Genomic DNA, 576716 nt, shown 5'->3' with positions numbered 1-576716 from the left:
CCTCCTCCTTTTCCCCAGTTTCTGGCAAAGAGGTGGCCTTTCTTGCCAAGGCCAAAACCTCTACATGTACACGTGACCCCATCTTCCTCTTCCTTCTTTTCATTACCCTGTCAATTACACCCTCTGTCCCTTGAATATTAAACCTCTCTTCACGGCTTCTTCCCCTACTGCCTTCAGATATGCCTAAGTCTCTACTATCCTTTAAAAACCCCTTCATTTCCTCCTACTGTCCCCTCCAGTTATACTATACCTCTCTCTTTCTCAGCCAAATTCCTTAAATAGTTGTCTATAGTTGACAATTGTTTATACTCAGTAGTTCTTGGTTATATTTTAAGAATATTTTAACAATAATATAAATTTATATTCTGCTATGGGAGACACCACATACATATCTACATATGTTAGAAGGATAGCCTTACATAGGAAGGCACTCATAGCTGAGGAGACCGGAAAAAAATCTCCCACAGAAGGTAGAACTTGAGTGTATTCTTGAAGCACACCAGGGATGGCAAGACATGGAAGGGTGAAGGGCAAATATTTCAGTCACGGAACATAGATGATGCAAAAACACAGAAATTAAAGACGTACTGTTGTGAGTGAGTAACAGCAAATAGTCTGGTATGGCTGTACCTTTAAGTAATTGGAAGGGAATGATGTGTAATAAGACTGGGAAAGGCAGAAAGGGACAAGATGATGAGGGGCTTTTTCATGAGAACAGAGTTGATATTTGTTCCTAGAGGCAATAGAGAGCTACTGAAGTGTATTGGATAAAGGGAGTGACACGATCAGATCTGCGCTTTAGGATAATAATTTTGCAGGATAAGCAGACTGATTGGAGTGGAGAGAGACTGAAGGAAGAGTGACCTTCCAATGTCAGCTATTGGAATAGTCCAAACCATAAGTGATATGGAACTGAACTAGTATGGTGGTGGCTGTGTGAGAGGAGAGAAGGGGACATATGCAATAGTTATTGTGGAAGTTGAATCAGCATGATTTGAAAACAAATCCAAAGTCCACACCGAAGACAAACATAGAAAAACATAGATTTAGAAAAAGTCCCATGGGGGGATGCCAATAGTGGGACCCTTAAGCAGAAAGAAATTCCAGCTATGGTTTCCACAAAGATACCAGCCCTTGGTAGACAGCAGAGAACTACATCTAAGTAGAACTTTCTTGAGGGTTCTTATGAAGAAGGGAATGGAATTCTGGAAACTACGAATTGTGGGTTACCCCTTTTCTACATATGTGCTCCATATATGTGCTCACTATCTTTACATTTTAAGTTTGTTCCCAGTCTCCTCATGGACCCAGTGTATATCTGTGAAAGAATGCCATAGTCCTGGACACCATTAATGATTCAATATAAGAAACTTAGAGTTTCTTTGTGTCGTCATCCTAAAGATCAAGGGACCTTTTCCTTGGACTTACAGTTAAAATCTTCAAGATGTGTTTTCTCCCCATTAGAATGACATCAAGAAGGTGATGGACTGACTTGCAAATGAATTAGATTGAAGTGAGGCAGAGCTGTGCAAAGTCACCAGCCTCACTATCTCCTTCAGAGTCATCTGGGTTCAGTTACAAGATATAGATCAGGACAACAGTGGTAGTAGCTGCCCTTTTGTGACCTGGCCTATCAATGCAAGTGGGAGCTAGGGAAGTAGCCCTGGAGAAAAGGAATTTCACCATAGCAATTTTACTCCAAGGTCATTTTCTGGGTTTTCTAGTGTAGTTATATAGCTCCCAAAGTCCTGAAAGTTCAGAGAAAATCCCTAAAAAATGGAGAGTTAAATAGAAATAAGCCAATCATGAAAGTAACTAAGCAGAATTAAGAAGAGAAAATAGCCAACCTATTTGTGAAATGTTTATAAAACCAAACATCTGTTAGGAAATTTTGCCATACTGAATGCACTTATCTCAAGGAATGTGTAACATAAGCAAAAACCTGGAGAATTCTATTAAATATTTTTAAAAGGAATGTATGAGTTTCTCTGTTTCTCTTTGAACTGTGTTCAGCTTAGGGTATATACACATACACACACAGACACAGAGACACAGACACAGACACACACACATACGTATGTGTGTGTGTGTGTGTGTGTCTGGGTAGATGTATGTACATACACATATGTACACACATATTAGGTTGAATATTGACTAATATCTGTACCAGGGAATGACAAGAGCCAAATAAACAAGCCAGTGCCCTCTTTATGGTTTTATATTCCAAGGCTAATCAATTATAAGTTTTAAATAAGATATTCTGATTTGATCAAAGCCATTAGGAGGAATTAGCAAATGATAATGAAGCTGAATTTCCATACATTTGCTTGGACTTCATAACGTTGTGTTACATGTCATTGTAGTTACTTATATTCAAGCAGTATTTTCAAGTTTTGACATTGGTAAAGAAGGCTTGTCATTCTTAAACAATGATTATTCTTTATTAATAGGGGTCTTATCAAAATCATAATTGTGGACTTTATGTCCAGCTATCTGGAGCCTAGTATACTTGCTGTAACACCTTACTTTCAAGAAGCACTCTCATACAAAATCTTCCTCACCCTAATCCCTATTCTCATCTCCCCTACCCCCGACTCTGGCTTACTGCACCCCCATTCCTCTATCACCTAGATCATTCCACAACGCCTTCTGGAACTCTTTATTGTCAACCAACTTGGGAATTCCTTCAAATTTTTCAACAATCATATCACTTCACTTTAATGGAAACTTTATGAGAAGGAACAATGATATCTTATCTAAACTTTTTGAGTGGCCTAGATGCAATAAGTCCTTGGTAAGTGTCTATTGTTTTTGTTGCTGGAATTATGGATTATGGTGACATGTGCATAGTCTCTTTACTTCTCCCAAGAGAGATCACTTGAATAAATATTACAGCATGAAAATGATAAGGGCAGGTAGGTGGCACAGTGGATAGACCATGTCAGGAAGACATTTTTAAGAGTTCAAATTTGGCCTCAGACAATTACTGGCTCTGCGACCCAGGGCAAGGCATTTGACTTTGTTTTCCTCAGTTTCACCATTTGTAAAAATGAACTGGAGAAGGAAACCACAAACCACTCCAGTATATTTGCCAACAAAACCCCAAATGGGGTCACAAAGAGTCAGACACGACTGAAATGACTGAACAATGTAAATGAAAAAAGATAATTGTTTCTATACTACTACTAGCTAGCTAGCATTTATATAGCATTTTAAGATTTGCAGAGCACTTCACAAATATTATTTCATTTTATTCTCAACTCCGAGAACTAGGTGCTATTATTATTCTCATTTTGAAAATGAGAAAAGTAAGGCAGGTAGAGGTTAAGTGACTTGGCCACATTCCCCAACTTGCATTTTCCCCCAGGAAAGGAAGCAAATCCTGGAGACAGAGGGTATTACAGACTTCCATTAACTGTCCCACTAATATTCTGACTTTTTTATATTAACAAATATTTTGCTTAATGATATCAGTAGCTAAATGCCACCAAATTGAAAAGGTCCTGACTTAGGTCTGATTGTTTTAAAACCCAAAGATTCTGCAGTTTGGAAGGATTCTATTCTGTCTCTTTCAGTCCTATTGTTAGACTTTGCAAACTCAGACAACAGCCTATTCAGAGTGGTTGTTTTTTCATTTGGTTCCTTTGGTTTGTTGTGACTATTTCTATTTACCAGGGGAAAACTCTCTATTGTTTATGAAATACTCTTTCCATTCTTTCCTTTTATTTCTCTCCTTTGACATACTTTGGGCTTTTTTTCTTTTCTTCTATTTTATTAAATAGGTTTCTTTATCAACTATACCAGTTGCCAAATAATTACCTTCCATGAAGCGCTGGCAGTAAAGCAGAGACAAGATGTGTCTGAATATGGGATATGATCAGGTAGTGTCTGAATAAGACTGAGAAGGATGAAGGATGAAGATTTTGGTGAAGGCCAGCTCTCTTACAGGCTCTAAATTTCTCCAATATTATTTTTACTTGAAAAATATGAACAGGTTAGAAAGGAAAAGTCATATAATGGATAGAAGAGGGGGTGTGGAATCAGGAAAACATGTCTCACACTTACTAAGAGTGTAACCCTGGGCAAGTCACTTAAAATCTCCCAGCCTCAGATTCCCCAGGTATAAAATGGGAAGTTTGGACTCAACGACCTCCAGGGTCCTTTCTAGGCCTATATCCATGGGGCCATGATATTTTGAACTACACTAGTGCTGGTCAGTTTGGGGTCCATGTACAATACATTGAAGATTATTTATTGAGTTATATGATTTTGAGGATGTATTGAGCCATGGCTAGCCTCCATTTAAACCATGCTTTTAGTGAATGAAGGAATCTCTCCACTAGAAGACACCTGTTATTTGCTTGGCCAAACCTACTCAGAGATTGCCCATATTGTTACTGTGTCTTTACAGAAAAGGTAAAGGGCTGTTAGCTCTCATTGTATTCTGTGAAAACATAAATGACTCAGCTCTAAGCCTATAAACATTCAAAATAGGTGTCCTCCTCACTCTACTCAGCACCATCTCCCCCAGAGATCTCTATAGACCTTTTAAGACCTTTTGACTTAAACAACTACACATATAGGCAATACCTAAGGGTGATGTCTCTTTCAAAGGGAAAAGAAAGGAGATTTACTACAGAATAAGCTTCGTCATTAAGTCTCAGTTCTCATTAAGGTGAAAGTCTAGACTCCTTTAAGGAGCCCTTTGTCCTTTGGTATTCTATGTGGCCCTGTACTTGTATTAGAAATTCCTTGGATCGTAGATTTAGAGCTTCGAGGGATCTTCCAGGACATTATTTCCAGTCCTCTAATTTTACAGATAACACAGCAAGCAGTAGCTGGCACAGCTGATTAAGCACTGATCTTGAAATCAGGAAGGCCTGGGTTCAAATCTAGTCTTTCAGATGTTATAAATCTGTGACTCTAGTCAAGCCATTTAACTCTCTGCATCACTTTCCTCATCTGCAAAATGGAAATCATGACACATACTTTATGTGGCTGTTGTAGGGATAAAATGAGATAACATTTGTAAATGATAAAAAACATTCTTTACGAATCTTAAAATACTAAATAAATGTGATGATGATTATCTGACTCACCTACAATTGTACAACTAGCAAGTTTCAGAGATGGTATTTGAACCTAGGTCTCCCTGACTCCAGCCCTAAGAATCTCATCTACTCTGATTCTTAATTCATCTTCTCTTCAGGAGGCTGAGTTCAGGAACTTTTCAGTTAGGTGGTTCCTCTTCTAGGAATTTCTTTATACCTCTGTGACTACTTCTCCCCTGCTGACATCTCTTGGGATAAGAGATGCCACTGTGGAGTGTTTTTTTTATGTATAATTAAGATTCTTTTCCCCAATGCCAGGTGTTAGAGACCTGAGTATGCTCTTCTTCCGTCCTTGCTTCCTTCCTTCCTTCCTTGCTTCCTCTCTGTCTCTGTCTCTGTCTCTCTCTCTGTCTCTCTCTCTGTGTGTGTGTGTGTGTCTGAATCTCTCTGTCTCTCTCCTATCTATCTATCTATCTATCTATCTATCTATCTATCCATATATCTCTTTATCTCTCTATTTCTCACCTATCTCTAACTTTTTGATGGTTTGCAAAACACTTTGCAGTAGGATAATAGAAATAGATCTGGAAGGGAAGTTCGAAGCTGTATAATCTAACACCCTCACTAGATAGATGACAAAGTAGGTCCAAGGAGGTTAAGGTACTGGCCCAAGATAACGCAGGCATTAATCATGAAGACTTAGTCTTCATATTCTAGAGCTAGGGCTTTGTCCATCATGCGGCATCACCACATCGGCTCTAGTCTCTTCTCATTTATCTTAATAACCATCTCCTCTCCTTTTAAAGGCCAAGTCTAAGGGTGTAGTTCAGCTGCATATTAGCTAAGGATAAATCAATCATTCCTAAATTAAATGACTCAACCAAGCATCCTTAATGTGGTATTAATTAATGAATGCTTTTCATCAACTGCCTGCCATCAGTGACCAAAGGAGACATAGTCAGCATCCTCCCATATGTAGTATCATTGGTGTCAAAGAAACCTAGATCTAGTGCAGAGGTGTCAAACTCGTGGCCCTTGGGCCACATACAACCAACAGGATTCCTCATTACTGCTGAAATAGATTGAAAGATAATTGGGAAATTTTTAATAAAATAAATACAAATATAATAGATCATAGATAATATTAATTTGTGATTTTCCAAGTCAATGTTTCCCATAGAAACCCATTTCTATTTGTGTCTTATGCTACTCATAACAACCTAGAGGGACCATTTTCTAGTCCAGCTCTCTCTTACAGATGAGGAAACTGAGGCCCAGAGAGTTATGTGACTTGTCCAAAGTTATGCAAGTTAGAAGTGACATACCCATGGCCTATGACACCAGGATCAGTCTTTTTTCCCTGTATCTGTTTTTAACATTGATAGGAAGATAATTTCAACGAAGTTCTCTTTGCAGAGATCTATCAGTGTTGTACACACTCCTGGTCATACCTTCCAGCTTTGACTTATAGTTTCTCCTTACGTTTTCCTGTGATAGCCTGCCTAAATCTTGCAACTTACGCCATGGAAAGACCCAGGACCTAGCACATTTACTATATAGGCATTTTATATATGAAATTGAGGTTCTCCCTTTCCCAAAATTTTCCCATCTGGCTCTTCATATCAGCTTGTTCATAGGATGGAGCAGGGCAGGCCATCAGGCAAGTTTGTGTCTAAACAAATAGGTGGAGTTGTACTTCTATGTTTAGTGAATAGAAGAGTTATAGATATGACAACTACGCATCATGGATTTTTCAGTATAGCCCAGATTGCAAATTTTCTATGCTAAAACTAACAAAAACACCCAGAACCTCAAGAGTTTAGGTAAGGACACTGATGAATGAAATCAATAAGAATGTATTTGTGTGTAGATATGCACAGGTGTATATATTCATACATATATACATGCACATACATGTACATGCTTATCCAATTCAAGTCATCATCTCCCTGATGTCATGGTCCTCTTCAAGAACAAAGGACAAACACAAGAAACCCTTATAACCTGAATATTCCCTTGACAACTTGCCTCATGAAGAAGTAACCAGGAGTTAGAATATGCACCAAAGTCCATATGTGTGGTACTTCTGGACTTTTGCCTCTTTTTTATCCCTAGCACTTGGCATAGTGCCTGGCACATAACAGTTACTTAATATTTATTGAATTGAGTCAGATGGAAAAGAGAATGCACCAACAACTTAGGTCTTTAAAAGACATATACAGAAGACAAAAGCAAGGGCATGTCATTGAGGAAGAATGCCAAAGACCAGTGAGGTATTTTAAGAATCAAATATGGGTCTCTAGAGCACCACTCAATCTGTCAGGGTAAAAAGATGGGCTGTATTTAAATGGAAAAAATCAATAGGGATAAATATGAAATAATATATGTGTTAAAATAAGAGTAAAAAATAAGTTTTAATAAGAGTTAAAACAGAGTTAAAAATAAGAGTTAAAAATCAAATGACATATTTAGGATGGTGGAATATATAGCTAGACCATAGCTGATGATGGAAAGGCCTAGATCTTTCTGGAGCCTATAAGCTGAGTAAATAGTGTATTATGCAACCATGTGGTCTTGGAATAATTATTACAAACATAGGATTCAGGAAGAGAGGGGTGGTAGTGGATCCTCTGTCATAGATTCAATCTGTAATACTAGTCTTGAGCCTTCCCTCTCAGAATCTCAGCCCCATGAGAGTAGGCACTGCTTTGCTTTGGTCTTTTCAGGCCCATTGCCTAGCCCAGCACCATGCGCATATTAAGTGTTTAATAAATGCTTGTCAGATTGGGTTATTTTCAGGCTTGGGGATTACATTTAAAGAAGGCTAAAGGTAAACTGAAGAAGTTACAGAAAGGAAGTCTAGATGAAAACTTCTTAACTTTTTGCCATCATGGGCACCTCTGACAGACATAAGGACATCTTCTGAAATCTACACTCTGTCAGGCACCCAGTCATCACCCCCTTAACCCTTCCAGACCCTACTGAACTCATTGGGTCCCATATGACTACAATAATTACAATAACTACACACTCATCAACCCATTAGACCCATTGAAATCCATTAGACTGGATCACTAGGTAGACCATGGAACTGAGGTTAAGAACTCCTGAAGATGGTCATGTGAGAACTGGCTGAAGGAATTGTACAGGCTTACTTGAGAGGGAAAAAAAGACTTAGAGATTGAGGGTCAGGTAGAATGGGATAAGCATTCTTTTTAATTAATTAAAAGGCAGCCACAGGACAAAGAATTATTTTATTTTTCTTTAGCCCAGATAGTAATAGTAGGAACAAAGGGTCAACATTTCAGAAAGACAGATTTTAATTTCATAAAAGGGACAAAATACATTTTAGTAATTAAAGCAGTCCCATGGTGAAATGAATGGCTCTTGGAGGTAGAGGGTTGCCCGTTGCTTTAGGTATTCAAGTAGAGGATGGAGATGCTCCGGGGGGATGTTGTAGATAGAATTCTAGTTCAAGTATTGGTTAGAATAGATGTGAGCTGAAGTCTTTCACACTTACAAAGCTTTTGGATCTACAGAATTATGCAGTGGCTACTCAACTGAAGCCACAAATGATTCTCTTCTCACAAGAACCTCTTTTCTTGTCTAGACATTTCTGAGCTATGGTTTAGGTCAACTTTTAAGTGGCCATGGATTATACAGGGTTCCCATCATGTTTTACTAGGGATACATTTTAAGATTCAGCTGTTGTGGTTTCATGGTTTGTTGAGGCAGGACTGTCTCAAAAAATTCAGACTCAGGCCATCTCTGATCTAAGAGAAGGCATTTATTGAGTATTATGCTATCCAACAGGCTAAGTTCCAAGAACAACCAGCAGCTTATTAAGACTCAAGACATGCAATTTTATAGCGTAATCATGCTGATTACACAACAAAAATTATAAATATTAAAAAGGCAGGAGGGGTTTGTCAAGGGATTAGGTAATGGGGCAGGGGTCCCAGCCTCAATGGAACTATTCATGGGATTACTCACAATGCATTGGTGGGGGCAGTTATGTATGATAATGATATTATAATGAGACTCTCTACATCATAAGTTTTCTCTAGATCAGTTCTTTACTATTACTTCACAGGTGCTATTTTAGGGGAATTCCAGTTCATGGTTAGGTAGTTAAACATTTTGGTTGTGCTATCTGATTGGCTAGCTATTGTGGTCCTGTCCACTCAAAATGGATAATTAGGTATTGTGGTCCTCTCTTGGGCCAAGTGGATGGTGTGATTGTGGTTGAGTGCAGTGCCACGCCTGCTGTTCTAGTGAGAAATATGAGTTCATGGACACACCTGTTCTGGTGAGGCATTGAGGCGTATATGAGGAAGTTAAGATTGTGGGTCAGCAGGAAAGTGGCTAGGTAGGGACAGTGAGGTCTGTGATTGAGTCTGGGGGCCTGTGGTGTGGTTAAAGACAGATTTTATGGTTAAATCAAGACACGCCTGCTGTCCTGCTGTTCAGTGAGACCCATAAAGAATTTAGAAAATTGGGGCTGGAGGAAGCTTTATTAGGCTTCCATCAAAGCCACCAGGCAATGTATGCCATTCCTGCAAAAGGAAGAGTCAAAGGATGGGGAGGAGTAAGTGTGAGTTGATAGTAAAGACAACAGTTTGTGCAGCAAAAGAATGGGAACATTGGTTATGTGCCTGCCCTATACATCTATCATCTAATGCCACGATTTTTCAGTGATTTGGGACTAACGCCTCCATCCATAACATCCATAGGAGTACTTTTCAGCAATGAGGCTGGTTGAATTGAATGTTTCACTAATTATTAGGTGCTCCTCAACATAACTTAATGTCTTCAAAAGAAGGCCTCCATTTTGGACCAGAAGAAGTCTATTTCCCTATTCCTTCTCCTTTTAGGCTCTGGAATACCTGTCTTCTTCATGGGTACGTGGCATCATCAAAATTCCTTAGCTTCTTTCAGGGAGATGGGCTGAGTCCAGTTGTGTAATAGCAAATAGCTGATTAGGGTTATTATGTCCACTTATAACTTAGCCTCTGACTCACTAAACATTGATCATTTCCCAAGCAAATTTTGTTAAATTGTCTTTTGGTGAAAATAATTGAATAATGGGAAAAGAATATTCTTAGGCACCATCCCAAGCTTATTATGGAATTTTCCTCGCATCTATAATCATCTTCAAATTTCTTCCTGGAGTGATAAAATCCAGAAATGCACCACTGTCAAGCCAAATTCAGATCCAACACGCAGGGCATATTGAATCGTTTTTATTCTTTAAAAAGAAAGGAACCTTTTCCTAATTAGGAACTGAGTAGTGCCAGACTCTGAAAGCATCTCACCAAATTGGCATAGCTAGAAATTATTCCAGTTGTCTTTATCAATTTTTACTGTCAGAAGATCACTTTCTACTCTTCATTCTTTTTTTTTTTCAAAATCCCCTGCAGTATGGTGGTTACCTTGCCTGGGAAATTTTAGTCATTTATGTTGTAGCTTTATTTCAGTAATTCCTTGTTTACTTTCTAAAGCCTTTCGGGATTTTGAGTAAGTTGGTTAAAAGAGTTCATATGGCCATTTTTCTATATTGCTATGACATGACTCCAATTAACTCAGTAATTCAAAGGGGGAAGGGAATGCGAAACAAACTTTTAATTATGTAAAATGCTAAACATGCATAACTTTTTTGTGGTCTGAATTATGTAGAAAATGTATTAGAGTTTCCTTTCTTCTTTTTTGGGGGGCTGGGACATTTTGGGAAATGACAGATACACCAGAATTACCCAGTGTCTGTGTATAGCAAGGCCCTGAAATGCAGAAATACAGATACAACACAGGGTATATGCCTTTCTGAGAAATTGTAAATGCTAAGTATCTAGGTGGTGTCATAGGGCACTGGGCCTGCAGTCGGGAAGATCTGAGTTCAAATTCGACCTCAAACACTTACTAACTATGTGATCCTTGGCAAGTCACTAAACCTCACTTTCTTCATCTGTGAAATGGAGATACCAACTGCAGTGACCTCCCAGGGTGATTGTGAGGATCAAATGATATAATAATTGTAAAGTGCTTGGCACAAAGTAAACACTATAGAAATGTTAGCCATTTTTATTATTATCTGACTAATTATTGAACTAAAATCAATTATTTTCCCCTCAGCAAACTGTGTATAGACACAGACTCTGTGCTCCTAAACATTTTAAACCCAGACAAGTTTCCAAGAGCATCATACATGCCAGGCACTGTTACATGTTGGAGGCACAAAGACCAATAAAAAAACTATCTTTGCCCTAAAGGAGCTTACATTCTTTTAGGAAAGACAACAAGTAAATACATAAGTATACACAAAAGCATTTTTAACAATACATAAGTATAAGATTTTTTTCTGGGGAATGGAGAGTTTATAGTGGCTGAAGAGATTAGGAAAGGCCCCATGTGGAAGGTGACATCATTTGTTGGGGAAAACTAGATATTCTAAGAGGCTGACGTGAAGAGGAAATAATCTGCCCCATATAACCCTTCAGTCAAATCGTTTTGCATTGTTTTGTGGTTTAGAGGAAGAAGGCTGGATTTGGAGTCAGAGGATTCAAGTTCAAATATAGATTTTTGCCCTTTACTAGATGACCTTAGGAAAATCACGTTGATTTTTTACACCTCAGCATTTTCATTCGGAAAAGTGGAAAGGTGATGTTGACCAGGCGACTTCCCTTCCCAGACTGGTTGGATTATTACCATGTTACCATTGCCACGCTATCTAAATAATGACACTTTCTTTGTCTGTTGGGACCCTTGGTTATGGTCCTCTTCATGTCTTGAATGTCTTTTTTCTCTCTGTTTTTCTATATCCTACCCATTCCTCAACCAGGTCAAATTTCCTCTGATGCTTATTCGCTATTGGGTTCATAGAATCATAGCTATACTGTTAGAATTAACCTCAGAGGCCATTGAGGTTACCCCGCCCCCCATTTTATAGATGAGCAAACTGAGGCACAGGGAGATTAAATAATATGTTTAGGGTCACATAACTAGTAATTATCTGAAGAAGGAATTAGACCTACATCTTCCTAACTCCAAGCACAATGTCTTATCCACTCTCACATTCAGATTTCCCAATGAGCTTTGCCACCTCTGATCTCCTGTGTTACTTACTGTCTATACCAACTATCAGGCCCTTAGCTCATGCTACCTCATACTGGTGCTCTATCCTTGTAGAGTTTGTATTTGGGCATATGGAATATATACTATTTTTCTGTATCCCCATCAACTAGTCCATTGCCCATATATGAGACAAAATGGAGTTAAGGAAGAGCATTGCAGACACCTGGATTTATATCCTGCCTCTGACACTTGCTAACTATGTGACCACAGAAAAGACATTTAACCTCTCAGTTTCCTCATCTCTCAAATGGATGTAATATCATTTGTAATAATACCTACCTCCCAGAGTTCTTTGAGTGTCATATGAATTAATATACACATGTGAAAGGCTCTAAAAACTGGAAGTGCTATATGAACATAGATTTAGAAATGAGAAGAATCTTTAAGATGATCAATTCCTCACCCCCTTTTTGTGAAAACAAGCCCAAAGACTTGTCAAATGAACTTGTCTAAAGTCACAAAGGTAGCATACACAAGAGCCTACATTTTAATCCAGTCTTTCTGATTTCAAAATCAGAACTCTTTATACTGCATTATGCAGCGCACACACTAATAGAAGTAATAGAAACCTCACTAATAGAAATGTCCACTATTGCTGCTGATGGAGATGATGCTCTCTGGCCACAGCAAGTGTACTTGCTACAATCCACATGCGGTAACTTGCCAAGCCTCAAATTGTCTGGCAGATACAAAGAGCCAAACCAATTTCTGGCCAAGCAAAGCTTCAACAAACAGAATCACCCACAGAGTCAACACTTTGAAAGAGGATTCATAGCAAGGCCACTTACCTCAGACGTGAACAAAAGATGAACTCTTTCAAAAGTATCTGGAGGATGCCTGAGTCTTTAAACACTTGGCTGATGACTCTGGAACCCACTTGGGTTAGGTCTTTCTGATCATTCCCATTTCCACCAGGAACCATAACAAATTCATAAGTGGGGAACATCTTGAATACAAACCAAAATACTTCATAGGGACAAAACACCTTTAATTGTTATCTGTGTATCATTATCATGTTTTGCAGTGTTTTGCAACTGAGAAACATTTTTCCCCTTCTTTTTCTACTTTGTCTCCTGGAAAGCTTAACAAAAAGTTGACATTTGGTTTTTTGGCAAATGAATCCAAAACCTGGTTATTGAGGTTAGCCTCAAAAGTCTTTGATCAGACATTAAGGTTTGTTCCTTCTCTTTGTAGCACAAATACTTTCAGTACTGATAAATGCAGATCAGTGCCAACCCCATAAATCACTGAAGATTTTTTTGTCTTTTAAGACTGTAACTTATTTTTCTTGGCCTATAATTTGTGCCTCACATCCATTCCAAACTAAGATTTATGGGGAAAGGCCCAGGAATACCTAACACGAATATGTAAGTATCCCCTGGAAAAATCTCAACCATTTGGTAAGACATTGGATGGGTTTGGAAAAAGATTCATGCATGAAGATTTTTACCCAAAACATGAACATGTTGCAGTCATAACATGAATAACTATTGGAATTTGTGGGAAAAATAAGAGATATTCCTATTTTTATAGGCTACTTCATCAGATTGAAATGTGGTATGGAGAGAAGGAAAGAAGTCCATTGCCTCAGTAGATGCTTTCACACATAGTGATTCCACTCCCTCTCATTTATTTGATCCACTGAGGTGGACATATGAGAGCAGTGTCATCAGTGATACCTGAGACTCACCAGCTCTGCATGAGATGGAAGTCAATACTCCCTGAATAAATGTTTTCTCTGTTGATACCATTACCCAAACTTAGCACTTATTCCAGTCTATCTCTTTTTGGGAACTCTATTCCGTCTGACTACTTCATTGGTTATCTCAGTTTGACACTACTCATTTTGTCCCCATGCTCCTCCTGCTACATGGTATGGCATGTGCTTCCAAAAAATTATTTGACTCAACTGGTAATAGCAACTCTGACTTTTCTACCATTTTTAAATATCTTCCCCCCTCCTTCTCTCTGTCTCTGTTTCTCTGTCTGTCTCTCTCTGTCTCTGTCTCTCCCTGTCTCTGTGTCTCTGTGACTCTGCCTCTGTCTCTCTCTCTCTCCCCCCCCCTTTCACTCAAAGTGATAGTAGAGCTTATTGATAGAAAAATATGATTCAAATTTAAATCATTCTGCCTGGTATGTCAGTCAGTGTACTACAAAACTCAAATTTTTAGAAACTTAGCCTTTTTTCCAAGGACATATTATGTATTGTGAACTATTCCCCAATTAAAGTCCTTGCCTCTGCTAAGAATTGTAGCAGTCTTCCCTTATGCTACTTCTGTTGAAGTCTTTCACATGAATATGGTTTCACAAGAAAATAAAGTACTTGAGAAGGGACTCTGTATTTCACAAGAACTTCTAGGAAAAGCAGAAAACAGTTTGGCAGAAAATACGTTTAGACCAGCATCTAAATCATATGCTACATTTCAAATGGATATGCAATATAAAAATAAATGGCCACATCACAATGAAAGATCAGAAGATAATAAAAGGGAAATTTCCTTTACAACTATGGGTAAAGGAGTGAGTAAGAGAGACAGAGAGAGAGAAAGAGATGTAGATAGAGAGAGAGAGAGAGAGAGAGAGAGAGAGAGAGAGAGAGAGAGAGAGACAGAGAAGGAGGCGGTGAGAGGAGGAGAGGGAGAGAGACAGAGACAGAGACAGAAAGAGAGACAGGCAGAGACAGACAGACAGACAGAGACAGGCAGAAAGAGAAGACAAAACAACTTCGAGTAAATTTAATGTAGGGAGCACAGGATGCCTGTGGAAGCTTTGTTTATATTCACAGAGGTTCTCTAACTGTGGCTTGTTGGAAAACATACATAGGTATTATATATATCATGCATATATATTTATAAGAACCTCTGTGCATATGTGTGTATGTGTATGTATATATCATATAGAATATTAACCATCTCTTTCTAAAGTGTGGTTCCTGCCTGGAAGAGAAGGGAATGGACAATAAAGCTGACTACTTTGACCTCTTAAGAGAGGGGAATATTAGAGTAGAATTATATCTATCTCTGCTCTCCCCATATGACTAAAGTCACTAAACTAAAGGAAATTATTTGTCTTAGGTTGGTGTTTCCAGGTAAATATCTTTATAGAAGGATGAAAGTGTATATCCAAATAATTCATTTTTTCCTACCAAATGCTTGTTATAGAAAAGACAATCACAAATTATGAATACAAATAAACTTATTTTTTTCCAAGCAGATACCTAAAAAAATCAGAAAATTTATGGAGATGAGAAAGTGAGACTAGAATTATATTCATTTATCCACTGCACAAATATTGTTAAAATATTATCCTAGGGGAAATACTATTCAGTCTCAAGCTACATTTCCAATTAGGACAGAGCTCCTAGAATTACTCAGTTGAGTATGTAGAATAAAGAATTCCTAGGAAATATGAACCAGAAGATGATGGTGGTCATTACAAATTTATAAGAATGAATGATTATAGAGCTCATTAAATTGCACCCTCCTGGGAGTAAAATTAAAAGGATCTTGTTTTATTTTTTTTAAAAGAAAGAGAATTTGCTGGCATAGGTTAGTATATGCTGAACAAACAGTCAGAATAGTTCCTAGCAATGGTAAATACCTTCCATTCCAGGGAAAAGGGTCAAAAGGAAAAAAAAAAGATGGAGTAGTGTTCAGTACTCCTTTGTTACCCATTTATTTTCTTTTATCTTTTTGGTAGTATCATTTCTTCAGCCTTTATCATAACCAGGGCCCTCATGGGCTCTTCTAACTTCTCCTCATCAAAGGGTTCTTGGGAAAAGGTCTTAACCATTCATTAAAGGTCAATAGAGGTCACCATTCCTTTTATAAGGCATTGACATTTTAACAGAGATTAATGTCTTAAGTTAAAGAAAATCAGTTCTAATTCAGTTTTTAGAAATTGACTTATATAGAAGGGTTAATTCAACAAATTGAATTTAACACACATTTGTTAAGTACCTACTATGTTCACATTTTGCCTGGTGCTAAAGAAACAAAGACTTTAAATATGTCTTACTTTCAAGGAGCTTATGTTATACTAGGGGGCTGAAGGGTGGCATGTAGATATCCATGGACATAGATTAATATGTTCTGTTTTTTAAAGAAAGATGTGGATTAGTTAAAGGAGAAGGATAAAGTTCTCTTGAGATGTTTGAGGTGGGAAAATGTTTTACATCCAGGATGAATAGGGGAAGCTTCATATAGAAAGTCAAAACTCAATTGAAGGCTCAGTTGAGCCTTCAAAGAAGGCAAGGACCATTAAGATGAGACATAAGGTAGGAGGTTAAGCTCAGAAGACAGTAGTTTTATAGGTTGGTTTGAACGTGATTAGCACTAAGATGCCTCAGGTTCTGAATTTGATGAAAATGAGCACTTGGGCTATAATTGGGCTAACATATACTGTTACTCGAAGAAGGAGATGGCAAACAGCTCCTGCATTCTTGCCAAGAAGACCCTAAGACCCTAAATGGGGTCATGAAGTATTGGACACAACTGAGATGACTGAACAGCAAAAATACTTTTATTAAGAGCATGACAGATATTGAAACATCCGTGATTAAGGAAATGTGATGAAAATTAGATGCTATGTTGTTTGGAAACAGCACTCTGTCCTTTTCTGAGTTCCTCACAAAAGCTCCTCTTTCATATAGATGGCAGCGGTCCACATGAATGATGGATGCCCTACTAAGTGAGAAGGGCAATTACCCTCTGCCTACAGACTGTTTCTATCCTCCAAATACTAGGTGCCATATTAGTCCAAAGGTCACTTGGACAATTGTCAAAATGCCTAGTTGATATATCTTGAGCTATGTGTCTCTGGACTCCCCCACTCCATATACTTACTACTTTGCTTTGTCCTGCTTTCAGAGGGTTAAATACCTTATTTTCCACCCAATTCAATATTTATTGCCCTCAGGGTGCCTCCTCCCTCCTCTTCTCTGCATACACACCTGGAAATTGGTGGAGATAATAGCAGACCCTGTTCAAATCCTGCTGTATGGTACATGAAAGGAAAATAAGTCAAGAAAGATAGATTGGAACTGAATTGTGGAGGATCTTAAATCCTAATCTAAGAAATTTGCAGACAAATAGGAGCTTTTTTGAGTGACAAGATTAGACTTGTGCCTTAGCAAGATTATATTGACAAATGTGTAGAAGGATTGGAGAGTAGAGAGACTAGATAGAGGAAGACTACTTAGGAGGTTGTTATAGTAAATCAGGAAAGAAATAGTATGAATGGAAGAAAAGGAATGGATGTAATAGCTGATGTGAAGGTAGAATTGACAGGGCTTGGCAGCTGACTTGATAAGAGAGAGGGCTAAGGAGGAAGGGAGAGTTAAAGATAAGGTTTAGGTTTAAAAATTAATTTGAAGGATGAGGAAATAACAGCTGAGGGGTGGGACATGATTTTGAGTACAAGGTGATACTTGATCTGAGTTTCAAAGGGATCTAAGAGATGAAGTGAGCAGAAAGTGCATTCTAAGCCTGGGGTAAGATTGTACAAGGCACAGAGTTGGCCAGGGAGACTGAAGAGTGTTCAGACAAGTAGGAGGAAAGGCAATAAAACACAATATCACAGAAGTCAAGGGAGAAGAGGGGATGATGAGAGTTGGCAATGTTGAAACCTGAAAAAAAAGAAAGATTAGGACTGAGGAAAGGCCATTGTAGTTAGCAGTTAAAGGATCATTTAGGAGAAGTTTCAGTAGAATGATGGCCTCAGAGAATTATAGCTAGCCAGGAAAAAACCAGAGATCATCTTAGTCTATCCCCTTCAACTTCTCAGTGATGAAAATGAAGCTCAGAGCAGCTAAGTGAGCTGTCCAATATCGTGCTTAACACTAAATGGCAGGACTTATATTTCAACACTTCTTTTTTTTAAATGTCTTCTTGACCAACCATAAACAGAACAAATGATGGGACAAGTTTGGAAATCACATGGGTAGTGTGGATCTCTGCTTCACTTTAATCAGGAGGAAGCATGGCCCAAGAGGAAGAGTTATATTTAAGGTCAGCGGGTATAGCTTCAACCCTAAACAAACTGTGTGACCTTGGAAAAACGCTACCTGTATTCCCTTTGGGCCTCAGTTTCCTCATCTGTAAAATGAAGTCAATTGATTACATTACCACTAAGGATCTATCTAGTTCTAAGTTTATGACCTCATGGATCTAGAATTTCATAGGTGTGAGTACTCCACTACCCATCAAGATCACAGCCATTCTCTGTCTTCTGGCCTGGTACAATTCTTATTCATGTATTTCAATTCATGGGTTGTCATAGGTTTTAGAAGTGGAAGGGACCTTAGGATTTATTAAGTTCATCCTTAGCTTTTTTTTAATAGATTAAGAAACTGAGGACCACAAAGGAGAAGTGATGTGCTTAAGTCAGACAGACAGAAAGCAAAGGCTACCTGTGACCTTTCTATGCTGCCTTCTAACATCTACATAAGGCCTCAGAGGCCTTTCTCTCATCTCTTTTCTTGTATGTACCAACGGAGTAATCTGACTATTCACGTACTATCACTGTTGCAGGATGAATGACTTATCTGACTCCTTTTCTGGCTACACACATAATCAATGGCATTCTTTCATGCAAATACCCCCCCTCATCATTACACTGAATTTTTATTTAGCTTGCAAAAATAAACAAAGGACATAGATTCCCTTCTTCATACCCTGATGTTTTCCCCCAGCCAAAGCTGGTATTCCAAAGCTCCCCTTTTTTGGCAACATTCTTAAGCATGTGGCATTAGATTCAAGGTAATGATGGTTCTTGGTGCCAGGGGATCTGCGTACTAGAAATACTACTCAAAATAGGCTAAGGGAAAAAAAAACATGAAGCAAGTGCTATATTTGAAAGTTCATGAACACAATTTTCTTCCTCAAAGAGAGAGTGAAATAAAAAAGGCCCAGAAGTCAGCCTGGGACAGAGATTAATTCTAATTAAGGCTCACAAGAGGGTGACAAGTATATTGATAAATGATCTTTTTTTCTTCCTTTCGTGGACTATGCTTGAAGTCAGAAGACTTGCCTACTAAAGCCTCATTGCATAGTATAAAAAAAAAATAGGACTCTTAGGCAATGGAAATAAAACCTGTCAACTATAAGAGAGTGATGATTTGAACACTCATCCTCAGCCTTCTTGGAGTCATAGTGTCTGAACTTCCAATTGGCTCTTATCCACTGGTTCAATGTGATCATGGCCTCTCTGCCTGGTTAATGGGCTAAATTATGTTACTTTGAGTGTATCTACACTGTTCTGTGAAAAGCCCAGAGGCAAAACTTTTGCTGGGGATAAGAAGTTGGATTTTTCTTTCTGGTTTCAATGCAATTACTAGGACAACAAGTCAGTGAGAAATACTTTTTTTATTGTCGAGTTTTTTGGGTTTTTGAAAATGTGAGGATGGCACCACAAGAAAGTGGTATAATGTTCTTGAGCATGGTACTTGAGTGAGGTCTTGTAGCTTTCTGGTGTGGTGGATTGGTAAACTGGGCATATTATACATATATATATATATATATATATATATATATATATATATATATATATATATATATATATTCCAAGAGTCCCATTTTTCTTTGCAAATATACATCTATATAGGGCAAAAGTCACTTCTTTTCATTCAACTTAGAGGAGGAAAGGCCGGAGATGACAATTCCCCACCCTAAAAAACAAGAGAAAGAAAGAAGTGGTCTTTCCTTCTGGTGATCTCCTATCTCACTCTGACTTTTTGCAATTTATTTTATTCTAAGAGGCAGGTTGTTAAATGGACAGGGAGCTGGGCTGGGAGTCAGGAGAGATCAATGCCACTGGTTTTCAATTACACTGGCTGCATGGCCATGAACAAGTTACTTACATCAATCAAAAATCAATCGAAAAGCATTTCTTACATTCCTCCTCTGTGCCAGTAACTGTGCTAGGTAAGACAACATAAACATAAGGATTAAGACAATCTCTAATTTCATTCCTCATCTGTAAAATAGAGATAATAATAATTACAGGATTTCATCTCACAGACATATTTTTTTCAAATTACCACAAATTTTATTGACAAAATTCAAAGTATAATAATAATAAATAGAATTTTTTTGTAATACAGGACAGCTAGGTGATGCTATGGACAGAGTCCTGGGACTGTAGTCAAAAAGCCCTGAGTTCAAATCCAGCCTTACAAACTTACTAGCTGTGTGACCCTGGGCAAGACACTCAATCTCAATTGCTTCCACACCACTTGCCAAAAAAGAAAGAGAAAATGTCTTGTCACACAGATAGGTACTGCCAAAGACTGATATCAGTACACAAGTATATAGTATTAATTGGGGATAGTCATTGCTTGGAAAACAGTTGTATCATGGTCTGAAAAAATGTTGCTGGTACTGTAGCTTGTGATTTGCAGTTCTTACTCTCCAGAGAGCAGTTTCCTTCATAGCTGGGCTCCTTTTTCAATACTGACAGTAGCTTTGCTTATTCCTCTTTCTCCTCACTTCCTCTTCGGTAAATCTCTAAAGAGCTTTCTCTTTTAGCATTTACAAGAACATTTTGGAGTCAGATTTTGGTCAGAAGACAGGTTGAAATACCAGTACTACTACTTATTGCCTATGTGATTCTACATAAATCCCTTCCATGATCTGGATCTGTTTCCTTATGTATAAATAAGAGAGTTGGACTAGATGACCTCTAAGCCCCTCCTACCTTTAAATCCATGATCTCTGTTACATTTTCAAGAAGCCTCCTTCAAAATCTTGTAGGAAAGATGCTCTTCCACTCACTTCCTAATCTGCCCCAGCCTAACACTGTGCTTGCTACCCTAGCCCTGCTCTGTCTTTTCCTTTCTTTCTTTTTTTAATTTAATTTATTTAATATATTTAGTTTGCAGCATTGATTTTCACAAGAGTTTGAATTAAAAATTTTCTTACCATTTCTACCCTCCTGCCCACTCCAAGATGGGGTATATTCTGGTTGCCCCATTCCCCAGTCAGACCTCCCTTCTGTCACCCCACTCCCCTCCCATCCTCTTTTCCCCTCCTTTCTTGTAGGGCAAGATAGATTTCTATGCCCCATTGCCTGTGTATATTATTTCCTAGTTGCATGCAAAATTATTTTTGTTTTTGAACATCTGTTTTTAAAAACTTTGAGTTCTAAATTCTCTCCCCTCTTCCCTCCCCACCCACCCTCCCTAAGAAGTCAAGCAATTCAACATAAGCCACATGCATATCATTATGTAAAAGTCTTCCACAATACTCATGTTGTGAAAGACTAACTTTATTTTGCTTCTTCCTAACCTATCCCCCTTTATTGAATTTTTTCCCTTAACCCTGTCCCTTTTCAAAAGTGTTTGTTTTTGATTACCTCCTCCCCTATCTGCCCTCCCTTCTATCATCACACCTTTTTTATCTTCTTCCTCCTTCTTTCCTGTGGGGTAAGATACCCAATTGAGTGTGCATGGTATTCCCTCCTCAGGTCAAATCTGATGAGAGCAAGATTCACTCATTCCTCCTTCACCTGCCTTCTCTTCTCTTCCTACAGAACTGCTTTTTCTTGCCACTTTTATGTGAGATAATTTATCCCATTCTATCTCTCCCTATTTCCCTCTCTCAATATATTCCTCTCTCATCCCTTAATTTGACTTTATTTCTTTTAGATATCATCCCTTCATCTTCAACTCACCCTGTGCCCTCTCTCTCTCTCTCTCTCTCTCTCTCTCTCTCTCTCTCTCTCTCTCTCTCTCTCTCTCTCTCTCTCTCTCTCTCTCTTTCTCTGTCTCTCTCTTTCTCTCTCTCTCTCTCTCTCTCTCTCTCTATATATATATATATATATATACACACATACATACATACATACACACACACACACATACACATATATATGCATATTCCCCTCAGCTACCCTAATACTGAGGTCTCATGAATCATACACATCATTTTTCCATGTAGGAATGTAAACAAAAGAGTTCAACTTTAGTAAGTCCCTTGCAATTTCTTTTTCTTGTTCTTTTTCTTGTTTAAGTTTTCATGCTTCTCTTGAATCTTGTGTTTGAAAGTCAAATTTTCTATTCAGTTCTGGTCTTTTCACTGAGAAAGCTTGAAAGTCCTCTATTTTATTGAAAATCCATATATTGCCTTGGAGCATGATACTCAATTTTGCTGGGCAGGTGATTCTTGGTTTTAATCCTAGCTCCATTGACCTCCGGAATATTGTATTCCAAGCCTTTTGATCTCTTAATGTAGAAGCTGCTAGATCTTGGATTATTCTGATTGTGTTTCCACAATACTCCAATTGTTTCTTTCTGGCTACTTGCAATATTTTCTCCTTGATTTGGGAGCTCTGGAATTTGGCGACAATATTCCTAGGAGATTTCTTTTGGGGATCTATTTGAGGAGGCGATAGGTGGATTCTTTCAATTTCTATTTTGCCCTCTGCTTCTAGAATATCAGGGCAGTTCTTCTTGATAATTTCTTGAAAGATGATATCTAGGCTCTTTTTTTGATCATGGCTTTCAGGTAGTCCAATAATTTTTAAATTATCTCTCCTGGATCTATTTTCCAGGTCAGTGGTTTTTCCAATGAGATATTTTACACTGTCTTCCACTTTTTCATTCCTTTGGCTCTGTTTTATAATATCTTGATTTCTCATCAAGTCACTAGCTTCCACTTGCTCCAATCTCATTTTTAAGGTAGTATTTTCTTCTGTGGTCTTTTGGACCTCCTTTTCCATTTGGCTAATTCTGCCTTTCAAGGCGTTCTTCTCCTCATTGGCTTTTTGGAGCTCCTTTGCCATTTGAGTTAGTCTATTTTTTAAGGTGTTGTTTTCTTCAGTATTTTTTGGGACTCCTTTCACAAGTCATTGACTTGTTTTTCATGGTTTTCTTGCATCCTTCTCACTTTTCTTCCCAATTTTTCCTCTACTTCTCTAACTTGCTTTTCCAAATGCTTTTTGAGCTCTTCCATGGCCTGAGACCAGTTCATGTTTTTCTTGGAGGTTTTTGATGTAGGCTATTTGACTTTGTTGACTTCTTCTTGCTGTATGTTTTGGTCTTCTTTGTCCCCAAAGAAAGATTCCAAAGTCCGAGACTGCATCTGAGTGCATTTTCGCTGTCTGGCCATGTTCCCAGCCAACTTACTTGACCCTTGAATTTTTCGTCAGGGTATGACTGCTTGTAGAGTAAAGAGTACTTCGTTCCAAGCTTGAGGGGATGCACCATTGTTTTCAAAGCTGTTACAGCCAGCTCTACCACATCAGTACCCCTCCTTCCTCAAGAACCCCCAACCCAGACTGGACTCAGATCTTATGCAGGCTCTACACTCCTGCTCTGATCTGCCACTTAGTTCCTCCCACCAGGTGGGCCTGGGGCCAGAAGCAACTGCAGCTCTAGTTATGTAGCTGCCCCACCTCCACTGCCAAACCGGGAACTCCTTCCGCTCCCTGCAGTTTTTCCCACTAACCTTCTCTGTTGTCTTTGGTGTTTGTGGGTTGAGAAATCTGGTAACTGCCACAGCTCACTGATTCAGGGTGCTAGGGCTCGCTCGGCCCAGCTCCTGGTCTGGTTGGTCCTGCCGCCGCCCCCTGCTTGGTTCTGCTCTGCTCTGCTCCACTCCCAACTCCGTGCACTATAGACCTTACCCAGAGACCATCCAAGCTGTGCTGGGCTGGAGCCCTGCTTCCCTCCGCTATTTCGTGGGTTCTGCAGTTCTGCTCTGTTGTCTTTGGTGTTCGTGGGTTAGGAAGTCTGGTAACTGCTACAGCTCACTGATTCAGGGTGCTAGGGCACGCTCCACCTGGCTCCTGGTCTAGTTGGTCTGCGTGGCCCACGCTGGGCTCTGCTCCGCTCCGCTCCCAGTTCCGTGCGGGATAGACCTCACCCAGCAACCACCCAGGCTGTCCTGGGCTGGAGCCCTGCTTCCCTCTGCTATTTTGTGGGTTCTGCAGTTCTAGAATTTGTTCAGAGCCATTTTTTATAGGATTTTGGAGGGACTTGGCAGGGAGCTCAGGCAAGTCCCTGCTTTCTGGCTGCCATCTTGGCTCCACCCCCCTCACAGATATATTGTACAGTAGTTTTAGAGTTGGAAGTAACCTAGTATCCAGCTCATCCACCCCTCTTCCTTTTAGACATGAGGAAACTAATATTGAGAGAAGGTAAATGAACTTCCCAGGGTCCCTCAGCTGTTAAATGTCTGTGGTAGGATTTCAAACCAAGTCTCTCCTCAAGTTCAGTGTCCAATACACTATATTTTCCTGTTTCTTGCTGGGAGGTTTAAATGATGTAAAGTTTTAAGACATAATCTAAATGCCAGTTTTTATGAATAATGTGATAGAATGGAAAGAGCACTAGGTGTAGAATCAAAAGACCTAGGTTGGAGTCTTGGCTTTGTTTCTTATCACCTAAGTGATCTTAGAGAAATAATTTTGCCTTTGTGTGCCTCAGTTTTCTCAGTCTTTGAAATAAATTGATTGGATTAGGTAGTGAGAATAAAAGAGAGAATGTCAGTGAAGGACCCCCTCCTTCACATACATCCTACTTTGCCTTACTCTGTCTGCTTCTTCTTCCTTCCTCCTCCACCCACCCACCATGTATTGGGAATATCTTTCTCTAAAGTTCTCCTTGGAGCTTCCACATGGTATGGCAGAGAGAGTGCTGGGCCTGGAACCAAAAAGACTCCTCTTCCTGAGTTCAAATCTGCCCTCAGATACTTCCTAGCTGAGTGACTTGAGGCAAGCCATTTAACTTTGCCTCAGTTTCCTCATCTGTAAAATGAGCAGGAGAAGGAAATGGTAAAGCTCTCTAGTATCTTTGCCAAGAAAAAAAAAACAAATAAAGTCACAACAAGTTGGACATGACTGAAGTGACTGAACAACAAAAGTAATAAAAAAGTTATCTTCATTTTAATGGACTTCTTGAAATTGCTTTTATCTACTTTAACTCCTCATTACTGAAACATAGACAGTTTTTTTTCTTTAAATGCCAATTGCATTTAATTTACAAGCAACCATCAGCCTCATATTCTAAACCTAGATTTAAGGGTCAAACTATTTAAAATAAGATAACAAGAGAAAGCTTGGGGTCAGGACAGGCTAAGAGAATGATTCTTAACTCCCCTCATGGGAGTGACACAGGAGTACCATTACATTCTAATCAAAAATATTACCCATCAACATATAGGTTTTATAGGATTTAATATTCCTACCGGCTGTTTCCCTACTGCCTATGAACATATCCATGTCTCTTATATCCTCAAAAAAACAAAACAAAACAAAAAAAAAACAAACAAACAAAAACTCCTCTCACTTGATCCATCCATTCTTGTTAGCTATCTTCCCATACATTTCTTTCTTTTTGAGGTGGAACTCTTTGAGAAAGCCATCTATAATTAGCATTTCTATTTCCTTTCCTCTCACTTTCTTTTTAACTTCCTGCATTCTGGCTTCCAATCTCCTCATTCAGTTGAAACTGCTCTCTCTAAAGTTATGAATGATTTCTTAATCAGTAAATCTAATGGTCTTTTCTCAATCTTTCTCTCTTTTGACTTCTCCACTGCCTTGTTGACCACCTGCTTCTCCTTAAGAAGAGTTTCTCTATAGCCTTTAATGACTGCTCTCCCCTTGTTCTCTTAACACCTGATTATTCCTTCTTAGTCTCTTTGATTTAAACTCATGTGCCAGACTGTCATGGCCAGGTACATAAATACATTGAATTTAAAAATCCCTTCTCTCAAGAATCTTCTGTTTCTCCTATTGGAGGAATAAAAAAATATATATGAGTAAATAGAAAACATATAATAAACAAAAGACAGTTAATTTTAGGGAGTTGGGGAAAAGCACAAGCAACAGGGACATGAGTAAATAACTCCAGAAAGGATCTCAGTTTTAGGGATGGTAAGAGAAATTATTTAATCTTGAAATAGAAGCTGCTCTATTAGTATGAAGGTACATAAATCCATTTTTTAAAAATGTAGTACCAACATTAAAGTGGAAAAACATACCATTCTTTTCAGGCAATTATCTAATATATACGACCCATCCTCATAGAAAGAATCAAAATGTGGGGCTAGAAATGACCTTAGAGGTGATACAATCCACTTTTTTCATTTTATAGATGGAACTGTGTCTGAGATAGCAGGATTGGTTTTATCAAGACAAGCAGCGGAAACAAGCCTGAAAATTAGATTCCTTGGTTCTGTTTCCTATCCAATACACGACACTTCCCCAGAGATTTAGCTACATTTGTTTAAAAAAAGGCAGCTCATTTGATTGGGAAGTTATTGGTGAGCTTAAAACAAGCAGTATCTAACAAGAGATAGAAACAAAGGAAGGTGGAAACATCTGAGGAAAATGAGTTAGCAAGTACAGACTTCATGTGTTTGATGGTTCTTTAATCTCTGATGTGAATGAGTATCCTGTTTTTCTCTCTCACTGTTCTGAGAACAAATCATATGAAAATAAGACAGAGGAGGCTTTTATTGCTTTACCATCCTCATCCTGCAGTGACAATTCCATTGGAATTCATAATGCTCCTATCACTTGTTTTCTTTTATGTAGTTGGAGGCTATCAAGAGCTCCATTTTGTATAGACTAACTCTACTGTCCCACATGGTCGTGTTTCATAGTTCCAGGGGAAGTAAGAGATCTCTAAGGAATTCTGGGAGGTAGTCAGTTCAACTCCAGATTGGCCAACAGATACTATGAGTCTCAATATTCAGTCCCATCTCCACAAATCAGTATGTATTTTTAAAACTAAATTTTGTATTTATGTATTTGTAGAAATATTGTTTCTCCCTGAAAGAATTAAACTTTGTGAGGATAAGTACTATTTTACTTTATTTTTGTATTTCCAGGGTCTAGACTCATGCCTGGTATATTATAGACACAAAATACACTTGTTGAATTGAAGAGCATAGGAGATGGAACCCCAAATCATCTTCCTCTTGCAGGAGCTGATTGAGAGATGCTCTTAGAATATAATCAAGAAGATCACATCAGCTTCTACTAGCATTTCCTTTTTTTAAGATAATTGCTTTCATTTTTTAAAATGCTTCTTTCATTTCCAAATACATCTCTCCCCACTCTCTCATCCAGAGAGCCATCCAGAGAATTAAGAAAGAAAAATCAGTTTCGCCAAGCTAACCAATGCATCAATGGAGTCTGATGGCATATAAAGTATTCCAAACCCAGATCCTTCCCCTGACTCCCACCTATAAATGAAGGAAGAGGTTTATTTTCTTACATTTTCTTCAGTGACAAGTTTGGTTATAATAATTACAGTACTCAATTCAGTAGGAGTTTCTTTGTTCTTTCTATTCGAATCTTTGTAAGCTGTGAGCAGTATCAGCATCATATCCAATAACATTTATGAAACTACATGCATTTCTATAGCTGTTGCCAATACTGTATTCCAGGGTAGCTGGAGCAAGTGGATAGAAGTCTGGGCCTGGAGTCAGGAGGACCTAAGTTCAAATCTGGCCTCAAATACTTACTAGCTGTGTGACCCTTGGCAAGACACTTAACCTTGTTTGCCTTAGTTTCCTCATCTGTAAAAATGGACTAGAGAAGAAAATGGCAAGCTGCTCTAGTATCTTTGCCAAACAAAAAAAAAACAAAAACAAAAACAAAAAACAAAAAAGAAAAACCCTGAATGGGGTCATGTAGAGTTGGACATGAAATGAATGAACAACAACAAAAAATGTTTTTTCTCCTGGCTCTGCATACTTCACCTTGCCTTAGTTCTTATAAGTCTGTCCATATGTCCCTGAATTTATCATGCCACGTATCTCAGGTCAGAATAATATTCCATTGCCTTCACGTACCATAATTTCTTCATGTATGCCCTACTCTATGGACATCCCACTTTATTTCTACTTGTTTGCTATTGCAAGTGCTTCTGTGGATGTCTTGGTGGAAGTGGGACCTTTCTTCCTGATTTTGACATAGCAAAACTGAAAAAAGCCAAAATATTATTACCTAAATACAAATCCCAAATTGGCTCCAAACCAAATAGCTCACAGCACACACAAGAGGAAGATCCGCTGGGTGCTTTATGGACATTGAATAGACGGTCTTCAAATTGGCTAATAGCAGACCCTGCTGCTGTAGCTAGCCTTTGCCCACCTTGGCACTTGAGAGCCTGATGGCATTCTAGTCACCATTGCCAATTGCATCTTCCTTTTATTGCCTACATTTTTACCAATTTCCAGAGTCTTAATGGCATAGTTCAGCTCTTCCCCTATTGAATCTGAATTAGACCAAAGAAGCTAACTTTAGAAACAGCATTTTCACATTCTCACCCTCTCTCAGCCCTAAATAAATTTAAACACAAGGACAGGGAAAGGAAGCAGACATGCCACCCGCCACCGCCCCAGCTCCAGCCCTTGTACAAATTAGTGTGAAATCAGGTTTCCTCCCAGATCTTCAAAATAAAGGAGTGTAAAGAGCTTGGTTCTGAAATGGTCCTTATAGTCTTTTCTTAGAAGTCTGGGAAGGGTGGGAGGGGAGAATTATTCCAGTTCACTGAGCATGTCTATTTTTTAAATGTTCATTCTCCTGTGTATGATTAAACCATTGTCTCTATAACATCCTGGTCACTAATACTCTTCCAAATGAAAAAGAAAACCCTCTCCAAATGAAAGATTTTGTCTTTGATTTCAATGTGTGTGTGCAAGTGTGTGTGTGTGTGTGTGTGTGTGTGTGGGCGCACGTGTATGTTTGAGAGAAAGAAATCTAAAAGCCCATTAGTCTTCTTGCTTTTCTTTAAAAAAATTCCCCAGATTTCTTACTCAAAATATCTCAGTTTTAATAACAGACTAAAAGCAACTATTTCCCTTTCCCAACTTTCCCAATCCTAGGCCTCATCATAGGGACTGGAATATGCCTAGACACAGAGCCCAATCATCTGATCCCTGCATGTGAGGCCTTTTTTAAAAGGAATAGACTGGCCTATGAGAGTGTGGGGAGTTCTTTAAATATTTGTAGATATTGCCTATCTGGTGATGGTCTAGGAAAATCACTTAGAAACATCTGGAAATCAGGTTGTCATCATGAGTCCCAGAGAGGTTTGGACTGTGTGGTGAAGGAAGGCGTTCTAATTCTTTCCAGAGCCAGGAAAGAAAAAAAAAACAACAAAAAGATTGCTAACCTACAATTAGGTAGGTAGGCAAAAGAGTTGGCCTGTTGAGATGTTATCTTTTATTTTTGCTTTTTTAGAATGCAAGACTGCTTATGGATGATCTTGAGGTGGGGGGCGGGGAGGGGTGCCGGTACTGGTGAGTGTAGAGGAGAGGCAGCCCTTTCTTTCACCTGGCCATAGCGGCTGGGGACACATGATCACTTTTATCTATGCTTCTCTCCTTATCTTGAGTGGACAAGCATTCTGAGTTCAGAGAGTTCAAACGTTAAATTTCTAGTCAACCTTGGGAGTTTAGGAGGTATAGAGACCCCCTGAGATGTCCCATTGCAGATGGAACTGAAAGGAGCCAGAAGAGTAGCAAAAAAAAATAATAATAATAGAACTGATTGTGGTGAATGAGTGACGTAAGGATAGCCCAGCTTTACAGAGCATGGTCCTTCATGATGGGGAGAAATTGCAGCTGTGGTCTCCAGAAAGTCACTGATTTTGGAGAGCCCAGAAATAGAGCCATATCCAAGGAGAATTTTGTGAGCACTCCAGGAAAAAGAAAAGTACATTTGGGGGTAAGAAGTGGAGGTTCCCTCCGTCTCATGCGTTCTCTGTTTAAGTACCTCACAACCCTTTTATCTTATACGTGACCCCTCTTTCCTCATGGATACCACGTACATTTTTGGAAGAAGGTGCTCCGGGTTTTGGGAGAAATGTTTTCTATCAAATGTACTATTTAAATATTCTCTATGAATCTTTTTACTAAAAACGAATTGGAGATGACTATTGATTTTGTTTGGGAATACATAACTGGAGGTTTGGGCCCAACAGGACTAGAACCGTAACTTCTTGGGATTACCCTTAGAATCATTCAGTTGGTCAGTCAATAAGCATTTGCTAAGTATTTATTTTATTTTTATTTGTTTATTAGGCATTTATTAAACTTAGTATATGTTAGGAACTGTGTTGAGTGCTGGGGATACAAAGAAAAGGAAAAAAAGTCCCTAACCTCATAGAGCTCACAGTGTATTGGGGGAGAATATGCAAATAATTACATACAAACAAGCTATGTGTAGGATAAAAGGAGACAGTGAACTAGTTCACCAAGGTGTTGAGATGGTGAAAAGAGGGAAATTGTGTCTAATGCAGGGGTGATGAGGAATCAGGGGCTTGGAGGTGATGGTGTAGACAAAAAGAGTAGAATCCTGATAGAGTCTAGTCAGAACACCCTCTGGTTGCTTTGTCCTATGAAAGCAAGTATAGGCTTATTGGAATGTTCGCCAAAAGGTGATGCATCTTCTTTTTCATTTTTTTGAGCGGGGAAGGCAGGGCAATTAGGATTAAGTGACTCGCCCAAGGTCACACAGCTAGTAAGTGTGTCAAGTGTCTGAGGCTATATTTGAACTCAGGTCCTCCTGACTCCAGTGGTCTACTCACTGCACCACCTAGCTGCCCCAGTGATGCATCTTCTTTAGAAACATGATTAGAAAGAGGTGAAAGGGAAGCAAGACACAAAGAACATATAGAAAAAAAAGGATTTGTTTGGATACATGTGTCCCTGACCCCAGTAATCCTGCTACACTTGTTTCAGGACTGGAAGCAAAGATTATTCACAAGCATGTACTCCCAACTAGGTGTTCTACAAAAAATTATGGGGAAACTCTCACCCTACCCCCATTAATAGGAGATGACAAAGCACTCCCTTTAGTGGATTTTGGCATTGTGATCTCCATTAATCAGGAAAAAGTGAACCACTCCTCATCTAATGGATATATCTTCTATTTCAAAAATTTCCTCAGTATGGCAGACTAAATTATTATTGAATTAGTGGAGAAGGATATAATATATGTGGAGTAGTGACCAAGAAGAGACCTTAGTAAAGTGAAATGAACCTTAGGTCAGAACATAAGAGGTCAAGGTACAAGTGCTAGTTCTGATACTCACTAGCAATGTAATTTGGGGCAATTCCTTGCATCTCTCTTATTTGTAAGATGGAAGGGATGGGAAGGTAGATGTTATTTAAGAAAGGTCCCCTCCAACTTGAAAAACTCTAAAATTTTACTTGCATATGGTATTTGAAAGGTATTAAGAACATTCAAAAGAATTTAATCTTTAGGGGCAAGTAAGTTACTGTATTTGTATAAATTTCTAGGCTTGGAAATCACCATCTGATTAATTTGATTCAGGAAAAAGATACATTATTGTTTAGAGCTCATTTAAAAAAGTAAATTTTACCTTCATCAGAAAAAAATTTTCATGATCTAGTTGTAAAATGACACATTTTCTGCCTCACTCCTTAGTTGTTAGTAAATGAATGCGAGCAACAGAGAAGCTCAAAAGAATAGATGGCATATCTTGATATACTAATTAAAATTTGTATCTTTAAATAGTATAAAATGATTGACTTGAAATTAAGGCTTCCTTAACTTTTTACTATAAAAAAGAGAAATTTACTAGTTTTTTTTTAATCACTATCACTACATTCTTAATAATTTTGAAAATGCTAACTCTCCAAGATACTTTGTCTTCTCATTTCTGGTTACACTTATTTTCTGTATTTACTACCATGGATAGCTCTCCCTTAAAATTTAAAATATTTATAAGACCTTATACTACTTAAGGGGAAGGACTCCATCAAATTATAAAAGAGAGCACCCAGTGATGTGTGTTCCCCCATCAACAATCAACCAGGTGACTTTATCAGAAGCACTTATTCCTTTCTTACTCTCTGGCAGACATTGTACTAAGTACTATGAATACAAAGGCATGTAAATATATAGTCACAACCCTCAAGGATCTTTTGTTGTAGCCAGGGGAGAAGGCATGTAAATATATAGGTATATACCAAAGAAATGTGAGATGATGGGAGGTGGGAAGGGGGGAGCATTCTAGCATCTGAAGGGAGCATGAAAGAGGAGGCATTTAAGTTGAGCCTTGAAGAAAACTAAATATTCTGAGAGAACAAGGTAAGGAGGGAAAGTATTCCAAGTGGAGCAGGGGAGAGGAGGAATTGAATGCTTCACATCATACACAACACCTAATAATGTATGTACTTGATCTGTACATAAAGGCACATGTATACACATCCACTCATTCACTCAGAGGTGTGGATATCCCCTTGAGCTCATTCATAGGGTGAATTAACAGATGACAAAACTTTTGAGCTGAGAGAATGTTTAGAGGTCATTAAGAAACAAACAACAATGAAAAAAATCTGAGACTCAGGGAAGTGTATAACTTGTTTAAGTCATTTCACAGGTAGTTAGTGATGGGGTTTGTATTAGACCCTGGCTTCTTGCATTCTGGTCCACAGTCTCTTCTGTCCTGAAACCCTGCTTTCTTGGGCTATGAAAGGCAAATCAGTTGCTTGTTAAAGCATCAACAAAAGTTGATCATGAAAATGGTACAATGGATTGAGTGTTGGACTTGGTGTTAAGAAGGCAAATCTTGAGGGGCAGAGCCAAGATGTCAGCTGGAAAGCAGGGACTTGCTAAAGCTCTCCCCCAAATCCCTGAAAACACCTGTAAAAATGGCTCTGAACAAATTCTTGAACTGTGGAACCCACGAAATGGCAGAAGGAAACAGCTCTCCAGCCCAGGAGAGCCTGGATGGTCACTGGGAAGGGTCTATTGCATGTTGCTGGGAGCAGAGTGCAGCCCAGCCAGGACAGACCAGATCGGAGTCAGCCAGCAGAAGAGGCCCTAGGGCCATGAATCATTGAGCTGTGGCAGTTAACAGACTTCTCAACCCACAAACACCAAAGAACAGGTTAGTGGTTAATGGTGGGATCAAGTTGAGACCTGTCTGGCCACCAGCCCTGGGGGTGGTGCAGGTGGTGCGGCAGTGGCCATGGCAGGAACAGGAAGCTCCTGAGGCTGCCTCCAGAGCTCCAGCATCAGCTGCTTCCTGAGTCCCTGGCTTACACAGTGGGAGGAATAGCCAGAATACAAGGAGTGGTTTGTGGGCAAGGTTCTCTTGCTATGACCTGCTTGTGTGTAGACTGTGTTTCTGGTTGGCAGTTCTTGGGGCAGAAGGAGTGCTGCTGTGACAGAGCCTGGGGTAATGGTGGAGAAGAAGTAACTCTGAAAACAGCAGTACTTGGACCTTAAAGCTTGGGACAAAGTACTCTCTACAATACAGTGACAAAAAGCTCAAAGCTCAAGTAGTTGGCTGGGAACATGAACAGGCAGCGAAAATGAACTTAGACTCAAACTCAGACTCAAATTAAACTCTAGATTCCTTTTTTGGTAACAAAGAAGATCAAAACATACAGCCAGAACGAGTCAACAAAGTAAAAGATCCTACATCAAAAGCCTCCAAGAAAAACATGAATTGGTCTCAGGCCATGAAAGAGCTCAAAAAGGATTTGGAAAAGCAAGTAAGAGAAGGAAAGGAAAAATTGGGAAGAGCAATGAGAGAGAAACAAGAAAACCATGAAAAACAAGTCAATGACTTGCTAAAGGAGACCAAAAATTTGAAGAAAATAACACCTTAAAGAATAGACTAACTCAAATGGCAAAAGAGCTCCAAAAAGCCAATGAGGAGAAGAATGCCTTGAAAGGCAGAATTACCCACATGGAAAAGGAGGTCCAAAAGACCAGTGAAGAAAATACCACCTTAAAAATGAGATTGGAGCAAGTTGAAACTAGTTACTTTATGAGAAATTGAGATATTATAAAACAGAACCAAAGGAATGAAAAAATGGAAGACAAGGTGAAATAGCTCATTGGAAAAACCACTGACCTGAAGAATAGATCCAGGAGAGATAATTTAAAAATTATTGGACTACCTGAAAACCATGTTCAAAAAAAAGAACCTAGACATCATATTTCAAGAAATTTTCGAGGAAAACTGCCCTGATATTCTAGGACCAGAGGGTAAAATAGAAATTGAAAGAATCCACTGATCACCTCTTTAAAAAGATACCAAAAAGAAAACTCCAAGGAATATTGTCCCCAAATTCCAGAGCTTCCAGATCAAGGAGAAAATACTGCAAGCAACCAGAAAAAAAAACAATTTGAGTTTTGTGGAAACACAATCAGAATAATACAAGATCTAGCAGCTTCTACATTAAGGGATCAAAGGGCTTGTAATATGATATTCTAGAGGTCAAAGGAGCTAGGATTAAAACCAAGAATCACCTACCCAGCAAAACTGAGTGTAATGCTCCAAGGCAAAATATGGATTTTCAATAAAATAGAGGGCTTTCAAGCTTTCTCAATGAAAAGGCCAGAGCTGAATAGAAAATTTGACTTTCAAATACAAGAATAGAGAGAAGCATGAAAAGGTAAACATGAAAGAGAATTCATAAGGTACTTACTAAAATTGAACTGTTTTGTTTCCATTCCTACATAGAAAGATAATATGTGTAATTCATGAGAACTTTCTCAGTATTAGGATAGTTGAAGGGAATATTATATATACAGACAGAGGGCACAGGGTGAGTTGAATATGAAGAGATGATATATAAAAAAATGAAGTAATTTTAAGGGATGAGAGAAGATTATATTGAGAGAGGGAGAAAGGGAGAGATAGAATGGGGTAAATTATCTCACACGAAAATGGCAAGAAAAAGTAGTTCTGTGGGAAGGGAAGATGGGGCAGGTTAGGGGAAATGAATGAATCTTGTTCTCATCGAATTCAACTTGAGGAGGGAATAACATACACACTCAATTGGGTATCTTACTCTACAGGAAAGTAAGGGGAAGGGGAGAAAAAAGGGGGGATGATAGAAGAGAGGGCAGATGGGGGAGGAGGTAATCAAAAGCAAACACTTTTGAAAAGGGACAGGATCAAGGGAGAAAAATTGAATAAAGGGGACAGGATAGGATGGAAGGAAATATAGTTAGTCTTTCACAACATGAGTATTGTGGAAGTGTTTTACATAATGATACATGTTGTATTAAGTTGTGTGATGTGATGTTAGGTCATATTGAATTGTGTCATGACATGGTGATGTCACGTGATATTATATGGTATGTTATGAAAGGCAATATGACAGACTACTGGGAAGACTTGCCTTAAAGTCAAGAAGGCCTGGGTTAAATCCTGATGAAAATGTTATGTACTTTTTATGTCTCATGGCATCTAGTAGCGTTGAACTAGCATGGACCCTGAGGGAGCAAGAGCAGGAAGAAGTGACATGTGCTGTCACATGTCCTTAGATAGGTCCAATCACAGATCACAGACTTTGAGCAAGCAGGGAGCTTAAAGGCCATTGGATATGACTTCCTTTGAAAGATGAGTAAAATGGTACAGAGAGATTCCAGACTTTCCCAAGTTCACACTAGTAGTAAGTGGAAGATGCAGGGATCAAACCCAGGTCTTTGATTTTAAATTCAAAACTCTTTTCCTTGCACAGAAGTAATTTTCATATTACACCAAAGTGACTTTTCTAGGGTCTTCATTTCCTCATATGTGACGTAAGATTGTTAGCAAAGCCACAGTGAGAATTTCTCTTACCTAGTTCAAAAACTTGGAGGGGTAGGAAAGGGAATATAAAGGAGAGTGGGGATGGAGGATGGAGAACAGTCAGTGGAAGTAGAGAGAACAACCTAATTTGTGGCACAGTCATGCCAGGTGGGGGGTTGTCTGTCCCTGCACCCCATAAGGGATGAGTAGAGAAGAGGTGATACCACAAGGACAGGACCTTGGGAAGGGTGATCCAGAAATACTTATAGAAACAGGATTGTGCTACATAGTCTAGACCAGTAAAGATCTCATGATGTGGAAAAAGCATTTGCTGAATTGTGGTGGGCAGGAAGTATGACTATCCCAAATGAAGCATACCCCCCTCCTCCATATGAGCACCTTGGGACAAATAGCTGGTTGCCCTAGTTATAGCCGTGGGTATTGGATTATATGATCTTTAAAGGTCCTTCCAGCTCTAAGACTCTATATTTATCTAGAGATTCCTAGTTTTCTGAATGTAACTAGTACCTCACTTACAGAAAAAAAAATAGCATACATTCCAGATGATCTGGCCCTCTCACTCGTTTTCCTTTATTTCATCTCCCAAGTCATATCCCACCTAGGTGGCCAACACTGAATGACTTTTTCCTTTATTTATGAGTTTCCTTCTCTTTTATTTTTGGTATATAGTCACCGCCCTTTCATTTCCAAAGCTCTTTTTGATGGATAGTTTTGAGCTAGATCAAACTAAATCAAACTATTTCGGTGGTGTCTTGGTTGATGGGCCAGGTGTTGGAAAATTCCAATGTAAACTAGTCCTAAGTGAGGTACCTCAGAGCTTGATCTTGCCTTCATTAAAAGAGTGTCTTTGTTTTTTATGAGTATGATGGGTGCACATGGGGGAGGAAGGGGCCTAGTAAGATTTATCAGAGAGAATTTATAAGAGAATAAGGTTTTGGAACAAGGTGAGGGGGACTCTTCCTTATGTTGAGTTTTCTGGGTTATTGTTTTTTTCATTTGAATTCTAGGAGAGTTTCAAATAGTCTTTAGAGTAAGAGGGGACAGGAAAGAGACAGTGAAAGAAAGAAGTTGTGAGAGGAAGGAGGAGAGAGGTGCAGGGCAAAAAAGGAGAGAAGAGAGAAAGACAAAGAATCACTGAAGAGAAAAAAGATAAATCTTTTAAGTGTAGAGATTTGATATCTAACAGAGAGGCTTAAAACTTAGAGAAGGAGAGATAACATTAAATTTTAAATTAATAGAATTGCATCTGTCTCCTTAAGAGAAAGTTGTCTCTTAAGGGAGTGGAGATGGTTGCAGAGTAGTACAGGTTATAAGCTAGCTATTTCCCAGAATTATTATGGCTCCCTATCTCAATCTGAACATATCTACAATGTGATGCTGAAGATAGAATAATGGAGTTTGAGTCAGAAGTCCCAGCTTCAAATCCTAGCTCTTCATCTTACTTCCAATGTGCTATTGGGGAAGTCATTTAGTTTCTCCATTGTCTCATCTGCAAGATGAGACATCCCTACAAGAAAAAGACACCCAGCAGATACAAATCTCTATAAGTCCATATCTAGGAAAAACATACTCTCCCAACGAGAAAAACAAATTCTCCTTCCATTCCGTTGTTTGTTTTTTGTTGGAATTGCTGCATTAAGGTTCTCCTTCTCCTATTCATAATGTCTAGGTCACTCAATATTTTGAAACAATGAAACATGAACACTTCACCGACTCCTTGATCTAATCAATGTGAGGATTTTCCTGGTGGGAGAGTTCACAACCTCTCTGTACCTCATCCTGAATGATTTACCTCTAAGCTTTTCCTCAAATTCTCCATAAAAAGATCTCCCCAAGGCATTGAAAACTTTTTTAAGTCTCACTGTTCTGTGGATATAAGCTAAGGACTCTATTTTCCATCAATTATCCCTCTTTTTGCTAAGTGAAAGACATGCCTCATTTTTAAGCACATATATTGAGAGGTAAAATGGTGCTATGGGTAGAGAACTGGCTTTGAATTCAGGCAAACTGGGGTTTGAATGTTGCCTCTTACATGTAGGATGTTTGGAAAGTCAATTGACCTTTCAGTTCCCCAGGCAATTCTCTTGTCAATTTTAGACCCATGTTGTCCTGGGAGAAGGAGTTTTGCTCACGAAAAGGTCCCTAAATACATAAACTCATAGATCCAGTCTGTGGTGTGGGCTCAGGGGAATGAGGAGGAAGAACATCCCGTAGGGTATCTGCTATATATAGCCTCACATTCAAAGATGTCTGGAAGATGCAAAATAAGTTCCTAAGGATATGAGGACATTAAGGTACTCTTATTTATAGAATAAATCATGCTTATTTCAACATAGCTTTGTAACCCACGATATTTATTCCATTTGATCTCCTTTTGTGCTGGGGTTCTCAACAATTTCAGGGGGAAAAACACTTCTACATACAGCTTTCTCTGAATGTAAGATTCCTAACTTCTACTGGAATGAAGGTTCCCTTGGAAATAACCACGTACAGTCTAGGATGAACTAATTTCCAAATCCAAAGTTCAAGCTAAGGCAATTTATCAATGCTCTCTCAACCATCCCTGAAAGAAATGTTGTAGGTATTCTGTATCAGTGAATTTCCAAGCAAAGATGTGAATACTTCTCTCCTTTACTAGGATCATAAGCTTTGTAAATTTAGACTTGGGAGGAGTTTTAGAAATAGTCCAATTCATCCCCCTTATTTAACAGAAACTAATTAGACTGTGGACTTGAGGACAATAAAAGTAAAGCATAACTAACTTTTCATCTGGAATTTTGGAGGTTCATTTCCAAGACTGTTATTATTATATCCATTTAGATACAGTATTTAAAATTAGAAGGAATATTGAGAACATTTATCCTAACCCTTTCACTTTAGAGACAAAAAAACTGAGTCCCAGGCAAATTTACGTAAATTTGAATACACAACAATCATCAGACCTAGGGTTTGAAACCATGAGTTTGAAACTCAGCCAAGGTCTAATGCACTTTTTTCCATAACGGTATCCCATGAAGATGAAAAAGCATGAGATAATTATCCAGCTTCCTTCTTGTTTTTATTTTAAGACATGTTTTGGTTTATAGCATATTTTTTGTCATTCTTTTTTTATTTAATATATTTAGTTTTCAGCATTGATTTTCACAAGAGCCTGAATTACAAATTTTCTCCCCATTTCTACCCTCCCCCCCACTCCAAGATGACATATATTCTGGTTGCCCTGTTCTCCAGTCAGCCTTCCCTTCTGTCACCCTACTCCCCTCCCATCCTCTTTTCCCTTTCTTTCTTATAGGGCAAGATAAATTTCTATACCCTATCGCCTGTGTATCTTATTTTCTAGTTGCATGCAAAAACTTTTCTTTTTGTTCTTGAACATCTGTTTTTAAAACTTTGAGTTCCAAATTCTCTCCCCTCTTCCCTTCCCACCCACCCTCCCTAAGAAGTCAAGCAATTCAACATAGGCCACATGTGTGTCATTATGTATAACCCTTCCACAATACTCATGTTGTGAAAGACTCACTATATTTTGCTTCTTCCTAACCTATCCCCCTTTATTGAATTTTCCCCCTTGACCCTGTGCCCTTTCAAAAGTGTTTGTTTTTGATTACATCCTCCACTATCTGCCCTCCCTTCTATAATCCCCCCTTTTTTATCTTCTTCCTCCTTCTTTCCTGTGGGGTAAGATACCCAACTGAGTGTGTATGGTATTCCCTCCTCAGGTCAAATCTGATGAGAGCAAGATTCACTCATTCTCCCTCACCTGACTTCTCTTCCCTTCCTACAGAACTGCTTTTTCTTGCCACTTTTATGTGAGATAATTTACCCCATTCTCTCTCTCCCTCTCTTAATATATTCCTCTCTCATCCCTTGATCTTATTTTATTTCTTTTAGATATCTCCCCTTCATCTTCAACTCACCCTGTGCCCCCCCCCCTCTCTCTCTCTCTCTCTCTCTCTCTCTCTCTCTCTCTCTCTCTCTCTCTCTCTATATATATATATATATATATATATATATATATATATATATATATATATGTATATGTATATATAGGTTTATAGCATATTAAAATGGAAAATCAGGTTGGTTTTAAATCAGAAGCCCTAGATTCAGATTCTGTTCCAATGACTTAGTACTGGATATTTTGGGACAAATCACTTAATGCACGTTGTCTGTAGTTTCATCATCTGTAAAATGAGGTTGTTGGACCAGATGTCCTCTGAGGTCTCTTTTAGCTCTAGACCTATGGAACTGTGAAACAGCAAATTAGAAGTGCCTATATTTGTGGAATTTTCTGAAGAGCAGTAATTAAACCATAATGAGTGATCTGCCAGTCACATTTTAAAACCATTCCCTAAATTAGAGCCCCTAGCTCTAACCTTTCTCATGTACAATTATTTCAGTGGTAAAGATCATAGACAGACAGACAGATAGATAAATAGATAGACAGATTCAACAAAAGGTTTCTGATTTCATAAAATTAATGAGTTTAAAATTTATTTGAATCACAAAATTTTATAACTAGAAATAACCTTAGAAATCACCTAGTTGGGCCCTTTTTATTTTTTTATTTTTTAATTATGATTTTTATTTTTATTTTATGGATGGAGAAGCTAAGAAATAGCAAGGGGAAGTGATTTATCCAGGATTACACAGCTAGGTATTTATGGAATTAAGATTCATCCTGAATTTGGTTGTTTTTTCCTTTTGTGTCAGTTGGAAATCAATTGTTAATATATTCATTCCTCTATATTTGTTTGGGTTGTGTGTAGTGTGTGTGGGGCAGGGGGAAGGAGTGAGGTGGGAGAGAAGATAGAAGAAGTACATTGTGTTCTCAGGTTGCAAATATAGAATGTGTGAACCAATGAATTACATAACTGGGGGACAGAGATATCAGGAAAGAGTCAGGGCTGGAAGTAATGGGGTAGGCAGCCTCACCCCATTACTCTCAATGCAATTGATATCGTTGAAGTCTTTCTATTCCACTCTCTAAAAAATGCCAAGATAGCTTTTCATCCTTCCCTCAAAATTAATTGGCAAATAAACCTGGTTTTGATGAGGGATGGCCGCTCTGAACCAAAGGCAAGGACTTCTCTAGGCCTGTCGTTCTTTCCTTTCAGCCTGAGCTGTGATGCCCTGTACCCATCTCTATTTCCAAGTTTCATTTTGTTTCCTTCAGGAAGCAAGATCTTGAATGTGTGGCTGGAAAATTGTCTAACAGGCTGCTGAAAGAGAGGGGCCAGAAGTAGAAGGTGAAAGAGGTATTCATAAGAGTCTGCTGGTCACCACAAAATGCTGGATTGCATTGAATAGTGCCCTACAAAGATACTATACTTTTGCTTTGGTTTGCAGCTAGCGTCCCTGGTGCAGCCTTGGTATTAGCTTTTATTCATTTTCATTTTATTTATTTATTTTACAGCTACACCATTTCCTAAGAAGAGATAGTTTATTGATCAGCAATGCCTCTGCAGTGATGGGGAGCCCCTGGTGTAGATGACTGATTACTTTCCCAAGGCTACTACCTAATACTGAAGAAAATAGCCATGAAAATAATTTTCATTACCACAGTTAATTCAAGATGGTTTGACCAATCACAATGACACTGTGATTCAAATGTGATGCTCCTGACAACCACAACCAATCAACAGTATATATAAAGCACCTACTAAGTGCGAAGCACTGTGCTAGTGATGGGAATACAAGTACAAATTATGAAAAATCCTTACCTGAAATGAGCTTACATTCTAATGGGTGGGGAAACAACAAGTATATGCAAAAACACATGCAGGATGATTAAGGCATTAATAAATACTAATATATGAAAGCCAATCAAATACAAAGAAGCTAGGGAGAAAGAATGTTATCAGTCTGGCAGCCAGTGAAAGCAGTGATGAAGAAAAGTTTCGTGTAGAAGATGGTACCTGAGCTGTATCTTAAGGTAAGAGATGGGGATCTATGAGAGAAAAGCAAAGAGGGGGTTTGTTTCAGGTACACAGGGATGGCCATTGCAAAGAAACAATATGTAGAAAGTGGTGTCCAACTCAAATAGAAATGGGGAGCACTAAACCACACATAAGGATCCCTGAGCTGCATACTGACTTAGAAAACAACATTTTAATATTTCCTATGGCTTTTAAAATTGTTTTACTAAGTATTTCCCAATTACGTTTTAATCTGGTTTGGGCCACACTAGGGAATGTTTTGGGCTCCATGAGGCCCATGGGGTAGTCACATGTTTGACAACTGGTGTAGATAGAGAAGAAAAGAGGGCCTGGGGCAGAGCTTTGAAATACAACACAGGAAAGGGATATGATTATTATCCAGGAAAGGAAGAAAGATGAAGATCGACTATCCTTGTGGATAATACAGAGATATAAGGATTAGACCATAGTGTGATTCAATGGATTCAAAATAGATCTGACGGGCAGACTAGAAGAGCTGTCATTAATGGTTCAAAACCAAGGGGCAAGGCGTCTGCAATGAAGTAAGCTGAGGATTTGTTCTGGGCCCAGTGTTGTCTGATGTTTTAATCAATGCCTTGGACAAAGCCATAGATTTCATTATATTTGCAGATGACACAAAGCTAGCTAACACAAAGCACGGCAGAGTTGACATGCAATGGATCATGAGAGCATAGACCATCATCCTAAATCTAATAGAGGCAGCTGGGTGGTGCAGTGGACAGAGTGGGATTTGGAGGCCAGGAGATCACAGTTCAAATCCCACATCAGAGAGTTTTTACCTGTGCGACCCTGAGCAAGTCACTTAAATAGTCTTAGACTCGCTTTCATTATCTTAAAAAATGAGAGAATGTGGCACCTGCCTCATAGTGTTGTAATGGCCTTAAAGTACTATACGCATGCTAGCTATTAGTATGAATATTTTCATTATTGTTGTTGCTATTTGAAATTCATAAGTTTCATTACAATTTCCTACATTTGGGCACCAAAAAAATCAGCTTTGTAAGAACAAAGATGATGGAGGCAGGTTTGGGTCACAGCTTTTCTGTAAATGATCTTTGGGACATACAAGTCCAACATGAATCAGCAAGTGTGGTAGGCAGTCAAACCAAGCTGAATATAATCCTGGACTTCGTGAAGAGGCATAGCTTCCAGGAACAGGGATGTTATAGTCCCAACAGAGTCCTCCTTTACCGGACCACACTTGGAGCATTGTATTAGGTCTGAACACCATGTTGGGGGAATTACACTGATGAACTAGAGCAAGTCTAGAGGAAAACAGCCAGGATGGCAAGGGGTCTTGAGCCCTTAAGTCAATGTCCTATGAGGATGAGCTGTACAAACTGTGTGTGTGTGTGTGTGTGTGTGTGTGTGTGTGTGTGTGTGTGTGTGAGAGAGAAAGAGAGAGAGACAGAGAGAGAGACAGAGAGAGAGACAGAGAGAGAGACAGAGAGACAAAGAAACAGAAAGAGAGACACAGAGACAGAAAAAGAGACACAGACAGAAAAAGAGACACAGAGACAGAAAAAGAGACAGAGACAGAAACAGAGAGACAGAGGGGGCCAGAGAGAGATGCAGAGACAGAGAAAGAGGTGGGGGGAGACAGAAAGACAGAGATACAGAGAGATAGAGAGACAGACAGAGAGAGAGGGGAGAGAGACAGAGAGATAGAGACAGGGACACAGAGAGACAGAGACACAGAGAAAGAAAGAGACAGAGAGTGAAGGGAGAGAGGACAGAGAGATAGAGACAAACAGAGAGAGACATACAGAGAAAGACAGAGAGACAGAGACAGAGACAGTAAATGGGTAGAGAGCAAGATAGATGGGTTCAAGAAATTAAAATGTGAACAAGGAGGAGGGAATAGACCTGTTCTCTTTGGTGTCAGAGGATCAACAAGAAGCAATGAGAGAGAGTTGAAAAGAGACCAAATTAGCCTTAAAGTCAGAGAAATCTTTTGAATGATAAAAGCTGTCCCTTAGTGGAATAGGCTGCCTCAAGAGATGGCAGTTTTCTCTCCCTTGCAGATTGTTAAGCAGAGACTGAATGTCCATTTGGTAGCTATTTTATAGTGGAAATGCCTTTTATGTAAGAGCTTCTATGTATGAGCTATACTAAATAGCTGTTGAGATCCCTTCCAATTCTCCAATTTAATAATTCTGTCCTTCTTTTCTGTATACCAGGGTTTTGGAAGGCCTTTTCATATATGTGCCATTCTGAGAACATATAGCTAGGGTTGGAAAAGACCTTGGGAGCCATGAGTTCAACCTCCTCATTTTACATATGTGGAATGGAACCTCACAGAGGTTATGCAACTTGCCCAAGATTAATCATGTTATGAAAAACAGAGGTGGATAGTGTCTGAACTCAGGGCTTCTGATGTAAAGGCCAGTATTTGTTTCAGTGTAATATGCAGTCTTTTATGTATAGGCCTGCAGAGAATAATGACTTACATCACCCTTTCTGGAAAGGCCAATAGCAATAAAGGCTTCATGTATATTGGCCCAACCAGAGCACATTATATGCAAGTTTATTCTCCCAAATACATACAAAGTGGGACTCAAAACAGCCTTGTGTAGTAGGTCCTAAAGGTATAAAAAACCCTGAAGTGAGTGTGTCGATAAATACTGTTTCCACAGGGACTTCCATGCCTAACACAATCTCTGATTGACTTCATTTACGGAATAGCCCATATTAGTCAGAATTTAAATATCACCAGAGACACGGACCTGGGTCTAAGTATCCTATTCTTTCAACTTCATACTGAAAAGGGCTCTAATGCCCTGGAGGTGAACACCCACAGGGTGGTGCCTGAGATTAAAGGACAACAGTGGCCAAGAATGGAAGCACATTGGTAGTGCCTGTTTTCCACTATTCTTCTGTTTCTATCCTTTACCTTCAATCTCCATTCCTCATCTGAAATCACCTGTGCCATCTAACCAAATCAAGACCTATAGAGAATGAAACTGACTGGAAAATGTCCTGGGTCAGACAGTTCTTTAAGAAAAATTTTCCCCAATGGACATATTCCTCACATCTGCAATTTACAGATGAATAAAGTAAGGTCAAATGATTTGCCCATGGGTACACAGTTGGTAAATATCAGAGCAATGAGTTAACCCCAGGCATCTTCTTATTCCAGGTCTAATATTCTTTCCATTATAACCTAAAGGTGTTTGAGAAGAGGAAAAAGCCAGGATTAAGCTAAGTAAGATATGGATTTGAGATTTGGGAAAACTTGTTTAAGTGAGTCATATTAGACTCTGCTGATTGGTTTGGACTAGGTCTAAAAGGAGAAATCTCAATGTGCCTAGAGTGGGATTAACTTTCTGGTATCCAAAGCCTGGATCCATACCTGGATCTTCATGAGTTTTGTACCTCAATGGACCAACTATCTTTTTTTCCAGAAATGATTCTATCTAACCCGCTGTAGTCCAGTCATGGCTGCTTGTTTCTTCAGTGCATGCTGTTGGCAAAAGGGAGTCTGTGTGAATAGATTGAGCTGACTCAACAAACTCCACTTTCACTTTTCTCTTTAAAAATTTGTGATTTGCCAGGAATACCTAGAAAATCAAAATATATTTGATATTCATCCAAATTCCAAAACTGAACAAGGTCAGAATATCAGGTGTGGGTTTAGCTAATGATATATCTTCCTGAGGTTTTGGACAGGAGTTGAGAAAACTTAAACTTGAGAACCTTTGAGAGAACTGTAGTTTAAACTCTCTCCTTTGGCTCCTATTCCTAAGACAGCAATACCATGGGGATTATCAAAATGTATTTATTTGACTGGCCTTTTAAAGATTGTTGCTTTCTACTATCCCAGTTGTGAGAAATCAGTGGCAAGAAGTCATGACTAGAAACTTGGGTTTTCAGGTGTGTAAGAAACTCAGCCTGCACAATTTAGTTTATTGTGTGGTTTCCTCCAACTTCATACCCTTTAGAATATGAGCTCCTTGAGAGCTGAGGCTGTCTTACTTTTCAATGTTTCTAGCGCTTTGCACATAGTACATACTTAATAAATGCATTTTCATTCATCCATTGAACAATTTTATTCAGCTTTGTAGCCAAAACATTCAAATATTAAGCTATACAGTTGCATGCAATATTCCTTGAGGGGCAATATTTGGCTGTGATATATATTAGTATGTCAAGCATTCTTCACTTTATGGGTTTAGGAACTCCTTCTGCCTAGACAGATTGCAAATAGTATATAAATGTTAGTCTTAGATACATGCCTGAGGTGAGAGGGTGGTTAAGTGACTTTCTCTATGATCACCTGCCTTGTGTCAGAGATAGGAATTGATCCCAGGTCATCTTGACTCCAAATCCAGCATTTTATCTACTCAATCAAAAAGTATTTCTCAACCACATTCTATGTGCCAGTCATTATTCTACTGGAGATACTTCTCTATGATGTCTCACATATTCTAATTAGAATCCTAATCGAACATCTGGGATTATTTTTTTACTTTTCTTTGTATGTCTGGTGATTGGAACATAGTAGGAGTTTAATGAATATTTTGACTTCCTGATTCATTGACATATCAATATATCCCTGAACAGTAAGAGTCACACTTGGTTGCATATGATGATTAGGGAAGGACACTGGGGTAATGATTTAGCAGACTTGGAAAAAAATAGGAATTCATTTTTAATCCTTCAAAGAGAAATCACTATCTCATGGCTTCAATCAGCACATCTCTGCAGTTGCCTCCCATAATCTGGAATTCTAATTTCAATTTGCTGTTGAGTTCTAGCCCACCTCTATTTCTGAGCCTCCAGATGTATTGGCTTTCTATGCCTTTGCATGAAGATTTTATCTAATCCTCCAACTACTTCCATCTATTAAAGCCATCAGTGTTTTAATCCTCATCCAATGTGATGGGATTTAAATAAACTATTCAAGTACAGGGGGTGGGGGATAGTTTAGAGTCCTGTAACAGATCTCTTTAGCACTGGGAATTCTGTATGAAGCTTTTTCTGCCCAGAGTCCCTGTATCCTTGCTTTCTGGGAACTTGCTAGGCATGCTTTGCAGAGATTGTCTAATAGGAAATGAGAAAAAAAATCTCTTAACTTTACTGTCCCTCAGCCTTTTTTTCTGAAGAGTAAGAGAATTTTACTTACGTTCCCTCCAATCATAGATTCATCATTTAGTTACACACAATGATCCCCTTCAGGGAGGGATAGGAACTCCACTAGCTGCATAGGGTATAGAAGGGATTCCTCTGGTGTCTGGGTTGGGTTGGATGGCTGCAAAGGTCCCTTGCAACTGTAAAATTCTGAGATTCTAGGCTAACTAAGTCAAAGATCATGTGTTAAGTGCCTATGATGTGCCAGGGACTTGAAGAAGCTCCAGTTGGAGGCATTAGGGGGAATCCCAAGTTTGTAATTTATTATCTGTGTAATTCTAAGCAAGTTATACCTGTTCCTTGGACCTCTGTGTTCTTTTCTGTAAAACTGAGAAGCTAGGTTAGAATTTAGACACTATGATATTGAATAGCATCTGTGTGCATGTTTGTGTATGTGTATGTACGTCTATCTATATCTATCTATGTGTGTATATGTTTATACATGTATTGTGAGCATTTGTGTATATATTGTGTATATGCACAGATATACATATATAATGCATATACACATATGTGGATAGATAGATAGATAGATAGAGGAGGGAGGCTTGTGCAGCTCAGTGAAACTATGAGCTATGCTATGCAAGGGTTACTCAAGATGAATAGGTCATAGTAGAGAGTTCTGACAAAATGTTATCCACTGAAGAAAGAGATGGCAAACTGCTGCAGCATCTTTGCCAAGAAAACCCCATGGACAGTATAAATGACAAAAATATGACCCCAGAATATGAACCTCTCAGGTTGGAAGATGTCCAACACACTACTGGGGAAGAGCAGAGAACAATTACAAATAACTCCAGTACTAATGAACCTAGTGTGCCAAAGCCAAAAACAAGGTTAACTGTGGATGTGTCTCATGACCAAAGGAAAGTCCGATGCTGTAAAAATCAATATTACATAAGAACCTGGACTATAAGACAATGAATCAGGGTAAGCTGGATGTGGTCCAAGAAAAGCTAGAAAAATTAAACATCAACATCTTGGGTGTCAGAGAACTTAAATCGATGGCAACAGGTGGATTTAATTCAGTTGATCACTACATATACTACTGTGGGCAATAATACTCTAGAAGAAAGAATGTAGCCCTCATAGTCAATAAAAGGGTGAAGACAGCAGTACTGGGGTATAATCTCAAAAATGACATGATACTTTTCAAATCCAGGGCAAACAGTTCAACATCACAGTAATCACAAGCCTATGTTTCAACCACCTATGCCAAAGAGGCCAAAGTCGATCAGTTCTATGAAGACCTGCAGTATCTTCTAGAAATAAAACCAAAAAGAAGTTACATTCATTATAGAGGATTGAATGCTAAAGTAGGAAATCAAAAGATAATTGGAATAACAGGAAAGTTTGACTTTAGAATACAGAATGAAGCAGGCCAGAGTTTAATAGAGTCTTGTCAAGATAACTCACGAGTCATAGCAAACACTTTCAACAACCCTACACATAGGCATCACCAGATGGTCAATATAGAAATCAGATTGATTACATACTTTTCAGCCAAAGGTGGAGGAGCTCTACACAGTCAGGTAAAATAAGATCCGGAGCTGACTGTGGCTCAGATCATGAGCTTCTTATTGCAAAATTCAGACTTAAATTAAAGAAAGGAGGGAAAACCATGAAACCACATAGATATGAACTAAATAACATCCCTCATGAATATGAAGTGGAAGCAATGAATAGATCTGAGGGATGAGACCTGTAGATAGAGTGCTCAAAGAACTATGGACAGAGTTCACAACACTGTACAGGAGGCAGCAATAAAGAAAAAAAAAACATCCCAGAGGGGAAAAAAAAAGAGAAATAAAGCAAAGGAGCTGTTTGATGAAGTTTTGCAAATAGCTCAGGAAAGAAGCAAAGTGAGAAGAAAAGGAGAAAGGGAAAGATTTGCCCAAATGAATGCAGAATTCTAGAGAATAGCAAGGAGAAATAAGGTTTTCTTAAATGAGGAATGCGGAAAAATAGAAGAAAACGATAGAATGAGAAAGTCAAGAAAGATCTTCAAGAAAATTAGAGATATCAAGGGAACATTTCATGAAAAAAAGAATGATAAAAGACAAAAATGGTAAAGAATTAAGAGAAGTAGAAGAGATTAAGAAGAGGTGGCAAGTATACGCAGAAAAACTATACAAGAAAGATCTTAATATCACTGATAACAACAGTGGTGTGTTTACTGATCTAGAGCCAGATATCCTAGAGAATGAAGTCAAGTGGGCCTTAGAAAACGCTGCTAACAGTATGGTTGGCAGCGGTGAAAAAATTGCAGCTGAGCTATCTAACATTCTAAAAGCTGATGCTGTTTAAGTGCAGGACTCAATATACCAGCAAATTTGGAAAACCCAAAAGTGGCCACTAGATTGGAAAAGATCATTTTACTTCCGATTCCTAAAGAATGCCAATGCCAAAAAAATGTTCAAATTATCGAGCAATTGTACTAACTTCACATGCCAATGAAATTCGCAAGCTAGGCTTCAGAAATAGGTGAACTGAGAATTGCCGGAAGAGCAGTTTTACTGCGGGGGGGGAGGGGGTGGCAAGGCATTTGAGGTTAAGTGACTTGCCCAAGGTCACACAGCTAGTAAGTGTGTCAAGTGTCTGAGGTCTGATTTGAACTCAGATCCTCCTGACTCCAAGGCCAGTGCCACATAGCTGCCCATAGTAGCTCGGTTTTCAAAGAGGCAGAGGAACTAGAGACCAACTTGTCAACATTTACTGGATTACGGAGAAAGCAAGGGAGTTCCAGAAAGAAAAATCTACTTCTACTTCATTGGCTACACAAAAGCCTTTGATTGTGTGGATCACATCAAAATGTGACAGGCACTCAAAGAGATGGGAGTGCCAGATGATCTTACTTGACTCCAACTTGTATATGGGCCAAGAAGCAAACAACCCTGAACATAGAAAAACTGATTGTTTTGAGATTGGAAAAGGAGTACAACCAGGCTGTAGATTGGTATATTGTCACCTTATTTAACTTATATGCGTAGGACATCATGCAACAAGCCAGACTGGATGAATTAAGGTAGCTGGAAGAAATATCAATGATCTCAAATATGCAGATAATACCACTATGATGACAGAAAGGGGAGAAGAATTAACTAGTCTTTTGATGAAGGTGAAAGGGGAGAGTATAAAAGCTGGCTTGAATCTTAGCATCAAAAAAAAGCAAACTAAGATCTTAATAACTGGTTCCACAACTTTCTGGCAAATAGAAGGGGAACAAAGTAGTGTCAAATTTTATGTTCTTGGAGTCAAAGATCACTGCAGATGGTGATTGCCACCATGAAATTAAAAGACGCTTGCTCCTTGGAATGGAAGTTATTGTTAATATAGACAGCATACTAAAAAGGAGAGACATCACCTTGCCAGCAAAGCTCTGTAGAGTCAAAGCTATGGTTTTCCCAATAGCGTTATAAGACTTTTGAATTGTGGTGCTAAAGAAAACTTTTGAGAGTCCCCTGGACAACAAGGAGATCAAATCAGTTAATACTTAAAGAAATTAATACAGACTATTCACTGCAAGATCAAATACTCAAGCTGAACTTTAAGTATTTTGGCCACATAATGAGAAGACAGGAATTGTTGGAAAAGACCCTGATATTGGGAAAGATTGAAGACAAAAAGAAAAGGGGATGGCAGAGAATGAGATGGATAAATAGTGTCACAGAAGTTATGGAAACAACAAACATAAGCTTGGACAGACTTCAGGTTCCAGGGAAAATAGAAGGACCTGGAGTGCTATAGACCATGGGGTCATGAAGAGTCAGAACAACTGCACAATGATGACGATAACAACACATGTGTGTGTGTGTGTATGTATATGTGTGTGTGCATGTGTGTGTACATTTTCAGGGCACTAGGGGTTACAACGTTGCTGGCCCTGGGAGTCATGTTGGCAGTGTCACCTAAGCCATGGAGAGTCAGAGGCATAAAACGGGAAACTGAATGTTCTCATGCCCACCTGCAAGACTAGATTGCTATTTACACCTGCAGCTACACATGAAAGCACATGGCTCTTGCCATACTTGAAACAGATGTGGTGTTGCCATTTGTGGGAATAGACCTGCATAAAATTATTTACCAAATGCCACTCCCTGGCTTATTAGTTTGAGGAGTTTCCAAAGACATTTCAATTCAGCAAGAATTTATTTATTATGCACCTATTGTGGGCAAAATATTGTGATGTGTGCTGATCTTTTAATTTGGAATTATTAAGAAAAGAGAAGCCAGTTCTAAAATATTTAATTTTTTATACTTGGAAAGAACTGTCATATACACAAGATTCCAAACAGATAATGGTTTCCTAATTTTGAAGCCAACTTTTCTCCCCCTAAAGGTTGTTGGCACCATGGTCCTTCTATCTTTCCCTAAGAATTACTCTATATTGGTAATGCCAACCACACCTACCTCTATCACTACCCCTGCTCAAAATTGTCACAATCTGACCCTTTCAATCACCTCAAGGCTTCAGAATTATTCTTAAAAAGTTTAGAGACCCACAACCTAGGATAGGGAGGTAAAAGGATGAGCAACATGGAGTAGAACATGTGAAAAAGAGGAGAAGAAAGAAGAAGGAAGAAGATTGCCATTGAAATAATGTTAAATGTTGAAGGAGAACTTAGAGTGAGAGATGGGAAAAGATTGGACTTTACAACATGATATGGGCATGAATCAGCTAAGATTCAAGGACATATTCCTGAATCTCAGCATCTCATAGTTTGAAGGGACCTCAGAGGCTCCTGGGGCCAACACATACCTAATCAAGAAATGTCTTTACAAATGTTGGATGTTGGAGGGGATGTAGTAAAACTGGGACACTAATGTACTGTTCATGGAGCTGTGAAATGATCCAACCATTCAGGAGAGCCATTTGGATCTTTGCCTAAAGAGCTACAAAACTGTGCATATCCTTTGATGCAGCAATACCACTAGTAGGTCTCTATCCCAGAGACACAGAAAAAAGGGGAAAGAACTTATTTGTACAAAATAGGAGCTTTTGTGGTGGCTAAGAATTGGAAATCAAAGGGATGCCCATCAGCTGGAGAATACTAAGTAAACTGTGGTATATAATAGTAATTGAATATTATTGTGCAATAAGAAATGCGTGATTTCAGAAAAACCTGGAAAGACTTACATGAACTGACACATAATGAAGTGAACGAAGCAGGACAACGTTGTACACGGTATCGGCAATATTGTTTGATGAAGAACTGAGAATGACTTAGCTATTCTCAGCAATACGATGATCCAAGATAAGGATATGCGACGATGAAGTATACTATCAGACTCCAGAGAAATAACTGATACTGTCTGAATACAGACTGAAGCATGCTATTTTCATTTTTTTTTCTTTTAAGTCTTCTTATATAAAATTACTAATAGGGAAATGTTCTATATAATTGCACATGTATATCCTATATCTGATTGCTTACTATCTCTGGGAGAGGACAGAGGGGGAAAGATAGAATTTGGAGCTCAAAACTATAAATACAATGTTAAAAAAAATTGAAAAAAAAAGATGTGCCTTTACAGAACACAGAATAAATAGTGGTTCAATCTTTCCTTGAAGATTTCCAATGGAAAAGAGCCTTCTGATATAGTCCATCAGACTTTTGGATATTCCTAATTTATTGGAAGTCTTGTTGTTTCTCCTATAATCAATTCTAAATTAGACTGCAGTTTCCTCACATTGCTCCTAGTAATGCCATTTGGAGCCAAGTAGAACAAGGCTATTTCTTTCCCCCACTTAATGACATTTCAAATGCTTATAATTCAAAAAAGCTATAAATCAAGACTAAAGTGGAGGGAGAGTTGGTGCTTGACTTTTTGTTCATAGATGACTGTGCCCCCAGTGCAGCCTCCAAGTCTTAGAGGCAACAAAGCATGGATCGATTCTCTGCTGCTTGTGCTAATTTTGGGCTAACAAATAATACCAAGAAAACAGAGGTTCTCTATCACTTAGTACCACATCAACCATACATGGAACCATATGTTACAGCAAATGGAGAAACTTTGAATCATGTGGATAAGTTCCCTTACCTTGGCAGTATAATTTCCAGGGATGTATACATAGATAATGAGGTTGATGAATGTATGCATTGTCAGAGCTAGCTCAGAGTTTGGAAGGTTCCAAAGGAAAGTGTTGGTTCTCCTTTGGAAAAACAGAAGGACCATGGTGACCCAGCTTGTCAAAAGACCTTCTAAAATACAATACCCAGAAGACATTCTATTCAGAAAGACAGCCCAAGAAAGAGAAAGCTTTCGATAATGCAATTCAGAAGAGAGAGAGAGAGAGAGAGAGAGAGAGAGAGAGAGAGAGAGAGAGAGAGAGAGAGAGAGAGAAGTCCGATGGGAAAGGAAATGGCGCTATTCTCTGAAGACCTCAATATGCATCACAGGGAACTCATGGAACAGCTTTAATTTAAAAAAATACACATATAGAAGATGGAAATATAGACAGGTAACAGAAGACAAATTAAAAAATGAAGCAAAGTCCTGTAAATAAGTTTAAAGGGAACTAAAACTCAAAATGAGTGGAGAATTGCTAGAGAAGCTAAGGACTACAAAGAGTGGGTTTTTACTGTATTTTCTTTGCCTACCTAGAATATGGATCAGCACTGTACTTGTTCTTGAGTGACTTAAAATATTTACTCCAGGGTCAAAGTATTCCATTTGTTAATAATGAGTAAAAATTCTGTATCAGCAAATTTGCATGTTTGTCTTTTCCTTAATCAACCAGAAAACACAATTAGCTCAAAGCAGAGGTACTTAATGAAATAGCATCATAAGAAAATTAACAATATGCCATTCTCTCCATAAACCTAATCAAGCATACTAGAGATCATACATGAGGGACATACACATGGATATGTGTGACCAGAATATACGTGGTGAGTTAGGAACATATACTTCCAATCAGTGGGGGGGATTCAGCCGGTTCACACCAGTTTGGTAGTACCTAATTTTATGTTGAGTTCTGCAAAACCATTTGTTAGTGGTGGTAGGGCCAGCGCCAACCACATCAGTGGCAGGATGGTGCCTTCGCTTGGTTCCATGGAGAACCAGTTGTTAATTCATTTGAATCCCACCATTGCTTCCAATGTGTATACTGGGATTTTGAGACTTTTTTAAGTCATTGAATTACTGTTACATAAGATCCAAAAGATCTTATGATGTTTGTTAGTCTCACAGTGTCTCTGCTGGGACCATTGCTTTTCTTGACATGTATTAGACACTTACTGTATACCTTGTTTCAGCTAAACATTAATCTGTTTCTATAGATGTTTCTCATTTCTTTAAAGCCACTCAGGTCACCTCAGCTTAAACGTACTACAGTAGACAAGCTAAAATATCCCTAATAAGGATAAGTAGGAAGCTCTTTATTTGTTATCACCATACTTAGCTAACAAAACTTGGAAATTTGCACCCAGATTAAGAGCTGTCACTTCTTTTTCACCTCTATGTGCAGGCAGAAAACAAAGCCCCTGTTACAGAAAACTCTCTGACTTAAGATTAGATATTTTCCAAGCTTCCCTGGCCTAGAATGCAAATTAAATTGTGGCATAATAAAAGTGAGACTAAGGAGGCAAGCTCAATGTTCTCTGTGCACCTAGCTCATACACCTACATTCATTATGTATATCTGTCAATAGCAAAACCTGATTGCTGTCTTGATCTCCCTCCAACCATAATGGGAAAAAGAAAAGACTCACAGAAGGAATAGGACTGCTCCTTAGTGATAGATTCAATTATAATAATAGAGAATGGAAAGGAAACAGAGTTGAACTCATATACTTTTGCTCTCTTGAAAAGAAAGTAAAGACTTGTTGAGTAAACTAGAATGGAAAGGACAAAACAAAGATATTTAATAGATTATTGAAACCCAACAGTAAGTGGGCAACCCTGCCTAGAAGAACTACATTCTACTGTATTTAAAGAACTGCTAAGCCAAAGCCACTGATCTTTGAAAGACCTTGGCAAACAGTAGAAAGATGGCAAGAATAAAATAAAGCATATATCTGAATTTTCCAGGGAAAGAGAACGGAGTCTGCAACCTCAGAGACCTGAAATTAGGTCAGAGCGCTGAAATTTGATTTCTGGCAAAATTCTGAAATGTATTATTAAAAGGATGATTTGTGAATGGCAAGAAAAGAAAGCAGCAATCACAAAGAGCCAGTATGGCTTCAGTAAGAAGTAGTCAAGACAAATTAAACTCATTTCCTTTTTGAAAGGGTTACCTGACTCACAGATCAGGGTAATGCTATAAATACTTTTCCCCTTAACTTTTAGCAAATCACCTGACAAGTCTTTTATGATATTCTTGTGGATAATAGGGAGAGATGTGGACTAAATATTCATAGGATGAGGTAGATTAAGAACTGTTGAATGATTGGACTCAGAAAATAATCATTAAAAGTTTAATGACAATTTGGAAGGAGGTCAATTTGTTGGAGTTCCCCAAAGTACTATTTAACATTCATATCAGTGACTAGCTAAAGATAGGTAACTTACATATCACATTTGCAGATGACACAAAGCTCAGAGGGATATATAACATATTGGATGACAGTGTCAGGATATAAAAATGACTAGAACACTGGGCTGAATCTAATGAGATGAAATTTAATGGGGATATGAATAAAGTATTACACTTGTATTCAGAAAATCAATGTCATTAGTACAATATAGGTGAGGCATGGCTATGGAGCCACAAGTCTGACAAAAATCAATGGTTTTTAATAGAATATGCATAAGCAGTGTGATAGCAACCAAGGCCTGTCTCCTTGTGGACACTTTATATGACCTTCCTTCTGACCGTTACCCTATTTTCATGCCTCACCTCCAAGGTTGTGCACCCAGAGCCTCCAGGAATAATAGAGTTGAAAGGAGTCAGGACAAAAGCATGATCATTTCCCCAAAATCTTCAACAGAAGCCTATAGGCCTCTGCCTCATTTAAATGCTTCTTCCCCAACATCCCTCAGATCCTTTTTAATTTTGATTGACTGGTGTATCAGGAGGGCAGAGTTTATAATCTCAAAGAGGATCATAAACATGTCTGAAAGGTTCGGAACCGCCGGATATAAGAAACTCTCAAAGTAGAAGGCAGAAGAATCAAAACATTTATTTAGGCTCCACAGTAACCAACCCATGAACCAGCAACCCCATTTTGATATGTTGGTCATAATCTTCCAGGCCCAATAAGTACGCCTTGAAAGAGTAACCAGGAGGCTACAGAGAAACATGATTGCGTAAAGCAAAATCATGTTTCCCCCTTGATGGTAATAAGATTACCCACTGGACTGAAGTCTTTGTTCAGCTTCCTCCCGTAGATCAGCTCTGCTGCTGGCAGCTCCTGCCTCAGCTGTGTCTGTTTCTGAAACTGAAGCTGCAACTGAAACTGACGATGTAACGGTCGTAACTGCCTCTGTAACGGTCGTTGTAACTGCCTCTGGCTCCAACCGGAAAAGGAAAGAGAGGAAGAATCTTCAAGCTGTCCTCTCCCCTCTTATAGGGTTTCTGACATCATCAAGCTCCGCCCAAATGACCAGGGCCGATTGGTTCCTGAGTTGGCTCCTCCCCCTAGGGTAGACCAGGTTCTGGAGCTAACACCTCCCCTCAGCCAGCCCCATGACTCCCCACACAGGAAGCCGTCTGCCTCCCGGCATGCTCCCCGGGCCTCCTGCCCCGGAAGAGCAAGCCACAGTGTCCAGAGGCTCAATGAGGCAAGCTGAGCCATTCAAAGAAAACAAAAGCCATTATGGCTACATTCCACCCCTTGTTATAGGATACATAATCTAATCAGCCATGTATCCTAGAACATACATTGTGATTCAATTACAAAGGAAACTAAAACATATCATTCATTATAAAGCAAAACATATCATTTGGTGACATTCCTAAACATTGGTTTAACGATTCAAATGCGATCCACCCCTAGGTCCCAGCAAGATAATCTCTTCAATCAATCATCCCCAAAATAATTATTAATAATTCAAATGTCCACCCCTAAATCCTTGTATCCATTACATAGGATCAATAATATCATAACAATAAAACAACACAGCAAGGATAACACAAAATAAGTAAACAGAACACTATCATCATTTCCACCCCCCTTGAACGATTGGGGCTCAAAATCTTGGGGTGAGGGGTGAAGGTCTCATTTTCCATAGCTTCTTCATGCTGAAATTGGATGTAGAGATGGCCCTGCCCCCAAAAAGTCCCATTCCAGAGGTCATTTCTTTAACAAGCTGGCAGGAATTCCAAGAATGCTACATGCTTAGGCAGTCACCGGAAAGTGCAGGGTGCTTAAGCCTGAAGGAAACAAAACTAGCAACAAGGTTAGCCAAAACAAAGGACAAAAAGAATGGACAAGTATGGACTATAATTCTTCAAATAAAATCATCTCAAGTTTAGTTGAGATTTCAGTTATACAAAGATCCAACATCAGAGCCAAACTCAGGTGGGAAATGTTTCTTTTCAAAAGGAACATAATGAGGAAGCCAAGAGGATCCCACCCTAGATATAGACTAAGATTGTCCTCCCAGCCTTTCCCCAAATGTACAAGTTTTCATCCGTTAATCACACAAGGTCACCTTCAGTCTGAGTGGCTTGTAGGCTTGCAGGAGCAGTTCTTATTTCCCTATTTCTCGTGTTATCAAGTCCTCTATACATTCTGTATAATTCATTGGTTGGAATTCCGTCTATCATTTCAAAACCTACTCCTGCTCTCAATAAAGCAGTAAACATTTCTTTCCTTGTTACTCTCCTTTGGCGCCAAGTTTGCTGGTTATTCACTCTTCTCTCTCGAGGAGATCTATCCCTTCCCCAGTCACCTAAGTCATATAACTGTAAAATCTTATTTATCACTGTTGTAAGACGGCTCCCTACTTCTCCAAGTAATAAATTCAAAATTAGTTGTTTATAAGCAGGGGGAGCTGTCCTAATTATTAAATTCCTATGAGACAGTCCCATTGGATCATTGTAATATTTGTCTGCAGTTCCTATCATAATGGCAGTCTTCATTACCTCCTCCTTTAGTCTCATGATACAATCTCTAAGTGAATACCAGGGTCTGTGCTCAGTGGGCCACATAGAATCAGTATCATATCTCTTATTGCATCCCACAGCGGCTAATGCCAACAGAGTAGTCTTGCTATCACCATCTCCTTGCTGATGATGTTCCCTAAAAGCTTGTTGAACTAGAGGATCATGGCTGATACCTATGAATCTCATGCAGTCTGTCCCATCTACTGATATTCCACCGGCCCCTTGATCACTGAGTCTTACCATCCAAGATATCAATGGTTCTCCTATTCTTTGGCTGAATCTACTCAAAATATCTGTGACCTCTTGCGGTGAGAAATCTTCCTGAATTTCCCTTGTAACTGAATCTTCACCTCGGGTTTCTGTCTTCCTCCTTTGTATGGGTCGAGCCCTTGTCTGATCATTTAACCATCTCCTATTCTCTGTGTGAGGCACATCCTGAACCCCAGTAGTGTTTTGTGCCTCAGCCGGCTCTTTCTGGGCTGGGTTGAAATGCACTCTGGGCTTTTTTGGTCTCCTGTTGCTCTTAGCCACATTAATAGAAAAGTTCTCATTTGAGTCAGTTTGGTCTTCTGCTATCTGAGATTTCCCTTCTTCCTGTGGGGTAGGAGTGCCCCCATGTCTTTCACTTAATCTCAATCTTTCGTATACTAGCCGGTAGGCTGATAACACTATCCAGCTTTGCCTAGATAGTGATGCCCCTGACTGAATCCCAACTTCTCGTAAACACTTTTCTAAATCCCTAGGATCTCCTCTCCGTAGCCTTGGTTCCCAGTTTTCACAGGGTCCAGCTTTTTTAGCCAATTCTTTTGCTAGGGAGGAATAAAATGGATCCTCCCATCCTGGGATATTTATCTCTTCCTCTGGAATTGTTCTGCTTCTAAATAGAGATCTTATACCTAGCGATCCTGTTCGTGACGCCAAATGTATCAGGAGGGCAGAGTTTATAATCTCAAAGAGGATCATAAACATGTCTGAAAGGTTCGGAACCGCCGGATATAAGAAACTCTCAAAGTAGAAGGCAGAAGAATCAAAACATTTATTTAGGCTCCACAGTAACCAACCCATGAACCAGCAACCCCATTTTGATATGTTGGTCATAATCTTCCAGGCCCAATAAGTACGCCTTGAAAGAGTAACCAGGAGGCTACAGAGAAACATGATTGCGTAAAGCAAAATCATGTTTCCCCCTTGATGGTAATAAGATTACCCACTGGACTGAAGTCTTTGTTCAGCTTCCTCCCGTAGATCAGCTCTGCTGCTGGCAGCTCCTGCCTCAGCTGTGTCTGTTTCTGAAACTGAAGCTGCAACTGAAACTGACGATGTAACGGTCGTAACTGCCTCTGTAATGGTCGTTGTAACTGCCTCTGGCTCCAACCGGAAAAGGAAAGAGAGGAAGAATCTTCAAGCTGTCCTCTCCCCTCTTATAGGGTTTCTGACATCATCAAGCTCCGCCCAAATGACCAGGGCCGATTGGTTCCTGAGTTGGCTCCTCCCCCTAGGGTAGACCAGGTTCTGGAGCTAACACCTCCCCTCAGCCAGCCCCATGACTCCCCACACAGGAAGCCGTCTGCCTCCCGGCATGCTCCCCGGGCCTCCTGCCCCGGAAGAGCAAGCCACAGTGTCCAGAGGCTCAATGAGGCAAGCTGAGCCATTCAAAGAAAACAAAAGCCATTATGGCTACAACTGGCCAATGTGACATCTCTTTAATTGCTCCTTTTTCAAAGGGAATCTCATTCTGAAGCTGTCAAATGACATAAGGTATGACAGGCCCAGGTGACTGAAATAGTCATCCTCTGTTGTCTGCCTCTGAAATGTACATGCAAATGAGGAAAGGGAGGGATTAAAATATCCTATGACTGCACTCACAAGGATGAGGAAATAGCAACACAGGGTTCCTTTTGGAAGGGCAGGAATCCAGCAGGAATGAGCCATTGATGTATTATTGTGCCTTCTATTCTCGTAACATTTTTTACATTAGGTGCTTCAGCTTCCCACATTTCTGAGTCCAGTCTCAGCGCCATTATGTATTTCATGGAGCTAATGCTATTTTTGCAAATGCTATGCTGTAATAGAACAGCCTTATAGCATGCTTTCATTCTTTTCCTTTTTCCTCTCTATGTGGTTTTTTTATGAAGAAAACTAGCATTTTTATCACTGGATTGAATGAAATTGGAGGTATATGGCACTTTTCATTATCACAAAATAAATACCCTTAGCTTGCTGTAGATAGCTTATTTTCCCCCATTGCATTTTCACACTTGAATTGTCTTTTGTATATTTTTTAAATAAAACATTAGACACAGTTACTTCCGACTGAGCCTTTGTACAGTACGTGGAAATGGCATCTTAATCTTGCACAAAAACTTACAGATAAATCATATGAGTCATATCCATTATAACAAATGTTTTTGCAAACAAAAATTTTATATATGTATATGTATGCCTGTGTATGTGTGTATGTATGTATGTATATGTAATATAGGTACTGCAGGTATATACACACAAAGACATATGTGTATATATGTAATTTATATATACTTGCATGTATACAATATTTATGTATCCTTATATGTGCATATTTATACATATATTCACAACACATGCATGTATATGTATAAATGTGTATTTGTATATACATACATCCATTTATACATATATATATATATATATAATTTCTAAGCCCAGTTTGCAGCCTATTTATTTAGTAAAAGTAGTAATCAACATTTCACACACACACACACACACACACACACACACACACACACATACACGTACACAGACACAGGCAGATGGGTCGGTCAATCAAACATTTATCAAGTGGCTGCTATGTGCCACTACACTAGGCACTAGGTATCCAAAGACAAAAATCAAACAGTTCCTGCCCTCCAAGAGCTCTCATTATCTCAGGGAGAAATGACATGTACACACGTAGGTAGCTACAAAAGAGATGCACAATACGGACAAGGTGATTCGATGGGGAAGAGCACTATCAGGGAGCTATTTGAAAAGGCTTTATGTAGAAAGCAAAACTTGGGCTAAGTCTTGAAAGAAACTAATGAATTTTAGAGGGGAAGGGAAGGATGGACCATATTCCAAACCTCAGGAAAGACATTGGAGATAGGAACTATGGGAGTCATGTAGGAGGAGCAATAAGACGATCACTTTGACTAGAATATAGTCTTCAAATGAGATAATGGGTAATATGCATGGAAATACAGGTTGGGGTCAGATTCTAAAATTTTAAATGCCAAATATTCCTAGAAGTGAGAGGGAGCCACTAGAGTTTGTTGAGAAGGGGAGTCACATGATTAAATCTACACTTTGATGACTGTGGGGAAGATGGATATGAATGAAGACACAATTGAAGCTGGGAGACCAATGAGTAACTATTGAAATAGAGCAGAGGAGAGGGGATAAATCAGAGAAGAGGATGTGAGTACAGAAAAAGGAGGATTCAAGACATGCTCTAAAAACAGAAACACCAGTAATTGGTGGCTGATGGAATATATGGAATGAGTCACAGTGAAGAAGCAAGGATGATAGTGAAGTAATAAATTATCTAAGTGACTAGAGATTAGTGGTACATCGATAAAAAGCATTGTGATACCCTCAGCAAAAAAGGGGTGGTGGTGGTTAGAAGAGGGGTTATATTTTGGGGGGAGAACAATGAGTACAGATATGTATATATAGAGAAACAATATGGATACAGATTTGACCTTGGAGTAAAAAAAGATCTGGGTTCTGGTCCCATCTCTAACACATAATGACTGTGACCCTGGGTTAGTCATTTATCATCTCGGTGCCTACTGGCAAATATTTATTTTTTGGCTGCTAATCTGCATTAGGAGATTTTCCCTATACTGAAGAAACAATAGGACTGGACAAACTCCAAAATTACTGTCTATAGCTTGAAGGATTTAAAAAGGCTTGCCTCACCCATCCCTGAGGATTAATCCAAGAATTAAGATTTCTAGTTTATAGATGGAAAAACTAAAGTGCTGGGACAAGTGAATTGTCCATGGAGCAGTCACTCTCTAGGAACTGTTATGGGAAGCCGGAGTTCTCGAACCCAAACCCAGTGCTGTTTCCATGGTTGCTGTTGTTCAGTTGTTTTCAGTTGCATCTGGTGCTTTATGACCCCATTTGAGATTTTCTTAGCAAAGATACCGAACTAGGTTTGCCATTTCCTTCTCCAGCTCATTTTACAGATGAGGAAACTGAGGCAAGCAGGATTATACGATTTGCCCAGGGTCACAGGGTTAGTGCATAGCTGAGGCCAAATTTGGACTCATATCTTCCTGACTCCTGGCCCTACATTCTATCCACTGTACCACCTAGATGCCCCTCTTTCCATGATGCCATACTGTAATTCCAGCCCAATAAATGAATGTGAGGAGTCTCTGAAGTTTTTGACTTATAAAAGGGATCTGGGGGTGCAGCTGTATGGTTCAGCAGAAAAGGTACTGGATTTAGGGTGAAAGGACATGGGTTCAAATTCCAGGTCTGTTATTAACTACTTGTTTATTGTTGTTCAGTAGTTTTTTCAGTCATGTCCAACTCTTTGTGACTTTATTTGGGGTTTTCTTGGCATAGATACTGGAGTGGTCTGCCATTTCTTCCTCCAGCTCATTTTACAGATGGGGAACTGAGGCAACCAGGGTTCGTTGACTTGCCCACGGTCATACAGCTAGTAAGTGTCTGAGTCTGGATTTGAAATCAGAAAAGTGAGTCTTTCTAACTCCATGCTTGGCACTGTACCCACTATGCCACCTAGCTGCCTAAATACCTAGATAGCCTTAAAAAAGCAAATTTTCCCTCTCTTGGCTTTGATATCCCCACGTATAAAACCTGAAGGATCAACTAAATAGTCTTTAAGGTCCCTTGCATTTCTAGATCTATGATCCTAATATGAATATATATATACACACATATGTAATATGTACATGTGTACATGTAAATTATATAGAGATATGTGCATATACCAATATACACGTATACATGTATGTATATACGTGTGCATATGCATACACATACATAAAAATATACATACACATACACATGCATAATATATACACATATATACACAATGTAGATACATATATATAAACACATATATACACATACACACACATATATATGCATATATACACACATACATATACATGTATATACAAATATATGTATACATACTTATATACACATATAAATATAAACATATACATATAATATATGTATATATGTGTGTATATGTGTGTGTGTGTGTATTTTTCAGTTTTCTTGTGCTCTTTGCTTCAGGTTGGCAGCAATTTACTAAGAGTATAACAGCTCATTTCCTTGCAACATGCTAAATGGATCATCTGTACTTACCTGGGAAACCCTGTCTACAGTGAAAAATAGCAAGGTCTCCCAAGCCTTATTTTCATGATGAAATTAACTTGGCAGTTTTTAATAAAATTGGAGATAAGCAGACTACATATGCTTATTTCAATTGATAAGGAAATCAAATCAAATTAACCACTTGGAAGTCAATTAATAGAAAGTGACTGTCCCCAGTCCTCAGTCCTCATTTTCAACTCTGTATAGGGTTTATACTGAACTGAAATTAGTTAGTGGAACTATCAAGTCCAAGGGATTTGGACCTTTTGGTTTTACTTACTGTTGTGGGCCCAAGGTTGTCCCATCTGTTTTCATTCCATTTTCCAGCTACCATTACCTCCTGTGTGTTTTGCCATGATCACCAAACACCTGGGCAAGGATGAAATTTCTGAATCTGCCCTGAAAAACTTCCTCCATAAACACTGGACTTTAGACCATCCTTTACAAAACCTTGCAATTACCTCCTGCAATCTCTCAGAGATTGCTATGGCTCCAGGGACTCCAAACATGATCCTCCTTCTCCGACTTCAAAGGATCACAGAACTTCATTTGGAAAGGACTTTAGAGATCTTTTTATCCTACCCCCTCATTCTCAGATGGTCAAATTGAGGCACAGAGAGTTGAAATGTTGTTGCTCTTGGAAGAATATAAACTCCCTAGAGAGAAGAACTGTTCATTTTGATCTTCTGAGGTTGCTTTATGTGCTTCATTCACCTCTAGTTCCAAGTTTATATCTTGGCTCAAATCTAAGACAGCCTTTCAGAAACATCTTTCCCCAGACCCATGTGAGTCAGACCAGCTCTTTTCAATTGCCAAACTTGGGGCCCTGACTCTTCTGGCTCTCCTTTTCTTTTGGAGCACTCCTTCCCCAGCTACACCCCCAAAAGTACCTTTTTGCCACCCAAGGTAGAGTTTTCGGTTCATTTACAGAGAAGAGATGACTAGTAGGTCTTGACTTCAATGAATGGTTCATTTTTTCCTGGCTCTTCTTAAATGTCAAGTTTCTCTTTGATGACCCATCATATAGGTATTCCTAAGGGAAGGATGATGCTTTTCCAAGGTTTTCAGTTAGAATTTGACCATATATGGTGCTTGTAGGAAGAAGTAATACTTTCTTGGGTCATCATGCATTTCTTAACATTGGGTGAGTTTGTAGGGAGGAGTATATGTACTTACAAAGCTTCCTAAATACTGAGCAAACTCTCTTCATAAAAAGACATGGAAAAGAATTCCACAGAATGAGAAGGCAGGGGTAGGTTGCATTTAGCACTGATAAGGAAGAAACAACATTGAATTCTTGGCTAGAAATAAGGCGAAGGCCTTTCTGTTACAATTGATAACATCCATTTGTTTATTCATTCAACAAGTATTAATGGGTAATAGTTGTTGCTCAACAAGCATTAATTAAGCTCCCACCATATCCCAGGAGCCATAATAAAGACTGAGGACACAAAGGAAGATGAAATCAAGATAACTTCCCTCAGAAAACTGCATTTTAATGAAGGAGACAGTACAAATGACTATGCACATACGAGTTATACACAGGTTAAATAGAAAGTATTCTCAGAAGGTGGGCACTAACAGTGTGGGCTAGGGGGGACAAGAAAAGGACTCATGTAGATGGTAAGATTGGATCTGACTCCTGAAGTAAACTAGGGAAGATAAGAGGTGAGCAGGGAATGATGTGAATAGTTAGAGTCAAGAGGTAGAGTGTTGTTCATTAAGAACATAACACAACAACAACAACAAATCCAGTGTCATTGCCACATAGAGTTGGTGGAGGGGAGTAAAATATGAAAAGACTAGAAAGGTAGGAAAGGGTTAGGCTATGAAGGGCTTAAAACGCCAAGCTGATGATTTTGTATTTGATGCTGGAGAGATGTGCATGCGTGTGTGTGTGTGTGTGTGTGTGTGTGTGTGTGTGTGTGTGTGACAGAGGAGATTTGTCACGCATAGACCTATACTTTAGGAAGATGATTTTGGCAGCAGAGTGGAGGATGGAGTGGGCAGAAACTCAAGGCAGGGAGACCAAGCAGCAAGCAGCCTTCTTCACTAGTCCAAAAGCAAGGACACCAACAAGGTGATGGCTACAGGAGTGGAGAGAATGTTCATCCTAGAGACAATGTGAAGGTTGAAATAATGCTTGGTAACAGATTGGATAAATAGGTGAACTTGAGTGAGGAGTTCAGGATGACACTGAGGTTGTAAGCCTTTGGAGGGAATATGGTGGTGCCCTCAACAGGAGCCTGAGCTCTGGTGATTCAGATGATGTTTGATGATGTCTGAAGCCCTATAAGAAGGGAGGACAGAGCCATTTGTGTGGGGCTCTGGAAATTGTGTTGGTGAGGAGACTCCAGGCAGCTGTAGCTAAGGAGCCCTCCAGCTTGTAAACCCGGATGCTGAGACTTTGTTGAACTCTGGTAACTATGTGTTGGGATTGAATCAGACAAAGTCTGTTGATGTTTGAGATTTATTTGCGTTTTGTTTTGAAGTTCAGGGTGCTGGATTTTTCCCCTGAACTAACTGAATGATATTTGAATGCTGAATTAAAAGTAAACTTGTCAACCCCTTAACCTTGCTTTCCTTAATTAAGCAGATCAGAAGAACCTGTGCTGTTGGTAGCTTTCTGGGTGCTGGCTGTGGGTGAATCTTATACCCCCACAGAAGCTGTTAGCCACATTGTTCAAACAGAGAGGGAGGGACAGAATTTAGAAGTCAAAACTTTAAAAAAATTGGAAATGTTTTAACATGTAACTGGGGAAAGTAAAATATTACTTGAAAAGAGAAAAAAATAAACGAAATATTTAGCAGTACATACTGCTTACACCACACCCTCCCAATATACTACCATATGGAAGTTATAGTTCTCAAATAGCATGATTCATTCATTAAGTTACTCGGAAATTCATTCAATAATTTACTCATTCAGTCACTAGTTCATTCAATAATCTGCTCATTCAGTAATTCCTCGGCTTATTCATTCTTTTGTTCATTCCTTCAACAAGTATTTCTTGAGCATAGGTACTGAAGGGAATACAAGTGAGCCACAAGAGAGGATCCTTGTCCTTAAGAATTTTATGAACTCTTTAGGGAGAGAACACATAGAGGAAAAAGTTACATAAGAAATGTATCTTTAAGACTGTAGAAGAAATATTCAAAATATCAGGTGAATGAGTATGGAAGAAATAAATGCTATGGTCCGAGAAGAGAAAGAGAGTAAGGTAGGCAGGTGGAACCATTTGAAAACAGAAGAGTCATTTTTCCCAAGCTGTATCACCCACAGAAGTGGAAACTAGTCATTGACAGGAAAGGAGATGATAACAAATTAATAGAAAACTGAGTGTTTTTGAGGTAATTTCAGTGCAATTAGCAGTCATAAAAAACCTGATGCAAAAAGTGATCCCATAAAATTAAATATATTCAAAATTGCAAATGGTGTCAATCTAAAATGTGCACAAAAATGCTGGGGACTGACAGAGAAACAAGCGTCCATCCTTCTGTAACTGGGATGTGGGTATTATGAAATGATTATTTCAACCCAGTTAAGAAATGCAGAATTCTTTCAAAATAATGTGTGTTTTTTACTTTGTGTCATGCCCTGATGTTTAACCTAATTAACACAAATAAAAGGAACACTAATTAATACACCCCAGACAATGTGACATTTATAGCCCTCAGTATGATGAATGGGGGGAAACTGCGTGGCATTTCTGAATGATGCAGATAATTAAGCAGGGAAGTAGAGGGATTCATTGTCACAGTCAGAGTGAAAGGCATGAAGAAATTCAAATTCAAAGAGAGTTGATTTCTCCCAGGATCTGCACATTCTTCAGCTCATGGGTAGCATAGCAATTTGTCTATGTAGCATGAAGAAAAAGCATTTTAGATGCCTTCCAGTGCCTCCTATATCTTCTCCCTTATGCAATAAATGTCTTGAACAGAACGAATATGTTTTAATTCTGCAATTAGAACTAAGATTAAAAATGTGACTAGCTCCAGTAACTTAATACAATAGCATTAAATTCACACTAAAGTGTGAAGTACTGGTAGAGGTGCTTTTCCAGAAGGGAAATCCAATGGAAGAAAAGGGGGAAGAAGATAAAGACTTTGAGTCCCTGAATTTGGGAAGTTGAAAGGCCAGAAAAGGAAAGCCAGAGATATCAAAACGGAAAGCTGGGCATAGTGAAAATCTACTGACAGACTAGAAGCCACTACCCAGGAATCAGAGGTTTCATTTGAAAAACTCTCGTATTTAGGTGGAGTAAAACCATATTGCTGCATATTACTAGTACTACTAGTACTATTACTAACACTACCACTACTGCTATGAAGAATAGTTAGTATTGATGGGGTGGAGCCAAGATGGCCACGTGAAAACAGCATCTTACTGGAGCTCTCTCACAAGCTCTGTCAGATACCTCTAAAAAAGTGAATCTGAGCAGATTTGAGAGAGTTAGAAGCCAGTAGCACATGGAGTGGGGCAAGTTTCCAAGCCAGGAGAGTCCCAAAGGTGGATGGGACAGATCTGTAGGCTGAGAAAGTTCCTGGCATGTGGAGCTGCACCACAAGCACCAAAGCAGAAGCAGCTGTGGAAACCAGCCATCCATCCAGGCTGAGAGAAAGCTGGGTACCGGAAACCTGCAGAGACCTGGGCATCCCAGCACAGGACTGGAGTCTGTCGAAGCAACAGGAGGCAGCAGCATAGCACCTGTGACCATGAGACATCCACTCATGAGGCTTGTGGCCCACAGTTTTGAAACACTTCTTCTTGAACTTCTGGGAGACATAATGGCCAGGTAAATGGCTCTCATCCCTCCCTCCCTCACTGACCCAGAGAATTCCTAGGGAAAAACCCTGGAATAGAGGAGACAGAAGTGGGGCTTCAGTAGCCAAGCAGTGGGAATTCCTGAGTTCCAGAAGGGTGGAGCCAGCAAGGGTCAACACCAGGAACCCAGAAATGCTTTTGCCAGCCAGAGGAAGTGGCAGACACCAGCAGAGACAACAGCTGAGACTACTGGTGCTGGAGAGCACCCCCAGGGGAAGAAGAAACTTGCAACAGCCAGACAACCCCTCCGCCACACCTCAGGAAACCAAAGGTCATAATATACAAAGCCAGTCACTAGGCTCACAATTCAGACAGAGCCACCTAAGCCCACAAAGCAGAAATCCACTGTAAAGCCAGGAAAAAGCTAACCAACATGAAGAAGGACACACACACACAAAAAAAAAAAAAAAAACAAGGACCATTGATTCTTTTTATGGAGACAGGGAAAATCAAAATACCAATTCGGAAGAAAACAGCATTGCCAGTATACCCACATCTGATACCTCAAAAGGAAATGTGAACTGGTCTCTGGCCCAAAAAGCATTCCTGGAAGAGCTTAAGGGGGATTTAAAAAACCAAATTAGAGAAGTAAAAGAAAAAAAAAAGAAAAAAATCACAGACAAGATGAAATCTTTAAAAAGTAAAATTAGCTAAATGGCTAAGGAGATTCAGAATCTAAATAGAGAAAATGACACCCTGAAAGGTAAAAATTAACCAATTGGAAAAGGACACTCAAAAGCAAAATGAAGATAACAGCTCATTAAAAACTAGAATGAAAGTTAAGGACTCTATGAGGCATCAAGAAGTGGTCAAACAAAATGTAAAGAATGAAAAAATAGAAGAAAATGTGAAATATCTGATTGGAAAAACAACTGAACTGGAAAATAGATCCAGGAGAGACAATTTAAGAATTATTGGTCTACCGGAAAGCAACAATGAAAAAAAGAGCCTGGACAGTATCTACGAAGAAATTATTAAAGATAACTGCCCAGAGGTCCTAGAACCAGAGGAGAAAATAATCATTGAAAGAATCAACTGATCACCCCCTGAAAGAGATCCCAATGAAAACTCCAAGAAATATTATAGCCAAATTTCATAGTTACAAAGTCAAGGAGAAAATACTGCAAGCATCTAAAAAGAAACAATTCAAATACTGTGGAACTGCAGTCAGGATCATGCAGGAGCTCTCAGCTTCTACATTAAATGACAGGAGAAATTGGAATACAATATTCTGAACAGCAAAGGAGCTTGGACTCCAAAGATCAACTACCCAGCAAAGTTGAGCATAATTTTTCAGGCAAGAAGATGGACATTCAATGAAATAAGGGCATTCCAGACCTTCCTGATGAAAAAGCCAGAACTCAATGGAAAATTTGATCTTCAAATACAAAACTCAAGAGAGATATAAAAGGTAAACAGGTGGAAAAACCCCCACAACCTCGTTAATCAATAAGGGCAAATTGTTTACATCGTTATACAGGATATATATATATATATATATATATATATATATATATATATATATATATTATATATGTATGTATATGTATATGTATGTATGTATATACACACACATACATACATATATATGTATATATATATGTATGTGTATATATATGTGCGTGTAAATCTTGAGAATATTACAGTTATTACGACAATTGGAAAGGATACACATAGACTGTGGGTATAAAGGAAAGGATACACATAGACTGTCAGTATAAAATAACTGATATAATGATAAAAAACATAATTAAGAGATGTAAAAGGAGGGGTCTGGGAGAAGAGGTAAGGATATAGTAGAAAAGGGTAAATTACATCAAATGAAGAGGCACAAAAACACATTATAGGAGAGGGAAAGACAGGAGGGAGAAGAGTAGTAGTATGTGAGCTTTACTCTCATTGGATTTGGTTCAAGAAGAGAATAACATACTCTGAAAAGTATAGAAATAAAACTTGTCCTACGGGAAGTGGGAGGGTAAGGGGGGAAAAAGGGGGGGTGGTCAGAAGGGAGGGAAGAAGTAATAAGGGGAAAATGGTAAGATAAGGGAGGGAAATCAAGAGGGAGGGCAAATTGAGGAAGGCAGTGGTCAAAAGCAAAACTCTTGAGAAGCGGAAGGGGGAAGAGAGAAATAAAAGCATAAACAGGGGTGAGAAATAGGATGGAGAAAAAGACACAGCTTGTAATCATAACTGTGAATATTAATGGGATGAACTCTCCCACAAAACGGACGCAGATAGAATGGATTAAAAACCATAATCCTACAACATGTCTTTTACAAGAAACACATTTGAAAAAAGGGGAATACACACAGGGTAAAAGTAAAAAAGGATGGAGTAGAATATATTGTGCTTCAGCTAAAGTAAAAGAAAAAAAAAAGCAGGAGTAGCAATCCTAATCTCAGACAAAGCAAAAGCAAAGATAGATCTAATTAAAAGAGATAGGGAAGGACACTATATCCTGCTAAAAGGCACCATAGACAATGAAGCAATATCATTATTTAACATATATGCACCAAGTGGTATAGCATGCAGATTCTTAGAGGAGAAGTTAAGGGAGTTACAGGAAGAAATAGACAGCAAAACCATACTAGTGGGGAACCTCAACCTCCCCCTCTCTGAACTTCATAAATCTAATCTCAAAATAAACAAGAAAGATGTTAAGGAGGTGAATAGAATTTTAGAAAAGGCAGATATGATAAATCTCTGGAGAAAACTGAATGGAGATAAAACGGAATATACTTTTTCTCAGTGGTACGTGGAACATACGCAAAAATTAACCATGTACTAGGGTATAAAAACCTCCCAATCCAGTGCAGAAAGGTTGAAATAGTCAATGTATCCTTCTCAGACACAATAAAAATTATTTGCAATAAAGGACCATGAAAAGATAAACTAAAAATTAATTGGAAACTAAATAATCTGATGCTAAAGAATGAGTGGGCCAAAGAACAAATCATAGAAACAATAACTTCATTCAAGAGAATGACAATAATGAGACAACTTACCACAACTTATGGGATGCAGCAAAAATAGTTCTTAGGGGAAGTTTTATATCTCTGAATGCTTATATGAATAAAATAGATAAAAAGGAGATCAATGAAATAAGCATGGAACTGAAAAAAAAAAACTAGAAATAGAACAAATTGAAAATCCTCAATTAGATACCAAATTAGAAATACTGAAAATAGGAGAGATTAATAAAATTGAAATCATGAAAACCATTGAACTAATAAATAAAACTAAGGAGTTGGTTTTATGACAAAACCAATAAAATTGATAAATCCTTGGTTAATTTGATTAAAAAAAAGAAGGAAGAAAACTGCATTACCAATATCAAAAATGAAAAGGGTGAATTCACCTCCAATAAAGAGGAAATTGAAGCAATAATTAGGAATTGTTTTGCCCAATTGTGTGTCCATAAATTTTATACCCTCAGGGAAATGGATGAATATTTACAAAAATACAAATTGCCCAGGTTAACAGAAGAGGAAGTAAATTACCTAAATAACCCTATCTCAGAAAAAACAATTGAGCAAACCATCAATGAACTCCCTAGGAAAAAATCTCCAGGGCCAGATGGTTTTACATGTGAATTCTATCAAACATTTAAAGAAAAAATAATTCCCATATTTTATAGACTGTTTGGGAAAATAGCTGAAGAAGGAGTCCTACCTAATTCTTTTTATGACACAATTATGGAACTAATACCTAAGCCAGGAAGAGTCAAAACAGAGAAAGAAAATTATAGGCCAATTTCTCTAATGAATATTGATGCTAAAATTTTAAATAAAATATTAGCAAAAAGATTGCAGCAACTTATTAGGAGAATAATATACTATGACCAGGTAGGATTTATTCCAGGAATGCCAGGCTGGTTCAATATTAGGAAAACTATCAGCATAATTGATCATATCAATAACAAAACTAGCAGAATTCTTATGATTATCTCAATAGATGCAGAAAAAGCTTTTGAAAAATACCACACCCATTCCTATTAAAAAAAAAAACACTAGAAAGCAGAAGAAAAAACAGAGTCTTCCTTAAAATTATAAATAGTATCTACCTAAAACCATCAGCAAGCATGATATGTAATGGGGATAAGCTAGATGCATTCCCAATAAAATCCAGGGTGTAGATATTTTATGTTTTTGTAGATATTCGTCCATATCCCTAAGGTTGTCAAATTTATGGGCATACGATTGGGCAAAATAATTCCTAACTAATGTTTTGATTTCCTCTTCATTAGAGGTGAATTCATCCTTTTCATTTTTGATACTGGTAATTTGATTTTCAAGCTGCAAGGACAACTATAAAGGACTCATGATGGAGAATGCTATCTATATCCAGAGAAAGAACTATGGAGTCTGAATGCAGATTGAGGCACACTTTATGCTTGCCTTTTATTTTCCTTTTTTTTTCTCTTTTTTTTTTGTTTTTGGGGGTTTTTTTGGTTCTGTTTCCTCTTTCTCATGATTCATTCCATTGGTCATAATTCTTCTTCACAACTTGACTAGTGTGTTATACATAGAAGATATATCGGATTCCATGATGTCTTGGGGAGGGAGGTGCGGAGAGGGGGAAGAAAACCTGGAATTCAAAATTATGTAGAACCGGGTGTTGTAAACTAAAAATAAAAACTCTCGAAAAAAGGGTATAGAAAAAAAAGATCCAGGGTGAAACAAGGATGTCCATTATCATCCCTATTATTCAATTTGGTACTAGAAATGTTAGCTTTAGCATTAAGGCAAGAAAAAGAAGTTGAAGGAACTAGAATAGGCAAAGAAGAAACTAAATTATCACTTTTTGCAGATGACATGGTGATTTACTTAGAGAATCCTAGAGATTCGAGTAATAAATACTTGAAATAATAAAAACTTTAGCAAAGTTGCAGGATACAAAACAAACCCACATAAATCCTTGGCATTCCTATATATTACTAACAAAGCCCAATGGCAAGAGACAGAAAGAAAAATTCCATTTAAAGTTACTCTAGACACTATAAAATATTTTGGGGTCTACCTGCCAAGGCAAACCCAGGGCCTTTATGAACACAATTATGAAACACTTCTCACACAAATAAAATCAGATCTAATCAAATGGAATAACATCAGTTGCTCGTGGTTAGGACGAACTAATATCATAAAAATGACAATTTTACTTAAATTAATTTACTTGTTCAGTGCCATACCAATTGAACTGCCAAACAATTATTTTACAGAGCTGGATAAAATAATAACAAAATTCATTTGGAAGAACAAAACTTTACAAATAGTTTATCTGACCAGAATATCAAGGGAATTAATGAAAAGAAATGCTATGGAAAGTGGGTTAGCCATACCACATATCAAACTGTACTACAAAGCAGAAGTCCTCAAAACTACCTGGTACTGGCTAAGAAACAGAGTGGTAGATCAGTGGAATAGGTTAGGTACACAAGGTGCAGAAGTCACCATCTATAGCAATCTACTCTTTGATAAACCCAAAGAATCCAGCTTCTGGGTTAAAAATTCACTATTCCACAAAAAATCTGGAAAAACTGGAAAATAGTATGGCAAAAACTGGGCATATCTTATACCATATACTGAAATAAAGTCAAAATGGGTACATGATTTAGGAATAAAGACTGATACTATAAGCAATTTGGGAGATCAAGGAATAGTTTACCTATCAGATTTATGGAAAAGAAAAGAATTCATGACCCAACAAGAGATAGAGAGCATTACAAAATGCAAAATGGATAATTTTGATTATGTTAAATTGAAATATTTCCATACAAAAAAACCAATGCAACAAAGATTAGGAGGGAAGCAGAAAACTGGGGGAAAATCTTTACACCTAGTGTCTCTGATAAAGGCCTCATTTCTAAAATATACAGGGAACTGAGCTGAATAAGTCATTCCCCAACTGAGAAATGGTCAAAGGATATGAACAAGTAGTTTTCAGGGGAAGAAATTAAAGATATCTATAGGCATATGAAAAAATGCTTGAAATCACTACTGATTAGAGAAATGCAAATCAAAACAACTCTTAGATACCACATATCTCCTGTCAGATTGGCTAACATGACAAAACAGGAAAACGATAAATGTTGAAGAGGATGTGGGAAAATTGGAACATTATTATTTTGTTGGTAGAGTTGTGAACAGATCGAGCCATTCTGGAGAGCAATTTGGAACTATGCCCAAAGAGCCATAAAATGTACATACCCTTTGACACAGCAATATCACTCCTAGGACTACATATGAAACAGATCACACAAGTGGGAAAGGGACCTGTATGCCTATATGTACAAAATTATTTATAGCTGCTCTTTTTGCGGTGACAAAGAATTGAAAATCAAGGGAATGCCCATCAATTGAGGAATGGCTAAACAGGTTTTGGTATATGAATGTAATGGAATGCTATTGTGCTATAAGAAATGGGGAAGATATGGACTTCATAATAACCTGGAAAGACCTACATGATCTGATGCTGAGTGAAAGGAGCAGAACCAGGAGAACATTAAACACAACCACAGACATATTGATTCTGTGATGACTAACCCTGATAGATTTTGCTCTTCTCAGCAACTCAGGGTGCAAAGACAGCTCCAAAGGACTCATGATGGAGAGAGCTATCTACATCCAGAGAAAGAACTATGGAGTCTGAATGGAGATTGAGGCCAACTATTTGCTCTCTTTTTTTCTCTGTTTTTTTTTGGTTTTGTTTCTTCTCTCCCATGATTCATTTCATTGGTCATAATTCTTCTTTGCAACTCAACCATTGTGTAAATAAGTTTAATGTAAAGGTTTATGTAGAATCTATATCAGACTGCATGTCATCTTGTGGGGAGGTGGGAGAGGAGGGAAGGGAAGAAAATTTGAAACTCAAGAACATGTAAAACTAAGTGCTATAAACTAAAAATTTAAAAATCTAATTTAAAAAAGAGCAGTTAGTATTTATAAAGTCCTTTAAAGTTTGCATCATACTTTACAAGTATTATCTCATTTTATCCTAATAACTACCATGGTGACTGGATACTTTTGTTATCCCCATCTTGCAGATAAGGAAATTAAGGAAGATAGAAGTGATTTGTCCAGTAATATGTCATTAGTAAGTATCTGAGACTAGATAGGAATTTAGAATTTCCTGACTCTAGGTCCAAAAATCTATAAACTACATCACTCAGATGCCTAGGTAGTCCAGGAGTTTAGTTGTGTACACATGCATTAAGCATATATGTATGTATACATGTATTCATAACAATAGACTAAATACTGAGAAGTATCTTCCATGAATAAATGGTTCCAGTATTTCATATAATCCTTCTTGTGTGGCTCCAACTAGATTTTGACCATGAGTTTGTCCATAAGACAGGCATATCATCATGACTGACTCCTCACCCAGGAAACAGGAAGAAATCCAAAACTCTCATGAGGCAGAGATAAACCAAGTTGAAAAAATGGAGTAGGAACCTATAGGATTAAGACATATAGGCATGTAGGTGTCAGTGGGCTTGGAGTAAGGAAGATCTGAATTCGATTGTAGCCTTAGGCATGTATTAGCTCTGTAACTGTGAGACAGTCACTTAATTTCTGTCTGCCTCAGTTTCCTCAACTGTAAATGGGGGATAATAACAACCCCTCCCTTTCACAGACAGTATGAGTATCAAATGAGAGACTATTTCCAAAGTGCTTATCACAGGACCTGGCACATAGTAGGTGTTAATAAATGCTTGTTTTTCCTTTCATCCTATATTTCAGCCCAGTCCGCTTTTAACAATACATTATAGTAAATTATTTCATCTGAGTTATTTTTCTGTTGTTGTCCAAATCTTTGTGAACTCATTTGAGTTTTTATTTTTTACAAAGATACAGGAGCGGTTTTCTACTTCCTTCTCCAGCTCATTTTACAGATGGGGAAACTGAGGCAAACAGGGTCCAGAGACTTACCCAGGCTCGCACAGCTAGTAAGTGTCTGAGTTCAGATTTGAACTCAGGTCTTCCTGACTCTGGGATCAGTGTTATATTTATTGCATTACCTAGCTACCTTATTATATCTGTGTTACGTTAGTATTCAATGTCATTAGAATAGGGACTGCACCTATGGTTTCATTGGTTTAGGGATCTCCCAAATAAGAAAACTCCCTCTATAAATCAATCTGACACCTTTTCTTCAACTCAGTCTTAGAAAACTGACTACATAACTGAAAAGTTAGTTATATAATATGTAAGTTAGATATCACACAATTATAATATATAAGTTATATATTATATAATTACATGTTATATAATATATAATTATAATATATTATTATAATGTATTATTACATAATATATAATTATAATATGTTATTATATAATATATAAGTTATATAATATATCTAGGGTCTCACACAGAGTAAGGATGAGAGACAGAACTCAATTTTTTCTGGCTCCCAGGCTAGCCTTCTAACATACAGCTCTATTGTAACATTAAAAAAGAATTAGAAGATCACTGAATCACTCTCATAGATGTGGCTAAGAATTCTTATCCAAACCAGTGACAGCATGACACTGAAAAACTTTGAAGGATCCCAGTGTCAATAGGATAATAAGTGAAGACATTAATCAGGGGGAGAATATATTGACATCATACATCTCTGATAAGGATCTGATATCCATGGTATAAAGACAACTAACATAAATAAATGACCAAAAGCCATCCCCCTAAAAATGGCAAATTATTTACAACTATGAGAGAATGTTCCACTAGTAATAAGAGAAATGCAAATATAAACAACTCTAGCTTTCCCTCATGAGCATTAGATTATCAAAGATGACAAAAGATGGTAATTGGCAATGTTTGATGAGGTTTTCTGAAGATAGATTTTTAACATGATATTTGTCCAACTATTCTAGAAAGCAATTTGGAATTAAACCAAAAAAACAATTAAAATGGCTGTATCACCTTAACCCAAAGATCAAATTAGAAGTCAATTTATTCACCAAAATTTTATAGCAGTACATTTTTGTAGTAGCAAGGGAAAAAAAAGGAAAGAATAATATGATGACATTGACAAAACTGGAAACAAAGCAGATGCTCATGATAGAGTACTATTGTTCTGTAAGAAATTACAGGAAAACAGTTTACATAGTGTCTGCAAATATCTAAATGGGGAGAACAACAACAAACTACCAGCATTGAATACTGTGAAATTAGAATGACCAAGTTTGGTCCCAGAGAAGAGAGACAAGAATGCACCTTCCTTACTTCATAGGGAGAGAAAACTACGGCTGTGGAACACTGAACGTAAAGTGGAACTTGGTCGATGTGTGATTAGTTTTGCTGAAGTCTTTTTCTCCTTCTTTTGATTTTTTAAAAATAAATGATCATTCTCTGTGAAGGGGAAAAAGTATGAATATATTGGGAAATATAATAAATATATATGCTTGGAAATGTAAGTAATGTAAAAACATTTTTTGTAAATAGTATTTTTTCCAATTATATGTAATATTAGTTTTCAACATTCATTTTATAAGATTTTGAGTTCCAAATATTTTCCTCCCTCACTTTCCTGCCCACTCCCCAAGATGAAAACAATCTGATATAGGTTATACACATGTAATCATGGAAACATATCTCCACATTAGTCATGCTGTGAAAGAAGAGACTGAACAAAAGGGAAAAGCCACAAAACCAATACAAAACAAAAAATAAAGTGAAAATTGTATGCTTTGATTTGTATTCAGACTCCAAAGTCCTTTCTCTGGATGTGGATAGTATTTTCCACCAAGGGTCTTTTGGAATTGTCTTGGATCATTGCTTCATTGAGAAGAGTTGAATCGATCATAGTTGATCATCACACAGTGTTACTGTTCTCCTGGTTCTGCTCACTTCACTCAGCATCAGGTTATGTAAGTCTTTCCAGTTTTTGTCTGAAATCCACCTGCTCATCATTTCTTACACCACACTAGTATCCATTAAATTCTTATATCACGATTTGTTCAACCATTCCCCAATTGATGGACATTCCCTCCATTTCTAATTTTTGTCATCACAAAAAAAAGCTGCTACAAATATTTTTGTACGTGTAGGTCCTTTCTCTTTTTGTGATCTCTTTGGTATACAGACCTAGTAGTAGTACCACCGGATCAAAGGATATGTACAGTTTCATTGTCCTTTGGGCAGTTCCAAATTGCTTCCCAGAATGACTGGATCAGATCACAACTCTGCCAAAAGCTCATTAGTGTTCCAATTTTCCCACATTTTCTCCACTAATTATCATTTTCCTTTTCTGTAATATTAGCCAATCTAATATGCATGAGGTAGTACCTCAGAAGTGTTTTAATTTGCATTTCTCTAATCAATAGTAATTTAGAGCATTTTATATGACTATAGATAGCTTTAATTTCTTCATCTGAAAACTACCTGTTCATAACCATTGACCATTTATCAACTGGGGAATTGCTTGTGTTCTTATAAGTTTATCTCAGTTCTCTATATTTTTTAGAAATGAAGCCTTTATCGGAAACACTTGCTATGAAAGTGTTTCCTAGCTTTCTGCTTTCTTTCTAATCTTGGTTGCTTTGGTTTTGTTTGTGCAAACCCTTTTAATTTAATGGAGTCAAAATTATCCATTTTTAACTTTGTAATGTCTCTACCTCTTGTTTGGTCATAATTTCTTCCCTTCTCCATAAATCTGACCAGTAAACTATTCCTTGTTCTCCTAATTTGCTTATGCTATAACCCTTTCTGTCTAAATCATGCTCCTATTTTCACCTTATCTTGGTATGGGGTATGAGATGTTGGTCAATGCCTAGTTTCTGCCATGCTATTTTCCAGTTTTCCCAGAACTTTTTGTCAAATAATGAGCTCTTATGCCAGAAGCTGGAGTCTTTGGGTTTATCAAACAGTAAATTACTATACTCATTTACTAGTCTTGTGTACCTATTCTATTCAACTGGGCCCCCACTTTTTTATTAGCTAGTACCAAATAGTTTTGATGATCGCTGCTTTATAATATTATTTTAGATCTGGTAAGGCTAGGCCACCTTTCTTTGCATTTTTTGGTAAAAATGATAAAGAAAATTATCCATCTACATATCCATTTCAATCAAACTATTCAATTGAGGTTAAAAGTGATTGAAAAAAGGAAAATATGATCAGCAAATATAATCTCATCATCGTGGTTGAATAGTGAAATTAGGGCTCTAAAATTGAAGGCATATTCTGAGCCTCTACTTCAGTCAGGAAATCAATTGCTACAAGACAACAAGGTCTTTCTGAAATATATAGGATAAGGAAAGGCAGGGCAGGGTAGTATCACCACAGACACAGCCATACAATGATGTGATTTCAGATTCTACCTTTCCTCATTGCACATACCCTATCTCTCCAATGAGCTCTACATTCAAGGATGGATGCCATGAATCTTTTTTTTTATCATTCCTGAATTTGAAGCTATTTGTATTCCATATATTCCCAAGGGCTACCAACTTCTAGGGAAAAAAAAAAAAATCTTTGTCACACATGTAATCAGCACAAAGTAAGATTTAATGAATATTAATAAATTTGATTATTAATAGATTGAGTAATTGATTGAATAATTTCATCCCTTTCTACTTGCTCTGAGAACTGGCTCTATCTACTACTATCCAGAATCTCAGAATTTAAACATTGGAATCTTCCACCGTGGCACTGTACTTTAAGCTCTATATGAAAGTTGTCATGCAAGTTATTCTTGAAGACCTCCAAAAAGGAGGAATACGCTACTTTTTAAAGTAGCCAATTCCATAGTGGGACAGCTCTCATTAGAAAGTTATTTCCTGACATTTAGCCTAAATATTTTCTGGCATTTCTGCTGGCTCTGCCCTTTAGTGTCAAATAGAATAAACATAATCACTCCTTCCCACAACAACCCTTCAAGTATTTGATTACAGCTATCATGTCTTGGTCCTTCAATCAATTCTCATATGACATGGACTCAAGGGCCTTAGGTATACTGAATGCCCCTCTCCTCTGGATGCATTTCAGCTTATCTATGTCTTTAAGTTATGGCCCTCAACTCTGAGTACAATATTCCAGATGAGGTCAGTACAATAGGACTACCACCTCCCCATTTCCAAAGTCTGTATCTCTTAATTCAGCCAAAGATTACAATAGGTTGTTTTTACTACCACATCACATTGTCTATTGATATTGAGATTGCAGTCTACTAAGCATGCCTCCCCGTTCTTCAAAGGTCACCCAACTCAAGTCATACCTATACAAGGATTCACTCTACAACATTGTCTTTTCCTTCTCCCTCTCCCACAGAAAACTCACATAAGATTGAAAACTACTTGAAGGTAAGAATTTAGCCTTACCCTATTTTCTTTCCCCTCATAGGACAAAGAACATTGCTGGGCACATAGTAGGTCATCAAAAAAAAACTATTGACTTCTCCTACAGATGCACTAAATTCACTTTGCTTAGGTGTAAATGTCAGGGTAATTTTTTTTCAATAAGAGTTCAGTGAGGAATAGGGGTCATGCCCAGATAAGGAATACTTTAATTGTACATAAGAACATTGGGGTCCATGAAAATCTCCTGTCTGATTGAAATTAAAAATTATGTACATGCCAAATCTTGGGCTAATGGGATTTAATCAATTTGTAATGCCATTTAATTAAGAAAGAAGGAAATAGGGATGACTATTATTCAAGGTTCCCTTATTTCTAATTGATAAACAAGTAGGACACATCCAAAATGCTGGTCCTCAATGACAGCAGAATGGTCGTTTGACTAGAAATAAAATAAATTTGTTATTCTTCCTTCTCCCAGAATATACCTTCCCTCTTCCTAAGGGAAGTAGTCCTTCAAGGCCTATTGCTTTGATCATATTGTGGATATCTAATTGTCCTTTTACCACCTCTTCAATTGTTTTATGTTTTACCTTCCTGTTGACCACCTTTTTTGCCTTGTATCTTTCCCAGTTCAAAAAGTTGTTTTTTTTTTCTTACTAGAAAAACGAAAAACAAAATACAAGCTGAATAGTTCTCTCTTGTCTCTCCATCATCCATTTCTATAATCTAATCTATTCCTAGCATCAGTCCTTTACTTTTCTTCATTTTCTACTTGCTCGAAAATAGAGTTTTAAAAAAGCCTTCCTTCGCTGCCCATGGCATTCATCTCCAACCTCAGTTCATCCTGAACTTTGGTACTGCTAACGTTATTCTTATAGGACTTTGCAGTTCTTTGGTATTTGTCTTAATTTTACTGCCATTGCTTCCATCTTCTGTACATATATCCTTTTCAAAATGAAGTTGCACAATGAAGGGCACAAAGTGCACCCTATTCATTCACATAAGGGACATCAAAAAGATTCTTCTTTTCTTCCTCATTGGAGTCATTTGTGTTTATGTCATAAGAATTGTTTTTTTTTTTATTTTTAGCTTCCCATTCCTCATGGTTGTACTATAAAATTTTTAGGCATAGGACCCTACCTGTCCTTTCACAGAACTCTTTCAAATATATTTCCCCCAAATTTAAGGTTCATATGAAATTGTACTTGCCTTTCTTTTGCTTATCAATTACAAATTCTAAGCTGGAATTCTCACTATTTCCTAAGGAGCCTGTCATCTCATCCTTATCTTTCAGTTTCTCTTTATTGGTCAATGAGAACTCCAGGATAACTATTCTTACCTTTGGAAGAATGCAAAGGATGTTATTCCAAGTAGAGAATATATTCATTACTCTTTCTTTGTATTTTTTTAATTCCTAGCAATATCAACTTACAGACTAGGAAAGTGTCTTAGAAAGTTTGACTTGTCCACAGTCATACAGCTAAAAAAAGGGATTTGAAGGCATGATATTGAGAAAAATACTGACATAGCATTAACATTACAAAACTCAGCTTCTTGGTCCATGCCAACACACATACGTATGAGGCCTGTAGAACTGAAAATGGTTGAACAACTGGTCATTTCTCTGCCTCACACACCCATCCCCCCAATTAAGATCCTCATAACATAACATAACATAACATAACATAACATAACATAACATAACATAACATAACATAACATAAGGGTCTCTTAATTGATTTCCCTGCCTCCAGTCTCTCCCTTCTCCAATCCACTAACCACAACTAATTACAATTTGATATTCCTAAATCAGAGATACGTTTGTCATTCCCCTTCAAATGAGGTGTGCATGCATGCACAGGCACACGTGCGCACGCACACACACGCACACACACACACACAAATAAAAAATATAGTTTCCTATTATGTCAAGGTTAAAATGCAAACTGTTTGTCATTTAAAACCCTTTACAATCTGGCTGCAATCTATCTTTAGACTGATTTTACATGACTCTCCCTCATGTCCTCTGCATTCTAGCCAAACCTGGACACTTGCTGATCTGCATATACCGTACTTCAGCACCCATTTCTGTACTTTTTGTTTTGATTTTGTTTTTGCTTTATACCTTTGCCTTATGGAAGGGTCTACAGAAGGCTTTTCCTCCAAATTTCCCATTTTACAGATGAAAAATCTGAAATTAAGCTCCATTCAAGACTCACTTGTGTCACCTATTACATTAAAATTTCCCAGATGTTTCCCCAGAGTCCCAACTCTCACTCATTACTTTGCAGTTAATCTGTATATATTTAGTATTTATTTATCTATGTGTATGGTGTTGCCCCCAAGCAGAGTGTAAGCTTCTTGAGGTCAGGGATTATTTTTTGTCATTGTACTCTTAGCACTTATTACAGCCTCTGACACATAGTAGGTGGTCTTTGAAAGGAGAAGCTTCCTTTTGATAAATGAGCTATGCCTGCTTGGCTGACTATGGATGCTAAAGGCCTTTTCTCAACATTTGTTTATGCTTAGTAGAAGTATTTGTTTTTATACCCTATCCAATAATAACACCAAACTATGTAAGTCACTTTTCCTTCTATTTTCTCTTGATCTGGACTTTATAAATACAAACTGTTTGGTTATAGAATCCTGAGATAGTAACAAAAGTAAGGACTTATATGTTTAAGTTCCTTTGTAGTTTGTAAAGTCCTTAATATACATTATAAGGTCAAAGGATGTTAATTAAGAAGTGCCTTGAGAGATCAACAAATCCAACACTATTATTTTACAGATGAGAAAATTGAGTCCAAAAGGAGTCAGATGACTTACTTAACATCACACAGGAAAGAAGTAGCATAGTAAGATTTGAACACAAGGCTTCTACCATCAGAGGTCATAATCTTTCAGTTATCCCACACTGTCTTTTTGTTTCATTGGATCTTCAAACAATCCTATGGAGAAGTCTGTCCACTGGTAGCCTACACCTGGGGAATTTTATAGACTTCACCTAAAAGTGTCTTTACTTGGCGGATTTGCATTGTTTTCTTTATGAGCTTTGTGGATGCAGCTTACATTAATGATCACATCATTTGTACCTTTGTGTCATTTCATTGGTAATAAAAACATATGAAAATCAATCATATTAATCATGGTGAGATTTATGGGTGGCTCATTATTTTTTTTATTTGATCAGATGTTGTGATGAACCCTAGAATTTTTGGTTGTCTATCTTTTAGATTTGTGTGTGTGTGTCTGGAGAAGAGGAGAGAGAAAGGGGGAGGGAGGAAATAATGTGTGCCACTGCCTAGTAGATGACTTCTGCTTGCTTATATGAACCAGAAGCAATTGAGGATAACAATAGACCATGCCTAGATGAGGATGTTCGAGATTAAACCATGGAAAGAAAAGGATAGTTTCCTGTACATAGACTTCCTGTGTCTGCTGACTCTCTTCCCTCTCCTGGCACACAACTCTTCCACTACCGCAAAAGGATGTTTCTTCTGTTTTCATTCACAGTCTGGGCGGCAGAGGAAGCAAGGAAGTTGAGCTATTGGCTTAAAGGAAATAGAAAGTTCCCTCTGGAGGCCATACTGTCTCCAAAACAGCTGTTTTTCCAAGAGTGATGTGGAAATATGGCAAGAGCTGAGAATTCTGAACTCTGCTGTGATCCTAACCCCAGAATAATTACATATTAAGTAGTTCTTTAAAAAACAAACAAGCAATAACTTAGAATGGATAGAGTGCAAGAAGACTGGGTTTAGGTCTTGCTTCTGACCCTTAATGGCCGTGGGACCCTGGGCAAGTATTTTTAACCCCGCATTATTATGGCCAACTCTCTAACAGTAACTCTGTAACTTACAAAACAGATACCTTGGTAGAGAGTTTCCTCATCAAATAGTCCCTCATAGCAAAGAAATTGCAGAGTTTATGTTCCCCTTCCCTACCCTAATACATGACTCCATAAATCAATCATTTAAGCCAAAAAGAGCTAAATTCTGATAGGTTTCTCTTTTATTAGTAATTGGCATTCTCAGACCAAGTCATCATTGCTAATGAAATTGCCAAAATCAGAGATTAATTAAATTATCAAATCAAATAAGGTAATATTTACAAAGCACATAGCATATAGCACTGTGCCTGGGACATAGTAGGCAATACGTAAATGCTAGTGATTATTAGTTATTATTATGACTTGAAAACTTGGAGTCTCAATTTCCTTATCTGTAAAATGGAGATAATCTTATCTGTCATACTAATTTTACAGGCTTATGATCTTGAAATGAAAAAAAATTAAGAATAGCTTTTAAAAAACCTTAAAATGCTATATGATATTATGTTACTATCATTTTGGTGATCAAATTCATATAAAAACAGTAACCTGGTACAAGTTACTATTCTTCTATCATTCTCTCATGCTTTATATTCTACGGACTCTTAAAAGTTAATGTTCCAGTGACAATTTCATAGGTGGCTAAAATAATTACTTTTTATAATTGAATAAAAGTATTAGGATGTGAATGCATGCCACAGAAGTTCACTGAAAGCATTAAGATTATTTATTAGTGGTATTAATCATAGTTATTACTCACTGCGAGAATAGTCTAGTTTTGGATAGAAAAAGGACCACGCTGCTCCTGTCTGTTGGCTTTTGGGCTGCTATTTAATATTTCCTATTCAGCCGAGACCTTTCCTCTGCTACCTCTGTTATCTTGCCCACAAGAATGGAAAACAGGTCCTGGAAAATGCTGAGTTATTCATGTTATGTCTACATAGCAACAAAACAAAATGAAAGAGTGGAAAAGTCAGTCAAAACAACTAGTTGGTATGCTCATATCACACACACACACAGAAAATGAAGAGATGCTGTGATTTGGTTACTCCCCCTCAATGTATTGTTCTAATGTTTTATGGATTCAGTTTTTCCTTCAAGAAGAAAAGAAATAGCTAAGGGATGAAATAGTAAATTTATTTTACTATAAACAGAGATTTTTTTAATTTTTAAAATACTATTTGAAATTTTAACACAGTAAACAATAATAAAACCTTAAATTACCTTTCACCACAAGATATATTCTCTGACAATATGTAAGAAATAAAAAAAAATCAAAGAATGGTCAGAATGAGTTGAAAAACTGTTTGAGAAAAAAATCAAAATGTTTTATGAATAATCTTTAAAAATGTGTCCCCAAGTGACATTCTCACCCCTCTCCCTCATGAATAAGGAAGTACCTTACACATTGGTTCTCTCTGACAATGTATGGTTCTTCTCCTTACACTCTCTTTTTTTGTATCTTCAACCAGGTCATACCCACTAATCACGAGTACCCACTAAAATAACTCTTCATAGACTTTTAGGTCTCAGCACCCCTTTACATTCTTAAAAATTACTTAGGACAGAGAAAATCTTTTTTCTTTTAATGTGCATTGTACATGTTTGTATTTAACATATTATAAATTAAAATTAATGTTTTGAAATAGATATTTATTAAGTCATTTATGATAGCAATAATAAACCCATTACATGGTAGGATATTTCATGAAAAATTATTATTTTCTAAAGCTAAAATATTAGGGAGAAGAGTGGCATTGTTTTATATTTTTGCAAATCCCTTTAGTGCCTTGCTTAGTAAAAGACACCTGCTTCTGTATTTATTGGAATATTTTGAAGAAAATCTGGCCTTACACACATAAGAGTTAGAAAAGGGAGAAGTACATTAATAACCTATTCAGACAAGTGAATATATTCTTCTTTGATACTATACCAAAACTTCACAACTGCTAGTTTCTTAAAGCTTGGTTGCAAAGTGGGCCCCCAAAACATATCACTTAACTTTTCATATTCTGTTACATGAAAATCCATTGGTCTATTGTGCTTTGAATGCAATTTTTTTACTCTGCATGTTTTTATAACATCAGCCATTGCTCTTTGGGAAAATAATGGTTTACTTAGTGAACCTCTAAATGCTGACATATTTCATTATATTATATAAATAATCACATTTGTTAATATTACTGCCAATCCCATCTGAAAAATCTTTAAGTATTGGAAGCTGTCAAGCTCCCTGTGGCAGCTTCTAATTTTTTTTTCAAAATTCTCATTTCCACTTGAAAGCTTAAAATGTATCATTGACAATAAATCTGTCCATTGTTTTTCTTGAAGTGACCAGGTCACCTCCTTCATTTCCAGAAAATACGTGCCAAATGCACAACTCTGAATGACTGTAGTTTGTCTGTCAGTTTTTGTTTCAAGTAAAAACGATGCTCCATGAAAACATTAGTTAGTTGAGCTCAGAAATCAAACAGTTGCAAAAATGCTTTTCCACAAGATATCCATGGTACTTTAGTATGCAACAGAAGCTTCATATATAATTCCCATGTCATCATGAAGAATATTAAAAAGATGTATTCAAAGGTTATTATTTAATAAATTTAATAATACTTTATTGTTTCATCGAGACTATTCTGAAGTGAAACTGGTACATTTTTTAAACTACAAGTACATGGTAGTTAAGAATCCAATGACTACTGCTACAATTTGGTTCCACCATCTTAAGTAATACTAAGGTACCAGCCATTTTACCAACCATTCCTTTTGCACTAGCCAAACAAAGGTCAACACAGTTACTCCACATCAAAACAGGTGTTTCAAAAAAAATTCTTTAAACACCTTAGATATTTCAGCATCACTTGTGTTTATTTCCAAGCATCCAAATAAAAGATCTTTATTCCATGATTATTTGATTCTAGTGCCAGATGAATACAAGCAAAATGATAAGTCATGTCTATGTATTCACCAATTTGTAACACAACAATACAGTTCTGAGAATGAGATATTAACTCCTTTTGATGTTTGCAGCTAAATCTTTGATTCACAAGTCATGTAGCCTCTGGAAAATTTCACTGTGCACTTGTCAGAGAATGAGAGTGAAAAAGACAAATGATGTCTTAGTAATATTGCGAAAATAGCCTTGACTTCATGGGGCATGTGAAGGGGTCCTTTGACTAGTGTTTGAGAATTGCTATCCTAAGACTTGTCCTCAGCCCACCTTCTCCCTCTGTACTATCTCACTAAGCTATCTCAGCATCCTTGGGTATAATGAGCATCTTTATACAAGTGATTCCCAGAACTATATATCGAACTCTAACCTTGAACTCTAACAACTTTTAGATACCTAAAACTGGATGTTCCATGGGCACCTCCAAATCAACACATCTAAAAGAGAACTCTTTCCAAATTCTCTTTTTAGCACCAAAGGTATCATAGCTACCCAGACTAGAAATTCCATTACCTTTCTGAAATTTCCTTTCACACACACTCTAAAGACCAAATTCTCCAACCTGTTGATAGTTCTTAACATTCCTACATTCATAACATTTCTCTATACTTTCATTTTTCTCAACTCATACAACCATCACACTGGTATAGGCTTTCATCACTTTAGACCTAAAATATTTCAATAACTTTCTAATTGGTCTCCTTGCCTCAGGGCTTTCTGAACTCAAATTTATCCTCTCTTTATAGCTGCCAAAGTGATTTTTGGGGGGAAGCAATTGGGATTGTGACTTGCCCAGTGTCACAGAGCTAGTAAGTGTCTGAGGCCAGATTTGAACTAAGATCTTCCTGTCTTTAGGACTTGTGCTCTATCCACTGCACTATGTAGCTGCCCCCAAAGTGATTTTTCTAACCCAGAGATCTGAGAATGCAGTGGCTCCCTATTTCTTCCTGTTTGGCATATGAAGCCCTTTACAAAACAATCTCTTGCTACTTTTCCAGAATTTATATTTTTGGTACCCTCCACAAATTTTGCAGTCCTCCCTTACACACACACACACACACACACACACACACACACACAAAATCTTCTCACTTCCTTACTTTTTACTGGCTCTCTCCCATACTTGGAATATTCTTCTTGCCTCACTTCTTCCTGGTTTCATTGGCTTCCATCAAGACTTATCTTCTGCAGAAGGCCTTTCTAGGTCCCCTCATAGCTAGTGACTTCATGAGATTATTTCCAACTTCACTATATATATTTTCCATGCACATAGGTAGTCACATGTCATCCTTGGAAGGCAAGGATTAGACTTTTACTTTCCTTTAGATTCTTGGTGCTTTCCATGCTTCCTGGTACATAGTAGACACTTATTAAATGCTTGGTGACTGACTGACATCCCAGGTTTCTCTGAATTCTTCATATACATCATTTCTTATAGTGCAACAGATATCTCACTCAATTGCTATGACAAAATTTAATAAGTGTCTTGTCAAGCATAAATTCAAGCATTTAAATAGGGGTGAGATAAATCATTGGAAATTCTTTGCTCATTCTGGGACCAGTTCGGAATAAATCTCTTTATATCAGCAGGGACTATTTGGTTCATAATAAAGGGGCAGTATGGGATAGTAGATTGGGTACTGGAATTCAATTCAGGAGACATGAGTTCACTCTAGTTTTGCCATTTACCAGTTCGATTACATCTCTCTGAGCCTCAGTTTTCTCATCTATAAAATATTAAATATGGAACCAGCTGAGGCTAACTAGGGCTAGCTAGGATACATGGTTGTTATGACATCACTGTGTTTTATAAGAATTCAGAAGGATACTAGAGATATGCCCTTTCTAAACCTTATTAAATGGCAGCTATTGTCAAAGGTAGGTACGTCAAGTGTGCCAAAGCCTTAGCACATAGAGAGGGTATAACAACGCTACTTGCCACTACTGTGGCTATGTAAGACCAATAACACCAGCAAACAGGAGGGCTACTACCACAGGTTCTTTGATCTGCTTTTCTAAGGAAAGCAACTTTAAGAGGTTTACAATCACACTTTAATTAAAAATACATATATCATTCATTTAGTTCAGGGGCAAATGTCAACACCATGATCTTCAGAGAAAACACAAACAGAAATTGCAAGCAGAAATTATATAAACAGAGCAAAATATCATAAATCAGCAGACAGACTTCTAGTTATCTGTCCAAGACATTACATACATAGTTGCCAGAGAGAAAAATACCAATATCTGGGTTTTTCAAAGCCTGGAGGCTCCAAGGGCTACCCAGAATCTTCTCTGGTCAAATCACATGACACTCCTCCAGTGTGTGAGCCCCAAGCAAAATGCTAACCTCAGAGTATATATTCTTTAGGGCCCTGAGGGCTCCACACCCAATCAGTGAAAGGGTGTAGGCTTGGCCTTAGCACTTAGTAAGTAAAAGGTGTAGGCCTGGGGTTTTCTTGTGACTTAATCAGGTCATCAAAGACTCTTGATTGAAACAAAAGCAAGACTCAAAGGCACTTGATTGCCTTAGTGCTGAGAAGCACTCTGAAACAAAACACAACAAAAAGGACCACTTTGCTTGCCATCACAGAGGGGGAAGAAAATAACCCTTGAATAAAAAGAAATTCAATAAGACAGTCTCAATTTACAAACACCTGAATTATAAGTTAAAAACAAAAAAACTGAATGGTAATGAAATTGAGCTCTGACCTACCAATCATTTCATTGCTCCTCTCTAACTTCAATCATGGTTATGAATTAAGAAAAACGAAAAGTGTGACTTAAAATATTTCTGTGGGAGCATGGTCTGCTGTCTTAAATGACCTGAAACAATTTTGCCAATTAGAGTTTCTTTTAAATGAGGAAGCATTCTCTTTTAAAATATATATATATATATGTATATATATATATATATATATATGAATGATTATACGGTCTTCCTATATTTGTACCTTGGTTTAATGAATTTCCCTTACCTTCTACAGAGTGAAGGATCAGAGTGGTATGATTTGGTCTGGTATGTGTGTGTAGGGAGGTCTGGAAAATGGCACAATGGCAACCTTTGTAATTGGGGCAAGGGTGGGGATGGGAAGGGAAATGCATGGCACAGCAAAAGGAGTTGGAGGTTGCCAAAGACAAATTTCACCCATTTGAAAATTTTGGCTGTTATTAGAGAGTGCCCAGGAAAGAGGGTGGGGAAACTATTTCTTCCTTATTCTTCCTCTTTCTCTGAAGCTGCCTATCTGTCTGTTTCCAGGACTTAGAACTCAGTCTAATGATATAGTTCAGCTCCATTTTGAGTTAAGTAGACTTTTGTGACTTGGCCTGAGAAACTAGTTCCCTTCGAGAGAATAGGAAAATTCAATTTAAATGCCAAACAACTGCTTTACAGATGAATTTTAGGAATAAAATAGAATTCTATTCCAAACTATAGTTTATTCAAATTTCTCTGGGTGTGATTCCTACTGAGTCTGTCTAACAATGTGACCTTAATTCACATAACTTCCCCATGCTTCAGGTTCTGTGTCAATAGAACAGACATGATAATATAAAATTCCTATGTATCTAGGGAGGATTAAAAAAAGAGATAATACTACATATGCAAAAATGCTTCAATTTCTTAGGAAGAAAGGTTTTATGTTTTAATATCCATCATTATATAAATCCAAGATAGTATTATCATCAACTTTATTATGTTAATCTTTAAGTTAACTACCTATCACAGCAAAGTATATAAATCAGTAAATAGAACATACTTTAGAGACAGAGTTGGATGAAGGCATTTAAAGCTGTTTCAAATGCCCAGTCTGGGTGTGAGATACTCATTTTCCTTGCAACTGGGGAAAAGTAAGCTCTTCCCCACCTATCATCTGATTGAACCCCCTCATTTTATGTTGTAATCACCCTCAGGAGACCTATTGAAACAAGTAGCACATGCTGCCATGGAGATCTTTTCCATTGTCATTCTCCATTTTTTATGTGTCCTTTTTGTAAGATGGGGTGGAGAATTTGACAAAAACTGCTGGGAAAACTGGAAAATAGTATGGCAGAAACTAGGCAGAAACTAACTAACATCTTGGTACATCATTTAAATAGAAAGGTTGATACTATAAGCAAACAAAAGAATAGTTTACCTGTCAGATTTATGGAGAAAGGAAAAATTTATGACCAAACAAGAGATAGAAAACATTATGAAATGCAAAATTTTGATTTAATTAAATTGAAAAGTTAGGAGGGAAGAAGAAAACTGGGAAATAATTTTTACAACCAGTGTCTCTGATAAAGGCCTCATTTCTAAAATACATAGAGGACTGAGTCAAATTTTTTTTTTTTTTGCTTTTTGGCAGGGCAATTGGGGTTAAGTGACTTGCCCAAGGTCACACAGCTAGTACATGTGTCAAGTATCTGAGGCCGGATTTGAACTCAGGTCCTCCTGACTCCAGGGCCGGTGCTCTACTCACTGAGCCACCTAGCTGCCCCAAGACTGAGTCAAATTTATAAGAATACAAAACATTTACCAATTGATAAAAGGCAGATGATATGAACAGGCAGTTTTCAGATGAAGAAACTAATGCATTGTTGGTGGAGTTGTGAACTGATCCAACCATTCTGGAGAGCAATTTGCAACTATGCCCAAAGGACTATAAAAAATGTTCATAGTCTTTGACCCAGCAATAACACTTCTAGGGCTATATTCCAACGAGGTCATACAAATGGGAAAAGGCCCACATGTACAAAAATACTTATAACAGCTTTTTTTGTGGTGGCAAAGAATTGGAAATTGAGAGGATGCCCAGCAATTGGGGAATAGCTCAACGAAGTGGTATATGGATTTAATGAAATACTATTGTGCTATAAGACTTGATGAATATGAAAAAATGCTCTAAATTACTATTGATTAGAAAAATGCAAATCCAAACAACTCTTAGGTATCACATCTCACCTGCGAGATTGGTTATCATGACAAAACCGGAAAATCATAAATGCTGGAGCGGAGGTGGAGAATTTGGAACACTAATGCACTGTCCGTGGACTTGTGACCTGATCCAACCATTCTGGAGAGCAATTTGGAACTTTGCCCAAAGGGTTATAAAATGTGCATACCCTTTGACCTAGCAATACTGCTTCTAGGGCTATATCCCAAAGAAATCATACAAGTGGGAAAAAGGACCTGTGTGTTCAAAAATATTTATAGCAACTCTTTTTTTGTGGTGGCAAAGAATTAGAAATCAAGGGAGGCCCATCAATTGGGTAATGGCTAAACAAGTTGTGGTATATGGATGTAATAGAATACTATTGTGCTATAAGAAATGAGGAGCAGACAGACTTCATAATAACCTGGAAAGACTTACGTGATCTGATGCTGAATGAGGGGAGAAAGATCAGAAGAACATTATACACAATTACAGACACACAGTATCTGTGATGACTAACTTTGATAGACTTGGCTCTTCTCAGGAATGCAAGGTTCTAAGACAACTCCAAAAGACTCATGATGGAAAAAATGATTCACAACCAGAGAAAGAATTGTGGAGACTGAATGCATATTGAAGCAAACAATTTGCTCTAATTTTTTTGTTTTGTTTTTGTTTCTATTTTGTTTCTTCTTTCTTGTGGTTCATTCCATTGGTTATAGTTGTTCTTTACATCTTGACTATTGTGAAAATATGTTTAGTGTGAAAGTATATGTAGAACCCATATTGGATTGCATGCCATCTTGGGTGGGGAGAGGGGAGGAGATGGAGGAGGAGAAAATTTGAAACTCAAAAAACTTGAGGAACTGAATGTTGTAAACTAAAAAAAAAATAATTTTTAAAAAAAGAAATAATGAGCAAGCAGATTTCAGGGAAGCTTGGAAAGACTTACATGAACTGATGCTGAATGAAGAGAGCAGAACCAGGAAGCAGTGTACATAGTAATAGCAACATTATGTAATGTCATCTATGATAGGCTTAACTCTTCTCAGTTATATGATCATCAAAGACAATTCCAAAACACTCATGATGGAAAACATTATCCATATCCACAGAAAGAACTATGGAGTCTGAATGCAGGTAGAAACATACTATTTTCACTTTTTTTGTCTTTGGGGGTTTTTTCCATGGTTTTTCCCTTTTGTTCTGTTTATTATTTCACAATACGACTAATGTGGAAATATGTTTAACATTATTGCACATGTATAACCTATACCAAAGTTCTTGCTGCCTTGAGGACGGCGGAGAAGGGGGAGGGAGGTAGAAAAACAAGAACTAAAAATTTTATAAAAATGTATGCTGAAAACTATCTTTACATGTAATTAGAAAAAATAAAATACTACTTAAAAAAAAGAAAAAATAAATGATGAGCAGGTGAACTTCAGAAAAACCTGGCAAGACTTTTATGAACTGGTTCTAAGTGAAGTGATCAGAACCAGGTGAACATTGTATACAGTAACAGCTATATTGTACGATGTCTAACTTTGATGCGCTTATCTCTTCTTAGCAATGCAAGGATCTAAGACAACTCCAAAAAACTCATGATGGAAAATGCTGTTCACATCTAGGGGAAAAAAAACAACAATGGAGTCTGAATGCATATTGAACCATATTATTTGCTCTCTCTCTTTATTTTTTTTGTTTGTTTCTTCTTTCTCGTGGTTTCTCCTATTGGTTTTAATTCTTCTTTACAACATGACTAATGTGAAAGTAGGTTTAATATGAATGTATATATAGAGTCTATAGCAAATTACACACTGTCTTAGGGGAGGGGGAGAGGAGAGATGGGGAGAAAATTTGGAACTAGAAATCTTATGGAAGTGAATGTTGAAAACTAAAATTAAAACTTTTAAAAGAATGGTAGGATGGAGTCCTTTCTGTTGAAATGGAATTTCATAAATGGATCTTAAGTTCACATAATGAAAGTAAGAAGTGTCATCCATATCTAAGAAATAAAGGGAATATGATAAATTTCATATTAATATGTGTGTACATGTGTGCATGGGTATAGAACCCTAGAAACTTATCCTTTATTTTTTGAAGATACCTCTGGGATATGATTCTCTATCATTGATTTCCTATTGTAAGCGTGATTAAATGTGTATATGATGGATAATAAATCATAATCTGTAGCATTGTAGCAGTCACAAACTGTCTTTGGGGTTTTCATCTTCCCTTAGGGAGCTGTCTCAACACTGCCTTCAACAGAGGGCTTCTTTTGAAATGTTAGTTACATCTCTGCTCTTGCTTCAGAAGCTCTTATATAACACATTTTTATGGCAAAAAATCTACATAAGCATATTGGATTTTGCATTTTCTATATATTTTAGTCAATTAAGGCAAAAATATTATTTATGGAAGAATATCATGCACAAAAACCTCTGCTTATTCCTTGTAAATACCATTACGAAGGATGGCCTTGATGGGCATGTAGATTGTTCTAACATTTTTTACATAGATGTGAAAGTGCATATATAGGTTGGTGGATATTTATATTTTCTCAATTGTCTTTCCATATTTTTGTAATAAGTTTTATCATTTTCCCCATGCTTTTATTATCTTTTTTCCCTTTCAGGTACATAAAAAATGATCCCCCAAAGGCTCCAAAATTATTTCATGTCCAACATAAGCCTCTTCTCTATATCCTTGGTCTAATCCAGATACGTTGCCCTCACCTTTGCTTTCTTCAGAACTGTTTCCATAAATGAGTCTGGGACTATGATATTAGAGTTTACATATGGTGAGTCCATTGCCAGTTATAGTAAAAAGAGCTTGTTATAAAAATATTTGCATATCTTTTTGCATCTTTCATCTTTTTTTTTTTTGTACTGCCATTTCTACCATCAAATGACCTTGGAGTAACTCTGCTTAGTTGGGCTTCTCGCTAAGTGGTTTTCAAACTGGCTAGAACTTGAGTGGTTATTACTTTTTGCCACCATACTCTTTAAGATTGTACAGAGGAGTTTATATTCTAAATCACTAATGTCTTCTGCCTTTGACAAGTGTTTCTTGTCTCAGAGGATTTTCAGGCTTTTGGTCTCCCCATTGTAAGCTCATTTACATTGGTTAAACTGTGTGAAATTGGCTAAAAAGGTATTATTCTTTACTCTATCCACTTCCCATCTTTCTGCACCCATAGCTTCTTTAATATAACAGGTTGAAATTGTTTAAATTGCACAATATGTCTCTTTTGTCTAATTTTTATTCTTTTTTCTGGCTTTTTATAAATTTATATCTTTTCTGTTACAATTTGGTGATTCAACTGTATGCAGACCTCTGATTCAGGTTTGAATTTCACATGAGGAATGAACAATTTTCTGACAGTTAAAATATGACCAATTTCATTTTTGCAATGTTATCGGATCTTTAACCCCTTTTCTCAAAAAAAAGTATTCATTACATATATGCTATGTAGTCTATGAGTATTTGACTTCTCATTCATCAAACCTGAATCACATTTTCCACATATTTTAAAATTTCCTTTACCTAATCCTACTTTGCATTCAAGTCACTGAGTAGCAATGTATATTTTGATTTATTAGGGAGGATCTTATCAAATTATTCATAAAATTTGTTTCTTTATTTTCATGCAACAGAAATTGGCATATAAACTCAAATAATTTCTATCATGGACTTTTTGAAAATGTTTACCATGAATGATATAAAGACATGAGTTTTTTTTTCTTCTTTTGGGATGCCTATTTAATAGTAATTCCTCCAAATCTTTGGTTTGTCTCTCCTAGATGAACATGTGAGCCATCTTTCTACTTACCTAAATTCATGGGTTATTTTCCTAGTTTTGTTTATTCTTAGAATATTAACATGGATCACACACTTCCAACAGCATGTTCCTTCATTGGTCGTTGTGTAAGAGTCTCACATCTGAAGTATCAATAACTAAATTAATAATTGTAGACACTTACTGTGTGATCCTGGGGAAGTTACTTCATCTTTCTACAGGGAAGTTTTCTCATCTGTAAAATGGGGAAAACTATGACACCTATCTCCCAGGTTTTTCATGAAGATCAAGTAAGATTATATTTGTAAGGGATTAGTGCAGTGCCTAGCATATAACAGGAAATATACTACTACTACTACTACTACTACTACTACTACTGCTGCTGCTGCTGCTGCTACTACAACTGCTACTACAACTACCACTACAACTACTACTACAACTACTACTACTACTACTACTGCAACTGCTGCTGCTGCTGCTACTGCTATCATCATTATTATTAAAAGCATAAAGAGTGCTATTCTGCCACCACCAATACAGAAGTGCCCGAGTGCCCTTTTAGATTTTTTGAGGTTTTGTGAGTTTCCATGGCCAAATACATAATGCGTCAACTAGTGGCCAGTTTACTGATGGAGCGGATGTCAGTATTTGTCTAGTCTAGTTCTTAGGATGCAGAACCTGTCTGTTGCCAAGACTTCATTATAGAAGTCTTTCCAACTTCGTAAAACCTGCCAGATTTCACACTACACTATACCTTGGAGAGCTAACGTTCACACCTCAGAACAAGAAGCAGTCTAATCCCCAGCAAGGGAGCGAGCCAGTATATTTCTCAAGTGATTGGGTAACCATGCACCTTACTGGAGAAAAAAAAAAATGTTAGCTCTAAGTTTTTTTAGGTTCTCAGTTGAAAGAAAGAATGATATGTTACATACCACTTGAAGTCTCTGTGTATATACACGTATATACATACATATGTATACAGTCATATATCATATATAAATACACATATATATGTATGTATATGTATATATATACATATATATATATATATATATATAATCACTGGAGATGATGTCAACTGTAGTAAATGCTTTCTAGACCCCCCAAATTCATAGCTATATAGATAGAAAACATTTATTACAAGTGATATCATATCCATATTTATAACATCCGTAAATATATAATTTGTTGTGAAGAGACTTTAATTCAAATCTTCATTTTGCCATTTTCTACCTTTAAGGCCTTTGTCAATCACTCAACCTCTCCAGATCTCATTTTCCTCATCCCCTAAAATGAGGGAGTTTCTTATGATTTTTTTAGATGCCTTAAGAAGTTATTTCATTAAAGAGCTACAATTGTGCTGAGCATTGGAACAGGGGACTTAGAGCAGGAAGGACCTTTATTTACATCTAGTCCAATCCATTTCATTTTACAAATGAGGGAACCGAGGGTTAAAGAAAAAAATAACTTGGGAAATTTCTCTCAGGCAGAAAGCCACAATCCAGACATTGGAACACAGGTATTTGACTACAAATACTAGTTTTGATGTTGCTCCATACTCTTTAAAATTAGCAATTAGTGGGAGAAGGGATATGACAAGTATATATTAAGTGCCAAGCACTGCGCTAATTGCTTTCCAAATATTAGTTCAGTTGTTTGATTAGTAGCAGGATTCACTTTGGGCCAATAGAGGAAGAAAGTTTTGGAAAAGACACATACACAGACATAATCTCCCATTCTTTCCTACTGTCCAACTCCTTTTGCTATTGGCCTTCTCGACCTTTGAATGATTGATGTAAAGTAACAAAGCCAACATCTCTCAACCAGACTGAAGGAAAGGTGCTTGGAGAACACTTTATTGGTCTAAAAATTGGTATTTATCTTCAAATTAGATGGGCTAGAGTTTTGAACATCCATTAGAGTAGAAGCAGGGAAGTATTGAGTGCTGTTTGCCCCATGGGCTGGACAGATGGGAAATCTTACTTTTCTTGGCATCCATAACTGCCAAAAATAGACAAGTAAGGCTGCTTCTACTGCTAGTCAGCCACAGAGGCAATTGGTTTTGATTTGAGACTGAAGAATTAAACAACATCTCATAGATAGATGTAGTTCTTCAAATAACACCTAATTTTCCCTTTGAATATCCCTGGAATGTTTCTGCCTGTGGCTTATACTTTTGCATTATGCATTTATGTAAAATGCTCTTAGCCAGGAGGGATCCTTTGAAATTCACATCTTTATTCCACAGGGGGAAATTATGGACTCCTTTCTGCTTATACAACCCAGAAATAGTTGTCTGAGCTACTATATAATTTAATTTTTTTTAATATGAAGCTAAACTTACTATGTCTCTCTTCCTTGGCCTGGAGTCTGATTGATTGACATGAAATCATCCAGCAGTTATTGTCTTTGATTAATGCTTTTAGCGGCCTGTGTTCCGATCTTACAGTAATTGGTTTCTGAATTCTTTCACGATGCTAATTCCAATCCTAGTGACTCTCCCTTGAATAATTTGCAACCCACAGACTTCCTGATCACTGTCTGAATTCCACTGTCCTTTTTATGAGACACTTAGCTTTGATATGAAGCTACTGATGTGGAGGGATGTGTTATATATCATTGGAAATATGTATGTATATAAACACGCTTGTGAACTTTCAGGGGTCTAGAAAGCATTTACAAGCATCAAGATCATATCCCATATTTATGACAGTCATAAATATATGATGTTCTGGGAGGAAATATATAAAAATTCAGGGAAAGAGTACTGACTGTGAAGTCAGAGGACTTGGGTTCAAATCCCACTGATAATGCTGTCCTCCTCTGGAACTTTGAGCAACCTCCCCAGGCTGCCATTTCCTCATCTATAACATGAGAGTGTTGGCTTAGTTGGGCTCTAACGGCCCTTTTAGCTCTAGATTTGTGATCTAATGACCATCTAAAATAAAGCATGATATTTGTCCATTTTTTCCAAAAAAAGAGAGAGACAGTGAGAAAGAGACAGAGACAGAGACAGACAGAGACAGAGAGAGAGAGAGAGACAGAGAGAGAGAGACAGAGAGAGAGAGAGAGAGAGGAGAGAGAGAGAGAGGAGGGAGAGACAGAGACAGAGAGACCGAGACAGGGAGACAGAGAGAGAGCTTACCTTCCACAAGGAATTGTTCCAAGGAAGGAGCATTTTAAATAGTTAAATAGTATATTATATTTGTTTGCTGGATTGCTTTTGTACTAGGTCCAGACATTTAATGATGCATGAGACTCATGGATAAGGAAACTCTCTTTACTAATGCATTTAGGTACCTGCTCTGTAACATAGAGACTTAAAGCCCTGCCTGGGTCATAAAGATGCTGAGTGACTTGCCCCTGGTCACCCAGTCAGTATGTGTCAGAGGTAGAATCTTAACATAAGACTTTCTGACTCCAAGGCCTTATTCCATCCACTATGGCATTCTGCCTCACTTATAAACCATATGGCACTAAAAAATAAAAAAGCGAGCACACAAAAACAAACAAAATAACTAGGTACTCTTTTAATTTGATATTGATCAGAGATAATGTGGGATGGCAGAGTAGAGGTAGAAACCCAACAGGATTCTCCCAACAATTCCCTTCAACAAACTCAAAATAATACCTCAAATTGAATTCTGTAGCAGCAGAGACAACAAAACTTCAGGACGAGACATTTTTCCCAGCCTAAGACAACTCAGAAGGTCAGCAGGAGAGTTCTGTGAGAGTGGGCTGGGGGCCAGCAGTGGATTTTAGAGGCTGCTACAATAGTGGCAGCAGCAGCTTCAGGAGCTCTCAGTCTAGAAAGAGCAAAATAGTTGGACAATTTGTCAGAAAGAGATTGCAGGGGACCCTTTGCTGGCACTGGATCCAGCTGGTGTTGATTGACAGCTGTATTGCCCATACACAGTTCTGTATCACAGTTTCAGGGCAGAGAGGAGCTCTTGTGATCAGTGCCCTGTACCCTGGTGTCAGTCTCCGTGGCAGAGAAGAACAGTAGCACTTGTAGCTGCAAGGTAGCAGGGGACTTGGTCACAGTTCCAAGGCCAAGAGGAATGCTAACACTTTTTGCCTGTGTTTAATCAGAGGCCCTTACTGCTTAAAGACCACAGAAGTGACCATGTATCTCCCCAAATCATAAAAGCATGAAAGTGCCAAAACTTACAGAACCTCATAACTAGCATTGAAAAATAGCAGCATTAAAAAAACCCCAGGGGAGCAGAACCCAACTTTAACATGAAGCTCAAAGTCAAAAAACTAAGCTTGAAAAATGAGCAATCAAAAAAATGATGACAAGGAAGATCAAAACAGAACTCAGAAGACAATATGAAAACAGCAACAAACAAAGCCTCAGAGAGGGAAAAAGTGCTAATTGGGCACAAATTGAACAAGAATTTCTGGAAAAGTTAAAATGGTAAGGTAGGCAGAGGAAAAATTGTGAAAATAAAGGAAAGAGATACAAAACAAAATATCAGAAGAGAATTAACGACGTGGTTAAAGAGACATAAAAAGTACTGAAGAAAATAATAGCTTAAAAAAACAGAATCGGCCTAATGGTAAAAGAAAGACAAAAATTCCATGAAGAAAATAACTTCTTAAGAACAATTGGTGAAATAGGAAAAGAGTTACAAAAGCTCACTAAAGAAAATAATTCCTTAAGGGCTAGTGGAAGCTAAGGATTTCATGAGATATCAGGAAATAGTAAAATAAGGTCAAAAAATTAAAAAAAAGAAGAAAATGTGAAATATCTCACTAGAAAAAAACAACCTGACCTGGAAAATAGAACAAGGAGAGATAATTTAAGAATTATTAGACTGCCTGAAGGTCATGATGAAAGAAAAATCCTAGACATCATATTTCAAGAAATTATTAAGTAAACTTCCCTGTAATCTTAGGTCAAGAGGGTAAAATGAAAATTGAAAGAATCCACTGATCCCCTACTGGAAGAAATTCCAAAATAAAAACTCTCAGAAGGCAGCCAGAAGGAAACAATTCAAATTTCTTGGAGGCACAATAAGAATCACACAAGATTTTGTAGCTTCCACTTTAAAAGAGCAAAGGAGTTGGCATATTCTTCTTTCCAGAAGAAAAAAGAAGTAGGATTACAGAAAAGAATAACCTATCCAACAAAACTGAACATAATCCTGCAAGAGGGAAAAATGGATATGTAATGAAACAAAGGAGTTACAAGCATTCCTGATTGGACAAACAAAACAAAACAAAAACGCACAAAAAAAGTTGAATACAAAATTTAGCATTCACACGCAAGACTCAGGAGAAACATAAAAAGGTAAACATGAAAGAGAAATCATAAGGGACTCAATAAAGTTATAGTCACATAAAAATCCTCTAGATAATTCTTGATTAGAGAAACGCAACTTACAACTCTGAGGTACCACCTCATACCTAACAAAAATGACACATACTGGCTAGGATGTGGAAAAAATAAGTACACTAATGAACTGTAGTGTAGGTGCGAACAGGTCCAAACATTCTAGAAAACAATTTGTCACTATGACCAAAGGCCTATAAAATTGTGCATAGCTTTTCAATCAGCAATATTACTACTAGTTGTATATCCCAAAAAAGATGAAAGAAAAGGGGAAATAAGGTATATGTATACACGTATTTATAGTACCTCTTTTTGGGGTGGCAAGGAATTGAAAATTCAGGAGATGCTCATCAATTGGGGAATGGCTGTTCAGGTTGTGGTATACAATTTTGATGACATGTTATTGTCTATTAGGAATGAAAAGGCCAATTTTACATCGTGCAATGTAAAATGTATAATTTTGATTATTTTAAATAAAAAAATTAAAATTCTACACAAACAAAATCAATGCAGCCAAGATTAAGAGGAAGGCAGAAAACTGGGGGAAATTATAAAGTTTCTCTGATAAAGGCCTCATCTCTCAAATGCATATATATGTGTGTATACATATACATATACATATATAGAGAGAGAGTCAAATTTATAAAAAAAACAAGACATTCCCCAATTAACAAGTGGTAAAATAATATGAACAGGCAGTTTTCAGATGATGAAATCAAAGATACCTATAGTCATATGCAAAAAAAAAAAAGCTTTAAATCTCTGTTGATAATAGAAGTATAAATTTAAACAACTCTGAGGTACCACCTCACACTGTGTTGGTAAGCAAAATGGGCTCTAAGCACTTAGTTCAACCAAGAACCCTTGAAGAGTTTGGTCTTTGCTTCCTTGATTAGATTTGGGTGTCCTTGGTGCCTCCTTGCCTCAGGGGAGGGCCTAGTTTACAAATGAGTTTGAGTGACATGTCTGGGACAGCAGAGGCTTTTAGACCACGTGGGTTTAAGTAGCCTCTTTGTGATGATTCTAGGTCACATGGGTGAGTCGCATGTGTGACTCACCCCTGACCCTGAAAAAGATATAAAACCAGGGGTTGGCTTTCTCTTCTTTGGAGCTCTTACCCACAGCAGTGGTGGTGCGTGTGACTCTGGGCCAGTCCTTGTTCTGAGCTCCCAGGCTGAACCTAGGTGTGGGTAACTAAGAATTGTATTGGGTCTGTCTGTTGATGTTTGTAATTTGTTTGTATTTTGCTCTGAAGTGCAGGGTGCTGATCTTTTCCCCTGAACTAAGTGAATGATATTTGTATGCTGAATTAAAGTAAGCTTGTCAACACCTTAACGTTGCTTTTCTTAGTTAAGCAGATCAAAAGAACCTGTGCTTTTGCAGTGTGTTGGCAGCTTTCTGGGTGCTGGTTGTTGGTGGATCGTATACCTCCACAGAAGCTGCTAGCCAGATTGTTAAAATACACACCTATCAGACTGGCTAACATGATGGAAACAAAATATGATTATTATTGCAGGGGATGTGGAAAAACTGGGACACTAATGTATTGTTGGTAGAGTTATGAATTGATCCAATCATTCTATTGAACAATTCAGAATTATACCCCCAAAACTGTACAACAGTGCATACCCTTTGACCTAGAAATACCACTACTAGATCTGTATCCCGAAGAGATTTTTAACAAAAAGGACCTAGGTGTTCAAAAATATTAAAAAGGTATTAAAATTCTAGAAAAAAAGATATGATAAATTATGAATATAATGATGAAAACATAATATTTTAGAAAAAAGGTGCAGAAAAATGTAATTTAGAAAAAATAATAAATGTTGAAAGAGAGGAGAGGGAGAGAGATTTAACTACTTAACTAAAAGGGAAAAGAAAAGAAGTAAATCACTAGATAAAAGGAAATAAAATGGAAACTTTCTCTCTCTCTCTCTCTCTCACTCTCTCTCTCTCTCTCTCTCCCTCTCTTTTCCACTCCTTTTTTTTTTCTTCCAAACGTAGCAGTGATGAAAATGTCACCTGTGTCCCAATTGTCTTTAGTATCTTGTCCAAGAACTTGTCATTTGGTATAATGATTTCTAGTTTCCATTTGATAGTATCATGTGTGCTAACCTGAAATCACTAAAAGTTGGTAGTGGTCATCCACTTTGATGTGTCTTAGATAACAACTGTGTTGTGTCTTGTATACATGCCCTAGGGAAAAAAAAAAAAACATCCTTAGCATTATCCATTATGCCTATGTATCCCTGAGCAGAAAGACACTGGCCACTTCTATTATACACTTCTTCTGAACCCAAGGTTCATCAATCAGCTGACAGTATCCTGAATCTGTTGGAACATTTCTTGGGGGATAAGCAGTTGATTCTTAAGAGCATGACAAGCTCTCGTCTTCATTTAAAGACTCAAATGTTTTTATTTAGCTGCAAGTGGTCCTTTTACTCCTTTTTTCCTCTGTGGGACATTCCTTTTCTCACCAACTTAATGGTTTTATACATTAGATTTCCTTTCTTTCTTCCAGTTTAGAACTTCTCTCTATACCTCCACTTCTCCCACTTGTGCCTTACACACACACACACACACACACACACACACACACACACACGAGAGAGAGAGAGAGAGAGAGAGAGAGAGAGAGAGAGAGAGAGAGAGATTTATACTTTGTTTCTATTTTTTATTGGGAATACTTCTTCATCTCCAGTAACACGGAATGTGGAATTATGTTTGCCTGACCCCTTTCAAATTCTCTTCTAGGGAGAAAATTAGCCTTCAACCTTGTATATAAGTAGCAATTACCGGGCTATGGCAGAAATATAAACATTACACATTCACTGCAAAATTTGTCATGCCCTCCATATTTATAGACATCTTTTTAAAAAATTTTCCTCCAAACCTCTTCCCCAAAGCCCTCAATTAGAAACTTGTAATCCAAGTTTTTATTAATAAGACAGAGATGGAATGTCTTGCAGGAGTAGGGGCTTGTCTTGGAAGGCACGTAGTGATCTTTTGAAACTTAAAGTTTCCGACGGCAGTGACCGATTACTACATACCTTCAAGTGAACAAGCATTTGGGGTAGTGGGGAGTAATAGAGTGGGTGCTTGTTTAAAAACCGTTTGGACTATGATACAGGGTTTTCTGTAGAGATTCAGCAAAGAATAGTGAATAGAACATTGGTTATCAAGTTAAAAGATGTGGGTTAAAAGATACACTCCTGGCTCTGAGTTTTACTAGCTTTGTCACTGTTGCCATGCAAACTGAAAGTCATCATCTTATATGTGAAATATATGAATATATAAAAATTATATATAAAATATAACTATGAATATAAAATGGGCTTGGTAATCCTTGTAATACCTATCTCATGGGGTTGAAAGGATCATAGAGCTGAAGCTGGAAGAGATCTCAGAAGCTGTGAATTCAGTCCTTTCATTTCATAGAATCGGAGAGTCAAAGCTTGGAGGGACCTTAGAGGTAATCTAGTCCAACTCCCAAGATGGCGGCTGGTAAGCAGAGAATAATGTGAGCTCCCTACGGAGACCCTCCAAAAACTTATAAAAAATGGCTCTGAACCAATTATAGAACGGCTGAACCCACAAAACAGCAGAGGAAAGCAGGGCTCCAGCCCAGGACAGCCTGGATGATCTCTGGGTGAGGTCTGTCCCGCACGGAGATGGGAGCTGGGAACGGAGTGGAGCGGAGCCCAGCTTGAGCGGCGTGGACCATCCAGACCCAGAAGCCGGGCGGAGGGGGCCCTAGCGCCCTGATTCAGTGAGCTGCGGCAGTTATGAGACTTCTCAACCCACAAACACCAAAGACTGCGGAGAAGGTTAGTGGGAAAAGCTGCGGGAGTAGAAGGAGTTCGAGGTTCGGCTTCCAGCCCCGGGGGCAGCGGAGGTGGGGCAGCTACAGCTGTTGTTACTTCCGGCTCCAGGCCCACCTGGTGGGAGGAATTAAGTGGCGGATCAGAGCAGGGGTGCACAGCCTGCCGAAGATCTGAGCCCAGTTCAGGTTGGGGGCTGGGGAAGGAGCAGTGCTGGGATGGCAGAGCTGGCACCTCCCCCCCAAACATGGAACATAGAACTCTGTAATCTACAAGCAGTCGTACCCCACTAAAAAACTCAAGGGTCAAGTTAGTTGGCTGGGAATATGGCCAGGCAGCGAAAACGCACCGAGATTCAGTCTCAGACTTTGCATTCTTTCTTTGCTGACAAAGAAGACCAAAATATACAGACAGAAGAAATTAATAAAGTCAAAGAGCCTACAACAGAAACCTCCAAGAAAAACAGGAACTGGTCCCAGGCCATGGAAGAGCTCAAAAAGGAGTTGGAAAAGCAAGTTAGAGAAGTAGAGGAAAAATTGGGAAGAGAAATGAGAAGGATGCGAGAAAACCATGAAAAACAAGTCAATGACTTGCTAAAGGAGACCCAAAAAAATACTAAAAAATACACTGAAGAAAACAACACCTTAAAAAACAGACTAACTCAAATGGCAAAAGAGCTCCAAAAAGACAATGAGGAGAAGAATGCCTTGAAAGGCAGAATTAACCAAATGGAAAAGGAGGTCCAAAAGACCACTGAAGAAAATACTACTTTAAAAATTAGAATGGAGCAAGTGGAAGCTAGTGACTTTATGAGAAATCAGGATATTATAAAACAGAACCAAAGGAATGAAAAAATGGAAGACAATGTGAAATATCTCCTTGGAAAAACCACTGACCTGGAAAATAGATCCAGGAGAGATAATTTAAAAATTATTGGACTACCTGAAAGCCATGATCAAAAAAAGAGCCTAGATACCATCTTTCAAGAAATTATCAAGGAGAACTGCCCTGATATTCTAGAGCCACAGGGCAAAATAGAAATTGAAAGAATCCGTCGATCACCTCCTCAAATAGATCCCAAAAAGAAATCTCCTAGGAATATTGTCACCAAATTCCAGAGCTCCCAGATCAAGGAGAAAATACTGCAAGCAGCCAGAAAGAAACAATTTGAGTATTGTGGAAACCCAATCAGAATAACCCAAGATCTGGCAGCTTCTACATTAAGAGATCGAAGGGCTTGGAATGCGATATTCCGGAGGTCAATGGAGCTAGGATTAAAACCTAGAATCACCTACCCAGCAAAACTGAGTATCATGTTCCAAGGCAAAATATGGATTTTCAATAAAATAGAGGACTTTCAAGCTTTCTCAGTGAAAAGACCAGAACTGAATAGAAAATTTGACTTTCAAACACAAGAATCAAGAGAAGCATGAAAAGGTAATCAAGAAACAGAAATTGCAAGGGACTTACTAAAGTTGAACTGTTTTGTTTACATTCCTACATGGAAAGATGATGTGTATGATTCATGAGCCCTCAGTATTAGAGTAGTTGGAGGGAATATGCATATATATATGTGTTTATGTATATATATAAGTGAATGTGTATGTATGTATGTATCTATGTGTATATGTATGCATGTGTATGTAGGTATATATATATATATATGTGTGCTTTTATGTGTGTATATACATATATATATATGTAAAAGAGAGAGAACAGATACAGGGTGAGTTGAAGATGAAGGGAAGACATGTAAAAGAAATAAAATGAAATTAAGGGATGAGAGAGCAACATACTGAGAGAGGGAGATAGGGAGAGATAGAATGGGGTGGATTATCTTGCATAAAGGTGGCAAGAGGAAGCAGTTCTGTGGGAGGAGGGGAGAGGGCAGGTGAGGGGGGAATGAGTGAACCTTGCTCTCATCAGATTCGGCCTGAGGAGGGAATACCATACATACTCAGTTGGGTATCTTACCCCACAGGAAAGAAGAGGGAGGAAGATAAAAAAAAAATAAAAGGGGGGGGATGATGGAGGGGAGGGCAGATGGGGGTGGAGGTAATCAAAACAAACACTTTGGAAAGGGGACAGGGCCAAGGGAGAAAATTCAATAAAGTGGGATGGGTTGGGAAGGAGCAAAATGTAGTTAGCCTTTCACAACATGAGTATTGTGGAAGGGTTATACATAATGATACATGTGTGGCCTAGGTTGAAGTGCTCGACTTCTTAGGGAGGGTGGGTGGGAAGGGAAGAGGGGAGAGAATTTGGAACTCAAAGTTTTAAAAACAGATGTTCAAAAACAAAAAAAAGTTTTTGCATGCAACTAAAAAATAAGATACACAGGCAATGGGGCGTAGAAATTTATCTTGCCCTACAAGAAAGGAAGGGAAAAGGGGATGAGAGGGGAGGGAGGTGATAGAGGGGAGGGCTGACTGGGGAACAGGGCAACCAGAATATATGCCATCTTGGAGTGGGGGGGAGGGTAGAAATGGGGAGAAAATTTGTAATTCAAACTGTTGTGAAAATCAATGCTGAAAACCAAATATGTTAAATAAATAAATTATTTAAAAAAAAATCTAGTCCAACTCCCCTATTTTACAGATTTAGAAACTGAGGACCAGAGAGGTTAAGTGACTTACCCAGAGTCACATAACTGGTGCCTGACCTTGGACTTAATCCCAGGTCTTCCTGACTCCAAATCCAACAATTTATCTACAATTCTATTCTATTCTTCCTCATAAACACAGAATCTCAGCATCCAAAGCGATCTTGGAGCTCATAAAGTCCAAACCCCTTCCCAAGCAAGAATCCCCTCTATAACATACATAGCAAATTTCCTTTCCTTGAAGATCTCCAGTGAGTGGGAATATATTATCCTCCAAAGCAGCATAGTCCAGTTTAAACAAGTTAAAATATATTAGGATTTTTTTTCTTTTTATGGAGTAAAGATCTAGTCCTCTGAAATTTCCCTTTGTTGGTCATGCTTCAGCCTTCTGGGACTCAGTAACTATGATTTTAAGAGGGCTCACATTTCTCCTGTGAGCCTTCTTTTCCCCAGGTTAAACCTTCCTGTTTCTTTTGGCTGATTTTTATATGGCATAGGCTGCAGGCCCTTCATGTGCTGTTTGCTCTCCTGTGAACCTTCTACAGGTTGTCAGTATCTTTCCTCAAGTGCTGCAGCCAGGTTGGAACATAAGGTTCTAAGTGTTACCTGGCCTTGGCAAAGCAGAGCAGGACTAGACAAGAATTCCCAGTCTTGGCTGCTATACTTTGCAATGCTAGCTATGATTGCATTAAGGTTTTTTGTTTTGTGTTGTTTTGTTTTTGCTTGCTACATGGTGCTATAGACTCATATTGAGCTTATGGCCTATAAACACTGCCCCCCAACCCGATCATTTTTTAAAAAAGAAAACTGCAATCTAGTTATTCCCCCTTCATCATCTCCTTGTGAAATTGACTTTTTAAATTAAAAAATTTAAATTAAAAATAAAAATCAACAAAGGCACCATGCATTTTAATAGTTTTTATGAATATTGAAAAAGATCAAACCAATTGGCATCCTTTGAAAAGTGGGCAATGTGTAAATTAAATTACATATCACTGTGATATTGACACTGGCACCTGAGTTCAAATTCCACCTCAAACATTTATTGCCTATGTGACCAGGGGCAAGTCATCTGTAAAATGAGGGAATTTGACTAGATGGCCTCTGAGGTCCCTTCCAGCTATAAGCCTCTTAAGCTATTAGGAATTTTCCCATCTAGTATTGATCAAGGCTGTTGGTAGAAGCAGTTAGTGGATTCAGACACTGTGTAGTCCGTTAACTCCCAATAATCAGCTTGCATTTCACTTTAGGAAGCCCTTAGCCAAATTTTGGGTCTGGGGCTCTGCTGAGAGTTAATAAAACCTCCCCAATTCCCTTAAGTAAGTTTTCTTCCCAGGGAAGTCTATGTGAATGGGCTTGTTTTCCAATTTTTTTTCATTTCCTATCCATCTGTTCAACTTTGAAAATGAGCAGATCCATGTGAATTATTTGGCTAAGGCCAACATCATGGTTTCAGGTTGGGAAGAAGTGTCTTCTACCTAAACAGGTTATCATTTCCTTGAAAATAAACCCCAGATTTCTTCCTACCAGCCATCTCGCCTGTCCATTCCTTGCACACTCCTGATTAGTTTCCTTGGCAACATGTAATCACTTGTTTCCCTTAAATAGATGAGATGCCAACAAATATGTAATAGCGGTTTGATACATCAGCACAGAAAATTGCGGTAATGACAGCCTAATAAATTCGAACATGAAAAGTTAATAGCCACATTAGTGACAGCCTAAACTTGAGTGTGTGCTGCTCCCACCCCTGCATTTTCTCTGTCTTCTTGTGTTTGTGGACCTTGGCACTTCCTGGAAAGTTGTCCTCCTTCCCTCAGCACACAAAGGATACTGGATTCATACAAACTTTAATCTAAGAAGCAAACAGAAAATCTTCAGAGTTCATAAATATCATTGGCATTTGAGTCTGCCTTTTCCTTTCGAGAAATCTTATCAGCCTCTTTTGGTTCCAGGAATCTTATCATCATCAACATTGGGAGTTCTTAGGTCCCATGCACATTTGCTTAAATGCATCATTTGAATATATTATCATATTTTCATAGGCATAAAAACAACCTCAGTATAGTTTTTATGCATCTGTATTTTGTCCAGTTATATGCTAGAGAAGGTGAATAACCTCATTGCTTGCATCACCAGTGTTTAGCACACTGCCTGGCTGGCCCATGTTGAGTACTTATTAAATGTTCTCTTGCACTTACCCACCCAATTCCTCTCTCTCTCTCTCTCTCTCTCTCTCTCTCTCTCTCTCTCTGTGTGTGTGTGTGTGTGTGTGTGTCTCTCCCTGTCTCTTTCTGTCTCTCTCCAACTCTCTCTTTCTGTCTCTGTGTGTATCTCTCTGTCTCTCTCTCTCTCTGTCTCTCTCTCTCTTTCTCTCTCTCTCTCTCTCTGGGTGTGTGTGTGTGTGTGTCTCCCTGTCTCTTTCTGTCTCTCTCCCACTCTCTCTTTTTGTCTCTGTGTGTATCTCTGTCTGTTTCTCTCTGTCTCTCTCTGTCTCTGTCTCTCTCTGTCTCTCTCTCTCTCTCTTTCTCTGTGTGTGTGTGTGTCTCTCCCTGTCTCTTTCTGTCTCTCTCCCACTCTCTCTTTCTGTCTCTGTGTGTATCTCTGTCTCTGTTTCTCTCTGTCTCTGTCTCTCTCTCTCTCTCTCTCTCCCCGCCTCTCTCTCTGTCTCTCCCCCTCCTGATGCTCCTTACAAAAATCCTAGAAAGCTTCCAATTCAGAGATATAATTGGACAAGATAAGCTGATATGTGAAGCTCCAACCCATCAGTCATATGTTCTGTGACTCACTCTGAACCTCAGCTTACTTTTAAAGCTGTTACCAGTAAATCAGCCAAGGAACATTTATTAAGTGCCCACTATGTGCCAGACAGAGTGCTAGGTGCTAGGAAAACAAAAGCAAAAATGAAATGGTCGCTGCCCTCATGAAATTTGCATTCTAGCAAGAAAACAACACATAGACATATAAATACATAGAAAATAAATTCAAAGTAACCACAAGGCAGTTGTGGAAGGAGGCAAGAACCAAGCTAGAAAGGCTTAAGTAGGAGGTTATGTCTGAGCTGCGCTTTGAAGGAAGCTATGGGATCTAAGAGGCAGAAGCTCTTGGGGCAGTCCTCAGTAATTTGTAAGTGGTCCTGAGACCAAAACATTTGAGAACCACTGGAACAGAAGGCTAGGATAGTGTACAGCCTTATCAGCCTAAGGGAGATAAATCTGAAGTGAGGTATAAGGTAACCATGTGGTATAGTGGAAGAAGAAATTTATTGGAAAGGAGAATCACATAACTTCAAAATTGGAAGAGAACTTAACAGCCATTGAATTGTACTCATACTTCCCTGCCACACTCCCCACCCCGATCTCCACTACAACATGCTCATCAAACTGTCATCCAGACTTGGCTTGAAGACTTCCACTTAGGGGAACCTACTAACTCACAGAACCTGGTTAAAATCCCAGCTCTGTTACTTACTACTTATATAACCCCAGACAATTTCTTTTCCCTTTCTTGCTTCACTTAGCTATAAAATGATGGAATTGGATTAGGATAGCCTCCAAATTGGCTTCTAATTTGCCTAATTATCTAATTAGGATAAGTAAAAAAAATGGAATAGCCTGCCTCAGGAAGGGGTGGGATTCCCCTCACTTGAGGTCTCTAGGAACAGATTAGATAGCTACTTATTGGGGAAGGTATTCTTCCTTCCATTCAACATCCTCTAGATGACCCCTGAGGCCCCTCTAATGCTGAGATTCTATGAGCTTTGCCCACTCTTTCACTGAATGATGGTTCTTAGAGCTGGATGACACCTTACAGGTTGGCAGTCAAACTTTCCACATAATAGAGAAACTATTTATACAGCATTCCTGATGGATGCTCAATAAATCAACACCTTAAGGTGTTCAGCACCTTATACACACATCTATAATATATATGCATATATATATGTGTGTGTGTATACATATACATACACATATATGTGTATATGCACATGTGTATATGTGTGTGTGTGTGTGTGTGTGTGTGTGTGTATCCATTGGACCCTAAAGACCCTATAATTTGCATCTGAAACATCCTTTAAGTGCTAGAGGCAGAAGGGAATAGTGTGCTACACTTGAAGTCAGGAAGACCTAAGTTTAAATCTAACAACAGAAACTAACTGTGTGACCCTGGGTAAATCAATTAAACTGTCTGCCTCAGTTTCTCAATCTGTAAAATGGAAGTAATAATAACACCTATTTCTCAGAGTTGTGAGGTTAAAATGAGATGAAATTTGTAAAGTGCTACAGATGCTAGCTATTATTACCAAATCTCCCAACTGGAAGGGACCTTAAAGGTCATTGAATCCACCCATACCTCACAATTTATTGACATTATCTTGGATAAGTAGCTGGGAACACATTCCATTCCTCCTTAAAGACTTGCAGGTAGAGAACTCATGCCCTCCAAAATAGTACATTTATTCTCTGGAAAGCTGTGATTGTTAGGAAGCTTTCCTTTTTATTAAGTTGCAAAGCAATGATAGCTCTAAATAGATGATGCCTTAGACAGATATAAGCAAACCACACCCCAGAAGCCTTTTCTTTGCCATAAAGGATTAGGATTAGGATTGGCTCGATTGACTATAACATTTAATTTCAGTGTTCTTTATGCCTTAGATTGCCTATCCTAAGTGTAAAAAGTAAGGCAGACAGTACCTAATCCTTCATAGAAGCAGAACTACATAATTTTATACTTCAAGGACTTTGCAGTGTATGTGCATTGGGGGCAGGGTGGAGAGGAGAATTAATTCTTTCCGCCAATGCAGATTGCTATCCCTATTATCCCTCTTATCTTAGCAGATAATTTCTGAAAAGTGCTGTGGCAAAAACAAAAACAAAAAAAAAAATTAAAAAACCTTGCTAGTCTGAAGCTTGTCTGATGATAAATCTTCTCCCAGCTTACCTAGCTACTTTCTTGAGCAACAGGGTTTATCCTGAAACCATAAGAGTCCATGGAAAGAGTAAGAGGGTCCAAATTCTGTGTCTGCTGATTGCGTGATCTTGTTCCAAATGAACACCAATGTGGGCCTCAAATCCTCATCTGTAAATTAGGGAGTTCGGATTAAGAGTAGCTATCTGGTGCAGTGGATAGAGGTCTGGGCCTGAATCAGTTAAGACCTTAGTTCAAACTCAGCCTCAGACACTTACTGACTGTGTGAGCTTAGGCAAATCACTTAGCCTTTGTCTCAGTTTCCTCAGTCAGAAAATAGACATAATAATAGTACTTCCCAAGGTTGCTGTGAAGATCAAATGAGAAAATATTTATAAAATGCTTAACGCATTGCCCCACACATAGTAGGTTCTATATAAATTATTATGATTATTGTTAATAATCATAACAATTACCTGTAGTTCTCCATGGTCCCTTCCAGCTCCAAATATAGGATCATATGAACTTCTCTGTTTCTAATAACCCCAGCATCCTTCTAGTCACTCAAATTTACAACTTCTACTTATTTTTATTGTAGAGGATATCCCATCTCCCACCTTCACATCCTTGTGCCAACTATGCCCTTCACCATGCTTGGAATGTTCTCCTCACCTCTTCCTAGTGGCTCCTTTGGGTTTCTTTAAGGCTTAACTCAAATATTACTTCCTGTATTAGGCCCTTCTGGATTCTCCCATGTCTTAGTATTCCCCTCTCTCCCTGAATATAAGCACTTGGAGGATCATTTCTGTTTCTTTTTGGTCTTGGTACCTCTGAGAGCCTTGTACAACACCTGGGAAGCAGTAGATGATTAATACATGAGATATGGTAATGAGTGATGGATTTAGAGTTAAACGATGTGGTTTTGAATCCCACTCTATCTATCTGACCTTAGCCTAGTCTCTCTCTTTGAGCTTGAGTTTCCTCATCACTAAAATGAAAAATGTGATTTCTAACATCCTTTCCATCTCTAAACCTATGAGCTCGTGAACAAACCTGTTGAGTTGAAGGGAGCTGAAGCCTTTCAGGTTGGAAGGCTCTCTAAGAAATTGTCCTCTATTGGTCTAGAATCCAAAGTCATCCCAACACCTTAATGAACCATCAGAGGTGGACTTTGCATGAGGGATAAAGAATGGACGCAAGTTATACAAGTTAACTAAGTCAAGAACCTTGGATTTCTTAACTTTTGAGCTTAGCCAATACCATCAACTCATTTCATCTCATTTGAATATTAACTATCATTTCTAAAGTCTAACTAAGGGGAGCTTAACCTGGAATCCATGAACTTGTGTTTCATTAAAAAAATAATAACTGGATTTCAATATAATGGGTTTCCTTTATAATCCTAGCATTTTATAAATTTAAAAGTAAAACATTTAAACCCCTTCTGAAAAGGGATCTATAGGCTATATCTGACTTCAGCCAAAGGGTCCAACACATAAAAAGAAAAGGTTAGGAATCCCTGGTCATCCTCCTTGGGGTAGAAAACAGAAACTAGGCAGGATGGGAAGACTTCTTTACAAAATTCCTTCGGGAATCCCAAATAATTATACATTCTATTTGACCTAACTCAAATGCATGGGGTTGGATGACATTCTGATGTCACTAGCCAGATCTGCTCCTACCTTGAGCATGGACAAAATTTCTACCTTATACCTGCCATGATTCATTATTGGTCCCTTAGGGGGATATGTAACTTTATAAAAGCTGCTCTGCCTGTTGCAAATTTGTATCCAAGCAACCTGCATACTTTTAATAAATATATAGTTTTCCAAATACCTTCATACACTGAGGATTGCTCTCAGACTCTTCTGTCTGAATGAGCAGCACTTGATGTTCTCATTTTTCTGTTTGAAATCCAAAAATATACATACTTCCCTCTCTTTTGTAAATTATTATCACAATTGGGACAGCCTTCAGTTCTCAGAGAATGGGGAAACATTGTTGGCTGGAGCTCTCCAGAGTTTGTGGAGGAGTAATGTCAGGAACAAGAGTTTGGTTTGAATGGATCCAAAACCCTGAATTTCCACAGACCTGCATAAGATCTATAACTTCCTAATAAATGTATTTTCTTTGTCATAATAATTATTAAAGGAAATATTTTAAGCATCAAAAAATAGATGATGTATCGGTCCCCAAGTCTGAGCCATTCCTTCTCTCTTCTACAGTTACATGATTAACAATTGTGACTTATTGGAGACTTAAATGATCAATTCACAGGAGTCTCAACTTCTAATAGAATCATTGATTCAGAAATGGAAAAGACTTCTGAAGTCACAGGTTCATAGATCTAGGATTGGAAGGGCCTTGGATGACATCTTATCCAACCTACTCATTTTACAAATGAATGAAAGGAAGTTTAGAGAGGCTTAATGACTTGTCCCACATCATACAGATGATGACCAATGAAGAAATTCAGCCTAGATCCTCTAACTCCATAGCCAAGTTTTCTTCTTGTAACATGGGCTGCCTATGTTGTTTGATTGCAAAACATACACTTGCTAAAAAGACTATTTTGAGGAGAACTCACACAGGGCAAGTGTTTACATGGTGGTCAGAAGGGGCCATATAAAGACATTTTCAAGGTCTTTCTTAAGAACTTTGAATAAATTGTGTAACGCTGGAGACACTGGCACAAGACTGCTCAGCATGGGATGAGAAGGTGCTGTGCTCAGTGAACAAAGTAGAGTTGAAACAGCTCAAAGGAAACACAGGATGTACAAAGTTAGAGTATCTACCCCAAATTTGCATGTGGACTAGTTGTGCCTGGCCTGTGCCAGAGCATTCCGAGCTCATTTTGGTCTGATCAGCCTCAGCTGGACACACTGAAACTTGACTCTAGCCTAGTGATGTCATTTTGGTCTTATTCAAGAAGGCAGGACAACAACCAGCCAATACATTCTTGCTATTATCTAGCCCACTGGTATCAAACTCAAATTAAAAAAAAAGCTTCCAGCTACCAACATATTGATTTAGAAAAGCACAGATTTACATTATCTATGTTTTATTGTATTTTTATTTATTTTGTTAAACATTTCCTAATTGCGTTTTAATCTGGTTCTGGTGGGAGTGGTCTTTGGGCTCTGAGTTTGACACCTCTTATCTAGTCTAATGCTTTACCTGAATCACTTTTCACTTTTCCTGACATATGGTCTCTATATAGGTTGGTAGGCAGCACAGTGCGATGGAATGATTATTGGGTTAGAAGTTGGAAGACCTGGCTTCAAATTCCAGTTCTGTCACTTACTGCTTGTAAGATTTACCTGAGCAAATCATTCAATGTCTCTGGTCTCAGGTTACTCAATTACTAAATAGGAAGAGTGTTTGAAATAAATGTTTCTAAGGTCTCTTGTGGTTCCAAGTCTATGTTATGGGGAACTCATTACCACATGCGGCAACCTGTTCAATTTTCTGATATCATTAATTTTTTTTAGGAATTTCTTTAGAGTGAATTAAAATCTCTCCCTCACTCTAACTTCCACCTGTTTATACTAGTTCTGCTTCTTGAAATCACTCAGCAAACAGAGAGCTGTTCTTCTCTATAGCTTGCATTTATATAGTATTTAAGGTTTGTGAAATACTTTGCAAATCTTATCTTTTTCATGTTCATAAGTACCCTTGGAGGTAGGTGTTATAATTATTCCCATTTCCCAGCTGAAGCGCCTCAGGCAGGTAGAGGTTAAATCACACAGCTAGTGAGTGTGAGGCGAGATCTGAAAGCAAGTCTTCCTGAATCCAGACCCAGTTTTCTATAAATTGTGCTACTGAGCTGCCTATGTAATAGTCCTTTCAGTGACTAATCATATTCAACCTATATCTTCTCTGCAGTTCTCTGAGCTGTTTTCCTTATGTGTAAGAAAGCTGGACTAGGTAACTTCTGAAGTCACTTTTAGCACTGAGTCTGTGTTATTTAGATGCTACCCCAGGGAGGATTGCTGTCTTCCACCTCTACACGACTGCCATGTACACCCACTTGTCCTAAGTAATCTTTACCTTTATTTTTCTTGAAATCCTCCATTGAAGATCCATCCAGTTCCATGGGGGCATCTCTCAGACTAGACACTTTAAATAATGATTTCTTCTAAATCCTTCATAAAACATGGGCCAGAAAATTGAACACAGTATTAGACATACTGTAACAGATGAATACTGAACACCTTCCAAACTCTCTCAGCCTACTTTCCCCTCTGATTGGAGGGCTGGAGAGTGGAGCACTAAACCTTTCCCAAAGCTTTCCTTCACAGAGGGCAGGACTTGACTTTCCTCACTTTCTATTTTCCATCTGCAGCTCTCCTTGGTTTGAACTCCATTGAAATAGATGTCCACTGGTGTCCTTCTCCCCACTTTCTACATAGTCTATGAAAAGGCATGGAGGCCAGAGACAGAGTGCTGAATTTTAAACTCATCAAATAGACCATTCTGGTTAGTAAGTATAGTGCATGCAAGAGATAAATCTAGAAAAGCAACCAAGATCCAGATTGGGAAGAATTTTAAATACTGAGCTGGAGTGTTTGTATTTTATTTGACAGGCAATAAAGAGACACTGAAGGTTCTTGATCAGGGAAATGGAATGATCAGACCTGCATTTAATATTTCTGTTAGCCATTAAACCTTACCTGGAAGCCTTGGTGTCTCTACCAATAACTGTGACCCAGTGGAACACTTATTATCTTTAAAAATGACTGAGTACCTTGATAATGGAAGGGATTTTTTCTACACCTAGTGACAGACCACCCTCTCACCCTCTTCTCCACTAATAAGACAGCATATATTTCATATGCAGCCTCAATCCCAAAGCCCACTGATACAGCAATATCTTCTTACTGGGGAAATGAATTCCCCGTTCTGTGTGAGGGCGGGTAGGGTTGACAAGAGAAAAGAATGTTAGTTCTCATCTTGTCTTTTGGGGACTCCCCAAGTAAGAGGTCCCTTCTTTGGGAACTCTTCAAGTGGGAGACCCTCTTCAAGACTCTTCAGGTCAACTTCCTTTGAATTGCTCCCCTTTGGGATTTTTCAGGGCCATTCCTGCCTTTTGGAAGTGGTCAAGCTTCAAGTCTTCTTTGATCATTAAGTCACCTTGGGTGATCCTGGCTTACAGAGAGAAAATGGAAGAACCACTTCAGGTTGCTGAAAAAAAAAGATGCTGGGGAGACACAAGAGGAGCTGGCATACTCTATCATGTCCTTATTCCCAGCTTTCTACTCCAGAGACTTTTGAGTTTTCCCTTTGGGTGATATCTAGGACACTCTTAGTTGAGCTATTACTCCCTGAATGAGAAGGTTACTTCACTTTATTGTCAGGTATATATTCTCCTATGTATACCTTTGGTGATTTTTGTTTGGCTACAATTCGCATAATCGCCTTTCTTTACTATTCATAATGTGTGTTCATTGTGAAACCAGGATTATGTGGGAAAGATGTCAAGCCTTAGATATTGTATTAGGAGGGCAGAGTTTATAATCTCAAAGAGGATCATAAACATGTCTGAAAGGTTCGGAACCGCCGGATATAAGAAACTCTCAAAGTAGAAGGCAGAAGAATCAAAACATATATTTAGGCTCCACAGTAACCAACCCATGAACCAGCAACCCCATTTTGATATATTGATCAAAAGCTTCCAGGCCCAATAAGTACGCCTTGAAAGAGTAACCAGGAGGCTACAGAGAAGCATGATCGCGTAAAGCAAAATCATGCTTCCCCCTCTATGGTAAAAAGATTACCCACTGGCCTGAAGTCTTTGTTCAGCTTCCTCCCGTAGGTCAGCTCTGCTACTGGCAGCTCCTGCTTCAGCTGTGGCTGCGGCTGCGGCTGTGGCAGCCTCTGGCTCCAACGGGAGCTGCTTTTAACCATCCAGCTTCTGCGGGGGTGTAAGGTACGCCGGGGAAAGCACAGGTTCTTTCAATCTGCTTAAGCAAGGTGAAGGGGTTGACCGGGAAAGCACAGGTTCTTTCCATCAGCTTAAGCAAGGGAAGCAAGGTGAAGGGGCCGTCAAGCTTACTCCAGTCCAACATACAAACAGCATTCAGTTCAGGGGAAAAAGCCAAACTACTCAAGGCCACTTGTTGACTAAGTGCTAAGGAGCCCATTTTTGGTTGCCAACACAGATATAGAGCATAGGGTCCCTTTCACCCCCAGAATGACTAAGTGATCAAAAGTGAGCTGTAACATGATCATATTCCCACAATTAATAATATTTAATGGAGCAAATAGCCATACCTTTAACCTAAGGAGAGCAGAGTGCTGGCCTCTGGCCCTAACCTCCTATTTCCCCTCCTGGTAGAAATGAAAGTTTCCTTTAGAGAAATGTCAAGGAAGAAGAAGCTGGATTTCTCTAATTTTTCTTCCCTTCCAGTCACCACACTTTACTTCTACACTTTTGTTGTTTAGTCATTTCAATTGTGTTTGATTCTTCATGACCCTATTTGGGGTTTTCTTGGCAAAGATACTGGAGTGGTTTGCCATTTCCTTCAGCTCATTTTACAGACGGTGAACTGAGGCAAACAGGGTTAAGTGACTTGCTCAGGGTCACCCAGGTAGTGAATGTCTGAAGACAGATTTGAACACACAAACATGAGTCTTCCTGACTTCAGGCCCAGTACTTTATTCACTCTGCCACCTCAGCTGCCCATAAATAAAAGAAGCTCTGGTGTTTGCTACCATGTCATTCTTTGCCAGGTGCCATATACCTGACTGTACTGAGAATTCTGATGAATAGGATCTGATTGGGTTAATTAAGGTAGAAATGACAAGAAGTTATGATGCATTAAAAGGAGCAGATAGCTATGAAAGCAGCTTTCTTGAGAAGTTACATATTTCCCTAGAATGTTTACAGTCTAGGGTTCCACATAGACTCTTGAAGCTGGAAGCCATTACCAAGAGGAATAGACAGAGGGGGAAACACACACACACACACACACACACACACACACACACACACGCACGCGCGCGCACGCACGCACGCACAAGCACTGTATTTGACTAATTAGTAGAAGTACGGTGACAAGAACACATACGCCCTTACCTTTTAATTCCTTAAGTATTCTCTCCACTAACGTATGTTTTGGAAAGAGCAGTCGGCCTGGAAGTCACAAAACCTGTTTGTGGTCCTGGCTCTCCCTGCTTTGTGAACTTTTCTGATTCACAAACCCTGAGGGCCTCTTGAAATTGTTCAAATCAGACGATGGTACTAATCTCTTCTAGTTCTAATGTATTTCCTCAAATATGGAAGCTGTTGGATTCCTTGGACGAGCCCTGAATGGAGTTTAAATGTTTCCCAATGAGATTTGAACAGCCCCGCCTTTTTTCAGATAACATTAATGTGAAATTTAAACTACTTTATGCCAGATATGGTTCCTAGCAAAAGAAGAGGTTTCCACTAAAGGCGATGATGAAAGTGCATTGGTGCACTTGTCTAGAAAAGGAGCCTGATACAAGATAAAAAGTACTGGACTTGGAGCCAGGAGGCACCTGTGTGACCATGGGCAAGTCATTTAGGCTTTTTATTTCTCAGTTACCTCATCTGTAAAATGGGAGTGAAGGGCAGTGTAAAGTAGCAGATAGAAGGCTGAACTGTGAGGCAATAAAAACGGGATTAACGTCTTCCCACTAAAACATAGACTATGAGCAAGCCACCTAATGTTTCCATCCCATAAGCAACTAAGATTATAAACTGAATGCATAGGTTCTTCTTTCCTTCCCCCTCCCCTCCCCTCCCTTCCTCTCTCCTTCCTACCCCTTCCCTTCCCTTCCCTTCCTCCCTTCCTCCTTCATTTTCTTTCCTTTCTTCCCTCCTTTCCTTCCTTCCTTCCTTCCTCCCTCCCTTCCTTCCTCCCTCCCTCCCTTCCTTCCTCCCTCCCTTCCTCCCACCCTCCTTTCCTTCCTTCCTTCCTCCCTCCCTTCCTTCCTCCCTCCCTCCCTTCCTTCCTTCCTCCCTCCCTTCCTCCCACCCTCCCTTCCTTCCTCCCTCCCTTCCTCCCACCCTCCTTTCCTTCCTTCCTTCCTCCCTCCCTTCCTTCCTTCCTCCCTCCCTCCCTTCCTTCCTTCCTCCCTTCCTCCCTCCCTTCCTTCCTCCCTCCCTTCCTTCCTTCCTCCCTCCCTTCCTTCCTCCCTCCCTTCCTTCCTTCCTCCCTCCCTCCCTTCCTTCCTTCCTCCCTCCCTTCCTCCCACCCTCCTTTCCTTCCTTCCTTTCTTCTTTCCTTCCTTCCTTCCTTCCTTCCTCCCTCCCTTCCTTCCTCCCTCCCTTCCTCCCTTCCTTCCTCCCTCCCTTCCTTCCTTCCTCCCTCCCTCCCTCCCTTCCTTCCTTCCTCCCTTCCTCCCCCCCTCCTTTCCTTCATTCTTTCCTTCTTTCCTTCCTTCCTTCTTTTCTTAAACATTTACCAGCACGCTCCTGTCCCTGTCCCCATTAAGACATCATTTCCCCACTCCCAGCAATGGCAACAGCTCCTCATTGGAATTAAGCTTCATAGGCCCAAAGAGGTCGGTAGTGGGAAATGTGGCATTGGGGAGTCAAAGGCCCTAGGTTTTAATCCCAGCTGTGCGACTTCCTACCTGGGTGACCTTGGAGGAAGTCTCCCTGGGCTTCCATTTCCTTATTTATAAAATGAAGGCACTGCATTTCATAGCCTCTAAGGTTACTTACAACTTTAAATCTCTGATCCAATGATGGGACTTTGGGGTTTCATATGTAATCAGCATTGCTTCTTTCATTTCTTCAAAATGTGAGGATATGAACCAAATACGCTTCTGATCATTATATATTGTCACCCCCACCCCCACCCCCAAACTGACCTTTCACACTCATCCTTTGGATAGGACTTCTGTTGTGCAAAATGTGAAAGCAAAGCAGGGTGATAATCATACACTCCCTTGGAGTGACTGATGAGGTTGAATCTGCAGATGATTCCCAGATCTTACACTGCTGTCTCCCCGAAGGCAAACTTTGTGTCTTTCCTTTCTTTGTCCTGATTTTCAAACATTTAATTTTATGGCAAACATGCCACTTTGCCTTGGATTAGGTGTGGCCCTGCCTCAAGGCAGCAGGATGGGGGGTGGCAGGGGAGGGAAGAGGGGAAGGGCTTCTCAAGAGCTCTTTGAATTCTATGATGCCTGATTGCTGATGAGGAATTCATTGAGATAATTATAGCTGGTGAATAAATGATGGCTCTTTTGACATCAATCGTGTAGGTTTCATATTGCCAGTCTGATGTAAATTCAAAGCAGGGTGAAAGGAATTTAGGATCAGGTAATAGAGGTAAGATGGGGCCGGGAGAGAGAGAAAGAGAGAGAGAGAGAGAGAGAGAGAGAGAGAGAGAGAGAGAGAGAGAGAGAGAGAGAGAGAGAGAGAGAGAGAGAGAGAGACAGGGACAGAGACAGAGAGCCAGAAAGAGAGACAGGGACAGAGACAGAGAGCCAGAAAGAGAGACAGAGAAAAAGAGAGACAGAGAGACAAAGAGAGACAGAGAGACAAAGAGAGACAGAGACAAAGACTGAGAGGTGGAGAGAGAGACAGAGAGAGAGAGGCAGAGAGTGAGAGACCGACAGACAGTCAGACAGACAGAGACAGAAAGACAGAGGCAATGTTAACTAATCCTCTTTTGTCTTGAAAATTGTGTCTTTCTACGTATTGAATTTTTGAAATTATTCATCAGGTATTTTAGGCCCAGATTTTTCATGAAAGAATTTCATTCCTATAGGATTTTGGTGATCTTTGAACTAGTTTGGAAACTCTGTGAGCATAAGGACAGTCCCTTCACCTTCCTTCTGCTGAATGCATGATAAATTAATGGCATGAAGCTTCTGTAGGCAGCATGGTAGAAAGAAGAGTGCATTGTCTTTTGCAGTAGAACACTTGGGATCAAATCTCAGATCTAACCCTGGTGATTTCCTCACTTTGGATCTCATTTCCTTCATCTGCAAAACTAGGGATTTTGACTATATGGCCTTGAAGGTCACATGAAGCTCTATATCTATGGCTATGTGACATTTGAACATGGGAACTCACGTATGTTGGCTTCTGGACACTTTAATTACCAGGTGCTTTTACTGTGTGTTATAGACTTTTTTAAGGCATAAAACTGTCAGTTGTTACTAGGTAATATGGAAACATGATAGATTTTGGTGGATGGTCTGGCACTTGCAAAATTCTAAGAATATTGTTTTTAAAAGATTGTTCTTTTTCATGCTTTTTATGCCTTAAGAATGTTTTATCCATCCATTCATCCATGAATAAAGTAGAATTTGAATAAGTGACTAGAAGAAGGTAGTGGTAAAATAGTGGCTGTGAGTAGAACTTTAAGGAGAGTTAGAATTTAGAGAGTGAAAAGTGTCTCACTTCTGTGCATTTATATCTTCAGCAACTCAGCAATCAGCATGTGCTTGACCAATAGTAAGTACTTAAATAAATGCTGGTTTCTTTGTTCATTTATTCATTCATGACAAGTCTAGGCATAAAACACCTGATGAATACTTTCAAAAATTCAGTAAGTAGAAAGACACAATCTTCAAGGCAAGAGAAGATTAGTTAACCTTGTCCTTATAAAAAATAAATAAATGAAAAAAAAATGTAAGCCAGGTACAAAGGCTGCTGTATAATGTCTCTAGTAGGAAAAAATAGCAAGCCTACAAATCATTTTATATTCCTACTCTTAATTACCAAGATATTTGTTTATACTATGGCCTATTTATTTCATAGGACCTTGATTATATCCTATTAATGAAGATTAATAAAGAATGGTTCAAATTTCAAAAGTCTTATGCACCAGAAAGCTGAACTAAGTTAAATAAACCTGAAAATGCCTCTAAATGTAATGTTTAGATACAGGGGTAGGGAACCTGGATTTGTTCTGTGAAGTTTGGATTCAGTCAAAGGGCCTCACTAAGAACCTGGAGGGCCAAATGTGGCCTTGAGGCCGCAGGTTCCCCAACCCTCAACATAAGCTAGGCTAATATTTTCCCCTTTGAAATGCTATATTAGCAGAAGATTGATCGATGAATTTGTTTATTGTCTTCCCTGCTTTGGGGGCCGACTAGTTTTGGATTTATTTTGGTCTTTGGGTATATGTTTTCATGTTAAGTCACTAGCTTCTTCAATAATGTAAGAATTCTATTTTGACAGCCAAATTCAGGATAATAACAAGAACAAGAAGAACAAGAAGGAGGAGGAGGAGGAGGAGGAGGAAAGAGACTTCACTTTTATATTAAACTATATAGAATTTCATGAATCAAGATTGCCCACTAGGTAATTGGGCCATGGGCTTTCTTCAGCAGTATTCCATAGTTGTCGTTCAGACCTGTGGTTTCCATAGTGTAGGGTATTTCTAAGTAGGAAATTCCTTGTACCCACAAAGATTCACAATTTGTAATCTCAGAGAATTACCTAAAACCCTGAAAATTTAAGTAACTTGCTTGGGGTTACAAAGTCAGCATGTATGCATCAGAGGCATGTCTTTCTAAAAAAAAAAAAACAAACAGGTCAGCTTCCTGTCCTCTACATCACAGAGCTTTTTGTGGGTTATGAGTTTATTTAGTATTTCAAGATTCTGTGATTCTCTGTCCTTCCAACAAAGAATGCCAGGCCTGTCGGATTTAGGGGATTCAGAGGGCCTCTGTGACAGGAAGAAATCAATTAAACTATGGCTAACTTGAGGATGGAACTCATGAAATTTATTTAGGCTGGTTCTATGACAACAATCAAGTGTCAATCATGAGTTCTTTACTTGAAGCCTTTGTTCCATGGTAGTGTATGCGAACACTTATTTTCCATGGTGGAAGCAGGAAACTTTTATCATCATAATCTTTCTCATTTCTTTTTTTCATTGAAAAGAAGTTCTAAGGAAAGAAATCTCTCTATATCTACACACAGACACATAGGCAAGGACGTACACACATGCACACACATACATGCACACACACATGCTCAATTAAATTACCTCAAGCTCAAAAATGAAGCTGATATGATCACCTTCGATTGCTCCATCTATATCATTAGATAGAAGCACCATATTGAGATTTTAGTACATGGTAGTAAATCAAATAACAACTTATAATTATGATGAAGTGAGCCAGATTGAACCTTTGGATCTCACATTTTACCTGAAGATTAACTAAGGACAATCCTACATAGCCCAGACCAGTTGGGTGAATCTAGGATGGAAGATACCACAATAAAATTGTCATTCATATATCTAAACATGGCCATTTCAAGGACAATTTCTTTGCCCTAACCCTCAAAGACCACAGGTGGCCTACCTGCACCTGGTGCAATTCACCCAGATGTTACTCATGGTGATGGAGTTGAATGACAAGATAGGCTGACAAAAAGAAAAGATAGAGGCCTGCTGAATATTGAAGAGGATAAGGTTCCTGTCACTGAAATCACTGAGTGAAAAAGGAGATTCCAGAAAGTCTTGTAAATGAGTGTCCACTGCAGGTTGAAATGGAGAGCATATTCTCTTTCCAAAGGAAAACAAACAAAAATATTTCTAGAATGACTGCAGTTCTCGAAAAGAACATAAAAGTTTTTAAAGGAATGGGGATAGCAGGCTAAAATCTCATTGCATCTATAAAACAAATGCTTGTCTAAACTGTATTATTAGTAGGGAAAAAAACTACATTTCTAATAAAAGGAAGAATTCAGATGACCTTTTCTCCTCCTGTTCCTTACTCCCCCCCCCCCCCAAATGGATTCCCCATGGTATGGTGAGAGACTTTATCTGTGATTTCTTTGGCGTAGGGAATTTGAGGAGTTAGAAGAGTTGGCTAGAGAAATAAAATGACTTATTCAGAATTACACAGCTGGTATGTATCAGAGGTATTAGCTGGAACCCAGCTCCTCCTGTCTCTGAAGCCCAACCTGAAGCTTAATATCCGCTATATACATTTTGCATAGAAACAGGGGTTCTTATCTTTGCTAATCCTGGAAGGACGTCAGATATCTTCAAAAATTGTAAAACATTTTACCAGGTACTTTCAATTTTATAATCCCAACGTTTCCACCTGGATGTTTGATAATCGAGACATTCTATAAAATTAGTGTGTTAGATATCAAAATCATATTATGTTTCACTCCCAACAAAACCAAAACAAAATAAAACAAACAAACAAACAAAAAACAAGTTTGGGCTGATTTCAGTAAATAGGGCATGGTCCTGATTATAATTGTATTATCATGAGTAATTATTCATTACTTTAAGTAAAGCCTCCATGACTCTCCAGCAGCTTCCATTCTATGGAATAATGTTATCCAATTTTTCCTAATATTGGATAATGTGCATTTCATACACATCTTTCAAAATCACAGACACCAATTCTTCCTGATGGACATTAATGACAGAACCACAAGATCACATGTGGAGAGTTGGAAAGGATCTTAGAGAGCTATCTAACCCTCTCCTTTTACAAATGAGGAAATGAGACCCAGAGAATTTAAATGATGTTCTCAAGTTCATATATGTAGTAAGAGGCCGTCAGGACTTGAACACAGGACCTCTGCTTTAAATGTAAAATGACAACGACCACAAAAACCTACAACTGAAATAATTAGAGTTGACAAAGCCATGCAAAAATGACTCTCGTTAGCTGTTTTTTTGACAATTATCCTCCAATTATAAACACTTAGCACATATGGGGTTTTTATGCTTTTGGGGTGGTCATTTTTCATGAGTGAAGGTGGATAGTATTTTCAAACTATTTTAAAAAATTAAAAACTATTTTCGGACTCAGAAAAAAGTACATTGAATCACACCCTTCTCATCTATATTGCTTTTATTTTAGTTTCCTGAAAGATCAGAAAGAGGAGGAATATTAAAACACTAGAAATCTAAACTTCATTAAAAATATGCTGTTGAAAGAGGAATTTAATAGAATCCATATAGATGTGTGGTCTAATTTTTAGATTCAAGTTAACTTTCTTCTAAATGAGTTTTTTTTTTGTATCACATCCTCTCAAAGTAGGCCAGCCTGCCTGTCCCCATTTAACAAAAGAAAAAGACCAAAACACCAAGGGGATTGGCCCAATTTTCTCACTGGAAATTAGGAGCCAAGCCAAGAATCCAGCATTAGATACTCTTGGTATTCAACTCTGGATTTTGTCTTTAGATCACTTGGAGTTTCTTAATACCAAATCTGTTCAGTTCTTTCCCAGAGTCAACTTAATTAATAATCAGATACTTTCAGAGAGTTCATTTCTTCTCAGTCCATAAAATGTTTCCTGAATTTTAAGTACTTTGCAATATTTTCTAACATTCTAGCAAGTGTTTTTAAATGTCCAATGGGCTTGATACCTTTGTGGGGACTGCGGGATGACAGATTCAGAGATTTACGATTAGAAGTGAACTCTAAGGTCATACAACCTAACTACCTCTTTTTACAAGCGCATAAGAAACAGAAAACTGAGGCAAAGAGCAGTTGAATGCCTTGTCCAGGGCCACAAAGCTAGTATGTTTCTGAGGAAACGTTTCAAACCAGGCCTTCTTGACTTTAACTTCAGTGTCCCACCCACTCGGCTATGACACCTCTTTGGACATTGTCCAACACTCCTTATCATTTCAGTGGTTTTTTATTTTCAGTTGTGTCTGACTCTTCATTGACAGCTTTTAGGGTTTTCTTGGCAAATATACTAAAGTGGTCTGCTATTTCCTTCTCCAGGTCATTTTACAGATGAGGAAACTGAGGCAAGCAGGGTGAAGTGGCTTACCCAGGGTGATATAGCCAGTAAGTGGGTGAAGACAGATTTGAACTCAGGGAGATGAGTCTGCCTGACTCCAGGTCCCGTGCTCTGTGCCACCTAATTGCCTATTTCTTTGCATTACTTCCACTTAAATTCTTCAGTCTTATTCCTTTTTATTGTTGCTTTAATTTGGTGATAAAAAATGCTATCCCCCAAACCTAAAAAGTTCCATAATGATGTAACTTTCCCTAAAGTGAAGATACCCATGATAAGAAAACCTCAGTTTCTGGGTGGGAAAAGTTAGCCCTTCATTCTAGTCAAAGGAATTACTGAAGTCACAGCAAAATGGGCAATTACTTCACACTGAATGGAAAGCATGCAAACTAATTTTATAATTATTCATTGAGTACCAACAAGGTACAGTCTTTGAACCCTGGAGTTACTTTTTCACTGAAGCACAGAGTTCTGCAAGATTCTGTGGCGTAATCAAAAAAAAAGGGTCCAGTAGGACTTTAGAGACATTATCTCTCTTCTATATTCATTGTTTTGGTGGCTTTCATTATGCAAAATATTGATATGGTCCCCATCAGTAATAGACATGGAAGTAGGAAAGGGAAGTCACCACCCGAAATTCTACTTCCCCAAGTGGAATTGCTTTAAGATATTGGGCAGAGCGCCCAGTCACCAAGCTCTCTAGACAAATAACCTGCGTAAAACTTAGAAAATAGAACTTGAAAGCTATCACCCAAGTTAATGAATAATCAGTCCCAATCTCATAAAAAGCTGAGTTAGTGATGGATGGCAAAAGGAATATTTGCCAGTATAAAGGGAGAAGAACTATTGTTAACCAACACATCAGGCCTTTGTCAAGTGAGTTTCTCTTTTGTAGGGTAGGTGGCACAGTGGATAGAACATGAGGCCTGAAGTCAGGAAGACCTCAGTTGAAATTCAGCCTCAGACACTTACCAGATTATGACCCTGGGAAAGTCACTTAACTGCACTTCAGTTTCATCATCTATAAAATGGCCTGGAGAAGGAAATGGCAAACCATTCTACTATCTTTGCCAAGAAAATCCCAAATGGGGTCGTGAAGAGTCAAACATGACTGAAATGACTGAACAACAACAGCAACTGGCACATTGGAGTGAACTAAGAAATACTTAATGGTTACTTTTGAATATTCATCAAAGCAATCATTATGGGAAGCTATAAGCTTATTTGGAAGATACTGCATTTGATTCAACAATCTTTGGTCCTCAGAATGAGCATATGGGTCACTTAAGTAAATATTATTGCTTCAGTCACACTTTTCTTTAAACCCCAAATGGTGCTAAAGCAACAGTATGGTAAAGTGAATAGAGTCAAGCTCAAAGCTAAGAAATCCTGGGTATTAATTCTGCCTATGACCCATTCTACCTCTGATTCTGGGCAAGTGATCTCATCTCTCAGTGGTCTAGACAACCCTCTAAATTGTAGAGACCTTCTCTGGCAAAGAGACTTTTTTCTCACCAGGGAGTTAGTTCCCTACACCAGGAAAATCCCAACTGTAGCTCCTATTCCATTCCTGAAAGACATTAGCTTTCTGGATCACCTGGTTTATCTGCAAATCTTGGATATGAATAAAACCTGACCCTTTACTAGTTTAGTTGCAACTACACTACTCCATCTCCCAGCTCTTGACATTTTCCCTGGCTGTCTCCTATGCTTGTCCTCATCATCTCTGCCTGCTTCCTGGCTTCCTTGGCTTCTTTCAATTACCAGCTAAAATCCCACTTTCTAGAAGAAATATTTTCTGATGCTTCTCCAATTCTAGTGTCTTCCCTCTGGTGATTACTTCCAATTTATCATGGATATAACTTGTTTCTACCTAATTCTTGGCATTCTGTCTCCTCCTTTAGATGGTGAGCAAAGATGAAGAACGCTTTGTCTTTCTTTCTGTCCCCAGCACACAGCACAGTGCCTAGGCCTAGTAGGTACTTAATACATGTCTATTAACAACTCAAAATACTCTAATAGATTTGTGATTTCTTTTTGTCAAAGCGACCACTTCCCCCAATGACTCTCTCTAAAGGGAATCAACTCTTGTAAATGTCCTCTCCTAAATTTAGCACAAGGTATTCACCCAACATGTTGTGGTCCACCTTTGATTTCTATTGTGAAAGTTGAATTAGTTTTAAAGAATGAAAATCTGTGAAATCTGAGAATATTCCAAAGACTACCCAGGGCTCAGCAGAATGAAAGTCCTTTGGCCTAATTTTTGAAAGCCAGATTTTGACAGCCCATTTTACAGACTATCCATAAAACTCCATTGCATTTAATAAACTTGGAAATATTTTGAAACTAGAAATATATATGGCTGGTATACCTGCTTTTTCTGTCATACCCTATTATTCAAGATGACAAATTCCATGGAAAATCAACTTTAGAAGAAAACTTGGAACTGACAGCCACCAAACCCCAAAGTAATTGGAAACCTAGGATTCTTCCCATTACTATGACTTGCCAGTATATTAGTGGGGACCTGTCCCATAAAGGGTTTATTCAACTATTCATATGTTTCTTTGTTAGTTCTCTAAGTAGATAGCAAAAAGACCAGATGAAAGGTTCCTGAGAATGAAAATCCTCTATTAAAAAAATAAAGGGAAAGAGAAGGCGTATACATTCATTTTCAGGACATGATGTATATTGAATAAGTACTGAAGAATGAATGGCATGGCTCCTTAATACCTTGAATTCATAGTAATAAACAATTAACAGAAGTGATAAGAGAAAGAGCTACAAAGACTAAAATATAATGAGTATCATGAAAAACAGAACACAAAATTATTCATGGAGAGTTCCTCTAGAAGAGGCCTAGTGTTGTTTGAAGAAGAAATACTAGATTCCCCCATAAGACTTTAAGCTTCTTGAGGTCAAGGACTTATTTTTGCCTCTTTTTGTTTCTCCAGGGCTCAGCAGAATGTCTAGCACCTAGTAGGCACTTAAAATGCTTACTAGTGATTGAACAGAAACAAAGGCAATGGAGAAACTCTAAAACCTATTGCCCCATCTTCGTATCTACATCTGTCTGTATTTCTCTCTTCTATTGCTTTACTCAGCATCTGACATGATCCAGGCTAGAATAAATGTGGCAATGTGGCAAATAAAGTCAAATGGTCAGAATTACTTCAACTTGGAAATTAAACAGGTCCTACTGTTCATTGGTTTTCCCATTGTCTCAGATAAGACAGGTCTGTGATCTACAATAGGGGAGCATTACATAACAGGAAAGATTTTTAGAGCACTTAAATTGAACCTGCCAAAGGCACACACAGATATACTTTGGGGGGTGGGGAGGGAAGAAAAGGAAAGGACACAGTTTTCTGCTCTGTTAAGCGGTAAAGTATCATAGGGCTAGAATAAACCTTAGCTATTTTCTATGCTAATCTTATTTAACAGGTGAGGAAACTTAAGCCCTGAGTTGCACCAGATAACAACTTAATTCTGGTGTCAGACTAAAGCCCAGTTCTCCTGACTCAATCGGACTACTCGTGTTCTTTCTGTTATGACACTGATTATAAGTGTATATTTCTATGTAACTAATAGATGGAGTACTCTCAATATAAAACTATCCACCTTGTGTCCTGTATTAAGAAATAGCTTGGTGGTAGTCTTCATTAAAGCCAGTAGCCCAAAATAGGTGACCATGTGAGTTTTCTTCCAGCTTTATGGTCTATCTTGTATAGTAAAGTTGAAATTCTATACAAGTTGTTATTCAGTCACTAAGTCACGTCTGACTCATGGTGATCCCATGGACCATAGCACACCAATAACGTCTATGAGGTTTTCTTGGCAAAGACAATGGAGCGGTTTGCCGTTTTCTTCTCCAGTGGATTAAGGCAAACCGAGCTTAAGTGGTTTGCCCAGGGTCGCACAGTTAGTAAGTGTCTGAGGCTGAACTTGAACTCAGGTCTTCCTGACTCCAGCCCCAGCACTCTATCCACTGAGCCATCTAACTATATACAGGGACACAAATGTGTTTCTTGTAAGGATTAGTTGAGCTGATCCTGACATTTATTATCTCCTTTTCTCATATATTGGTGCTGGGTTTGGAATCCATTGATAAGCACTATTATATTTTCAGCTATTCTGTTTATCAAGTAAGTCACTTTTGTTTAATACTCAAATCATTGAAATACTAAGAGTTGCATAGCTCAGACATGGATGTGCTACAATCTTGATCACTTGAGGGAATGCTTCTTTCAATGGAACCACAGATCCACTACAATAATGGAGTACTTAAGTCTCACTGGCCCTACTTTTTCACACTAACTTTAAAATATTTCTAAAGACATTTAGGGACTTATGGCTAGAAGGAAACTTCAGGGTCATGTAGCTTGAATTCAGATGCTCAGATTCCAGATATAGGGCCCTTTCCATTGAATGGTGATGCTTCTACTATTAAGTAATTCCTAAGAAGCAACTTATGTAGACCTTTTCAAGAAAAAAGAATACATCTCTGCTAAAAGTAGTGGTATATTATTACAAACAGTGTCTGAAAGTCCAGTGATGCTTAGAGTTAGTGATCCTTTCAACAAAGTTGTTTGTCCTAGGAGAAGGTTAAGTCATTGATATCACACAGTAATTTCTTCCATGAGTAAAAAAGTCGCAGGCAAAAGTTTCATGCCAGTCTGAGAAACAATTGCTCATATCCAAACATTTATTTCTTTGCCAAATAATTCCAGTACCATCTCTCCCAGCGACTGTTTTCCATTGATTTAGTCTAAGTGTACCCAAAAGAAAAATACCTCTTCTCCCAAAGACTTTTGGCTCTTTCTGTACATTTATATTCAGTTCAGATGAAATCATAGATGTTCTCCCTACTCATGTTTTTTCTTCTGCCGTGGGGCAGGAATAAGAGCTTAAGCTTCAGCTGAAGCTAACTCAATAGAACTGTGTGGCCCCATTACTGACACAGTCAAACTAACCATCTTCACTTGTGAAACAGTATTCCATAAGCGACAAGATAGACCATCCTAGGAGTGTGGATTTGAATGATTACTTTTTCCTCTCAAGTAGTTACGTGCTGGGTAAAGAAAATTATAATAAAATCATAGAAAATCCACTATAAGACCTAATGATTAGGCTTCATCCTTTATTAGGTAGTAAGAGACAATTGATGTTTACAGGTCAAATTTAAAAGCGGCCATTTGAACCAAAACTGTTCCACAGAGCATGGAGGCAAAAGAGATTCAGATACCGCATAGGGTTTGCATGTGATACTGTTTGCTTTTAGCCATCTTTAAGTCACCCCTCTCTTATGTCCCTAGAATAACCCACATAACCCAGGCCTTGTTTTCCAAGGATACAAAAGCATCAACTCCTATGAAATTAGAGAATTGTGTAAAAATACTTGGCACGTTGTTATATGCCAGCTACTGATTCTCCATCTTCAATTCAGAGGAAGTGTTCAGCTTTATTTCCTCCTTATAGGTATTTTTTTTTCAAAATATGACATTGGTTGACTGTTGTGAAAACCAAAGTATTTTGCCTAATGGAAAGATTGAACCAAAGTCAGGACTCCAAAGAACCTGTTTAGCCACATCTGGCCGTTCCATGGGCAGGCAATGGGTCATCTTCCTCTGTAAAGTCAAACAGTATTACCCATGCAGAGGGCTTCCAAACCACTCCAAGTTCCCTCTGAATTGGCTAAACAGATTTGATTGTAGGTGAAAGAGGGACAAATCATTGAGACCAAAGGATATAGATATTGGGAAGTGTGAAATAAACAAGTCAAAATTACAATTTGAGGAGATAATTTAAATAAATACCCATGTGAATCTTCTGAGTTCTTTGCCCCACAAAATACACAAAACACATTTTTCTTCTTTTGCTTAAAAATATATATGTATATATACATACATATATATATATACACACACATATATATGTATATATTTAAGCACACAATTTTTAAAGAGATGAGCACCACGGACTATGGCTAGATTGTGGATAAGAAAGCTCAAGACCATGCTCAACTCTGAGCACTGAACTTGTAGTGGGTGGTTTTAAATATGTCAACAGTCAAACATGAAACATCCGCAGTTCAAAATTATTATTTTATCCTGAATTCTTAACATCTCTCAAATTGCTGCTAATTTCCTTTATTTTATTTTTATTTGTTACTAAAAGCAATTTTGGGAAGGTCATATATATGCCTTCCTGTCCCTTCCTCATTAAATAGCCTTTACAAAAACTTTTCAAAAATATTTTTTCCCTAAACCTGTGTTGTGGTTTTAATTCTTCTTCTAAGCGTAAGAACGGCATGTCTCTTAGCTATGGAGCAATGCGGCTGCATCCTCCCACATCAAGTGAATAAGATACCTTTTAGCTCTCTGAGGGCAAAAGCCAATCATGTTGATCACAAATCAAAGGCATAGTTATTTTTGATGCCGTTTACTATTTACCACTTTGATGATAAAGTGTGAAGTTGGATGGTTATATATTTATTTCATATAGTATATTTTTCTGTTTATAAGTTATTTTCTTAATCTTTCTAACATATATACAATATATATAATATATATATATTTATATATACCCCTGATAAATCTTATTTTAAAGGGACACTGTCAACCCTTCAAAGCCTTACATTGATCACATAAAGCTTCCAATGTGCAGAAGTCCATGATAGAAATGAAGGTACAATAAGACCTTCCAGGCATTTTTCTCTACTCCATATCCATGGTGTGCAGTTAACTCATCTGCATTTTTCCTTGTTGCTACTAACCTTTACATAGGCAGTAAACATTTATATCATGTCAGTAGGAGATCTAAAAAATAAACAATTAAGCTTGTAACTACCATTGTACTTCAAACGAAAGCATTCTACCTACAGACACAGTGCCACTGGCATGATATAAAGGGGGTGTGTTGCAGAGGTATAATATGCTCCCTTTTTATGAGGTAGGGATGACCATGGATTTCCTACTCAGCACTTATCTTGGCACTACAGCTCAAGGTTATGGCCATCCCTAGCTCACAGAAACTGAGCAGGTCGGCTGCCTGCCATAATTTATTTTCTCTATACCCATGGCACGTATTTCCCCCAGTGCTTACCCATCCATATTCTCAAACATGGATATTTGTTTTTCCTGGGTACTCAGAACGTTGCAACAAATCACTTCTTTTTTCTGATTTTTGGGGGAAGGGTGACCTCAAAGCATGACTCCGCTAGACAACATCTCTGAACACTGCATTTGTCTCAGAGTTGAGTAGGAGAGAAAGATTATTGATTCGGAAGACCTCCCCAACACTATGATTGGTATCCATTGTTTTGGCTACTTATAGGCTGGTCATTCTACCTTTTGTGATTCAGTGATAATCCTAAAGGTGTTAAATTGAGACATGACTACTGTTTTACAAGACAACTACAGCATCTAATTTTGTTCTGATAAATACCCAGTAATTGCTGACATGGCAGGAGGATCATTAAGGGGTCTACTATTCACAGTGTTGCTGCTGCTTCTCATTCTTCTCCTTCTCATTAATCTACAGAATAAAGTACTGAATATACATTGGAACCAGTTAATGCCCTTAGACAAATGTATAGTTGTTTCATAAAGCAGGAAAGACAATGCAGGGGAAGTAAGTGCCCAAAAGCACAGTCACAAAGGTTTCGTAAGTTCTAGATATCACTACAAGTCAATGCTGGAGATCACTTCTAAAACAGTCAATATTCAAGAGGAATGCTCTTATGTGGAGAAAATGCTGCCCCTTCCCCTCCCTCCCATCCCCTTTTAGAATCTTTTCAATTCACTATCAAAAGTCCTGGCTCTTCAGATAGACTTTAAACTATAAATAAACACTGCATAGTTCATTTTTTTTGTTTTCTTTGTTTTTTGAAAAAAAATTATTGCAGTACAATGACTCCCAGTTGGAGTTCAGTAAGGAGCAAACAGCACAGGAGTATGGGTGGTCCGTATGGGCCCCGGAGCAGGCCGGAGGAGTGCTGGAGGAAGGGCAGATGGCTGGAAGAGAGTGGCTGCTGGAGCTGTCCGAAGACTGAAGGGCGAATTCACTGCCACAGCAGCAGCAGCCGCTGCAGCTGCCAATGGGTTCGGGAGGATCCGTGGAGCCAATGGCTTGGAAGGTTCCTTAGAAAATACTAATTTTACCTGTAATGGAGAGGGAAAGGAAGGTGGAAGAGAAACAGAACATAATTTGGGGATGTATTCTTTCCCAGTTGGCTCCAAATTAGACAGCTTTAGAATTCCAAAGGACAATTCACAAAAAAGCTAGACCTATGCTCCAAATATATACTTGCAAAGAACTATAGGATTTCAAATATCTTTTCAGAGGAAAACCCGGTGGACAACTGGACTAATCTGTTAAGAGAAACTGCGTGTGTTTGTGTGTGGTCATCTCCTATGAGAATGTAAGCTCCTCGAGGCCAGGCACTCTCTTACTTTGTAAATTTGTTTCCCCAGCACTTAGCTTGGTGCCTGGCACATTGTTAGCCCTTAATAAATGCCCCTCCTCCACTCATCCATTCACGCTAATGAATTCTCATTAGGAAAATAACCAGGAAACCTTCCATTCGCCAAAGACAGTAACAGGTTAATAAATGCACAGCAGAAAGTGGGCTAAACTTGGGAGTGCTAACTGTGGAGCGGCATCACTGTGGAGTCACAGAATCTTGGTCCTGCCACTGACTATCTGGCTGATTTGTACATGTTATTCAACCTCTCTGGGTCTCATTTTCCTTATCTGTAAAATGTAAGAGCTGGCTTTGATGGACTGGTCTGTGAGAGCCCCTGAACTCCTAACAACATTCCTGAACCTCAGTTGTATTGAATGAGAGGTTTGGATGAGATAACCTCAGAGGTTCGTTCTAATTCTAGAGCTTTGGTCCTGTGATCTACAGTCAATTCGTCTCCCGGGTCTCAATTTCTTCATCTGTAAGAAGTCGATTTAGACAAGATGGTTTCTGAGGTCCCTTGGAATTCCAAAGCTATGATCCTAATAGGACTACAAGTGATAGGAAATGTAAATGAGACAGTGATGGGCACATCAAATCTCTATGAGGAGCACAATTTAAGTAAATTACCCAGAGAGATTCAGAACAAACAAAATAAAATGAGAGAGGGAGAGAGATTCATCATCCCTCAGACAGACAGCTGTCATCTGACAATCCAATCCTGTCAGCTAGGCCACAGAGAATGTCACTCTCATTTGAGCACATGGAAAAAAACTTGAGAAAAACAAAAGCTATTCTTAAAGTGAAAGATCTTACCTCTAACAAGTTAAAAAAATTTTTGTTTCCTCGTCATTTCAAAAAAGAGCTGTGTTTTCCCAGCTTCGATCTAAATCACTAGCCTGGACCTCCTGCCAGCAGCATCAGTAAAATGGCAGCTCTGAGGATGATTTCCAGTTATAGAATAGTAGCACAGTGGTAAGATTTTTTTTAAAGTGTTTGAAATTAATATGATCACTTTAAAAAAAAACCTTACTCTTCACCGTTAGGAAATATTTACTTTGGCTAAGTATAAGGTATGATAAAGCCAAGATAATAATAAAGATGATGAAATCAACAACAACCCAGATGAGTATTTCTAATCTTATGCTGTAGTTAATGTTGTTTTTAAGCAAAAAAAAAAGTCATTTCATTTGCATAAGGAGAGAGTTAGTCTATGAAAGGACTTGTTTTGACCTACCCTGAGGACTCATCATGGAAGACTACAGTTCAATTCAAGGGGATTCAACCTTAAGTACCACCCAGGGACAAGGCAGCATGATATGCACTAAGAGGGCAAAAATGAAAGATAGAGCACTGGCCACACACAGTTTACCATCTAATTTGAGAATAAGCTATAAATCCAAATATATAAAATATAAGGGAGAAAGGAGAAAGTCTAGGTACTGAAGAAAGTTTCTGGAGAAAGGCAAGTATTGTCGGACAATTAGATGATGATGAGGAAGTGGTGGTACTGAGGTAGAAGTACTCTTTGTAGAGGATTAGCAGTAAAGGTGAGGAGAAACATAAGATGAGGACACGAGGAGGCAGCAGGATTGAGGAAAGGGCACTTACTTTTTCTTTCTCTCTCTCTCTGTCTCTCTCTCTCCTTCTCTCTCTTCTCCCCACCCCCCTCTCAATAAATAGATCAATTGAAAGATCTAGAGATATTTGGGTAGAAGGATCAAACATGTTTGTAAGCAGAGGGAAAGAAGCCATCAGAGAGGGAGAAAGTGACAACAAAGACAGAATGACTGATACAGCAATGTCCCAGAGAAGATGGAAAGGGGAACCATCAAGGGCACAAATGAAATAATAAATCCATATCAAGGAAAAGAACACCCTTATCCTCTGGGACTTTAAAAATGGACTTTTAACAGGAATAATCATACTGACAAATTCTAAACGTAATTCAAAACTGTTTTTTTTTATAATTTTATAGATAGTATATGAATATCACAACCAGATGCTTATCTACCTAGTACAAACAAGTATATGTGCATAATTAAAATTTTAATTATATTTAATTAAATGACAATGAAGTATAATATAAATTTTTATATACACATATGTATACACATTACATATGTGTACATATATACATACGCACATTAAATAGGTAATCAATTTCTCTTTTACCTTGGAAATTTCTACGCTACTATCTTAACTATTTTTGTTGCATCTGTCTTCAGTGTCTCAACTCAATCAATCTATACCAATGTCTATCTGTGTGTGTATATGTGTATGTGTGTGTGTGTCTGTGTCTGTGTGTATGTGTGTGTGTGTGGAGAGAGAGAGAGAAACTGAGAGAAAGAGAAAGAGAGAGACAAAGAACACTTTACAAAGGTGGAACTCACAAAATGAAAAGGTAGAATTCCATAGAATCACCAAAATGCAAAGGGAAAAAGAAATATGCTCAAATCAAAACATTGATTGGGTTGAGACTCCCAAGCCACTCAGGCTTAAAACATCCTAGTTTACTTTGACTAGTCTGTATTACTCATTAGTCCCTCAAAAGAAGTAGCTGAAGTGTTTTGCTTTTCCTACCCATTGTTTCCAAGAGGGCTCTGCCTTTGAAATCAATACCAGAAATATACAGTAAGTGAACCATACTGCCCTCTCCTTATTGCTTTCTCTGTTCTTCCTAGGCTCAGTGACAAATAGGGAGTTCAACGAAAAGATGCATGAACAGTGTTAGGGATAACAGCTGCATCTATTCAATGGCAAAATATTAGTTTAGATGCTGGCAATTTCCCTGGACTGAGTTGATTCAATTGTTTATTGAATAGATCAAATACTTGCACGCTTTGTAGATACAACCATTATCTCAAATACTGTCACTCAGGGATTCATCAGCTCATTTTAAGTGAAAAAAAATTTTCAAATTTAGCATATTTGGAGGGAAGTGAAAATTGTACTCACCCCAAGTGGATGTGCTCCCTTTTGAAGTTTATTGTAGGGACTGTATTTAGGTTTGGGGGGTTTCCCAGCAGCTCTGTCTTTGTGCCTTCTACTGCTGATGTGCTATTAAATATAGGGAAAGGAAAGGAACTTTTAAAACTTGACAATAGGTATCCTTGAAAATGTTGCCTTCCATCCTAGGAGATTCAATGTATGTGTTGAAATTCTTATATTATTTCAGTTTACTTAAACTCCTCAACTCCTATATCATTCATGGAGCTATCATTCCTAGGATTTAGAGTTATAGGGGAAATCAGACATTTTCTATGTAGGTCTCCTAAGTATGTGGAAACTGAGCTCTGAAGAGGTGCAGCGAAATGTCTAACCCTTGTAAAGTTATCAAGTCCTCACTCAAACCCAAATCTTCTGCCTCTAAAATTTATGTTCTCTCTTTTCTACCATATTGCTTGTCTCCAACTACGACAGGTCCCTCCCTAACCCAAATTTATTCAATCCGCAAAATCTTGAAGTCAGAAATATCTTCTCTCTAATTGTAATGTCCTGACCTTCCTTTTCTCTCACTCAATCAATCTTCTCAAATCGGTTTGCACTTTGTAACCTTCATTTTCTCAAATTCTATAATTCCACTCCATCTATATTATTCTGGCCTCGCTTCTTTCCTCCACAATCTTGACCCTCTAGCCAGTCTTTGTAAAATGTATCCTCCCCATCCTCGAATTTTCTGCCCTCTTAATCTTCTACCAATCTCATACTAATCTCCTAAGTAATTCCAACCAATGGCTTTTCAGCTCTTTACCATTTTAGAAAGAATAGTCGATCCTTGCTGTCTTTATCTCCCCATCACCTTTCATAATCCTGTGCAATTTGTCTCACCTGCCTACATTAATACTAAAGTTTCTTTGTATGTCACTTATATTCATTATGTGAATGTAGGAACATTGGGTGAGGGGCTTTTATTCCTTTTGTTGTGCTCAATATCCAACATATTCCCTTCTACATGGCATATGCTTAAAAACACTTGGCGTTTTGATTTAGTTATGTTATTAAGGCATCAGAAAATCAAAAGGCATGCACTTAGATTCCCCCTGCCCCCATCAAAAACATGATCTAGGGAAAAGAATTAAGATGCACATGTGCTTTTTAAGGGTTATATCTATTTGGGTATTAGTAGGTAATTAATAGATAATAATAGATAATAAATTAATAGAGGTTGCTGTTACTTTTCTGTGATACAAATCTCTTTTTATGGAAGGTGGCTTGTAATAGAAAGAAAATTCTTGGGGAAACTTGATGAGTAAACAAAACCATATGCTAGGCAGAGATAAATTTATTTCCATACTGATGTTTATCCCTCTGTCTGTACAATTCAGTATCAACCTAATAAATCCAATGTTTCAGTGAATAAGAGCTCCGAGAAAAACATTGTTCAGAAGCCCATAAAATTGATTATAATTGGAAGGTTGTGTTCTTAGGTTATATCACTAGGGTACAAAATAAATTATAATCTGAAGGTTGTTTTCTTAGGTTATATCACTGGCATATATTAAAAGAAATTTCCTTATTTTTGTTTAGTGGTTTTAAAAAAATCATAAGAATAGTTACTACAAATGTAAACTCCTTAAGACAAGCATTTTCATTTTTTAACTGTGTCCACTATGCTGCTAGTATAGCACTTGATGCAGAGTTAATGGATTGATTGATCGATCAGTATCCCTGGTTTATAATGAGGAATTTAACAATTACTTGAGAATTTTACCCTTTCAATAAACTCTTATTTAGTTGGCTGGTAAATCTGACCTCAAAAGTTTACTGTCCAATAGCCCAATCATATAGAGTGGGTTTTCCACATCAGATTGGACATCTGTGAGCCCCAGAAGAGCATTGCAGTTCTTTCTCAGAGAATCAGACTGCTACATATGTGCAAATGCTCAATAAATACTTAGAGTTCAAAGGAATAATCTGCCTTCCCATCCCATGTGGCGAGACCAAAGGTTCTTGCTCACAGATAGGAGTCACCCACCTGTTTAAGTTGTGTCTCTGAATTTACATGCACATCACAGATTTCACAGTGAAATGTCTTGTTTTGCAGGCCCGTATTTCCCTTGTTGATTGGCCCTTTGCCTTTTACTCCTGCTCGAGGAAATGCCTTAATAGTCCCACTCCCATTTCGGGCTTCCAGCATGGTTTTGTGCTTAGTCCCTGAAATATATATTTAAAAGAAAAGAAGGACAGAAATTGGATCAGAGAGGAGAAAAAAATATTGCAACTAGTCAGGTCCCTCCTCCTATTTCTGTAAAAGAAAAACAACCACTAGATATTTTTCATATTACCATTGCAATATATGAGAATTTTGGAATAATAATGAACTTTCTCTCTCTCTCTCTCTCTCTCTCTCTCTCTCTCTCTCTCTCTCTCTCTCTTTCTCCATCTCTCTCTCCGTGTGTGTGTGTGTGTGTGTGTGTCTCTGTCTCTCTCTCTCATACACAGACACACACACACACACACACAAACACACACATAAAACAAACCTGACTAAACCAAAGTGTGCTGAGATAAAATTAAATGGTTATGACTTTGTTTCTTTATGTCTCCTGCTGATTGGCTGGTATTTGAAAAGAAAGAGAACCTCTGTTCTTAAGGTGGTCCTAGAAAAGTGATTTCTACCTTTTTGGAATAGTTCTAAATGAACTACATAACAGAAAGTTTATCATGTGAGATAAACTCAGATTGAATATACATTCACAATCTTATGGAGAAGAAGCATGAAGAGAAAAGAAAGAGGCTCAACGTACCCAAAGGTTCCTTCTAGGTAGCCTAAACAGGATAATAACATCCATCCAGATGAGATATTGGAACCAGATGCTGAAGGAAGGATACACACACTACAATAGTCTCGACAATAGGTTATAGAGGCAGACAACTGTCTTCTTTGGAGAAAGCAATAGTAACCATTTTTCCCTTTTTTGGATGCAAAGTATTTACTTACTTTAAATCAACAGATTAAAATAACATTTGTTTCTACCTTTGTAATTTTACATAATTTGAGAGTAGACATATTTCTCCTAATTTTTAACAAAATTTCTCATTTTTGCACTATTTAACATTTTTCTTTCCCTTGATGGTGGTAAATCTTAGCTATTAGTTCTAGGAGAAATTTTCTGTGGAGGATTTTGGACTGGGAATGGATAAAAATCAGACAGGAATTCCCAGCAGTTAGGAAGATGAGATCTCACATTATAAGAACTACAGGGTTATAGCAATAAGAAGAAATCATGGATCTAAGCTGACTTTTAATGTTGAATTGATATGTGTATTTACCTTATTAAACTTTGGTGACTTTTCAGTCTATCAGCTAGTGTCCTTCAACTACCGGTACCTTCCTAAAGTAGAATTTCCCATTCTAGTAGAAAGAGCCTTTTTTAGGTTTGACTTTATTTTGGCCTTACTTTCTAATTTACCTTTCCTGCACAGTACCATTACTTTTGATGTGTTAGTCAAAAGCCTATAGCTACATGAAAACCTTAACTACATCCTTTGGCTTGTGACGATGAGCAAATGTTTCTCTAGGATAGCAATAGATCAGAACACAATATAAACCAAAGACAAAAGCTGTTCAGAATGACGTTTTCCCCAATTAAATAAAGGTAGGTTTACATTTCATAGTCTGCAGTGATAATAGGCCTTCTAATTTTGCCATTAATTTAACTCTAAAGAGGCAGCATACCCTAGTGGATAAAGAGCTGGCCTCAGAGTCAGGAAGACCCTAGGTACAAATCTTGCCACTGACACATACTGGCTACCCTGGACAAATCATTTAATTTCTCAGTGCTTCAGGTTATGCTTTAAGGATACACACATTACAAAAGACAGTCCAATTTGCACTGATTGGAAAATTGCCATACCAATGCAATTAGAGGTCTCTCCCCTTAAAAAAAAAAACCAAAAACAAAGGTAAAGACGTATATACATCTATCTCTCTATCTATCTAGCTAACTCTACTATCTCTCTATGTATGTATATGTCTACCTACTTATCTATCTATGTATCTATCTAACTATGCCCTGTTGAAATCATAGCTGTCTATGAATCCCAGACACAAAGTTGAAAGGAACCTGAGTGGCCGTCTAATCTAATCCACAGATGAAAATGAATACCCACAACAACACGAGTAGTTGTCTAGATTTTCCCAGGAGATTTTAGGGCAGAGCCTTGAACAGGACAGGCATTCACTAAATGCTCATCGAATTGAATTTGACTGGGGAACTCACTACTTCCTCCAGACCTTCATTCCATTTAGGATAGATTTAATTATTGGGAAGTTGTTGCTTTTTCCTTACATCAAATTGAATCTCCCTCTTTGCAATTTCTGTCCTTTACTCTTAGTTCTGGCCTCTGGTGCCAAGTAGAACAAATCAAATTCTTCTTCCACATAATAATTCCTGAAATACGTGAAGACAGCTATCAAGTTTCCCACCATATTCTCTTCTCCAGGCTAAAAAAGCCAAGATTCTTCTGCTGATCATATGCTGTGATCTGGAGGACTCTTCATTTCTCTCTGGATTCCGATTAACTTTTCTAAAATGTGGTGCCTAGTACCCCAAAATCATGCTATACATTTGGTCATACCAGGGAAGGGTGCAGTGGGGAAATTACCTGCCTCCTCATGGACATTAACTCTCTCTTTTAATTTTTTTTTAATTTTTAAAAAATTTTTGACATTAACGCTCTTGATGCAAGGTGACTTAATTAAATTCCTTATCTGTAGCATCCTTCCTTCCCTTCTAAGGATTTATGTTCAGGCAAACTAATTTTTCTTCTCTATCTCGTACTTGTGAAGGTGATTTTTGGCATCCAAATATAAGATTTGACATTATCCTCAGTAAACTTCATTTTCTTAAATTAAGCCCAATGTCCTGGTTAAATAAGATCTTTTTTGAATCCTAACTCCCATGCAATATGTTAGCTATCCTTTCTGGCTATGTCTTTTGCAAATTTCATACTCTTATTTTATAAGAGGCAGCAAGGAGGAGAAGTGGATATGGATTCAAGAAGACTTGAGTTTAAATATTGTCTCAGACACTTCGTGTGTAACCCTTGGCATGTTAGCCTTTGTTTGCTTCTGTTTCCTAATCTATAAAGTGGGATGGTAGAAATACTAAGTCCAAAGGTTCTAGTGGAGATAAAATGAATAATCTTTGTAAAGCACTTTGCAAGCTTTCAAACAATATACAAGTGTATGGTTAGGATGGTGATTATAATTTCTAAAAGAACAATTATGCCATAGATTCAAAATTAAGCAAGATACAATTGAATATTTATCTTTTTAAGTGAATGTATGAAATGGGTAAAATGAGGGTGTCTCTCAGTAGGAAATTAGCATATTTTCCATTTATTCTAATATCCCAGGAACCAATTCTAACAGAGAAAATCTCAGTTAACTTGTGCTTTGAATCAACCCTATTAAATAGAAAACAAATCTCATGCCATCAGTCCTTGGACATTAGGATTTAAGTAGCTTGATTGTCAACACTTTTCCCTCCCCAGGGTAGAAATCATATGCAGGGACAGCCATTTCATTTTCCATTTTAGAAATGATAAAAAAATGAGCCATGACCTGGGAGAATCTTTTATTATTTTCATTTCTATGAGCCAAACTTGCCTTCAATATTCATCCATTCAAAAGATATTAATCATCAATGTTTTGGAAGGCATTTGTGCTAGACTCAGGGACTATGAAAACAAAAAGAACAGTCCCTGCCCTCAATAAGCTTATTAGCACTCTACTGGAATAAACAGCAAAATTAATACTGTCCTTACACTCAGCCACTTTTTTACATTGGAAAATATAATGATTCATTTTAATATATAAGGTACTGGCTATCAAAAAGAAAACTAGATCTCCTTCACTTCATCACTTAAAAAGGAGGCTGCCAATAAAGAATATTTAAACAAACACGATGAGAAATTTGAACCTTTGCAGTAATTACACAGTAAAACTCAGCATGTTTGAAAAATGAGATTTTCTGATTAAGTGACAATTATTGGCATTTGTGTGGAGAGTTGCAAAAACATAAGATAACAAAAATACCATTTTCTCTAGAGCCAATAAGATGAACAAATCATCTAGATCTATGCTGCCTTACTGGGCTTCTTCCCTCCTTTTAACAAACAAAAACAACGACCAAACAAAAAACAACAAAAAACCCTAGGGAACTCATATTTTTGGCAATCCTAGGGAGATGAGAGGTTGTATTTCCCTTGACAGTGTGCTTCACATTAAACTCACTTGAGTGATACTTTTCTGCAAAGTGTTTTTCCCTGAATTCCCTTGAGATCATGTTGTGGCAAGGACTTCTTCCCTGGCTTGATCCAATTTCGTTTCTTGCCTTTCCATTGGCATAGGAGTAGGATTCAAACCTTTGCTCCTACAAGCTCTCTAGGAAGGTGTGAAATACCTAGCTTTATACCTCATACTAGATGGGTTTTACACATGTAGACTTGCAGAGGAACTCTAAAGCCTTTGCCTTTTGTCTTCCCTTAGGCAACTTCTGAGAATGGAACCTTGGATCTTCTGGGTGTCCTCCACTGTCCTTGATTTTTTATTTCTATTTCTGACCTTTTAAAGGGCAAAAAAATCCAGTTATCCAATAGTTCCAGGTATTTAAATACTGGCTAACTGATGTTTTAATGTATTCAAATAAGCCCTTTGAAAAGCCCTGCCATTCCCCAAACCTCCACTCTAATTGCTTATTTACCACAAGTTCAGCCTATTTAACTTTAAATAAATGAGCAGGAAAAGTGCTTTTTCTATAAATAGCACATTGGAAAGGTCTTATTCAATATATGGTGTTGGATTCAAACCATGTGTTCTGAGAAAGGAAAATTCTCCTCAGTTTGTACACTTGAAGGGTATCAGAAGCACTAATTAAGCCTGAACAAAAGTCTTATCTCTCCCATGAAGATTCACGGACCTCTTGTTCCTGTAAAATCTTAAAACATTTTCTATGTCACTTCTTTGAGCACTTTTTTCCCCATATACAGTCTAATTTTGGTGATCCATAGATTAGCCTGATGTCATTCTTAAGCATCCAGAACATAAGCATCCCAGAAATAAGGGAGTAAAAGATAAAGGAAATGTCTATAGTAACAAATGGAGACACAGTGAGTGTCAGGCAATGGGCAGCAGACTGAGAATGCAGATTCTCTCTGTTCTCATTGGCTAGTTCATCAGAGGAGAGTTATAGACATACAAAGATTATATCTGATGTGCTGTGATTAGCTGGTCCTTTAGTGAGGAGAGGATGATTGGCAGACACTAGAAAAGAAAGGTCTAAGAAAGGAAAACGCAAGGAGTCAAGTAGCGTGCATAGACTAGTGGGATCATAGGTGGCAGAGGTGTTTGAGTTCTCTCCTCACTCACTTCACAGTTAAGAAAACTAGTACTGTGGTTCAGTTGTGCTGTGGGTTAAATGGTCTCGGTGGCTTGATCAGGGAAATTGATCAACCGGTATATTGAAGGGAAAATATTCTTCAACTTCCAAACATCTAACCTATAATACCTGTAATGTAGATTGGATGTTCCCACTGATATCCTAACCACAAGGAGAAAAGAAATTCAAGAACTGAATCAAGCTCTAAAGCCTATGATTTGGCCCTGGACCCTGTAAATTTAATCAATCAGCTTCCTTTGGGTCCAGTCACTTCTTGAGAGAGGTCGGGAGGGGATTAGCATAGTGGGCCATCACTGGGCCTGGAATCAGGAGGAATAGAGTTCATCGAGCAGCATGACCCTAGGCGTATCACTCAACCTTTGTTTGTTTCAGTTTGCTCAACTATAAAATTTACTGCAATAATAATTCGATATTGCTATACTATAATGCAACTATAGTTGAAAAAAACGACAATAAAAGTATAATAATAGCACCTACCTCCCAAAGTTGCAACGAGGCTCAAATGAGACAATAATTGGAAAGTGCTTAGCACAGTGCCTGGCTCATAGTAGGTGCTATGTAAATGTTAGTAATAAAGATGATATTGCTTGGCTCTAAGCTTTTAACGTTTCATTATTTTCTCAGTTTTTCTCGATCATCAAAGTTTGATCGCTCAAAGCATGATGTCATCACCTTACCCTCCTGGGCCCGTGAATCTGCTTGTTTCCCTGGGTAGAAACTCTGCTACAAATCTCTGATTCCTGACTTTGTTGGAATTAGATGCGTGAGTTTGGCATCTTTTCTCACTTTCCCATCTAGGGACAGCTGGGTGACATAATGTATATACTGCTGGCCTGGGAGTCAGGCAGACCTCCCTATGCCTGATGAGTTTCTAGGTTATCTGTCAACATTCCTGCCTAAATACTAATTTCCTCTCTCACTGGCCAAAGGAAAGAGGAGGAGGCACAGTGCAGTCACTATGACCTCAAGAAGAGAACATATTCTGTCTCTGAAAGTACACAGAGATGACCCCATCTATCACAACATGACAGAAACACAAACACCGAGTAGAAGAAATAATGTGCCATAACTCATCCCTGTTCAGAGTGTGACACGCAATGAAGTTAACTGAGTCCAAATCACTCCAACATCTAATCCCCCAAACAGATTATCTCTAAAAGGGAACACAGAGGCAGATTCCAAGGACACGCTAAGGCATTGAAGGAGTATTTATCAATAGGCTGGAGAAGATAAAGGGAGACCACTGAAGTAACTGACCTCCACTGCCTTCCTATCCATCCCAGCCATTGTAAGAGACTTGAAAACCTATCCTTCAGAAAAAAAATATTAGAGATATTTTCTACCTAAATATTAGGCAAAGGTAATGAGCTACTAGCTCTCTGGAAGGTAATCAATCAAGGTGACAGCTGTGACCGAGTCTCTGCCAATGACACAGGCGCAAAGACAAACCATGACTGGCCAGTGCTGCTCTGAGCTACTGATGAGAGGGCTCTGTATCTTTCCTACTGTCTAGTGTATAGGCCCACTGATCATCTTCCATTTTTCTCTGCTTTATCCTTTAGAAAATATCTTTATTCCTTCTTTGTGTACATGACAGAAGGACAGATGCTGTTTTGTGTCAGTGGGAAAAAAAATGGAGAAATCACATGCAAAGCATGACAAAGGAATTGGAGTATCGGCATGGGGAAAATCCAGGCATGGAAAGTCCTTTTGCTGCTGCTGATCACAACCTATCTCTGACGTAGTAAACATGTCTAAATATTGAGAAGGTAGATTTATAAACTCTTTTAGAGAAATTATTTCAATTTGGTTGTTGTAGCCTCAGGGCCTATACAATAGGCACTTAATAAATGCTTGTCAAATTGAATTTTTTTAAGTCCTAGGAATTTACTTGAGAGATTCAGAGGCTTGGTATGGACGGTGAGATTGGAATCCACATCTGTCTGACTTCAAGCCTAGCACTCTAACCTACATAGCACACTATGAGTCCTGACAATAACAATAATGATGATAATGATAGTTAGCATGTATGGAGTGCTTTAGGGTTTCCAGAATATTTTACAAATATTATCCTGGGTGGTAGGTGAGGAAACAGAAGCAGCAGTTAAATGACTTCCTCAGGGCTATAGAGCTGGTAAGTGTCCGGGGCTGTATTTGAACTCACATCTTCCTGACTCCAGGCCCAGCAATGCTCAATCAACTATGTTACCAAAGAGAGAACCATAAAGAATCCCTAGTGTAATGTTCTCATTTTATAAATGAGGACTCTGAGGCCTAGATAGGTTAAATAAATGACTCGCTGTCACACAGGTTCGAATTAGCACAGCCAGAATTCAAATTCTGGACCTATGATTCCAAATAAAACAACGTTTGTCCCTACAAGTATGAGCTATGACCAATGTCTTGGAATTAGAGTGGTTCTTATTCACATTCCCTAGCAGGTGAAGGAAGGGGAGTCCATGATTTAACTCTAGAAGTAGCAGATAATTTCTTGACTCACAAGTTGGAATTCTGACCATTATGTTGCATAAGAGGAAGTGAGGCTGTAGGTCAGGGGTGGGGAACCTGAGGCCTTGAGGCCCCATGTGGCCCTCTTGGTCCCTTTGACTGAATCCAGACTTCAGTGAACAAAAATAAAATGATTCGTTCTGTAAAACCTGGACTCAGTAAAAAGACTGCACTCGAGGACCTAGAAGGCCACATGTGGCTTCAAGGACACAGGTTCCCCACCCCTGCTCTAGAGAATGACTACGGGCAAGTTACTTAGCCAGTTATACCTCCACCCTCATCTATAGAAAGGAGATAATAGCATTTCTACTGCCTGCCTTGAAAGGAGGAAATTGCTTTGCAAATCTTAAAGTACCTTGTAAATGTGAACTGTGTGATAAATAAACTACTTTGTATTGCAGTATGATTACAATATTAATAATGCACTTAGTAAAATATTTATAATATACTTATTATTACAACAGTCATAGTGTAATCAACGTAGAAAAGGAGATGTTCAAGTGTTTGTGATTGAACTTTGGCATTTCAGAATGTCGCCTGTAACAAAATGGCTACACAACCAACGTGAAGGGGAGGTTTGATTATATACTAGATAAAGAATCTATTGAAAACTTATTATATATGTCAGGAACTATACTAAACACTGGAAATGCAAATGTAAGCAAAAGGAGAAGTAGTCTCTGTCCTCCAGAAGCTTCCCCCCTCAGTGGGGGAATACAGTGTAGAAACGAACTACGATGAAGGCGGTGGGTCACACAAAGTCAAGGCAGAAAAGTAATCTGGGGAGGCAGGAGCTAATGCTATTCCAAATGGGAGGGACAAATTCTTTCTTCTTTCTCCCTCCCAATCCACATGGTCCACTGCCACCAGAACCCAGGTTAACTCTGTTGCTATCATACTATGGTAGCATGACTCCACTTACCACATTCTAGTCATATGGGCTCTCTCTTTCCCCCACCCTCATGATACTCCATCTCCCCTCGGTGCCCCTTGGTGCTTGTCTCCCATGCCTGGAATATTTTCTCTCTCTCATGCTGCCTCTTGGAAACCCTGGCCCTTTTCAAGACTCAATTCAAGTCCCGACCTTGGCAAACAGTCTTTCACAGTCTTCTCAGCTTCTAATGCCTTTCCAACAAAGTTTAACTCTTTTGGCTTTGTGTGAGTCCTGCGTGTTTTTATCCATAGATGTATATATTATTTTGTTCTCTCACAGAATATAAGCTTCTTGAGGACAGGACATATTTTCTTTAGTCTTCGTATCCCAGTACCATAGAACAGTACCTGACACAGAGGAGGCATTCAATGAATGCTTATTAATTAGTTAAATACACTTATGAGAATTCCCTGCATGCATAATACATGAGTTTTTAATTTCAACAAATATTTATTAAGCAATAGTCAAGCAGTATTTATTAAGTTAGGTGCCTGGAACTGGACTTAGTGCCATGTGCACTGATGAAAAATGATAGACCCGGCTCTCAAGAAATTCATAATCCAATAGGAGGGATACTATATGGATAGATAAGTATGATGCCAAGTGGAATGGTATGGGGCAAAGGAGATGTCTAGAAGAAGAATTTAAGGAGGGAAATATCACTCTCAGTTGAGAGATCTGAAATATGTTTTATTATTAGTGGGGGGCGGGGACAGGTGGAGACTTGAAAGTAGAAAAAAAAATCAGCCTTTACAGAAAAGGAGGAAATGTCTTCCAGGTGTGGAGGAAGGGATTTGGGGGACAGGGAGAAAAGGGATTCCTTTTAAGAACAGGTAAAAATGATTTGTAATTAGCATATAATAGCTAATATTTTATAGCATTTTAGGATTTACAAAGCATTTTCCACATATCATTTCGTTTGATCCTCATAACAACCCTGAAGGTAGGCGTTATTATAACTTCCATTTTGCTAACTGGAGAAACTGAGACTGAAAGAGGTTGAGTGACTTGCCCAGGGTCACACAGTCTGTGAGGTACGATTTGAACTCAGGCCTTATTGACTCTATATCTATTGACCAACACAGGCTTCTTAAACACTCGAAAACAAGTTGTTCTCTGCTCTTTCCAGTTCTCCAGACTTTTTGCTTATTCCATTAATTTACTTAGCAAAGTTTTCTTCACAGATAAGATGCTAAAACTATTTCAGCCAAGGTTTTGCCCAAGTTATGACAGGTTCCAAGTTATTAGAGCCTGAATTAACATGATTTTTCCTTCAGTTTGAAATGAATGACAATAAATGATAAGTAAAAGAAACATCATATAAACACACGGAATCTATGAAAAGGGCGGAGACCTGATAGATTGTCCTTGTTTTAGCAATGAATAATAGCTTTCATTCACTCCTGAAAACCTTTGGAAGAAAGTCAGGGACTTATTATTATCCCCAGATAAGCTTTTTGAGGGCAGGAACTATCTCAACTTTCAGTTTGTATCCCTACTGCTCAGCATAATGCATGGCTTATAGTAGGTGCTTAATAAATGTTTGTTCACTCATGGATTGATCTCTCTTTTAAAGATAAGGGGGTCTAGAGAGGTTACTTGCCTTTTCTCAGATCCCCAGGAAACAAAGTCAGTAGCATGTCTTAGAAAAGAACTCTGAAGTATTCTGATTCCTCATGCATAGCAGCTTGAGGGGTAGATGAAGTACTGTCTTTAGAGCTGGGAAGATCTGAGCTTATGCCTCACCTCTGGTACCTACTGGCTATGTGATCCTGGACAAATCATTGAACTTGTCAGTACATTGATAATATCTTTAAGACTGTAAGTCACAGAGGATTTCTGAACTCCATTAACAGGAGTTTCCTCCTCCAGAGTTCCCCAAGGCGAGTTCATTTCCCATGTCAAGCTCCCTCAATCTTAAGAGCCAGAGCCAAAGCCAGTTGCTTTTCTGATTTGTTTCTGAATCACATGTTGCTGAGGAAAATTGGAGATTGATTCCTATTTCCTTTAGAAATTAACTTCAGGCCTTAAAGAACACAATTCATTTATCTGCTCAGAATATGGCTGGATGAATTGATCTTCTCCCTAAAATTAATGTTATCATGTTAGAGTAGTGAATGGCTCAGCCTTCTTGAGAAATAATTGAACTTCCAATAGTTTTTATCTTCCAGTTTCTTTGGTGCAACAAGAACACACACCACGCGTCTGTGGAGTATAGATTTTGTCTCAGGGCCAAATTTTCTCTGTGCATCTCTGGCCCTGAACCCATGAACTCTCAGTGAATTCTAATAGAACTTCACATGCAGAAGGCAGATAAGGACTAAAAGAATTGGTCTCCCTGGGCAATTACTGCATTAGATTTTCAAAGTCAATAGCTGCCATATGCTGATAGGCTTGGCACCCTTTTGTCAGCATAAAGTTGTTCTATTAAATCTTGGGTTTATACCGGTATCACTGAGGATCCTTTTCTCATTGTAATTATGGCCAATGAATCCCATCCTTTAGAAGACATTGGAAAAATGTGGTGCCTGGGGAGATTCCTTCTCACAATCTAAGGCATTATGTTGTCTGATTATTTGGGAATGGGACAGGAAAAAAGCATATGGGGAAGAAATGTAGAATCATAGATTGAGATCTAGGGGGAAATTCAGAGGTCATCTAATCTAACCCCCCACTCCAATTTTACATATGGGAAAACTAAGGCCCAAAGACATGAGGACCTTGCTCAAGGTCACAGTGTAGGACAGTTTTAAATGACCATGTGGAATGGTATAGAAGTAAAGTATTTCATTAGACTATAGGATCTTTGATTTAGAGCTAGACGGCACTTTGGAGGGCATCTTGTCTTACTCCCTCGTTTTACAGATAAAGAAGCTAAGACCAAGAGATGTGAAGTGACTTGTTAAATGTATGGGAGAGCAAGTATTGGAGTCTAGATCCGCTGATTCCAAATTCAGGACATTTAGCACTGTACTGGGGCACTGTCCACTCTACAGGGCAGCTAGATAGTACAGTAGATAGAATGCTGGGCCTGGAGGCAGGAAGACTGACCTTCCTGAGGTCAAATCTGGTCTCTGACACTTGCTAGCTGTGTGACCCTGGGCAAGTTATTTAACTCCATTTGCCTTAGTTTCCTCATCTGTAAAATGAGCTGGAGAAGTAAATGGCATACCACTCCAATATCTCTGCCAAGAAAATCCAAAAAAGTTTCTCGAAAAGTTGGGCATAACTGAAATGACTGAACCTCCACAATAAGCATTGTACTCCCAGCTTCCCTACCACACTGGCTACATTTGTTCATTTCCATGTGTCACACCGCCATGACTGGAGATTCTTTTGGGTGAAACAAGACTCTCATTTTTATGATGCCTGCCAATGGAAAGATCGCTAGCTCTGGAATCAGAAAACATGGGTTAAAATTCCAATGCTGAGGCTTACTATCTTTGTGACCTTGGGCAAATCACCTAACCTCATTAGGTTCCAGGTTTCTCATCTGCTAAAAATGACAGAGTTGGGCTGGAAGGCCTCTGTGTTCTCTCCCAGCTCTTGATCTGGATTGTATGATTCTGGGAGATATTTAAGGGGTTATCAGTCAATCAAATAGTAGTAGGAATTAATTCAATATGATTGCATTCTGCCTAACCCTGACAGAGGTACACTAGAATTTTGTTTTAGGGGGCTGGCAGGAGGCGAGACAACTCCAAATCATGATCTTTCTACCCTGGTTTATATATTGAGACACATTGATGTGGACAGTCTTAAGGTACGAGGTTGAAAACAACCTTAACATTCACAGATAGTTCATCGGTTCTCCAGGAAACTAAACTAATCAAGGTCATCTTTGTTTATAATTCTTCTAGGCCATAGAGACTCAGCCTTGGATAAACAGCAACAATTTAGAAAGAAGTAGTGTTGGTAATGGTGGCCGCTTTATGGCGGGGGGAAATCAATAGGTTGTCATAACTGAAGGAAACCTTTGAGTGCACCCTCAAAATCAAGGGATCTAGTTGGTGCAGGACATAAAGGTAAATTTTTATGACACAACACCTCCAAAAAGTAAATTTTATGCAAGATAACACTGACAACAAACAATAACAAAACTGTGGCTCTGCAAAGCATTAGCATCCCTCCCCTTCCTTATGTGACTTGGCGCTTGTCATTTTTATTCTTTAATGGTTAATGAATCCTCTGCTATTGCCAGTTTCCTGCCACCTTTTTGTCCCCTGCCACAAAAAAGATCTAATCTATTTGGAGGAAGCTAATTGCAGAGCTGTTGAGACAGAACAGAAATCACTACATCTCACCGCTGTTGTGGGCCTCCAGCTGGGAGGCGGAGTTGACAGCAACCTTGCATAGCGAACAATACAGGAGCCTCTTGGCCTTCTCTTCCTCAGTCTCTGCAGAAGGACATGTGCTGTTGTTGCCAGGGGTGGCGGTGGTGGGGATCTTTTCCACTTTAGAGGTGATCTCTGTTGTCATAACACTGCTCTTTCGAATTTCCACGGTTGTTGTTGTCGATATTGCTGGTGTCCCTGCATTACTGTCTGCAGTCAAAATAACCAAGAATTAACGAGGGGAAATGAGTGATTTTTAGCTTTATCTGGAGATCCAGTCTTACAGCTACATTGCGCAAGAGAAAACTCAGATGATCCTTGCAGTGGGGGGAGGAGTGGATGGATGTATAAACATACATACACACAATATAAATATATACATGTGGACAATCAAATGCACACATGGGTGCATATGTATACACATGCACATGCATGTGCATTCACATATATGCATGCACGGTTTGGGGTAGCAGCCATGATAGATTTTCCATGTGACTCTGTAGGCTTGGTAAGTTCTTTTTTTTCAGTAATTTGTATCATGGTTAAAAATAATACTCTTGACAAATACTCCTGATGTGTTGACACAGACACAAGAAAAAAGTAGAGAGTAACACAATAAGAAAACAAGGCTTTGTCTTTATTATTAACTCATCTCCCAGAGTTTTTTTAAAAAGATTTTTTTGTTCTTATTTCTCTCTGCCCTTCTCTCTTGACTTCCCCCTCTATCATGACATTATTTTTTTAAATTAAATACAGGCTCTGGTTCTTTTCCAGGTGTATGCATGCAATAATGGGAGACATATTATAACCCATTGTGTAAATGAGCAGTTCAAAGACTATTAAATGCTTGTAGATGAAAAGAGGTCCCTATTTAATACTGGTTTAAAAGATCAACTTATTACCCTATTAACATATAGTCTATATGTATCTCTATATCCACAGGTAACGTGGACCACTGGGCCTGGTGTCAGGAAGATCTGAGTTCAAATCCAGGCTCAGATACTTATAGCTATGTGAACTTGGCAGCTCACTTAACTACTGCCTGCTTCAGTTCCCTCATCTGCAAAATGAGTTACCATCTACTTCCTAGAGTTGTCATGAAGATCAAAGGAGGACATACTTGTAAAGCTCTTAGCATCGTGCCTGCTCCATAGTCATATACATGTTAGCTATTGTTATTATTAATAAGAATGAACTTCCATCTATGAATTTTTGTATATTTTGGACCAGACCTATGATTTTATTATTGAAGTAGGCTCATCAAGAAGGAACTCCCTTCACAATGTAGAATCTTAAAGCACTTCCTGGGGCACTGAGAATTTAGGTGATTTGCCCAGAGTCAGAGAATCCATGTGTCAGGAGCAGTACTCAAACCCAGACAGTACTAGTTCTAAGGATGAATACCCAACCTCCATGCTAGGGAAGCTGCTTCACACATGTGTCTTACTTTATCTTCATATATTATATCCTTTGATGTAATGTAAATGCATGTATATATACATGTATGTGTGTGACAGTGGTGAGAGAGAAAGAGGGAGAGAGAGAGAAAAGAAGGAGGAGGAGGAGGAGGGGAGAGAGAAGAGAGAAAAGGAGAGAAGGGTGAGAAAAAAGATATGAGAGAGAAAGAAGAGAAGAGAGAGGGGAGCAAGAGAATGAGAGAGAGAGAGAGAGAAAGAGAGAGGGAGAGAGTTGTAAATTTGGTCAGGAAAAATTCTCCCACAATATTTCTAGACTTTACTCCCTTCCCCTGGGTGTGCAGCACTTCTAGAAAATGAAGGCCAGCACAGTGACCATTAACTTTATAAATACGTTGAATCCCTAATGACCTCCCCCTAACCTCCTAAGTGTGACCTGTTTGGCCTTGCTGGCTCCCTTCACTAGAGCCAGAACGACGTCCCTGTTTCTAGAGCAATTCTTCCTCTCATGGCTTCTAAGAACCATTCTTCATCAAAATATCTGTCTGCATGCTGGTGAAAATAGGAGCTACTCCATTTGTAAAGTTATTTTTTATCTGTCCAGAGGCTTTCCTTCACTGGTGTTAGTTACTAAGAAGGGCTTTACTAAAGTACCACTGTTTTCTTTAGGGGTTGGAGCAAGAAGGATAGGTTACCTATTACTTCTCTCATGTCATGGCATCAGTGTGTCCATTCACCAAGATTCAATTGAATAATCCTGACGTGCTTTTCTTTACTGACAGTCTCCTGATTGTTCACAAATGTTTTGAGATTCCTCTGGTAAGATCATTCTTCCAAGTGCCAGTGTGAAATAGAGACGAGCCTGGCTCCTCACGGCTTTGCCAGGAGATTACCACGTTGGGCAGTTTCTACAAAACTGGCAAAGCTTCAATTCCCAGCCCACTAGCAGGATTACTGAGATAGAAATCTCATGCAAACACTAACCTAGCTACTTTCAGACAAGCTTATCACCAGAGTTAGGTACCAATTAATTTTTTTTGGAGGTGGGGGAGGATAGGGTAGGTCTGGGAGGTAAGGAGAGGAGAAGAAGCTATAGAAACCAATTTTGATGTCTACTAAAATGAACTATGATCTACATCTGTGGAGAGCCACACAAACCAAACTCTAAAGATATCCATCCCTAGCCGATGTTTTTCTAGCTTAAAACACCTACGTCTATAAAGGGAAAGCAGCTAGGAGGCCTGGAGTAAGGAAGACTCATCTTCCTAAGTTCCAATCTGGCATCAGAAACTTACTAGCTGTGTGACCCTGGGAAAATCACTTAAATGTGTTTGCCTCAGTTTCCTCGTCTGTAAAATGATCTGGAGAAGGTAATGGCAGAGCACTCCAGTATCTTTGCCAAGAAAACCAAATGGGGTAATAAGGAATTGGACAAGACCCAAACAACAGAACAACAGAGGGAAGACCCATACACACATCACAATAAAAATCTATTTATTTAGACTTTAAAGTTACCAGGTCTAGTTTTTAAGCTCTCACTATACTAGGCAAATCTCTAAATCTTTGAGTTGCAGAGAAAACTCTGACCAGGAATGCTAAGTGTAGTTCCCCTTGTCAATGAAATCACAGTCTAGTTCCTATCCCTTTAACACCAATAATGCTATGGAATGTATGGGTCATAGATTTAGAGGTAGAAAGAAACTTCTCATTTTACAGATATGGAAACTGAGGCAAAGAGAGGCTAAATGAATTTTCTCATATCACATAAGGGGTAAGCAGAAGAATGAACATGTGAAGTCACTCCATAGTCAAAGTTTTTTTTCCACTACTTCATACTTCCTCTCCTCTCCCCTCTCCCCTTTAAAACCCTTCTTTGTGAAGCTTTTAAACTGTATTTTCTGGCAATGGCACCTTTTCTCTAATTATTATGAAAAATACCCAACCTAAAATGTAAATATTAATGAGGATATCCTGTAAAAAGCCATCTGATTTCACTTGAAGCCACATATTTGGCATTTAAAGATGACATTGAACTAAGTGACTGGTGCATGATAGATCATCAACCGTCAATCCCCACCCTAACTCCAGCCAACTAGAATATATATGCCTGGAAAGTTTTATATTTTTAGATTAAATGTTTGTATCAGAGAGCTATCCATTCATTCTAGAAATAAAACCTCAGAGAAAGGGAAAATAATCATTGAAATCCAGAGTTTCCCTCAAGCTCACCTAGAGTTTCTTAGAATTTTACTGAGATGTCATTACTGGTCTGTGACATTTTACAGTCAATCCACTGGAAGTGACCAGCTGGAAGTAGCCCTTCTTCCCACAGGCAGGTTTTGGGAGAATGATCACTTTTAATGCAGGTATTACATTTATAGGTACCTTGGGCCAAGAAATGAAGAGAAAGTTTTGCTACATCATCTTCATTGCTCTTGGCAGTCTCTCCCATGGTATTTGCCCTAGTCATTTCATCTTTAGCACAGGCTTGCTCCTAGTAGCCTCCACTCTGATCTTTGGGTATTTACATGCGGAGCCATAAATGCCATATGGCATAAGTTAGTATGAGCTCAGAAAATCTTTCACATTTTAACAGTGAAACACCTTAACATGGTTCAGAATAAACAAAACACACTGATCTTGTGTTTCCAGTGACAGCTAAGTCTATATCTTTCCTAATCTCATAGGATATTGTACATTTACACTGAAAGCTGTGCTAGATTAGAGACACCCAAATCACTATGCCTACAGCTTAGCAAAGAATGAGCATTTCTTATGGCAAGCTCCAAACAGGCAATGGGCTTAGAGGGTTTAATATCCCGAAGCTTAAGTTCCTCTGCTTTACCTTCTATCATACTTCTGACCATGAAGCTTCTCACAGAGATGCCACTGTACTGTATTCCACAAATGCAATTAGTTTGAAGTGCCAAGGAAATAAAAAAACACATTTATCTGGCATCCTCTTACTTGTATTTAATTTTGACTATATAATAGAATCCCATTAATTCAGCTTCACAGAATTGGAATTTGTGATCATTTAAACCATAGGGTTGCGGCTGAATTTTTCCTTGGCTCTGGCAATGATTAGAGGGATTATTCCCAAAGAGTAGAAACAAATTAAGGGCAATATGTCCCTCTTTAAAGAAACCCATTGTTTTCAAGTACAAGCCATTACATATGTTGAAACTTTCCGTCAGTTCTTTGTTTTGGCATTTATAAGTAATTCTTGTGATGGGGTGAGAGTGGACTTGTAATATTTCAATGAGGTAACCTCTGCCAGTGCACATCTAAATCTTCTCTGCAATATATAATCTTAGAGAGTTCCCTAACCATTGAGAGACAAAGTGACTTGCCCAGGATGACACAGTCTGTGCCAACCAAACAATAAGCATCTAATAAATATCTACTCTGTGTCAGGCAATGTGCTAGGTACAGGGGACTTTAAATATGGAACAATACCTGTTCTTAAGGGACTTACATTCTAATGGGAGAGACAGCAAGTTTATAAATAAGCATGAACAGAACAGAATAACAAAATAAAAAAAATATTAGTAAGTAATGAAATGAGGTTATTTAAGTATTTAATTTCCTCTTCTGTTAATCTGGGCAATTTATATTTTTGTAAGTATTTCTACTGTCCTTTGGATGATATTCAATGAGATTCCTTGGAAAGAATATTGATTCTAGAGGCAAAGGAAGTTGGTTCAAATCTTGCCTCTGATGCTTGTTTACTGCATGAGCTTGAACAAGTCATTTCAACTTTATGTAACCTTAGTTTCCTTATCTGGGAAATGAGGGGGTAGAACTAGATGGTTTCTGAGAACCCGTTCCCTGATAGAAATCTGTCCAAATCAGCGATTTATTAATCTAGTGTTCTATGTAGCCACACTGAAGGAAGACTAGTATTTAAAATCATGGCACCTTTGTTGAAGGAAGAAGCTTGGGATCATTAAAAGAATTTTGCAGTTTTCCACAGGCAATCTATCACCCTTCATCAAATGAGATAATATTTGTAAAGCACTTAGCATAGCGTACATAGTAGGTGTTTAATAAATGCTGCCCCGCTCCCAGCTCTTTTATGATTCCATTCAATTCTGTTGTTGAGTTGTACTGTCCATCCATAAAGTAATGGATAAGCAGTACAGGTTGTCCAACTTATTTCATTTTATCATCCATATCAAGGGTTCTTAACGTAGGACACAAAAATCAGTTTTTGAAAAAATATGTTTTAATAATTGTTTCAACATCATTGGTTTTCTTTTTAATACTATGCATTAAATTTTAGTCTTTTAAAAGCATTATTCTAAGAATGAGTCCATAGGTTACCAGAGTTACACAAAAAGGGTTAAGAACCTCTGGTCTAGGCAACAGGCATGCTTAAAGTTAAGACATATAATCATGCCAGCAAGTACATACAACCATAGGGCGTCGAGGTGCCACAGTGGATAGAGCACCAGGCCTGGAGTCAGGAAGACCTGAGTTCAAATGTGGCCTCATCAGGCACTTATTATGGGGTCATGAAGAATCAGGCGTGACTGAGACTATGGGACATGACATACAACTATGCGTAATCATCCCCTTTTATTTCCTTCCTAGCATTGTACTATCTTGAGTTACTGTATTTTCTTCGTAGAGAGCTATTCATTTTTGTCAAAATCATATGACTTAGGTGAACAATTTTAGTCCCAAAGAATCATTTATGCCAAGTGGCAGACCCAGAAAGAATGATTTTAGCCATAAATAATGTAGAATATTCAGGGAAGCCTTAAGGTATGAAGTTAGTATCAGTTTTAGAAAGGCCCATGAATAAATCCAATTATAGGGTTTGTGGGCTATGCGCCTGTGTTGTTGTTATTGTTTAGTCACTTTGAGTTGTTTCTGAATCTTTGTGACCCCATTTGGGGTTTTCCTGGCAAAGATAATGAAGTGGTTTGCCATTTCCTTCTGCAGCTCATTTTACAGACGAGAAAACTGAGGCAAAAGTGGTTAAGTGACTTGCTCAGGGTCACACAGCTAGTGTGTGTCTGAGGCCAGATTTTAACTCAGGAAGATAGTCTTCCTGACCCCAGGCCCCCAGCACTCTATCCACTTTGCCACCTATCTACCCTCCCTATGTAAAAGTATTCAAATCAGGGCATGGGACCACTGTATTACCATAACAAAAGATGGAACAACATAGAGGAATAATAATTCATTATTTGGAGAGTTGCCCATCTCCCAATTTAGCTCTCTGGACAACACGCCATAGTGACCCCTAAGGAGAGAGCAAGTGGCTGGGAGCCTGAAGTCAAGGTCATGGTGCAGCTGGTGGAAGAAGGTCCAGAGACAAGACAGGTTTGCAGCTTAGAGTTGTTCTCATGCCAACTGCCAGCAGCGAAGAACCTTTATTGCAACTGTCACTGTTTGGCTTTGACTTGGAAACAGCCTGCTTCTACTCAATGCAACATGTTACATACTGAAAAGAAAGTTCTATGTTCACAAGGGGCCATTTGTTTCTCTCATTTCAAAGTAGCCCCAGTGCGACTACTTAAAAATTCCATAGCTGAGAACTTTTTTTTGTTGGGGGAAGCTAACATCAATAAATTCTTTTGTAGGAAATTTTCAGGTGCGGAAAGTTTGAACACAGATGAAAAGTAATGTCTGCTATTTAAAGGTACAGAGGATTGCATGGGAGAAATCAAAGGCTTAGTGACTTGTTCACTCTTACCCACTCAGTTTGTGTCTGTGGCAGATCTTAAATCCAGGTCCTCTGACTCCAAAGGATGGCATTCTATTCACCAGACTATGGTGACTGGAATTATTGTAGAATGTTTTTAATTAAAACTAATGTAAAAATCTTGTAAGTATAAGATTTACTCTGTACTGAGACTAACTACCTTTGTGACCTTGGAGAAGTCACTTAATACCTCTGTGACTCAATGTCCTCATCTGCAAAATACAGAAGTTGAATTGGATGGCCTCTGAGTTCCTTTCCAGAAAGAGATTTATGATCCAAATTCCCCATAGCAAGAAGAAAATTCACAATTAAGCTATGAAGTATTTCTTCATGGAATATATAGGATTAATTTATCCCACAGATGCTCATTATGGTTTTTCTTTGTATTGAAGAGTTAGAAATTATAGCCAATTCATTTTCACTAGTACTTTAAGAACATAAGTCTCACTCAGAGGTATTTGCTTATGGGCCAAACAGCTGCTCACTCTTAAAGTAGATTACATTACGGATTGGTGAAAAGGTGTTCTATGATAGGGAACGAATCACAGCAATTTGCTTGAATAGTACTCCCAAAGACCTCAGTTCAAATCCTGCTTTGAAAGGGCACTGGCGGCGTAACTCGAGACCAGTAATTACAGTTTCTTAGGGTAGCATGTGTAGCAATACCAATATTGGGAATGGTGATGAGAAAGCTTGGTCAATTCCAAATTACTTAGAATGGTGCATTTCTGAAGTCTTTAGCCCCAAAATAAGGAAAGAGAATGGTTGGGCAGAAGGAAGAAGGAGAGATGGATGGAATAAGACGCACAAGACCATGAGGCCTGACTGTATGCAAGGTCCCTAACAAAAGGGATGAATCTTCCAGGTCTATGAGTTATGACTAGTAGGCTCATTTTTATCTTATTAATTTGTCCTCTTAGGTTCCAATCCCTTTTCAGGCTGAGGGTAGTGGCTTGAATGAGACATGAGATCCTAAGAAATCTTGCCTTGGCTATATTTGACTATTTCAAAATTTTAAATCAAGGCTAGAAAAATATGGCCTTTCAGGCAGATGTCCTTTAAACAAAGTTAAACATAGTTCTAATGCCAGCTTTCATTACACATAAAGACACACTTATAAAACCATGTCAACAACTATTGTAGTGGGAAAAGTGGAGTTTTGAATCAGATGACCTAACTTTGAATCATAGATATGCTACCTACTATACGAGTGATCTTGGGATAGTCATTAACCTCTCTGGGCCCCAGTTTCCTCACCTATAAAACAAAAGAGTTGTATTAGATGGCTCTAAGCTCCTTTCCCAAATCTATAGCTATGATCTTATGAAGAATGTATCTTAAACCTACTTAATATTGGGCATTTTCTACAGCCAGCTGATGTTCTTATGACTCATAAAGGAAAGCTGCATTAACTCTCTGCTCACCGTCTCTACCCAATTGGGACGCTGTCCCTCTTTCATCAATACCTTTTAGATTCCTGAGCTTTCTTTGAAGTTCAAGGACCCCATTCTATGTAAAACCTTGCAAGATCTCCCTCTCCCTCCCACTGCTCCAGCTACTAATGCACCTCCTCCCTCCCAAATTGTTTGATATTTACTTGTACGTGTACGTGTTTTTCACCCCTACTCCTGCCCAGAATGGAAGCTCCTTGAAGGCAGAACTTATTGGATAGTTGCCTCTATTTTCCCAGTGCATAGCATTTCAACAACTTAAACCAAGTCAAGAAGAATTTATGGAGTGTTCTATTAGCTAGGCCCTGTATTAAACCTAAGAATGGCACAGAACAGTAAACGCCTGCTGTTTGTTAGCTAAATGAAAAAAAATGGATTTTTCAAAAATAGGTGATTAAGGATCTAATTCACCAGGAATCTTCTTAAATAGAAAATGACCATATTACCCTTAACTACTCTGCCAATCAAGTTCCTGATTTAGGTGAACTGGTCTCAGCTGGGAAGCCAACTAAATCTTTGCTTAACATGTGATTAGAAAAAAAATCAGCTACCTTCGAAACCAGCATTTGTCCTGAGACAGGCACTCAACCCTCAAAGGTATTTAACAAGTCTTGTTATAAGAATAACGTATTCAGTTCTTAGAAGCAAAGAACAAGGTTATGAGGCCTTAACGGACTTCCAAATACAGTTGAACCCAATTTTGTTCAATATGAGGACACCCTCTCTCTTCTCCTTATACTGCATGTTGTAATTTTCTCAAGGAGTTGGTATTCTTTATTTATGAACAGTCCCTTCCCAAAAGGGAACTAACAACCAAAATGCAGGGTGACTGCCTCCCCATTGTAATTAATTGAGTGAAGCTGGTAGCTGAACAACTGGAGGTTAAAGGCCTTTAGGAAAGAACCAGGAGAATATGAGTGAGGCCTTCTCTGAATTTCAGAACTTTCTGATAAATATTGCAAAAATGGCAGGAAAGAGAGGGGAAAGAAAATCAATTTATTCCAAAGCTATTTTAAGTAACTTAGTTGGAGCTAGATTTAGGAGCTGTCTTTTCAGGCTTATAATATAGATTTCTTCTCAGGAAGGCAGAGAAGAAAAAAAACACTTTAAAAAAATCTATGAATGAAAGTTCCCTTGCTCATGGGGCTTTGGGTGAAAAAATGTCTGCAGTTACAGTTTCCACTTAATTAATGAGACCTGTGTCCTGAGAAAATCCAATTTAAACCTCAACAAAGAGTTAGTGGGGTGGTGGTATAGGCTTTGGGCCTTCTCTGCCCAGTTAAGTGGAGATCACAGAATCCTCTTCTTCCTGGGGCCATACCCTTGAAGGTCAAATGTAAGTGTTAGCTTTACCTAACTGCAAACTCCTCTACTACATCACTTTTAGGAAGGTTGATTGGTGAAGATGAATGATACTGTAAATTACTGCTGACTGCAGACGAGGTAGAAAGTAGGTATCTTTTAAACAGATGATGGATTTGAATTGTGTGGACAAAAACCATGTAATTCAGCACCAAATTCCACCACAATGAAAAACCCTGGATATATAATCCAGTTAGCCTGTTTCCATGGCAGAAATTAGTTTTCCAATTGTTAGAATCATTAGTGCCATTTTTGAGGGGGGAGGAAGTTGTCCTAAAACTAAGGGGCCTAATACTTTGAGCTTTATTATTATAGATTACTTGGCATGGGCATTATTTAGAAAGTGATCCTGTTTACTCATTTTCTTACGCATACAAGAGTGACCTTATTTCTTGTATAGAAACACTGGCCTCCTTGGCTCTTCGTAGCACTTGATGCTTCATCTCTCTCCTCTACATGTTTTCTCTGATTTTCTGCCATGCTTACAATGCTCTTCCTCCTTCCCTGTACCTCCTGGCTTCCCTCAATACTGATCTTAAGAACACTCTTGGGCAGGAAGCCGTTCCATTTGCTGTCTTTCCCCCCAGCCTCTCCACCTGATAGAGCTTCCTCTGAGATTACCTCTCATTTACCCTTACTAAATCTTGTACGTAATAATTGTCTATTGCATGTTGTCTCCATATTAGAAGGGCAAGGACTATTGTTTTTGCTTTTCTCTGTAGCTACAGTGCTTAGCCCACTGCCTGGCACAGAGTAAATTAATGAATGCTTTCTGACTATTGATTGGAAACTTCTCAGTGCCCAGCTACCTCTCCCATGCCTTCAGTTGCAAAGTCATTACTCATTCTTCATTTGCAGTGGGAGTTCCACACGCTAAGGAAATCAGAATCTACTTTCCCCCATGCCCCACAAGAACCCAGCAACAATAGAAGCACTAAGCACCGTGCTAGGCACAAGGGATACATAGATAAATGTGAAAAACAAACCCTGTCTTCTGGGAACAATAAGAACAGGAGGGGCATTTAGAAGTTGAGACCTTGTTCTACTGATGGTTTTCCTAAAATCAAAAAAAAAAAAACTTCTGAGTTCAGTGAGTGGTTGTGTCATTACTACACAACAAACAAACAAACAAAAACAACTTGTTAATTCAATGTATGTGTGTGGGGGGCGGCAATCAACCCTGAAGGGGCTCTATGTAGACCAAACTACCAACAATATATTTTTTTCTTTTTTTAACTTTCCAACCACATATTTGGGTGTCATATAAACATGTCCCAATGGTGGTTTCTCCATTCCAAAAAATATAACAATAAGCAAACACAAAAGAAGCCAGAATTGCCATTGTTTGCTCTTTTATTTACCAAAATGTTCTGAACCCAAAGGACTGATACATCACATGGAAAGCACATAAACAAAAGGACAATGATTCCTCTTTCTGATATTCAAACAAACAGGTAGAGGCCACCATTGGTGCAATTAGCACTGTACCTTTGCACAACCTATTAGGAAGTACACATTCCCCTGGCCATTTCATCTCTCCAAAGGTGAATGCCACATTTGGTCAGCTTCCCTTTCTTTTCTTTTTTTTTAAACTCAGTTAACGGGTTATTTAGGTATAAATCCTATTTTTTGTGGTTTTGAATATCTATAAGTGCAAACTCTTCCTATTGGCTACCCACAGATTTCCCAAGTCTGAAATCAACATCTAAAGTACTTTAAGAGGGAAAATGTGTACGTGTGTCCGTATGTAAATTAATGTTATAAAAGAGTATCGTTCATAATTGAAAAATTAGTTCTAAAATACATTGAGTCTTTCCCTGCCCAATTATCTCTGTAGCTGTGAATGATGAAAGGATTTTCCCAGCCACAGAGGATGAGAATATGGTCTAGTGTGAACTGATCTTTCAGAGGAAGTGGCCCGCTGACATTGCCACATGACACTTTCCAGTGTGTAATATATTTTCCTGAGGAGATATGGGGCACAAAACTCAGGCCCGTTAGAAAATAATGAGGTTGTAGTTACTTCATTGTTGTTAAAAATAAAAGTTTAAAAGAAATTTCTTTTATAAATTTGACTTCAAACCTCAGAAAACAGAGCTCATATTTTAGAATAATAAAATGAAACAAGACCCTTATTTGAACAGCTGTTTAATGTTACGACTAATTTTATTACTCTTCACTATAATAACTGCCGTAGTCTAAATTAAAATAAGGAGCCAGATTTGTTCATAGGTAAATGATTCTGCTTTATTTTTATTGTGTTTTCCACAGGCAAATAAGCTGTTCTCAGTAAATCTCTCATTTCCTCCCAAAATACAAGGCATCTTTTAGAATATTTCTCCCACAATGGACAAACTTTATCATAGTTCAGATTTTTCCTGGTAACATTAGAGATGTAGAGCAAAGGAGTGGGGGTACCTTTCAATATTGGGGGTACTCTGTTTCTATCTTCCTCACATTGGTTGCCCTGAAACAAAGAGAGATCCTGGGCAGAAAAGTAGTGAGGCAAGGTAGAATTTAATTAAAGGGCACTAGATTAGAACGCCCAGTACAGCCGTGTCCAGGCCAGAACTCCTAACACATCCCCATCCTCAAAAGAATGCCATGGCTTGTTAGTGACTCTAGAGATTAGTTAGCTCCACTTTGTGATGGAGTAAGGATTGACTAAGTACAAGCACATTTGATATATGTGCATATGTATGAATATGTGTATATATGTGTATGTGTAAATGTGTATCTATATGTATATGTATATATACATGGATATATACATATGTATACGAATGTATGTATACATGCATGTATACATGTGTGCATATATGTATATATACATACACATGTATCTGTATGTATATGTGCATGTATATATACATGCGCACAAGTATATGTGCACATATGCACATATACATATAAACATTTACCTCCACAAACATCACTTGACAGCACTATTATTAATATGCATGCTACCAAACCCACTGTAATATCACAAGATCCAAGTATATCATCATTTAATCCGGTTGTCCATAATGTAAACTGGATGGTCAGCAATCATCTGAGCTTAAGTCTCAACACTCTTATCTCCCGTGTCCCAGTCTGCATTCCATACCAGCCTGTTACTCCATCAGTTCTATGAAACTTTGACACTTTCTCCCTTACTCTGGGTTCAACGAGTAGTAAAACTTTTATTTATTAAATGCCTAGTATGTCCAAGGTATTGTACGACACCTGGTAATACACAAATGTAGTAAAAAAATTCCTAGCTCTTAATAAGCTTATATTTTATGGGAAGAATACAACATATAAGCAGAAAATTACCCACAAAATATTTGGAGAATAAAAGAGAGAGTGCAAACAATGAAGGGGAAAAAGTAAAAGCTCCCTGTAGGATTTGGTATGAGGGCTGAGGTTTCTAAGAGGCAGAAGTGAGGGACTAGTAAATTTCAGAACTGAGGATCAACTTGTATGACATTATAGAGATGGGCAATGGAATGCCCAGTTTGGAAACAGCCAGTCAGTTAGTTTGACCTCAAAGAACTTATATCCTACTATTAGAGACCATGGCAGGCAGGGGAAGAGACAACATGCATACACAAAGATAATCATAAAATTTATACGAAGTAATTTCAAAGAGTGTAGACCACTAATAACTGGAGCAGGTTGAAGAGTAGGGCCAGGAAAAGCTTCAAGTATGAAATGGTACCTGAGCTGTCCATTGAAGGAAGCTGGAAAATCGATGTAGAAGGGGTAAGGAGGAACAGTCATTTTATAGATGAAGAGATGGGTTATGGAACATCATGTACAGGGAACAGTTAGCAGGCTAGACTATAAAAGCAATCAGAGGTGGCAATTAAGAAACACTTATTCAATTGGATTAATCAAGGGCACATATGTCCAAAAGAGGAAGTGTGACAATCATTTGACAAGAATGAAGAATCCTCCAATTACTGTACTCTTAACCATTTGATAAAACGAGTGAAAAGAATCAGCTCACTAAATTGGCTAGTTAGCAATGTTAGTCAATTGATAAGCATTTAATTAAGCATTTGCTAGATGTCAGGCACTGAGTTAAGTGCTCAGGATTCAAAGAAAGGTAACAGTCTTTGTCCTCAATGAGTATACATTTTAATAGGAGACAACATATAAATGACTGTAGATCCATGCAGAGATATAGTTAACAATGTGATATGAAAGAGGTGAACGGGACATTGAGTTCTATTAAAAGTCACAGCCTGGAAAAAGGGAGGCATTAGTCCTATTGAATTCTGCCCTGGTCAGGCCTTGGCACCATGTTTAAGATAGTCATCAACAAACTAGAATGTCTAATACAAGACGCCAGGATAGCGATAGTAAATGGCTGCCAGCTCATGCTATAGGAGGATGAGGCAGAATTAATAGGGATGGGAAGAAAGTGGGAGGGACTATTGGCTGTTTTCATGTACTTGCAGGGCTGTTGGGTAGAAAAGGAATTGAGTTTGTTCTTGTTGGCCTGTAGGCGGAACTAAGAAAAAGGGCTGGGATTTGCAGAGATGCAATTTTGATGTCAGGAAACTTTGTCAAGAGTTAGGCCTGTCACAAAATGGAATGGGGCACCTTGGGAAGTCATGAGTTCTTCTTCCAAAGGCTTCAAGAAAAGGCTAGGAGAATACTTGTTAGGGTATATGGTAGAAAGGATTCTTGAAAAGTTACACTTTGGATCCATTGGTCTCTGGGGTCTCCTTAAACTCTGGGGTTCTGTGATCCGAGTCCTGAGTAATAGATGACCTCAGAAGAGAACTCACATACTTCAGGCAACTTCCCCTAAAATCTAATAGTAGACTTTTCCAATGATTGTTCAAGAATATGCTCAAAAGAGGGAAAAAAGGTTTTTCACATCACAATTTTCCTTGCAACTCAAAACATTTTGAGCAACGAATGTCAGCATTCTTCTGAACTCTTCACCTTTATGTAACCCAACGTTCACTGAGATGAGCACCATGACAAGACATCTTTAATGTTACTCCAGAGTAGATAATTATGTCTTCTCTATTGTTAATTCCTTGATCACAGCTAATGAATTTTCTTTTAGACTTGGAATTTAACTAAGTTAAGCTGAATAAACGTGAATGAATTTTAAAGACTCCTTAGGTTGGTATTAGCTTTGACAGTGTCACTTGAAGTCCTAGCAGCTGTTTTAAGCAAAAAGGATAGAAAGGAAAACTGGAAGGAAAAAGAACTTTGTCCCTATTTTATACTGGAAAACACTGAGCTGCAGATAATATAAATGACTTGCTTAAGGCTGTAGGCTAGGAAGTGACCGGACCAGCACTGGCTTCCTACTGTCCTCAATCCTGGTTCATTTCTAGGTCTATTCTTGGCAAGTTATACACTAATAGATAAACAGACAGACAGGAGATAGAAGGATAGATGGATAGGTAGATAGATGGATTGACGAATAGATAGATGGATAGATAGATAGATAGACAGATACATAGGTAATTTTCTCATTAAGATTTCTCTCCCATTAGAATACAACCTAATAGAATGTAGGGGTAGTTTCTGCCTTTTTGAAATTTAAGTTCTAACCTTTAATCCCTACTTTTTAATGCAATGCCTGGCACATGGTCAGTTCTTAATAAATATGTGCTGATTGACTAATCAGGATAAGTACAGGAGTTGGACACATGATTTCACTGGTAAAAGCATCTCTTAGGTAAAGAAACTCCTTCCACCAAAGCAGGGCAGCAGCTTTTCTGCAGCTTCCAGCCCTAGAGAGTTGCCTAGACTGAGCTGTGGTGTGAAAGTCAAATAGAAAGAGTGACCACTGAACTGTACACAAGGATCCTCAGGGCCAAATGTCGAATTAGCTTTAAAATCTAATATTGTAGATGATCTACCATACTTTAATTATTTTCTTAAATACTTCCTAATTACGTTTTAAGTTGGTTTGGGCTCCATTCAGGAGTGACGTGGGTCAGATGTTTGACACCTCTGGCCTAAAGCTCTGCCAAGTTAAGTGACTTGCTCTGAGTCACATAGTTGGAATTTGTCAGTGGCAGAATTCAAATCTAGGTCTTATGGCAGATGAAGGGAGGGAGCAAAAATGGGAAGAAGGAAGGATGAAAGAAAATATTTGTTAGGTACTTACGATGTGCCAAGGACTGTACTAAGTACTTTAAATATATTACCTCATTTGATCCTCACAACAACCTTGGGAGGTAGGTGCTGTTCTTATCCCCATGTTACAGATAAGGAAGCTGAAGCAGACAAAGGGGTTAAGTGACTTGCCCAGGGCCTCATAGCTACTAAATAACTAAAGTACATTTTAATTCAGGTCTTCCTGATTCCAGGTTCAGTGCTCTATCCACTGTGCCACCTAGCTACCAATTCTATCTACTATACCAGGTTGCCTCTCAAAGACCATGAGAAGTCCTAAAAATCAAGGAAGATAAGAAATAAATATTCAAGTAACTACACGGTATTTAAAAGAACTGCCATTGGGGCAGCTAGGTGGTGCAGTGAGTAGAGCACAGGCCCTGGAGTCAGGACAACCTGAGTTTAAATCCGGCCTCAGACACTTGACACAGGCACTAGCTGTGTGATCTTGGGCAAGTCACTTAACCCCAACTGCCCTGCCCAAAAATAAAGAACTGACATTTCTTTTATAGTATACTGCCCATAGTATCAGATTAGCAAAGACTAACCCATTCTAATCAAATGGTACAACACAAAGCATATGCATCATAGGGGTGTCAATAATAAACTAGCATTTCTTCATTTTCATTTCACATACTATAGTGGTAGTTGATTAATCCCTTCTAGCTATTTGTAAAATCTAATGTACTTTCTTTTTATAAATTTTTATTTGTTTTATTCTGAAACTAAGAAATAAAAATCATTTCCATAACATAGTAGAATAGAAAAAGAATATTGTACATGAAACTGCAAATCTATTATGTAAAACTTGCTATTCCTTTTAAATATATCATAAAGGTATCATGTAATTTTCTTTTTTTCCTTCCTCTCCCATTCTAGAGATAGTTTCCGTTAGCAATAAATACGTGTGAGTGTGTGTGTGCGTGTGTGTAATTGGAAAACTATCCTATACATACTTCTAGTTATCAGTTCTTTCTCTGGATGCATATAATATCTCCTTTCATACATTCTTTGTAGTTAATTTCAGTATTTACAATAGTCAAAATCACTTAGTCAATCTCAGTTGTTCTTAAAACAATATTGCTGTTATTATGCATGACATTGGCTTCGTTCTGCTCACTTCACTCTTCATTATTTCATGCAAGTCTTCCCATGTTTTTCTATGATTATCAAGCTCATCATTTCTTATAGCGCCACAGTATTCCATCACAATCATATACCACAGCTTGTTCAGTCATTCTCCAATTGATGGGTGTTCCCATAATTTCTAGCTATTGGCCAGTGCAAAGAGAGCTGCTATAGATATTTTAGAACATATAGGGTCTTTGCCTTTTTCCCTAATCATCTTTGGAAACAGACCTAGTAGCGGTACTGCTAGGTCAAAGGGTATAGAGAGTTTAATGACTCTTTGGGCATAATTCCAGATTGCTCTCTAAAATGAATGAGTGAGTTAAAGAACAAATCATAGAAAAAAATCAATAATTTCATTAAAGATGATGACAATAATGAGACAGCACACCAAAACCTATGGGATATAGCAAAAGCAGTAATTAAAGGAAAATTTATATCTCTAAATGCCCTCATCGATAAAATAGAGAAAGGATAGACTATAGAATTGGATATGCAATTTAAAAAAAAAGACTAGGAAAAGAAAAAACTAAAAATCCTTAATTAACCACTAATTTGAAAATCTAAAATTTAAAGATGAGGTCAAAAAAGTTGAATGTAAAAAATTGAATTAATTAATAAAAATGAGTTGGTTTTATGAAAAACCAATAAAATGGATAAATCATTGGTTAATTTGATTTAAAAAAAGAAACCCCAACTCTAACCCTAACCAAGTTTCTAGTATTTAAAAATATGAAAAGGGTGAATATAGCATTAATGAAGATGAAATTAAAGCAATTATAAAGAGTTATTTTGCCCAATTATATGCCAATAAATCGAACAATTTAAGTGAAATGGAAGAATGTTTACAAAAAATATAAATTGCCTAGATTAGCAGAAGAGGAAATAGAATACCACAATACAAAGATTTTAGAAAAATAAATTGAACAGTCGATGAATGAGCTTCCTAAGAAAAAAGCACCAGGACCATATGGAATTACAAGTCAATTTTATCAAACATTCAAAGAACAACTAATTCCAAAATGACATAAACTATTTGGGATAACAGGCAAAGAAGGGATCCTACCAAACTCCTTTTGTGAAACAAATACGATACTGATACCCAAACTAGGAAGACTGAAAACAGAGAAAGAAAATCTTAGAGCAATTTCTTTAATGAATATGGATGAAAAAATCCTAAAATCCCCCCAAATCCTAAAAGATTACAATATATTACAAAGATTATACATTACAATCAAGTGGAATTTATATACTTGTATCTCTGTAATGTCAGAAGGAAGTGAATGGGGCAAACTGGGTGTTCCCCTCTGACAATCTCTCATGGCGGGGGCAGGGCTCATAGACAACAGTTGTACGGAAGGAACAGCTATGAATTGGTTGCAATCTACATCTCCAGAAAGACTATTCACATCAAAGAGAAGGCACATCCATTTGAGAATTTAGTTTTAGACTATATCATTTTAAAATCTATATGGAAGATTTCTTTTTTTTCAGTTGGGTGATGTGATAATTGACTTTATCCAACAATAAAAAAGCAACACTAGCATATATAATAAAGATCTTCCTATCCATACAGAAGATAAAGAAAACCTCTCTTCCTACTTTATATTTGTCAAATGTAACTTGTCTGAGCCTCAGTCTCCTAATTTGCAAAATGAGGGTAACAATACTGCATTAATTCCTTTATAGGAATATTTTGAGGATCAAATGAAACAATGTACATGAAAGAACTCTGTATCTATAAAGCATATGTAAATAGAAATTCTTTGGGGAAAAGAAGAATAGTGTCTTTAACGAAGGGAAATAGACAATGTCCTCTCCCAAGTGCCTCAAATACATGAAAAATGGGCTTGGACTTTATTGAAATCTAAGTTGTAAAACCTGTAGAGCTTCTAAGGAAGTGGCCAATGAATAAATTGAAGTATTAAGTGCCAATTAGCTATAACATAAGTTTCTGCTTTAAAAGGTAAAGAGCTGAGTTTGTAGAAGGTTTACTGAGCATCACATAATCAGATCATTTTAGTGCCGAAGAGAATATCATCTCCTGATTAGAAAACTCCAGCTACATGAAAATATATTGAAAAGAAGATTAATGCTTCAGGTAGGGGTTCAACTAGATAGTCTCTAAAGATGCTATCCAATATTAAAATCCTGTAGGTCTAAAGCCGTATTGCTTTTCTGTCTGTAGGTATGCAGACATGACCTTTTACTGCTGAGCAATGCAGAGGAAAGAGATTTAACTCTGAGGAAAATACTCTGGAAAATCACGTCTTCAGTGGCTAAATTTGAGGGAGAGGAGTATGTGTGCATGTGCGCATGTGCGTGTGTGTGTGTGAACAGTATAGTGGAAAGATCAAGATTATTATTTTTGGATCATTTTAGGTGTGTCCACCTCTTTGTGACCACATTTGGGTTTTCTGGGCAAAGATATTGGAGTGGTTTGTCATTTCCTTCTCCAGTTCATTTTACGGATGAGAAAACTGAGGACTAAGTGACTTTTCCAGGGACACATATCTAGTAAGTGTCACGGAGATGAATCCTCCCGATTCCAAACTCGGTGTTCTATCCATTGCACCATCTAGCTGCCCGTGGAAAGAGAATATAGTAGAATTTAACTCCAGTTTCTAGGAAGTAATGCACAAGCTTTTATGTAAATAGGGGCTTTAGATTTAAGTATTTTGGGTGAGACAAAGTTAGTAGTTTAATTTAATTCTTTAAATTGTAGAGGAAAGACAAAATTAATAGATATACTTGTGAAAAGCCATTGAGAAAATTTCCTCATTGTGCTCAAGTATCATATTTCCTTAAGTCTTGTTGTTTTCGTATATACTTTTGTATCAATATGTATATCCTCATAGCCAATAGAAAGCCAGGTTTGGAGTCAAGAAGAATGAGGTTCAAGTTGGTCCTTTCCCACATACTGGCTATGTGACCCTACACAAGTCATTTAATTTCTCAGTTTCCTAGGAAACACTCAGACTTAAAAACAGTAAAACATCAGCATTCTACATAAGTATAAAAAGTTTCTTCACTGGGAGTAATTTATAGGAGTGAAATCATAGGTCCATACCATCCCCTCCCCCCAGAAAAAATATTAATATTTATGTTTATCTAGCCAACCTTGTCCACCTAATAGTAACTTACAGGAATTTCAAGCATAGTACTCAATATAGAATAAAATGACTCTTCCCTTCCTTTCAGCAAAGTAGTGACCAGAATAACTAAATTGTTCTAGGCCAAGATTCTGAGCTTTTTCACATAATAACAGAATCTGGAAGTTGGAAAAGGCCTCAGGAGTCATTATATTAAAGATGCAAAGAAAAATCACATTTATTCCATCCCCAACAAGTGGTCTTAGACTTTTTTGAAGAATTTCATTGAAATGGAACTCAATGACTTCTGAGGTAGGATACTCTAGCTCTAGATAGCTCTAATTGTAAGAATGTTTTTACAATTTATCTCCCCTTAAATTGAGTTCAAATTCATCTCTGAAATTTCTATGGACTCTTCTTAGTTTTGAAGAAAAACAAAATAAATCAAAACTGTATCACATATGACAGCCCATATGATGCTCCAGCCACTCCAGTGGTTTTCTCATCCTTTTTCTTTTTATCTTTTGAAAAAGTTTTATTGATTGCTCCTTTAAAAAAAGTTACATTACTTGCCCTTTCCAATAAGTCTCTTCCCAGTAAAATAAGAGTATTATCGCCTGTAACAAATCAGTGCAAACTAAACAAGTAAATATATTATCTGTATCTAAAAATACATGGTTTATTCTACATTTTGAGCCCTGTACCTCACTTGCAAAAATTGAGACATTCTGCCCTCAAAAATCATGATTAGATATTGCACCAATTAGAGTTATGAAGTATTTTCACATTGTTTTCCTTTACATTATTGTGGTCATCAAATAAATTGTTCTCCTGGATCTGCTTACTTTGTTCTAAATCCGCTTATAAAACTTCCCAAGTTTCTCTGAATTTCTCACATTCATCATTTCTTAAAAACACAAAATTCTGCTATAGTATCATAGAATATTTTATTCAGCCATTTCTCAATCAATGTGGAGCCCCTTTGGCAGGACAAAAATGGCCTCTCCATGCCACTTCTCTGTCTCTCTCCATATACTCCATATATATGTATCATGGCAATGTTCTTTCTACTTTTGTCCTAATTTTTCAAACTGCTAGTCTAAGATTCATATTTATTTCTAGTAAATTTCATCTTATTCAGTTTCAATTTAACATTCCAGCTTGTCAAGAGCTTTGGGGGATCCTGACTCTACCATTTGCCATATGTCTTCCAAATTTGGGATGTGGTGGAGCGTGAGAAGAAGCAGAGGATGTTGCTATCATCTGAAAACCGATTCTTTTCTTTCTGGAAAGGGCTGGGAAAAATTCATGTCTCCAATTCTTATTTTGGAACAAACTCTTGCTCTTGCAACTTCCAGGAAGTAGGTGGTGGGGATGGAGGGCAAAAATATGACTTTATTAGTGATTGTACAAAATCACTGACAAATGGCCTGCCTGTCCTAGGCTGCTACTTTCTCTGAATTCTAGTTTGCAAATTCCAAACCTATTCAATAGAGGTTCCTAATTAGGGAGAATCATGAATTTGGATGGGAGATATATGTTGCTTCATACTTTGGGTCTTCATGAGCATTGACCCTGATCACTAGCATCAGCAACAGCTATTAAAGCATCTGTCCTATTCACTGAATACCACTTAATTTACTCCAAGTACAAAACCTGTCCTTGTTTGCTTGTGTATCCTTTGGCTTCTTCCATCAGAACTCCCCGGGAGAACACGGGTTAACCTTAATTTCACATGAAGATGATGCCTTAGTAATTTCACCACTTTTCTAGTCCATGCTGGAGGAAAATATAATCAAAATACCTTTCTGCATGTCTTATGTCCTCCCTTGCATGAATCATTGATTCCCATGGGAAGCAGATTGCTTTTTGTTTCTGATATTTGAATAAAAGTCAAGTGCCCAAGTCTAATGCCTGATGTGTTTGACTGTTCCAAAGAGAGCAGATCACATGTGACAGACATAATGTGCAGAAAGGCAGACAGCCATTTACTGAGAGTATATATTAACCATTTGGCTCAGCATAGGACAAGTGATCTGAAGCTCATTCATACTTAACAACATTTGCCTAACTCTGGAACACTAATGCAGATCATGGTGATGGAGGAATTCCATTGCTACTTAGAACATGACATTTTACAACAATTAAAATTCAGTTTAATTTGTTGCATAAAACTGAGTGCTAGAACTACTAATAAATAAGCCTGTGGTGAGCATTCAAGTATATTAATTCATTTAATGAACACTTAAAAAGCAAAAAAAAGCCATGTTGCATGTCATTTCCTTCCCTTCAATATTATAAGGGAAGGAGGTGCAATGATTGTGTTTAAAAATTAACTTTTTTAAAATTCATAATCATTTGTTTGAAATGGATCTTCCAAAGATGCAGCACAGAAGTCATTCTTGTAGTAGAATAAACTATACTTAATTGCATATGCTACATTTAAAGTTGGTCTCTCAAGGACTAATCTTTGTAAATAACCAGTAGATTGTTTAAATTGACTGCCTAATTTTGGATTGATGGTTAAGTTCAGGGAGTGGAAAGTAGACCAGGAATTTGAGGACGAGGAGAAGAATAAATGCAAAAGCAAAAAAAAAAAACCAATCTAACAATTCTCCTCTGAAAATAAGCTTGCATTTTCACTAATATAGGTGTACACACTTCTGATTTGACTCCTTGTAGAGATAAAATTTGTTTTTGAAATTGGCTTTGAAACAGAATATTTTAAGAGAGTATTCTTGGCTTAGGTATTTCAAATTAAAAATTCAAATTATTCATGTAGGGCCAAATGTTAAATAGGATCCTAATTGCTTCCAAATTTGCACAGCAACTAATTGGGCCTCAAGCCAGTTGAGAACAAACTATCAACTGTTAGCAGTAAATTTCCAATACTATTTGACAGGAGTTTGCTAATCTTCTGACAGGTGTGCATGCTCCATATCTGCAAATTCCTATTTTCTAAGCCTGCTTGTCATCCCTATGCAAAATATAACACAAATATAACAACAGGCAAAAGTATTTTGTTTTAATTTTTTCATAAAGTTTGGCTTAAATACATTTTAGATATAGTTTCATTTTAATTCATCAGGGTCAAAGACGATAGCACAATTCATTAGCAGCCAGTTGGGAGTTGCTTAAAAGGGCTAATCCAGCCTCAGTATCCCTTTTCATAACCATTAGTGACAACTCCCCTTCATGCATTCTTCATTCCAATGAAACTAGAGTTCTTAATTGTCTTTGAACTTGGCATTCAATGCTCCATTTCTGTGCTATCACCCAGGCTGTCTGGAATTCCTGAAATGCCCCTCTGTGTTGGTAAGCAAAATGGGCTCCTTAGCACTTAGTTCAACAAGTGCCCTTGAAGAGTTTGGCTTTTGTTTGCTTTGAGTGATTCAGTGTATTTCATTGAGTCTTACTAAGTGCTATAGCCCCAGGCCCAAACTCCTATTAGGTGTAAAACCTTAGTAGGTGTGGATTGGCAACTAAGGTGGGGCCCAAGGTGGGGCTAACTTCAGGGAGGGCCTAGTTTACATGTCTGAGAGAGCAGAGGCTCTTAGACCATGTGGGTTTAAGTCCCCTCTTTGTGAGGATTCTAGGTCACATGGGTGAGTTGCATGTGTGACTCACCCCTGACGCTGAAAAAGATATAAAACCAGGGGTTGGCCTTCTCTTCCTTGGAGTTCATTCCTGCAGCAGTGGTGGTGAGTGTGACTCTGGGCCAGCCCTTGTTCTGAGCTCCAGGGCTGAACCTAGATGATGGTAACTATAATCTGTATTGGGTCTGTCTGTTGATGTTTGTACTTTGTTTGTAATTTGCTCTGAAGTTCAGGGTGCTGGCTTTTTCCCCTGAACTAAGTGAATGATATTTGTATGCTGAATTAAAGTAAGCTTGTCAACCCCTTCACCTTGCTTTCCTTAGTTAAGCAGATCAGAAGAACCTCTGCTGTTGGCAGCGTTCTGGGTGCTGGCTGTGGGTGGATCTTACACCCCCACAGAAGCTGCTAGCCGGATTGTTGAAACGCCCCCCTCCCCCTCACCTTCACTTCTTAAAATCGTTAGCTTCTTTCAAGGCTGATCTCAGGTACTAGTGCCTATAGGAAGTTGGTTCTGTTCCCCCAATATCTGCAATAAATCAACAAACATTTATTAAGCACTGACACTATGTGCCAAGTACTGTGCTCTCTCCTGCTTTAACTTGCCTTGGACTTTTCTGTGTAAATGTCAAATACCCCATAAAATTCCACCTCACTACCTGTTCCTAGGATATAAATTCTTTGCAGGAAGGGACTAGATTTGGTTTTCCCTTTGTATCCTGAGCATTTTGCACAAATGACTTTGGAGTAACAAAATAACTTTTTTTTTTATGTGTACAATGTGTTATATGTTTGCAAAGATGTTTCAAGTGTGTGCAAATTATTGGGCATGAAATATTGGTTTGCTTAGGGATAGCTAGGTGGCATAGTAGAGCATGTGGGCTGCAGTCAGAAAGACCTGAGTCCAAAATTGACCTCAGAAATTTAGCAATTGTGTGACTCTGGGCAAGTCACTTTACCCCATTTCCCTTGGTTTCCGCATCAGTAAAATGAGCTGGAAAAGGAAATGGTAAACCACTCCAGTATCTTTGCCAAGAAAACCCCAAATGGAGTCATAGAGAGTCAGACACAACTAAAAATTACTGAACATCATTGATACATTTTCATTACGTGATAGCATTAGTCATGCAAAAGTACTTCTACTGGCACTAGGCTTCCAGAATGTATCTAACCTTTAGTAGACAAAACTGGATTGAGTTGGTTCTCTGTCAGTTGAGTTCTGATACATTTTTTTTACTGTACTTTCCTGTTGTGTTTTTAATTCTGTGGCTTTTAAGGATGGATATTACTCCAAAGAAAAATGGAAAGATTGCAGGTAGTACTTACAGAGCACACTTCACTGACTGTTAGAGATAGGTTTTTGGTATGGGGAAATCAAGCGTTTCAGAGATCATTCAAGCCCATAATGAAATAGGGTCAGTTGCAATAAAGGGCCAAGGAATTTGTGGCTGACAATGAAAAATGACACCAAGACCTGAACAATGATTTATGTGAAACAGCCAAATTAATCTCTAATAAAATAGCAACAATCTTCACAGGAACCTGGCAGCTGGAGATTTTGTTATTGATTCTTCTATAGTGTGACAGAGAGGCTCCTTGCACAAAGAGAAGACCAGTAAGATAACAGTGGCAAACTGTTTCTTTGAGAACCTTGCTTTCATCTGCACTTTGAATTACATGAAGATTATATAATAATTGCATAAAAGAGGAATAAAAATTACATTTTCTCTGGTTTTCCCCCCATGCCTAGAATGCTCCTCCTCCCCATGTAATCTGTCCCATCTTGTTCTAAATCTATTATCCCAGAAATTTAAGACTATCTAAGAGAGATTACTTTGGTCAGGGCCTCAAAGGAGACCAAAATCCAGGAATATTTTCTTTCTTTGTTTTATTGCAGAATTGTTCTGTATTTCTCTCTTTGTTACTGACCAGTTACTTTGCCATTTTCTGCCTTGTGTGTCATCTAAATGGTGCAGTGAATAGAGTGCTGGGCCTGGAGTCAGGAAGACCTGAGTTCAAATATATCCTCAGATACTTCCTAGCTGTGTGACCCTGGTCACTTAACCTCTGTTGGCCTCAGTTTCCTCAACTGTAAAATAGGCATAAGAATAACAACTATCTCCCCGAATTGTTATGGGGGTCAAATATGATAATATCTGCAAAGTGCTTAGCAAAGTTCCTGTCCCGCAGCCGTTGATATATAAATGTTTGTTCCCCTTCCTTTCCCCCAGCTGAAAGAACTCAAGAGGTCAACTGAAAAATTCAAAGAAACAATACCCCCAGGGAATTCTACATGGAAAGTAGAGAGTGGATTTGGACATAATAGAGAAAATGGGTAATTGTAGTAGTAGTAGTAGGAGTAGTAACAGCAGCAGCAGCAGCAGGAGGAGGAGGAGGAGGAGGAGTAACAGCAGCAGCAGCAGCAGGAGGAGGAGGAGGAGTAACCCATATTTAAGGTCTACAAAATGCTTGCAATGAATCATCAAGAATTTATTAAGTGCCTACTACGTTCCAGACACTGTAAAAAGCCTTGGGGATCCAAGGAAAACAAATAGAACAGAATTGTCTCTGCTTATGTTCTGATGGAAGAGATAACTTCACAACTGAGAACTGACCTTTTCATAGCACCTTAAGGTTTATCTGCTTTGTCTAATTTGATCCTCATAACAATGTTATGAGACAAAAAGCTATGCCCATTTTATAGAAAAAGGCACCGAGGTTCAGAAGCTCACTGATTTGCCTAGACTAGCACAGCTAATAATTGTCTGAGGCATATTTCAAAGCCAGTTCTCTCCTGACTTGACTTCAATGCACCACGCCATGATACAGCCCTCAGTTGACTCAGGTTGACTGTAAATGACGTTCTCTGTTTGATTAATTTCTACCAAAACCTTAAGATAAGAAGATAAATAGAAGATTCTGGAGTTGGATAGGGCCTTAGCTATTGGGCTGCAGAGAAATAGAACATATTTTTCATGAAGAGGAAAATGATGAGCAAAACAAACCAGGAGGATTGGGTTGTACAAGGAGGAGGATGTAATAGCATAAATAGCAGATTTAAGAGGCAAATGAATAGCGTGATAGGGAAGAAACAGAAATACGGCACCTAACTTTGTTGGTTGTTGTTCATGATCTCAAATAAGTTTTAAATGAATTTATTCCCCAAATCCAGAAAAAAAATATACAAAAGTGGAAATGAAACCACTGTCAAGAATCTTTGAGGAATTGTAGTGGATACGTAAAATGCCCAAAGACTGAAGACCGGGCATTGGTGGTCGGGGTGGGGTGGAGGGTGGGATAGGAAGGGAAGTAATGTCTCAGCTTTCAAAATGGGGGAAATAGTGGATTAGTGGATTTGGGAAAGAATAGATTGATGATCTTTACATTGATACTCAGCAAAAATCTAAAATGGTTATCATACAGATACTAGACATTGAAGAAAGGAGGTCAAACTCACTATGAGTTAACTTGGATTCGTTAGGAATCAATCACACCAAATTTAACTTATTCTTTTCTTCAAAGTTAAAAATACAAGGAGGAGAATGCTGAAGAAATACTATACCTTACTTACAACAACATAGTGTGTCCTAGAGATGAGCCAGTGGATAAGAGTAAATATCTATGATCATCACTTGTAGGTTTCATATTAGTGGCAAAGTATCCTACACAATTTATGTTTTAATCTACTGTTTATGAGAGAAACATGGGGTTATCATGCCACAGTTGGGTAGATTCATGTCCTGTGTTGCCAAAGAATATTGACTGATGAATAAGTGGAGGGAGGTCTCCTGTGGAGTGTTTCAGGGCTCTCTATGTGGCCCTGTCCCACTCAACATTTTTTGTCATTGACTTATAAGACTTATCAAATATGTTACCTCATTATGTTGAATGACAGAATTATGATTTAATACAACATCCACAGGCAAAACCAAAATAATTGTACCAAGATTAACCCCAAAGATAACCCATTTAAAATATGAAATTCTGACTCAAAAACTCAATCACACGGTTACAGAATTAGAAAGAAATGGCTTAACGTAAATTCATGTGGAAAAAGGTCTGGGGGTGGGGAGTTGTTACTTGGTTACCAATAGTGTTTATGTGATTAAAGTCTTCATGAAATGATTTATAGTTTCTAGAAGAGAGGAGCTAATTATCCCACTATAATCTTCACTGGTCAGACTACATTTGGACTACATCTTGTCCAATTCAAGGGTAATGAAATCATCAGCTTATCTGGAGAAAAGAGAATTAGATGGTCAAAGCTTTGTAAAACATGGTATTCGAGGAATATCTGAAGTAAATGGAGATGATTAGCTGCTGTCTTCAAAAATCTGAGGGACCATCACGTGAAAGAAGAATTATAAGTATTCGAAGTTGCTATAGATGATAGGCCTAAGAACTATGGAAAAAGGTGAAAGGGAGCAAATTTTCTATTAAATATAAGAAACAACTTCCCTAGTTTTAGAGTTGTCGGAATATGGAATAGAAAATGAACAAGTTTTTCATCCATGGAAGTATTAAGGCAGTGGCAGGGTGTCATAGTACTGATATATGAATTGGAGATTACCCTGAATTAGTGACCTTTTAATATTCTTTCCAATTCAGAGATTCCCTGGTCTGTATGTGTAAATGACCAAGCACATGGGATGTGAGTGCCTAAGGGTGGAATGATTATATTTTATTAATTTTAGTATATAATAAAACATGCCCTATTATAAAAATAAAAAAGTCCTCCATTTCAGTGGCCATAAGGTGCTATATGAAAATAAATATATTTGCTTAAGGTTCACCCAAATGTGAATCTTTGAACTTGCTGTCTTATTTTAATTTCTATTTTATAAATAATTCTAAACGATTATGCTTTTTAAAAAAAAATCCCTTTTGTATAGTGGAACAAAGGAGAAGAATAAAACACGATACCTTTGTGTCCAGGATATCAGACGCAATAAAATACACTCAGAAAACAGGGAATGAACTTTGCATCTATATCCTCATTTCTATGGAGAAATACACAGAGATTTTAGAGAGGCCAGACTCCCCCCACCCCATCCAGCTTTTTTTATTCCAGCATATACTGTGAGAAGAAGAGGTAAAGGCTTTGATATCACTAGGGTCAACCATGAGTGGTCAGGCAGTAAAAGAAACCATCAACTTGGAACATGTGTGGGAAGGGCTGCTGGCTAATGCAGGTCTTGTGGATGATGCTCATGTAGACAATCTATGGGCCTACTTCTCCTTCCTCTGATCAACAAACTGTCCAATTTCTTCATAACTTGTTTGAAAAACACAACCATAGTTTTATGGCATTTAAATGGACTGCAAGCCAAGATGCAAAATGAATAATTTTGATTTCATGAAATTAAAAAGCTTTGGCACAAAAAAACTAGTATGGCCAAAATTAGAAGGAAAACAGAAAACTGGGAAAAATTTAAAGTGTTTCTCTCATAAAGGCCTCATTTCTTAAATATACATGGAACTGAACCAAATTCATAAAAATAAGGACCATTCCTCAGTTGGTCAAAGGATATAAATAGGCATTTTTGAGAAGAAATCAAGACTCTCAATAGCTACAAGAAAAAGTGCTCAAAATTACTACTATTAGAGAAATGCAAATTAAACAGCTCTGAGATACCACCTCTCAACTATCAGATTGGCTAACATGACAAAAAAGGGAAATGATAAATTCTGTAAGGGATGTTAAAAAAAAATGGGACACGAATGCATTGTTGGTGGAGTTGTGAATAGGTCAACCATTCTGAAGAACAATTAAGAACTATATCCCTAGGGTTATAAAACTGCACAACCTTTGACCCAACAATACCACTACTATGTCACGATCCCAAAGAGATCAAAGAAAATGGGAAAGGACCTTTTTGTACAAAATAGTTGTTGTTGTTTTGTTGATTAGTCATGTCTAACTCCTCATGGCCTTATTTGGGGTTTTCTTGGCAAAGACCCTAGAGCGGTTTGCTATTTCCTTTTCTAATTCATTTTACAGATGAGGAAACTGAGGCAAACACGGTTAAGTGACTTGCCCAGTGCCACAAAGCTAGTAAGTGTCTGAGGACAGACTTGAACTCAGAAAGGTGAGTCAGTCTTCCTGACTTCAGGCCCAAAACTTTATCTACTGTGCCACCTAGCTGCCCTGCACCACCTTGCTGTTTTTAAAAGAGGATTTCTGGAATTTCTTTGCAAGAAATTAAGTATAAGTGGTTACATTGTTATAGTTTCAAGTAAAATTGGTCAGAGAAATTCCATTACAATATAGTAAACATGCAGAAAATACTTAAGATAATTCATATCTTTAAGGTAAGTAGTACTTTGTAATCCAACAGAAATGTTTTAAACTACGTGAAACTTTTCTCTGTGCTGGTTAAAATACATTATGCTTTCTGGCTCTTCTTTGAATCAAAATTTATCAGACTCACCAAGGAGAGCAATAAAATTGATGAAAGTGATCCATTGTTGGACTACTAGGAACAGTTATGGAAATAAAACTTCAAAGCATTACTCTTCAATAAAGGACAAACTATTTCTGTTGATTTGATCCCAACTATAGCATAGGGATATCCCAAATTTGGAGGATTTGAATGGCTGATGAGCTTCATTGGTATAATTTTCACTAAAATACAAAAGTTTGGCTAATCTCAGCAAGCTCACCCCTCTGAAGTCTGTTTTGGGATCATCACCTTGAAAACAAATGTCAGACTACTACTTGGTGATTCTAGCCTTCAATTTTTCCATTAGGCATCAGCAGACTCCAAAGCTTCATTGGTAGCTCCTCATGATGGTGGTTATTAGAACCATACGGACTTTTTTCTCATAGTTTTACATCCAAATAGAATTGTTTTTATCCAGATAGCTACAATAAGCATCCTTTCATGTACATTTTCTGCCCTGTTTTGGGTTAATATTCTTTTCCTTCATTATACCTTATACACATTCTTCTACTTCACTGTAATTGACAGATGTGGCATTTTGTAAACTCTAATTCTTTGAAAAGTCTAATCTTGAATGTTTTTGTCCTCCACCTATAAAAGCCTCAGAGATGCATTGTAATTCACATTCTCTGGTGACCACTTGAGAGATCCACTTCTTCCATTTTTTACGGATACGGAAATAAATATTTTATTGTTTGTTTGATGGTCTTAGACATTCTTACAACTCTATAAGGAATTATTTTTGCTATAATCAGTCAATCCTGTTGTTCCTAAGTTAGTTGTTCAAATTGTAACAATTGTAACAATTCTCTGCAAAATTCAACAGGTTACAACAGAAATCTTAAAGAGGATAGCCCATGGTATGATTACTTTTTCTGGTTTTCTTGATTATCCTCCTGGAGAGGCACATTACGATTATAATCAAATGGGCTTTTATCCTAGGAAAACAGATTCCTAAAAATCTGATGATGGTTCAAAGTGCTGGTTGTGCTATACAAGGAACCTTATTTAATTGGCATTAGATAAGTTATCCATGGGGAACAAGTTCCCCAAGGATCAAAGGGGGAAACTTCAAATTTCAAAAATTTACTGTGTTTTGATTCTTTTCATATTGCAGTTATCATTTATTTTGTGAGCTAGGCATTGCTTTTCAATAAGGCATATGATTATGGGGAAACTGAGATGCTGATATCATTCTGGGAAATGGGATAGCAGGTACTGACCATGAAATGTTCTGTAAATCTTGTTGTACATGTAAATATCACAGAATGTATCGGGATATTCTTGTAATAACCACAAGATTTGTAAACCTCTGGCTAATCAGAAAGAGTGAATACACATATTACTCAAGATTGTGCAAGTTGATTGGTTCCTTATTATTGATTATAAGAGAATATTTTTTTCCCATCAGAAATGTCATTTATTACACAGGTCAGAAGAGTGATCACCAGGGACAGTCACTGTGGGGGGAGGGGGGAGATCAGGGCTTCGACACTGATTGGAAGGGAAGGATTCAAGGCTGGGGGAAATCGGGGAGGGGGTGCCCACATTCCCCAGCCCCATCCAATGCCTCCAGATAGAGGGGTCCCCCTGCCTGCCAAGCCTCCCTCCTGTTTCCAGCTTTAGGAGGAGGCTGGGGAGAAGGTGTAGTGTGACTGTGTCAGGTTTGGGCTGAGGCTAGGTGGGGATGGGGAAGAGAATAGTTTTAACTGGCGAATGGTGTTCTTGTGCCTACTGAGGGGCCTTGCACCTGATTTGTTATGCCACTGAATAATAAATAGATATGCTTAGATGTAATTGCCCCAGCCTTTATCAATTTCTTTCGCAATAATTGAGAACCATCTGGGGACACTGTCTGAAGGGTTGATATATCAAATAACTCTTCTGTGATTGAATAAAATGATTTTTCTCTATAAATCTTTTGAGTCCCACCAATCAATTGAATCAAACATGAATTTAATAGGCACCACATGTTTGTTGGGTATCCCTCACCTAGATGACAGTAGTAGTCTCCTAATTGGCCTCCCTGCCTCAAATCTCTCCTGACTCCAATCCATCAGCCACACAACCACCAAAGGAACTTTCATAAAGCACAGGTCTGACCACATTACCTTCCCCAAATCAACCAATTTATAGAATCATATATAAGGTCCTCTACTTATTTACAATACAGCCCCTTCTTTTCTCGGTAGGTTTCTTATATTTTCCTTCCCTTTGTCCAGCCATACTGGCCAGCTTGTTATTTTACCCAAACTCCATCTCTAGACTCCATGGCTTTGCACTGTCTCCCATGCTCTCTCAAAATTTTAGAATCCCTGGTTTCCTTCAAGTTGCAGCTCTAGTGCTGTCTTCTACATGAAGCATTTCCTGTTCCCCCTGGCTACTAATACAATCTCTTGTAACTATCTTGATTTCTTTTTGCACATATTATGTGTATTGTATATACTTATAGATGTAAATATTTTCCCCCAACAGAATATAAGCTCCTTAAGGGCAGGGACTGTTTCATTTTTGTCTCTGCATTCCCAATCCCAATAAGCATTTCTTAAAAATTTACCTTGCCCCTGACACTGTGCTAAGCCCTAGAGACTGTTGTGTTTGTCCTTTGTTTTCGAAGAGGACCATGGCATCAGGGAAGCGATGACATGACTACCAGTTGACTTTGATTCGAGTGAGGGAGCCAAGACTTAAACAATCCTTGCTCTCAAAAAGCTTACATTCTATTGGAGAAACAACATGTACACATACACAAAATAAACACAAGGGTTTTGTTTTTGTTTTTATTTTTGCAGCTGCTAGCAGCACTAGCAGCTCTGATATCAGGAAATGCTTCTTAGTTGAGCTGCATTTTGAAGGAAATCCAGGGATTCTAAGGGTGGAGGGTGGGGACATTGAAAGGAGCATAGAACATAAATAGGGAGGACAGCTTGTGCAAAGGGACAGATAAGAAAGAGAGGTTAACGAATGGGAGGGAGGGCATGAAGGCCAGTTTAGTGGAACCAAAGTGGGCATGAAAGGGAGTTATATAGAGTAAGGTTGGAATCAGATTGTGAAAGACATTAAATGTGAAACACTTGATCCTAGAAGTAGTAGGGAACCACTGGAGTTTGTTGAGGGGACGGGTGGGGGAATAGAACAACCTAAAATGTGCTTTAGAAATGTCACCTAAGGGTAAAACAGGAATAAACAAGGTTTCCAAGGTAGCGTGCCAAGTTTCCATTCATATTTAGTCACTTAAATATCACCAGGAGGATGAGTGTTGAGGGAGTGAAGGAAACTGGCAAAGAAGGGAAAGATCACCTGTGAGCACTGGAACATCTTATAGGAATATCCCTGTATCCCCCCACCCCTGAGGCTTAGGCTCCACAGCACCTACAGCCTGAGCAGGAAAGAAAGGCTTGAGGAGGCAGAAGGCCCTTGGAGTGTCCTATTTATTAGATATGACTACCCAGGGGAAGTAATACCTGAAAATGATTATCAGCAAAAACCTTAATTATCAGTAATGTCTCAGCAGGAATAAATCAGGAAGGAAAACCCGATAAGTGAAGGGCAGGAAGGGGAAAGGAAGAAATAAAATTACATGGATTTGGGAGGCAGATGGGAACTCAAAACCAATTTTAGAAACTTCCTGTGTTTCCCAACAATTCCATGGATAAAAGGTCTACTATCTCCCCTCACATTGCCCCCTGGATGCTATGGACAGCTGATGGAAGACTCATTCTTGCCCTCAGTTTGGTTGGTTTGCCTTACCCATACCTTGCCAACCCTGACAGACCAAGGCTTAGAAAGGAACAGGCCAAATAGGATCCAAGTTTATTTTTAACTGCTTAGCTTCTCAAAGTAAGAGAGAGGATAGGCAAGGCCCTATTTCAGACTGGTTTCACTGTGATGATCTCCCATCTACTTGTATCCTCTTTCTGCTCTTCAGAAGGAGCCCTTTGGTTTCTGGCTAAGGCACCCAATCCAGGGCTATTCCACCCCATATATGTTCCAAACTAGGCTAGGGGTTAGGAAAGCAATACAATTTGTGCCCTAGAATCAAAGACAGTGAGTTGGAAGGGTCTTCAGAATTCTAGGCCCATTTATACATTTACAGATGAGGAAACTGAGTCCTAAAGGGTTTAAGTGAAATGATTCAGCTCACATAGCAGTTTAGTGGCAGGGCTTATATTTCAATTCAAGTCCTCTGATTCCAAATCCACAAGACTGCTTCTCACATCATCCTCATTAGGAAGTGAGAATCACCCACATCCCTCTCCCTTTTCCCAAGACTGTTGACTTGTTAAGTGAATTTCCCATAAATAGGACATTAGGCAGTTTCTGGGATATATTTTTAGGAAATTCAGCCAACTTTTAAATCATGCATTTTATCCTATTCCATTGTCCATGAGGGACCAGAGCTTGGCTTGGATCCCCTCTCTCTTCTCCTGGTGTGAGCCCCCATGGAGCAAACTGTCAACAGAGTCGGCCAAAGTAAGATGTAAATGAAATGGATGCTGGGAGCCTTTTTATCACCCTGACCATGAATGTTGAAGAATCAGGTAGCAAAATAATGCTACATTGCATGACACATCATTCCAGGTGGGACTGGCCTAGAGCATGTTGGGTAGAGCTGTGTTTTGCTCCATGACTTAATTTCTTCACATCATGTTTATGTGTTTATATGTTGTCAAAATTTTACCATTTACTATTTGTGTCACCTTGGGAAAGTCACTTAACCTCTCTGGGCCTTCGTTTCCTCATTGTAAAATGAAGAGATTGGATTTGATGGCCTGTAAGTTCCCGTCCCTCCAGATGCACAGTCCTATCGTACTATGAGGTCTATTAGCAGCTTTGCCAGTGATTGGTAGGACCCTCATGGGGAAGATACAAAAGGACTATTCCAGTGTCTTCATTAGCAGAGAACATAATATTATCCATTTTAGCTCACTCTTCAAAAAATTGATTACATGTATACATTGATTATGGGTAAAACAGTAGTAAATCAACAAGGCGATTCTAACCCAATAGTGATAGATACCATATGATATGAGATAGAGGAAAGCCTTCTGGATTTCATAGCAAAGGCCCTGAGTTTAAATCCTATTCAACCACCTTTGTGTCCCTGGATGAGTCATTTTATTTCTCCAGGACTAAGTGATTCCACCTGCAAAATAAAGGATTAGATGGCGTGAATTGAATGATAACTAAAATCCCTTTCTGATTTGAAATCTACAATCCATGACAATGAGATTCAACAACGAATAAAAATTTGGAAATGTATTTTATCCCTAACAAAAGGAAATATACATGGCAATACTCGTGGAAGGAAACTACTCAATGAAAGCAAATTTCAACCAATAAAAATAGGACTTCAAGAAACAAGTTTTGGAGACTCCAGAGAGCCACTTCCTTTTCCTGAACAGCGGCAATATTTTAAAATAGATTAAAGCACAAACTGCTATAAAATGCTTTTAAGATGTAAATTTTCTTATTCCCACCTTGGTACAAGCATTACTTTCTTTTAAGTGGTTACATGATTTTTTTTCCTTAGCATTAATTACAGAATCAGCTAATCCTGACCAATTATACAACTGCCTTGACTAGAAGTACTTTTTTTTTAAACTACATTAAAAAATCATGTTTGGACCAAGAAATCTCCACTCCCTTTTCTCTCTTTGCAAACTATACCTCAGCTTTAGCTATAATGGCCAATTCTTTAGACAGATTCCATTCCAAAAATACATTAAAACGCACACACACACAACCACACATCTGTTACAAGCTAAAGTTGAAAGTTAACTTGCACTATGTTTCAAATTGTAGCCTCCAAAAAACCAAATCTGTGGCAAAACACCCACCAATAGTTGAGCCCAGTGGAACATAAATTGTTCCTCAAGAAAAACAGGAACATGAGTCTTGCAATAACTTCACTGCATTTTTTGGACAGAATAGATGAGTCCAGAAAACAGATGTGTAACATATTAAAATGTTCCCTGAAAGAGAACACAGGGAAATGACAGAGTACCTGCTCACAGTTCAATAAATTGTGACCTCTCTCCTCTTCCCAGTGGGAGGAGAAGGAAGAGGAATTTAAGTCATTTCATTAGGCTGCCCTATGAACAAACTACTCGCCAAAGAGTGTGCTAAGATGCCAGAAATTTCATTTCTATTAAATATATAATTATCTTCAAAGAAGCTCTTTCTATGGAAGTTTTCTACATCCTTTCTTTTAAAGAAATTCGACAAAACTACCACCATTCGTATCAAAGAGTTTTATGCTACATTTCATCGTTTGGCCTCCTTTTACTTGAGTGGCTATGTTCTCATGTAGGGAGCTCACATTGTGTGAGAAAATCTCTCCAACTTCCTTTGTATTTCTTCTCTCCTATCTTGAAGGCCCATATTCATACATAGCCATCTTGGTACTCATCTTTGAAGTATCTTCCCAAGTTCCCTGGGTTACAAGTTATTCTTTTAGCAGATCATTTAAGCTTTTCATTTGAAAAAGAAACTAATTTGAAAAAGAAATAACCTTTCCACCAGCTCAAAGTTAGTTAAGCACAAGCCACAGAACAGACATTGCTTTATGGGTGCTGGATAGCTGGCATCTCATCATGTATAAAAATGGTGACAACTTCCTCTTTTCTTCTCTCCATAGAGTCCAGAGAAATTGTTCCTTTAAATATTTAATGCAGAGACTGAAGCTAATGTTCCTTGTTTGTTTTTATTTCTTTTTAAACACCATCACGTCTTAGAACTCTAGACACTCATTACCTAACAGAGTTTGGCAATAATATCCAAGGGATATGGGAAAGAAGGCACATACTCTGAAAGAGGGAATGAGACAGTGCCCCAGACCTGTCTCATTGGTACCTCTACCTGTCACTAGTAGAGTCTGACCCTAAAATCTCAAAAAGTCATCCAACGTCTTATTAAAGCTATTCATTCTCCCTCGGAAAATGTTTTTCCCTCCATCATTCTGAACTGTAGCAATCTCATCTTTTGTTATACTAAGTTTTGAAGTTATATTTGCCTTGTTTTGCTGTATATTGATAAGTTTTGACATCACCAAGAAAAAAAGCTATTCTGAGTCTAATTGTGAAAACTTCATTCAATCTTCATAACCAGCTTTTATCAATTTTGTTTATGGTAGGAGGTGGAAGGCTAGCCAGACAAACTCATGTTGACCAGAAATATGAAAGTAACAGAAGGGAACTTCAAGACCCCATAATCCTCTCAGACCCATTTTACAGATGAATAAATCAAGGTGCATAAAAGTAGAAAGGGCTTGCCCAAGGTTGCATGGGATGGGGGAGGGTAAGCCCAAATCTTTTCACTCCCGCTCCAAGATACTTCCCTGTACTGTGTGGCACAGGAGTTCCAATCCTGGCTTCATCAACCTTTTTGACATCTCCCCCCAGGCTCTTCAGCCTATGATGTACATGGAAAGTCATCCTCCCCTTTTATTTTACTGCTGCTGGTATCTTTCACTCCAGGGACATTCTGGATCAAACTTTTGAAATGCATCCAAAAATGCACCTGCTGCCTCACCAGTCAGTCATCTCTTTTTGCCTTGTCCTCTCCATGCCCTTTCTTTTTGTGCTGATTCTGTATGGGAAGCAGAGAATGCCTGCAAGTGAGTTGTATGGGTCTATGCTTTCTTTATTTCTAAGTTTTGTTTCTTTTTTTAACTGTTCTTCAGGGACAGCTTGGTGGCTCAGTGGATGGAGCCTCTGGGACCAGGAAGACCCAATGGAAATTCAATCTCAAACACCAGGTATGTGACTCTAGGAGGGTCACTTAAATGGCATTGCCCCAGGTCGCCATCTATAAAATGGGGATAATAATGGTACTTACCTCCTGTGGTCGTTTTGAGGATCAAATGAAACAATTGGAAAGTGCTTGGCATATGTAATCCCTATACGAATGGTGGCTATGATCATCATCAAGACCAAGAGACATACATATACACAAACACATATATGTAAGTGTGTGTGTATATACATATGTGTGTATGTGTATACATGATAGATGGATAGATGGATAGATAGATGGATAGATGGATAGACAGATAGATGAATAGATAGATAGATAGTTATTTCCATGTTGTCTCCCCAATTACACCATGAGCAGCTTCTGAGCAGGGACTCTCTTCCACCTTTCTTTGTACCTCCAACACTTAGCACAGTGCTTGACATATTTGTTATTGTTCAGTAGTTTCAGCCAAATCAGACTCTTCATGACTCCATTTGTGATTTCTTGGCAAAGGTACTGGGGTGGTTTACCATTTCATTCTCCAGCTCATTTTACAGATGAAGAAACTGAGGTAAGCAAGGTTTTGCCTTGCCTAGGTCGCACAGCTATTAAGTGTCTGAGGCTGGATTTGAACTCAGGTCTTTCTGACTCTAGACCTGGTGCTCTAACCACTGTGTTCCCTAGCTGCCTGTGTTTAATGAATACTTATTGACTGGACTGACACACACATTATCTCAGTACATGCTCATAAGCGACAGACCCATGCTCCTTTCTCCAACCTTGCCTTCCTCCAACTGATTTTTGTCCCTTGGTATTACGGGATTTTGTAACTCTACTTAGAATCACAGAATCAGAATTTTAGAGCTGAAAAGTAGTATCTACTCCAACCGCTTCCATGTATACATGAAGAAACCAAGTGGTTTGGTGTGGTATAGTGACTCATTCCCATTTAAATATGTAAATACTAACTGAGTTTAACCTGTCATCCAGGTCTCCAGATTTGCAGGGCAGTTATATTTCCACAATACAATGCTACCTGGCAATTTCCTTAAATTCATTGATCTGGAATGTTCTCATAATTGCTATTTGTGTTTTCTATGTGCTATAGGTATGTTGATGCCTAATAGTAAACCACCACTCAATCTGATTCTTGAGGATTTTAATCTTATATCATCATACTTATTACCAGAAAAGAAATGTGTAAATAATTAGAGAGGGAACTGTTTGGATTTTGAATTCTATAGTTTCTAAGAACACTCAAACCACAGCTAATCCAAGTTTATTTTTTCTTCAAATGTAATTTCCTTTTTAAATAGCTTTTAAGGGTTTGTGGAACACAGATATTGACATTTACTAAAATAGTATTCCAGTCCCAAGTGTTTCCTCCAATTCTGATGGCAAAGGAAAGGGAGTAATGTATGTAAAAAAGATCATAGTATTGCCAATTTGGAACTGAAAAAGACAAGTAAGGTTATCTAGTCCAAGACTTTCATTTTACAAGTAGAGCAACTATGGTACAGAGAGAAGTGACATATCCAAGAACAGCTAGCTAAGGAAATGGTGGCACCAGAATTCAAACCCAGATCTTCTTATCAGAAGATAAGAGATGATAAGAGAAGAGACTCTGTCTCTTCCCTTGATGGCTTCTTCATAATATACAATTCATTTTATCCATTCAGGTCAAAAATGATTTTTGAAAATTTAAGGCATTCAAAAAGGCAGCAGTCTTGCATAGATAAAGAGTTGGTATGGGGGTCAGTAAAACCTATGTTTAATTTCTAACTCTGAACTGCATCAAAGGAGGGATTTTCCAAACACAAGTTCCCCAAATCCCAAGTCTGAATAATGACAACAGAAATCACAAAGAAAGGGCATTTATCCAACCATTTGGTATTTCCAATTGAATTTAATGTTGAGAAAATAAGTGAAGTCTATGATTATTCCAACTACTTCATTTCAAAGGATTTGTTGATAATTCATCGATCCTTCATACCGAAGCTTTGAGTAACCTGTACTGAAATGGTACAAACTTGATAGAATTTCTCATTTCCCAGTGTTCCTTCCTTTAGTTAGTTTAGGTCAACTCACTCAGGGATACTCAGATACCAGATGTGCCATTCATGGACATTCTTTGCCTTCTGAAGACTAATGTCTGCTTTCAATTATTGTATTATATTAGATCCATAGACATAGTGTGGTCATTAACTAACAGTAGTTTTTTTTTTTAGATGAATGAATGATTACTACAATAGCAGTTTTAGAGATATCACTTCCAGCTCTCCCATTTTACAGGTGGGCAAACTGAGGTCTAGAGGAGTTAAAGTGACTGGCCTAAGCGAACATAGTGTGGCAGATATATGAGCTGAACCTAAGAATTCCAATACCAAATGTAACACTCTTTTCACTGCACCAATTACCGTAACTAATGTCACTGACATAATATGACCCAGCGTTTTCTTGTAATCTCTTCAGAGACTGTTAGAAAGAGCTGCTGTATTCTGGGCTAAGAATTCACTATTTCACAAAAACTGCTGGGAAAATTGGAAAATGGTAGGGAAAAAACTGGGCATAGACCAATATCTCACGCCATATACCAAAATAAAGTCAAAATGGGTTCATGATTTAGGAGTAAAAGTTGATTCTATAAGCAATTTGGGAGAGCAAGGAATAGTTTACCTATCAGATTTATGGAAAAGAAAGAATTCATGACACAAAAAGACATAGAGCATTACAAAATGCAAAATAGATAATTTTGATTATGTTAAATTGAAATGTTTTGTATAAAAAAGCCAATTCAACAAGATTAGGAGGGAAGCAGAAAATTGGGAGAAAATCTTTACAACCAGTAGTCTCTGATAAAGGCCTCATCTCTAAAATATACAGGGAGCTGAGCCAAATATATAGGAATACAAGCCATTCCCCAATTGAGAAATGGTCAAAGGATATGAACAGGCAGTTTTCAGAGGAAGAAATTAAAAATGTCTATAGGCATATGAAAAAATGCTCGAAATCACTACTGATTAGAGAAATGCAAATCAAAGCAACTCTTAGGTACCACATATCTCCTGTCAGATTGGCTAAAATAACAAAACAGGAAAATGATAAATGCTGGAGAGGATGTGGGAAAATTGGAACATTGTTACATTGCTGGTGGAGTTGTGAACTGATAGGGCCTTTCTTTAGAGCAATTTGAAACTATGCCCAAAGGGCTATAAAAATGTTCATACCCTTTGACCCAGCAATACCACTTCTAGGGCTTTATCCCAAAGAGATCACACAAGTGGGAAAAGGACCCATATGTACAGAAATATTCATAGCGGCTCTTTTTGTAGTAGCAAAGAATTGGAAATCAAGGGGATGCCCATCAATTGGGGAATGGCTGAACAAGTTGTGGTATATGAAGGTAATGGAATACTATTGTGCCATAAGAAATGGGGATGATACGGACTTCATAACAACCTGGAAAAACCTACATGACATAATGCTGAGTGAGCGGAGCAGAGCCAGGAGAACATTATACACAACCACAGATATATGGATTCTGTGATGACTAACCCTGATAGACTTTTCTCTTCTCAGCAACACAAAGTACAAAGACAACTCCAAGGGACTCGTGATGGAGAATGCTATCTACATCCAGAGAAAAACTATGGAGTCTGAATGCAGACTGAGGCACACTTTATGTTCAGCTTTTTTTTTCCCTTTTTCTCTTTTGTTTTTATTTTTGTTTTGGGGCTTTTTTGGTTCTATTTTGTCTTTCTCATGATTCATTCCATTGATCATAATTCTTCTTCACAACTTGACTAGTGTGTTATACATAGAAGATATATCGGATTCCATGCCGTCTTGGGGAGGGAGATCAGGGAGGGGGGGGAAGAAAACCTGGAACTCAAAATTATGTAGAACTGAGTGTTGTAAACTAAAAATAAAAACTCTCAAAAAAAAGAAAGAGCTGCTGTATGCCTTGTTTCCTGACAGCACTGGGGATGGCACTCATATCCACTTTAATAATTAGTTTTATATGAAAATAGAATTAGAGCCAGATGGGACCTGAAAAAACATCAAATTCAGTCACTTCCTTTTATATTATAAGGAAACTGAGGCATTAGCAGGTCAGAAGACTTGCTCAGGGTCACACATCTAATTAGATAGAACTCGAACCCAGGGCTTCCTCAGTTGAGGCCCACCATCCTAACACTAAGCCAGTGAATCCCAGGTCGGCTTTCCCTTGGAGTCAGCAGAAACATGCACATCCCAGACGTTTTATGAGATGAAAGGCTTCAAGCTGCATGGGAACCCTATAAACCATCAGGTCCAACCCCATCATTCCACAGATGAGAAACTTTAGGGCTACAAAGATGAAGTTATTTCCCCAGGATCACGATGCTAGTATGTAAGAAATAGAATGCAGATTCAGGGCTGGACTACAATGGTTTGCTGTCTCTTTGGGACAATGACGTTATAGTTGTTGCCCCCTGTAATTGAGAAACACCGTATGCATGTAACCTAGGGAATACCAGATTAATGAGAATGCACAAATTTTCTTTTCTCTCTTCTATCTGTTTATGAAGCTGCCTTTTTTTGAGAGTTGCTTTTTCTATTTCCTCCTCCAAGGAGTCATTTCTCTTAGTGATGCTATTCTCATCCCTCATCCTGTTCTCAGATACAGGAGTAATAACAGGAAGATTCCACAAGTTCACAAAAAGACTATCCAACCTTTTGGCTTTGGTTTTAGGATGAGCTCCTAACAGACAGATCTAATCTGTAGGCATTGGTGGTATTTTCCTATTCAGAAAAAGAACAAATTTCTACTGTCAGATTTCATACTATATGGATGCATGTAAAGAAAGAAAAGCTTGAATAAAAGTAAATACAACCAGACAGCTCAAAAACAATTTTTACTGGGCATAACACCCAAATTTCCAGGGCTTAGTGGCCCACGTTAAGACAATACTTGGTATTTATTTTGTGAATCTTCCTAAAAAAATGACCTTTGGTTTCCTCTATATTCCTGTCTCTTGGTAAAAAGAGGGGATGAGTTATATTAAGCCTAGAATTGGAAATAGGGAGTGAGACTAGCCCAGTGAAATTGTCCAAAGGCCAAGTAATCAATAAACTATTAGAGGAATTGAACCAAAGCCACATTGAGCTTCTTGCTGTAAATGAAAATGAAATTCAAAGACAGGAAGCAGCTGGAGTCAAATGGAACTCCAGCTCAGAGGTTTCCCCTTAGACAGGTTAAAAATAAACAAAAGAACTTGCAGACTAGTCTTCTTCATTTGTTGAATAGCAATAAGGAACATCATTTCATGGGACACTTGGTCATCTCCACAATAGGCAGCTAACCCTTTCACCAGCAATCCCATCTTCCCTATTGCAGAACCTTGGACTCCATCCCTGAGACATTGGGATCTGATCGGAAGAGTTTCTGCCTTATCCCATCCAGAGTGAGGCCTCCATACCACTTCCTGGCTCTCTCACCATGATGCTAGCGCCTACCTCCTCCATGTTGCCTTCTCTTTTACCTCATTATATCATTTTCCACGTATTTTTGTTGTTTTCTCCAATTAAGCTCCCTGGAAGTGGGAACTATCTGGCTCGTTTGTATTTGCAAACCCAGCAAAGTGAACAGAGCTCAGCACATAATAAGAGTTTAAAAAATGCTTTATGTTGCCTTGGAGTATTCACAAATGTAAATAAATAGAGCACCAGCCATCAATTAAATTATCAACACATATCTATTAAGTTACTACCATGTACCAGGTGCTGTTGATAAAATGAAATAAGAGAACAATCCCTATCCTTAGGGAGCTTGCCTCATATTCTGTGAGACTATATATCTATATCTATGCATATATGAAGGATTTAGACAAAATGAATATATTTTGACATTTTTTGAGCAGGAGAAGGCATTAAAAGTTAGGATATGGGAGCAAGTCAGGAAAAGCTTCACATGGAATGTGGTGCCTGAGATGAAGCCTGAAGGAAACAAGAAATTCCACAAGGGAAACTTTAAGTCAAGAAGGAAGAGAGCCTCCCTGGCATCAGACCTAGATAGAACAAAACAAAAGACACAGATAGAACAAAAAGAGATGGGAGATGGAGTGGCATATATGAGGAGGAGCAAGATGGCCAGCTGAGCTGGAAAAAATGTGCAACGAGTAGTGATAAATAATGAAGCTGGACAGGGAGAATGAAGTCAATCACTAATTATGTGCCAAATTCTTCTGCAGAAAATAAAGCAGTAAAGAAATTTTAAGACAGATGTTCTCAACTAAGTCAACATGCTCCATGATGATTGGTGACTCTAATGAAATGGCTGGATACAAAAAGCCTGTAAAATATATTTTAGGAATTAAGTATAATATGCTTTTTCCCCTCTGGAAGAGAAATGGAAGGTATCAAAAGAAAACATCACCCTAAAATAGCACTGAGTGTATTTTAACAGATGCAATATTATCAATTATCAATAAAGGAAGCATTTGTGTAACAGCAATCTGTAGCAGTGAGATCCTACTTGCAGCAAATTTCAATTTAGACCAAAAGGATAAAGATGAAAAGACAACATCGACAACACAGGTCATAACCCATCCACAATCATAGCCTCAGAGAATTGTTCAAGATAAAAATTAGATTGAATTACTTGTGTATGGCCATATAACTGGAAAATTCTGGAGTCTGGATCAGAATTCAGATCTCCTGAAGGTACAGGTCCAGTTTTCTATCCACTATATCTGCTATGTCTTGAAAAGACAATGATACATTTATATAGTTTCAAACCAACTTGTCCGTGCAATCTACTGGTAAAAGACAAAAGCAAATGCATTCATTATTGACGGCACTACACAAATGTAGCCAAGGCAAGACTATTTTCTCAATAATATGACTAAGAATCTCCAGACGTTTCTTCCACCATGAAACACTTGACACTCCCTGCCAAACTGAGAAACATGACGGCCAGAATCAACAATGGGTGCAAGTTATTTTACATTATTTTTGAGGAAGATGAGAGATTATGAGCAGCAACAGGTCATAAAATAGGAAAAAATATGGTTGAGAGGAAAATATAGCTTGGCATAGGATCCAGCTAAGTCATACCACTCCAAGAACAGTTATAGTTAAAATTGGAGGAGGATAACAAAATGATGTAAAATGGAGCCTGTCTCTTGGCATTTCTATAATAATACATGTTTATCAATAAAGATAGCATAACCTCCCCACTTGGATACTCTCAACTTCATGCTAAATTCACTATCTGGGGAAGTTGGAATGTCACCTAATAAATATAAAGTCCAGAAGAACAAGTGGATCTGAAAAATATGTATGAAAGAAATTCATACTAGAGGAAACACAAAGTTAAGGTACCCAGGGATAGATTTTCAAGACATCTCATTGAATTAAAGATTTCAAAAGAATAAGGGGAAAGGATCATTGGTAAGAAATTCAAACATATGCTCTCACTCAAAAAAAATATAAAAGATGGTAGCAAATACTAATCCAAGAAGAACATTTTATAAGAACATTTCTGTATGCATCTAAGAAAACATCCATGAAAAAAAACACAAGAAAGAAAGACTGGCCTTTGCATACAATGTATTTTTAGTAGTACACCCCATCTTCAGAGTCATTGAACTGCCTGAATGGTGTAGCAAATAGATCAAAGTATCTATTCGTTGGTTCAAAATAAAAGTTCTTTTTTTTGCTAGAACAAAATAGAGCCTTAAAATACTTCCTCAAACAAGGAATCTCTGTTGGTTAAAATTGTATAAATTCCATACCATTTAGCTATAATGATAACTTTGCTTCATAATGTGCTCAATATCAAAGAGATGAATGCATGTCTGCCAGGAAGCACGTTGAGTTAATACGTTAATATATCTTGGATACGAATTACAGACGGACAGTGAAGTTGGCTCAGAACTAATTAGAAGGGAAGAGATCAAGCTGGATTGTATTTGGGAAATTGTGCTGATCTTTAAATGACCCTAAAGTGCTGGCTGCTGCTAAAGGACATTTTTTTTAACATTGAGATTCTTCCATTGCTGTAAATCATGGAGGATCATGATCTTGGGAGAATAAATCAAATATATGTGGACTGAAAATAGGCCATGACATATTACCAATTATGACTTGTATTGAAAAGTGACAGAAAAGGTAGGGGGAGGTAGGCCTGTCACGTGAGAATATAGATCAACTAATCAAATGTTGTAGCAATACCCATAACATAACACAGGAACCAAAGAAAGCAGGGCCTCCAATGTGCAGGAAGAGCCTTTTAAGAAGAACAAAACAAACTGAACAGAATGAGATGGTTTGGTACCAGCGGAAGGACTATGAACATCAGTGAGGACACAAATGCATCAATGTGCACAATTTAAGTATAAAATGTATGAAATATGTATATATACGTACATATGTACGTGTACAATGTACATATACATATGCACATACGTGTGTATATACATGTGTGTATGTATTTCTGATTTTTTAGTACTAATGAGGAAAATGAAGAACTTCCAAATGTATGAAAATCCGCAAGTGATATAGTAATTTAAATGGTAGGCTTGAAATCATTTTCCTGCTAATTCCTTTGATTTCTCAATATGGAGAAGGCACAAGTACATAAACTTCTGATCTCCGTTTAATATTTTCTTTAGAATGAAAACAGGAAGTAGAAAAATGAGTGGGAATAATTTTCCCTGAAAATGTATGTACATTAAGTCAATGTTCCAAGATTCAAAGGTATAGTTGTTCAAAGTAAATTCTCATTTTTATAAAGTTCTCTGTGATGTATTTTAACATCCAAGGTATACTTCAAGCTGACTTTTAAAATATAAATTATTTGATTAATCTCTAGGATATTTAGAAATATATATTAATTTCAATACCTGGGAAATCCAAATTTATTTCAATGTAATCACCTCTTCACAATGAAATGATAACCTGAAGCTTCAACACCCTTAAGTATAATAAAATATTAAAATTATCATGTGAGGAAGATGACTTAATTAATAAAAACTGAACTGATACTTCTGCTTTATGGTTTTGAAAGTCTGTGGAAAAATTCCAAAGAGCTAAAATAACCTCCCATTTCATCAAACCTCAATTTGTCAAGTACTCAAAAACAAAAAAGACTGAGAATCTAATGATTAGTGGATAACATAAATCCTAAAGTTGGATAAAATATACTAAGACTATTCTTTTGTATTTCTTCCACATAAGAATACATTGTTGAGTCAGTAAGACCTGAATTCTAATTCAGCCTCAGACTCATTAGCTGTGTGACCCTTGGCAAGTCACTTTACCTGACTACCTCAGTTTCCTCATCTGCAAATGGGGATACTAATTAATCGTATCTGGTTCCTAGGTTGTTGTGAGGATTGATATAACATTTGTAAAGCCCTTAAATTGCTATATTAATGCTGGCTATTATTATTACCTACTATTTCACATTACCTTAATATATTTCATACATTCTATAAATTGTCATCACACACACACACACACACACACACACATAAACACACACACTTTGTTGACATGTTTTTGAAATAGGTGGAAAACAAAAGCAAGTGGCTGTACCACTTATTCCTAAGATCTTAGAGGATAGAAGATGTGTTTTATGCTTCTCTGGTCTCTAAAACAGTGAGCAATTGTGTTCAATAAAGTTTTATTAAATGCACAAGTACCTCTATTTTCATAGCTGCCAGGGTTCTCCAAGTACTGACTGTAAGGATCACAGAACTTCTGAGACAGACATAGCTCTGAAAATGAAGAGCTCAAACATCTCTTACACATCAATGGTGTCAAATTCAAACAGAACCAATGACATTAACATATACACCAGAATCTCTGCAAACTACATATTAACTTAGAAAACCATATGTTAACTTTAACTATATTATATTGTATTTTTTATTTATTTTGTTATACATTTCCGAATAACCTAGTTTGGGCTGCATGCAGACCCTTGTGTTTCACATGTCTGCCCAGATATTAAATACTTCACAGAGTAAAAGAATCAAAGACCAGAGTATCTTTAGAATTATGAAGGAATTGTCAGCTGTCACTAAACTTGCAACTCAATCATTGTGGTCTAGAATTTTGATGGCTCCTTTGCCAAATATTTCCATCAACTTGCATGAGACATCATCAAAGGGTTCACCCCCACCCCCACCCAGATCATACAGAGAAAAATACAAACAACAGGAATCTTAAGCTATATCACACTTTGCCACAAATGGGTCTTTTGGGGGGAACTTTTGTTCTCCTTTCTTTTGAAACCAAGAGCTAAATATATGGTGGGTAAAATTGCTTAATTCTCCCTTATAGATTCAGATTTCTCTACTTTTAGATGATGCTTTGGGTGAATTCAATTTGTCAAGTATTTAAATGTTTACTATGTGCAAGATCCTGTATATGTAAACTCAGAATGTTTTGCATTCCAACAATCATAGCATTTTTAATCTGCTCACAGAATTTAAAGAGAAGAATAATGGTCAATAGACTTATTAGAAATATCGGCAACAGCTGCTTCCCTCAGGCCGTAAATATCAACCACCCTACCTTCCTGAAGGATGCCATAACATGAGTTGAACTGGAGACTTAAAAATAACTCAGTTTTATAGGATTATAGATCTAGGACTGGAAGAAATCTAAAAGGTCATCTAGTCTATCTGCTTTATTTTGCAGATAAGGAGACTGAGGCACAGAATGATTGAGTAACTGAAATTCAAATTTACTTTTATAACATATAAATATTTTCAAAATTAATGAATCTTTACAGTGGCTTGTCAGAAGAATAGTGAAAATAAATTGGGAACTGCCCACAAGAAAGAAAATGTATATGGAACAAAAAATATTTTAATGGTTTGGTTCTTAAAAGGAATAAAACAATGAAAGATTCCATTAGTTTTTTTTGATTAGAGACATTCTCCCAATTTTTAACAAGGAAGATAAGATCCAAAGCTTGTTCTCACAGTCAGCATATTATCATCTGGGATTGAGCAAAAATGTGGAATAAATCCAATCAAATCCAGTTCACAAAGAAAAGTTCCTGGAGGAGTTTTCTCCTCTTTTCCACCTGGTTTTACAAGGACAGTTCCAACTTTAAATCACTTGTAGACCCAAATGTAGACCCACTGATCCCACACTGGAAAACTCCCAAGTGGTGGTTATAATTCTTCCACATGGTAGGCTTTTGTTACTAAGATAGATTCTATGTTAGAAGAGAAAACAGAGAACATAGTTTAACCAGTTTCTAACTCAAATTTGCAATCAAAAATCACCCAGAAAATTAAAATTACTTGTAGTTAGTGGGCCCATTCATTTTCTCAGGTCATGCACTGCATTCAGCTCTTGGGGCTATTTGCCTTTTCTAGACACACTGCAAGACAGTGGTGATCCCTTTCAACTCTTTTTTTTAAGTAATCATTTCCCTCTTTATTATCAAAACAGAAATCAAAGATAGGCCCATATGGTAACTGTCATTACACTGATGTTTGTTAATAGAAAAAAATAGGGAAGCATCATGTTAGAGGGAAAAGAGCATGGGTGGTGGAGTCAGATGTAATGGATTTGAATGTGAGCTCTGCCATTTATCACCTAGGTGACCCTGGATAACTCAATTAACCTCTCTGGGATTCAGTTTTCTTTTTTACAAACTGAGGGTGTAAGAGCAGAAATTCCTCCAATTTTAAATTTATGATGCCATGACAAAACCTGACAGGATCATTTTCCTCTTTTGGAAAACACTTTTTAAATGAATTTGTATTTTATTCAACTCATAAAAGGCATGATCACATATCATGTTGCGACATAATTCCTATTTGCCACAGCTCAATAAAATGCATCAGTGTGGAGCAATGTGCCCAGTCCTGTAGAGTTGGAGAACCTAGATTCAAAAATTTGCTTCTGATTCTTACCAGAAGCATAACTTGGGGTTAGTTGTTTATGCTCTCTGGGCCTACATCCACATGCAAAATGAGCCTGATTTCATTAGACGACATGTGTAAAAATGACCCTTCTGCCTCTAGATCAGTGATACGGAGATTGCAATGATTTTATGTGCAAGAGGATTCACGAACCTCTAGACTATGCTCCTGTCCCCTAGGCATCTTTAGATCGGATGGTAATCACGCATCTAATCCAGCCTCCACAATCTATAGTGGAGGAAATGGAGGTGTTTTGTGGTTCAGTGATTAATCTATCACACAGCTCAGTAATAACTAGTTAATAGACTCTAGTTATGACTAGGGTCCAGTACAGTGAGGGGGGAAATAAAAATAAAAAGCTTGCTTTGAAGTCTAACTACCATGGCTCAGATCCCACCTTTGATGTATGATACCTGTGTGACTTTGGTCAAGGCAGTTAAGCTCCCTTGGACCTTGATTTTCATCTCTAAAATGAGAGAGTTTAGAGCTGAACTACTCTGAGACTCAATCCAGCTCCATAACTAGGACCCTAGTTTATTGAAATTGTAGTCATTTAAACTATACCAAGATACTTTTGGTTAGACATTGTCTCTTTCCTTTTTCCTTCCTGTAATTTACAGTTAAGCCCCCCCCCCAAAAAAAAATAACAAAACACAACATATGAAGCAATTTTATTCACATCACTTCTTCATGAGATATATTCCAAATATGTGTGTATAAGCATGTATATGAGTGTGTATATATAGAAAGACAGACAGACAGATAGATGGATAGATCGATAGATAGATAGATATCCCTCTTATTAAATTAACTACTCACACAAAGCTTAGAATCATGGTTTGCTCTCTGCAATAATGGTTGAACCCTTACTAGAAATCAAAAGCATCGTCAATATTACATTGAAAAGCCTAAGAAATGTTCCCTCCTTTCCAATAATATGTCAGTTTCTTAATGCCGTTTCTTAATTGCTGCTATTATGTATGGGGGAAGGGGTACAACTTGCCAGTGTTCAATTCATCTATAATATATGGTCCCATAATGATCAAATAGCTCCCCAGAGGACAGAGTGAAGCAAATCATTCCCCCACCCTGCAGGTTAAAACATCCAATATTTTAATTAAAACTGGTTGTTTCTTATTTGCTAGGGCTTTGAGACAGTGCAGTAATATTCCCCCTCAGACTCTTTAGTCCTGAAACAATTAGAAAAATAACTTATTTCTGGCTATGATTACAAAGATCTGTCAGGGAAATTTTGAGCATGAAATTCTGAGAAAAATCAACAAAAAAATCAATTATTATTTGCTGTTTCTTCCCCTTGGCAAGAAATTTAAATTAGAATAATTATTCCTCTCAATTTCATTAAATACCCAGGTTCTAGGGGGAAAACACTACATTTGCTAAATTGCTTTGCTGAATTTGTAATAATATTCTGTGTTAATATAAGGGCTGCTTATTCTTATTGTCATCCTAAGTGGTGGATTCAACTGAGCATTTAAACTAGTTCACATTCTGTGGTTTGTGTTTTTTTTTCCAAATGCCACTTTTCTCTTGTTTGTAAACTGATTGCTCCCCCTGGGCCTCAGGGGACACCCCCGCGAAATGGGCTTCTGAGGTCTAAGATCTTATGTATCTAAGATCTTATGAAAATCAAAGATGGGAAAGGCTGGCTTCTGAAAAAGGGGGTCTGAAAGAGAACTGGGAGCAAAGTGGATGCCCATCTTCTGGGAATGGCTAGCCAAGTTGTGGCACGTGGATGCTGGGAAATCTAACTGTACTATATGGAATAATGCCCAAAGATTGTGCGGCTGGAATGCTGGACAAGGAGGCAGGATGCCCTGAATTAAAATCCTGCCTCATACATTTACTAGCTGTGTGATCTTGGGCAAGTTGCTTCAATTCTCTCAGCCATCTGTAAAATGGGGGACAATAAGAACATCCTACCTCTCAGGCTTATCATGAGGATCAAATGCAATAACCTATGTAAAGTGTCATGTAAATGCCAGCTATTAGCAATGCCTATGGTGAGTACAAAGAAGCATGAGAAGACTTAAAGTTTGAACTGATGCAAAGTTATGTAAGCAAAACCAGGAAAAATAGGTGGAAATGATCAATCAATCAACGAGTATTAGTGTCACTTACTTCTTTGCTCTTCTACAAACAAGAAACTCCATCTCTCACCTCTAGTAATTATTTCTCTCCAGCCATCCTCCATTCCTGGGACACCATCCCTTGCAGGACCTCCTGACTTCCCTTGCTTTTTTCAGTTCCCAACTGAAATCCCTTTTCTACAGGAAGCCTTCCCAAGTCTTCTTAACTCTAGTGCTATCTCTAAGTTATTTTCCATTTATCCATTGTGTACCTTGTTTGAGCATGTGTTTGCTTGTTGGCACTCTGGATAGATTATGAGCTCCTTGAGGACAGGGACTGCCTTTGGCCTCTTTTTGTAACCCAAGTGCTTAGTACAGTGCCTGAAACCTGCATAATAAATGCTAATTAGCTGACTACTAAGTGTTTAACCTATTGTCAGGCACCAGGAAGTGAGGACAAAGAACGAAATAAGCCTAACTCCTCCAAAGCTGATATTCTACTGGAGAAAAAAACTTGTATAGTATATAAATATATATATATGTATATATGTGTATATATATATATGTATATGCATGTACACATATACACATATATGCATGTATACACATACATATGTATATATGAGTATATAAGTGTATACATAAACACATACTTATAAAAGAGGGGAAGGAAAACTCTGCAGTAAACTTTTTACCAAGTTCTAAAAGGAACGTGGTCAAGGTATTAGGATATAATCTTATTCTTCTCTGTTGAGAAGAGATAGGATTTGGGGGTCCACGATTAATAGCATCATCAGTCCAAACACATCTATATTAAACAGAAGCAGTAGATTTGATTTGAAATGGATGATTCAAAGGGTCTACAGTAGCAGAACATCGAGGGGTCTCTTTTTTAAATGCCAAATTCAATCTGCTCTCACATCGTCTCTTTGCCTTAGGGTCCTTCACAGATGAGGCTTCACATGCCCACATTCCTTGAAAAGAACTTTCATAGATAGTAGAAATGAAAGATAGAGAGAGTTTTAAAACAGAGTTCCAAGGGTGTTTAAAAATCCCAAAATACATGTCTGGCCTGACCAGTTGCTGGTTCTAACACTAAAAAAGAACCGAAAGAAATGTTTCCTTCCATCACTAGGACTTTATGATGCTATGAGATATATGTCCTATGGTAACAGGCATTGTTAAAGTCATTAATTTTCCTTTTGAATTAAAAGGTTTTCCATTTTATGCCAAAGTCACTGCTTTCTAAAAAAGTCTTGTGCATTTGTCCGGGCCTCCAGGGGACATTTAATGTGTTACTGCTTCCGAGAAGAGCAAATATAAGGCAGAGATCAAGATTAAATTTTACAGGCCCCTAAATTAAAGTTTAACATAGAATCCCTTGGAACAGTCAAGAAAAAAAATATTATTTCCTTATCTCTCTGTCTTTATAGGTTTATATAAAACCATTTACAATGTGTGACTTTTTCGGAAGATGATCCTCACCCCCGCCCCCTTTGTGGACAGCATGCAAAGGAGTCAGGCATAGTGGATAGAAAGCTGGCCTTGGAATTAGGAAGATGTAGGACCTAGATTCGAGGTTTAAGTCTGCCATTAACACTTACCAGCTGTGTGGTATTGGATATATTACTTAATCTCTCAACATCTTTAGTCTAGATTTACAAATTTGCATTGGTGGAAAGAAGTTTCCATAGAGAGAGATCCCTACAAGAATGAAAATAAAAAGCCCGGATCCCTCACCACCATATAGAAACCTCATGTCCTTGTGACTCTATATTTAATATTGGACCAAACCTACAACTATTTCATTGGCATAGTTCACAAATCTCAGCAAGGTTTCTTCCACCACCAGTGAACCACCACCAATGGTGGTCTTCTACCACCAACCAACCAATGGTGGGTTGTCTAGGGGGACTGAAGAATGATGTCACTTTCCCAGGGGTCATATGGTCAGTATGAATTAGGAAGGCCTCAAACCTAGTATTTTATGATTCCTAGGGAGGCTCTCTCTCTCCCTATTATAGGCCACAAGAGAGAGCAGTGCATAGTACAGTGGGCCTGGGGTCAGGAAGACCTGGATCTTAAACCAACCTCAGACATGTCCTAGCTGTGTGACCCTGGACAAGCCACTTTGTCTCTGTCTGCCTCAGTCTCCTCTTCTGTAAGATGGGGATAATAGTTTATAGCAACAACTTCCCGTGATTTTTATAAGGATTGAAATAATAGCTGTAAAGCACTTTGCAAACCTTAAAACTGTATGCAATAATGTAATATGACATAATACTATATGATATACTATATATTTTTATATACCATATACTAATATTAAGTATTATTACTCCTTATTTCTCCCCACTTAGATGCATTTCATACATTCCGTAAATTATCCTCGGACATACACACACGCACACACGCACGCACACAAACATATTTCTTGATGGATGCTGGTCAGGAGGACAATAGAAACAGAGATGTCATCTGGATATTCTCCCTTTGTTGATAAATACATCCCCAATTTGACATATAACATTAAATTGTTCCAGTTGAGGATGACTTAGACAAAGAAGCTGCCAGTTATGATGAAGTGTGTTGCAGCCCTGTTGTATTTGTTATTTGTAATGTCTAGAGATTAAATATAGGACATCTCACCCATTCCCATTTCCATAATGACCTCGGTGTCGATTTAAGGAGTATTTCGGCCTATAAAAGACCATTCCTTAATCTAATCCTCAACTAGATCCCTGAGGGATAGCTCAGAACATCGTTTGTGCCAAGCATTCTATAAAAGGAAAGAGCTTCAAAGGGACAGCATTATTTATCCAACATTCCTAATTTACCTATGTCAAAAATTTTAAGTGAAGCAATAAACATGTTGAGTTCCATTCTCCCCTCCCAGCACAGAGAACCACCAGTGTGCCTTAGCATGTTGAAGAGGACAAGCACGGAGCTAGGATGTTAAAAGCTCTAGATTCTAATCTCAGTCCTTCCGCATGGTAGCCATGTGATATATATCACATGATTTATCTGGCCTCCAGTTTCTTCATCTGCGAAATGATGGCATCATATTAGATGGCCTAATTGTCACCGAAGATATAAAAGTCTACTACCTATGCTACCAAACTTACAGAATTTGTGAGACCCCATTGAGAAAATAGATGCGGACACATTCATTCAACTGTGCCATGCTCAGCACAAATAAGGAAGGTGGAGTAATTAAAGGTCCCATTATGGGGTGAGGTGTAGCTGCATTGGGGGCAGGGGTGAGTTGCACCAACTAGGAAGGGGTCCTTTCATGCTGCATTCACAGCATCTTCTCTGTTTACCCAGCAAACCCTCTCAGGCAACTTAACCTTGACACTCAAATAGTACCGCCCTCAGTGGTTCTGGTCAGAAGAAAAAACAAATCTCTATGTAGGCCAAAGTACTCACCTGTGCCCTGCTGAAAGTGTTTTCCCAGAGGGAAACTGCTCAGGAATCACATTGGGGTTACCCTTAATTCCCTGGAAGGCAAGATAGGCCAGTCATGCGGGATGGCTGTTTTCCCTTAGACTGCCTTTCTTGTACTTCTGCTCCATCTTCGCCACAGGAGATCTGACCCCGAAACCACATCTGAGCCCATTGTTACACCAGAAATAACTCACGGCACACTTATCTGTGAGCGATCCCCAGTTCTGGTCCCTGCTCTTTCATTGTCTTGCCCTGCAGCTATCTGCCCTCCATAATGAGGCAAGAGCAACCTGACACTTTTGAAAAATCTAGTTTTCATAACATTGCTACCTCTGTGCATGTAGCCAGATGGCTACGTCAATGCAGTATTAAAAACATGCCATTATAATCAAACAGCTATCAACAAAATACAATGCCATGATACCAACTGAATATGCACATCTCTTTTCTTTAAGATTTTCCACAACTCAGTCCCACAAATATTTATTAAGCAAGGCCTACATGCAAGCCCTGTGCTAGGCACATAGGAGATATCAAGGGAAAAACAAAATCTCCCTATCCCCAGGGAGATTACTCTGTGTTCCTTTCCAACTCAACTGGCAGTTATCTGTACCCCATATATCTGCCCTTTGGACTGTCTTGTCCCATCCCATCCTCTCTCCCTCTTTCCCTCCCTCCCCCTCTCCTCTCCCTTCCCCCCATCTCTCTCTCTCTCTCTCTCTCTCTCTCTCTCTCTCTCTCTCTCTCTCTCTCTCTCTCTCTCTCTCTCTCTCCTCTCCCTTCCTCTCTTTCCCCTTACTTCCACCCACCTCAAGTATGGTTCAAGTGCTATCTCCTTCATAAAGTTCATTTCCCTCATTCCTGCCCAACTTCTAAGTGCTCTGTATCTCTTGAAATTACTTCACAAGATGGGAGAAAGGAAAATGTCATATTACCACATTCTCATTTTAAAGAGCAGGGAACTGAAGAAAAGATTCACAAGAGTATACCTTCTCTACTTTTTATATTGACTTGGCTGTATACCTGTCATGTCCTCTTGAGAGAGTGTGAGCTCCTTGAGGGCAAATAATGTAAGTTTTCTAAGTAATTATAGTATGTGAGATGACTACGGTAATCATCAAGATTTAGAAAGCTCTTTAAGATTTCCCAGAGGTTCTATAAGGCTTACTTTGTCTGAGAAAACAAAAGTTGCATAACCAAGGTGGTGAGAAGAAGGATTTGGGGATGAAGAGGCAATTACTATCATCAATTTGAGTGTGGGTACATATAAATCGAATTAGTTGTATTAGTGAGGGGAAAGAAAATTATTTGACAAATATAGCCCTAAAATTGTTTTCTTGCTAGACTGAGGTAAACAGGAGGCTCACAGAACACTTACTGTGGAGTCTATTCTATCAACTTACAAAAATAAAACATATGAACCATCGAACTCAATGACTGGTGGATGTTCCTGGCAACAAGCCTGAGCTGAAAGTAATGGTGGATGGGGTAATGGTGTGGTCAGTCTCACTCCATTACTTTCAATGCAATTTATTCTGTTGTAGCTTTTATATCATACTCTTTAAAAAACATGGAAATAGCATTTCACTCTTCTCTCATGACGGGTTAAAGAACCAGTTCTAGTACTTATCTGAGTGACCTAGGCCAAGTTACTTAGCCTCCTTCAGCCCCAGATTTCTCATATGTAAAATAAAGATAATAATCCCCCATCTCTCTAGCTAGTAGTTCCTAATTATTCTGGCCTACCATGATCCCGATGCAATGGTGGGTTTTTAAAACAACTTAGCAGACTGACCAGGTTAGAAGAAAGAATGAAAATCAAATGATGGTGATGGGGCTTAGCAGACTGAATTTCAATGAGCCATGAGGTGAGATGGGAGCCAATAAACAAATTCTATGCTGAGCCATATTAGAAGGGACATGGTTTCTAGAACAAAGGAGGTTAGGATCCCAATGTACCCGTTCTTGGTCATACCACAGTAGCTGCATATTTAGGGTGCCAATTTAGGAAGAATATTGACAAGCTAAAATGTGTGATGAGGATCAGGGTAACTACCGTAAGGAACTAGAGTGCATCTAATGCGAAGCTAAGGTAAGGAATTATTGAAGTAGAGAAGACAGTAGCTGTGATATGATAGCTGTTTTCAAATATTTGAAAGTTCTTTTATGGAAGGACGATTACCATTGATGAGGGTGACTCCAAAGAGCAAAAGCAGAACCGAGGGATGTCAGTTGCGGAAGCGTAGAACCACCTCACAATAAGAGCTGTCAACAACATTAAGAAAAATAATAATAAAGCTAACATTTCTATAGCATCTACTATGTGCTAAATGCCTTCCAGTTATCTGATTTAATCCTCACAGCAATCCTGAGAGGTAGGTGCTCTCATTATCACCACTGGAAACTGAGGCAGATGGAAGTTAAGTGACTTGTTCAGGGTCACACAGCTAGCAAATGCCTGAAGCCAGATTTGAACTCAGGTCTTCCTGCCTCCGGGCCCAGTACTTTACCCACTGCAACTTCTAGGTAAGGTGTTCCAGCTCCCCAAAGTGGGATTGACTTTGTTGGGAAGAGGTGGGTCTTCATGTAGAGACTTAAGACTAGTAAGGTATGGCTAATACTAGACAGTTCCTCAGGTTCTTTTCTGCTCTAATATTCTAAACATTTCTTTTCTCATCGCACATGGCTGCACGGCACAATTGAGCACTGGGCACTTTAGAAGGAATGTTTCGTTATGGAAAGATTGCTATTTTGGAAGTAAGAAGACCTAGGACCTGCCCCCGATTCTACCCCTAATATACTTCAGGGGAAAACTGAGTCATTTTTCTTCTCTGAGACTCAGTTTCCTCCTATACAAATTGAAAGAACCTAAACTTAAGTCTCTTCTAAATTCCTTCTAGCTCCAAGTCCTCTGATTCTCTTTCGAATACCAACTGACTTGGTTAAATAGTGAGGGTCCCACATAGCAGAATTTTCAATGATACCATGAAAGACCATCTGGATGAAAAGCAGAGAGGACAACGCACACCTCATCTCATCCTTGAACTTTCTGTCGTGGTCACATTTTTTTAACAAAAGAATGATGCACAGGAGGAGGCAACAAGCTAGAGATCGGACGTGGAAAAATAGAAAAAAAGAAGATATAGATGCTGAGTTCAAGAATGGTATTAACTTTTTAAAGCTACTAAAGTCAAATTAGCAGCTTGTTTGAAAGTGTTCACGTACTATTGGAAGGGCCTTCACTTACTCAAATACTAGTGGATGATTCTAGGTCAGCATTAATGTAGGAATCCATGTGCCTACCCAGAAGTTGGCTTACTGTGTTATTACTTCACCCAATTTTTATGACAAAATTTGAATCTTTTATCTGATTCTTTTGAGTACATAATTATCACATGTATATTATAATGTGATAATAATCATTGATTATATGACCTCTTTAGCCCTGGAATTCAAATTCCTTGATTTAGTTAATATTTCATTTCTAATGTGACATTGGAGCATCAGTGCTTTGCCTTGATATGGCTAAGCTTCTCTGAAGAGAAAGCTTAACAACCTAAACTTAAGGTTTCTTTACAGGATTAAAAAAAAATCGACACATGAATGTTCTTTTTTTATGACAACTCATTCTGAATTAGCATTAGGAACATAAGAAAACTACTTTAAAAACTCCTATCAGTGTTCAGCAGGCTTCTGATGACTACCAAGTACCCTAATTTTTTATTAACATCATAGGAAAGAAATTAATTTACGGTGAAAGACTACTTTGCTATAGCAGCTAATACTACATTTACATGCCTCTATAATTTACTTCACTTATGGCTGTCTCTTACATTAATATTCATTACAAAAGTCCCCTTCTAATATTGCTTGATTTGACAGGAATGCATTAGCTATGACAAATGCTTTATAATGTACTCAGACAGTATTAATGCAGGCAGAACCTATGGCAATTATTGCTATTTAAACACACAGATTATTCCTTTCTGACTTTTTCCAATGTTTTATTCTAAGAGACAGTAAAAACTTTGCAACAATTGGACAATGAATCCACATGTTTAAAAAATACGGAATCACAGACTGAGATCTGCACTTGTTCTGGGAGTTCTCTTGTTGGACCCCTTGGGATCACAGATCTGGAAGGGAATTCAAAGGCCTAAATAGGCCAACTCCCTCATTTTCCAGATGAAGGAACTGAGACCAAGAGAAGTTCTACAAAGTGCTGAAGATCTTTCAGATTTTAGCAGAAGAGATGGCATTGGAATGTATGTCCTCTGAGTATAAAGCTAAGGCTCTATTCACTATATCACAGTTTTCCATCTGATCTATAGTAAAAATATTGCTCCAAAACCAATACTTACATATCAGTGGGTAAAAATTTTGGTCAAGTTTAAATTGTCAATTTAAAAAAAATCACTCTGATTTGTATGACAACAAGGAACCTTGTAAGTCTAACAGCATCTCAGATTCCCGTGTTATTCCCGGGGAATGAATCCAAGCAGGATATTATAGAGTTGAAAGGGGCAATAAGCTTTGTGGGATATCCAAGGGTGTGTATATCTTTATGGAACACCTTGTGAAGGCATGCAAGAGGGACTAGCCTGCTTAGGGCTGGATTAAGAGGACTTGATGTTTGGAGAATTAGAAGACATTCAGGAAAATGTCCAGTTGACCTTTCTAAAGCACAATATTTAGTAGCATTCAGTGAGGTGAGGAGCTACTAACCCATCAGCCTGTTCTCCCTTATCAATTCTAGTCTGGTTACAAGTTGTCCTGTTTGGAGGACTATGGGCCTTCTGTCACCGTGAACTCTGGAGAAAACTCTTTCCTCATTCTCTTTGGAAGGTCACCATGGTCTCGGCTGGTGAAAATGATTTCTCCAGCAACTTCCTTCCTCCTCTGACCAACTATATACAAAGGCATTGGCAGTTTGTGGATTAAGAAATCTGTCTTCCTGGAAAATCATTTTAATTTTCACATCCAATTCCCACATAAAAATGTGGCTAGAAGTCAGATGCATATTTTTTGTCACATTGTCCACATATCTTATATATAATCTGGTCACAGCAACAGTGCTGGAAAATGAGTCAAGGGTCCTAGATACAAATTCTGTCCCTGCCACTTATTAACTGTATCCACTCAAGTCCCAAATATACTGCACTGTACTAAGTGCAGGGGATATAAAGAGGATATAAAGAAAGAAAAAACATTTTCTGATCTCAAAGAGATTATGGTCTAATGAGGGAGAAAACATGAAAATATTATTATTGCTCAATCCTAACCAAATCTCCATGACCCTATTTGGGAGTTTCTTGACAAAGATGCTGGAGTGGTCTTCTATTTTCTTTTCCAGTTCATTTTACAGATTAGGAAACTGAGGCAAGCAGAGTTAAGTGACTTGCCCAGGGTCACACAGCTAATATGTGTCTGAGGGGATATGAACTCATAACGATGAGTCTTCCTGACTCCAGACCTGGCATTCTATCCACTCCACCACCTAGCTGGCCTCAAAAACAACTTTGTGCAATTAATAAATAGACAGGTATTGGAGATGATTCCAATGCTGGTACTTTCTTAGTTCAGTCTCAATGTTGGGATAAAATGAAGCACTTGGAAATAATTGAAGAGTTAACAAAAGGAGCTTTGTCTTCTCCTGAAAGAACAAGAAACATAACCAGAATAATTTGGTCTTTAGCTAGTCTGGTGTCCTACCCCTCAGCTCCATTGAAATGTCAGGTTAGCAGGGCAGGCTATGGTGAAAGACATAGTGGCTTGAGTGTTCTCAGGAACCCAGCAAATCTGAGAGGCCTGGATTCCATGTGGCTGGAATTTTTATACCTTTCTGTCTCCTTTCATGGAAAGCTAATCCCTAAGGATTAGGAAAAAGGAGGGCCTGAGTCTCTTCATGTTAAAGGAGGTAGGGGAGAAGCAAGATCAGGGAAATGTTGGTTAATATTAGTTCAACCACAACAGGATAAATTGAAGATAATTAACAAAGGAAAGGCATTAGCACTAAGGGGGACCAGGGAAAGCTTCTTGACCAAAGTCTGATTTTAGCTGAGACTTGCAGAAAGCCAGTAGGTAGAGATGAGTACAGAGGGAATTCCAACAATGGGGAATAGCCAGAAAATGCAGAGTTGGGAGATAGGTGACTGCAGCCAGGTTACTTAACCCACTTTTGGGTTAAAAATTGAGGCTGTTGGATTAGCTACCTTCAAATGCTTAAAATAAACACAACTCATTTAGGTCTCAGTCATCTACATTAATTGAGAGAAACAAAGAAACCCCAAAGCAATAGACGGTCTAGAATGATTGAAGAATATAGTTGATTTTGGAATCCTTGACATTTCAAACATGATGACAGCACTTGAATAAGGTAATTTTTTCCCCTTATAAAACTATGAACTCTAATGTCACCAATTGCGTAAATTGCTCAAGGGTGTTCTAAGCAGACACCTTTCAATTTTTCGTATTACATGAAATGACTCCTTAATTGCCAATTTCACCCCCCAGATTCTTTGACTGATTTGGAGTCTTAGCAGACACACTGAACAACAGAGGAGTTAACTTTATTATGCGTCTATTTTGTTTTTTTAGGCTCTTCAATCTAAAGAATAAGAATCCTGAATCTCCATGTTGAAAATCCAACCTGTAATTGAACAAGAATTTTCCTTCCGACTCAACCTGTGGTCAACTAGTTCGAAAGCTTTCATTGAGGGGGAGCTTACTACTCCAGAGGGAACCCATTCTACTTTCAACCAGCTCTAATTAATAGAAGTGTTTCTTTACATCAAGCCTGAAACTATCTCTCTTCAAATTTGGTCTATGGCTTCTAGCTCTTCCTGGTGCCCAGCAATCCTTCCTTCATAAGGCAGCCCTTAAAATATCCAAAGTCAGCTATCACATCCTACTCCTGACCACCAGTTCTTCTCCTTATTCAGGATTCTACCATGACATTTTGCAGCATCTTTTTGCCTTCCGGTTCTCCTTATCAACGAGACACTTTGCTAAGGAACTGGGCAACACCTCCTCAAGCCACGAATCGGGAGTGGAAATAACACTGAAATCGGGAATCCCAAGACCCAGATTCAACCTCGCTTTGCCAATTACTTTCACAAGTAAAAAAAAAAAATCTCCTCAGAGTCTCAGTTTCTTCTTTTGTAAAATGAGAGGCCTGGACTAGGTAATTGTCAAGGTCCTTTACAGCTCTAAATCCTATGAACCTTGCCCCAAGGGAAATTCCTTTTCAAACTGTCAGGCTTTATCAGCTCTGCCACAGCCAGACCTATTCTGCTATCTTGCTTTTTCTTGACCTCTCAAGTCAAGGACTCTATAGAACCTAATTTATTTCCACAAAGGGAAGCCAGCCTGGGGCCTTTTTCACTGTGAGGTAGCTAGCTTCTGAGTCAGCTCTGACCTGTCCAACACCCCTACTGAGTTGTCTCCGTAGACAGCAGGGTCAAATCAAGTCAAGTCAACTAGCATTTATTAAGCACCTGCCTTGTGCCAGGCACTGGTGGAAAGGAATCTCTGCTGACCTATGTGAATGGAGCTCCATGGCTTAGCTGCTTACGATGATGTTCAGCCATAACAGGTAAAGAAGTACTTGTGAGAGATAATTAATAATTCACAATTACTTGGTGATTTATGACTTGCAAAACACTTTCTCTGTATTATCTAACAATACATTCAATATTAAATTACTTGCCCAAGGTCAAACATCTAGTAATTGTAAATCAGAATTTGAATTCAGGTCTTTCTGAATCTAAGGATATCATGGGATCTACCGCTAATTCTAGGTGCCATCAAAAGGAATCCTAAGAAGCCAAAGGAACAATAGAGTCCAGCAGAGCATCAAAGAAAAAAAAATCAAGGGGTGTTGTTCATTTAGAGATGAGGGGTAGTATCTCTGTCTATACCTGTCTCTCTCCTTCCTTTCTCTCCCTCTCTCCCTTCTACACACACACACACACACACACACACACACACACCAGTCTCTGACCTTAAGGAGTTGACATTCTAATGGGCAAAACCACATATAAAATGGAGCTGCAAAGGGTAGGAGGCAACAAGAATGTCAAGGTATGGTGAGGCCTGTATCCCAATAAGATAAGGCTATCAAGAGCTAAGGGACAAGGAGAAGAGATTAGATGGTCCCTGGAAGAAGGAAGAGGTTGAGGTGATGCAGTAGCAAAGAATGTGGATTGTTTCCTAATCTACCATTAGTCAGATTCCTGGGCAGTCATGGAATGGGCGTGCGCATGCCGTGTGTACATTATCTCTCCTCCTGGCTACTTTTCTGAATTTGTTGGCTCCCCAGTAAAATGTAAGCTCTTTGAGGTCAGGAACTGTAGTTCTTTTGTCTTTTTCTGAAGTCTCTTCTATATAGCAGGTGTTACCCATCCAGACAAACACATGTATGATGACGCTGAAGGGCATTTGATGGCAACACATGATCATTTCTAAGTTTCTATAAAGACATATAAACCACATATGTAAATACAGGCATAGATCTGACAATGGATACACATGATTTAGAGACTCATCTTACAAGATGATAACAGGGACAAAAAGGGCCCCTATCAATCATGTCACAGCCTGCCATCCTGATTACAAAGTACATGCTGTCCATTCCTTTGAGCATGATGACACGTTATCAAAAGATGATAAATGCACTCCCTAATACATAAGGCTGAAAAAGCCTGCAATATTTCTCCCAGTTCTCTAATAACAGCCATCCTGAAATGGATATCCTCTCTGCTGGCTGGTTACAAGCAAAAGGCTCATTTCATACACACACACAAAGAGGGAGAAGCCTACCCAAGTTAAGTTTGCACCAAATATGACAATGGCTGGGGAAGAAATGATGCCAAGGTAACATTAAGAAGCAGCCTGTGCCACATGTCCTGTTGACTCTATCCATTTGATTCACCTCCTTATTGGATGGTTTTTAGTGCATGACAATCTCCAGTTGGCATCGGCTCTTGGGAAAGGGATTTTTTTTTCTTGCATTTATTTGTTTAATCTCTTTAAAGCAGCTGAACAGTGTTAGTTCAAGGAAGAACTTGGAATTGGATTTTGAGTCCCAGAGGATACCTCTACGGCTTTGAGAGATAGTCTTAAGTCCTAGTGGGTAACAAGGCCATTTGCCTTCAGAGTCTATTAATAAGCTGGTGGGAATAAGCACAATGGTTAAAAGCTACAGAAATCCATTTATTTTATTCTCCTGCTTTAAGTGAACTAAAGCTTCCTAAAATGCCACTAAATATTAACAGCAACAAGAATTGAATCAACCTAGATGAGGAGGAGAAGAAAAAAACAAAAAACTTGGGAACAAAAGACTGTCAGAGATACTATCATGAACAAGAGGATTTTCATCCAAAGGAGGGGAAAAAGTGAGGAACTGAAATAGGAGAGTCCAGGGCCAGCTGGAAGCCAAGAAGGCCTCGGGGACCCTGGCAACAAGGGAAAGGATGGTCATCTGCAGCAAGAATTCACTGGTGGAACTTCTGCATATCTACTATCAACTTTGCTTGGGGCTATTAAACCAGTGGAGCAAAAAATAGACACATTTTGTCCACAAATAACGAAAGCTGGGTGTAGTGAAGGAAGAGATTCAAATGGCACAACAGATGTCTCAGGACTCTCGTTACAAGGTGCATGCACTGAAGTGCTCTTTTGGGGGCTCTGAAGAAGGGAGAATAGCTTATTGTGCACAAAAAGGAAAGAAGTACAAAAATGGAGTTTTAAACATTTTCTGTGCCTTTTGTTGTGCCCCAGATGCACTGTTTAGGGTCTATTCATGGAACCTGATGGAAGCCATGTCAACATGGTGCCAAACCTGACTACTTGATTCACATCACACTGTATTTGCATATGGTAAGATCTGAGTTCAAATCCCACATTATGTATTGCACAAAGTTCAAAAGATATACATTGACAAAGTTGTACCTTAAAGGAAAAAGGAAGCTATTGCCAGCTATTAAGTAAAGGAGAGATCCAACTGGATATTGAAATGTAATCATTTACTCTATTAGCTGGGTAGTCCCCCAAAATCACTTGATTTCTCTACATGTCAATTTTCTCATCTGTAAAACAAGGAGGTAGTACTTGATGTTCTCTCAGGTCTTTCCCAGGCTTAAAACTTTTTGTCTGTAACGTCACAGTCCAGTGAAAAGAGCTGCAGATTTAGGGTTCAAGTACTAAGGCTTCCTGTCTAGTATTGGCAATTCTGTTTCTCTACGACTCATTTAGCATGTGTAAGTCCACTGAGGTGCCTTCCAACTCTCTCTTTATTCACCTATGCACGAAATGGGAATTTATTCTGTGGCTTATGGTATGGTAGAGACGAAAACGCTTTGGATTTTTGGAGTCTGAAGAACTGGAATTCCTATCCCGATCGATGCTTTAGGCCTTTATCATCTAGATCAAGACCACTCCCTTCTTTGAGCCTTAGTTCCCCCAAGTCTATGATGAATGGGTCATCCTAGATGCCCTGAAGACCCTTCTAGTCTAAGGCCTAGTACCCTATTGAGTCATCTGTCAAATTTTCTTTGTTACATGTCAGGATGTGCCTCCAAGTATTGCTCCCACACTCCAATTTTTTAAAAGTTTTAGTCAGATGTATTGTTAGGTTGGAGGATTTAAAACTGGAAAGGAGCAGTAGGTATTATCTAGATGGGGCTCTTCATTTAGAAAATGATAAAACTGAGGCCTAAGAAAGGCAATGTGACTTAAAACCATCCAGTTAGTAAACAGCAAAGCCAGGATCAGAGCCCAGATTTTGTGTCCTGTCAATCATTCTTCCCCTACAAAGTGCCCTCTCACCTGAGGACCTGAGGCTTGTCAAAAACAGCAGTTTATTCCTGTCTCATCAGAAAGCAAAAGCAGCTCGTGATGGGGCAGGAATCTTAGTGGCAAGTTTTCCTCATCATTGACTCATGCCTCCTTTTGACTTTCCTGCCTACCTTGATTCCTGATTGTTTTGCCCTGAACTCTGTGTGTGCATATGTATGTTCTCCCTACTCTGCTACAAATACCTGGACTTCTCCATCAGAATGGGTATATGGCACCATTCTTTCTTTCTACCCTTCAAATTTCTTGGATTTTCCCCTGCTGGTGATTACAGACACTTGACATTCAAGAAAGCAATAGCAAAGGAAAGTGTGCTGGGATTAGATTCAGGAAAAAAAGGGTACAAACATGAAAATATTAGTAATACCTGTACTATGGGGGAGAAACATTTATTTCTGCTTCACTGGCTACACTAAAGCCTTTGACTTGTTATGGGTCACAACAAAATATGACAAGTTCTTAAAGAGATGGGAGTACTAGATCATCTTACTTGCCTCCTGAGGAACCAGTATGGAGGTCAAGAAGCAACAGTTAAAACTGAAAATGAAACAACTGATTGGTTTAAGATTGGGAAAGAAGTATGACAAGGCTGTATATTGTCACCTTATTTATCTAACTTATATGCAGAGCACATCATGTAAAATGCCAGGCTGAATGAAAGAACAGCTGAAATTAAGGTGGCCTGGAGACTATGAACACTCTCAGGTATGCACATGGTACCACTCTAATGGTAGAAAGTCATGAAGAATTAAGACTGTTGAGGGTGAAAGAGGAAAGGATAAAACCTGGCTTGAAGCTGAACATTAAAAAACAAACAAACAAAGAATGCTAAGTTCATGGTAACTAGTCCCATCCCTTCCTAGCAAATGGAGGGAGAAAAAATGAAAGCAGTGGCAGATTTAATGTTCTTCAGCTCAAAGATCATTGCAGATGGTGACTGCAGTCAGGGAATTAAAAGATCCTTGCCTTTTCCATGGAAAGCTATGACAAATCTGGACAGCATACTAAAAGACAGAGACATTACCTTGTTGACAAAGGTCTGTATAGACAAAGCTGTGGTTTTTTCAGTCTCAATGTATGGCTGTGAGAGTTGGATTATAAGGAAAGCTGAGCCCTGGAGAATCAACACCTCCAAATTGTGGTGCTGGAGAAGACTTTTGAGAGTCCCTTGGGCAGCAAGGGGATCCAATCAGTCAATACTCAGAGAAATTAATTCAGACTATTCGTTGGAAGGACAAATACTGAAGCTGGAGCTTAAATAATTTGGTCACATAGTGAGAAGACAGGACTCCCTGGAAAAGACCCTGATATGGGGAAAGATTGGGAAGAGGACAGTAGAAGATGAGATGGATAAACATGAGCCTCGACAGACTTCAAGATATGGATGGATACCAGGACGTGGCCTGCTATGGTCCCAAGGATCACAAAGAGTCTGATAGGACTGAATGATAACAACAACAGAGTTAAGGGGAAGAGGGAGAGGGAAGGAGAGAGAAGAGAGAGGCAGGCTAGGGATTAGTCCTTTAATTTCATTAGAATAGATAAGTTTGAAAACTCCAAGTACCAATCCAAGTCAGCGTCTTCTCTCACAGGGTTCGGGAGAGCAAAGTGCGTTACAGATTGTAAAGTTCCATACATGTCTATTATCGTTCTCTGAGAGCTATAAACTTTCTGACATCTACCCTTTCCTGGCACTTTTACCATTATCTCTGATACACTCATCTTATTTCTAGCTCTATCTAAATCATATCACCAAGACATCTGGATATTTAGAAACATTTAGACAATAGCCTGAGAATTTTTACTTTTTAATCTTGATATCTATTATAGTTTAAGAGATTGACATTTAACTATACACACATACGCAGAGTAAATGGGGAGGCTGGGGTAAGAACTATTTTTTATCAATCTAAACATATTAGACACGAATAAGAACATGGATTTTCTGTGCATTTGCACTTGAGTCATAGAGAGGTAGATTTCTTTCTTTTTGTCAGTTTATTGTAATCACAAGCATTGCTTAATTTCTCTTCTGTCTTTCACTTGATTTCATGCTGTAACCAACAGAATATTTCACGACAGCAGAGAACTTCTTTCAGTTTAATTGGCAAGCTTGCAATGATATCTTGTTTAATGGTTAACTGGTAGCACAGTTCGTTAAGTGAATAATGCTGGATGGAAATGTGGTTAAGGAGCTGATGCTCACTGATAGCATACTCTTTACTTTTCCTGGAGACACTCAATTCACCTCTTCCTAAATGGGGCATGGAGTCAGGTAGGGACAAGTTACTTGAATCAGGACATTTGACTTCTCTTCCTTGTTTTCACTATGTGATTGAAAATTATACAACGTCACATTCAAAAGATTTCATTAAAAATACCAGAGCCATAAATGGCACTTTTGGTACCTGAGACAAACAGCATAAAAAGCAAATGCCAATCCATTTGGTGGCAAGGGAAAGGAAAGTAGATGACAGAACTTATACTTGATTCATATTAAAAAGAAGTCCCAGGGGGCTGGTCAGTCACATCTCTTGATAGTCCTCAGTCCCAACCATATAGTTGGCCTCCTTCTCCAAATTTGGTGGATACAGCACAGTGAGGTATAGATGAAAATGCACTGGACTTGGAGTCGGTAGAGACCTAGGTTCAAATCTGGTCTCTAACACAAACAGTTAAATCTTGGGCCAATTTTGTAACTTCCTGGGGTCTCAGTTTCCTCATAAGTTTTGATAACAATTAATATAGAGTATATTGCTGAGTGTCATTGAAAGGGACAAATCATACAATGTATACATGGCTATATAAATTCCAGCTAATTATTTACATAATTTATGTTGCACATTTGTTTGGGCAAATAACAGAGAATGAAATGCAAACAATATGTCCTACATTTGTGGATTCAGGTCTATTCCTTTGAGAACTTTGTAAGTGTCTGGGCATGTGATAAAATCAAATAGGTGCAACCCAGATGTGTGTCTGTGTGTGTGTGTGTGTGTGTGTGTGTGTGTGTGTGTGTGTCTGTGTCTGTGTGTGCCTGAGAAAGAGAGGCGGGGGGGAGAGAGAGGGAGGGAGAGAGAGGGAGGGAGAGGGAGGGAAGGGAAGGAGAGAGAGGGGGGAAGGGAAGGAGAGAGAGGGGGGGAAGGGAAGGAGAGAGAGGGGGGGAAGGGAAGGAGAGAGAGGGGGGGAAGGGAGGGAGAGAGAGGGAGGGAGAGGGAGGGAGAGGGAGGGAGAGGGAGGGAGAGGGAGGGAGAGGGAGGGAGAGGGAGGGAGAGGGAGGGAGAGGAGGGAGAGAGAGGGAGAGAGAAACAGACACACACAGAGAGATAGAAGAAACACAGAGAGAGGAGAGAGAGGAGAAGGGGAAAGGGAAAAAGATATTTATATCTAAATAATAGACATGTGTGTGATACTATGAACTCATACTGTACATATCATAGTATGACCTTCTACTTTGAAAATCTAGCCTTACTAGTCAGGCTGCCTGAAGTCTTCAGAGGACACCTTTAACCAGAAGAGTCAAGATTTTCCATTACTCCCTATAACTCTCTCATCCCATATAACACATTCTTATTTCTGAATATAGAAGTCTAAGGAGTTACACAGGGTAAGTGAAAAGAAATAAACTGATGATATTCTATCTCAGTAGGCCAAGTGACACTGCCACCCTGAATCTCATAGGAAACTCTGCCTGGCATACTCTGGTGCATCATCTGCTGTCAGACTGAAGAAGATTGATGAACCCCATCATACAGGTACAGAATGGTTGTTAAGGTGATCCCCTAGACAGCTGGGTCCCTGGAAAATTTGCTTGTCAAGTCAGCTGGTTGAGTTACCCACTGTTACAGTTGTGGAGAATTTTACTAACTTGAAAATAGTGACTGCACGTACAAAGACAGTCTTTGGAAGAACTCCTGTCAGGCTAAATACTGTCCCAGAGAGAAGACTGATCTGAATCAGGATGGCATTTCTGATATCTTTTCCATGGCTTACTGTTGAGGCTAAAGTGATAGAAACTAAGTAAGATGAGTAAGAACACAGCCATTTATCACTGAAAAGTAGCAATAACTATCTTTTTTTTGTGCTTTTGAATCTTTGCCCACTTGGTTTTCCACTAACTTATATGGGCTAAAGATCAGATATGTACCCTAGAATGGTTCAAATATAGAATCACAGAGCTGCAGAGGGGAAGGAACCTCAGCAGCCACATAGTCTAACCATTGCCTCCAAAGAATTACTCTGTAACATACCCCATAAACCATCAGCTAGCTAGGCTCCAGAGGCTCCCATTACCTCCAGGATCTAATATAAAACCCTCGACTGCCTTGTAGAGCTCTTTACAGACTGGCCCCTTCCTACCCTTCCTGTTGGATTCCATCTCACCCTTTGCTCCCCTCTATGCGCTCTTAAATCCAGTGACTCTGGCCTTCATGCTATTCTATCTAAACTTCCCTTCTCAGAAATTAAAGTGGCCTAGGCACATTTAGGAGGTTGGGGGAGGGGAAATGATGTAAGGGGAAAATAAAATGACCAAGCATCGTAAATTCAGGATCTGCTGTTGCCCTAAATCACCCTCTTCTCTCCCACCTGATGAAGCTCTTCAAGTGGCCAGAAGACCCGGGACTTGAGATAATGCTGGGACAGGAGTCACGTGAGTAAGGACACAACATTGTACTTAACAAAGCTCCCTTTCCCACACGTGCTCCAACAATGCCTCTTGCCCACATAGGTACAGCATGATAATGGTGGAAAGAACACTTAATCTGGAGCCACAAGTCCTGAGGTTGAAATTCAGCTATGTCACTTGGTAGTTGTGCTACCTTGAGTAAGTCAATTCCCTCTCTAGGCCTCAGTTTCTCCTTCTGTAAAATGAGGGGGTTAGACCAAAGGACCTCTGAGGTCCTGGCCAGCTGCAAATCTCTCCTTATATAACCTGATTCAGGTAAGGAGGCATCCTCTCTCTGACCTTGGGGTGAGTGAGGCAGAGCCTAGAAGGGTTTGCTCATCTAAAATGTTCCCTCCAGCTATCTACAGCTGGGAGCACAACTGCTATGAGATGGGTCATTTTTAAGAAAGAATAGGAAGTGGAATATGAGAAGAAGAAGAAAAAAAGCAATACTTTTCATCCTGGAAACATGATGAGTGAGAAAGTATGTGATCCAAGTTTATAAAAATCATAAAAAGTGGTAGACAGGGGAAGAGAGGCATTCACAAAGTCCCAGAATACTTCATCAGTGAGCACACTTGAAAACTTGAAAGAGGATAATTATAAATAAAACGTTTCTACAGAAAACATTAGACTTATAGAACTTATTAGCCTATGAGGAGGCTCAGATGGGTAATAGAAATAATTTTATGGGGCTTAGAAATATGGCTGGAAGGAAGATTTGCAACAAGTTACTGTGAGAAGATGGGTGTGTTCTGGGTTTATCATTCAGATTTGGAATTGATGTTAAGGAGCACAATAGTGTCTTTCCATGCATTACTTGGTGCCATTGGCAGGTAAGCACACCATACTGGAAAGACCATTACCCTGACCTATACAGGCATTTAGAAAATGCTTTTATGAATTGGAAATTAAATGCAGGAAGTAAAAAGTGGCTCTTTGCCTCCCTCCTGTCTTCCCTTCTTCTCCCATACATATGTGCGAATGGAAATTCCCTTTCTATCCCCTCTGTGTTTTTGTTTAGTTTGTGGTTTGTTTTTGCCCAAGGCAATTGGATGACACAGTGGATAAAGCACTGGGTCCAAAGTCAGGAAAATCCAAGTTCAAATTTGGCCTCAGATATTTACTATGTGGCTGAAGGCAAGTCACTTAACCTTCATCTTCCTTGGTTTTCTCAGCTGTAAAACAGGGATATCAAAAACATCTTTTATGTCTTGTTTGATTTTAATTAACAGAGAGTTGAACAAACTTCTCTATTGCTACATTTCTCAAAGACTCTTAAATGACTTCGACATAAAAAAAGAGAGACAGTCTTGGAGGAGAACCTTTAAGAAAGTGTTTTGCTCTACAGAATAAAACAAACAAACAAATGCAATAGTCAACAAAAAATAAGCTTAGTGGAATTCGGTATTCCCTACATCTTTCAGGAAGTGATAACTATAAAGACATGGTCTGCTGCGAAATCATGTCTGATTCATTCTCATAACTTTATAAAGGATGGCATGGAGGAGATATAGATTATTTTAATAAAAGTGTTATATTGTTGGGAAGGCAGGCATATAGATAGCTATTGCTGTTTTCTGGGCCATATTTTTCTTTTCTGGTAATCGAGTTTTAAATTTTCTTCCACGTACTTTGTATCACCCACCAATTCAGATATTTGAGAACCACTCCTTAAATGCCTTCAAAATCATAGCACTTCCCACATGAACCGATTCAAAGCGAAATGGGCAAAAATCACAAGAACCTTGTACGCAGTAAGCGCAACATCATGTGTTGATCAACTATGAATTACTTCGCTCTAATCAGCAGTCACATCCAGAGGATGAATTGATGGACTCTTAATGCAGATCAAAACATAACCATTTTCACTTTTTCTATTTTTCATGTTTTTTTAGTCTGTTTCTTCTTTTACAACTATGACTAATATCGAAAGATGTTTTACAGGATTGTACATACATTACCTATATCAAATTGCTTACTCTTTTAGGAAGAGGAGAGGGGAGAGATAAGGGAGAGAAATTTAGAACTCAAAATTTCATTAAAGTGAATGCTAAAAATTTTCTCTACGTATAATTGTGGGGAAACTGTCAAAAGTAAAAGTAAAAAGCATCGTCTCTATCTTCTTGAATTCTAGAGCCCTATCATCAAAAAAATATCTCAGGTCACACCAGGTTTTCTGTCATCTTCATGATTTGCAGAGATATGCAAGAATGATTAAGAAATACACTGACTAAAGGAGAATATGGATACATTCTTTTTAGAAATATACAAAGGAATTGTGATTTCAGCATTGTAGAATGTTTTCACATGGAATTAGCAGCCTTTTTACTCCTCATCTCCATCCCCATCTCTACCTAATATTTACAATGACTTATAGTCTTCCAAGATCCCAAGTTGCAAAGTAAGACTTTGGAAGGTTTACTCAAAAGTTCATTTGGTCTCTTATCATCCTCTGCCAACGAATTAAAACCTGTATCAGACATGGCCTAGGAGTCGAGTAAAATCCTGCTGTTTCCCTTTGAGTTCTCTACCCCACCCTGGGTTACTTTTTCATTTCTACATTGAAAATAGGGTTCCACTAAGATTAAATGAATATTGTCTGTGTGCACCTGCTGGGGGCTTCTCTGTTCTTAAAGTATCCAGTGAGTACTTCTACTCATCATCATACAGCTAACTTTTGGGGCAGGCAAGAAATGAGGTTTCTAGAGAACTTGAGAAATAAAACTTAGATTCAGATTTGTTATATTTTAACATTATTAGAGTCAGAGAAGATTTTCAAGGTCTTACACTCCAACTGTCTGATTTTACAGATGAGGAAATATATGCCACAACTGGTCACACATATAACAAGTGGTATAACTTGAGTGTTTTGACCCCAAATCCACTCCTATTTCACTCCATCATACGATGTTGAGAACATCTGGATTTGGAAATTGAATTATTCAGGTGTTTGCATCTTTAGGATGACAGTTGTTGTTCAGTCATGCCTGACTCTTTTTGACTCCATTTGGGGTTTATTTGGAAAAGATGAGGAAACTGAGGCAAACAGGGTTAAATGACTTTCCCAGGGTCACACAACTAGGCTGTGTCTGAAGCTGGATTTGAACTAAGGTCTTCCTGACTCCAGGCCTGGCACTCTATCCATGCTGCCACCTAGCTGCCCTAGGATAGCAGCAGTGTTTAATAATTTTCATAAAGAAAAAGGCAGCAAACCTTTGGATACAAGGGACATTTCAACAACTAGGCTAGAATTTGGAAGAATATTGAGGTATTTATAATGAGTAATGAACATATATATTTAAATATAGTGCTATCATATCAAAAATGACTTCAGGCAACCTAGCAACCTACAAAATCCAAAGCAGTCAGAAGAGGTGAATAAATTGTACTAGATGACCCCCCCCCAGCCTTCCAATTCAGTGATTCAGTGAAAAGCATGTGCCAAGAAAAATACCTCGTACATGTCAACATTGACACCAACACTAAATTTTACCATCTGTAAAGTCATCATTTCATCTTTGCTAGTCTTCATTCCCATGGGTAGAAGGGTAGAATGTCTAGCCCCACTTCTCAACCACCCAGGTCATGATCACTACACACACATACACACACACGTATGTGTATATATACATACGTGTGTGTGTGTGTATATGTATATATATATGTATATATATATATTTGTATGTGTATGTTAGAAAGTTATCCTAAAATTGAGCCAAGAAAATGCCTAAGTTTTAATAGATCAGTGACATCTTCTTGCATGCCTTCTTTTATTCTTCAATATTTGCAGTAGGTTCTCAAGTGGGATAAGTTCACAGGTGAAAGGGAGAGAGGGGAGGGTCTTTTTCTGAATGAGGGGGTGAGATCATCCATCCTCCAGATTTAAAGAAGATTATTCACCCACATTTCTCCATATTTGCCATTCTAGGATGGGATGGTGTTTTGTCAAGAGAGGAACATGAGGCTGATGTGACGAGCAATGTGACAAGAATTCATAACAGTGTTTAAAAAAATATAAGATGATCTGATCACAGAAACACACAATAAGGAAGTCAAACTGGGCTCAGGGAATACAGCACTTTTTCCATCTAGGCATTATAATTTTTTTCAGTTTCAATCTATGATAGATTTATTTCATTTCCTTACTTACAATTATATTTTTCTAAAGTTCCTGCTTCTTTATTAAAAAATAATCTCTCATTATCTACATCTAATTTTCCTATTATTTCATAGTAAATAAAATGAGTTTCTTTCTTCTGTATTACCATCCATTTACTTCTTTTTCTCAATCAGTTTTAACTTGAAGCAGGTAGCAAGTACCTAGAAGCTGGAAGACTGGACTGATAATAATGAAATTTGACTACTTTTCTCTGTTCTTCTCCTCCTTTGCTACATGGCCTTGGATATGTTACTTTACTTTCCACTTATTCTTAGATAAAATTAAGGTATTGAATGAGATTTTCTCTTAAGGACTTGGTTAGTTTTGACACCCTTCAGACTCTTTTTGGGTCATTGTGAATTAATTAGGTCTAGGCCTTGCCATGCTGGAGCTCAGAATCCAAGATAGAAAACACCAAAATCCATATAAGGCAATATGGCATGGTGGATAAAGAGTGAGCCTCTGTTCCGAGAAGACCTGGGTTCAAATAAGAACTTCTGGCACAGACTAGCATTGTGATCACAGGAAAGTCATCTACCAGTGGCCCAGGTCAGTCTCTGAGTCTATCAATAGCAAAGGAGGGGTTAATCTTTGCTGAGAGAGGAAGTTTCCTATACGAATAAAATCATAGGTTTAGCACGCCCCTACACAAAGGACACAGATGACTGCACAAAAGCAAAACACTGTCGTTGTTCAGTCCTTCAGTTGTGTCTGAATCTTTGTGACCTGATGCACCGCAGCACAGCAGGCCCTTATATCCTCCACCATCTCCCAAAGTCTGAAAAGAAAACTACAGGGTGTTTCTAAAGTCTGGACACATAGGCAATTGACAGCAATGTGGAGTTATTGCATCGAGTTCATGTGAATCTTGCAAAGCGCATCAACCTTTGGATCACAAATGATGGAAATCATATTGAAGATGTTATTTGTTAATATTCCAATTAAATAAAATGTTGTTGAAATATCATTAATTTTATTTCTTGAAAATATGCATTTTTGCTTATGTGGCCAGACTTTCGGAACACCCTGTACACTAAGCAATAAGCAGCTTCTTCATCAAAAAGGGGTCATTAGGCCAGATGACTTTTGAAATTCCTTGCAGTTCCCAATCTATGAAGCAAACCCCTTGAGCAGCTTTCCTTCCCTAAACCCCTAAAGCAGTATTGTCAAACTCAAATAGAAATGTCCTGTTTGGCTGCATAATGACTTAGAAAATAATACATTAACATTATCTATCTTGTATTATAATTTTGTTTTCAATTTTGTTAGACATGTCCAAATTACATCTTAATGCGGTTCCTGGCAGCATTTAGGAGTTTTGCTTGTTGACTCCTCTGCCCTAAAATACTTCATGAGAATTCTCCTTATCCTTTCCCCTCAAAATGTACATACCCTCAATCCAGCTGATCTTTACAGTTAGGAGGAAAGAAATCGGATTAAAATAAATTACATCTAGATAGGAATGGCAGATGGCCCCTGCTTGACTCATTCATAAGAATTGATATTTTAAAAAATGATGCTAATCAACCCACAGGAACCTCAGGTGACAGGGACAATGTGGACACAGGTATGTAAGGGAGCCAAGGATGAAGATACTTCTGTAGGATAGGAGAGCCTTCCTCTTACTTTTCAAATTCTACATCTTGTCTATGCTTACTACTTTGTTGGAGGAATGGATCAGCCACTGTTCTGTCTTACACTTTTTTTCTGAGCTTCATTGCAAACAGTCCGGCCTGCCATAAGACAACCACTAACCTTAGAACCCAGCATTGATCTTGTTTCAAATCCCAAATCTTTTCATATCTGCAAACTGGGAGAACCAACTCCCAGGATACCTAGTCCTATCCCAGCATCTGACTCTGTCTACATTATCTAGGAATCTTGAGAAAAACCTCAGATTGGCTATCTGCTCCCTATTCCTCCAAATGAGGAACATACTAAAAGTAGGAAGAACATTACATTTGGATCAAGCCAACCCAAGTTTGAATGCAGCCCTTGAACAAATGACAACCTAAGCTTCAGTTTCCTCATTTGTAAAATGATCTCTAACTAAATCCTATGAAATGTTAAGTCTGTTTTAGCTCTTGTAACTCCTTTCAGCTCAATGGTGGGTAGCTCCTACCCTATTCCTTTAGATAACGAAGTTTGAGGCCACAATTCACTAGGTATCCATAGTCAAGATCCTTACTTTCTCAGGTTCTTGTCCAAAGAATATTTTAGTTTTACCCTCAGAACCCAGGGTGGGCAAGGGCATCTCTGACCTCCAGCTCCAGAGGGCTCTCTTGAGAGTGGGGACAACAAAATCAGAAGTGTTATACCTTAGAAGCTAGGACAAGATCTGGGTACCTGAGCTACCAATGAGTTCCCAAAACTAACTAAAATCTCTCCATACATATTTAGTCTTCTGTTTTTGTAAAAATCATCTTCTTCGAACTTTAAAAAATAGATAGCTCAACATCAATCTTGCTCGCTGTGCCCATTTATTTCCTAAATGGCAGAGAACACTAAATTGTTTTTTTTGTTTGTTTTTGTTTGATCTTTTTTTTCCAAGCTGCAGAGGGACCCTTATTTTCCTCCTTGGTCTAGCAGGGAGGACAAAACTTTTGTCTAAGATTTTTGAAAGGATAGACCTCGTCTAATCCTATCCATCATCCCTCAGATGATAATGTTGAGGCCTAAAGAGATCCCCTGACCTCCTTGTAGTCTATGTGTTATGTGTTGGCCAAAGGATAGATTCAAGGACAGGATATTGTGTGTATATGCATGCATGTAGGGAGTGATGACACCGACTTGCATTCCAGCAAAAATTCTGCTGATCCCAAATAGTCACGGCCACCTAATCCTTCCACAGAAAGCTGTCAGTCTATCTACAAAGTGGCAAATATCTTAACCCTTTGATACCAATCCTTATAAATTGTAACTTAAGTATGCCTCAGTATTACGGGCTGGGATGAATTCAGGGTAACTAAAAAACCCTGGAGTATAAGGAAGAGCCCTTGGCCATTGTGAATGAGGAGATCCAAAGCCAGCATCTTCCCCATTGTGTATAGAAAACTTTAAGCCAGTATTTTATGCAAAAAGCCTAATGGCTTCTACAATCAGTAATTTGATTAAAATTATTTACTGTTCCTGATCATTTTCTTCTCATATAGGCCTGTGATTTTTCAATGTGGGGAGCCAATACTGACTGGCAACTCCTTTTTAATTTACAGTCTTAGAGAATTATCTGGGCCATTTGAGTGGCTGGTTCAGGGTCATCCAGCCAGTTTGTGTCAGAGACTGATCTTGGCCCTCGTTCTTCCTAACTCCAAAGCTGGCCCTTAAGCTTCTACTCCAATAATCTCTCCATAAATGTGTGTGTGTGTGTGTGTGTGTGTGTGTGTGTGTGTGTATGCTTCCCCCCTAAACTTTCAGATAGTGTCACGATGTTTAAAATATCTGTTTATGGAAATCCTACTGGGTTCACCTGATGCTCATAAGGCTTTTATTTGCAAGAATTGTCCCAAGTGGCAATTCAAAGCCCATTGGTTCAACTCAAAGACTCTGTTAAGAAGAGTAACTGGCTTCAATAACACTTACCTGTATGTGTGGAGTACAGGCTATGCAGCCATAAGAAGTTAAGAATCATAGCATAGTTACTTTAAACAATGCCGTGAGCAAAATTTATGTGACAAAGGTTGTTCCCAATGAGGGCTTTGTTGAAGGTTCCTTTATAAAATGTTGATGGAAAGCATGGGAGAGAGTTTATCATGAAATCAACTTATATATCAGTCATTGTAAAGAGTTAGGTGCTGCCCCCAAACTGCACACCAGATCCTGGGTCCCACAGAATGCTAAACTTTTCGTAATATCACAGGAGACCTGGATTCAAATCATTTACAAGCACTGAATCGCTCAAGAATCAAGATCTCTCTCAAATATGGAAAATTCACAATGTACCTGGGAATTGTCTGAACCTCTCATGGGTGCTGAAAAGAAAAGGAGAGGGGAGCAGAATGCACCACTGGACAGAAAAACGGCTCCAGAGGGACGTTGGCATGGCAAGAACATAACCCAACAGAGGAGGGTGATGTGACAACAAAACCCCCAAAACGATAACAATGACGACAACAAAGATTATCTCATAACCTGTTTTGTCAGAGCTGGTATTGATGGCATTGGTAGTGATGGAGGTGAAGGTAGTCTTTGCGCTGTCCTTGGCAGGTACAGATTTCTGTTTATTTTTCATGGCTTCCAGTGCTTTGAGCTTCTTGGCATGTTTAGTGCCTTTGTAGTGGGCCGCAGCCTGGCTCTACAAAGGAGAACAAAATGAACCATGCAATCAGGCTCATTTCTAAACTGGCATTCTCTGTATTAGTACAAATACAGATGACCTTTCAATAATGGGTACCATCCATGCTCTTCCTGACAAGGATCAAGTGGCTAGCATTCTTCAGAATGATGCCTAGAAATTAATCGACTTGGGTTCTTTAAAACCCCAGAGCAGAAGTGATGGAATTGGATGAAATCTAAAAACAATCACATCCTAACACATCATTGTACTTTTTTTTGTATGTGTGTTATGATGAATATTACATTGGCACATAGGAATGTTGCCTCCATTCCACCATATTGCTTGTCTCCCTAAGATTTAAACAAGGAGACTAATGAATTGTCCATCTGGCTCATTTGCTCAGAAAATGTATCTACTGAAATCATTTGAGTGAATTACTAACAGAGGAGTCGCCAAAAGTGTTTATGTGTAGGAGCTCATAGCTAACAAGGGAAGAGGTTACTCTACAGATACATAGTCAGGTGTGAGAGTTCAGGAGAAAATATGGCACCTACATTCTAATGTTGGGGAAAGCTGTTCAACTTTCTGGCTTTAGAGAATTTTATCCTGCTCCCTCCTGAAAGGAGCCAGTAAAATTCAAGGCTAAGGATATTCTTTTAAATCATGAACCTCAGAGACTCTGACCTATTGCCAAGGGCTCCTGATATGTTCTGACTAACAAATGAAACCCATGGTGGCAATATCTTTTACTTGTGCTTCTGCAGGGATTTTTCCCTTCTCTAGACTTTTTCAACAATACATGTATTCTTTCCCTTTTATTTTTATCCACAACTGAGAAAAATATATTAGGAAGGCCTTTAAAAATACAAATCCTTCCTTTCATCCGATTTTTCTCCCATTGTTTAAAGAAGATCAAGAACACAGAGCCTGGGAGTATGGGCTGGAGTGATAGCCTGCTCTAAGGATAGCTTGGGTTCCTTCCACTTTTAAGATGCTGAAATATGTGAAAATTCTTAAACCTTTGGCTCCTACAGAACGATATCTAGTGCAGATATAGCCCCCCAGCCCCGCCCCACGGCCAAGTCTGGGGGCTGTGATGTCCCGTTGAGTAAACAGTATCACTCTTTTCGTTGAAGATATAATTGTCTTTTAAATTTTTTTATCCTTCTCCTCTCCATTAGTTCCTCTTTCTCCACTTCATTCTTTTTTCCTTGAAGGCCAAGAGAAAAACCAACCTTATACAAGGTTTGGAATAGAACTGATCAAGGCACTTGAGTTCTGATGACTTAACAGATCACAAAACTCTAGTGATGATGGAAAAAGCCACTATTCCCCACTATCATGAAGTCTCACTTATCACTGAGCATTCATGAAAAAGGAGAAATTTATCAGCATCCCCATTGTCTTGCACAGAGTAAAGTTGCACATTGAATCGAACTGAGCTACAACAGGGAAAAGCAGTGAATGTTAAGAATGGTGACCCAGCTTCACTCAGTGACTGTTTTAAGTAATCTCAGTGCTCACATTCAGAAATCAATCTTCCATCTAGCTACTGGGAGAACGTGTTTATTAACTTTAAAATAAATGATCTATTACTTAAGGTGCATCATTCTGACTGGCCAAAACATGTGGTTTTTAAAATACAAATACCAGGTACCCTTATTGAAAGAACACTGGACAGTGAAGTTATTAGAAACAACTTAAACAGATAGCACAGTCATGCATCATTTACACATTTTCAAGGACACATAACACTGGGACATACCGTAAACCAAAAAACAAGAAGTTAAGTGATGCTATAGTTAAAGAGACAATGTTGTATTAGCATGATCATGCAATATAGAGTATTTCCATTTGATATAAAATGTTTGTTTTGTCACTCCCACCAAGTAATAACCGTTTCCTTTACTGTTATTCTTATCTTTTTTTCTTTTCTTTTTTTTTGAGAATGGGTGTCCCTATCTTACCAAGATTGAAAGTAGAGTAGCCACTCGCAGGCCTGCTCCCACTACTGATCATCACAGATATTTTGAGCTGCTCCATTTCCATCCTTGGGGCGGTTTACCCTTCCTTGAGCAGCCTGGTGCCACGCCCCACCCCCCTTCCAGCTGCTAGGAGCTCACCATATTTTTGACAGATTTAGTTCAGTCACCTGATTACACTTAGCCCTACTAAAGCTCAGAGCTCCCGAGCTCAAGCAATCCACCAACCTTGTTCTCTCTGGTAGTAAGAGTGATAAAAGCATGAGTCACCACGCTCCACTAGTGAAGCTTTTTTAAAAATTTTATTTATTTTGTTCTGAACTTAAAGAATGCATTTCCATAACATAGGAGGGGAAAACAAAGATTGCACATGAAATTGCAAATCCATTATGTACAACTTGTTATTGCTTTTAAATATATAATAAAGTTATCATGTAATTTTGTTTCTTCCCCTCTTTTTTTTCTTCCTACCTTCCCACGCTAGAGGTGGCTACCATGACACAAATATGTATGTATATGTATATGTAAAACCATACTATACATACTTCTATTTAGCAGTTTTTTCTCTGGATATAGATAGCATCTTCCTTCATAGGCCCTCTGTAGTTAATTTGGGCATTTATAACAGTCAAAATGACTTAGTTACTCAAAGATTTTTTTGAGTTTGTTTTTAAATTAGTTAAGCTTTTGAAGGGTAACTGAATATCTTCAATTAAATTATTTTATAGGCAACAGTGTCTTGCCAGCTGCATTTTCATCTTTAAAAATTAAATCACCCCACCCTCCATTCTTTCCCTGTCTCCAATGGGGAAACATGAATTTTTTAGCATTCTAAGATTGGGAAGAAAGGGTGAGGATGGATACTGATTAGTAATTTAATCAATGTGGGAAATTCCTAAGCTCAGAATGTAATTTACCCATTTAAATTAGCAAAATAAGAAAGACCTAACAGATTTATATGTGAAATGACAGATAAATAAGATATGCATTAATATCTTCATAGGGCAGCTAGGAGGTACAGTGGATAGAGGGCCAGACCAGGAGTCGGGAAGACCTGAATTCAAATCCAGACTTAGACACTCACTAGCTTTGTGACCCTGGGTAAGTCACTTAACTCTGTTTGCTTCAGTTTCCTTTTCTACACAATGAGAAACCACCATTTGCCAAGAAAACCCCAAATGGGGTCATGAAGAATCAGACATGTCTAAAAGTACCTTCCTAGGCCTCCAGCTGACATAATCACGTTTTAGGTATCCTGCCATCTTTTAAAATTTCAAATCTCCACTTGCTGAATGACAGCCACACTTTTTTCTTTCAAAATCATCTTAAGAACCAGGTTTGGATTTGTCTCTAGTGGACGTAGGGATCAAGCTCCAGGAAAATTTAACTAGCTGGATGTTTACACCCAATAACATTGCCTTCCAGTTTATAAGTGAACAAGGAGGAAAAAACAGGGAGTAAACTGTGGAAAATAGATCAAGCAAATCTATCTCCAAAATGATGCCAGTTACTGAGTAATCATCTTCCTGAGCTGTGAACTCAAAAGCTAACCTGGAGAACAACAATTGAAATCTGTCCCGAAAAAAGTTGTTCAATGGAACCCAAAAAAGTCAATGTGCACTCAGTCGGGGAATCAGTGTGGTAGAGAATACATGGACAATATTAAAGAGAATGCTAAATGATGATCCATTGAATCTGGTTAACATGGCAAACAACCCAGGTCATGTGAACTTCTGGCTTTCCGATACTTTATTTGGACATTTCAATAATAGGGAGCTATGATTTCCACAGTCACAGCACTCCCTATATCAACTGACACAGGCTGCCTTCCCCTTTACACCTTAGGAGTCTAATTATATACATTTTTGTGAACTTTAAAATTATCATGTGGGATCTAACCTTCTGGCATTGAATCTCTGTTGCTGCAACCATGCTAATATTTATAGGAAAGGGCCTCACTAGGCTTGATCACAGACCTTTCCACTTTATGCAAGAACCATCCCCTACCCTTCTTCTCTCTGTTTATGTGGATATATCTCATATGTACACATTTCTTTGTCTGTTATCTTCCTTATTAGAATGGGAGCTCCTTGAGGACAGACACTATGCAATTATCTTTGTTTTCCCAGCACTTAGCATGATGTCTGGCACATGGTAAACACTTAATATTTTTTCACCAATTTCCCAATTTCATAGAACATACTACAATTCATACTGCACTTTTTGATTACTGAAAATCAGGGGCCATTTCTCCAGAGGGACTGGGTTGGGACGTCAGTAGAGTATGTACCTCCATACCAGTGATGACACTAGCAGGGTCAAATAGGGTTCTATTTTAGAGTTTCAACAGCAGGGCCTTTGGGAGAGAGTTCTCTTCTCTATAGTGACTTCCTTGCCAATGCCTCATTACTTGACCCTACACAATGTACACTTCCACACAGCACCACTGTCTCTCAAGAATCCTTCCATGAAACTGAATCACCCCCATAGCCAGAATGTCCTCTGTCCTGTAGCCTGCTTCTCCCTGCCCCCTCTACTAGTTTTATCCCAAGGGGAAAGTCTCTAGTTACAGTTCTACCCTATACCAATAGTTTACTTGTGTCACTGAAATAGTTGCCTTAATTTTCTAGTTAACCTCGTTTAGAAAGTCATAGGTCATACTTCAGTGATTCTCGTAGAATTGTGTGTGATAAGGATTCGGATGGACTCACTGTAGAGTTCCAGGAGAGGGAGAGATTAAGAAGCATCATCTCACTCCTCTCAGGAGCATCTGAACAAGCCACAGTGAATTAGACAGACTAAATCTTTCAGTCACATCTGATCCTGCTGCGGAAGAAAGCCTCAGCCCAAGTGTGGCTCCTGCTGCGAGTTTCTAAAAGCATCTTCCCTGGCTTAAACAGCCTCTACTTTGGGGAGGAATTCCAAAGTGGAACGTGGCATGGCCCATAATCCCAAGGATTATTTCCTGTGCTTTATGAACCAGGTTTCACATCAAGGTCTTCCTGGAAAACTGGTAACCATTGCATAAAAATGTGTGTATGTATGTGTGCATATAGAAATATGCACACTTATTTCTATGTGTCTAGATATGTCTATGCACATTTCAAATGAAAAATAAAAGACAGAAAAAAGCATCTTCTGCTCTACTAGAACATATTTTAGGGCTCCATGTTCTGAAAAACTAATATCTAATCAGATAGCTGCAGTAATTACATCATGATTATAAGAATAGGATAAAGAAGAATTTAACATTTTCAGCTAAAAGACAGAATAAGTCAGTGAATAAGAAAAGGTCACTCACTGACCTTGAAATATCAAATGAAAATATAAAGCAGAATGAAGAGCAGTTGCAAAGGCAAGGACCAGCTCTCTACACTCCTGTGAAATACAAGGGAGCCTTCTACAATGTCACTGGAGCTAACGGGGCAGTAGTATAACTTGGTTTTTAAAATCTTGAATATTAAACTGCAGCTTTGAGGAGATAATTCTAGCTCAAGCAAATTGAAACTCAAACTCTACGAATAATTAACTGTGTATATCTTTTCAGAACTAGCTCATTTGTCCTTGTCTTTCAAGGCATTAGTATTATCTATCTAGTAGGACCAGCAGGACACTCACTATAGGGTTATCACAATATTCCACAATCACAGTACAGTTTTGATTTGACTCTGTATGTGATGTCTTGAGGACCTTTTAAAAAAATGGAACTACTAGATACTAACAGCATTTCTGATATCATTTACCAATTTGTTTGATTGTCATGTAAATTCCAAATAGAAAATGTAGTGGCTGCTTATGACATTATACAACTTGACCCATGTGAAAAACAACAGTACATGAAGACAAAAACCAGAGAGCAAGCAATTGAAGGTGGATATAAAAGCACTTTTTTAAAGAAATATTATGATGGAATATATCGATTAAAAATAGGTTATACCTAGAAGTTACCCTTCAACAAAGAAGTTTAAGGTGGAGCTAATTTCAATAAAAACAGTTTATATTAGTTAAAATGTAAGAATTTTATATATAAATAAATATCACATAAACTCATCATATAATATAGGCATAGGCCACATATGAATCATATTAGTTAAATATTAGAATCTCACAAAATATAAGAATTACCTCTCTTAGTGTAAGTTGGTATTCATTGGTATTCTTTGGGAGATTCTGGGGGAGGAAATGAAACTGATGAAACATGATACTGTATTCAGGAAACCTCAACTAGCTTTAAAAACAAACTTACTACATATTATACTCCAAGAAATATTGAAAATAATGCCAAAATATTAAAAAACAGATTCCTCCTTTCACCCCATTTTTCCGCAAGCTTGTAGCAGGTACAGGATATCTGGTATGTTTCTCTTTTTTTCTACTAATATTTGTCTTATAAAAAAAAAAACAGGCTTCATTTCCTATTCACCCAACACATTAGAGAATTTTCCTTCACGAATACATTTTTTAAACTTGAAGTATCCAGGCTTTTAGATCCACAAATTACTGCAAAACTAAATTTGAAATTATAATTTTTTGTGGTCATAAGTAATTTACAGCTGTAACCCTAAGCGAATTCACCAGTTTCCCTTCAGAAGAATTAAAATATTTAATAAACATGTTTGTGAACCCATTTATAGGGTAAAAAAATACATGAAATTCCATGGATAAGGAGGAAGGCTTTGCTGAGTCTTCATTATTACAGAATCCATATTTTGATGCTTCTCATCACTTTATTTTTGAATTAAAGCTTTACCTTAACAGACCAATTGTTCTGTTAAATTGCTAAGGCATTCCATTGCTTATGAATGAGATGTGTTGAACTGGGGTAGCGCTGAGGGAACAGTGCAAAAGAAATAACTAATATTTCATCCCCATCATCTAAAATTGACTAGAGCTGAAGGGCATCTAATCCATTAACTGCAACTGTATGAAACTGATTCCTAGGCATACAGGCTTTGGTTGTTTCTATTCAATATTGGGTGCCTCTTTAAAGCTTATAAAAAAGGAAACTTATCTGGCAGGCAAGTCAATTTGAAATTGCATTCTCATAAACAAAGCAATATCTTTTTTTTTCCTTTTTGTTTCCACCCCACCCCATTCAGTAAAAGAAATTCAAACACTTAGAGAATCACAGTTATAAGTAACTTTCCTCCACTGGTAAAAGCTTTCACATTTTCAGCCCATGGACTTGTGTTGAGCAAGGGGAAACAGCCACGAATCTGATAAGTTAATTACCCTTTTCACATTTTGCATCCTACAATAACACAACCCATGCAGCCAACTTAATAACCTGTTTCAACTTGGGAAGCCAGCATGTAATTAGATGACCTAAGAGTGATGAAAACTGGAAACTCTCACCCATTTTCAACTATTCCTCATGGCAAATAACACCCAATTAAGAGTGATCTTTCCAAGACCAATGATTGGTGATTCATTTTGGATATGTCTTTGTTTGGCTCAGGACACTAAATGCATGGACTCAAGACAAAACTCCGCCTCCCATCAACTAATAAGCATTTATTAAGAACCAACAATGAAAGAAAGCAAAGACTTTAAACAAACACAAATGTTACAAGGTTCAAAAAGGATGCAGCCCATGGTTTCTGCCAAGTGAGGAGAGGATCTGAATACTTCCTGTAAAACAGATATCTCCAAATTTGACTTTGCAAAGTATCAAGACTCTTCCCTACTGAGCATTGCCCTGATTGGATAGGAGAAAGCCTTAGGTACTCACCTGCCCAAAGCATTTTTGACCACCTATACATTCCAGAATGCCCAGTCATTCAACATTAAATTCTCTAAGGTGCTTCTGTGCATTGATAAAATGAGGGAACTTGAGTGGGTGAGACAGCTAATTGGAGTGTTTTCACCTGGTCCTTGTTGCCAAGGAAACCAGTGGTGTTTGAGTACATTCCAAACAGCTGTCTCATTGAGTACCAGAGTGGGGAACTCTGATTTGATCATACATTCAGAAAGGAAAAAAAAGTGGAAAGTTGTCTTTGGAAGACTGTGACTGACAGCTAAGCTAACAAAAAGAATGAAATGGTTAAGAACTGATTTAATGGGCTTGGGAAAGTTTGGTCAGCGGAAGAAACAAAGTTGTTTTAAATTCTAAAGATTCGGTCGAACAAGCATTTATTAAATACCAACCAAGTTTGTTAGCTGTATTTCTGGATAGGGATGCAAGAAGAAAAATGAAACAATGCCTGTCCTCAGTGATTTTACATTCTACTACTACATACAAGAGATAGAATGCTTGAGGTCTCATTTTCACTCTGTTTGGTTCTCACAAGTAATCATAATAATGATAATAATAAGTGGGTGGTGGGCTTAATAGATTAGGTGATTACATGCAAGGCATTTACCCTCTCTTGTCCTTGATTTCCTTCTCCATGAAATGAGGCTAGTAATACCTCCCCACTCCACCCCCTGATTGCCCCTAATGAGCAATGGAATGTAAACTCCTTTAGAACAGAAAGTATTATATTTCTATCATTGTGTTCCTGCTACTAATACTATGCTTGGCACATAATAGATGTTTAATGAATGCCTGCTGAATTGAATTGAGGGAGAAATTAAAATATTGCTTCCATATTAATATTCGCATGAAATGTTATCTTTTTTATCATTTCCATTAGTGCATAGAATGGTACCTGCGTTTATCCATGGAATAGAATGTGTGCTGAGTTCAATTTCACTCTCGGTCATTTCATGGCAGTTCTCCTTGTCTGTCAAAAGCACTTCAGGGGATTTTTTTATGGCCCTTAAAGCATCTGGCAAAAATGCAAACCATTGTTTTGGTGCTGTGATGAAGCTTATCATCAAAAGCAAATGATCCTATTTATAGAAAGGAACTTTAGCTCAAATTTGTCAAAGGAATAATAGGGAAGTTTATTTTTTTCAAATTTTAATAAATAAATAAATAAATAGCATTTCCTTTTCAAAGAAGGAAAATAATGAATTATTCTGATGATAACTGTGTATTTTAGAATTTATTATTTAAAAATGCCTGTTCATAAATATTGAAGAACTCTACTAGCCACATATGTATGGAACCGGCTTTATGAAACATTTAATTCTCTCAGGCCACAAGTACAGCACAAACAATAAATTACTGCTTCAGTTCATATCTCTAAAATGTTTTTCTTAGATTCAAGCCAAATTAAATGCCTTTTTCCAAATACTAGCATGTGGATGTGGAGTGACCATTAAGAGCAACAAATGCATTGGAAACCCAATAGAAGTCAACAGCATGACAGAGGGGCCTTAAAAGCTAAAGTGAGTCTAGAGTTCATTCGCAGATTTTCTAGAATGAGAAATTTTCTTCAATCCTCAACTCATACCTAGTCAGACAACAGTTGGAATATTGTGTTCAGTTCTGAGATCCACATTCTAGGAAATTAATAACTGGAAGCACAGAGGTCAGTGGCTAAAAACTTTTCATTAGAGCCTTCCTCTCTAAAGATTACTTCCCACATGGTCTGGATGAGTAATCTAGTTATTTACAATTTGTCTCTCCCAATAGGCAGAGGCTGTTTTGCCATCATTTGTATTCAAAAAGTTTAGCATAAAGCCTGACACAAGCTTTTGAATTAACTGACTGATAGACTTGATGTACAGTGCCATGCAAGGATCAGTGAAAGGAAGAGGGGTTGCTTAGTTTGGAGAAGGGAAGACTTCAGGGCTCTCAAGTGGAAGAAAAATTACATTGTTTTTACCTGAATTTATTTTTCTTGACTCCATGGCATGGAAGTCTAAATATCTGGGAGTTTGAGAGGGCCAGACTTTCACGTAATAGAAGATTTTCCAACAATTTGATTGGTTCTATAGCTGAATATGTTGCTTCATTGAGTAGTGAGGAAGCCATTAAGGGAAGCTTTCAAGAAAGGATGGAAGAAGGACAGCTAGGTGGCACAGTGAGTCACCAGCCTGGGAGTCAGGAGGACCTGAGTTCAAATCCAGCCTCAGACACTTGACACAAAAGCTGTGTGACCTTGGGCAAGTCACTTAATCCTAATTGCCCTACCTTCCCCCCTCCAAAAAATAGGATGGAAGACTACTTGTCAACGATGTTGTGAAGTTTGCAGCTCAAGTAGAAGTAAGACTAGATGTCCCTTCAAATTCTGACAGTCTATGAGTCTATAAAGGCAACATTTTATCCAGAAACTCATGTGAAAAGGTATATTGCTACCTCCCCTAGTCATTAACAAAATACAGGCATATTCCAGAAACTTTGCACTTCCTCATATGAATGAATGCAAATCAGTGCAACTAAATGAAAACAAAACATATGAGAATTTATGTGAAATATTGGCCAAGATGGAATTGATACAAAGGAAAATGCCATCTAATAATGAAAAAAAGGACTTGGTCTAAATATTTACCCTCCTCCTTGTTGCTAGCAATAGTATTAATGATAAAATAGGGTGTGAATATGCTTGTACAGCATAAGTCAGAAGCTAGTCAAAAGTTTTGGGTTTTTTTTAACTTAAAAAAACTCATTTTAAACCTTTTTTCTGAAAAAAAAATCCCATTCTTAGCCTGTATATTAGGCAACATTGGTTGTTCTAACATTTAAAAAGCCATTTGAACATGACTCATATTCCATACCCATTGAATTCACTTGTAGGCATGTAAGACAGGGAAATTAATGGAAAAACAAAACAAAACAAAAACCCATTAAACTACTTATAGAAGCACTTATTATAATGACAAAGAACAAAAACAAAGTAGATGCCCTTCTATTGAAGAACACCTACATGAGCCATGGTACATGAAGGCAATGGAATATTGTGTTGTAAGAGTGAATATGAGAAACAGCATAGAATCATGGGTAGAACAGTGAATAAATTCAAAAGGATCTGAGTTCAAATCCCACTGCAAACATTTACTAGTTGTGTGACAGACATTGTTCCTCAGTTTCCTTATATAAAAAATAAGGGTGTATGTGTGAAGAGATAGATGGCCCCTAAGAAGTCGGGAGGCACATTTAGGGTTAGTATACACAATGACAACAATGCAAACAGAAAGAACAAGATATAGATAGATAGATAGATAGATAGATAGATAGAGATAGAGAGATATATATAGACATAGATAAAGATATATGTGTGTATGTATATATGTGTGTATTATATATATACATATGTATGCATGTGTGTATGTATGTATGTATGTGTGTGTGTATATATAATGTTGTGAAATTATAATAGTCAAGTTTGACCCCAAAGAAGATATAGGAGGAACTACTCTCTCACTTCTTTCCAAAGATGAAGGGGCAAATGATGTAGAAGATTGCATATAATGTTAGATTTTTTTATCTGTTCCTTAATTGTGTAGAACTGTTTTTCCCCATCTTTTTATTATTTATTATGAGAATAGCTTTTTACAAGGGACAAGGAGAGGTAAGATTCACTGGGCAGTCTAGGTGATATAAAAACAAAAGAAAACATTTTTTTCCAAAAGAAAAATAAACCATCTGCAATAAAAACCAATTGCTTATTCCTTTACAATATACCAAACAAAATTATGTTTGGTCAACCCCGTGGCAGAGTAGCCTGAATTCATACTTTCAGTTATTTTGTGTTGCGATACCTTTCATAATCTTACATCATCCTGCACAATGTCCAGTAAATGGAAGACAATGATGTCATTAATTCAACAAACATTTAAATTCCAATTTTGTATTAGGTACTGTGCTAAACTAAGTGTTAGGGATACGAGGAGAGAAGAGGAGACGAAAGAAGAGGAGAGGAGAGGAGAGGAGAGAAGAGGAGAGGAGAGGAGAGGAGAGGAGGGCAGGAGACAGGAGGGGAGGGGAGAGAACCAAAAATATGTTTCTGAGAGTATACATTCTAAAGGCAAAGACAAAATATAAATATCTTGATCCATCAAAACTATAGGAAGGTAATTTTGAAAGGAAGACATATTAGCAGCTGAGGGGTCATAAAAGATCTACAGAAGGTGGGCTTTCAGTTAAATTTTGAAGGAATCCAGAGAAACCAATCGGCAGAAATAATGAAGGGACAATCCAGGGATGGCAGTCACAGTGCAAAGGGAGGTGGATTGATTGTTGCGTTAAATGAACAGCAAGGAGGAAAGTGTAGCTCAATAGAAGAGTACAGGCATACCTCAGAGTTATTGAGAGTATGGTACCAGACCACCTCAATAAAGCAAATACTGCAATAAAGCAAGTTGCATGATTTTTTTAAGTTTTCTAGTTCATATAAAAGTTATGTTTATACTATACTGTAGTCTATTAAGTGTGCACTAGTGTTCTGTCTAAAGAAATGTACACACCTTAATTTAAAATATGTTATTGCTAAAACATGCTAACCATCATTCAAACCTTCAGCAAGTTGTAATCTTTTTGCTAGCAGAGGGTCTTGCTTTGATGTTGGTGGCTGCTGACTGATCAGGGTGGTGGTAGATGAAGATTGAGGTACCTATGGCAATTTCTTAAAATGAGACAACAGTAAAGTTTGTCACATCAATTGACTCTTCCTTTCACTTGAAAGTTTAAAGGCCATTGTAGGGTTATTAATTGGCCTAATTTCAAAATTATTGTGTATCAGGGAATAGGGAGGCCCCAAGAGAGAGAGACAGGAATACCTGCTGAATGGAGCAGTGAAAACACACCCAACATTTACTGAATAAGTTCCCCATCTTATATGGGCGTGGCTCATGGCACCTTCAAGACAATGACAATAGTAAAATCAAAGATCATTGATCACAGATCACCATAATAGATGAAATAATAATTAAAAAGTTTGAAATATTGCAAGAATTAACAAAATGTGATAGAGTTGCTCAACACAAACTTTGGCACAAACCTCCAGTTTATAAAACAAAACAAAACTGTGAAGCAAAATAAAGTGAAATCCAATAAAAAAAAAAGGTGTGCCTGTGTTCAAAAGGGATAAAGTGTAAGATGGCTGGAAAGGAAGGAAGAGACCAAGTTGTGAGGGCACTATATTTAGTACCAGAACTGCTGGCAGGTGATGGACTCAGCAGAGAATGCAATGCAGATTTTTGAGGACATGGCCAATAAATGGATTTATTTTGCTTGACTTCATTTTTTACAACATTTTCTCTTTTTTCCCAATGATGAATGGTAGGAGAGAGGAAAAATAAATTTTAAGTGAAAAATAATTTTATGAATGTTCATACTATACATATTCAGGTTTTGATTGATCCAGAAGCCTCTCTCCTCTTTTATTTCTCGATCCTGAAACTATATTTTCTAACAAAATTTAGCTTCCTCCCTTGTGCTTCTCTTTTTATTGACATCATTATCAAGTTTTATGTTGACTTATTCGGAGACTCATCAAACTCATCATATAATTCCCCTCCTTCATACTCTACAATGGGTACAAGATGGTTACGTGTCCTAGGATATAATATCCTTATGCCTAGAATATTTTTCTCTTTATCTCTGCCTCTTAGATTTTCTGGCTTCCTTCAGGACTCACCTCAAATCCCACTTCCTACAAAGGCCTTTGCCAGTCACCTCAGCTGCTAGTACCATCCCCAGTGAGATTACCTTCCATTTACTCAGAATCATACTATCTTGTGTGGACCTAGACCTCTACTTATTATTTCCTCTATTAGAATGTGAGCTCTTTGAGGATAGTTAACGTTTTTTTTTTTCCATTCACTGTAACCTTTAGCACAGTGCCAGGCACACAGTCAGTACCTAATGAATGTTTGTTGATTTTCTCTTTCATATGGTGTTTGAATGCATGATAAAACCGATTCCACCAACTCTTATATTTGAATCTCTAAAGATCCTATGAGCCATTCTTTCACTTAGCTATAGCTTCCTTATATCCTCTGGTTTCATCTATAAAGAGATGTATGGACCAGTTTCACTTTCCTCAGTACAATCTCAACTCATAGTTTGCTAGATACAGAATAGACACTAGAGTAGAAGTATCAAAAGTTAATTTAGCATTTGTTGGTACTCTAAGAAGTAAAAGATTCTTAGTATCTCCTGCTCTTTTTTCTACCTCTCAACCACTATGCCTGTGGCAGTGAAAGTAAGCCACACATTACCAAGGGTTATTTTAAACTTCTATCTGTTTCATGGCTTTCCATGGTCATAAAAAATGCTTTACTTTTGAAATTTTTTTTTCATGATGAGCTTACAGAAAAGTATCTCTTAGCTCTTCATCAGGAAGTAGACATAGCTCGTCAGTAGATCTAGACTTGGAACACCTGTCCTTGGAAAGAAGTTGCCGGGGATGGAGTTCTGACATAGCCTTCCATACGCCATGCTTCCAGCCTCACCATCGAGCCATACTGAGACATTGGGCAGAGTTTAGGTGAAGGACTCATGGGATACTAGTCACCGAATTAAGGATGCAGTCCTCTTATCATCAGAGTGAATATGATTCATATATGTCTTAGATTTTGGATTATTTACTAACTCTTTTTCAATGGAAATAGATTGCTCATTGTAGACCTTCATATTTAGTAAATTTCCTTGAAATATCAGAAGAAAGTGAGGAAGACCATCTGCATGTAGTAAAATATGAAATGGAAGAAATTCACTAATGAAATAAAAATTATTTTCTCTTCATTATGATGAATAACATTTATTTGGTAAGATATGGAAAAGATTAACAAAGAAGGGAGAGAGGTACAGATGAATAGACCTGTGCTTTATTGGCTGGGACATAGCAATCAATAAAATCATGGTGCCATTTGAGGTTGGTTATGGAATTTTGGATTAGGATTAGGTATTAGGGAGATATTAGATCTACAAGACCTGACCTTTTACATTTATACATTGTAGAAAATACCAATATTTATTAAATAGTATTTTTGTAATATTTTATTATTATTACTCATATATAGCATATAATACTATGCTATATTAGCAATGTTGTTGTTAATATTAATAATTCTTATTAGTAACAAGCATCTATATAGTGGTATAAGGTTTACAAAGTGCATTACAAATATTATCCTATTTTATTCTTACCATAAACATGGGAGTTAAGTGTTATTATCACCCACATTTTAACAATGAGGAAACTTAGGCACACTGTGGTTGAGTGACTTCCCAAGGATCACACAACATCTGAGGCTAAATTTGAATGCATATTTTCCTGACTCCAGGCCCAATGGTCTATCCCCTGAACAACCTATCTGCTTTTACTTTAAAAGTAAGCTTCCCAAATTAATGCTTGTCATCAAAATGAAGATAAAAGGAATATTGTTAGATGATTTCTTCCATTCCATATGCATTGAAAAATTCATCCCCAGAAGTTTAATAGAGAAAACACCTTCTATTAAGAAAGGAAATTGGGGGCGGAGCCAAGATGGTAGCTGGAAAGCAGGGACTTGCTTAAGCTCTCCCCCAAATTGCTCCAAACACCTGTAAAAATGGCTCTGAACAAATTCTAGAGCTGCAGAACTCTCATCAGATTTAACCTGAGGTGGGAATAATATGCACATTCAATTGAGTATCTTACTCCAAAGGAAAGTAAGGGGAAGGGGATAAAAAAGGGGGGATGACAGAATGGAGGGCAGATAGGGGAGGAGGTAATTAAAAGCAAACACTATGGAAAAGGGACAGGGTCAAGGGAGAAAACTGAATAAAGGGGGACAGGATAAGATGGAAGGAAATATAGTTAGCCCTTCACAACATGAGTATTGTGGAAGTGTTTTGCATAATGATACATGTGTGACCTACGTTGAATTGCTTGCCTTCCTAGGGAGGGTGGGGGGGAAGGGAAGAGGGGAGAGAAGTTGAAATTCAAAGTTTTAAAAGCAGATGCTCAAAAAAAGTTGTTTTTGCATGCAGCTGGGAAACAAAATATATAGGGAATGGGGCATAGAAATCTATCCTGCCCTACAAGAAAGTAAGGGGAAAGGGGATGGGGGAGGGGGAGTGGGGTGACAGAAAGGAGGGCTGACTGGGGAATGAGGCAATCAGAATATATGCCATCTTGGAGTGGAGAGAGGGTAGAAATGGTGAGAAAATTTGTAACAAAATCTTGTGGAAATCAGTGTTGAAAACTAAAATATTAAATACAAATGATAAAATTAAAAAAAAAAAAGAAATCAACTTTTGCCACTTCTGTATAAACCTGCAGAAGACTTCCTTTTGATGTTTTCCCCTACCTGGCCTTCAATTCATGAGTAGGCTGATTATTCTGTTAATAAATCTGCCCCAGAGAACTGCAGTTTAAAAAATACTGTTGTTACTGAGTTTCATCACAGCCTACAAATAATGATTTACATCCCTACCAGCTGCCTTGCTAGCATTAAGCACTGTGAAATTTTCCTGACCTCTTCTGAGAAGACAGGAAGGATAGTATGATACCAGATGAAAAATTTGCTCCCAGCCTAGAAAGACAATGATAATTATGAGGAGGACAGACTCAATGTTCTGGAGTTTGTGAAATACTGTCTTACTGGACTTATTTCACTAGCAAATGGGCTGGCCTTCATGTAGTGGGGTGTGTGTGGGACGTGATGTGTGTGTGTGTGCACATGTGTAAAATGAATCTTCATGTCTAGGTTCCCTTGAAATAATCACTCAACCTAGAACACTGTGAATGACTTATATTTAATAAAAAATTTTAAAAATTGACATTCCTCTCATGGTGTTGTTTGTTGGCCATGGAGAGCTAGGGCATGTCACACTTAAGAGCCTGTTTGTCAGAAAATAACATGAAGACAAAATCATTAAATAATCACTTGGTAGTGAATCAGTTGTTAATTTAATGGAAGGAAATGGACATTTGTTCCTCTAATCTAGGGATGTCCAATGTTGGTTGGGAACATATAATATTTAAAACTTTCTAAAATGATTTATAAAGATGCCCTAAGGTCCTAAAAGAAAAACTAATTTTAATTTAACTTTTTTCTAATGAATAAACAACAAAAAGGAAAGTACCCAGAGAGGGGTAAGCATGATGATAAAGAACCTTGGGATCATGCTATATAAGGATCAATTGAAGGAACTGGCAAAGGTTGAGCTGAGAGAAGAGATGGCTCTTTGGGACATGGTAACTGTCATCAATTATCTAAAGGATTGTCAAGTGAAAGAAGATTTGACATGTTCTGCTTGGCCCCAAAGTAGAACTAGTGGCAATGGATGGAAGTAGAAAAAGAGGTCCTTTTTGGTTGGATTTAAGAAAAAAAAATGCTTCTTTACTCTTTGCAATATCTGAGAATGGGATGAATTACCTTGAAAGGCGGTGATGCTCCTTAAGTAAAAGGCTTTAAATAACATCTGGGTGACCGCTTCTGGTTGGACAAGTCCCTCCTGTGTGACACTGGCAAGTCATTTAACCTCTCAGTGTTCTAAGTAACTCTTTAAGTCTTAGATATTCTGAACCTGTTTTTCTTTGGGAGAAGTCTATGCACTTCTTCTCAAAATAATATTTTAAACAGATAAAATAAAATACATAGGATTACAAAGGAAAATAATTTTATTGAAATATAATTATCAAAATATATTTAGAAAAAACACAAATTCACAAACACTCTGAAATCTATCCATGGACCTCTTGGGGTTCATGGACTACAGGCTGAGAATTCCTGCTCTAAGATTATAAATTGCAGAGAAATGCCAACCTGCATTAGGAAATAGCCAGTCAACAAGCATCAATAAGTTCCTGCCATAACCTTGGAGATACAGAGAAAGGCAAAAGACAATGCCTGTTGTCTGGGAGCTCACAGTTAATGGGCAAATAATATGCAAATGACTATATTCAGTATATATATATATATATATATATATATACACACACACACATTTATATGTATATATATAATTTACAAATACATACATATATGTATATATACATACATGCATATATTCACATACATATGACATACAAACCCACTATTATATATGTGTATATGTATATATATGTGTGTGTGTGTGTGTGTGTGTGTGTGTATTTGTGAAAATCAATACACAGGAAAAAAAAAAACCTAGGATTAATGGGGACTGGGAGATGTTTCTGGCTGAAAATGGAATGTTATCTGGGACTAGAAAGAAGAAGCCAGAGAAGTTGATGCAGAAACAAGAAGGAGAGAGAATTCCAAGCATGGGAAAAAGTGAATTGTTCTCTCTTATATTTGTAACCAATTTTTAAAGTAGGATTAATGTTTTCCTTTCCTATTTTCTCATTCAGAAACCAGCCTCCATAGGTTATTCAGCCAGCCTCTGAAGGACATGGCTGATAGATGAGATTACCTAAATCCTAAGGGTACCTGCTCTTTCATATTGGGTGAGACCCCACCCAACCAGAAGACCTACAAATAGAATCCAGTCTAGGGGAGTTCTTGCCATTAGGAAATAAGCCCCCATCCATGGAACCTTCCATTAGAATTTACGGTGACCTAGTTTATGAAGGGGAAAACCAGCCAGAGTGGTCCGGGTAGAGGTGGATTCTTTTATCCAGATTGCAATAAGTAGCTGAGTCTCATGATCCAGTCATCCTCTCAGCAGAAGGAGCTAAAGACTTTTTGCCCAACTCTTCATGAATTCATCCACCCACTCATTGATTGTTAACCAATCAGAGTTGATTTCTACCCTCAGGAACACCCATTTTTCCAAAGGCTTTTCAAGCACTGAATGTCTTGGGAAGGAGTGTCTTTTGGCTTCAAGCAAGGTCGCTGACCTCAATCTATTAATTATTTGCTAGCTATAATTAAAACATTGAATATTAATTACCCCAAAACTCTATCTCCCCCAAAATTTCGTTTGCCATACAATAAAAACGTGAGGAGTAAGAATGCGGATTCCCTTATGTGAGAAATAGCAAGGAGAGTTTCCCCATCTAGGAGTTAGCCATGCAAATGAAATAACAGGTAAATCTCTAAGACTACTTAAGATGTGAAGGAGAAGCAACAGCCTTCAGAGAGGCAGGTCCTAAATGGCTGCCCCCTATATTGCTGGAATTCCAAGTCTGAGTCAACTAAAAACTTATACCACATACTTTGCAACCATGAATTCTGTTCCATAAGTGGGAACTCATCTGACACTTATGTATGATACTAACACGTGATTTATTTATTATCCTCCAGCAGCTTACTATGAGGAGATGGCCCTCATTTCTTGAAGCACATGATGGCAAAAGAAATGTTCTCTAAGTCCAGGTTCCAAGATAGACCCATCTCAGTAAACTTGGGAAGCTGATCACCTGTCTAGTTGTAAAATTGGGCATCTGGATCAGTTGGCTGAGTATCCATAATGACGCCCAGACTTTCTCTCCGAATTTCAAGTTATTAAGAATAACGTGCGATCGCATCATTTCAAAACACTTTCATGTCCATTTATTCCTTGGATTCTCATGAAAGGTCTTGGTTGTAAGGAGAATTATTGTATAGGAAGGTGTAAAAATTGAATCTCAGAGAGTTGAGTGATTTGCAAAATGTTTTAGAGTTAGTAAATAGGACAATGTTGATTATCTCCAATTTATTTTATATGTAATCTGTACATCGTTTCCATGCAGCCTGCCTCATTAGAGAGTGAGAACGAAGGCTTTGGTCTCCTCTTTCTTTGTATTCCCAGCATTTAGCATAGTTCCTGGCCCTTAGTAGGTGCTTAGGAAATGTTTCTTGACTGATTTCACTAACCCAAACTCAGACCTTTGGTTTTAGGTTCGGGGCTCTTCCTACTGCTCTGTACACTGGGGCCAGTAGGTGGTACAATGGACAAAGTACCAGGAGTGGAGTCAGGAAGAGTGGGGTTCAAATCTGGCCTCAGATTCTCACTAGCTGTGTGACCCTAGGCAAGTCACTTAAGAGCTGTTTGCCTCAGTTTCTTCATCTCTGAAATGGGAATAACAATGTTATGAGGATCACATGATATCATTGTAAAACACTTAGCACATTGCCTGGCACACAGCAAGTGTCCTTGTGGTTTGTTGTTGTTGTCATCCGCCCATCTCACTTACTGAAATTTTTACAATATCACCTCCTTCAATATAACCCTGAAATGCTAGACAAGTGTAGAGAATGAGTTATGATTCTCTGAAACTGTAGGAAGAGTGGCCTTGAAACCTCAGGAGGTGTCAACAGAAAGTGAGTGACATTAACTTGATTCTAAAGAATTTGCTATAAACATGTAGAGGCACTTAACCATGGAGACAGACCCGAGTGGATCCCCAGCCAACTGCAACTGGAGAATTAACAAGCTACTAAAATAACTGTGTTTGAAATCACATTGTTCCTCCCCTCTCAAAACATCTTTTGTTGGTGATTTATTTATTTTGTCTTCCTAACATGGGCATCTTAGAAAAGGCCCTGTACGACGGTTACCTTAAAAATGGTAAACGTGACTGTGTGCATACAAGCCGTCCCTGGGTCATGCTTGAAGTCTTTCTAATTAAAGTGGCCTCAGGATGGAATATATTGCTTCATTGAGTAGGGAGCATGCCATTACTGAAAGTCCTCAAGCAAGGGATGGAAAACTTGTAGGAGCTTTTACTTTGATAAAGCTTTAGAGAACTCAGGGTCTCCATGGTACAAGGGGGCATACCATTTTAATACCATTAATTTATTAATAACTACAATAAAAGCACACATTTTGAGATTTATGTTCCCAATCTGCATTACATACATGACTTATTTTACCATCACTTTTGGGCAGCCTGGACTTATAGTTAGGAAGACTTGGGCTTAACCCCTACATGAGACATTCACTAGCTGTGTGACCCTGGGAAAGTTATGTCTCCCATCTGGGTTTAGGTAATGCCATAGGGCTTTTCTATTAAAAATCCTGCTGCTTCCCTACAATAATCCTCTGGGGTAGGCCATACAAATGGGATTAGTGTTGTTATCCTTTAGGACTAGAAATTAAGAAAACCTTAGGAAATTATAGCTAAGTTCCTGCCTGTCTAGGTTCTCTCATAACTGCTGACCACTTTGGAATCCAAAAGATTTTGAAATAGATGAATATAACTTGAATATACCTTTACTTATTGGTATCAGCTTTCACCATTTTGGTAATGGTCGTAAATACAGTCCTTATGCAATAGATGACTGTTAATGTTGCCGCAAACTGCTTAAACCAGCAAGTGTTGCCCCCCTTGGGTCTGTATTAACAATTTACTTTTTCGCAGACAAGTGCACAAATATGATTAGCTTTTGCAAATGACTCTTTATTCTGTTAGTGGTAAGTAATTTTTATATTATTACAGTGTAAACAGATGCTATTTTCTAGTACATATTCAGCAATAATGAGCTAGTTTAATGTGTTAAAAAAACAAAATAACTTCAGGAATGAGCTGCCAGCTTTAAGACATCAAGATACATGACAACCTACATGAAAATGACCACCATGTTTAAGGAATTATTCCAAAAGTGCCTTGCTACATTGGGGGCATTGTGACTTCACCTCAATGGGGATACTGATTAGCAAATGGATATTTTAACTCATGACAGCCCTACATACACCTAGCTTAGGAAGATGACCTACAACCCATTCAACTTATTTTTTCCCATAATGGCTAGCCCCTACACTTGAAGTTTCTGATAATAGAATCATTCCCTTCAAGTGAAGGCAATATTTATGGGAGGATCCTATTTAAAAAAATAGGTAGAAGGATAAGGAGATAGGGAGAAAAATACAGAGATATAACAATTCAGAGATAGAGTTAGACTTATATACACTCACTGCTGTTATTTGTTCTTCACTCTTGAAGAGGAACAGTGACATCAGGAAGGTGATCTCATGACTTGCAAGTGACTTGGATTTAAGTGGGGGAGGGCTGTGCAAGTCACCAGCCTCACTCTCTCCTCCAGAGCCACTCGGTCCAAGGATAAGATACAGATCAGGATGACTGGAGATGGCCCTGTGATGCAGTGGGAGACTTTGGCCTTTTTAAACTAAGGTCTTTCCCAAGTCTCAGTTTGTCTGAGGCAATACCCATTCACTGATTAAGGATTGGTGGTTGTGTTGTTGTTTGTCCTTCCTTCTTGAAGAGGACCATGCCATCAGAGAGGTGATGCCATGATGTGCCAGTGAATTGGATTTAAGAGGACAGCTGTGCAAAGTCACCAGCCTCACTCTCTCCCCCAAAACCACCTGAGTCCAGGGGCAAGATTGTGAGGAGTTATTGTGAAGTTGTTTGGAGGGGAATGTTGAAAGAGTTCAGCTGGCTTGATGTCTCTAATTCTTCATCTTCGATGGAGAGGGTTTCTATCTCTTTTCTATGATACCACTCTCCTAAACCTTTTCTACAACTTTATCTCCCAAGAACCATAGAAAAAGGGAAGAGCTACCACAAGTAGCTAAGCCTATAAAAAGAGATTATAGTAGAAAAAGCAAAGCAAAGAAGAGATACTGAGATCCTGAGGTTTATAGCTTAAATGAACCTTAGCGATCATCTGAAATGCAGTGTAGCACAGTGAAAAGATCATGGAATTTGGAATCAGAGGACCTTGGTTTAAATCACCCTGCCTCTGTCAGTAAAAACCAGTGCAACACTGGGTATATTATTTAACTTCTCTAGGACTCAGTTTCCTTTTCTGTAATATGAGGGACTGACTAGATAGCTTCTGAAGTACCTTCCAGCTCTAAGTCTTTGATTCTATGGTCTAATCTATCTCACCAAATTTCAGAAATTGAGGGATGAAGAGAAATGAGGGTATTTGTTCAAGGTCACATTGAAATTAAATGGCAGCCAATATTTGAACCAAGTCTTTTTGATTGCAAGTCAAGTGTGATTTCCATTACACCGCTGAAAGTTGAGTGTGTAAGTTCTTATCAAATGTTGGATTTGATAACATCTTTGTGGGAAGCACTAATTAGTATAAGATCTCCCCCTCTTCCTACACACCACCCAAGAAGGCATTTTAACAAAATAACTGCAATCCACCAAAGACACTCCACATGTCATTTATTTTCTATAACACTCTAATCCTTTTCCCAGTCATCATTTGTGGTGCCCACTTTTTACCCGATTCATCGATGCAGTCAAAATGTATTAATAACAAAACAATAGCTCACACTTGTGAGAGGACATATGTCAGGGTAGATTGAGAGCAGGACAAGTAGGAAGTCCTATCTCTGACAAACACTAGCTGTGTGACTCTGGGAAGTCACTTAACCTTTCATTTCCCCCAGAAACTCTCTAAGACTGTAAATCGTAGAAGGTACCTTCCTTATTCAGCACCATCCCATACCAATGTAATCACCGGTCTTGTCTCTTACCCAGCTCACAATTATATGGTGCTTTGAGGTTAGTAAAGCATTTTGCACACATTATCTCATTTCATTGTCTCATTAACCCTGTGAAGTAAATGCTGATATCAAGTCCTTCTTACAGATGAGGCAACTAAGTCTCAAAGAAGAGAAGTAACTTGGCCATGGTCCATGGTCACCCAGCTAATAAGCATCAGGGGCAGGATTCAAACTCAGGATTTCTGTGTTCCAAGTCTAGAGCATTATTCATTGTGCAACATAATTTCTTGCATTCAAGACATTCATACAGTTGACATTTAATGAGGAATGCCTTGGAACATGTTCTCAATTCTTCATCAAACCCCAATTCTATCTTCAAGTCACTTCACAGTGGTATTGGGTTGAATTCCAATTGAATGACCTCAGAACTTTGATCTTAACCTCAAAGGGAAAAATACAAAAAAAAAAAGAATCTTGCTTCCTCTAAATTAAATCAAAGATTTGGGGTTTGAACATTCTCTAAGACCACAACATGCTGTACTTCAAAGTTAAATTCTAATGTTTTTCAGGCCTCCTCAAACTCTCCAGTTGCCCTTGGGTTTTCTGTTTGTTTGTTAGCCTTCCTCTCAGATCAGACATGACACAGGTGACCTAGGAGGATTTTTTTTAAATTGTTGCCTTCTAAGAGACTTTTTGAAAGTGAGACAACAATAATACAAAGATGGCACTGTGATTCTTTGAACATTACTTGTTTTTTATATATATAGAACTAAAATTCCTCTCCAAACATGCAATGGTCTCTACTATACCCACTGGAAGTTTATAGAATTACTACTTTTTATGAACTAAGTTAAAAAAAACACAGTATCATAGCAGAGCTTGGTAAAGTATCTAGAGATCTTGATTCCATGTCTCTGTTCTAGCTATTAGAGATAGCCATTCTCTAGCAAGTTAGAAAAAGAAATAAGAGAATAGGGAATATTTCACTTGTATAGGAAATAATATGAATCTCTACTACACATAGCTTTTTTTAAGTATATAATAAATTCATCATGGTACTTTCAAATGTTCCACTTGCATTTATTTTCTTCCAAACTTTCTTCTGTCCTTTTATGTGCATTAAAAATAATGTTTTGATGATGATTTGCTTTTCATTCTTTTGGGGGGGGGAAGAGGGAGGTCAGTACTGTCTCTAGTTCTGCTCTTCACTTCAACCACTTTGAAATATTCTGTCTCTAATAGAAGAAGAAAAAAACACAGTCCTTCACACAAATAATCCTAGTCAAGCAATGCCAATTCACAAATTTTTCTTAGTCAAAACAAACAGACAAACAAACCACATCTCCTACTGCACCTGTAGCCCATCACATTTTCTGTTAGGGGAAGGTAACATGCTTCATCATTAGTCTTCTGGACAGTCCATAACTTCGTTCTGTCATCTTTGGTCTTCTACTCTCTTCTTAGAGAGCTGCTGAAAGGACCCAGAGGTTAAATGCCTTGCCCAGAATCCCACAGCCAGTATGTTTCAGGAGTGGAGAAAATAAACTTTACTGTACCAAATATCATATTTTATGCTTTCAGTTATTAATTTATATTTCCTGAGCCCCAGTCTTCTCTGCATTGAGAATTCTGGCCCCAGGAACATTCTTCCAGGTCCTCTCCAGAAGACAAAAACAACATAAAGAAACCCCCACATATAAACTCTGCCCCTTCCCATAGTAGTTTAACACACCCCTAGGCTTGGTGTGACTCATGAGGCCTTTAAACCATTAATGAACAAAATCCTACACCAAGTCAAAGGGCTAGAGGATGGCTGACCAAGTCAAGGCAGTTCTGTTCTATATTTACCAGCAGAATTGGTGACTCAACAACGACTGACTCATAGGATACAGATATGTGTAGCAGAACGGGAAAGCCCCTCAAGATGAAACCAGGCCAGGTCTGCCCTTTCTATGGGCCATTAAAAAATGAGAGATTAAAGTAGGTGAACTCTTTAAAGAAAGTTGGGACCTCTTAGGCTTCTAGAACCTGGTTTAAATTCCTCTGCCTTACAGGGAATGCTTTGAAAGTGACATCACCTACCTATTTTGTTGATTCAAACATGTTCCAGCTGTACCCGACACTCCCAGAACTATTTTAGAGTTGAAATATTCAATTACCAATGTTTGCAAGGTCTGCTTTATGAAACAATCAGGGAATCTCTTAAATTCTAGAGTTTCCAGTCTCCTACTCCCTATTTCCCTCCATCAATTGGTATACATTGAATCAATGAAAGCTAATTTTATTATCATCTTAACAAAACGATTGATAGAGATAAATTGACTTAAAATAATTATTATTACAGCATAAAGTGCATTAAGATTATGAATTAGTTACTTTATATGGTCAGTCATTTAATGAGCTTTTTAATAAGCTTTTACTTATATGCCATGTACTGTGTTAAGATGATCTACACACTAGGGTTCATAAACTTTTCTGTATCACGGACCCCTTGGGCATTTTGATGAAGCCTATGGACCCCTTCTTAGAATAGTAAAATGCGTAAAATAAAATGTATTGGGTTGAAAAGGAATTAAATTACATTGAAACAAAATTAAAAAATATATTTTTAAAATATTCAGGGTCCAAGGGTTAGATCCCTTCTCTACAAAATTTCCTCAGTCCACAGGCATAGGAAACTCGGTGTTGTGGAGCCCTCCTGTTGTGCTGATCCTGAATCTGGATATGTGCATGATTGATAATTAGGGTCGCTGTCACTGATTAAGAAGTGAATTCTCAAATTTCAATAGTAAATAAGGTTACAAGAGAGGAAGGAACATTGATATTGCTAAACAATTATGTCTAAGCATATCCCCATACTATAATGACAGGAATGACAGAAGGTAAGGAATGGGCTCGAGTTTCCTTTTACAAGTTTTTAAAATTTTAAGTATTTTTGATTGATGAGCATATATATAGATAGATAGACAGATATAGATATATATAGATATATGTCAAAGGATATATATGTATATGTGTGTGTGTATACACACATGTATATGCTTGTTAAAGGATACACACACACACACACATACACATGCTTGTCAAAGGATATATGTGTATGTATCTATCCATATCTATCTATCTATATCCCTTTTCCCTCACCTATAACCTTTTTACTTTTTTTCTATAACCTCTAACCTTTCTCTCACTGGGTGAAAAAATGACAAAAAATCTTGTAGAAATATTTGCATTTAAACACAACAAATCCACATGTTGGGTATATAAAAAAATATCTGTCATCCTCCCCCTGTCACCTGACACTCTTCATCTTGTAGATGGTCTTGTGGAAACATGGTTGATTTTTGCATTTATAAGAGTTTTAGGTCATTTAAAATTATTCATTTTGCAATGTTCATATCACTATAGATATAGATACCCTGATTTCTCAGAAACCATCCCCCTTCATCATCTTCTGGCACAATAATATTCTCTTGCATTCATGTTATCACTTTTTGTTTAGTAATTTCCCAATTGATGGGCATGATTTTATTTTTTCAGTTCTTAGGCAGGTACCACTTTGTGGGTCTCAGATATGAAACTTTCCTACCCTATACAGAGACTTCATGAAAAAGCAATTCACCATTTAACATGGTAAAAAAAAATTCCCAATGTTCTTAGTCTTTCTTGTATGTACTGACCCAAGAGAAGAGTAAATAGCTCCTTTTACCAAGATCCTGAGGTATTAATCCATTAACCACTAGCAAAAGTCCACAGATACTTAGGTCTCTGTGATAAAATGGCAAACCAGTTTTATCTTGAAAGCAGTTCACCCTGCGGTCTGCCTTCGGAGACCCAAATTTCCTTTATTTATCCCAACATAAATAAACTTCTGGGAAAATCTGAAGATGGAATGTTATATACAAGTAGGCTACTTTTCCTCCTTTCATTTAACTTAACTGAGATGTCAACTCTTGGTTATCTGGCAATATGTCACCTAAATCTGGCACCTAAAACCTTGCACAATTTTTACAGAAAATATGTTCAGGGCTATACAATATTATACAAGATCTTGTGACCTAGAACATGAAAGCCACATTGAAAAAAACCTAATCCTAAGTTTCTATTTTTAAAAAATCTAAGTCTATCTCACTGCTAGAATTAGCTCAGACCATTTTAAACCCCTGACTTGTTGGGCCATTTGTCAGATTAGAATGGCAAATGGATGCTAACTTTAAATGGCCAGCGACAGGAGGAGAAGGAGCCAAATTTGGCCCAGCAAATAGAGAATAAAGGATCAGTAGCAGCCAGGGAATCAGAGTTCTAATTAATTTATTTGGTTAACTGTAATTTACAGAGATAGAGGCTTGTAGTGGTCAGAGAGATGAACTCCAAATCAGAAAAATCTAATTATTTCCCACCAATGACACATACTGTCAGGTAACTCTGTACGACTATAAATTGCTACAGAAGGTCCATTCTACAGGTCCTCTGACTCCTGAGCCTGAGCTCATTTCACTATACTATCCACACTCCCTCCCCATACTGACTTGAGCACCAGCATGGTTTACCAAGCTAGGCATGGCAAGCAGACAACAATTGGAGAGAAATATTGTTCAAACTAACCCACAAATTCAACTAAAAATGAAACAGTGGCATTACTGGCTCTTTGACACTCAAACTCCCAAAAGGTTTGAAGAAAGCAAACCAACTGTAATCAACTGTCAACACTAGTAGTCCTCACATTATTGCTACTTCTCTACCAGATCTACGCTTCTTAGCACATATCAACTCTCAGTAAATAGGCTGACCCCCACCATTTGCTCTTCCTTGACCCATCCAGTCTTTGATGTGGAGAGAGCTTAGAGATGATCATCCTGTCCAACACAAACATTTTACAACTAAATGAACTGTATCTCATAAGGGGAAAGTTCTAAGTTAGGTTTTATTGTCAAATAACCTATTAGGAAAAGGGGACCTGATGATGTGGGAGGAATACTTCTGTCTCTGTTTCTAACTAGAACCATAATTAATAATTCTAGTTCCTGGAGAAAATAGATGGAAAGGTGGCATCACGTCAAGTTTCCTAGACAAATTTGGCATATGGGCTATGAAGGAGAGAAATACCTTGGGAAGAATTTTGAGCTTGGAACTGGCTGATGTCTCTCCAAAGGGAGAGACATCAGCCAGTAGGGGGTTGAGGAAGAGATCCTGGAACATTTTAAAGTTCCCGCTGCAGTTGATGCCACTGTGGAATGGAATTAGTTGGAGTCAGGCCAGTATAGAACTCACCTAGTGTAGGACTAGAAAGGGACTCAATCCAGAAGCTTGCTAATTTCACTAATTATTTTCTATAACTCAGATATAAACTCTGTTGTCCTTATCTGCTGAAAGTACTCATAAGGCTAGTACCTTTAAAATGTCACCACCCTGGGTCATTTTCCCAATTTCTCTGCCTTGGTTATGGCTTTGCTTTCACTGCTCTGTTTCATGAGCACAGAGACACAACAGCTGGTCTGTGGAGATAGCTTCTTTTCTTTTTTTTTCTGATGTTCCATAACAAATTTTATGGTCAATGTTGGCAGACTATCAAATTCAAGCTCTTAATTCACAGCCAAGTTAACTTATAGCATCTGGTAAGAAAAAAAATCAAAATGCAAATCTAGTCCTAATCTGCATGAACTCATGATTGTAGGAAAAGATGGAGTTTGAAACCATGGTTCCAGAAAAATTCTACTGTTGTCTCTGGATATACAGAAAGCCAAATGTTTTCAGAAAGCTGGGGTATGTTAAGATCAAGTGGACCACTGGGACAACAAACTCAAGAGGAACCCCACTGAAACTGGTGGTCCTAAGCCTTTATATTAATATGCCTTCTCACTTCTCCAGATTTGAGGCTATCCCTGGATTTGTGGTCCCTGCTTTCCCATAATAACAAGTCTCCACTCCCTCTCTATGATACATGCAGTTGGTTGATTTCCATAACCGGAACAGGGCATTCAAAATTTTACCCTAGGGTAAGAAATTTAGAGGGCACAGAAGGCATTCTCCTTTCCCCTCAGCCCAACCTACCCCTGCAATGGCAATGATACCATTATCTAGGTCACTTTCTCCCACCAAGTTTGGGTGATGCTATCACACCAGAATCCCCAGGCACCCACTACTTGCTCTAAGAGCAATTATAGCTAATTGAAACTATGGTATTAGTTCACCTATGCCATGTACTGAATATCTAAAACTTCAGACCAATTGTCTCCTTTTCATTCTAAGATGAGTCACTTCCAATTCCTAAAGATATGGCTTCTGATGATTAGAATTCCATGTGCCTTAATCAAGGGCTTCTGACTTACAAAAGTTGTCTGAGGATTCTTCTACATGGGTGACAAATCTGCTGTCATGCAAAGTCAGCATTTAAAACATTAGTAGTAAGAGAAGAGATGGTGGGAATTCCTTACACAATGAGACTCCAGATAAAAACTACAACATAGGTCATGCTGCCCAGATGAACAGAGCAGGACACACACACACGTGGACATGTAGACACACTTAACACATACTCCCAAAAGGGCAATTGGATGTGACCAGCTAACATCATTCTTTGTCTAGCTCCTTTTCTGATGACTCGCCTCGGTTATGGCACTTCTCTTGTTAGCCTCCTCATCAACTTTTGACCATGATGTTGCCCCTGTTTCAAATTCAGACAGTACTTCCTGCCTTGTGATCTTCATTTTTATTACCCATCTCCCCATTTCTCAACTATGGCCTGACTTGTCCAAGGTCTAACCTCTCAGGCTTTCTATTGGCCTTGCAGTAGAAACCCCTTACATGTGTTGTCTCCTATTAGAATGTGAGCTTTGAGAGAGTAGAGAATTCCTTTGATTGTCTATTTGGATCTCCAGGGCTTTGCATTTAGTAAACACTTTAAAAATGTTCCATCATTAATTCAAATTACAATATAGGTCTTCTTAAGCTGGGATGCAAAGACTATCACAGTGTCTCTGGAGAGACTGAAAGGATCCATGATTGTGTGTGTTTGTGTGTGTATATACGTGTGTACATATACATAAGTGTGTGTGTTTGTCTGTGTGTGTGTAACAATGTTACTTGCCGCCACTGTGGCTGTGCAACGCCAACAACACCAGCACACGGGAGGGCTGCCAGCATAGGTTCTTTGATCTGCTTTTCTAAGGAAAGCAACTTTAAGGGATTTACAATCTCACTTTAATTAAACATACAGAAACAAAAAAGTCAGCACCCAAACTTCAGAGAGAACACAAACAGAAAGAACAAGCAGAAATTATATAAACAGAGCAAAATAACACAAATCAGCAGACAAGCTTCTAGCTGTCTGTCGTAAGCATTACATAAATAGTTAACAGAGAGAGAAGCACCAGCATCTGGGTTTTTCAAAGCTGGTGGGCTCCAATGGCTGCCCAAAATCTCATCTGGTCAAATCACATGACACTATTCCAGTGAGTGAGCCCCAAGCAAAATGCTAACCTCAGAATAAATATACACTTTTTAAGGGTCAAAGGGTGTCACTACCATTGGACTCAAACCCATGTGAGCAGGTCATCAAAGACTCTTAATTGAAACAAAAGCAAGACTCAGAGGCACTTGATTGCCTTAGTACTGAGGAGCTCTCCAAAACAAAAAGCAAAAAGTCTCACTTTACTTGCCATTACAGTGTGTATACATGTATGTACATATATGTGTGTATATATGTAGTATTTCAACATAATTGAGTTCCTTGGTAATCCTCTGTGTTTTATTTTATATATTTTAAAATATTATTTTAGGACAAGGTCTCCCTGTGCTTCAACAGACTGCCGAAGGAGTCCAAGGAACAAAACAAAATGAATAATTCCTGTTTTAACATAAAATTTTTATGCAATTGTGAGGTCCCAACTTGAGCATTTTTACTCTCTTCTGATCTTTCTGTATATCTTCATACATATGCATATAGAAAAATTTATGCATGTATATGAATATATATTCACATACTTAAATGTGTAGTATATCAACTGCTTTTGTTAAAACTATAAATGTAATTTCATTTTCTTTGTATTTTAATTGGATTATCTTTGAAAGTAGGAAAGAATTCATAGATCTCCAGCACTTACCATAGTGCTTGAAATATAGTAGGTGCTTAATGATTAATGGCTGGACAGACAGATGGATGGATGGATGGATAGATGGATGGATGGATGGATGATTTAGCTAGGTTACATAGCTATGCAAGAATCTTCTCTGGCTCTCACAACATGGCCTGAGACAGACTCAGGAGGTACAGTCAAGGATTAAACCTTTGCTTCCCTTGTAAAACAGATGGATGCCAGCTGAGGCCCTTTGATGTTCCTGCACCCAGACATCCAGCAGATCAGAAGCCAGGCCTGGAAAGGAAAATGTGCTCCCACCTCCAAAGCCATGGGAGCCCTCAAAGCCTTGAGGAAACACACAGGGTTATAAATTTAGAGTTACAAAGAGCCTCAAAGGCTTCAAGCCTAAACTCTCCCCCTTCCTGTGCTAAAGAAATGTAAGCACAGAAAAGTTAGGTGACTTGTCCAGGCTCTCCTAGCCAGTAATCACCTAAGGAGAGATCTGAACACAAGTGTTCCTGATTCTAAGTCCGGGGCCCCATCCACTATACCCTTCTCCTTCTAGGATCCACAGAGAAAAATGAAAGATTGCTAAGGACATCTGAATCCTATGTTCATACTGTATTATCACATCCTGTATAGATTCTCTCTTTCTCCTAATAACATCCATGAAAATAATTGTTTCTATTTTTATGTGTCCCCTGGGACAGTGGAAGGAAAGAAGGAAGGGGAGGGGAGGGGAGGGGTGGGAGAAGGGAAGGGAGGAGATGTGAGGGGAGGAGAAGGGGAGAAGAGGGGAAAGGAGTGGAGGAGAGAGGAACGGAGGGGAGGAGAGGGGAAAGGGGGTGGGGAAGAGAGGGGAGGGGAGGGAAGCCCTGGTTTCTTGATAAATGATTGCTAGTACTTAGCACCTCAACCCCCATTCCCAGAATATGGCAAAGTTGAATCATGCCAGGTTTTTTTTTTATATTGGATATATTTATTAAATCTAACTTTTAAATGAAGATCAAATTAAATAATTAATCTGATGGAATACCTCTATTTTTAGTTTTAACAAAACTGTCTTTTAAAAACTTTTAAACTTTTAAAAACACATTTATTAATTATAATCTCTCTGAACCTGAGAATGTGGTTGCAAATATTTAAATAAATTTTGTTAATAGTCTCCCTCTATGTTTAAGTTGTAAAAGGAAAACAAACAAACCTATTAAATGGTTCTCTCAACCAAACCTAGTGTTCTAAAGTTAGTAAGTGTGGTATTTTCTTCACTGGTTTTTTGGACCTCCTTTTCCATTTGGCTAATTCTGCCTTTCAAGGTATTCTTCTCCTCATTGGCTTTTTGGAGCTCTTTTACCATTTGAATTAGTCTATTTTTAAGGTGTCATTTTCTTCAGTATTTTTGGGTCTCCTTTAGCCAATCATTGACTTGTTTTTCATGATTTTCTTGCATCACTCTAATTTCTCTTCCCAATTTTTCCTCTACTTCTCTTACTTGCTTTTCCAAATCCTTTTTGAGCTCTTCCATGGCCTGAGAACAATTCATATTTTTCTTGGAGGCTTTTGATGTAAGCTCTTTGACTTTGTTGTCTTCTTCTGGCTGTATGTTTTGATCTTTTTTGTCAACAAAGAAAGATTCCAAAGTCTGAGTCTGAATCTGGGTCCGTTTTTGCTGCCTGTTCATGTTCTTAGCCAACTAGTTGACCCTTGAGCTTTTTGTCAGTGTATGACTGCTTGTAGAGTAGAGAGTACTTTGTCCCAAGCTTGAGGGGTCAGGTTGGTGTTTTCAGAGCTACTTCTACACAGGAGACTCTGCCACACCAGAGCTCCTCCTCTCCCAAGAACCGCTAACCTAGACCGAGACCCATATCCAAGCAGGCTCTGCACTCCTGCTCTGATCTGCAGCTTAATTCCTCCCACAGTTTGGGCTTCAGGCTGGAAGCAACCACAGCTGGAGCTCTGGAAGCAGCCCTAGAGCTGCACCACTTCTGCACCCCTGGGGCTAGGGCTGACCATGCACTCCTTTCATTCTAGAAGTTTTTCACTACCCTTCTCTTGGCATTTTGGGGTTGAGAAGGCTGGCAAGTGCCACAGCTCAATGATTCAGGGCCCTACCACCTGTTCTGCCCACCTCCCAGTCTGGGTGATCCTGGCATGGCCCATACTGGGCTGTGCTAGGCTCCACTCCCGGCTCCATGCAATAGACCCTTCCCAGAAACCATCCAGGCTTTCCTGGGCTGTAGCCCTGCTTCTCTCTGCTGTTTTGTGGGTTCTGCAGCTCTAGAATTTGTTTAGAGCTATTTTTAAAGGTGTTTGGAGGGTCCTGGGGGACAGCTTAAGCAAGTCCCTGCTTTCTAGCTGCCATCTTGGCTCCTGAAGTGGAAATATTTATTTCCAAGGGTATGGAAAGCAGGCAATCAAAATTGAATTTCTCCCCCTCTTTTATCCTTCAGACATTTGATAAAAATAGAATACAAAATGAGAGAAATTATGTTCTTGAGAGTGATGATAGCTGAATTGCAAGAAATCATTCAAGTGGCTTCATCTTCTTCATAGATTGGCCTGGCACAGGCAGTAGCAAATGTCTCAATCTAGGTGTTATCTTACCATAGTGCCCACTTCTATCCTTCATCACAGCATAACCCGAATCCTTCTGGGTCTCACCTCCTGAAGATTTTCTTACACATGTCTCAACTGTTACAAGGTCTATAGATTACCCTTTAAAGGTTATATTATGATTACATGTGTTACAGATCATTAGATTATAGATTTAGAGCTGTGGGGGAGGTGGGTGTGGACATTGTGATTTTACAGATTAGAAGACAGAGACTCATGAAATTAAAATGACTTTCCCAGGGTCACTAAGCTACTAGGTCTTGGTGGGAAGATTTTAACCCAAGTTCTTTCTAGTTTCTTACTTTACCCACAATGCATCAAATTGGAAAGGTGATGGAAATTCCTTTAAGCTCAGGCATCTCTGTCTATCTCCATGTGTAAACTACAGACCTTCTGGCTTGTTGATTCTCAAAGACCTTCATTAAATCAGCCTCTGGAGTTATCTTTTAAAGATATAAGCATGGTTTTTTTTTGAGGGGAAAGAATATTGTGGGTTAAGGTGAGAAAGGGTGGCATACTTCTAGAGGCATTGTTTCACTAAAATTTCAATACTTTAGACAGTGGAGAATTTCATTCTTCTGTTAGGCAAGATTCTCACCTAACTGCTAAGAAGGAGTGACAAATATATAGACATATAACTGAGTAAGATAGGTCTGTAAAAAATAAGAATTATATAAGATATTCATAGTAATTAATGCTCTCCTATAACAACACATACACACATGCTATGTATGAACATATAAGCATATGTACATAGAGATAGATATGTACAGATGGGAAGGGGAAGGGGAAAGGGAAAGGGAAAGGAGGAAAAGGGAATCAAGCAGGATTGATCAGAGTATGATCAAATACAGCACATGGACATAATATTGAGAGATAAAACAAAAGGTACCCAGTTAGAAATATCTGATTTTCCATTTCCCATCCATATCATTATTATTTTTTTGAACAAAATCTCACTGAATGCTTAGGAGTTTTAAATATGGCTATATCTAATGGCTGCCCTTTAAGAAATATCATTTTCCCAAGTATTGTGTCACAGTGTACATTAAGGTATGAGCTAATTTTGTCTCAGCGTCCACCACTAAAGAAAACATAAACCCTTTCTTGTTGGACAACTTCACTCCAAAGAAAGTAACACATTATTGTCCAAAAAAGGGTCGATGAGAAGAAAATGAGTTTCTGCTAATGAAGACATTTATATAAAATTTTCTAGTTTCTAATCAAATTATTGTTCAGCTCTCTTATTTTCTATTTCAGTTCCATTTATACAGTGCTCCACAGCCTTTAAAATTTCATGTTTATAGAACCCTCTAAATCGTTCTTCTCAGTTCTCTGTGATCATAAAAAAGTAGATGAGAGAAATGGGCTGGCTGGCCCAATGGGAGAGGAAAGACTTACTAGAGATGTTAGTAGAAGCACTTTAGCAAATCAACAATATTTCTTTTTTAAAAGACATGGCCAGGCACAATCAGCTACACTGAGAAATAAAGACATTTTCACCTCTTATGGGCCACTGGGCAAAGGAAGAGATGATGAGCTTATCATGCGGGTGGGAATGACAACACTCTTCGCATGATCTGACAATTGGTATATATAGAGCAGGGGTCTATGGACTCTGTGTGTGTATGTGTATATAGGTGTGTATATGTGTATATATATATATATATATATATATATATGCATATACGTATATGTATACATACCTATATACACATACACATATGCATATACATACTGCATTTCAATATGATTGTTTTTCTTTGTGATCTGGAGAATTCTATTTTATGCATTAAAAAGAAATCGTATTCTGAGAAGGGGTTCATTGGTTTTACCAGATTGCCTAAGGGATATCCCTCTCCCTCTCCCTTTCTGTCTCTCTCTGGCTCTCTGTGTGTGTGTGTCTCTCTCTGTGTGTCTGTCTCTCTGTCTGTCTCTCTCTCTCTGTCTCTATCTCTCTGTCTTTCTCCCCTTTTTCCCCCTCTCTTCCTGTCTCTATGTCTCTGTCTCTGTCTAAGAGGCTAAATAATTTACCCAGGGTCACACAACTTGGATGCACCAGAGGCGAGACTTGAAACCAGATCCTCCTAACTGAAAAGCAGGCTCTTTATTCAGTATACCAACATACTATAGTGTGATGATTCACAGCAATGACAGATTGCCTTTGAAAAACTGAAGAAATGCTTATTTTTAATATGTTAAGTATGTAGAAAGCTTGTTAAAAGACTCTTAAAATAAAACACACATTAAAGATAAACACTTCTCAGTCGAAGCTAAAGAATCTAACTAAGGAAACCAATAAAAATGGACAAAATTTGTCTTGCAAACATTCTATGAAAACTTATGCTAAAATATCCCCTTCCATAATATTGAATATTCATTTAATTTGGAACTCATGCAATTTTAATTTCTTGAGTAACTAGAGTGAGGTGAAAGAAGTTCACTGTTAATTTTTAAATACTTTTAAAAAGGATGTGAGGGGAAAAAAAAAAACAACAGGCAGAATGCAAACATATAATTCTAAAGGACTCCTCCCCCCAATAAAAAAAAAGAAAAAGAAAAGAAAAGAAAAATCAAGACACTTTTGAAAGGCCATTCCAAAAAGGCCATTTCAATAAAAGAAATGATAAAGTCAAAAAAAGGAGTGACTATTCAACAAGATACAAATGCAAATAAAAGTTCTGGGACACAAAGGCTTGGAGGAAAATGCTTCTTTCCAAGGAGGGATGGTTTTCACTGGCCTCCAGGTGTAATATTGTGTGCACTGATGAGCTGATCAACAGCAAAGAACTTCTACCCAGCTGTAATCAAGAGTGATTGATGGTTGGAACAAAAAAAAGTTGATTATCATGACAAGTTCAGTGATGTACCGAATATAAGCAATGCTCTGGAAATGGATAAAACCTGTTCGGAGCCTGCCTTCTGAAAGCATATTTCTAAGGGAACTGAGAAAAAGGTTAGCTTCCTACCAAGAGACCTGATACAGGATGCACCGGCTAAGGGTAAATTTGCTTGGCTTTAATCTCTACAGATGGAAAGATTCAGCTCATGTGTATCTTAAAACAGAAACCATGTAGATTACGTTACAGATACACTCGGTCAAACTTATGTTTGCCATTGCCCAACTTGGGTCCGCCATATGTATGTGTTCCATGGTACCTACAACAAAAACTCACCCATGTATCTTAACACATAAAGCTTATGGTGAACATACTTCCATTTGTCATTTTCAATTTACTAATGATAAGTTCTGGCTTCATTATGGCTACTGAAACTTTACTGATCCATTTCAATTTAAACCAAAACATAAACGTGGACAGAGACAGCATATCTCAAAGGCACTCTCCCAGTCTGCATTTGGCATGTCAAATAAAGTTTCAAGAATCTGCAAAAAAGGTGAATCTGGACTCCAGGATTTGGTGTGATGATTCTCAGACAGCAGTGGTCACACTGCAGACATCACTAAAATAAAGGTGAACCAGTTGATTGCTGGTGGTGGTGGTGGTGGTAGTGGTGGTGATGGTGTGTGTGTGTGTGTGTGTGTGTACATATTATATATGAATATAATTTCAGGAAACTCTTCCTAATAGGTAGAGCTATCCAAGAATGGAATGGGCTACTTTGAGAGCTTATAAATTCCCTCTCCTTGGAAGTCTTAAAACTGATGATGGATGACAATTTGTCTGGAATGTAATAGTAAGGATTGCTTTTCTATGTGTGTTACGCTAGATGACATGTGGAGCCCCTCCTAACTCTCAAATTCTGGGATTCTGGTCTCACTTCATTATTAGTCGTGTTTAGCTGTAGTACTTAAAATGATCCTTGTGATATAATCCATTTTATTTTATTTGGCTCCTTTATTATTAACAGAAAACATGACACAGATTGCTGGAATTGGAATTAGAGGGGATTAAATTTCATTGCTACCACTTATTATCTATATTACCATGAGTAAGTCATTCATTCTCTCTGGGCCACAGTTTCCTCAACTATAAAATGAGGAGGTTGCTCCCAATGTCCTCCAAGATCCTTTCCCTAACTCTATGGTGCTATAAATGTATGGATGTAGATAAATGAAGATGTTGGATATATGACCTTTGAACTTTCTTCTAGTTTTAAATCTATGATCCTATTTTCTAAAGTGTCTTCAAACTCTCAATCCACATTGCCAATTGTCATCAATACATAAGCTGCGTGATGATCTCATTCATCCTGAAATGGTCAAATTAAATAGATAGGTTCCTTCCCTTGATTTGGACAAAGCTAAAGCTTTGACAATCCTGGAATTTGGGGAAAATTCTGGTTCATTCCATTTCAAGGTATGCAGTTAGAGAACAGACATCATCTATAAGAAGGGCATTGACAGATGCATCTAATAGGAAAGGAACAATATTACAGGCTACAAATGATAATCAAATACAAAGAAGAAGGAGTTAGAGGAATGACTTAATTATTATATCCACGTTTCCTCCCTGTGGGGCTCTAATGCATAGAGCAGCTCACTTCTCTTCCACTTCTTTTTTGCATGGCACATGAATGGTATGGTCCTACTTAGTGCTGAAGTTTACAATAATGGAGTAAGGAGTAATAGCAAATGCTTCAAGAAATTATGGATGTGATGAGTGCAGGGAAGCATAGGAAGACCCTTCTGAACTGATGAAAAGTAAGTAGTCAGGGAAACAACAGAATCAATTATTACAATAGTAGACAAGCAAGATCAAGAAAAAGAAATGAAATAAAATATAATGCCATTTCCAAATTTAGCTCTATGGGTTTCTTTGCTGAGGTGAAGGATCATGGGACTGAAACACTACGTAAAAAATGTCGGATTTTTTCAGTCATTTTTGCTGATGGTTTTTTCTATCCCTTGTAGTCATTGTTAGGAAGAGTGGAGCCCTAGGCATACATTGAGAACTGTAGGTCATGTGAAATCAAAAGATAACAATAAAAATTATTTTTAAAGTGATGAGAGGAATGGTGATGAATACCAAACATCAATGTGAATTGAGCTAACCGTTTTAAAAAAGTAATTTGGAATTATCACCCCCCATGGCACCCCTCCCCTAAAAAAACATGGAATTGGGCTAAGGAATTATCCATAGAAATGTCCACTGATGTGGAGATTTCACTGACAGGCACACACCCCAAAGAGGTCAAAGACTGAAAGAAGGCTAGCATGTACACTAAAGTATTTATAGCAGCACATATAGTACTGGGCAGCGGGGGTGGGGGAGAATGGACAAAATGCAAATAATCATTGACTGGGGACTGACTAAACAAATTGTGGAGTAAGAATGTAATATGATATCACTGAATTATAAGAAATGAGAATTATGAAGGTTAGAAAAATTATGTTTTGGAAGAAAGGAAGGATAGGAAGGAAACAACCTTAATTACCTATATGCCAAACATTTGTGCTAAAGCACTTTACAAATATCATTTAATTTGAATATGAATTAATGCAAAAGCAAATAAATGGAATCTGGAAATAAATATACATAATGACTATAACAACATGTGAGCAGCTAGGTGGCAATGGATAGAGCACTGGGTCTAGACTTAGGAAGACCTGAGGTCAAATGTGACCTCAGACACTCACTAGCTGTGTGGCCCTGGGCAAGTCACTTAACCTTATTCGCCTGAGTTCCTCATCTGTAACATGAGCTAGAAAAGGAATCAGAAAATGACTCCAGTATCTTTAAGAAAACCCCAAAGGGGGTCGCCAAGAACTGGACACTACTGAAATGACTGAACAACAAAAACAAAAGCAATGTGTGACGAAACTCCACATGGAGCATGCCCAGTTGGCATTCTGGTTCTGAGCAACCACATACAAGTTTGCACTTTTTGATGATAAAGAGCCTCCTAATCGACTGTGAAATTGGAAGGGCTGATGACTCAGGAGATATGATTTGGAGATGACAAAAAGTTCCCCTAAGTGCTTGCTGGGCCATAATCCATTGTAGGTATGAAGGAGGTTGAGCCATCCCACTAAGAAGTGTGCAGGTCCTTTGGGGCTGCTTCCAGAGATTTGGTATGAGCAGGGAATCTGACTTAACTTGCACTCAGCAGCAGACTGATGTGAGTATGTGCCCTGCCTAGGCCTTCCTCTTCCTGGGATGAGGCTGGTTCTCTTTTGAGTTTCTTTTACTCAGACGACCTTGTCATACTCAAATGCCTGTAATTCTACTGGTATAGCAGCCACTCCATACCACTTACATGATGTACAGCATCAGTGTACACAGTGTTATACACTGGTGGCAATGAAGTTCCCTGAAGTGGCAGTGATGGAAGTTACTGCTTCAGAGAGAGTGGTCATCAGAAGGCAAGGATTGGTCCAACTGAATTGGTTCATCTGCAGATTTTACTAGAACATCATTCAGAGAGTATAAAGAAAGGAAGGATATGAAAATGGATAACTAACAGTCTTGCAAACTGTTATTATGTCCCAGTGAAGCTTGCATATTAGCCTTCCAATCAGATGTATTAGTAATTATAAATTAAGCTTGTGAATCCTGTTTCAATTTTTCTTTTGTTGTGTATCATGATTCTTTTTATGGCTATCATTACATTCCGTGTATAAGTAAATGACCAATCCATTACTAAATCCCTACTGTACATTGAGTTTCCTCCTTTCCTACACACCCCCTTTTTGGGTGATCTAGACTAATGTCCATCAGTCAGACAGTCCTGAGGATACCACAGTGGGAGGCTTTAATGAGCTCAGGAGTGTGAGAATGAAGGGATCAACTTTGCCTAATGAATGGCCAGGCTCGCCAGCAATGAATCTAGTAGAAACCATAATGACTGCATAGAGGAAAGGGAAGTATGTGTATCCCAGCCAATGTTCACCCAACAGCAGTGGCTCCATACAGAAAAGGATAGCACAACAAAAAATCTGAACTGTGTACAATTATTGAGATTAAACTTGGCCTGAAGGTGACAGGAGAAAATCCCTTCCTCCCCCTCCTCTCTCTTCTTTATATAGTGAGAGAATATGGTCCCCAGATAGTATATGCTATCAGAACTGGCAGCCATGTTGGTGAATTTTGATGAATAGTTTTGTCTTTTCTCTTTGTATTCTGTGTTACAGGGAGTACAGAAGATACATTTAGAAATGAAAGTGATAAAAACAAAAGATATTAATAGAAATAAAAATCAATGAATAACCATCAACAGCAAATGTCAGGTCTTCAGTGACAGTATTATAGAGATACCTTTCCATTTCAACACTCAATATTTTTTAGATAATGCCAGTGACTTGGGGATTTTTTTATTTTTTTGGATCTTAGTAACATCCAATGCTCTTTTGAGATATGTATATAATTACATAAAAAAGAAAAAAGTAATTAAATTCAAATTAAAACAGTATCTCATTCAGTTTCTTAGGGGATCTTGGATATTTCAGCAAACAAGCCATTCATGGTTCTGAAAACAGAAGTTTTTCTTCAACATCCCCTTCCCCTGCCATGTAATGGGATTGTTTGTGCATTTTGAACTCTTCCTATAGAAGAGACATATAAGCAGAGGTTTGACTTCTGCCCTTTGAAAAATCCTAGAACTTAAATGTTGCTAAAAGATACAAGGCTTCTCAAACCTGAACACAAGATTCTTTTCAGGGCTCAAGCTACTTCCTTGAAATCAAGTCACACCTGAGAACATTTTTCTGTGTTACTGGGTTGATAGGGAATGGCTGAGGGAAATGTATCCATCCATTCATAAGAATGGCCCAGGCATTCCAAAACACTCATTGGTGAAGCTAACAGTTTTAACTTCATTTTCTGTCCCTGTATCCAATAATTCACAATATTTTAGCCATCTGAGAAGTTAGTGTTGAAAACTAGCTATAGAGTAATTTACTTCCCTCCTCCTCCTTTGGAGACAATATAAAACCTTTGGTTGGCCAATCAGTTCCTTATATGTCTATATACTTCTGGATCTAGCCCAAGCTTTCTTCTTCTATCCACTATATGATCTCTGTCCTGAGCCCCAGCCCTATATGACCAACTGCCTCCTAGACATCTTTATTTGGAGACAAATTTAGAGAAGAAGGAGTGAAAAAAAAAAACACCACCAACACCATCATAAAACTTCCTAACAGTTGGACTGCCTCAAAAGTGAGATGGATTACATTGGGAGATAGTAGGTTTCTGGTCCCTGGAGACCTTCAAGCAAAGACTGAATGCATGTAATTTGTGGGGATTGTTTCCAATTATGAATGGCCTCTGCCAAGGTCTCTTAGAGTTCTGGAGTAAATTCTATAATTCGGCAATCTTCACTCAATTCTCTGTTCTTGTCTTTCTAACAATTTGATGTGTAAACTGTTTAGAAACTGCCCTTCATGAGCAAATCAGATTTTCAGAATAATTCCTCCTGACATGACTAATTTTCTACTTGGACAACAATCTATCTCTCAACCAATTTCCATTTGAAGAAAATTAGTCTGGCCTTTCATCTATGAACAGTCATGGGCCTCCTATAGGTTTCAAGCTTCTTGATGGTAAGTATTATTTTATTTTAGACTTTATATCCCCAGATACTTATATATAGTAGGAGGTTAATGAATATGTATAAGGTTGCATTAAACATGTTACCACCATCACCCCATGGTTAGAAGTTTCATTCTGAAGAATTTTTACAGCAGGAGTGATTAGGCATTGTGGGTCATGGACCTCTTTCAGCAGTCTGATAAAACCTGGGGATCCCTGTTCAAAACAACATTTTTAAATGCATAAAATGGATGGTTATCAAAATTTTAAAAGAAGATGCAGAACTCTTCCTCTAAAGGATGCATCTCTCTTAAAAGAATCCTTTTGCTATTTTCTGGCACTATTGTTTCTCTGTACCCACCTGATTTCCTTTGGACTCTGAAATCTGCTGGAGGTTGGGCCAACATTTTCTTCCATGACCCACCCAGTGGATTTTCTTTGCCAGAGTTCACCTCCAAAGCTCAAAGTGAGAGCTAAAAGAAGTATACTTACAGCCCTGGTGAACGTGGTGCTCTCTGCTGCACACGTTGAGCATGAGCTGGCCCTTCAAAGGACATTTTTCATCATATTCCGACTCTACGGGAAGCTGGTGTCACCAGCAAACTCTGAAGAGCCGGCCTCCTTTGAAGCCAGGGTAACTCTGACCAACGATACTAAGACATCTCATCAGGGATCCCTGTTCTTTTTGTGAAGCCTAATGGCTATGCCAAAAGACTGCTTTGGAAAGGGAAATAGCAGCAGTGGTATACTGACCAAGGTGAGACGGGGGGTGGGGCAGATAACCCTGACAGTCTTAGACAGTAGCAGAAGACATCTATCTATGGAAAACAAGTTTTATGGAAGGCTGAAAATTTCGTTTAAAGGAAGTGGCCATCAGCACCTTAGAGAAAATCTCAGCTTTGTTTTTTTTTTTAACAGACACACACATATGTGTGTATGTTTGCATGTGTACATAAATGGGGATTATGTGTTTGGATATGCATGATTATTTGTATATGCAAAGGCGACATTATATAGTGTAAAGAGCCCTGGATTTGGAATCAGGGGACATGGGGTAAAATCCTTATCAAAACTCCGCTGAGATACTGAGTTCAACTTTGTCACTATGGTTTAAGAAGGACATTGATATGCTGGAAGGTTCACAGAGGACAATCTAGCATCCTAATATTTTTTATTCACCTTATAAAAGCATCGATTTTCTCCTCCTGTGCAATAATCCCCAGAGCATTAAACATAAAAGAATCATAGTGGGATAGCAACTTGTATCTGGACTATTTCTACCTGAACTCAGAAGGAAGAAGAGGAGGGGAGAAGGTGTGGACCAAAAGGGAGGAGGAGGAGTGGGAGGGAAAGGAGAATAGAGGAATAAAAAGGAGGAAGTAGAAAGGGAAAAGGAGAAGGAGAAGGGAAGGGGAGGGGGAGAAGGAGAATGGGAGCAGCAGAAGAAAAGTACAGAAAGAGGAGAATGAGAAGGGAAGAATGGGATGAGAAAGAAATAATTATCATATCTGATTTTTATCATATAGGAGGCTTGCACCTAATTTCTTAATTGATCTTGGTAATTTGTTTTACTGCTTTTTTTAATTAGTAGAAGTTAAAAACCAACTAACTGTTCAATATATCCAATACAGTGGTTCTTATTTACCTATTAAATATTCAATAAAGGTTTTAGATCTATGGCGGTTGCTACATAGAAAGATAGTCTTTGAGTTGGGAGGGACCTTAGGATACATCTTGTCCAACCTCCTCATTGTATAGATGAAAGCACTAAGTAAGGCCTTGTGCACTTAAGTGGTTTGCCATACAGCCCACTTTAGGGGCAGAATTTGAGCCCAAGTGCTCTAACTACATAACCAGGGTTCTTTGCACTATACTACACAGCTAGTAAAATCAGAATATTTTATTCCGGAAACTTCTTGAAAATGGTCACATTTTGTATGAGATAAACAAAGAGGGAATTTTTCCACATGTCATATTTTTAAAAGAGTAAAACTGAACTTTCCAAAATTAGCTCTTCACTGAGAGATTGTACTAATGCATAAAGAAGAGGACTTTTTTAAATTCTCATACAACTGAATTCTCATAAGTTAGGGCTACAAAGCATCTGAAACATGAAGGGCTAGACAGTTATGTTATAAGGCAGGTGCAGCAGGAAACCAAATCAGCCAATTGACAACATCAAAACCAGCAACAATAAAATCACTGATTTTTCCATGCAATGAAATGACTATTTTGAGAATAATTTAGTTTTGCATGCTCTATACTGTCTTAATTCACCAGACAGGGATGCAAATTCTATTCACTTCCTGCCTGGCTGCCCAGACACCAGAGTTTCCAAGGCTCAAAAAGCAGGCTGCCCCAAAGGAAGAAAAATGTATTGATCCTAGCATCATCTTTATTCAGAATTAGCAACACTAGTGATACTGAGCCTTACACTCAAAACCACCAAGGAATACTGGAGACAGAAAACATAGACAGGATTCTTGGCAGGTGATGGTGGCATGAAGGATGCTCTGAAGCACTGTATCAGTGAAATTCTCATACTGTATTCTGACACCTAGGGCTCCACTATGGAACCCTTGTGCCTCGAATGCTCACAGGGAAATCTCATTCCTTAATTTTTAAAGCACCCCTTGCCAACTATGCCAAGACAGGGGCAATGTCATAGTGTTCTCAGGTGATTAATTAACAATAATCTGAGGCCAAGATGAAAACATAAAATGAAGAGGGTAAGAGTAGCAAGACAAAATATCATCAATTTCACAATTTTGGCAAGTGTTTATCTTGCACAGAGAGGAATTTGCCCATAGCTCAAGTCAGCGAGCCTCCAATGGGCCTGTGTAGCTGAGAATCTGACCAGATGCCAAGTAGCCCTGGGCCATGTACCATTTCTGTGCCCACTGGGTGATCAGGTTAAAGTACCACTAAGTTATGCATACAAAACATATAGTGCATGCACTGTTCTTCCTTATCAAAAAATGAGCAGGCTTCCAAACTAAAAGGCATACCATGGATTAATGCAGTTTCAATACGATAACACTATATGCTTTTTCATGCTCAGTTCTGGGAGAGAGAATGCTTAAGGAAGCCTTATTATGATTAGAAATATACAATGAATTTTTATATTAGATAGTAAATGATAAACTTACATCAGAATTAAATCTCAACTGGCAAATGTTGCATGATATGATTTGCTTTCTTCGATGAGGAAGAGGAACCCCAAATGTATGGTTTATTACAGCTTTCTGAATTGGGTCCATCTGTAACAAGAAAAAAAAAATAGAAATAAAGTTTGTCAGTTCCATTGGAATTCTTTTCCACTAAATAGGCAATCTGAACAGTTCTAATGCATAGCTCACAAGATTTTTAAAAAAGCATTTTTTTTTAATTTGGAAGGATTAGTTTTCTATTTTTCTGGCAAAATAGGTGACAATAAACCCAAAGCTCAGGATGATAATAACATAATAAATGTCTATATCACATCTTTCATAGCAACCCATTTCTAATTCAGAGTCATGGACTATGTTGTTTCATCACCATAAATCAGTAATTGAAATGTCACAAGAAACTTTTTTTGTCAAATGCTAATGTCACCAGTAATATCCTCAATCTGTGTCCACATAGCACCAATTATTTTTAAATATTAGTACATGGAATTGGTCAACTCAGTTATTGGGAAATTATACCTTTATTGACCCTTTGATTTAATACTTGATCAGACATGTCATTTTTCCCATTTCCCTCCCACACAGGGAAGCATAGTAAGATGAAGAGAACTCTGAGTTTATAGTTTATAGTCAGAAACTCATGATAAAATCTTACTTTTCTGGTTTTTTTACTTATGTTGCCAGAGGAAAAAAGAATTTTACTGCTCTAAACCTTGATTTTCCTATTCATATAATAAGGCCCTTGTATAATATCATCTATAAAGGTCCCTCAGTGGATAGAGTACTGGTCCTAAAGTCAGGAAGACTCAGAGTCATGAGCTCAAATCTGGCCTCAGACACTTAGTAGCTGTGTGACCTTGGGCAAGTCACTTAACTGTGCTTCACTTTCCCATTTGTAAAATGAGCTAGAGTCGGAAATGGCCAACCAATCCAGTATATTTACCAAGGAAACCCCAAATGGGGTCATGCAGAGTTAGACATGACTGAATAACAGCCAAATGATAACAACAACAATGTACATGGGCCTCAGTTTTCTGTAAAAATGTGGAGCAAACTGTACCATCTGTCAACAGCTACACAAGTGCTTCTTCTATGCATGAGGATAGGCTTAGAATGTAGTTCATTATACCTTCCAGCAGCAGAGCTGAAATGGTGTAGACAAGCATTCAGCTGAGTTCTCCCAACATTCTTTTTCAGACGACTTTAAAATAGCACCTCAAACCAAATTGAGGAGCAGCAGAACCAACAAAAGGTCAGAGGGAGACATTCTTCCATCCCTAGACAACAAAGGAGGTCAGAAACAGATATATCTGACACACGGGAGGAGGCTGGCCTAGAGTCCATGTGAATGAAATTCCATGGGTGAGACTAAGTGTTGGTGACAGAAACATCAGCAACTTTAGGAGTTTTCAAACAAGAGACAAGTAGAAGGATAAATAGGAGAAAGTAGGATGGAGAGAAATGCACAATTAGTAATCACAATGGTGAATGTGAATGGGATGGGCTTCCCCATAAAATGGAAACAGATAGCAGAACAGATTAGAAACCAGAACCCAACACTATGTTGTTAACAAGAAACACACATGAAACACGGAGACATACACAGAGATAAAATTAGGGGCTAAAACAGAATCTGTTATGCATCAACTGAAATAAAAATGGCAGGGGTAGCAATCATAAACTCAGAAAAAGCAAAAGCAAAAACAGACTTAATTAAGAGGGATAAGCAAGGAAGCTACATATTGCTAAAAGGAACCATAAGGAATAAAGTAATATCATTACTAAGCATCTATGCACCAAATGTCATTGCATCAAAATTCTTAAAGGAAAAGTCAAATCAATTACAAGAGAAAATAGACAGTAAAACCATACTAGTAGGGAACCTCAACTTTCTCTTCTCAGACCTAGGCAAATCTAAGCATAAAATAAAAATGAAGAAGTCAAGGAGATTGGTGCAATCTTAACAAAGGTAGATATGATAGCTGTCTGGAGAAAACTTAATGGGAACAGAAAGAAGTATACCTTTTTTTCTCAGCTGTGCATGGCACATTCAAAAAAATAAACATTAGGATATAAAAAATCATAACCAAATGCTGGAAAGAAGAAATATTAAATGCACCCTTTTTAGATTACAATGCAATGAAATTACATTTAATAAAGGGCCATGGATGCATATATTGAAAGCTAAATGGAAAATAAACAATCTAATCCTAAAGAATGGGTGAGTCAAAGAGCAAATCATAGAAGCAATCGATAATCACATTAAAGAGAATCCCAAAATTTGTGGGATGTAGCCAAAGCAATACTTAGGGGGAAATGCATATCTCTAAATGTATACATCAGAAAAAGAGAGAAAGAGCAGACCAATGAATTGGGCATGCAACTAAAAAAATTAAAAATTCTCAACTAAACACCAAGTGTACATCCTGAAAATCAAAGGACAGATTAAAAATTAAAAAGATAAAGAAAAAAGAATTAACAAATAGAACTAAAAACTGGTTTTATGAAAGAAAATAAACACAATAGATAAACCATTGGTAGTTTGATTTTAAAAAAAAAGAAACAAAATTATTAGCATCAAGAATGAAAAGGTAGAGGGAGGGGGGTGGAGCCAAGATGGCAGCTGGAAAGCAGGGACTGGCCTAGGGCTCTCCCCCAGGACCCTCCAAACACCGATAAAAAATGGCTTTCAACAAATTCTAGGGCTGCAGAACCCACGAAATAGCAGAGGGAAGCAGGGTTCCAGCCCAGGACATCCTGAATGGTCGCTGGGCAAGGAGCTGGGAGTGGAGCAGAGTCCAGTGTGGGCTGCGCCTGGACCAACCAGACCAGGAGCTGGGTAGAACTGGCCCTAGTTCCCTGAATCAGTGAACTGTGGCAGTTACCAGACATCTCAACCCACAAGCACCAAAGACGACAGAGAAGGTTAGTGGGAAAAGCTGCAGCGACAGAATGAAAGGAGTTCAGAGCCTTAAACCTAGGGCTTCCTCACTTTAAGGTTAGCTGTCTCACCACTTCACTCCCTGCCTTTGTTTAAACAACAACAACATCTATCTCTTTCTTATTTCTGGAGGCTAGGGCATCAATCCCTTAATGCAGGCCAAGATGTGACAGGCTTTTTTGGCAGATAGGTGGTGCTGTGGATAGAGCACAGGGCCTGCAGTCAGGAAGAACTGAGTTCAAATCCAGCCTCAGATATTCCCTGGCCTTGTGACTCTGGGCTAGTAAGTTAGCCTTTCTGTGCCTCAGTTTCTTCTTCTGTAAAATGGGGAAGATGATACCACCGATCTCCCAAAGTAATTGTGAGGACCAAATGTGATCACATTTGTAAGGCATTTAGCACAGTGCCTGGAACATAGAAGGTGTCTAATAAAGGCTTGTTTCCTTCCTTTCTTCCTTCACATTACACATCTGGGTCACTGAGTATGTGGTACACTAGAACTCCTAAATCTTTTTTTTTTCCCCTGAAAAATTGCTCTCTCTCCATTGTATCAGATTGTCTTTCACCTGCCTTTGTGGTAAAGTATTGATAGCAACCTGTGATTACTGTCCTAGGAAGATCAATTAAAGAAACCATGTATTTGGAAAACAAACAAAGGCTTTGCAGAGTGCCTGGGGCTGTCAAATTCTTGTAGGGCCATTGCCTGGAGGAGGGATTAGAGGAAAAGCAGGTAGGCTGTATAACAGATAGAGCCCTGGACTTGAGTCAGGAAAGACCAGAGGTCAGATCCTGATCCAGACACTCAACTACCTGTGTATCTGTCAGCCTGTCCCTTAATCTCCCTCAGCTTGGCTTACTTATTTATCAACAAAATGGGAATAATATATGTATGTATGTATGTATATATGTATATATGTATACATAAATGTGTATACATATATACATACATATATATGTATGCATATATATATATATATATATATATACACACATATATACACATTTGATCCCCACAACAACCCTATGAGGTAGGTGTTATTATAACAGGAATAACAGTGGGGCCTACCTCATAGGGTTTTTGTGGGGATCAAATTAGCATTTTATAATCCTTAAACTTATATGTAAATGCTAATAAAAGCTTGTTGTTCTTCTTTGCCCCAGAGGGAAGAACAGATAAAAGTTACAAAATTTCTGTCAAATATAAGGTGGAGTGGGAGGGGAAGAAGCCTAAGGAATGGAATGCTTTTGGTCATAGTGAGATCAGACCCCCCCTCATTTCTGGGAAATCTTCAAGTGAAGGCTGCATAAGAGGGGTTTGGGAGGGGGTCTTAAACTGGTATAGATGGGGGTGGCCTCTGAAATCCCTTAGTATCTTGAGATTTGGTAATTCTAGCCCCATTCCCTACAGGTCCAACTTTAGATGCCTTCTTATTATTCTAATATATATATATGTTGTGTGTATGTATGTGTATGTATATGTGTATGTGTGTACATATATTTCTTGGCAGTATACTTAGTTAGGATCATAATCTCATAAATTTAGAATAGCAGAGATTTCAGTTGTCATGTAGTTTGACCCCATTTCATACCCAATTATTATTAGGTATGATTTGATTATATATAATTTATATAGTATTCTAAGGAGTTATATAGAATAATATATTGTTCTCTACCACTTACCTCCCACAGGTGAAATCTGATCTTCTTAAGGAAGATTAACCATTTTAATTCAGTCTTTCTAGCCCCTTTCATGCCACGTTACCTGGCACGCAGCAGCCACTCAATAAATGTTTACTGAATTGAGCTGATTCAAATTGGAAGAGACCTCCAGAGAGACATCAGTAGGGTTTGTCCTATGCTCTGATCCTTTGCAGTGGTTTTACTCAGCTACACTTATACCTACTAACCCGTATGTCTTAAAGCACGAGGTTCAGTTCTCTCTGGGCCCCTTTGCTGATGTACATGCCATGCTGAATGACAGACTCCTTCTTCTCCTCCTAGCACATAAATGCAGTAGGGTTGGGGCAATACTACAGGGCCACCAAAGAGGCTGGGAACAGGGCCACCAAATGCTTACAAGGGCCAGAAATGACATGAATGGAGTAACTCTGAGGACCATCCAGTAGCCTCTGCTTTGTTTCCCAGGAGTCTTTTTAGGCCACTTTAAAAATAGCATCCTAAGGCTTCTTTCCCACAGTCATCAAGGACTTTGGGAGACAATCAGACCTCAATCCACCAGCTGAAATATAAATTGGAAAGTAAAGTACATCTTGGAAGAAAGGTCATGGAAATGAGAGTAAATACTATAGCATATCCTGGGTGGTAGCTTTTCTGTGAACAAAAAGGGTTCCATTCCCATGGAAAATGGTATAAATATACCCATAGCCCACAGGGGAAAAAGTTCCCTTATTGAAGATGAATTTTTTTTATATGGAATTTCATATCTGAAAGTTCTGAAACTCTCAGCATAAATCGACAAGCCACTACTATGTGCAAAGAAATGTGCTAGGAAGGATATTGCATGTTCTTGTAATACTCATGCTCAAAAACTCAGGAGATAATCATATTATCATATTAATACTAAGAGGAAAAGGAGGAGAAAAGGAGAAAGATGAAGAAGAGGAGGAGGAGGAAGAAAGAGAAGGAGGAAGGGGAAGAGAAGGAGGAGGAGAAGGAAAAAGAGGAAGGAGAGAAGGAGGAAAAAGAGAAGGAGGAAAAGGAGGAGAAGGAGGAGGAAAAGGAAGAAAAGTTGAGTAAGCTGCCCCATCAAGCCTTGATAAATTACACAAACATTAACATATGTTCTCAAAAAGAAGAATGTGAATGTCTAAGGTGAGAGCAACCCAGTATTGTTACTTTAAGAGAATAGAAGCTGCAATCAGATGACCCAAGTTCAAAAACTGCCTCTATTACTTATCTATGTGACTGTTGTCAAGTGACCTGTGTGACCTGCCTGGGCCTCGTCTCCTCATCTTTGAAAAAATAAAATAAGGGAATTGGATGATATTAACTTGGAGGCTTCTTCTAAGCTTTAAATCTATGATCTTATCATCAAGAGTCCAACTATTCTGAAAGAATGAATGACTATATATAGTCAGAGGCTATGTTTAGCAAAAAAAAGAAAAAAGAGAACCCTATTTTCTCCAATTTTGGCCACCTTTTTTTTTTTATTCCACTGAAAGCTCAATTCGAGAAGGAAAAAAAGAAAGATTAGAACAAAACAAAGCATTTAAATCATGCTGAATATAGCTATGATCTTAATATTATAGTACAAAAAAGAAAAATAAATAAATCTACCTGTATTTATTATCACATACTGATATAATTCTTTCACCTTCTGTGGGAAGGTAGCTACATTAACTAATAAAAATTAAATGAAATTGAGTTGTCAGAACCTTAAACAAATGATCTCTTTAATGCATGCCAATAGACTGGAGGGAGAAAAAATATTAAAGCTATGAATAGGTGCTCCCAAGCCTAACATATTGGCTTAATTAGCTAATTATTTAATATTCAGTGAATTTTGAATAGAAAAAAATAATCCATTTCATCTTCTTATTTCCCTCAGCTATTGCTGGGTTTTTGCCTGTTTATATACTCGAATTCAATTCCAGAGTCAGCCTATGACCTTTCTTAATCCCAAGTGAATGTTTTGCTTAATTTCAGGCAATTGGATCATCAGATTCAGACAGAACTCTGACGTGTTTCCCCCTTACATCTTGTCTGGCTGTTCTGCTAAATTAATTTGTAAATGAGGATACCAAGACCTGCCTGAAGTTAAACTGCAAAGCAAGGTTTTCTTCCCAAGGATGTCTATTTCCTTTCTTTTCTCTATCAAAGAAAGGACTTACTTATTAGGTATCTATTTCTGCTTCCCCAAGATACTTGTCCCCTTATTATTATTATTATTATTATTATTATTATAGAAATCATCAATCTCATTTTTTAAATCAAAGTTGTAGCACTGGAAGATTAGATTTTTAACAACATGGCAAAGAGGAATCTTCAAGCTGCCTACCCTACCAATCAGACTTTTTAATTTTTATTCATTACTGCTACAGAGTTCACTCTGGGATTTCTCCATAGCAATAGGTAATAAGCTTCTTGGAGCTATTGGAATCACAAAGTGTGATGTCATCTTGGCCCACAAAGTTAAGCAGCAATGATAATGCCATGAAGTGGGAGAGATTATTTATGTAGTCCCTCCTATGTGCTAAGCACTGTGCTGAGGGTTTGATCCTTCTAAGAACCCTGGAAGGTAAGGGTTATTATTATCCCCATTTTACAGTTGAGTAAACTGAGGCATGCAAAGGTTAAGTGGCTTGCCCAGGGTCACACAACTAGCAAGTGTCTGAGGCCAAATTTGAACTCAAGTCTTCCGGACTCCAAACCTAATACTCAATCTACTGCACCACCAGCTGCCTTCTAAATTAATTAAACAAACTCTAAGAATTCTAAATCAGATAATATTCAACTTCTCCTTCCTTGAGGTCTTTAAGCAAAAGTTTCATGAATAATCATTGAATCGATATACATTTATTCATGCACTTACTATGTGCCAGCAACATGCTGAGCACTGGTAATACAAAAAAAATGGCCCAAAAAATAGTTCCTCACCTAAGGAAGCTCTTAGGAGCCACCCCTTTAATCCCACCCTCCTCATTTGAGAGATGAGGAAACCGAGGCCTAGAGAACTAAAGAGACTTATCCAAGGTCATAGAAACCAACCTGAGAACTTGAATCTATTCTACTTACTCTCATTCCAGACCTCAATATACCATAATATAAAATAAACAAAACCTGGGAAACAAATACTTGTCGAATGTAGAAAAACATAAAGGGTAAAAGAAGGAATCCCCAGAGATTCACTTCAATATTCTATGGTACAGAAACCGCATCTAAACCCGAAAGAGCAACGATTGCTTTGGAGAATCAGTCTTCTCTCTAGCCTGAGGAGAAGTATCCTACAGACCTTGTCTGAGCAGCAGCCAGAGGTTGGGAAATCCTATGCCCAGAGATTTTCAACAGCAGATCAGAGCTAACAAAACTGAACACAAACCATCCAAACTACCACACCTTCCAACCCTGAATTAACAAATGAACAGAAATGCATGTCAGACAGCAAGTCATCTCGGAGGTTAGACAGTCTTTTAACTGCTCTTCTTTCGGTTCTTCACCCTCTCATCAACAAGCCTATGAACTGGCCATCACCAAAGCCTACAATGCACTCTTTGGTCACCTCCCCCTCTCAGAATCACTACCACTTTAAAGATCCATAGAAGAGATATCTCTTACAAGAGCCTTTTCTTAATCCTCCCAATGCTAGTGCTTTCCCCTTCAAAAATGTACTTTTTATATAGTATGTACATATGTGTGTATATATATGCATGTGTGTGCATATATATATGTAGTTAAGATAGAATGCATATATATATATATATATATATATACAGAGAGAGAGAGAGAGAGAGAGAGAATATATGGTAAATCATCCACTATATATATATATGTATATATTGTCTATATTGTGAATATGGAACATATAATGAGTATTCATTATATACATATATATAGTGTATATATATCATGAATATAGAATAAAAATATAATGAATATTCACTAAATAAAAAGCAATTTATTTTGAAGGGGAAGGCACTAGCATCTAGAAGGATTAAGGAAAGGCTCATTTAAGAGATACCTGTATTTGTATCTATCTATCTATCTACATACACACACACACGCACACACACACACACACACACACATACATGCACACACACACAGAGAGACACAGGGTTTATAGGTATATATGTTGTCTCCTCTAGTAAAACACAAGCTTCTCGAGGTTAATTCTTTTTTTTTCTTTCCACCCCCAGCTCCTGAAACCTAGCATTGTGCCTGGAACAGAACAGGTTAATACTTGTTAATTGATTAACTAAACCAAGACTAAATTTAAAGAATAGGGGCAGGAATACATAATCTAGTTAGCTATATCTCATTATAACAGATTCTACCATCACTTAAATGTCTATGTAAACCTAAGGTTTATCAAATCCCTCTATCAATATTTGCTGTGACAAAAAATTGCAAGACAAAAAAAAAATTAATGTGGATAGTTCCCAGAATATATCATAATCTGCTTTGTGGAGAAACCTACACCCGCCATTGAGTCCGATATTTGCCCAGTCACTGATATGCCACCTCTACCATTCTTTACATTAAATCACAAACAGGATCAGCTGAAGGATAAGCAGAACCCAAATAACCTCCCAGCACTGGTTGCTACTGCCCAACTCCATTAAATCAATTATGCAAAGAATGGAGGCTCCTGGGATACTCCAACAACTGCTGGTTATTAAATCAGGGGTGGAGAAGCAGGGAAAGAAAGCCAAGCAGTGGAGAAAAGAAACGAAGGCGGATGGCTCTCAATGATGCAGATTACTAAGAATAAGAAAATACCATGACCAAGAAGGGGGAGGGGATTTGGGTAAGTAAATGTATTTGGGGGAATGCTACAAAAACCTCCAGTCCCCACCATTGCTAGGTGTTATAAATAGTAGCTGCTGCTAGAAAGCCACAGTCAGTGATGGATGCATATGCCTTTTTGGGACTGGCTGTTGACCACTCACTGATTGGCTTTTTCAGCTACACCTGCACATAAGAATAGGGATTACAGTCACCAGAGCATCTTCCAGAACACAGCTTAGTCTACTATATCCTCATTCTCAATTCCACCCTGATGCTATTCTGCAAAATGAATGCCCGAACTTCTAGAAACCAAAATATTTGGATGCTTGCCAAAGTAGTTAGAACGTGTCTAAATGTAAGAAACTTTCCCCTGCCAAGAACTTTTGAACATGGCTATCTGCCCAAATATTATAGCTCCATAAAGCAGTGCATTAATGATGATGAAGCCAAGAAGGAAGACTGAAAGGGGAAGCAACATCATGAGTAGATGAATTGATAATGTCTCATTTTTATGGGGAAAAGTTGTTTACAATTTATAATGTTATTCACCAGAAATGTGGGACCTGTTACTATTAAATATATGGAATGTACTCAGGTCCCTGTATTTAATGTTGATAAATGAGTGAAAAAAAATCAAGTTACCAAAATAGAAGCCTAGGCTTTTAGAACACGAGAAGCTTAGAGAGCATTAAACACAACCTTATGATTTTACAGATGAGAAGACCAAGAGAAAGCACTTAGGTCAAATTTTCTAAGTTTTTTCTTATTTTAAAATATTTTTTAAAGGAACATAGTGGATTATTATGAAATAACACAGTGTGTAAACAGCCAAGACAATTAGAGATTTAATTCAAGGGCACCTCAAGGTCTGAACCAGCACATTGAAGAACAAGAGGAAGCCAGGATATTCAGCCTAAACCTTCCCAATTGGGGGAGATTTAAAAAAAAAAAGCCTAAGCAAGGAAGGGAGAGTATGTATTTAGAGACAGGTTTTTTCCTTGCCTCATTCACTGAGCAAACTTTATTCTCGTTCACCCAAGAAGAATTTTCAGACATCTATGGGTCAGTCAATAAACCTTTATTAAATACCTACTATGTTCCAGGCACTGTCCTAATTGCTGAGGACGCAAAGAAAGACAGTCCATGATCTCAAGGAGCTCACACTATATCAACATACAAACAACTATGTGCAAAGGCAATATATATAGGAGAAAGTAGAAATAGTCAATAGAGGAAAGGAACAAACATTAAGGGAACTCAGGAAAAGCTCCCAGAAGACAGACTTTTATATGGGATGTGCTCCATAGGGAAGGCTAGGAAGAGGCAATATAGGAAGAAAGAAGAGGTAATAGATGTTTCCGCAGTATCCCTGACTAAAGAAAGGAATCACAGTAGAGAAAGTGGAGGTTGAAAGGTAGTGCCTGAAAAGGAATATGATAAGCACCAGACCTGGTGTCAGGAGGACCTGAGTTCAAATCTGGCCTCAGACACTTACTAGCTGTGTGACCTTGGACAAGTCACCTGACACTGATCATCTTTAAAAAAAAAAAAGAAAAGGAATATGATAGAGAGCACAAAGAATAATGGAGAGGAGAAAATTGAGAAATAAATGTTTTAGTGGGAGAAATCTATAAGGAAGAGAAAAGAATTTTTAAGATGGAGATAACGTGGATGTGAAGGGTAAGTTTTAGGATAAAATGGACTAGAAGAAAAAAAGTCAGTTAAGAAGCTTTTATTAAGTGCCAACTGTATACCAGGAAAATGTCAAGTACTCAAATATAAGAATGGTGCTGTGATAACACTGATGTTGGTGTTTAATTCAAAGATGTGGATTGGAAATCCCCTCCTGTGCAGCTCTTGCTTAGTTAACACTTTCAGGCCCAGAGAGGCAGGGGTGGGAAGACACGTCTAGTTAACACATTGATGGCTTTTCCTAGATTTCTTTGTGACGTTGCAAAGCTGTAGCATGAGTCTCTTTGCCAGTAGGATGGTAGGTGAGTGACAAATGCTTTTGCTAGAAAAACTGAGGTCAAACATTTACTTTATAATGACAATTTTTCTACCCTTTGAATTTGCTTGGGTTGCAAAGGTTGATGACATATTGCAGAGAAAGCTGGACAGTCTTGGAATCAAAAATACCTGAGTTCATTCTTTGCCTCTTCTATAGCTAACTATCTGTCTTCCATGTGACTATCACAGGAAGTGGTAACTAAAAGCAAAACCCTACTATAGAAATCCTTAATCCAACTTGAAATTTTCACAGAGGTCATGATGCAGAATGGTTACATAATCTGACTCTGGTGTGTATGTGTATCCCCTATTCAGCCATTAGTAAACAGAAAAGCTTATCAGCTACCTTTCTCTATGGATAAACAAAGCCTGGCTGATAAAAATTCGCCTAACCTTAAAACAAGACAAAGACACAATCCAGATCCCCTCCCAACCACCCCCCCCCAACTCCCCCTCTCCCCTGCCAGAACATACTGTGTTTTGTACCTCAAGAATTCCAAAAGAAAAAAAAATGGCATTTCTTTGAGGGAGAATTCTGAATGCTTTCTGAACTGGCTAACCTTTTCTTCGAAGGGATTAGCCATCTGCAGGCTTTAACCTCCTCCCTGAGCCGTAGCTGGATGTTCAGGCAAGCACAGAGAGCTTAAGCCAGGCACTTCTAACTCTGATCACAAACATTTTTTGGCTTCCCATCGTAATCGTAGCAACAAACATTTTCAAGAACAATGAATAACTCTGTTTGCCAGTTCTCTGACAAAGTTACAGAATTTCCAAGCTGGAAGGGAAGCATCCAATGCACCCATACCTACAAGAGAATTCCTTCGATGATACTCCCGACAAGTGGTTGTCTGGCTTTTGGCTGAAGCCCTCCAGTGATGGGGACCTCACTACATTCCAAGCAGCTCTTTCCACTTCTTATTGCGGGTCAGGTTTTTGTTTGTTCTTTCTTTCTCCTTGACATGAAGTCTAAACTAGTTTCTTTCACCCTCTGTTCCTTGTTCTCAGCAAAAGGGTATAAGCAGGAGTTAATCCTTTGTGTAAGAAAACCCACCAAATATTTGAATATTGGCACTCTCAGGCAATTTGGTTCAGTGGTCCTCCCAACTGCCTCAGAAGCATAGCAATTACATGCTTAGCTTTTTAATTTATTCATAAAGAACTAATGCGTCCCTCCCCCACACATACACCAACAGAAGTCAAGTCAAACCAAGAAACATTTATTAAGAACCTACTATACACTAGGCACTGTGGAAATGCTGACACATACATAGCCTGCTTTGTATCAAATTTTCATTACCCTGTTTTCCTGTCAATTCTAGTCCCTAGTAGTCAATCCCATGTCCAGTTTGGCAGGATTAATAAAAATGCATCTAATGTGCCCCAGCCCAAGAGTCTGTTGTTCATTGTTTCAGGTTTGATGTCTTACAGTGAGGGCAAATAGCAATTATTTTCTATTCTGAAAAGAAATGCTGAAGATCTTCCCCTCCCAGATTGATACCTTTGTTATGGTAAACCAGGCCACTTTTTTTGTCTCAATTCTTATCTGTCCCTTAGTCATTGAATGGTTATTGCCTCACACAAACTAAGACCCAGGGAAGGCCTTAATTTAGAAAGTTCAAGGTCACCCACTGTGCTCTGGGCCACAGCCAGTCATTTAGACTTGTCTTGGTGACTCTAAAGGAGGACATGTGGGTGATGACTTTCTCATAGCTCTGCCTCACTTAAATCCATTTCACACACAAATCAAGACATCACCCTCCTGATGTCACTGGTCCTCTTTGAGGAGGAAGGAGAAATAAGAATCACAACAAAAACCACAATTCCCCAAGGCTGGAAAAGCTATAGGTGTGTAGCACACAGGGTAGTTGTTGAAATGTACTCCTGATGTGTGTGTGTGTGTCTGTGACTGTGTGTTAATTACATAGCTACAAAAACACCATATACAATTAAACGTGTCTGTTTTCTTGGGTAGCATATACCATAATGTTGGAATAATCCTATGAAGAGGATCAAAGGAATAGAGCTGATCTAGGAAAAGTTTGGGCTTTCTTGGCAGGATGGGCCTTGAAACTATTCTAATTTGGTAAAAGCATAGTAACCATCCCAGGACCAGAGACAAATTTACCCTCTTAGAATGAAATGAAGCAAAAGGATAGAACATTACCCACTCTCTGAGAACCATAGAGAGCTTGAAACTTCCACCATCAAGCTCCCTAAAGCCAAGAGATTTTACTTAGTTTTTGTTCTTTTTAAAAAATCTTTAGCACCTACAAGTGCCTAACCTATAGTAGATATTTACTAAATGCTTACAGAGAGATTACTGTCCTTTTGATAATGGGCAGAGTACATGATGGCCAGGTTGAGTCTGGTCCTTTTGGTGAATAAGAACAGGTTAATCGCCAGTACTACCATCTTGTGGTTAAAATATGATGAGAAATTTTAATAAATGAATTTGGCCATCATGTGCTTTTCCCTTAGAGAAAGATTTTTCTGTCAGTCTTGAATGAGAAAGCAATGATCATAGTCTTGCAGTTTCTTCTGAATTTGTCTGGCTTGATAGATATAAATAACACCAGGATAGAGATGGATATATGGATAGAAGGATGGATAGATGGATGGAAGGCAGGAAGGAAGAGGGGGAAGAAGAAAAGGGGGAAAAGAGAAAGAAGAAGGAAGAAAGGAAGAGGGAAGAGAAAAAGAAAGAAAAGGAGGGAGAGAGATAGCCACAATATGACCCAACAGTAAAAATTCTGGGTTTCTATGACAACAAAGTGTAGGCCAGGCTGTTCATATCCTGACTACTCATAAATCCAGCTAGAGGTAAAATAGTTAAATAGTTAAGTTGGATGTGTAAGGGAAACTATTAAAAAAATAAGTGGAAAAGTCTTTTGGCCAGTGGAGACATTAATTGGTCCTTATGCAGGGCAGGGAGGAAGCTGAGCATTTATATCTTTAAAAACTGGATTACCCTCAGACTGGTAATTCTTTTCTTCAGGTCTGTTACCTCATGTATAAAGTAAAGAGACTGTGGTCTATTAGAAATAGTACCAATTCTGGAGTCAAAAGGCCTGGGTGAAAATTCCACCTTTGATGCTTACTACCTGCCTAAGTAACTTAACCTTGGGACTCAGTTTACCCATCTATAAAATGTATGGTGGGGGGGGGGGTGTTAAGAAAAGATGGTCCCTGAATTACCTTCCAGATCTACAGCTATGATCTTATAATTTCTAAAATGCCTTCTGACCAGAAAATTCTAGGAGACAAGTTTCTTAATGGATAGATGTTAACAAACCTTATTACTTTCTCTCTTAGGTTCAGATAACAGGGAAAAACAAAGATTTGCACAGGAACGTAGAATCAGAGGGAAAAAAAGATTCAAGACAGTGAGATGGCCTGTGTGAAGTTGCACCAATATAAATCACAGTTTATCTTTTTATTTTAGATCATTTTAGTAATATCCAGTGAATTTTCCTCCCATTTTTGCTCCTCTGCAAGAATGGTTTGGCGTAAGAGAAAGAGCACTAGGTTTGTAATTAGAGGACTTGGGCCTGAATCATGACTTTGAGTCTTCTGATGAATATATCCATAGGTAAATCATGTGACCTCTTTGGACCCCAATTTCCTAGCTTTCAAATGACATAGTCAGGGAGAAAAAAAAAAGTTCCATGGCTCATCACACCTTGAGTTAAAAATAAAGTCACAGCCATATAATTAAGAGAGTGGTTTCAATTCCAAGAAGGGAGGGAGAGAAGAATGGAGAAGCAGAGATAGGGAGGGACAAAGGGAAGGACTAGGGAAAGAAGGAAGTGGACATAAAGGGAGGAAGGGTGGCGGAGAAGAAGGAAAGGAGGGAGGGAGTGATGGAGGAAGGAAGGAAAGAATGAAGGAAAGAAGGAAGGAAAGAAAAAAGAAAGGAAGGTAAGGAGGGAAGTTTGTACTCAAGAAAAAAAGGGAAATAGGCAGGTCAGAATGGACAGAGAGAAGGAGGGAGGAAGGAAGGAAGTCAATGCTTGGGTCAAGCCCTACTTATGATGGGGATTATGCATGTGAACCTTCTCAGTGCCACAGGCAACTCTCCAAGGCTCAGAGCTACACAGAAGGTTCTGATCAACATTGGTAGAGGGAATTTCCTCTTCTAGGAGCTTGTCTACACCAATAAAAATAACAAATCTAGTTTCTATTCCCACCTTCCCCCATATACCTCTAATTCTTCTTAATCCTCTAATCCTTCCATTAATTACTGCTCCATACAGTCTTAGCAAAAATACCTACAGGTGATCTGAGCAGTAGGAGGAGACTGTGATAATTTTGAAGATAATGAGATTAATTGATTTAAGAATTAAAAGCAACAATAAATATTTTTGAGCTCTCAGATAACTGAGCTCCCAAAACTGTTCCATTGTTGTCAGTCAATAAACATTTACTAAACACCGACCATGTGTCAGGCACTTGTTGAGCATAATAGCATAATCTTGCCTAAAGTCTGGCATGTATTGTTGGGTCATTTCAGTCACATCAGACCCAACTCTTTGTGACCCCATTTTGAGGTTTTCTTGGCAAAGATACTAGAATGGTTTGCCATTCCTTTCTCCTGATCATTTTACAGATAAGAAAATTGAGGAAAACAAAGTTAAATGACTTGCCCAGGGTCACACAGCTAGTAAGTGTCTGAGGATGGATTTGAACTCATGAAGATGAATCTTCCTGATTCCCAGCCAAATGCTCTATCCACTGTAACACTTAGCTGTTTAAGCTTGGCACACAGTACGATCTTAATAAATACTTGCTGATTAATCGATCACCCACTATGTGAAATGGGACAAGGTGAGGTACAAAGTTTAGATAAGAAAAGCCTTCTCTCAACGCACTGACCATCTGGTAGGACTAAGGAAGGGGTGAATACTAAAAGGCAGTACTCAGGCTGATGGATGGACATAGTCTAGAAATTTAGCACAGGACCTAGGCTCAAAGCACAGGCCAGATAATAAGCATGCGCTCAGAAACCTTTTCAGGCTTGGAGATGAGGCTGCCTCTAACGATCATTGTCCATTTTCAGAACATTCGGTACAAACTTTGTAGATGCACAAACACGAACACTTTTTTTTACACCCAAATGCAATACAGCTGGAGATACTTATAGCATGTTGACACATGATATGTGATGGCATTCATTAAACATGAGAACACTGATTTCAATGCATCATTTACATTATTGCATGTTAGAATATTTATTCTGCATACTCTCCATTAGCTCTGCCATTCCTTCCAATTCTGAAATTCTTTGAATCCACGAGGGTCCCAAAGTGTTGTTCCTTTATTTCTAGACTAACACATGAGTGCATGAATTACTAGAAAAATAGTACTGGTCCCCCCAAAGTTTGTACTCAAGAAAAAACAATGAGGGTAACTGGCATATCAGGTAAAAGTCTGCCATGTTCATTTTAGAGCAAGTAATGGTTGTTAGCATGGAAGAATTGACAGAATTTCTCCCATGGGTCATTGCTTTTTATAAAACATTTTCCCTTCAAGAGAAGTATCTAAGCAAAATATGTCACTTCCTCTGAAATGTGCTAAAGCACATCTCAATAGAGTCCTTCTCTTATTTTAAGCTATAGGTGTCCTTCCTTTACTGATCACAAATATTTAAGTATTTTATATTCAGTTATTCATTTTTCAATCTTGTCCAACTCTTCATGACCCCATTTGGGGTTTTCTTTGCAGAGATACTGGAGGGTTTTGCCATTTCCTTCTCTAGCTCATTTTATACATGAGGAAACTGAGGCAAACAAGATTAAGTGAGTTGCCCAGGGTCATACAGCTAGTGTCTGAGGCCAGATCTGAACTCAGGAAGATGAGTCTTCCTGACTCCAAGCCCAGCACTCTATCCACTGTGCCACCTAGCTGTCTAAGTATTTTATATATTGCAAAGAAAATACCTGTTAACGGATTGACTGAGGATCCCCCCCTCTCCTGGTTTCTAATTTCTTCCAGCGCTAATAATGAATTGCCAAAGAATTCCTTTTGTTTCTTCCCCTCTTTTTCAGAGGTTGGTTTATACTTTTAAAAGACCCCTTGCAAATGAGTGTCAAAATTCCCCAGACCTTTTCCTGTAACCAGCTCCTTTCTCATAAGGCAGAGAAAGCCATTCCTAGTATTCGACTGAAGCTAACTACCCTAGCCATGCTGTCTGCTAATGCCCAGGAAAATAATGTAGCTTTCTGAGTCCTTCCGGGGTGGTGATTTGAACTCTCAAGGAAAAACATAGTATGCATCAGCTGTTAGAGCACAAACCTGATTTTACGTTCCAAAAACAGGAAAGGACATATACTGCATGGAACGTTATACTGTTCCAATTCCCGTTTTCGTTTTCCCTTGTAAGGCCACAAAATGATGAAGTTAAGTTAGCCTTGCCCAGTGTCGTTGGCTACATCATAGAAATTCAAGGTTTGGGCATGGACAACCGTAAATCAGTCACACAAACTAATCCTGGGACAAGCAGCATGAATTGTACCCTCAGTTCAGGGTTATGAGGGGTCAAACATCACCCCAGAGGGGAGAGACAGAGACCCCAGGATATTGGCACAAGCTTTCTTTTGGGAAAGCCTTGAAGGGGGGGTGGCAGTCTCACACAGGATCACACATTTAGTGCCTGCAGGGAACTCGGGAGGCCATTGAGTCAGATTCCTTCATTTAAACTGAATTTCGGAAGGGTAAAGTGGCTTGCTCCAAGTCATATGATTAATAGTTGTCTCCTGGAGGATTCTACCTCAGTTGTCCTTGATTCCAAGCCTACACTTTATCTAGGAGCTTCCTACTTTAACTCATTTTTCTTATATGCTAGTTTCTAAGTTCTGTTGTTTTGATATTTCTATAACATAAAAAGTGCTGCCAAAATCTTCTAACTTGGCACCCTGAGCCATAGCCCCAGTAACCACACCCTGGTTCTGGCTCTGGTCATGAGCACCCCTGGCTACGGCTTCACTAAAGGTTGATTTGGGGAGTGTTTTCAATTTAAACCATGATATAGTATTTAGCCAAAAGACTCACCAGACCCCATCACCCACCCCAGTCACGGGCCCTTCAGTTTAATCCATGAGTAGATAGGGAATTCTTGATAAGACAGTGTGAACTTTCTTAAAGGTCCATAAGACAATAAAGTTTGGATCTGAAACAGTTTCTTCAACTCGGCAAAGGCAAAAATTTGGAAACAAAAAGTTGGAAAGGGGGGAAAAGATCTAAAATGTATCATTCTTATTTCAAAAACCTATTGAGCATGCACTATATATGAGGCACTGGGTTTGGGGAAACAGAGATGTAAGGCATGGTTTGTTGGACTGTGGGGGTATTCAGGGAGGACTCTAATGTGAGGACTTGCCAAGGTCTTTTCAGGGCTATCCATCCACCTTTGGTGTCCAACACGTCACCCGCCTCTCACCCATAACTCCTAGAAGCTATAGCATGTACATTGGCCACGCTCCAGTAAAACTGTCCCAACAGACAGGCTAAACCAGTTTGAGGGTAACTGACAGGCCTCAAACCCATCAGTGAGTTAAGGAGATGTTTCCCTCAAACACGTTAAGACTTCCCCCAGTGGAATGGGCAATTGAGAATGATTTGGTCCAATGGCCATGAATGTGACTAAAAAGCAGGTACTGTGGAGAATGTAGAGCTTGGTCAGACATTGGAAATGCTAAGGTCATCCACTGAATCCTGGGCTATCACCAGGCATCCTGACTTTTGTCTTACCACTGGACTTTAATTACTCTGGAGGAAAGAGTGAGGCTGACAACTTTGTACAACTCTTGCTCACTTAAATCTAATTCATGTGAGAGTCAAGATATCACCCCATGCTATAATTGGTCCTCTTCAAAAATGCAGGACAAAACCACCAGGCATGGTCCATAAGCTCCAGAAGGTGAGGAGTGATGGGGGACAGACAGGTACATAGCAAGATTAAGAGTAATTGGAAATAACCTATTACAAATAACAAATGAGAGGTATAAATAGTATACTACTGACCAATATTCTCAGAGCTCAAAGGATAGTTAGGACTGTCTGGCAGGTTTCATGGAGGAGCTACGATCTGATTGCAATTAGAAATGAAAGGAATTTTAGTTGAGTTTATTTGAAGAAAATAGCACCTAAGACTTGAATAAGTAGAGAAGAAAAGGCGTTCTATACCTGAAACACCACACGAGCAAATAAATAGAGGTGGGATTATGTGAAGGGACCAATGAAAAGGATTAGTCTGGCAGAAACAGAGGGTATTCTAAAATAAGGAGATAATATGAAATTAGGCATGTAGTTTATGTGTGTAGGGCATCAAATGCCAAGCCAAAGAGTTGGTAGTTTTTCCTATGGAAAATGGGGAGCCATTAAAGTTTACTGAGCTGGGACAAGTAGGGAGACAAGATATGGAAGACAGGTTTTAGGAAAATAAAACTTCTACGGATAATTCCAAGATTTTTAGCCTGAATGTCTAGGAAAATGAGGATAACAATGACAGAAATGGAGAGCATAGACAGGAAATTAGTGCCCTGGGCACAACGATGAATTAAGTTGAGGTAACATAGATCCAGGTGAGACCACTAGGTGGAGCTATTCAGCAGACAGCAAAAGTCATGAAACCCGAGCTAGGGAGAGAGGTCAGGGCAGGGGGTGGAAATTTAGGAATCTTCTACAGAAAGAGGCCACTGGCTGCCTAAATAGCATTCCATTACCTAGACATCTTTTAAGACAGTTATATGATCCTGACAGCATTGGCCCCAAACCAGTTTCACCTGAAACAGTCAAATATTGTAATTAAATCAAAGTTTTACTTTGGTTTAAAAAAAAAAAAAAACGAACTGGATATTCCAACTCTCTGCAGATGCAGTTGTAAGCCTTTAAATATGAATGCTGTGCCTCAAAAAAAAGGCAGCTGAGAACAGAACAACATTATTTTTTTCTGTATTATCATATGCAATCAGCATTAGATGGAATATACTAAAAAAAATGACTTATTCAGAATAAACAGCATCTAACACAAAGACATTCTCACAGATGGGAAGTTGTCATCATAAAAGCCCACCCTCCTCTCGCCCCACTAGTACACTATTATGACTTCAAGAGGCAATTTCAGTATCACATCTGGGAAATGTCATTCATTAACTTCTCTGGCATCGCTGAATAGACTATAAACACAGTACACTGGATCTCTGACATATCCCTGTATGGTTTACTCTTTCCTTTTAATCTTAAATCATTTTTATTTGCTATTTTGACACATCGAGTTTTTATGCTGTTAAAGCCTCTTTCCCTCTAAATTTTATCTTATTTTCTTGTTTTTTTTTTACAATATTAGGCAATAACATGATGAAATTGACCACACTGTTAGGGAAATAGGAGCCATGAAAAGGGTATTAACACTTCATGGTGACATGGGATTGAATTATAAGGGCCATTTCCAAGAAACAAGGTGTCATAGACAGAGGGTCATATAATCTAATACTTACCCAAATCACAAATCCCATTAACAAAGCCCCCTATGAGAGGTGATCCAGGAAGGTAGAGGTGGAAAGAAACATGGAAAGATCTAGTCCAAATGTTGCATTTTAGAGATCAGGAAACTAACACCCAGTGGGGAGCAGGTGACTTGCCAAAGGATACCGAGGTGGTAAGTGGAAAGGTCAGGATTTGATCCCAGGTCACTGGTTCTAAATCTTTTCTCTTTAAATTTTGATTCCTTGAGAATTTTGTTTCCTAGAGGTTATTTGGTCCCTTCGGTTTTAGCTAAATAATAATGCAGTAATTATGTTATTGGGCAGCAAGGTGGCACACACTGGAGTCAGGAAGACCTGAGTTCAAATTTGGCCTCAGATGCTTACTAGCTTTGTGATCCTGGGCAAGTCACTTAACCCTGTCGGCCTCATTTTTCTCAACTGTAAAATGATCTGGAGAGGGAAATAGTGAACCACTCAGTATCTTTGCCAAAAAAAATACCCAAATTGGGTCATGAAAAATTGAAAAGATATCAAACAGCAACATTATGCTATTAGTTCATGAAATCACAGGGACTTAGAATAATAGGTTATAACCTGTGATCTCATAGGTCATAAAAGATGATCTGCCCCAACTCTGCTCTTTAATTCTTCTGACCAGGTGTCTGTCATTTTTTTCTGTAAGATTTCTATGGAAGCAAATTCTGTGGGGTCCTCTGGTCATTCGTTTCTGGATCCACAAAGCATTTTGGGTCTCTCCAGAAAAAAAAAGTTGTGATATTAAGAACAAAGTATTTTTTTTCCCTTTCCTCTTCAGTTCTACTCAATTCTATTAATTAGGATCTATCTCACAGGCCCTTGTCACTTTTCAGTTAATTAGAAACTTTCTGATGAATTGCAATTCAGCAGCTTCTTCCTTTCAAGATCCTTTAAAGACACAGTTATTTGCATACCCATACTGACTACTTTATGGTCTCAAATTTCAAGGAAAAGATTGAAAGGGGATCTGATAAGCCACTCCTGCTATTTTTAATTGAAGAATTTCTGAATCCTTTAACAATGTCTGTGTCTTAATTAAAAGTGCATAATTTATTCAAAGTATGTATTACAGTAATTAAGTATATATTCATACATACATGCAACATACATACTTATATGGAGATGCTCACTGAATTTGGAGTCAGAGGATTTGTATTCTAATTTTAACTCTGTCATCACCTACTATTTCACCTTGGCCCAATCATTTAAGCTCATTGGGGCTTCGGTTGTTTTTGTCTGTTTTTTAATGTGTAAAATGATGAGATTTGACTACAAGGCCTCCAGCTCTAAAGCTATAATGCTATATTTGATATCAAAACTCAAACCCCATTTTCCCCAGTCATTGAAATAATTATTCACTGAGGAGATGTGGTTTCAGAAAGTCTTGGGAAGACATATCAACTGATGCAAAGTGAAGCGAGTAGAAGCAGGGGAACACTGAACACCATAACAGCAATATTATGAGGATGATTAACTAAAAGACTTCGATAATCTGATAAATACAATGATCTACGAGAATCTCAAAGGGCCTATAATGAAAAGTGCTATCCACCTCCAAAGAGAGAACTGATGAACTCAGCGCAGACTGAAGTATATTTTTATCACTTTATTTTTCTGTCTTTCTTTTGGCAACATGGTTTATATGAAAATTTTTTAATAACTTTACCTGTTTGCCTTTTCAATGGATGGGGAAGAGACTGGAGAGATGGAGAGAATTTCGAGCTCAAATTTTTTTAAAAATGAAATTATTAGTTACCTAAAAGTGGACCAATATATTTTTCATTTTTTCATCTTTTAGTTTATTTTTTATTTTTAGTTTGCAATGCTCAGTTCCACAAGTTTTTGAGTTACAAATTGTCTCTCTCTCCCTTACCTCCCCCCCCGCCAAGATGGCATGTAATCCAACATTGAACCTATTTACATAATAGTCCAGTTGTAAAGAAGAATTATAACCAATGGAATGAAACATGAGAAAGAAGAAACTAAACCAAAAAGAAGGGGGGAAAAAGAGGAAATAGTTTGCCTCAATCTGCATTCAGATGCCATAATTCTTTCTCTGGTTGTGCATAGCTTGTTCCATCATGAGTCTTTTGGAGCTGTCTTTGAACCTTGCATTGAAAAGAAGAGCCAAGTCTACCAAAGTTAGTCCTTTCATATACCATGTCTCTGTAATTGTTTATAATGTTTTCCTGCTTCTGCTCCCCTCACTCAGCATCAGTTCATATAAGTCTTTCCAGGTTATAATGAAGTCCATCTGCTCCTCATTTCCTTTAGCACAATAGTATTCTATTACATTCATATGCCACAATTTGTGTAGCCATTCCCCAATTGATGGGCATCCCCTTGATTTCCAATTCTTTGCCGCCACAAAAAGAGTTGCTATAAATATTTTTGTAATACTGTGGACCAATATATTTTAACAGAATGTCAAAGAGCCACAAAATTACTGAGAAATTCTCTTACTTTTTTTCTGACAAACAATAGAGATGCTCAAATGAATTTAGGCATAGATGAAATATTTATCCAATGTTCAGGTCATACAAAGCTGATGAGAGAGTTGGTTGACAAGCTACAGAAAGGAATCAGTATTCAAAAGTATCTTGACAGACAGATGAGAGCATTGGACAGAATTTAAAAAAAAAAAAGGAATTCAATAAAATTAAATCAAAAGTATTTGGTCCCAAACAAAGGAGTTTCACAAATACAAGATGGGGGAGGCTTGGTTAGAGAGAAGTTTGTTTGAAAAAAGACCTTTGGGATTTAATAGACTGCACACCCAATATGAGTCAGTGGTACAATATGGCAGGAAAAAAAAGCTACTGTGTTCTTGAGCTTGATGAGACAAGGCAGAGCTTGAAGAAATCAGGTGGTTCTAGCCCTCCTGCACTCTGCCTCAATTAGACAATATGTGCGGGATTATACTCAGTTTGGACCACTTTATTCTAAGAAGGATACTTGTAGGTAAGGAAGGATCCAGAGGAGGTTAGTCAGGATTGGAAGGGTTCCCAAATTCATGCTATGAAAAGATTGTTTCAAGGACAGAGAGAAATCTTGGGACAGGAGAAAACAGAAGGAGGGAAGGGCATGACAGCTTCCTTCAAATATTTGAAGGGCTATCCTATAAATGAACTCGCTTGGCCCTGGAGGCAGAAACAGGAACAAAAGGAAAAAGTTAGAAAGAGGCAAATGTAGGCTTGACATCAGGATAAGCTTTGGATTTTGACTATTCATAAGCAGAATATTTTGCAATAGCAAACTATGGATTCCCCTTCATGGTGGGAAGCTTCAAGCAAAAGCTGGATGACCACTTTGCAAGTACTCCTTAGAGGAGATTCTTGTTCAGATATGGAATGGTGGCTGAGGTTCCTTCAAACTTAAAACTTCTCTGATTCTAGGTCAGAATTAAGATATATGGAACCTTTATAAAAATAAAAAGATGACTGGGCATGGCAGTACATACCCATAGTCCCTGCTTCTGGAGAGGCTGAGACTGGTGGATCCCTTGAGTTCCAGACTTATGAGCTGCAATAGGACAAAGCTAATGGGGTCTTCATAGTAACTCAGGTACTGATATAGAGGGCCCTGGAGGAATAGGGGTAAGGGTTAGGAATGGGCCAGGCTGCCTAAATAGGTCCAAAAGGGAGGTCAAAGCTTCCGTGTCAATCAGTAATGGGCCTAGAACTCAAGAGTGTCTTCTCTACTTCCAGATTGAATGAGATTGAGAGACCTATCATTGTCGTCATCATCACCATCATCATCATCACCATCATCACCATCAATCGTAATAATCAGGTAGTTATAATCCTGTTGTTAATTAATATTTTTCTTAAAATGCAAGTTTGAGATGGCTATAATTTTTTCATGTGATCGCAATAAGCATATTTTATGTTCATTCTAGTTAATGTTTAATTTTGTCTTATTAATTATTCAGGTCCTGCCAATGAAACAACATAACAATGTTCTTCTTATCCCACTCAACTAGGAACAAAATAAATCTATTAATTATAATTTAAAAAGAACACAATTTTGGAAGAAAAATGTCAACAAATAAAATAACCACTAAAAGTATTTCTGTAAATGTGTTCAAATGAGTTTTTAAAACTGTATAGAATTTAGGAGGGAAATGAATGAGTATGATTTCTGAAAATGTTACTCAGATTTTTCAATGAGATTGCCACTCAAGAGCTTTTGTAACCAAGTTTCAGGCTTAAAGAGCCATTGTACTAAGTAAAAGATTGACAGAATATAATGGAAAAGATGCTTAATAAGTGATTGAGTGACAGGGACATAAGATGTCTCTGTCTGGGAAGAAAAGACAGAACTGTCAATCAAATCATTTTGCATATACTGCTCCTGTATGTTTTCCTTGGCAGTATAATATTCCTGATAGGCTTGGAACATTACCTTCTAGAGATGATGCTTTCCTCAAAGCATCTATTCTTGATTTTTGTGCTATGCAGTCCACTTACTCTTCTGCTTGTGACCATAACCAGGGAGATAAGCAATTGAGAAGGGTAGCAGGAAGAAGGTAGGTGCCAATACTCCTAAAGAGAATATTAACACCTACCCCCCACCTCAAGACTGTGCCCAGGCAGGATATAAACATAGGGCTCTCAGAGCTTAATGTTGCCTAAATTGGACCTTGTGTTGTGGTTGTGTAGCAGAATACATTTAGAGAAGAGTAAATGAGAGTTAGTGAAGTTTTCATTATGATCTTTTCTGTTTGTGTTTCTGGGGATAGCTTGCATGTTAGGCTGTGCTTTAAGCTGCCTGATGTCTTAGGCATAGGATATACCAAAAGGTTCCTTGATGATAACTCTATATCAATTAAGCAATCAATAAGCATCATACAAGTACCTGATAGATGACAGGCACTGTGCTAAATTCTAGGGATATAAAGAAAGGAAAAAAAATGGTTCCTCCTCTAGCTTACATATTAAGGAGGAAGGCAACAGGTAAATTATTAGGTACATACAGGATATATGATATGATATGGAATGAAATGGAAGAGAATGGAAGGCTGTCTCAGAGGGGAAGGCTCTAGCAGCCAAAGTGACCTGGAAAGGCTTTCTGAAGATGGTGGCATCTGAAATGATTCATGAAGGAAGTCAGGATTCTAAGAGATGATGGTGAGAACAGATAGTAACTGGGTAACAATGCTAAGAAATGGGGATGAGAAATAGAATCCTTACGTTAACAATAGCTGCATCTTAGAAAACAACTTTTGATGTGTGCTCTAGGGTATAGATAGAGGTCGGGAATCTCCAAGCTCAAGGCCACATGTGGCCCTCTAGGTCCTCAAGTGCAGCCCTTTGACTGAATCCAAATTTGTTCTGTAAAACTTGGACTCAGTCAAAAGGCTTTACCCAAGAACCTAAAAGTCCACATGTGGCCTTAACCTACAGGTTCCCTACTCCTGGCATAGATTCATCAATCATAAAACTTTCATGGTAAATAGTTACAGTTTTTGCCCCAAAGTTCATTTTTGAAAATACTGCTTTTAAAATAGGAAATTATCCCAAATGGACCAGAACAAGTTAATCACTGTCATGAAGTTATTATATAGTTTTTGTTATCTTTTGATTTTTTTCCCATTTGTTCTTTTATTTTATTCTCTATACTTGGTCCTGTATTTCTTACTTAGCTATTCAGTAATTTTGTCTACATGAGAGAGAAAAGAAAATCACTGCATTAAGTTTAATTTTGGGGAATTTAAAAAATTATTAAAGAAAGCTATTAACAGTTTAACATTTTTTAAATGTAAAACCAGTCTCATTTTCTTCTTAGGTGAGAGGTATTAAGTTGTGTTAATCAATATTAAAAAATTCCACTTGAGAAAAGTGGTCACAAATGGAGGAGCCATTCAGAAGCCATCCTGATATAAATCAAGTAAAAAGGTGAACTCTCATTGTCAGATCATTTTTCATCTCACTTATGCTAACCTTACTGTCATAACTAATTCTACAAGAATGATATGCAAATGAACTCGAGTCTTAGACTCAATTAATTATTTTCAATGATAGGAAACAGTACAATATTAGAAAGTAAGTGGGTTCAGTTAAGTCTGCCACATGACAAAACAACCCAAGTGAATTAATAGGTTCTATGAAATATTCAAGCTAAATTAGTAGGGGTAAAATGGATGCTAATCATTTGGTAAATTAAATGCAGTTTATTTTATGCATTTCCCCCCACCTTTAAGCCAGAGTGTGCCTTGACAACAGTTCTACTCCACTGCCTCACATAAGCATGGAGGTGACCCTGAGTTTTTGAACAATATTCCAGTCGATCCCAATTTCTGGTTGGTTGTCTCAAGTGGGAAAGTCTTCAGATACGTTCCTGGTGGAAGGCTGTGTCTTCTATCTGGAAAGTTTCATCATTACAAATCTGGCCGCTATGTTTTGGCCATGATGATCCCAAAAAATTGATCATAGGATCATAGACTAGATTGGAAAGTACCTCAGAAGCCATTTTTACAATCCTCTCAATTTACTCAAAAACAAAACATACTACTCAGGGTTATGTATACAGTTGACATTGGGAGTATGGAGGAATAGGTGTAATTAAGAATCATACAGTTCTTAGTCCTAAATTATGAAGTTAGTGAAGGGTCATTCCCATTCTTGCACAATCTTTGTCCAGTGATGGAGCTGATAGTCTACAATAGCACCTGACAAATATCCCCGTTGCCACCCTCATTCTTGATAAACTCAGAAGGCATAAAGAAATTTCAAAGAAATTGCATCTGGGAAACCGGGGCAATTCTATTAAGACTTCCAAGATGTTTAAGGCGTGTATGTGTGTGTGTGTGTGTGCGTGTGCGCGCGCGTATATACACCCATACTCATACTCTTATAGATAGATATAGATATTATGGGCTTCTAGATGGTGCAGTAGAGAGGGAGCTGCTCCTGGGGTCAGGAGGACCTGAGTTCCAATCAGGCCCCAGATACTTACTAGCTGTGTGACCCTGAGAAATTAACTTAACCCTATTTGCCTCAATTTCTTCATTTGTAAAATGAGCTAGAGAAGGAAACAGCAAACCACTCCAGTAGCTTTGCCAAAAGAAAACAAAAAGAATGCGGCCACAAGGAGTCAGATATGACTGAAACGCCTGAACAACAACTGAATGAATACAAGCTCATCTGACATTCAGGATGACCTAGGGATGACATTTTGATCCTTTATGTTGTGAAGTTTGTCAAATTACCCAATTAGTTTCATCTCCTTAGAAGAGATGTTCTTAACAGAGGGTTTTTCAATTTTTAAAAAAAAATGACAATTTCATTTCAGTATAATTGATTAATTTTCTAATCCTTTGTCCTTTATTTTAGGTATTTAATAAACACATTATTCTGAGAAGAGGTTCATAGGCTTTACCACAGTTCGAAAAGTCCGTGACACAAGAAACATTCAGAATCTGTCTTAGAAGAACAGAGGGGAAATGGATGGGAAAGATAAGAAAATTAATAGTGCCTCAGACTTCCTTTGCTGAAGAGAACTCAACAGTGACACTCAGCCCCTGGCCACCTGGATGAAGGCCTGAACTAGAGCCCTAGCAACAGCGAGCATGAGAAACAGCTATAAGGACACAACTGCCCATCCCCAAGCCTGCCCCTGGGGGAGGAGGCCATTGCTTATGGTAGAGAAAATGTTTGAAATGAAACAAATCTGCATTACCAAAGTTCTAGGGCCTGAGGCAGATCTACTGCTGCTCATTAAGAAGGCTAAGAAAATGAACTTATCTTCATGAAAACTCTGAGCAGTAGGTGCTGTTATCATCACCCCTATTTTACAGATGGGTAAACTGAGACTTAACTTGAGTCTTTCTGACTCCAGGCCTGGAGTTCTTTTCAGCATGTAACGTGTAACCTAGATCTTCTGCAGTGTCCACTTATCTCTAATCCTTGGTTGCCCATCATTTTCTATCTGTAATTTAGATTTCCTATACATAGACGTGTGTGTGTGTGTATATATATATATATATATATATATATATATATATATATATATATATATATATATATATAGGAATAATAATAGGTACCTAGCATTTACATAGCTCATTAAGGCTTGCTAAATGCTTAACAACACAACGACCCTGGAAAGTAGGTTCTATCCTTAGCCTCATTTTGCAGATGAGCAAACAGAGACTGAGAGGTGTTGGGTGAATTTCTCAGAGTCAAACAGGGGGTATTTGAGGCAAGATTAAATCTCTTCTTCCTAATTCCAAGTCCAGTACTCTAACCATGACGGAACAACCAATGAGCAATTAACATATAGACAATGAGTTTGGAAGTAAAAACATAAAAGAAAAAGTGGGGAGGGTAAGAAAAGGCAGAGAGATGGCCAGAGTGCCCCAATAATACCCTTAGGTTGACAGAGAAGCCAAGGAAGGTCTCTGGAGGATTGGGTGTCTCCCCCTTTGATGAATTTAAAAGATAAGGTGAACAAGAGCTATCCAGGATAGGCAGTGATTTGTATGGGTGGATAGAACTTTCAAATTGATGAACTCTCATATCCCTCTAAGTATGAGGATGTGTGTAGCTCCTATATGTGTAGCGACTTCTTTATCTTTATTTCAATACTGATATCGACTTCATCCTTATGTAGATAACAAAGCAATGAGACTTTTTTTTAAATGGCTTAATCTCAAGAACTGGCAAATTCTTGGTTTAATTTGAGTCATGTCAAATATATGGCTACAAAAAGCCATTTTGATGAAGAAACCATTGCAATTTGTACAATATCCCTTTGGAGGTCAGGAAAAAAAAAATCAAAAAGAAAGCATCCGGGAATTAAAAAATGCAAGAAGCTAATCATCACAATAAGAATGAAATCCAGTTAAAACAAAAACAAGGAAGCAATAGGGTACCACTCGTTGGCATCATTTTTTGATGAAAGGTATTTTAGCAACTTTAGACTAAAATTAAAAGCATAAATAAAATTACAAAACAAAGATGAGATTAAAGCAACATAAACGACTCTGTGACTGCAGGGATGTTAAGCCTCTGGATAAGGAGAAATTATGAGTCGGGGGGGAGCGACACTTTGCCTCAATTAATATTTCTTTAGCATTCCCAGGAGGCCCCACCATGGTATGAAAGAAGTGTGGACATCCCAGAAGGCTACTCGTTATCCACTCAAAAAATTCTCATGATTTCTTTATCTGGAGCTGGGTGGTTGAAGAAAAGAACCAAGTGGCACCCGTGTGTGTGTGTGTGTGTGTGTGTGTGTGTGTGTGTGTGCGCACGCGCGCGTTATTCCTTTGTGGGACTCTTTACTTCCAAGTCTTAGATTTGGAGTGAGAATTGCATAGCAGTTCCCATTCTGCCATCTCATTTTTTTCCTCCCTTTCAAGGGAGAGAAAGATGTATATCTCCCTTCAAAAGTGTAAAGATGGGAGATAATAAAATCATAGTTGAGAGTGGAAGAGATTGTGTTGAAGCGATAAGGCGAAAGAGGAAAGAAGGAGATTAGGATAGAAGAATGAAAGGTAGTGCCATAATTCATATTATTCTATTCTTTAATACTGTTCAACTTGCTGGGAGTTATGCTTTCCACCCTGTCATTGACTTATCACAGGATAAAGGACTTTAGATCTGAAAGAGAATTTGGAAGTTATCTAGTGAAACTTCCACATTTTTACAGATAAGGAAACTGAGAGCAAGACATGTTGCCTGCCTTTTCCAAGCTTATATGTGGAATGAGTGGCAGAGCTGGGAACCCAGCTCCACTGACTTCTAAGTCATTTCTCTTACCACTGAGCCACCCTGAGCATCTCATGGAATGATCATGGATCATTGCAGTTTTTTTTTTCTACTTCAAGTCTCATTCATGACTAATTAAGATGCCCAAAATAAGATAAGAGCACTTTGGGGGTGGTAAACCTGCAAGGGGTCCCTTCAATTTGTTCTAAGGAAATTTAAATAGCTATGTTATTTCCTGTTATTTTCCTTCATGCCTTAATCGAACTATCCTACTGATCTGTTACCCATACATGAAATTCTACATCTTACCCTTATGCCTTAGGTTATAACATCACAGATTTAAAGGTGGAAGTTCTCTTAGATGTCATCACATCAATCCCCTCATTTTACAGATGAAGAAACTGAGGCTAAGAGAGGTTCCATGACTTGACAAGGTCACAAAACTGTTAAGTGTCTGGGGCAGGATTTGAAATTAGAGCTTCTTGACTCCAAGTCCAGAGCTTTGCCACTGCATCACCTAGCTGTCCCACATGTCTGCAATGCACTGCCTCCTCTTTCCATTTCTTGGAATTCCTAGCTTTTTACAAACCACAGCTCATATGCCACCTCTATCACAGGATCTTTCCTGACCTCCCCCCTCACAATTATTTGTTTTCTATCTTTGAGTTTCTTTTACTGCCTGTGTGAAAATATATGTATACACACACATACATATATATGTTTATATGTATATACACACATATTTACACACATACATGTATATTATATATTGTTATAGTATATGTTATGCATGTATATACATATGTGTATGCATGTGTATATGTGTGCATATACATATACACATGTGTGTGTGGGGTACATGTGTATATATTTATATACATAAGTATATACATGTATATATGTATTGTATGTGTCTATAAAATGTTATTGCTGAGTTATTTCAATTGTGCCTGACTTTTCATGACCCTATTTGGGGTCTTCTTGGCAAAGATACTAGAGTGTTTTGCCATTTCCTTCTCTAGCTTATTTTACAGATGAGGAAACTGAGGCAAAAAGGCTTAAGTGACTTGTCCAAGGTCACACAGTTACTAAGTGTCTGAGGTCATATTTGAACTCAGGAAGAGGAGTCTTCCTGACTTCAGGCCCAGCCACAGTATATGTATGTACGTATATACAACATGTGTTGTTCGCAAATCTTTTTTACATACCATGTGGTTCCCCTCTCCCCACCCCCACTATTACAAGGTAAAATCCTAAAAAGGTTGGGCCTGTTCTTCTTCATTTTATCCCCCAAGCTGAGTATAATGTTCTGCACATATTTGTTTTCTCTCACGGCTTGAGAGTTATATGGGGCTTTAGAGGTTAGATCTAGTCAAATCATGTTGTTTTACATTTGAGGAAATTGATCCAAGATCCAGAGGGTCATGGATGACCCAAGCCATGGCAGAAGCCAGGTCCTCTGACTCTCAATCCAGTGATCTTTTCCCTCTCTATCTGGGCTGAACTGAATTCAGGGAATAATTTCCTGCCTCATCTCTTTCCTAAGCAGGCAAGGTCACCTTTGTCAACACTCCCACAGTTCATACTGAATCCTGACATTAGCATGCTCTCATGTTTTTATTAAGTCCTTTCTGAACAGCAGCCACACCTTAGCACCAGAAATGGATCACTTTTTTAATAAACTATGTCCTGCAAATGAAGCCACGTTTATTCCAAAAACAGAGTCTAAATCAACCTGTCAAAACATCTTGTCTCCTTAATGGGTGAGTACAAGTAGGTCTTCTTATATAAACTTAAGTGAGTCAGCCTGAAAATTAACTCGACTCAGGGCTTGATTTTCTTTCTCAGGAGACCTTTTTTTTTTGAGGTTCCATTTCCAACTAGTATCACTGTGAAAGGCAAAGTGATCCATATTTACACTCTTTTAATAAGTCATACTTTTCCTACAGATAAACAAACCTCTTACAAATTCATACATTTACTTAGCAGATATCTATTTCACATCTATCCTGTGTGAGACACTGTGCCGGGGCATCGTTGGGGATTCAAAAACAAATGAGCTGGCGGGCTCATGAGTTTATAATCTAGTCAAGAAGATAAAAGACATGTCCAAATAACCATAAGGCAGAATGTGTTGTTAGAGAGATATGCTTAAGGAGTTCTGTGAATTTGGAGGTGGGAGAGATCACTCCCAGAACAAGAAAACAGGAGAAACTTCACGGAACTGTTGGCATGGAAAATGGGTCTCAAAGAATGGGCAGGGATTCAACAGATGGGAGATGGGCAATAAGGAATTAATGATAGGCAGTTTGAATGGTACAGAGAAAGGTATGAAGGCAAGAAAGCAGGGCACATGTTCAAGTACTCTGGCGTCATAGGAGAGTAAGATACACATTAAGAGAAAAATGGGAGCTAAGACTAGAAAGAAAGATTAGGGCCAGCTCATGGTTGAGGACTTTGAATATTAGCATAAGGAATTAGCATTTTATTTAGTAGGCAATAGGGAACCAGTAAAATGGTTTAAGCAGGGAAGTTATGTCATTAAAGTTGTACTCTGTTAATCTGACAACATTGCTTAGAATGCACTGGAAGAAAAATTTGAGACAGTGAGGCTAGTTAAAGGTTCAGACAATAATCTTAATGGGACATAATTTGAATCTCAGCTCGGATAATACCAGAGGAGTTATTGATAAAGTATTGATATGAAAGACATGATATAATGGATAGATTATTGGCCTTAGAACCCAGGAAGCCCTGGGTTCAGATCTTACCCCAGAAAACCGCTATGTATTTTACCTTGGGCAAATAACGTACTCTGGCCTGACCTCAGTTTCTCATTTATAAAAATGAAGAGCTAGACAAGATGGCTTCTCAGGTCCCTTCTTTCTCAAGATCCATGGTCTTATTCAGAGGGAGGGAGAATCAAGCAGATTTCTCAAAATTTCCACTAATTTACACATCAAAGTATCATCATCTACCAGCCTCAAGAAAAGTCTATTAGCAAAGACACTGGTAGGTGTAACATCAATTGATTTAAATCATGATATTTACATAAATATATAACCAAGGCAAGAAGGACTAAAAACTAATGCCTTGTCAGTCCTAAAAGTGGGAAAGATATACCAAACCATGTGAATTTATATTATTAAATAGAATAAAATTGTATTAGATAATTAAATAAAATCCCACCTACAGACCAAGTCTCATTTCTAAAGTACTTTAAGATTGTAAATGTGTTTTTATCTCAGGAGAGCCTTTAGAGGTAGATAACCTTGGTCTTATCTATGTTTCACTGATAAGTAAACTAGAGCTCCAAAAACTGGCCAAATAATTAGGAATTGTGTTTCTGAGCAAGTCATTTGCCCTCCCTCTCTAGGCTTCAGATTTTTTTACCCAGTAAGTGGGTTTGGCTTGATGGCCTCTATCACTAATCTTTGGAACGCCTATATTGGCAGACTCTTTGCACATGCCTTATTCCATGTGCCCTCCCCTTTCTTCCCCCGCCCCCATTAGATGAGCAGGTTCTTGATTTCTTTTTTCTTTTTTTTTGTGTATATATAAATATATATATACATATACATACACAGATACATACATGTACACATACACACATATACATATACACGCATATATATGTATGTGTGTACACACATACACAAATTGTGTCCTCTGATAGAATACAAGCAACTTTAGGTCAGGGATTGTTTTATTTTTGTCTTTGTGTTTGTAGAACCTAATATAAAGCCTGGAACTTAGTAAAGCTTTGGTTAATGTGTTTTAATTGAATGATTGACAACATCGATTTCAATTCTCAGTCGATGGTCCCATGATCATAGATACGGCAGGATTCTAACATATCTCCAGACTCAAAGTCCAGTACACTGTCTATTATGCTGCACTGCCTCTAAGACACTAAAGCAATAATAATAAAAGTAAAAATTAAAAACAAAAGCACCGGCTTCATTTTCAAACTTAGCAATTAAGAAAAAACTCCAGAAGAAAAGGCTGGCTCCTCTAAATGAGAGTTACATAACATATTCCCAGTGGAATCATTCATATGTGAATAAACTAATAAACTATGGAAAACTGGACCCAACAGTGTCATTGGCATTCAATAACAGCAGTGTCATTTAATCACTCATAGCCAACGGGATGTTTGCCAGCCAAAAAAATGGTTGAGGGTAGATAGGAGGGCTGTGTGTGAGGAAGAGGCCCTTATTGCTTTAGAAGGAATTAGATCCTGAGGGAACAAAGTACTCAAGAGTGACTGTGTGTCTGAAGAGACTGTTTCAGTGTGCGATGTAAATTAGACATTTGGAATGTTAAAAAAAAATAGATTAAGTAAATATGTATTTAGGGACTCTAAAAAAATCATGCTAATTACCAATACAAAACAGCCAATGACTCCACAGGGCCTCTTCTATGCATCCAGGCAATTTCAAAACTCCATCTTGTTTACTCAACACACAGTAATGCTTCCAGAGAAGCTACTGAAATCCCATCATCCCCAATGATCAGTACACCCTAGAAAGGGACCCCATTTGTTTGTACGTGTCTTATTTCTCCTCTACAAGAAGATGGGCAATTGGAAAACAAGGGCCATATTTAATGTGTCTCTTCATCCTCCTCATTACATAAGGCAGTGAGTGATCTCTATACATAGGAGGCCCTCAAGAAATGATTGTTCAATTGAATTAAATGACCTAATGGATGCTTCAGGATCCCAAATTTACATTGGCTAAGTGTACCTATGGGAACTGAAATGCCTCATGAACACCGCTTCTAAAAGGGGCCAAAGTCAATTTTATTTAATGATAATAAGCAAAGACCTATTAGTTATTTCTAGAGTTAAGCTCAGCCATTTCGTAGGATTACAGATTTGGAAGTGGAAAGCACATCAGAGGTCATCTGCTTTGACCCTTTCATTTTCAAGATGAAGAATATATCATCCTCAGAGTTTAAGTGATGGGATGAGAAAACTGAGAGAGGATAATTAAATAAGCGACTTACCTCATCACAGAGACATTAAGTAGCATGGTCTGGATTCAAACCCAGACCCTGTGACTCTAAATTCAGTACTCTTTCTACCATCCTACAATACAACAGAATCTTAAATTCTATATCATCTTTAATTAGAGATCCCAAATATAAAAGTCTGATTTTAATGAAAATGAAAAACAGGAACAGAACTATTGCTGGGTCTCCTAGGTTTCATGTTTTCCCTCTCATGGTATTGCATACTTTATGAAGACCAGAATAACCCACAGGCACCAACTTCTTTCTTCCACCCATCCACCATTAACAGCAGATTTCATGACTCAGTTAGAAACTTCTTGCAGCTGAATAAATTCAGTTGCTACAATAAAAGTATAACTGAATATTCCAAATGAACCATTCTTCTGTCTTGAGCTATTGGTCACAACCCAATATGTTGGCTATCTTATATCAGCTGGTCATAGTTCAATGCTTCCGATGTACAGTTACAGAGATGGTGGAGGTTAGTAACCCATCCTACTGGGAGCCAGGAAATGTCTGGGGAAGGGGTCAGGGCTTGGTGGACCTAGTTGAGTCATTGAGAGGTTAGCACATCCTGCTCCCTTGCACTTTGATTATAATAACATCATTACCTAGCAGAAGTCTAACCCTCAGGTATACTGAATGGAAAATGTGAGGTAGTGGGGAGGACAGAACTGGGGCACTGGACTAAGGTATCATAAAATGTGTCCCATATATTTGAAAACATGATTAGATAATTTCAGAAATGGCTGTATTTAGTAGACTGGGGTCATTGTCTCATCTTGGTCTGCTGGGGTAAAATTGGAATCCTCCCTTTTACTCACACTTTTGTATCACTCATAATCATTATAGGGACTGTACACTAAAAATTTTACACATTGACCCCTGTATGTCTCTATGATTTGGTTTAAGAGTTTTAACCCTTGAGTCATTCTTGACTTTTTTACTTCCCCTCACATCCCACATCTAAATCAGTCACCATATTTTAGCACTTTCAGCCCAGCAATATCTCGCACAGGATTACAGATTTAAAGTTGGAAGGGACCACTGAGGTCAGAGTCTAACCTTTTTCTTTTAACCACCAAGGAAACTGAGGCCTGGAGAGGTTAGGTGACTTGCTAAGGGTCACATATCCAGATTGTGTCAGTGTGGCACTTGAGCAATTAAAATCTGTGCAAAGAGTAAGATAATGAAACTGCCCAGGAATTAGATACATTTGTAGAATCATAGAATCATGGAACTTTTGGGTTTGAAGAAATGTCAGTAGCCATCTAGTCTAACCCATATATGAAAAGGAATCCGTGATATGATATTCTTTATAAGTAGCCATCCAGCCTCTGTCTGAAGACCTCCAATGAGAGAGAACTACCAACTTCTGGGGACAGCTTATGCTTCTCTGGGGAAGATTTAACTGTTAATGAGTTTATGCAGACAGCAAAACTGAACCTTTCTCATAGTCATCCCTTGTTCTTGGTGTATTCTAGAGCCAAACACAATGATGCTAGTGCCTCATATACAACAGCCCTTCAAATACTTGAAGAGAGCCATCATGTTCCTCAGGGGAAATATCTTGAGTTCTTATAAATTCTTGGTATAGAATATGGATTCCAGGATCTTCAACATACTGGCCACCCCTTTCTAGACCCTTTCTACCTTATAGGACCATGAATTTAGAGCTGAAAGGAGCTTTAGGAGACATCTAGCCCGACTTTCACATTTTATAGATTTAAAGAACTGAAGCAGAGAAGTTAAGTGACTTGTCCAGTGTCACACTGCTAATAAATGTTTGAGTAAAATATGAAAGAATATATACTGTACTGTATTTATGTAATTCTTATCAATGACTCACTTAAAACTGTAGCGTCCAAGGTTTTGGGCAAGGTGACTCAATAGAACAGAGGAAGCAATGTTTCTCAAAATTTCTTTCCAAAATTTTTAAAATCCTCTATGAATCCCAGATTACTTGGTAGCATATTCAAAAGGAGATTCTAATCCAGATCAGATATTCCCCCTAAGAGGCCATCAGATGTCTTTATTTAAAAGGTGGAAGTTTGGGGCTAAATCGGATAGCAGTTTTGGTCCTCTTCATCTCCTTGCATTTGGAGAAGAAAAAAAAAAACATCCAACCCAAAGGGTTCATATTTAGGGAAATTGATCAGACGGCCCTCCAACTGCTTCTTTTGAATGAATGAAAAGAAACTCGAAAAAAGATTTTTTTTCAAAAGCTAATGAATCTTTTTGTGTTGGTTTCTTGCATAAACACTTCAAATGGATTAGCACAAAAGCTTTACCAAGGAGAAATCTATACCAAGCCACAGCTCAGGGAGACTGGAGGCTGACCCTTTCCAACTTATAGGGCTGGGGGAGAGAAGCCCTTTGGGATATGAGGCATTTGGGAGGCAAATAACAAAGTTAAACCTTCTCTCCTAATGAAAGAATCCTAAAAAAAAAAAAAAAAAAAGAATTTCTGTTAGCCACCTAGAAGTGATTGTGCATTTGAATTAGTATGACTGTTCACTTTCCAACTACTGTTTAGAATAATTAGTTGGAAAAAATCAACCCTTAATATGAAATCATTTACATAAGTATTCAGTGCTTCACCAGGAAAATGACTGAGTGACTTCCCTTTCCAGCAGTATTAATGACTCCCTATTTTAACAACAATTTTTTTTTGCCTCTCCTGTGTGTGCTAGGCTCTGAGGGAGATAGAAAACTTAGTTCAAACAGTCCCTGTCCTCTTGGAGATTACGCTCTATCAAGGAGAGGAAAAAATAGATAATTTTGATCCAGTGTGAGACATATGGTACAAAGTGTTACTGTCTGAGAGGGGAAGAAATCTTAGTTCATCAGGGTATCTGGGGAGGCTTCCTGGAGGAGTTGGTATTTAAATTGAGTTTTAAAAGATGGAGATGAATTCAACCTAAGAAGGAAAGATATAGATCAGTAGAAACATAAAGAGAAGTATGGAAAAGGGTATGAAAGGGCAGAGCATGTTAGGGGTGGGGCAGAAAGAAATGCAGGTTGTTTTTAAAATAGTTTGCAGAGGGGTGTAATGTGAAATGAGGCAGGTATCACCAGATTGTGGAATCCCTGGCATTCCTTATGGAAACATAGTGTTAGGTTATCTATTCAAACCTCCTCAGTTTGTAGATGAGGAAACTCAGGGCTGGAGAATTTAAATGACTTCTGTCAAGGTCACACAGGTAATAAAGTTCAGAAGCTGACTATGAACAAGGACCTCTTCCTCCTGAGACTATACTGTTTCTGTCATACTACACTGGATGTTGCTGAGTGGGCAATAGGGTGATCCCAGCAGCTTTTGAGTAGGAGTGAGATGGCCAGGCCTATTTGTAAGAATGGTTATGCTGGTAGCAATTCTGGAGACAGAGAAAGACAGGCAGATCATTAAAAAGACTATGCCAATAATCCAGTTGTACGGGAATAGCAGTATGGTGGCAGTGTTAATAGAAAATATGGGATGCTTGGGAAAGTGTTAGCCACGTAAAATAAAGGTATCTGGCAAGTGAATACAGAATGTAAAGGAAATAGGGGAGTTTAAGATATTCTAAGTAATATAAATATGGTAGATAAGGAAATTAGTGATAAAAAGAGAGAATACATAAAGTCCATACCCTTTAGTGTGACATTCAAGGATTTTCCTCGTATGCCTCCCTTCCTACCTTTGCAACATTACCAATTATGCCCTAACATGGACTAAAAGGCTCTCCTCATCATTCCTCAAACTAGAGCTTTAGCTTTCCTGACTTCCTATGCCTTTGCTCACACAAGCTCTCTTGGCCTGCAATGTTACTCTTTCCCCTTCTCCACTTACCAAAATATTTCATAGTGTCCCTCTAACTTAAATTCCTCCATGAAACCTCCCCAGTAGAGTCAAACACTGCTATGAATTATAGCAAATTTTGCCCTTACCAGTAATATGCCATTTATAATACCTAGTATTGGTGTTTTTCAGGTATGTTATTTTCCATATTATGTCCTAAATTATGTGAAGACAAGCATCATGCCTTCTATAACTTTGTATCCCTAACATTATCTAGTAGCATTTTGCCCAGAGTAAAAACTGGTGGAAAAAAGTTGTTGGATAAATGGAAGAGTGAAGGAATATATCCCATAATCCAGTGACTGGGCATAGACCTCAAGGAAGTCAAAGACAAAAAGATCCCATAAATGGGAAATACCCCAGGTGCCCCCAAAATGGGGCATGATGGAACGAATCATGGTATATAAATGTAATGGAATATAATGATGATCATGATGATTTTAATTTAATGCTTTAAGTTTTACAATGTGCTTTAAAATATTAGCTCATTGGATTCTCACAATTATCAAGGGAGATAGATGCTATTATTAGAGGCAGCTAGATGGTACAGCGGATACGGCACAAGGCATGAAGTCAAATCCAGCCTCGGACACGTTACTAGTTTATGAGCCTATGTCATAGGGTCTGTCCACCTCTGTTTCTTCAACTGAAAAATGGGATTAATAAAGTGGGGCACCTACCTGCCAGAGTCATTGTGAGGATCAAATAAGATAATATCCATAAAGTGTTTAGCACAATGTCTGGCACATAGTAGGACCTTAATAAAAGCTTATTTTCTTCCTTTCCCATTTTACAGGTGAGGAAACTGAAGCAAGCAGAGATGAAGTGACTTTGCCAGAGTCACACAGCAAGTAAGTGCCTGAGGCTGGATTTGAACTCAGGTTTTCCTGATTCCATGTCCAGTGCTCTATCTAGTCTGCCATCTGTTTATCTAGAATATTACTAACTCATAAGGGACAATGACAATGAGGACTTTTGAGAAACGTGGGAAAATGCACGTGAACTAATGTACACTGAAGAAAAAAGGAGAACACCATATGCAGTAAATACAATAACATATAATCAACAGTAAACAACAACCAAACTCGGAAAAATCACAATGACCATTTTTAGTCAAAGAGTAGAGAAAATGTAGCAAACCATCCTCAAATTATGAGAGAGTACAACACTGCACACACACTCACACATTCCATTGACCCATCTTCGTCATTGTCTTTTCTTTACCAAAAGGATTCAATAGAAGTCAGTATATGGGGAAATACCAAAAAAAAAAAAAAAAAAGCCATCAATAAACTTTTTTTTTTTAAAGAATGAAAGACATTCAGAAAGAATATCCATGGCAGTCATCCAAAAGAAAACTCGTAACCATGAACAGCCTGTCCCTCAGTCATAAATCAATCAGGCAGCATTTATACAAGCCTGGAAGATGGCAACTTTAGTCAAACTCAATGAATCTTCTTAACAGGTCTGAAATCATCTGGTTTAAGTGAAATGCATTCAATTGAATATTGACTAAAATCAAATGTCAAGTCAGCGTCGGAACTGGAATGACCCCACAACCCACCCAATCAAGTCTACTGAGTTATTTACTTTCCATCAGATTTTTAGTAGCCTATAGAGGTGTCATACGCTTGTAAAGGAATAGCAATAGAGTTTCTCTGATAAAAGTCACCTTTCTAAAATATATAGGGAACTGATTCAAATTTATAAGATTGAGAGCCATTTTCCAGCTGATGAACGGTTAAAAGATACAAACAAGCAGTTTTCAGGAGGAGGAATTGCAATTATCGATAATTAGGAAAAATGTTCAAATCACTAATAATTAGAGAAATGTAAATTAAAGCAAAGCTGAAAGATCACAAAATGACAAATTCTGGAGGAATTGTGAGAAAATAGATACATGAATGTACTAATGGATCTGTGAGCTGATGTAGTCATTTAGGGAAGCAACTACAAACTATGATCCCCCTCCCAAATTATTAAACTGTGCAGTAATACTATAACTGTACCTATGTCTTCAAACAGATCAAAACAAGTAACAAAAGGAGCCATAAGTATAATATATAGTAGCTCCTTTCTGTGCTTACAAAGGACTGGAAACTAAGGCATACTCATCAATTGGAGAATAGCTTAATAAATTACTTGATATGAATGTGAATTATTTTGTAAAAAAAAGTAATGAAAGGGCCCATTTCAGAGAAACCGGGGAAGACTTGTATAACCTGATACAGAGTAAATTTTGTAGAACCAGGAGACCTATTTATACAATAGCAACAGCACTGTAAAGACAAAGAATGTTGACAAGTTTAAAAAACTCTGATCAGCACAGTTGACTAATCATGATTTCAGAAGACTCGTGATGAATTGCATAGCCAATATGGGAATTTGTTTTGGTTGATTATGCATATTTCTGCAAGGGTATGATTTTTTTCTTTTTTTCCCAATGGGGAGGGTTGGTGGGAAGGTAATAAAAGACTTATTAATTGAAAAAAAAATTTTAAAATTATAATAAAAATTAAAAAGCAAAATAATATATTCCAGGGAGTAATTATTTTTTTAATTTAATACCTTTTTGGGAAAAAGACCCACATGTACAAAAATATTTACAGTACCTCTATTTGTAGTGGCAAAGAATTGGAAATTGAGAGCATGCCCATCAACTGGGGAATGGCTAAACAAGTTGTGGTATATGATTGTAATGGAATACTATTGTGCTATTAAAAAAATGATGAGCAGGATGCTTTCAGAAAAGCCTGGAAAGATTGACATGAACTGATGCTGAGTGGAGTGATCAAAACCAGGGGAACATTTTACACAGTAACAGCAACAGTGTGTGATGACCGACTTTGATAGATTTAGCTCTTCTTAGCAATGCAATGATCTCAGAGAATTCCAAAAGACTCATGATGGAAAATGCCATCCACTTCCAGAGAAAGAACTATGGAGTCTGAATGAAGATCGAAGCATACTATTTTTTTCTCTCTTTCTCATGAATTTTCCCTTTTGTTCATTCTTCTCTTACAATATGATTAATGTAGAAATGTGTTTAATAGGATTGTACATGTATAGCCTATATCAGGTTGCCTGTCATCTTGGAGAGGGGCATGGGGAGGAGGGGGAAAATTGAGAACTCAAAATCTTATAAAAGTGAATGCTGGAAACAAAAAAATATATATTTAATTAATTAATTATTTTTTTAAAAGAAATGAATACTTTCTTATCTATTTACAAACTTTAGAACTAGGTTCAACATTTCAGTATTGAAGCCCCTTTTTTATAACTAATGCATGCTTGAACTGTACCCAAATGATTTTTAAAAAAATCCACTATGTACATGAACATCCTCCTCAAAGTATCTTTAATGACATTTACTGACATTATATTTCATAAATGAAAATGACAGAAAATTAAATATTTAGAATCAGCTAATTATGATCAGGAAGATGTCTTGGAGATGAGCTACAGATTCAATAAGCAGAGGAGCTAGGAGTCAGAGTGGCTAGAGGACTGGGGGCAGGGAAGAGGGCTAGGAAAAGCTGAGTGTGAATCTTGCCTCTTATCCTTAGTAGTTGTTTGATGTTGGGCAATTCCCTTAATTTCTCTTAATCTCAATGTCCTCGTCTGTAAAATGGGGATGATAATTACATCTAAATCAAATGATTGCTGCAATAGAAAGAAATTACATACAGGGAATTCTTTGCAAATCTTGTCATCTGGTGTATCCAAAAAGGCTTATAGTAGTTTTCATCTTTAATAGTTTTAATAGTTTCAAATTACACTAAAACTTTTGGGACAACCTGTATAAGCATTAGCTATTATTAAGTCTAACGACTTGTACATGCATACAACATTTTCAAATGTCAGTGCATTGTTAGTAAAATCTCAGTGTTACAGATAATACAGCTGAGACTAAGAAAGATCAAGTACTCAAAATAATTATACACATAATGAAATAATAAACTGTAAATCATTTGAGAACTGAAATAATGAGCTGAAAACAGAAACAAGGTCTCTTGAAGTCTCTTTCCAGTCTAAGACTTTTTTGTACTGTTGTATAATGAACTATATTCAGAAAAAAAACCAAGCATTTAATTCAGTTTAAGTGATTTGGGCAAATATGTAAGGGGAGCATTAGAAACTACCCCAAATGTGTCTGGTGCCTTAAACAGGCAAAAATAATTTCTAATTGAATCAGCCAATCATAACTGAAGTTATACAGGGTCTACATACCTATTAGGACCAATCAAAGCCATTATGTGAGAGGGGCATGACATAAGCAAACTGTATAAATGGGAGAAGCTTATTAAAACCAAGGAAAAGAGATTCTGAACATCTGGATTCAAGGTTGGAGCATGTGAGGAGAAAAGGGATGAAGGAGTTGTGGCAAAGAAGGGAGATCCAGAGGAGAGATTCAGGTTGGTGGAAGAATAAAGCAAAGGGGAGCTCTTTGTCCAACTTCATCTCTCAGTTCCTATCCACAAACGATTAATATGATATGATATAGGATATGATATAGGATATGATATAGGATATGATATGATTAATATAATATAATATAATATAATATAATATAATATAATATAATATAATATAATATAATATAATATAATATAATAATGGTATAATTTAATATAGCATAACAACATGACATAATATAATATAAATTTTAATATCGTATAATGTGATATATGATATGATATAATATAATACAATGTAATATAGTGTAATGTAATATAATACAATATATAACATGGTATAATGTGTTGTTTTATTACTCAGAGGTTCACTGTAAATTAAACTTGTCTTAACAAAGAAGGACTAACTAAAGACATAGGTAAATACTAGGTTATTCATAGAGCCTAACCTCTTCCTAGATGTTAGGAATTATCCTAAGTGGGGGCTTGGAGCAATTACAACTAAATTTGAACTTTTGCATTGAAAATAAATTTCTCAAAATCAAAGAGAAGGGAATCAAGTAAAAATTATGCCACTCAGGGTAGCTAGGTGGTGCAGTGAATACAATGCTGCTCCTTGAGTCAGGAAGACTCATCACCCTAAGTTCAAAACTGAACCCAGACACTTACTTGCTGTGTGACCTTGGGAAAGTCACTTAACCCTGTTTGCCTCAGTTTCCTCATCCATCAAATGAGCTAGAGAAGGAAGTGGCAAACCACTTCAGAATCTCTGCCAAGAAAATCCAAAATGGGGTCACGAAGAATTGGACATGACTGAAAACTGACCCTTCGTTGCATCGTACGGCATTAAGCTCAAAATGAGCTGATTGTTATAATGTAGTGTTATACACGCGTTAAGCTCTTCACTACAGGTTAAGAGGAGGTATTCCAACAGATACCTTCAAATAAGTATTTTATTAGGATCCTTTCTGTTTCAGCTTTTTGAGTTCAATTTTTGTCTAGAATAATCTCCACATGTTCAAAATTACAACAAACTCTCGTTATGGGTCAGGTATTGGTGTACAATCTTAAAATACTAATTCTAAGTGGGATCAGTCAAATATTTTGGATATGGAGTTTCCCAAGCTTAAAACATTAGAATACAGTAAAATAATATAGTGTTGTGTGGAAAGACCTGGACTTAGTGTCAGAAGACCTGGGTTCAGATCCTGCTTCTGCTATTTCCTGCCTGAATGACCTTGGCAATCTACTTCCATTTCCTGGTTGCAATTTCTTTATCTGGAAAATGAGGGAATTGGATTGGATGTTCTCTAGGGCCTCTTCTACCTCGGATCTCAGTTTTAAATATAATTTAGCTTCTCTGATAATAGTAAAGTCACCTTGGGGTGTCTTGGGATTAAAATTGTGATCATTAATTATCATAGAATGGTAGCATTGAGGACATGCTAACTAAAATAAAAATAGTAATCATCATCACATTTATAGCAATTAATATTTATGAAATAAATAAAAATTATGAAATAGACTACAAGATTTATAAAGTATTCTAATAAAAAACCACATTTTTTTTGTTCAGTCATATCTGACTCTTTGTGGCCCCATTTGGGGTTTTCTTGGTAAAGACACTGGAGTGGTTTGCCATTTCCTTCTCCAGCTCATTTTACAGATGAAGAAACTGAGGCAAACAGGGTTAAGTGACTTGTCCAAGGTCACACAGCTAGTAAGTGTCTGAGGCCAGATTTGAACTCAAGAAGACGAATCTTCCTGACTCCAGGCCTAGCACTCTATCCACTGCATCACCTAGTAGTAACCAAACAGCACTCACACCCTAAGTTAGCTATAAAAATAACAACACATCCAAATCTTTCCTCCCTCCTCCTGTCAAAAAAGAAAGGGAAGAAGACAGATAACATCTAAGATCTATGACTTAGCATCAGGAGAGAACAGTGCTTGAATCCTGCCTCTGACACATAATAACTGGGACTTGGAACAAATCATTTAACCACTCGAAACCTTAGTTCCCCAGCTATATAGTGGGGATTATAAATTCTGTAGCACCTATCTCGTAATATAGCTGTGAGAATCGGATGGGATAATGTGAGGAAAGCACTTTGCAATCCTCAAAGTACTGGGTAAATGTCAGCTGTAATTATCACAAAATAAAGATTCGAAGCCAGTCCCCAATTCAGTTGTGAAAGAAAGTCTCAACTCAGCATAGTCATCATGATCTACGTTGCCATTTTCTTCTTTTACATTATGTCTGATTTTTTTTAAATGAGCCTTCAGCCACTCAGGGAGGAAAAAATGGATTTATAAAGGCTTTCCATGGTAAGTCTGAGAAAATTAAGTTTCCAATATGAAATAATAATACTGTTCTTCATTTAAAAATATACTCCTGGCCAACTCACAGCAGAGCTTATACTTGGAGTGTCTCTCCAAGGATGGTAAAATCATTCATTTGTGGTAATCCTTCCCCTTTCTCTCAGCTGGTCTCCCTTGAATTAATTTACAATATGAATTTGCAGTAGCATATATTGACAACATTCCCAGATAACTTGAGGAAGGTAATTTGTAACCACGGAAGAAGGTCAGGTGCTTCAGCCCAAATGAAAACCAAAATGGCGTTGGGTCCCTTGATGCAGTGGGAGCTATAGCCACTGAACTAAATAATTAAGCACAACTACAGTACTCTTGCTGATTGTTTTCTCTGACATTGCTCTTTTCTGGCTCTCCTCCTTCCTGTCTAATGGCTCTTCACTGGCATTTGCTGAATCTTCATCCCCTCACTAACTGTGGATGTTCCCCAAGACTCTATCCTAGACCTTTCTATCTATTCCCTGTATTCTCTCTCCTTTGGTAATTTCAGTAGCTTCCATGAATTCAATTACTGTATTTATGAAGATAGTTCCCAGATCTATACATTCAGCCTTAATTTTTCTGCTGATCTCAAATGAAATATCTCATAGGCATCTCAAATACAACATATCCCAAATGGAACTCATTTCTCCCCAAACACTTTTTTTTCCAAACCTTCCCATTATGGTTGAGGGCACCACCAATCCTTCTATTAGCCCAGACTTGCACCCATTATCATCCTTAATTTTTTTTCGTTCACTCAATGAATATATACAATACATCATCACGGTTTCTTATTTCTACCTTCACTATCCCTTGTATATACTCTCTTCTCTCCTCTCAACCACACACATAGTGATTATTTCACCTAGATTATCCCAACTGACTTGGGTTTTACTTCCAGCCTCAAGCATCTCCTCAATGGGTAAATCATCCACAGAGCTGCCAAAGTGACTTTCCTAAAGAACAGATGTGATTGTATCATTTTCACTGCCACCAATAATTTCTAATGGCCGCCTATGGATCAAATAATTTTCAATTTTTTTGGCACTTAAAGCTCTCAGCAACCTACTTCATGCCTTTCTAGTCTTCCTATATTTTACGCCCTTTCAAGTACTCTATGGTTCAGTGGCACTGGTGTTCTTGCTGTTATTCTTATATGTCGTTCCATCTCCAGACTCTGTGAGTTTTCACTGGCTTTCCTGGATTCCTTCAAAACTCAGCTCAAATCCCTCCTTCTACAGGAGTCCTTACCATTCCTCTCCACTCTTTCTGATGATACTTTACACAGGCTGTCAACATATAGCGTATATCCATGGTTGTTTCGAAGTTATCTCCCTCATTAGAATGTGAGATCCTCGAAGACAGGGAGCATGTGTTTTTGAGTTTCTTCATAGCTGCAGAGATTAGTGAAATGCCTAAAACATAGTCAGTGCTTATTAACTGCATGATGCCTGATTTATACTAACTACTGGTCCATCATCAGTAAGATGTGATGTTTCCAGCTGTCTCTTAAGAAGTGAGGATGAGCGGACAGATATCTACCTATGTTCTCTAGCAAGTTCCCCATGTTAACTTAAAGACAAGCTTCATCAGAAAGTGTACTTCATGTCTGGTCTGAAGTATGGGCACTTTATGTCAAATGCTATGTTCCTGGCTGGTCTCTACTAAAGACATTCTTCATCAAATGATCAACTGTCCTCAAGGAACCTACATCCCGATGCGAGGGTATAACACATGTTTTGTTGTTTTTGTTGAGTTGTTTTTCAGTTGTGTCTGACTTTTTGTGACCCCATTTGGGGTTTTATTGGCAGAGACAGAACCTTCTTGACAAAGATATTGGAGTGCTCTGCCATTCCCCTTTCCAGTGCGTTAGCGTTTTACAGATGAGAAATTTAGACCAATGAGGGTTAAGTGACTTGTCCAGGGTCACAGAGTTAGTAAGTGACTGAGGCCAGATGTGAACTCAGATCTACCCGAGTCTAAGTCCAGTGCCCTATCCACTGCACCGTCTAGTTGCCCAGGTTATAAAAATGGAGACAAATGGAAGGCAAAAATACAAGAAAGGGTACAAAATAAGATTACAGCAAGGTGGTGTAGTAACTAAGGAAACCTGAGCTAGAAGTCAAGGACTAAAGACTACTTTGCCTCAACCTAGATGCATGGCCTTGGGAAAAACCAAATAATTTCTCTAAGCCTTTTTCACAAAAATCTGGAGACAGCACATTTGGCTTCAAAGCCTTGTCCTTCCACTTTGGAGACCTGTGTGATCTGAGTCAGATGATTACAATTCAAATCCTGTCTTTAACACTTATGATCTGTGTGTCTTTGGGTAAGTCACATAACCTTTCTGGGACTTAGTTTCTTCATCTTTGAACCTGACAGGCTTAGTTTAGGTGATCACTACAGTCTTTTCCACCATAGAATTTATAACCCTTATTTGTTAAATCAATATTAATCAGTAATAGATTTATAGATAGAAGGGACCCTAAAAGTTACCTGGTCCAAATACCTCATTATTACAGTGAGACCCAAAGGATCCAGTGATTTGCCCAAAGTACCAGAGGTAATTTAATAAAAAGGGAAAATGTGAACAATGATTCATTGGCTCCAATGCCTGTATTCATTCCACAGTACCATGCTCCTTCTTATGCTAACATCTACTCTACTTACCTCCTAAGATTGTTGTGAGGCTAAAATTAAATCATGTGGGTAGCAGCATAATGAATGACAAATGTAACATATCATTACAGTCATATCATAGGACTGAGCCGCCCAATGAACCAACCCTTCAGCCACATTTGCTGAATGGACAAAAAAGCCTCACTCAACTCCATTTATCAGACCATTTACGAAGACACTTTAAATTCAAGATAATCCATTTTAATTATGTGCTTCCATTATTTTTAAAAAGCATAAAATATGTAAAAGGAAAGAACTAAATTAATTAGCTATGGCATCTAATCAGTATATATCCACAAATGGTCTGATTAATTTAGGGAAATTATGGTAGGATTTTTATGGGCCACTAAATGAGCTGGGCATTTGTGTATCTTATTTACAAACACAGACATAATGTTCTCCCAACATCACTTAAAATGCTTATGCCATTAAATGAGACTAAATCTATTTAAAAAAACTTTCCTATTTCCTTTGAATGCTTTCCTATATCTATGCTCCTCAACAACGTACATGCATATCACATATCAGAATTCAGAAGACAGGAAGTGGAGAGATTTATTGGATCAGAACTGGGATAGAGTGAGGACTCTGGGAGTGAAGTGTAGAGGAGAAGCATGCTTTGTCAGGAAAGTAACATACCTTATTCTCAGCATACTCATCCCTCATATCCAACAAACATTAATTAAGTACCTATAATGTACAGAAAACACCATGCAAAGTTATGGACGAAATAGGTTTAGGTAAGACATACATATCCTCATAGAGCCTACACTTCAGTAAAGGGACAAGACATGAACACAGACAACTTTAAAGGTTCCCATTTTCTCCAGAGGAACTACCCCATCTGTGAGTTGGGTAATTTGTGAGTCTGGGCATTTATTCAAAAAAGCACAGCTCAGGAGCACCAGTGAATGTGTTTTCCTTTACTACTCAGCCAAAGGACATAGTTAGTTCAAAGCCAAAGTATTTAATGAAATCAAAATGTTGTCATGTGGATTCCCATTATCATAGGAACAGGGACAGGAAGGCACCTTGAAGGTCATTTAGTCCAACCTGATCATTTTATAGTTGAAATAACTAAGGGCCAATGAGGTAAAGTGACTTCTCCCAGATCACACAGGTAGAAAACCACAGAGCTAGGATATGAACCCAGATCCTTTGATTAAGAATTCAATACATATTACCCTGCGCAGTGGAAAGAGTGTTTACTCCTATTGTAAGATGGTCAGGGTTTAAATCTCACCTCTGAAACTTACTACCTACCTGACCTTGAGCGAGTCACCAAAAAGCATGTTTCACCATCAGTGAAACGAGGGTGTGTAACACATTGGCCATTGGGGTCCCCTCTAGATCTAAACCTATGCTCTTTTGATCACTTAAGTAGCAGCAATAGAAAATTCTCTCTCTAAACCTGGAGCGAACTGTCCCAACAAATGAACACACAGTATCAGTGGAAAGAGTGCACTCCCACATGGGCCCAATCTCATGGAATGCTCATGTCCCTAGAGATCTGTAGATACAAATATGTCATCCCAACTACTCTTGATGTTTCTGTTCTTCTCTGATCTTTTGTCACCTATAAATTCTACTATACATGTAGTTTCAATGCAGGAATTTAGGTGAGCAATGTAGCTTCTGCCTGACTGCTTATTGGTCCTATGTGGCCCATCTGGATGGAGATCTGTTATTCATGCGGGTGCTGCTAGGTCTAGCTTGGCTCAGCAAATGGTTGTTGAGCTTATCTCCTATGGCATCCTAGCTCCACTGGTTTCATGGCTCCCTACATTCCTACTTAACTGAAGACATTTTTTTTTAAATCATTGTAATGTTCAGTTTTCAGGAAAAACCCTCTTTACCTACCCAACCTACCCTATCTTTAGCCTTCACTTCTCTCTGATTCTTTGGGATACCAACAATATGGAGTAGGCTAAAAAGTTTGAGGAGGAGTGGGAGAGACATTAGGTAAAAGGGCAGCTTTCAAATACTTTTTTTTAAAGAGGGGGAAAACTTTTAGATAATAAATTAGGAGAAAGGAAAAAAAATCCTTGGGAGGCTGATTTCACTAAGATATTTAATGAACAACTTTCTGAAGGAGCAATCAGAACTAATGAGTAATGGGGGAAATTATTTTAAAATTCCTAATCACTCATCTTAGTTTGATGTATTTCATTAAACTGCAAACTCAAATTCTTTCTGTAAATAACATAAAACAAACTACTCAGGGTGACCTATTTTAGGTTTTGGAATAAAATGACACAAGAATTGAATCCAAACATGCATGTACACGCATGGACATGTATATATGCATATATGTGTGTGCCCATTCATATACATGAAGAATGTCATGTAATAATGGCTACAGTGATCCTGGCAGCCAGGAAGACCTGGATTCAAATCTTGCCTCTGACTCATACTGGCTGTGTGACACTTGACAAGACATTTAAATACCCACTGCTTCAGACAACTCTCCAAGAGTAAAAATTGTAGTGAGGGTTCAAATCTGTACTCATAGAGGGAATTTCCTTACCTGGGAGGACTCTGCCAATAACCACCCAAGTGCAGTACTTATCCCTCTCCCTACAAAGAAATAGGTATAGATAAGCCTACTCTGATTCATATAATAAAGTCAGTGATCTCTGAAAACATGATAACTGATGTTGGTGAAAACATGAGTTCAGAGCAAGCATGAACTTGGCCTTGAAGGTGATGAATCATGCCACTGTCATGCAAAGGACTCTGGGTAATAGAAACAGCACAAGGAACAACTTAATTCTTGTTTACTGCTAGGAAATATGCAGCCATCTGACTCACCGATAATGCTAAATTAGTTGTCCCTTGACTGATGCTAAAGATATCCTTCAGTACCTCCCATCGGAAAATCAATTTCTTTGCAGAAGAGTTTCTAAGAAAGGATGGAGGGTCTTCCAGTATCATGCTAAATAACCAGAGGAAGAGGGATACACATTGATTCATATGCTGACTTCTAGCAAGCCGGCAGTTTCATTCTTGCGTATTGAGAAACATATCTGAATCCCACTAACAGTGACTAGTTTGAAAAAGTCTCATTTTCTCCTAATTGTCACTCAAGAGCATTCCATTTTTCTTTTCTCTAGGTAGGGTATCATTAAACTGTCTCTGACTAGCTGTGGTTCATTTATTCCTACCAGGCGTCACCATCCTCTGCCAGCCAGCTCCTAATATGATCTGCAAGTTAGATCTTTATATATTTTATCATGAATCTAATTCATAATTCTTAGATTGAGAAAGAAATCCAACATAGGTAACTATACCATGAGGAACTTCTGTTTGGGAAAACGAAAATGATTTAAGGCAGAAGAGTTATTTGAATTCAGATGCTGGGATTGGAAGTGTCATTGATTTCAACTCCTTTTCAGTTTTATATATCATGAAATCGTAGGTTTAGAACTGGGAGGACTCTCAGAGCTCATCTTATTCAACCCCCATCATTTTGAGATGAGAAAACTGAGGTCTAAAGAAAGGAAGGAATTTGCCCAATGTTGAGCACCTAGTAACACTTGATCCGGGATTTGAACCCAAGCCCCATGACTCCAAATTCATTGTTGTTTTGACTGCACAACATGGCTTGGAACTGTCTTTTAGGGCATTCCTAGTATTCATGGCCTCCCTGATAATGTGTTACAGTCTATTTATGTCCGACCATATGTCTTTGGATTCATCCTCAGGCCACCTGCGATATTCATTTGATCCTCTTCAGCCTCTCCATCCAAAGTACTTGATTTAAGAAAACATGCTACAACTTTTTGTTCTTTTCTATTCCTTGTTTTTTTCCCCTTTTCTCTTTTTTTCCTTTTCTTTTTGATAAATTCTTTTCTTTGTTTTAAATCTAGAAGATGCCAGGTATGATAATACTATGAAAAGAGTGATTTTTTAGTCTAAGAAAATAATCTGTTGTAGTAGAAAAAGCCACAAGAGTAAGAAAGCCCCATCTTGGATTGACTGCCACTCACAGTGTGGTACCTCACTATGCACTGAACCTCTCTACACCATCATCTGTAAAATGAAATGTTGGAAATTGATTCTCTCTAAATTCCTTTCCGGGAGGCTGGGTGGCCTGATAGTCTATAGAGTGCCAGGCCTCAAGTCTGCAAAACTGATCTTTCTGAGTTCAAATACTACCTTAGATACTTGCTAGCTGTGTGACCCTGGGCAAGTCACTTCACTCTGCTTCAGTTTCCTGTAAAATGAGCTGGAGAAGGAAATGGCAAACTATTCCAGCACCTTTATCAAGAAAACCCCAAAATGGAGTCATGAAGAGTAGGACATGTCTGAACAACAACATAAAGACTACTTTCCAGCATTCCTTTTCAGACATTTCACACCACTCTTCTTCATGCATTCTACACTTTCATCTCACTGGCCTATTTACTGGCAATTCCACTAACTTCTCCCATCTCCCATCGTTCCATCTCCCATCACCATGCATTTGCCCCATTCCTGGAATATACTCCCTCCTCACCTTTGCCTCTTACAATTCCTACATTCTCTTAAAGTAGGAGGCACCCCTTTCTATTCAAAGCCTTTCCTGATCCAACTAATTCTTGGTATTTTCTCTTTCTTCATTTTTTTCCATCTAATTAACTTATCTGTATACAAATTCTATCCATTCAAGTCAATCGTAAGCACCCTGAGGTCAGAGACTATTTCATTTACTTGTTTGTTTTGAATTTATTTATTTTGAATTCATTTATTTATTTTGTCTTTTTATCCCCATTGCCCAGTACTAGGTGGATGCAAATAGATACTTGTTGGGTAGAATTAAATCTATAGTTCTATAATCATCTGAAATACACAAACCTCTTTCTAAAATTGTTTGTTCTTAATGCTCATTGATGATCAATGTCACTTTCAAGATCTTCATCTTTCTTCTAACATTCCAAAGGTCTCTCTTTAGTTGGGTCAATAGCAAAGACACTGTGGACCAAATGTATAGACCCCACCCCAGATACTCAGTCTAACGCTAAGGGAGGTATCAGATGATAGATAATTAAAGAGCTACCCCTGAAGTATATATCACTGTAAGCTTAGAAAGCTGTTATATTCACTTTTGCAGATGTGGAAACTGAGTCAGTTATTGTAATGTGATAAACGGCAAAGAACTGGATTTAAGAGTCAAATGACTAGCACTCAAGTCCTTGGGCAAGTCATTGTCCTCCCAGAGTTTCAGTTTCCCCAGCTAGAAAAGTGAGCTGAAATAGATTATCTGTGTTAACATAACACGGGATCCAAGATTATTGTCTGTTTTTACATTCTATGACACCCATTCTGTGACTTTCCCCGGAGGGCACATATGTAAACAAGATGTACTTTTTTTTAATCTGATTCCATTTTCATCAATATTTCCAGTGCCCCTTTGCAATTGGTTTAATTCATTGGTCATGTCTGACTCTTCATTACTCTATTTGGGGTTGTCTTGGCAAAGATACTGGGGTGGTTTTCCATTTCCTTCTCCAATTCATTGTACAAGGAACTGAGGGAAGTGAGGCAAACAGGGTTAAGTAACTTGGTCAGGGTCAGGGTCCCACAGCTAGTAAGTGTTTGAAGCTGGGTTTTAACCCAGGTCCTTCTGACTCCAGAGGTGGTGTTCTCAATTAATACCTTCTAATTTGATACCCAGGAATGGGATTGATATTTACGTTTATGCTACCTGGGAGAAAGGATTTTGTAAAACAGTCTGTCTACTCAAAGAATGGGAATGAGTTCCTCCGCACAAATATAGTTTTCCATATGACTGACTACATGTCTTAATTTATTTCTATTTTGTTTGTTTTATTGCTTCTTTCCTTTCCTTCATTCATTTATGCAAACCAGACGTTCTTGAAATCCTTCTCTTCTTGACTGACCCTGTCTTGGCACCAAGAAATGCAGTTAAGCAAAACCCACCAAAATAACAAGTATATCTGACAAAATGTGCAACACTCACTACACGCAGCCCCTTCCCACCCCACAGGAAGAAAGCAGGAGAATTTAAGCACGTGTCCTCTGGAACGAACATTGGTTATTGCCCATTGCCTTTAAATACAGTTCATTTGCCTTTCAATGTTGTTTTTATTTACATCACACGGTTGTCAGTGTTTTCCTTGTTCTACTTTCTTTGCTTTTGAAGATTTCAAGCAAGCTGATGTCTTGCAGAGCCAAGCCTTCTCCTCACTGTGGTTTCACATCACCCCAACCCCCATCATCCCCCACCTCCCTGAGAGGGAGAGACAGGAAGGGAAAGAGGGAGAGAAGGAGAGAGAGAGAGAGAGATACATATATGTATGTGTATACATACTACGCATATATATGCATAAACACACAAAATCTATATATCTACATACATATGTATATATACATATGTGTGTATGCATATATATATATATATATATACACATATATGCATATACACACCTGCCTTCTTTAACACGGACTGATGAACAAGATGTAAGCCTTCCTTCATGACTTAGTCTTATCATTAGGAGCATCCTTTCCCAGAGCAACTCATGACTCCATGAACTTTAAACACAACCAATTTCATGTCCATTTACCTGTACTCAAAATTTAAAATCAATTTCTCCCGTGGAGTCCTCCAGTTCAGTGTCTGCTCTGTGGCTTCCCCTCAGCCTGCCAGATATCACTTTCCCTGATGTCATTTTGTCTGCCTCTAATAGCTAGTGCCAAGATGAGGGGTGTTGCCTCTAATCTGCTACGGTCTGAAAAGCCAGATAACCCTGTTTGTTAAGGATTACATGTTAAATCATAGTCAGTAAGGTTTTAGATAAAGGCCAAAGGAGTGAAGTACATGGTCCTACTGAAGGAGGCATATTTTGTGGCAGCTTTTACGGAGCTCAGGAGCCTCCTCCATGATTTCTGGGGGTGCCTTTGTATTCTAGATGGCCGATCTGGCCAAAAGACTAACTGCTGAATAAGTGGGGGATTATGGTAAAAGTATTAACAAGATTGCATGGGAAATGTTTATATAGATTAAAGGAAGAACTATTCTCATTGACTTCCCACAAGAGCCTCTTCACAAGAAAGAGTGTGAATTTTACACCTAAAAGAAACCTCAGCATTCATCTTTTGAAAGCTAGAGAAATAGAATGACCTTCATAAGGTTTCACTCTTTGCTAGGAAAACCCCATGGACAGCTATGGTCCACGTGGTCATGGAGAGTCAGACATGAATGAACAACTGAACAACAAAAAAAGGTTTCTCAGCTACATAGTGGCATCCAGAGTCAAATTCAAGCCCTTTTCATCCCACTCCAGGGTTTTACCCATCTCATCATGAAGCAAGAAATTTCAACACTGAGTTGTTGGATTAGATGATCCCTAAGGCTCTTTCTCAGATTCTGTGGTTCTAGAATATGCATTTAATCCAAATCATTTCAAGTCAAGTCAACTGAATTCAATTCAATTTAGCAAACGTTGTTCAATGCCATTGACTGAAGGTTGAAAAATGACATAGTAGCTGCCTTTATGGAGTGTGCAATCTAACTGACACAGTTGACATTTATACAAACAAAATACAAGTTGGAGTACATTCTAATGAACTTTATATCATACTCCAAAGTGACCAATGCAAGCATTTCCTTCTCTCACTATCAACTGCACCCCTCCACTTACAGCAGATGATTTTGATTCTTATTTCAATGAAAAAATTGACATCAGCCAACCTGACCTCACTGATCTCTTTTCCCTTATTCTTCAAAACTTCTCAGCATTCTAACATACTTTAGACATAGAAGAAAAGTGACACATACCCCTCACTCAGACAAGCCATATTTCTGCTTCCATGCCCTCCTGTTAACATCATCTTGCACTAACAGTCACCTCACCTTTTAAAAAAAACTTATAGAAATAGGTGAACAAGAAGACAGAGAGATAGATAGGCATATAGATGGATGGATGGATAGATGGATAGATAGATAGATAGATAGATAGATAGATAGATAGATAGATAGATAGATAGATAGATAGGTAGACAGACAAGTGTGCTGGAGCGAGTTCAAACTAACTTTTTGTAAAATTTTCAGTCTGAGCATTTATACCTCAGAAATCAGGAAAAGCTATGAACCAGGGCCCGGTTTGTTGTTTTGTTGATTGTCTTGTCTTAAGAATGGGATGGAGAAAATGTAATAATGCAAATTAAACTTAAAAATAAATCCTGTGTACATTTTTCCCCAGAGAGAGCTGGTTGTTAAACTTACACCAGCACAGCATTCGATCAATATATATTCATTCTCTCTCTCTCTCTCTCTCTCTCTCTCTCTCTCTCTCTCTCTCTCTCTCTCTTTCTCTCTCTCTCTCTCTCATCCTATTCGCTTATGCATTTGTCCCCAAAGAAGAGAAATGGGAAGATAACTGCCCCCTCCATTGCACAGGTGTGAGGTGTGTGTGTAGGGGAAGGGTATTTTCATGTATTGGTTTGGCTGAATTTCCCCACCTCCTTCCTCTTTAAAATCATGGTTGTTATATGGGAAATTTCTCTGAGATGGGGGAGTAAGGAGATGCAGGGTGAACTTTAGGTAATGTAAAAACAGAATATTAATACAAATTTCTTTTAAAATTAGAATAAAAGACACAAAAAATGTTATAAATGTTAATCATATATATATATTAGGCATAGGAAGCCTACATGATGAAAAAAGGCAATTTGCAAGAGAACCATAGCCTAGCCAATATAAAGTATTAAAGTCAAATCATCTGAGTTAATATACTTTGTTAATATGTATAGTGCTATAAAAATGTCATTTTGAGTATTCACATTATTTTAATCTTTTCTCTCTTAATCCTTGATATGTGATCTTTTTTTTAATATGTTAAGCACATACATAGGAATTTGAATCACTAGGACTAACATGCAAGTCTTTTGACCCTTCTTTTTTTAGTTTTTATTTGATTTTTAATTTTTGGAATAAAACAAGCATTTCCATTTCCATAGCATAATTTAAAAAAAAAAGATGATTGTACATGAAACTACAAATCTATTCTACATGACTTGCTATTCCTTTTCAATATACAAAATTATCATGTAAAGTTTTCCTTTTTTTTCTTCCTCCCCACTGCCCCAGACCGAGAGATGGCTACCGTTAGACACAGACAAGTCTGTACATGTAAAATTATGTGAGATTAAGATCCATGCTATGTGTTTCACAGGGTAGCTAGGTGGTAGGGTGCATAGAGTTCCAAACCTGGAGTCAGGAAGACTCATCTTCATGAGTTCAAATCAGATCTCAGACAACTGTGTGTTTGACCCTGGGCAAGTCACTCAACTCTGTTTTCCTCAGTTTCCTCATATTTAAAATGAGCTGTAGAAGGAAATGGCAAATTATTTGAGTATCTTTGTCAAGAAAATTCCAAGTAGGGTCATGAAGAATCAAGCACAATTGAAAACAACTGAACAGTAACAACGTGTATGCCGTAACAGTTACGGACAGTGTTTTGCTTGAAAATGTTTAACAACTGGCTCTCCAAATATCCACACATATATATGCACATATATGTATACACACACGTATTACATATATGTACACACACATACACACATACACATGACACACTTAAGTTTATTTAACATGCTCCTCATCATTTTCATAATTCTGGACAATCAAGGAAACAATAAATCAAAGTCTACTTGAAGTGCTTGCCTATTTCTAAATGTTAAATTTAATTCCTAAATATTAAATTTTAATTCCTAAATTTTAATAATCACTGGTATGAATTGGCTCTAGAACAGTGACTGGCACATTTACCACGATGTAAATGTGTTGCTATGTAAATGTGTATTCTCTTCTCCTTCCCTCCCCTCTTTTTTGGTCCATAAACAACTACTATGTGCCAGGCATTGTGCTAAGCACATGTTTAAAATGTAAATATTATCTGATTTGATTATATGACACACACACTAAAAAGGAAGATGATTCTGCTGTCCCAGGAACAAACATATAACACTCCTGCCTGTAACTTTGCAGGTGGGAAAAGGGAAAACTTAAGTGCCTATTAGTGTAGTATGGGACATTTGGGACTCTTCACCCAAAGTAGGGAGAGAATATTTGTAGATAATCTTGACGGACTGATTGCTAAATAGAGGAGTACAATTTCTGGGAGGTATTTACAACAACAACCACAAGTTGCCCTTTGATCCAGTAGTTTTATTGGATTGAATTTGTGAATAAAATGGTTGATTTGAAAATTAGAAGGGTGATTTAACAATTGTTGTGATATTAGAGGTGATGAAATTAAATTAAATGAAGACAGATATTGTGAAAAATTATCCTTATTATAATTGTTAGCATTTATATTGCATGTATGTGCCAGGCACTGTGCTAAGACCTTTAATAATATTGTCATTTGACCCTCCCAACAACCTTGAGAATCAGGTGCTATTTTTATCCCTATATTAAATTTGGTAAAATTGAGGCAAACAGAAATTGAGTGACTGTCCCAAGGTCACAAAGTTAGTAGATATCTAACTCAGGTCTTCTAAACTCCAACCCCGATGTTCTTGGTGATATTGATCCTTAGTGTTTAAAAAAATGAAGTTTATATCCCTTGGCAAATTTTACATATTCCCATTAGATTTACACTCCTCCCACTATACTCTCCAAATTTTATTATGTCATATCAAACTGAAGCGTCCAAAAAATCTTAGTTCGGTTTCTAGCTAAGTATGAAGATTTTAGGGGACATCCTGAAGTCACCTGCCTTACTACCAGTTTTCTAAACATTTTTTTTTGTGCTTGTCATTTCTCCCAAATAAATATAAGCCATTTGAGAACAGGGAACACTATCTTTTGGCCTTAGTATCCCTAGTACCTAGCACAGTGTTTGGCTTTAGGCACTTAAGAAATGTTTGCTAATTGATGCCTTTTAAAATTTCTATTTAAATCAATAGGTGTAGTTGGTTGGGACAGAGTAGGATGGGATAGGCTGGATATACTTGTATTGATAAATAGGAATTTATTTGCTCATGATTTCATATTGAATATTGATAAATTATGCATGATTGGATAGATTCCATGTATTCGGTCTACTCTAATGACAAAATCCTGGTGCACAGCCTTTCTTTTTCTGTTTTCTGGGCTATCTTTTAATCATCAATGATTTTATAAATTGTATGAAAGAATTTTATGGCCAGAGCTCTAAATTTTCATTCATGTCATCCACTCAACTAAAAGCCACTTGTCTCTACACATCTGTGGTGATCTTTATTTCATTCTCAATGTCTGTTTGGTCCAGTTTGCTGACTTCTTCATCACATGTCCAAGGAGAGTTTATTCTCTTTTCTTTTAATTTTTTTTGAGGGGGAAGGCAGCACAATTGGGGTTAAGTGACTTGCCCGAGGTCACATAGCTAGTAAGTGTGTCAAGTGTCTGAGGCTGGATTTGAACTCAGGTCTTCCTGACTCCAGGGTTGGTGCTCTACTCACTGTGCCACCTAGCTGCCCCAGAGTTTATTCTCAATGTGACTCAATGTGACATAAAAATTACAATGATACCTTATGCCAATAAGAGTCAGGCTCAGAACACTTCCTAAGGAAACGGTGTCTTATACAAGGGACATTAAAGGCAAGGTGAAAGTCTTTCGTCAAGCCTGGGAAATCCACTTCCAAGTAGCCTTAGTAGTCATTAGTTATTATGCAAATACCCCCATTTCAGCTCATTGAATCACTAGCAGTGCCAGCTGACATTTCCATAGGTTTAGGGTTATAAAATAATTGGCATACATTATCACATTACCGCAATCCTGTGAGTCAGGCTTTACTGGTATTATTCTTCCGATTTTAAAAGGAGAATACTGAAGCTGAGAGAGGTTAAATAAATTGCCCATTGCCCCACAGCTAGTAAACTATGCAAGCAGGATTTAAACCCCTATTTTTCTCTCTACTTCCCAATGCCAAACTACATTCACCATCCTTGATACATTCACAGCATCCTTGGTAGACTAGGGATTTCTTCTTTAGACGATTAGATAGTATGCGTTAACCAGTAACCAATGGACAGTCACAGATTTCTTCTCAGAACTAGTGTTACTTAAAAATGATGCAAATCTACAGCCTACAGAGGCACGTGTTTAAGCAGGCATCCTGCAAGGACTGTACTTTCCCCCTATAATTATGCTTTTGCTGTCTAAGATTAATCAGGAAAGTTAATGATGCAAAAAATTACATTTATAATCCAGGATGAATACAGCTGTAGTGCAAGCTAAGATCTGAGTGCTATTAAGGTAAATGGAATTAATGGACTGTCCCTGGCAATCTTTATATCTATCAGTTACTAATTAACATTCTTCTGTAAAGAATAGTTTGTTGTAAGGGGGGAAAAATTTCTACCCTGAAGCAACAATGCTAAAACTTGCAATATATCTCACCCTGGCTGGCTGTTGGGAAGGAGAGCTGAACCTGGAATCAGAGGACCTGGGATCAAATCTTGGCTCCGTAGTGACACACTGGGCAAGTCCACTCATCATCCAAAAGAGGACACCAGCCTACATGTGTGTGGTCTCTTCCATTTTGAATCTAATCTTCGTGAAGCCAAGGACTAGCTTTGCTTCTGTAGTTGTATCTCCAGTACTGGCACATAATGAACCCATCATAAATGTTTTGTCCATTCAGTCATTCATCCATTCAAGTCACTTGAATTCATGCATTTATTCCTCCATTAATTCATTCCTTCATCCATTCATTTAAGTAACTTGAATACTAATTCCTTGTGTGTAGAAATTATCTTTACTTGTGTCCAAGTACCCACTGCTGTGTCTGTTACATTTGTTGTTTTGGTCTTTTCAACCATATCTTACTGGGACCCCTTTTAGGGTTTTCCTAGCAAAGATACTGGAGTGCTCTGCCATTTTCTTCTCTAGCTCATTGTACAGATGAGGAAACTGAGGCAAGCAGGGTCAAATGACTTGCCCAGGGTCACAAACTACTAAGTCTCTGAAGTCAGATTTGAAGTCATGAAGATGCTTCTCCCAGATTCCAAGCCTAGTGCTCTACCCACTGCTCCACCTAGGTTCTGCTTACTGTATAGTAGCAGATTAATAAGTACTTGCTGATCAGTTGACCTCTCAGGCCCATTTTCCTTATCTTCAAAACAGAAACCTCGGTTCTCAATGTGAAGTGATAACCATAGCCAAGGGATTAGATGCTGCTATTACAAATACTGTAGCAGGGACTCTCTCGGTGGCAAGCAAGAAAGCCATGATCAGTAAAATCTTTTATGTAAAGGCATTTATTTTATGCATCTGCAAATGATAACCACTAAGGATGAACTTTTGTGGGAAATGTTGGTTTCAGCTAATAATACAAGGACCGGGAAGAGTGAGCAATAAAACAAGAGAGTTAAATTAGCCAGCAAAGGAGAATGAACCCAGAGTGTTATCTTTGGAAGTAATCATGCCAGTTTACTGCTTCATCAAAAGGCTCCTGCCTTGATTATGATTATCCTATGTGTTCAGGTCTTGCATTAATTTTAAGGGTTTCTGTAAGCTCTTTACACCTCTGGTGGATAGAATCTCCTTTTTTTTCTTTTTCATTCTGTTCCTTTCCTTTCTGTTTGTTTTAATATTTCATAAAATGATTTCTAAGACAAATTTATCTTCTTGCAATTGAATGGGCATCATCATGTCAAATGCTAGAAATTTACAAGAAAACCTAAATGTAAAATTAGGCATTTGGGTCTCCTTTATTATAAATACTATGGGGCTTGACACATTTTTAAAAATCATAGTTGCAGTGGCACTTGCCTGGAATGAAACATCACTCCATTCTGATTACAGCCACACACACACACACACACACACACACACACACACACACATACACACACAGACATATGCATGCACACATACGCACATAAACATATATGTATGTATATATGCAGGTACATTTATGTGTTGATATCTACATGCACATGTGTGTTTGTCTATGCATGTATATGTATATATGTTTATTATATCTTATATATATATATATTTCTACAGGGATAATTGTTAGAGAAGAGTTCAAAAGTACAACTTTTACATTTTTTAAGTTGGAAAAAAACACCTAAAATCTGAGCGTTCTTTATTTCCTGGGGAAGTTTCCAATCTCAGCTTGATTCTGTATATTTGCATGATTTTGTTTCTTTATCTCTTTCTAGTAAGATCTCTAAAATAAAGGAAAGCACAGAAGTAGCACATACTGGAGGGTTCAGAAAACCTAGAAAACTTTGCCACTGTTTTTATTTCTTTTAGATTGAATTATTAAGATTTTTCATCTTAAATCTCAAATCTCCAATGCATATTGGAAATTTTATCCTGGATATCTCATAGATACTGACTGAGGTATCTGTAGATGAATCTCCTGCTGGAGCAATACAGAGGATTCACTATAAACAACAACTTTATAACTTAATATTTTGTTTTGGCTACAAAAAGTGGTTGTTTTATCCACCAATGCAAGAGTACTGTATTTCCCCATGTATAAGATGCACCCTTTTTTGAAAAATTTGAGGTCTAAAAACTGGGTGCGTCTTATACAGTGGTTGTAGATTTTTTTACTTGCATTTTCCACTTTTTCGTGCTTGTTGTCTTTGCGCTCACTGTTTCGCATTTGTTACTGGTATATTAGGTTACATTTTGCTACGTTCTGCCCAGAAATGGCTCAGAAAAGATTTTCGTATAGTGCTGAATTCAAGTTAAAAGTTATCCAGTTTGCAAAAGTGAATGAAAATCATGCTGCTGAACATGTTTGGTCCTCCTCCAACTGAGAAAACAATCCAAGACTGGCTATGGGAAGAAGAAACCCTACTGAAAATGCCACAGCAGAAGAAGGCCATGAGAGGCAAGTCAGCAAAATGGCCTGATTTAGAGAGGGAATTGAATATATGGATTGAAGAGCAAAGGGCAATTGGAATTCCTGTGTCCACAGAGATGGTTCAGCACGAGGCAAGAAGAATTGCTGATGAAAAAGAAGTTACTGATTTCAAAGGAGGACACAACTGGTGCTTCAGGTTCATGAAATGGAATGGACTAAGCATGCGGACAGGCACCAGACTTGACCAAAAGATGGCTGAAAGCTATGAGCAGATGAATAAAGCTTGAGTTCAATAACCTTATGTAATACATTTTTTTTCAAATTTTGGGCCCGAAAATTAAGGTGCATCTTATACATGGGGAAATATGGTAAATAGGAAATTAAGTGTGGAAGAATATCAAGATAGTGATTTGAAACAAATGTCATCATTATTAGATCATCATCATAACTTAACAGTAAGATGTGAAGATATAGCCAAGATGAATTTTGCCATCTTTGAAATAGATAAGCTGTCTGAAATAACTTTGTTAAAGACACCCATCTTTCTTTGTGTTTCAGTCATCCTCTCTACAATGGGGCCCAGAAAGATACAAGTTCAAGATTATGAATGCCAATGGGCTTAGAGTTAAAAGAAGTGGGTAGGGAGATACCAAAAGGTAGAGATTACAGCTCAAGCTGTTCTGAGGGAAGGAGGGGATTTCAAACATTTTTTCCCCAAATTATTGTTGTCTATCCTTTATTTTTAAGAAGATCATTTCTTGACTCCAAAGTGAATTGGATTTAAGTGAGGCAGAGTTGCACAAAGTCGTTAGCTTCACTCTCTCTTCCGGAGTCATTAAAGTCCAGTGGCGGGACAAAAGTCATGATGACTGCTGATGGCCCAACACCTGAGTTAAAAATCAGGTTAACCCTTAAATCTTGTCAAGATGGAACCAGGCCCATTGAAATAGCATTTTATATTTCTTTTTCAGGCTCCATGTGTATAAATAAACACAGTACACTCTGTTGAAATCAACACGGCTATTTGTGAGAACTACCTGTATTCATAAAGTTTTGTTATTGTTGTGGAAATAAAACCCGGTATGGGGAAACAACATTTCTGTCTCTTCTTGACACCTCCCAGGTTGGTAATAGGCCTTCCAGCAGAGTCTTCCCCAGCTGTAGTAGTGAGGATCCTCTATGCATAATTTCCAACTTAAATTTGTAAGTTGTCCAGCAAAACAAATTGGTCTGACATCCAAATCAGGCTTCAAAGAAAAGCAAGTCATAGGGAAGCAGAATATGGCCTTTTATTTCCCTCGAAATAAAAGAAAAACGCCTCAGAGATACTGAAAGTCAGATAAATGCATATGGAAAAGTTGAAGACTGTCTATTGAATATATTCAGAGGATCATATCTGGTTTTAAAAAATAGTATCCCAGCAGGATTCCGGAATAAGTGTCAGAAAGATGTGGGTCAAAATTCCACCTCAAATACTCACTAACCTTTTTACTCTGGGCAAACCCCTTAACCTCAAGAGTTTGCTCATTTCTAAGATGACGCATTTGTACTCTATGAAATCAAAAGCCCCACCCATCCTACATCTATTACCCTCTGTGCTTATGGTCCCTGGTTAAATACTGACCTAGTGGAAAGATACTGAGTAGATGGCATACAGGTAAGAATTCTGAAACAGAGCCTAAGTCTTATGGACAGAGCTTTAGTCATGGAAGTGATATTAAAGACTATCTAGACTAAGTCCCTTATTTTAAACATGGAGAAAAAAAGAGTTAATATCAGAAGCAAGACTTGCTATCTCCCAGTCTTGTTTCTTTATAACAATTTGAACTCTGTGTTTGTGTGTATGTATGTGTGCGCGCCATGCAGGACCAAATTGCCTTTGAAGCCTAGATTGGCTCCTCAGTCTGACATGTCCCTGAGTGGGATAATCTGGGGCTAGATAATTAATTAAAGAATCTAGTACGTGTCAAATCGGTAAAAGAAATGGTTTTCCAAGAGGTCAGAATGGAAATGTGTGCCTGATGCCACATTAAGTGTCTTGATGGATTTCCAAGAAGGTCAACTTGTCTTATACTGATGGATGGAGTGGTATGCTGTTTTTGAGGTGATGGGGAAACACTTTATTTTCTGTGCACCATTTCCTTTAAATTTTTTCTTTCTTAACCAGAAGAAGCAGAGATATCTTAGTTAACCATTGGAGCGGAACATCCTAATACTTTCAGTTATCAGGCTTCCTGCTTGGCTCACACTGTATCTGGGTTCATAGAATGGGTCAATGAGCTGAGTTCAAATTGTAGTTCTTCTGTTTATTAAATTTATTGTCCTGGGCAAAAATTTCAAATAAATAAATTCTTTTACATCGGTATATGTCAATCATTCAGTGAAGAAAACATTATTCTTATGGTTAGTTCATGAGAAATCTTGACCCTCTAGGCTTAGAGAAGATCATGGGCCAAACTAGATTTAGGGGAACAAACTTCAGTAGGAAAACTTTAAAAGTTGAGTCATCACCCAAGCAGGGAATGGAGAGTTTTCTTTTAAACATATAACTTGTATTTGTATATTCTTCTTGCAACGGCTGGAGATTAGTACCAAAAGTTGTGAACACATCGGTTCAATTCTCATTTCTGACACTTACTAGATATATGACCAGAGACAGGCCACTGATTTGCTCAAGCTCTCTCAACTTCAGTCTATTAATCTATAAAATGAGGATGCTAATAAGAGCACCTCTCTTATAGGGTTGTTGTGAGACTTAAATATGATAATGTATATAACATTTGTTATTGCCCAGTGCCAGGAGCCTGGAGTCAGGGAGACTTGAGTTCAAATCTTGTGTCAGACACCTACTAACTGTGTGACTCTGGGCAAGTCACTTAACTCTGCCTCAGTTTTCCCATCTGTAAAGTGAGGTGGAGAAAGTAATGGCAAACTACCCCAGTATCTTTGCCAAAAAAACTCAAAATGGGGTCATGAAGAGTCAGACACAACTGAAATGACTGAACGACAATATAAAGTACTTTGCAAACCTCCAAAAATGAAATAAAGGTTAGTTGTTTTTGTTAACACTATGTTGTTGTCTTAGCATCAAAGACTGAGATATGGAAGTGAAGTCAGAGGTCATCTAGTCCAACCTCATCATTCAACAGAAGAGGAAAAGAAGGCCTCGGGAGGTGAAGTCACTCACTCAAGACTACAAGGGTAAGTCATTATTCGCAAATGCAAGTACTCCCAGTGTACAAACCTGAGAAAAATGATTTTTGGAGTCTGGGGGGTACAAAGAGGGAAGAGAGGTCAGGATGAGACATCCAGTTCTCAGATCAAAGACAAAAGGAGGGAGAAATGGTAACTAGGAATCACAGGAAGTCAAGCAGGATTGAGGACTAAGGCTATTCAGGGAACATGCCACCTGCCTCACCAAGGGTTTGAATGAGGATCAGTGAGATTTAGTAAAAAGTGAAAGGAGAAAGTCCTGGGACCAAGGGCAAGATTGCCTGGATTAGTCCCGAGGGGAAGTGAGGAATGCTTGGGAAACTGATTTCATGTGATCAGTAAGAACTGAGGCCAGAGATGGAGTTATCACAGGACGCAAAAGAAATCCATCTAGTACCAGGCTCCAGAATGTGACAGTGGATTCTACAGTGCCTACAGGAGAAAGACTAATAAAGGATGCTGGGAGACCTCTCTGTTCCCTTCCCTCACCAGGTAGCAACTCTGGTCACTCTCTTAGGTGATGCAGAATCCAAATAACAAGGCAAGCACAAGTAAAAAGCTGGTTTGTATACATACGTACATAAGTACATGCATATATACATGAGCATATATACATGAGCATATATACATATATATATATATATATATATATATATATTATACACACACATACACATACACACCCATATTCATATCCCGTTGGGCTGCAGAGAGCCTGTAAGGTGTAGGCAGATGTGAATACCCCAGTGTATGGGTCCCAGGCTCTGAATATCTGGAGGTTCCTAGATAAGGTGGCTGGGGAATATTTAAAGAAGGTGACCTTCCTCAGAGATGGCTAGAGGATATGCTATTTTAAAGGATTTGAAGGTGATAGCTTCTAACCCTTCACCTTCACTAAGGGAAATAGATAGGGCTCCTATCCTTCCCTCCAACAAAGAGTCCCACCTGAAGCTTCTGAGGTTGTTCAACTGTTCCTTCCTTCCTTCCTTCCTTCCTTCCTTCCTTCCTTCCTCAAGGCTATATGCAGTGGTATGCTTTTGACCTGAATTAGTCTGCATTAAATATGTGGTGGGGAGAGGGGGGTCGGCAGAATGCAATCTACATCACCTTCCTTGAATTTTATTCTGGAAATCTGGGTGTCTGTATCATATGGGGGGGGGGGTAAATTGGGAGGCATGGCAGAAAGAGAGAGAAGAGAAGAGAGTTCAGGAAGGAAAAGGAGGATAGGGAGAGGGAGAAAATTAAGCGTGAAAGAGCAGAGGAGAGAAAGGAGAGGTGAAAGGAGAAGATAAGGGAGACTGGAGAGGAGAGGGGAAAGGAGATAGATGGGGACAGGAAAGGAGAGAAGAGAAGAGAAAAGAGATTATGAAGAGAGATGAGACAAATACAGGTAGAGGACAGACAAGAGATAGACAGAGGAGAGACAGACACAGACAGTGGGGAGATAAAGACAGATAGGATACATATATTTAAGCAAGAGAAACAAGTGGTAAAGGCTGCTAGATCAGCAAAAAATACACAAGGCAGCAGCAGATTCCTAAAGTCTCGTCTCTCTGGCCACCAGCCGAGAGCTCACACCCCCTTCCCTTGACATACTGAGCTTTCCATCACCTTCAGGTGGCTGCTTTTCAAAGTGTGGGCTGCCACAGTCAGGATATGACATCCATGGGGGCGACAAGCCCAGAAACAGCTGATACCAGCTGCTTTAAGCAGTGCTGCAAGAGCACGGGGCATAATTCTATTTCTGAGGAAGATACTCTCCAGTATGTGCATTTGGGCTGGAGAGCACCCACGGAGGAGGAGGTAGTGGGTGCCAAGTGGCTTTGATGGCTTAAAATACTGCACCTCCTTCAGGGAGAAGGGGATGTCACTCACCTAGAAAAAGACCTCCCAGGATACTCTTGTATGAAGCGGGAGAGACTCATGACCCAGTTTCAATACTACTTAATCAGCTGGATGGAGGTTCCAAGATGGGGAAATACCAACCAGAAGACAATTGCATGCAATCAAGCCAAATGATCCCAAATATATCTTTATGTGAGGAAAGGGAGGAGGGGAAGCACAGGCATACGTTGTACTATTGCTTTTCACTTTATTATACTCTGAAGATATTGTGGTTTGTTTATTTGTTTGTAATGCTTGTTGTTTATTTACAAATTAAAAGCTTACAGGAACCTCGTGCTGAGCAAGTCTATGGGCGCCATTTTTCTACTAGCATGTGCTCGCATCATGTCTCTATGACATATTTAGGTAATTATCTCAATATTTCAAATTTTATTATTAGTATATGTTAGCATCATATTTGTTATTATAATATCTGTTATTATTATATTTGTTACAGTGGTCTGTGATTGGCGATCTTTGATGTTAACATTGTAACTATTTTGGGTAGTCATGAACCATGCCTACAGAAAATGGTGAACTTAATCAATAAATGTTGTATATGTTGTCCATCCCTCTCCCTCTCCTTAGGCCTTCTGATTCCCTGACACACAATACTGAAATCAGACCAACTAATCATAGAGCTGAAAAGATCCCCCAGCAGACATCTAGTCCAAAGCCCTAATTGTACAAGCAACAGCTAGGCAGCATGGCAGAGAGAGCATTTAGGAATACCTGAGTTCAAAGAGGAACTCTGGCATTGTGCCATTCACTTAGCTCAGTTCCCTCATCTGTAAGATGGGGATAATCATAGCACCTACCTCCCAGGGTTGCTGTGAAGATCAAATGATATACTTCTTATAAAGAACAATATAAAATTTAGCTATTATTTATAGTATTATTGATACTATAGGAAAAAAAAATACTGAGGACCTGAGAAGTTGTGATTAGCCTAAGGTCACAAAGACAGGAGGAATTCAATCCCAGGTCTTCTAGTTCTAGAGCCAAGTGTCTGTCCTTTGCACCATACTGTCTTCATTACAAAAGAGTTTCCTTGGATATGATTTAAGGCAACATTTTATTGACAAATGATGTGTAGAGGTTAAAAGGGGTAGAATATAATCTTGAAGGGCATGCATGGTTATCCCTTTTATATCATAAGGACTGGGGCATGCCCCCTGCAATCTGGAAAATCCACATAAAATTCTTTGTCCCTCCCTGCATAGCAGAGAAGAAGTTTGATTTTTTTTCTTTTTCTTTTATGGGGTATTTACAGTACCTTATTGTAAAATCTGGGTATATTTATGGTATTGGATAAAATATGTTAATATTATACTATACATATATTTTACACATTTCTGATTTTCTAAACTTTTTCTGTGTCATCTGCAGGACTTCACACATCATCTGCAGCTTCCACAAAACTCTCCCAAAATTCCCATTTCATTTCTTCTGCTGCCCTGTGATATATTGACACCATGATGGGGAAAGTCACAATGTGGAAGGGATAACTGCAGTTGCAAAGCAGATAGAAAAACCATGCTGAACTAAGGGTCAGGAAGCTAAAGAACTGTGTGACCTTAACAAAGTCACAATCTTTCAAGATGGGGCTTGTCACCTGGAAAATGGCAGGTTTGAACTGGGAAGGATCCTAAGATCCAAGTTCTACAATGGCCTCATGGGCCCTCTTCTCCAGATCTCTCACTTTCCAGATGAGCAAAGAGGCCCAGAGGGGTTAAGCAATTTGCCCAAAGTCATACAGATACTAAGTATAAGAAATGAAATTTGAATTCAGATCCTCTTACTCCTGACCCAAGGCTCTTACAACTTTATGAAGGATAAAGTGGTGAGAAGGCATGGATGTGCAATCAGAAGACATGGGCTTAATCTCAACTCTCCAACCTATTACATACGTGACCTTGGGCATGTCACTTAGTATGTGTGATCCTTTTACCTACAGTATAAAGATAGAGTTCTGGGCCTTGGGTCAGGAAGCCTGGGTTCAAAGATCTCCTCTGACACTTGCTAGCTGTAACACCCTGATCCAGTCATTTAACTTCTGTGTGCACTGGTTTCCTGGTAAGTGAAGACAACACTAACACCTACCTCCCAAGGCTTTTGTGAGGATCAAGCAAAGTGATATTTGCAAAATCCTTAGCATAGTGCTTGGCACATAGAAAGTACTAGATAGTGCTAGTTTATTATTATTTATTATTATTATTAATTACCCTTTCTAGCCCTAGATAATATGCTTATTTTTATCTCTGTATTCCCCCAAGACCAGCACAGTGTCTGGAACATCAGCCTCCATGGGCCATGGGATGAGGCTTTATATAAGGCTATCTCTCACTTTTTCTCCCTTTCCATGGTCAGAGAATTAACATCATTTTATTTTTAGTCAAGTTGACTATTTATACAAAATAAGTGGAATTTTAGAAGCATTAGGTCATTCTTTGTTACAAAATCCATATCAAATCTGTGACTAGAGGCATTAATGTACTGACAAAGCACACGGCTTATTTAAAATCACATGTTAGTGACAAAGCCAGAGTGAGAACACAGATCATGGGATTTTGCGAGTTGGAAGAAGGCATTTTGGAAGCAATCTTCTCCTTTTAAAGATGAGGAAACTGAGACTAAGAAAGGTTACGTGACTTTCCAAAGGTCACAGCAGTAGTCCAGGGCATAGTCAGTATTTGAACCCATGGCCTCTGATTCCCAATCCAATGTTCTTTCTACCACATCATTCTGCCCGCAGCCAGTGTGTGGCTACAGACTCCACTGGACTCCACACGAGGGAGATTATGCTAAGGTCCTGGAATGCCTTAGAACAGTGACATCAAACTCAGATAGAAACAGGGACCCCTTTTGATACCTCTGCCTTAGAATGTATCTACGTGACTGCCGTTTGAAGTTTACAAAGTTCCTGACCCTTGTGTCTGACAAAAGTTAGGAGGCTTCAGTTGTAATGAAGGCCTGTGGAAAGGGTAGTCATTCATTTGTGACGGCCAAGCTCACGCCTCATTCTCTTTTGAGTAATCCCGTGAAGTGTCCTCAGAACTAGGCAGTTCAACTTCTGTTCTGCACTGCAACAGAGATATTGTGGCGCATTCCTTCTTTCTCTGAGCAGGAATGGTCTTCTGGGAGATATTCACAGCAAAATGCCTAACCTACAGAGAACTCACAGAGCTGCCCTTTCAGAGAAGAAACGGAGAGGATGGAGGGTGTTTATGCATCGGGGGTTGGGGCAGGGCACAGGTGGGGTGATTGGGGCACGTGGTTTTGTATGCAGGTGTGGGAGGGAACTCTGTGTGTGTGTGCTTTTGTATGCATGTGTGCATCCACAGCATTAAAGAGAAACCTCTAGAGGATTGTATACACCTTCTTAGACAAGGCATGGAGATGACGATCCAACAGTCCTTTGTGATGGACATAAGCAGCTGTTAACGGGTGGCCCCCCACCTTCTCTCATTCTGGGGTGACCTCATGCTTTCAGAGACCATTCTTCCATTCCACCGACTGGGCCAACTTTCAACTATTTCATGCCCTTAGACTATTTTTATGCCCTAGTCCGGGGGCTTTCTGCTTTCCTGTAACACTATCAGCCCTAGGCCCACTCGTGGTTTCATTCTCTACTCCAAGGATAATATTGCCTATTTAGGTAGAAACTTCATGTACTTATTACAGTGAAAGTCTCATAAAAGTCTCCCTCTCTCCTCTCAGGAAGCAGCCTTTTCTTACACCAAAATACATAGACACAGTGACAAAGATGGACAGACACAGAGAGAGAAGAAAAGAGAGATAGAGACACACATAGAAACTAAGGAGGAGGAGATAGAGACAGAAGAGACAGATGAACAAGGGATAAAGGACTGGCCTTGAAACCAGGAATACTTAGGTTTGTCTTGCCTCTGATTCATCTCTGTGTGACCCCAAGAAAGTCACTGAACCTCTCAGGCAGCTTTACTAAGTCTAGAAAGTGCAGGAAAAGGACCAGACTACATCGAGAGAGCCTCTATCTATCTATCTATCTATCTATGGATAGAGATAGTGATATCCTGGACCTTAATTCCATAATTTTACCAATAATCTGCTGGAAAAGATGAACTCTCAGGTCTTTTGGTACTCCAAAAGTCTACATCATTTTATGGCTTTCTATTTCTTTTTCTTTGTTACATAGAATTGGCAAGAATACTGAACTTGGGATCAAAACTCTCAGCTTAAAACCCAGTCTTGACACATTCATATTAACTCACTTAACTTCTCTGAGCCTCAGTTTCCTCATCTGCAAAGTGGAAGAGGGAGTAAAGATACTTACATTGTTGTCATTCTCAGAAGCTCTGTTAGGAGAAAAGTGATTGGCATAACAAGGGCTATTATTACTTCTGTGGACCAAAAATGATCCATGGGACAAGGGGTTATATGAAGGTTAGATCACAGCCTGTGAAGTTGGAGGAAGTTGCCCATGAAAAACCACCCAGATTTAAATCTACTTTATGTTATATTATGTACTATTATGTTAATTATATCATATCATATATACTAATGTATTCCAATGTGTATGTGTGTGTGTGTGTGTTTCCAGTACTTTCAGCAGTTTTGATGTATTTCCACTTCAATGGTTTCTTTTGCTGTTTTACCAAAACTATAAACCACTGAATGGGATGAATTCAGTGAATTTTAAGAATGGAACAGTTAAGGGAAAACCAAAATAAAGGTGTTCCATAGATTTATGTTTTCATCATCCTGGGAGTTTAATAAATTGGGAATGTTATAGAGTGTGTCTAGCTGAATAAAAGAGAGGTCTTTGGAGAAGAGAAACAAGAGTGCAAGTAGTCTGGCTGCCTAATGGTTTTCTTGATTTAGACCTATATGTCCTATGTGAGGAGGAGAGTGGGGCAAAAGTTTTGTCAACACAGCAGAATCCTTGCTGTTGGAGCAGCTAGGGGTACAGTGAGTAGAGCACTGGCCCTGGAGTCAGGAGGACCTGACTTCCAATCCGGCCTCAGACACTTGATTCCCTTACTGGCTGTGTGACCTTGGGCAAGTCACTTAACTCCAATTGCCCTGCCTTCCCCCCTCCAAGAAAAAAAGAATCCTTGCTATCTCTCCCTGCCATGTCCATGTCCTTCACCTTCTTTTCTGGGTACTGAGAGAAGAAGGATTGTGTTATTCTTAGGAATGTGAAACAGTGAGAACCCTCAGTTATTTATATACAAATGTAATAGTCCTCTATGACTGGAATTTATTAATTAATTTTTACTTATTTAATTTCATTGATTATTCCATTATTATTTTATTATTATCATTTTACTTCTACTTCCACTCAAAGAATTTGGAGGCATCTTAGAGGCCAACTAGCCCAACCCACAGATTTGGTGATACACATATTCACACATATATATTCAGACTACTTACCTGACAAGGCCGCTGTGAGAATCCAAGAAGATAAATGATGCTTATAAAGAGACTTTTAATTCTAAAACATCATGCAAATGTAAGCTGCTTTCTAATGGATACATTGCTCTCATAGATTTAAGTATTGGTTCTTTGCTAAGAACTCTCAGATCTATATCTCCAGTCCTAAAGTCCTTTCTCCAGGCCTACATCCATGACAGCCATTGCCCATTGGGCATTTCAAAGCTGATGCTCCGTATCTATCTCAAACTCATCACATTCACTCCCTCCCCAACCCAGCCCTCTTCTGAATTCCCCCAGTTCTTGTGCTCTCTTTCTAACCCAACTTTACAACTTTGCCTTTCACTCTACGTGACTCCTGACTTTCACTTACTCCATATAGTTGATCACTTACCATATCGTTGTTTCTACTTTTCCAGTATTTCTTACATGAATTCCCTTCCCTCTTCTCACATAGCTACCACCCTAGTTCAGACCTTCATTACCATGTTTAACAAACTATCACAATCGTATCCTAAATGGCCTCTCTTCCACAAAGTCTCTCTCCATTCCATCGTCCATACAGCTACCAAAGAGATTTATCTAGAGTACAAGTCTGGCCATGCAATGCTTCCCAGGGGTGGGGAACCTGCAGTCTCGAGGCCACACATGGCCTTCTAGGTCCTTGGGTGTAGCCTTTTGACTGAGTTCAAGTTTTACAGAACAAATCCTTTTATTAAGAGGATTTGTTCTGTGAAGTTTGGCCACATGCGGCCTTGAGGCTGCAGGTTCCCCACCCCTGGCTCAAACTCAGTTACTAACAGGAGCTCCCTATTATTTCTAAGATCAGATATTCTTTCATCTTTGTCCTATCCTTTTAAATTTATCTTTTATATAATGTTATGTTGTATCTTTTATTAGTATATATATGAATATATATATGAATGTATATATATGTGAATGTATATCATATATATTCAAATATATCAGAATATATACATATATGTACAGGGGGTGCTGTTTTTAAATTTTTAGTTTTGTTTTGTTTTTTATTATGACAGACACATATAATCAGAAAAGTTTGGAGCCAAATGCCATACACCAACAAAATCACATTTGCATAAGTACATAAGAACAAAAATAAAAAAAAAAAAACAGAAAACAGACATATTATTCTTTCTCACCGAAGCTTATCAGGTAAGAAACATAAGTATTATGCTCATATTATAGACTAAGGAATCCAAGGCAAATATAAAAATATTTAATTTTTCCCCCTTCCCATTTAGATCTATACTGTTAGGCGGGGGGAACTAAAGTGAGAGAAAAAGGGCCATGCATCTGTCCAAACATGACCCAATAGTAATCTTGTGAAACTTCCCCCTGGAAACCGCAATAATATCAAAATACACTAAGTTAAAGTCAACTCTGATGAAATGAGCAGTTTATTCCATTTTTATAAACTAATCCAAGTGCTTTAAAAAATTTAGACAGCAATAAATATGACTAAAAATCCAAACCAGACCAGGAAAAGCCAGAGGATTGTTGTTGTCTTTGTTAAATAGACAGAAATAAATAGAATCTGCTTCCTGTAGAAGGACAAGGTTTACCTCACTGGAGCATGCTAGGGCTGCAAGAGAGGGGATTCACTTTATTCTACAAGGCCCTGTCTGTCTTAACCAACATAAGAAAATTCTTTGAGGCAAAGGTCTGGCGTCCCACTGGTCCAGTGAGAGGTTCAATGCCACATGATGAGCCAGTAGGGTCCTGGTGACTTGTTAGTGCTGTTTGTCCTTTGTTTTTGAAGAGGACCAATATCATCAAGGGGCGATATCTTGACTTGTACATGAATTGGATTCAACTGAGGTAGAATTACACAAATTTGTCACCCTCACTTTCCCTTCCAGAGCCATTAAGTCCACTGGCAAGACAAAAGTCAAGATGACCGTGAATAGCTCGGGATGCAAAGGATGACCTTAACATCTTTGATGTCTGACAAAGCTCTAAGTGTTCCACAACATCTGCTTCAGCTGCCTTCATGGCTATTGGAAGAAACTGTTCTCATCTGCCCATTCTCCAGGGGGAGTCTTCACATGTTTGGGGTTGATATCCCCCCAACTCACTGACAGGTTGGAGGACTCTCAGTCACCCTCAACCTGGTTCAGCCCATCTGCCACAGTGGTTTACCAGGGTATAGCTGCTATGCGTGCTGCAGTTTCTTACAGGTATCTAGTAAAGTGTCCTGGCAATCCGGGACAACAGATAATAATCTTTTCAATCCAAGTAACTTGCCTGACAAAAACTAGAATGTGCATGGCCATGCATACAATGAGGTCAAACAGAACAACCTTTCCCTCTTTGTCCAATTTGAGACATGTGCCACTAGGTTCAAATACCTCTTTATCACTCTTAACCTTTTCCTCATTCTACCTCCAACAAGAACCTGCCTGTATCAACAAGTGAAGTTTTCTAAATTGTTCAAACACAGACAAAAGACTTGGCCTCACTGGTGATTTCCTCTTTTTATACTCCAATTGTGACTCTGGGCAAATTACTTAACAGCTGTTTGCCTCAGTTTCCTCAACAATAAAATGGGGATAAAAATAGACTTGTAAGGATCAAATGAGAAACTATTTGTACAGTGCTTAACCTAGTTCCTGGTATTTCATAAATCTTTATTTGCTTTCCTTAAGTTCTGTTCGTTTTCAAAATTTCCCTCAGTAATCTGAACTGCCAGTTACTGGGCCCAATTCTAGCTCAAGGTTGCAGATTACATTTAATTCAACAAAACTTATTAATCACCCACTATATTCAAGGCACAATGATTGGCATTGAGGATACAGAAGGAAAAGAAGAGAAATATAGGCCTTATGATTTCATTGATTTGGAGAATTCCCAGGTGAGAAAACTCCCTGTACCGATGCAAGTTGGCACCTCCTCTTTACCTCACAGTCTCAGAGAGTCATCTGGAGCACTAAGATGTTAAGAGACTGGACCAGGATCACAAAGACATCTTGTGTTAAGGGCAGAACAAAGAGAAGGAAAACAGAAGGTAATTCCTGCCCCTCAAGAAGCTTAGCAATGACACCTAGAATGTAATGGGAGCTAGAAGAATCTGCTTTTTTTTTTCTGAGGAGCATAAGCTCATGAAGATCAAAATGGGAAGGCACTTTGAGGCCAGCCTGGCTCCCTTGTTCTGGCTTTATGCAGAGCTGCTCATTGTCTCTATCTCTGATCCAGCAGACCATGTGACAGGCTGTCTACAGATGGCACCTTGATCAGATCGGTGGTTTTGATTGAATTGGCAAATAATTCATTTGTTCTCTAAAAGAATCAACCCAGTCAAAAGTTTATTGTCAGTATTCTCACCAATAAAAATAATATGGAAAGCTTTAAAGTTTGCAAAGCACATTATGTATTACTATTTGCCTTCAAACATCATCTGAAGTAGGTGCTACTATTATCTCCATTTTACAGATGAGGAAACAGAGATGACCAGCCCATAATCGCATAGCAAGTAAGTTTCTGAGACAAGATCTGAATGCAGGCCTTCCTAATTCGGTAATATGTGCCAATGTCACCTTCGTACCACATAAATGAACAATAAGAATGTCAGTGTTTCCCTAGGTGAATGACTAGGGATTCCTACCCCAACATGCGGTCTCATTGATTAATCACTAAGCCTACATTAAGCTCCTCCCATATTCTAGTCACCAAGTTAGCCAATGGGAATACAAAACCAAATAGCAAACAGTCGTTAGCACAAAAAAGGGAACTGGGATGGAAAAAAGCCCCTTTATAAAGAGGGATAATATATTTTCTCTACTGAATGAGTCTAGAGAAGACTTGCTTTTGAGGGCTTATGACAGCTTACTTACTTGTTAAGCTATAGATTAGAGATCAGGTAAAGCAGTATTTCCAACATCCAAATTTGATGGCATTTATTCAATAGAATTGAGTCCCTTTTGAAAGTGATTGTAGCAATGGATAGACAGATGAGCCTTGAAGCTCAACTCCTTCCTGCCATGCTATGAGTCTCTTCCTCTGGCCATATTTAGTTGTGAATATTTCTAATTCCCTAGGTGCTGTACTTTATCATTTCATCAGTCAGATTGTCAGTGTCTTTAAAAATCTCATCTTTATATTACAGCTAAGAGCTCAGACAGCCCAACACGGTGATGGGACCACTCGTGAGAACCTCCCCCTGGGTGTCCATTTTCAACATTAACTCCCTTATAGCCCTGTTTTGAAGTTATCTTCTCTTGTGAGCTCAATCTAAAGGTTTCTTGTTCTCTCTCTCTCTCTCTCTCTCTCTCTCTCTCTCTCTCTCTGTCTCTCTCTCTCTCTCTCTCTTTCTCTCTCACACACACACACTCACACACACACATACACATATATATTATATATATATACACACAAGTATATGTATATCTATGCATGCATATATATGTGTGTATGTATGTATAAGTATACACACATATATGCATATACACACATTATATATATATATATATATATATGTATATGCACACATATACATGGGTTCTGTAGTAAGTGAATCAGTGTTGGAGTGAAAAGACTGCTATCTTCCCAGGTCAGTCCCCCTTGCCTAATGTCCCCCTCCAACTGCCAGGACTTGCCATGAGAACAAGGAGTTAGAGATTTTCCCTAAGGATTTGATAGGACTCCCAAGATGAAGACCAGGAAAGAAGGCTCAGCCCCTGATTCTTAGCATGCTGGCAGTGACAATGTTAGATTTACTTGACCAGCTGTCCAAATTAGTCTAAAGCCAGAACTGCTATAGTCATGGGCCAAGTCCAGAGTGGCCAAGAGTAACAGGAGAACTTGATGCAGCTGGGCTTTCTGTACTGATATATAGGAAATCACAGAGTAATTAAGACATCTGAGGGTAATAACTTTGCAGCTGGGATTAGTGGGAAGACTATAATATTCATAAGTAAATAATTAACCTTTGGGTTCACAACTTGCATAACAGCAAGGGGACCTAAAAGTACAGCTGGGATGCTGGAGATGTGACTAGACAATGGACTAACATGGCCCTTTGATGAACGTAGTGCTATTGATTGCAGCCTGAATTCTAGGGGAAGTTTATGATACTCACGCATAAATAACAAACCTCTGAATACATAGCTTGGCCCACTGCCGAGGGTCTTTAATCCAGGATGGGAATTCAAGAAAAGACAATGATACCATGGGGACAGCCCAGCTGCTGGTTCTGAGGCCTGAAGATTCATGGCAATGCTCAGTGGGTGTTATCTTAGACCCTTTGCCCCATGGTCAAACCCGCTGTACCACCGTTCACTCAGTTCACTGCCAGCCGAGTTTGGAGCCATCAGGCCAGGAAGTCAGATGGAAGGGGACAAGAAGAGAGGGAGAGGGTGAAAGGTGACAGCATTAGAACAGAGGAATGGGCCTGGACTTGCTTTGCCCTCTCTTGCTGTGACAAAACAGAGCCATAAGCTCAGCTCTTCCTTGAATTTGATTTTATCAGGGGAAGAAAGAAACCATTTCCGCTTTAGGGGAAACATGCTCCAAAGGTCACCACAGTCCTTCCAGCCTCAGTATTCTCTCTAAAATGAAGAGGTTGAATGAAATGGTCTCAAAAGTTTCCTGAAATTCTAAGATCCCAATAAGAATGTTATAAGAAAAAATGGATAGAAAGCTAAATAACTGAGGGTTTTTTTAATTCTTGGCTAGAAACGGAATGATATTTATATAGCCCACAGAGGATTTTGCAGGCAGCCAGTTCAAAGCAAAGAAAGAATAGAACAAGGGCAAGGTATTTTATAGAAAATTCATGTTCTCATATTTCTTTTAAAATGGGAGGGGGGGAACATCCTATCAGTCAATATGATTATGGATGTAAAACACCACACGTCCACCAAATTAGCTTTGGTTTACCCTTCTCACAAATGAGAATGGACTTCATTGTTCATCCTACTGGACAGATGAATAAAATCTCAGATGACTTGCCAATGAAAAACGCCTTCGAGTTACAGAGATGTTGGGTAAAGTCAACCATCCCATTCCCAACAATTCTAGTTGTGGAAATGATTAGAAGTTTCTAATTACAAAGACAGTCAGCTAGGATTCATGGGATCAGAGAGCTGGAGCTGGAAAGGATGAGACACATAATCTAATCCAACCTCTTCATTTTTCAAGAGAGAAAACTGAGGCCCAAGGAGATTAAAATGTCTTTCTCCAATGGTTGCATCAGTAGTAAGTGATAAAACAAAGATTCAAACATAAGTCCTCAGACTCTCAATCCAGGATTCCTCTTCTACTCCTGAATCACATACAGGGAAATTATCGGTCCCATTCATGCTTAGGATATCTTTTCTTCTAAGGCCGAAACAATGAAGTACAAATGATGTAAAAAGTAAAATTAGTTGTTGGATAAACCAGGCCCAATCTCGGCTACTGTGTCCAAAGTGATGATATTTAGAAGTTGATGTCATCCTGAATTATTCAGCCAGGTCCTTAGTGTTGATAGGATTTGCCAATGAGGGAATTGAGGTCTAGTCCAACTTCTATTTTGTGAGGAAACTTTACTCAGTTGTGGAAATTGGGAGAAAACCTTATTGTATTGTTTGAACCTACCCTTCCATAACTGGGAAGCTGGACCACCTTGCCCTACTTCTTAGAAGCCCTTAACTAAGGACCTAGGTTATGCTGGCCAGAAAGCCAGTCAGATCTGAAGATTGTTGCAAGGAGTTTTCTCACAATTGTACATCTCAAACAACTCATATATCTTATCTGAAAACTGGCCCTGTACTCAACAATCATCTATTGTTTCCATGTTCCTTTTTGATTGTTCACAGACACTTGGGAGAGTGTAACAGCTCTTTTTTTTTTTCTGAATTCATGGAATCTCACCTATTCACTCTTTCCCTCCAACTTGGAAAGTCCCTAATCTTTCCTCCATTTAAAAATCAGATCACCTAATTTTGTATCCTGGTTAATGGTTTCCTTTTAATTAATTAGCTTTATTTGATTAATTGTCTTTAATGTATAAAAATCTGTCTCCCCCTGTATTGGGTGTCCAGTGCCAAAGCTGAGAAAAGCTAGTGGTCCCTTATTTTGGGGCAATTGCCAGGCATCGCTTAATAAATCAATATGCTCAGAAGCTCAAACCTTTTTGTCCTCAGTCATTTCCTCTTTCATCTACCACGCCACCCTCCACCATCACCAATGACCCTGAAGCTGTATCTGGCCAAGAAATCATATAGTCATGTTCATTTGTAGCCCTTCACCACTCTGCAATCACTACTCACACAATCCCAGGAAGGCAAAGAGGGAGCAAAACTCAAATCTGGCTGGGCCCTTTGGTGTGTTCGCATAGCGCAGCTGATTCCAAAGAGCCATTAGCTAGACAGAGCAGAGAGATTTATAATTGCCCTTTCAACAACCTTGAATTGTCAGCAAATTAAAACATTTGCCAAGGTGAGAAAAAGAATGGAGAGAAGGAAAGTAAAAAAAAAAAAAGAACAGAAACTGGACTAAGCATTATCACAATGACTAAATCTAAGAAGAATTCTTTGATTCACTTCAGTTCACCAACTAATCAATCTATAATCTATAATACCTATGTGAAAGAGACTCAGGTGCTATATATACAAAGATAAACATAAAAACAGACAAACAACAACAACAAACCATTTCTGTCCTCCAGTGGGTACTAGGATAGATCCAAGAGAATGAAAAAATACACATTAAGTAACATCAGGAGGCAGAAAGTACTAACAGGGGGATTTGCCAAAGCTTCCTGTAGCAGGTGGCCCCTGAAGTGGACCTTCCAAGTCTTTTGAGCATGAGGCCAGTCTTCCTTTACAAAGCCAGACTGCCTCTTCTTTTAGGAATGTTAATTTGACATCTTGTCCAGGAAAGGTTAGGCAGGGAGACCAATTAGGAGGTTACTGCAATAATTTGGTAGAGAGATATACGAGCCTAGACTAATGTGGCTATGAAAGAAGAGACTTGGACAGAATCCAGAGATATCATGGAGGTGAAGTAAGTAAGACTTGGTAACTGATTCCATATGTAAAGTGAGGGAGAGAAAAAAAGGTGAAGATGATAACGATCTATGAAATCCACATAGTATAGCTTTATCTCATTTGATACTCAACCACAATGCACAAAAACCTTGTGAAGTAAGTCTTATTATTATCCCTACTTTTTGAAATGAGGAAATTCAAACTCTAAGAGCCATATGGATCCACCCAAGAGATCCAGTAATCTACATAGGAGCCATAGCTAATAAGTATCTAAGATTGATTCAAACCCAAGTACAGTACTCTATTCACTGTGCCAGAGTGCCACAATGACTCTGGATTTGCATATCTGGGTCTGTAAAAGGTCTCCAAATAAATAGATTTTGAACAAGGGGTAAGTTCAGGGGGAAAAACAAGAAGTGTCAGATATATTCAGATGTCAGTCAGACTCTCCATGTTCCCCCTCACAGCTGCCAGTGACACTTAGGCCATATCCAGACAAGAAAGCATATGATCATGTGAATTTTTGGCCTTTTACCCCCTTGTATTCACTGTTCACATGATCCTAGGAAGGCCAATGGGGAGCAAAACTTGAGTCTCACTGGCCTCCTTGGTGTGTTTTCATGGCACAATTAATTCTAAAGAGTCGCTAGATGGATAGAACTGGACAGAGCAATGTATGGCACATCTAAGTGGAAGTGGAAGTTAGTTATAGAGTAGTCCTACTTCAGTAGGACTGAAGTTCAGGAGAGAGTTAGGACTGGATATATAAATGTGAGAGCTATCTGCAGAAAAGTGATAATCAAACTGATGGGAACTGAGGATAGAGATAGAAGTAAAATACACAGAAAGAGAAACTCAATATATTATTTAACACTAGAGTTACATTTGTATAAATGTAGATCCTCTACTAGTCAAAGGTTATGAACAGGCAGTTTTCCAATGAAGAATTAAAAACAATTTATAGTCATATAAAAGGCTCTAAATCTTTTTTGATTAGAGAAGTGCAAATTACAGCAACCTTTAAATATCATTTTACACCTACCAGATTGGCTAAAATGAATGAAGGAGAAAGCAACAAATGTTGGAAGGGATATGGAAAATTCGGGACACTAATTCACTGTTGATAGAACTGTGAACTAATCCAAGCATTTTGGATAGCAATCTGGAATTATGCCCAAAAAGTTGTTAAACTGCTTATACTGTTTGACCCAGCAATGACACTACTAGGTCTTTTTCCAAAGATGATTAGGGAAAAAGGAAAAGAACCTATATATTCTAAAATATTTATAGCAGCAATCTTTGTGGTGGCTAAGAACTGGAAATTATGGGAATACCCATCAATTGCAGAATGACTTAACAAGCTGTGGTATGTGATCATTATGGAATACTACTGTGCTGTAGCAAATGGTGAGCTCAATGATTTTAGAAAGACATGGAAAGACTTGCATGAAATAATGAAGAGTGCAATGAGCAGAACCAAGAGAATGTTGTATACAATCACAGCAATGTTGTTTAAAGAACAACCTAGATTGACTAAGTCGTTTTGACTATTATAAATACCCGAATTAACAACAAAGGATATATAAAGGAAGACTTTATCTGCATCCAGAGACAAAACTGATAAGTGGAAGTAGGTATAGAATAATTTTACTTATACAAATACACATATATGTATATATATATATATATATATATATACATACATTATGTATGTGTATGTGTATTTGTTTCTAATGGCAGACATCTCTAGGATGCAGTGGAGGGAAGACAGGGAAAAAAGTTACATGATAACTTCTTTATATGTTTAAAGGGGATAGCAAGTTGTACATAACAGATTTTCAGTTTCATGTGCAATCATCTTTTTTTTCCTTATTCTACCGTGTTATGTTTTATTTCTAAAGTTTAGAATAAAATAAATACACACACACACATATTAATGTCTAGGGCCTTCGACCCAGAGATCCTACATCCAGGCATATGCTCAAAAGAAGTAAAAAACAGAATGGAAATTCCCAGATATTCTGAAATATTTGCAGCATCACTTGCTGCCTTTTCTATCCCCAAAGTGCTAAACTAAGCAGTCAGTGTTGGAAGAGGTCGCTAGACAGTAAGTATTCCCATGAAAAATACTTTGTTAGGCCCATGTTCTTCTGTACTCAGGGATTTAGTTGAGGAATAATAAGAGCCTGTTTTAAATCAGTATGTAATCTGTCCTTCAGACTCTGCTAACAATGATTGTGTTTTTTTGGTAATTAGCACCTTGGTAACATAAGCTGATTTCCGAGCAAAAAAAAAAAGGAGGAAAGGGGGACAAAAAGAAAGGTGGACTGCCAATGCAAACAGCAGGTGTAGGAGAATTCAGTTTCAAATATCAGATTTATAAGTAAGCCATGTGTGCTCAGACGCAGAATGGAGAATGTTTTTATCCAAATATAACATAAATTCAGAGTTTGTAAAGTTGGCAAGAACCTTCAAGGTCATCTAATCCAATCCTCTCATTTGATAGATGAGGGAAGCTAAGATTTAGCATAGGTCTAAAGTGGTAGAACAGAGGTCTGAAATGAGGTCCTCTGACTCCAAATAGAGCATATGATCTGACTGTTAAGAAAATCTCCATCCTCCCAGGAGTGCTAATCTCCTCAAGTTTCTGGCTTTATATAATAACCCCCGACTCCATCCTAAGGCACCCCTTACTGTCTGACTGTGAGTCAATTTATGAGCCTGAGGACTGGCTCAATGCTGTGCTCTGGGAGGAAGGAATTTTGTAAACCTTCTGTTTGTAATAAAGGATTAAAAAAACCTCTCCCACTCTTTGCTCAAGAACTACAGGTCCCAGACAAGTTTGACAAATGTAGCTATTTTTATCCTGCACGATCACACGGTAGAATTCCAAAAATAGTCGTTCTGCTTTATTTTCATTATCTGTTTATTTTACTCATAAAAATATTAGTGGTGATAAAATGTGTTTCTCACTCTTATTTCTCAGGCTAGTTTAATCAAATTGGTTCTTAAGGCAATCACTTTTCATTTTAAACATAGCTTTAAAAAAACAGGTTAATAACAACTGCCTACACTTAACTGTACATTTATGTGCCATATTATTATATGTCATCCATTAACGGTTTTATAGCCTGTGTAGAAGCAAATCATCATTGATCTTTTTCATGTGAATGCTATTAAGACAAATGGTGTAAACTTGGGCTGATTAAAACATTACTTAAAATGCTTTATTAAAATTTATTTTTAAGCAATTTTTCCCATTAGGATTTGACAAATCTGAAGAGCACTTCATTTAATTCCACTTATGAGGATGTTTTGCATGCAAAGCAAAAGCCTGAAGGAACCCAAGTCCTCAGAAAGGCGAAGGCCTGCCTTCAGTACCAAGACTCCCAGAATCATTCCTTTCTAACTCACTGCATGATAGCCTCCGGCACAGGTGCTAGGTGGAAAGAGATCACATTAGAGAGATAACTAGATTTTATTGCCAATCTTGTACTTTTGCATACATAGATATATACACACACACACATATATATACATTATACGTACATACACACATGCATGTATGTGAGCATATGTGTGTATACATATCCATACACATACATAAACACATAAGCGTATGTTTGTATTCCTATATATACACATATGTGTAAGTGTGTATACACACATATACACATATATATGTATATATGATAAGATATTTGAACCCCTTTCATTAAAATAAGCAAAGAAGATGAGGTTGCAAAGCTGCTTTAGAATCCCTAGTTTCTTCAAACCCCAATCATTCCTGATTCACCCAGCTGCAAGAGTCTTCTCTCTAAACCACATTATTGTGTAGTGTGTGCATGTGCGTGTGTGTGTGTGTGTGTGTGTGTGTGCGTGTGTGCATGATATGCATATACACATGCTGGTATCCCTGGCACCTAGCACAGAATCAGGAAAAAAGAAGCTTATTAATAATTTCTTGATTGCTTTCTATGTACGTATTATCTGTCTTAATAGAAGCTTCTTGAGAGAAGCTACTGTCTGACTGTTTCCTTATTTGTAGAGTGTCTGGATTATAACATCGTCAGCAGCAAGCATTTATATAGCACCTACTGTGTGAGTTTTATCACAAGGATGAAACTGATGAATTTATAGGTTGAGATGAAAGCAATAACAAAGGAAAAATGTATATCTATTTGCATTTGCTGATGTAAGCATATATTGTATTCTTCATCTATTAGTGCTCAATGCCAGAATTTAAGTTCCATACAGGCAGAGGCTGTTCTATTTCTATGTTGGCTTTACTATCCGTAGCCACAGCATCATGCCTGGGACACAGTATACATTTAATAGATATTTGGATGACACCGAATTGGAGAATATAAGGAAATTCCACAAAATCCAGCTTTTTTTAAATTTTTAGCAAGAGAAAGTCAAGGCAAAATGTAGCTGACTTCCAGGAAATAAATTTCTCTCCAACAAGAAAAGCTACATTCTAAGAGGAAGAGATATTTGCCCATGGCCGGAGAGTGTGGGGTGCAGAGGGGCAGGAAGGGGCACTGACCTAAGAATATTTTGTCATTTTAACAAGGTGAGATAAGAACTGTGGATTTGAGGCCTCCCAAAACTCTCAATTGTCTTCATATTATGTTTTTTTTTTCCAACTACCTTTGTGGAGGTATTACACAGGCAATTACTCTTTTCTCTCTTCAAAGAAAAACAAGCCTAAATACTATATTAAAAAGGCTTTGATTCTGGCCAAAAGAAAGAAAATCTGATCTGGGGATTGATTATTTCAATTAATATTTATTGAATTTCTACTAAGTACCGATCATTATCCTAGGAGTTGGGGGAATGGCAAAACTTAAATAACACAGGGTCCCTGACCTCAAGGAACTTCCATTCTGGGTGACAGAAGGGGTGTTGTGAGGCCCAAATGAGACAAAGGATGTCGAGTTCTTTGTAGCCCATCAAATGCCATGTAAATGCCAATTACCGTTTTAGTATTAGCCTCCAGTATGACGCTAACTACATTCACTGTCTAAGCTTTCTACTTGCTGTGTTACCACTGACCTCAAACGATGCTTGTAGGGTGCACAGGTAAATGATGAACAAGGGGAGATATAGGCCACATTTTTATGTCTAACTGGCATTATTAACAATTACACAAGTACAGACAACCAGCCAAACAATAAATCAGTCTTTGATTTGTAGCCTTTGCTAATTTCTGAGATGTAAATGCTCTTGTTGGAAATTTAGCAATCAGCCCTTGAGAACTAGTCTAGCTGACTGGCCCACACCCTGGAGATATAGCACCTACTTAGCTAAAGACACTATAAATAAGTGCACAAGAAAGATTCACAACAAATAGATGTGTACCTTATGATGAGCAGGACCATTTCCTGACAATAAGCCGGGAGCTGGCACAGTGGAGAGAGAGCCTGGCCTGGGGTCAGGAAGTCCTGAATTCAAATGTGACCTCGAGGCTTACTAGCTGGGTAACTCTGGGCAAGTCACTTAAATTGCCTTTGCCTCAGTTTCCTCATCAGTACACGGGGCTAATAATAGTACTTACCTCCCAGGGTCAATACAAGGATCAAATGAGTTAATAATTATAAAATGCACAGCTTAGTGCCTAATCCATAGTAAACATTAAATAAATGTTGGTTATCTTTAGTATCGTTACCAAAAAGAAAGACGTGTTAGACACTCGGACGAGTTTGGGAGAGAAATTGAGGAATGTCCTTCACTGGGAATTCATAAAAAGAAAATGAGTTTAAAGTAAATCTTAGCAATAAAAATAATCTATACTATAGCATTTCCATTTTAAATGCAATCCTGTATTCAAGTGACAGATACTAAATCAGTGTCCCCAAATTGAAAGGAAGTTAAATATTAATAATAGTCACCTGTTTGTAATACTACTCTCTGAATCTGCTTCTTTTCAAATAGACATTTGATTAAATGTTGATCTGAACAGGGAGGTTGGCCTCGGTGTGCTACAAGCATCCATTGGGAATGTCCGGAGTTCTCTTTCTCTAAGAGAATCAGGGAGGGCAGTGGGATATGTCAGAATGTTGGTAAATAATGCAGCATTTAATTGTAGACTCATTTGCTTTATTCTCCAATTGTTCAATAGTCTGATTTTCCCAGATAGATTCACAATCCTCAAGCTTTCCTTGCATCCTTCACATGAGCCTATCATAGCACTAGAGAGAGCCAACCCTTCAATAAATCTCTGCTAATTGATTGACTTCATATAGATAAAATAACTGTCTGGTAAGCTGAATTATCTTAGGCATAGGTTTGTTCTTTGAGATTATTGGCATTATTTTAAAACAATCAAAAAGAAAAAAAGAAAAATGGTAGAGTGAATCAGAGTGTAAATGGCATCTGGGTCCACTAATGGAAAGGGCCATGGGATGATCTAAATTCACTTCAATTATTGGAAAGTGTTCAATGAAATTAAAATGATTTTTTTTAATGGCCAGGAAAATTAATGCGATACCAGGTAATGGTGAGAAAACCATTTCTATGACAAAAAAGGTGGCGAGAAGTTAACTTGCAGGAATTGAGCGAAAAAAGGCAGAGGGGTAATTGGAAGAAGCCCAGTGGATTGTGGTCACTTCAATTAAGTGTCAAAGTAGAATGTAGTATTCTCCCTCTGACCCCTGTATTTTGGCCCAAGTTCTTTCCCTGTATAAACTACAATGTTTTGCATCTTAAAATCTCTGTGTTCTTCCAAGGCTCAATACAGGTACCAGCTTCCCTCCTCAACTTATCTTGGGGGGATCATAGCATCCTGGACATTTCTAAAGGTCACTTAGTCTAACCTCTTTGTTTCATAGTTGAGGAAACAGGCAAGAAAGATCAAGAGATGTGTCTAAGGTCATATGGATAAGTCAAGTAGAAGAATCAGCAGTTGACCCTGGAGCTTGAAATCCAAAGCCAGCGTTCTTTCCACTGTGCCATGATGCTGACTGATCTGTTCACGTCCTATCGCCCAGGATGATGGCAGCTCCCTGAAGAGAAGAACTGTTTGGGGGTCTGGTTTTGTATTTCCAATGTCTCCTACCATGCCATGGACACAGTCAGTGCTTAACAAACACTTGTTCAATTGAACTGCAGGAGAAAGCGTAATCTACTCTCCATCCAAATCACCCTGCTTCTACTCTAGGCATCATTCTCAGCTCCGCTCCTCCAAAATCTGGGCTCCACCCCCGCAACCACCTTGGACTTCTTATAGGTGAACAACCAAACCTCTACTTGACTTCCCAGCCACCCACCGCAAATGATGACCACCATACACAGAGAGGCGACTTCCCCAGGATCACCAGGCTAAGTAGGATTTGAACCCAGGTCTCCTAGATCCTAGTCCAGCACTTTATCCACAATGCCACCTGTCTGATCAGCTTAGATCCTTGATTTTGTTTGTTGATTTGGTTTCTAAATCTTAGTAGGTGGTGTTTTTTTTGAGGGGGGGGGACGTGGGAGGGGTTCCTTTCCAGGCTCCTCCAACTCCTTCCAGAAAAAACTTAGCATGTTTATACTTTAAAGTATTCTAAGCAAGCAGTAAATGGGTGGATTGCCAAAAACAAAGCCCAGGCACCTGTTTTTCTCTGCTAGAGGAAGAGGGGAAAAAACAGCCTGACTCTAAACCGTTCCCATGGCTTGGTAAGCGGCAGGCAATTTAGGATAATCTTGATGATATACGGTCCTTTAAAAGAGAATTCTGAGAGCTATAAAGCCCGTCCAATTCTGCCTCTGTGTGCCATTACTGGCCTGGTGCATTATGCTCCCTGCACTCAGCCCCTTCACCATGAAGTCCAAGATCCATGGCAATAACCCAGGGCGGTGGGTGATTTTGTCCCTCAGCTCTGTGCTTATTAAAAGTTTTTCAGAAGAGCATGTTCGGCTCCTAAACTGAAAGAAAGTCATCATGTCATGCTCAAGGAACAGTGAGCACAGGGTTTTAATGGCTGGAGGCGTAATTTGATTTTTTAAGGGACAAATTCTCTTTCCTCTGAGTGTTTTATAAGCTTTCATTCAGGATCAAGGTAGAAGGCAATTGATCTTTTAACAAACACAACAACAAATGTGCACATAAAGAAGGAGTGGGGGCCAAGGGTTTATAAAATACTGCCTGGTGTACACACAGACTCACCTGACTTCTCAGATAACCTATGAGCTGCCAATATCCCCAGAAGGGCTGAATTTCAAAGGCCATTCCGTGGAACAGGGGCTGCTTTTATTCTGCTAGACCCCAAAGGACAGAATGGTAGAAATGGATACATTTTTCTTTTACAAGAGCCATACTTTGCTTGCATTAAAAAGCAATGGGTAGAAGTGGAAACGAGGCAGGATGTTTCAAAAATTTCCTAACCATGAAAGGTATGCTAAAAGGGGAAATGTGTGCTTACTAGACAGTGGCTCCCCTTCACTAACACGATTCAAGCAAAGGCTTGAGTTCATTGCGGAAGTTGTGATGAGGATTCTTGATCACATATGGGTTGGACTAGAGGAAGTCTTTTTCCAGTTGAGATTCTGTGATGATGGAGCATTTACTGGATAATACAATAATACAAGACAATACAAGAAGTAAGGTTCAGGTTACTAATGGCAAATGGAAGAAGATTAAGCAAAAAATAACATTCATTTTTAGTTAGTTTCACAACAGTCTAGTTTACATCCATCCCATTCCATCCTCCTAAAAGTGTGGTGTGAACAATATATTTTGTGATGGAGGGAACATTATGGGAATGCTTATATGTTATCATGACTAAACAAGACTATTCTGTCTAGCTGATATCAGAAAACCTAATCCAGCTAAAGCTTTCTAAGCACCGGTATTTCAGGTACTGTTCTAGGTGTTAGAGGTATAAAGACAAAAGTGAAAGTCCCTGCCCTCAAGAGGCTCATATTCTATTAGACAACTAGACATTAAAACCCTCATTTAAGGATTCACAGGCAGCTAGGTGGTACAGAGGAAACAGCACCTGCCATGGAGCCGGGATGACCTGAGTTCAAATCTGGTCTCTGACACTTAGTAGCTGTGTGATCCTGGGCAAGACCCTTAACCCTGTTTGCTTCAGTTTCCTCATTTGTAAAACAAGCAGGAGAAGGAAATGGCAAACCACTCCAGTGTCTTTGCCAAGAAAACCCCAAATGGGGTCACAAAGAGTTGGACGCAACTGAAAAATGACTTAATAACAACCAAACCAAGGACTTACATCATGAAGGAAGTGCGGTTCTCCAGTGACAAGACTTAGGGTCAAATCCTGATTCTGCCAACTTTTACCTGTTACTTGGGCAAATCACTTACCCTCTCCGGGTCTCATGTTTCTAAACTGTAAACTGAGGAGGTTAGATGAAATAGACTTGAATGTCTTCTTCAGCTCAAAAGCTGTGGTCTTATGATCCTAAGGGAGCTTGTATCTTATGGAGAGAGAACATTCTGTCAGATTCTCAAGACCAGCAATGCTTGGATAGGGTGAGGGTGGAGATAAGCAACAGCATAGGATAAAAACACAAAGGAACATACATTTTGTCAAATGGACAATCTACTTTATAACTTTAAAAACATATTTATATACATGTTATGGAGAGGTAATATTGATTAGTGGAGAGAATCCTGAGCTTGGAGTCATAGGGTTCAAGACTTGCCTCTGCTACTTACTAACCACGCAACCCTGAGTCACTTTATGTTCATAGATGACTTACAGCCTCTGTTGGGGAGAGAGGCTTCTGAGACTGAGACTTTTTACATATTTGCATCCATTGAAATAGAAACTAGGGAAATTCTCCAAAGACCCTCATAATCAAGGGACTCCTAAAACAAACTTGCTCACCCTGTTTTTGTACATGGAGGCAAACTCCCTTCAACAAATCAATAAATAAAATTTATAAAATCTTAGAATGTTCCTAAGGTAAAAGATGGTCTATTCTATCCTATTATGTTGTATTACTTTCCTCAGTTGAATTCATCCAAGACCCCCACAACCACATATGAGGATATCATGAACATATGTGTACTTTTGTATGATACATAGGCTTAATTTATTTTTTCAAAATAATTATTAGTTTACTTCAAAATTCCCTTCCCTTTATGATAATAGTCAGTTACTTCACTCTCCTACTCTATGTTCTAAAAGAAAAAAAATTGAATACTCACTAACTATGGAATTATAGACCTAACCTATCCTGTCTTTGCTACTGTTGTTCCCTGCATGTGGAATGCATGTTCTGTTCCTTTAATCCCTACCTGGTCACAACCATTTATACTTGCCTTTGAAGCCTTGTTTTAATGTCAGCATTTTTATCTCTGTAACTAGAAATGGTGGGACCCCTTCATGAGATCTGATATCCCTTTTTATCCCTCTTAGGCACTTAAATTCAAATGCACATTATAGTGAGCTTTCTGATCACTCCTACTCACCCATAAACCCCTTTACACCAAAAACTAGCATGGTCGCCTTGATATCCAACAATGGCAACCATGTAAACTCCCAACTTAATAGATTTTTTTTGAATTAACATTGGATATGGCAAACAATAGTTTAGTCAATGTTTTCATAGAAAAAATATGCTACTTAAAACATAGAGCATGAGTCAAAGTCACGCAAGATCATAGGATCCCAGATTTGACATTCAAAAAGTGCTTCGAGATCATATGATCAAAACCCTCATTTTACAACTCTGTTTATGTTCTGTAATTCGACTGTAAATAAGGAAGACACATGAACCTGTGTATATTCTTCTGAGACAAGGACATTAATTGAGAAAGCAACACCTCACTAATTGGTACCTGGACATCCAGAGACTTAAAATTAGCATGCATGGTGTTCAACCCACAGAATTAAGGTCATCTCTACTAGGTGAGATAGGGGAGACAATAAGTTAGGTTAAATTAGTCCCAGGCTTTGGAATGGAATCCATGAATTATGAAGAGTGTCAATTACAAAGGGTCATTTGTAAATAGCTGTAACTAGCAATTTGGGAGCTTGGGAAAGTCACAGGATCAAATCAAAGTCATAATTCATGATGTGAAAATAATACAGTATTAATAAAACAGGATGATTAAGACAAATTCGGTTAACCAGGAGGTGAAACAGAAGCATACAAGGCCCTGTGGAGTAGAGAGCCCAGAATTCTGACCTGTGGATGAGGAGAGAGAAACAAAATTATATAATGAGGTGACTATAGCGAGCAAGAAGCCTGGAGCTCAGCCAAGGAGATCTTTTGAGGTGTGGCTGCAGGGGTAGGTGGGTAAGAGAAGGAATTTTGCTCTTCTGTAGCTTTACATTAATTTTAGAAAATGGCTTATGAGATGGTAAGTTCATTTGTTTCTACAACCTAACAAAGATTAAGTTATTTCTATCTTTCACAATTTAAATTTGTTAAACATTTCATGCTCACTAAATTTCAGTGGCCTGAGGAAAAGCTCTCTTTGGTTAACCCTGGTTACATCTCTGTTTGTAAAGGACTAAATTAAGAGGGAAGGAAGGAAGGAAGGAAGGAAGGAAGGAAGGAAGGAAGGAAGGAAGGAAGGAAGGAAGGAAGGAAAGAAGGAAGGAAAGAAGGAAGGAAGGAAGGAAGGAAGGAAGGAAGGAAGGAAGGAAGGAAGGAAGGAAGGAAGGAAAGGAAGGAAGGAAGAAAGGAAGGAAGGAAGGGAGGGAGGGAGGAAGGAGAGAAGAAAGGAGAGGAGAGGAGAAAGGGAGGGAGCAAATGAGGGAGAGAGGAAAGAAATGAGGAAGAAAGAGAGAGAGGAAAAAAAGCCTAGATGCCAAAGTATGAGAAACCCAAGGAATTAGGCAGAATTCCAAAATTAAGGAAATTCTTCTGAAGCTTCAGTTATCTTGATAGCACAGCCAAAATAATTTTTCCCTAGCTAAGGATCCAGGTAATTGCTTCAAATGTCCCCTTCCCTTTGTGTTTTTTAATAGGTAAACCAAATATGAAATAGATTCATTCGCTAAGCATTCTGAAATCTTTGGCAAAAGTATCATTAGCAGTCCTTGGAGTTGAATGGACTAGGCAGAATGCCTGCGTAGGAAGAACTGGCAGCCTTTCTGTTTAAGTCAAATTTTCAGGTAACTTAGAAGAGTTTGTCTTTCTCAGCTGCAAAAATGGAGTTTCCCACTAATTTTGTTGCCAGCAGTAGGAATAGGCTCCCATCTTTCTTCCCACACCTCGTATTGTGGTTTCCAAGTCTGCTTAATGCATTCAGTGTTTCACAAAGAACTGGGCACTCTTTCCAAGGCAAAGCCATGAAAATGAGCAGTAATGAACCAATACACATATTGTAACTCATTGACCTGGGGGAGCATTGCTTTCCATTTAAATGCATCACCCGTTGTGGTTCTGGCAAGTATGAGCTCCCACTGAGATACTTCCTCAACTGGGACACCAAACCATAATCCCATTAGAGTTCTCCAATAAACAGATACCACAAAAAGAGGCTATGCATTTCATGTCCCTGATTCTGGTCTCTGTGGCAATTGCATGAAGCAATGGATAGAACACTGAAAGATGAGTTCAAATCCAGCCTTAGACACTCACTAGCTGTGTGACCCTGAGTAAGCCATGTACCCTCTGCCTGCCTCTACCTACCCTTTAGGGTTGTTGTAGGGATCAAACATGATAATAACTATAAAAGGCCTAATGAAATGCATGGCATATAGTAGGGGCTTAATAAAGGCTTATTTATTTCCTTCTTCCCTCTCCACTCCATCTTCTATACAACTTCCAAAAAAGTTCTTCCTAAGAACACAGTTCTGACCATTTCACAGCTGTCCAAGGGTCATCAATGGCTTCCTAGGGTAAAATACAAATTCCTCATCTTGGCATTTAAAACCCTTCAAATTCTTTTGCCAGTCTACCTTCCAAAACTCATTTCATCTTACTGACCTTCTGTCCTCTATATTCTAGTTAAATTGTCCAAACTGATGTTTCTCTATCTCTTCATCCCATCTTGCACCTTCATGCCTTTGAAGAGTTTCTCCCAACATATTTGGAATGCAATATCTTTCCATTTCTATCTCCTAAAATCCTTACTTCACCTCGAGTCTCAGCTGAGCTTATTACCCTTCCCTCCTTCCCTACCCATGAATCCTTTCCTGGTTCACCCTAGTTAATGTTCTTCTTTTTCCCTCTTGTTAGTATTTATTTATCCAAATAAATGTCATTTCTCTCCAAGGTTAATATAATCTTCTCAGGGGAAGAAACATTTGGATTTTGTCTTCATATTCCCTATACGTAGCCTAGCCAGCGCTGTAATAGTCTTCTGAAAATGCTTATTCAGTTGAATTAAAAAGTACTTTAATTCAAAAAATACATTTATCAAGGCCTATGCTAATAATAACACTATATGTCCTTTTACAATGACCACTGGATTTAATTGTAGACATCTGAGGCTAGAATCTTGATTCTTCCATTCAAAAAGACCCGAGTTCAAATCTAATCTTAGGCACTTGCTGTATGATCCTGGGCAAGTCACTTAACCTCCCTCTGCCTTTACCTACCTTCCAGGATTGTTATGCAGATTACATGAGGTAATATTTATTAAAACTCTGAGATCTGGGTGATCTCAGAGAAATAACTTCACTTCTTTGGACTTTATTTTACTCATCTTTAAAATGTGGAACTAAAACTAGAGCCTTTCTAAGGTTCCTTCTAGTTCTTGGTGCTATGACCCTCCCATTAGGTAAGTAATGAATAAAGGCATTCTCAGGTTTCAAGTGACTGGCCCAAAGTCACACAAAAAATAAATGTCAAAGCCAGGACTTTTGTCTGAATCTATCTGAATCTACCCAGTCACTCCAATGGTTAGTTATTTGGTATATAAGCACAGAAACTTACTATCTGTGTGTCCTTAGGTATGTCATTTAAGTAGGCCTTAGTTTCTTCATCTATAAAATGAAGAAGTTGGATCCAATCATCCGTAAGTTCCCTATCCACTCAGTGCTGTGATTTCTCTGAGCCTATTTTGTCATCTACCAAATGAAAATAATAACATTATCTCACAGTGTAGGTGTGAGGATCCAATGATAAAGAGTATTATAAAGGAAAAATATGATACAAAAAAAAAATCAACAGCCCTCTGTTTTGGACTTTCTAAAAGACTTCTGAGCAATCATATAGGAAAACAATTGTCAAAAACAAAATAAAAATATTACTCCTAACAATTAATTTTTCCAACAATCTATTCTAATTAAACAAAAAAGAATGTTTTTTGTTTTTTTTTACATTTCTAAGAATATAGATTTGGTGAAGTGACTCATTTTGCAGGTGAAAAATATGTCATGTTAAAAAATAATATTAGAAATAATGTAATTGATGTAATGGATAAATCTCTAATTTTAGCTGGGAACAGCTGAGATCAAATCCAGCATCTGGCACTTAGCTCTTTGACCATGGGTATTCCAAAGAATCATCTCAAGTCATCAAGAAACTCTTTGAGATTATTCATTCTCTGCAGATAGGATGTGACCTGGATGACTGGAGGGATTTCTGGGCACCTATAAAATCATAGATCCTTTATGAATTGACAGTTTGAAGGGGAAGAGAGTAAGCATTTCTATAGAACTTCCTGTGTGTGAGGCAGTATGCTAAGGGATTAACATTACCCCTTTTGATCTTCATAACAACCCTGAAAGGTAAGTGCTGTTATTATCCCATTTTAGTGAAGAAAGTGAGACAAGTAGAGGTTAAATAAGTTACTTCGTGTCATGGAGCTATTAAGTTTCTGAGGCTAGATTTGCAAGCAGGCCCAGAGCTATATTCATCATGCCACCTAGCTGCCTCATATGATCATAGTTTGAGAGCTGGAAGAAACCTTAGGAACATGTAGGCCAACTCTCTCATTTTACAGATAAGGAAACTGAGGCCCCATGAGGGATAAGTGATTTAACCAAAGCCACAGGTAGTAAATGTCAGTGATGTCATTTAAATCTAAGTCTTATGACTCCACGGTTAGTATTCTTCCCCCTGGACCATGATCAGTACAAAGGAGTCATCAAACAGTGACAGGAGAGATTCAAGCAGGGAAGGATAAATACCAGCTGTGTAGATTGAGAAGCTGATTATTAAACACCTGTGTCTGCCTATCCAATTAAAATACCAAATGAAGAAGATCCTCGATCAGGGCAGAATAGTTCTCTCATTTCATGGGCAGGTATCAATTCAAAAGCATTGATTTCCTTAATCAAACTTGATGTTCCTGTGGCAAATAATCATTATTACACCGCTATTGTGAAACAAACAAGCTCTTTGGTCATGTGCTAACGTGAGAATGTTCTTGGTTCTGATTCTCTAATCAGGGCCAGGATCACCTTCTGCAGGTAATCAGCTCACTGGGAATTTAGGCTACAGAAATGCTAGAGGATCAATCATCTAAAACAAGTCTTTGATTCTTTGATCCGGTCCAACTTCTTTATCTTGCAAATGATGTTACAGTAGATAGATACTAAGTTAACTTGACCAAAGTCAGACATCTAGTAAGTGGCAGAATTGGAATTTACAAGCAGTTCTTCTGACCCCCAATCCAACATACCATCCACCACCAGGAAAACTTTGAGTGTGGTCTTAGTGACCGATTTCATCAATTTTTGAAAATTGCTCAATTCCATGTAGAGAGGCTCACACCAGTTTATTAACCAGTAGGTGATAAATTTGATTCTTTGGCAACCCTTGAAATAAGGGAAAGCACACAACAGACTACAGTCTTGAGTGGCTGCTTAAACTTCAACAGTGATTAAGGTACAAAGGCAGAAAAGGGGACAGAGACACTAAGTAAATTTCAAAACCATAGGTTTACAAATATTCACTACTGTCATACTAAATGAGGCAGCTAGGTGGTTCAGTGGAGAGAACTCAGGACTTGGAGGTAGGAAGACCTCTATTCTAATCCTGCCTAGGACCCTTAATAGATGAATGAGCCTGGGTTAATCATTGAACTTTGCTGCACCTGTTACCTCATGTGTAAAATGAGTACAGCAAAAGCACCTATCTCCCAGGGTTGTGGTTAGGATAAAATGAGATAATATGTGTAAAGCACTGTGCAAACCTTAAAGCATTGTATAAATGCTAGCGATTAGTTACTGTTATTATTTTTTATCGTTGTCCTATATTCAGTAAGTTGATTTACTAATGGAAGATAAACCATATCAACACTGACCTTCTTAGTATAAATGAGAACAGAAAATAAAAATGACTAGAAATATGTATAGAACATTGAATGTTAGGGTCTTAATTAATCATAGTTTAATTGAGCTGCTATATCATGGAGCAAAGGCTTGATTTCTCATCACGGAGCAAAACAGAGGAATTAGTAGAGTTGTTTTCTGAAGACAACTGAAAACAGTATCTGATGGGACACTTGGTTATTTTTTCCCAGCAGGCTTCCTAATGAGCATAAGTAAAAAGACCTTGACAGTATAAATGCACTGCACTTTAGAGAGTACTGAGTACAACCTTTTCATTTTACAGAGGAAGAAAATCAAGTCTGGAGATTTTGAGCTGCCCATGGATGTGCAAACTGTAGGTAGCAGCAGAGCCAAAAGTCAAACCCAAACCTTCTGACTCCCTATGCAGGGCTCTGTCCAGTACTCTATGCTGTCTCTTGATAGATGAAGTTTATGCATCAATATCCGTTGCAGAATATGAAGAGTTGGAGAAATTCTATTATAAAAAAGGTGACATCATCTTCCAAACTAAATCAATGTATGTATTAATAAACAGTAATTCAATTCAAGTTTGCATCTAGGATAGGGTGATGAAATTGTGTTGGAAGATAGGTTACAAGACTAAGAAAGGAAAAGGGTCAAAGACCTCTAGAATACCTAGAAAGGTTGGGCCTATGTTATAGATCATGACTATTTCTTACTTTCTTCAAGAGGATGAATTGTAAGGCCCAGAATATAGTGAGTAAAAAGCAGCAAAGTAATGAAATCAATTATATCATAGACAGTATCATTGAATCATAGTGACTAAGAGCTTTGTATTGACCGGGATCATTAGTACATGATGGTATGCTTGAATTTCACCATTCGTACACTTCACATCAGCATTCTGGGATCAGAGTACAGCATTTTCATATTCACGTTATGCGACAAAACTTACAATGGTGGAAGATATTTTTAAGGGGGGAATTTCTTAGGGGGATTTTATTATACGAATATAACATAGGCAATCCAAGGAATGATATAATCAATTCTTTGCAACATCCTTCACAGAAAGGACAAAGCACTCAGAAATCAATAAGAGCATATTTATTGTATTTCTCTACTTTATAAATTTTATTCCCTTGTTGTACCTCCTGTGTCCGATTGTGAGGACATGATATGACATTTTTTTTCTCCTTCCCTCAAAATTTCCCCTAGGCTAAGTGCCAGCTTCAACAGTTGTATCCCTCTGAGGACTCACTAAGAGCAATGAAAGATGTGTGAACAACATTTAGTTAAACTCTGCTCATTGGAAATAAATGGAAGAATGGTTAGCTACTATTCATATCCCTTCAGCTTTTCTGCCTCAGCCTTCAGAGATCTATTGCTGGCTGGCAGCAGGGGATTAACTAGGCAGGGTAATTTACAGGTTCTAGTAGGTATTAAGATGAGAAGGCATAGCTCACTGTAATATCACAATATCCCCCTCTGCCCCCGCCCCGCCCCATACACACATACTATTTTCTTTGGTGGGGTAAGATAGGAAATAAAGTATTTTTTTTTAAGTTCAGACCTTTAATTTCATTAGTGAAGTACCACCACAACTGTTTCAGGGGCACAGAGAATTTAAGTGACTTTTCCAGGGTCACACAGCTCAAATGTGGCAGAGGGAGGAATTGACCTCAGGTCTCCCTTGACTCCCAAACTGGCCCTCTCTCCATCACACCAGTCTACCTCCCAATCTCCATCTTATAAATGGGAAGATGCAGATCCAGAAATACCAGCTGGAGACATCTATACATGGCCAGCAATTGAATCTGGGATGCTCAGTTTCTATTCTACTGAACACAAATCTGGAGCACCACAAATTTATGCATAAATTCCACCTAGATGAGAGGCTATGCTCCTACTGTAGCTTTTCAAATGAATTCCCCAAATTTTCTCATTGTTCCTCATCACAGCCCTCTAGCTTCCTATGGGAGGTAGTTAATGACTATTCACAAAGACTTATTCGATCATCTAGTCAACAGTCATCTACCAGGACTTCCCAGAATGCCTATTTTTTTTCTCTTGGTATCATCCAAGTGAGAGATGATGCCAGTCACCATGAAATTATGCGAGGTACTGCTTGTTGCTAAGTTACGTTTACTAATAACTGCCTTATATTAATAATCTTAATTAGGTAACAGTAATAAAAATGTACATATACAATCATGTACTCAATTCATAAATTCTTGGTAATGAATTAATTTATTGTTAATTACAAAACCCTACTATCAATTACTAACCACTATGCCACAAGGCTTATAGACTCAGTATTTTTCTTACTATTTGTCTGTTATGTGTTTTACTTTCTCTACACCTATGATGATGATGACGATGATATGGCATCTACATGACACTTTCAGTTCTGCGAGTCTGCAAAAGGTTTACATATATTACCACATCTGAACATCACAACAACGCTGCAATGTTGACACCGGTATTATTCCCATTTCACAGAAAAGAAAACTAAGACTCGGAAAAGTAAACAACATCTTAGGCCTGACAGTGAAAGAGACCTCAGAAGCCTTCTAGTTCAGTGAGGTCCAGAGATTTATTGACTGGACAAGGATCACATGGTGGGGAAGTATCTCAAACAGAGATTTGAACATGAGACTTCCTGATTCTATTCATTATATCATTCTCTCAGAAACCCTACCCCTCCATCAAGGCTCAGCTTATATCCCACCTCCTGGAGAAAGCCTTTGAGAAATTTGCCAGCCATGGTGAATTCTCCACTTCTATGGCAGCAACCAGAGGCGGCTTCCTTTAAAGTGTATTGTGTCAAGGATTTTAATAACTATGTAGATATTGCCTCAGGTTATTTCCTTCAATTTATCTTGCATCCTCAATGAAATTGTAAAAGAGTACCTCAGTGGGAAAAACAAAACAAAACAAACAAACAACAACAAAAAAATCAACACTGGACTTGGATTCAGAAGACCTGGGTTCAAATTCCAGCTCCCACTTTCTACCTGGGTGACCTTGGACAAGTCACTAAACTTCCATGTTGTCAGTTTCCTTATCAATAAACTGATAGAGTTGGACTAGATAACTTTTAGGACCCCTTCCAAGTCTTCTCTACAGAGTCTGAGGCCTCCTTGCAGAATGGGAACTGTATGTTCTCATGAGTAACAATGCCTAGCATGTAGCAGGCACTTTATAAATGCTTTTTGACTTGACTTAGGGAGAGGCAGCATGGCCTACTGGAAAGCCAACTGGGCCTGGGTTCATATCCTTCTTCTGGTACCTTACTTACTATCTGTGTAATCCTGGGCAATTCATTCAACCTCTCTGACTTCTGGTTTCCTGTTCTCTAAAGGGGACATGGCCTCTACCTGTAGTACTTATTAGAGAATGCTTGGAAGGCCTTATCTTAATGATAAGGAATGAAAAGCACTTTGCATATCTGAGACAACTAGCAGTTTGTCTATCCATTCATTCCCTTGTTTATTATTATTACTCATTACATTTCTATAGCAGCTTAAGTTTTGTAAAGTACCTTTCAAGTGTTATCTCCTTTTACCCTAATAATGACTCTGAGAGGCAGTGCTATCATTATCCTCAGAGAAGGTACAGACATGAAGGGGGAATTCCAGGTATGGGGGATAGCCAGTGAAAATGTCTAGAAGTGAAAGATGGAGTGTCTTCTTTGATGAATGGCAAACAGTCCAGAGTCACTGGAACACAAAGTACTTGGGAGAAGGGGAGAAGAAGGGAAATATTTTCAGGTGTAAGAAGATTTGAAATGTGTGTGGGCATGGAGGTTCAGAGACATGTTGTAAAGGGATTAAATGACAAATGTAGGAGTTTGTATTTGATCCTGAAACTGACAGGGAACCACCAGAGTTTATTGAGTAGGGGGGTATGACGTGGTCAAACATGTTTTAGGAAGGTCACTTTAATAGCTGAGTGGTGGGTGGGCTGGAGTGGAGAGAGACTTCAGGAAGATCAAGATCAACCAACAGTTTATTGCAATGATCTGGGTGCGAGGTGATGAGGGTTTATGCCAGGGATGTGGTAGTGTCAGGGGAGAGAAGGACACATATAGATGAGATGTTATAAAGATAATATCAACAAACCTTGGCAATACATTGGACATAGAGAATGAGATAAAGTGAGGAATTGAGAATAACAACCAAGCTTGTGAACCTGAGAACCAGGAAGATGGGGGTACCCTCTGCAGGAATAGTAAAGTTTGGAAGGAATGGAGGATCTTTGGGGGAAAGATGTGACCAGTGTTGGACATGTTGAATTTAAGAGGTCTACATGACATCGACTTTGAAATGTCTGGGTTCCAGACAGTTAGGAACTCATGACTGGAGGTCAGCAAAGAGGTTAGAGCCAGATAAATAAATTTGAAAATCATGGATGTGATATTTGAATCCATGGGAGCTGATGACATTATTGTGTGAAGAGGAATAGAGGGAGAAGAGGGTCCAGGATAGATTTTTATGTGACGCTTATGTTACATGGGCAAGACTTGGATAAAAATCCAACAATGGAGACTGAGAAGGTAAAATCATATAGGCAAGAGAACTAAGAAAGAGTTGTGTTAGGAAAACCTAGAAAGAAATGAGTATCAAGAAGAAGAGGGTGATAGTATGAAATGTTGAACATTAGTCACAAGGAATGAGAATTGAAAAAAGATGATTAGATTCGGTAATTAAGAAATTTCTAATAACTTTGAAGACAGTAGTTTTGGATGAATGATAATGTTGGAAGCCAGACTGTCAAGAGTTAAGAAAAGAGTGAGAATCAAGGAAATGGAAGCATATATTTTACACCTCATTCTTTAGGAATTTAGCCACAAAAAGGAGGAAAAATGTATAATGATAGCAAGTGGAGATAGATGACTCAAGTGAGGAGCTGTTGAGGAGAAGAGAATCCTGGACATGTTTGTAAGCAGTTGGGAAGCATCTAATAGACAAGAAAAGAATGCAGATAAATGAGGGAGTGGAAATGGATGATAGTGGGGGCAAGCTCACAGAGAAGATGGTATGCGATGGGATCACTTGTGCAAGTAGAGGGGTTAGCATTGACAAGGAGGAAGACCATTTATTGATAAAAGAAATCAGTGAAGGAGGACATGGTGGCAGAAGACATCTAGGTGATGTGAAATAAGGAAGAGGGGAGAAGAGGGAACTCATGGCAAATGGCCTCAATTTTTTTTCCAATAAAATGCAAGGCAACATTCTCAACCGAGAGGGCATGATAGAAGCATTAAGGAGAGATGAAAGGTTTTGGAAGACCTGCCCTGGTGAATGGCATAGTGAGTTCATTATAACTATCAAATATAGATTATAATTATTTCGTTATTACTACAAGGTATAAAAAGATTACATTAAAGCAGTGAGGGTCCCGCTGAAATTATGTAACATACATTTGTAGTGGACCCAGTCAGCATAGTTTCTTGATTTTCTCCAGGTTTGTTCAGCAGCACCTGTGTAAGAGCAAAAGAGGTAAGTGATGGAAGAGATCCAAGAATGAGGCTTTGGCGGGCAAGGCTGGCTACAGTAAGGGCAAGGGACTCTACAGGAAGAGGACAATTGAGACTGGAACTGGGATCACCAAGGGATGGAGAGAAGAAAGGGAGGAGAGTGTTACCAATAGATGGCCTGGAAAAGAATGCTGAGGAATTGAAAGATTGGAGGTCGTGATCTGAACAAAGGACAGGGTTTGGGGTTGCAAGGAAGAGGAAGAGGTGGAATGGCAATAAATTGGAAAAGGATGTGTCAGTGAAGTATCTCATCCATCCCCTTTTAATTACACCTCTGTCCCAACTGTTTTCATTCCACTCATCAATCCTTCTTTTATGTGTCTCTATCATTGTAAGATTTAGCAGTATTTGCCTCACTTAAATCCAATTCATGCACAAGTCAAGACATCACCCTCTTGATGCCATCAGTCCTCTTCTAGAGAGAAGAATGAACAGCAATCATAAGATTACAGATTTCAAGCTGGAAAGGACCTTAGGCCCCCATCTGTTCAACCCCCTCATTTGACAGGCAAGAAACCTGAGGCCGAGAGATTAATTGGCTTGGCTTGGGTTACACAGATATTAAGTGTATAAAACAGGATTTGAACTCAAGTCTTTCTGTCTTTAAGCCTAACATTCTCTCCACTGTATACAGTCTTGGACACTGCCGTGCCAACTTTTAAATGTTCCAGATGAAGCAAAAGTGGTCCAAAGATGGAAAATGACTTGTTCTGTGTCATAAGGAACAAAACCCAGCTTTAGGCCCAGGTTCACTAACTCCAAATCCAATGCCCTTTCCAAATTTATTTTATGTTCCTTCTCATTTGCCAACCATTTTTTTTAATGTCATTAACTACTATTCCTGGGGATATTATGGGTTCTATCTAGAAACCCACGTGCTTCCTGGATAGCTCCTGTGCACTTCACAAGAAGATGCCTTAGCTCAGGGGTGGGGAACCTGCAGCCTTGAGGCCACATGCGGCCTTCTAGGTCCTCAAGTGAGGCCTTTTGACTTGAGTCCAAGTTTTACAGAACAAATCCTTTTATTAAGGTGATTTGTTCTGTGAAGTTTGGATTCAGTCAAAGGGCCACACTTGAGGACCTAGAGGGCCACATGTGGCCTCAAGGCCACAGGTTTCCCACCCCTGCCTTAGCCTGACAGCTTAAAGGCAAAAGCTTGGCAGGTACTATAGAGGAATTCTCAGAGGCAGCCAAAGGTGGCTTACTTTGTAGCGAATCTGTGGCAACAACACATCTCAAAATGAAGAACAGAAATCAGGAAGCATTAGCTTTTGTTGTTCCTTACCAAATCAATAAACTATATCCTACCTTTCCTCTGCCCACAAATTTGATTTTAATGATTTTCTACAGAACATAAGTCATTTTAAAGACCTTGGATCTGGAGCTAAAGTTACATCAGAGTTCTAGTCCAATATCTTTCATTATATAGATGAACTGTGGCCATTGGACAAGTGACTCATAGTACTCTGAACCTGGAGGCAGAAAACTTGAATTCAAATCCAGGTGTGACAATTATCGCTATGGGCCTCATGTCCCACATCTGCAAAATGGAGATGCTTATAACATTTGTATTACCTACTTCACAGGGATGCCCTGAGAAAGGGAATGGCAATTCTTAATGACTACATACATGTGAGCTGTTTTGGTGGTATCTCCCAAGGACACACCACATAGTTGATTCACACCTCAGCCAGGAAAAAGGTTCACTCTCCTTTTGGGCAGAAAAGATGCCTATCAAGCAAATGTATTTCTCAGGCCTAGCAGTAGAATGCAATCTACGTGGGAGCAGGCTTCTTTTATTTTTCATCTTTCTGTGCCTTGCATCTAGTACACACAGTGTCTGGGACCTGATGTTCAATAAATACATGCTGCCTTTGAGAGTTATAAGATCTCTGATTAACGAAATGACTAAACATGCTAGTGATGAACGGTACTGCCCAGCCGCTGACAAACAGGTAATAAATTCAAGGTGCAGAATGAGACATATTTTGGGGTGTGACCGATGTAGGGATTTCTTTTGCTTGACTGTACATACTTGTTAAAAGCAAAGTTTTATTATTTTATAAAGTTGGGGGTGGGGTGGAAGGGAGAGAAAGAAAGAAAAACAATGTTTGATATTGAAAGGGAAAGGGAAGAAATAAATTCATGTTTAATTGAATTGCTAGCCACCCAAAGGTGCAGGAAAGTGACCGCAGGGACAATTTCCCAGTTGTTTGCCAAGTCATAGAACCATAGATTCAGAGCTGGAATAAGCTTTAGAGGTCATTTAGACCAGAGGTCCTTAAACATTTTGTGTGCTGGACCCCTTTGGTGGTCAGTCTGGTAAAGCCTAGGGACCCCTTTCTCAGAGCACTGTTTTCAAATGAATTCAGTAAATTACCTAGAATAACAGAGGAAACCAACTATATTGAAATAGATACATTGATATGTTAAGGGCAAAAAAATCATGGATGCCAAGTTCAGAAATCTTAAGTTAAAGGTTAATAAAAAATAAAGATACATATTTTTTCTCTTTCAACTTTATGGATATCTTTAAATCTATCAATGGATCAATTAGGAAATTCCATTTTAAGGACTCTGGTCTAAACCAACTTACTAATTATAGCTATGTGAAAAGAGAGAGTCACAGTCAAATGACTTGTCCAAAGTAACATATCTAGTAAGTCGCCTATTGGGGATTGAAAAGTAGGTCCTCGTCCTCCAGATCTCTGAGATCACATTGTCTCAAATACCATCATTTAACTCAGGTTCCTTATATGAGTGTCAGACAAGAGCCGCCCCCTTCTTTGGCACTATGATCAGGCCCTTGGGGACATAATCTTGCTTCTTTCTCTTGATGGATAAAGATTGAGTTGGATAAAAAGAAATAATAAAATAAAGCTGGAGCCCAGAACAAACAGCTGGAGTGCCCAGATAAGCTTTGTTTGCTCCGACAATATGCAGTGCCTACCTTGACACTCTTCACTCCACTGCTGCTGACATGCCCTGTCATTGATTTGCTGAAGCTTGGACAGAGCATCTTGACCAGTTCTCAAATAGGTTGAGAAAAATGAATAAGGATTATCTGCCAGGCTGGGTTCTAGTTTTTTTAATTCAGTTTCCATCCCCCCATACACTTTGTCTTCCCTACACTACAGAAATTAGCACAGAAATCTAGGCTAAATCAGCAACCCCATCAGAAAAGGAAAAAAGAATATGAATTAGAACCCATAGAAAACAGCCTTGTAGAACTGTTTTGGCTACTGTTGACACAGACCAAGAGAGAGGGAAGATAAAAAAGGAGCAAGTACTCATAGCTCGGCATGAAAATAGTATGAGAATTTTCAATTTGGTTGAGGTACAGGGGAAAAAAAACACAAACATTACTACCTAGAGGAAAGGATGCTATATAAATGGAAAGCATTCTTGTATTTTACCACTAATACTACTGCTGCTGCTACAAATACTACTACCCCAAAGTCCAGATAAACGCAATGAAAATACACTGGCCTCCCCTTTGAGAAATCTCTCTATTTTATCCCAATGTTCTCAACCATATCAATTTCACTTCAAGCACATGCCTCTGTAACAACTGGGTCATAGGCATTGCATAGAAGTTGTCAGGAGAGAAAGCATTATGAAAAATGTAGCCAAATCTAGGCCCTCTCTCCGTAGGCAAGGAGCTGATTCTGGACTCTGCATGATCTAAGAGCCCAGTGCGTTTAGTTGTGATCAGAAGGGACTATACCATGGGGACTATAGTATCACGACCATTGGTGGAGGAATACCAGGTATTACAGCTTGGGCCCTCCCTCTTCTCCAGAACATTAAACCCACCTACTAATGCCATCAAGGACTGAGGTACTTACTGCATTAAAGTTGGGGAACAGATTGACAGCAGCTGCAGTGTCCAGAGGAAACGGAAGAAACGGTTTAATATCCAGCGAAGGCTGCAAAGGTGGGGCAGGTGGACGCACCAGGGCTGGGAGAGCAGGGCTCTGGCATGTGCCACCTGGGGACAAGAAGGTAAAAGACAAGAAGGCAAGAGTTAGCGAGATCCTCTGCCTTTGAATGAATGACCTTGATGAAACACTTGAAGTTTGCCACAAAGGATTAGAAGCCATTACAATGTTTCCCTAGAAATCAAGAACTTATGAGCCAACTGAGAAACCTGTTGCTATCAACTGGCAGTGAACTTTTCCTTGTTCAGAAGGAGCTAGTTATGATTCCTCCCTCTGCCTTCAGATTGAACAGATAACGCTGGGAAAGTATCTTGGGGCTATTTCCTGCCAGGCAGCCAGACGGGATTCAATTATCAATCACATTTTCAATCAAGATGCCTTCAAAACCACTAGATTCCATATTGGTTTTCCATTTGTACGGCAAATGCAGCCCTCCTGCCCATCTCATTCTAAAACACATCTTCTCTTTCTGAGGTGCTTATAATAGTCTGTGTGCTATTGTTTCCCTAGATCTCTCCTTTTCACAGCATTCTGGACTCTAGCAGTGGTAAGCAGAGAACTAACCTTGCAGGAAAGACAAATCACCCTACCTTGCTGCTTTGGTAGGTGGGGGATTAAAATGCTATTTTTAATCCAGTGCTACCAAAAAAGTGAGGCTGCTTGGATGCATTCCCCAAGAGTCAGTCCTCACTTGAAGCTATCCAGAGCTATTATCAACTACATTAGATTTTTTTGGGAGGGGTTGTCTTTAGGGGTAGAAAGAAATTAGCATCCTCTTAAACAACAGCATACCTCCTCAGCCATGCTACCAATGAGTAATCTGTAAGACTATTATGAAAATGAAGATATCCCCTTGCATATGAATCAGGAGCCACCTGTTTGCAATGGAGGATTTTATTTTTTTGCCATCTCCCTTACCCCCACCCCAGGACACTGTGTCAGTCAGTTGCCTGGAAGCTGGAAAAATTCAAACCCCGTTTTCGGCATCCAATATTTCCCCTGTTTTGGTTATATTCCAAAACATCAATTTGCTGTTAATTAAAGACTGTTTGAATCCTAGGAAACTGTTAAAATATGCCAGTGTTCTTCTAATCTGAGAGGCAGGCAGCAGACTGTAAAAAACCTACTGGGGAGAGGCCAAGAAACATTAGAAAAACAAAATGCAGTGGGATTTTTCACCCTTCTCTCAGAACATTCTGAAGAGAAGCAAATAGGAAGTAGAGAAAAGGAAGAAGAGGAAGAGCAAGGTGAGAGAGGCTCTAAATCCCAATATGGAACTGCCATCTTATTTGGTAAATTAGTTGAGTCAAAGGTGATGAATAGCCACAAAGAAGAGTTGCTTTTTAAAAAATTTCACTCCAAATTTCTCTTAAAGAACCTCTCCTTTTTACTTTCTCTCACTGTGTCTCTCAGTGTGTGACTTTGGTGTCTTCTAGACTCCCTCCCTCTATTTCTCTCTCTCTCTCTCTCTCTCTCTCTCTCTCTCTCTCTCTCTCTCTCTCTCTATCTCTCTTTCTCACACACACACACACACACACACACACACACACACACACACTGTCCCTGATTTCATTCCCTTTACATAATTCTGACCATTTTCATTAAGGTTCCACATATCAGGAAGGATACACAAAATCTATCCAATTGAGTAGAAAAGCTGCTAACCATGAGTATGACTTAATGCCTGTAATTGAGGACTAACAGCAAAAGATTTAATTAACCATTGGCTGTAGCCAGTCAGCTTTCCTGCTTCTAGGTATAAAATCAACTAGAGCTAAATGAGCATACACATTTTTCCTACCATTTCCATAATGTTCATGAAAATAAAATCACAGATCATAACAATTCCAAAACTGGAGGTGGGGGTAGGGGGAGAAGGGAGTTTGGCATTTACCATGAGGACACTTAACACATCTGCCATCACCCTTCCAAGGAGTCTTGAGTTAAACTTCCATGGAGGGCACTTGCCAGAGGATTTGGTGAGAGAATGAGTACAGGATTCCTTGTAGATTCCTAATGCCTCACCTCCCCCAAACTGCTGAGATGCTTTTATGAACCTGCAATGAATTTTAATTGTCTCTCTTTGGAAAGCTAATCAGCAAAGTCATATATGGATCAAATAAATCATGCCACTTATGTTTCCTGAGACAAAATAAAACCTTTCAGCATCAGCAATTTAAAGGAAGAGAGGACTTTAGTGATCACCTGGTCAAACCCTTTCACTGTAGAGATGTAGAAACTTTAGCCTAGTGTGTTGGTAAGCAAAATGGGCTCTTAGCACTTAGTTGGCCGTTGTTTCCTTTGAGTAATTCAGTGTATTTCATTGAGTCTTACTAAGTGCTAAGCCCCAGGCTCTAACCCCTATTAGGTGGTAATCTAACCTATGTGGATGTGAACCTCCCAGGGTCCTAAGGGAAGGGGCTAACTCAAGAGCCAATCATAGCAGCCTAATTTCTGGTCATTCAGATGACATTTGATGACATCTGAAGCCCTATTGGAAGAGAGGACAGGGCCATTTGTGCGGGGGCTCTCACTCGAAATGGTGTTGATGCGGAGACTCCGGGCAGCTGTAGCTAAGGGCCCTCCAGCTTGTAACCCGGATGCAGGGACTTCGTTGAACTCTGGTAACTACATATTGGGATTTGAATCAGACAAGGTCTGTCTGTTGATGTTTGGCATTTGTTTGTATTTGTTCTGAAATTCAGTGTGCTGGCTTTTTCCCCTGAAATAAGTGAATGATATTTGTATGCTGAATTAAAGTAAGCTTGTGAACGCCTTCACGTAGTTTTCCTTCATTAAGCAGATCAAAAGAACCTGTGCTTTTGCAGCATGCTGGTAGCATTCTTGTTGTTGCGCTTTCACCCCCACAACAGCTGCTAGCCAGATTGTTGAAACAAATGGCGAAGTCGTGGTCAGGATCTGTCTTTAACAGGAAAGCATGGCATTTTGGGGTACTGGGTTGGTTGAATGTTTCCCTGTTTTTGGACTGCAGTTTGTACTTGGGGTGGCTATGGTTCTGTGCAGCCTCAGGAGCAACAAAGTCCTGAAGGAAAACAGGCCGGTGGAAGTGCTGGGTGTGGTTTTCGGGGGCCCAGAGCAGGAGATAATCCCTTCTTCCCAGGGCTTAAGCTGATAAACCTGGTCCTGGAGGACTGTGCTGAAAGGGTGAATGTCTTGAGATTATATTGTATATGGAGTTTTGAAACAGGAGTGGAGAATGGCCTTGGAGATTTGGAGAATGGCCTTCCTACAGATTTGGCAGGAGGGGCTGGTGAGAAAAAAGAAGAAACTGATGGCAGCTGCCAAAATACTGACCCAGACAGAGCAGAAGACTGCCTGCATGAGAACTTTGGAAAGGTGAGAACAGTGAGCTGCCTTCCAGCTGACTTTGGTGAGGTGATCACAAAGATGGGGAACCACCTACATCAGGATTCCAGAAGAAGCCAGGTGAGGCCAGCTGGAGTTGGAACCCAGGAGCTTGGAGTCCAGCCCTGGGGCAAGATGGAAACTTTGCAGCAAGACACTGAGTGTGCTTTTTCCCTGCCTTCCCCAGCCAGAGCAGAGAACTTTGAGGTGAGCAAAAAGGTGGAGAATCACCTACATTGAAATCCAGATTCCAGCAGAAGCCAGGAGAGACCAGCCAGAGCTAGACAACAAGGAACCCAGGGGCTTGGAATTCAGCCCTGGGGCAAGATGGAAACTTTGCAGCAAGGCACTGAGTCTGCCTTTTTGGTCCCTTCAGCTTGGGCTGCTTGGGATCCAGGAGGCAGGCATGGATTTGTTTTTCTGTTGGGGAGGGGGAAGTGCCTTGGACCCCCAGAGACCCCACCCTGTTGGCTTTATTGCCCACTGGACCCTCAGGATTTGAGACTGGGAACTGGAACATAATGGGGAGAACAGACCCCAAAAGAACTTTGTTTGGAGTCTTTATTTGAAATTGGGACTTTGGATGCCAAGTGGAAGCTTGCAATGGCAGTTTGGGGAGGAGACTCCCCAAGAGAACTCTATTTATTTGTTTGTTTGCTTTAGGACTTCACTAACTAAAGCATGCCCATGCCTCAGGGTACTGGGGAAAAGTCTGCAATGCCAGTGTGCTGCTGAGGAAGTACTTTATTTGGACACTTTGTATTAGCTAAAGAGATTAACTTGCTTTGACCTAGGGGTGGACATTTGAATTGTAAACAAGTATTTTGGGAATGGTAGATTGAAGAGATTATCTTGCTGGGACCTAGGGGTGGGTCATGTTTGTATTGTAAACAAATATTTGTGAATGTCACTGAATGATATGTTTTGCTTTGTTGTGAATGGTATGTTTTAGTTTCCTGCATAGCTGGATCACAATGTATGTTCCAGGATACATGGCTGATTAGATTATGTATCCTGGAACAAGGGGTGGAGTGTGTTGGTAAGCAAAATGGGCTCTTAGCACTTAGTTGGTCATTGTTTCCTTTGAGTAATTCAGTGTATTTCATTGAGTCTTACTAAGTTCTGAAGTTCAGTGTGCTGGCTTTTTCCCCTGAACTAAGTGAATGATAGTTGTATGCTGAATTAAAGTAAGCTTGTCAACCCCTTCACATAGCTTTCCTTAGTTAAGCAGATCAAAAGAACCTGTGCTTTTGCAGCATGCTAGTAGCATTCTTGTTGTTGGGCTTTCACCCCCACAACAGTTGCTAGGCGGATTGTTGAAACACTTAGTTAGGAATAGACACAGCCTCAGTCATGTAACTCAGTCTCATCAAATCCAAATAGAAATGGGGTCCACCAATTCACTTATAAGGAACTTGAAGCCTGCATATTGACTTAGTTTTAAAACTGTAATAGTATCTATGCCTTGTATTTTCATTTATTTTGTTAATATTTTTCAATTATATTTAAGCTGGTCCTGGCAGAAATCTACATAGTATTGTGGGCCGCATGCAGCCTGGGCTATGTGTTTGACACTTCTGACACAGCTAATTAATGGGCAACTGAAATATGAAACCAGGGCCTCTGGTTCCAAAACAAAAAACTGTTTCCAATGCACTACATTCTCTCCCTAAATTTCTATGTCACTTTATAACATATTTGATATCATCGGATCTTTTGGTTATTACTGCTCCAGAGTGGAAGCACCCTCAGCTGACCCATATGAGCAACTCATCTGTTCCTCATGATCTTGCATGTAGCACTAAGTGGTTAATTGATAGGCTCAAGTTCACACAGCTTCTATGTATCAGAGGCTAGATTTGAACTCAGGTCATTGTGACTATGAGGTCATCCCTCTTTTTATTTCACCACTGTTAGCTCAAAGATATTATGCAATACAGAGCAAAGACATCCTGACAAAGAATAAAAAACAAATAAATGTAATTGTTCTGTAATGTACTATCTGCATAGCCTTGGGGAAGTTTTAACTCTCTGAACACCTGTTTTATTGAAGCCCATCCAATTAATCATTCAATCAACCACTATGTTCCAGGAACTTTTGGTGCTGGAGTTACAAAGATAATAAATGGAACTATCTTTGCCTTCAAGGACATTATGTTCTATTGAGAGAAACCATGTATATGGAGGCATATATATATATATATATATATATATATATATATATATATATATACACATATATGATAAGCTTATTACATGTTTAAAAGGAATAGAAACTTGTACATAAGACATTTGCAGTTTCATGTGTTATCTTTTTAAAAAAAAATTATACTATATTATGGAAATACTTGTTTTATTCCATAAATTAAAAATAAAATAAATTTATAAATATATACATGAGCATATATATGCACATACATATATACATATGTGTATATGTGTGTATGCACACAAATGGGGGTGTGTGGCAATTTTGCCCTCAGCCAAGTGTCTTAGAGTACACTATACATTGAAATGACTGATTGTGAATATAGATATCATTGATATTTCAATGCAAATATATATATATTTGTGTACATACGTGTGTATGCATATATATGTATGCACACACACTACATACATACACACATATACACACGTATATATATGTGTATGTGGATGTGTATAAAATTAACCCATTTACCCAGAAGCCAAATTGTCCTAAATTTCAACCACCTGGAACTCAAACAAAAACCAATAAATAATCAAAAAAGATTCCTTAGGGGCCAATCCAAAAGGTGTAGACAGTGAATTCTGCTCTATATTACATGCCCACAGAAGTTACACCACAGAAGTTCTTTGCCCTTGCTCACATCTTCTTGACTCTTGATTTACCTTTAATTCTAACCAACCAACTTGTTTGATTTCCAGTTAACAGTCTTTGTCACACATGAATCATCTGTATGCCATCTCCCTTCCCAACAATGGAATATATGAACACAACCAAGAGCAAAACAGACCATGGAGCAGACTCTATACTTTGTGTTCACAGGAAAAGAATCCTTGCCCTCCTCCTCCTAGAGCCCAGGGAATTTTCTGCCCTCTCCCCCAATATATCACTGTATCACACAACTCCACTCTAGCCCCTTCCCCCGATGCCTTCCTTGATATGAGCATGGTACTCAATTCCTTTATTACTACCCCTGTTGACACTAGTACTCATATAGAAAGACTATAGTAGATGTAGTAGAAAGTAGCATCTTAAATTTAGCCAGAATTACAGCCAGTTACAGTGTAAATGGGGGGAGCTAGGTGGTGCAGTGGATAGAGTTCCAGGCCTGGAGTCTGGAAGACCTGAATTCAAACATGGCCTCAGACACTTACTGGCTGTATGACTAAGGCGAGTCACTTAATCCTATATGCCTCACTTTTTTCATTTATAAAATGAACTGGAGAAGGAAAAGAAAAACTACCCTAGTATCTTTGACAAGAAAACCTCAAATTGAGTCACGAAGAGTCGGACATAAATGAAATGAATGAACAACAGAAACAGTGTAACCAGAGTAACCTCATATTAGTAAATTCATTTCAGTCCAACTAAAATTGATTATCTATGTGCTAGTTAAGTCAACAAGCATTTATTGAGCACCTACTAGGTGCTAAGCATTGGCTAAAAAAAAGTCAACAGTCCTTGCCCTAAAGGAACTTGCATTCTATCATGGAAGAGCTAATGCTTACACAGTTTGGTTTATATTTTCTTGTTTTCTTCATTTAATAATAGGGGCCTTTGGGGCAAATAAATTGATTCTACTTTTATTAAGCAAAATGGTGCCTCAAAAAGAGTAATATGTTTGGGATTAAAGGATGTGGGTTCAAATCCTGGTACTGCCATTTACCATATGACTTTACAACATTCCTAACCCTGTTTCTTCATCTGTATAATAAGTGGGTTTGGACTAAATGGCCTAATAGGTCCCTTGGATACCCAGTTCTAAGATGCAAGGATAACTTTTTAAGCACCTACTATGTTTAAAGCAATTGAGTGGTATTTTCATCCACAGGACAACAGATTTACTTACAAACTTTAATAAAAGCAGCTGATATTTATACAGTACTTTGAATTCTCCAACGTACTTTACACATATCACACTTGGACTGGGACTTGAACTTTACAACCCTGCAAGGGATGTAGAGCAGATATCATTATTCTCATTTGACAAATGAGGACACAGAGGCTCAGTCAGATTGAGGAACTTGGACATGATCACACTGCTAGTAAGATTCCCAGGCAGCATTTGAACTCAGGTCTTCCTGACTCCAAGCCGATCATATTATCCACCACATCTATTCTCTCTAAAATAGTAAACTCTGAAATACGTAGGTTCATATAGATGATCCACGTTTGTGAAATATCAGTTGATTAAGGAGCTTGTATTTTGTTTAAATGAAATGAAAACTTGAATGCATTCTCTGATTCATTATGCCTCTTCAAAACAAAGTAAATGAATTCACAGGGTATGTGTGGCTAACGGGCACAACCAATTTAACTTGCTTAAGTCAGTGGGGTTCATCACAACACTGATGAAATAAGTTCCCAACCAATTTGGCTGATTAAAAAAATTAATGACTTGACCATCATAACTGTCAAGGCAGTTGTTCATTCAGCCACAGAGATAATTACCTGATCCTTTGGGGACCCAAGGACCATCAATTCAGATAATTCTAACTGGAGGTCAGCTTGGTGCAATCCTCCACTTTCTTTTGCTGGTGCAAACTGCTGGTACTGCAGCGTAATGATAGCATGATGTAACGTAGTAAATCAATATTTTGAAGGATTCCTGGACAGTATTGCAAAGTCTTTCCTTTTAGGGGAAATGTTTAACCTTGGACTTCTGTACTTGATCCAAATAGGGCATCTCAGCTGTACCCGATATATTGCCAGACAACTTAAATTATTTAAGCTTTCCTTTCCCCACAGTACAAGACTTATTTTGAGAGTAATCAAGAGTGGCCTCTGTGCACTATCTGTGATATTGTAAACTTTGGATCTATGATTCATGGAAAGAGGGGGAGAGTGGGGAGAAAAAAGAAATTGGCATTATGGAAGGAGTAGGAATCCCTGATGTGACATATTGAAAATGTGGGATTTTCCTTAATCCGTCTTTCTCTCCTTGTCCATGCCCCACAACAGATTTTTTAAAAAATCTTTAAATAATGATCCATTTCTAAAAAAAATATAATAGGTGATATTCCTACACTGCAGGAGGAGGAAAATAACATTTTGCACAATGTTATGTCTCCAAATAGGCATTTTTGGATTAGAACAAAAATTTGGTATTTACTCCCAAACTTTCTCCCACCTAATACAATTCAAACAATGTTATAAATATTTGCCATATGCCTGGGCAGAATACACACACACTGACTTCATAATAAGGGTAGGAAGAGAGGTCTTGTTTGTTTTCCTGTCTGCTTCATTTTGTGTTGTTCATTACAATGAAGTCCCTGATGAGAACTTATTTTCTTATGGGTTGCATCCTTTGCATAAAATTCAAAAAAAAGGAAGAAAAAATGACCTAGTCATTTGGGCTTTACTGTACAGTCATTCACTGAAGTCACAGGACTAATTTCTTTTGGTTTGCTTAAAGAGATCTTAAGCTAAATAAACACTTTCAAATATTTGGCTCCAAATTCTGCTTCCCTTCCACCCACTTATTGTCTCTCCACTTTGAACTAGACAAAGTACTTAAAATAAGCAAAACTGGGAAAAACATTACTGAGAGATGACCAAAAAGTTTTAGTCTAAAAAAAAATTAGATTTCACACATCTGCAAGAGCAAAGGCTGAAGACATTATATGCTAGAAGTATTTCAACTTCCTTCCCATAGGGACATAGGTTGAAAGCACAAGAAATTTCTGAGCCATCTAACCCAATGCATACATGAAGTCCATGAATGGTTTGGATAGTTGTCGTCTAGTCTTTACTTGAAAAATTCAGCCACCTCCTACCAAGAACTAAGTCTAATTTTGGAAATCTCTGTTATTAGGAAGAAAGGAGCCCTTTCTGCTTCCAGGTCGCTTTCCGTATTTACGTTTCTCTTTACCTCTACTGATATGGCCCCTCGACAAATTTTTTTTTCCCCAAAAGTAGGCTGGGGATGTTCAATAATATTAGAGAAAGTGTCCAGGGTGGTCAGGCCACTGCCACATCTACCCTCAGCAATCCCTCTGGAGAAATTCTTATTTGCCCCCATAAATTTTCAGCTAATGTCTGGTTATTTAATGTCTCACACTAGTCCAATCTTGAATACAAGAGAAGCAAACGTGTATACAAAGATGGAGGGAGATGGGAAATATGAGGAAAAGGTGGCTTTCATTCCATAATAGCGAATATTTAAGTAGCACTTATTATGTTCCAGTTACCTAGCTAAACACTTGAAAATCGTTGGAACAACCCTAGGAAGTAGGTGGTATTATTTTTCCCCATTTTACAGATGAAGAAGTTGAGGCAAATAGAGGTTAAGTGTCTTTCCTATGGTCAATATAGCTAGTAAGAGTCTGAAGCAGGAATATACCTATTAAGGTTCTGAAGCAGAAATTAAAATTTACTCATGCTTTCCCAACTCCAAGAACAACTTTCTAGCCACTGTACAACCTAGACATTGTAAGAAGCAGCTTGTCATGATGAATAAGGCACTAGACTTGGAGCTGGGAATCCCTGGGTTTAAATACCACATCAGACATTTAGTTTTACTCTAGAAAAGTCATTTAACATCCCCTACCCTGTTTCTTTGTCATGCAGTCAGTAGCGCCTACCTGATGTCCAACTCTCTATGACCCCAATTGGGTTTTCTTCGAAAAGATACTGGAGTGGTTTGCCATTTCCCTCTCCAACTCATTTTACAAATGAAGAAACTGAGGCAAACAGGATTAAGTGACTTACCCAAGGTCACACAGCTAGTAAGTGTCCGAGGCCAGAATTGAACTCAGGATGATAAATCTTCCCGACTCCAGGTCCAGCGCTATATTCATCGTGTCACCTCACTGCCCATTAAAAGGAGCAATACACATAAAGTCCTTTGCATATCCTAAAGCTCTATGAAAATGTCGTTTGTTTCTATTAAACACTTGCACAGGAGGAAACAACAACTTGACGCTCTTGGCTGAGGCTACATATCTTTTTGGCTTCTTCCTCTTCATCAAATGAAGCAATCCGTTTAGTGAGAGCACACAAATCTCCTGGGTAGTTAGACAAAGCCAGTGATCCTCACAGCCACACTTGTCCATGTGGCTCTCTCCCTGCCAAAATGCGGGCCCAGGCTTAATATTCCAGAGGAGTCCTTCACTCACTGTTCGTTGTTTATCACTGATATTTGCCCACTACGCATGCATGCCAGGCTCCCGCCATGTTTGAAGAGCAGGCCAAGCAAGCATGGCTGCCAGATTCGGTTTTCAAAAGGCCAAAACTTGACACAATTTCTTGCCTCTGTACCCAACAAGCCCAGTATTCATAACTGTTCTTTATATTTCCATTTCTATTCCTGTTACTACTAGTATGGAACACCACAGTTTAGGATTACGACTTCTGATAATACTTTATTTATTGTCTAGTGAAATAGCAGAATGAGTTCATGTTTTTGGAACTGTTAGTATCCAATCACATCTATAGTCACCAGCTAGATTATAAAATCCAGTATCTTTTGCTTAAAAAATAAAAAAGGTTAAATTTCATGTTACTTTCCTAAGGCAGTTCCCAAAGGTAGCAAAATAGCTTTAAATTACAATTTTGAAAATATCACTTTTAATTTTAACAAAACATCTATGTGCAACCTAGATTCAACCTGAGATATTGGATAGAGCATTGAGCCTAGAGAGAAGATGACCTGGGTTCAAATCTCATTTCTTATACTTCCCATTTGAGTGACCATTGGTAAGTCAATTAACCTTTATAAACCTCAGTTTCCTTTACTGAAAAATGGGGTTTTTAAGAGCTCCTTCCTCACAGAGGTGGCATGAATTTCAAGTGAGTTCATATGTAGAAAGATTTTACAAAAGTTACAGAGAAATATAAATACGTGTTACTGATTGTTAGGACTAGGCTTCAGTGATTTATTACCATGTCTGTTGATTCATTTGCTAAGTCATAGGAATCATAAGCAGACTCATCTGCATTTGGAAACAGGTTGATGGCTGTAAAACAAATCTGTCACCAACTACTATATTCAGTTGTTTGTCAGACCATTTCAGTACACTATTCCATCAAAGCTTTCAAAAGTCCCATCTAGAAGGACTCCTAACTTCTGGGCCATGCCCTTTGCCTCTCACCACAGTATGAGTTTAATCACAAAGGGAATGAGGGGTTCACAAGAATCTGTAAATAATTTATCATTCCTTTTAGAAAAGTCCCTCTAAAGTATCTCTTTTATTATTGCCTCACAGAAGCATCCGGTTCACATATTAAGAAAGTTGTGACCCTGTTTGCTTCAGTTTCTTCATTTGTCAAATGAGCTAGAAAAAGAAATGTCAAAGCTCACCAGTATGTCTGCTAAGAAAACCCCAAACGGGGTGATGAAGAGTTGGAAATGCCTGAAACAACTGACAACAACATCATTCTCTGTCCCTCATAGGACAGCTTCCCCACTGATGGTGAACCTAAGTTCAATTATGAAAAATCAGTTACTTGCTTCCGAGGATGAATGGAGAAAACATGCCCTGATGACTCCAATCTTCTCTTGGAGGTTTTCTGAATTCTAGGTTGGATAGACAGTGTAGCACAGTAGGAAAAATTCTAAGTTTGGAAGGAGAGAACCTGAGTCAAATCCCATCTCTGCTCCTTACAACCTGTACATGTTTGGGCAAAACACTTAAACTCCCAAGGCTTCCACGTCATTGTATATAAAATGGAGCATTAGTTTACAGCAGATGATGCCAGATTCCTTCTGACTTTAAATCAATGATCCCAAGTGATGTAGAATATCACTGTGGACCACATAAGACCAACCCACCCCCAACCCAGCCCTGAGAAGTCCCTAAAATTAAAGCAGCCAGAGCAGCGAATAAGAAAAAACTACCTGGGAAAACATGAATGAAAACTCAACCCACCATAGGTGAGACAACACAAGCTTGGTACCTTACCTTCTGCTCTCTTCTTTATTCTTTCCTACAACACCATGGAACTCTCACAATGACTGGCCCAGTCTGACCAGCACACCAGGGGCAAAGGCTAAGCAGGCCTACATACCTGGAGAGTGTCCCCATGCTCATTTCTAGTGGCCAGCTAGAGAGGGGCTTCTGTGTTCCTATCTTCCCTGCACACATGCAGATCAAGCCTTCTAGCCCATGGACCTGACTTTCAGGCTCCACTCAAACTAATGCTAACAGATTTTATTTTCATAACCCACAGGTTTCATGTCCCTGTGTCACTGCATTTCATCACCAGGGGCCAAAATCCAGCACTCTGCATTGCTCCAGAGATGTCAATACCCTGATGCCAATCAATAACAGGCAAAATGCTAGTGGCTGGACTTCTCTCAGATTTTCAAGTATTAGCTTATCTCTGATGCCATGTTTTGGGTGCTGGCACAATGGTAGGGAAAAAAACAACTCTGATGTCTACTCAAGGTTCAAGTTTTTAATCATTTAGTACCAAGAGAAACTGCAAAAAGCAGTCTTTGGCAGAATGCTTCTTTGGCAATCTCTCAGGATTCTTTTGTCTGGAAAACTTCTCACCAATCAGTCTCCATTGTTATTGAGTAGGGAAGGAAGAAAAGAAGGAAGGAAGGAAGGAAGGAAGGAAGGAAGGAAGGAAGGGAGGGAGGAGAGAGGGAGGGAAGGAAGGAGAGAGGGAGGAAGGGAGAGAGGAAAGAAGGAAGCATCTATATTACAGTTCCTACTTCTAGGCAATGTGCTAAATGCTTTATAAATATTATCTCATGTGATGCCCACAACAGCCCTGAAAGCTAAGTGCTATTATTATCCTATTTTACAGTTGAGGAAACTGAGGCAAATTGAAGTCGATTTGAAGTAAGTGGCTGAGGCCAGATTTGAGCACGTCTTTCTGTCTCCAGGCCCCACACTCTGTCCACTTTCCTTAAGTGATAATATGTCTAGTGCAAAGGCAGCATTTTGAATCTCCTCTTAAACGACAGGAGCCCATGACACCTTCCCACGTGGTACCATACACATCTCAAGAAATAAAGAGTCATCTTCCTCCTGCCCCCTTCCAAACTGAACCAGAAAAAACTGTTGTATAACTTCATGGAGGCCATGGATAGAAAAAAAAGTGTCCTAGAGCCTTGTGATTTATATCTTAACAACTTACACAGTTCTTTCTGGAAATTTCCTGGTTCCTCAAGGCCAGAGACGCAGCAATGTCCCTGGGACAAACTAAGACACCTGCTTCTTGAAAGGAGGAACAGCTCTCCATCACTCTTGTGTGGAGCCGGTACTGGTCAAAGGAAAAGTGACCCCTAAGGAAACATTTATCTGGTTAGCTAGTGTGTGAGGTTAAAAAAATGTAAGTCACTCCCTAGACTTTTTTAGATCAAAATCATAAAATATCAGAGGTGGAAGAGACCATTTAGTCCATTGTTTCTTAACCTGGGGACTGTGAACTATGAACTTAAGTGTGTGTACATGTGTGTGTTTGTGTGTACGTATGTGTGCATTCATGTGTATGTTTATGCACATAGTATATTATATATACACATGTATATTATACATATATATAAAATTACAATTTAATATAATTGACTTCCTTTGTAGCCCTATATATTTTCTTTCATGCTTAAAAAATAACATTATTCTGAAAAGACGCCTGTGGGCTTAAGCAGATTGCTTTAGGGGCCCACATCATTAAAAAGGTTAAGGAATTCACGATCTAATCCAATCTTCTCATTTTTACAGATGAGAAAACAAGAGTGCAGGTAAATACAATCGTCAAATCTCAGAGTTGGAAGACCTCCCAGGTTTTTCCATCCCAACCCTAATTTGCCAATAGCTTTCTCTCCAAAAATCCCATCAAATGGGCATCCAATCTTTTTTTAAAGGTTTCCAAGGAGGGGGAACCCATCACCTCCCACGTAAGTCTATTCCACTTTTGGATAGCTCTAGGATTTTGGGTTTCCTTTCCTAGAACATAAACATGCCTCTATGCAACCCCCAGCCATTGTTCCCAGATCTTCCCTGGGGAGCCAAGTCTGTTGCCTCTTCCACATGAAAGGCCTTTCAGGTTATTGACGACATCTGCCATTCCACTCCCCACAGCTGCAACCACAAGTCTTCCACTCTCTAGAATAAGCATCCCTCCCTCATTCATTTAATTAGCCTTCATATACCAAGCTTGGGCACTATATTATTGTTCTCCTTGCAAGTTGACATCAAGTCACTAATGAGTAGATTTACATGGTTATCACTCTAGTGACCAGTTCAGAATCTACATTATTGCTCTGCTATCCAGCCTATGTCTCTCCATCATGTCATCAAAGATCACATTAGACACTCTATCAAATGCTCTGCTTAACAAAGAGCATTGCATGGAAGAAATTACTGCCTTTGGTTACTAGAAACAGGAGCCATAGATGATAATTTTAAGTGTGAAAATATGCTACAGTGGTGTCAGATTCAAATAGAAATGGATCCTTGAGCTGCATATTGACTTCGAAAACCAAAAATTACCATCATCTATGTTGTATTGTATCTTTATTTGCTTTGTTAAAATTTACCAAAAAAAATATTTTAAACTTGTTCCCCAGGCACTTGGAAGTTTTGCAGGCTTCCTGCCAGTACAAGTTTGACACCTTTGGTTTACTAGATACTGCTGAGAATTTATATGAAAAAGTGTGCCTTAGTCAGGCACCCAGGGAAAGTCAACTTGAAATGTATATTTTCATTGTTATTGCTGAAAAAAAAAAGCTATACAGAGGGTTAAGGGTACATTTAAGAGAAGTGGTGAAAATAAGGGTTAGGTAATTTTAAGTGGAAGAAGGAAGTTTTCACCCAATATTAGCATCTTATTGGAAAACATTTATTAGCCTAATATTGTTTTGAATTTTCCCACCCACCTTGGCATTATTTAGGGGAAAAAATAGATAAGGTATACTTTCGGGGCTGAGTATCTTGGGCTTGGGAGGAAGTCCTAAATCCCATACAAGTGACTTCATTTTTTTCTTAAGGTTATAAAATTTTGAAAGGCTGAATGATTTAGGTGAAATAGGGCTAGGTAAGGAACCAGAAAATCTAGATTTCATTTTTTTCCCTCAGAGGTCAAATATCTGAGTTATCATGGGGAAATCATTCAACTTCTCTGTTCATCAGTTCTCTTATTAAACAAAGGGGTTCACCCACATCAGAGGCTCTTAACCTTCTTGAGTGTCATTCACCCATTTGGCAATCTGGTGAAGCTAATGTATCCTTTCTCAGAATAATGTTTTTAAATAATTGAAAAAAGGATGAATTTTAGTTAGGGATTAGTGTAACTAAAATAATTATGAACCTTTGTTTTCTACGTAATTTCTGAAGATGCTTCAAGTGTTAGGATCAAATCATCTTACCTAAAAAAATTCAAAATAAAAACAGAATCCCAGACCTAGCACATGGTTATTTTAATACATGTATGACTGATAGGAATAGCCTACTGGTAAATTCTCATGTTGACCAATGATGATAATGCTGAAAGGCAAGTTAATGAAAAATCACTAAAAATGCTCAATTCGACACTGATGGCGTCAGAGCGCTCTGGGATGGAATAAACAACTTTTTCTGGAACCGAAAAGACTGAGTCAGGAAGTAAACATTAATTTCCAGTTACTCCCTGAATGTGCTATGGTGGACCTGTCATTTGACCCACCAAATTGAGTCATACTCTGAAGGATTAGTTGATTGGACCAAGTATCCAAAGTTGACTGAGGAATGAAATTGAAGTCACCCTCCAACCTTGTCCATGAGTCCAAATGGATAGTTTCTAAAAAGAGTCAGAGAACCTGATAATACTGTTGGTTCAACATCAGCTGCTTGACGTTAACCAAGGGCATGGATTTACATGATGTACTTTCTTTGGTTGATTTCTGTTTTGCATTATGAACTCAGGATTCGTCCTGACCACACCCTAGGTTTGAATTCTTGCCTTGTTTATAGAATGTTCATGGTGGACTAAAAGGAACACTTAATTTTGAGGCTGGAGACAGGATAGCTCAGTTTGCTAACCTTTGTGAATGTCAATCTATATACAATCAACCAGTATTTATTAAACTCTTATATACCAAGCACTCCTAGGTCCTGAAGATAAATGTACCAAATAATGAAGTCGTATTCATGGCAAAGAGCTTACAATCTAATAGCAAGGCAATTTACTTCCTTGTGCTTCAGTTTGCTCATCTGTAACATGACCAGATGGAGTTGACCTAGTCCAAGAGTCCTTTCCAGCTCCCTATCAGTGATCCAATCACCCTAAGTCAGTGAACTGCTCTGGGTCAAAGTTTCATCTTCAGCAAAATGAGGAGAGTGGCTTGTCTGAATCACCTCCATTTCCCTTCAACTTCCCCATCTCACAGGAGCCTTTGCTTGTTATCCTACTTCCTGGTCTTAGTCTTTTTCCCTCCTTTGGACCCTTAATTCCTTGCTGGCTCAACTCATACTTCTTCCTCCCATTTTCCACCCCTGCTTCCTGGTGCTCAGTACTGTCACTTGACTTGTAGATTCACAAATGACACCTTAACATTGGCATGCCCTTCCCCTAATCTGTCCCTGTATCTTCCACTAAGATAATCAATTCATGTTTGAGATGAAAACAGAGAGGGCTTCCTTAGCAACAATAATTTTCTCCAGTGTGTTAGTGAGTGAATATTACCTGATGTCAGGAAGAAAAGAAGTAGATTTTTCCTTTCCCTCTCTTCCCCCTCCCCCCCACTCTGTTTCCAGAGGCCAGATTATAATTGGATCCAGGGCAGAATCTTTCTCCCAGTTGTCAGTAGCCTTTGTCAGTAGCCTAAGCAGGTTCTGGCTCTGATATTATCTCACAGCACATGGCCAAGAGAGAGGCATGGACGAGCAACATGGTGGGTCACAAGGGACCAACCACTTAACCTCCTGACAAATGACAGAGGACACAAAGTCTCCCTCTCTCTGACTCATGCATTATGGAAGCAGAGCAGCCCTATTCAAAGAACTGTTCCACACTTTGCAAAGGAAAATCTGGCCCACTGAATAAAAAGCCAAGGAAAGCATTCCTCCAAAGGTTTATAGAAACCTGCTTGCCAACACATGACTCAGAGAATTAGGCGAGAAAATGTTCTGTGCCATTCTACTAAGTAGTTATGTGACCTTGGATAAGTCATCCAACTGCTCTGGGCTTCTGTGTACTCAACTGTGAAATGAGGAGGTTGGATCAGAGGATCTCTGAAAATCCCTCATAGTGCTCAAATTCTCGGTTTCTCATTATTCAGCATGTAGAGTTCCACAGTGCTGTGTTCAGCATCTGTGATCTCATTGGCCAGTATTCCATTCAGTCCTTGTAAAGTTATTTAAAAAAGGGCCGTCCTTTAAGCTGATGCACAGCTAAATCTCATTAGAACCTCAAATGCATATGTCTGAAAAGTGATTGAAGACAGCATATCTCCCTAACCCCTCCTCATCCCCTTCTTGCTTGGGAAGGCCTTGGAGCAAGGCAGACTTTGAGCTCAAAATACGACCAGATCCAGGGCTAGAAGGGGTTTTGGTTATTCTAGGGGGTAGAATGGAGTCCCAGGGAGGTCAAATGACTTGTTCAAAGTCACACGGGGGCAAGTATAAAATGATAATGATAAGAATAATAGATGATGATGATTATAATAGTGAAAATAGCTAACATTTATGTAGCACTTTAAAGTTTGCAAAGCACTACATATATGTAATATATATATATATGTAATATATATAATATATATATACATGTTTGTGTGTCTATATGTGTGTGTGTGTGTGTGTGTGTGTGTGTGTGTGTGTATAAAACAGCCCTGGGAGGTATTGCTATTTTCCCCATTTTACAACTTAGGAAACTGAGGCTGGGAGGGGTTAAGTGACTTGCCCCAGAGTTATACAGCTAGTAACTATTTGAGCCAGGCTTCAAACTCACTTCTTCCTAACTTTGAGTTTGACACTGTGAGCTGTAGCAAAATGAGGGGAGGAAGATCTTTGACCAGATACCTACTTTTTTTTTTCCTTTTGCTTGATTCTGATAACACTTTCAGGATTTATTCCTGACCATGGAATGATTGTTGGGGCAAATAGATGTAAAAATCCAAGGTGGAATTTGAATCCAGATGCTCTGGCCCCAGAGTCAAGACTCTTCCCACTTTCCTCCGCTGCTTCATGTGGTTCTAAGACCACTTGATTTTGCTAGGACTCTACGTGGTGTAAAGGATAGAGGGCTGGGCCTGGTGTCAGGAAGACCTGAGTTCAAATTTGGCCTCAGACACTTACTAGCTATATGACCCTGGGCAAGTCACTTAATGCTGTTTGCCTCAGTTTCCTCATATGCAAAATGAGCTGGAGAAGGAAATAGCAAATCACTCCAGTAGCTTTGCCAAGAAAACCCTAATTGGGCCAAACTAATATAATAAAAATAACAATTTTACCTAAATTAATTTACTTATTCAGTGCTATACCAATCGAACTACCAAAAATTATTTTACAGAGCTGGATAAAATAATAACAAAATTCATCTGGAAGAACAAGAGGTCTAGAATATCTAGGGTATTAATGAAAAGGAATGCTAGGGAAGGTGGCCTAGCCATACCAGGTATTAAACTGTACTATAAAGCAGTAGTCATCAAAACTACGTGGTACTGGCTAAGAAAAAGAGAGGTGGATCAGTGGAATAGGTTAGGTATACAAGACACAGTAGTCAATGACTATAGCAATCTACTCTCTGATAAACCCAAAGAATCCAGCTTCTGGGCTAAGAATGCACTATTTCACAAAAACTGATGGGAAAATTAGAAGATGGTAGGGCAGAAACTGGTTATAGACCAATATCTTACACCACATACCAAAATAAAGTCAAAATGGGTTCATGATTTAGGAATAAAGGCTGATACTATAAGCAATTTGGGAAAGCAAGGAATAGTTTACCTATCAGATTTATGGAAAAGCAAAGAATTCATGACACAAAAAGAGACAGAGAGCATTATAAAATGCAAAACAGATAATTTTGATTATGTTAAATTGAAATGTTTTCATATAAAAAAGCCAATGCAACAAAGATTAGGAGGGAAGCAGAAAACTGGTAGAAAATATTGACAACCAGTGTCTCTGATAAAGGCCTCATCTCTAAAATATACAGGGAACTGAGTCAAATTTATGAGAATACAAGTCATTCCCCAATTGAGAAATGATCAAAGGATATGAACAGGCAGTATTCAGAGGAAGAAATTAAAGATATCTATAGGCATATGAAAAATGCTCGAAATCACTACTGATTAGAGAAATGCAAATCAAAGCAACTCTTAGGTACCCACATCTCTCCTGTCAGATTGGCTAAAATGACAAAATAGGAAAATGATAAATGCTGGACAGGATGTGGGAAAATTAGAACATTGTTACATTGCTGGTGGAGTTGTGAACTGATCCAGCCATTTTGGAGAGCAATTTGGAACTATGCCCAAAGGGCTATAAAAATATTCATACCCTTTGACCCAGCAATACCACTTCTAGGGTTGTATCCCAAACAGATCACACAGTGGGAAAAGGACCCATATGTACAAAAATATTCATAGCATCTCTTTTTGTAGTAGCAAAGAATTGGAAATCAAGGGGATGCCCATCAATTGGGGAATGGCTGAACAAGTTTTGGTATATGAAGGTAATGGAACACCATTGTGCTACAAGAAATGGGGATGATACATACTTCATAATAACATGGAAAAACCTACACGATATAATGCTGAGTGAGTGGAGCAGAACCAGGAGAACATTATACACAACCACAGATATATGGATTCTGTGATGACTAACCCTGATGGACTTTGCTCTTCTCAGCAATAGAAGGTGCAAAGACAACTCCAAAGGACATGACGGAGAGAGCTATCTACATCCAGAGAAAGAACTATGGAGTATGAATGCAGATTGAGACATACTGCTTGCTCTCCTTTTTTTCCCTTTGATTTTTTTTTCTCTTTTGTTTGTTTTGGGGTTTTTTTGGTTTTGTTTCTTCTTTCTCCTGATTCATTCCATTGGCCATAATTCTTCTTTACAACTTGACTATTGTATAAATAAGTTCAATGTGAAGTTATATGTAGAAGATATATCGGACCATGCCGTCTTGGGTTGGGGGGGGAGTGGAGAAAATCTGGAACTCAAAATTATGTGGAACTGAGCATCGTCAACTAAAAATTAAAAAAAAATCTTAATTATGGAAAAAAAGAAGAAAACCCTAATTGGGGCCATGAAGAGTTGGACACAACTGAACAACAATATTTTGCCCCTCTCTTCCCTGTCCAGATTAATCCGTTCATTTCCTAATGCCAATGGCTGCCATAAAGTGAAAGCAAACTGGCAGGGGGTTGCTTCAGAAGCCAAAAAGAGGTATATGTTCTCCAGATGGCTCTGAAGAAGATCTGAGGCTAATATCTGCGGCAGAAAGATACAGGGGACAGAGAGCTGGGTTTGAAACCCAGAGCCCTCACTTGGAATCCAGGATCTACTACTTAGAACCTGCATGATCCAGAACAAATTATTTCAATTGAGTCTGAGTTTGCTCATCTGTAAAATAAATTACTACTACTACTACTACTACTACTACTACTACTACTACTACTACTACTACTACTACCACCACTGCTGCTGCTGCTTCTACTGATGCTGCTAATACCACTTCTGTAGATCTTAATGTTCTAAAGGTAATATATATATATATATATATATATATATATATATATACATATATATATATATGCATCTTACTTTATTCTCATGATAACTCTGAGGTATGTATTATTATTGGAGAAGGAAAAGTATCTTTGCCAAGAAGATTCCATGGACAATATGGTCCACAGGGTCACAAAGATTCGGACAGGAATGAATGGCAGAACATCATAACAACAACGTGTTATCACTATACTGATTTTACAGATGAAGGAACTGAGGCTGAGAGAGAATAAGTAACTTGCCCAGATTTGAGGCAGGATTTGAACTCAGGTCCTCCTGACTCCAGTGCCCACGTTCCATCTGCTATTCCACTGACCTCTTTAAAATGAGGACAATGATGGTCTTTGAACAAATGGTACTTTTTTCTTTCTGTCTTTTTTGATAACACATGTAGGGTATATTCCCAATAGAGCCAGGTCCCAATTAGTGTGAATGATGAAATCTTTAAGTGGTCTCATGTATTTCTTAGAACTATTCACAGTTATAATTACGTAAAATATGGAAATTGGTTCCAGTCGAATGGAAATATGTGAATTCTAATAATGTGACTACTTCAGGGGATTCATTATACCCACTAATCCAACCTAGCCGTAATTGGATTATTTTGGGGTCAAAGCATATGCTAAACAAACGAACAAAAGAATTTTACTCTGGACTGACAAATTTTGTGGCATTGTATCTAATATATGAATATATACATAAATATATGTGCATATATCTGTATGTATGCCTATTTATTTACATAGAAAGTAACTAAATGTTCAACAAGCTTACATTTTAGGTCAATGTGATTTTGATATAAATATAACTAACGAAAATTAACAAACACTCATGAACTCTTGTCTCTCTCTGTTTACTTCTCTCTCTATGACTGTTTCCCTTGGTGATCTCATTTGCATAGATTCAGTTTTCAGCCTTTTGCAGACAATTCCCAAATCAGTATACAGCTGTATCACCTCTTGTGATCTCTAGTCAGTTCTGTATTGCCAAATACATGGTAGCCATCTCCAAAATGGATACCCAATCAACATCTCACAATCAAAAAGTCTAAAGGAGAATGTATCATCTTCTTCCTTAAATCCAGCCTTCCTGCAAACATCACTATTTCAATTGAAGGCATCGCTATTCTTCTATACATCATAGGTTAATCATCCTAAGGTCATCCTTCACTCTCCCCTCTCCCTTATCCCCTATATTCAACCAGTTTTCAAATACATATACATAAATATATGTGTGTGTGTATATACACACACGTATATGTATATATGTATACGTATGTATATTTGAAAACTAGTTGAATATATATATATACATATATATATGTATGTATATATATATATATATATATACATACTTACTTCCACAGCATCACACACATCCTTTCCCTTTATCCTTGTTTGCACCTTTCTGTTGCCAGACCCTCATTCCCCTTTCCAGACCTACTGTAGTACTTCAGAAATGGCCCCTCTGCTTCTAGTGATATCATTTTACTAAGATACGTATCTGTCTATGTCACTGCACCTTTAAAAAAATATCTGTGGCTCCAGCACCCCCTTACTATGTGGGAATATTTCCAGTTGTCAAACCACCTCATTCCGTTCTTAGAGTCATGATCCTCTCAACACTAAGGCTGAGACTGTATTTTTCAGTCTCTGTCATATCGAAAGTAATTAAATTACTGAAGCATGGCCAATGGACAAGGAATCATGTATAGATCCTGGTTCTGAAAGCCATCTAAACCACTTACAGTCAGTCTGTGGAACTCAGGCTGAGTCTCTTTACCTGTCTTGGGTTCAAACATTCTATCATGAAGCTTCAGTCCCTCCCTGTTGTCTCTAGGACAACATAAAGATTCCTAAATTTAACATCGAAAGCCTTTTACACTTGAGCTTCTACCAATCTTTCTGGAATTATTTAACATTATTTAGTTTCTGTCATATACTCCACATTTTAGCCAAACTAACCTGGTTTCCATTCCCTATACTGAGCAGCCTATCTCTCTCCTCCTAGTTGTGATTCAAGCCATTCCTCATTCCTGAAATGACTTCCTGGCTCCCTCTTGGAAACCCTGGTTCCCTTCAATCAGATGCATATCTTATATAAGTTCTAACGTTCAATCCCAGGTTTAATATTCTGCCCTCCAGAAATTATATGTTTGTTTGTTTGCTTTTCTCTGCATATATTTTATGTTATTCAGCTATGTGTATGTTGTATTACCGAGGCTGGTTGCAAGATAATTGAGATCAGGGACTATCTTTGTACCTATAGTATCTCTGGTGCCTTGCATATAGTAAGTTTGTACATAGGCACTCAGCAAATGCTTGTATAATTGGACTGAATAAACTGAATTAGTCTATGTTCACTCTTCTGTTTAAGAAAGTGGTTGGGTAGAGGAGTAATAAGGACCCTTATGGTTTAAAATCAATTATCTTATGACTATAATCTGAAATGCCCACTGGCTTCGGAAATCCCTGGAAACCTGCTCCAATCAACTGAAGAGAGAGCTATTGTTCTCACTCCATCATAGGCTGTAGGCCCAGGGCAGCAGCACTAACCTAGAAAGGCCAGGAGCTGCTAATAACACTACTGAGAGTCATCACAACAAAGGTCATGAAAAGGGACGTCAATAATATTATGAAATAAGAGACTTATGAAAGGGGATAGAATGATTAAAATTTAACTTAAATGAAAAGGAAACAAAACCAGCCAGAAGATTGTGCCAGGAATGGAGGGACCACCCAGAGCATTGGATGGTCAGCCATCAATTGGCATTGCATTTACTTCAGAGGACACATAGAAACCCAGGAAGCACCCAAGATGGAGAATGGAGCATTGGTAATATCATAGGCTGCAGGAACAAAATACAGTGACACTGAAGGGCATTCTGGCATCTGTGGTCACAGGCCTTGAGTTAGTTATGAGAATCAGCCCCACGCATCTTTTGCTGCTTGTGCTTGGGAATGGAGGAGGGACCCAGAGATAACTGAGTCACACAGGGTATGATAGACATTTTGGAGGAGCTCAGGTTTGTGACTTTTCCTATAATAGGCCATCCAGGAGAGCACAAGATGTTTTCTGTCTCTCTCATCTCACCCAGCTGCTGGTGTTTTTCACTTTAATGTTATCTTCTACCTACTCTGTGTTTGTACTATTTCCCCCCTAGTTTCAGCTGAAATCCAACCTTCTTCAGTTCTAAAATCTCACCTTCTCCCAGTCTGCCTTAATTTTAGGGCCTAGGACCTTTCTTTTGAGATTGTCTTTGATTTATTCCCTCTGTCTCTTTCTCTCTCTCTTTCATATGTATATGCATACATATATATGTGTGTGTGTACACAAATGTTTGTGTATGTATACATGTATAAACATGCATATATATGCATATGTATAAGCATGCATGTATATCTGTATAGTGCATTGTGTATGTGTATGTATATATACATATATGTATGTTTGTGTATAGATACGTAATTTTGCATACGGCTATTTACATGTCCGTGTTAGATTATAAGTTCCTTGAAGTCAGTGATTCTTTTGGCCTTCTTCGTATCCATAGCATTTAGCAGACTGCCTGATGCAGAGTAGGTACTTAATACATGCTTGTTGACTTTATATCTATCATCTCTCTCTATCTATACATGTACACACATGCACAAGCATGCATGCATGAGAGAGAGAGAGAGAGAGAGAGAGGGAGAGAGAGAGGGAGAGTGTATGTCTGTGTGTGTGTGTGTGTGTGTGTGTGTGTGTGTGTGTGTGTGAGAAGTTTCTTGAAGACTGGAGTTTTTTATTTGCTTTATTTTTCTTTGTATCCCCAGTGGTCGGCAGAGTGCTTGGCACATAACACTAACTAAAAGTTTATTGATTGATAAATTACCAAGATGAAAAGATACTTCAGACGCCAGAAGAAATGGGTCCTTAAACTCAACCATGGACCCTAAGGCACACTCCCATTCAAAGGTCAGTTCCAAAGTCTTCTCTTATACAAAGCCCTTCCTGATTACTAAAAATTGCTAGTGTTCAACCTACCTCACTCTCCGCAGATCACTTTTTAAACACTTTTTGAGGGATAGCTAGGTGGCTCAGTGGGTAGTGTATTGGGCCTGGAATCAGGAAGACTTATGTGCCTGGGTTCAAATCTGGCCTTAGACATTTACTAGCTATGTGACCCTAGGCAAGTCACTTACCCTGCTTGCCTCAGTTTCCTCATTTGCAGTATGAGCTGGAGGAGGAAACAACAAACTACTCGGGCAGCTTTGCCAAGAAAGCGTCCAATGGAATCATGAAGATTCTGACAAAACCACAAAACAACTAAATAACTGAATTTGAAACATTTTGTGTATGTATATACCGGTTGTTTGCTCAAATGGACTATAAGCTCCTTGGGGAAAGGGACTGTTTTATTTCTTTGTCTTTAAATGCCCAGGAGATGGCATGTAATTATCAAATGCTTATTGGTTAGGCCTTTGATGAGGGGAATGCTGGGCAAATGGCTCTTGTCTGGGTCTACAGCACTATAATATAATTATGAGGAGTGAACCAATTTGTTGTCTCTTCTAGAACCAGATCTGCAGGAAGATATTTTAGCTTCCCTTTAGGTGGCTCCTGGACAGAGGAGGGCTTTGGATGGCATCTCATTTTCCTTATCTTTGTTCGATCAAATTTCTTGTCCAATAGAGAGAAGCACACTGGTATCTGATACTGCTGCTCTCCCTGTCACTGGGTGAACACAATGCTGCCAAAGATAGCACAAAGGGTTTGGAAGCTACTATTTATAGGGTAAATATATTTTCTGAGACTGTTTCAAAGCACAGAGATAGAGTGACCTCAGAGGTCATGAGTTCATCTTCCTAATTTCACAGATAAGATAGTTGAGGCTCAGAGATCAAGGTCACTAACTTGAGATTCCAACCCAGGATCTCTGCTTCTGAGAAAAAAAGTCCTTGTTCCTGCTCCCTGCTGCCTCCAAAGGATGTGAACAAGCAATTCTCAAAAGCTGAAATGCAAACTAACACTCACCAAAAAAAAAAGGACTCAAAATGACTAATAACAAGGCAAACAAAGATGAAAATTACTCTGAGGAATCACCTCAAACCCATTAAGTAGATAAAGACAGAAAAATTCAGTGGTGTGGGGGGATGTGAGAAAAAAATACATTAATTTCCTGATAGATAATGGTGAATTGACTCAACGCTTTTAAAAGAGGATTTGGTATTATGCAAAAAAATTTACAAAAATGCTCATGCTCTCTGACCCAAGGGTTTATTGGATTTATTCCCTCAAGAGATTATCAACAGGAAAAGCCCCATCTTTATGATTTGTACGGGCAACCATTCAAAGACAAATTGTATGCTTGAAGATTAGGGAATGGCTCAGCAGCCTGTGGCACATAGAGGCACCATGAAGAAAATCAAATATGAACAACTGAAAAAATGGGAAAACTTTTTGGAAGTGATACAGAGTAAAAAGAACAGAGCTGAAGTAACGGTACACAATTTCTATAGCTACATAAATGACAAAGAGGCAGCCCGGAGGTATCGTGGTCACCATGATTATCATTAACATTTATTTAGTTCTTTAAAGTTTCCAAAGGGCTCTCCCAATAGCATCTCACTTAGCCCATACAACAATCCTGATAGGTAAGTGATATTCATTACTTCCATTGGACAGACGAAGAGACAAAGAGACATAGGTAAAGGGACTTGCCTAAGTCATACGGCTAGTAAGTGTCTTAGCCACATTTGGGCAAGTCACTTAACCTTATTTGCCTCAGTTTACTTATCTGAAAAATGATCTGGAGAAGGAAATGGAAAACCACACTAGTATCTTTGCCAAGAAAACCTCAAATGGGGTCATGAAGAGTCAGACATAACTGAACAACAACATCAGATTGTTATTTGAGGGCAGCTAGGTGACCCAGTGGATAGAGCCCTGGGCCTGGAGTCAGGAAGCCTCAACTCTCAGAATTTAAAACTAGCCTCAGTCACTAGCTGCGTGACCCTGGGCAAGTCACTTAACCCTTTACCTCAGTTTCTTCATCTGTAAAATGAGCTGGAAAATAGAATGGCAAACTGTTCCAGTATGTCTGCCAAACCCCAAATGGGGTCGTGAAGAGTCAGACATGACTAAAATGACTGAAAAGTTTCCTGACTCCCAGTTCATCACTTTATCCACTTGTTGCACCATCTGGATTGAAGTTCCACATCTGAAACCTATGAGCAGTGTGATTCTGGGCAAGTCACTTACCCTCTGAGTGTTCTAGGTACCTCTTGAAGACAACAGATTAAAAAACCAAGGTAAATTAATAAAATATAAGAGTGCATCTCCTATAGGTAAATCTAACTTCCTTTTTCATGCTCTTTTTCCTGTGTGAGGTAGGGAGGGTGAGGGAGGAATGTGGTATTCTTTAGTGTGAGTCACACTAGGAGTTTGTATTGAAATCACATTTGTCAACATGTTTGGTGTTGGTGTTTGTCTTGTCTCTGTTCATGTAAGGAACAGATTCATACAAGAATTCCAATTGAGGTCCTGTGATTCCTAATACTTTTTTTGCCATAGCAAGCTCCCTCCTTTCTTTGTAACTGTTTGGATGATAGTGTCCTTTTGAAGGTACAGCTCTTCCTCCTGATAGACTAACTCAAAGTGTATTAAGTGATTTTCAACAAGCATGCCTACCGAAAAAAAATGAGGGCAATTTCAAAAGAAGCAGGATCACTGAATCTAGGCCTACTTTTTGTCAAAAAGTACTAGGGCCTGCCCTATATAGTTTTCAAAAGTCACTCAATACACCCAAATATGGAATTTTCATCAGTACTGTTCACATTTACCAATGGCATCTTCAACAGTTTCTTATTGTCACTCTTTCTTTTCTCTGCTCTAAGGAGAAAGCTTCAATCATATCCCCAGAGGATTCGAATCATTTTTCTCTGAATCCTCAATTCTGCCTAAAAAAACAAGGCAAAGGAAAATTTCTGAGAACCACGCTACAAGAAATATGTTCTTTCAAACATTTTGCACCATCTTTATTATCATAAAATTATGTACCATCATAGCCTTTTCAGGTTTAACATCCCCTAGTTCAATGTCATGCACATCACAGATACTCAATAAATCCTTACTGAATTGAACCGAGTTGAATTGGATCTCTTGGTGACATATCTGTCAGGTGGGTAGGGACAAGTATTATTATCTATGTTTTACAGGTAAGAAAACTGAGGTTCAGAGAGGTCAACTTGGTTTCCCATCATCACCCAGCTAGGAAAGGTTAAAGTCAAGATCCAAACCCAGGTTGCCTTATTCTATATACTTTCCATTCTCACATGCTCCCTCATCCTGATTCCCTTTAGGACTTCTAAGTGTGTGTGTGTGTGTGTGTGTGTGTGTGTGTGTGTGTGTGTTTACACATATATACATATTTTCATAAATAGGTAAGACTGTCAATGTTTGGTGTAGATCATGACTGACTGGGGCAGTTAAATGACTCATGTTTGGGATTACAATGTAATGGGATACTCGTGGATCATCTAAAGTAAACAAACGGGAATTTACTTAGCAATTACACAGAAAATCTACTCATTAAGCACACAGCATTGATTCAATTGTAAGCCACTTCTTTGTCTCCACATTCAACACAATGCCACTTGGTGGGAAGCCTACGGGCAGCCTGGCAGAGGACCCCCGACTCTTCCTGTGTTGGGTTTTGTATCTAGGCTAATAAGGAAGCTCTAGCAATCATCCCAAACCGAGTCCTCTGGCCCAATTAAGTCTCAAGGACGTTTTCAATATGTTTTCTTTTAAGGAAAAAGCAGGCTAGCCCGCATGGGGTAAGGCCTTAGGAAAACTCACATTGTTCCATGAATGTCAAAATCAGATTGAATATACAAAAATGGTGCACCGAAAAAGCTTTGAAACTCTCAAACAACTGAAGCATCTGAGATGTGGTGTTAGATGATGATGATGACATATGTGATGATGGCTGCAAGTTTCCTCTTGGGTAAGCACTGATTTGAAAGTATTTAGGAAAATGAGGGTCTATTTGTTTTCCAACTGTTAGCCGGTGGACAGGCTCCACCTCTAGTTCTTCTGTTCAGTGTCGTCTCTTTTTCCCGTTTTTTTTCTTTTTTTTTCCCTTTTAATAAATTTTATTTTTATTTTTACATCTTCATTGTTGCCTTGTTTTCTCTGAGGTAATGATTATTACCCCTGATTTTTCAAATTTTATCTGAAGAATAATAGAAGTTTAACTTCCCCTTATAATAAATCCTTGTGATTCTTTCTCTTTTGAGCCTTTCTTTTTTATGTTTTTTTTTTGAAAGGGGGAAGGTAGGGCAGTTGGGGTTAAGTGACTTGCCCAAGGTCACACAGTCAGTAAATGTGTCAAGTGTCTGAGGCCGGATTTGTAGTCAGGTCCTCCTGACTCCAGGGCTGGTGCTCTATTCACTGCCCTACCTAGGTGGCCTGAGTCTTTCTTTAAACAATATATTTTGTTGTCTTATTTTTCTAAAATTTATTCTGTAGCCATCCTCCAATTTATAAGTGTGTATATTTTATTCAAATTCATATCTGTAAATATTAATTCCCTATTTCCTTGCATAACATATTTAAATACCTTTCCCTTTCTTTTCCATCATGCCCCCATTTTTTAACTAAGAAGAGGATTTTAAGAGTGGAGAATGGAGTATGCACAATAGAAGACATTTATATTATCTTTAATACATAACTTCTCTTTTTTTCCCCTGGACCTTTTTTTTATTTTATTTTTCTTTTTTTTCTTTTTTTGGTGGTTTTTAAAATTTAATTTAATTTAAATTTATTTATTTAACATATTTGGTTTTCAACACTGATTTTCACAACAGTTTGGATTACAAATTTTCTCCCCATTTCTACCCTCCCCCCACTCCAAGATGGCATATATTCTGGTTGCCCTGTTCCCCAGTCAGCCCTCCCCTCTATCACCCCCCTCCCCTCTCATCCCCTTTTCCCTTCCTTTCTTGTAGGGCAAGATAAATTTCTACGCCCCATTGCCTGTGTATCTTATTTTTTAGTTGCATGCAAAAACTTTTTTTTTGAACATCTGTTTTTAAAACTTTGAGTTCCAAATTCTCTCCCCTCTTCCCTTCCCACCCACCCTCCTTAAGAAGTCGAGCAATTCAACCTAGGCCACACATGTATCATTATTTATAACCCTTCCACAATACTCATGTTGTGAAAGGCTAACTACATTTTGCTCCTTCTCAACCCATCCCGCTTTATTGAATTTTCTCCCTTGACCCTGTTCCCTTTCCAAAGTGTTTGCTTTGATTACCTCCACCCCCATCTGCCCTCCCCTCCATCATCCCCCCTCCTTTTATTTTGTTTTTATCTTCCTCCCTCTTCTTTCCTGTGGGGTAAGATACCCAACTGAGTATGTATGGTATTCCCTCTTCAGGCCAAATCTGATGAGAGCAAGGTTCACTCATTCCCCCCTCACCTGCCCTCTCCCCTCCTCGCACAGAGCTGCTTCCTCTTGCCACCTTTATGCAAGATAATCCACCCCATTCTATCTTTCCCTGTCTCCCTCTCTCAGTATGTTGCTCTCTCATCACTTAATTTCATTTTATTTCTTTTAGATATCTTCCCTTCATCTTCAACTCACCCTGTGTCTACTCTCTCTCTTTTACATATATATATATATATATATATATATATACATATATATACACACACATATATATACATACATACACATACATACATATACACATAGATATATACATACATACACATTCACTTATATATATACATAAACATATATATACATATATATGCATATTCCCTTCAACTACCCTAATACTGAGGTCTCATGAATCATACACATCATCTTTCCATGTAGGAATGTAAACAAAACAGTTCAACTTTAGTGAGTCCCTTGCAATTTCTGTTTCTTGATTACCTTTTCATGCTTCTCTTGATTCTTGTGTTTGAAAGTCAAATTTTCTATTCAGTTCTGGTCTTTTCACTGAGAAAGCTTGAAAGTCCTCTATTTTATTGAAAATCCATATTTCGCCTTGGAACATGATACTCAGTTTTTCTGGGTAGGTGATTCTAGGTTTTAATCCTAGCTCCATTGACCTCCGGAAAATCGCATTCCAAGACCTTCGATCTCTTAATGTAGAAGCTGCCAAATCTTGGATTATTCTGATTGGGTTTCCACAGTACCCAAATTGTTTCTTTCTGGCTGCTTGCAGTATTTTCTCCTTGATCTGGGAGCTCTGGAATTTGGTGACAATATTCCTAGGAGATTTCTTTTTGGGATCTATTTGAGGAGGCGATCGATGGATTCTTTCAATTTCTATTTTGCCCTGTGGCTCTAGAATATCAGGGCAATTCTCCTTGATAATTTCTTGAAAGATGGTATCTAGGCTCTTTTTTTGATCATGGCTTTCAGGTAGTCCAATAATTTTTAAATTATCTCTCCTGGATCTATTTTCCAGGTCAGTGGTTTTTCCAAGGAGATATTTCACATTGTCTTCCATTTTTTCATTCCTTTGGTTCTGTTTTATAATATCCTGATTTCTCATAAAGTCACTAGCTTCCACTTGCTCCAATCTAATTTTTAAAGTAGTATTTTCTTCAGTGGTCTTTTGGACCTCCTTTTCCATTTGGCTAATTCTGCCTTTCAAGGCATTCTTCTCCTCATTGGCTTTTTGGAGCTCTTTTGCCATTTGAGTTAGTCTGTTTTTTAAGGTGTTGTTTTCTTCAGTGTAGTTTTCAGTATTTTTTTGGGTCTCCTTTAGCAAGTCATTGACTTGTTTTTCATGGTTTTCTCGCATCCTTCTCATTTCTCTTCCCAATTTTTCCTCTACTTCTCTAACTTGCTTTTCCAAATCCTTTTTGAGCTCTTCCATGGCCTGGGACCAGTTCATGTTTTTCTTGGAGGCGTGGTGTAGGCTCTTGCACTTTATTGACTTCTTTAGGCTGTATGTTTTGGTCTTCTTTGTCAGCAAAGAAAGAATGCAAAGTCTGAGACTGAATCTCGGTGTGTTTTTGCTGCCTGGCCATATTCCCAGCCAACTAACTTAACCTTTGAGTTTTTCAGTGGGGTATGACTGCTTGTAGACTAACGAGTTCTATGTTCCACGTTTGGGGGGGAGGTGCCAGCTCTGCCACACCAGCACTGCTCCTTCCCCAACCCCCAACCCAAACTGGGCTTAGATCTTCGGCAGGCTGTGCACCCCTGCTCTGATCCGCCACTTAATTCCTCCCACCAGGTGGGCCTGGAGCCGGAAGTAACAACAGCTGTAGCTGCCCCACCTCCGCTGCCCCCAGGGCTGGAAGCCGAACCGAGAACTCCTTCTACTCCTGCAGGTTTTTCCACTAACCTTCTCCGCAGTCTTTGGTGTTTGTGGGTCAAGAGGTCTGGTAACTGCCGCAGCTCACTGATCCAGGGCGCTAGGGCCCCCTCAGCCTGGCTTCTGGTCTGGATGTTCCACGCCGCTCAGGCTGGGCTCTGCTCCACTCCGTTCCCTGCTCCCAGCTCCGTGTGGGATAGACCTCACCCAGAGACCATCCAGGCTTTCCTGGGCTGGAGCCCTTGCTTCCCTCTGCTGTACTGTGGGTTCTGCCATTCTAGAATTGGTTCAGAGCCATTTTTTATAGGTTTTTGGAGGGGCTCGGTACGGAGCTCACTCCAGTCCCTGCTTACCATCCGCCATCTTGCCTCCGCCCCCTTTTTCCCATTTTTTAAAAAAAAATTACTTATCTGGATCTGCCGCCCCTATTACTTTCTCCTTTTCATCTTCCCTCTTTCCAAGGACTCTTCTGATCCAATGTGCTTTCCTTCTATATATCCAATCATTCAATAAGCACTGAATTCCTATTATGTGCAAAGAACTGTGTCAATTTCCATTAAAATAACCCATGGTAGAAAGGTAAAATGATCAGAGCTGTAGACATATCTTTTTGCCACATTAACTTCTCTATTTTCCAATAAAGGAGAGGCAGGTTGCATAGTGGATACTCAGTTGGCCTCGCAATAAGGTTCAAATCCTGCCTCTGACACGTACTGGCTTTTGGTTTTTCGGTAAGTTCTTTAACTTCTCCAGGTTCTGGTCAACTCTTGGAAGACTAGAAGCTGTAAAGATAGTGCTGAGCTGCGATGGTGGAAGGAACTTTCTTATTCAGAAGTTAGCTGACCAATGAAATGATGGGTGTAATCCTGTTCTGTTGCTATCATTATTCTGATAGAAACCACCACTTATGTCATTTGCCATCAACGTGGTCTTTCCTTTTCAGATTAGAAACTTCCAAGGGACAGATCATATCAATCTAGGCATTTGATAAACATTTCATGATTCAGTTCAATAAGCATTTCTTACCTTCCGGGCACTGTGCCATGCTCCAGTGATATAAAGACCAAAACAAACCAGTCCTCGCTGTCCAGGGACCTACAGTCCCCTGGAAGGACAGAATATGTATACAGCTAAATAAATGCTATGTAAATACAAAGTTATGGATGGGGGCAGGACAGAGGAATCAAGGCCTTCTGTTGGACATAGCACTGCAACTGAGCTCTGAAGGAAGTGAGGATTTCCAAGTGGTGGAATTGAAGAGGGATGACATTCCATGTACAAAGGTGCAGAGGCTGGAGGAGTAAAGTCATGTACAGGGAATAGCAAAAAGGCCAAGGCCAGTCTGACTAAATTTTAAAATACATGAGAACAACGTGAAATTAATTTGGAAAAATGGTTCATAGCCCTGTCACACAATTGTAAAGAATAAGGTCGTCCCCTAAAGGGAGATATTAGAAGACATTTTTTTCTACTCTTTTGCAAAGATGGACAGGGGTGGGGAGGGGAGGAGGAAAGAGGTTGATGGAATAGAATATCATATGTGATGTCAAACAGTTTTACTGATTTTTCTCTTATTCCTCTCTCCTCCCCTCTTCCTCTAAAAGTATTTGTTATAGGGGCAGCTAGGTGGCATAGTGAGTAAACCACTGGCCCTGGAGTCGGGAGGGCCTCAGTTCAAATCCAGCCTCAGACACTTGACACATGTACTAGCTGTGTGACCTTGGGCAAGTCACTTAACCCCAATTGCTCTGCCAAAAAAAAGGGAAAAGCATTTGTTATAAAGGACAGCACTCTTGGAGAAGGAAGGAGAAGGGATATAAATTAGAATCTAGGCAATATAAAAACAAAAAAATAGAAATATATTTTGAAAATATAGGTTGAAGATAAATATAGGCAGGCCTTAAACATCAATGCAGGTGTTTGTATTTTGGTGATCCTGATGATTATGGTGATGACCAATTTGGAAGAACACAACAGCCCTACATCCGGGCAACTTAAACACCATTGATGTATTTACGTGAGTATCTGGAATGATTCATTATGGTGCTTTCACCAATTATCCACATCATATAGAGCTGGGAAGGCCTATGCACTAGGGAAATTCTGAAAATAATTAATTATGGCAGCTTTGGAGTAGCTGGAGAAAATGACTAGCCGAGGCCCACAGCGGTACAGATACAGCAGAGAATATGCCTAGGTTAACACAGAACAACCAGAGCCAGGGACATTAATGAAATAGCCTGTCATGGGCCTAGTGTTTCTTCTAAAGCATAACTGGACCAGTGCTATGCTAATTTTCCAGTGCTGTGCTATCGTTAAAATTTTTGTTTCTCAATTTCTGTCTAGGTCTTCGGATTGAATTAGAGTGACCTCTCTGGTCTGACTATCCTGCATATACTTCCTATCCTGGCTTATGGAATTTCATGCACTCTGGCTACATCATGAGTTTAACTTACAGCTCTGCTATAAAACATACTATTTCCATTCTCATCTACAAACTCCTTTTCTCACCCTTTCACTCTCCCACAGAAGCTCACGATTCACATTTCCAACCTTCAGACACACACTGTCATTACCAAGGTCAATTAATGTTTTTGACTAATTTCTTTTACCCCTCTTTGTCATTGTCAACTGACTAACAAGGGCTAATTTTGCCACATGGATTCTGTGGCTCAAGGCAAGGCTTGGGATAATATTGAACTTAATTCAGAATTGCTCCTGGGATTTAAGAATGTTCTATTATGACAAGGTTGTTTAACCAGAAAACCTCTTGGCCAAAAATTGGTTAGTGCAATTAGAATGTGATTCTTGTATTCCTTTCTTCCAGAAAAAAAAAAGCACAGTCTTGCAGAAGATGATGTGATTTTCCTCACTATAGTTTATGGAAAACAAATCTCATTGTTATGATACAAAGTGTGTTACTGATGCTGTTTTGTGGCAACTTGACTTAGAATTGCAAAGGAAAAGCCATGACTTCAATGATGAGAGATTTTCAAAAAGAAATAGCCCCATTTTCAGGAAATGCGCACAGGAACACAAATGAGTAGGACCAGGGAAAGTCCAGGTGCTCTTCTTAGAAATCCAGCAATACACAAATATAAAAAGGGTCAGTAGGAAAGTAACAGAGCAGAACAGAAACTTTCATCTATTCCCCAAATGCAAAGGGAGATGTTATAGCAGGGACACTAAGCCAAGAGTAATAAAGGAAATACACTCACACAGATAAAACATCCTATTCATTAAGGACACTTATTAATACATTTGCCTAGCTAAAACTCTTACTTAAAGGAGAAGAAGGTCAGAGATGATCCATGGAGATGGAAAGTGGAGGAGGCTTGAAACAGCTGGCCAATTCAAAGCCCAGCAAGGCAGGGAAAATATTAATCAGACCCATGGTTTTTCGTGACACCAGCTTAGCTTTGGGGAGCAGAAACAAACTGAAGATAGACAACATGAAGAAAGTGGGATTATGGGAAAGCCTGGCACAATGAGAAGCTAGCCTGACCAAGGGACAGTGGCACAGAATGTTATGAAAGTGAGCTTCCTCTTGAGATGTTTGGACAATCATTCCACAGAAACAAGAAGGTAATGTTTCATCCACTCCCAGCTGGCCTGCTTAAGGCACTATGTAAACATTAGGGGCCCAGAACTTGTGCTAAATGGGGGGAAGGACCTGGAAAGTTTCCAGAAAAGAGTAACCCAAGCCATGAAAGGCAGGCCAATGGGCTAAATGGATCAGAGGTATTGGAAGTATTTGTGCTGGAGAAGAAAGGCTGAAAGGTTCTTCTACAATCATCTATTTTGACAAGCTAACATATGAAGGATGGGGAGCAGATGTTCTCCATTTCCACTAAAGAAGGAACAAGCAGACACGGAGCTTAACATGCAGCCGGAAGGATTTCAATTGCTTGAGCTGTGATCTTGTCTGGAAGCAGCAGAGCATGCTTCATATGCTTTTTGGTCCTGAGACTGTAGGGATGAGTGCTTGGAGTTCATTTTCTAAGCCTTTCTCTCATTTTTAAGGAGATAGTTTGCTCCTCAGAGTATCTGGGTCTGACCCCCGATTTTGTCTCCTTTTCATTCTTCAGATCTGTGTTTTAAATGCCAGAAGAAATTTCTAGAGAGGATATTCCCTCTACCCATGCATATCGGGAAATCATATGTAATGTAGAGTCTTTTACTCCATTTATGATTTTTAAAAAATTATTGGTTGGGGCAGCTAGGTGGCGCAGTGGGTAGAGCGCCAGCCCTGGAGTCAGGAGGACCTGAATTCAAATCCAGCCTCAGACACTTTATACTTTATACTGGGCAAGTCACTTAACCCTGATTGCCTTACAAAAATTACACTAAATTAAAAACTAAAAGTTGTTAGTTAAAAACTTAAGAAAAGACATACTTCAAGTTTCAAAGATGGACATTTAAGCAAACAAATTTCAAGAAATGATGCCTTTATCATAACTGAGGACTAGAGTTTGTAATAAAAACATTGTTTCAAAAGGCTTTTGAGCAAAGAAAGGAAACCCAAAAGAAGAAAAGGAAATAAAGGCATATCCTAATTTTTTTAATCTTAACTATAATAAAATTTACCAAAGGTAAAATAGTCCCTTCTCCTATTTATGCTTACAACATATTCTTTTCTAATGCATTGGATTATACTCAATCATGACTTCCACCAATGAGAGGTCTCTATAAAATAACAGTCTTTTAACAACCACAAGTCTTAGACCATGTGAACAGATCCCCTTAACAGTTAAGAACTGGGGGAGTAGGGGGGGAAATCACATCAATTTCCAAGCTCTGCATTCTGTGACATTCAAATATCTTTGACACGGTGTATTCATACTCTGATTTCCTAATGTCCTTAGAAAGGTCATGTTTATGGTATAATAAGCACACATTTGCAAGGGTTATTAATCAGAGAAAAGCTATATTGCAAACAGACTCTCCTAGAATTTTTACTCATTTTAATGTGGAACATATTACTGACTTCAGAATGTCACATTTTTTTCAAGAGCACCTTTGGGAAAAAAAATAAAAAGAACAATGAATTTATTTCAATGGGACGTCTTCATTGGCGATTAAATCAGAGTGCGGCTTCGCAGGAGAAATGACAAGTATGGATTCTGTTATTTCAGCAAACTTAAATGGCTATTAATGAAATTGTAATTTTTAAGCCAACCCTTCGCAGCCACTACGTTACCAGCCATCCAGGAAACCAATGAGGTCAGTAACCTTTATTAACAAACCACTGGTAGGTATTTCTAATTCATATGCAGTGAAAGAAAAATACCTTTTTAATGTTAAGACATGTTGCAAGCATCCAACTCATCTAACTTTATTACTCTGGGTGGACACCATGCCTATTTTGCCTCAGCAGGGGAGACATTAGATAGCCTCCTTCTTGCTCAATGTTTGAAGAAAACAAGGAGCGAGGCATAAATCTCTTTTGCCCCCATGAACTGCCAAAGAGCGGGAAATTCTGAAGCATCTTTGTGGCTAGTGGCGACCTGCTGACATTGTTTGTGTGGCTCACAAGGAAGCTGAAACGGGTTGTTCAACTGGAAATATGTGTGCATATATACATATAGACAAACATATTTATGTATACATATATACATATATATTCCCTTCTAACACTATAAAACTGTTATCAAAAACTTATCAGAAAGTGACTGATAGTCAATATCATTTCAAAGCATCTGTGTCCTCCTCTACTTATTTAAAAATGTTTTCCTTAAACAAGAGTCAAATGATCTTTACACAGCAAACCAGTGACACATTCTGCATGGACAACAGAACATAGAGACATATAAAGAAGCCATTCCATCTGGGGCAGGGTCAAATCCAGCTCTCCGTTCTGTAGTCAAATTTGGACCAACTCTTAATGGTGCAAGTACACAAGGTAGCAAGAGACAAATCACTTTAGAAAAGAAAAGATCTGCTATTTGGATACCACCAATTATTACCAAACACTGAATTTCCTGAAAAACCCTCTTGGTCAGAGCCACATATCTGCCTTTTTTAATTCAGAAAATAGGAGATCCAGATGCAAATTATTAATTATCCTGGAATCTGACATAGGATATAAATATACCATGACTCAATAATAATAATAATAATAAATCCTCATATATACATAACGCTACAAAGTTTATAAAGCATTTTAATACATTATCTCAGTTGATCTCCATAACAGTTCTGGAAGTCAGGTGTAATAAAAATAATAACCAGCATTTATATTGCTTTTACTACGTGCCAGGTACTGTGCTAAGTGCTTTAGAATTGTTATCTCATTTGCTCCCCCAACAATCTTGCAAGGTACTTGCTATTATTATCCCCATTTTGAAAATGAGAAAACTGAGGCAAACGGAGAACAAGTGACTTGCCCAGGGTCATAGACTTAGTGTCTGAGATTGGATTTGAATTCAGGTCTCCAAACTCCAGACCAAGTTCTCTATTCACTGAGCCACTTAGCTGCCCCTATCACCATTTTACAGACGAGACAATAGAGACTCAGGTTAAGTAGCTTGCTCAAGGTTATATAGCCAGTAAGTTCTGAGACAAGATTCAAACTTCGGTTTCCCTAATCATAAGTCCAGCAATCTACCTACCGTGTAAACAAACCTCAGGAAAAGAGACAAAGTTTCCAGGAACAAATCTCTCAGCTGTGAATATCAAAACAGACAGCATTGCTTAAAGTTCAGAGGGAATGAAGCTTCTGAAAGGTGGGAAAAATAGGGAAGGAGCATTGAAATACTGACAAAATCAAGCAACTCCTTCTAGGAAGTTACCATCAAGTATGGACAATGAGACATGATGGGGTCAGGGGGGAAGTCAGAGCACAAGAAATGTTTTATGTTGATGAAGAGAGATCATAAAAAGAAGTAACTTCCAGGTCGATGGATCAGGTGAAGCTTCCTCATTTCATTTGAGCCTTTTAAGGTCATACAATAACAATAGTTGGATGATTATGCAAGTTCAGATATGTAGAATAATAAATGAGAAAATAAATGAGAAAAGGTTTCAAAAGATAATCTGGTGCAACCTTCTACCCTGAAGCAGGTAAAGAATAGCTCTGTTCATCATACAGGTGAGGCAGTTATAGGTAAAGTAAGGTAAAGAGACTTCATATCCCACATCTGGAGCCAGAAGAGTTCTCAGAAAAGATTTAGTCCAACCTCCACATTTTTACAGATGGGGAAACTGAGGACCAAGGAGTTCAAGTGATTTAACCAACCTCGTGCAGGTACTTAGTAGCAGAGAAGTATTTAAAAATCAGATCACAGGGTCACAGCTCTATAGCTGGAAGGGACCTCAGTAACAGCTTCCCTAATCCTCTAATTTTAGAAATGAAGAAATTCAGGAATATTGTCACTGTGCCAAGATCATACAAAGAGGAAGCATCAGAGATAGCACCAGAGGGGGAAAAAATAGGGGTAGGGTGGGAATGAGACTAATAACTATGTGTTGAATGGAATAAGTTTTAAAAAATCAGAAGACCTGAGTCCAAGTACAGTTTATGCCATGTGTTTATTTTATGTCCTGTCTACACAAGGTGAGGCAAGACAAGGCAACCAATGTTTAATTAAATACTTATTATGTGCCAGGTACTGTACTAAGTGCCAATGTACAATCATCTTTTTTTTATTCTACTATGTTATGGAAATGCTGGTGTTATTTCATAAATTTAAGGAAAAACAAATAAAAGAAATAAAAGGCATCCCTGCCCTCAAGGACATTACATTGTAAGGGAGGAAAATAACACACAAAAAGAAGATGAGAATTTGTGTAGGGGGAGGGGGAACGTATGGTGTCCAAGCTTAGAGTCAGAATCAAAGCTGGAAGAAGAATGAAGAATGGATGGCCTGGCTCCTTCCCCAAAATGGAAACTCCATGGGGGTGGGGGCAACTCGCCAATAAGAAAAAGGAGCTGCCATGGTGTGGGGGTGTTCCAGGGTGAGAAGGCTCCAAACAGTGTGGGAAGTGTCAGGGTCGGACAGCAGATGGGCCATGCCCAAGTTATAGCAAAAACAGAATGTGAAGCCATCTCTCCAGCCCTCAGGTCCAGTGCTCATGCCCTTTCCTTATATCATGTGGCCTTTCATAATCAGTTTTTTAAGTGTTTAGGGACCCAATGGTTACTAAGCTAAACATAGCTTTTGACCCAAACATAACAATACCATGCCTATGCCACAAAGAGATGAAAGAAAGAGGAAAAGGTCATCTAAGTACAAAACATATTCATAGCAGCTTTTGTAATAGTGGAAAAGATCTGGGATCTAATGGGGTACTCATCAATTGGTGAATGGCTACACAAGTTGTGGGATATGAATAGGTTGGAAAGCTATCATACTATAAGAGATTATAAAGGAAAGAAATAGTGTCGGAGAAACCTGGAAAGACTTTCATGAACTGATGCAGAATAAAGTGAACAAAACCATCATACCAACTAATCCGAAGACAATGGGAGTAAAAAAGAACAACTTTGAAAAGCTTAAGAACTCTGAACAGCCCAGATTCCAAAGGACCAATGATTAAACATGCTTCCCACCTCCTGATAGAGAAGCGATGGATTCAAGGTTCACACTGAGTCATACACTTCTGATTATGCCATCATGAATACTCGTTTTGTTGAACAAACATATTTGTGGCAAGTGCTTTTGTTTTTCTTTCTTCTTCAGGTGTGGGAGGTATAAGAATGTGGATTTTTATAAGTTGAAAAGATAAAATAAAAAGATGATGAAAGAAGGTTTTGGAGAACCTTGGGAAAATTTAGATGACCTGGTGCAGAGTGAAGTAAATAGAAGTGTGTGTGCATGTGCGTATGTGTGTGTGTACACCCACACACATGCACACATACACACACACACACACACATACACACACAATAACAGCATTGTAAAGACAAATAATCTTAAAGACTTAGGACACTGATCAGTATAAGGCCCAACCATGATTCTGGAAGCATACTCCCCATCTCCTAACTAAGAGGTAATAGTCCTAGGGTCTGGAATGAAATAATTTTTTGGACACCGTCAATGTAGGGTTTTTTGTTTTGTTTTTGCTAGACTGCATATTTTTACAACAATTTATTCAATTTTTATTTTTTTCTTGTAGGGGAAGGATATAATAAAGAGATAATTAGAGTAAAAATAAATTTTGGTTAATTGAAAATCTGACTTAACTTTTAAAAATTTATTTTTCAAAAAATATATTTATATCATAAAAGGATTATTTATTTTTATTTTAAACACAGTGAAAAAGATCTAATGACCCCACCCCCACCCCCAAGCTGGGCAAATGCCTAAATGACTGTCAACTGGGTATGAATGACAGGCAGTATTCAGTGCCAGATCATCCAGTTTGATGTACCATCTAATCAGCAGCATTTATTAGCACATGTAAAAGACTCAGAAAGTCTCGAAACAGCTTTGTTAGTAGGGAAGAGAGGTTAGAAGGGGACTCATTGGGGACAGGTGCTGGTTGCTGTGGGAAATCAGTGGCAGAGAAACTTTCTTAGATCCCATGATGTGTGTAGTTTTATTACAAACCAGAAGATGAAATATATCTTGTAAGGCAGATGAATAAAGCTACCCCAAAGGGCAACAGAAGCCTAGTTGCTTAAAGAAACCATTTTTATTCTCAAAAGAGACTTGTGAAATGATCATTATTATACCTCCACTGACTGGCTCAATCCTCTGATGACTCTGTTGCCTGGCACAGATGCCGACTGGGGACGCTCAAAGATAGGCCGCGAAGGCTCAAAGTCAGGAAGGGCCCCCTTCCAGTCTGTACTTTCAAACTAGAAACGTTTCCAAGTCCAAGCCTCATCGTCGGTGGGCTGTTTTCTCATCTGAGGACCTGCCTAGATACAGATGCCCATTCCAACGAGACTGTGGTAACTTGGGCCTTACTCCAGGAGGACAGATTCAGAGGGTGCAAACGGTATTTCTAGAACTTCAGACGCTGGAAACTACCAAGCTTAGCACCTGGTCTGCCAACTCTTCCCTCATCTCACCCTTCTGCTCCCTCACCCCTGGGCAACAACCCTTTCAGCAAGGAGGGCGTCCCCAGGTCTGTGTCTTTCCCAGTTGAGGGCATTTGTTTTACATGTGCCAGATGCAAAAATTCCTAGTGACTGATCCAATCCTAGGATGTAGGTTTGTTAAAAGTAAGTGTTCTTTATTATCATCAACATAATCAAATACTGCTATTTTAAGGTACAAAGAAACACAAGAAGAAACTCTGATGTGTTATGTTTATTTTTAAAACAAAAATAATCGCTAATATAAACATGATATATACACATATATACACATACATGCATATAATATGTAAATAAAGCATTTACATTATATGCAGATATATATAAATGTATATATATGCATATATAAATTTTAAAGTTTTCTAAACACTTATATTATCTTGGTCGATCTTCGCAACAGCCTTTTGCTATCTCCATTTTACAGATGTGGAAGCTGAAGCTGTGTGTACGTGTATTATATATAATTTATTACACACTTACATATAAGGGGTCCCAAAAGTGTTAGTGTAGTCCGAAGATATTATAACAGTGGAGTAAAAAACCTGTCCTATCAAGGCTCCTTTGGTACTTTATTTTCTTCAACATGTGGGTGGCTCAGTGGATAGAGCACTGAACCTGGAATCAAGAAGACCTAAGATCAAACTTAGCTTTATGTTTACTGTATATGTGACCTAAGCAAGGCACTCGTTTTTTCTCTCAGTTTCTTTATCTGCCAAATGGGGATAACAAGAGCACCTTCTAAGGTTGTTGGGAGGACAACATGGTATATTTATAAAGTGCTTTGCAAACCTTAATATGTGATAGAAATATTAGGTATTGTTGTTGATGTCCTTTTATTTGCATTTGAAAGTTTTCATTGATGCTCTGTTTATTATATGTGTATGATTATCCGCTGACTTACCAAACAACACCCCTCACCCCCGCAAGTAAAAGCCTTCCCCCGTAACAAATGTGCATAGCTCAACAAAATAAATCAATCCATCGGCAATGTCTGAGAATGTATATCTGATTCTTCACATCCATTCTGGTCTATTACAACTCTTTTAGTCACATCAAACTGTGAAGACTATCTCCATAATTGTAGAGCAACAAAAATCTATACCAGAGGAAGGAATGTTCACACCAGTGAAACCAAAGACCCTGGAGATATTATTCATATTACTTAAATCAATCTTTAAATGTCTTTAGAGACTAAGGGCATTTGAGAGCTTATAAAAGGAGGGCCAACAATAGCAGGTGACTCTACTCTAGGGAAGTAACACAGTTTGCAAAATGTGTGTCATCAGAGATACGATGGCCTCACTTGAAACATCAGCTTAAAGCTTCCTGAGGTTGTGTTTGGATTTGGTTTTAAATAAACATGGCTTTGGGCTTCAGTTTACCAGAGGAGCCCACCACTGTCACTGGGTAGTCCATCTAGAAGAGGTGCTCTAAACCTGGGGTCTATGAACTTTAACTATATGGAGATAGATGGATAGATAGATAGATAGATAGATAGATAGATAGATAGATAGATAGATAGATAGACAAACTAGACAAACAGACAGGATAGATAGATAGATAGATAGATAGATAGATAGATAGATAGATAGATAGATAGACAGGATAGATAGATAGATAGATAGATAGATAGACAGGATAGATAGATAGATAGATAGATAGATAGATAGATAGATGATGGATGGATAACTACATGTCAATATAATTGTTTTCCTTTGTAACCTCATGTATATATGTATGTATGTATGTATGTATATATATATATATATGTGTGTGTATGTATATGTATATATGTGTGTATATGTATATGTATATTATGTATATAAATTTGAGAAGAGTTCCACAGGCTTCACAAGGACTCATACAAAGATGAAGAAGCCTTGATTCTTGATGTCCAACTTCAATGATATCAATGCTCACAGCACATGTTTCCAAGGCAAATATAAAATATCCATAAGAGACTTCACTGTACAATGCTCTGCCAAAGAGGAAATGTATTTCTCACTGCAGCCAGTGATCAAGCTATCCCTGGGAGTGTAAGATCTTGCAGCCCCTCATAATAATTTTATCCTCAATACTCAAACTGCAGATGCTAGTAAATATATTCCATAAAGGAAATTCCTGTCACCCCTTTAAAATTTCTGGGTTTTTAATTCCCAACATCTACTTGCTTTTATACAGTGGAAAGATGAAGAGTAAATAACAATAGACGTTTACAGATGGGCCCCTATTTTTGTATAATGCTGTGCTGTTGACCAGCTCTTACACCTTGTCCTCTCTACCCTGGTGCTCTGTTAGGCACCACATCAGGAATTTTGTGGCTAAGAAGATCACAATTCAATATTAAAAGATCATAATACAGGATCAATTCCCCAACCAGAGATACTAAATCCAAACATGGCCAGTCCATCAATGACATACACAAGGATAATCACATACAAAAATATATGGCTATAGATAGAAAGAAAGATGTAGACAGGGAGGCACAGGCATAGGGATAGAATGGGTTCAATTGGTATGGTAAATACACACACAAACACACACACGCACACACACATATATGTTTCTGCCTCAAATCTTATCAAATTCATTATGGAATCTCCAAAATCTGTCTTTGCCCAGACTGGAATGCGTTCTCTTCTCCTTCAGAATTCACATCTCCCTTCAGGGTTCACCTAAGCTGTCACCTCCTATGAGGATCCTTTTGCTGACAGCCCTGAGGTAGAGCTCTCTGCCTCCCTGAAATCAACTTACTCATCTGTGTAAATTATGCAACTTTAACCTCCCTCCCCCTGCCACCGCCCACCCCCCACCCCTCGCACCCTCCGCTCAAGCCGAATGGAAGCTCCCGGAGGGCAAAGACTGCTTTATTTCTTGATATTATGTCTGCAGGACCTACCATAGTGCTTCGCACAAAGCAAATACTGAATAAATATTTCTTTGATTGAGCAGCTCTTTCATTGAAAGAAAACATCTAATTATCATGATTTCTCCATTCCACAAACCCACACCCACCACAGTCCACCACCTGGGACAGAGTAAGCAATGCAACGCTGCTTGTTGACTAACTGCACTCCATAGGTAGCCATCACTTAACTAGAGTTTTATCAAATAGTACACATCCGAGACTCAGAACTTTCTATTTCTGTTTATTTCCTATAATTGACATACGACCGACAGTAAGACATAGTAGAGAGTTCAGCAGAGACAAGAAGCCTTCTGATTCAATTATACACATCGCATCCTGGCTATGGGACCCTGGGTGAGTCATTCACACTTTCAGATCCCCAGACATCTCCTTAAGACCCTCAGTGAGAGAGAAGCTACAAGTAGACAAATTTCCTCGCCCAGTGATCCCAATGCAATAAAATCTTACGTGTAAGGAAAAAAAAATGAATGGAAAAATGTTATAATTTCCTTTCTTCTAGTTTACTTTTACATGAGCTGTCATGATATAGGTACACGGATATGTATATTGTATATGCATGCACACATATACATGTAAAATACAAGGACATGAGTGTGCATGCCTGTGCGTATTGATGTGTATATATGCAAGTGTGTACACTGCACATGTGTGTATCTACATGGGAGTGAAAATCATGTATTGTTTGTGTATTATTATGATATGCATGCAAGTGTGCTTATGTGCAAGGTACTTGTGTCTAACACATGAATTTCATTGTGCATATGTACAAACACATAGGTGTCAACATAAAAACATGTGTATGCATTCTGTGGATATATGCATATGTGTTTATATAAATGTATGTAGGTATCCTATATTTATATACATATGTGCATGTGTCTACATGTAGAAAGAGAGACCCAGAGAGAGAAAGAAAGGAGAAAAAGGAAAGAAGAAAAGAAAGGAAGGAGGGAAAAAGAGAGAGAGAGAGATAAAGAGAAAGAAGAGAGAGGAATAAAGGAGGGAAGGAAGGAAGGAAGGAAGGAAGGAAGGAAGGAAGGAAGGAAGGAAGGAAGGAAGGATGAAAGAAAGGACGGACATCATACCAGGTTTTAAGTCTGGTAATTTTTTTTCTGACTTTCTCTTAATAGAAGGAAAGAGGAAGGAAGGAAGGGAGAGAGAGAAGGAAAAGGGAGGGATGGAAGAAGGGAGGGACAGACATTATACAGGGTTTCTAATTTTGTAATTTTTTTCTGACTTTCTCTTAATAGAGTTGAAAGAAGTATACATGCTCTTTGAGGTAATTTGTAAGTTTGTTTGTTTTTGTATCATTATTAAAGGGACCAGAACTTCTCATAGCAGAAAAATTTCTGTGTCATGAGATGGGAGTAAAGGGTGATGTGGGCCAAAACCAATTTGATCCGAGATCCATTGAAGCATGCTTATCATCCTTAAATAATTTATAGGTAGGATGATGGAAGCTGCTCTAATTTATCCCTCTGGTACTTGCCCTCAGAACTTTATGTTAAAAGGGTGTAAGATACCAAACAAATCCTATTAAACGACTGAGTGTCTGATAAATAAAACATTTCAACATGAGCATACTCATCCCTGATGTAAACATTTCTTAACTCCATAAGTTCACTTGAAAGTGCTTTGATCCTAAAGAAAAACTATGGCTCACATAGTCTCAAGGTCAAAGACCCTTCTGCTGATAATATCCATGTTTTCTCAGTTCTCCCACAAGAGAGTTTTGCAATAGTAGCCTCTGTTTGACAGAGGCCTAGATACAAGTACTGCTGTACATGACTGACCATGGAATTTTGGAATTTTATGGCTAAAAAAGACTTTGGAGACCAGCTGGTTCAGTCTAAGCTTAAAAGATTGATGCCAAGGATCAGCAGTGTGAAGTGATTCATCCAAAGTCACAGAGCTTGTTAAGTGGGACTAGCCTGGAGTTTTGCAGAACATATAATTGTTTGTGGCTCTGTGTCTATACTTCACATACTTGTATTCTACGTCTCACAATGTAAACAGTATTTCTTGGTTATTCACACTCAATACAACACCACGATTCTCTGTGATATCTTTTTGATTAGCTGACAAAATGTGAGGGGATATTAGTATGAGTGATTTCTCAAAGTGTATAAGAAAATACAAAATATAATTAACTGCCTCTGGCTTATGTAGATAGCCAAAAGGATCTGTCCAGGACTTCAGTGACAGGGCCCTGGAGGAAAAATGAAGATGGGAAGGGGTTACAAATTACAGACATTACGACCTTGGAAAGAGTGAAAGGAGAGAAAAATTCCTAGAGATTAGCAGACAATAAGCACTAAGCATAATTGTAATGCAATTCATAAGGAGTGACCATATAACAGAAATACTGAACACATCAAAAGATAAAAGTCTATTTCCACTGTAGGAAAGATTGGCAGAATAAGTAGTTCTGTGTTTGGTTAATTTTAGTTAATGATATATAATTTAACTGGGGTCTCTCTGGAAACCAGGAGGAAAGGAAGCGGTGTGTGTATGTGTGTGTGTGTGTGTGTGTGTGTGTGTGTGTGTGTACATATGTATATATAAGTAGATATATATGTATATGTGTGTATGTATCTGTATGTATACATATATACACACGTAAAATACACACATATTGTTGTTGTTGTCATTCAGCTGTGTCTGACTCTTGGGAACCCAGTTTTGGGTTTTCTTGGCAAAGATACTAGATGGGTTTGCCATTTCCCTCCGCAGACTATTTTATAGGTGAAGAAAACAACGTTTAAGTGATTTGTACAGGGTCGTAAGCTAATAAATGTCTGACTCCAGATTTGAACTAACGTCTTTCTGATTCCTGCCCAATGCTCCATTGACTGCTCAAACTCACTCTCTCTCCCTCTGTCTTTCTCTCTCTGTGTATGTATATAAATATATGTGTGTTTAAGTAATATATTGTATAATATATATTTTATATGTGTGTATATACATATAGACACATGTATATATGTGTATATAATATTAATGTAATATGTATTTGTTGTTAGCACAGTGGATTCACACACATATGGTAGAAGTGTTCAATATAAAATGATGGATATGTCAGCACTTTCACTCATGGGGAAAAAACTTTCACTAATGGAAGTAAGGGTCAATAGGACACAGACAACAAACTTCTGTCACCGAGTTTTCTGGCCAAGCTCACCAGAAATATTTCCTTTACTGAATCAGAAGGATAGTGGGTAAACCTTAAAAACACAAAGACATGGAATTAATATACAGTGTATTCAACTCTTCCTCAGGCACACTCCAGGAGGAAAATAGATATTTGAGGAGAAAAGAAGAGAAATAGAAATATAGGCACAAAAAGGGATCTCAGAGATCATTTCACACAACTCTTTATTTTATAGTTTAGGTCCAAAGAATTCCTGTGAATTATTAAAGATCACAGAGTCAGCTAGTTGCTAGAGTGAGTAGAAACCAGACCTCTTTTTTGACTGAAGAGGCCAGTATTTTCCATGACACATTTGCCTCATAGACAACATGGATATAAAGCCAGAACTAAGATAGGACAACTAGTGCCTTGTCCCAAGGCGATGGATTTAGGGAGCAGAGTTGGCACTTCTAGCTCTTGAAACAACAATTCTTAGCTTTAGGTCTTTAGGTATAGGTGAGTTTTCCCCTTCTTCTTTGTACTCTTCCTCACTATCATCTTCCCGTTCCCACCCAGTAGGAGTTTTTTCCTAGTATCCCAAGGTCTTAATTAACCTCATAGGATGAAGTACAACATACCTATTCCCCACTCAACAGAGGGTATGCTATGTACCCCTGGATCTGGCATAGTGGTTGCCATGTGTAAAAGTTTCTATTTTTACTCCAAGGATAATAAAAGAGACTCTGGACCTTTTTGGACATTTGCTATTTATGCCATGCATTTCTTCCTTAAAAATTTAACTCACTTCTCAAGATTGAATTAATCACCATGAAAGATTGTCCTGAACAATTAAGTAGGGACTAGGTAAGACTCAGGGTTCATAACAAACTAATTACTCTTTTTCCACCATGCAAGAATAATACATAGCCACCTCTTCTTACATTATTCGGTTTTACTTTGGCTAAATCCCCAGTAGGAAAGACTTTTTTTAAAAATGTCATTAGCTCTCAACCTTTCTCCTGGAAATGCCAACTTGAAGGTCAAATATCAATGCCACAAAGGAAAATTGAGTCCTCTGACTCTAAAGAAACTTCCCTTTTATTGGGTGGTGACCTCCCATGGTCTATCGATCCAAGAGAAGTGGATCATGGAGGCAATGTGATCCAGCAGAAAGAGCGGTGCCATTGGAAGATGGGTTCAAATTCTACCTCTGAAATTTAATACCTGTGTGACCTTAAGTCACTTGACCTCCCTGGGTCTCAGTTTTCTCATATGTTAAATTAAGTGACCTCTCAGGTCTGTTTCAGCCCTAAATCTATGATTTTACTATCAATATATAACCACTAGGGACCAGGCTAATAGCATTCGCACCCTAATCCAAGAGGATAAAGAATGTATAGCCTCTACAAACCAAGCAAAGATGTTTTGTATCACAAATCTATCTCTAGTCAATTCCATATAGAATTCTAGAATTGATGTGAAAGGGCAGACATAGGTACTAACCTTGTGACAGCAGGGTGCTCTCACATCATGGTCACCCATACGTTTTAAAATGAAGCTTGTGAGAGGGGAGTGGCTGATGATAGGACTGTAGTTTCAGGCTTGGAAGGGACCTTAGAGGTCATCTAGTCCAACCACAACATTTTACAGATAAGGAAGCTGAGACCCAGAGATATTATCCTCAGAACTTAGCACAGGCCTGGCATATCATAGCTGCTTAATAAATACATGTTGCTTTACTCTACATTCTGCACTTTTTAATTTCTTTTGTATCCTTCCTATTACTTTATTTTGAGCATAACTAGTCAATGATATTCCCCCAGTCTTAGTGCCCAGTGCCCAGTCATGCCAAATGAAATGTAAAACGGAACCACCAACCAAGTAACAGAAGAGGAGAGAAGAAAACAAAACAAAGCAAAAAAATAACTAACAAAATAAAAGTACATTTACACAGTTGGGAGGGTGAAGTATTCAGTTAATTGCCTCAATTCTCCTCTTCTACTCTTTACATATATGCAGCCATGGAGATATGTTGGGAAGCTTGCTACAGATTCTCTGTTGCTTGTGTCTTCCCTTTAATGTGACATGGATGTAATCTGAAAACTTGAGAAGACTTAAACAGCCAAGATTACTGAATGTTATCCGAAGAACAATGGTGCCAACAGAAAGTCAAAAATCACACTCTCCTGGAATATTCTTATTCTTTTTAATAGTCATGTTTACATTGACTTCATTTGCATGACTCCTAAATCACATCCTCTTTATTAAAGGCCCTTAAAATATTCAAGACAAAACAAAAACCCAAATGTTCAATTTGTTTTAAATGGTGCACAGGTGTCAGCTTGTTTATAGTGCCTGGGTTCAATGGGAAGTCAAGTGCTCACTTATATTTCATGCTACAGTAAGGGCTGCTTCACTGAGATGTCAGGACCATTAGGATGGGGCAATTATTGAGGAAGATAGATCTGAGATGCATTTGCCTTCTTGGGGTCTGCTTGAATAACTGTGTAAGATCTTCATCTCTCATTCTTTGCAATGTTCCTAGAAAAAGCAAGTTTCTTGCTGTGAAAAAGGCTTAAAATTCTATATATTCCTCATACTATGGTGGTGTGGAAAGATGCCAAAAACAGAGGATTAGACATCAGCTCAGGTAAAAGCCAGAGCAGGTTCACCAAGGATGTGTTTACAGTAAGTACAACATTAACAAATATTTACTCCTGATAATGGGAACATGAAACAAAAATTCCAATGATGTTAACATCGAGTTATCAGTCACTATCTTGAAGAAAGAATAAATAGTAGCCCTGACAGACCTTTGACTGTGGGAAGAGATATAAATGAGAACCTGAGAATGATGATGATAAAATAATAGACAGTTGTTTAATGTTTTAAAGTATAAGAGAGTCAGTGAAAAAGACTGCATCAATATGTCTTTTTAGGGGCTTAGAATGTCTTTTGTACTGTCTTCTTCTTTTCTCTTTCATACTCCCAATGCCCCATTCTATAGCTATCAAGTATAGGAAGCAATTGAGAGATTAATAAAGGATCATTAAGCCAAATGATCAAAAAGGATCATTCTTCAACAGATATGTGGTTAAAGAATAGGATTAGAAAGATTGTAAGAAGAAGAAATGCAAAGGATCAACAACTATTTGAAAAATGATATTCTAAATCACTAATAAGTAAAATGCAAATTAAAAGAACTTTCATTTCATCATACATGCTGCAAATCAGCAAACTTTTTTGTAATAGTCAATGCTGGAGAAGCTATAGGAAGACAGCATGTTGGAACATTACAGAGCCATAAATTGCTCTAACCACTCTACAAAATTCTCTCTCTCTCTCTCTCTCTCTCTCTCTCTCTCTCTCTCTCTCTCTCCCCCCCCCTCCCCCGTCCCTCCCAGCTTTCTGTTGGAGATGAGACAATGAGGCATTCCTTAGTATTCTATGACTACGTTATGATTTGGCTGGATAGAGACCAGAGTTTTTTATTTTTTTCTCATTTCCTGAATCTCAAGAGAAACTTACTTGTCAAATTAATAAATCTTTTAAAGGGATTTATTGTTTTTCAATAAAAGTCTTAAAATGGCAGAGTGGGGAGAATCAGTCTGACATTACACTAAGAAAATGATTAAACTATTAACCCCGCAATCCTAATGAACATATGCAACATGTTAAGTGGAAAAGAATATTGGTTTCGGAGCCAAAACGGCTGAGCCAAAATACCCACCCTACTATTTGTTAGCTACGTAACCTTAGACAAATCACTTAATGTCCCTGGTTTTCAGTTTCCCCATCTATAAAATGAAGGAGTTGAACTATATGATCTCTTATGTCTCTTCCGTTTCTAAATCTCTGAAACTACGAAGCCCCAAGTAGTCAGAGACAGAAAGGTTCCAAGTGTAATAAAAATGTTTGTGGCATCATGTCTTATGGGAGCAAACAACAAGAAAAAAACCCCAGAAGCTATGTGGATGCTCATTCATTAATGAATTCTAACAAATTGTGATTTGTTAAAGTAATGTAATATATGCGGCATAAAAATTAAATATGAAGAATTCAGAGAAACATGGAAAGACTTGCAGGAAAGAGAAAATAAGAACCAAAAACAAATGTATGTATATGTGTGTATATGTGTGTGTATATGTATATGTCACATGTACATATGTGTATATGTATACATATGTCAATGATATAGATAAAAACAGCAAAAGAAAGCAAATTCCATTCATTGCACCAAATAATCTGATTCTTGAAAACAAAGGATGAAACACAGATCCTTCTGTCAGGAGAGCAGTAGAGTATCATGGGTACATGCATAAATACATTATCAGCCTATGTTGCTTTGTTAGTCAATTTGGGTGTTTCTTTTTTATACTGAACGTTTCCTTAGTAGGAGGTACACAACATTTTAAATCATTGATGTTTATAAAGAATAATTGATAAATAAATAGGGAAAAATTTAAAGGACTTTAGCTACTATGACCAAGAAAATGATTGCAGACAGTTTCAAGGCAGAAACCCCACAGAAAGGGCTAAACTCCAGTTAGCAGAGCTAGAAACTAAGGAACTTGATGGACTCTGCCAGGGATAAACATCAGTTGGGGAGACAAAATTGTTTGGTGAATTCAAGCAGAGAGGAATCATTCAGAGTCAGGAGCAGTAGCCCAAGAGTCAGAGAGTTAGAAGGGTACAAGAGACAAAAAGTCTTCAGTAGGATGGAGATAGAACTGAAGTTTAGATCCCACTGACAACTGGGCATCCCTTAGAGCTAGCCATGACGGGCAGCCTTCAAATGCCCCAAATGGCTTCATGATTCTGTGCCTCTCTGCCTTAAGATGCTTAGGGTCCAGCCAAAGTAGAAGCTCTAATAGTGATAGCTAATAGTGATAGCTAAGAGGCATTACAATATATTAGCTATTAGTGTTATTACTCTAATAATCATAATAATAACAGCTAACAAAGAACCCTGATTATGTTGTTATCTCATTTTATCCTTATGACGACCCTGAGGCAGGTGCCTCATTTTTATAAATGAGGAAACTGAGTTTGAGAGAGAGTGAACTGGTTTGCCCAGGATCACATAGCTAAATGTCTAAGGCTGATTTTGAACTCATGTCTTCCTTAAATCTAAGACCCAGAGTTCTTACTCACAGTACCACTGAGGTGCCTCTACAGGTCCTGCCTACCTCCACAAACAAGTTTTCTTGAACCTCAAACACTAAAAACCTCATCAGTAGATGGTTAGTGTATTCTTCACTAACCCTAACCTTACTGACCTAGTTGCAGGATTTTAAAACACTCAGCTTCCCAAATGGTTTTGTGGCTAGTATTATTTTAAATTATTTTAAATGCAGTCATTATTTTAAATTAACTACTGATATCCCTGACCTTTGTAGCATTTACCTCCTTTATTGGTCCAGATACTCGTGTCTGACTGATGTAATATAGACTTTATGTAGTTATATAGCAAAGATAAGGAAAGAAATGAAAAAGTCCATTCATGCCTTGTTATTTACTTCCAGGTGTACAATGCCACATTTGTGGGGACCTCTCCTCTGGCCAATGCAAAGGTCAAACCTCTCTGTCCTTTCGTTTGATGACAGACACAGAAATGTGTGAGCTTTTAGTGGTCATTGAGCATAACCCTTTTTTATACAGATGAGAAACCTAAGATCCACAAAAGTTAAATCATTTGTCCAAAGGCATGGAAGTGGACAAGCCAGATTCTAACTCAAGTCTATGATCCCAACTTTGCCACTTCCTACTTGTATGATCATGGCCAAATCACTTAACCATGCTGTGTATACCTTGGTTTGCTCATCTGTGAAATGGAGAGATTAGATTTGTGATTTCTCTCAAGCCCCATCTAGCTCCAAGCCACTAATCCTATCATGCCAAATCATGCACTGTTTTTTCTGATTTTCTCATAACTATAAAATCCTTATTTTGGAGATGCTGTTGGTACTTTTTTTTACATCACATTGTCACTCATCCTTGTAGTAAAGGATAGTTTTTAAAAACAAATTCTACACAGCATCTATCCACATTTGAAAATGTATTATAATCAGTCAACAGATACTTAGCCAGTGCCCACTATGGGCCAGGCACTGTGCAAAGCACAGGGTATACAAAGAAAAGCAAAAGACGGTCCCAGCTCTCAAGGGGCTCACAGTCTAATGGTGTACAAACAAGACGTACAAAATAAACTGAAGATCACCTGAGAGGTTATCTACCCTAACCTAAGAGGTGTACTACCTCTTTGCTGAGGAGTGGGAGGTATAATTTATAGGGAATCTTCTGAAACTATGATTGATTCAGAAGAACACTTCCCATTATACCACAGTACCTTCCTTACTAGACAATTCCGTTAATTGCCATGGTCAAAAAATACTCAACATCTCTGACTTCTCATAATAAGCTTCATGGAATTTGCTGAGGCTGGTCCTTTGATAAACCATGCAATCCATATCTGCAACCTCACATAGTAGGAGCACTGACAGCAGTCAGATTATGGTACAAATCCTGCCTCTAATGTTTACCAACATATCTGCTTTGGGTGGTTTGGTAGAGCAGTGGATAGAGTGTTGGACTTGAAGTCAGGAAGACTTTTCTTCCCGAGGTCAAATCTGGCCTCAGGTACTTACTAGCTATATGACCCTGGGCAAGTCACTTAACCCTAAGCATATAATAAATATCTTTTCTATATGCCTCCTCCATATTTCCTACTTGGCTCCTGTTCTGGACTTCATCATGGTCTCCAGAAATTCATCATCCTTCACTATCTTATCCACTCTGAAAATCACACCTCCTCATTACCCCTTGCCTCCTACCCCCCAGCCCTTCTCTGTGATTGGAGAGAGTGGAGAGTACCCCTTGGAGACCTCCTCCCAGCTCCTCTGTTTAAGGAAGGGGCCCAGGGTGGACTGCTCATTTTCCCCTACCCCAGCTGTAGGGACTTCATTATGATCCCAAGTACCCTCCCCTCCCTTCTCAGCTTCTTTTTTATATGTTATCTTTTCCTATTTGACTGTGAGCTCATTGAGGGCAGAAGCTGTCTAACTTGTCTTTCTATATTCAGTGCTTCCACAATGCCTGGTACATTGTAGATGTTTAACACTTGTTTGTTGACTCACTCACTCTTCCCTACAGTCACACGCCCTCCAACTTACTTCAGGCTCACATCACGGGCTTCTAACTGATGCCTCTGCATTGTTTCCTCCTACTCCAATCCATCCTTTCTAGAGTGATTTTCATAAAGTATGAATCAGATCGTGTCCCCTACCCCCACTTATTCCCAATAAACCTCACTGACTCACAAGTACTTTTAGAATCAAATATTAACTCCTCTGGCATTTAACATTGCCACAACTTGGTCACTTCTTTCTCTTCTAGTCTTCTTCATCATTCTCCTCTATGCACTCCATTGTCCTACCACACTGGCCTGAAATACAAAACTCCAACTCGCGTCTCTATGTCTATGCACGAGCTGTCGTGCAGGCCTTAAAACTCTCCTTCTCCACTTCTGCTTCTTGGAATCCCTGCTTTCCTTCCAGACTCAACTCAAGTACCAATTTCTATCAGCATTTTTTAAGCCAGAGTCTCTGAACTTGTTTTATATGAAATATTTTGATAATTTCATTTAAATATAATTTATTTCCATTTTAATGTAAAGTATTTTATTTCATACACTATAAAGTGGTCCTGAGAGAGGTATTTTGAAAGGGGCCAAAAGGTTTCAACAGATGCCAAAGGGGTCCGTGACACCCATACAAAAGTTAAAAATCCCTTTTCTACATAAAGGCTTTCCTCATCCCCCACCCTTTACTCCCCCGAGTACTTGTGTTCTCCTTCCCAAAACTGCCTGGATACACACAATTTGCATATTTGCATACTTTACATTATATATTTAGATATTTGATATATAAATTATATATTTACATATGCACATCTCTATCTATACCTATCTCAATTATGTATGTACCTATTATCTACCTACCTTTCTATTTAGCTATCTACTTAGACGCAAATGTTGTTTCTTTGCTTAAAATGCAATCTCTTTGAGGGCAGGGTTTGCTTTGTTTTTATATTTGGTATCCCCAGCACCCAACGTAAGACCTTGAACACAGCAAGGGCTTAATAAATGCTTTTTTTATTGATTGATTACTACATGTGTGATCATAGTGAGACATTTCACTACCTTGAGCCTAAATTTTGATATATGTTAAAATGAGGACGTTGGAAAAAAACCCCACTGAGAGTAACTTTTAGCTCTATAATTATGGTAGGATGTGATTCTGGAAGCTCTTCTAGCCAGTAACCCTTCCAGATCCCTCTGCTCTGTTACCAGAAACTACAGAATCCAGAGTCAATTCCACAACGTGAGGAGGCAACCGGAGGATTTTTGTGAACAACTCACACTACACATTTCAGAAAATCAAGTTATACTTCAGAAAGTCCCACAAGACATACAGCTGTGAGATTTCTCAATGCAAAATTCATTGCTAAGAGCTGAAGAAAGTCAGCATTTATTTTCCTGAAAAAAACAAACAAACAAACACAACAACAACCTTTTATTCAATACGCCTTTTTAGATTTCAAAAAACCCTTCACATAACTTGTGTTTATATTTAACTTCCCTGACATAAGCATTTTCAAAGACATTAAACACAAAGTAAATATCAAGGTCCTAGTACAAACATCAGGAATTCTAACAGCTGGGAGAGAGTATTTATAGACTGCAGGCTACAACCCTTTGGATGTAACCCTTGCCCAAAAGAAAAGATAAGAAAAGGTTTTAAAATGCCATTTTTCCCTTTCCTTCTTCACTGTGCCTGGATACCCTAGGGGGATATGGGCAAAGAAGCAGCATATGCAAAACAGTCTCCCTTTTCCTAAAACAAAGGCTCTACTTTCCACAGTAGATCTTCAAAGGGAAAGCATTTCACCTCAGACAGAGTGGTTATCTTTAGCTATCACTTATCCGAAAGCATCTATGGCACCTCCAGCTCTCCTCTTGCTACAAACAAAAAGTGCTTTTGAGCTCCTATTGCTAACAATCTTATTTGGATGTTGTGTAAACAGGGCCTAATACACACACACACACACACACACACACACACAAACACTGTCTCTCACGCACACACGTATGTCTATATGTGTATCTATATACATATAACCATACATACATACACATATACACATACATCTCTATCTCTATCTCTATCTATATATTCCTGATTTTGAAGTATTTCTAAAATAAACTCTCTATTTACCACCTGCCCAAGATTGTTCCCCTAGCATCTATTGAACAAGAAATAATAATAAAGCTAATGATGAAAAGCAACATTTATATGGCACTTTAAGTTTTGCAAAGTACCTGAAATATAATATAGTATTTGATCCTCACCGTAAACCTTGGAATTAGGGACCATCACTACCATTTTACAGATGAGGAAACTGAGACTGAGAGATACCAAATATCTTTCCCAGGGTCACACAAGTGTTGACTATCCATAAAGACCCTAACAGTAATAGGGGTGAAATGGATGTGGAGATGGCCTTGGAACTAGGAAGACTTGCGTTCAAATACCCCCTCCACAAATCACTTAACCTTTCAGTGCTCTAGGCAACTCCCTAAGATGCTGGATTGAGAAGTGCAGACCTAAACTGATAAAGGCAGTTTCCAACCCTAGACCAATTAAATTGTACTGCCAGCCCCTTGCCTGTATACGTGTTGTATCCAACGACTCGAATGTCAGTTACTGAAGGGCAGAAATTGTTCTGGTTTTGCCCATGTATTACCTGGCACCTAAAATGGAGCTTCCCAAATATACTGGAGGGGATGAAGGAGTTTTGATCAATTGTATTGATCTTAGGGACTTTCTAGTTCAGCCTCTGCTTGTAATGTGAACCCTTTCCTCATTCTAATATTCTTAAATATGATGTGCTGAGTGGAAAGGAAGGAAGGGAGGAAGCAAGGAAGGGAGGAAGGAAGGAAGAGAAGAAGGAAGGAAGGAAGGAAGGAAGGAAGGAAGGAAGGAAGGAAGGAAGGAAGGAAGAAAGGAAGGAAGGGAGGAAGGGAGGGAAGGAGAGAGAGAGGCGGGAAGGAAGGAAGGAAGACAGGCAAGCAGGCAGGCAGGAAGGAAAGAAGGAAGGAAAGAAAAGAGGGAGGGTGGGAGGAAAGAGGAACAAAAATGGAAAGAGAAAAGAAGAAAGATAGAGAGAAAAGAGGGAGAAAAAGGAAAGAAGGAAAGAAAGAAAAAAGAAGGAAAGTGAGTGAGAAATGGAAAAAGAGCAAAAGTGAAAAGGAAGGAAGAAAGAAAGGAAGGAAGGAAGGAAGGAAGGAAAGAAGGAAGGAAGGAAGGATAAACAGGATAAACAGTTCTTGTAGTCATAGAGCTTATATTTTACTCAAGGAGAAAAAATGGATGAACTTTGTAATAGCACAATGAATTTCAAAACATTTTTTTCTGAAAAAAGGGTCCATAGGCTTCACCACACTGCCTAAGGGGCCCACAGCACTAAAAAGGATTAGAATCTCTGAGTGCGAAGTGACCTAAGCCAAGCCTTAAAGAAGCTCAGAGTTCTAGGAGGCAATGGCCAGGATGCAGTGCATTCCTAGATATAAGGACCAGCCCATATAAAGACATGGAGATTGGACATGTAGATCACAACTTCCTAAGTTTCTGAGCAGGATTTGAACCCAGGTTCTCCTGACTCCAAATCCCGAATTCTCTGCAGAATCCCACCTATCTGCTGGAGTCCCACCTTTGAAGCAAGGCCTATACCTGAAGCCTTGCCCATTTGTAAGATTGTAAGCATCTTGTGGTGACTCAACTGTTTCAGTTACCTCTTTATGTCCCCAGTGCGCAGCACACAATAGATACTTGGCAGATTCTTCTTGATTAATCGAATGGCATAAGTTTTGAACATACAGGGTCACCTCCATGCCAGGAAAAGGCATCATGGTAGGACTTTAGTGGTGATAGGAGGCCAAGTGAATAGATTACCTAAAATGTCACTAACCTTTCATTCCCCTCTTCCTTTCCCACTTTCAAAATGAACCTTGGCTATGTGTAACCAAAAGCCTACGGGGGAAAATTGTGCTCAAACTACATTCCTTATCCTCACAATTGGCAGCAGAGGCTCATGGGAATTAGAAACTGGGGACCAGTTTGGATTGTCATCTCTCACTTCGGGCCTCTAACAGCTCTAAATCTATGATGCTATTATCTAAGATGGGGTGATATTCTTACAGCTGCTGCTTACATTTAATTTTTAGGCTTTTGACTTTAGTCTGAGATATTTACAAAAAAATCAGCAATGACTTCCCTAAAGCAACAAGTTGGATTCTCCCATAGTTAGGGAATATTTTCAGGAAAGATGCCCTACATAGGGCACTGCTTCATAAATGAGAGCAAGGCTGTGGTTTGTGTCTATTTACAATATTGGGCTTGCCTGGCAGCATGGAGCTGAATTTGCATACCCTCCGCAATAGGGAGGAATGAAGCTAATCATTTCTATATAATGAAATGATTTACTCCTGCCCTGGGGCTGTTTCAGATTGTACACATCTAAATAAAGAAAATATGATCTTGTTGCAGAGGTCATCTCATTTATTTTAAAACATTTCCTCATAGGTTTTTAAGTCTATTTTTATGGACAAGAAGTTTTCATGCATGCAAATATGTGAACTAGATTTAACAAGAGAAAGACAGAGACCAAGAGAGTCAGGCAGACAACAACAGAGATGCAGAGAGGGAGAGACAGAGAGAGACAAATAGACAGAGAGACAGAGAGAGAGAGACAGAGAGACAGAGAGAGACAGAGAGAGAGAGGCAGAGAAAGGTAGAGACAGAGACAGAGACACTATCTTTTAGGTTAACATCAAGCTTCCCCCAAGAATGGCAATTTATATTTAAATTGCGAAAACCTTAATAAATGGTTAGGAAAGACATTGGCAAGTAGCAAGTAGCAGAAGAGACCACCAGGCATGATGCTGTTTTCGTAAGTGACCAGAGATTGGAGGTCATCATAAAAGCCAGGTAGTAGGTTGAGATTTCATGATTGAGACTTGACCCTATAGAGTATTTCTTTTCCTTTTGCAGGGAGAGAAGTTTGTAGTTCAAACACTGTCCTTACATGGTAATAACATCATGGCACAAGACCAACAGGGCTGACCATCATGGAAAGGAAAAAAACACATTACTTTTTGTGTCCCTTTTCCACCTTGGCACACAAATCAATGCGTGCAGAAACTTTTGCCACACATTTAGTTCTGTTTTCATATACTCTGTCTCTCCACACACACACACACACACACACATACACACACACACACACACACACACACACACACACACCCCATCCTTGATCTTTTTTAGCTATAGAGCACTCCCAAGGTGGAAACTCACTGCACCACTGTGAATTGGATAGCATATTATATCTGACTTTGAGAACTGTCTGCAACACTAAGATGTTAGATGACTTGTACAAGGCCACACAGATAGTGTGTGGTAGAAGCAAGAAAAATCCCAGCTATTCCTCAGTCCAAGGCTGGCCTGTTATCTATGGTACAACTCTTCATTTCACTATATTCAATGAAAAATTAGAGATGAGATCCAACACAATCCATTTAACAAGTTTCTGTTAAGCTCCTACCATGTGGAAAAGCTCAGAATACAAAGACAAACAGTCCCTGTCCTCAGGGACCTCATTGTCTATCTGTAGGTTACCTTGTGTATCCAGAAAAATTAATACAAATATGAAAAGAACAATACAAAGTAATTTCAACAGAGAAAGAGTACTAAAGACTAAAATTATCAGAAGTTGTCTGTTGCTGAGCAGCTACATGTCAGAGGTCATAGAGTTTTTGATCAGGAAGATCAGAGTTCAAATCCCGTTATTATTAACTTTTATTAACTATACAACTGTGAACACTCAATCTGCCTCAGTTTCCTCATCTGTAAAATCTGAAAAGTACTTTGCAAACGTTAAAGGGCTTTATAAATGCTAGATATTATTAGTGTGGACCCCCTTAAGGTTCATAGAACCATACCTGGACATTATGTTTCACCTTTCCAAAGCTCATTCTACCCCAGTCTTAGCTTAAAAGCAGACATCTGGGTTTTTTACTAGCTGACAGCTGTTTCAAATCATATTTAGTTCTAACTTCCACTGGATACTTGTCTACCTTAAGTTGCTGCCAAGCGAAACTTTTTTAAGATTGTTTCTGACTATAGTACAAGAAAAGAAATTTCACATGCCTTCATGTTCTGGGGAACTTTTTTTTCTGAAGGGGTGGTGTGGAAAGAAAGAACATGAACTAAGGCTTTAAGTCCCCTTTTACTTGCCGCCAAAAGCAGGGTGGAGGCAAATCCGGAAAGTAATTTTGTACTATGACCACAAAGTCTCTAAATTTTACTTAACTATTGACCCAGCTACACCACTTCTAGGCCTATAGCCCAAAGAATTCAAAGAAAGAGAAAGAGGAAGGATCCATATGTACAAAAATATATAAACCGTTTTTGTGGCGCCAAAAATTGGAAGACTATCTCCTTCAATTGGGGAATTGTTAAATAAATTATAGTATATGAATATAAATGAATATTGTTGTACCATAAGAAAAGAAGAAAGAGATGGCTTCAGAAAAAGCTGAGAAGACTTATATGAACTGATGCAGAGTGAATTGAGGAGAACCAGGAGGACAATTTATACAATAACAAAAACATTGTCATTTTCTTTTTAATTTATAGTCAATGAAATGATTAACCATGATTCCAGAGGATTGTTGATGGAATATGGTACTCACTACACCCCCCTGACAGAAAAAATGATAAGCTCAGGGTACAGTATGACACAAGGAGTTTTTGATGTGGTCAGTGCCTGAATTTTGGTTTTGCTATGTATTATAAAATTTGGTGTTTTTTTCTTATGTTTTTCTCAGTGGGAGGGGTATGAGAAGGAATGTAGAGGATTACTCATTAAAAGAAAAGAACACACACAAAATAAAAAAATAACAGACTTCAAGAATTAATGGAGTTAAATTTAAGGTAATCAGCTGGCAAAATACAACAAAAACCTAAAACTAGACGTTGATTAGTCTATTTTTAAATTGTATAAATTTTTTAGCATCATCTTCCTGGTTATTAGTTGTACTTGTCCCTTTCCACAGTCTCTTTTGGACAATTCAAGACATAGGTCTGAGTCACGGTGAAGAGGGATTATCTACCCACTCCACTGTCTTTGATGATAAAATTGTCATTTTCATAAGAAACCAACTCTGATCATGGGAGACCCAGCATGAGCCAAGGACTGGAGTAATTCTGTCAATTTGGGGAAACTCCATGGCAGGATGAAGGCCTGAAGCCTTATAGCATGTTGGAAATGGCTTTAAAAGGCTCCTATCATAATTTCTGCCCTCCCCTTCCACTGCCATGTTATGGCTAGACTGTCATCCTTCAGCAGAAAGTCTAGAGTTGGAGGTGGTAATTAAGCAGGAAAACCAAACAGAGATGATTTCGGGGGTGCACCTTGAAAAAGGCAGAGGGTGATGGGAGAGATAGGCCACACCTTCAAGACTTCGGAAGGAAAGAATGGGAACAAGATGTGTGCCTGCTTCAGCTGCCTCAGGTGATGACATTTGCCAGTGATAAAACCTAGAAGGAATTAGATTTTCTAATGCAAGACAAGACCTCTGTGTGGTACGGAAGAAAGAATCTGTTCTCACCAGTGGTTACTTCTTGCTCTCAGCATCTCTCCAAAGAAGAAAAAGCATCTGCTTGGGGTTCCATTTAGCTCTGGGCCTGTAGGGGAGGCAGGGAAAGCTTCCCACAGTTGATGGGGGCTTTAGTGATAAACAAACGTTTGGCTCAGAATAACCTGATGTTGGCAGCAGTGCCCTAATGCCCAAAGTACTCTTGATTTCTTTCCATTCCTTGCGCTCCCCAGATTTTTTTCAGAAGCATAGAATTTTTAGATCTGAAAGGGACCTTAGAGACCTATCAAGATAAAGTTTCATTTAGTGACCAAGACTAGACTAGAACAGCAACCTGCACTGCCTTTCATTTCAGAGCACTTTTTAAGGACTATTTTCCTTAGAACCCTGGTTATTCCTGATGTTAAAACTGCCTCCACAGATGCAGACTGACAGCTCTTCTGTAACTGAGAATCTTAGGGAGCTCTGGATTCTGGAGAGATTAAGTGATTTACTTGGTCAGAGGCAGAATTTGAACCAAGGATCCAGAATCTTTGACTCCAAATGGCAACAATGCCCTTTTAACCTTACTATACTACAACTTTCTTAGATACTATTTTCTCCACTTTACAGATGAGGAAACTGAGGCTTGGAGAGGTTAATTGACTTGCCTTAGATCACACAGTAGATGTTAGAATCAGGATTTGAATACAAATTGCTGCTGACTCCAAGACCGGTAATCTTCTCCACTACCAGAGTCTTATGGTAGACATCACATTCTACTGCATTGCACCAGGGTTATCTATACACTCACCCTCTCTGCTGGCTAGATTATAAACTTGAAGAAAGAAAGGACTCTGACCTCTTGACATTTTTTCCCCATATCACCTGCATAGTATCCTAAATTTTGCAGGTGCTTAGTAAACCTTTGCTGCACTCAACTGAATTTTGCAGTTCAGTTTCGAAAAAAAAAAGAAAAAAGAAAAGAAAATTCAGAGGCGAGCAAATTGGCAGAAATGTCAGGAAATGACTAATGAGACTTAAGAGCCTAGCTCATCTTTGTTTGTGCCAAACCAGTCTGTAAAAATGCCATGCTGCCTTTAAATCAGTATGAGAAGAGTTAAGTCTCCATTTTATCCCTAATCCACCATGGAAGGATGAAAAAGCTAGAATGCACTCAATGTTTAACAGCTCCTACAACACATATTCCCAAGGTCTTGGTTCTAATCGGATATCTCCCATGAACAAATTGACCAACCTTGGACAAGGTTATTGAGTTTTATGCTAAAAATGTCCAGGCCAACAACTAGGCCATAGTTTGCTCATATGAAAATGAAAGAGTTGGCTTGGATGGTCTATAAAGTCCTATATGGATGGTACTAAAGTTCTCTGATGCCATAGTGTACAGTAAATCCTAAATCTCTATTTAACACAAGAATTCTCTCTACTGTATTTCCAACAATTGGCAATCTGACCTTTACTTGAAGACCTCCAGTTGAGTAACCCATTGTCTGCTAAGAAAGCCCTTGCCACTGTTGGATGACTCTATTAGAAAGCTTCACCTAATATCAAACCTATTCTTATTTATTGAAATTTTAACCCGTTATTTCTAATTCTGTGCCCAGAGGCCAAGAAAAAAAAATTAGATTCTTCCTTCATTCATACACGTCAAGACACTCGATACATCATCCAAAGAGATGGGGAAAGACTTATATGAATTGAGTGACATGAACAAAGTCAAAAGACAATTTATGACATAGCATCAGCATTTTAAAATGGAAAAAATTCAAAGATTTAAGAACTCTGATCAAATAAATGATTAACTGTGATTCCTGAGGAATGACAAAGAAAAATACTGCCTCAACAGAGAGTTGATAGACTATTATGCAGAACAACAAAATCACTTTTGGACATGAGTAATATAGGAATGTTTTGTTTGGCTGTGCTTATGTGATACATGAATTCTTTTTTTCAGTAGGTGGGAGGAAGAAAAATGCAGCTTCATCATTGAAAGAAAGAAAAATAAATAACTGTCAGTCACTTGGCCTGCCTCTTTCAGGTCCTTGTTTACATGGACATAGCAAGATAAGAAAGAAGATAAATCTAAAAAGAACTTCCTAGAGAAATTTGCTATATAATAGAATTTACATGTCTTAGCAGACTGTCATATGATCTGCTCTTTTCCTCAAGGCTGTATGGTGAATTGGTTTGGAGCCAAGAAAGTGGGATCCATCAGTTGATCCCACTAGATCTCAGATGCTCTAGGTATGGCCCCTGAATCATATGGCCAAAAGTTTTTATTAACAATTTGTTTTTCCTTGAGGAAATGTTTTATTTCTTATCATGCATGCAATAGGAATTCCTATTCGGTCCATCTGTGGTTTAATCAGTTTGGGTGAACTCCCTCCCCCAATGCAAATAAGCAAGTCATCTATAACTTCCCTAGAAAGTTGCTTGATACATTTAAATATTAAAATCCTTGCATATGGTCATATAACAAGTATATGTAAGAGCAGAACTGAAACTAGTCTTCCTGACTCAAAATCTGGCCCTCTAGCCGCCATATTAGGTTGCCTTTCTGTAAATTAGATACATAAACCTAATGGCTTTGGAGACTTCCCAGTCACAGTAGAGACATAGAAAAAAGGAGGGAAGAGGTTTTGGAGAAAAAGTAAGGCACTGAATAATGGACCAGCTTATTCTAATACATTTCCCACATTCTAAATTCCTAACACACCGAAAATGTATTTTCCTTTCATATCTGAAATAGAGATTGGATTGTAATCTGAATGATTTATTCTGCCTTTTAATGCTAAGTTATATAGTTAGGGAACATAACCATAAAAATTTCACATCATAATAAGTCAAAGTTTGATACATATATTACGATGTTACTTTCCATTTGGTCTCCTAGGCAAGGGAAGAGGAGATGAATGAATGAATAAATGAATGAAAAATATTTACTAAATGCTTATTATGTGCTGTGCAATTCTTAGCACTAAAGGTGCAAGTAGAAGCAAGCCAGTCTTTTTCCTCAAGGAGCTTGCATTCTAATGGGGGAAGACAAGACATAAAGAGATGCTTCTTGGGGGAAAGAAGACAAAGGAAGTGGTTTGGGAATACCATCCTAGTTCTAAGTAAAATAAGGAAAAAGCTCATCTTTTATAGTTCAGCATTTCAGAGGCAGAGTCACAGTTCTGGAAAATGTACAGGTACCATGGCTTGGAAATGGTTAGGCATGAGCAGGTAGGTGGTGCAGTGGATAGAGCTCCACAGCCTTGACTCAGGAAGACCGAAGTTCAAATCTAGCCTCAGACACTTAAACAGCTTGTGACCCTAATCAAGTCACTTAACCTCTGCCTTCCTCAGTTTCCTCTTACATAAAATGGGGATACCAATAGCACCTACCTCTCAGAATTGTAAGGAAAATGAGATAATAATTCTGAGGTGCTTGTGTATATAGGTGCTATATAAATATTAACTATTATTATTGTTATTAATAATTACACAATATTAAAGGCGATAAGTATGAAAAGGGATTAATTTGCCTTTAGACTATACAGAATTTGCATACAGAATTGCATGGGAGCATTCATGCATTAGAATGGAAGCTCACTGAGAATAAGATTTGATTCATTCTTTCGGCTCATATTCCCCATTGCCTTAACACAGTTATTGGCAAGTAATAGGTGCTCAATAAACATGTGCTGATCAATTGATTGACACATAATATTTTCTTAATACTATTCTTCATGACTTTCCTTTAACACATTATCTGTATTTCAATAAACATCCAGGGACCATAATGAAACCAACAGAATAGAGCAGGAGGTTGGATGGCTAGAAAAGAATGCTACTTCAAATGGAGAGGACAAAAGAAAGCCATTGGTTGCCAACACCTAATTTGTTTCCTTTTTCCCCCCATTAGTTGCTAAAACTGTTCTAGGCCAACTACTCCCACCTATGGCGCATATCTACTACCAGGGACTACATTTTACCATGAAATTTATTACCCCAAGAATTCTGGTTTAACCCTGCTCAGCATTGCATGTTCCTTTATAGGTCACAAGTTATATTCTACTTCTTTTCTTCGATTGTTTTCTTTTCTTGGACTCTAGTTAATTGTCCCTAATAGCCAGCACTAGTCACAGAACTACAAGAGTAATCTACAAAAAAAATGACCAACTCAAAACTCTCCCCTAAAATTCTCAAGGGATAACATGAACTTGTGTTCCGTATATCCTTGGCTTCATTCTATGGGTTTAATAAGAGGCTTAGACAGAGAGGAAAAAAAGGACATAAAGGAAGCTCTCAGCACCTGGCAATACACAGTGTTCTCAGGCAGAAATCAATTTCAAAGTGAGATCTATTGTTCTGTTTATGAACATAATTTCTAGATTGAGTAAAAAAGTTGATAAATTACTCGAGATGGATGCTATCTAAGGTCAAGGTCATGTAATGGTGCCATTTCAATGTAAAATTAGTATTATACTTTGTGCTGAATCTGTGATGGGGACTGAATTTCTAGCCTAAAATTAACTTGAGGGTTCATAGAAAATATGGCTGATATGTCCTTGATATAATTAGGTCTGCTTTTGGCTGCCTATTTCAAAAACACAACTACTATTATTCTTGACTAGGGAGAAGAATTTATCCACATGTTTTAGATTTTTAGAACTAAAAGAATCTTTAAAGATAACTTATCACAAATCAGCATGGTAAATTGTATTGAGAGTTCACTTCACCAATGAAATAACAGGGCCAATTAAAAAAAAAGGCAAGCATAAAAACAAACAAGTGAATGAATGAAATGAACCTAAATTAAAATATTGACTTCTTTAAAGGCTCAGCTAAAATCCCACCTTCTCCAAGAAGTCTTTTCTTAACTCCCCCATCCCCCCACCTTTTAATGTTAGTGCCTTGCCTCTGAGATGATCTCCAATCGATCCATACACACACACGCACACACACGTATGTGTGTGAGTACACATATATGTAGGTATATGTATATACATATATGTCTTCATTGTACATAAGTTGTTTACACATTATGCACCCCCACTTGATTGCAAACTCCTGGAGGGAAGTGGGTGTTTTTCAGTTTTCTTCTTATCTCAACTGCTTAGAACAATGCCTAGCATATAGTACTTGCTTAATAAATACTTGTTGGTGTCTATTGTCTAACCCATATCTCTCTATCTCTGCTATAAGAACAATAAGACATTTTCAAACACTCTGTTAATAACAAAGGAAAATACCTGAGCAACATTTATCTGAACTAATATTCTTATTACTTTTTCATCTAGTCTAATAACTGTCAGAAAGGAAAAAAAAAGAACTGAATTAATCTGTCCTGGCTGATTATCAATGAAGCCAAGCTGGCTTTTTGTGATCACTATGTCCTTTTCTAATGTTAACTGAAAAGAATGAAAGCTCTCTGAGGGAGGGATAGCTTCATTGTTGTCTTTGTATCTTTAGGGTCCCACAGTAGATACTTAGTAAATGTTCAGTGAAACTAAGCTTGCCTCCAAAGGAGTAATAGAGAAATGCAGCTTCTTCCCTTCTTTGAAGAGGTTGGGGAGAAAATGGATTCAAAAGTCCACATATACTCTCAAATTTGCCCAATGTCTTGATTAGTTCTTTTAAACTGTTTTTCTCCTTTTTTATTTTTTAATATATATTCCCTCTAGGACTTGTAGGTAGTATACATTGATTGAATTGAATGAAAAGTTAATTAGGCAGCCCTTTAATAATGAAGCTTAGAATCTAGCCAGGAATAAAATAAAAGCTCACTAGACTTATGTATGTGGACCTTACCCTCTCCCCTCTTTTTGAACACCAGGATAACTAACATTTACCTTTCCCCTAGTTCTGTTCTTGTTATTCTTCAGTCATTCGTTTGGGTTGTATAGGATTCTTCATGACCCCATTTGGAGTTTTCTTGGCAAAGATCCTGGAGTGGTTTGGCATTTCCTTCTCCAGCTCGTTTTACAGATGAGGAAGCTGAGACAAACAGGATTAATTGACTTGCCCACGGTCACAGGGCTAGTAAGTGCCTGAGGCCAGATTTGAATTTGGGAAGATGAGTCTTCCTGACTCCAGGCCCAGAGCTCTATCCCCTGTGCCACCTGGCTCCCCATGGTCTTGTTCTACAGCCTTTTAAAGACAACTGAGAATACCTCTGTTGGTGTACCCTCCAGTGAGTTTGGTACTCTGGAATGCATGTTGTCTTTACCTGTAGATCTGCTCATGTAGGGCATTCAGTCACATCTCTCTTCTATCTTATGTATCTTGAGTTAACACATTTTCCCCCTTTTCTTTTCAGTCCAAAAATCACTCTTTTCAGAGGAAATAGAAGCAAAATTAGAGATGGGCAGCTCTGTTCTCTTTATCATCTTTTTCCATCCTATACACCCTAAGCAATGGTCCTATCATTTGTTTTATCTTTATTTTTTCCTTGCTACATAACAAAACAAACTCTTTAATTGTCCTTGGCTTTCTTCTCCAGACTTAGTGGATTTCAAGTTTGATCATTCTTAACAGGCTTGTTACTGAGCCATGCTTTATACTCTCTTTTGATGAAGTCACATAAATCCCTTTAGAGAAAAATTATCCTTCCTGGATATTTTTTCTCTTTTTTGCCTTTGGAATTTCATTCATGAGATCCTCTTATGCCCTTGGAACTTCTTTCTTTTTACAAGTTAGTTCATGGGATCCTACCTGCTTTTGTTCTTCAAAATCTGCTCTTCAATTATACCCCCCTCTCCCCTTTTTTTGGGCACAATTAGGAGGCCCATGGATGAACCTGACAATATTTTCCTATTTTTGATATGTTGACTGTTAGATGATTATTTTCTTAGAAAAAGAAATTCACTACTTGGAATGATTCTCTGGGGGACTGGAGAATAGGAGAGATACATAGGGAAATTTGAGCCGTGGAAAGACAAAAGAAATTGAGATTTTTTTTAAATTAATTTTCTCTCTAAAAATCTCAATTTTATGCTACATTTTCCTAAAATTTCCTCACTTGCTTTAGTCCAAATTCTAAAAAGGAGCACACAATTTCTCCAAGGTTCTCCTCATTTCTATTCCTGTAACACTTTTCAAGTTGTGAGCAAAAAAATCAGTTCCAGAATGGTCCTTTACCCTTGTTCCTGTCTCTACCTTTAAAAAAAATAATAATTTCACATTAAGAAAAATTAAGAAATTAGCTGTTCAGCTTTAATCAAAGAAATCAAGATAGCAGATGCTAAGATGCTCATTATTTGTATATCATGCCCCAAAAGGTCTAGCCTTGATCTCTTTCCTAAACTGTCCATGTATTTCCTTTTTGTGTCCTGATGTTGTCTTTGTTGTTGGTCAGTTGTTTTCAGACAAATCAGGCTATCCATGACCCCATTTGGGGTTCCCTTAGCAAAGATACTGGAATGGTTGCCATTTCTTTCTCCATCTTATTTTACAAATGAGGAAACTGAGGCAAACAGGGTTAAGTGACTTGCCCAGGGTCATACAGCTAGTAAGTGTCTGAGGCTGGATTTGAACTCAGGAAGAGTCTTCTTGACTCCAGACCAGGCACTCTATCCCCTGTGCCACCTAGCTACCCTTCCTGATGGTGTCTAGAAAACTTATAACAACATCCTTTCCATTTTTTTTCCTGTGATGATTTTCATCCCAGTGCTCTCCACTTTGCTTCCCTCATGGGAAATTTCCTGGATTCCATCACATGATCTTATATTTCTAACATACAATACTAATTACTATCCATACTGTTTGCCTATCCTATTTCTTGTGAATAAGGTATACCTTTCACAGGTATAGTTCAGTAACAGTGAATTACCAGTTCTCAGTGATGTTTTTTAAAAAATGTACTGGATTTGATCTCATCTGTGAAGTAAACTCCCAGTAAGCACACTCCCTCCACAGATGCCTATCACCAAATATAATGCAAATTAAAATCTTAGGCAGCTTCCGTAGAAGCCCTGAGACCCAGCCATAGATGAAAAAGTGGCTAGAAAAAGATAGACCTGAGAGTCAGGAAGGCCCAGATTCAAATCTGACATTTGAGTCATACTCAATTTGTGACTTTTCATCAAGTCACTTAACCCCGCAGTGATATCTAGGAGGTCATATTTCCCTCATTTTAATACTGCAGGTTTGTCTTGCTTTATGACCCATATTTTGTGCATTTGTCTATAGCTATCTGAAGCCTTTTGTTTTACTGCTAGCTTCTGTCTTTGATTTTTATCTCCTGTGAATTTCTGAGGATCTATACTATTATTCTTTTTCATACTTTATAATTATTCTCTAAGGCATCTAACTTGGTAAATATGCAAATGCGTTTTTCTGCTCCCCCTCCCTCCACTTCTTTTCAGTTTACTCCTCTTTGGCATATACATTTTTACCATCCTTCTTAGGTACATTCCACTCCTGGCCAAAAGCCAATAATTCCTATATATTAAGCTATGATCTATGAATCTAAAACATGTCCTGTAACACCCTACCATATTCTTAACCAGCTGTTCACTTCTTAACTCTGCCTTTTCTTTCTTAACAATGACTGTCAGCTGTGTTGAAAACAATGATGAAAACACTGTGTCCCCAACATGTTCGTTTTCTTGCCTAAGACATAGCAATCCTTAGCAATGTTTTCTTGTTTCCTTCTGGCCATATGTTTATGCCCATTGGTATTATCAGAAGTGGGAACTAGTCATCTACTTTGAACAATTCTTGGGAGGGTCTGCATTGCACATGACATTACTTGACGTGACAGAACATAAGTTTCTTGAGGACAAAGGTTTTCAATTTCTTTGTCTTTAAATTCCATTGCCTGAACACTGCCTAAAACCTAGGTGGTACTTCATAAGTCATGGCATCTTATATTTGGAGGTGGAAAGACCCTCCAAGTCATCTAGACCAATCCCTCTCATTTTACAACTCAAAAAAAGAGTCCCACAATGATTAATTGATTTGCTCAAGGATCTAGGCAGCAAACAGCAGAGCCAAGTTATGAACCTAGATTCTCTAAATCCAAATCCTGATTTTTTATTTCTGTCACATCACTACTACCTATAGAGCATGATAATTGATTGGTTACTTTATTCAGGAAGAGCTTAGACATTGCTACTGTTTAGGTCTCTTTATTTTAGAGTTGAGAAAACTAACATCCAGTGTGATTACATGATTTGCTGAAAACCACACAGTGAGTTGGTGGCAAAGTCAACACTAGAACACCCTTCAGTCATCCACTGTCATTTCCATTTTGTACATAGTACACTAATAGACACACACACACACACACACACACACACACACACACATACACATACCAAAAAAAAAAAAACAGGCAATTCTGAGCAATCTTCACTCGCCTTTGTCTTATTCCCACTGAGACAGAATTGCTTCTACTTTGTGTGTTCGTTTTGTTTTCTCTTTTAAACTCCTCAGCAGTAGAAGCCAAGCTCCTGTAACCCCTACTGTTGAATAATTGGCTGCTTCTAGCAGCCCCATTTACTAGTAATAATAGAAAAACAAAGGTGCACTCTTCTCATTTCATAATAGCCCCGTGCCTAGCAGACTAAATGCTTCTTTCTGCTAAGTGACTGGTATTTGACAGGAGGTGAGAAGATCACCTTTCATTGGCAAATACTAGCGAACTCAAATTCCTTCCTTAAACATTAGTTTATTTAAAAAAAAAAAAACTTAAAGCCTCAGGTCTCTTGAAATATTATTTGAATGAGGGGGAAAAAAAGCCCTAGACTCTGCAATGCTGGAATCAGAGTCTGGTCTTTCATCCCAAAGGGGTATTTACAGTGAAAGTTTTTGCTTTTATTTTAAAATATGTATATTGATTCTTAACACACTGATAGGTCATACAGTTAAAAAGCCCAGTCATTAGCAATTTCTGCCCTCAATCCATTGCTTCTGTGCACAGCGAAGGGGGAATGGCTTGCAAAGTTGACAGAACAAAACATACCACTTTGGAGTATCTCAGGGAAGGTGAGTTAAATTCAGGACTTTAATTTTCTAATCAGAAAAAAAAGTCACATTGGTATCAATGTTCAGGAGAAGACAAACTGGATGGTGAATAAAGGGGAAATTACAACTTTGTACACTAGGGGATTTAAATGCTACCCTTTCTAAAGTTGAAAGAAATCAGTCTGCCTATCTGCTATTAACCATGTGGGCACATTGTGCGTGTGTGTGTATGTATGTGTGTTACTTGTGTGTGTGTGTGTGTGTGTGTGTGTGTGTGTGTGTGTGTGTTACTTATGCTGAGTCAAGCCATAATGCTGGAGGAGAAGCACAGGACTAGGGCTCTGCTGTTGCTTTTCCTGTTCTCAGAGAGCACCAGTGACATCATGAGGGTCCTGTCTTGACTTGCAAATGAACTGGACAGGAGTGAGGCAGAGCTGTGCAAAGTCATCAGCCTCACTCTCTCCTCCAGAGTCATTGAGTCCAGTGGCAAGACAAAGGTCAAGACTATTGTTGATGGCCCCACTAGTGGTTCTACATCCAGTCGTGCAACTGAATAGTTGCATCTAGCAATCTCACACTCTGTGTTCTAAGGTTCCTTCCTGCTCTACCATTCAATACTCTATGGACACCCCAGCTCCGATATGTTCCGTTCTAAGGCCCTTGACAGCAACAGTAGTCTGGGTTCCAAAATCCTTTCCAGATCTTGTATTCTGTGATTCTAAATCCATTAGTCAATTCTGAGCATCTATTCAGGACTCAGTAGTGCTTAAGGCGCTGAGGATGTATTACTGGGAGTGAAGCAGCTGGTGGCACAATGGACAGAGTTCTGGGAACTCAAAGGCCTCAGTCACTTACTAGTGGTATGACTAGGGGCATGTCACTTAACTTCTACCCACCTCAGTTTCCTCACCTGTAAAATAACAGCACTTACCTCTCAGGTTGTTGTGAGGATAAAATGAAATATTTGCCAAGAGGTTTGCCAATCTTAAAGTGGTATATAAATGATAGATGATAATAATGATAGTGGTAATAAACCAATAAAAGACTTGGTTGTTTGCACTGGTGAAACCTCAACAATCTAGAGATAGTTAGAAAATAAGATCTGTATAAAAAGTCCTAGATTTTATATAGGGAGAAATTCTCCCTCCAGCCAACAGCATGGGTTGCAAAGCAATTAAGCAGTTTGGGGAGATTTAACGTACTTCCTGTGGAACTAAGCTTCTGCCCTTTGCCACATTCACTATTTTATAAACAACAGCATGACAGGCAAGCAAGGTCGAGACACCAGATCAGGGCCACATGTAGCCTGGAGGCCACAGGTTCCCCACCCCTGCACCAGATTGTCAGCTTGGACAACTATTGCCTTGCTATATATAACCCGGATAAAGAATTCAACCTCCAACCTCAGTTTCCTCATCTGTAAACTGACAAAGCACGTTGGACTAGATGTCTAAGGTCTCTTCCAACTTTGCTGTTGTCAGCAACTACAACTGAATGCAATGTGTGAGAATACTCCTGGTCTCAAAGTGAAGGATCAGAGAGCTAGCGTCCTAAGAGACCTTAAGAGGCATTTAATCCAACTCTCCATGTCCCAGCTAAAATAGTATGTTTCTACAGGAATTCTTTCCCAAACCTCCTTTATTGTAGTTCCTTCTCTTTGTTTATTATTTCAAATTTAGCATATTGGTACATAATCTTTTTTATGTTTTCTCTCCCATTAGACTGTAATTTCCATGAGAACAGGTCTGTCTTTAACTTTGTGTCACACAGTGCCTAAGTATATAGTAAGTGCTTAATGTTTAATCATTGACTTGACTGATCCCATTTCACAGATGGGGAAACTGAGACCCAGAGAGGTTAAATGACTTGACCAATATCATATAATCAGTAAGTTACAAAAACTAGGATTTGAACTTGGGAACTTTGACTGAAGAGCCAGTGATTTTTTTTTAACTATATCTAGCTCCTTCTCCTGCTCTGGACATCTGAACAAACCAGCTGTTTACAAGAAAACAGGTGCTCTTTAAAATCTGCATCCCCTGTTCTCAATGTCCTATAGATGAGACCTTAGTCTCCTACATTGTTTTATGAGGGAAAGAGGATGATCTGCTTTCTAATATACCATGTAACTGGTAATAGCATCTTTGGGATATGAAATGCAAAATCCCTATGGACCAGTAAGTTATAGCCTGTCATTCCTTAGGGCAGTTAATTAAAATATCTGCGGTGATTGGGCGCATTTCAGATCATGCAGGGGAAAGTAAATGCCCCCTAGCAGCCACATTACAACCATGATTCCTACAAGCCCGAACACTGTAAGTTATGAAGCACCAGCAGGCTTCTCCAGCCACATTTGAGAAAGATGCTAATAAATCCATACAGGGAAAGGGAAAGACTTCTTTTCCCTTAATTTTTAAGCCAGTGGATTCAGTCAGCCAGAGAAATCAGTCTTTAAAAGTGCAGCCACAAATGGAGGGATAGATAAAAATCAATAATAAATCCCTCTTCCCTTTCCAAGCCACTAATAATAAACTCCCTTTGCTTACAGTATGTCTAGCCATGTTAGAGCCCTAAATAAAGGAGACTACTAGCCATCAACCCTTGGCCAGGTGTGTGGGGGTATTTTCCCTCTACCCACAGGCATTTCTATTTGTTATATCACATTACAAAAGAGCAAGTTACATATCATATCACAGGCAAATGCAGGGATATTTTCAAGATGCAAAAGAGTTACCTGAGAAAGTAACTGATTGTGTCCTTCCTCAGTTTTTCTAAATACAAAACAAACAACAATTTAAAAAATACCTAAAATTTGGGTGGAATAACTTTAGCTGCTGGCTGAATTCTTTAGATATTTTCTTCCTCCCTCCAATATTTCTATTCACAGGATCGTCAAGTTTGACCCCTTAATTTTATTGGATGAAACCAAACCCCAAAGACCTGAAGTGACCTCCCCAAGATCACACTTACTCATGTGGTTTTTCCTAATCTCTCTCCATCTCTCCCTCTCCCTTCCGTGTTGAGGACTGAGTTGTCAGCCAAGTTGCCTCACGCTCCACATCGACACCTGCTGGTTACACAAGGAAGCTATTTTGGTCTAAAGTGAGATCCAACTCCGAATTTATATTGGATGGGAGTTCAAGTTGAACACTGTTTATTCTGGTATAAGCTTCACCAGAAGCAGCAGGGAACAATGGAAAGAAAAAGGAATTAGGAATTAGAAAAATCTGAATCCAAGTTCCAGTTTCTCCACTGACTAGCTTGAATCCAATTCACCCAAGGCAAGATGCCATTGGTTCTCTTTGCAAACAAAGGATAAGCAACAACAACATGTGGCTGTATGTAGGCAAACCATAATATCCCCAAACATCAGCTTCCTCATCTATGAAAGGAAAGTACTTATATGCCATTCAGGGTTGCAAACATAAAAGAGAGAAAGAAAGGATATTTAAATATCAAGCAAGGAATTACTCAGAAAAAAAAAAGTGAAGGGGGTCTGATAATTATTTATAACCTTTGTGCTCTTAAGTGAAGAATCTAATGTCTCTGGGGCTCAGTTCCTATCCTAGCTACTTATAATCTGATGTCCTTGGACAAGTCACTAAACTTCTCTTGTCTTTATATAGTTTCTGATGTCCCTTCCAAACAGAAATCTATAAATAGATGCCACCAGAGAAACATATGACAGACAGGCCAACTACATGGGAAGAAAAGGAATATCCAGTGGACTCTCCATCTCCAGCATTGGCACCCATGCCATTTTCAAGGGAGAAATGGGAAGGGAATAAGCATTTATATATCACTTACCCTGCGCCAGGCATTGTCGTAAGCACTTTTACAGATATTATCTAATTTAATCCTCAGAACAATCCTAAAAAGTAGGTGCTATTATTACTCCCAATTTACAGCTGAGGAAACTGAGGCAAACACAGGTTAAGTGACTTGCCCAGGGTCATACAGTTAGTGTCTGAGGACAAATTTGAACTCAGGTTTTCCTGACATGAGGTCCAAAGGTGAAATCCCCTAAGCAGGTGAATTCAATCTTCTGTGTTAGCTTTATGCTTAGGAATAGACAAATGCCACAGACGATGGGAAAGCCTTGATAGGTTGTAATCTGCATCTTTGGACAGAGTAGTCACATCAAAGAGATCATAGACTCACTGAAATACTGGAGTATTTGTTTGTTCCTTTGGTGGGGACCAGGAGAGAGTTGCGAAGGTTATCAAACAGAAGTCAAAATACTGGAGGGAAAAAAAAGAGTAGAAGGTATAGCCTGGGCTGAAAGGGCCAAATGCTATGTGATAGGATGATGGATGGCTTAAGCAGTAGGCTGCTGGAGAGGCAGTGTGGTGCAGTGGATAGTGGGTTCTAATGGGAAATACAGAAGACCACCGTTTGGATTCTATATCGAGAATTTACTAGTCATGTGATACCAGGTAAGCCTAACCTCTCTGGGCTTCAATTTCCTTAGCCTTTAAAATGAGGCGGTTGTCATTATACCTAGGTTACTATCAGATAGCAAGCTAGCTTGTCAAAGAAGCAAATGGCAACCTTCTTAGCACTTAACACATCTAAGGACCCACTTGGGCAGTAAAGAATAGGATTGCTGCTGCTGCTACTGTTGTTTTGGTTGTGGTTGTGTCCTTTCAGTACTCTCCAGGACCTTATTTTGGTTTTTTGGGTTTTTTTGTTTGTTTGTTTGTTTTGTTTTTTTTTTGGCAAAGATACTAGAGTGGTTTGTCATTTTCTCTTCCACTTAACCCTGAGGCCAACAGGGTTAAGTGACTTGCCCAAGGTCACACAGCTAGTCAGTGTCTGAGGCCAGACTTGAACTCATAGAGATGATTCTTTCTGATTGCAAGCCCAATGCTCTATCTGCTGTGCCACCTAGCAGCACAGAGAATCACATGCTGGTTCTCAATTGCTTGGAGAGATGTAGGAGTTCCCATTCAGCTCTTCCTAAGAGAAATTGTTCTTCCAATTGCTTCACAAAAAAATGAAGTTATGTATGCAGTGTAAGGTCTCTACTTTGGGTGCAATGGTCTAAACTCCAAAGGGACAAAGAGATTTGACAACCCCAGGCACTCTTTCTCAACTCTACAGAGGGCAAATCCCATGTTTCTTGCCAATAGTACTAATGACAGTGATCCTTTGACATTTGTAAAATGTAGCCTAAGCCTAGGTACAGAGTTGGAAGAGACCTTAGAAAACATCTAGGCCATGTGTTCTTAACCTGGGATCAAGAGGGAGATTTCAGGAGGTTCATTATCTTGGATGAAATAAAAAAATACATCTTTATTTTCACTAATGACTAACTGAAATCTAGCACTTCCTTTAATTTATTTTAAGCATTTTCAATATTCTTCTGAGAAAGGGTCCATAGGCCTTACCAAACTGCCCCAGTGTTCCGTGACACAGAAATAATTAAGGCCCCTGGGCTCATTTCCCAGAAAAAGCAATGAAATAGGGGTCACTGATTTACCCAGAATAGAGTCACATCACATGTAGGAGAACTGGGATTCAAACCCTGGCCCTTGGACTCCAAAATTAATTCTTATTCCACTGAACCACGCTGTCTTATGGCTTTTGATGTGTTTCCACCTATAGCATTGCTGCCACAATCAATTGAATTAATCCATGCAACAACTTGCCACACAGGCCACAATAACGTTGATTTTTTTTAAAAATCAGAATCTTTTGCTCTGGTCCAAAAAAAAAATGAATTGGTGCTCCTTGTGTTAAATTATACACTTTCACTTCTCTGTCTGCGCTTTCTTTTCCTGCCCATTATTTCCAGGCAAAGAGAACCAAATGTTTGATTGGAACAAATGCACTCAACCCAATTCAACTCAGCATGGAGCAGTAGAAAATGCCCTTGATTTGCAACAGTGATAATGAGATTCAAATTCTGGTCCTGCCCCTTCCTGCCTGTGGGAGCTTGGGCTAGGTATAGAACCTCATTGGGCATCCATTCCCTCATGGGTAGAATTAAGAGGTGAGACTAGACATCCTCTAAGGTCCCTTCCAACTCTAAATCTCTGATGAGCAAATATTCATTAAGTGCCTGGAGGTACATAATTTGCCTCAGTTTCCCATCCATAAAATTAGCTCAAGAAGGAAATGACAAACCACTCCAATATCTCTGCAAAGAAAACCCCATGTGAGCTCACGAAAAGTCAGACATGACTGAAATGAATGAAGGACAACAACAAATATGAGATAGGATAATCCAGGAAAAATTAAGGACACCTCAGTTCAAAGTATTTTTACTTTAGTCATATGGTTACTACAGGTGCAAATCTTGTTGTTTTTTGTTTGTGTGTGTGTGTGTGTGTGTGTGTGTGTGTGTGTGTGTGTTTAAGGAAGATAATCTATATTATTCTCCAAAGTGTCCCTTTTCCTCTTACTCTCTCTATCTTTCCAAATTCCCATTAAAGCCAAACCAAAAAGGAACAAAAGAAAGGCAGAGAGGACATTACATTTCATTAAAGTCTCCTTGCCTGATTTCCTTTAGTCATGTGGCAATATGAACTTGTCTTGATGTTTCTAACTGATGAAACGTCTGTATTCTTGGAAGGAAAAGCTTTTTTATATTTACTGTCAAATCACAAAAACTCAGGAATCAAGAAACTCAATCAGAGCCATTATTGTGTTCAGGTAGTATAACAGTGTAATGAAGAAATGGATGATACATACCATTGGTAAGTGATATTAGCTTCCTTGGTGTCAGCTAAGCCTGGCTTATCTTCTTGATAAATAATGATTGGGTAGGGGGGCATTTATTAAGAGTTTACTATGTATCAGGGACTGTGAGAAGTGTGGGGGACATAAATACAGGCAAGTAAGATAATCTTGGTCATCAAGGAACTTGCATTCTAATAGAGGGAGAGATATAAAGGAAAAGTTGGAGGATGTAGGGAGTAGCAAAGCTTCCCATTCATAACCCTGGTAATTTGGCTCAAACAGAATCTCAAACACTCTAAGCTTGGTTAATTCTAGACTCTTCTTATGTTATGTTTTGGCTTAGTGTCACCAATCACTTATTGCAAAATTAAACTTTGCCATAAATGATTTGTAATGACTTTTAAAATAATCAATAAAACAAAAACATGGAGAGACTCCATGACTTTTGCTGTGTTTTAAGACATTTTCGTGGTCTACTACATATGGAAACTTACTTTTGTCAAGGTCATGGGAAAATGGGTTTCTGCTTACCTAACCATCAATATTTCCTTAGCCATTATAAGTAGAAAGATCTATGATACCATTCTTAATACTTGATATAATACATATACACAGTAAAATATAACATATGAGACAGCTCTAACCTACCTGCCCATAAAAATATCATAATGTTTATATTGGTAAATTGACACCTTAATGTTTTAAAACAATACTAAAAGAGATTTACCAATTGGAGCAAAGTCTCTCATGAAAAAAATACATATAAGGGTAAAAGAGATACAATCTTGGCATAGGTAATCGAGAGCCAATTCAAAATCCAAATAGTTAAACATGTGCACAAATATACAGAGGAACACAAAAATAGACCTACACACACGCATGCGCACACACACACACACAGAGTCCAATAAAGAGAGGTTCCAGTCAACAGCAGCTGCAGCCAAATCTTCACAAATGAAGGCAGGAAACCACTAATTTAAATTTTTCATTTGTTTTTTTGGAACAATTATGCCACCCACAAAAGGGTAACTTTGTCAGTCGTTATTAGCTCATGGATTTGGGAACTTATCCCTTAAATAAACTCACTTCATTTCCATATAATTACAGCAACTAAGGAACTGGTACTCTGTGTGTGTGTGTGTGTGTGTGTGTTTTAAATGAAAGTATTCTTTGGGAAGGTGTAAGATATAATGAATTTCAGAGTTTAGAATTTGAAAATGTAGCAAGAATCTCATGTTTCATATCTCTATATTCACATATAGACATAAAATTAATCATGAAACATATTTTCAAATAGCTTAATATAATTTTAGAGAATGAAACACTGAAGGGAATATTTTTATGGATCATGTTTCTTTGGATTTGGGGGACTTGCTTTATGATGTTTTTCAACAGAACTGACATGGATAGATGGATAGATAGATAGATAGATAGATAGATAGATACATAAAGTGGTGACTTAATATGGAGATTATATATTTTTGAAGGCATAGTTTATATCCATAAACCGGATAGTTTAGAATTATTACTTATATTAAATTGTATATGTATACATATATGCATGTGAAGTTTATTCATATCTACAACCATACATGTGAATGTGGATATAACAAAGCAGGTATGTGTGTTCATTCATCATAGATGTTGATATGTATACACACATATAAAAGGTAGTGGCACAGGGAGCTGAGTTTGGGAGTCAGCAAGACCCGAATTCAAGTTTGTCTCTGACACATACTGGTTGGCAGTGTGACCCTGGATAAATCACTTAATCTCTCCATGTCTCCATCTTTGCATTGGCAGAGGGAAATTCCTCAGAGAGAGACATAGGGATAGTTGGAGACACAGAAAAAGCCAGAGACAGAGACAAAGACACAGATTGAAAATAAGGAACAGTGCATAGCAGCTTCTGAGTCAGAAAGATGTGCGTTCAAATAATAGCTCAGATGATTTTAGTCCATCTCTATGGCCCTAGACAAGCCAGCAAACTTGTCAGCACCACTAGGCAACTCTCAAAGTACAAGTTACAAAGGAGTTGCTGATGGAATCCATTGCGGGCACTTGTACACTTGGAGTTCTCCATTTCATTTCAGTGAAGTTACAGGTCAGTTAGAGGGCAGCTAGGTTGCACAGTGGACAGAGCACAGGAATGTCTGAGTTCAAATGTGGTCTCAGACACTTACTGTGTGACCCTGGGCAAGTCATTGAACCCTGTTTGCCCCAATTTCCTCTTCTGTAAAATGAGCTGGAAAAGGAGATGGCAAATTACTCCAGTATCTTTGCCAAGAAAACCCCAAAGGGGGTCATGAAGTGTTAGACAGGACTGAAACAACAAAACAGCTCATAGTCCTCTACCCTCCAAAAAAAAAACCAAATAGGAAAAGAATGTATCTGAATAATTTCCTGTCTGCATTTTAGATGCATACTCAAATAAAACTGGGTGCATTTGCCTTCAACTTTACTAAAGAATCTAAACTTCCAAGGTGAGGACTGAATCAGTCTCCCAAGAAGATACTGTGTATTTAACAAAGCCTCTGTGGTGGTCAAAATTCAGTGTGAAAGATCACAAACCAAAACCAAGTGAGGATGTGCTAAACTCTTCTGTCCAAAACAACAGAAAGGGGGCAATTTTCTATCACCTGCATATGTTCTGGTTATTTCTTTCCTCATGATCTTTTTGTGGCTAAAAATCTTCCCCGACCCTTCCATTTAAATTGCTTTCAGAAGTGAAACCTGATGGTTCACATGACAATAAGGAGTAAATGCTGACTTGATAATGTTCAGGTCCTAAGATGAAGCTGACAATGATGCGGAAATAGCCGATGCACAAACAAGTAGATGATGTCCTTGTATCCAGGGTCTCAAGCTTTAATATACTCCAGGAATTTTCTTGCAAGGATTTTTTTTTGTAATTTTCTGGCTCCTTTATTGCTTACTCTTTCTCTTAAGTCCCCTCTGCCAGGAAAGGTATGCTACTTAATGCTTCACTCTATTTGAAACTACTTGGATATTTTAAGGGCTATAACTCAGTTTTAAGTACAGACAAGCTTTGGCTTGAGTGGGTGACTCCCCCTTTCAAGCATCCCTGCTTTTCCCCCAGGCTTACTTAATATTTCCATTCATCATCAATTTAATGAAGCTTTTACTTTTTGTTGTTGCTGTTACTTTTCAACTTCTATATAGATTTTTTTTGAGGACAGTTGATAGTCAACAAGTATTTGTTAAATGCTTTGTATGTATCTGGCACTCTGCTAAGGGCTGGAGATACAAAGGAAGGCAAAAAGAGGGTAACTGTCCTCCAGATGCTCACATTCTAATGAGGGTTAGACAACAAGCCAATAATTATATAAATACAACATATGTTCATTGAGAATGGGCAGTCACTATATAGTAGGATTTTCGGAAATCTTCCCATATCCCATCAGAACTGCAACCTCACTGCAGTGTTTTCTTGACTGTCTCCAGCCATAAAACACATTATTGGTTTCCAACCATGCAGAACCAACCTACAGAGACCCATCATCTGTGCCCTGGTTTTCTCTCCCTTAGGCAAGGGATGAGTCCAGCACAAGAGTGGGTCCCAGGTATTCTTTGACCTGACTGGTAGCAATGACATTTTCCCCCAGCTTTGAAGACCTGAGCCCCAGTTGGGTGGGGTCATTAATGAGTATAGAGCTAGGAGTAAGAGCTAGACCATAGCAACAACCCCAATGCCAAATGCTATAAAGCAGGGTTGGTGTGCACAAGCAAAGAATCTGTAGATCCTAACACATGCCCCTTCCCTAGCACTGGCTGCAGAATCCGATTAGCACTTTATTCCATCAGCTCAGTGTAGCTAGTGCCGACAACCACCCACAGCCTCTCTTCTCTAATCAAGAGAGAAGTCTCACAGAAGCTTTTCTTTTATCTCTGTATAAATTATTAAAGGTCACTCATCCTTTGCAAATGCCGTTTTTAACAATGTAAAATATTTATAGGGAGGAGGAAGCAACACAAGTATTTACTCTTTTCATTTGTTTTACAGTAAACCCTGGGAAGATGCTACTGCCAGACATATTTCCCCTTATTTTTTTCCCCATACCTTGTATTTAACTCAGAGTAAGTAATGAAAGATCGATAGAATAAGTAACAAAAGTCTCCCCAGTGACTGAATGGTAAACTCTTAAATCACTGCACATCATTAAGTGCAAATGAACAATTATTGAAAATAGGAGCACTGAGATTTCAATAGAAAATAAGAGTCAGATTTAAGTCATTGGAGGGGCCATTTGACTGAGAATTCTGAAGCAGCCACTTTCTCCAAATATCAGAGTTATTCATGGGGAGTAAAATTTTAACTTCTCTCACCAAGTATGATTGACTTTGAGCATTGCAAGATAGGGTCCAGGGCCAGTAGGGAAAGATCTGTAAAGGGGGCCAGACAGCACCATGAAGCTTCCTGGGAGGAGGGGGAGCAGCCCATATATTTCTAGAAGGTCAAATATTGTGCAGTCTAGTGAGTTAAAAGCCAGCCTGCTCCAGTCTGACTGGCTTACCAGTTCACCCTGTCCCTTACCCCAATCCTGCCTTTCAGCCAAAGCACCTGGATAAAAAGCCCTACTGGTACAAAAGGAAGACAATGGCACCCCTTCCTTTCTGTCCTCAAGATCCTCCCACAAATTCCAAGCATACAATCTATATTTCCCATAAGCACCCTCCTATGAACACCCATACCAGCTCACACAGCCATACCTCCCCCCCGCCCGCCACACACACCCTTCTCACACAGGCACACACACATAAGTGGTATAAGTGAACATGCAACAGGATGAATTACCAAAGACTCCAATAAGGTTTCAGCAGGGGGTGGGGGGGCAGCCATTTAGGGTTAACTAGCCCTAAGGCAGAGTGAGAACTGCCTTCCAGAGACTAGGAAGCCTATAGGTATTCATAAATATTAGACACTCAGATCATCACATGCTTCATCCATGTTGGTCAGCTCTTGCCATCAATTGTGGTATCTGCACTACTGTGGACAGGTGAGAATTCAGGCTATGTGGTAGGTTATCTGAGAAAATAAGCAAAAGAATGTAGGAAATAACCTGCAATAAGTGGTATTCCTGAATACATGTCTACCTCTCAGGAAAAAAAGAAGGTAACCACAGGCTTTAGTCTCCAGACTGCTGCCCCCTCATGCCACGAGGAAAACTTCAGCTGTGCTTTCTTCAGAAGAGCATGGCTCCCTCTCAAGTAGGACACCACATTTCAATTTGTACTATTAAAAACCTACATTACACAATGAAACAAATTAGCCGGTGAATCAGCCTGCACTGCCAGCAGCCTGGATTGGCAAAATGATAATAACAGGATCTGGCCCCAAGAACATTCCTATAATAGCCATATTCTAATCCAATTGCATATGGCTGACCTCTAGCTAGCACTTCTAAACCATGTAGCTTCGCTGGTTAACCAGAGTTGCCTGCCACAATCACAGAAAACTGTTGCCAGAGACCCAAAATATAACTTTAGTTACAACCATAACCTACACTCACCACTGACGGCACAAGGCAATCACAGCCACTAAGTATTCTTTGAGCCACAAGGAATAGCCCTTTTTTTCCCTTTTTACCAAACAAAATAATAACAATAATACTACTAATAAATAATGTCATGATTAGCCCAGCTAATTACAGTTTTGCCAGTGAGCAATCCCCGTCTGGCAAAGAAGGCAGAACCCGAAGCTAGATTCTGCTGCACATTAGCCCTCACAAAAACGGACTGTTTCTCCTGAATTACGTTCAAGCATTTTTCAAACATCTTTTCTAATATAACACAAATTACGAGGGAATCAAGACTGTTGTCAAGCGAAGGTTTTAAGCTTTCCTAACTCTGGCTCTTCTACCGTCTCTCTCTCTCTCTCTCTCTCTCTCTCTCTCTCTCTCTCTCTCTCTCTCTCTCTCTCGTAGGAAGAGTACATTGGCAACAAATACAAATGCAAATACCCCCCCGAGGAAAATGCTATGTAGACTAAAGCTGCTGCCATGCAAATCCACCCAAAGAGCAAGGAAGCACTTTTAAAAAGACAAATCGGTTCCAAGTGAACTCTGGATTTCTTATTTGGTGGAAACCCAGAAATCCACTAGAGTATCTCTCTTGGCATCCATCCACATCCTCCCTCCGCTTGGACATGCAAACATTTCAGCATTAAGTACATAACAGCTGAAGCCCCCTCTGGGTTGGGTTGGGGGATGGATTGGACTTACAGTAGGAAAGCATAACTTCCAGGCGCAGCAAAGTGTCTCTATGCCAATCCTCCGCTTCTGGGCTAATTCACTCCAACCCTACCTCCTTCCCTCTTTCTTCCCCAGAAGTCAGTTTATAGTCAATTGCAGCATTCCATTACATTTCATTGCAAGACCCCAGCGAGGGAATGCAGCACCAGCTAGCCAGCACTGATCTGCACCCCACCAAGCCTTCTCCTTGCTTCTACAAGGCGGTTCCGCCGTAAATCCCGGAGAGCTTTCCGCTGAGACACCCAACTCGATTGCCCAAATATCGAAAAGCTCAGGGACCTCTCTCTCTAGGCTTAAGATCCTCAGTCTTGCCGTGTGCTGCCTCCAGCCAGCCCCAGAACCTGGGGATCTCTCTGAACAGGGGAGCGTTCTCAGCTGCTCAAGCCCTGTAAATGAGAAACTGGTTGTTGGGTCCCCACCCACCCACCCTCCCTCCTCCTTCCAGCCTCAGGATCCACCAAAGCAAATGTTTAATGAAACACTAATATTGACCAAACCTCCTGGATCGTAAATAAGACAGGAACTTTTTTTGTCTCTATATCCCATTAAGTTCGCCGGCAACTTTCCATGATTCAGAGCCATTTCAAATTCTGCCAAAGACTACAACTCAACTTGGTGGAGAGAACTCGGGGGGCTTCAGCATCCCCCACCACTCAGTTCTCTATCTTCTTTTTTTTCAACCACTCAAGCTCAGCGCCAGCTCATTCACAGCCCAGCAAAAGGCGAGCGCTGCTCCAGCGCGCTCGCCTCCCCCCCCCCATTTAACCCTTGCAATTTTAAATGTTTGCCACCGAAATCATAATACTAATAATGGACTGACAGTCAGATATAGATCGATACGTAGATAGATGGATGGATTGATAGATAGATAGATAGACAGACAGACAGACAGATGCTTTTCCCTGGCAGCTGAACCCTTCCAGAGACTTGCCTCCACCGATCAGAGGTGAGCCCGAGCCGGAATGACATCATCGGGGGTTCACACTTACCAAAATACATTATGTTTCTCATTAATCATACAGCTGGAATCCCACCGCTGTGTCCTCGGCATCAGCTCCCCCTGTGCCGGGTTCCCTGGCACCGAAAGCGGGACTGCTTCATGCTATGTTAGGTGGAAATTTCCCCGGCATAGCATGGAGACAGCAAGAGCTAGCGGGCGAGCGGACCAGCAAGCAGCTCAGGAGGCGAGCGAGATCAGTCGGTGTGCCTGGCTCTCCAGGAGCCGCGCTGGGCTTTGCAGCCTGCCTCCTTCTCCCTAACAGGATCCCCGTCTGATTTCGCATTTACTCGGAGCTTTATGCTGCACTGCCCATTCTTACTGTAATCTGACTCCTCCTTGTTATGTCCTTGCTCAGCCTGTGACATCAGGACTCAGAGTACTACAAACAGATCCCCCACCCCCCCGCCTCCTATTCCCTAGAACAGCCGCTTGTTGAGGGGTTCCAATACCCAGCCTGGACTAAACGCAACTTTCGGCCCCCTTTCTGTTGTCTTTACTGTTATTATTATTTTAAACAGGAATCGCAGAGGGCGGAGAGTGGAGGAAAGTGCCGGGGCTGGGTGGAGTAGGTTAGAGGGAGAGTGAGGAGTTGAGGGGAGAGGAGGAGAGAAAAGGGAATGGGTAGGATGTGTAGGGGAAGAGGAAGGGTAAGGTAGGATAGAGAAGGAATCTGTAGATTCACACCAGAAAAAGGGGAGGCGGGGGAACAATGCTGGAAATTAACACCTTTTCTACAATCAGCAGCCTAATTAGATATGCTGATTTATTAAGTGTTCCACTTGGCAAATATTCATTTAAACTGCTTCCCCAGCCGCCGCCTCCCCAACACACACACACACACACGCGCACACACACACACACACACACTCACCCTGGTGTGGAAGCAGATTAGCTCAATGTACTACTGAGGTACTACTGACGGGATAATTGAGGTTTTTGCCTCTAAGTTACCTGGCAAAGCTGAGGGAAAAAAAAATCGAGGTAGATTAAGTAAGCTAACAACCATCGTCTTTCAGTGTCGATTCTTCTACTTTAAACTCACACAGACGAAAAACCGCGATTAATAAAAACCACCCATCAATGAAAACCTCCCAAATCCCTGACTGACTAGCAGTAATGATTATTCCCAACTGGTGCTCCTCTTCCAGGCAGGCAGGGCTGGAGGAGGAGGGGTTCGGAGACTGAAGAGCCTTCTTACCCTTAAAGGAGAACTGCCTGGAAGCTGTTGGCGAGCATGGAATATGCTCTACAAAAAAAGTTTGTCTGCTCCCCCCCACCCCCGCGGCGCCCCTCAGACTACGGTCCCTCCCATTAGATTTCAGGAGCACAGTACAGAAAGTGAGTAGACCCTAGATGTCCCCTAATCCAGGGTTCCAGCTCTGTAATCTGGATTGTGCAAGGCAAGAGAGAAATTCTGGAATCATGGATAGAGATTCAGTGTTGCAGGAAGGAAAACCTAGGTTCAGGGCCTGCCTCAGACCATCTGAGAGCAGTGTGGCCATGGGCAAGTCACTGGATCTCTAGGTGCCCTGATTCAATGCTCTTAGAATCTTAAATTGCTGATTTTACCTTTTTAGAGGGAGTTTCTACACTGGGAGTTCCCCCACACCAATGTATTTGTTGGTTTAGTGCTCCCATTATAGGTAGATAGATTAGATAGAGAGAATGAGAGATACGTATATACATATGTGTGTATGTATACATAATATATATGTATATATGTATACAGTGTATATATGAATGTATATCAGAGGGAAGGATGTTAGAAATTTCCTGAAAAAAGCATTGATAGATTATTACTTACAGCAGGAAATGTTAATAATTTTTTGTGTCACGGACCCCTCAGGCAATCTAGTAAAGTCTATGAATGCTTTCCCAGAACGATGGTTTTAAATGTATAAAACAAAATAAACAGAATTACAATGAAAACCGATTATGTGGAAATGCAATTATCAAAATATTTATAAAGCAAGGACCCTGGGAAATATCTCCATAACTCTGAGGTAAACAACCCCTACTTAGATGCTTAGCATGTCAACTAAATGAATAACATCAGGTCAGATCAGTTCACAGGTCAGGAAAAGACGTTCGAGATTATGAAGTCCAACTCCCTTATTTTACTAATAAGGAAACTGAGGACCAGAGAGGTAAAGTAACTTGTCAAAGTTACCTTTAGGGATTCGGGATCCAAACCTAGGCCCTTAGAGACGAGGGCCATAGCAAAGTGTGGTGGATGGCGCAGTGAATAGAGCTCTGTCCCTGGAGTCAGAAAACCCCAAGTTCAAATCTGCCTCAGATACTGACTAGCCGGGTGACCCTGGGCAAGTCGCTTCACCCTGTTTGCCTCAGTTTCCTCATTTGTAAAATGAGCTGGAGAAGGAAATGACAGACGACAAAGAAGAACCCGAATGAGATCGCGACGAGTCAGACACGATAAACAACAATGACAGGGGAGAGAAAATTGGATTTGGGGTCAAAGTTGAAAACCTGCCTTTGTCACTTACACAGGTATAGCTTTGCGCAGGTAACTTATCCTGAGTCTCAGTCTTTGTTTGTTTGTTTGTTGTTTTGTTTTTAGTCTGGAAAATAAAGGAGGCTAGATAATCTGGCCCCTGAGATGTCTTCTAGCCCCAAAATGACAATACTATAATTACAAACCCAGGGTGTTTACTGCTATAATGTGTTGCTTTCCACGGTTCTGTTTCCTAAAAACCTGATCAGCAGGAGCCAGATTCACTGTTTGGATTCAGTTTAAAACATGCAATAAAAGCTAGTGGAATCTTGAACCTAAGATGAACAGAACAGTGAATCATTCTGATTGTTCCAATAGCCTTCTCTTTACTTCTCAGAACTGTCAAATTCCCCTCTTTATTGTAACAAATATGATATCCTATTGATACTTTAATTTTCAAAGCATATTAATACCCAAACTACATAAGAGCTCAGGGAATTAGATGATTCAACAAATGACTCAAATCTAGAGAGGTGAAACTCTTCAGGATTGCCTTCTCTTTGGACTTCAAGAAATCAGTTTGTATGTCCTGAACTTCACTTTTCACATTTGTGAACATCTTATTTTTAGAAACTGGTGAGCCAAGAATAAAATGAAAGGAAGAAAGTTTGATTAGGAAAATTATTTTGTTCTTGCTTTGCTTTTAAAAAAATACTATATTTTGCCATTGGAAACGTAAATATTTAACATCATAGTATTATTAGGGAAATATGTTAGTTATCTATTGATCCCTTTCATTTTAGAGCAGTAAAGGAGTTGGGAAAACAAAAAAAAATGTTATTTTCCTTTGGCACATAAGTGTCCATGACACAAGTACAAAAAGACAATTTTTGATAGATATCAATTTATCAAACAATATGAATTTGTTATGAGCCTCCTCTGTGCCAGGCAACATCTGGTACATAATTTAAGTTGCTAAAAAATGAACTTGGAAGTAAAATAAAAAATCAACCCAACTTTGACAAGTTGGTTGGTTGTTGTCCTTCATTCTTGAAGATCAAAACGACATCACTATGTTGCAGTCAGGGTATAATGTGTCTGATTGTGGCGGATCAGACCAATGCGAGCTCTGAAGCCTCTACCACAGGTCCAGCACACATAGTCCACATGAACCTTGGAGTGTTGTGCATCTCATGTTTCTTTTGAGCTACTGGAGTTCTTCTTTGGTCATAGAGTACAGTGCCTTCTTTGATATGGGCACACCAGTCCGGAGGCAGGGTCTCCCATGGCTCACAATCGATTCCAAAGTTCCTTAGAGAGACCTTGAAAGTGTCCCTGTATCTTTCACAAGTATGACAAAAGCTGAGCTGTAACTGGGGCAAAGGATGCTGGTTAGGTTTTTTTTTTTTGTAATTTTCCCCCCTAGGCTACTGGTTTGAGGTAAGATTTTCTAAGGGGAGGGAATAAGCACTTATTTAGTGCCTACTATGTGCCATGCATTGTTCTAAGTGCCTTATAAATATTATCTTATTTGATCCTCACAACAACACAGAGATGTAGGTGCTATCATTACCCCTATATTACATTTTAGGAAGATGAGGTAAACAGAGGTTAAATGATTCACACAGCTAGCATCCAAAGTCAGATTCTTCCTAACTCCATGCCCTGGGCTCTATCCACTGCATGACAGCTACCTCCACTGCTACCCAATGCTCCTCTTCTGGCCTGCCTACTTTGTATTAAATGACTTCCTATTCCTTCATTTAGCCCCATTCCATTATGCTCACAATCCCATCTCCTAGAGCCCTTTCCCCAGACCTGTGCCCTCCTGATTTATGCTCGGGATTAGAGTGTCAGGGTACATTTTCCATGTGATGGGATTAGGTGCTATACTCTGAGGTACTGACTGTCCCTTCTTCTGTCATGAATTCATGAGAACACCATCCTTTTCCTTTGCCAATCCTCTGCTACAATGGAGATCCGTTCAATTGAATCTGCCCCAGGCATAAGAATTCCACATCATAGCTCCGCACCTGATGCCTAATTTGATTGATTTGGGGACTGTAATGTCCAAATGTTTTTGTAGTATATAGATATAGTCACAAGATTTTCTATCCCAGAGAAACTTAATGCCTGAGACCTCTATGACCAGGTTTGAGGAAATTAATTGCCTACAAGAAAATTGCTAATGGTGAGATAAAAATCTAGACTTCAACAAACTCTCCCCAATTCCTGAAAGCTGTCCTATGGGATCTTCCTGCCTCCAAGGATATTCAATAATTCAATATGACCCCATTTGTCTGGTCTCAGTCTCTATCTCTCTAGATCTCTGATATATACATACATGTATGTACACATACACACATATACATACACATATATAAATGCATGCACATATATACATATGTATACATACACACATACACATAATATACATATACACATACACATACACATACATATACATATACATATACATATACATATACATATACATATACTTATACATATACGGAGAGTTTTGCTCTGTGAATTAATTTGCACAATTGGACCTTTTCATCTTCTTCATTGGGACACTGATCTTTCTCACCTTGGAAGGATTGGCACCTGGAAAGGCCAGGTCATACTTCAAGATGTTTGACCCACTCTATTCTAAATTATTTCTTCAAAAAGCCTTGATTTTTGTCTATCTCAATGGTGACTGGTGTTGGTGGCAGTAAATAAATAAGGGTATCCTAAATTTTGCATTCTTCTTGGTTTGTCTTATTCCTCTTTAAATGGAGAAAATGAGCTTCAATTTCTTCTTTGAAGTCTTTCTTGAAAGTGCACATTAGTCTGGGTTCAAATTTCTCCTCTGATGATATCTACCTGTGTGACCTTAGGAAAATTACTTAACGTTTTCCTACCTCAGTTTGTTTATCTGTAAAATGAGGGGGGTTGAGCTGGATAACTTCTGAGATTACTGTGATCCCCAACCAGGGTGTTCTGGGAAATGTTTAACAACTGAGTGGAAAATGGATGTAAAACATACTTCTGATTTCAATATACATTATGGACATTTCCTTCATCATTTTCATAAATCTTAAACAACATTAACAAAGCAGTAATTCAAGCCCTGATTTATTGTGTTTGCCAAGTTGCAAATTCTAAATGCTCCACAATGAAAACTTCACAGTTAACTCTGTTTTCCTAAGAGTGGACTCCAGCACCCTCTTGGCCCCAGCCCATGCTGCTCCTCATCTCAATTATGGCACGCTCAGCACTCTGTGTATAATTTACTGTGATGTTTGATCCTTCCATTAGCCATTTAGTTCTTTCATGTGTGTCTTCTTTCCAAAGGAACCACTCCCCATTGGCTGGACCAGTATGTGTGCCTTTCTTTATATCGCTGCATAGTGTGCAGAACATACTGATCATCATTGCAATCACCATCATCAGCAAACATTTACTGAGCATCTGCTGGAGATAAGACACTATGGTAGACAAGGATCAATCAAGCAACTGATGAGAATATGGCTTTTGCTGAAGGGGTTGTCAATGAAATTGACAATAAATAAGATATTATTTATTTACATATATATATATGACAATATATAAGAACCAAAATATGAACACAAAATGTGAGATGTGTGACATCTCCTATTCAGTAAATTCCAGAGGCCCTTTCTTGCTTCAATAACCCAGAGTTTGAATAACTATATTCTATCTCTTGCCTCTGGGTTCCACCATGACACTGAATCCAAGTATAAGGGATAGCCTTGCTGAACCCCAGACACAAGAGATGGAATATGATTATGTAACCTCTCTGATCCCTGTTTTCTTATCGTTAAAATAAGGGTTATTGGAGAGATTGATTGTAAAGGTCCCCTCCAGCTAGGTGGACAGTGGAGAGAGCACCAGGCTTGGAGTCAGGAAGACCCAAGTTCAAATGTGGCCTCAGACACTTGCTTTGTGACCCTGGCCAAGTCACTTAACCCTGTTTGCCTCAGTTTCCTCATCTGTAAAACAAGCTAGTGAAAGAAAGGGTAAACTGCTCCAGTCTCTTTGCCGAGAACACCCAAATGGGGTCACAAAGATTCAGGTGTCACTCTTCATTTAACAGCAACAACAACAAATACAGCTTGGTAGCTATGTGACTATTATAATTGTGATCTGCTAATGCTGGGGCTTAGAGAAAAGGGTGTTATTGAGCTCTACCTTGAAGGAAGAGAACTTAATAAACAGATAAAGACACTCCTCACAGGATGAATGGAGGGGAAAGGCAGTGCCTGACATATGTGCTTAATTAATCTTTATTGATTGACAGTATTTAGGAGATAATTAGGAGACCAGTTTGGCTTCAGTGGAATGGTAATATTGAAGAAAACATGGAAATAAATTTGAATGCAGAGGGTAAGGACTAGGCAGTCCCAATCGTAGTAATGGTAATAACTAGACTTCGTTTATACTTTATTTATATATTATACTTAATGTCTGCAAAGCACTTTATAAAGATTATCTCACTGAACTCTCCCAAAAACCCAGTCAGATAAGTGCTATTATTATATGGGAAACCAAGCCTGATTGAAGTTACTTGAATTGCCCAGGGTCAAAGAGCTAGTGAGTTTCTGAGACAGGATTCAAACTCAGGTCTCCTTGACTTCCCGTTCAGTGCTCTATCCACTCTGGCTGCCTAGTCATCTAAAACCTTAAATGCCAGACTAAGGACTTAGGATTTTATTTTGCAGGTGACAGAAGGAATATTTGCTGAATGAATGAATGAGCTAACAAATGAACTTCAAAGTGTATCTGGGGGCTGAAATGTTATAATATGCCACTGAAGACACTTGAAAATGCGATAACATAGGTTAATAGATCTTGTGTAGCTGGTTGAAAGATCTCATACACTTCAGAGGTTTCCAATTTTTCTTAAGATAAATTTCATTTATGGTTCTTGGGCAGCTATTTCAGAATCCAAAAGGGGAAAAAATGTACTTCAAAACAAAATGGAAGAAGAGAACATTACATTGGATTTCTTCTTTTGCCTTGAAGAATAGCAACCCTTAAAGATAAATGAAGTACAGCTCTAGTAAATTTTGAATGTTTGAAGTCATGGACATTTCATTTTTAAATATGCTGTGGCCATGGTGGTGCTCTCCGCATAGAGCAAGGATACACAAAAGTAATTGGCTGTTTCTCAATATATATAATTGCATGTTTTCAGTCAAAATCAGTGAATGTAATTGTATATGTATACATATATTCATAAACACATATGCATATATATGTATATATAGGTGTATGTGTACATTCATTTATGTGTGCATATTTGTATTATGTATATGTTTATGTACATACACATATGTGTATGTGTGTGTATGTATGTATAGTCAATATGTCCAATGTACTTATTAACAAACATACCTGCATGTTTACTAGGAAATCCTACCATTTTGTATATTTTTCAATTAGGTCTCAATTTCATTCTGATCATGAAAATTATCCAAAGGAACTGATCCCTGATTCTTTTCCACTGGATAAAACCACCAAATGTGTTTTTTACCCTTGACTCAAAAGTGTCAGTTCTGGAAATCTACAGTATTTGTCACCACGAATACCATTTAACTGCAGCGGTACCCAAAGGAACTCTGCACAGCCACACGTGAATACAGCCAGAGGAACTTAATTAATCTTGCTGTCACTTCCATGAGGCTTTTCATTAGTTTTGCTGCTATCTGATCAACTAGCCCTTTCCATATTGGAAATGGCTACCACAGCCTCCTATAAAAGAATTTTTAAGAGATAAACAAAGACTCACCTTTAACACAGAGAGAGCCTTTAGGCAGGCAAACTTTATCAGCTTGATAGCTGTACCTCTGGGATGCTAATTGGGAGGTAACCCCAGAATTTCATAGTTGAGATTACAATTTGGTAAGAAACCGAAGTCTCCTTTATAGGGGGAATTCACATGATTGGTTTCTGACAGAAGATACTACTTTAAAATCTAAACACAGATTATGTATTTCAGATGAAAGGTCATATTTTCCTCTCTTTCCTCTTCATGAATACTGATTCTGTGTACACTGTGAAAGAAACTATCAGACATGTTTGGTTTATGTGTATTCAACCCATAAGAAATTCAACATTTCCTGTTGCCTAAATCACACTGGTTTCAATTGAACTGAATTGAATTGAATTGAGTGGGGATTGGGAGTTTTAGGAGGTCAAAGGGATTTGACATGGGTTTTAGAGAACAAAATGAAGGTAAGTCAAAGATCAAGTAAAATAATTTTCCTGCCTGTGAGTGTTTATCAGTTAACCTTTAGCAAATATCAACTGAATTGAATTAAATAGGAAAAGAGGTCAAAGAAAAAAAATAAGATGAGAATTCATAACTATCTTATTTTATATATTTTTGATGGGAATGACTCTGGAAGCATTTACTTAACAGCTTTCCTATACTGTGCATTTACATTATGCCAAAAAGTATTTAATTAGTCAGTCCAATTGAGCTAGTTACTTGGATGGTAGCTAAATTATCAAATTTTTTGACAATGAGATCAGACAGAATTCCACTAATGACACCACATCCTGACTCAAAATCTCAGTTGTTTTTGACTCTTCATTCCTCCTCACTTTTCACAGCCAATCATCTAAATACTATTGAAACTGCTTCTCACAACATCCAGTGCCAAGATGGCAGAGTGAGGAAAGAACCCTCTGAAACCCTCCCAAATTTCCTTCCAAACAACTACAAAATCACCTCAGAATTGATCTAGGAGCAGGGAAACAGCTTAACAGGCTAGTGTGAAAGGTATGTCTCAGTGGGGTGGGAGGGAAGCAAGGTTCAAGAGCAGCAGCAGCCAGCCAGCCTCTTTGCAGGGGACCTGCAGCAAGACTCTAAGCCTGGGGCAATCCACCAGTGAATTTCTGCCCTCCTGCAAACCAGCAGCCATTTAGGCAAGTGAGAAGTCTGTGCTGCTGAAGGCCCCATCCCAGCAACCACACTACCATTGACACCTGGCCTGGGGAAAGAAACTCTACCTTGCTGAAAGGTACTATAGACAATGAAGTCATATCAATACTAAACATATATGCACCAAATTATATAGCATCTAAATCTTTGAAGAAGTTGAATGAGTTAAAGGAGGAAATAGATAATGAAACAATACTAGTGAGGGACTTTAAATTTTCCCCTCAGAATTAGATAAATCTAAACAAAAAATAAACAAGAAAAAAGTTAAGGAGGTGAATAAAATTTGGAAAAGTTAGAGACCATAGATCTCTGGAGAGAACTGAATGAGAACAGAAAGGAGTATACCTTTTCACAGCAGTACTTGGCACCTGCACAAAAACTGACCATGTATTAGGACATAAAAAACCCATAACCAAATGCAGAAAAGCAGAAATAGTAAATTCATCCCTTTTGCATCATAATGCAATAAAATTACATTCAATATTGAAAAATGGAGAGATTAAAAATTAATTTTTAAATTAAAAATTAATTGGAAATTAAATAATCTAATCTTTAAAAAAGTGGCTGAAAGGACAAATCATAAAATAATCAATAATTTCATTAAAGACAATGACAATGAGACAGAATACCAAAATTTATGAGATACAGCCAAAGTGGTACTTAGAGGAAAATTTATATTTCTAATTACTTGTATCAATAAAATAAAGGAAAAAAAAAACAGATAAATGAATTGGGCATGCCACCAGAAAAAAAAAAAAACTAGAAAAAGAACAAATTAAATATCCCCAAATAAATACCAAATTGGAAAGCCTGAAAAATCAAAGGAGAGATTAACAAAATTGAAAGTAAGGAAGTCGTTGACTTAGTAAATAAAACTAGAAGCTGGTTTTATGGAAAAAAATACAATATAATAGATAAGCCATGGGTTAATTTGATTTTAAAAAAGGAAAGAAGGAAACTGAATTACTAGTATCAAAAATGAAAGGGGCGACTTCACCTCCAATAAAGAAGAAATTAAGACAATTTTTAGGAGATATTTTGCCCAATTATATGCCAATGAATTTGACAATCTAAATGAAATAGATAGATATCTCCAAAAAACATAAAATACCCAGATTAACAGGAGAATAAATAAAATCTTAGAAAATCTTAGAATAAAAGAAATTGAACAAGCCATCAATTAACTTCCTAAGAAAAAATTCCCCAGGACCAGATGTATTCATAAGCGAATTCTACCAAACATTTAAAGAACAATTAATCCCAATACAGCATAAACTATTTATAAAAATAGATGAAGGAGTCCTGCCAGATTTCTTGTATGACACAAATATGGTGCTCATACCCCAAATAGCAAGAGCCAAAACAGAGAAAGAAAATTGTAGACCAATTTCCCTAATGAATATTGATGCAAAAATTTTAAATAAAATGCTAGCAAAAAAAAATATATACCAACGTGTCACAAGGATCATATGCTATGTATGACCAGGTGGGATTTATGTCAGGAATGCAGCACTGGTTCAACATTAGGAAAACTTTCAGTACAATTGACCATATCAAAAACAAAACCAACAGAAATCATATGATTATTTCAATAGACACAGAAAAAGTCTTTGGCAAAATATAGCACCCATTCCTATTAAAAACACTAGGGAGCATAGGAATAATTGGAGCTTATCTTAAAAAGATGAATAAAATTTATCTAAAACCATCAGCAAGCATTATATGTAATGGAGATGAGCTAGACCTTCCCAATATAATCAGGGGTGAAGCAAGGGTGTCCAATATTACCTCTATTATTTAATATTGTACTAGAAATATTAATTAATTAATCAGGTATAGCAATAAGAGAAGAAAAATAAATTAAATAAATTATAATAGGTGACAAGTAAATAAAACTATTACTCTTTGCACATATCTGATGTTATACTTAGACAATCCTAGAGAATCAAAACTATTTGAAATTATTAACAACTTCAGCAAAGTAGCAGGATACAAAATAAACCCATATAAACCATCAGCATTTCTACATACTACCAACAAAGTCCAGCAGCAAGAATAGAAAGAGAAATTCCACTTAAAATAACTGTATACAATATAAAATACTGGGGAATCTACCTGCCAAGAAAAACACAGGGACTATACGAACACAATCATAAAATACTTTTCACACAAATAAAGTCAGACCTAAACAATTGAGAAAATATTAATTGCTCATGGATAGGCCAAGTCAATATAATAAAAATGGCAACTGTACTTAAAATAATCTAGTTATTCAATGCCATACCAATCAAACTATCAAAAATTATTTTATAGGACTAGAAAAAATAATAACAAAATTCATCTGAAAGAACAAAAGCTCAAGGATATCAAGGGAATCAATTAAAAAATGTGAAAGGAGATGGTTTAGCTGTACCAGATAGCAAACTGTATTATAAAGTGGATGATTATCGAAAGATTCTGATACTGGCTAAGATATATAGTGATGGATCAGTTAAATTGATGAGGTACAAATTACATTACAGTTGATGACCATGGTAATTTAGTATATGATAAACCCAAGCTTTTTGAACAAAAATTCATTGACAAAAAAACTGATAGGGAAAACTGCAAAACAGTATGGCAGAAACTAGATATATACCAACATTTCACACCATATACCAAGATAAGTTCAAGATGGGTATGTGATTTACACATAAAGGGTGATACCATATGACAATTGAGAGAGCATAAAATAGCTTGTTGTCAGATTTATGGATAAGGGAAGAATTTAGGACCAAAGAAGACATAGTGAGCATCACAAAATGTAAAAGAGATAATTTTGATTACATAAAGTTAACATGATTTTGCTCAGACAAAACCAACACAGCCAAAATTATAAGGAAAGCAGAAAACTGGGAAAATTTTATGCAACAAATATCTCTGATAAAGGCCTCATTTCTCAACAATGTAGAGAACTGAGTCAAATTTATGAAAAATAGTAGTCATTCCCCAATTGATAAATGGTCAAAGGATAAGAACAGGCAGGTTTCAGACAAAGAAATCAGAGCTATCTATAGTTATATGAAAAGATGCTCTAAATCACTATTGATCAGAGCAATGCAAATTAAAGCAACTCTGAGGTACCACTTCATACCTATCAGAATGGCTAATATGACAAAAAGGGAAATGTTGGATGTTGGAAGGGATGTGGGAAAACTGGGCCCTAATGTGTTGTTGGTGGAGTTGTGAACTGATCCAACCACTCTGGAGAGTAATTTGGAACTATGCCCAAAGGGATATAAAACTGTGCATACTCTTTGACTCAGTAATACTACTTCTAGGTCTGTATCCTAAAGAGATCATAAAAATGGGAAAAGGATCCACATGTACAAAAAATGTTTCTAGTAGCTCTTTTTGTGGTGGTCAAGAATTGGAAATTGAGGGGATATCATCAATTAAAGAATGGCTAAACAAGCTGTAGTATATGATTATAATGGAATGTTATTGTGCTGTAACAAATGATAAGCAGGATAGTTTCAGAAACTCCTGGAAAGACTAGCATGAACTAATGCATAGTGTAACAAACAGAACCAGGGGAATGTTGTACCCAGTAATATCAATATTGTTCGATGAAGAATTGTGAATGCCTTAGCTCTTCCCAGCTATATAATGATCCAAGACAATCCCAAAGGACTATTGCTAGAGCATACAATCCACCTCCAGAGGAAAAACTGATATTGATTGAATACAGACTGAAGCACGCTATTATTTCAGTTTTTCTTTTATTTGAATTTTCTTGTACAAAATGACTAATATGGAAATGTTTCACATGATTGCACATGTATGAGCTACATTTGATTGCTTACCTTCTCAGAGAGGGAAGAGGAGAGGGATAAAAGGAGGGATAGAATTTGGAACTCAAAACTTGAGATAAAAATGTAAAAAGAAAACTACCCTCTCATAGTATTTGCTCATTTCCAAGACCTCCTCGATTCCTGAGGTTTGGAAGCCTCATTGCCTCCCATCTGTATTATTGAATCGGCCTCCAAACCAGTCCACACAGCTTTGATTTCTTGTTCTTTCAATCTATCTTTCCCATCAATGCCAGAATAATCTTTAAAGTGTCTGATCAAGTCACTGTCCTGCTCACCAAACTTACATAGCTCTGCAGAGAACCACGAATAAATTCTATACCTCTCAGCTTGGTATTCAAGATCCTTTCACGATCTGACTCCTACTTAATATTTATGCACCATCTATCCACCTATTTATCAATTTATTCACTTACTTTTTTGTTAGTTCATTTGTTTATCCATCCATCTTTTTGTATATTTATCCGTTCATCCATCTAACTATTTATATATTTGATTATTTATATCAGACCTGTGATTTCATCAGTGTAGGTAATTTTCCCTACCAATCAATGACATAATGTTAGATAATCAAAAGAGACAATATTTGTACATCACTTAGGATGGCATATAGTAGTCATTTAATAAATTCTTGTCTCCTTCCCCCTACAGAAGCAGATTAACACTCCCCTGATATTTACAGTCAGTAAATCAACAAGCCTTTATTAAGCATTTGTTTTGAGCAAGACGTGCTTGCCTGAGACACTAGGAGTCACAAAACCAATTGGTGTCAGAGATAGAATTTGAACCCAAGTTTTCCTGGTTATAAAGGCTCCTCTTTATCCACCTGCCACATTGCCTCTCTCCAGTTTTCTTTTTTTTTTCTTTTTTGAACTTTCTCTCATATCATTCCTTTTCTTGTGTTCTGTGTCCCAGCCAAATTGGTTTAACCATCCAAGAACTCCATGATTTCTGGCATTGCCTCTGTCTATCATACCTGGAATTCCCATCCCCAAACCTGACAGGTGAAATTCTACCCAATGCTAGTGTTTAGCATTAGCATTTAGCTCCCCAGTGGAGTATTCTCTAATCCCCTAACCTAGACAGGAGCCCATCTTTCTGTAACTCTTATTTTTGATCCTTCTACCCCTCCTGCTCTTCTGTACCTTAAGAAATGGTAAATTTTCTAAACAAATGATAGTTTTACCTTTTTGTTGTTGTTCAGTCTCATCCGATTCTTTGTGACCCAATTTGGGATGTTCTTGGCAAAGATACTGTAATGGCTTGCCATTTCCCTTCTCTATCAAATGAGGACACTGAGGTAAGTAGGGTTAAGGAACTTGCCCAGTGTCTCCCATCAAATAAGGGTCTAAGGTGATATTTGGACCCAGGAAGAGGAGTTTTCCTGACTTCAAGCCTGGCACTCTATCCACTGTGCCACCTAGCTGCCCGTAGGTTAGCATCTTGGAAAGGAGAGGCATGCAATGAAGAAAAGGCATGCTAGTTTAAATGAAAGGTAGCTAGGAGGAGTTAGAAGCAACTGAAAAAAACTGAACAACAAAAGTTCAAATGAAAATTGCTTAATCACCATACAGATGAAGATGAAGAATAAGTAAAAGAAGGGAAACATGGGATCATGGGCAGCCTATGGAAAGTATATATGATAATGCAAATGAATATTCCCTTAACCCTTCCAACCAATCAGACTTTGGTGATTCAGTCAGCTAACATCTTGAAATGAAGGGCATAAAAAGAATTAGAAGGCAAATGACAGGTGGTATCATAAACTATCCCAATATTTTCTATGGCACAACTACACAAATGTTGAATATAAAAGCATTACTCTTCTTGAATTTGATGTTTTTATTTTGACATTTTTTCTCTTAATAGTAATATTCTCATTTTTAAAGCAGTTCTTCATTTTATATAGACTCACTAAAATATTAAAAAAAACTGATGAGGAGGCAAATTTCAGAAAAACAAAACAAAACTGGAAAGACTTAAATGAACCGATGCTGAGTGAAGTAAGCAGAAGCAGGAGAACATTGTACACAGCAACAGCAACATTGTATGATGATCAGCTACAATAGACTTAGCTTTTCTCAGCAATGCAATTATCTAAGACAATTCCAAGACTCATGATAGAAAATGTTACCCTCATTCAGAGAAAGAATTATGGGGTCTGCATGTAGATCTAAGCATACTATTTTCACTTTTTTTCTTTCTCATGATTTTTCCCTTTTGTTCTGATTCTTCTTTCACAACATGACTAATGTGGAAATATTTTTTAATATGATTGTGTATGTATAACCTATATCAGATTGCTAGCTTCTTTGGGAGGAGGGGTGAGGAAGAAGAAATTTAGAATGCAAAATCTTGTAAAAGTGAATGTTGAAAACAAAAAAAAAAACAATGAATAAAAGTAGTTTATAGAACACACACACACACACACACACACACACACACAAACCTGCTATCTGGGAAACTCAGAAAACAATGGATTTTATATATGAAGAAGATGTTTAATCTCCAGATAGATATAGTGTATCATTCAAGCACTCTTACCTAACCTTTCCTTGTAAAACATATTTTTAAAATTCTCCGAATGGAAATATAAGATTTTCACTTACTATAATATACCTATGTAATATACATATACACATACACACATATATACTTATGTGTGTATACATACACACTTACACATATCTATGTATACATACATGTGTATATGCATGTGCATGTATGCATATGTGTGTACATGTACATAAATGCATGTGTACATTTATATGTGTATGCATATCTGCATGTGTGTATGTGTATATGCAGATACGTGTGTATGTGCATGTGTATATGTATATGTATATACACACATATATACATGCATTGTATAGCTATATGTATACATGAATATGGGTGCATATATGCATATGTATGTATGCATGTATGTGTATATGTGTGTATACAACTCTCATGCACATATATATACATAGTGTACATACATATATGTGTGTGGATATGTATACATGTACTTTCAGAGAGGGAATATGTATAAAATGAAACAGCATTCTGTAATAGAAAGAATTCTAAACTTGAAATAGGACAGACTGGGATTTAAATCCTATGCTACTTCCTAGATCACAGGGAAGCTTTAGGGAAAGTGCTGTGCACATTGTAAGGAGTTATATAAATGAATTATCATTTGCATTATTATTATTAATACACTTTTAAAAATCTGCTTGAAATGATCAGCTAAGTTAGAGTGACCATTGAGATGAGACCATTAATAAAGTGGTATGTATTCTTCCTCCCTCAATCTAGCAAATTTCTTGTATGTTGATTAATTTATAATTGTTCTCAACCTTGCCATTGTTGATTTTTTTGTCCTAATTCAAGGAGTCTCCTGTTTTTGCCCTTCTTCACATCCCCAACAGATAACACAGTGTTTGACCCATCATAAGCGTTTAATAAACACATGTTGAATGACTAACTGACATTTTTTTAAAGGTGGTCTCCATGAAAAGATGGCAGCCACCATTGGGTAGGGAATGGTTAAACAAATTGTGCCAAGTCAATGTAGAGGAATAGTATCATGCTATAAGAAACAATAAATGTAAGGAATTCAGAGAGTTTTGAAGATTTCTACACATTTATGCAGGGTGAGGTAGGCAGAAGTGTTGAATATTATACATAGTGATAACAAGAATAACAAGAAAAAAGAATGCTAAATTGAAAATGGAGTCTGATAACTGTGAAGACCAATCTTGACTATGAAGAAAAAATGAGACACACCTCCTCCCTTTAACTAGAGAGGTGCGGGTTGTGGTGGTGGTGGTTACTAGTGCCCGAACTTGCATTTGCTGTTAGAAATGGTCATCGTGTTGTTTTTCTAAAATGTTTTTCTTCATTGCAAGGGACAATTCACTCACATGGGAAAATATACAGAAAAAATATGATACCAAAATTAAAGACATCAATAACACTTGTTTTTAGAAATATATAAATAAATGAGGCACCTAGATGCCGTGAAGATCTATTTACTTTGCAATCATCAAAGGATAAGAATGTGTAGAATATTTAACATTTGCAATTTCCCGCAGAGTCTGAGTAACACCGTAATGAGACGGAACGGTCCGATCCCTTAGCCTTATATTTAATCATTCACCACCACGTTCCTCATTCTCTCCTCTAAAAGATAATCATTCAGCATTTCATCTATTCAGGAAAATGTCATTACTTTGAAAAGACAATAAAAGTGCTAAAAATCACCCAAGTGTTCTTTTATATGCTCTAAACTGAAGTAAAGTAGAAAGTTTTCTTCACCTTCAAGGAAAAAAAAAAAGAAAAAAAAAACAGTGGAGGCAGGGACAAGGGGATAAAGATCATAGCTAATGCGAGCATGAAGAAACATTCCAGCTTTGGGAAACTTCCATAGTTTCAAAGTACGAAATTTCTTGGGAGAGACTTTAAAATTAGGTAATTTATAATTTTCTTTAATGTCTTTAATGGGTAACATGGATCCAAAATAAGATACCTTTTCATTTATGGGATTGGGACCTATTTTTTTCTGGCAAAAAGAAGGTTTTTTCCTTGAGAAAAAAATCTTTTCTGTGGTAGATTGATGGGGGAGATCACATTCAGAAAAAAACTTTATCTAAGGAAAGTCAACCTATATCTCAGGAGCCACTCCTGGCCAAATGAGCAAGCTACCAATGAGTTGTGGGCCCCACAGTGAATGTTTCCAGGCCCTTTCAATCCTTGACACAAATTGAAACTTGAATGGAGAAAATGACAGGGTACAGGCAGCGATCCAACTGAATTCTCCCACCATTTCCCTCCAACAACTTTAAAATTACTTCTCAAATTGAATTTTGGAGCAGCAGAGCCAACTAGAGGTCAGAGTGAGATTTTTTTCCAGCCTAATACAACTTAGGAGGTTGGCAAGAAAGGACTGTGGCACTTGGGTGGGAGTCAGCTCACAGTATAGAAACAGCATCAGTGGTGGGCCTTGGAGGTGGCTGCAAAAAGCAGCAGCAGCAGCAGCAGCAGCTTCAGGAGCTCCTATCCCAGAGATGGTTGGGGAAGGGGGTCATAGAATAAGTCAAGAAGAGATTACAGAATTAGAGGAGACCCTTTGCTGGCGATGGGTGCAGTTGGAGCCGATTAACAACACTATTTTCCATAAGCAGTCCTGGGTCACAGTTCCAGGGTGGAGAGAAATGCTTCTCTTTGGTCACAAGAGAACAGTATCCATGGTTGTAGTTTCAAGTTCAAGGAGAGCCCTAACACTTGTTGCTGCAGGGCAACAGGGATCCTTCCTAGGTAAAGATTAGATACAAAGGCTGATACTATAAGCAATTTGGGAGAGCACGAACTAGTTTGCCTGTCAGATACGTGGAGAAGGGAAGAATTTATGAGTAAACAAGAGATAGCATTACAAAATGTAAAATGGATAATTTTGATTATGTTAAATTAAAAAGGTTTTGTACAAACAAAGCCAACACAACAGAGATTAGAAGGGGAGCAGAAAATTGGGAAAGAATTTTTACAACCAGTGTCTCTGATAAAGGCCTCATCTCTAAAAAATACAGGGAACTGAGTCAATTTTTTAGGAATACAAGTCATTCCCCAATTGATAAATGGTCAAAGGATATGAACAGGCAGTTTTCAGAGGAAGAAATTAAAGATGTCTATAGTCATATGAAAAAATGCTCTAAATCACCATTGATTAGAGAAATGCAAATCAAAATAATTTTTAGGTACCACATCTCTCCTGTCAGATTGGCTAACATGACAAAAAAGGAAAATGATAAATGCTGGAGAAGATGTTGCAAAATAGGAACACTATTACATTGTTGGTGGAGCTATGAACTGATCCAGCCATTCTGGAGAGCAATTTGGAACTATGCACAAAAGGCTATTAAAAAGTGCATACCCTTTGGGCTGAATCCCAAAGAGATCACACAAGTGGGAAAGGGACCAGTATGTACAAAAATATTTATAGCAGCTCTTTTTGTGGTAGCAAAGAATTGGAAATCAAGGGGATGCCCATCAATTGGGGAATGTCTAAACAAGTTGTGGTATATGAATGTAATGGAATACTATTGTGCTTTAAGAAATGAGGAGCAGAAGGACTTCATTATAACATGGAATGACGTATATGAACTGATGCTGAGTGAGGGGAGCAGAACCAGGAGAACATTATACATGACTGTAGACACATGGTATCTGTGATGACTAACTTTGATAGACTTGACTCTTCTCAGCAATACAAGGTTCAAGGACAGCTCCAAAAGACTCATGATGGAAAAAGCTACGCACATCCAGAGAAAGAATTACAGAGTCTGAAAGTAGATTGAGGCAAACTATTTGCTCTCTCCTCTCTTTTTTCCCTTCTTTTTTGGTATTGTTTCTTCTTTCTCATGATTCATTTCATTGGTTATAATTCTTTTCACAACTTCACTATTGTGTTAGCAAGTTTGATATGAAGGTATATGTAGAACCGATATCAGATTACATACCAGCTTAAGGCAGAGGGGAGAGGAGAGGAAGTGGGAGATAATTTGGAACTCAAAAACTTGTGGAACTGAGTATTGTAAAATAAAAATAAATTTAAAAAAAAAAACAGACCAGTAGAGCAGTGATCACATCTTTCCCCAGATTATACCACATTTGAAGTACTAAAAACTTGTAGAACCTAATCAGGAAATGGGAGCACAAAAAGCCTGCAGCTTAGGACAGTGACTCCCCACCCCCAGGTAAGTAGAGTTCAACTTTAAATAAAGGTCAAAGTCAAGAAATAGGCTAGAAAAATGAGCAAACAATAACAATAACAAAAACAAAACTTGAACATAAAAAGCTACTACAAGTAAAGCCTCAAAGAAAAATGCAAATTAGACTCAAGCCCAACAAGAATTCTTGGACGCATTAAAGAAAGAAATAAAGTTGGTAGATGAAAAATTTTGAAAAGAAATGAGAGGGATGAAAGAATATTATGAAAAGAGAACTAACAGCTTGGTAAATGAGAAACAAAAAAAAGTACTGAAGGAAAATAGACTTTCTCTAATGATAAAAGAGGACAAAAAAATCACTGAAGAAAATAATTCCTTAAAAAAGCAGAATTGGGCAAAAGGAAAATAAGAGGTACAAAAGCTCATGGAAGAAAACCATTCCTTAAAAAATAGAATTGGGCAGGTGGATTTTGATGACTTAATGAGAAATCAAGAAACAATCAAATAAAGTCAAAAGAATGAAAAAATAGAAGATGCAAAACACCTAATGGCCAAAAACAACTGAACTGGAAACTAGATCAAGGAGAGTAACTTAGAAATTATTGACTACCTGAAAGCCATGATTTAAAAAATAGAGTCTAGATATCATATTTTAAGAAATTATGAAGGAAAATTGCTCTGATATTGTAGATCCAGAGGGTAAAATAGAAATTCATCTATCATCTCCTGAAAGGGATCGCCAGACGAAAACTGCCAGAGTTTCTAAGTCGAGGAGAAAACATTGCAAACATCCAGAAACAATATAAATATGGAGCCACAGTCATAATTACACATGATTTATCAGCTTCCATATTATAGGAGTGGAGGGCTTAAAATAGGGTGTCCCCAAAAGCCGAGGAACTAAAATTACAACCAAAAATAACTTACCCAGCAAAACTGAGTAAAACCCTTCAGGAGAAAAAAATGGATAGTCAATGAAATAGAGGACTTTCAGGAATTCCTAATAAAAAGACAAGAGCTGGATAGAAAATTTTAAATTAAAACATATGCCTCAAGAGAACTATAAAAAGGTAAACATGAAAGAGTAATCATAAAGGACCCAATAAAGTTAAACTATTTGTATTTCTATATGGGAAGATAATACATGTAACTCCTAAGAATGTTATCATTATTAGGGCCGTTAGGAATATTGTCGGAGGATATTGGTGTAACTTATGTTGGAATAGTGTCCCCCCCAATAAAAATGAAAGGTTGAGAAAGAGGGATGCACTAGGAAAGGGTGGAAGGGAGAGGTTAGAATGGGGAAATTTTTCTCACATAAAAGAGACATGCAAGGAAGAGCTTTTATAGTCAAGGGGAAAATGGGGGTGGGTGGGCAATGCTTGAACCTTACTTTCATTGGAATTGGTTCAATTGGGTATAGAAATTTATCTTACTCAATAGGGAAATAAGAGGGTAGAGACTAAGAGATAGGGAGGGGGAAGGAAATAGAAAGGAGGGCAGATAAAGGGAAGCAGTGGTCAGAAGCAAAACAGTTTTGGTGAAGGATAGTATAGAGAGTGAGCACAAAATAAACAGAGGAAAATGGGATGGAGGGAAATATACATATAGTAATCATAAATGAATGTAAATGGGATCAGCTCACCCATAAAATGGAAGTACATAGCAAAATGGATTCAAAACCAGAATCCAACAATATTTTGTTTACAAGGGAAACACTTGAAACAGAAAGACATGTACAAAGTTAAAATAAAAGGCTGGGATAGAATCTGATATGCTTCAGTTGCAGTTTTATAAAAAGGCAGGGGTAGCAATCATGATCTCAGACAAAGCAAAAGCAAAAACAGACCTAATTAAAAGAGATAATCAGGGAAACCACATTTTGCTTAAAAAGTACCATATATAATGAACAGAGCAACATAAAAATTATTTATAGCAAGTTTTTCTGATAAAGGCCTCATTTCTCAAATGGAACTGAGTCAGATTTATAGAAACACCAGCCATTCTGCAATTGATAAATGGCCAAAGGACACGAACAGGCAGTTTTCAAAAGAAGTAATCAAAGCTTTCTATAGTCATATGAAGAAATGCTCAAAAACACTATTGATTAGGGAAATGCAAATTAAAATAACTCTGAGATACCACTTCACGCCAATCAGATATGACAAATGTTGGAGGCAATGAGGGAAAATTGGTACATTAATAAACTGTTGGTGAAGTTGTGAACTGTTCTAATCATTTTGAAGAACGATTTGGAAATATGCCAAAGGGCCATATAACACTTTGACTCAACAATACTACTTCTAGGTCTGTATTCCAAAGAAATCAAAGAAAAAGGAAAAGCGTCTACGTGTACAAAAGTATTTAGAGCATCTCTTTTTGTGGTGGCAAAGGATTAGAAATTGAGGAGATGCTCATTAATCGAGGAATAGATGAACAAGTAGTGAAATATGATTGTGATAAAGTACTAGTGTGTGATAAGCAATGATGAAGAGGGTGGCTTTAGAAAGAAAGAAAAAAAACATGACAAGATCTACATGAACTGATACCAGGGCCTGACGGGACCTTAGAGATCATGTAGTACAAATCCTTCCTTCACTTACTAGAAGTGGAAACTGAGGCCTTGTGAAATTAGTTGAAATGACATCCTAAAAGTTCCATATGTACCTCATAAGAGATAACTCGAGGAAAAAGAATCCATATCTCCTAGGTCCAAGTGCTCTTTAGCATTATTCCTCTGTGTCAACAAGTATTTGCTAAGCTCCTACTACTGCATGCCAGGCATTGTGTCCTGCAGTTCTTCCCGTCCTCCCCTGTCTCTGTTTTTGTTGTCTACATATCATGCATTGGGACAGTGAGAAACAAAAAGGATGTTTTGAGTGAGTGGGTTTATCTAAGAGGAGTTGAGTTCAACCACTCCCAAATCACATTAGTCAATGGCGACTGAACATTGAATTTATGACCATAAACTACATAGAATCACAGAATTTGAGGGTCTTAAGGGCTCCAAGTGGGCCTCTGCTAACCCACACATTGAAAGCATCTCTGTTCTAATACATTCAAAATGTTGTCCAGCCTATAACTGAAATGACTCTTCAGTCAAAGATGGAAAAAGCTTTTATCCCCGTGTCACATTATTTTTCTAGTTTTTAGTTCATGGGCAAGAAATGTGAAGAGAGGGGAGAGAAAGTGCTATTCATTATGCCGTGGGCAAATACAAATCTCCTTATGGTCATGCCATTCTGCCAGGCAGGTTCTATCCTCTAAAATGCTAAAAGAAGACAGCAAGCAAGGGAGATTGGCAGTAGTTACTTGAAAGAGAGAATGGGGTATCATTCTAGAGTACCTAGAAATGCTGTAGGGAGAGGTCAACAGGACTTGCAATGGATAGACTGTCTCTGTTCCACAGCTATTGAGTTGGTGTACCAGAGCCAAACTTCAACATCTGGAACTGTTTCTCTCTCAGTCCTTAAAGAATTCCAGCATTCTTCCATCCTACTACTCAGAGTCCAGCACATAGTAAGCACTTAATAAATCCTTGGTGATCAATTGATTAATTACATAGTACTGTGACTCTCCAGGAACAATTCTGAAAACCCTACTTCTTGATCCATCAACAAACATTGATTATGCACCAATTATGTGCCAGGAACTAAGTTAGGCACTGGGGTCTCAAACAAAATACTAAAGGAAAATTATCTCTGACCTAAAGGACCTTGAATGTGTTTATCCTTATTAGTCATGCTATGGTACTTGAGCAGATCTAAAGTGGAATGGCCCAGTTGGTTTCTCCTTCTTCCAGGTCTTGAAACAGAGGTCACAATTCAAATCTGAAGGCATAGGCTCAGATCTCACCTTTGATGCTTTCCTGCTTATATGACTGTGGGCAAGGTCACTTTATTTCCCTGAGAGACAATTTCCTCATCTATAAAATGATTAGGTTGGATTAGATATCCTCTAAGGTCCCTGCCACCTCTTTAGGGTATGTGATAATGGGAGATTTCTTTCTACTATGTTATTCAGTCATTTTTCAGTTGTGTCTAACTTTCTATGACCCTATTTGAATTTTACTTGGCAAAAATACTTGCGTAGTCTGCCATTCACTTCTCTAGCTCATTTTATAGACAAGAAACTAAGATGAATAGGGTTAAATGACTTGTCCAGGGTCATGCATCTAGTAAATGTCTGAAGCCAGATTTGAATTCAGGAAGAATATTCTTCCTGATTCCAAGTCCAATATTCTATCCACTTTGCCACCTAGCTGCCCTCTTTCGACTATGGGACTATCTAGATCAGAACCATCAGACATACTACATGTCCCATAACACTTCTGACTGAGTCCAATTAGAATGTAACTGGGAAATATTTAGCAAAAATAAATTAAAATATAATAAAGATAATGTTATTTGTGTGGTTTTCTGCATCAGTAGATGATCCACAGGGATCTTTATGTGTGGTCTAGTGGCTCCTATTTTGAGTTTGACCCCACAGGTTTAAAAGTTCCCTGAAGTCCTTTCTCATTTTAAACCCTCTGATTCTATGTGAATGGAGGTTAGGGAGGACAAAGTGAAAATGGAAATTGTGAATATAATAATTTGACTAAAGTATGAATGACTCTACAACAATAGCATGGAGATCATAAAGGGAACGGGGGGAGGTAGAAAACCACTTGGGTTGCCAATCTCAATTTTTGGGAAACATGAAGGGTTTTTGAGGAAGAGTGGGAATTTTTTATTTTTTTTATTAATTTTTATTTTGGGGTGGGGTAGTTTCTTCTAGTTAGGAGGTTATTGAACTAGCTGAAACCTGTTCTAGGGGATGTAAAAATTTACTAAAGGCTTCAAATATTCCTTAGATAAGAAGCCAAAAAGAGAGTCAAGGCTTCCCAAGTAATTTAACTTGAGGAACGAATTCCACTGACACTGACTCTGGAGGCATGTAAGTCTCCCCTCTCACCGCATTGTGAACTCTCTAAATGTAATTTAATTTATAATTTGACTTAGTTTATCAATAGAGTATTTTTAACTAGGTTTGTTTCCTTAGGGGATGTATGAGAGCATGATTCTTTCTATTTATGGCATTAAAAGTGGGCTGGGGTTAAGAATCTGTCTTTAAAAAAATAAACTCATAGCCTAAAATAAATTATGAGATTGCAATATGTAAAACAATTATTTCTCTGTCACTCTGATGTATTTTTTTTCTATTATAAGAAGCCTTTTTAGATTCCTACCATTTGTTCAGGGGTTATTTTGTTACCCCTCTGAACCTGTGCTTAAGCACAATAAAACCTAGGTTTTTACCTCCATAATTGCTATTTTGTGGTAGGTCTATTTTGGCAACAGTTGTATACCACATGAACTAAAAAAAAGAGATTTTCCAAAAAAAAGTGGGATAGGGCAAGAGCTACATTAGGACCATTTCTTTGGCATAGTGAGAAGAATGGATTGAAGAGAGCAGGGCCTAGACTCAAGGGTACCAGCTGTGACAGCTATAGTTGTCTCCCTCATTAGAATGTAGAATTTCTTTGTTTCTTCCTTCCTTCCTTCCTTCCTTCCTTCCTTCCTTCCTTCCTTCCTTCCTTCCTTCCTTCCTTCCTTCCTTCCTCCCTTCCTGCCTTCCTGCCTTTCTTATTTCTGTCTGTCTCTCTGTCTCTGTTTGTCTGACTCTGTCTCTATCTCTGTCTGCCTGTCTGTCTCTGTCTCCATCTCACTGTCTCTCTCTGTCTCTCTGTCTCTGTCTCTCTGTCTCTCTCGCTTTCTCTCTCTCTCTCTCTCTGTCTCTGTCTCCGTCTGTCTGTCTGTCTGTCTTTCTGTGTGTGTGTGTGTGTGTGTGTGTGTGGTGCCTCATGAGTCTGTCTCTCAGTTTCTCTTCTCTCTCCCCTTCCCTCCCCTCCCCAGGACTTATATCCCAGTACTTAGCCATGTGCCCAGCTTGTTGATTGATTGATACAATAGTTCAGACAACAGATAAGACTGGCCAAAAGAAAGAAGGCGAATCACTAGGGCCAAACTGTATGAAGCAATAGTTTATATTTACAATTGGATTCTCTCCTTTTCTGTACAAAAACACTGTACCTTAGATGATAGGGGAGATGAAGGGATTTGCCAAGTGTAAGACACCAGGAAGAATTTGAAGGCACTTTTGAACATAAGTCCTCCTGATTGAGTCCAATATCCTCCTCCTCCTAAGAAACTGCAGTGAGATTTGAAATATCATGGAAACAGGGAAAGAACCACAGGCCTAGAAGCATTTATCCATATGACTCTCAATTTTATATCCCCTAAACGCAGATCTGACCATAATCCTCCCCCACCCCCCACCCCCCCACACACACTTTCTACACATCTTACCTATAGGATTTGATTTTTTTGTCAGATGTATAATTTCTTTGGCATTAGGAACTCCCAGTGAGGAAATTCCCATCTACCTATGCAAATCAGCACCTAATCTACAACTTAAAGGGCTTCTTGGAGGTAACTAAGAGGCAATGTGACTTGTCCAAGCTCTTTCCAACTCTAGTGAGGGCCACAAGACCATGAAGTCTGTCTCACCACTCATAGGATAAAATATAATATTCTCAGACAGGAATTTAAAATCCTTTAAAGCCTAATGTCCACATACCTTTCTAGTAATATTTCAGAATATTCCCTTTTATACACTCTTGATTCCAGACAGAATTGTCTTCTAGGCACCTCTTACAAGATGCATGCCATCTTTTGTCTCTAGCCTAAGCTCAAGTGATCCCTTCCCTACTTAACTTGCACTCCCTCTATCCCTAGCATTGCCAAGCATCAGGATTTCCAATTCCCTTTTCTATTAGTTGCTCTCCAGGAAATCCCTTTGGGCTATTTTACCTAGACTTAGAATTTACTTATTTGTGTATTGTATCCCTAGATTGTAAACACCTAGAGGGCAAGGACCTGGTCATTTTTATTTGTTTTGCTTTTTCTTAATGTTGAATCCAGTTGAATTGAATGGAATTAAAAGGTAGAAAGTAAAAGAGACTAAGAGTGCCCAGAGTCAAGTTAATAGAGGGTGTGAAATAAAGTGTAAAGGAGGTATCCAGAAGGAATGGTAAATAGGTCAAAAGAGATTGAAAGGGTTAACAAATGTAAAGGGATTTGAGAACCTTAAAGGACAATATAAATGATAAATGATGATGATGAGGAGGAGGAGGATGGAGAAAAGACCACCAAAGTTGTAGAAAGAAACATTTAGATTTGCTAAGGAACATCTTCCTAACAACTGGAGTTATCTAAAAAAGCGGTGGTCGGCATGGGGGAAGTAGTGGGTTGCCCCTTCCCATAGCAGTCTTCAATTCATTAATCAATCAACAGGCAAGCATTTATTAAGCATCAACTATGTCTGAGGTACTTTGCTAGGCAATTGAGAGCCTTACCTCCTATTTCATCGAAAAATGGGTGCCATTTGAGAAGAGCTCCTGATTCTACTCTCCTTTTCATTTCCCATCACCCACATGCATTTCCCCTTCATCTCCTCCCTCATCCCGATTTCACTTGAAAAAGTGCCCTTCCTCCTTCCACCTGCTCTCCATGCACAAGTGATTCCAGTCTTCTACAGCAGGTTTCCCCTTCTATCATCCTTAGTCACTAATATTTAATCGCTTCTTGTCTACTGACTCCTTCCTTACTTAGCCTTCAAATGTTTTCATGTCTCCTCTGTCCTCAAAGACCCTCATTCGATCCTTCTATCCCCACTAGCTATTGCCCCATATCTTTCCTTCCTTTTTCTGATGAAATCCTTGAGAAGACTTGTTTATACTAGATGCTTCCACCTTTTTCTCTCTCAGTCGCTTCTATATTCTCAGCAGTTGAGCTTTTGATCTCATCATTCCACTGAAATTGCTCTCTCCAAAGTTACCAATCTTAAATCACTAAATCTTAAAGGCTTTCAGAATCTTTGTTGACTTCTCTACAGTCATTTGCTTTGCCAGTTAGGCTCTTACTGATACTCTCTTCTCTCGAGTTTGTTTTCTGAGTTCTCCTTCTACCTGTATGACTATTCCTTCTCATTGCCGGAATCTTCATCCAGGAGAAGCCCAATAGTCAGTTGTGGGTGACCTACATCATTGTATCCCAGGTCCTCTTCTCTTTTCTCTCTACACAATTTCACTTGGTGATCTCATCAGCTCCCATGGTTACAATTATCATCTCCATGCTAATGACTCTTGAATCTGCTCATCTAACCCCAACCTCTCTGCTGGCCTCCAGTCTCATATCTCTAATTGCCTACTAGACATTTTGAACTAGACATCCCATAGACATCTTAAACCCAACACGTTCAAAACTTAATCCCTTATCTTTCTCTCCTCTCTTCTCTTCCTGACTTCCTTATCACTGTGGAGGACACCAATATTTGCCCAGTTGCTCGGCCTATTAACCTTGGTGCTATCATTAAACCTTCATTCTCTCTCTCACCTCTCATATCCAATAAATGGTCAAGTCCTTTCCTTCCCACCTTTGAGACATCTCTCATTCTTCTTCTTCTGAAATTGCACCCCGGTACAGGCCCTTGTCACCTTCTAGTTGGTGTCTTAATTCTCTCCCTACTCTGATCAATCTTCCAATCCATTATTAAAATGGTTTTCCTAAAACACAAGTCTGACCATATTACTTCCTATTCAACAAACTCCAATGTCTTCCTGTTATATCCAGGAGCAAATATAAAACCTTTTGGTTTTGAAGCTATTGATAATCCAGCCCTTCTTAGCTTTCCAATCTTTTTTAATATATTACTCCCCGCATGTATTCTGTGAACCAGTGACAATAGCTTCCTTACTATTTCTCGAATGAGACACTCCATCTCCTGAATCTTGGCAGTTTTTCTGTCTGTTCTACATTCCTTTAAGGCTCCTGCTCCTTATCTCTGCATCTGCTGGCTTCCTTCAAGCCTCATCCAAAGTACAATGTTCTGCAAGAAGTTTTTCTCATTCTTCCTTAGTGCTGCTCCTCTGAGAGTCTCTCTAATCTATATTGTAGATATCTTGTTTGTACGTAACTGTTTTCACTTGCCTCTATCCTTCCCCATTAGACAGTGAATTCCTTGAGAACAGGGAATTTTTTTTATTTGGGGGAAAGGGGTTCTCCTCAGCACTTAGCACCATGCCTGTCACTTAATAAATGTTAATTGACTGATTATTATCCAAATATCTCATCTCAGGAAGAAAAACAAAAACAGAGTCAACTTTTTATTGCAGAAACTCTAAGTAGAGCCTCAAACAGGGAAAGGCTGCTACTGAAACTGCTTCATTGGTGCTGAATCTAGAGGGTTCTGATAGCCCTTGTAAACTTTCACCAGGAAAGACTTAATAGTTTAGGCCATCATTAGAAAGAATAATCAGTTCAAATAGAAAATTATTGGATGGGTTAGGCCCTAACCTGGAGTGCAACCTTTTGCCTGAGTCCAAGTTTTACAGAGAAAACCCTTTTATTAAGGAGATTTGGTCCTCTGAAGTTTGGATTCAAAGGGCCACACTTGAGGACCTAGAGGGCCACATGCGGCCTCAAAGCTGCAGGTTCCCCACCCCCCTGGGTTTAGGTTAACCCATCTCTGTCACTCTCATCCTGCTCCCTACCTATGCAATAGCCTCCCAGGAAGCAGCTTAGCAGCTTCTCATTGGTATACAGGGATCTCTGTCTCCTTGATATGAGTCACTGTCTCTTTTCCCCACCTCCATGTCATCGCCTCCAGAGGTCCTGTTCTGTGCTCCTAGACCCAGGGGCCGAAATTCCTGTTAATGGTTTCGAATTTGAGTCTGACATAAGGAGGCACATTCAGGAGGGTAGGTAGGAAATCATATCCAACAGTGTAAAAGAAAAGATCTTTTTTTTTCTTTTTCCTCTGACAATTGGGAGAGGTTGTTCTCAGTACATAAATAGCAGGGAGTGAACTTCGGAGGTAGAAAAGGTAAAAGATCCAACCCCCCCCAAAAAAAGGAATCTAAGACAAGGTGTCCTGGGGGCAAGGGGGCAGGGAGGAAGAAACCAACGCACCCACACACACACACACACACACACACACACACACACACACACACAGACATCTATTTATAGACAGACATAAACACAGACAGAGAGACTGACAGAGAACAAGGAGATTGTGGAGATGGGATAAAATGCTACCAATCCTTGAAGTCAAGGACTGAGAGTTAAAAATTGTATTTGGTTGAACTGTATTTGAAAGGACTTGAAGGTATGACTAGAAGGACCAGTCAAGCTCAGTTCGATTAATATCTATCTTAGCTAGTCCAATACTTGATACAAGCTGTGGATTTAATCTTCCTTTTTAATGAGCCAATCAAAGGTAGATGTGTTCTTTGGAGCTCTGTTCCTCTTTCACTCCAGCAAGTGGCTACTTGTGTCTATTGCTAAACTCAAAGGACTAGTGGAAAGTGTAATCATTTAAGCACCGCAGGCCTTAGGGAAAATGCCCTTTCTGAAGAGCTGTTGAGGCCAAGTGTTACCATCTTTAGGAAGAGATGAAAGATCTACTTCTTCATGGGATTTTTACTATTATTGGACAAAATGCCTTTTCAGCTTCAACTCTTGATCCATGGCCTCAGGGGGTGAAAGAAAAGCTAATTCCTGAAACCACTTTCACATTATACTAAAAATAAAATAAAATAAAAATAAAATAAAATAAACAACTCCTGCAGTTTCTTAGCTTCAGGCAACCCAGTGCCACTGGAACCAGTTGCAACACAACCTCTGTTGGGGGCAAAGCAATCAGGTAAGAGCATACTTAGAAAACTGTGAAGGTGTCACTGAAACCTGACAAAAAGGAGTAACATTTTCCTCTAACCTACAGAAGAAAGATGGATTCTCTCTCTCTCTCTCTCTCTCTCTCTCTCTCTCTCTCTCTCTCTCTTTCCCTCTCTCAATGGATGGACAGACATATGTGTGTATAGGGTGAATTGAGATAAAATTGCTTTAGCCAGCTTGTAATGCTATCTCTTATAAAAACTGAGGATCTGGGGAAAAAATGTTTTCTTCTGCACCAATATGCCATAAAATGCCATAAAATATATACTTCATTGACTATAAGTTTAGATATTATCCCTAAACAGATTATATATGGAGAGATACATATATACACAATATAGATATTTATATGTATATGCACACACAGATATATGTCTATATACACATTTATGGATGGTATATATATATATATATATATATATACATATATATTCATATGAAAATAAAGAGACATAGACGATTGAATGTGCATGTGTGTCCATTCAATTTTATAGATGTATGTATGTGAATTAATGCATATGTGTTTATTTATAAATATACACATCTGCCAACCTAAAAAACCCACTTAATCTTTTAGTCACCCGGATAACTACAAAAAATGATTCATATTTTGATGTATACACATACACACACGTGTGTTTCTATTTCTCCATCCACCCATCCATCTATCTATCTATCTATCCATCCTGTCTGTCTGTCTATCTATCTAGCTATCACATAGGCAAATCCTTCTACTTTACCAGTGTTGCGTTGTACAGTAGGGACAGAGCACTAGATTTGGAGTCAAGAAGACTTGGGCTCAAACTCCGCCTTTGAAAACTTTCAGGCTGCATAATCCTGGACAAGTAATTTAAACTGTTTGTGCCTCAATTTCCTCTTCTGTAAAATTAGGAGGTAGGATTAGGTGTCTTCAAAAGCCCCTTCCAATTCTATATACATTATCTCTATTACAATGATCTATGTTGCATTGAAAGAGAGATGCATTATATACCATTATATAACTGAACCAACACCAGTTTTATTGGATTTTGAAACTGTAACAATAATAATACATGTCTATCTGACAAAGCATCAACTCAAAAAAATGTAATTTAAAAAAGATTAAAGGAGTTTGCTATATTAGTTGCCTGCATGAGTAATTGCCAACATTAGGGCAGTCACATGATATTGGCAAGTAAAGAAGTTATTCATTTATCCCATTTAAAGAAATGAATCAAAGCAATGGGTGAATCTTGAGGCTGGTTGTCTTTCAAGGTAGAGGAAACAGGTGGAGGGTATTGGTGGGAGACACCCTTGGTTGAGCCATACTGCTGTGCTGCTCTTGGATACTGGCGAAGCCAAAATGTATTCTTGCAGGGGAGAATCACAAGGCTCTTCAAAACACAATAAAACAAAAACAAGATGACATTGTAAAAGGAAATGCATAAAACAAAAAGTTGACTTTTAAAGCTGCCTTGTTCATCAATTAGAACACCATGTGGTGGTGGTAGTGGTGGTGGTGGTGGTGTTCATTCACTTTCTCTTCCTCTCCATTTTTTTTTAATTTTGATACCATGAAGAAGTCAAAAGGGAGAATTATGGCTTTCCATTCTGGGAACTGTCTTGAAAAAATTGACTAGTCCATGAAAATATAATAATTACTACTCATCCCATGGCCAGTTGGATTCTATATGATATGAAAAACCTTCTTCCCTCATCTCCCCCTCTTGGAATCCTTGTTTTACTTCAAGATTCCTCCTAAGGATCCACTTAGGCAGGAACAAAAACCCCACCCAAGTCCCAGAACCCCAGCTCCAGCTGCTAATGCATTCCTCTGCAGAGGCCATTAAATCATACATAAGGATCCTTGGGAGCATTATATGAGTCTTAAAAAAGCACAAATTAACATTATTTATGTCATATTATACTTTATTTATTTTGTTAACAATTTCCCAATTATAGTTTAATCTGATCCTATGACACTCCAAAGCTTTGATGATTACTTGTTATAGTGGTTTATGAGTTAAACACATGAAATAAAATAGATTGTTGAAGGAGAGCAAATGGTGAAGACTCCTCTCTATTAGTTGTATCCTCTTAATCATTTTAAAAATTGACTACCACTTCTTGGTCTGTATCCCATAAAAATGGGAAAAGGACCCACATGTACAAAAATATTTATAGCAGCTCTTTTGGTAGTGACAAAAAATTGGTAATTGAGGGGATGCCCATCAGTTGAGGAATGGCTGAACAAGTTATGGCATATGAATGTAATGGAATACTATTGTGCCATCAGAAATGATGAGCAGACAGACTTCAGAAAAACCTGGGAAGATGTGAATGAATCGATGCTGAATGAAATGAGCAGAACCAGGAGAACACTGTACACAGTAACAGCCACAATGTGCTATGAATAGCTTCAATAGATTTATCTCTTCTTAGCATTTCAAAGATCCAAGACAACTCTAAAGGACTCATGATGGAAAATGCTGTCCACATCCTGAAAAAGAACTATGGAGTATGAATGCAGATTGAAACATATTATTTTCTCTCTCTCTTTTTTATTTGTTTGCTTCTCCTGTCTCATGGTTTCTCTCATTGCTTCTAATTATTCTTTACGACATGAATAATGTGAAAATAGGTTCAATATAAATGTATACGTAGAGCCTATATCAAATTACATGCTGTCTTGGGATGGGGGAGGGGAGAGATAGGGAGAAAACTTGGAACTCAAAATCTTATGGAAATGGATATTGAAAACTATAAATCAATTTTTTTTAAAAAAAGAAAGGACCTCAAAAGTCATGATGGCTAACCCTTACCCTTGAATATCAAGAATCTAAATCCCAGAAGGAAAGGAAATTGCCTGCATCATCAAAGCAGTTGACCTATAGCAGCAGGACCCTCTCAGGAAGACCATCTGCTAAGGCATGAATTTGGTAGTTTTTTTTAATTTACTTTTGTCAGTGAAGTGAGCACCCCGACCTAGGAATGCATGACTCTTTGAACCATCTGTAATGTAAAGGAAAATCAAAAGTTGTAGTTTAGCTTTCTGGATGCATTTCTCAAGTCATGGCTAGCAAATAGTCAAAATCTCATCCCCCAGCCAGTTGTATTTCAGAGATATGATTTACAATCCTTAAAATGAAAAGATGTTGGAGCCAAGATGGTGGCTGGAAAGCAGAGACTTGCCTAGGACCATCCAAACACAGATAAAAAAATGGCTCTGAACAAATTTTAGAACTGCAGAACCCATGAAATAGCAGAGGGAAGCAAGGCTTCAGCCCAGGACAGCCTTGATGGTCACTGGGCAAGGTCTATCCCGCTCGGAGCTGGGAGAGGAGCAGGGCAGAACCCAGCATGGACAGCGGCAGAACCAACCAGACCGGGAGCTGAGCGGAACAGGCCCCAGTTGCGTGAATCAGTGAGCTGTGGCAGTTACCAGACTTCTCAACCCACAAACACCAAAGACAACCGAGAACGTTAGCGGGAAAAGCTGCACGGGACAGAGTGAAAGGAGTTCTCGGTTAGTTCACAGCCACAGGGGGCAGCTGTGGTGGTGCAGCTACAGAACTACAGCTGCAGTTGCTTCCAGCCCCAGGCCCACCTGGTGGGAGGAATTAAGTGGCAGATCAGAGCAGGAGTCCTTAAGACCTGAGTCAGGTCCAGGCTGGTGGTTCTTGGGGGAGGAGGAGCGCTGGTGTGACAGAGCTTGCTGTGTAGAAATAGCTCTGAAAACAACAGCACATCCCCTCAAGCTTGGAACAAAGTACTTTCTACTCTACAAGCAGTCATACCCGATGAAAAACTCAAGGGTCAAGTAGTTGGGTAGGAACATGGCCGGGCAGTGAAAACAGACTCAGATTCCAACTCAGGCTTTGGAATCTTTCTTGGGAGACAAAGAAGACCAAAACATACAGCCAGCAGAAGTCAACAAAGTCAAAGAGCCTACATCAAATGCCTCGAAGAAAAACATGAACTGGTCTCAGGGCATGGAAGAGCTTAAAAAGGATTTGGAAGAGCAAGAGGGGGCAGGTGAGGGGGAATGAGTGAATCTTGCTCTCATCAGATGTCACCTGAGGAGGGAGTAACATACACACTCAATTGGTTATCTTACCCCACAGGACAGAAGGAGGAAGGAGATAAAAAAGGGGGGATGATAGAAGAGGGGCAGATGGGGAGAGGAGGTAATCAAATGCAAACACTTTTGAAAAGGCACAGAGTCAAGGGAGAAAATTGGTTAAAGGGGGATAGGATAGGAAGGAGCAAAATATACTTAGTCTTTCACAACATGAGTATTGTTGAAGGGTTTTGCATAATGATACGCATGTGGCCTATGTTGAATTGCTTGCCTTCTTAGGGAGGGTAGGTGCGGAGGGAAGAGGGGAGAGAATTTGGAACTCAAAGTTTTGTTTTGTTTTGTTTTTTTAATTTTTATTTATTTATTTAATATGTTTAGATTTCAGCATTAATTTTCACAAGAGTTTGAATTACAAATTTTCTCCCCATTTCTACCCTCCCCCCCACACCAAGATGGCATATATTCTGGTTGCTCTGTTCCCCAGTCAGACCTCCCTTCTGTCACCCCACTCCCCTCCCATCCCCTTTTCCCTTCCTTTCTTGTAGGGCAAGATAAATTTCTATGCCCCATTGCCTGTGCATCTTATTTTCTAGTTCCATGCAAAACCTTTTTTTTTTTGTTTTTGAACATCTGTTTTTAAAACTTCGAGTTCCAAATTCTCTCCCCTCTTTCCTTCCCACCCACCCTCCCTAAGAAGTCAAGCAATTCAACATAGGCCACATGTGTATCATTATGTATAACCCTTCTACAATACTCATGTTGTGAAAGACTAACTACATTTTGCTCCTTCCCAACCAATCCCCCTTTATGGAATTTTATCCCTTGACCCTGTCCCCTTTCAAAAGTGTTTGTTTTTGATTACCTCCAACCCCATCTGCCCTGCCCTCCATCATCCCCCCCCCTTTTTTATCTTCTTCCTTCTTCTTTCCTGTGGGGTAAGATACCCTATTGAGTGTGTATGGTATTCCCTCCTCAGGCCAAATCTGATGAGAGCAAGATTCACTCATTCCCCCCTCACCTGCCCTCTCCCCTCCTCCCACAGAACTGCTTCCTCTTGCCACCTTTATGCGAGATAATCCACCCCATTCTATCTCTCCCTATCTCCCTCTCTCATCCCTTAATTTGATTTTATTTCTTTTTAGATATCTTCCCTTCATCTTCAACTCACCCGGTGCCTGCTCTCTCTCTCTCTCTCTCTCTCTCTCTCTCTCTCTGTGTGTATATATATATATATATATATATATATATATATATATATACACACACACACATACATATATACATACATACACATTCACTTATATATATATACATACATAAACACACACACATATATATATATATATATGCATATATGCATATTCCCTTCAGCTACCCTAATACTGAGGTCTCATGAATCATACACGTCATCTTTCCATGTAGGAATGTAAACAAAACAGTTCAACTTTAGTAACTCCCTTGCAATTTCTTTTTCTTGTTCTTTTTCTTGATTACCTTTTCATGCTTCTCTTGATTCTTGTGTTTGAAAGTCAAATTTTCTGTTCAGCTCTGGTCTTTTCACTGAGAAAGCTTGAAAGTCCTCTATTTTATTGAAAATCCATATTTTGCCTTGGAGCATGATACTCAGTTTTGCTGGGTAGGTGATTCTTGGTTTTAATCCTAGCTCTATTGACCTCTGGAATATCATATTCCAAGCCCTTTGATCTCTTAATGTAGAAGCTGCCAGATCTTGGGTTATTCTGATTGTGTTTCCACAATACTCAAATTGTTTCTTTCTGGCTGCTTGCAATATTTTCTCCTTCATCTGGGAGCTCTGGAATTTGGCAACAATATTCCTAGGAGATTTCTTTTTGGCATCTATTTGAGGAGGCAATCAGTGGATTCTTTCAATTTCTATTTTGCATTGTGGCTCTAGAATATCAGGGCAGTTCTCCTTGATAATTTCTTGAAAGATGGTATCTAGGCTCTTTTTTTGATCATGGCTTTCAGGTAGTCCAATAATTTTTAAATTATCTCTCCTGGAAATATTTTCCAGGTCAGTGGTTTTTCCAAGGAGATATTTCACATTGTCTTCCACTTTTTCATTCCTTTGGTTCTGTTTTATAATATCTTGATTCCTCATAAAGTCACTAGCTTCCACTTGCTCCAATCTAATTTTTAAGTTAGTATTTTCTTCAGTGATCTTTTGGACCTCCTTTTGCATTTGGCTAATTCTGCCTTTCAAGGCATTCTTCTCCTCATTGGCTTTTTGGAGCTCTTTTGCCATTTGACTTAGTCTATTTTTAAGGTGTTGTTTTCTTCAGTATATTTTACAGTATTTTTTGGGGGGTCTCCCTTAGCAAGTCATTGACTTGTTTTTTTATGGTTTTCTCGCATCCTTCTCATTTCTCTTCCAAATTTTTCCTCTACTTCTCTAACTTGCTTTTCCAAATCCTTTTTGAGCTCTTCCATGGCCTGGGACCAGTTCATGTTTTTCTTGGAGGCTTTTGTTGTAGGCTCTTTGACTTTGTTAACGTCTTCTGGCTGTATGTTTTGGTCTTCTTTGTCACCAAAAAAAGAATCCAAAGTCTGAGACTGAATCTGGGTGCGTTTTTGCTGCCTGGCAATATCCCCAGCCAACTGACTTGACCCTTGAGTTTTTCAGGGGGGTATAACTGCTTGTAGAGTTTAGAGAACTATGTTCCATGCCTGGGGGGATGCGCCAGCTCTGCCACATCAGCACTCCTCCTTCCCCAAGAACCCCCAGCCTGGACTGGACTTAGATCTTCAGCAGGCTCTTTACTCCTGCTATGATCCACCACTTAATTCCTCCCACCAGGTGGGCCTGGGGCCAGAAGCAACTGCAGCTGAACTTCTGTAGCTGACCCACCTCCGCTGCCCCCGGGGCGGTGACCGAACTGTGAACTCCTTCCACTCCCACAGCTTTTCCCGCTAACCTTCTCTGTTGTCTTTGGTGTTTGTGGGTTGAGAAGTCTGGTAACTGCTGCAGCTCACTGATTCAGGGCGCTAGGGCACACTCTGCCCAGCTCCTGGTCTGGTTGGTCTGTGCTGGTCACGCTGGGCTCTGCTCCGCTCCCAGCTCCGAGCAGAATAGACCTCACCCAGAGACCATCCAGGCTGTCCTGGTCTGGAGACCTGCTTCCCTCTGCTGTTTTGTGGGTTCTGCAGTTCTAGAATTGGTTCAGAGCCATTTTTATAGGTTTTTGGAGGGACTCGGTGGGGAGCTCACGCTAGTCCCTGCTTTCCAGCTGCCATCTTGGCTCTGCCAGAACTCAAAGTTTTAAAAGAAGATGTTCAAAAAAAAGTTTTTCAATGCAACTAGGAAACAGGATATACAGGCAATGAGGCATAAACATCTATCTTGCCCTACAAGAAAGTAAGGGAAAAGGGGATGGGGGGGAGTGGGGTGACAGAAGGGAGGGCTGACTGGGGAATGGGGCAATCAGAATATATGCCATCTTGGAGTGGGGGGAGGGTAGAATTGGGGAGAAAATTTGTAATTCAAACTCTTGTGAAAATTAATGCTGAAAACTAAAAATATTAAATAAATAAATAATGATTTATTTTAAAAAATAAAATCAAAAAAAAAAGAAAAGATGTCATCATTATGTGATAGGAAGGAAAGGGGAACTACAAAGAGGTAGTAGATAGTAGATAGATGGTTTACAAATTCCAGTTGCAGAAATATAGGCAATGGTTTACATACTGTTATACCTATAAGAGCACTAGGCAGAAAATGCTTCCATTTTTTTTAATGCAGACACTGATTTTCTTCCTCTATTTATTGTATTTGCTACTTTGGGGCATTTTGGAAAAAATGATTGTTTTTGAGGGCTATGGTGAGTTCGGGGATTGGCATTCTTTTTTGTAACATCATTCCTGAAGATATTGGCCCAGGGATTCTTGCAAACAATTGGTGCCTGCTTCAGAGAGGATTTTCTGATACTCTCCCGGTCTACTAACACGCCACATCTTCAGCTTTATCACCACAGGAGATCATGTTTCCAATAATGTCTTTGGGATGAATTTGAATTCATCAGCCTTGAGTTTAATTACATTATGTAAACTAGAAAATGTCTCTGGTAGGCTTTGAGGGAATTCGGGCATTCACAGGGCAATTGTTAACCTCTGTTTTGGTTAAAACATTTGCATTTTGATAAATCCAGTCAGCAGCATACAGCATTTATTGATCTTTGTCAGGAACTCATTTTCATCACACTGAGCTACATTTATTTTTCCAAAAACGTTTATAAAATTTTGCAAAAGGCATCTCTGTCTTCAGTCTACATTCTTCCTAAATGCATCACCAAGAACCTTGGGTGGAGGAAAGGAAGGGAAGGAGGTGAAAGGTTATCCTCTCCATCAATGAATTCACTGAAGCTGAAGTTACAGCAATGATGATAGTCATACCTGGGACAAAAGAATATTCTTGAACACACACAGCAAAATGGTTTTTAGAACAATCAGACCCCGAAAGAGAAAATGTGGGAGGCTGTGGCTTTCCAACTTCTTGTCTATTACAAATGATTCCCCATATCTGGCATATGAATCCATCCCACCTCCATTTCTTGGAATTTATAGTTTCCATGAAAGCACAGCCTAGGTGCCATCTCCTACATGTGGTCCTTTCCAGACTCTCCCAGATTTTATATTCCTTCTGGGACAGAGGTGTTCTCGTAAATATATAACAACCCACTCTCATAGCTAGGTGGCACAATGGATAGAGTGTTGGATCTCAAGTCATCTGCCTGAACTCAAATCTGACCTCATATACTTACTAGCTTTATGACCCTAGGCAAGTCACTTAACCTTGATTGCCTCAGTTTCCTAACCTGTAAAATGAGCTGGAGAAGGAAATGGCAAACCTTTCCAGTATTGTTCCCATGAAACCCCAAATGGGGTCACAAACAGTCAGGCATGAATGAAATGACTGAACAACAACAAATACCCACTCTCAAAAAATGTACACAGGACACATTTTAAAGTATATTCTTCATTGTTACCATTTTGTCCATCACTTTTTAAAGTCTAGATAATCAACAAAACAACAAACCAAACCCTGATATGTAGTATTTGTTGATTTTGGAGGAATGCTTACAGTGCATATTTTGGATAAATTTTCACTACCTGAGCAGGTAGGAAATAGCCCTAGCACAAACCTCCCCTAGGAGAATGCAAACAAACTGAGGACTGAGTCGGTTTTGGTTTGCCATTTTATAATGCTGACACTTAGCAGAATGCATCGCATGCAGTAGGCATTAATGTATATGTGATGAATAAATGAATGAACGAATGTATCTATAAGGTTTTGTCATCAAGATCCCTTCAGGTACATACAATGTGCTCATCCGGTGCACAGATTGAAAAGTCCTCATTTGCAAAGAAAACAATGAGTTACTCAGATTCAGGTGTTGTTTCTTGAGAGGACTGAGAAGAACCTCCCACCTGGATTTTTGCTTTTGCACTGGCTATTAAAGAAGAATCTCTCACCAGACTTTTACTCCAACAAACATATATCACAGATGCTACAAGAATCTGAAAGTACTAGCAGATGAACACAGGAACAAAAAAGAGATTTTCATTTTCGCATTTATCTCACAGGGGTAATATAATCACTGCACCACTATACAGTCAATCAGTTAAGGGTTACACTCCACCTGTACTCAATGACAACCTCACAGAGAAACAATTTTGATTAGGGGCATGGCTGACTCAAAAACAAACTCCCTCATTTCTTCCTTCCCTCCTTTCTTCCTCCCTTTTTTTCCCTCCTTCCTTCTCTCCTTTCTTCCTCTCTTTTCCCCTCCCTCCTTCCTTCCTCCCTTCTTTCTTCCCTCCCTGCCTTCCTTCTTTCCTTCCTTTTCTCTTTCCCTCCTTCCTTCCCTCCCTTCTTCCTTCCCTCCTTCTTTCTTTCCATCTTTTCTTTGAATAGGGAACTCCCAGTGAGGAAACTCCCTCTCCCAATGAAGATTGTCTTCTGTTCTGCACTGTATAATATTGGAAATTTTCCTGGGGCACTAACGGTTTCACCGACTTTCTCTGGGTAACCCACTCTGGAAGTTTCAGAGGTGAGACTCTGAGGCCAACTCTCTAGCCACTGGACACACTACCTCTGCTCCCTTTTGTGACAGTTAAATAAACAGATCTGGAGTACACTTCCCTCAAACCTGTAAACTTGTCAAGGTGTGACTCATTTTGGGCAAAATCAATAAATGAGTTGGTGAGTAAATGATTGTGGCAGCCCAATATTTTATAAACAGCCAGCTAACCTCAGCAAACACATTGTTATGAAAAGACTAGTTTTACTTAAACAAAGTCACTGTCTGGTGTACAGTCTGCTATGTTAGTATGTGCAGCTCAAGATTCTATTAATATCTCTCCTTTTACTAAAGGCAACAAACCAGCCTGGTTTCGGTTTGCCGCATGAAATCTCTCCTACAGAAAACCACGTTGGTTAAGGAAGTAGGACCTCAACTCTGCTCTGCTGGCTAATATATACATATCATTCAGAAACAGGACCACATAATTTTGAGCCTGAAGCAAAATGAATCAATGAAAGTGATTGCTCCTGGAAAATATTAATAATGGCCTATTAACTGGATCGCACTGCTGCCTCCTTAGCACTCAAGAAAATGTGCACAACTTATTTTCACTACGCCTAATTTTAAGATTTGAGGTAGAAATATTCACCGATGCACTTTTTGTCTATGAATTACTTCTTTGTGTTTGTTGTTGTGCTTAGGATCACAGACAATGAGAGCTAGAATGCCCTTTTCAATAGCTCTCACCATATCTTTCACCTTCCTCAGGGGTCTATATATAATAAAACACTTTAAAATTTATATCATCTTCATTAGTCTGGAGACCACATTTCATTAATATGAGTACTTCCTTCAATAAAGTAAATCACAAACCCCCTTTATGCCTTCCTCTTCTGTGTGATTCTTGCTTAGGCCTACCTACATATCTACAGCCATCCTCATGTTCTTTTCTTGTCTTCAATGTACTGGTGTACCTGTAAGCTGGGGATCTATCATCTCTCATTCTCAGTAAGTGACTGGCCTACCTCCAGTTTTGCTTATACGATGTTAATGATACTTTATACCCCTTTATGCAAAAACATATTCAAAAATATTACAGGTTACACACATATCTTGCATCTTTGGACAATTTATAATTCTGAGGTCACATTCAATAACCCTAAACTACTCGTACACTTGATCCTTCAAAGTATTTAAAACTGTTACACCCAACACAAATTTCTCCTAAGGTAAAATATCACGCTAATGATGCTTGCAGATGTATTCCATTACATGCCTGTTTGTTCTCCCATTTTCATCTGCAAATACTCTTGTGGATTTTCTGATTTAGTTGGGTCTCATATCTGAATCAGTGTAGACCTGCCTTTACCCACTTTCACTTTCTTTGTGAATTAATATCGCTTATGGGCTTCCACAGTCCTCCTCCAGATTTTTCATAAATGGGCTGATACTCTAAATGTTTATTATCCTCCACAGCTAGGCCCTTCTGTTTGGCAAGAAAAAGGATTTACTCATCGAGGCCATTTGGGGATTCAGTCAACCTCTCATTGTGGCAACTGTTTCATATAAGTTATATTTTCCAAAGGCATATTGATAGATTCAATCTATTTATACTTAGCCATATCTCATTTTGAGTCTCCTAAGAAAATAATAAATAGAAGGTAAGACGATAGCTATCTTTAATTATCTGAGGGTCTGTCACATGGATTAAGGATTAGGCTTTTTCTGTTTGGTCCCAGATATCAAACTGGGAGTAATTGGTCAAAGGTACCAAGAGAAATATTTGGGAATATAAGAAAAAATATCTCTAACAATAATAGCTATCCCAAAGTGGAATGGACAGCCTCTGGGGGTGATGAATTCTTCCATGTCATTGATCATCAGTCAAAGCCTGAATCACCACTTTTGGGTAGAGTGGTAGAGGGGCATTCTGTGATTTGAACTGTTTTTTTTTTAAATAAGTACTGTCAGGATTGATTTAATTGCATGTACTATCTTCTCAAGTTTATTTCTTCTGATCATGTATTTTTTATGTTGGCCTTTGCTCAAGCCAGGTGGTAATCTGATTGCACACAGATAGCTGATTTTGAAATTTATTACAGTTTGTATAATAGTTCATTTTCCATTCCATTAATGTAGTTGCATTTTCCCTTGCTATTCTAATTTATTTTAAATTCATGGAATAAAACAAGCATTTACATAACATAGTACAATAAAAACGTTGATTGCACATGAAATGACAAATCTACTATGTACAACTTGCTATCCTTCCAAATACACAACAAAATTATTATATAATTCCCCCCTTCTTTTTCTTTCCTCCCCCTACCCTAGAGAAAGCTACCATTGGAAACAAATAGGTGTATACACACATATACACACACATACAACATGCACACATATGTAAAATTATTCTATATATACTTCTATATATCAGTTCTTTCTCTAGATGCAGATAGTAGCATTTTTATGTATTCTTTGAGACTCGGTATCCCTATCTTGCCCATACTATAAACACAGTAACCACCAATGGCCCTGATTCCGCTGCTGATCAGCATGACATACTTGGAGTATTCCATTTTTGACCTGGACTGGGTCACTACTATATGGGCATTCTGGTGGCTCTCTGATCCTGATGGTTTATTTGGTGCTGGACATAACAAGGACACTCAATTAGCTTTAGCCCTATCGCAGATCATAAAGTCTAAGCCCAAGTAATGTATGAATTTCAGCCTTCCCCGCAGTAAAGATTGCAAACATTTTCTCCCATGCCCAGATTTTGTAATATTATTCCGTGTTCGTCATGCCCAGCACCGTTGGATTCTCTTATTAAAGACTATATTCATGCTATGTGGATATGAGGACTAAGTGAAGAACACAAGACTTTGTGTGTTCATACTGAACCATATTTTCCAAGATCAACTTCAACATTCTACCCTGTGCCCACTTTTTCCTTGAAGTCATTTTGTACGAAGGTGCCTACTGACTTAGCTTGGAGACTTTTGTAAAGTTAAAAATAATAGATCTTTATTAGTATAGTTTTTTATAATTCCTGTATTTTATCATAAATCCCTACCCCTCCCTACTCCCAGAGTCAATTACAACAAAGAACTTTTTTTAAAGAGGAACAAGATAAAAAAATTCAGGAATACCCCTGAACTCATTGAAAAAAATTCTGAGACTATTTGTAATGTTCCACACCTGTGAAGCCCCATGCCTATAATGAAGTCATTGAAAAAAGAGATTGTAATATTCCACACCTGTGGACCCTCCTTTCTACAAAGTTGTTTTCTTATATCTCTTCCTTGGGGCCAACCTGGGTCTTCATAATCTCACATTTTGCTACATTCTTCAGAGGATTTTTCTACTTTTCTAAATCTCTAACAGATGTTGGCTCATAAACTGCCATTATTTTCATGGTGGTCTCTTTGCTTATGCTCATTAGGAGTACTTCAAGGCAAGGTGATCAAGTGAACAGGAACACTGCTTTGTGTTGCCCCAGTAAAGAGGGCAGAATTAGCTCCCACGACTCCTATGGTCATCTCTCCAAGGAGAGCCTGGCATCCTTCCATTTTCTTGTAACTTCTTTTTTTGTCTGCTGGTTTGATTTGCAGAATTTGATAATATCCTTGTGAATACGGTCTGATTCCTCCACTAGTGTGCCAACTTGGACAAAGATAGTGTCGAGTACAAATAAAATTAGGGCAGCTAGGTGGTGCAGTGGATAGAGCACTGGACCTGAAGTCAGGAAGATTCCTGAGTTCTAATCTGGCCTCAGACACTTACTAGCTGTGTGACCCTGGGCAAGTCACTTAACCCTGTTTGCCTCAGTTTCCTCATCTATAAACTGAGCTGGAGAGGGAAATGTCAAACCACTCCAGTATCTTTGCCAAGAAAATCTCAAATGGAGCTACAAGGAGATGAACATGACTGAAGTGACTGAACAACAAATTAGTTAATTGATCTATGTCAAAGGATTATGTAATTCTTCCCCTCCAACCCAAATTTCTTTTACTTCATTACCCATTCAATTTTTTTATCTATTCCATGGTTTATTATGCCTCAAAATATTCATTACCTGGTAGTCAGCTTTCTGATCATGAGGATCTATATTTGGCTAAGTTGGCCCCAAGGGATTTGATGTAGAATGCAGGATGAAGGTGTTCTTTAATGAAGGTGAATGGGGAGGGAGAAAAAATGGTGATTGGCACACAGGCAGCATTTTTTCAAATGAGAAGACTCTCATGCATCCTTGGACGTAAGCCAGGCCCAGAGACAAATGGTGAATGCATAGGATTCTGACTGGAAAGTGGGAGGCATGTGGAAAGCAAAACAACCACAGGAGCTTTAGCAATTGTCCAGAGTTGAGAGCTGGAGCAGAGGTAAATGAGGATGGCTAGATTTATCAGAGCCTCCGTTATTTTGCCTCAAGGTAGGGCCCAGTTAATAACCTTTACCTCCCTATCCAGTAGTAGAGGAATGTGGATACCTGAACTTTTGAGTTTTGGCTTGCTGCTCGTATATAAAGTCTCTATGTGCTGTACAAAGAGTACCTTTCCCTACTTGAAGAGTAGAGAAAAGAATAGCAGAATCATTCCAACAGAACACAGTATACCAAAACAATACTAGTGACTGCATAAATAAGTCAGGTCATAAAGGAATGGAGGTGGGAAGTGAGAGAGAGAGAGACTAAAGAGAGAGAGAGAGAGAGACTAAGAGAGAGAGAGAGAGAGACAGAGACAGAGAGAGGAAGGAGAGAGAGACAGAGAGAGAGAGAGAGAGAGAGACAGAGAGAGAGAGAGAGAGAGGGAGACAGAGAGAGAGACAGAGAAAGAGAGAGACAGAGAGACAGAGAGAGGGAGACAGAGAGACAGAGAGAGAGAGACTAAGAGAGAGAGAGAGAGAGAGAGAGAGAGAGACTGAGAGAGAGACTAAGAGAGAGAGAGAGAGAGAGAGAGAGAGAGAGAGAGAGAGAGACTAAGAGAGAGAGAGAAAAAGAGACAGAGAGAGCAGTTGTGGCTGCTAATGAGGATCTGGTTCTCTGGCATCTGAATAAATGGCTGACTTCTACCTTCTCTGTGGAGTCATTGTATACTTTGTGATACAGAACTACATAGGCATTTTGACAATTATCATCTACGTTGTTATTACTTCCTTACTGCTTCAGCTCCCCATACCACAATTTTTTCTACATCCTCTATAAACAAAAACATTTATTAGCTACCTAATAATAACGCTCACATTTATGTAGTGCTCACTATATGCTAGGCACTATGCGAAGAGCTTTACAATTCTTATCTCATTTGATCTTCCCAAACCCTGGGGGAGGGGTGCTATTATTATCCCCATTTTACAGGGGAGAAAACAGAGGAAGACAGGCTTAGTGACTTGCCCAGGGTCCCACAGTTGCTAAGTATGTGAGGTCAGATTTGAACTCAGATGTTCCTTACTCCAGGCCTGGTGCTTTATCTACTGCGCTACCTACGTGCCCAAATACCCAGTCTCAGACACTTACTAGCTGCGTGACCCTGGGCAAGCCACTTAATCTGTTTGCCTTAGTTCCCTCATGGGTAAAATAGGAACAATGGTAACACTTGCCTCCCAGAGTTATGAGGATCAAATTATATTAATATTTGTAAAATACTTAGCTGAGTACCAGGCACACAGTAGGAGCTATACAAATGTTAGCTATTCTGATTATTTCCTACTATACTCGAGGCCTTTATTGACATTCTATTCCAAGGACTCTTACACCATATGCATAGTTTAGTCTTTTTTTTTCCTCTCTACTTTTTAATACACCAATTAAGAGCATCATAAACCCAATTACTGGATTTGTTTTCAAAAGAAGCATAATGAAATCAGCTATAAACCAAAATATAACCTTCTGGCATTGTCAAATAGAGAACCAAGGCAAGGCAACATGTCAGCTTTGGAAGGGTAAAGGAACTTTTAGGATTTCACTAGTGTTATACGTGACTATCACCTCATGCACGTGTAAAACCTTTGGAATTCCATAGGCTTTTCAGTTTGAGAATCAAAGCCAACGAGCCATTGGCCAATGCAGAAAAGGCAATTCTGTACTGTTAGAGAGCTACCAAGAAATTCAAAGGCAATTATACCAGATGTTAGCTTAATCTGATGTCCATAGCTGTAATGTTAATTAAGTTGGGACTTTTTTTTTTTTACTGTTTTACAATGCTAAATTAAGTATCTTTGATTGAGTTTTACAAGGTGCTAAACCCCAGGGCTATACCCTTTTACTACCAGGTGAAAAGCCCCAGGCTGTTAGTAAACTAGTTCACTAGTTTGAGTGGGACATGAAGCCCCCAGGGCCCTAAGGGGAGTTGCTAAGACCAGAGCCAATAGTACGCACCTAAGTTCTGTTTGGTCAGATGACGTTTGATGAAGTCCAAAGACTATATAAAAAGAGAGAACAGAACTATTTGCTTGAGGCTCTCACGCCTGGAGAAGTGTTGGTGAGGGATGCTGGGCAGCCACTCTAAGAGCCTCCTGGTTCATGAACCCAGATGTTGATGGTTTCTTGGTCACTATGAATTGTGATCTGTTCTGTTTGTATTGCGTATGTTTGTAACTTGTTTGTACTTGCTCTGAAGTTCAGGTTGCTGGCTTTTCCTCCTGAACTAAGTCAGTTTATATGTATATGTTGGATTAAAGTAAGATTGTTAACCCCTTAACATTGCTTTCCTTAGTAAAGCAGATCAAAAGAACTTGTGCTGGCAGCATTCTTGTTGTTGGGCTTGTGTTGGTCTTTCACCCCCACAGCAGCTGCTGGCCAAACTGTTGCGACAATAGCCTAACTCAAGGTTTTGTGATAAGATCTATTTACTAACACACTCACCTTAGAGCCTACTGTGCCTATCCCAGCATGCTTCTCTCTCTCTCTCTCTCTCTCTCTCTCTCTCTCTCTCTCTCTCTCTTTCTATCTCCATAATATGAAACAATATTTGTACTTTATTTGTTGAATTTATTAAATATATTTACATTTCCTATTTGAGCCAGTCTCCATGGCCCTTTTCATTCTCTCCATGAAACTTTGAACCCATAGTATTCTCTCCTTCCTCCAAATTCCTAAATTATTCAATGTTCCTGCTAGTTATTTGACACACCATATATAGCCTTGCCCTCATACTTACCTGAAAAGGTATGAATCTAAGATTTCTCCAATGAAAGTGTAGGTTCCATAGTAGATAATGTACCAGTCTGGGAACCTAGTCTAGTCACTGACAATAACTAACTGTGAGACCTCAAGAAAATCTTTTAATTTCTCTGACCCTCAATTTTCTCAATTGTAAATTGAGGGCTTCTATACTTTTACCTCTCAGGTTACTCCAAAATTCTATGATCTTGATTCTTGCAGAGTTATGTGTTATAGTTCACTGTATCTGCTACAAGGGTTGGGTAGCATATTCACAGATGTATCTGAGTTGGACTATTGCTCAAGCAGTGTAAATCACAGCCCACCCACCTTTGTTCAGACTGTGTGACTCTTATCCATGTCCCCACACAAATGTGCCATAGGTTCGCTCAGTATGCTTGGGGCCTTCCTTGATTTCCTTGGACATTGAGAAGGTATCAGTTCTTACTAAATATTATATCGATTGTTTGGAACAATAGTCTAAGGAAAATCTCACTATGGTTCAACCATACCTCATCTGATATATGCCATGGGCCCTCCGATCAAGTTTGTATGAGCAATTGAGTTCCCAATGTTTGAGTGACATTTTGGAATTTGCTGAATTATCTCCAAATGATAATTGCCAAATTAAGGCTATATTTTCTTAAATGAATCAAAATAAGAGATAGATCAAAGGCAAAAAAAATATCTCATGAGACTCTATTTAGTTTAAATTTTATTTATAGAAACATGTATGGACCAAGTACCATGGAATTTAAGAGTTAGAAGAGATTAAGGAGGCATCTAGTTTGATCCACACACAAAAGGAAGCACCCTAATGACCTACCCAAAAAGTTGCCATTCATGTTGACTTGAAGACTTCCACAAAATGGGACACCCATTACTTTTCCATGCAGGCCATTCTACTTTGGAATAGATATAATTCTTGGAAAGATTTTCGTGACATACAGTTTGAGTGTCTTCTTCATATTGCCTACCCATCGTTCTCTATGCTGGGGCCAAATAAACCAAGCCTATTCTTTCTCCCATATGTTGCTGTTCAGTCATTTTTAAATTATATTTGGCTCTCTGTGACCCCATTTGGGGTTTTCATGACAGAAATACCAGAGTGGTTTGCCATTTCCTTCTCCAGCTCATTTTACAGATGAGGAAACTGAGGCAAAGAGAGTTAAGTGATTTGTCCAGGATCACACAGTTAGTAAGTGTCTGAGGCCAGATTTGAACTCAGGAAGACGAGTCTTACTGACTCCAGACTAGGCAATCTATCCTTTGCACCATCTAGCTGCCTCATGACAGTCATACAAACACATTTGCACAGCAACTGACACATCTACTTTCACTTTTCTCTTCTCCGTACTAACCAACCCTATTTCTGTCAAATTATCTGCATATAATATGGACTCAGTGGCTTCACCATCCCATTTGCCTTCCATTGGATGTTCTGCAGCTTATCTAGATCCTTAAATCATGGGGCCCAGAAGTATGCACAGTACTCCCAATGCAATCTCACTATGGGAGATTATACATGGACTACTGTCTCCTTACTCCTGGAATGTATATTCATTTTAATGCAGTCCAAGTTCATACTACCTTCTTTGTCTGCCATGCCACACTGTTGATTCATATTACTTTTGTAGTCCACTTTAACTGCTAGATCTTTTCCAGATAAATCTATCCATGCCTCTCCTACATTTTATTTGTGAAATTGATATTTCTATTCAAATCTAAGACTTTACCTTTATCTCTATTGAATTTCATTTTATTAGATTTAGCCCTTTGCTAAAGGCATTGGATTCTAACTTTATCATTCAGTGTGTTAGCGCTCTCTCTCTTTCTCTCTCTCTCTCTCCCCACCCCTTCCCTTCCCTCCCTGGCCTCTTTCTCTCTCTCTCAACTCGGTGTCATCTATAAATTTGATGAGCAGGCTTTCTATGCCTTTATATGTCACTGCAAAAAATTGTTGAAGATCTCAGGGGTACTTCACTTGAGACTTCCTGCAATATTGTCAGTGAACACTGAGCCAAATCACGATCCATCTAACTGTATTCTTGTCTCATCTCTTCCTGAGTCTCTATTCTGGAAAGGGACAAAGATGGCCCAACTACAGTCCCCTACCAACCCTGTTTCTAACTTTCTGGTCTTCAAAATCCTATCTGTTGTGCTGTCTCATCCCAAAACTTCCCTCATTGCCTATGGCCTCCTAGTTCTAGAACATTCCACAATTTCTGTGGCCTGTTGCCTTGGAATACGAACTTTCTGCCAGTCCTTTCCCCCTTTCTCCTGTTGATGGGTACTTCCTACAAGCCTATTGGAAAAAAGTTCTTCATTTACTCTCACAGTAACCTTGTTAAAAACTGAAGTAAGATTAATCTGGCACAAACTGTTCTTGATAAAGCCGTTTTGACTCTTGGTGATCACTATTTGCCTTTTTAAGATGTCACCAAACATCTCTTTAATGATCTATTTTAGAATTCCTCAGGAATTGAAGTCAAGCTCTTAGTTTGCATATTCTATTTTCTTCTTTAAAAAAAAATCAAGACTGTTTTTATCTTTTTCTAAGTATGTGGTAAATCTCACATTTTCTACAGTATTTTAGTGATTACTGACTGACCCAACAATAACATCTGCCAGTTCTTTGGGGATCTACATTCATCTAGGTCAGGAGAATTTTATACATCAGTGATATCCAAGTGCTCTTATCTCCTTTACTTATCTTGGGTATCAATTTCCTGTTAACCATTTTTGGGAGGGGGTGTCATTTCTAATGCAAAGACCAGTGTCCTTGGCAGTGAAAAAGAAGTGAAATTAAAATTATGCGGTTCTTTTTTATCATATGGATCTTTATTGAGTTAATATAAAGGCTATCATAACAGCATCAGACTTGTTATAGGTTTGATTTAATGTTCCATTTTTTAAAAAATTATTTTTAGTTTCCAAAATTCACTTTTATAAGACTTTGTTTTAAATTTCTCCCCTTCCTTCCCCTTCCCTCTCCCAAGACAGCATGCAATCTGATATAGGTCTATACATATATAATAATAGTAAACATATTTCCTCATTAGTCATATTGTGAAAGAAGAAATCAGAACAAAAGGGAAAAACCAAGAGAAAAAAATATTTGAAAAGAGAAAATAGTATGCCTCGATCTTCATTCAGATTCCATGGTTGTTTCTCTGGATGTGGATAGCATTTTCTACCATGACACTTTTGGGAGAGTCTTAGATCATTGTATTGCTGAGAAGAGCTAAGTCCATCAAAGTTGGTCATCACGCAATGTTGCTGTTACTGTGTACAAGGTTCTCCTGGTTTTGCCCATTTCACTCATTTTGCAGTTCTTTCTTTCTACTATTAGTTAACCTTGTCCCATTCATCAAAAGTAAAAAATTTTTTTTCCTCTCCATTCTTTGAAGCCTGATTTCTCAAAATGGAAAGTGTACATCAAACTATGCCTGAATTTCCTCTCCTCCTACATTGTCTATATATATATATATATATATATATATATATATATATATATATATATATATATAAGGCATTTATAACTTTACGATGCCTAATAGAATCTGTTGATCTTGAACTCACAGATAGAAAGCTTTTGTCTTTCCTTGAGTTAGAGGGTTTGGGATGTCCATCTTGGAAAAGGCGAATGGATTTAATAGAAGAGTTGATCAAGGACTGGTTGAGTTTGGGTAGAGCTTGGTGAATGTGTGTGGAGTGGTGGGTGGTATCAGGAAGGATCTGTTTGAAATTCCACTTTATAGGAGAACAATCAAGAGCTAACAAGAGAATGGAGGGGTTGTAATTTATCCTTTAGAAACAACTTCTTTTTGAGAGAGAGGAGAATGAAGGAGCAAAAGATAACATAAGAAAATAGGTTCTAGAGAAGGAAAAAAAATGTAAAAGTGGGATGTTTTTGGAGGTTCCTCTGTTAGGAAGGACAGACAACTCAAATTCTGATATATGTAGGATATCTGGTCTTGCTACACATTAAAGTAGGTCAAGAAAAGACAAAGGATTTCTTTTAGGTTTCGTGGTCTTCCTATGGCAAATAACAGAAGATGGCAGTCCCATTTGATGGTATATAGAACCAACCTCAGGAACAGGCCAATCTGTGACTTTGGTGTGATCTGAGGCATTCTGAGAAATAAAATAACTTATTATAGAAACACCTTTTGAATAATGCTTTCTGGGCAAGTCTTTGGGTACAAAGGCCTTATGAGTCCCAGTTCTAATAATATCTCGTGTAAATTCAGGATGGAGAATGACTAAGGAGTCTTTCCTGTTCTTGGCAGCAGATGCCAGACACCTCAAACCAAGGCTTAAGTCTAGTTTTTATTATTAGCTGCACATAGGTCATGTACATCCGGGCAGACTGGATTTGGGAGGCTTATCCTCTTTACGAGACTGACAGAGTTAGGTCCCTCCAACTGGACCCTTAGCCCATGGACCAAGACAAACTAAGAATTTGATCTCCCAGGAATGAGACTCAGCTCAGAAAAGTGCTGTAGCAATATAATCAAAATGGGCATTATTCAGTGGTGATAAAATAAGCAGCCTCTTAACTTCAAACACTGGAACTCCAGTCCAGTCAGATCAAACAGGTGAAAATCACGTCCATTTTCTTTGCTTTTCCTTTCTTTTCTTTTTTTTTCATTTTGGACCAGGCTTGCAATTTTATTTCGTAGGGAAAACCTGGTGAGGAAAATTCCTTTACCAAGGCAGATCCGTTACTATTCTTCAGTTTATATTCTCATAGTCATGATTGTTAACCATTTATGTATCATGTATCCCCTTGGCAATCTGGCAAAACGTAAAGATCCTTTGTCAGAATATTTCTAAATGCAAAAATAAAATCCAGAGTTTGGCAAAGGAAACAAATTATATTGAAATTCATTAAGCAAAATATCAAATATTTTATGAAATATGAAAACCCCAAACCATGGAAAACCACAACAACAATAAAACCAAGTTCCCATACACAGGTAAAAATCCCTGGCTTAGTGAGTTACCCAGTATCTCGAACAATTGAGTGACTGGCCCAAGATCACACAGCTCACATGTACCAGATACATGGCTTGAATTTAGGTCATCCTGACTCTGCCTTTGGATCTCTGTTTACCGTATTTTTAATTAATAATAGTGACAGCACCGCCAATAATAATATTGGCAAAGCCTTTCCTCACAGGAGGGCAAATAAAGCAGAGACATTAAAATCTTGTTGTCATTGTTAGGTGGTCTAAGGTGGTGCACTTTTCAATGAGTCATGAAGACCTGAGTTCAAGTTCTAACGCAGACATTTATTAGCTGATTCTAGGCATGTCACACGACTTCTCTTGGAATCGATTTCTTCATTTGTAAAATAGGGATGATACTCACGCCTGCCTCAATGGCTGCAAGGGGAAGTAGTAGTAGTAGTAGAAACAATAGCAATAGAAGCAGCAGTAGCAGTAGTACTAGTGATAATAGTAATAGTAGTAGTACTGTTACCTCTACCACTACTACTGCTACTACTACTACCACTAATACTACCTCTACTACTGCTACTACTACTGCCACTACTACTACTACTACTATTACTACTACTACCACTACTACCACTACTACTACTACTACCACTTCTTCTACTACTGCTACTACTACTACCACTACTACTACCACCACTACTACTACTATTAGTACTACTACAACTACTACTGCTACTACCACTAGTACTACTACTACTACTGGCACTACTTCTACTACTACCACTACTACTACCTCTACTACTACTTCTACTACTGCTACTACTACCACTACTACTACTGCTACTACTACCACAAGTACTACTTCTACTACTGCTACTACTACCACCACTACTACTACTACCACTACTACTATTACTACTACTACCACTACTACCACCACTACTACTACTACTACTACTACTGCTACTATTGCTTCTGCTGCTACTACTACCACTACTTCTACTACTACTACTACTACCTCTACTACTACTACTATTACTACTACTACCACTACTACTGCTATTAGTACTACTACAACTACTACCACTACTACTATGACTACTACTATTACTACTACTACCACTACTACTACTATTACTACTACTACCACTTCTTCTACTACTGCTACTACTACTACCACTACTACTACTATTAGTACTACTACAACTACTACTGCTACTACCACTAGTACCACTAGTACTACTACTACTACTATTACTACTACTACTACTACTACTACTACTACTGGCACTACTTCTACTACTACTACCACTACTACTGCTACTACTACCACAAGTACTACTACAACTACTGCTACTACTACTACCACCACTACAACTACTACTACTATTACTACTACTACCACTACTACTGCTATTAGTACTACTACAACTACTACCACTACTACTATGACTACTACTATTACTACTACTACCACTTCTTCTACTACTGCTACTACTACTACCACTACTACTACTATTAGTACTACTACAACTACTACTGCTACTACCACTAGTACCACTAGTACTACTACTACTACTATTACTACTACTACTACTACCATCACTACTTCTACTACTACTACTACTACTACTACTACTACTACCACTACTACTACACTACAACTATTACTACTACTACTGATAGAATCCACAACTTTACTCTTCCAGATTTATACATTAAGTAGATGGAGTGCTGAGTTTGGAGTAAGGAAGGCTCAAGATCAAATCCATACCCAGATACTTGCTAGATGAGTGACGCTGGGCAATGTCTTGTCTGCTTTAGTTTCCTCACCTATAAAATGGGAATGATACTGCCACCTGCCTCCCAGGGGTGTTGGGAGAATCAAAGAAGATCGTATTTGCAAAGTACTTAGCACAATTCCTGGCAAAAACTAGATGTTTGATAAATGCTCATTTGTTTCCTTTCTTCCTCTCTCCTTCCCTTCCTTCTCTTTCCATTCTTCCTTTCCTTCTCTTTCCCTCCTCCTTTCCTCCCTTCCCCCCTTCCTTCCTACCTTCCTCACATTGACATGACTTTTCATGATCATAGAATTGTCTAGTGTATCTTATCTTATTGGTTCCTTCTGATAATCTTCTGAGCTAGCAGACAGAGCATTGCCCCATTTTACAGGTGAGGAAGCTGTACCTTAGAGGGGATACAAGACTTCCTCAGCTTTCCTAGAGTTACATTCCTATATTCCCAATGGCTATGGCATCTCTTGACATCAATATGTTGCTGACACTCTTTCTAAGGAATAGCATTGTTAGGAAGTCATTTTGTTTGTTTGTTTTGTTTGTTTTGTTTTCTGACTATATTAAGCTGAAATACGACTCTACAATTTTCCCATTTAGCTTAATTCTGCCCTCAAGACCAAAGAGAATAAATCAAATCTCTGCCTTATATCAAAGGCTTCAAATGTTTAGATTTTTCCCCTAAACCTTCTCTCTTTTCCAGGCTAACCATCCCTAGTTCCTTTAATAAATTCTCATGTGAAATGGTTTTGAGTACTTTCACCCTTCTGACTTTCTTCCACTGGATGGTTTCCAGCTTGTCAATTTTAATAAATTGTTGCTGAATGTTCTTTTAAAAATTTGGCACCCAGAACTGAACACCACACTTCAAATATTATCTGACCTGGGCAAAGGACACTGGAATCACCACCCTCTTTGTTCCAAACACTGTGTGTCACTTAATTCAGCCTAAATTTGCATTAGCTTTTCTAGTTGTCATTTCACACTGAAGACATACTGAACTTACATTACACTAAAAAAAGTAAACTAATGTTTTCCCCAAATACGTTTATAACCAATGACCCAGAATTCCAAGCTTTGGATTTACTCAAAATAGATTCAAAATGAGAAGGTACTATAGAAAATGCAAAACAGCATAAAGTATTCATGGTAGCCCATCAACAACTGCCATAGGTTTTCTTCCTTCCTCTTTAATGGTGTGTTCCCTGTGTTGAATATTTTCAATTTGTTCTGTAACTATATTATCTGAACATAGGTGTTTGCCTTTTGTCTCTCCAGTTAGACTATGAGATCCTGGTGAACAGGGACTGTTTTCTGACTACATTTCTGACATAACCCCCACCCCCTACACTTTTCTTTGTATCCTTTGTGCTAAGCACAGTGTCTGGCACATAGGCACTTAAAAATGCTCTTTGACTTGACTTGGAAAGTCCCATATTAGCCTGCCAAAATCCTATACAGTCCTTCAGAGGCACAGCACTATCCACTGGTTTGAACTCTCCCCCAGAAAGGAAACAAACTTGGGATTGCTAGTGCTAATGACTCACATTGCTATGAGTCCTACCTTCTAAATGGTGCACTTTTACATCTTCTCTGAGTTCCCATGAATGTTGGGGATTGAATTGGAAAAGAGTCTAATTTGATTGGAATCTTGATTTGGAAAAGAGTCTAATGTTAAAGATTCATCATTTAATATCAAAGTAGATGGTATCTTATTAGTGTATATTTCAAACTTCATTTATTTATCCAATAAGCACTTATTAAGGACCTACTATGTCCAAAGGACAGTATTTGGTGCAAGTGATGCAAAAAAAAATGAAGAAGTTCCCGGACCAATGAAATTTACAATCACCTTGAGGGATATAATACATCCACAGAAAAGCAAAGCTTCCAAACATATTCCAGATAAAGAAAGTGATTACAAGGAGGAACTGGCAAGAGGAAAAAATAACCTGGAGTTTAATTTGGTTAAAAATGTTTGTTTTATTTGAATATGACATTTGAATGATTTTGATGGCAGAGAAGACACCAATCTGGGGTTTTAACTTCTCTGCTACAAAGTGCTGGAGATGTCCTCTCCACCTATGTTCTGGTCAGTGGCATCTGACTCTTCTAGATGCTGGGGAAAATCTCATGCTGAGAAGTCCATCATGTTTTTCATCTCTTCAGAGCCCTTTCTCAGAACTAGACGAATGGAGTATGTGTTTAGCAGTACATGAACTAAACGATTAATTCTGGAGATCCAGTGAGAAGGAAAGGCTCATGGTTACCTAGTACTGTATGTAATTACTGAAAATCAGAAACCCAAATGAGATTCCACACACTTCACTGATTTAAAACAACAATGACAAACATGTGAATGCAAGAAATCTTTGATCTGTGCATTGTTAGACTGATAGAGAATGGAATTATCATGTGTCTAGAAGAGATGTCATCCCTTTCTGGGAGCACCAACTCTTCTGAAGGCGATTAGATTATAGGAGATAATGTCACAGGCGTGGTGCTATCTATTGTCTGATAGAGCATTTGACTGCTTCCTCCACTTTTATACCTCTTGAGAAAGATTTGGAAAAAAAAATGGAAATTCCAAAGAATCCTTTCTATCATATCATCGTATATATCCTATCTATCCCAATCCTATCTATCATATCATCAGTTGGCTTTGGTAAAGTTCAGATATTAAAATATAGATGGTTCACCAGAATGGGGATTTTTGTGCCCATTTAGGGTAATAAGATTTAGAATAATAAGAATTACTCTAAATATTTCAGTCAGAAGATTTTGCCTTCAAACTCTACAACTCCTTCTAGCTTGTAGCCTATGTGGAAAGCAATCTGTGCCAGGGCATCAGTGAGGAAACAAACCATATCAAAACTTCAGAATATTTTGCATTGTATAGAAACTATGTTCTGGAACAGAACAGCGCTAGACATGACAGAATAAGCCTATTTATATCTTTACTTGCTTGTAATTCATAAACCCAGTTACATCTATGTAATTTTGTGAACATTAAGCTTTTCCATGCTTGTAGAATAGAATTATGCTAATAGCCTTTTTTGGTATAAATGAACCTTATCTTCCAAACCAGAACAAAATTTCCAAAGTCAATCCCCACATATAATTTCTGGTGAATCTGAGAAATAGTCCTTTATGTAGGCCTATTATTTTAGCTGCTCTGTTAAAAAAAATAAATCTTTCACATTCATTAAAATCAAATAGGTTTCTTTTAAGTACATTACTACAAATAAACTTATCTCTATCACAAGGAATCAGGCTACGCATTGTTGATTTCTCTTTATTAGGAAATAGTCTCTTTTGTCTGTCTTCAGTAAATAAATTTGTTTACATGATTAGATATTTTAAATAAGACCTAAGACCCCAAGGAAAATGCAAATCAAATGTGAGGTGCCATTGAACTTCCATAATAAAACTATCGGTCTCTAGCAGAGCTCTGAGTGTTATTTATAATTCCCAAACTTCACAAATAGAATTGATGATTTGGTATAATTAATGATTATAGTCAAGTCTCAAAGCATATACAAGGTTGGTCTGACTTCTTTTAACCTTCTCTTCACTTCTTTTTTGGTTCCTGTATTTCCCAGACATCTCTCTCCTCTTCCTTCCTTCCTCCCTTTCTGTCTCTCTCTCTCTATGTGTCTCTGTGGATCTCACAAACACATAGAAGGGAGCTGTACATGTGGATTAAAGAGAAGCTCTCATGCAAAAAGAGTAAGCATCTGGGTATCACATTTGCAGATGGACTTCATTCTTGACATATGGCAGACTTTCTCCTTGGAAAACAGTCACTGCCAGTGCACAAGTTGTAATTCAAACCCCAACAGTTCAATCATTTTATGCTTGAGGTCCCCTCCCCCAAGTTTGCCAAACCCAATTCAGCTTGAAATTCTCTTTAGGCATATGTTTGGCTTTCCTCAAGGAGCTTCCTAATTATAGCAGATTGAAAAAAATGATTCCAAAAATTACTGAAAAGTGTCAAAAATTAACTTTACTATTCCATTACTTTCAGGCTTAATTTTTCACTTTTTCCTCTCTAAGAGTACGTATAATCCATTGCAACCCTTATGTCTCAACTTCCAGTGGTCTATTTTTTAACATAATATTTTATGAATATTAAAAATGAAATTATATTTATTGGAAGACAGGCAGCAAGACATAGTAGCTAAAGAGTTGGTCTCAGAGTTAGGAAGACCTTGGTTCAAATCCTGCCTTCTATAAATACAGATCTCTGGGAACTTAACCTCTCAGCAGCAAAGACAAATCACAGTGATCCTTAACCTGTGGGCTGTGAACTTAAAAAAAATACTTTGATAATGACATATTAATGTAACTGGTTTCTTTTGTGTATATATATACATATACATGTACACACATGTATATGTATATATATACATATGCACCCACACATACATGCATATACATATAGATATATCGATCTATGGACACATATAAAATTTTGGCAATGTAAAGTCATTATTCTGAGAAGAGACCTGTTGGCTTAAAGGGATTGGGCTAAAGGTAACCACAAGACATAAACATTTAAGAACAACTGCTCTCAGGCTATAAACTGCAGAACTGGCATTGATTTGCATGGTGGAAGCTATTTCCTCATCAGAAGTGCCCTATATGAATGAAAGTCCAGGTCCCGTTTTTAAAAGGCTGTATTCATATACACTTTATATGTCATTCTCACTTTCCAAACACTGTCATCTCCTCCAACCTACTTCTGGCCCTTGTCTTCTAACAAATAAGTAAGTATACTAAATAAATCTGCAAGTTAACCATATCTAAAATATATATGTTCTGTTGTGTACCCATAGTCCTTCATTTCTCTGCTGATAGATGGGAGGCCTGCCTTATTGTCACTTCAGTTAAGTGACAATTTGTCAGAATGTTAACTCTTTCAATGTTTTTTTTTCTTTTATATGTTTTTTGGTGACTATTGTATAAACTGTTCTCCTGGTTCTGTTTAATTTATTCTTCATTGATTCATACAAACCATCTAAAATTTCTCCCAATTCTTTGTCTTTGTTGTTTCTTACAGAACAATATTCCTTTAAATTCATGTATTATGATGTTTTTGGCCACCCCTCTATTGATGGGCATTCATTTTACTGCTCACCCTTCCCTGCTACAAAAAAAGTGATGCTATAAATATTTTCTCACACCTAGGACCTTTCCCTTTATCTTTGACCCCCTTGGGGGTTTATCATATTAGTGTGGTATGATTGAGCCAGAAAGTACACAAAATTTAGTTAATTTTCTAGTATAATTTCAAATTGCTCCAACTATAACTATTGAGTTCAGTCATCCTCCAACTGTCTTTGAGGAAGGGACGCAGAAATTCTGGGCTCACTGGCGCAACAGGCATCCAGCTTCATAGTTTCCAATGGCATCGGGTGAGGCCAAATGACACTGACCGGCCCAGTCCCATAGGAGGAGGGTACTTCATCTACATCTCACCATAGATAATTTTTAAAAAGGAAACACACCTATGAATTAAAAAATTTAAACAAAGTAAACAAATTTGTAATTTAAAAAGGGGGGTCCTTACATGTATCTTCTCTGTAATCTGCATCCTTCATACTAGATGTTCTATGGTCTTTAGTCAAGCTTAGAATATGCATTCAATGATTTCACCACCTGATGGTTAATTGGCTTGAGCCTGCATCTTTAACATTAACCTCTGGGGAAGAGTTAGGTCCCAAATAAATAAATAAATAAATAAATAATAGAAGCTTAGAATCAACATCAGGAGAGAAATTCCCCCCTTTTTTTTTTTTAAGAATATTTGTCCCAAGACAGATCAGAGCATCCTTTTTTTTTGAACTTGTGGTTTTTGCAGTCAGAGGAATATTTTTCCTCTTTCCGACTGTTTTTCTTTTTAAATTTTATTCTCAGCAGAAATTTCTCCCAGTAACTCTCTCTTAATACCCACGCTGCACTAAACGATAAAGTTCTTATAGGAGACTGATAAGCACCTGTATGAAAGAAACTGATTGCCTGCTGAATTAATCTGGCAGTGCTGATAACTCCATACTGAAGGCTATAAGGTCTAATAGGAAAAAAAAATTAAAAAATTATTCCATAAGACTCGCCTAGAATCCTTATTTTTAGTCTTGTCATAAGAAAGCATATGTCAATCAAGATATTTTAAGAAAGGCTTAACTTCCCATAGCTATATTGTGTGTCTTTGAGCATTTCTGTCTTCACATAAATGAACCTATAGTCATATGGGGGAAAAAGGATCACTCAGTTTGGCCCAGAGCTGCTCTTTTATTCTTTTTTCTTCTTATGGAGTACATTTTAAGCTAATACTTTTGTATTTCTGTGGTCATACTAGGGATGCATCAAAGAGCCTAAAGCAGGGATCAAAATCCTACGAAAATGCAGGAGGGAAAAAGGTTAATTTTGAATTAGATGACTTAGAAGGGGCTTCTCAATTAAACTGAGCTTTTATAATCTTGATGGATGAGTTTGCGAATCTGAAGCCAGGGTGCATGTTCCATTTCAAGATTAAGTAGCTGAAAATGCATTTAGGTTCCTTCCAGCAGGCAGGTAAAATGTAAGTGTGTGCAGAGCAGGAGGGAGGAAAATAAAATATCTTTTCTAATCAATCAAGAAGTCATTTAGTAAGTGTCTCATGTGCCAGGCACTGGACTAGGTGCCGAACTAATGGCTATCATGGATATTGATTTTATATATGTGTGTGTGTGTGTGTGTATGTATATATGTGTATATGTGTGTACATATATGTATATACATACATATATACACACATACATATATACATACACATATACATATATACACACATATATACATACACATATACATATATACACACATATATACATACACACATAGATAGATAGATAGTAGATAATAAGGAATAGTGCTTAGAGTGTGGGATCTGGAGTCCAAAAGATATGAGTTCAAGTCCATACTCTGAAACTACATAGCTTGGTGACCAGGAGCAAGTCACATATTCTTTCTTAGCCATAAGTTTCTCTCTAAGACTTGTATACTGTGTTATAGACAGACTGTGCTCTAGTGGGGGTAGAGGGAATCCCCATTTTCAACAAATGCACAGGTCTGCAATGTAATGTTTGTGGAAGAGATTCCCACAGAGCATAAGGTCTGAGCATATTTTGGGGACCTCCCTTGGAAACACTACTACCACCTCTACTACCACCTCCACTACCACCCCCACCAACGACAATATTTATATAGCACTTGGCATGTGCCAGGTACTGTGCCAAGTGCATTACAATTGTTATCTTATTTGATTCTCACAACAATCCTGAAAGGTAGGTATTATTATCCCCACTTAAGAGGCGAGGAAACTGAGGAAAACAGAGGCTAAGTGACTTGCCCAGGGTCACACAGCTAGTAAGTGTCTGAGGCTGGATTGGAACTCAGGTCTTTCTGACTCATGGCTCGGTGCTCTATCTAGTGTGCCACCTTGTCTTTAGCTAGAGAAGAAAACCATGGGCTCACTGGCAAGCATACAGCTAGCATTTTTTAAAGTTCTTACTGAAAAAAAAGAACAAAGCACAAAATATTGAAAAAGAAGCCATTAGCATGGCTAAAGATCCTCAATATAAATGTTTAAAGTCACTTGCAGTCTGAAGTACAGATTGTCTCTTTAAGCGCATGGAGTTATGAATAACTTAAAGGTATGAGAAAGGTAAAGGGCATATTTGGTCGATAATTATACTATCCCATTAAAATATTCTCAAACTATTACTGTTATAAGAATAAAAAGTTCCATCCAAAGAAATATTTTCTTTATGTGAAATCGATTAATCTCTTGAACTGATACAAAATGAAGTGAGCAGAACCAGTAGAATATTGTAAACAGTAACCACAATATTTTATGATAATTAATTGCAAATGACTTAACTATTCTCAGCAATGTAATGATGCAAGACAATTCTGAAATACTTATGATGATAAATAGCGATTAATTACTTTTGCTTCTGCTTTCTAGGACCATGTGAACAAATCTGACCATTCTCCCACATGATCATCCTCAAAATTTTGAGTCATATAATCATAGACAGAACTGGGAGGGACTTGGGAGATCATATTGATGACTATTAGCATGTCTTTCCGAACGGTTCTCTTCCCTAATTCATTCAACACACTCAGATGACATATGCTTCGAGCCCCCTCTTTTCTTTCTTCCTTGCCCTCCCATAAGAGTTCTCCAGGTTGTCAAGGTTCTCCCTAAAATGCAGCACCCAAAATGGAATCTAATATTCCAGAAATGGTCTGGGCACAGTAGAATACAGAATATAGAATACACCTGAAGTCAGCTTGAGGTGAGAGAGAAGAAGGAAGAAAATCCCAGGGCTACCTTTGGAATGCAAAAAGAAGCACAGTGTAGCAAACAGTACTGATGAGATGACTTAATGAGATACAGAACGACAATCAAAAGCATAACAAATCTTTGACACAAAACTTCTTTTGATGAATACTGTTTATTCTTTGCTGGTTCAGAATGAGTACCCACATTGCCATACAGCCGCTTTACCCACCCACGTTTCTGTTTGAAAGTGTTTAAAAATGTGCATAATAATGTTAGATTCGTGTATGAATGCAGAATTTCTCTTCTGTTGATGATCATATAGAGTTCAACCCTAGTGACCAAGACAGAGCAATCACCTTAGGGGAAGAAGCTGGAGAGGCAATTAATCAGCATCATCATCATTAGGTACAGGGTTATTCTACTGAACGTTTTTATCACCCCCCATGTGAATGATTCAGAGATATCTATCTCTAGCCCTGATCTTACCCCCAAATTACAGTCCTGCCTTTCCAGACTTATACTCTATATCATGACTTAGAAATCCTGACAGTAACTGAAGTTCATTTTCTAAATTGAACCCATCATACTTTCCCCTACTTCCCCAACCTCCTCCCTGAAACCTGCTTCCTCATATTTCCAGCCACGGTACCACTATTCTCCAAGTCACCCGTCTCTAAAACCTTGGAATTATTTTAGACATCTTTGCTTATCACTATGATCTTTCCAAATAGTCACCACATATTATTGCTTCTGCCTTCTGAATACCACTCGGCCTTTGTCTTAACCACCCCACCCCATCCTGCTTGGCAGTCCTACTGCCACCAACCTTTTTCAGGACCTCATGAAGCCACTACAACAGTTTAGGGTCCTGGTTCTGATTATTTTAATAATTTTACAGGTGTAAACTCAAGAGATGGAGGGGGTTTCAGAGATCATCTAACCTGATATCTTCATTATATAAATGTAGAAATTAGGACTCAAAGTTCTGACGTGACTTCCCCACTGTAACATGGGTAGCATCAGAGGCAGAATTGAATCCAGGTGTTCTGATATCAAATCTATACTATTTTCATTGATACTTTGTACATATCCTGTGTGTTTATAGCATTGCTATTTATTTTTTATTTTAGACTTAAGAAATAAAACTACTCTTTCCATAACATAGGAGAATAGAAAAAAATTGATTTCACATGAAAGTGCAAACCTATGGTGTCCAACTTGCTATTCCTTTCAAATATATAATAAAGTTGGCATGTAACTTTCATTGCCCCCTCCCCCACCTTAGAGATGGCTACCATTAGATTATATACACACATACACATATATATGTATATATGTGCATATATATTTGTGTGTTCATATATATGTGTATATATTTGTATGTGTGTACACACATACATATTAAATGTACATGCGTATACATATACACACATGTAAAACACTCTATACATACTTCAATTTATAAGTTCTTTCTCTGGATGCAGATAGCATGAATTGGACAAGGGGAAATGAATGATGTTATAGGACAGAAATAACACGAAATAAGATATGAAACAATAAAACAAAATCAAAAGAATGTTTATCATGTTCTAATTTGTCTTATATTTATTTGTATTCATGAGAACAAGGACTAGGTTCTCAGATTGTCTTTTCATCTCTGGAAATTAGAACACATTCACTACTTGGCATGAAATAGGTACTTAATTTTTTTTGAAGAAATGGACGAATACAAGAATTCCTTAGACATTTGAAGGACTAATGAATTCCAAAGATCTAAATCTTTTTAGTGGGCTGCTAGGTGGCAGAGTGGATAGAGCGCTGGGACTGGAGTCAGGAAGACTCGTATTCCTGAGTTCAAATCAGGTGTCAGACACTTACTAATTGTTTGATACCAGGCAAGTCATTGAATCGTGTTTGCCTCAGTTACCTCATCTGTAAAATGATCTGGAGAAGGAAATGGCAAACTACTCCAATATTTGCCAAGAAAACCCCAAATGGGGTTATGAAGTAAGGTGTTAGACATGACTGAAAAAACGAACAGATTCCCTCTTAACTTAACAACATCTCATAATGACACTGCCTATGCTTTCAACATTTTTTCTTTTTTTTCCAATTTTTCTTTTTAGACATAGAGGCACAGAGAAAGAGCGAAAAATAAATCTGTTTCTTTTCCTGATTCATAGCCAGACAGAAATTAGGCAAACTGAGATGGTGTGCAGAGAACCAAATGAAAATTTTGCAAATCCGATATCCTAGAGCGCTATCATGGATGAGCCCACTTCACTTAGGATTTTGAGGGAGGCTTGTTTGGACAACAAAGTCATGTGAAAAAGAACTAGGAGTTTTGATAGACTGCAAACTCCCAATGAGTCAACAGTATGGCATACAAGCCAAAGAAAGTAACACACATTTATCATGTTTTAGTAGAGGCACAGAGTCCAGCCAAGGGAGATTATAGTTACATTATACTCCCTCTTGGTTAGACCATATCTGGAGTAATGTGTTTAGTTCTGGGTATCAAGTTTTAGGAAGGACATATTGACAAACATCATACTGTCCAGTTCAGGACATTGAGAGAAATCAAAATCTTGTCATAAGAGAATCTTTTAAGTACACTGGGAATATGTAGCTTAGAGAACAGAAAATTTAGAATGGGTTTGAAATATTTAGGCTTCTTCTGATTGACCCTGAGGGGCAAAAGTAGGAATACCCTCTAATAGATCTAATACATGTTCTATTCCCACAGTGATGCCCAGTGATTTATATTGCTAGTTTTACAAGTGGAGGAACAGAGTAATAGATTCTTGGAATTAGAAAGAACCTCAGAGAAAAACTAGGTCTACTTTTCTAATGATGAAACTAAGGCCTAGAGAGGAGCACAGAACCTTACCATCTAAGACCTTAAAGATGCCTAAGAAGACATTCAATCCAATTCCAAGAAACGTGATGGAAAATGCTATCCACATTCAGAGAAAGAACTGAATGCAAATCAAAGTATACTATTTTCTCTTTTTTTTCTTTTTCATGTTTTTCCCTTTGTTCTGATTCTTCTTTCACAACAAGACTAATGTGGAAATACGTTTAACATGATTGTACATGTGTAACCTATATTGGGTTGCTTGCTGTCTTGGGGAGGGAGGAGGGAAAGGAGGTAGGGAGAAAAAATTTGGAACTCAAAATCCTACAAAAATGAATGTTGAAAACTATCTTTACATATAATTGGAAAAAAATAGTACTAAGTGCAAAAAAAGACGTTCAATCTTTGACACAAACCTGACCAGCAATTTCCTTTACAATACACACAATAAATGTTTACCAACTATTGCTTGCAGATGTCCAGTGGTTGGGAATATACCACCATCCAAAGTGACCCAATCTAATTTTTTATCCTTCCAATTGTTAGATATTTTTCCCTTATATCAAGCTTAAATTAAATTTACTTCTTTTCAATTTCTACAAATTGTTCCTAGTTCTACCCTTTGAAACTAAGAAGTAAAGTGAATTTTTTCTTTTTTCGGACTGCCCTTAAAATTAAGAACTTTCATGAAGAGAACTTTCATGTTCTACCTAAGTCTCTTCTTCTCTAGGACAAGCATCCCTAGTTCCACTATCTAGGACCTGAAAGCTCTTCACCACACTGATGGATTGCCTTTGGATGCTCTTAATCTTATCCATTTATTTCTGAAAATGTAGTGCTTTGATTTAAACAAAATATAAGTGTTATTGTAGGGCCAATGTAGAATACCCCGGGGCTATCACTTCCCTAATTCTAGATACTGTGCCTCTCTCAATGCAGCCTAAGATAGAATTCGCCTTGTTGGTAACGGTATCTTCCTGACTCACATTTGGCACACATACGTTAAAATTCTCAGGTCTTTTTCAGATGAACAACTGTCTAGACATGTCCCCTATATCTAGTACTCCTGGAACTGAATTTTTGAATTTAAATATTGGACTTTATGTTTGTCCCTTTCAAATTCCATCTTCTTTGATTTGACTCAATGTTTTTGACCATGAATTCTTAAACTCGATCCAATCAGCTTGGATTAAAAAAATACATCTTTATTTTCAGTAATCTCCAAACGAAATTTAGCATTTCTGTTATTTATTTCAATCCATCATTCTGAGGAGTTATAGGATTCATCAGGTTACCAAAGGGGTATATGACCCCCCCATACACACGTATACACACACACACACACACACACACACACATATATGCACATATACACATACATATAAAGAGATGCGAATATGTATGTCTATATACGAGGGCGGCTAGGTGGTGCCATAGTGCATAGAGTTCCAGGCCTGAAGTCAGGAAGATTCATCTTCCTAAGTTCAAATCTGGCTTTACACACTTGTAACCCTTGGCAAGTCATTTAACCCTGTGTGCCTCGGTTTTCTCATCTGCAAAATGAGCTTGAGAAGGAAATGGCAAACTGCTCTAGTAACTTTGCCAAGAAAACCCCAAATGGGGTCACAAAGAGTCAGACAAGACTAAAAAGGACTAAACAACAGTATCTACATACACAAATACACATACACATACTCAGAGATACGTGTGTCTATGTGTATGTGTTAAACAGCACAGGGCCAAACAGATCCCTGAGGCGCTCTCTTGGAGACCTTCCAAGTTGACATAGAGCCATTAATACTTGAACTGTAGGTTTGGCCATTTAGCCATTCCAGAATACATTGAGCTAAAATATCAGCTTCTCCATCTTTTTAAAGAGAAATGTCAGGAGATACTTTATGAAGTATTTTCCTAAAATCTAGGCAAATTATCTCTCTGTTAGTCTTCTGATCTTTCAAAAAAAAGGGAAATAAGTATTTTTTTCCAACATGGGCTTTTTTTTAAATTCCATGCTGGCCCTTTGATATCAGCATTTCCTTTTCTTTGTTTATCAACCACTCTTCAATAACATAATATATATTATAACATATTCTAATTAAATGTTTATTTATGTATGTTTATATATATACACATATCAGCTACATATATCAGAGAGATTATATATCCATACACACATATGTGTTGTGTGTATATATACATATATACAAATGAACACATATATTCACATATGTAGTATGCATATATGTAAATAATGCATGCATATATACATATACATAAATATACATAGTCAAAAGCAAATTTGTTAGTCTATAGTTTGTACATACTATTCTTGTAGATCTATTCTTTTTCAGAAAATTTGAATACACACATACATATATATGCAATCACATATCATTCTCTGCTCAAAGATCACTGAATGCGGTTCAGTAGTCATAATTAGCAGGGTTTTATTTTTCCTTTTCCAGTAAGTACCTTGAAATTTATTACATCTGGGCCTAGTGATTTTAACTTCTTCATAGCAGGTAGGAGCTTATTTCCTTTCAGTATAATATCCTGACTTATTTTGGTTATGAACTCCCACTTAAGTGACTTGTTCAAGGTTCTGAGTGTTCCAAGTCAAACAGACTCAATAGCCCAAATGGGGATGGGTTTTGAGTTCCACAAGGAATTTTGTGTGCAGCCTGCTCACTGATGCCTGGTCAAAGACATTCCAAATCATTAAATAAGTGTGATGTCTTTTGTGGTTCTTTTTAAGAACACCTTGACCAGTTCACTACTATGAGAACAGTCAATTTATATTCCTCTAGGTCAGGGACACCATAATTAGGGTGACATATTTCCTTTGTAAGCATTATCTTTATTCATTTATAACACAGAAAAAATATTCTTTCCAAATGAGATTTTCCTTCCCTTCTTGCTTATAGTCTGATGCTGAGATTTACCATCACATTTGGCTATCCTGTGTTTAGTGATTTTTTTTCAGTTATCTGAGCAAAGGAAAAGAACGCCCCATTCTAATTCTAAAGGCAAGTTGCAGTTTTATTTGTGAATGAATTACTCCCCAAAGGTACACTTTGAGTGTTGAAACTTTTCATCTGGTTGAGCCTAAAATTGGATTAAATATTTGGAGTAATTCTGGAAACAAAACAATAACAACACAAGGGGGCAATAGACTGATTAAATCAACAATATGGGAAATACGCAAAACAGCATTTATACCTTTGGATGGGAATTCGGTTTAGAAGGATTCTGAAATGAAAAGGCCTATTAGTTAAATATCTCTGCCTCTATTTCTTTTTCATTAGCAGAGTTGAAAGGAACAATGAATCGCCAATACATTCTAAACAATTTGGGTTTTGTCATTGCCAAAATGTTCTACTCCTTCTATGAAAGAAGTAATATCCAGAGGAATACATGCTACATACAGATTCCATGCAGAATCTTTAATAAAATAGTTGTTCTCAAAGGGTAGTCTTCCAAGTGTTCTCAAATCTGTTTCTTTGTACTGTTAATGCCACCTCTCCCCCACCCCCCTCAAATAGAACTCTCAGAATTTATCAGCGTTGGGAAGGTCTGCACAATCATCTGGTCCATCCTGTAAGTGAAAAACAATCCTCTCTTCAAAATAGCTCGTGGTGGTTATCTATCTAGTCCTTCCCTACTTGATGCCTTTTCAGGAGGGAGAGCCAATAATCTCCCAAAGAAACTTGGTTTTTACATTACAGAGAGACGAGTTCTTACACTGAGAACGTATGTCTGTGGAACCAAAACTGTGCAACAATTCAAATTCTTATGACGAAACAGAAGTCAATAGGGTGGGAAACCCTTCATGTCTCCATAGGTATTATGTCACCTGGTATAGTGACATGGAACAACGGTTAGGGCACCGTGCAGAGTCAGGAAGACCAAAGTTCAAATATGACCTCCGACACTTACTAGCTGTTAGATACAAATGAGACAATATTTCAAAAGTGCTTAGCACAGTGCATGACACACAGTAGGCATTAAATGTTGTTACTGTTGTCATCATCGTCATTAATATCTCATCTCTCCCCCACTCCATTTCTCTATAGAGACGACTGTCACTCATGTCTGGAAATGACTTTCCCCTCACCTAAATTTCTAAGAACCCCTACCTACCTTGAAAACACTATTCAGATAATATCTTCTATGGAAGGCCTTTAATGACCAGAGGGTGTTAGTTAGCTTGAACTCTTGAAATTCTATTGCATGTCATAGGGTAGGAATTGTCATTTTTCTTTTTTTATTCCCAAAACATAGAACAGTGCCCTCAACATAGTCTATGCTTAATTTGTATTTGTGGAACTTAATTGAATTGTTTCTTGCCATGTAGATGCAGCTCTTTTTCCCAGCTTTATAAAATGCTGACGTTATTATCTAGAAAATAAAAGAACTGAATGATGAACTAAAAATTCTGAGATATAGCCTAAGCCTAGCTACCAACTCCATAACAAGAGAAAGGGAGAGACAGAGACAGATAGACAGAGATAGGAGAGAGACAGAGACAGAGAGAGAGAGAAACAGAGAGACAGAGAGAGAAACAGACAGAGACAGAGGATCAGGGAGAATTATGCTGATTCCATCACTATGTCACGAGAATCTTATGAAGATAATAACGTGTGGAAGATTGGTGGGAACAAAGGAGAAGAATGAGAAGAAGAGAAAATGAGAATAGAAAAGATTTCCATTTAACAGGAGAAAAGAGCTATAGAAGGGTGGTTTTTTTTTGTCTTTTTGGGTTTTTTTTAATTTGTTTTTTTACAGTTGGACTAGATTTCTAAGGTTTGTTCCAACTATCCAATGACCTTTCTTGTCTTACTGCCACAAATTCCTCTTGCACTAGCAAATACAACTCCTACTTCATGTTCTGAGATTAAGCCTGAAAGTAACTGTTACTAATGATGTAGCTCATGAGCCCCTACCACTGTACTTCCTATTAACAATCAGCTTATAGATCAATTAGTTCTGAGAAAAGGCGTTTATTCAAATTGCATGGCAAGAACAATAGTTGTAAAGCATTCTCCCCCCCCAAAACCCTAGGACTCAATTTACTGGAAAATATATAGGGAGACCATGGTCTTTAAGTGGTGGGGAGTGAGTGGTCATAGACTTAAAGTATGGTGATAGTAAGACATAAGAAACATTTGTGGCAAAAGCAACTCTCAATTCCAAACAGCAGGGCACATCTTCTATGTCCTCTCTCTCTCTCTCGAGAGTCCTCATGAAGACTACTGCTGCGTATCAGTGATGAATCAGGGATTCTGCTGCTAAATTGGGTCTGTTCCTAGCAGGGAAGGTTTCTCTGCTGGATGGGCTAATTGGCCAAACTCCTTGGGCTTATCTGATGGGCATTGTCATTTCTGCTATCTCTAGTCCGAGGCTCAGTTGGATATCACTGTGCTCCTCCGGTTGAAATGGTGCCACTTTCTCTTTCAGCTCTTACACAAAGGAGTGAGACCTTTAGCCTAGGACTAACAGCACCCTTTCTAGTTGTGTTTCCTCCAGGCCTCTTACATGAGCTTCGTTCCCTCAAAGCAGGGCTCCAAAACATGTAACCTCTCCTTTTCAACAACTATTCTTGATTCAGCCCTGAGCTCCCTCAATGACGCAATTTTACCCCAACAAATATTGTCCATCCAGGTACATTTCCAAATTCTATTTAAGTCTTTGTAAAGGAGTAGTTGGAGAAAAGGATACTGAGGGAATCAGCCATGGGGGCACATGGATTAATTTTGCTGGCTCTTTCATTTTTAATTCAGCTGTTCGATGTGTTTGGATTGCCTACTAGGTATGGAACGTTTCTCTTATTCCAGAAAAGTCCCCACTCTTAGAGTTAATTGTCCCTCTCACTTTATGACCTTCAACTTTGCTGGTCTAATGGTGCATAGCCTTACACAGAAGATTCTTTGATAATGGCATCTAATAATGAAAATTACGAACACATTTATATTTACCATTTTATTATTAATATATAGGCATAATTATTGTTTCATATACAAAAAAGCTAACGTAGATGTAAGAGCTCTGGATTTGGAGTAAGAAGACCTAGGTTTGAATCCTGGCCCTGACACTTAACTACTTCTGTGACCCTAGAGAAGTTTTTCACCTCTGTTGGCCCTAGTTTCCTCATTAGTAAACTGAGGTACTTCTATTAAATGGCTTCTAACATGGCATGTAGTTCTATATTTGTGATCCTTTGAGGCAAGAAAACATCGGTTACCCACACCAAGATCTCTACCCCACTCTACCACCAACTTGAAGATCTACATCCCTAGCAGTATCTAAAACTTAAGTGCATCTGCTTGTTGTATCCTCACCTAACCCTTCAGGTTTATTCATCTAGCAACAGAATTAGCCCATGGTATGATCATGAATGCAAATCCCCTTGAAGCTGTTTCCATATAATTATGTACACAGTTGCTAGAGGCCTCAGGGGCCCTACTAGCCTTCTAATAACAGTCTTGTCTCGGAAGTATGTGCCTTCCCAAATTACAACACTGATCTGCAATGACTCTCCCTAGTAACAGATGGTTTTATTAGTAGCCACTGCCAGAAACTGGCTAACATGGCCATTAGCCCTCTGTTGTAATTCAGTGGAGGGGCAGCACCATGTATGCAAAATGTGGTGTTTAAAAATAATCAACAATGAAGGAGATAATAGGATTTCGTTGGAGGCTAGGGAGAGAAAAAAAAAATCAGTACTTTTATCCTATTCCTGGAAACAGAAATACTGAAGTCAACACTAACTGTTGTATCTCTCTGGAAAATGGAGGTCATAAATGCTTCCTGCCTCTTAGCTGAGATAGTTTCAGGATCCCCGAATGGGCACCATGTAAACTATACGCTATAAATCCCTTTTAGGGGATAAATGTGATAAATAAAAGTGATGAGGAATTTCATGTGCAAGAGAGGTACGTACTAACTTGGGCCTTGCTGCCCCCCTCCAAATATCCTCAATCAGATAAGGTTAGGATTCTGCCGAGCAGCATTTCCTAACTCTGACAGTAAAGGACACTAGACTGCGTGCAGAAGACACCATATTCACCAGAGCTATCGATAGTATTGTGATCCCTTAATGCTCAGTTTCCTTATGTATAAAATAAGGAAAACGTTAACCATAATATCAACAAAACAGGGCTGCTGTAAGGATAAAATGAAATAATGGGTGTAAACCCCTCTGGTGACCTCATAGCACTGCGTAAATATCAGCTATTAGCACTGTTGATGGTGGTGGTGATGGTGGTGGGAATAGTAGTAGTAGTAGTAGTAGTAGTAGTAGTAGTACTAGTAATAGTAATTGATTAGTCTTTACTTTTTGTGTTTTGTATTTACATATACAGAGTGTTCCAGAAATCTTATTTCACTTTTCAGTTTTAATAACTTAGATAGTTTAAAACTACACTATGACTTTTGGATCTCTCTCTCTCTCTCTCTCTCTCTCTCTCTCTCTCTCTCTCTCTCTTTCTCTCCCCTCCCACACACACAATTTTAGCTCTTTGAGAATTACTCTCTTTTTCTCTTTTAATTTTTATCTTTTGATTCAGCATGCCTATTACAGTCCTGGGAACATAGTAGGCACTTAAGAGATCAGATTAAATGATAGTGGTGGTCTTAACAGTAGTAGTAGTAGTAGTAGTAATAAGAAAACATGTTTATCAATGGCATAAATGGGTTTTGTTGTAAAGAAAACTCACACAGTCTACAATTTAAACTAATCATACTGAAAGTAATTCAGAATACAAAATTGTATCCAGAAGGCATTATACATTATGAATGTTAGCATTTGTTTATGGTACCACAATACACAGAGTTAGAGGAGTACCCTGATAAATCTTCTCTATAAACGCTAAAATGCAGTGTCAGTGGAAATGATCATCAACATTATTGTTGTTGTTATTATAATTATTAACTGAATTGCCAGAAAGTTGTTTCAGGAATTTCATTGCTTAAAATGCAAGCTAGGATAGTGAGCAGATTCTTGAACATTATGAAGATAATTTGCCACTTAAACAATAATGATATACATGTGAACAATACCGGGAAAATGAAATTGTAGATCCATCCCAAACCAAAATAGAGGATAAGGATTTATTTTCCCTTGGCTAATCCTTTGTAGTGCAATGTTGAATGACCCTGATTTTTGTTACATCATTAAACCCACTGACCAGGTTACATTATTGTAATCAACCTTTTTACAGCAGAAGCAGCTCCTTTTTCTCCGGTTCACCTATCACCCAGATGTTTATTGTTTCCTGGAAATGTCAATAAAACCTCAAAGATCTTGGCTAAATAAATGACATATAAGAAATCTCTATGAGAGAATCTCAAAGTTTGAATGAACCTGAAAAGCCAATCCTACATGGAATTCCCTTCTATTACATGCTAAGACATGTATTCTTTGTTTATATGTCTCTAGTAAAGACAGCATATGCCAGTTTGGGGGCAGTTCTAATACTGTGCTATCTGTTTGGAAAGATCTGTGGCCTAAAAATTGAGTTTGACTCTGTGCTTTTAAAGTGGTATAAAACCTTCTAGTTTTGTGTTTTGTTAAATGGGGATAATAAAATTTCCCAATTGTTGTAAGAAGAGAGCTTTATAAAAATATTATTATTACCAATAAATAAAATTATTATTATTTCATAGCATTTGATAAAAAGGGAAATAAATTTTAAGAATAATAATAAGAAACTGTCATATATTCCATTTCTAAAATTCTATTGAAATTTATTTTCAGGAGGTGGAGCCAAGATGGCAGCTGGAAAGCAGGGACTGGCCTAAAGCTCTCCCCCAGGACCCTCCAAACACCTACAAAAATGGCTCTGAACAAATTCTAGAACTCCAGAACCCACAAAATAGCAGAGGGAAGCAGGGCTCCAGCACAGGACAGCCTGGATGGTCACTGGATAAGGTCTATCACACATGGAGCTGAGACCAGAGCAGAGCCCAGCGTGGGCTGCGCCTGGACCAACCAGACCAGGAGCTGGGGGAAAAAGGCCCTAGCACCCTGAATCAGTGAGCTGTGGCAGTCACCAGACTTCTCAACCCACATACACCAAAGACAACAGAGAAGGTTAGTGGGAAAAAACTGCAAGGACAGTGTGAAAGGAGTTCACGGTTCAGCCACCACCTGGGGGGCAGCAGAGGCGGTGCACCTACAGAACTACAGCTGCAGTTCCTTCAGGCACCTGGTGGGAGGATTTAAGTGGTGGATCAGAGCAGGAGTGCAGAGCCTGCTCAGATCTGAGTTGCGGTCCAGGTTGGCAGTTCTTGGGGGAGGTGGAGTGCTGGTGCGGCAGAGCTTGCTGTGCAGAAAAAGCTCTGAAAACAACTGTGCAGCCCCTAAAGCTTGGGACAAAGTACTCTCTACTCTACAAGCAGTCATACCCCAATGAAAAACTCAAGGGTCAAGTAGTTGGCTGGGATCATGGCCAGGCAGTGAAAACAGACTCAGATTCAGACTCAGACTTTGGAATCTTTCTTTGGTGACAAAGAAGACCAAAACATACAGACAGAAGAAGTCAACAAAGTCAAAGAGCCTACTTCAAAAGCCTCCAAGGAAAACATGAACTGGTCTCAGGCCATGGAAGAGCTCAAAAAGGATTTGGAAAAGCAAGTTAGAGAAGTAGAGGAAAAATTGGGAAGAGAAATGAGAGGGATGAGAGAAAACCATGAAAAACAAGTCAACAACTTGTTAAAGAAGATCGACAAAAATACTGAAGAAAATAACACCTTAAAAATAGACTAAGTCAAATGGCAAACGAGCTCCAAAAAGCCAATGAGGAGAAGAATGCCTTGAAAGGCAGAATTAGCCAAATGGAAATGGAGGTCCAAAAGACCACTGAAGAAAATACTACCTTAAAAATGAAATTGGAGCAAGTGGAAGCTAGTGACTTTATGAGAAATCAAGATATCATAAAACAGAACCAAAGGAATGAAAAAATGGAAGACAATGTGAAATATCTCGTTAGAAAAACCACTGACTTGGAAAATAGATCCAGGAGAGATAATGTAATAATGATTGGACTACCTGAAAGCCATGATCAAAAAAAGAGCCTAGACATCATCTTTCAAGAAATTATCAAGGAGAACTGTTCTGATTTTCTAGAAGCAGAGGGTAAAATAAAAATTGAAAGAATCCACAGATCACCTCCTCAAAAAGATCCCAAAAAGAAAATTCCTAGGAATATTGTTGCCAAATTCCAGAGCTCCCAGATCAAGGAGAAAATACTACAAGCAGCCAGAAAGAAACAATTTGAGTATTGTGGAAACATAATCAGAATAATCCAAGATCTAGCAGCTTCTACATTAAGGGATCAAAGGGCTTGGAATATGGTATTCTGGATGTCAATAGAGCTAGGATTAAAACCAAGAATCGCCTACCCAGCAAAACTGAGTATCGTGCTCCAAGGCAAAATGTGGATTTTCAATAAAATAGAGGACTTTCAAGCTTTCTCAGTGAAAAGACCAGAGCTGAATAGAAAATTTGACTTTCAAACACAAGAATCAAGAGAAGCATGAAAAGGTAATCAAGAAAGAGAAATCATAAGGGACTTACTAAAGTTGAACTGTTTTGTTTACATTCCTACATGGAAAGATGATGTGTATAATTCATGAGACCTCAGTATTAGGGTAGCTGAAGGGAAGATACACACGTACATATATACATATATATATATACACATATATATGTATATAGATAGGTAGATGGATAGATACATAGATAGATAGATAGATGGAGGGCACAGGGCGATTTGAAAATGAAGTGATGATATCCAAAAAAATAAAATCAAATTAAGGGATGAGAGAGGAATATATTGAGAGAGGGAGAAAGGGAGAGATAGAATGCGGTAAATTATCTCACATAAAAGTGGCAAGAATAAAACAGTTCTGTAGGAAGGGAAGAGGGAGCAGGTGAGGGGGAAGGAGTGAATCTTACTCTCATTGGATTTGACCTGAGGAGGGAATAACATACACACTCAATTGGGTATCTTACCCTACAGCAAAGAAGGAGGAAGGAGATCAAAAAGTGGGGATGATAGAAGGGAGGGCAGATGGGGGAGGAGGTAATCAAAAGCAAACACTTTTGAAAAGGGACAGTCAGGGGTGGAAATTGAACAAAGTGGGGTAGGATATGAAGGAGCAAAATATAATTAGTCTTTCATAACTTGAGTATTGTGGCCTATGTTGAATTGCTTGCCTTCTTAGGGAGGGTGGGTGGGGAGGGAAGAGGGGAGAGAATTTGGAACTCAAAGTTTTAAAAGCAGATGTTCAAATAAAATTTTTTTGCATGCAACTAGGAAATAAGATATACAGGCAATGGGGCATAGAAATCTATCTTCCCCTACAAGAAATTAAGGGGAAAGAAGATGGTGGGGAGAGTGGGGTGACAGAAGGGAGGGCTGACTGGGGAATGAGGCAAGCAGAATATATGCCATCTTGGAGTGGGGGGGAGGGTAGAAATGGAGAGAAAATTTGTAACAAACTTGTGAAAATCAATGCTGAAAACTAAAAATATTAAATAAAATAAAAAGAAGAAATTGATTTTCTGTTAGTTTTTCCACCAACAATTTTGAGAAATTGATTTATAATCATCTAGAAGCTTTACCAAGCTAGAAATGATCCAATATTTTCTTAAATAAAGATAAAATATCAAAAGAAATAAAGAACAGAACTTTTGAATGAAACATGTAGGGGGAAGATTATAAAATCATAACTAACATTTGCATAGTACTTTCACTATTCTGTAATAACCTGTTATATTAACTAACTCATTTAAAGTCTGAGAGGCAAGTGATCTCATGACCTCTAAGGTTCATATGATTCCTTCTTTTTCAACTTCATGGTATTTATTTTAGATTAAAAAATAAAGTTCAGTCACAGTTTCTCTGAGCCCTCAGTCAGGAAAATGCCTGACATTTGGAAGAGCACAATTAGTTTTTCTGTGTAATTTTATATTTAACATAAAGTTATTTTTCATACTCAATTTAGACTGAATGAGTCAGTCAAGAAGTGGGTCTTTTCTGTTTGTTTTTTCCTAACAAAAGTAATTACGCTTAAGTGAGGAGGATAAATAGTAGTCATGCCAAAACAAATAGAAAGCCTTCTACATACTTTGGCTCATAAAGTCTTTACATTAATTCCATAAAATAGGTTCTAAGAATGCTATCTTCTCCACTTTTATAGGTGAGGGAATTGAAGCTCAGGGAGGCTGTACCTTCTTCATGACCACACAGCTAGTATGCTAGGTGATATTTGAACCTAAGTCTTCTGATTCTAGAATTAGCACTTTAATCTCTCTCTCATTCTGCCTTTGCAAATCACCCTTCTCCAAAGACATTGGAATCCATTCTTGTAGAGCCACTGGGAAGAGCAACATGGCTATTCAAGGTCCCTTCACACAAATTTTATGGAAAGAAAAAAAAATTGTATAAATGATAGACCAGTGTTTAGTAAATCTGTAATGAAGAAGCTAGGATTCTTTTTATTCCAACTAGCACTTTTAGAGGGGGAAAAAGTGACACAGAATCATGTATTAGTGCCCCAAATAGGTAATTTCAAAATCATAACATAGAAACAGCTCCATGAAAGAGTTTCTACTGGTAAATAGAAATTCTATTAGATACACAACCCCCCACTCCCACCAGCCATCCCCATTTCCGTCCCCACACTTGCCTGCTCTATTTTGGATGGTCTACTCCCGCAGGTAATGATATATTTAAATGTAGTTCACTCTCAAAGTAGTAAATGAGAACAAAGGAAGGGTGCTTCAAGCTCTGATAATGGAGATGGAGCCATTTGTTTGGGAGATTCAATTACCCCTTCTGCAGAGAATTCAATTCACTTCCATCCCTACTGACAGGGATTCCCAGTGTTGTTTCTATAATTTATAGTAAGTGTTTTCCCTTTTCCTCTAAATGTTGATGAACTAGAAGATGTTGTGCCACTTGGAAAGTCAAAGTCAATGATTAGGCAACAGGAATCTACAGATACAAAATCCAAATTGCCTGAAATAATCAAATTAGTTGGCAGAAATGACACCGTATTTTCCCTGAAAGTCCTTTATGACTCAGAAAACTGAGTCTCTATAGGGACAACAGGGTAGCAAGGCACTACCTCACCAGGAAAGATCCTTCTAAAAATAGAGGATCACCTTGTCTCTGATACTGGTTAGTACAGTGGAAAGAAAAAGTGACTGAACACATACAAGCTTTGGCTTCAAATCTTACCTTCATTACTTATTACCTGAATGCCTTTCATCAAGTCACTTAACTCTCTGGGGCTCCGTTTCCCAATATTTAAATGAGAGGTTTGAAATAGATAGCCACTGAGGTTGCTTCTAGACCTAGAAATATATACCTCTGTGGCTTGATATAAAGGGATCATTGACTACAGTGATATCAAAGAAAGTCTCCAGCCAAAGCCCCCTACTTCACAAAAATGATCATCCATGGAGGATAGTAATGGGGAGATGACTGTTGTAAGCTAATGAGGGTTTGAGTCATGTGATTAATGCAGCATGGAACATAAAGTCTACATAATATTGCAGGGGACAGTAACTAAATGGCTATGCTGTATTACCTGCAGTGGAATGTGAACTCCTTGAGGGCAGCGACTGTTTTTTATTTTATTTTATTTATTTATTTGCTTATTTGTTTATTTATAGGCTTATTTGCTTGTTTATTCATTCACTCACCTATTTGATCATTTATCTATCATCCATCCATCCATCCATCCATCCATCTATCTATCTGATTGTCTGTCTATCTATCTATCTATTTACCTATCTTTCTATCTATCTATCCAGACCTTGTATCACAATGCTTTTGTGTATGCCAGCATAGAATTAGTAAGGAGTAAGTGAATGGATAGCTGAGCTTAGAGTCAGAATGATGACTTATATTCAAATCACACCTCTAACACATCCTAGCCATGGGATGCTGGGAAAGTCACTTAAACTCTCTGTTTCTAAGACTATCAATATCAGAGCAGGTGACAATCAGTAATTTGCAGAAGGAGGCCAAAATACCAGTGAAATCACAGGTCTAGTCCCTATTTTAATTATTAGCTGAAGTAATATTTGTAAAAGCACTTAGCCCCTGGCACAAATTTTTATTCCCCTCTCTTTTTTCTTGCTAGTAGCTGGTAAAATGCCTTGTGTGTGGTAAGCATTTAACGAATGTTGAATCAGACATTGAAGTACCTTCAAAAGACATTTGAATTCACACTGACCAATCATGACTCAAGAAATCTATTGATGAAAATGCCACCTTCTTTGTAGTAGAAAGGTGGTGAACTACGGGTACAGAGTGAGGCATATGCTGTCAGATATGATTAAGGTATTCGTTTTGTTTTGTACTTCTTTATTACAAAAATAGTGTTCTACTGGCCAATAATGTTCTACTGGGAAAGGAAAGCTATCTTAAAAAACATAAAGCATCAATGTTAGATTTATAAAATAACCTACAGAGGATGGAAAGTAGACCTATGATTTCCCTGGTATAGTAATTTTTGGTATAGAGAAAAAAACGATATGAAAGGAGACAATATAGTCCCTCTCATTCTCTCTCTTTTGTCATTTTACTTATTTTGTTAAATATAATTTGGTTTGGGCCACACTCAGGAGTGTTGCAGGCTGCATGCAGCCTGGCACTTTTGCTCTAAGAGAGATTCTTTTTTTTCAGTCATTCAGTCAGCTTATTTCAGAAGAATGTCTTGAACCCAGGTTTTCCTGTATACCATACTCCCTCTCAATACAAGCATATACATACATATTATTTTACAATAATAACCTGAGAAATCAGAAGCAGTGTGTATTAGCAATATTTTCCAAAACTAAAATAAAGAAAATAAAGAGGGGAAGGATATCCAAGAAGCAAAATGAAAATTTGTCCAACATCACACAACTAAGAAGCTGCAGAGAAGAAATTCAAACGCCTGGTCCACCTTCTATAGCTCCCAGGGTACAGACAAGCTATGGCAGATTCTTTCCAGGTGAGCTTATGGCTAAACTGTGGCAGTTCTGCTTTGAAGGTAAATATCAAACAAACCAAGATGGAAAGATAGACTGCCTTGGACGTGTTGGCAAATGAAAGAAATCCACGTGAACCCACCGGTTACAATCTACTATCCTCCTTATCCTCAACAGCATAAAGACTAGTTCAACCTTCCTTTCTCTAGGTTACTCATTTGGGTTTCTAAGACAACATTCCTTTAAAATCCAGGAGAAGAAATTTGAAAGAGAATCATTCTATTGAACATATTTCCTTTTCAGATTTACTGTCAGCCAGCATCAGAACAACAGGATCGAAGATGTAGAGGTAGAAAGGAACCTCAGAGGGCATGTACCTCAACCATATCCTTTTACAGATGAGGAAACAGAAGCACAATTAGGTAAAATTATTTGACCAAGGTCACACAAACATTAAGTACTCATGTGCCAGAAAGGCAAACAAAGAAACACCTCTGGATGTGGACAGATGTGAAGCTTTAGGTCAAGCTCTTTGGACTAGTGGTTAGAGAACTGGATTCAGAACCCACACTCCCTGTGTGACATTGACTAGGAATTTAACATCTCTGAGTGTCAATTTCTCATCAACATTTTCCAACAGACCGATGTCCCTTCCGTTCTATATCTCCAATCCTATTAGCATCGAAGTCTTTCCATGGCAATGCCAACTCACACTGTAACAGTACTTGTACACAGAGATTTGGCAGCCAGGTGGCAAAATGGATGGACCACTGGGTCTGGAGTCAGGAAGATTGGAATTCAAATGTGGCCTCAGACATGAGACTTATGAACCCCTGGACAAATTACTTAACCTCTGTTTGCCTCAATGTCCTCAACTGTAAAATTGGGATAATAATAGTAGTTACCTTGCAAGTAGGAGTTGTAAGGATAAAATGAGCTAATATTTGTAAAGCAATTAGCACAGTGCCTGACACATAGTAAGTGCTATGTAAATGCTGATTCCTCCCCATGCCACCCACACATAGATGAATCCTGGTGCAATTGGAAAGCTGAGAAGAAAGCATATATACCACATCTCACTGTTACATAACAAAATAACATCAAAATATATGGAAATATTTTGCTAATTATAGCTTAAAAGCAAACTTTCTTTTCATTAAGTTCTGTCTTGTAGACGTTTTCAAAATGTTACATGGCAAAATTGCTTTTATTCCCCTAATAGAAATGATGACATGAAAACCCCAAAGATGCTTTGATACAAATAAAATGTAACTTTCCCATGCTTAATAAGTGCTTACTGAGTGCCAGACTGACAGTATTTAAGAGATCTATTATCTTCCTTGACTTCCAAATTTCACTAGATCCTGCTGGAATTAGAATTGCAGACTCTTTACAGCAGATTAGACATACTCAAACCATCCTCCAGTTGGGATCCAGGAGCTACAGTTTGACCCCATTTATCCTGAGGGTCTATCAGATAGATGGTGATTCACTTCTAAGTGGTCCCCACAGGATAATTAATCATCTCTCAGTTTGCAGCGCTCACCACTTCTATTTTGCTGTATTTGTTAGCACTGGTAACTCAGCCCCTTCCATTGCCAAGAGTAATCTTTCCGGCCTCTTAAAACAACTTCATTAAATCATTACAAAATGAAGGAATACATGCCAGTGGGTTTATCTTAATTCACTCAAAAAGTAAAGGAGAAAGGATTCTCAAAGGTGTGCAGCAGATCTCAATAATAAAAGTAGTTTGTTGGAACTGGAAATGTTCATTCACATGGAGGCCATTTGATATAAGGAAGATAAGATTATGAAGAATACAACTAGTATGTTTGTTTTTTAAAAAAATAGCAAACCAGGATATAGGTCTTGCTTTGATTGCATACCCATTTTTCATAGTTATTGCCCTGTATGAATTTTTAATTGTTTTACTTACATGATGCAATAGATTTGTCAGTAGGGATTGAGAAAGACAAATCAGCCTTTTCACATAAACTGTAATTAAAGGGAACACAAATGTAGCCCTGGCTGTTATCAATGAAGGGTAAAAATTTCAAGAAATCAATCAGATGAAAAACTAAGGCAATATTTCACAAGGAAATCATTTGGTTTCTCCAGGAAATTCAACATTACTTTTAAGTTCCCTGGCTATTGAAAGTCAGGGCTGGAAGTATTTTCTGAATATAAATTAACATCATAGGGTCATAGGTCAAGAGCTAGAAGGGCCTTAGAGGTTCATGGGAAAATAGGATCACCTATCTAGAGCCGGGAGGTACTTGGAATGCTATTTAGCTGGAACATGACACAGAAGAAATCTTTGTCCTCCAAGGATGTGGATTTACATCACATTTCTGAAATATTTTACCTGTGTGACAGGGATAAATCATTTTAAATACCTGGTGCTCACTTTCCTCATTTCAAAAACAAGAGGATTGGGTTAGATGTCCTCTGAAGAAGGAACTGAAACCTAAGGAGACTAAATGAATTACTTAAGGATGGACAGTAAATGTTGAAAGCAGGATATGGACCTAGGTATTCAAGGGCCAGAGTCCTCTTTTCACAATAATTTCCTGCCTCCAAAACTCCTTCATTTGACTCATGAGAAAACTAAGACCCGGAGAATTGAAGTGACCTTGGCCACTTGGCCAAAACTGAGATTCAAACTCAGGTCCTTGAACTCCAAATCAGGTGCACTTCTCAAACTCAAAAAATGTTTCAACATTGTATATCATTATTTGTTTTATTATATTATGTTATCAATTAGTTTTATTGCACTCCAGTCTTACCAGGTACACCTTGCCTCATTAAGTCAGGGATATTTCTTTTTCCTTAATTAAAAAGGGATGCTTCACTTTTTCCTGGCTACACTATGGTCCGGTAAAAGTTACAGAGTTTGCAGAATATAGTAGCATAGAGCTATTTCTAGTACTATGAATGAAGATGGGTTAGAGATAGAAAGGTGGTCATGGCTTTCCTCTTACATAAAACATACAATTTCCTCTCTACTTTCCTCTTCTTCTTCTTCCTCTTTATCTTCATCTTCCTCTTCATCATCACCACCATCGTCATCATCATCATCTTCTTCTTCTTCTCCTCTGCCTCCTCTTCCTCCTCCTCCTCTCCGAGCCTTATTCACTTTCTCTAAACTAAGGTCTCAGTTTGTCTAAGGCCACACCCATTCAATGACTCAGGGTTAGGTAAGAATTGAGACAAAAGACGGCTCAACTTGCCATCAGTGATGTCACTGGTTCTCTTTCCAGAACAAACAATAGTCACTTTCTCTATTGTCTGGAACATTCTAATCTTTATAAGTTATCTAGTTTCTGTTTTTGATATGCTTGGATGAATAGGTTATACTCCCTCTACACTATTTGCAGTGATCTTTTGCGAAATGAGCATTCTATCCAAAGGGACAAAATCTTTGGATATAAGCTTGGGGCCATTTCCTCCTTTTAAGGGATAGTGACCAGGAAAACACTTTGATCCTAAAAATCATGGTCATTAGACTTAACACTATTTAGGGCAGAAGATAGATATAATTCTATTCTATTACCCTCCTTAAGAAGACCAGAGCAGCCAGCTTTCCTGTTTGCCTCTTGGCAGGAATCAACAAATCAATCCCTAAAAATTTATTAAGTGCTTAATATGTGCTAGAGGCATTGTGCTAAGTATTGGGGATACAAAAAGAGGCAAAAAGGAGTTTGTTTTCCCAAAGAGTTTACGATCTAATAGAGCAAAGACTCTCTTGAAAAGGAATATATGAGATTCCACATATATCTACTCGTACCATCCTGTGTACCATATTTAGACAAACCATGTGGACATATGCATAACATACACAGGCAAAACATGTATCCTACATATACGAGGACAACAGTAGGATCACAGGTCAGAGTCATAGATGTCTTATTGGTTTTTTTCTGTTGGCTTGCTAGATACATCATCAGCCCTAGGTAAACTATTTAGTCATTGTCAGGCAATTAATAATCTTGGAATGCATACTTTCCTAATTCCTGATGTATTGCTTGGAAACATCATAACCCCTTTGAAAAAAATCAAAGTTCACATAGCCAGGTTCTTAGAGCCAACACATTTTAGAACATGGCATTTCCAACACTGTAATTGACACTGGAAACTGCTCTGCCATTATGTACTGTTCCCATGGCATCTTAGCTCACTTTGGTAGCTTTTACATGACACATTCTGTTGAGTTTTTTACCATGAATGCCATGTATTTGCTTGTAAAGAAAATCACTGTATAAATTAATAGATAAGTTCAGATGCTTTGAGCCCTTGATACACAGAAATTCTTTCTCACAAGGCCCTGCTAAAACAGTGTATTCCGAAGGGTGGAGACTCACAGTTCGTCAGAACTAGGTAAGGGGGAACTGTGACCTAGGGGGCACAATGTGGGAGACCAAACAGGACTTTGGAAAATACTCTAAAAAAACAAGACTTTTTTTTAGAAGATTCACCCTGCCCTGGCATGTAAGCATTTACTTTGTGTTAAGTTAGGTTGACTGTTAGACCAGTTGATGATACCAAACAATATAGCTAGAATGATACACAGAGAAGAGGGATAATTTTTGAAGACACACACATGCACACGGATGTTTATGTGTGTATATGTGTATATACACACATAAATGTACACATGTGTCAAATAAAATTAAATATAAAATATAATCTATATTTAAATCTATGAATGCAAATACGAGCCCAAATATTTGTATATGCCTTATAGTAGATCATATATGAGTCTATAGACAAAAACATGTATATGTGTATATATATACATGCATACATATAAGCATATACATATATGTGTGTGTATATACACATGCAAATGTTTAATAAAATAAATCACATATTTTTGTATGCATATAGGAACTGATTGATGTAGAGAATGGGGTCTGAGATTTCTTTGTTATAGGGCACTACCAGATAAAGAAACTACCATTACTAATGCAGGTCAGTACTTTCTTTGCAATTTATATCCTTAGACAAATGCCTAGGGCATAGAGAAGTTAAATAACCCATACATATTTGCATGGTGATCATATCTCACCCTATGTCTTCCCAGCTTCCAGGTGAGGTACACCTTAGGATGAAGAGAACACTATTCTTAAAACTAAAATTTCATGTTTTGATGACCCGAGGCTGGAGCTCATCCTTTCGGTTCATCAACATGCATTTATTAAGCACCTGCTATATACCAAGCACTGTGTAATATGTCTAAAATGAAGCCTGTCTTAAAGAAGACTTGGGAACTTTTCTGGAGATATTTTAAAATAGATTTTTTTCCATAGAGGTAAACCACAGATCAAAATGCCTTTTCTCTTTGCCAGACAGCTCAAATAGGAAATTATCTAAGTAATATCCCCTCTCCCACTCACCCCAATGCAGTGGAATTTTCAATAGACAGGTTTAAATGACTGAAATGATCTGGCCAGTGAATATTTACTTGTGTCTAATTAATATGTGACATGACAGGAGTGGTTGTCTGGAAATCAATTAGGAAAAGAAAAGTTTTTAAATGATTTGAAAAAGCTGCCACTAGAAAGTAAATATAGTAATAGGTTTGTCTTGACTTTGTTTAGGTTATTAGGTAGAGAAAAGCAGAAGGCAATTCAGCTTTGACTCCAAATGTCTCTGAATGCTGACCAAAACCTCCTATAGGATCCAACAATTTCCTCTCTTCTTTCCTCTTCTTCTTCTTCCTCTTTCTCTTCATCCCCCTCTTCATCATCATCATCATCTTCTTCTTCATCTTCATCTTCTTTTTCATCTTCTCCTCCTCCTCCTCCTCCTCCTCCTCCTCCTCCTCCTTCTCCTCCTCCACCTCCTCCTCCTTCTCTTTCTCCTGATTCAGGCTGATAAGAAGTCGAAAGTAATTTCATACACACACACACACACACACATATACGTATGTATGTGTATATATGTATATATACATGTGTATATGTTCATAGTATATATGCATGTACATCTATACATATGTATGTAGATGTGTGTATACATGACATGTATGTGTATATACACATATGTATGTATATACATACATGTATGTGTGTATATATCAATGTCTATATCTATGTCTATGTCTATATCTATCTATCTCTATCTCTATCTCTATATGAAAGCCTTTAAACTGATTTTTAAATCCCCACTTTCTAGATTGTTTCTTCATTTCATGCACAGAATCTGGTTGAACCTAGAAAAGCGATGGTAATGGATAATGCATGCTAAGCTCCCAGGATCCTCTCTTCCCTTGACTTACATTCAGTTTCATTACATTGCTTGCATTTTCCTCTGATACAAATCCTTTATCACATCCCCCATAGGCAGTTCTTTAAGGGCACAGAAGTTAGTTGTCAACCATTGGCACAGTGTCTGTATCCTTAATGGATCTTGGCTACACTGGTCTTACGGTTGTCTCTGCCTTTTAGGTTCCCTGGCTTCCTTCAAGTTCCAACTCAAAGCCCACCTTCTGCAGGAGGCCTTTTGTCATCTCCCAGGTGCTAATGCTTTCTCCTCTCAGTCAATAGTGAATCAGCAAACACTTAATAAGCACCTACTGTATATACCAGTCACTATACTAAGTACTTTATAGATATTATCTCATTTAATCCTTACAGCAGTCCCAGAAGGCAGGTACTATTATCCCCATTGCACAGCTGAGGAAACTGAAGCAGACAGAATCTGAGTGACTTTCCCAGGGTAACACAGCTGGTAGGCATCTGAAGTTGGATTTGAATTCAGATCCCACTGTACCTTCTTGCTTTTTAATTTTTTTTAATTGACATCTTAATTGTAAAGCATCAAAGACAGTGGAAAGAATGCTATGTTTTAGGATCATGAATTTAGAGCAGTAAGGGGACATAAACAACATCCAGTAAGATCTCCTCATTTTATACATGGTGACCTTGGGAACGTCACCCAGACAGTAAGTGGCAGAGGCAGGTTTCAAACCCAGGGCCTGTGACGCCAAATCCAGGAATGACTCCAAAGACTTCATCCCTCTTCTTGTCTCTGCCACTTACCAGCTCTCTGATCCTCCGTTTCCTTATCTATAAAACAGAGGTTGGGATCATTGCCTTCTAAGGTCCATCCTAGATCGAGATCTATGATCCTCACTGGAAGTATTTTCAGCTCTAAAGGAAGTTTGCAAATGTTTAATGAATCTTTGCCATTTAGAGTGGGAAAGAGTAACCAAGAAGGGAGGGCAGGATGAAATTAAACGGGAGGGGAGGAAGGAAGGTAGGTTAAGAGAATGACTCTCGGGGCAGCTAGGTGTTACAGTGAGTAGAGCACCGGCCCTGGAGTCAGGAGGACCTGAGTTCAAATCTGGCCTCAGACACTTGACACATGTACTAGCTATGTGACCTTGGGCAAGTCACTTAACCCCAATTGCCCTGCCCAAAAAAAAAACAACAACAACAACAAAAGAGAATGACTCTCTGTGTGCCCCAGAGAAAGGCGGCATTCCTGAAAAGGGGAGAATCTGGATGGCCCAGGCTGAAGAGCATGAATGCTCCAAACCACAGGGGTGATGTGACTCCAAGACAGTGCCATGCTCACAGCTGGGCACTATTCTAAGCAGCACTTCTTGCTCAAGTTACTCACTCAATCACCCAACTAGATGGTAGAATAAAGGTTTAATCTTCTTTAGAGGTAAAAGTGTTTCGCTGAATCTGAAAATCTTAGAGAATGCCACAGGTACACAAAACTCTATCAGAGCTAAGCTTGAACATGTCCTTGCAATCACCGACTACTCTTACAAAATGCAAATTTTATTATTGTAAGATAGGAACTATACCGGGATTTCATTGGCAGGTGAGGAAACTCCCTCTGCCACTTCATGTCAACCCCTTTTCTGTATAACCTCATCTGAGACTACATCAAAGCCTTATCTCAGCATTCTGAGAGGGTAAGGGATTTTCCCAGGGTCACGAGGATTCTAAGTTCCGGAGATGAGACATGAACCCAATCTTCAGGTTTTCATTTCAGTTCATTATTCACTATACCAGGTTGCTTCTTCTTGATAAACAAATGCATGTTTGAACTTGGCCATTCCTTCTAAACGTGTGCTTTGTGTGAGCCAAAGTAACATTCTAGCAAGGCCTTCCCACTGATCCCTCCCTAGGCATTCTGTGTTTCAGTCTGTCCCATAAACATTGATTCCTGGTTGCTTCTGCATTCATCCCCATACTCGGTACCCACCAGTCCAAAGCACGCACTGTGTATACAGGATGCAGACACATTTTGTTTTAATTCACTTCTCTTCTCATCAGACATTGCAGACTCACTCTGTGGATGAAGTCAAGCGTTGCTATGTACAGATGAATTTTCTGGCCCAAGGAGATAATTTTGCAAACAGTCAATAGCAATATCCCCAAAGTGAACCAGGAACCTCTGTTGGTGAAGTGAAATTCGATAGCAATATCAGCAGAGAAAAGTCTTTAACCACAGAGGGTCTGTTAAAAGAAAAAAGAAAGGGATGGAGGGAAATAAATGCACAGGGAACATGCTACCTTTGGTCAGGATCAAAGCCAATAAGGCCCCATCAACAGATAAGATTGCAACAGAAAACTGTCTGCCACCAGATCTCCCAAAGGGCCTTCCTTGCTTAGGTTTATTGAAAGTCAATTTATGTTAATAGATTGAAAAGAGCTGTACATCAAAACTGGGTGAAGTTGTCATTTTCCTGAGAAATCATTAAATTATTAAGATGCTTAATGATGCATGGTGGAGAAAATGTAGTTGTGAAGAAGATTTGTGTGTATGTGTGTGTGCGTGTGCATGTGTATGTGTGTGTGAGAGAGAAAGGGCTTATATATATGTGCACGTGTGCCTGTGAGTGTGTGTTTCTGTGAGATGGAGTGAATTCTATTAAAGTAAAATGATGTATTTCTGTCATTTCCCCAAACGGGGCAGAGCCATCTGTACAAACCCAAATCTGAAAGAAGATGACAAAAGGTGACTAATTAAAACATGACTTCTTTCAAAATACATTACATCACAGTACAGTGCGCCCCATGGTATCTTGAGACTTCTATAGAGAATAATGTCGAATTATTTGCCTCCCCCTTCATTTACACATGCAAACACACACACGCACACACGCGCGCACACACACAGAGTTGTTTAAAATCGCCCTTACTTGCTAACTAACACGCTTGTGGTTGAAGAACAAGGACAATGACTTTGCTGTTAGATAGAGTCTTGGTAAAAATCCAGGTGCTGCTCCCAGGGGCATAAATAATAAGACTTATTAGTCAATAAACATATCTCTGTGCCAGGCCCCATGCTAACCATGAGGGATACAAAGAAAGACAAAAACCCAGTCTTTTCTGTCCAAGGGCTCACATTCTGTTGGAGGAGTCAATTTAGGCTATACAAGGTATGTACAGAGTGAATGGAAAGTAATCGAAGAGGGGAAAGATTCCCACATGAAGGGACCTAGACAGGCCTCCTGCAGAGGGGAGGATTTGAACTGATGATTAGAGGAGGGCAAGAACTGGAAGGAAGGATAAGAGCTTGCCAGGCATGGGTGAGATCACAAAAGGGGGGATATTTGAGGAACAATGAGAGGGCCACTATGGCTGATTTGCAGAGTGTCTAGACAAGAAAGGGAAAGACCGAAACCGTAGGAAGGAGCCAGGATGGGAAGAGCATTGAAAGCCAAAGACAAACTTTATATTTGATCCTGTACATGCACCAGACTGTACGATAAAGTCAGTCTTCTCTGTGTGTGCCATTCATTCAACTTACTGACTATAGAATCATATATTCAGATCTAGAAAGGCCTTAGAGGTCAGGCAATTATTCAACAAAGCATTTATTCAGTCCCAGAGGTCAATTAGACCAATCTCCTTTTTTAAAAAGGAGGGTATTGAGACTGAGAGAATTTAAGTGACTCACCCAAGGTCACACTGATAGGAAGTGGCAGGATTTGAATCCACATGCTTTGACTCTAAATACAGGCTTCTTTCCACTTCACCTACATTATAAGCTGATATATAGTCAACAGTATCAGCAATGTATTTTTTCCCTAGATGCCTGATCTTATGATTCTAGAATTGTAGAAGAAGACCTGACAGGGACCTCAGAGGACATCTAGATTCATGCTATATATATAAAAGCACATATATACACATATGATCATGATTATACACATGTGTGTATATGTGATATAGCATACATATAACAATGCATATTCTAACATCTATTGATATGCAATTCTATGTGATTTTACACACACACACACACACATATGTATATATATATATATACATACATACATACATGCACAGACACATATGGTTCTAAGGTAATTCGTTCATTGGTCAGCAAGCTTTCCATGAAAGTGGTCCCAAAATAGAATGGGCCCTCAAGAAGTTGATGAGTTGGCAAATTTCTCCTCATTGGAGATTGTGCAACATGGGCCAGATGACCACTTTCCAGGGATCATGTAGAAGGAATTTTTGCCCAGTTATAAGGTAGACACTATGGTCTCTGAGGTCCCTTTCAGCTTTGACACTTTGTGATTCTGTTTGTATAAAACATCAGAACCGCCATTGTCCCAGGAGCTGGAGCTCGGGCAAAAAGCTCTACAAAATTATGTATGACACTTGACTAGTCTTCCTAACCAAATGGTTGGCCCTTTTAAAATTCATTTATCTCTAGTCAATACACAATCCGGGTAGAAAACACTGAATTTGTAAAATGTCTTTCTTCTGGCCTTCAAAGATCTTTAATAATAAGCTCAAAACATTTAAAACCAGTAATCTCTAGCCATTCTACCTGAACATGTGTCTGGTGTGAGAAAACAGGGAAAGGCTTACAATTGATGTAACGTTTCATATTATCCTACACTGTGGTTGAAACTAAAGACATATCATGATGACTTTCCTACTCACTCCTACCCCTCCACCACCAGCAAAATACTGTGCAGATTTGAGGAAGGAATAAACCAATATAGACTGCTTTTACATGTGATTTCTAAGCCCTGTACATGAAGGATCTGCGACTTTGTCTATGGGAACTCCCAGAATGGAATTCACTTCAACAACAGATTGCACCATCTGTGATTTAGTAGATCAGTCTAAGGAAGTTGTCTGAGACACATAGAGGTTAAGTGACTAGCCCGGGGTTACAGAGCCAAGTAATATCAGAGGTCTTTTGAAGTCAGGTCTTCATCACCCGAATTCTAATCTTGCTTCAAGAACTTGATAACTGTGTGATCCTGAATATGTCACTTAACCTCGACATGCCTCGATTTCCTTAATTGTCATATGAGGGAGTTGCACTCAGCTTCTAGAATCCCATCTAGCTCCAAATCCCTGATCTTATGATTATCCCATGACATAGATATAAGTGCAGCAGGGGCCTGGCACATGAGAAGAATGCCTGAGATGCAAATCTTTTCTCATGGTAAACTGGAAGCTTACTTCTAGGACAGTTGTGATGACATGTAAAAGAAGTATCTTGGAGGCTGTGACACATGGCTAGATGTCCTTTCACTGGGGCTTGGTTGGCTTATCATGTGGTGAATGGGAGGTTTTTTGATTGACTACAGAAGTATTCCAAAAGACCGCAACATTTCTGCTATCTTGCTCATGTTGTAAAGGAGAGGCTATGGGGGTTGCTCCCATCTAAAACCATATGCTAGTGATGATGATGCCCCAAGAAATCAGGTTTGGTCCTTGGTCTTTGCTTTTGTTCTTTTCCATTTTAGATGAAATATGTAGACCTTTGACCTCTAGTGAATTGGAAAGGTCGTTAGTAGGATATTCTGGTGTCCTTGCAGTCCAGAGATTGGGCTCCAGAGACAAATGCCCTAAGGAGCAAGAAGAGATCTTTGGGAGTCACCCCAGCCCAGCCCAAGGACCCATCCTGCAGTGATGACATCTACACATGAAATTTCTAGGTCCAATGCTATGTACAAATTGAACTAAGTCCCCAGAAACTGATATGGTGTGGGGGAGAGTAGGTCTCTAAAGTACTTGTGGAAACGGTTCTACTCTGTTCTTGCTACCTATCTGAAGGAAACATCCCTTTGAAAAAGCTCACTGATAATAGATAATTAAATGTAACTGGGCCAGTAGTTACTAGTCCCTAGCAATGGAGGGAATTCAGCTGACAGCAGTAGAGAAAGCCACCCCAACCCCTTAGGTTTATTCTCTAGCACTCTGAGATATACAAGTAGCATCCTGACTAGGGGAGTGATCCAGCACATACTCACTAGACTATCCATCTGCACCAATGACAAAACTGAGCCTCAGAGAAAACGTAACTTGAACACAGCTAGTAAGTGTCCAAGGGGGCATTCTAACTGATGTTTCTCCCAACTCAAATGGAGAGATTTTTTTCTCCCCATTACATAACAGTATGTTGAGGAGAAACATATACATAAACATTGTACAACAATCAAAAATAGCACAGCTTTGTCACCTCCTTGACCCAAACCAGGTCCAGTAACACCTTCAACTGAACAAATCCCATTCCCTGTGAGGTTTGGCCAGATTTGCCAGGCTTCCATCGGCCCCATTAGGGCACACTTCTAGTATCTGCTTCCTGGCTAAGTCTGCCTCCAATATGCTCTGAATTATTTAAGTCAAAGCATAGCTGCGTCGCTTTGTTGCCCATTATACTGACAAGCAAAACAGAGTAAAGGGGAAAAATGGAGGGGGTGGAGCATATTGTAAACAGAGACTTGAAAGCGGTCACTCTGGTTAAGCAAAGGATACATTCATCTTTTCTAACCACTAGGGGACACCTGGCTACCTTGCCCCCAGCCCAGGAGCACAGCTTTAGAAACACCAAAGGTCTTGAATGTTTTTAATAAACATACTAGTCAACACTAGTGGGACAGCTAGTTTGGCCAATTTCCTTTTTAACTGAACTGACCAGTTGTTTGCAGAAATTCATTTGGAGCTTTGTCTTGGCATTCAAGTCAATGAGTGCCAACATTTTTAAAATGTCTGCTATTATCTGAGCTCTGTATTAAGAACTGGGAGGGAAGGTAAGGGGATGGTACGGCAAAGTCTAGACAAGATACTGTGTCATCTCCTTGACAGAGGCAGCATGCTCACCGTTAAAAGGCTCTGAGATTTGAATCAGAGATGGGTGACTTTGCACAAGTCACTGAATCTCTCCGGGCCTCAATTATCTTATCTATATCCAATAGGGTTTCATTCATGCCCAGAACACTTGAAACGACATTGCACGCCAATCCTCCTCTTACATAGAAAATAAAGCAGTTAGATGAGACATCTAAGAGTCCTTCCAGCTCTGAGATTTAGTCTATATTTTGTTTTCAAAATCAGTCTTGATATTAAAGCAAAACAAAAGAACAGAATCCAGTAAACACAATCTTTATCACTTATCACGGAGATCACTGGATCAGAGCACATATACATATGTATGTACGTGTGTGTATGTGGACCCTTATGGTGTGACACTGGGCAAGTCACTTTGCCCTGTTTGCCTCAGTTTCCTCATCTGTAAAATGAGCTGGAGAAGGAAATGGTGAACCACTCCAGTATATTTGCCCAATAGGGTCACACAGAGTCTAGCACAACTGAAAAACGACTGAACATAAACTCACACACACATGTATGTGTGTCTATGTCTATGTGTATATACATATATATACATACATATGTGTGTATGTATATATGTATATATATAGAGACAGAGACAGAGAAACAGGGAGAGAGAGAGAGAGAGAGAGAGAGAGAGAGAGAGAGAGAGAGAGAGCCTCAGAGACCATTTTATACATTAATAAAATGAGACTGAGGGAGGTTAAAAGGTTAAATGAATTGTGTGCACCAAAGGTCAATTAGCATCAGAAGCCAGATTCCACCTCAACTCCTCTGCCTCTAGGATTCAGGCTCTTTCTCCTCTACTAAGCTGAGTCTCCTAGATTTCCTGACTCAGTTCAGTAGGGCAGGCTTTACTTATCATTTGTTCAGAGGGGTTGCTAAAATGGATTTCATTACTTTTCCATCATCCTGAAATGCAATGTGAACCTAGAATTAGGGAGACACGAGTTTGAATCCCACCATGGATATTTACTAGGTGTGTGAGCATAGGACAATTCCTTCATCTCCAGGAGCATCATGCTTCTTATCTGTAAAATGGGAATGATGTTAATGCCTTAGGCCCCTAGCTCACAGGGTTATTGAGAAGGCCTGTGGGAATAATCTATTTAAAGTACTTTGCAAATGTGATAGCACCATAAGAATGTCAGTTAGTAGTATCATTCTCCTGCCTTAGTCAACAGAGTATTAATTTCCCCAGCCATTCACAGGTAGCCCTTGTCCTCCTCTCTGGCCTACCTTTCCTGGCCTCACCTGTACACAGTTTAGTTGACCTCCTCCAACATCTCACCACCGTGTATTCATTTACAGAGGTTCAGACCTATCCCTTACATTTTTAAGTAGGTGTTCAACGTTGGTGATTTTTTTCCCCTTAAGCAAATATTTGTGTCTGGAACTTTTGCTCTCAGTGTACAAAGAAGGTCTGTGTTCTCAGAGGCCATTGGTGATCACTCGCAACTTTGCTATTGGCTTGGGATGCAGGGAAAGCCCAAGCTATTCTGGAACCCATCACGAGAAAACCACTAAAGGAATCAAATTTGTTTGCTCACCAGCATTCCATCTGGGGCCGTTCCACTGTAACTGCCTAAAAAGGGAGGCGTCCAACACGCTGGCCAAAGCCATACCATTTAGTATTCATCGGGTTTATACAACAAGGAGACTTAGATTCTTACACTTCAGAACATGCATACCCAGAAAAAAGAGAATGAAGCTCAGCATCAAAAGAAATGCTTTCTTGACATTTATTTTCAAAATGAAAATGATAAGGTCTTAGAATACATATCAATCATTATCGAAAACAAGCTTTTTCGCTAGGTTAAACTCTCTCTCCAGTTCCCCTCCTTCTCTTCTTTGTATAAACTTTAGACCATACAGAGATTTATAGTTGGGAAGGACCTTAGAGACCATCTCATCCAGAGGTATCATTTGTAGCCAGCAGAACTCCTGAGTATAGCCAAAATGAGATTAAAATGCAAATGGGAAATGTTTAATAAAATAAATAAAAACAATACAACATAGATAATGGTAATTTGTGGTTTTCTAAGTCAACATGTGGCAGCAAGTATCCATTTCTATTTGAATTTAAGACCAATGTCAATCTCTCTCACTTTACAGATGAGGAAACTGAGGCTTAGAGAGGATTTGATCCAGGGTCACCCAGGTAGAAAGTAACAAAGCCAGTATTTCAACCCTGGTCCTCTGCTTCCAAATACAGAGCTTGTCTGGCTATAAAATGCTCTCTATCAGACTCTTCCATCTTTGTCCCCCTTCTTTGCAATGAATCCATCAATCCCTGGGTGTTTATGACGTACCTTCTATGTGCCATCTACTAAGAATACAAAAGTAAAAGATTGCTCCTGTCTTCAGAGAAATTATAGTCTACTTAAGGAGATAACATGTGCATGTGTAAGTCTGTGGAAAAGAAATATATAAGTTCCACATAATGGGGAGGAAGAATTAGAAATCTCTGGGTTACAAAGAGCCTTCTGTAGGAGATCAGGCTTTAAAGGAAACTAGGGATTCTTAGAGGTGGAGGTGAGAAGAGAAGACATTCCAGGCATGGGGAATGGGCTGTGCAAAGCTGTGTCTTTGCTGGGACCCTATCCATCACCTCCTGTTAAAGCCTACATCAACACTTTCCTATTCTGGGGAACGTTTCCAAATTGTGCTTGTAACGGGCAGTTAGGTGGCGCAATGGTTAGTGTGCTGGGCCTGAAGTCAGGTAGACCTGAGTCCAAATCCAGCCTCAGACACTTACTAGCCATGTGACCCTGGACAAGTTACTTAACCCTGTTTGCCTCAGTTTCTTTAGCTGTAAAATGAGCTGGAGAAGAAAATGGCAAACCACTCTGGTATCTCTGCCAAGGAAACTCCAAATGGGGTCATGAAGAGTCAGACAGGACAACAGAAATAACAAGGTCAACACTTTCCTTTTCCAGAAAGCATTCCCTAATGAACCCTACTCAACCATGATCATTCCTTTGCTCTGAATCTACTGTGTACATCTGAGGTTAATTTGTCCCATATGATAATGAATCTGGTTTTTTTTTTTGCATCAACCATTGGACTAAGAACTTAGAATCCCAGCCCTAGCTGTGTGACCTTTGGATAGTCTCTTCTCTGAGACTCAATTTCCTCATGTGCAAAATTGGAGCTCCTTAAGGGCATTGACTATATTTATCCTTCTTTGTATCCTGGATACTGAGTTCAATGCTTGATGTATATTAAGTACCTTATAAATGCTCATCGATTCGGCTTGACATGTAAAATGCCAGGTTTGGACTAAATGATTTCTGAAGTCCTTGATGCAGAGTCAGAAGAAACTTCAGAGAAGAGTTAATCAAAAATGATGAAGATGGAGCTGAGAGAGGTAACATGACTTGTCCTTAGTATTCAGGAGCAGAACAGAGATTTGAGCCCAGATCCTCCAGGCTCCAAACTCTAGGGCGTTTTCTTTAATGGCTAGGACTGATCATTCTATACATATACACATACACATACATACACATGGCCATACAGATACATATCCACATAGACATATATGCGTGCATGTATATATTCACATGCACATACACACGTGTGTATGTGCACGTATGTGTTTAAATATATTTTTTCGTGGTCTTCTCCAGACACACTCTAAATTCCTCAAAGCCAGAAATCTTGCCTCGTATTTTCTTAGCACTTCCCCATAGCATGAACATAATGCCTTGAGTAGAAGAAGCAATCTCCACATTCCTGCTCTGTCCCCTGAATGCATTGAGATGATTGAATCCCCAAAGAGGGTTCTGTACTTCACTGAAAACAGGCATCAGGAAGCTATTTTAAACCTACTCATCTCCAGTCTCACTTCTCCACTCCACAGAGAGTAACAATGCACCTTCAGCATCAGAGAAGGAAAGAAAGGCTCCTTTTTGTCCTCCCAGTGCTCGGGCAGGGCAAAGGTGTCAGAGCCCCCTCCTTTCATCATACGGAAGTCTGCCCAGGCTTCCATTCCAAAACTGGGCTCTTAAATTGTGCATGTTGTAATTCAGTTTGAGCTCGTGGCTTTTCAGCTCTCCTATGTCGGCGACATTAAATGAAATAACAACAACTACGGACAGATGAGAGGCAGTGTGGTGACACAGGATGGAGAAAGCCGGCGTTTGAGAGCGAGGATCGAGTCCATCCTCTGTGTGACGCACATCCCAGGGCAAGTTATAGAACCTCACAACACCCCAAGACACTCTCTAATCCTCTACTATGCCAGGAAGATTTGCATCGGTGGTAAAAGTTCCTGATGAGGATTTTTCTATTTAAAAACATTGTTGTCGCTGTTCACTCGTTTTTCAGTAGTGTGCAACTCCTCATGATCCCACTTAGGGTTTTCTTGGCAATGATGGTGGAGTGGTTTTCAATTTCCTTCTCCAGCTCATTTTACAGATGAGGAAACTGAGGCCAAATGGGTTAAGAGACTTGTCAAGGTCATACAGCTAGTAAGTGTCTGAAGTCAGATTTGAACTCAGGAAGATAAAGTATTCCTGACTCCAGGCCTGGCACTCTCATCTACTGCACCACCACAAGCCTGGGAAACAAATAAAGGAATGACTGAATAACTGATAAATAAACAAATATTTTTTAAAAAAAATTAGAAATGTGAGGTATAATTTAAAAGAACTATGAAAAAACCTCTTGTCTGTATAAAAATGCACAATCAACAAGCATTTATTCACTTCCTACGATGTGCTAGACCCAGGGAAACAAAGACAAACATGACACAGTCATCCCCCAAGGATATAATAGTCTATATGGGAACTAAGATGGACATAGATAAATAACAAAAATCTAGAAACAGAAATCGAAATCTATTTCTACCTCTATATCCTTCTCCATCTCCATCTCTACCTCTACCTCTATCTCTCTATATGTATATATCCGAATCTTTTATATCTGTATCTATATCCATCTATCTATCTATCTATCTATCTATCTATCTATCTATCTATCCATCTATCTATCTATTCATCCATCTATTCATCCATCTATCCATTTATCAATCCATCTATCCATCTCTCTCTCTCTATCCATCCATCCATCCATCCACCCACCCATCTATCTATCTATCTATCTATCTATCCATCCATCTATCCGTCCATCTATCTGTCCATCTATCTATCCATTTATCGATCCATCCTCTCTCTATCTCTCTATCTATTGCTGTGTATCCTCTATAGAGTGTTGAATGATATTAGCCGGTGGGATATGAGTAAAACTCCCATGTAAGAGCAAGTGTGGGAACTGTTGTTAGGAGGAGACTAGGGATCCAAAGAAGTGAGGGTAAGGATGGAGAAGGAGACAATTCCAAGCCTGTGTCTTTGGAAAGACATGTGGGTAGGAAATGAGATGTTATATGTGAGCAACAGGAAGGAGGCCAATTTGGCTGGACTGGGGCATGAGAGGAAGGGGAGCTTGGCTTGATGATGTGTTTTCACTTGTTTTAAAAAGAATAGCGAAGCCATTTTATTAGCAAGGGAATAGGAAATCTGCTTTTAGAATATGGACATTTTAAAGTTAAAATCCCTTTAACTATCATGGCCTTTATCCAATCAGATTTACATTGAAAAACAATAAAAATCAACCTAATGACTTTTGCAGACAGGATTGGTGAAATAATTTATTTCCTTCTTCCTTCTGTTTTCTCTTTTATAGCCATTTTTCAATTTTTTTGTTTTTTAATTGATTTTACAATACTGAATGTTGAAACTCACTGCATCATCTTACTTTGACAATGTTTTCTGCATACTAACTCATGTTTGAAAAAGAAATCTATAAAATGTGTATCATAATTGCAATAATTATTTTCAGATGCAATAAATCTGAGTTGTATTCACTGGATCTCTATATTGTTTGACATTTTTACATAGCACCGAGACCTCCTCTTGCCTGATATTATGGGTAATTACAAACAATTTTTAATAATCAATGGATTTGAAAAAGCCTAGGTACTGCCTACTTACCACATATGAGTCAGTCTTTTATACTGCAAGCTCCATGAGGTTCCAGATTAGGTCATTTTCATATACAGTGCCTCGTACACAATAAACACTAGCTGAATGAATTCAGTTCATTCCAAGTCCAAAAGCATTTGTGAAACCTCAATTCAGGGGATATTTCCAAAAGAGGATAAGTATTTGAATTAGTGTGGATGGATATAAGGAGCCATTAATGTTAGGGATAGAGTCATTTAGAACTAAGGTGAGAGTAGATAGAAGGAGGAGAAGGATATGGCCAATTAATTGGTTATGTAGGGAGATGAATGAGACTATGGCTGAATGAATACAAGTTTCTTGAGAGTGGGGATCATTTGTTTGTTTGGTTTTTGGTCTCTCTCCGTGGCCTCTAGCACAGTGTCTTATACACAGCAGGTAACCTAATAAATGCTAAATTAGGGAATGGTGTGGAGCTATTCCACTCTTCCAGTGGAGAAATGAGGTTTCTATTCTTTAAGCATTGCAGTGATACCTCCCAACCACCTATGATGCTGCAGAAAATAATCAGAGGACTTGGAGTCAGAGGACTCTGGTTCAAATCCAACTTTGCCACTTAACTATTTGTGTGACCTTTGGCAAGCTACTTAACATTGTCTGTGTCTCAGTTCATTTCCCCATTAAGTGAGGTGGTTGAATTCAATGGCTTTGTGAGGTTCCTTACCATTCTAAATCTCTGTTTCTCCAGGTCCTGAAAGTTTTGGACTTTTCTATCTACTAAACCTGTATGATGGTCAATGTATTCCTAAAAGCTTGTGATACTCATTATATTCATCATCGACCTGCGCAAAAATAGAATTGGCTTTTGGCAAGGTGGTAAGTTCCTGATGCTTGGAAGTCTTCGGGCAAAGGCTGGATGGTTGTTTTAAAAGATGCTATGAAAGAGTCCTTCATTGAGTACAGGCTGAGCTCTATAACCTTACCATTCTAAGATTGACTATTTCCTTCTCTCCTCCAAAAGCAGTCCAAGATCTAACTTTCTTCTTGGGTTTCATCTAAAGAACTAAGTATTCTTAATACTCAAAAAATATTCATATACTCAGGAATAGTCCTTCTGGAACATTCAAAATATCCTGGAACCGGGATTCCACTTTCTCAGGACTTAACAGTTCTAGGCCACTGTAGTTGCCACTTCTGTACAAAGTTGTCGCTTCTATAGGACCGATTTTCCCAGGACTCTGAGAACTCCCTCACTACTGGCCCCCCTCTATTCAAATCCTAATAATGATGCTACCTGTGTGGCCTTGAGGAAGTGACTTCACCACTGGCTATCAGTTTCCTCATCAGTAAATAAAGTGTTGGAATAAGTTAGTGTGGTCTGGAGTGTGGTGGGTCACATGGAACCTGGGGCCATGGCTTTGATTCCTATGGACTAGGTTAGGGCTTCGTAAACTTTTTTCACTCACTACCCCCTTTTGGACTTTCTGCAGAGTTCTTGGTGTTGCGTGGCCTGAGGGCAGGTGCGGCACTTAGTGCACATGCCTTGTTTTCAGAACCAAGGCTGCAGGAAAATCGTGAGGCAACATAGGCAAGTGCTGCCAGAAACACTTAAAATTGTGAGTTTGATTTATAATTAGTTTTTGGTCATGGCACATTAAGAAACCTTTTACCATTGCCAAATTTTTTTGGCCACCCCCACAGTTTAAGAAGCACTGGACTAGGTGACCTCTGAGGTTCCTTCTAGCTCTAAATCTACCGTGGGTTCACAGACCACAGCAATACCAGCTTCCCTTGTGGCAGAAATTAAGGAAAGGAAGGGCAGAGGAAACACCAATAACTCTGTGAAATTAAAACTATTAGTTGACCTGACCATTGTAATAATTCACATTATTTAATTTTAAAAGGGTTGCTTTCAACTCTTTCTTGAGGTGAGGGGGGTGGTGAAGAGGGGGGTGGTGAAGATGCAGCATTATCAGTCCTCTTCTAAGGCAGCATGGCAGAAGGAGGGGAACCTTGGGCTTGGAGGTTGTAGCCTGGTTTCAAATTCTGCCCCTGATATTTACTTTGGTGCAAGTCAAACAACTTCCTGTAAGTGTGGCAGCTACCTAGGAATTATGCACTAAGTCATAGAGGGTTGGATCTGCATAGGATAAAATGATCTAATATTTGTAAAGTGCTTTGCAAACTGTGAAATGATGTCTGAATGCATGATATAACAATAATATTAGCCAATATGCAATAATTAATCAATGATGATGAAGGCCAGATGATGATGGTGATAGTGATGATGATGACGAAGATGATGATGATGATGATGATGATGACGATGATGATAGCTGTTGTTGGAGCAGGGAGCTCCTATACCAGTTCTCTATTCTGAGGGAATCATGTATTCCTGTGTTTTACAGATGGAAAAGCTGAAGCATAGAGAGGTTCAGTGACGTGCCAAGAATTGGAAAACTAAGTAATTGGGGTAAGAGTGTTAAAACTCAAATATCCTTACTTTAAATCTAGTGCTCTTCACACTATGCTATATTAACACAGCACTAAGGCTACAGTAGGCACTGAGTTGTTGATTAATTGATCAATGGTTTAAAGGTAGGGTTTTTTCTCATTTCAGTTAGTCTACCAATTGGATAA

At 38.4% G+C, this 576716-nt stretch overlaps 1 protein-coding gene across 1 annotated transcript; it reads right to left on the bottom strand.

Moving 5' to 3' along the window:
* Positions 1–135162: 135162 nt before the first annotated feature.
* Positions 135163–419693, bottom strand: ZNF385D (zinc finger protein 385D). The gene is made up of 11 exons (XM_036760487.1): positions 419684–419693; positions 386665–386807; positions 384022–384033; positions 382700–382759; positions 278839–278949; positions 239484–239528; positions 233232–233394; positions 153856–154095; positions 140679–140857; positions 138659–138760; positions 135163–135398 (listed from the first exon to the last, which is right to left on the bottom strand). Exons 1-11 carry the CDS (start codon positions 419691–419693, stop codon positions 135165–135167), a joined length of 1299 nt encoding a protein of 432 aa, XP_036616382.1. The 3' UTR covers positions 135163–135164.
* Between the last annotated feature and the right edge of the window lie 157023 nt (positions 419694–576716).

The sequence above is a fragment of the Trichosurus vulpecula genome, chromosome 5, assembly GCF_011100635.1.
Source record: "Trichosurus vulpecula isolate mTriVul1 chromosome 5, mTriVul1.pri, whole genome shotgun sequence".
Lineage (NCBI taxonomy): Eukaryota > Metazoa > Chordata > Mammalia > Diprotodontia > Phalangeridae > Trichosurus > Trichosurus vulpecula.
Note: the sequence above shows the minus strand (reverse complement) of the source record. Positions and strands in the feature narration are given on the sequence as shown.

Bases quoted from the DNA above. Each gene is read 5' to 3' on its own strand.
- ZNF385D (XM_036760487.1), bottom strand. The intron at 239,529-278,838 runs GTAAGTTTATCA...TTCCTCCCCCAG, and splicing joins AGTTGAGATTTAATTCTGAT to AATCTCCCAAAGAATACCAA. The intron at 140,858-153,855 runs GTGAGATGTAGT...TATATATTTCAG, and splicing joins GCTGGAGGCCCACAACAGCG to GGACTAAGCACAAAACCATG.